At 38.9% G+C, this 576,716-nt stretch overlaps 1 protein-coding gene and 2 long non-coding RNA genes across 4 annotated transcripts in view; 2 read left to right on the forward strand and 1 right to left on the reverse strand.

The window, feature by feature from the left end:
* Positions 1-31,219: 31,219 nt before the first annotated feature.
* On the reverse strand, positions 31,220-251,367 carry LOC132155894 (nectin-1-like). The gene is made up of 9 exons (XM_059564653.1): positions 250,627-251,367; positions 189,562-189,936; positions 187,077-187,376; positions 185,419-185,536; positions 177,777-177,928; positions 97,161-97,308; positions 80,859-80,952; positions 70,135-70,236; positions 31,220-32,210 (listed from the first exon to the last, which is right to left on the reverse strand). The coding sequence occupies exons 1-9, from the start codon at positions 250,679-250,681 to the stop codon at positions 31,974-31,976; spliced, it is 1,581 nt and encodes a 526-aa protein (XP_059420636.1). The 5' UTR covers positions 250,682-251,367; the 3' UTR covers positions 31,220-31,973.
* Positions 251,368-272,580: 21,213 nt separating this feature from the next.
* Positions 272,581-576,716, forward strand: part of LOC132155569 (uncharacterized) — a 444,705-nt gene continuing 140,569 nt past the window's right edge. Inside the window, exons 1-3 of the long non-coding RNA XR_009437286.1 lie at positions 272,581-272,719; positions 272,818-272,918; positions 279,847-280,018. This is a non-coding gene — a long non-coding RNA (uncharacterized LOC132155569). The remainder of the gene's footprint in view (positions 272,720-272,817; positions 272,919-279,846; positions 280,019-576,716) is intronic.
* LOC132155567 (uncharacterized) lies at positions 505,223-509,833 on the forward strand. Of its 2 annotated transcripts, none has more exons than XR_009437284.1 (3): positions 505,223-505,280; positions 507,462-507,589; positions 509,450-509,833. It is a non-coding gene; the product is annotated as an uncharacterized LOC132155567 (long non-coding RNA). The 2 variants fall into 2 exon arrangements; XR_009437285.1 differs by lacking the exon at positions 505,223-505,280 and adding an exon at positions 505,631-505,718.

Raw genomic sequence — 576,716 nt, forward strand, 5'->3', positions numbered from 1 at the left:
CAAAAGTGACCTTAAGGACAATTTAATGTTACAAATAATTCCTATTTTAAATTAATACTGTTCATTTTAACTCATGTGACACTGACAACTGGAATAATGGTGCGGAAAACTTGCCATCACATGAATAAATCATATATAATAATAATAATAATAAATAAATAAATAAATAAATAATACATATATTGAGCATGTAGTTACTTTTGACCTTTAAAAACTTATCGCTGCCTACTGATCAAGTCAAGTCATGATCCCTTTTCTAAAAAACCTCTATGACTTCCATCTTCATGACTAGAACTCTAACACCACTCTTACACTATGTGTGGAGTCCAGCAATCTGTCCTACTTTATTTCCCAAGTCAAACATCACATCAAATGATGCCCACTAGTGTCAGGAGATAAACTATCTGTCAAACTGAAGTTGACTTTCAACCAACAAGCATTTCATCTTCCTTCTGAGTGCATAAATAACACTTATTGAGAGGGAAAAGAGACTGCAGAGACTTCCACCCTGCTATCTTGTGATCTGTCATCAGAACCCTTAAAGGTCCCTGTCAGTCAAAACCTCAATGAGAGCAGGGCCTCTCCTCTTTTACCAGCCTGTTGACATCACTGCTATGATGGGCCACTTAGAGGTGCAGTGTGGAGCGACACCAATGGGCTCAGTGCCTGCTGTTAAACTCCTAGATACTCACCGAAAGACACAATCTAATGGTCGGAAAATGTCACTCAACCAGACTGACATAATGGCAGATGATGGATTTTTTTTTTAACTCTTTCCAACTAAAACTAAAGATAAGTTCAGATAAGCTCAGTGGAGAAGTTATTCTCTGGTAACATGTTACAGATATGTGTGTTAAGTATAAAAACAGGACGCTAGGTAATTCTTAAAAATATGGCCATATTCCAATTTTATCCCTAATGTTCTGAAGTCCCATCTGTGCAGCATTATTAGGCCGAGCTTCAATATATAAATAAATAAATAAATATATATATATGTATATATAATTAAAAAAAAATGTTGTCATGAGCAGAGCTGATGTTTTATTGCTTTCAAGGGTTGGAGCAGAAGTGTAAGACTTTCTATTCTGTCCAAAAACGGTCTACCTCTATGCTTTTAGCATTTACATGTTGGCTACAACCATCAATGCCCTAAGTTCCACCAGTGGGGAATGATTCATCATTATGGGGCAGGTGTTGAAATTGCTGCCACATAACTTTTAAAATGCATTATTTTTCATATAATTTACATTATTAACATACATTTCTCCCCAGCCTGGCACAAACGGCTCAATTAGTTCCGGGTTTGATGAAGGCCTACCTTCATAAAAACGGAAATTGTTGTGACTGGTTAGCTGTCCCAGTGCGTTGTGATTGGCGAACAGCTTAGGCAGAGTTTCAGTACTGCCATGCCCCTTGCCAAAGCTGCAAGTTCCGTCTCCTCCGGGTTAAGGATGGTGTCAGTATTGCCATATCAATTTCCGCTGGATTCCGTCCCCAAGAAAACTGACGAGGATTGCACATAACCTTTGCCAGAACAGATATGGAAGGACATAGCACACATTTTACGCTACAGCAGCTCTTCTTCATTTGCTCTGATGCACTAACTCTGCACCAGCACTTCTTCTTCATTGTCATCTTGTCTGATGCGCTCAATCAAGTGTTCTAACCACGACCTCTGTAGGCAGGATTTTTTTTAATGATATTCCAATGGGCTGCTTTGTGACATCATAACTCCCCAGAAAACACCGCTGTAGACCAAATGAGCCGTTCATTTGAGTTCTTGAAAAGGGATTTAAAAAAATGAAATATCTCCCTTTGGAGTGGACTTTGAGATTGGTCACTCCTTTAAATGATAATGAGCTCTGACCCGCCCCTCTCATCTGTGAAAGAGGAAAGGTGATTTGCTCATTCCCTTCAAAAGCAAAGTAATCCACTGCGTCTTCAGCGGCTTAGATGTCGGAAGTACACCGTGTTCCAAATTATTATGGAAGTGACATATCAATAGGATTTCAGTACAATAAAGAGTCAGAATTTTTTTTTTGTCTGGTTTTTAACATCATTTCATGTAACTGGTATCAGTCTCAGACAGTTTTGATCAATAGTTTGCCAGGTCTTCTTAGGTAAATGGAAACCATACGAAAAGAGGTTGTTCCACATTCTATGTGTGAAATACAGGGAAAATATGAGCATGACAAACATGCATGTAGTTCAAAAGTAACACTGCATCCTTCTATAAAAATCAACTTCAGTGTGATTGGCATTCTAGTAGGGCGAAAATAGGATTTGAATCACTGTATAGATACAGCACTGAGCTTCAACCTTTGCCTGTGTGTTAAATCAACCAGAGGCAAAGTTAAGCTAGTATCTTGAACTGCAGTTGCTCTCTATTGCCTCTAAATGAACTCCTCCATCTCTGGAATGTAAATAAGCCTTCTTCATTGACTTATAAATTGCTTGGTTATATTTACTTAATCTGAAGATCTTTTAGCACTATAAGCTATTTGATTGCTACTCAAGTGTGAGGCCACAGTTCACACTTCTTTGCAATGATTTTAAAAAAGTCTTTGAAAGCAAATATTTACTTGAGGCCAGGCATCCTCTAGGATGCTCCCTGATAACACCAGATTAGAAACAGTATTACAGAAGTCTGAATCAATAAAGATGAACAAATATCTCTTGGCAGTCACAGGAGACGGCACCCTATCCCTTTAACCAAACCTCCCCGCTGTGGATTATTGACAGGAGTTCTTCCTGATAGACCAGATTTAGCATTTTTACACTCAATAGGCTGTATTAGACATAGCACTAATAAGAATTGAAGGACCAACAGACCATCTGACAGGGTGTGAATGAATGGCCAGTTTAACCCCTGTAATTAATGTCAATCCCCAATGTATTGCATTGCATTTATTTTGTCCCCAACAATAAAAAACAACACATTTTTTATCATAAAATTAAGCATTTGAATATCATCTTACTAAGACATATTACTGGGAGATATAGACTGACAACTGATGTGAAGTGAAGTGACATTCAGCCAAGTATGGTGACCCATACTCAGAATTTTTGCTCTGCATTTAACCCATCCGAAATGCACACACACAGAGCAGTGAACACACACACTGTGAGCACACACCCGGAGCAGTGGGCAGCCATTTATGCTGCGGCGCCCGGGGAGCAGTTGGGGATTCGATGCCTTGCTCAAGGGCACCTAAGTCGTGGTATTGAAGGTGGAGAGAGAACTGTACATGCACTCCCCCCACCCACAATTCCTGCCGGCCCGGGACTCGAACTCACAACCTTTCGATTGGGAGTCCGACTCTCTAACCATTAGGCCACGACTCCCCTAAAATATTGATATTAACTCTTTCCCCGCTGGCATGTTTGAAAAAAATTGCCAGCCACCACCAGCAATTTTGATGATTTTCAGTAAAATTTTATGGCCTACATTATATTTTGCTGTATGAATATTTGAATATGCAATACAAAAAAAAAAAAAAAAAAAAAAAAGATCAAAGACTGAAAATCTTAAAGCATTATTATAATTATAATTATTATTATTATTTTCCACATTTGAATCTAGGTAGGTTTCATTAAAGTGTATAATTTTGAGCAAAAAGGTGAGGAAATAACATTTTTATTAAAAACTACATCTGGATAATATTCAGTACAATTATCAAAGCATAACTCCAGTAAATTGCTTCCATCAACACCACCAAAGCTTACACAGACATATGCCACTTCCTGGATCATCATTTTACTCCATAACATTATACAGTTTTCCTTTATATGCTGGCTACTCCTGATGATTGCATTATTTATCATATACATCTGTTTACATAAGAGATCGATAGTTTTTCAGTCCTGTTCACATGAGTTTTTGTACTCATTCAGAAGATGTGTAATAGAGCCCCCAAGTGTATAACAGGAAAAACACGAAGCGCAGCAAAAATTATAGTGGGCGGGGAAGCATTAAATGACAAGATAACTCGTCAATGGCGGGGAAAGAATTAAAGGTATTGTGGCAAATTTGGAGAAGCTAGAAATAGCATGCTAACTTTCATGAAAGTGAAAGTGACGTGACATTCAGCCAAGTATGGTGATCCATACTCAGAATTTGTGCTCTGCATTTAACCAATCCGAAGTGCACACACACAGAGCAGTGAACACACACACACACACACACTGTGAACACACACCCGGAGCAGTGGGCACCCATTTATGCTGCGGCGCCCGAGGAGCAGTGAAAACATAAGATCCCACCCTCCCTGTAAATCACTCTTGAATCACTTTCAACCATCATATCAAAAATGCCTTAGAACCAAATCACTTACACTGACTTTAATATATGTTTATATAAAGCCCCTTTCACACTGTGATTCCGGCAAATACACAGGTAAAGTTTTCCGGCAATTGTTCCCGGGTCGCTAGATTTTGCACTTTCACACTGCCAGTGATTACCCGGAATATGTGCGTGCTTTCACACAGAACCCGTAAAGATCCCGCAACGACACGTGACATCAGGGCGGGACGTGTAATGTACGAGTCGAAAACGCTAGGCACGCTATTGAGAGTGAGGAGTTGTCGTCATAGCACAGAGCCCCTCCCCTCGATATCACAGTCTCTGCCATGTTGGCAGGACACAACCGGAGGCAAAACAGGATTGTTTATGTAATGGATATGCAGTTCATCGATTCATGGGTTCTGAACTAATGAATCACGGATCGTTGAATCTAAAACAATGCAAACCCAAAGCTTGTAGATTTTGAATTCAGGCATATAAACCCAACACTCTCTAAACTAAATGCCTGGCCTGGCGCCAGCCTGGCTGGAATTAAATTATTTACGACACTGGACGAGAAATTCCACAGTCACGTGAGCAGCCTCAAAGGAGAAACGAAACACATTTCACACACACACACACACACACACACACACACACACACACACACACACACACACACACACACACACACACACACACACACACAAACACACACACAATTTACGCTCTTTATGTAAGTCCTTAATAATATGTATTTTGAACATATATGGTGTGTTGCATAAAGTGGTTAATCCTGTTATGCGAGGATTATAAATTGCTGACTTGTAAATTGGAAATGTTTCTCCTAATTTTAATGTTCTCAAATAGAATCATGTGTTGTAACCCTACCCCCTTGACCAGGTCATAAAACTTTATGACCTAACAAACAGGACAGGAAAGCTAACTCTTAGAAAAGAGAATAGTACCCTTTTATTTTCTCAATGTATTCTAAATGTATTGAGTATTGCCTTTTTGTGCAGTAGATGTTTCCCCATATAAATTGGAGTATCTGCAGTTTTATCATGTGTTAATCAAACTTTAAATGTGTGTAATTCTGCATATGAATGTAACGTTGTGTTTCTATCAGTTATATATGTTATTTTTGGTATCTATTTAATTATCATGCTTTGACGGACTCACTTATATAAAGGAAATTAATGAAAAATGTATTAATCTGGAATTACGAACTTGCTAGAATATCACTGCTGAAATCTGATAAGCCATAACTTATTAGAGTGGATGTTTCCCCAGAGACAAAGGAACGTCTTTCCCGCTTCAGATCGCAGACGTTCATTGGTTGTCCACGCAAACAGAGGCGTGAACCAGTCAAGCCATAAGAACTGACCCAGGAAGTTCCTCCCTCTCTTACCCCGCTTGTCCTTCTTCACGCTCTTGGTCCACTCTTCTATCGCTGTTGATCTCAGCACGGCGGCTGAGAGAACAGCCTGTTCTTATGGCTCATTCGGGAGCTTTCATCTCCATTGTTTTTGTTTCTTTTCCTTACTAAGTTTATTCACCTATTCGCCTCTCCACACGAGGAAGATGAATTCTGAAACATTACTTTGTTGGACCTTTCAAATATCGCGCGAATCCGCAGCAGCCCCGGAAGACACGAAAGAACACGCCTAGCTACAAAGGACCACGCTCACACGCACGCTGGTCTGGCGAGTCATAAAGTGACCACATGCAAGTATCATTCTCTATGGAGATTTAAATGCTGCTTAAAGTTTGTCTATTACCTTTTCAAGGTGATTTGATTCGTTGTTGTCTTTCAAGGGTTACTGTCTGTGAGTTTGCATAACTGAGCGTAACTCTGTGATCACGCCTAATTCTCTCACCTCTCTCTCTCACCTCTCTCTCTCATCCTCTCTCACTCATTCTCTCTCTCTCTCCCTCATTTGGATTCCATTATGTCTTGTACAAAGTTTACTTTCTGTATTGTCGTACACGTATTTACTCTGTGTGATTTGTAGTTTGATGTATTATTAGTTCAATTATTAAAAACCAATATATATTCATGATTGCCTCTGTCTAAGCGCTCACATTACGAGTCAATGAAATGTATGATCTTTAGCTACAAGCTCTTTACTTTTAGTAACGAAATTTCATAATGATAGGATAATGTTTTCATGGCCAGAGAATATTTTTCCTTGAATTATAAGAAGTGATAACTTTATTGAAAGTTGATAAGTTAATCTTACGGCCGTTTGCTGGACAAACCACTGTTTGATTTGCGGTAATTTACAGTAAGAGATATCACTATAATTGATATGAAGAATGGAATATTGACATATTAATGAGTAAATTACAGTGCCTTGTAATGACTTATTGATATACACAATTGACCTATTTTTCATCTTCAATAATTTTAATGTAACTGTCATATGAGATATATATATATATATATATATTAATTTTTATATATATATATATAAATTTATATTTATATTTATATATATATATATTTTTTTAGGTTACACCAAGCGCAAAACAGCGGTATTTGGAGAAGCTCTCAGGCATCCAAAATATCGACCCATACGAGCTCCCTGCAGTGGAATGGCACAGAGACCTGGACCATACCGCCACGCACATATATGGACATTTTGAATTATCTAGTTTTTGGTGTAAGTTACTACACAATTCAGGAGTTTAAAAGCCACACGAGGTTACGAGGCTTTCTGCTGTGGCTGGGTCCATCTACAAGCCTCCAGGTGGTGAAAACAGCGTTGTACTGGACAAAGTAAGTTTATTCACATGCGCTTTAGCGTGTTGTAATTACACATTATATTTAGCAGACACTTCTTGACCAAAATGACAAAGTAAATGGTCCAGGTTTCTGTGCCGCTGCAGGGAGCTCGTATGGGTCGATATTTTTGATGCCTGAGAGCTTCGCCAAACACCGCTGTTTTGCGCTTGTTCCTGTAAGGTCCCCTTTCTTTCGCCTTATCTTTCTGCATTGCTTTACTTTCTTCATTTCTTTCTTGTATTCGTAGATCCGTCTCTGTTCCGCTGACATAATAAATGCGCAAAAATTAAAGAGCTCTGGAATGTTTAGTCGCGCCTCTGTGAAGTTCTGAAGGCATTGCCCCTGGCAACCGATAGCGTGTCCTACCATCATGGCCGACCGGTTCAGACCTCTCCCAAATCAACCCAAATCTGCACGTGACTCCTCACTCTCAATACTTTCACTGAAGCTAGTAAACGATCTCAGCATCAGCACGGAAAGTGAGGAACAAACTGATCTCTGCTTCATTACAGTTTGCACATATTTTTTGTCACGAACGTTGAACCGGTAAAAGAGTCGCGCGATAATGTGCATCATCACTTTGACACGGCATTAGATCTGGCTTTTGTTCACACAGTGCCCGTCCCAGGACTGAACCCGGCAATGTTACTAGGTCCCCGACCTCGGTTCAATGCCGGAATCAATCCCGGGACGTGTTTGCTTTCACACAGAAGGCGACCCGGCAATCTTCCGCCAATTTGCTGGGTCCGACGTGCAGTGTAAAGGGGCTTAAGTCGTCTGCAATACTGTTAAGACCTTTACATTACAAGCTATCAGAATTTCATCATACTTTTTTTTCATATAATTAACAGCAACTGCCCTAAATTGAATATTATTATATATTACACTGTTTATATTACATTTTACTTTTCAGTATTATTTACCAATGGACATAAAAATATGGTATATATATATATATATATATATATATATATATATATATATATATATATATATATACAGTAAATAAAACAACAGATAGCGCAGAGGAACAGCAGATATTAACTCTTTGAAACCCTACTTCTGTTAAGAAAAAAAATATTTATTATTTAAAAAATATTTGTTTAAATTGATCCTATTCTAAAATTATGCTCACAATCTCTTTTTTGGTCCAGTGGAAATATGAGCAAAAACAGTTTTTATATTTGATCTACACAGGTACATCGGTTTTCTATTTTAAACAAAATTAGACAATAGAAACATCCTCCCTCTCTTTATCTTTATCACTGCCCTTACCCCTGCTGGCTGCCCTTGCCACAGATAGTGTCCTAGACAGCAATGTTTCACCATGTCGATTCATGTGACACGCTCCCACATCCATTCGTTTTTCTTTTTCGCTGACATTTAGACAACCGGTCTGTAGACCGCAGGCGCTACCCACAGTGAGGTATTGAAAAGCAAATTAGGCTGAATGAGCGGACCTTGTCTCACCCGGCTGCTCTCAGCTCTGTGTCGCTGATATAATGAGTATCTATTGATTGTTAAAGAAACTGATGCATTTCAGCATGTGGGTCAGAAAGAGGTTGAGTGCAAAGTCCTGAAAGGAGATTATGAAGACAAGAAACTCTGGCAACCAGAGTTATATGCAACTTACAAGATGATGTAGCTCTGATACTAGTATTGTATATGGGAGGATTTGTTTTTTATGAAACATTCACCTCAAGATGCCATTATTTACTTACCCTAAATTTATTTCAAATGAGTAAGATGAATAAACATTGAAACATATTTTATGGTGATTTTGTTTTTTCTTTTTTTATTATTATAAACTGTCACTGTATTGAAAAGAGCTGTGTGAATATTCTTGCAAATGTGATCCTTGAGAAATGACAAGACACAACTCTCCCTTTAAGGCTTTTATCAAGCTGATGCTCAAGTAGTGTTGTTTTTGGCAGCCTGTTTTAATTTTAGCTTTAGTCTAGACTTTGTGTAAAGCTGTCATTTTAGTTTTTTTTTTATTTTAAACACGTTCATACTCTTTTTCTAGTATTACGTTTCAGTCAACTAAAAGTGTGAGCATTTGAGTTTTATTTTAGTCAGAATTATCTTATTTTCATCAAGTTTTAGTCAACGAAAACATCTCAGGTTACGAATGTAACCATGCTTTCAAGGGAACTTCGAACTGCGTCCTCTAGGGGCCGCTATGGGGAACACCTCGTCGTGACCCGTGTCTGAAGCATACATTGAAAAAACACCAACTTGTTGGCTGGCTACAGCCTCTGACGTCACTACCGGCATGACTATAAACAGGCACCGGGAGAACACGTCAATCTCTTCTTCGTCTTCACTGACTGTTCTGTTTGAAGCATGCATATGAAAGAACTGGTAAGAATGATCTTTCTCTGTATATCATGGCGACTACTAGCAAGCGTTAAGACAATGTGTGCGTCCGTGTCAGAGTTATTTGACACCCCATGACACACACAATCTTTGCGTCATTTGTTTGGGTGAAGAGCACGCACGCGATGTCTTTGAGGAGGCAATATGCATGCACTGTGAGCGTTTTTTCAAAGAGAAAAAGCTCCTCTCTCGTTCGTCTCTCTCTTCCAAAAAAAAAGGAAATAAAAGGCAGCCATCTGCTTCCCGAGGTTCAGGACCTGCCGCTGCTGAGGCACGTAGGAGAATGAGCTCGCGAGAATACATGTGGATCTGTTTGAATGTTTTAAAGAGGGATTTTCCCTTTCGAGCTCGTAATGGCGGCGGACGAGAGAGAGCCTCGGGAGGATGATGTTATATCTTTAACACTATCTGAAACTGAGGTTAGTGCTCTGCTGGGTTTTTACCCAGGGAAAGCAGGAGATATTTGAGGATGGTGAAGAAGCTGAAGTTGAGCCTTCTCAGTTCTCCTACCCTGCGTATGTAGAGCTTTTAGAGGTTATGGATCGTGCCACTGCAAAGTTGGACTTGCCATGGAAATGCGCTAACAAGATGTAAGGCCATTAAAATAAAAAAAATTATGAGCGTTTTCTTTCTGACCATAGCCCTCCAGCTCAGGTGAGCTTTCCATTTCTGCATGATCTCCATACAGATATCAAAAAGAAATGAAAGAGGCCGTTTTCTTCTCGCATCCCTCGCTTTCGGCATTAGAGTAAATCTGCCGACATTGAAGTGATGCGTGAAAGCGGGTATGAGGGGATGCCCCCTGTAGAGAGAGCTAAAAAAAAAAGATTTTCTTTCTGCGGGGGAGACATCCTCTCTTAAGCTCACTCCTTGCCATCTAAGCCCCTTCAGAAATTAATCTGGCTTAGATGGCAAGGCATACGCAGAGCAGCTTTGTTACACACGATGGTGGTGCTTCAAGCATATCAGGCTGATCTGCTAAGAGACCTGGATGGAGGCAAGGGCCTTTCTCCTGATCAGGTAGCCGCGCCGCACCACGGACCTCTCTCCATGCTACCAAGCAGGCCGCCTCCGCCATGGGCAGGACAATGCCGGCCTTGGTGGAAGCGGAGAGATGTCTGTGGATGAACCTGGCAGACATCGGGAAGAAAGAAAAGGCTTTCTTCTCAATGCTCAGGTTTTGCCTTGTTAACTTATCGGTATTTCTGTTGAGACGGTGATCGAGAAGTTCAGGGAGCTGAAGGCGCGCTCTGCCTCTTTCAGATCCTTCCTTCCACGAAGGTCCAGGTCCGAGCCCGAACAGCATAGGGGTCCTGGCCTGTTTTGATCTGAGGATCAAAGATGTGCACAGAAGGCTAGTGTCGCGACTCACGCTCCTCCCCCACCTGCTGGCAGGGGTAAGAGGAATCGTGGGTCACATGGAGGTAAGCAGAACCTAAGGGATTTGATCCAGATGAGGCAGCGTTCTCGTCTGAATCAGACTGATACCGAGGAATCTACTCATTCCCTTCAAGGATGTTTTACTTCTGCTTTTATCCTCCCCTTCCTAATTCCCCTGTAACCACCAGCTCTCCACCTTATCAAGGTTAGATGGAAACCTCTAGCATAACAGTCTCCTATACTGGACCTATAATGTTTTTGGTTGGTTTTCTATGTTCATAGCAACCACCTGACTCATGGTCCGGACTAAAAGGAGGCACCCCTTGAGCGGGGCTCCAGCGCTGGAGGGTGGGTGAGTATGTAACCCTCTCTGTTTATACTTATGTGTATTAAATTGCTGGTGGTTATTTGTCTACTAACAGATTCTGTGAGTTTCCTTTGCAGTGCTAAATTACAGTGTGTACTAAACACTCACCAGTACCAGCCATCTGGCTTCATGTTCCGGTATTAAGTGGCAGAGATCACAGGCTTCTGCTGCCTCAGGTGATGCTCCCCTCGCCTGAGGTTTGTAAAATTGAGCCCCTAGAGGATGCAGTTCGAAGTTACCTTGAAAGGGAAGCTTGCATCCAAAACATGGCAGGGAGCTAGAGGACATGGTGTCTCGTTCCCTACTCAGGGAACCATGGTTACATTCGTAACCTGAGACGTTCTGTTTCAAGGGAACTTCAAACTGCGTCCTCTAGGAGTCGCTATGGGGAACAGTATACCCATGCCATGCTGAAGGGAGTGCAGGCCAGAATCATGGCCAACACTAAGTATCAACTCTACCATTTCCATGGGAGTTGCCCCTGGGACATTTAAGCTACATACCCAACTTAATTGTTAGGGCCTCAGTCCAGGGTAGAGCTGAAGGCTTGGAATCAGGAAAGATTCCTTTAAAGGGATACGGCTAAGAACGTAGCATTTTATACTAAGTCTTGCCTGTCACACAGGGGCTACCGCTTGCTTTAGCATAAGTTTGCTGAAGGAGCTGTCTCAACAGATCCCTAGTAGCAACACCCTGTTTAGATAGTTATCCTAGGATACATAGGTGGAGTAGCGCCCAAGATGAATGTGGCATTACCAACTCAAGAAAGTGCACGAAGCAACCGCTTGAAGCCCTTACCATATAGGATTTTAGAAAGAACACAGAAACTAGCGTGCAAACTTACCACAGTGTGGATTTCAGAAAGTGCGCAAAGACTTCACATACAGACTTACCATAGCATGGATTTTCAAATACTGTTCTAAGGAGGGTCTCTCGTGGCACTCTGAAAGAGCAGCTCATAGATGGAATGGTGCATCTCAAAGCAGTGTGTTTGAGAGTCATCAACTCGATCCATGGAAATAATGCTGGAGCGCTCTGGGGAAAAAAACTCAGTGTCATTTGAGAGGAGAACTCCAAATTCAGAGAAGTGCACAAATAAGCGAGCCTTCTTGGAAAAGGGGAGCACTGCTAAACAGCCAAGAAAATCGCAAAAATAGCCCCTCATGTTGAGGGAAGTGATGCTTGAAGTGTATAAACAAATACACACTGGCTGAATGGAGCCCAAGGAACCAAGATCTAATCATCTCAAGAAAGAGAACGAGGCAGAGCACGTAACCCTTATTGTAAAGGATTTCAGAAAGTGCACAGAGTCTTGCGTGCACACTTACCACTTGGATTTTAGAAAGTGCGCAAAATGTTCACATGCAGACTGACCACCATGTGGTTTTCAGAAAGTACACAGAGCTTAGCGTGTGTACCTAAAGGTTCCTAAGCATCGCAGAGGCGCAGAACCGCACGGGAGAGGCAGGCTCAAATTTTACCAACCTCTGGCGAGGAGAACATCACCTGAGGCAACATATACAAGAAGACTTCTGTAACTGCCACCTCCAATTCCCGCTTGATGCAACAGCACAACTGGAATTTCCTGCAGTGCTGTGCCAGGCCTGATGATCAAGGAGGCTCCCGCAGAAACCTGTGATCTCAGCCGCCTTTTACCGGGACATGAAGCCGGATGGCTGGTGCTGACAAGTGTTTAGTAAACACTGTAACTGAGCACTGCAAAGGAAACTCACAGAGTTTATTAATAGACACATAACCACCAGTAATTTAATACACATAAGTATATACAGAAAGGGTTACATACTCACCCACCCTCCTGTGCTGGTCCTTTTAGTCCAGACCATCAGTAAGGTGGTTGCTCGGCTACCTGATCAGGAGAAAGGCCCTCGCCTCTATCCAGGTCTCTTAGCAGATCAGGCTGATATGCTTGAAGCACCACCATCGTGTGTAATGAAGCCACAGCCTGACCTGCTGCCACATATCCCTTACCATTTAAGCGAGATGTATTTCTTAAATGGGCATTCTTGTCCGAATCAGAGCGATATCGAGGTATCTATTCGTTCCCTTTGGGGACTTTTTTAACTTCTCCTTTTATCCCCCCCTTCCAAATTCCCCTGTAACCACCAGCTCTCCACCTGATCAAGGTTAGCTGGAAAGCTCTTGCATAACAGTCTCCTATGCTGGACCTATAATGTTTTTGGCTGGTTCTATGTTCATAGCAACCACCTTACTGATGGTCCGGACTAAAAGGACCAGCACAGGGGGATGCGTGATAATAATAACACGAATAAACGAGACAAAATAACATTATAACATTTCCTTTTTGTCTCGTTTTGGTCAACGAAAATGAAGAGACATTTTGGCATAGTTTTTATTTTGTAAACCACATTTCGTCTCGTTGTTATTCGTCGACAATATTGCATTATACATTTAATTATAGTCATCGTCACATGACCAGCATTTACAGTGAGTCTCATTTTCTTCACGTGATAAAGGTTCTTTGACAATATTTAGTCATAATTTTCATTTATGAAAGCAACAGTAATTATGACTCAAGTAAATCTGGTTAAAGGCTGTTCTTTTGAGGTTTGTTGGATGAAGCACAGGATGATCTAAATGGTTTGTGTTTTTTAACTAATTGGAGTTGAAGATGTTGGCGCAAACTACTTCATATTCAGTTTACTTTTTTACTATGGTTTAATGAGATTAACAGTGTTCAGCCAAAGCATTATCTGTCAACTATTGAGAGTAGCACTTTACCTTTAGATAGAGTTGAATGCTTTTCTTCAACCCACAGTTTCAAATGGTGGGACTAAAAACAGACCCAACAAGAAAGTTTGTCCTTGAAATAATCACAGTCTCACCCATTTCTTAAGCTGGGGATAATTGTATTAAAACATGTGCTGAACAAGGCCAAAGATTTCACTTCATAAGACAAGTAATTCATGAACTAATGTGATTATGTGTTTCTTTCCCATTTTCCATCAGCAGGAGGATTTTCACATTATCTCTTTGGCTCAGTCTGCGATGAACTCAATGTTAATGCTGCAGATATGAACTAATTGAGCAAAGAAAGCAATGTGTGGAAATACCAATGTTTTAAATCTTTCTTTCAGCAAAATTGTACACTGTACTGATGATGACCCAGAGATAATTTCAGTCTAGAAAGAAATAAAGGCAAGGTCTTCAGCACAGACACTTCAACCAAATCCTTGGAAACTCCCATAGTAATAAACATACAGGGGTTAAATAATAAAATCACAGTTTAAACATAACAAATAAAATCAACACCGATATAAAGGTTTCAGCATTCACTGTCTTTGTCTGTAAATTTGGAGCTTTTGTGTACTCTTTTCACAATGATAAAAATGATAATCATCAACAGAGAAGGAACAAAATTTGATCTGAGCTGGTGAGCAGATTATAAACATTTGCATGACTGTAATTTTTATAATTTTATTAAAACAGTAGATAAACATCAATGTTTAGCATAAAAATGGTTTGGGAACTTGCTTTGAAACTACTGAGGAACTTTTTCCATTCATCTATTAATCCCTTTTCTTAATCCCTTTTCCCTTTAAGGATGTTGGGATGTAGGAAGGCAACATTTAATGGTCAAATCGAATAAGTGATATCCTTTGTTATCTTGGGTTACAAGGTCTCGCAATGTATTTTAAAGCAAAGTTGATTACGAATTAACATACAAATGTAAGTAGAATAATTTTTTTTGTATTTTTTATTTTTATTTTTTTGTTACCAATAGAAATATGATTTCATAAGGTTAAAAATTAGTGTAAGCAAGTTTACACAGATCAGTTTGGCAATGTTCTAGTAATCAAGACACAATTAGAAAACAATAACTTGAATAAAATCCAATCAAATTTGATGCCCTACACTTCAAAGAACTCACTTCATGGGCATAGGACACTATATATATATATAAATATATATATATATATATATATATATATATATATATATATATATATATATATACAATCTCAAACTGGTGTTTTGCCCCATATCTTGAACTTTAGGGACATTTTCTAGGCTCCATCATGCAGTAAGTTGTTGCCCTGCCTCATATTAGTCTTCAATCGACTGTATGAAATGGCAGATGATCCACATAGGTCTGGGGCGGGGCAAGTGCGTCAAATGCGTCAATAATTTTAATGCGTTATTTTTCTCCATAATTAATCATCTAATTAACATGTTAAATTACTAGCCTTAATATATATATGTGTGTGTGTGTGTGTGTGTGTGTGTGTGTGTGTGTGTGTGTGTGTGTGTGTGTGTGTGCATGCATTCGTGTGTGTGTGAGTGTGAGTGTATGTTGAAAGGGTCATGTGATTGATCAAGTGACCACAATAATGGTTCCCTCAGCCATTAGTGGATTAAGACTCTTTGGTGCCCCTGGGCAATTACACCTAGAAGTTTCACACATCTATGAGCAAGGCAGTTTCACATCATTTGAAGAGATGTTAGTTGTGTGACTCCGCACAGCATGCTCTTAGAATCTGTTTGAGTAATATGGGCGTCGAAGTGAAAACGCATGGGTTCACACAGTTATTGTGAATAGATCGCTCATCGCTGATTCATGCAGGAGAAAAGAAAAAAACTTTCAACAAAACATTTAGGGAACTTGGTAAATTCTGATGAAAGGGTGTTTAAACATAACACAAAACACAAACAATAAGTACAAACATAACACAAACACACATACATATATATATATATATATATATATATATATATATATATATATATATATATATGTATGTATGTGTGGAGCCCCCAAGCACTTGTCCAATTGCCTATAGGTTTAATCTGTCTATGCCCAACAGCTCATGTGGAGGTGTCTTCATTTGGGACACGGTGAGTGTTTGAATCAGTCCTTATTGGTGGGCTTGATTTCAAAGGTCCCAAGATGGCTGAAACCTTCACCTAAATCTGCATTCAGATCCTCCTCCCCTGCTCCTGTAGCTGGTCTGTGTCACTGGCTGCCTAATGTCCTGCTAAATTGTAATGACTTTGGAAGTATGATATAATGAGAGTTGTCCTCTGGATTACAAATTACTGCAATTAATGCTTATTAAAAGGTGTCAAGATGACATGTGAGCTAGAGGTGTACTGGACTGAAACAGAAAAGATTTCTGGACCCAGTGCTATTTATCTGCTTAACATCAGCCATATCTGTTTGGATTATAAAACAGGGCCAATACACAAACATAATGGGCACAGTTTTTGAAGGACACATTAACGTCACAATGAAGCAAATGTTTTGTGAGATGAATCCAAGTATAACAGTTGTCTCAAAATATGCACAAACAAACCCATAACTATTCACAAACATTGCAATTTTAAAATAAAGATTCAACAATCAATGTCTAAACATATAATAATTTATGTGCAAATATACTTATTGTGAAATGTGCAAATACATTTGTAAATATTATTTTATGAATGTGAATTAGCTTGCTGGTAAATAAATAAATAAATGCTGAGCTCCATACAGCAGGTTTCTGGTTACACAATCCCAAAACATTACTTTTCAAGTTTTGTTTTAATGCTCAGATCAAAAAAAAAAAAATTAACTTTCAGATAATAAAGCTTAAAGTGGTCACAAACTATATATTATTTTTATTATTTTTATAATGTTTTCTGAGGTTCACTTGAAATGTAAGTGTGATCTTAATTTTTTTTGCTTAGTAAACAGTTTTGCTTATTAAAATAACAGATGGACGCTGCTGAGACATACTCTGAAAACAACATGGGACATTTGGGTTAAAAACATATAAATACTCAGTATATATCAAACGGTCTGTAGCAGACAATGCAACAGTGGTAAAAACATGTTTACTCATTCTTCTGTGTTGCGACATTACCGTTGGATCCGCTCAGACTCAGCACTGCATTGTCGTTTACTTTCAGTCTCTCTGAAAATACTGCATCATACTGTCTTGTTTAAAAATGAAACCATAGAAAAGTAAACAAATAAACGCGATCTGGAGCTCTTTGCTTATGTTTTGACATAAGTTTAGACTGGACGCGAGTGGCGCAATGTGACTATAGACAACAGAACCCATTATAATTGGCGATTCTGTCTACACTGGATGTATCACAGATTGACACAACAAATCTCTGACAGTAAACTGATGTTAAGCTCTGTTTCTGACATACAAGCATTTACACCCTTCTGACCTGAAAGTGAAATGGATTTGCGACATGACGCAAGAGTGCTCGCGTCCTATCTAGATATGTTAGGAATTCAAGGCAATTCAAAGACTTTTTTTTATAACTTAAACTACACAATGTCTAGTAATTTTGTTATATCATCTGTATGGTTCTGCTGATGTAGTAATTTGTAGTAATCTCTCTAGTATTTCCTCTCCTACCTACTATAAGTGCCTATCAGTGGGCGTGGCTAAAGAGGCAGTGCTGTAGAAGCAGGTGTTGATATTCTCATGTGGAGGCAGTGCTTAGCCACACTATTATGTCATAAATTGGCACATTTCAGTACGAGTCCTTTTCTGAGTTTGATTTCAATAAAAGCTGTTTTTATACTAATGAGAAAGTTTTGAGTTTTGAAATTTACAGGATGTTTTTATAGTACAATGATTTGATTTCTCACTTTAATGGGACTTTTTCTGGGGCGAATCACATGATCCAAGGATCATGTATCTTCTTTAAGAGGAAAAAAGTTATTCACATCAGAAACTGTGAGGAAAGCACAGTCCACAAAAAAGTTTTAAATCTTCATTATGATCCATCATTCTGTTATGAAACACACCATTTTACCATTTGCAGATAAAAGGGAAAGAACAATCAATTCTCAAGATACATTATATGTAGTGTATAAGCATTATAAGTGAACTGTTGGCACTCTGAGTAAACTATTAGTGACCTAAGCCTGGGGAAGAGGAGAAGGAGAAAGAGAAGAAAAGGGATGTGTGGGCTCAAGAGGATTAGGCAAATGGCTTCTGTGCTTTTGCTGTGTGATTCTGTGTGATATCAAAAGACATCAGAAGACTATTTATATGATATTTTTTTATTTTTTTATAAAGCTTTATATTCTGAATTGCTATCCACTGTCATTGTATGGAGAAACATGGTTTCTGCAATAAAGCAAATTATGGGGTTAGGATGCTATCAGCAGTGTTGGACAAGTTACTCTGAAAATGTAATCAAATTACTGATTACTGATTTCTCCTTTTAAAAGGAGTTTTTATTTCAAAAGTAATTAGTAACATTACTAGTTACGCTACTTTTTTCTATATGAAATTTATGAAAACCAAGCATACACGCTCCTGATAAATATTTGTTTTTATACTGTCAACATTAACAGAACAACACTTTTTAACTAACTAATTTTTAACTAAAGCAAATGGCTGCTGCGTGCATGGTTTGGCATGGCAGCAAAGAGCGCTGCATTTATAATCTCTAAAAGACACATCAGTTCATCGCAATCTCACAAATCTCTGTTATAACACAATGAATATATGCATAATGAATCTTTCATAATGTCTACAACTTGTGTGCATGCAAATTCCAGCACTGCATTGTTCAACGCTGCAAACACGTGTTATAGCCTAAATAGAAACTCTGCATACGCTTGCACCTGTTTATCGTTTATATTTTACAACCCGAATTCCGGAAAAGTTGGGACGTTTTTTAAATTTTAATAAAATGAAAACTAAAGGAATTTCAAATCACATGAGCCAATATTTTATTCACAATAGAACATAGATAACGTAGCAAATGTTTAAACTGAGAAATCTTACACTTTTATCCACTTAATTAGCTCATTTAAAATTTAATGCCTGCTACAGGTCTCAAAAAAGTTGGCACGGGGGCAACAAATGGCTAAAAAAGCAAGCAGTTTTGAAAAGAATCAGCAGGGAGAACATCTAGGGATTAAGTAAGTTAATTGATATCAGGTCTGTAACATGATTAGCTATAAAAGCTTTGTCTTAGAGAAGCAGAGTCTCTCAGAAGTAAAGATGGGCAGAGGCTCTCCAATCTGTGAAAGACTGCGTAAAAAAGTTGTGGAAAACTTTAAAAACAATGTTCCTCAATGTCAAATTGCAAAGGCTTTGCAAATCTCATCATCTACAGTGCATAACATCATCAAAAGATTCAGAGAAACTGGAGAAATCTCTGTGCGTAAGGGACAAGGCCGGAGACCTTTATTGGATGCCCGTGGTCTTCGGGCTCTCAGACGACACTGCATCACTCATCGGCATGATTGTGTCAATGACATTACTAAATGGGCCCAGGAATACTTTCAGAAACCACTGTCGGTAAACACAATCCGCCATGCCATCAGCAGATGCCAACTAAAGCTCTATCATGCAAAAAGGAAGCCATATGTGAACATGGTCCAGAAGCCCCGTCGTGTCCTGTGGGCCAAGGCTCATTTAAAATGGACTATTTCAAAGTGGAATAGTGTTTTATGGTCAGACGAGTCCAAATTTGACATTCTTGTTGGAAATCACGGACGCCGTGTCTTCCGGGCTAAAGAGGAGGGAGACCTTCCAGCATGTTATCAGCGTTCAGTTCAAAAGCCAGCATCTCTGATGGTATGGGGGTGCATAAGTGCATACGGTATGGGCAGCTTGCATGTTTTGGAAGGCTCTGTGAATGCTGAAAGGTATATAAAGGTTTTAGAGCAACATATGCTTCCCTCCAAACAACGTCTATTTCAGGGAAGGCCTTGTTTATTTCAGCAGGACAATGCAAAACCACATACTGCAGCTATAACAACAGCATGGCTTCGTCGTAGAAGAGTCCGGGTGCTAATCTGGCCTGCCTGCAGTCCAGATCTTTCACCTATAGAGAACATTTGGCGCATCATTAAACGAAAAATACGTCAAAGACGACCACGAACTCTTCAGCAGCTGGAAATCTATATAAGGCAAGAATGGGACCAAATTCCAACAGCAAAACTCCAGCAACTCATAGCCTCAATGCCCAGACGTCTTCAAACTGTTTTGAAAAGAAAAGGAGATGCTACACCATGGTAAACATGCCCCGTCACAACTATTTTGAGACCTGTAGCAGAAATCAAAATTGAAATGAGCTCATTTTGTGCATAAAATTGTAAACTTTTTCAGTTTAAACATTTGCTATGTTATCTATGTTCTATTATGTATAAAATATTGGCTCATGTGATTTGAAAGTCTTTTAGTTTTCATTTTATTAAAATTTAAAAAACGTCCCAACTTTTCCGGAATTCGGGTTGTATATCAATTCATGTTGCTTTTGTGCAATTTATTTGTTTTCGATATTTTATGTTAGATATTTCTATTTTGTGGGCTTTACTCAAATCATTATATTCTCCCGCATCCTGCACACACACGAGTGTCTATCCACTCACAGCAGCACTCGCCCATCTTGTCCCACACCACACACTGTTGGGTCTCGCGGGATAGCAGGTTTCTAATCCACTGGCACTTGACTTGACAGTGCGTGTGCTCCTTTGTACAATCTCTAGATTATAAGCAATGCTGTGTCAGCAATGTGACACAGCAGTAACGTATAGAGATCCAGGCTTGTAATTGTACTCCAATAACTATTTTGAAAATTATAACGCACTACTGTAAATTACTCTGTTACTAAAAAGTAATGAAATTACAGTAATGCACTACTAAGTAATGTGTTACTGCCCAACACTGCAAATGTGTCAAAATTGACATTTTTGGGTGAACTGTTACTTTAATTTTTCTCAGACTGTTTTGGCAGTAACTTTAAGTTATTTTTAGATAGCAAAAATTCGCTAAGCTAAGCAACTCTGATTTTATGAAAAATTCTGAATAATACAATAACTCTATGCATTTGTTGCCATTTCATGCTTGTGTTGCTATATAAGCTTTGACAAACTACATGGTTCATAATGTAGGTCATCAATCTAGAGTATTGAAGTTTTGGTCTCATTCTCTGCTAAGACACCTCTGTGTCTCCTGAAGTCTGCAATGTTATTTTGTTGTCGTTCACGGTCAGGTTGTTCTTATGACAAAACATTGTCAAATCCAGCACCTGTTCTCTGTACACAGTTTTATTGTTGTTGATTAGCCAAATTACTGTGGTGTCATTAGCAATTTTGTTGATGTGACTGTTGTTGTGCCTTACTGAGCAGTCACCATAATAATGCCATAGCTCTTATATGTGAGATGTGAGACAACTTGTATTATTGATGAACTGACACTTTTGTTTAGGTTTTTCTGGTGTATAAAGCATTTCTAAATAATCTGCTACATCTGTTGAAAATACAGCTGGGTTGTGCCTAGTGATGCAAAAAAAAAAGAAAGAAAAAAAAAGGCACTGAAGAAACTAAAATCAAAAATAAAGTTTTTAATAATCAGTTTATCAAATTATATAGTTATTATATAAACATTTCATAATTAACAATATATGAACATTTAAATAACTGTTTTTTGTTTTACTAAGAGTAAAACCAAAAATCATGGTTCTTGTTAACCCGTTTAATCCCACATTTTTCCCAGACATGAAAATGGCCTAATGATGTGTCATTAGTAACCCTTTGAAATAACCAATAATATTTATTTATTTATTTGTCTTAAAAGTGTGTGGACAATTGTGTTTTATGTTAGTTCACAATTGTGAATATTGTGTGTGATAATGTGTGTAATGAATTATATATTATATATGAACATATATTTTTGCAGTCATAAAAATGGTTAGATATCGTAGCCCAGCTATTTTAAACTGTTTGATCACATCCTAGGGTTACTATTATGCATAAAAATAACTTATGCAACTTTGATAGGAACACTGAAAAAAAAATAATAAAAAAAAATAAATAAATAAAATAAAATTGTTACTTTTTTGTAAAATATAAAATCTAATTTTTTGTATTAATGCTTAGAGTGTTATAACATCATTATTGTACCTTTTTTGTAACATTAGATTTTTAATGTAGTGTAATATTTTGTCATGACATTTACTCATTCTATGACTACACTCAACAAAACTAAATATATGTGAATGCATATATTAATACTAGACACCCTAAAGATCATGTGTGTGTGTGTGTGTGTGTGTGTGTGTGTGTGTGTGTGTGGTTAACAGACCTAAGCCAACAACAGCCTTTAAAATGTCTGAAAATGCATTGTATAAAAACAATGAGGCACAGCCTCTATAATTTCTTCAACAAAAACATGTGGCCATCACAACCTATACAAAAAAATAACAATGGTTTTATCATAATAAAATTGCTTAATTTCCTTTTGCCTGATTTCTGAATGCTTAAGACTATAAAATGAATCAAACAAATGTATTATTAAAATAATAGCCATAGGCAACTGTCTAGAGCTATTGTAATTTGTAAACAATATCATTTAACTACAATTTATTTATTTACTTTTATATGTCATTAACCCTCAATTTCGACACCTATAGTATTTTATTTTTAATTTTTTTACTTCCATAATATTTGACACAACAGGAGGACGCACAACAATACAATTTAGCTTAGAGCACCCATTTGGCCAACAGCGGCCCTGAGTAAGCTGTAAATAAGTGACCCACTGACAGACATATATGCATGTCCTTTCTTATCAGTGATACAATTTATTATCAGCTATGCATGATCTGGTATGTGCCAACAACCATTTCAATTTTCTTTTTTGTACTGATGAACACTTGCATTCAAATATGGACTTTATTAATTTTCCAGTTATGTAAAAGAGAACTTTGGGTTAAGCAGATTAAAGAAAAATTAATTTTCATCAGAGATCATTAGTTGTTCTCGTAGCATAATAACATTGTATTAATATATATATATATATATATATATATATATATATATATATATATATATATATATATATATATATATATTATGATATTTTGAGAAGTATTTTCAAATCAGTATTGAAGTGAGTAGTGTTTTTGTCAGAGAGAGGGAAACTATTGAAGAAACAGACTTAGAACCAGGCTACTGGCAAGCATTTAAGATTTTTTCAGCTTGTTTAGATATCACAGTTCTCTAATGATGCACTTAAGTTCCACTTAAAAATGAGATCTATGTCCTGGTTTGGGAAACAAACATTGCTTCAGGCGATCTTAAAAACCTGACCCTAAAATGCTCTCTCTCTCAAGTCTAATTTATTTTAGTAAATCAGTTTATTTAGACATGTCGTTTCATTGTACCATTTAAAAAACTTATTTCCAAGAGCCATCATGCAGAGGTTTTCCCAGAAGTCCTTAGGTGACGTACAACAACATTCAATAAATATTTAGTTTAATACTGCTGTTGTTTCATCCCTATGAGGCATGTCATTATATATATATATATATATATATATATATATATATATATATATATATATATATATATATATATATATATATATAAATGGTGTGAAGTTAAAAGTATTAAAGACTTTCGCCAGGTTCCATCAAGCTATTTTTTGAGGTCAGGTGAAATCAGAACCAACATAGTTTCAAGACAATTAGTCAATTAGTTGTTATGGCAACTCACCAACTAGTTGAGTTTATATATATATATATATATATATATATATATATATATATATATATATATATATATATATATATATATATATATATATATATATATAGTTTTGTGCATAAAAGCTTGCAGTTCAGCAAAATACAGTTCCCTTTCAAGGGAACTTCGAACTGCGTCCTCTGAGGGGACACTATGGGGAACACCTCGTCGTGACCCGTGTCTGAAGCATACTTTGAAAAACGCCAACGTGTTGGCCGGCGACAGCCTCTGACGTCACTACCAGCGCGACTATAAATACGCGCCCGTAGGACCCGTCAATATCTTCTTCGTCTTCAGTTGACTGTTTTGTTTGAAGCGTGCATCTGAGAAACGACCAAAACGGTAAGAGCGATCTATTACTGTTTTCATCATGGCTTCCACTAGCAAGGCGTTTAGACAGTGTGTGCATCCGTGTCAGCGTTATCTGACACCCGATGACACGCACACTCTTTGCGTCTCTTGTTTGGGCGAAGAGCACGCGCGCGATGTCCTTGAGGGGGCGGTCTGCGTGCACTGCGAGCGTTTCTCTCTGAGAAAGCTCCACTCTCGTTTGTCTCTCTTTTCGAGGAAAGAGGGACAGCCATCTGGATCCCGCGGCTCAGGTCCCGCCGTTGCCGAGGCACGGAGGAGAATGAGCTCGTGGGGATCACAAATGGATCTCGCTGAGGGGTGTAGAGAGGGACCTTCCTTTTCACCCTCTCCGGCGGCGAACGAGAGCGAACTTCGGGAGGCAGATGTGGTATCATTAACCCATTCTGACACTGAAGTTAGTGCTCTGCTGGGTTCTACCCAGGAAGAGCAGGAGATGTCTGAGAGTGGTGAAGAAGCTGAGGCTGAGCCTTCTCAATCCTCCTGTCCCGCGTATGAGGAGCTGTTAGAGGTTATGGATCGCGCCACGGCAAAATTAGATTTGCCATGGAAGCGTGCCAGCAAGGTGGCGCCACGAGGTCGCCTCGCTGAGCGGTACTTGTCTGACCATAGCCCTGCAGCCCAGGTGAGCCTTCCATTCTTGCCTGACTTACATGCAGAAGTCGGAAAGGAATGGAAGAGGCCGTTTTCCTCTCGCATCCACCAGTTTCAGCATACGAGCTATGCTAATATCGAGGGCTTGCATGAGAACGGCTATGAGAGGATGCCCCCTGTAGAAGAGACGCTGGCTTGCTATCTCTCTGTGGGGCAAACATCCTCTCTTAAATCTCCCGCTTTGCCATCTAAGCCCCTCCAAGATACATCCCGCTTAAATGGCAGGTCATACGCGGCAGCCGGTCAGGCTGTGGCTTCACTGCACACGATGGCGGTGCTCCAGGCCTACCAGGCTGACCTGCTGAAGGACCTGGATACAGGTGAGGGCCTTTCACCTGACCAGGTAGCCGAGCTGCGCTGCACCACAGACCTCTCTCTCCGAGCTACCCAGCAGGCCGCCTCCGCCATGGGCAGGTCTATGGCGGCCATGGTGGTGACGGAGAGATATCTGTGGGTGAACCTGGCTGACATCGGGAAGGAAGAAAGGGGGTTTCTTCTCGATGCTCCGGTCTCGCCTTCTGAGCTTTTTGGTACCTCCGTCGAGATGGTGGTCGGGAAGTTCAGGGAGGCAAGGGCGCGCTCAGCGGCCTTTAAATCCTTCATTCCACGAAGGTCCAGGTCCGAGCCCGAGCAACTCAGGGGTCCTGGCCCATCTCGATCTGAGGGTCGTAGAAGGGCGCAGAAGGCTAGTGTTGCGGCTCGCGCTCCTCCCCCGCCTAAGGGCAGGGGCAAGAGGAACCGCGGGTCACGGAGCGGTAAGCAGGGTCTGAGGGACGTGATTCGGACGAGGCAGCGTCCTCGCCCGGGTCAGAGCGGTAGGATGACCTAGTAGCTCCGGATGTTTTTAACCTCTGTTTTTTGTCCTCCCCTGCCTAATTCCCCTGTAGCCACCAGCTTTCCACCTGATCGAGGTTAGGTGGACGGTCTCTCACATAACAGTCTCCTTTCTGGACCTATGATGTTTTGGTTGGTTCTATGTTCATAGCAACCGCCTTACTGACGGTCCGGACCAGAAGGGGGCGCCCCGCAGCGGGACTCCAGTACAGGAGGGTGGGTGAGTAGGTAACCCTTGCTCTACCTGTTTATGGACGTTATGTTGCTGGTGGTTATATGTCTACTAACAATCTCTGTGAGTTTCCTTTACAGTAGCTAGGTGGCCAAAGAATTGGCACAGCACTGCAGGGAATTCCATAGATGTCCGGCCAGGTCACCCTGAGGGGCCTTCTGGCGCATCCGGGGAGGTGGTGGTTACGGCAAGAAGCTCTGTATTTACTGCCTCAGGTGATGCTCCCCTCGCCTAGAAAAGAGGGTTGGAGCTCACCGCTCCCGTGCGATCCAGCGCCTCTGCGATGCTTGGGAACCTCTCTGTACACACGCTTGCCTGTGTACTTTCTCAAAGCCACATAGTGGTCAGTGTGCACGTTAACGCTTTGCGCACTGTCTGAAATCCACGTAAAGTGGTAAGTGTGCACGCAAGACTCTGCGCACTTTCTGAAATCCACATAAAGTGGTAAGTGTGCACGCATGACTTTGCGCACTTTCTAAAATCCTGTATGGTAGGGGTTACGCGCTTCGCTTCGTTCCCTTTCCTGTGATGATTAGCCCTGGGTTCCATGGGCTTCATTCAACCAGTGTGTATTTGTTATACACCTCAAGCATCGCTTCCCTTAACATGAGGGGCTGGGTGGACTCCCACATATTGTGGTTATCAGGTGGTAGGCTTCATCAGGCCTCCCTGATGGTGAGCTCCCACATACTGTGGTTGCCAGGTAGTAGGCCTCACCAGGCCTCCCTGGAGATTTGGCTCCCACATACGGTGCGTCTCCACTAATAGCATATTGTGGTTTTCAGATAGTAGGCTTCACCAGGTCTCTCTGAAGGTGAGCTCCCACGTTCGGTGGTCGCCAGGTAGTAGGCCTCACCAGGCCTCCCTGGAGATTTAGCTCCCACATACTATGCGTTTCCACGGAATAGCATGTTGTGGCTTTTTCAGATAGTAGGCTTCACCAGGTCTCTCTGAAGACGAGCTCCCACATACTGTGGTTGCCAGGTAGTAGGCCTCACCAGGCCTCCCTGGAGATTTAGCTCCCACATACTATGCGTTTCCACGGAATAGCATATTGTGGCTTTTTCAGATAGTAGGCTTCACCAGGTCTCTCTGAAGACGAGCTCCCACATACTGTGGTTGCCAGGTAGTAGGCCTCACCAGGCCTCCCTGGAGATTTAGCTCCCACATATTGTGCGTTCCACTAAATAGCACATTGTGGTTTTCAGATAGTAGGCTTCATCAGGCCTCCCTGATGGTGAGCTCCCACATACTGTGGTTGCCAGGTAGTAGGCCTCACCAGGCCTCCCTGGAGATTTAGCTCCCACATACTGTGCGTTTCCTAAAAAGCGAGCTCCCGCGATTTGTGGTTGTCAGGTAGTAGGCCTCACCAGGCCTCCCTGGAGTCGAGTTCCATATTGCTTTCAGTTTCCACTGAGGTGGTTATCTGGTAACAGGTAGTAGGCCTCTCTAGGCCTCTCTGTAGGTGAACTCCCACATTTTGTGGTTATCAGGTAGCAGGCTTCGCAGGCCTCTCTGAATGTGAGCTCCCACATACTGTGGTTGTCAGGTAACCTTTCAGTACACACCCTTGCCTGTGTACTTTCTCAAATCCACATGGTGGTCAGTGTGCACGTTAACGCTTTGCGCACTGTCTGAAATCCACGTAAAGTGGTAAGTGTGCACGCAAGACTCTGCGCACTTTCTGAAATCCACGTAAAGTGGTAAGTGTGCACGCAAGACCCTGCGCACTTTCTAAAATCCTGTATGGTAAGGGTTACGCGCTCCGCTTCGTTCCCTTTCTCGGGATGATTCGCCCCGGTTTTCCTTGGGCTTCATCCAACCGGTGTGTACTTATTGTACACCCCAAGCCCCCTGAACTTGGGGGGGGCTGTGTGGGCAATTCTCGGGTAGTTCAGCAGCGCTCCCCTTTTCTGAAAGGGTCACCTATGAGCATGCTGCTCGGAGCTCGGAGTCTTCCTCTCTTGGGAGACTGATTCCCGGTTCTTCAGAGCGCTCCAGTGCCACATACTGTTTGAGACGCTCTGTGAGAGCAGGCATCCTGCTGGGGCAGGGGCTGAGGCCTCCAATTGCTCTGCTCCCGGGCCATTCTTCTACGAGCTGCTCTGACAGAGTCCCACGAGAACCCCTCCTTAGAACAGTATTTTAAATCCATGTTATGGTAAGTGTGCACGGGAGTCTTTGCGCACTTTCTAAAATCCACATTGTGGTAAGTTCGCACGCTAGTCTTTGCGTTCTTTCTAAAATCCCTAGATGGTAAGGGCTTCGCGCTGCTGCTTCGTGCCCTTTCTTGAGTTGGTTTAAGCCCCGTTCATCTTGGGCACCACTCCACCTAGGTATCCTCGGATACCTATCTAGAACAGGGCGCCGCTACTAGAGTGCTGTGGGGACAGCCCTTTCGGCAGGTTTTTGCGAAAGCTAGCAGTAGCCCCCTGTGTGACAGGCAAAGACTTGGTAGAGGAAAGTGCCAGGCTTTTAGCCGTATCCCTTTAAAGGAATCTCTGTGATTCCATGCCTTTAGCTCTACCCCGGGCCAGGGCCCTACAGGATAAGTTGGGTATGTAGCTTAGGCCTTTGGCCGTAAGGGATAATGTCATAAGGCAGCCGTCAGACCGTCCCAGGGGCGACTCCCGGTGAAGAGAAAAGCGGTAGAGTTGGTACTTAGTGTTTGCCATGATTCTGGTCTGCACTCCCCTCAGCATGGCGGCGTGGGTATACTGTTCCCCATAGTGTCCCCTCAGAGGACGCAGTTCGAAGTTCCCTTGAAAGGGAACGTCTCAGGTTACGAATGTAACCATGGTTCCCTGAGAGGGAACGAGACACTGCGTCCTCTAGCTCCCTGCCATGCTTCGGACGCAAGCTTCACGAAGAAGATATTGACGGGTCCTACGGGCGCGTATTTATAGTCGCGCTGGTAGTGACGTCAGAGGCTGTCGCCGGCCAACACGTTGGCGTTTTTCAAAGTATGCTTCAGACACGGGTCACGACGAGGTGTTCCCCATAGTGTCCCCTCAGAGGACGCAGTGTCTCGTTCCCTCTCAGGGAACCATGGTTACATTCGTAACCTGAGACGTTTACTGATACTCCACTGCAACCAATAATAGCTAAATATAGTATATTTCAAAACAAACTTTTTTTTTTTTTTAAATTTGTGAGGTTTAATGTTCATCTGCATGTATTTTTATTTCATGCATCTGGCACATAAAGTTAATTTTTACACCAAACATAATCCCCATGTAAAAAAAAACAAAAAAACAACAGCAATTCATAATGCTTCACATATGAAAGAATAATTAGCAGTAACACGTACAATGATTGAGTTCATGTGTTCATGACGACTCGGACGATGATTTTCCTTTACAAACATGAAGATATAATGTATACATTGCATGTTTTAGAAAATATTAACAAAAAGTACAGCTTACGTGTAAAAAAAAAACTAACTCAGCAGGATTGCAAACATATACACGAAGAAAAAAAATTATATACCAATTTTAGAAGAAAAGACAAATAATTTACAAGTTATTTCAAATTATTCGAGGCAGTATAGGAGAACAAAGAAAAATCAACTAGTGATAATAGTAATAATAATATTAATAATAATAATAATAATAATACAAGTGGCAGCAATAATCCAAAATATGTGACATGAGGACAAGCATTTCTTTCCAGCAATGCAACCCAAGAACCACAGATGATTCTAATGCTACACTAGTACACACATAAAAATCATTGACAGACATAAAGGTGTGCACAGCAGGTAGCTTCACATATTGTAACCTATCCCATAAACAACTGCAAAAATACATTTTTAAAACCAATCCCGAACAACTCTAAGGGTTTCTCTTTTATCACTTGTAACTTTCACATTGAGCACAAACACTGAGCATATATATATATATATATTTTTTTTTTGTTTGTTTGTTTGTTTGTTTTCTTTTCTTTTCCATCATTTAAAGTTGGCATGGCCTAACAACATGAGAGTCATTCTTGTCAGATGATCTCATTCTTTGAAGAAGTCTGGATGAGGTCGTAAAGAGGGCAATGATTTTTATTGGCTCTTCATAAAGGTTTCAGGACTAAATATGACACTTAATATGTTCTACAAGGTAAGAGAATACTGAGGATTTTTCTCTAAAAAAATACATTAACATATGCTTTTCTTTTAAAAAATAGCTTAATAATGAGGAAGAAAGTTGTGGATTGTCCATGAAAAAGTTTTGGGTAGGTCAACCACTGTGTTACTAAATGGGACATCAGTAGTTTTAACAAAAAGCTATTTAGAGATGATGAAAATTAAAGACATAGACTTTATAGAAATGCATGCATTTTCAAGGACAACCTACAGTTAAGAATACAGCAGCAACAGAAATAAAACATGTTATCTTTTAACAACAAGATTTCAAAGAAATAAATTGATACATGAGTTACGATTATCTGGATCGCTTGAAACGTGGACGAGTGTCTTGATAAAAAAGTATCTGTTTATCTCTCTAAACCTTTGATAATACCAAATGTAAACATTTGTGTGGAAGCAAATATAGAATGCTCTATTTCTTTGGTAACTACAAGCAAAACGAGATGAAAGTGTTTGTCATCGAAAAAATGTGTGTTTTATTTGTGACATTGAGCCAGATGATCTTATGAGAAGAAGTGAAATAGAGCCCTTTCATTTTTCATTGAGAGGAGATGGAACATTCACATTTTAGATTAGTATGACTAAATATTTTATTGATATTTAGTACTATTCGGTACTATTTGAGAAATGAGGGCACTGCCAATTTACCCATATAATGCTGTTGCAGCAGAATCACTGAAGGGATGTTGTGCCATGTCATAGTTTTGACAATGCCTTAAGATAAATAAAATGTAAAAAAAATAAATAAATAAAAATTACAGTCACTCAACTCAAGCATGTACAACAAAAAGCAAGCACATATAATTCGAAGAATAAAAGAGTAACACAAATGTATAGCAATCAATAAAAAGAAAGCAAAAAGTTGACAATGACAAAAAAACAGTTCTGTCATTATTTTCTGATTATCTTTGTTTTTTGTTTTTTTTGAGAAGGAGCAAAAAAATACAACTCTTAAATAATTATCATGCAGATATTTTCCACCCCCCCCCCTCCCAAACAAACAAACAAAAAAAAACATTTTTAGTAAAATTTTTAGTAAAAGAACCACTTTTACTTAGCTTAAAGAACATTAAAGAAATCTAAACCCTCTTACTTACTAAAAAAATCAATATATGAAACTTATGGTACATCTTTTGAATAACTTTGAAATATAATTTGCACAGTTCTTTTTTTTTTTGACATTATTTAAAAATGTCAAAGTAAAGTAAAAAACTAACTAAAAAAAAAAAAAAAAAAAAAAAAAAAAAAAAAACACAAACTGGAAATTACCCTAAACCTGATCCATATGTATTTAATAAGTTTGAGGCCCTCGAAATATTGTTCATGTGGTTATTTTTCCATACAAGATCTAAAAAGGTCAAAACAGCATAAAAGAACCATAATACTCGTCCATACAACATTTATGGTACAAACCAAGTTTGTTGTCCTTTTTGGAACCTGACATACTTAATTACTTTGATCCGTTTCTCAAAAAAGAGCTGTGGGAAGGTTATTAAAAAATTCATCATTATGCTCTAGAAAAAGAAAATATCAACATATGCTTTGAAATGACATGAGAGTGCATAAATAATGACAGAATGTTCCCTTTTGGGTGAACATTTCTTGAAACACTGTCAATGGTCAGACACTGGGCAGAATTAAAATAATGGAGGGAGAGATGTAAGACAAGTTTAGGCAGAGCGAAGGCTGATACCCTGTGCTCAGGAAAAGTGAGGAGTGCTGTTGTGAGGGGAGGGAGGGTGTACAGTTGTGGTGTGGTGTTTCTATATTTACAGCAAAAGACTAGGGGTCCTAACCACAGCCTCATAGTGAAACATGCAGTGAACGACACACACAAGGATTCAGGTCCACAAACTACTGACACTTTTTTCATTGCTCCGAGAGACCGCCCGCATCCTGATGTGGCCAGTACAGGACTACAGTAATGAGGAAGGAAGTGTTGTTCTCTCCTGGTGTGATGCATAATGGCTATCCTGTATGGGGCAACGGGGTGTCTTCCAACTCAGACAGTCGTGGGTCTAGACAGACTGCTCTTTTGGGTAGTTAAATGGGGGTCGAGGGCCGGGAGGGGCAGCATTGGGCTGGAAGGTGTACATGGGAGTATTAGTAGGGTGCTGGTTGTAAGGGATCTGGGGCAGGAAGGTAACAGGTGTATAGGCAGAAGGAGGTGGAGGGTCAACAAATTGTTGCTTGTTGCCCGGGTGATGGCAGCTCACATAGTCAGCAGGGTTCGGTAGCTCTTCGTTCCCAGAGTTCTGTGGAAACAAGAGAATTAGAGCAACCAGTGGAAGATACACTGATATATGACACAATACACTGAACAAGTTGTATGGCACAAAACAGATAATGCCAATCAGACAATGATCATAATAATGTACACAAATGTACACGCTATGCAAATTAATAAATAGTAACACTATCTGCAATATTTTTTTTCTTCTGGAAATCATAGAGGAATATGACATTGATGCGAGTCATGTGAAAGGACCTTAAAGACCAATAAAACAATGTACAGCAAGTTCAGTGCAAAACATAAATTCATATATCAGGATTAATTATAATACAAATGTATTAATTATATATTTGTGATTATTTTGCTTTTGATTTTTTTAAGCAACAGTGTGCACATCTTAAATAGCTGAAGGATCTTAAAGGGATAGCTCACCCAAGTATGACAATATTAATCATCAACAGTGCTCACTCTCATGCTGTCCCAAACCCATTTAAACACAAATGAAGATATTTCATGTGAAACCTGAGGATTTTTTGTACCTTGATTGAAAGTCCTTTCATAATCCGTTTAATCCAAGTCTTTTAAAGAGGCACTATTGTTTTTTATGTTAAACAGATTTATGTTAGATTTATGTTTATTCACATATAAACACTGATCAATGTACTGTATAGAGCATAACAAATATAAATGAGCATTCTTTCATCAAGCAAGTGTGGTTGAGCTTTTTTATTATCATATTTGATGTTCTTTATGTATATTCATCATATGGATTACTTTTCTCATTGTAAACTTTTTGAAGCTGAACAAATTTTCAGTGGAGGGACAGAAATCACTCATTAGATTTGTGACATGGTTCTTCCTTATCTTGTGACTGTGTGAGTACCCTTCACACTACCCTTCTTAATACAATTTACTGTATCGAGTATGAAGTACATTGGTTCGCTGTTTCAGTGCATGATGCCACTAATGCTCATTGCAATGCAGTATGCATTGTTTTAATTTCAGTGTAGAGCGACAACACGCAATAGTCAGACACAAACAGTTTGTTCATATGCACAGTTAATCAGGAAATAAAAGACATCTTCTTAGCTGGATGATCAGTAGGAAAGGTAGTCCATTCTAATACAACATGACAATTCATCAGAAAAGTCTGCAATTGCTGAAAAATCCTGGAAAACACTTGTATGTGTTAACAAAGGCCATTCTAATCTTATTTTCCTGCAGTATGTGTTGTAATAATAATTTCTTGACACAAGATGACAAGAATGAAAAACCGATTGGAATATGACAATGCAAAGTGAAATGAGGAATGAAGTAATGAGAAAATTCAGTAAGGAGAAAAAGAGAGTCAGGCAGACATAAAAGGAGGCCATATTTACACCTGGTATTGCAACCAGTGAAATCAAAATTGACTATATTTACTTAGAGTTGTATGAGTGACTGGATCGCAAAGTGTTTTGGACCCCGTTTATGCCAGATAATTTAGTACAGACCACTTGGGATTGGATTACTTGAGATGAATATTAACACCAGGTGTAAATCGGGCCAGAGAGAAAGAGTACGATACAAGTGGAAAGGAATCGTGACTTACGCAGAGTCCCCAAGCATCTTTACGTCTATGACAATGATGATTCCCACTCTGTGAGCAGTATAATAATGGAAGGAGCAAAGATTTCTAAATAAACTCTAAACTATATACCTCATGGCTCACCCCTGGGCCATCTTCTTTTCTTAAAGCAGACAGTGAAAGACACAAGCTGGACGCATAAGATGAAATGGAATGGAAATGGAATGTGTGAATGTGTGAAGGAATCTGCTCGCACATTCATCAGATCCCATAGACATCTTTGTGTCCACATAAAGTAATCTACCACTTGAAACAGGATTGTGTCTGTATCTATTTTAGTAAAATTGAAAACATATAATCTCTGCACAAAGACCTTGGAAACTACATATAATCAATGGAACTGAACCTTTAAATCACCAAGGTGGTATTTAATCACTCAAGATGTTCTCGATTAAATAAAACATGGCTAAACGTGGGCTTCGTTTTCTGAAGAACAGAAAGCCATCATTACAGCTACTTCAGTTAGATGCACAAGGACTTCAAGTAATCTGAAGCACAGTGTTACAGAGAGTTAAAAATATTTTTTTTTTCTCACAAGTGACAAATATATTCACTGGCTTCAGTTCTGCAAATAACAAAAAGCTACTTGGCCTCAGACTCGCCTATTATCATTTGTTTGATCGCACATAAGATGCACCCAGCTGGGGAGAACTGAACTTAAAAGAATAGTTCACTTAAGAATGAACACTTTTTATTATTATTATTATTATTATTATTATTATTATTATTTATTTATTTATTTATTTTTTGGCTTGCATGGAATATTTAGACATTTAATGCTGCTATTTGTTCATAGATTAAAAGTGGATGGGGACCAGGGAAGCTGTGGTCACCATTTACTTTCATTGTAAGGAAAAGAGCAGCTTGGACATTGCTCTTCTTTTGTGTTCTACACACAAAAAGATTGTTTCCCCAAAAAGATTTTATTTCTTTCTTGTCATCACATAATAACCTTTTGTTATTCATTTCAATAATTCAAAAAGAAGTCTGCCAACTGATTGTAACAAGTTTGACTGTATATCATCCAAGGTTCCAATGACCCCTAATATATATATATATATATATATATATCAATTAAAAATTAAAACTAGTACAAACTAAGTTAGAAGTCTGACATATTAATTAGCAATTTGGATTTTCTTAATCTGATTAAGAAAGACAATAATTTGGAGCAAGATTTTTAATTAGTATCAAATGTAACTGGAATTCATTTAGGTGTAACTGAATCTGTAGCCCCTCCGGTAAAAAAAAAACGGTTCTTTTACAATTAGATTCAGAAATAGCTTTATTGCTTCCACATAAACTACAGGGAATTTGTTTTAGTGACATAAGCTTCCAGTACACAGAACAACAGAACAACAACGACACTGTAGAAAAGGCCCCAAAGTTATGTTAGTGTTGCTATTATTTAGTACAGTTGACCATATCGTGCTTTATGTTTCACGCTTACTCCGTTTATTCAGTGCTTGTAACAGGGTAGCAAAAGCGCGTGCCGGTTTGTATAGTATATCTGACGTCACGCAGTTAGTATGCAGTACGATAGAGATAGTCAGTCGGTTGTCAAACAGTTAGTATTCAGTATGACAGAGATCGTTGGTCGGTTAGATTATAATTGTGAGTGACATTTTTCCTCAGAGTGTGCGTGAATGAGAAAAGTAAGTATATCTGCCGCATTACTCGTGGTATTGTATTTCTTTGTCAGCTGTTATTTCTGATATTTGATATGGATGAGAGTTAGGAGTTTAGGGATCGCTACATGACCGTTGTGTTAATTATATCCATGTTTGTATGTTACTTTCTAGCTTTGGTCCACATATTTCAGTACGTCAGGTTTAAATCTGTCACATCGCGTTTAGATATGTTTTAATTTATTCAATACTTGTTGTTATGAATGTTAAGTACTTTGTGGCTGAGTAAAATCTGCAGTGGTGTTAAATATCATTATCTGGACCGCTATTGAGGCTTTAAAGTATGCCATAGACAACAGTACGTTCTATCTACGTTATTAGTAACTTAATGCATGGTACAAAATCTGAGAATTGTTTGAATCCATTCTCTCTTCTTACATTTAGAGTTTAAGGGAAATATAGTCATATTCTGACTACTGTTCATTTTATGTTTGTAATGTGTATTAGTGCTTAAAGAGGAATGAGTGTATGCCTATGTTCCTTTATTCATTTGTATTTGTTTTCCTCTTTATAGAAACCATACTCAAATTATACTCACCTTTAAAATCACTCATACAAGAAAGAGGAAGTAATAAACAGAATAATAAGAATTATTTCTCCGGTCTTCATTTCATACTCTGGAATATTTGGCCTTAAGTGGTGTTCTGGCAGACACACCTGAGTGAACCTGGTGATAAACACAGAATTAGCACCTAGACTGAGTGTCTACCCATTACCTTTACTTCATTGATGGTCCTTCGAGCCGGATAATTGGGTTTACTTCAGAGATGGAATTATATCCAGAGTGTGATGCTTGCAGTGCACGACCCAAACGGCACATTCGCCCACCTGTGTGCTATGCAGATTATGAGGTCGATTATAAGGGCTACATCGGTGAGAGGCATAGAGAGGAATTAGAGAGTACTCACCAGTAGCGAAATGCCAGGATGACACCCCTCACCTCCCCTTCAGGCTCTTCCCTTCACCTGCAGAGGCGGGATGCTATTCTTCAGGAAATGGACCTGGACTATAGGGAGGAGAACCAAAAGCACAACCAGAAGAATCAGCTAGCCCCCCATCGGTTTCCAGAGAGAGAGTTTAGGGAACAGCTACGAGATTACTTTCCTCCCCTGTCTTCAGCGCTGCACCCCATACATTCACAGGAGGAGAGTCGAGTTGAGTTAGATGACATTCGTCATGAAAGACACTTAAGGTAAGCAGATGCTTACCTTAACTCCCCAACACCCTTCTCAGATACAATGGTTGCCCTAAATGACAAGTTCGGCCAGCCACATCAGATAGCACTGAGGCGTATTGCTGCTGTGATGGACTCACCAGGCATAAGGCGGGGAGACTTTGCTGCATTTGAGAAGTTTGCACTCCAGATACAATCACTGGTGGGGATGCTGAAGACACTAGACCACGAGGGTGAAGTGGAACTACAGTGTGGATCACATGTTGCTCGTTTGCTGAGCAAGCTGCCGCCTGAGCAGAGAGCAGAGTTTCGCCGCTGCATGTACCATCAGGGCACACAAACCCCCACCTTAACTAATCTTTCAGATTGGTTGAAATACGAGTCTTGGTGCCAGGACTCTGAAGGACAGTTAACTGTGAGAGAAGCTCGGGAGAAGCCGGTGTCCAGATATGAGGGTAGGAAGGGTAAGCAACCTACTACTGTCCTCCATGGTGTGAAGGACATGGCTAAGAAACCTGAGGCTCCAGTTCCAAGCAGCTCCTTCAAAAGGAAGCCATATTGTCCATTCTGCAATAATGAGGAACACTACCTTAGCCAGTGTACAGAGGTATGCAGGCTAACAAAATGATCAGCTGACCGAATGGATAAAAAGTAACAAGAGGTGTTGGCGATGTGCACGGTCACACCAGACGGCCCAGTGCAACTTAAAAAAGACATGCAGCCTCTGCCAAGGGAAACATCTCCAGGTTCTGCATGAGGTGAATATGAGGTCATCCAAGGAGGCAGCGTCAACACCGGCAGCAGAAAGCCAAGGCACAAGGGGCACAACAGAGGTTCTGTATCTAGACAGACCCACTGAAGGCAGTCGGGTTCTTCTGAAAGTTGTCAAAGTCCGCATTCATCATGGTGATCAATCAATCAACACCTATGCCGTAATTGATGACGGTTCAGAGAGAACTATGCTGTTGTCAGGTGCGGCAGAGAAGCTAGGTGTGCAGGGGATTCAAGAGGACCTACCACTACGCACAATTAGAGAGGAAGTGCAGACCCTCCGTGGTACATCGGTGTCGTTCTTCATTTCTTCGCCATCAAAGCCAAAGACCAAGTTTAAAATTAAAGGTGCAGTCACTAGTGGTCGTATTGGACTGGCTGCCCATACTTACCCCATGGAGCAACTCCGGAAAACCTGAAAGCACCTCACTGGCCTTCCCATACGGACTCTTATAAATGTCAAACCCCTGCATCTCATTGGAAGTGACCATCCCCATCTCGTCACTCCCATTGAACCTGTCAGATTGGGACCTCCAGGGGGGCCTGCTGCCATCCGCACAAGGCTGGGCTGGACTCTGCAGGGCCCAGCGAGTGTAGTTTGTCATCTCACCCAACCACATCAATGTCTATTTACAACAGTAGCACCCCAGGTGAGCGAGCTGATGAAACATGTTGAGAGATTATGGCAGGTCGACATTGTTCCATTCAGAAGCAAGAAACTAGTTACTCATTCAAGGCAGGACCAAGAGGCCATCAGCATCCTGGAGACCAAAACCATCAGGGTAGAGGTTGATGGCATTCTCCGTTACTCAACCCTGCTGCTCCGCCGGAAAGACATGCCACTCTTTCAATGTACCAAAGAAGCCGTCATGCCCAGTTTACGAAGTGTATAGAGGCGACTTGCCAGAGTTCCTGCATAGGCAGAAGCTTACAGAGTGGAGATGGAGAAACTAATCAAGGCGGGCATTGTCATCAAGTGTGGACTGAAAGTTTCAGATGAGGAAGGTTGTGAGGAATGGTATATCCCTCACCATATGGTGAGCCATAATGGCAAGAATAGGCTGGTATTCAACTGCTCCTATCAGTATCGAGGACAGAACCTCAACGACCATCTACTGCCTGGGCCGACCTTAGGAGCATCACTACTGGGAGTTCTGCTAAGATTCCGAGAGCACGCAGTTGCAGTTAGCGGAGACATTAGAGGCATGTTCCATCAAGTTCGCCTCTTCCCAGAGGATTGTGCTCTGCTCAGATTTCTTTGGTGCGAAATCAGTCAAAAAGGACCTCCTGCAGTGTACGAGTGGCAGGTGCTACCGTTTGGTACAACGTGTAGCCCCTGCTGTGCCACATTCGCCTTACAGCGCCATGTCTCTGATAACAGCCAGCCAGATGAAGATGTGAGGATATCAGTTCAGAAATGTTTTTTATGTAGATAACTGCCTCCAGAGTATTCCCACAATTGCTGAAGCGAGCCATCTAGTCGACAAACTACGAGCCCTTCTTGCGTCTGCAGGCTTTGATCTACGTCAATGGGCCAGTAATGAACCAGGTGTAATAAGTCACCTATCAGAAGAGAGCTGCTCTGCTAGTGTTGAGCTGTGGCTGGCTCAGAACAAGACAGATGCCCCAGAATCTACTCTAGGGCTAAGCTGGCTCTTTCACACTGATGTTCTGGGCTACAAGCATCGTCATGTAGAGTACGGTGTCCCTACGATGCGTAATATCTACAAGGTGCTGGCGAGTCAGTACGATCCATTGGGCTTCATCCTACCCTACACCACCAGGGCTAAGATAATCGTCCGACACCTTTGGGACAAACACAGGAGATGGGATGATCCACTACTACCACAGGAGCTTCTGCAGCAATGGAAAGACTGGGAAGAAGAATTACAAGTCTTACCTCAAGTCACTCTGCCCCGACCGTACTTGTCAAAGTCTGTGGACATCTCCGGTCTTCAGAGAGAGGTGCATGTGTTTTGCGACGCCTCAGAAGAGGCTTATGGTTCAGTGGCGTACCTCCGGACCACTGACAGACACAGTGAAGTGTATCTGTCATTCCTGATGGCCCGCTCCAGAGTCGCTCCTAAGCGATTTCACTCTATTCCCCGATTAGAACTCTGTTCTGCCCTTACTGGTGCACAGCTCAGGTTACAGCTTATAGCTTACAGGTGCTGAAGAGGGAACTTACCATCCACATTGATCGGACAACCCTTTGGTCAGATTCCACAACAGTGCTGACATGGCTGAGGTCTGAATCCTGCCAGTTCAAGGTCTTTGTGGGCACCCCGTATGGCCGAGATACAGGAGCTGACTGACGAGCAGGCCTGGAGATTTGTTGATACCGCAAGAAACCCTGCGGATGACATAACACGGGGTAAGAAGCTGCGAGAGCTTGTTCAGCCAAATAGATGGAGCCTGGGACCAGCCTTCCTCCTGACCAGTCCAGAGTCATGGCCAGAGGACCTCACGGTTGACCAAGCAGAAGATACCTCAGAGCTGCGCAAGTCTATGTTCTGTGGAGTCGCCGCTGTTGCATCAAGCAGGTCAACTTCAGACCTGGGGCGATACGGCTCGTGGAACGAGTTGTTGGAAGGGACAGTTCAGGAGCTGCATGGGGCGGTCAACTCTAATGATAAGCCCACAGCTGAAGACTACCGACAGGCTGAACAGTTAATACTTCAGTGGGCTCAGAGGGATAGTTTTCAGCAGGAGTACAGCCTCCTGAAAGCTTTTAAACCTGTCCCCAGCTACAGTCGACTTCGCACACTTTCTCCAGAGCTGGATGAAAAGGGAGAGCTCATTCGGGTTGGAGGACGACTCCGTCAAGCAGAAGGCCCAGAACTGACCACTCTTCATCCAGTCATCTTAGACCCAGGTCATCGAGTGACTACGCTATTGATTCAAGACTTTGATAACCGCCTTCGACACCCAGGACCAGAGCGGGTGTTCGCCGAGCTTCGATGCTCTTTCTGGATCCTTCGAGGGCGTGGGGCCATCCAGCGCTACCAGTATAGCTGCGCTGACTGTCGACGATGGAGGGCAAAACCTGCAGTGCCGAAGATGGCAGACCTGCCATCAGCCCGTCTGCGCCTTTTAAAGCCTGCCTTCTATTCTACAGGGATGGACTGCTTTGGGCCATTTGAGATCAAAGTGGGCCGGCGCCGAGAGAAGAGATGGGGGATCATTTTCAAGTGCCTCACAACTAGGGCGGTGCACTTGGACCTCCTTACCTCTATTGATACGGATGCTTTTCTGATGTCCCTTCGTTGGTTTATTGCCCGTAGAGGAACGCCTGCAGAGCTGTTCTCCAATCAGGGGACAAATTTCAAGGGAGGTGAGCGAGAACTCCGTGGAACCTTTGTTGGAATGTCTAAAGAACTACAACATCTCCTTGCACCACAAAAGATCTCCTTCCGCTTTAACCCCCCAGCAGCTCCCCATCTTGGAGGGGTGTGGGAGAGGGAGATACGCTCAGTTAAGAGCGCACTCTATGCCACAGTCGGTGCTCAGCCTGTTCCAGAAGAAGTGCTTCGGACCGTACTTACTGAGGTGGAAGGGATCCTTAACAGTAAGCCCTTGGGTTATGTGTCTTCAGATGCAAGTGACCCAGATCCAGTGACTCCCAGTGTTCTTCTTATGGGGCGGCCTGATGGTTCACTACCTCAGGTAGTCTACCCCGAAAGTGAGCTCATCTGTCGCCACCGTTGGAAACACTCCCAAATCTTGGCTGATCACTTCTGGGCCCGTTTCATCCGACTCTATGTGCCAAGTCTACAAGCTCGCCAGAAGTGGCAGGCTACACCAGCTGATATTGCAGGGGACTGTGTAGTGATGATCGCCGATCCGCATCTTCCGAGGGCCCTCTGGCCCATTGGAAAAGTAGTCAAGACTCATCCCAGCCCTGACGGGCATATCAGATCCGCTGATGTAAAGGTAAGGGAAAGAATCTACACCCGGCCAGTTGCCAGGCTGGTTGTCCTCCCTGCACTTCCTTCTGAGGAAGATGGAGACGGTTCCACTCCTGCCACTACACCTCAGCCATAGAACTTTGTATTACATACATTTGGGGGTGGCTGTAGGAAAGGCCCCAAAGTTATGTTAGTGTTGCTATTATTTAGTACAGTTGACCATATCGTGCTTTATGTTTCACGCTTACTCCGTTTATTCAGTGCTTGTAACATGGTAGCAAAAGCGCGTGTCGGTTTATATAGTATATGTGACGTCACGCAGTTAGTAGGCAGTACGATAGAGATAGTCAGTCGGTTGTCAAACAGTTAATATTCAATATGACAGAGATCGTTGGTCGGTTAGATTATAATTGTGAGTAACATTTTTCCTCAGAGTGTGCGTGAATGAGAAAAGTAAGCATATCTGCCGCATTACTCGTGATATTGTATTTCTTTGTCAGCTGTTATTTCTGAAATTTGATATGGATGAGAGTTAGGAGTTTAGGGATCGCTACATGACCGTTGTGTTAATTATATCCATGTTTGTATGTTACTTTCTAGCTTTGGTCCACATATTTCAGTACGTCAGGTTTAAATCTGTACATCGCGTTTAGATATGTTTTAATTTATTCAATACTTGTTGTTATGAATGTTAAGTACTTTGTGGCTGAGTAAAATCTGCAGTGGTGTTAAATATCATTATCTGGACCGCTATTGAGGCTTTAAAGTATACCATAGACAACAGTAAGTTCTATCTACGTTATTAGTAACTTAATGCATGGTACAAAATCTGAGAAGTGTTTGAATCCTTTCTCTCTTCTTACATTTAGAGTTTAAGGGAAATATAGTCATATTCTGACTACTGTTCATTTTATGTTTGTAATGTGTATTAGTGCTTAAAGAGGAATGAGTGTATGCCTATGTTCCTTTATTCATTTGTATTTGTTTTCCTCTTTATAGAAACCACACTCAAATTATACTCACCTTTAAAATCACTCATACAAGAAAGAGGAAGGAATAAACAGAATAATACAAATTATTTCTCCGGTCTTCATTTCATACTCTGGAATATTTGGCCCTAAGTGGTGTTCTGGCCGACACACCAGAGTGAACCTGGTGATAAACACAGAATTAGCACCTAGACTGAGTGTCTACCCATTACCTTTACTTCAGACACACTCACACACACACACACACACACACACACACACACACACACACACACACACACACACACAATAATAATAAATAAATAAATAAATAAATAAACAAAGACAAATATTGCAAATCAAACTGAAAAATAAATAAATTGTATGAACAGAGAGTTTTAATGTAAAGCATTAATGTTAACTAAAGTAATACGCTTCCGAACAACACTGAGGAACTAAAGTTTGATTTGAAGTATGTTTGGACTCTGATATTAGAGGACTACTATACATATGCACACACACACAAAAACAGCTGCTTCCTTTGAGAAAAAAAAACAACCTGTTTTCTCTAAAAGCGCAAGCAATTAAATGTCTGCAGATGGATGAGGAGGTGAACTATTTTGACAGAACCTTCCTCACTGACAGTGTGAGATTCAGAAAGACACTTCACTCCAGCATAAAATGCGGCCAAATCTAGATGAAAATCACTGGCTGAATAAAATGTATTTTCTTTCTTTTTTCCAATAAATTCCGCAGTGAGTTAGGTGAGTAGGACTCTCTCTGATAGTCCACCTCGGGGAATTTGACCTAAATAGGCTTCTTTTATCTCCTTTGACAATGTAATGATTCCCTCATCACAGCATTTGCCATGTTCCAGAACTTTGGAATTTGCCAAAGTAATTATTTCACTATCTTTAGAGAAGGATGTTGACCTCCTGGCCTCTCTAGTGGCTCTACATAAAGCCAGTTACAATGCTAATCTAAAATGCTTTCTAATGATATGTACTGACTGAAATGGACCTTTATTTGTATCCCATTTAAAAAAGGTGGAATCCAGAGTTTATCGGTCAGTTATTGCTCCTTTGACAATGTAAAACATGCCTTGTATTGAATCTATTAAGATACTGTATAGCCAATGAGAAAACATGTTGAAGTCATAGCTTAATATTGGCTTATTCCATGAAGACATTTCAAGAAAAGAAACTGTAGTAAAACTTTACAATAAGGTTAATTAATTAACATTAGTTAAATACTTTAGTTAACATGAATTAAGAATGAGCAATAAATTCAACATTTACTAATGCATTATTAAAATCAAAAGTTGTGCTTGTTAACTAACATGAACTAACAATGAATGATTGCATTTTCATTAACTAACAATAACAAAGATTAATAAATACAATAAATGTATTGTTCATTGTTTGCTTGTGTTAGTCAATACAATAACTATACATTAACATTAACCATTAGAACCTTATTTTTCTTAAGTTTTACTGAAATAGTTTACATGACAATGACATGAACATTAAGTGTTTTAAATATTTTAAAAAGGATCAGAACATTATTTAAATAAAATAATTTTTAACAATTAAATTATATGCAAAATGTAATTATGAACTGAATTATGTGAAATATACTAACATAATACTTGCCATTGCACTTTGCCGATGTACTTTATTATATATTTATTCTATGAAACTGACACTGAAAAACGGGCTTAATTTTCTTTTGGAAAAAAATCAATAAAATAAAAATTATATATATATATATATATATATATATATATATATACACACACATACACACACACACACACACACACACACACAGTGGCCACAAATTGCTGATCAGCCAATCACATGGCAGCAACTCAATGCGTTTAGGTGTCTAGATTTGGTGAAGATGAAGTTCAAACTGAGCATCAGAATGGGGAAGAAAGAGGATTTAAGTGACTTTGAACGTGGAAGGCTGTTGGTGCCAGACGGGCTGGTCTGAGTATTTCAAAAACTGCTGATCTACTGGGATTTCCATGCACAACCACCTCTAGGGTTTACAGAGAATGGTCCGAAAAAGCGGCAGTTATGTGGCTCAAAATGCCTTGTTGATGTCAGAGGTCAGAGGAGAATGGGCAGACTGGTTGGAGATGATAGAAAGGCCACAGTAACTCAAATAACCGCTCAGTACAACCAAGGTATGCAGAATATCATCTCTGAACAGACAACACCTCAAACCCTGAAGCAGATGGGCTACAGCAGCAGAAGACCACACTGGGTGCAGCTCCTGTCAGCTAAGAACAGGAAGCGGATACTACAATTCACACAGGGTCATCAAAATTGGACAACACAAGATTGGAAAAATGTTGCCTGGTCTAATGAGTCTCGATTTCTGTTGTGACATTCAGATGGTAGGGTCAGAATTTGGTATAAAGAACATGAAAGCATGGATCCATACTGCCTTGTCTCAACGATTCAGGCTGCTAGTGATGGTGTTCGTCAATTATTCCTTACACACACACACACACACACACACACACACACACACACACACACACACACACACACACATATATATATTGACACATGTTGATAAATGATTCTGCTGCTGTCAAATCTCTTGTGGCAAATCTTCTGATAAATATTGTTGTGGTATATGATTATAGAGGAGCTGAAGTCAAATTAAATCCATGTGGATCGTCATAGTTCTTTACCAAGAAAACATGATCTTCTTATTAACTGAGGTTTGTGTGCATTACAAGCATTTCAGATCTTGTAGATATTCCACTGAATAGTATGACACACACAGTTCCAAATTTGTGTGTAGCATAATTGGAATGTGTGGATCATCATCTCTGCAAATTCCGAAAGAAACTTCACTTTTTCACAGTCCACATCTCACTGAACGGCAGTATAACACCTAAGCAATTAACTTAGTGTTATCATTAGCCATCTCTTATCTCAGAACATCTGTTCTTCAGCTCAGTAGCAAGGATACATCACCACCCTGGGTACCCACTGCATCCTCGCTATATATACACGTTTCTCTCTGCTGGCAGGTTAATCACTGGTTACCTCACTCAACGAGCCGCCCACTCTGCCTGGAAAGGTCACTGCGGTATGTGTTTAAAAAGGCAAAACCAACACTCAGACAAGTACGCTTTTTACAGACAAAAGATGACAATATGCTGGTCTACCCTTAAGTAAATTAAAATTAATTTAGATAATTGAATTAGACTAAAGCGCATAAGACCAAGAAGTTAAGGAAGAATAATGACTAAATAAACATATAAAGATGAGAAAGAAAAAAAAATTATCATCATAATACATATTAAATCCATTAAAGGGAAAAAGTAGTTAATTAAAGGCTCTTATTTATCTTTAGCTATCTTCCCTGTTATTCATTTATTCCTTTATTTATTTATCATTATGATTTATGTATAATTTTCAAGCAGTCACAGCTGGCATTCTGATCATATTCACTAATGCTCTATGATAAATCGTATTTTACCTTTGATCATGATTTCAAGTCAAGAGTCAAGAGGCATTTATTTGTCATTTGCATAGTTAACACTGGGGAAAACTTGGCATTGAGATGCTTGTGACGAGGCTCAGACATACAGTGACAATAACAAGACATAAGACATAGACGTACATGGAGAGTAGAGGTCGACCGATATATCGGCCAGCCGATATATCGGGCCGATATTTGTCATTTTTTTATATATCGGCATCGGCCGATATCCGTGTTAAGTAGCGCCGATTTAAAGTCAGGCATGTCGGCGGGCAGCCCCGTGTTATTGGTGCGGTGGAAAGTGCTGCTGCAGCAGCATGTGAAGCACCCCAAGCCAAAACTTTCGGAAGATTCAACAGCAGTCCTGAAAGATAAAGGTAGTCAGAGAATTTCACTCTGTAAATGGGGTGGAGAAGTTGACAGCTCTAACAAACATTGCAGCGTGACGTTACCAAAGTAAACTGTCTCTGACGTTACTCCGCCCCGCTCACAGACAGCACCGCGCTCGGAGAGACAGCTGTGCTGGAGCTGCCCAGAACGGTGAATCACATTTGTTCGGAAGCATGGTTTGATGCAGACAATAACCAGCTTTCCAACTCATTTGTATTTAGGGATGTCAATATTCGATAATTTCCATGATCGATCGTCGTTTAAATTAATGATCAATTAATTACTTTAATGCTGCAAAATGCGTCTGCACCGATATTATTATTATGTGCAAAAGCCACTTGGAAAAAAAGCTTTCTCATCCGAATTAAAGGGGTTTTAGTCTGAATAAAATGCTAGTAGCAGGACTGTAAAATGAATAGATGTGATTATGATCAATTGATAAAATGAAGAGAGCGCGCCATACGTTGGAGATCATTTTACTTTGTTGACTGTTTCCCGTCAAGGAGACCGCTGCATGCGCCTCTTTTAATGCTTTCGTGGTGCTCGTTGTTGTATTTTAAAACGCATCTGCAATGTTTTCAAATGACACACTATAGTAGTGGTGCAACGGATCATCATTGATCCGTGATCCGTTCGGATAAATATCTTCGGTTCGGCACACACGTGACCCCCGGATTGATTAATGAAAAAAAAAAGTTGCGCATGTTTAGTCCACACTCAGTGGTCATGGCGAGCGGAGGAACGGAGGAGCTTGAACGGCCGGTTCATTTTGGATTCCCTGTCAGATATAATGATGAGGAAAGAGGTTAGAGTGAAAATATTGTGCCAGATCTTTATGAACAGGAGAAGAAAACAGTTGTGGATGAACTATCCCGAGGATCCTCTGTTGCGCTCACGACAGAAGGGACGTCCAGGGGGACGGAGAGCTCTGTGATGATAACTGCTCACTTCATCACAGCACACTGGAACAAGTCGGGCTATTATGTTAAAAAGAAGATATTATGTGCACTTTAAGTTGATTTCATATATTTTAATTTAATAATTTAATGTTAATAAAAAAAGACAAAACGTATGTTTATTTGTCTTAGCCTTTTTTTTTTTTTTTGCTGATCCGAAAAATGATCCGATCCATACGAGGACGAGCGAGCGCGGGTTTGACTAGATGTATTTGGAGGTTATTGCTCACGTCTCGTTCTGCACATATCCAAATGTTTCCATATTCGCAATGTATCTGAATGTTAAACTATAATATTTTTTATTTATTTAATGTAAACTAGACGGAAAGATCATCCTCTACACATGAGCAAAAACGTCCTTGGAATAACAGCAGAGTGCGATGTAAGTTTGAAATTAGAATGCACTTTAGATGTTCTGTGTCATTTATACCAAACACAAATGTTGCTGGTTGCTAGTGTGTTTGCAGCACTACTGTTATTTATTTTTTATATATTTATTTTTTTCAGATTTTTATTTTTAAAATTGTATTTATTTAAATGTATATTTAAGTTTACATTTATGTTCCAACAAACTTGAAAGATTCTACTTGATAAATGCTCTAAAACTTTTATGTAAATATATGTAATATGTATGTATATGTAATATAATGGCCTGGTTTCATAGACAGGGCTTAGCCTAAACCAGGATTAGGCCGTAGTTCAATTAGGACATTTAAGTAATTTTTATAAACATGCCTTAGAAAAAAACATTACTGGTGTGCATCTTGAGACAAAACAAAGGCACTGATATATTTTAAGATCAATCAGTACAAGTTTCTTTCATTTGAAACAACTCAGACTTGCATTTTAGTCTAGGACTAGGCTTAAGCCTTGTCTGTGAAACCGGGGGTATATGTTTTATATATTTAATACTTGGTCAGTTTATTGATTTTGTTTGGTGCAGTGCATGCAGTGCACAAAATTAAGATTCGAGAGATGGTTCAAGTCAGTGCTCAATAAATGATGATAAGTTTAGAAATGTTGTGCATCCACTTATTATTAGTGTGACATTTTTGCATGCAAATGAAGGGAAAACTTCAAGATATCGGCCCTAAAAATCGGCAGCACATAACGGCCATCGGCTGACCCTGACCTCTAAACATCGGCATCGGCATCGGCTATAGAAAAACCCATATCGGTCGATCTCTAATGGAGAGCACTGAGGTTCTTGAGTGACTACAGTGCCCATAGACAGAAAGACATGGACAGAGCATTATATGCCCATAAGTGGAAGTACAATAAAGGTAATCAGTGTTTAGAGTTATAGTGTACATAAGAAGTCCTGAGGTAATATTATGATTACTGGGGTAGAACGGTGTCTAAAATGTCATTGTAGAGTGACGTAGAGCTACATGGAGGAAAATTAAAGTGGCAGTGCAGATGCAATAAATAAACTTAAGAGCAACACACATTCAGATGTATTCCTGAGTAGAGAAATGTCCAAAAGTCATTGTAGAGTGTCACAGAGTAACAGGAAGGAATATTAAAAAAGTGGCAGTGCAAGTACAATTTTTAGATGGAGGACAGCTGATTGTTAAGTAGTCTGATGGCTTGAAGATAGAAGCTGTTCTTAAGTCTGGTTGTCCGTGATCGGATGGATTGGAAACGTCTGCCAGATGGCAGTGTGGCAAACAGGTGATGAGCAGGGTGAGTGCGGTCCTTGATGATGCTGTGAGCCTTTCTTAAGCAGCGAGTCTGATAGATGTCCTGTAAGGCTGGGAGTTTATGTCCAATGATGAGCTCTGCTGTTTTCACCACTCGCTGAAGAGCTTTGCGGTCCAAAGAAGAGCAGTTGCCGTACCATACAGTGATGCAGCCGGTCAGAATGCTCTCAGTAGTGCAGCGGTAGAAGTTTGACATGATGTTAGAGGAGATGCCAAACCTCTTCAGTCTCCGCAGGAAGTAGAGTCGCTGACGGCTGTTCTCACTATGGTCTCGAGTGAAGGCTCCAGGAAAGATCCCCAGAGATGTGAATGCCAAGGAACTTGTAGCTCTTAACCTGTTAGCCAGCACCCCCCATTTTGGGACTCACAGCTGAAAGTGCTCTACCTAACTTATACAGTTTCCTACTTCAGTGTGTTACAAACATAATTTTGGTGTCTTTGGAAAGAAGACCCTTTGGGCTTTACTTTTTATCAACCAGATTTGATAATGCTCAAAAATATTAAAAGTTGTAGACACTGAAGTGCCTTGATTTTTTTTTTTACCACACTTAAATATTTTTTTATTTGATATAAAAATACATGAAATGAGTCCTGGAGCAATCTAGAAAAGTAATGGGTTGAATGCCACATGTCTCATGAGTTTCTATTTCAAATCTGAAAAAGATATGATGAAAAATGAGACATATTTTTATGAGACCATGTCTACACCCCCCAAATATCCAAAAATATATTTCCCAATAGTATTAAAGGCTTCTACAAACTATTTAGTCAGTAAACATACCACTGCATAGTTTTTTTTTATTTTTTATTATAAAACACTAGACAGAAACTTAGACATCATATACGTGATTTATTTGAGCACTAGAAAAACACAATAAGAATAATTGGAGTAAAAAAAATAAGAATAATAAGAAAAACAAAAAAAGATTTAACTTTGTTTGCCAATTACAGAAAATCATGAGATTGCTAGAAATGCAGCATTTACTATGAATTATGATGCAAATAAGTGCTGATGTGCTGATGGCCACTTATACAGATGGTAATAACACGAATGTGCCATAAAGTAAATAATCCACTCTCTCTATTCATATAGATGCGTTCACTTTGATAGCCGTGATCATACAGTAATAGCGAGCTGATTTTCTTTCCAGTGGTTTATTTAATCTTCCAAACCTGGCAACCATGAATGCTTGCTCTGACTACTTTATGGAAAGATTCACCAATGAGCTGAAAATAATGGCAAACATTTAAAGCTACAATTTGTAAGATATTTGCAGTAAAATATCCAAAAACCACTAGGCTAGTGTTATATATTTTGTCCAGCTGATTACTAACAATATCTCTAATGTTTTCAACTACTTGTAAATCATGAGAAAATTACTATTCTAAAGAGTGACACGGGGCAGTGCAGTCGTCTGTCAATGACATTAGTTACCCTTTGTTACTGCCTTTACTGACGTAGAAACCACATGACAACAGTGTCATGGACTAATGCAGAATTAGCTTCGCAACAAACTTCAACTAGAAAGAGATGCCGATCTTGCTTGTGTTTTACTCGACAGGTGAGTTGTTTTGATTCGTATCTTTACAGAAAACGTATGGTATTATAATGATCAAATGCATAAATATAAATGCATAAATATGATCAACAAGATTAGTATTATGGGGCATACATGCCAAACGCGGGGCATCGCATCTCTAGACCCATCAAGATCATGATTAGCCTATATTTTTAAGCGCTGTCATAAATGATATAAAATCTTGTCAGTAGAGGGGGAAAAATACACTGAAGTCCTACTTAAGTGGGTTAAAAAAACACTCTTAATTTTGACTTATTACACTTAATACATATTTAAATTATAACATATTTTCATTTAATTGGAAATAACAAGCAATGAAGGGTCTGAAGACTGAAGTCTGAAGTTTGCACTTAAGTTGATTATTTTAATATACTATTAACATAACATGAATTACATTATATAATATGTCTTTATCATGTCTTTTTTTAAGGTATGCCAAAATGTACTACTTTTCCACAAAGAAATTCATCATTGTGGGTTGTTAATTTGGCACTCCTTTAATGTTACCTCAATATCTATGGCATATCTATCAGTATCTCCAATATCTTGATTCACAAATAAAAAGAAATGGGACATGTGTAAGTGAGCGAGCATAATTGTGATGCGAGCACAATAACACTTAATGCTCAAGGCACAATACTCAGAAGCCAATGGAAGAAAGTCTGCCATCTTAGACTCTAATTCCTCCAAATCATCCCAGCTTAGACGTGATGAGAGATAAAAACACGTTTGGTCTCTAATGACAGTTATTGCAATGTCAGTCATTAATCATTATGTTAATGCGGGTCAAATGGCTAAAAATCACATTTGAGGAATAAGCTGAAGAGGTAATTATCATTTTTAAAGGCCACATTTGGGCTTGAATGAAATTATGAAGGATACTGAGTCTCATTAATGTTAATAAGTACTAATGGAAAATAAAAACACCTGGAAATTGCAATTCAAAGCAAATGTAATTGCATCATTTAACCAATTAGAGAAAATGCTGCTTCGTACAGACAAAGTAAAAGAGAAACTCCATGACTTCCTAATGTATTCAAAGAATCAGATTTATAATAAAAGGACTTTCACTCTGAACAATGCTGTTGGTATTGTTTATAGCACATGCAGTATGCATTGTTTCAGCACTCAATGCATTGAAGGAATAACGCAAATCCAGTACCCATTAAATAAGTTCTAAAAGTGATTTGCAAATCACAATTTAGAGAATAGAGCAGACTTCTGTGATCTCGCATACTATGACGCTTCTCTATCATTTAATCATCATGTGATAAATTACTACAGTTATTAATATACAAAGAACTCAGACATTTTGTCTTGGTTTGTCACCTGGTTTCTGCTTTAGGTAACACAGCTTAAAACAGCTAATAGTTTTGTGTTTAGGTGACCTGCATAATAAGCAGAAATTTCACAGAAAGAAAATTTGTTTCAGTGAATAAAGTGCAATATTAACTTGTCAATTTGACTTATTATTAAATTCCATTTCAGAATATGTGCCACAAATTTCCTGTGAAAAAACACTAAAATCATAAAAAAAATTTCCTGTAAAATCACTTTGTATATTTTCCATTTTTCTTACTTATATATATATATATATATATATATATATATATATATATATATATAGTGCAGCTTGTCAGTGTTAGTGTTTTTATTAATGCCGTTTATGTTTTTGTTAATACAGCACATAGCACTAGTCAACTAAATGAATGTAACATGGCAAAGATGAATGCACTTTTGGAAGATGAATGTTAAAGAAATAAAATTTTGGAAATTCTGTGGTCTAATATAATAATGTTGTTCATGTTCTTGTTAATGAAGAAATTTTCTTTTATTGCTGTAATTAATTTATAGCATTAACAAGATGACCCGTTGAAATCATTTAGGAACCGATAACTGATGAATGTATTTTCACTCCAGTGCCTTTATATAAGATTTGTATTGACCAAGTTCAGAGGCTGTCATATGTGGATCAGCTTACTATATTGTGTATTTTCATCAGTTTCATTATGAAAAATAACTTTTATAATGATTCAATGGATTTATTGCATTTTAAGAAAAACAAAAGTATCATGGATTTATTGCATTTTTGGAAAAATTCACCATGCTGGCTCAGCATTAGTCCTCATTCTGTGTGAACCTGACATTTGTTTAAAGTGCAATATTAAACTTTGACTTCAATGCTTTGCTTAAAATACAGTTTTCATAACACTGATAAATACTATAAATGCTAGAGAAAGAAAATAACATGCTTCAAATAATTTTGATCTGAAATGCTTTTAAGATTTTAGAAAAACATATTTTGGCAGGATAATTTATTGATGTATTTGATAAACTGTAAATCATGGTACTAAATTTTTACAGTATACATATATAAATCACACACACACACACACGCAAAAAAATAAAAATTATCAAGTAGAGTGTGTATATACTGTAATACTGTACAATCAATCAATAATTTTATAATCATAAACCACATAATAATACTATTTTTATATAGTTGCCTCCACTAATATTGGCACCCTTGGTGCAACACGGTACTCTCATGAATGGCTGAGGAGACTGAGGCGGAAGTGAAGAAATTATTAAATAAAGTAATTATTTTTGTTTTCTTTGTGCACAAAAAGTATTCTCATAGCTTCATAGTATTGCAGTTGAACCACTGATGTCACATCGACTAACTTAATGTCCTTACTATGTACTTACATTTTTGGGCCTGGGAATGTTTCAGTTGCATTGCACTTTGAAAATGAACAAAAGTCTTAAGGGGGTTGGAACAACATGTGGGTAATTAATTAATTTTCATTTTTGAGTAAACTTTCCCTTTAAAAATAAATGTTTTATTATTATTATTATTATTATTTATTTTTTTTTTTTTTAATTTTTTTTTTTTCGTTCATGTTGGACACAATTATTGGCAACCATGCCAACATCCTATTCCCAAGATTACAACCCTGAGTTTTCCCCTATAATGCCTGATGAGTTTGGAGAACACCTGCAAGAGATCAGAGACCATTCCTTCATACACAACCTCTCCAGATCCTTAATATTTCCAGGACCAGGTTCTCTTAAAGGGTTAGTGCAAGATTGAAGATCTGCACAAGGCTGGAATTGGCTACAATACCATCAGCAAGAAGCTTACTGAGAAGAATTATTTGGAAATGGAAGAAATACAAAACAACCATCAATCTGACTTGATCTGGAGCTCCATGTGGAAAAGATGATCATGAGAAAGGTGAGAGATCAGCCCCGAAATACACGGCGGGATCTTGTTAATAATCTTAAGGCAGTTGGGACCACAGTCACCAAGCACAACATTGGTAACACACTACGCCGCAATGGACTGAAATCCTGAAACGCCCGTGAGATCCCCCTGCTCAAGAAGGCACATGTACAGGCCCATTTTAAAGTTTGTCAAAGAACATCTAAAATATTCAGAGAAGGCTTGAGAGAAAGTGCTGTGGTCATATGAGACCAAAATTGAGCTCTTTGGTATTAACTCGACTCACTGTGTTTGGAGGGGGAGAAATGTTGACTATGACCCCAAGAAAACCACGCCTACTGTAAAACACGGAGTTGGAAACAATATGCATTGGGGTAGTTTTTCTACTAAGGGTACAGGATGACTTCACCGCACTGAGGGGCAAATGGAAGTTGCTATGTACTGTAAATTTACTAATTCACTATCTCTGCAAATTAGAATAATTCATAAGACCAATTAAAAAAAAACATTTTTAGTGAATTGTTGGCCTTCTGTAAAGTATGTTCATTTACTGTACATGTACTCAATACTTGGTAGGGGCTCCTTTTGCTTTAATTACTGCCTAAACTCGATTTGTTGTGGCATGGAGGTGATCAGTCTGTGGTACTGCTGAGGTGGTGTGGAAGCCCAGGTTACTTTGACAGTGGCCTTCAGCTCATCTGCATTTTTTGGTCTCTTGTTTCTCATTTTCCTCTTGACAATACCCAATAGACAGCACCCCAAATCATCACAGACTGTGAAAACTTAAGACTAGACTTCAAGCAACTTGGGCTATGAGCTTCTCCACCCTTCCTCCAGACTCTAGGTCCTTGGTTTCCAAATGAAATGCAAAACTTGCTCTCATCTGAAAAGAGGACTTTGGACCACTGGGCAACAGTCCAGTTCTTCTTCTCCTTAGCCCAAGTAAGATGCCTCTGATGTTGCCTTGACCCCAGCCTTAGTCCATTCCCAGTGAAGTTCACTCAAATTCTTGAATCGATTTTGCTTGACAATCCTCATAAAGCTTCGGTTCTCTCAGCTGGTTCTGCAGATTTTTATTCCACACTTTTTTCTTCCACTTAACTATCTTTTAACATGCTTGGATACAACTCTCTCTGAACAACCAGCTTCTTTGGCAATGAATGTTTGTGGCTTACCCTCCTTGTGAAGGATGTCAGTGATAGTTTTCTGGACAACTGTCATATCAGTCTTTCCCATGATTGTGTAGCCTAGTAAACCAAACTGAGAGACCATTTTGAAGGCTCAGGAAACCTTTGATTTGAGTTGATTAGCTGATTGGCATGTCACCATATTCTAATTTGTTCAAATGGAATGATGAGAATTGGTGGGTTTTTGTTAAATGTGAGCCAAAATCATCACAATTAAAAGAACCAAAGACTTAAACTAGCTACTTCATTCTGTGTGCATTTTAATTTATTTAATACACGAGTTTAACGATACACAAGTTTTAGTTGAATCACTGAAATAAATGAACTTTTCCACAACATTCTAATTTATTGAGATGCACCTGTATATATACTGTACGTATATATATAAACTCCACCACTTCTCTCTGTGTGGAAACACTTTGTTGCAGCTAACATTGATTTAACCTTGATTTGATCCTTAAAGTTCAAACTTTACATTATCTGATAAGAAAGGCTGTCAGTGATTTGAAAATAAAATAATAATTATGTGACGAGAGGGGCAGGGCCAAGAGCTGTGGGAACGGAGCGAGGCCAGTGAAGTAATTGCTAATGCGTGACACCTGCACCACTCAACATTGGAGCTCCAGAAGGACAAAAGGAGGAGTGACTATAGTGCAAGACGAGAGAGGACCAGGCCTGGACTTTATTTTATGCTTTGGTGCTGTTTGTGCGTGCCAGTCATTAGGGCTGTCGCGCTATTTTGTGCCTGTTTATTTTAAGTCTTTCAATGTCCGATTTACGAATGTTTGTTACAAATAATGAAATAAAAATATTTTGTTACGTTATAATATCTTTGTTTCATGATGTTTCTGTTCTGGAGTGTTTGCAGCAGTGGCCCTCTGAGAACTCCACGCTGTGATATTAATTGCTTGTTTTAACAGTGAGGTTGACTCATTCAGACTTTACCCCTGAGAACTGCATTTTGTTTTTCTTTTTTTTCTTCCTCTCAGATACTATTATCCGAAAGAAGAAGAGATGAGTTTCTGAACTGATGGGAAATTTTCTGCACGCTGGGATGGTAACAGGCTCAAGTCGGATCCTTTTGTGTGTTTATCTCATAGAGTGAAGATGACATTAAAATAACTTTCTGAAACTTACTGAATGAGCAAAATGGCAAAAAGTTAACAATAAAAAGGACATATGCCACCATTTAAAAGTTTGGGGTCAGTATGATTTTTTTTTTCAATATTTTTGAAAGATGACTCTTATGCTCACCAATGCTGCATTTATTTGATTAAAAATACAGTCAAAAACAGTATTTTTAAAAAAATATATATTATTACAGTTTAAAATAACTTTTCTATTTTAATACATTTTCAAATGTAATGTATTCTTATAATGTAAAACTGAATTTTCATGCATCATTACGCCAGTCTTTGTCACATGATCTTTCAGAAATCATTCGAATATGCTGATTTGCTCCTCAAAAAATAAATAAATAAATAATTGAATTAATACATAAATGTATTTTTAATGTAAAAAAATGTTGTGCTTTTTAATATTTTTGTGAAAGTGTGATACATTTTTATTTCAGGACTTAATTTATTTTTTTGAACAGAAAATTTTAATGGCAGCATTTATTTGAAACAGACATCTTGTTTAGCATTCAAATATATTTTCTGCCATTTTTGATCATTTGTGCATCCTTGTTGAATAAAATGATTAATTAAAAAAATAATAATAATTTCTGCACTAGTAGACAAAGGAAATGCAACCATAATGATTGTTTCCAAGACGTTTCGTGAAAAACCCTACTCATCTGCCATTGGTTGACCAGTCAGAAATCCTCACCCCACACTCACACCACTGGTTAAGCCAGTGTTGCTGTGTTGAGATGCTCAAACAAACAGAGTAAAGTGTTTTTTATTCATTTATTTATTTTTCGAAAGTGAAAGTGCCACTTTTAGCTGTCTCTTATGTCAAACAAAGACATAATTGTTTAAAGCAGACTACCCCATCAAACTGACATTAGTGACATTATCGTGTCACTATTACGGGAGCTCATTTGTTATATTTAGAAGCTTTGGTATTTAGTCACATCTAAGACATCTTCTTAACATATGGCCATCACAATTGCAGTTAACCAAATAAGAACATGAAGGCAAAACCTAACAACAGAAGAAACCACAACCAGGAAAAAGAGAGGGTATTCAGTGCTCAGTGAGAGAGAGTGAGGAACGAACAGAGGAAAAGAAACATAAGAGTGCATCAGTCTGTGTACCTTGAGGCCAGAGTCATAGGGGGAAAGGCCTACAATGGCATGCGTTAGTGTGAATTAGGCTGGATGGTTGCATACTCGACAAGGTCCCCGCCAGTGTGCACAGAGTTGCGTGGGCTGGGAGAGGAAGCCAAAGCTGCAGTATCCAGTTCCGCATACTGGACATCACAGTCCTTGTAACCAGAGTTCTGGAGATAAGAGAGGCGGAGAGGATGTATGAGGACTGGAGCTCAGAATGATTGTGAGAGAGAAACAGAGAGAGTGTAAAGGAGAACAGAAAGAGAGAGAACAGAGCTCTCACTCCAGTCAGTGAACACAGACTCCATGTTGGTGGAATAAAAAAATAATAATAATAAAAAATAAACCCTTTACTAAGAAGTCCAGTCTTAAAAAAACTTCCCTTAATCACAAGATTTGATTTAGATTATGACATTTTATGAAGCATGTTTTATCCCCCCCCCCACTTTTCTCATTACCTTAATAAGCGTTATTATTATTATTTTTTTTTGTATTTTTTTATGAATCATAAAAATATTGTTATTATTAATCATAAAAATATTGTTATTATTATTTTATTTTGGGGGGTACTTAATTGACATTAAAAATATACGTATAATTCAGATATTTTTATGCAATTATATAATAATTAGTCTGTAATGCATATGTTAAGAAAACATTTAAACATTGTAATAATGTGTCTTTTTACAATAATGAGAATCAGAGCACTTTTTTTCACATTATAGAACTGATAATTTATTTTTTAGGGTTACTATATGGTAATGTGAATTATGGGAGTGAAAAAAAAGAGAAAGAAATTAAATAATGAAAGAAAATGTATTTGATCATCATGGAAACCTCATGGAATCTCAATGGCCCTATAAAAGAACAGTAGTTTCTTTGAGTAAATTTTATTTATTTAAAGTTAAATATGACGCGGATGTTCTTTCCAGGTGTTGTGAGATTCAACTTTACATATTTGGCTTGTGTGCTGATAGTGAAACCAGAAAATGATTTTAATGCACTGAATTGTGTGATTAATATTTTTTAATATTTAAAAATCAATTTATATTTACTCTGTATGTGGCAGAGACTTCTGTGTTGGTATCACCATCTTAACTCTGTGATTGCCTTCAGCCTCTGCGGCTGTTAAATGATTTAGTTCAGGCATTATGTTGAAACTCCTCCAGTGAAGAGACATGGAACAGCAGAGATGAGATGAATGGACAGACATTATGAAGCATGATAATGATGACTTGGTGATGTTTCCATATGAAGACATATGGCCTGGTGTGTAACTGATAAATCAATCAAGCTAGAACAAACAAACATGAGCCTGTACTCAAAAGGGCCAAGGACTCAAAAACAGCTCCTCAAGGTTGAACAAATGACAACCAATGATGTGAATCGGTGTGACATACAGAGGCCCCATATGTAAACATATTCATTTAAACAATGTATGATTGCCAGTGCAGTACATATCCAGGGCCAGTTCTAGATAAAAGTATTTGGAGGCCCCGACAAAAATTTATGTTGGGGGCCCCCCACCCCCAATATAAAACACTTGAAACAAATATGATTCCTAAGATTTTTATTTATACAATATTTAATTTTAAAATGTGTATATTGTTACTTACCGGTACCGGTCAAAAGGTTGGAAACATGACTATTTTTAATGTTTTTGAAAGTAGTTGCTTATGATCATCATGTCTGCATTTATGTGATAAATACAGGATGAAGTATAATATTGTATTTTGGATCAAATAAATGCAAACTCGATCATAAGCAACATATTTGAAAAACAATAGTAGCTAATGTGTCCAAACTTTTGACCATTACTGCATATTTATCCAACTTTGTCTAAGGTAATCTCTTTTTGGTTTATTGTGGATGTTATTATACCCATGATATTATTATAATTTTGCAGTAATTTATTCACAGATCCTGAATACCAATTCAATAAATGAACATCAGTGCTTTTATCATTTTGTTTTTCCAAGCTGAGAATAGATTTCCTCCTCCCATTTAGGCAATATTTACCACATATATTGTCATATTATTAATATTAATAATATGATATCATGCATTGCACTGATACTTAAATATGCACCATGTATAAATGAAGTGGAAGTTAAAGAGACCTTTCTAGTTAGTTGAAACTGAAATGAAGTGATTATGTTAGAGCAGTAATGTAATCATCAGCAGAATTCCTTTTTTTTTATAAAAAAAAAAAAAACACATGTTCTAGTGCGTTTGCTGTTACATTAAAGGTCCACTGAAGTGCTTTGAAACCACTGATCTATATATGTATTGCGCTATGTGGGAAGATGGGGCGGGACATATAGGACAGCCCTTCCACCTTTTTTTAAATAGCCAATAGCGTTTAGTTTAAATCACAGCTTGGGCCTTTGGGCTTGGTAAAACCGCATTTGACAGCCCACAGTCTAATAGATTATTTCTACATTCAATATGAAACTGTTACTAAAGCAAAATTACGCTAAGGATGTGTAGTTTGAAAATTGTGTAGGTTGGTGCAGGGCACCTGTGTTATCTCTTCTTCCTTATCCAATCTTTTGTTTTTTTTGTTTTTTCTCATTCTAAAAAATAAAATAAAAAAATAAATCAGTACACACAAAACCACTGAAACCAACTCAAAACAATGTAGTATACATGCCAGACCAGTATGTGGCGCTGTAATTTTGCCACATATATACACTAAAAATGGAGAAGAAAACGTGGAGCGTGTGCATAAACCTTGCATGCTGTATACAAATATTTTTGCTTTCGTATCTTTTTATTTTATTTTTCTTTAGTAAAGCTAAGTAGCATCTGCAGCACGACAGAAGCATGTAGCCTGCCGTTGTTGCTATTACATGACGTAGCTGTAAAAGGACCGTAAATAGGCAACTTCTTTGATGAACACCCATTTATTAACCACCAACAACGCACACAGCAGTCAATCAATTGACCCCCCTTGAAAGTCCTCCCCCTGTGCTTCTTATCACTCAGATTTAAAGCACAGTGTTGAAACAATACTACACTATTGCATTATATGCCAGCAGTGTCTGACTATTTTCACAAAAATAAACGGATTGGCTTTACATAAAAACGCAAGGGTGTAATTTTCAGATTTATCCACTTTATACACACAAAAAAATATCAGTTTCAGGCTCCCAAAACACAAATAGACTAAACATTATTATAATTTTTTTTGTATACAACTAAATTAGTCTCCATGTGAACGGGATCTAAGAGACATCCAATTTTTATGGCAATGAAAAGTGTAACATGTATGCCTTTTGCATTTGCATTGTTTCTTTCATTTGACCTAATTGAGCAATCACTCACAGCACAATTTAGTGTTTTCACTGCCTTAATGTTTTACACACAAATTTGTTATTCCTTAACTTTACATGGGTGTTTGGTCCTCTCAGACAAACAGAACTTTCCTTCAAATAGTGAATGGATTATGCAGAGAAACGCTCCCCTTAGCAGAGCTTTAACAACTGTTAAAAGCTCTGTTAAAGAGCTTTTAACAGTTGACCGAAAATGACTGAGCTGGCTTATCTGAATCTTCTAAAGTTACAGTGCATATAGTCAATTCCTGGAGGGCTGGAACCCTGCAGAGTTTTGTTCCTTCCAAACATACCATGTTTCAAATGTGTGTGTTTTTTTTTTTTTTTTTTTTTTTTCCAGACATTTGGATCTGGCCAAAATATGAGTCCTTTTTCTCCAGGTAAAATTAAATAAAATCAATAAATCAGGAGTGGAATATGCACTAATTAAGCAGTGTTTACAAAAACAGTTCAACACAAATATGTTTGTGGATTTTGATGTAAGAGGACAACAGGGAATGGAAGCGTTATTAAGGATTATGGACTCATATTTTACAATGGTTTGAAAATGCCTTAATGACGGATTTGTTTCTTACAAATATGCAGCTTTTCTCTTCGCAAGATGTTCATTGATGAACTGGAGTGGTATGGATTACTTGTGGATTATTGTGATGTTTTCATCAGTTGTTTGGACTCTCATTCTCATTCTCTCATTCAGTGATTTGGTGAGTGATGCAACTTTTAATTGTGCGTCAGACATACACATACTTTTTGGGTCCACTGTACAAACACACATAACAAATGTAGAAGAAAACAAGTATTCTTGGAAATAAGTAGGAAGAGAAAGAAAGGTAGAAGGTATATCAATAACACATTGAAAACACTATAATAAACCAATCAAAAACAATCAGCCATTCACACAGATCTGATGAAATTTTATCTAAAAAAAGACATAATATGAAAACAAAATAAATGGACACACTAAATGAAAAACTTTGACACAATCACGGGACCGAAAAACATTAGGATAAGATGAGATGGCAATGTTTTGAAATTATTTAGCCCATGAAAAGTTTATAAGACGACTTGAATCTCACAAAAAGGTCATTATCTGCTTTGCTCTGGCCGCAAATCGTTGAATTGTAATAAAAGAATTACAATTTTCGAGTAATGCGGAAGATTTCACTTGCAGGCCACATTAATGTAGTGGCTCTACAGCCATTATCCAATCACTGCTGAGGAGCTAATGAACACTCTGGTGGAATTCTAGAATCTCTCAGTGGTGGCACTTTGTATTCAAACTAGGAGCATAAACTGTCATCTTCCTTTATCATTACTTTCCCTTAGTTTTCTGGCGCAGCAGGATTTTCGCTTCCGCTTTGACAGTTCCTATCCTCTTTATATCCCATAGTTCATGATAAAATCTAACAGATAATTGTTTTATTCAGATTCAAATAACAAACTCCCCATCTGAGTGATGCTGCGGTGGATAAAGGGGCTTGTAATCTTCAGTAATTCACTAGGTTTGTAAGACGGTGTCATTGTACATGAACAGATGCTGTAGATATTGGTTTTGATGTCTCGGTGATAGTAATGCAAAGGGACGTGGAGTGTGAGGTATCTCCTGTGGGCTGTGCTCTTTGTGAATGGGAGATGAGATGAGCTCTGCGGTATTTGTGTGCTGTGCCTTTGGTGCAGTGCTGAGAGCTGGCGAGTTTGACACTGGCTCTTTCTGCTTAAGATGACAAAGTGAACAAAGAGCCGGGTTGCCTCTACACCTACCCCTGATTTTCCGGCCCTGGAGTTCGAGAGGCTTTAGGAAGACAAGAGCTGCATCCCAATTCACCTACCTGCCATCCCTACTGTAGAGTGTGTGAGAAGAGGATTAGGGAGTACCAAAAAATTGGAGGGAATTCAGAATGCCATTTTTGCCCCTGTAAAGGGCACTGCTACTTGAAAGGTCACCTCAAACAAATGTGAGCAACTGAATCCCTTCACGAATGTCCCTGCTATAAGGCTGTTAGTGTAGTGGACATGCAATTGTCAGCTGGAAAATGCCATTTTTTAAAAAACATGAAAAAAAGGAAATGGACACTGTAATCAACAGTGCACTCTGGTAAGTCTATTTGCATGGGGAAGACGATGAGAAATGACAAAAATCACTACTGGTAAAAAAAAATAATCAATACCAGAATATTTTTTTTCCTACTGTAGCTCACTGAAGCTGCCTGTTGTAGGGGATGACGTCCAGTAATTTTAGAATCATTTTTAAATTATGAGGAATAATGAATTTTGGTCAAAATGCTAACCGTGTGTCAAAGACATATGACAGGTAGTCTTACTACCAGGGCTGCATTAAACTGTAAAGGCCCCCTGGGCTTTACCTCTTGAGGGGCCCTTCATCCACGAGAACTACAGCCTACATTCACTCAGTCTTATTAATCACAAAGCGCAAACTGTCAGCCTTTAATTTTGCAGTAATAAATGCCATTAATAAAACATCCAAAACTATAGGTCAGTAATATAAAATCTACACAAATATCATTGCCTGAACTACACATGTGAAAATAGGGTAGAGTGGGGTAAAAATACTTTTCCTCCTTTTCTTTAATGAATAATAATTACCATAGTAAAAATCACAATGAAGTTATTATTATTTTTTTTTATTTTACCTTTGTTAATAAAAATAAACAATATGCAAAAAAATGAATAAATAAAAGAAACGTAAAGCAACAGGCCTATGAAAGAAATTAGATTAAAAGTGAGTTATAATCATTGCATATTCTTCAGTGTATTCATTTCAAATAATAAAGCTATTAGTCAAGCTATAGTCAAGAGCACAGTAGCCTAATTCCCTCTTTTCTGAGGTGTATTATATTAAGATCTAGAAATCTAATTTGTTGCACACCAGATTTCTCCACAACTGTTTCTGTTCATTAAAGACACACCCGTCTATGTTAATGCAAACACTATCAAAGATAGATATATTTTTTGAATTTACCGTATTGCATGCTGCCTGAGAGGTTGCCTTCTGTGCATGTGTTTCGAGTGTTTCAGTCAGGGCCGTTTCTAGCTATTTTGACGCCCTAGGTCGAAATCCCTATTGGGGCCCCTAAACTTTGCATGCAACAATCGTGCAGCAATTGACACCCGCATTATTTTCTCATTCATGCATGTTTTTATTTTTGTCAAAATGTGCCCACATATCTTGCTTTAAAGAAGTTTATTATCTGGTAGAAGTAAGAATATCTGGAAATACCAGATGCTATTGAGTGATTTGCTTCCAAAGGCATACACAACTTTTATTTATTTATATAGCCTATAAAAATGTAGCCTACTTTCTAATAATGAAACAGTACTATCATACATATTAATGTATTATTTAATTACATTTATACAGCATCGCCTACATCAGCATCACAATGCACAATTATTATATTCCACAGTTGTAGTATGGGGTGGCTAACTAACTACTGCAAGCTCAACAATGTTAAGATGAAAAAGGAGTTAATTATTTGACTAATTATAGCCTATTGTATCTAGCTACAGATAGCATGACCTACCTTTGCCATGCTCTGCATCTGCATCTTCTCTTAGCCCTGCGCTAAAATATGCAGTGGGCTTTGGAATTTATTTATTTATTTTATTTTATTTTATTCTTAACAAATTTGACTGACTTTACACCTTATTTTTGTCTTTTTTTTCTGACACAGGACAACACCTTCATGTGCATTCAAAGCATAATTTTAAGGGAACATTGAACTAAAATGCAGTTACAATGTTTTTCCGACATCATGGATCAGCTTACTATGCAGTAAAAATATGCAATTTACCCAAAAAAGTTTATATTTCTAGTCCGTAGAAGCATATACATTGGAATGCCCCATCTGAAATGTCTTTTTTTGCCACACACTAATCACTTTTTCAATGTTTCTGCCCTTTTCAACGATTGAAGCACAATCCAGCAAACACAGTGGACATACTAGTCAAGCTAATTGCAGTCATGTCAGTTATTGCGGGGAGGTGTATCCCCTCTGGGAGCATGTGTTCCCGATTGGAAAAGCTCCTTCATTAGTCTCCGGCTCTTTTCATTAGCAAAAAACATTAAGAACTTAAGCATCATCACTTTAAAGTTGACATTACAGACAGTATGTGTTTTTCATCACATGTGTCAGAATTGAATTTATTGTTTTCATTTCTCTGCATGTAGATATTGTATTGATTTACCACTGCAGTATTACAAATAACACACATATATTGAATTAGATAAGATCTTTGCTAGCATGAGTGCTTTGAATCCTGTAATATTGATATTACAACACTTTATGCTCTCATATGAATACTTGTTAATCCACTGTTGTGTGGTTAGTGTAATTAGGGTTTGACAGTTCAAGCTAAATACAGCACAACAAATTCAATGGATATTTTCTTAGACATGCATTGCTATAAGAAGAGTCACATAGGTGTTTATTCACAGTACCAGAAGCAATAGTTTTCTCACAGTTTCATAATATAATCATCTCCACAGTCCCTGTAGTATACACTCACCATCATAAAGGAACATTTCAGTTGGAGGTATATTGCACTGTATTCCCACTGTATGCTTTAAACAGGCAATTCACAACACCTCAACACTCTTGCTAGAATGTGAAAATACTTAATTAAAAGGGTTTACCTTGGCTTTTTGTTTGTTTGTTTGACATGAATGCATCAGCTTAGTTGGTGTACAAAAAATTATTATTATTATTATTTTCTATTTTTTTTTTTATAAATGTTGGTTGATTTAATTTGTGCTGGTTCTTAAAGAGAAGGCAATGTGGGTGGATATGACCATGTGCATGGATATTACTTAAATGTGAAGTTATATATATATATATATATATATATATATATATATATATATATATATATATATAAATAGAAATAAGGAAATACTTTTTTTATTTATTATTATTATTATTATTATTTGGTAAGTGCATTTTCACACATGATTACTTACAGTATTTTTATAAGGTTTTGCATTTATATTTAGACATGATCAAAGATTACATCTGTCTGGCTAATTTGTATATATGTTTTTCTTTTTTTGTCACATTCATTTCCAATTGTAAGATGGCGTTTTAGTGCCACGTTGAAAAAAAATTAAGATTAAGAGATAAAAGTTGTAATATTTTGAGAATAAAATCCAAATACTTTGAGAATAAAGTCAAAAAATTACGAGAATAAAGTCGAAATGTTTCAAGAATAAAGTCGAAATGTTTCGAGAATAAAGTCGAAATACTTCTACAATAAAGTTCGAGAATTTATATCATAGAGATTAAAGTTATATTATTTTGAGAGTAGGCCTTTATAGTGCATGCAAATGTCCAGGATTGAGAGCACCAGGAGAAGTTGCAGGCCACCGGGATTGATTTGAATATTGTTGCGTCCGAGCAGCAGCAGCATGTTACTGGTATGAGGAAGAGTCAATTTTAAGGACTTGCGGAAACAGTTTAATATCAAGAATATGATAATTATTAACAGACTGAACAGGAACAACTTTTTATCTTAACATCAGCTCACACATTTCTTTGGGGGGCGCTGTATTGGTCTTATTTAACCTTTTTTTTTAAATACACTACAAATATATATGGGATTATTAGCAGAAATCATACCATGTGTCATACTCGTGGGGACAGTATGCTTGAAAATAATATTTCATATCTTCTATTGCATTTGTTATTTGTAGACACTCAATACCAATAAGATTTGTGGTTCTGATAGACCTACTATTAAAGAGCCACACAGATGGGAAATCAAAAATTACCTGTATTACAGTGTAACCATCAGTGTAAACAATGTGCAAAGTAATTAAACCAAAAAGTACACGATTTATAAAGTTATTGGCTTCTAAAGTAAGGAGTCGACTCTGAATCGCTGAAACGAGTCGTTATAGATTTCAAATCTTTTGCCCATCTCTTTGTACGTAACGAGAACACTTTGCATAATAATCTCCGCCTACCGTCTTGGGAGAAACAAAACTCTGACCTGCCCCATCCCCCACACAGACGCTCTGGTTAGTAGTTGGTGTGATAGCATCATGTCGAGGAGACAGTGTGTTTTTAATTGTAAAAGCAAATTTGTTTTATTTTCACTGCCAAAGAATGAAGATCAGAAGAACCAATGGCTAAAATTCATTTTTACCACAATAGAGCAGTACAACAAATCCCTTTTGTTGTGTTCACAACATTTCACTGATGACTGCTTTTCTAATCTCGGTGAGTTCAAGGTGGGATTTTCAAAGCATTTGGCCATAAAAGAGGGTTCATTACCAACTTTATTTGGACCAACAAGCATCTCCGAATCACAACCTGTAGGTATGATTATGAAGTTATGTGTTTGTTTTCTCCCGAGCATCTTATCGGTATGTCGCGCTAGCACTATATGTTAATGCTAACGCATTGTTTACCATGAAGTTGTCAGTTGACCAATCAGAACACAGTATGCTACCGAAAGGTGGGGTTTAAGGAAACTGAATCTTTTAAACAACATCGCGCGAACCGTTTGGGGATCTCTGAGAATTGAGGTAATTTTAAAATTATATTTTGACAAAATGACAATGTTTTTTAACCTTGATTTAATGGATTTAAACCTGTTGTACAGGACTTATAAACAGTGATAGGAAGCCTAGAATTTTCATCTTACTGGCTCTTTAATGTCTCAGCTTTCAAAATCAGTTATATAGCGAAACACATATTATGATTCTTACAATATTGTTTTTCAGGCTCTTTAAATGATCAATTCATTAAAATTAAACTGTTTTATTTGTGAAAATTCCAAATATGTGAAAATTTATTCTCATAATATTTGACTTTATTCTCATAGTATTACAATTTTATTATCTAAAATGTTCGACTTTATTCTCGTAATATTTTGACTTTATTCTTGAAACATTTCAACTTTATTCTCTTAATATTTCAAATTTAATCACATAATATTTCGACTTTATTCTCGTAATATTTTGACTTTATTCTCGAAACATTTTGACTTTATTCACGTAATATTTCAACTTTATTCTAGAAATTATTTACTCTTTATTCTCGTAATATTTCTACTTTATTCTTGGAACATTTTGACTTTATTGTCATAGTATTAAGACTTTATTCTCAAAACATTTCAACTTTATTCTCGTAATATTTCAACTTGATTCTCGTAGTAGGCCTATTACAACTTTATTCTCGAAACAATTCGACTTTATTCTCATAATATTTCAACTTGTTTCTCATCATTTTGACTTTATTCTTAAAATATTATGACTTAATCTCATAATCTTAGATTGTTATTATTATTATTTTTTTTTAAAGTGGCACTAAAACAGCGCCATACTATGGTGGTAATTTTCTACTTAAATTTTTTAAATGTGACTATTTTTAAGAACATTTAGCCTTCGCTAATAAAGTCCCTTGTTCATGCAGCAAGTGCCAAAAATGTCTATCGACTTTTCCTTAAGTTATATCAGGAAACAATAAGACAGAAAAGTAATAATATTGCATGGTGTCTGTGGGCTTCTGCTTGTTTATATTAGTATTATTGCAGTTCTGTTTGATGTTGGACACTTCACCTTTACAAATCAGCAGTACATTGCCCATTTTATTAAAGTGACCACGTTAAAAAAATTGTTGAAAAAAGGCTGGAAATCACAATTGTTTGTTCTTTGCAGAAGGTGCATCAAACTGTATTCTTTCTTTTTGGAAGCAACACATTTACAGCATGCTTTTTATTTCTACCAATAAAGAAATCCCAAACAACAAAAGACTTTCTAAACAAAAGCCATATCATTCAAACAGTAGTGCATTGCTGTGTTTAACGAGAATGAGAATTCGATCATTCCACAGTCGTGTCATGCCGTCAACGCAAGCCTGACAAATGTGACATTTTCACACACAATAAGCCCAACAAAGCTATAAAAGATGACAAACAACAAGCCTATAGCAGGCAGGAGATTGTGGCTCTTGAAAATGCATGCAGCTCAGACTTATAAAGAAGCAAATACATCAAGCATTAACTTGGCCTGCAAATGAAGGTAGGGGGCAGAAAGACAATGCAATTCAATGTAGAGCCATACAATCTATCCACACAGGGTTGCTGGGTAACTAGTGCCTTAATTGCCCTGGACTAGAACACTGTTGTATTTGAAAGAATGAGGTGTAGTGACCAGAAGAAATAAAACCTCACAGCAAGGATGGCCAAGTCTAAGTGTAAAGAGCAGTGAGATTATATTTCACCAAATGTGTGTTTGTTTTGCCTATGGAGATATGACACTATTGTAATTCAATGACATGAAACAAATGTCTGGATTTACCGTGTACATGCCTTTTCAGAATGCATTACTTCATTTCTCTTTGGTGAAAAGACTGGAACAAAAGCTCTGTTTCAAAATCTAGTGAGCCTCCGATATAGGAATAATATAATAATATATAATATAATACAATAAGCTGTGCACAGTAGGGTATGATGCTTTCAAATATGACTTGAAAGCATCATACCCTACTGTGCAAAGCTTCTTCGAAAGACATCTTCCAAGGTCATTTCTTTTGGCCAAATTCGAATAATTATTCTGACCAAATTACTTAGTTTTATTTCACAATAATATTGATTGATTGTGTGCTTTCTTGCTTGCTTGAAATAATGTTACAATATCAAAATTTTAGATTCCACATTTCGTAATTATCAGCACCAATTTTGATATCACAGCAATAACTAATAGTGTAAAAATAAAAATACTAGTCTAACGGATGTAAGAAAAAGATTCCCAATTATATTGGTAAGCACTTTATTATTATTATTATTATTATTATAAATACAAATTAATAAAAAAAAAGCAAATAATAAACTTTCATGGCAGAGCAGTAATGTCATGTGAGTGTAACCAGGATAATCAAAAATATATACCAATAGTCTACCAGTCTATTATGTTTGCTGGTATTTTCTACCCCAGATTCTTCGGACAGAGGACAATCCCATAATGCATTGATTATAAATATAATTTAGTCAATACTGAAAAAGAGTTTAATTAATATCTGTGTTCACTGGTATACATTTTAAGTGTTGTACTGTTAGCTTAGAAACATGCTATTACAAAACTCATTTAAAATCAAATGCCCATGCAAACCTTTCAAAGCAGCCTAAGCTGGTTTGCAACTCTTAGCTGGAATAACAGGCTGGTATATTTATTTATTTTATTTTATTTTCTAGTGTAGTTCAGACTTCTGTGGACTTCATGTGAGGAATGTTGTGTATATGATGTGTCTATGCAGATTGTTTCATAAGGCAGTATGACTGCTGAAGGCAGTTCGTAAGAAGGCAGCTCACTAAGTTTTGGAACAGAGCCAGGATTTTAATGCCATATGCCTGAAATTAATTCCCTCCAACATATGAGAAACCTCAATCCTTCAGCAGAGTCAGCTGAATTACAGACCTTTGTCATCTGTTCCCAGCTGACACAGTACAAGTCAGAAAATAAGTCCCCTTAGATTCCTCTTTTAATCTAAACATCTTTTAGTGTAACTCATCTTGTACAACATGCATACAAAGATGTGCTCCACAACAGCCCAACCCCAGACGCCTCTTTACAATAAAACCACCCAAGCAAGAGAATGGACAAACAACAATGAGCTTAGCAGCGCTACTCACCGGCTTATCGGTAAACGCGGTGGACTCAGACAGTGCCATGTCATAATATGGAGGCTGGAGAGGAATCTTCTGTATCTCATCCTCCCTGTCCAGATGAACAACCTTCAAAGGCAACAGAACCTTAGATGAAGACGCCTTTCAGACTAGTGGCAGCTGTCTAAGAATTGTGTTATACTTTCTGTCTGTATGCACATTAATTTGTACAAAGAACCAAACTAAACACTTGAATGTTACACTCTCAGAGAAAAAAAAAATGTACCATTAGAAGTTCAAATGGACCTCAAATGGACACTTCTGTACATTATAACGCCTAACTGTGAATATGCAAATGTGTTACTTAATTATTAACTTTTTACCTTAAACTCTCAGGGTGTACTTCAAGTAAATATATTAATGAAAGACTTGAGCCAAAAAAATAAAATTAATTTTTTTGTCAAAAAAAAATAAATAACTAAATAAATTAATTAATCCCTGCATTGCATTAAAATAAGAAATAATGTGCATTTGTGCATTTTTATATGTTTGAAAGACAAAGTTTTCCAAAGATATAATAATACATGGTTAAATAACACACTGGGCGACAATTCAGATCAAATTAATGTGTTCTTCATGTGTAGTTCATGAGATGTAGAAATGTTGAGAAAACACTTAATTTGTCCCATGGTCAAATGTTGTGTGGTCTTTCCATTTTTTTCTGTAATTATAGACTAGTGACTGGTCTCTGTGTGAAAATCTGCCTTTTGGAATATATGCAAGCCATAAACTACTTTAGAAAAGTAAATTTAAAAGATGAAAAAGAAGAATTTGAAGAGAATCAATAAATTATGAATGTATCATGTAAATAATATAAAAGCATGCAATCATTAAAAAGTAACTGTGGTCCGATGAATAGTATTTTAAAATGTTTATTTTTGGAATCTAATTACTCAATTCAGATTACATGCAATCAGTTTCTACCAGTGCTGGGTGTTTATTTACACACTTTAGGTGCAAACAAGGGACAAATGAGTCCTTTTGGGGGTCCTGCCCCAGTGGCAATCTATTGAACCTCCAAAGGTGCCATTTTTGCACTTTTTTTTTTTTTTCTGGCAGTGTATAATTTTGTATGGCCTATTCACAACATTGATTTGACAAAATAGCGCAGTTTGCAAATGGGTTTCTGAAAAGATTTTGCCTGCTGAACAACATAAAATGCAATCCCGTCTTTCATTCACTGAATTACATGGCTCTCTGGGAAATTCAATTCTGACTGGTCAGTCATGGTGGTCTAGAACCAATTATTATTGTATAAGAAGATTCAAATTTTGACTGCTAAACTTTATAATTGACTAGTGATTTAAGTATGTCACTTGTATCCTTATGAAAAAAAAATAAAATAAATGTGTGAGGGTTTATGTTGAGATAAAGACCAACTTAGTGTTCGTTATTCCCCAGAGGAAATAAAAATTAAATATGAAGTCTCTTTAACATCTCCAATAATTCACCTAGACAGAAATTAGGATATTTTAAGGACAAATGGAGACTTATGCTCGAGTCTCCTGCTTCCAACACTTGACTCTTGAGATAAAAACTCCAAAACTCTCACAATGGTCTCCCTTGAAGTTTTAGGAGAGATCTCATCATCATCTTCGTCATCATCATCACACACTGTGCTCAGATTTTTCTCCTTAGCTAGAAATGCTGGAACTCTCATATTTGTTTCCTCAACAATTTAGAAGAGTTCTCAAATAAAATGAAAATGATGTCATTAATTACTCATGTCGTTCCAAACACGTAAGACCTTCGTTCATCTTCGGAACATAAATCAAAGTATTTTTTATGAAATCTGAGAGCTTTCTGACCCTCCATAGACACAACGTAACTGAAAAGTTCAAGGCCTAGAAAGGTACCAAGAACATCGACAAAATGGTGCATGTTACACCAGTGGTTCAACCTTAATTTCATGTAGCTATTATAATACTTTTTGTTCTCCAAAAAAAAAAAAATATTCAACAATTTTTCTCCCCTGAGTTACCAACTACCGCCATACTCGAGAGTTACACAACACATGCGCGTGCTTTCCTCTGCTCGTAAACAAGGCACATTGCATGTAAGTTTTACGTCAGCAGCATCATACACATACGTCATGTTATTATAGATAATATCGGTAGATGGTAACTTGGGGGAAAATAGATGTTATTTATGTATTTCAATTTCTTGTTAAAGCAGTGGTTTTCGACAGTGGGGCTGGGACCTACTAGGGGCCTCATTAAAGTAAAATAATAATACAAATATTAATATTAATAATAATAATATTAATAATAAACAAAATCAGGAAATTATATATATATATATATATATATATATTGTTTACTATTGTTTACCAGTTTATTATTTACAAACATTTTATTTTCCCTTTTCATACCCCATGAGGAGTTCTCTCTCTCTCTCTCTCTCTCTCTCTCTATAGTTTGTTTTTCCTTTTTAAATAAATATTTCAACTAGAACTGTTTCATGCCACTTTTCCATTGCATCAAAGACAATTAGTTCTACAGGCTGTTAATGTTGCACATGTACGCCTGTGAATTTACAAAGCCATTTATAACAGCATTCTGTTTCTCTGAAACTGATGAGCTTCATTCAAAGGGTTGTTTGCCACCTGCTGATCTCTTCCTATCACATGCAAAAGAAAACTTTCTGATTAAATTGAAGTTTTGGAAATACTTCCCACATTAGGTTTCTCTAGGGGTCCAGAGGGAAAGAGGCCATAGACTTGAGGATGCAAAAACATGAAAATGAGTTAAGCAGGGATACGGTAGAGTGGCAAAAACAACGACGGGCTCATTTTCCGCCCACAGCACAACAGGACAGCACAACTGCTGTAGACACAACATACGCTCTCTTGCCTACAAAAATGAACACAGCATATGAGCGCTTTCACTCCGTCATGTTTAATGGGGTGTGCAGAACCACTTCCAACTAACTGCTAGACTGAAAAACGATGCCCAAGCCCATCCAACAAGCTCTGCGATGGCCTTGGCCTCATTGTTTTCAGAGCAATTTTCATTAGGCTTACAGTGAGCTTCTTATGCTTCACTGGCAACAAACGCAATGTTTATAGAAGTTTGGGACGGGATAGTTTCTCAACACAAACCTAAATAAAAAGTCTGCTTGAAATTGCGACTGTCATCGGATGAAAGAAAAAGGCGAGAAGCGAAGAGAGCGAAGACCAAAAAAAAAAAAAAAGACAGAGCCACTTACATGTGCAGTCTGGTGGATGTTTGGCTTGGAGGGCTGTTTTAGTGGTTTGATGTGACTGAATCGAAATGCCTAAATGTGGGATAATCCTCCAGCAGCGATGGCCTTTGAGTAAAGATTCCTAACAATCACCGCCTGCCTATGTCACATTTCTGAGGGATATCTATTCACTGTAAAGAGGACTTTAGCTTTATGGAAGATTTCTGAGACAGTGGAAAAAATTCAATTTAAAGGAAGAATAAAAGGCTTTGCTGTCTCTTTGTTACGGCTGCCAACTGTTTTGTTTCTTGTTATCTCATCCCTGGGGCCTTGCTGAGAGGAATGGGGAGGGAAGAAAACACTACAGAGGCTCTTACAGGTTCCCTCATTACCTAAAAGTACCACGGGGACGGTGTCAGTCATGCTTATAGTGCCCTTTCATGTACATGCTGCTTATCGTATTGGTGCAGGTACAGTATCCCCTGGATCAGCTTTGGGGGATCCTGTAACAGTTTTCTTCATTCGAGCTAAATTTAACTGTACAAGAGACTTATTACATAATTATTCAGGGTCATGTGTGTGTTATATTGCCTAATAAAAGCACATAGTTGGAGTTTTCATCTGTGTTGATGAATTTCCTGTTGGAACGGATCTAGTCAAGGGCGTAACTTTGGGTCTACCATTGGGGGGGTTAAACTTGCGGCATATTTATTTATTTATTAATTTATTGTATTATTTTCTTGTGTAAAAGGTAACATGCTAATTTGCATAATTTAATTATGCAATCCCCCCCAAAACGGGTGACTGTATTGGAGCAAACAGCAGTTACAATTCAGTGACATTGGTTCTACACAGTCCCTGGCACCCTCTGGCTTTACCTCATAGGACACTGGCAAACGAACATCTAGCCAGCCAACTCCAGTCAACAAAACAAATCATCAGCTAACTCAGTGTTTCTCAAACTTTTCTGCCATTCCCCACTTCAGAGGTAGGAAAGGGTTCCGAGCCCCACCTGTCCCCAATCACCCCAACAAAATGTTAATAAACTAGGCTTTAAGTTTAACTGTTAAAATGTATTTTATTAACATCACATTTTAAAAACTTAACATCAAATAACAGCATTAAAAAATTTCAAATAAAGAAAATGAAAGTGCAATTATATTTCAACCTTTTCCCTTTGCATGAAATAAGACTCAAAATTAGATTAAAAAATAATAATAATTGTGTTTGCATTTAGCTTCTGATAACATCAATACAAGTGTGGACTAACATTAACCTAGTTGTGCTTTGATTCATTTTGACACTTTGCAAAATCCATGCAAAAAGAACAACAAAAAAACAAACAAACAAACAAAAATAAAAATAATCTCAAATTGAACCAGAGGTGGTAAATTCCTAATAATGTACGTATTTCTTTAGGTATTTTAATAAGATAGATACCTAAAATACGTTGCGCATACAGCTCAAGTAATGCGATCGTTATAAAGGTGTTTGAACAACAAAACACATCCACTTGCACATATTTGACAATCGGAATATCAGATATATCCTGCTATAGCTAACACATTTGTGAAATTTTGAATAAAAAAGGAAATAAAAGCAGATCATCAGTCATTCAGCACTATTGTGGCTACGGTGTGACAAGCAATGAATGGCGCGTCTCCATGGGAACCATAAAGCGATACTACGATCAATAACGGTAGCCTTGAAATACTTTTAAACTTACGTGTGAAGAGGTTAAGTAACGTCAAGGCTTACATTTAAATGTGTCTTTGTTTTGAGTGTATGGTCAATAAATAACGGAATTTAAAAGATGGGCACAAAACCTGTTTGTCATGTTTCTATTCCCCACACTTTGAGAAACGCTGAGCTAACTTAACAGCTAACTTAAGGGTACCTCCGTTTGGTCAGGATTTTTCGTTTTTCTTTTTTTTTTCTTTTTTCTTTTTTTTTGGTTGGTGTCGACAAACAATAAAAAATCGTTGTCTGGCTGCCTTTCAGTGTCCTTTTCATCTTTCCGTCAGCTTTCTCCAACCATTCAACCCATCGACTGCGCAAAATAGTGAACAAACTTGGTACAGAAAGCGGGTTGGGTAATACCAGAGACTTTGGTAATACCAAATCGGTGCGGTGGGCATTACAGATTATTTAAAATATGATACTATCTTTCTTGCTGGCAAATGAAATTAATAAAGAAAATGAACAAAAGTATTCATTCTGAATATTTCATATCTATTTTAATCTGAATGATGTGATGATATTGGGGGGGTTATATTAGCTGGATCTGATTTTTGGGGGGGTCATGACCCCCGTAGCCCCCGTGCAAATTACGCGCATGGATCTAGTTGTCTAATAAACCTGGCATTAAACCATACAAATATTATAAGCTCTTTGACAAATTGCTTTTGTTCCTCTTTTGTAAGTCACTTTGTATAAAAGTAAATGCATAAATGCATACATGTAAACAGGAAGTTGTGTTGGCAGACATATAAAAGTATAATAACCAATAGACTTAGATCACAGAAAACGGGTGTGATGCAGTTTCCAAGTTATTTTACTTGAATAATGTAAGGTGTATCCAAGGAATATCCATGCAATAAGATATTATCGAGAGCTGAATGGATTTTGAAATATGTTTGTTAAATGCCAAAATGAAGCCAGGAGATTAGAGGGGAAAGGCTGTGAAAGAAAAAGGGATTTGTGCTGTCAGTCAAAAATAAAAGTAATTTCAGAGGCGGAGAAAGACAAATATTGTTTTACTATTTGGAATAACATGCAGCGATAAACTAGGCCTGTCTCACAAAGTGACTTAAATAGTTGGTTTAAAGTTGGCAAAATCAATTAAAATCCAGTTTAGATTGAGTTTGGCAGTCTCACAATAAAAACATTCGCTGCCAACTCAGGGTTTGATATGTTGAACCCTGCAGCAAGTGCATATGACACTTACAACAATCAGCCTTGTGGGGAAGTCGTGGCCTAGTGGTTAGAGAGTCTGACTCCTAACCCTAGGGTTGTGGGTTTGAATCTCGGGCCGGCAGTACCACGACTGAGGTGCCCTTGAGCAAGGCATCGAACCCCCAACTGCTCCCCGGGCACCGCAGCAAAAATGGCTGCCCACTGCTCTGTGTGTGTGCACTTTGGATGGGTTAAATGCAGAGCACAAATTCTGAGTATGGGTCTGAGTATATATATATATATATATATATATATATATTATACACACTACCATTCAAATGTTTAGAATTATTATTATTATTATTATTATTATTATTATTATTAGTGTTGTCGTTTAATTTTTTAAACAAGGATGCATTTATGATTATTTTTCAAACTTATGCTATTCTTTGATCTTTCTATTTACCAATAAGTCCTGAGGATAAACAGACAAATAAATACATACATACAATCACCAGCATGACCGTGTTCAACATTAATAATAAAAATAAATATTTCTTTAGCACCAAATCAGCATATTAACAGGATCATGTGACACTGAAGGCTGGAGTTTTTACCTATCATGTGTTCCCTGGGAATCAAACCCAAAACTTTGTGCTTTTAACGCAATGCTCTACCACTTGAGCCACAGGAACACTATTTAATACTAGTTAATAATATTTAAATTGAAAATATTTCGCTATAAATATAACTCGCTATAATATTTAATAATATAACTTTCTTTTGCAGAGTAGCATATATTTAATGTATATTAATTGAAAATACTAAGGATTAATAACAATATACTGTATGTATATGCAAGTATGTAATATGCAATACATTTGTAATATGCTGCTTAAAATGTAAGCAAATTTTGTAATATAAAATGACATAACAGTAACAAAACTATTTATTGTCATCACAATATTTTGTTGCCCTGTGAATCACACTATGATTTGTAGAGAGATATATGGGGGTGTAAATCTATTGCCTCAAATATGTTATTTATTTATTTATTTATCACAGCTGATTGGTCTAGAACAGGTTTCCTCAATAGGCAGGAAACTAACTTGTTCTATTCATGGCGTGCTGACACAACGTTCAAATGATTCGCAATGCTTTGTCGCGTCCAGTGTAGATATACAATGTTAAAGCAAAAACATGGCAAGAGTGAAGTAAAGAAAAGTGGACACTGAAAATAGATGATTCAAATCTGAATGGACTGAACAGTTCTGAGTGAGTGAGTGAGTGTGAGTGAGTGAGTGAGTGAGTGATAGGCTACCATCTTTGTTATGGATGTTGGTTCGCAGTGATTTCACAGTTTTAATATAAGTTTGCTTTTTGCATTTTTTTTTCTGAGGTAAAATATCTGTTATTACTTTCACTATGGCTATAAAGATCATGCAAAATAATATTCAAACTCACATTAGACACATTTAACACTGAATAAAGAACATAATCATTACCTGAGATTATCACTTTCATATTTTGTATGTTGTTTCTGCCGTGACAAAATAAAATAAAAACCATTTTAAAATAGAATCACGTGTCACTAATTATCACATCTTGCTGTCGCAGATGGTTAGGACAAGAACTACATGGAAAAGATACGTTTTATTGCATTGTGTCACGTCTGGTTGGTACACACAGTGTTACAGTTTGATCCCCTTCAAAAAAAAATTAAGTATAAAAATATTACTGCTGTCAGATCTAATAACTGAATCTGTAATTAGGGAAAGTGGAGAGAAGAGATCCAGTCTGGAGATGAGCAGTAACAGTTGATTTGCATGGCAGACATGGGGATCTAGACTTTTTGTTAGTTTGTTTGTTTGTTTGTTTTTAATATTCAACAGGCAAAGTTCTTCTGTATCTAAATGCAAAAATGTTCATAATTGTTTGAATAAAACAGACTACTGGGGAAAAAATATTAATATTTATCTTGTGACAATTTTAACAAGCAACAATAATATAATAATTGTATATATATATATATATATAGGTCAGTGGACCTTGACCTGGTATTGATGGCAGAATTCGGCCATCTGCGAATACTAATTGAGGATCCCTGGTCTAGAATATGTTTGCAAAACATGCAACCTACACAGAAGCAAAATGCAGACTTGTGAGACGGGCCTCAAGGATGTGTATTACAATCTAAACTGTCCATTTTGATTTCATGTTGACTACAAATCAGCCCCTTTGAATGTCTCTGAAGCATTTTTGAAGTTCAAGGACACACATGGGCTTACATGAGATTTGTTCACAATGTGTCTGCGGTGTAAGTGAAGCACACACTGGGGTGATGATAACAAAGAAAGTGGTTTAGTACAGTGATACTGTATGCATGTGCACACTCGACTTTCCACAGAGGTTTGTTGTAAGCAGTTTCCTAGCAACTGAGGGCAACTGTCCTTTGTTTATACCAACAAGGTATAGTCTTCCCTTCACCGGCATCCCCCGCCATCCACTGCAGAAGGCCTGATCTTATTAAAACTTTCATGAAACAAACATTTAAAGGATCTGAGCAGGGCACCATATGAAACGCACACTCACAGATTCACACAGGTCAAACATCTGAGTCGGCATGGCTCAGACAATTCAATGGCTCCCTCAACGCTTAAAAAAGCACAACAAACACATAAACAAACTCAAACGAAGTTGTTTACTACTAGAGATGGATATTTGTATGGGAAGAAAGAGGAAGGCAAGACACCTGCAGTCTATAAAATCAACTCGCCTGGGATCTCACCTATCCTGTGTGCTGTAAGATCAGGAAGACACAGTCACAGCCTGATCATGTTTACTGTCAGGTTTTTACAATTCTGTGCCCCACACAGATTCTTTACTTTCAAAATGGCACTGCTAGAGCCAAATGTCTCCGAAGTCATGAGGGAAATTCAGTTTCCAGATGCGCTCAGAAAGATTTAGTAGAATCATGCTGACCTTCGAAAGACGCTATTGATTTAGTGAAGAAGATTTTGCTTGGCTTCCTACGAAATTATCATTGTCCACCAAGGACAACGTACCTCATTCCGAGTACGTAGCAGAAGACAAATGCAAATGCGGATGCTGGTGTGTCATGAATGTTAATAACAGTATTGGATCTGCACAAAAACTCATATGGACTGAGAAATGTCAACATAGTGTAATCTCAAAAATTAAAGCGGATCTGTATGGTGCTAATTAATGTAATTTACATCAATGACAAACATCCTGCACTGCAAAATTACAGAAAAAAAAGAGAAAGAGCTAGGCTATTTGTGAAATGTTAAAAATGAAGACTGTAGGAGCACAGGTGTGTTTCTGACTTAGACTACAAATGTGGAAAAGAAAATAGTGATATAAGTGACAGATCATCACAAGCTTTAGCTAAAATACAAGAAATGTAGGAAACTAGATGGAATTCATTACTACAAACTGGAAAATGTTAAGTAGCTGCCCTGGTCTCCCTACTCATATCTCGCATAGTCTTTGGACTGTATGACAGCATAAGAACATCTTGACATAATGGCCATCATTCGTTCAAGTTCATCTAGCCAGATCCATCATAGGTTCACTGTTCATGTGCTTACTGCTTTTGCTTTTGCGCAACAATATTCTTAGAGTGATACCTGCATTTTTTCCCTTGATACAGTAGTGCAAGTACTCTTTTTTTCAGTTTTGTTGAAGGTGATTAAATCAACAGTTTTTCAGAAGCTGTTGAAGATATTAAATTGGCATTTACAAGTAAACACTCTGAGATGGCACTTCTTGGTTCCTCAGGCAGAATTGGGAATAAGCTGTTTTAAATTAATGCTTAATTAAAATGGAGCTAAAAATGATCAAACCGACGCGTGGTGTAGAAACACTGAATTTACAAAAGATTGTGGTTTCTTAAGATTGTCATCAGAAGTGGTGGATAAGGAGAAACCAACTGAACTGCGGCTGGTTAGTAGATTTGTACTGAATGCAATCATATAATTTTACCTTTTAAAGCACAGCTTCAGTGAGGTATTAATACTTTTATTCAGCAAGGATGCTTTAAGGGGATAGTTCACTCAAAAATAAAAATACAATGGAAGTCACTGGCTACCGTCAAAAGTTTGGTCACATTCTTTAAAATACCTTCTTTTGTGTTCATGCAGAAATTATGTTTTGCAGAATGTAAATTCATATCACTTTAAAAAAGTAAAAGACGTATGCATAAAATGTGTCTATGTACATACTGAATATGTGAGTAATACATATTTAAATATCTGTAAAATATCTGTTTATTGTAAATTATGTATGCATAAATCAATTTACATTGTAAATTACCCCATAATAAAGTAGAAGTAATTACAGGAAGTGCAGTAAAATAAAGGACATGGTTGGGTGTTTCTGTATTAACTGAGGCCTGACTTCATTAAAAACACCTAGATCACAAAACAAAAGGGTTAAGTCTACAAAATCCTTCACCTTAACTCAATAAGTGCAAATATATGAAGTTACGAAATTTGGAAGTGATGATTCAGAGGCTGACTGAAGATCATGGGTGATGGTGTAAGTGTTCCCAGACGCATGTCGTGTGCAGGAAAAAAAGAAGGATGCCCTACCTGGATCTCGTCAGACGTCAGGCCGCTTTTCATGTCGCTGCTCTTTTTCTTGGGTGGCGGAGGGGCCGGCTTATGAGCAGGGGGGAGGTCAGCCCTGTTGGAAGAAAAAGGAAACAGACTGACAGAGAGAGCTTTCATGTGGCCATGGCTTCAGCCTTGTGTGAGCACACGTAATGAGAAGTCGTTCCCACATCTCCCTATCCCGTCTGCCGGGGGTTTGATAGGCATCTCCTTACACTGCCTTTGTTGTAGCCAGTGTCATTTCAACTGTGCCCTTTCAATGGTTCTCACTAGCCACATAGAGAGAGAGAGATAATGAAACTGGATTGTAATGGGCAAAATGGAGAGAAAAGAATGAGAGCATTAGGAAAAGGGGTGTTTGAATTATAGCCCATCAATCCCTTAAAGCGTCAGACAGACAGCAAGCGCGCATGGGTCTGATCCATGATGTGAGTCACAGTAGGGCAGAGATGCATCAGCCATTTTTTACTTAAATGCAGAGACGCCATTAAACCGGGAGACAACAGGGAACAAAAATGTCATAAAAGTAAAAAATGTCATGTCATGCCTCATGAATTTTACCATAATTTGCAAACAAAGTAGAAATTGAGATGTAAAGTTCACACAAGGTCACCAATAACTAGTACGTTAACTTAACAATAACTAGTAGGCTGGTAAATAACTGTACTTAATTTGGTTGTACCATTAACCAAAATGTGTTGAATCAACTCTGAAATCTATACGTGAAATGAATCTATATGAAAGTGTGTTTTTTTTTTACCAATTAATTGAAACAAAACATCTAATGCACTGATGGGTAATGCATTACAAGTAACACGTATTACAAAATCAGTATACCCTTTTTACCCCAAGTAACTAGTAAAATAGTTAATAAAACAGCTATCCTGTCCTTATTTGAGAGAAATCATGAGTAAGTGCAGAGGCATTGTGTGCTCTGTTTAAACATGATGGATACTGTAGTTTTAGACTAAATGTGAACTTGAAATTACTCATCTCACTTGCACAAAAAAGATATAGTATTCCTCAAAATGAATAAAAACAGTGAAATGCACAATCAGAATATGAGGAAATCCTACAATAATTAAATGTTATCACAAATACCCTTTATGTGTTTAATCTCACTTTATTAACCAATGATTTTGCTGCTGATGCTCCGATTATCCCATTTAAACATACTACAAAAAAAATTTAAATAAAAAAAATAAAATTAGATAAACATCACATTTCAATTTTTTGTTACTAAATTTGCCAAAAATTGAAAAAAAGTTTATGTTAAAAAAACAAGCAAGCCCATCCCAGTTAACAAAAAAATAACACCAAACTAACATTACATATTACTTTCCATAAAAAGTAACGAAACTAGTTACTTTTTTAGGGAGTACCACCATATTGCAATGAATTACTTTTAAAAGCAACTTTCCCCAACACTGCGAGTGACCCAGAGGTGAATTAAGTATTAGCTCTATTGAACTCAAAAAGCTATTAAAGACAAGCTGATTCAATTTTATTGAATCGATTCTCAGTCCAATCATTAATACAAAATCTAACTAGTGTGTAGGTTTACTGCAAATCAAACAGGTCTGTAAAATCTAGTACACATTCGTACCAGCAGCCGAATGACTTTTAATGTACAGTATATAGAGCATGTGAACTCATGAGGGCTGCCATCTATAAATCACATGACCAGCCAAATACAACTTATTTTATGTCAGTAACTACTATTGTGCTAATGGAATCAATTAATAATTAAAATTAATAATTTTATTTATATTTATATTTATATAAATGTTATTTATTTATTTATTTATAATAATCATTTGTAATAATCTTGCATCCTTTTTGTCCATCTATAGATCCCCACAAACAAAATGTTCAAATTTAAAAAAGTTCTTTAACCCCTTTGCCTGCAAGGACCGGTGACGGCCCCAGTTTATTATTGATACTGACATGAGAGTGAGCAAATTATACAGAATTTAATTTTATATTGATTATTATTAGCATTTTTTTTGTCACATACAATACAAACTCTATAAATATATAAATAATAAATATTCTGAAATGTATCATGGCCAAGAAAATATCAATATTTATTCCTGCATGTTATGCACAAATTATGCACAAATATGATGAGAACTGTTGAATGGTTTTATGCTGATATTCATGCAGCCATACACTACATTTTATTAGTAAACATGAAAAATAATTCTAAAGCATTTATTAATCTTAGTTTATTTTAATGCCAGCATTTACTAATGCATTATTAAAGTGAAAAGTTATAATATTTTTTTAATAATGGACCTAATCTAGCATGAACTTATAATACGTTTAAATAATATACTGTATAGTTAATGCGCTGACTCACAATAAGTAATAAGACTGTTAACACTTTAAATAATGTTACACTATTCACCATTAACTAATTTCTTACTAGTGTGTATACAATTAGAATATTGGCTGATTATTAGTACTTATAAAGCACACATTTATGATTTATTCTGCATGACCATATTTTATATCCCTTATCCCTACTCAATATCAAAATATAACTACTACTACAGCTACCTTACTAAATATCAATAACCAGCAAATTAGGATTTTATAGGAAAATAATATTAGTTAATAGTAATTCCCTGATCTGAAGTGTTTAGCTAGACTGTAACATATGCATTGCAGTGGTTACAGAGAACATGAATCAGTCACTCTCTAACCCAAACTATGACCTCTCTCATAACACTTCAGCACACCTGGGCCTCGGCACACACCTGATGTGGTTCTGGAGAGTTCATGCCAACACCCCATATTCAGTTATTTCAAATAAGTCACAAGTCACTGAGTTTAGCAAAAAGTTTAGAACGACATCTGGTTAGTCATCAACTCTCCAATTTTCTGCACTGTAATTTCATTCATAAAGCCAAAAAATTCAAATAAAAGCCAGTTCCCAGAGGAGAACTCAGACAAAACTCAAAAGCAGATGTCAAACTGCCACACACACATACACACAAGCTTGCGCATGTAAGCACACAAGCTCCCACGCAAGATGTTACAAGAATGTGGGTGCATACACAAATGCACATCTGCGCACATGCATACATACACAGACGCTGCTCTAATAAGTTTTTGGGTGTCGTTATTTGCATTGCTTGAAGGAGACCCAAATAATTCTCTCTGACAGGTGAGCTGCGCAGGAGATGCCATCTAATTTCCAGAAAGAGGAAAGCTTTTTCCTCAAACATGTTTAGCAGTCAGACATCATCCGGCTTATTCTGACAAGATGTCTGTGCTGATAGATAATGAAGCATGGTCTCTCTCTCTCTCTCTCTGTGTGTATGTGTGTGAGTGTGTGTGTCTGTGTGTGTCAAAGTTAGAGAAAGGGAAAGACAGGCAGTATAACTCTTCCACATTTTACACAATGCACTAAAACATGTTCTTAGAGGCAAACATGCCACCTCATGTCGCTGTCGAGTTGCATGACCTTTCCACGAGGCCAAACGGGCTCTGTGAAGACAGGGCTGCTTTGCGCATGAGTGCCTCTCTCCATTTCATTTTTTATTCATACCATTTCCGTTTCACATCACCTTGTATCACACCAGAACTGCATGGCACTGGCACACAACAACACACGGCCTGTATAAACTCTTACTGGAGATAAACACACATACATAGCATAAAAAAAAATACAAATAAAAATAGCATATAGAAAAATCAAGCAAATGTTAAAATCATTAAGGTTTTTTTTTCTTTTCTTTTCTTTCAGTATAACATTATTATGCAAATGTATAAATATGCATTCTCATTACTGTAATATATGGAAGCCTGCTTCTGCCATGGAATAAAATGAATAAATAAATAATTGCAATTGAACTAAGTTAATATCTAGCAATTATGATTTTTGTTTCTTAGAATTGCTAGATATAAACTCGAGATAATTGTGAGATGTTAACTCTTTTTAAATGTTAACTTTATCTCGCTATTTACAATTTACAATTCTGCATTTTAGATTTCACAGTTTTGACTTTTTTCCTCTGAATTCTGAGTTTACATCTCACAATTCAGAATTTAAATCTCTACATCTGAATTATGAGATATAACCTCAGAATTGTGAGAAAACAAAATCCAAATTGTGAGATGAAAAGCCACTGATTTTTAAATGTATCTTTATTTTTTTGTATGTATTTATTTATTTTTATTTAGTGTCGGAAACAGGCTTTCACAGTAATACAACGCATCCTTTTTTCTTTTTCTTTTTTTTACTGTTTTTAAACATTTTACATTATGGTTATGTGAATGCGAAGGGACTGCATGCTTAAGTGTCATTTCAATGATAGCTATATGGTCTTAAACATATGTCTAGATTTTCTTTAAAATTTGCACTTATTTATTTTTTTTTATTGTTATTTTTTTTGATGTTGGGCTGAAAAAGGCAAACAGTCAAATGTTCTTGACTGATTTCTTGACATTCACCTGGACAGATTCGCATACACAGCATGTTGAAAGCCTCGTAGTCCAGTCTGTGGGCTGCCAATACAAAGGCTGTATGTTTCACCGCCAAGAGCATGTGAGTCAGTAGCTAAAGAGTTTCTGTGCTCACTGTGGCCTAAAGCAAAGCACTCAATCCAGAGTCACTTTTAAAGGACTGTGTCTCAAAAGAGAGAGAAGTTATTTGCTTAAAAGGTGTCATACAATAATTTAAAGTATTATTTAATATTTCTTTCCTTAGTTTCACTCTTAAGTCAAGATTTCTTGCATACAAAGGAGTCATAATTGAGTTGTTCCATGACCATTTTCCACCCTCTCACCCATACAGTTAAATAAGGTGCTACATACAGCCAGTTTTCCTAAATGTTACACTAACTGTTAGTGCTATTGGTGTTTAGGAACAGTATCTGCATCCTCTTTATCTATGTCATTATCTCACTTATTGGATGGACTATGTTACTAAGCACTTAATAGGCAGCACTAATGCATTAATATGTGTAGTCATGTACTGCTACATCGATTGCATTTGAGAAAATATTTTACACTTTACATTAAAAAATAAATAGATGATTGACTCATATGTGAATGCCTCATAATCCAAAATGACACATATTTCAAATTGCATTCTTTAATGGGGGTCATGCAACTTTTATTGTGATGGATGGTGATGCTACACTGAATGCTTTCTCCTGGTATTGCTTCTGTGGTACAGACACACTCAACCATAAATAAAAGATTAAAATAAAAAAAAAAGCTCCACAAAGAAAAAAAATATAATAATTGAAGAAATGGAACACATACAGTACATACGCACTTTTCACACAGACAACAATTACACAGCATAAAGATGAAGCATTATAATTAACATAAAATCTGCGAGTAGTCCAACTTCTACTTTAACGAAATGTTCTGCTGTAAAAACTTTCAACTAATGTTCTGCTGTGACATCACTACTGCATAGCAAAAAGGAACTCATGTGTGTCTAGCCTGCTTCTATTTAAATTTAAGACAGAGAGACAGCACAAGTAGACCAGACTGGGTCTTGCTGACCTGTGTCTCCAGAAGCTGTTCCCATCTGGCCACAGCTGGAGACAGATGTAGTGCAGCGATGCAGCGTCCAATCAGAAGCTGCCTGCAGTCATCATACTGACATCTTCCTCTATCTAGATGCTGTCATTTTCTGGATTTTACAAGTCTGAAATAATTCACCAATGCTAAAATACAATTTGACCAGTGTGAAATAACAGGGGCTCACCAAGATGCTCTGAAGTGTTGCCCTCTAATTACTTATTAAACAATACTAAAATAATTATCTATTCCCAAACCTATAGAGTGCTGCATTGATTATATGTATATGATTATGTTTATATATATATATATATATATATATATATTTGTGGTGGGCCGTTATCTGCGTTAACATGCTGCGTTAATGGGAGACTCTTGTCATGTGATAAAAAAAATATCGCCGTTAATCTATTCTCAAAGTTTGATTGGGAGCTGGGTCTATACTAGGCGAGCTATGATGACTTTCACCTTGATATTTTAGCGCGGATGTATACCTAGCCGAATCTGTAGGGGGCGAGAATGAGTCTTGTGTGTATGCCTACTGTGAAATTATCACATCAAACGTGACGTGCTAACATGGATGCAGCTGAAGCCGTCGGGTTTGCTTCAGGGAATTCTTTTTTAAGAAGCTTCCAAATGGAAACCTCGACAAGACGCACACGTTTCACACATATGTTTCACACAGTGCGTATGCAGTCCGTGTGCATTTCGTAAGTGGTGCAGAAGCAGCACGGACTCATTTACATTTACATTTACATTTATTCATTTAGCTGACGCTTTTATCCAAAGCGACTTACAATTGCTATATATGTCAGAGGTCGCACACCTCTGGAGCAACTAGGGGTTAAGCGTCTTGCTCAGGGACACATTGGTGTCACACAGTGGATTCGAACCCGGGTCTCTCACGCCAAAGGCATGTGTCTTACCCACTGCGCCAACACCACCCCACTCATACTCATTGTGCTTTCACACAGGACGCGTTTGCAGTCCGCTACTCTGTACGTAAACGATCCAGGAACGCACTGACGGACCGCAACCGCGTGAACGCTGGAATCCGTTAACATGGGTGCATAAAAAATTACGAAACGCATACGTACTGCATACGGAGTATGTGTGAAACAGGCGTAAGGTTGTTTGCACCTTGTGCAATGTGGAATTCGTTTACAGCTTTCTCAAGCACTTTGTGATGCATTTTGGAAACAGGAGATGAGCCCCTGGTCTAATGCACCACCTGTCTTGAGAAACCCCTTCTCAAAGACTTAACGTTACTTTTAGTCATTATTTTATTTGGGTAGCACACATATCCTGAATGCCTTAGGCAGAATTCAAATGAGCCATTTTAATCTAGATTAATCTAGATTAATTCCAAGATTACAGTGAGATTAATCTAGATTAAAAACATTAAACTATGCCCACCACTAATATATGTATATATATATATATATATATATATATATATATATATATATATATATATATATATATATATATATAATATATATATATATATATATATATATATATAGTTAGAATTTTAGCATATCCAATTACTGAAGTCAATGGGTTTTTTAATGGGTTTTTGGTTAAATGCCTGAAATAAGGTCTGTGCTTAACACAAACTCATATAATTTCATGTTTCATTGTACAAAAAACTTGTCTTGAAAAAAGGAGGCGCTAACAAGTGTCTAAATGGGACTACAGAAGTTGTCAGGGGCATTAAACACCATCACAACAGGTCAACTCATCGTGTTCATACAGTAAACACTCTTGCAATTTATTCTAAATTAAACATTCAACACAGATGCTTTTTTTAAAATAAAGTATGAAAGAGTTTAATTGTGTTGACCCTGAAGTCATATGACAGTGGTGTAGTTCCTTTATAGTCTACATTTCGTATTCATAAAAGTTAACAATTAACAAAACCTCATAAATCATAAAATGTTGTTGGTCACTGATCTAATCTTCTTAAATAATCAAAGACAATAGAAAATCTGATTGGGTTTATGTCAAGGGAACCATGGTGATTTTAACTTCCGGGTTGGCCTCTATAGTCACATAAGTTCCAAGACAGCATACAAAGCAAAACTTTTAAGTAAGTGACTGATCATTTGGAACACAGGCACAGAAACACTGACTGACCGTTCATTTCAACATAGTTTAGAGTAAGCATGTCAAGCTGACATGATGCTCTAATAAGTATTAAGTAGGCTACATAGTGGTGACACAACTAGCCTCTTTTTTTCTTTTTTCTTTTTGAGATGCTTACATAATAGTGAAGCTTTTCCAGTCTCAAGCTACTTTCCCATAAAGTTTGTGTAGTGTGACAAAACATAACTGTTCAATGTCACATTGTATAAAGCAGGTATTTTTATAGCTGAGTGAGCTCAGGCAATAATCAAAGATAATCCTCCTTAAACTCTCTCTAGTAGCTTTCATTTTTGGCAAATTGGCTTGTTTGCAGGGTTCATGTACTGTATACAATGACTTACTGAGCGATATTTTTTATATGATTCGGTTTTACAAATGTAAGAAGAAAATACTATTTGTTCAAGTTTAATGCTGTCATCCTTATTGAAATATTAATTTATTCATGTGCCTAGGAAGCCTTAAGAGAATAGTTCACTCTAAAATAAAAATTGTCAAATTTGTTCATCTGGTGTTCCAAATACATGTTATGCCTTTTTTTATTTTATGGAACAGAAAAGACACAAAAACGACACTATTTTGCATGCATTTATAATGGGTGAAGAGACCAAATTGAATTATGAGATTTTACATGAATAATGGGTTAAATGACAGTCTATTTCTCACACAAAGACTTTGGAAGACTTAGAATATAGCATATAAGTTTGCATTTAAGAATGCTTTTTCTTCATTTTGAAGCTTTCACAACCCCATTCACTTTCATTATTTTGAAAGGAATAGTCAGATTTTTCCTCAAAAATTCTCTGTTTGTGTTCCACAGAAGAAGAAGAGGTTGGGGGTGGGGGGGTATTAGTCATACGGATAAGACAGATTTTTCATTTTTAAGGGAACAGATCATTTAAAATGCTGTCTAGGTAGCTCACTAGGTTTTGGAACAGCTAGAGAGAATGTTTGTGTGTGTGAGAGAGAGAGAGAGAGACAGAGACTTGCAGAGGGATAAGCCTTGACAGACAGCGTTACTTCCAGATTCACCATTATCTTTCTTCAAAAGGACAAAATAATGAAAGGCAGCTAAATAATTCAGAAACTCGACTTTCCAGCTTCTCTTTTCATAGAAAAAGATCACTCCCTATTTGATCCCATTTTGAATTCCGTGCACTTGCTCTACTGAGAAAATTTATGTAATTATTGATCCAATTAGACTTGGCTTACCTTATTGGGCATCAAGCAGAGATGCAAAATAGTGCTTTAATTCAAATGTGTACCAGGTATGAATCACAGCGCAGAGCAATTGATTTGGCTAAATAAAATACACCAGAAAAGAAAGGCCCCCAGACACAGCAAGTGGAAAATAACTCGAGTTTCTGCTCTGTTAAATTTAGGTCTCTTGCATTTCAACTGCACTTGCAGTCCATACTCTTACAATCTTATAGTTGATGAATGCCAACAATGACTTTTTACACTTATTTAAATAAAAAATTAAAGTAACTGCTAAAAAGGAAAAGAACAGTTAACAAATGAGTTGGTTTGCAATCACGTAAGATCAAAATCATTATAGGATTTATGTTACTTTGATGTAATTAAGCCACAGATAACACACACACAAACACGGCACACTTCACATCATGGTAAAGGTGTAAACAAGGCAAATTATGCCTTTTATCTGCATTCCTAATCAACACATCTGCTGCTAGCCAAAGACTTAATTTCCTCACTTTACTTGATTTGCATTGACCTTGCTTATTTACGTGTATTTATCAAGCTACAGTAATGATGTAACCTGCAGAACCAATTAAAAATGTAATGCAGAGTGATACATATCCATAAATATGCATAATATATAAATGAACTGAAATGTAATGAAAAATCCCATAGTAAACACGTTCTTGTACACAATGTGCATTATGATGTTAGGCAAGTTCTTGGAGGTTAACAACTACAAATCCTTAGACTGTGCCTATTGCAAATGTGAATCCAGTCTATCATTAGGTAGGATTAAAAGTATTCTGACATAAACAGGTCTATAAATTAACTGGTGCATCCAAATACTTGAACACGCATGATTGGTGATCTAGCCATTGTTGGCAGGAAACAATGGTTTTCATGAGGATGTCTGGTCAGCTTCATAACCTGCCCTTCTTCTTCGTCTGTCAGCCACGGAAGGCTCAGGGCAGCTTCAGAGGTGAGATGACAGGGATAGAGAGAAAAACATAGCTAATCCCTGCTCTGAAAAGAGTAATCTATGAAAAAGAGTTAAGAAGGGGTAGTGAGGAAAAAAAGGAAAATGACTTTCTGGAATCAGACAAAAGATGCCATCTAAATCCGCAGAGAAGAAGAGAAGGTTTAAATATGATGTCTTCATTTTATTTCATTTTATTGTATTTTATTTTATTTTATTTATTTTTTACAATCAGAGCTGCAACCTGGCCTGTCACAGTTTATATTGTGTTTCTTTAGGACTTTAGGTGCAGATCTTCATGGGCAGGATGTGAATATAGGCCAGTCTCCTGCACCTTCACCTTCATTGATCACAATCTTATTCGGTAATTTGAATGCTAATGACACTTCTAATTGTGCAGCAGGGGAAACGCAATCTGATATGGAGGAGCCAATGATTTGCTGGTCTTTGTCTCCTCTCTAATTCAGAAATACTGTTGGTGAGGAAATGCCATTTAGGATCTTATTACGATGTGTCTCCATCATCAGACCAGACCAAATAAGCTAATGCTGATACGAGACTATCTACATTCAGACTCGGACCAATATCTATCTATCTATCTATCTATCTATCTATCTATCTATCTATCTATCTATCTATCTATCTATCTATCTATCTATCTATCTATCTATCTATCTATCTATCTGTCTATCTGTCTGTCTGTCTGTCCGTCCGTCCGTCCGTCCGTCCGTCCGTCCGTCCATATTTTCATCAGTCAATCTGTTCTTCCATTTATTTGTGTCTACCCATCCATTTGTCCATGTTTGTCTGTCTATCTGTAAACCATCTATTTGTCTATCTGCCCATCCATCCATCCATGCATCTGTCTATTTGTCTATCCATCTGTCAGTTCGTCCATGAATCTGTCTGTCTGTCAGTCTATTTAGCACTTTTGTCTGTCTATCTGTCCGTATTTCTATCTATCCATCCGTCCATCTGTCTGATGACAGATAGACAGACAGACAGACAGGCAGGCAGACAGACAGACAGACAGACAGATAGACAGGTAGATAGATAGATAGATAGATAGATAGATAGATAGATAGATAGATAGATAGATAGATAGATAGATAGATAGATAGATAGATAGATAGATAGATAGATTAAAAACATATAAGCTAAATCACTTAGTTGCTGCGATCCAGCAATTTTCTGGTGCTGTGAAATTTCTTCAAGAGAACCTGAAGCAGATCAATTTTGTTTTCTTTGGCTGATAATCGACCCTGTCACTGCAACATTCTCCCCGCTAGTGCACGAAGTTAAATTATTGCAGCACAGCCTTTAATATCACTTCAGCTCTGGTTGTCAGAAGTCAATACCAGCACACTTATGGGCCAAACTGCTCCCAAAAATCAAATAGTGTCACATAATTATCATACACAGGAACACTTTTAGAATCAGGGAAATAGACTGCATTGATTATATACCGCTGTGTCAACATAAAATGAATTATCACAAACTCATCCCATTGTACCTTTATCTGTTTTCACTAACTTCCCATCCATTGAGAACTGAATCACAGTGACTGACTCCTTGAAATTCCAGCAGCATTGTTCATGATCAGAGACTGTTATGTGTCATTTAGGCCTCCATGAGAACTGAGAATTATGGGAATTGACTATTTCTTACACACATCACATTAAAGCCATCAAGAGGGGCCAAGTTTAAATACTCTTACAGATGTCTATGTTGCCAGACTGTTTACTATTACTATGAACAGTTTTTATTTGTACTGTACCTTGATTTCAAAACCACTCCAGTATGATTTTAATCACTGTATACATATTACACTAAATGATACAATCCTCTGTAAAGAATTCACTGTTAATTTTAAATGATCATGAAACATATGGACGATCAAGAAACATTCCCAAATACCCTATGTCTCATGATTATTATATTGTATTATTACAATATATACTATTATTATATTATATACTAACACTATTTAAGTTGCACTTTTTGTATCTCGTGTAGTTAAAACAGTTCCTAATAAAATTACAAACATAGACAAGCACAGCTACAACAGCTCACTGAAACACCAGCAACAAGCAGCAGCGGAGGAAGACCACTGTTCACCAGGGACTCAAATTCTGGACATGCAGACAGAAACATGCTTGCAGGCAACACGGAGAGAAAAGAGACAGAGTTAAGGAAGATGTGCTTTAGCATATTGAGCAGAGTTTGCAGTGTGGGTAAGTGTAAAGTAGTTTTAGTTTTAGAAGTAAAACTAGATGAGAATCCTCTTGAGGAAAGATTGTTACACAAATAACTTTTCATCAAAAGAGTGCATGATGAAAGTGCACACTTCAAAAAGCTCAACTTTGTAGCTAGCACACATCATTTAGGCATTTCTTCATCTCTGGCTACTGCAAAGTCATCAAAAAACTGTACTGCGTTTGTGGTCTGGTCAAAACTATTAAAACTTTAGCTGGAGAGTATCAGGAATTCATTCAACCTTTCTTCTTCTTTTCTACAAATCTAGGAGTGACAGGGGAGTGTTCTGCATTTATTAGTTCAACATCTGTGCTTTTTTACACCTCATGTCTCAAACTTTGATATAATTCCTTGATTTATCTTATACAAAATAAAGTAGTTTAAAAAATCTACAACTTATGCCTTAAGATAAACATCAAAAAACCAAACTGGACGCAAGAACAGTTGTTACTTCTTGCCCAACTGGTTAATGAAAACAAGGACATAATCATGGGAGAAATTGGAGTTGGGATAATGTTCAGAACTGAAGGTGATACTTTTATAAAAGCTCATTATCGTCAAATATTTCTAAAATGTTTACGTACCCACAACAGCCATTTTACGATAGTTTGTGGCTTGGTCTTAGTGACTTAGCATCATTGCAAAAATTGCTTAGTGCACCTTTAAGTTATTTAGTTCTCAAGTAAATCTTAATGTAATAATGTTTCATTAATTATACTGGAAGTATTTTATTTTATTTTTATTTTTTTCAGTGTGTTTATATTTGACAATTGCAACTTTGTTTTTCAAAATTTATTTCTCACTATTTGACTATATCGTACAATTGTGACTGTGTAATCGTTGTTTTATTTTATCTCAGACAACATTTTTTAAAAATGTTTAAAAAAAAAAGATAGAGAGAGAGAGAGAGATAAATAAAAGATTCTTATTGTCTATTCTATTATTCTAATGTCACCCCAGGATGGTGGTGCTCTGGTATAATAGTGATTTCACCCCTGTAGCTCATTTCTAATTGGGTAAGCACTCTCCCCTGCTGATCTGTTGGGGAATTCATCACAATATTTCCTATTATTGCTCAAATGATGCTCACACAGAGCTCCAAACAAACAGAACTGGAGGCCCTCATGCCACACAGAGACTCTTTGAGGGGAAATTTTGAAAAAAGGTTGACTAGGAAACCATGGCCTTTACTTTCCTGGTAGGGGGTTCAGGCTTCTCTGGGGCCTCAGTCCCAGGGGCCTCTGGCTTTGTCACACAGCTATCCACCACTGCAATACTGGGATCCAGAGAGAGAGAGAGAAAAAAGAGTGGTTACTGAAGCAAAGCATTAGAGAAAGACAGCGAGTGAGAGAGGAGAGCCTCATTTGTTCCTAATTCATTCCTCTGAGATGAAATCAACGTGCTTTATTTGTCTCTTTAGGCCTGTGGATTGATTGCGAGAGAGAACGTGAACAGATGCCAGGTCTCTAGCAGACTACTCCATCGTAGGTGCCGTTTCACAGGGTCAGCTGAAGCATATTGACTTTTAACACAGATAAAAGGTTCGACTTGATGCGTGTTAGAGCTACAGTCGAACGCTTCACTTTGACACTTGTTGCAGCCGCACGGGGTGATTTCAATTTACCGAAAAACAATTTAGAATTCTTGTAAATTTAGAATTCTTGTGGAAAAACAACAGCACCACGTTAAATTATGATGATTTGAAAACCCACCTTTTTTCCCTCCATAAATAATGACATTCCTGACAAACAAAATGAATTACATTTAGGCGGGGAAAATAAGGCATCCTGAGTAAATCACCGAGGGATGGAAAGAGAAAGAAAACAAACAGCTAAGTGGCTTACAGAACACACTGATTTGCGAAGCTGTTAATAAAACAATGATTATTGAAGTATGCCTTGCTAGTACTGAAGCCCTACTAGGCCATGCATTATTGTTTGCATTTTTTATTTTATTTTTCTAATGATCTTGAGATAACAAATGGTGTTCCTCTACATTAAAAAGGTGTTTATTATTATTATTATTATTATTATTATTATTATTATTATTATTTTTACACAAATAACTAGAAATCTTGCACCTTCTAAGTTGGACTAGTGTATTTCAGTCATTTTACTTTAAAAGTTTGTAATAATTAATATTTAATTAATGTTTTTATTAAAGTCTACACCTATTCCAACCCTAAACCTACCCTTACAGTAATGCAGATACATTAAATATCGATGAGAAAAAAGGACGGGACATTGATGTGCGCATGCGCAGTAAACCCGGGTAGGAAAATCTGACGGGTAGGATAAAATGTCAGGACACCAGACCACCAGACCTTAAGATTTTTTCATGTTCGAAAATAAAATTTGTTCTCTGATTGACTCATTTGCTGCTAAACTCCTCATATGAATGTCTGCATGTATAATTCAGAATGTTTAGCGTCCATGGTATGAAAATAATTGCTGCGAGACGCTTCCGAAGTGAACGAGTCTTCAGTTATTTTTGAGCGAGTGAGAGTGCGAGACGCAGCCTTCTCCAGCTAATCCAGCTAATATAAGTGTTTTTGACTCCTTTTTCCACTTAATTTGACACTTTAGAAAGTTAATAAAGTAGGAAGATGTGGTTCAGGGTCAGCAATAACTTTATCTTATCTAATTTCCAAAATATTTGAAATAATTTCTGTTTATTTTATTTATTTATAGGTTTCTGTTTATTTTAATAGCAACAAAGCATCGCTGTCGTTAGTCTGCCAGTATTCAAAAAAGGCAGCGGCTATTTGCATAGTATATAAGTGCTATATACTATGTTAAAATAGAAGGATTTTCTGCTATGTATACTACTTACTGCAAATAGTGGCAATTATCTGTTTGTTTTAAAGAGGAGGAAAATGTCATGGGAATGTGTTTTTGTGAAGTTTTCATGCAGTCACCAACTCATTGACATGTTCCCCCGTATTTTCTTTTTCTTTTCTTTTTTTTATAAGGCACTGGAACGTTTCCCTCTAAAAAAAATCAGTGGACTTTCAGTATACAGTATTTATCTTTGTAACTTACTCATATTTGTTCATTGTAGTTTAATGATTGTGTTAATAATTTCAATAATTTAACATTTTATTTCAGTGGTTAACTTTAAACATTTTAACTATAACTAACTATAAGTAACTCTGCAACTGCATGTCAATTATATTTAATTAGAGTAGTGCCTATAATAATAATAATTATAATAATATTATTGAATATAATTAATACGTTTCAGTTTAATTATCACGATTAGTGCACAATGATTTTTGAGTATTTCTTGCGTGTGATTAAAACTGTTGCCTGTCAAGTGTTCAGTTTATTTGCCATGCTTTGGGATTGGACAGGCTCTGGTGCTAATCTGATGTGCCTCGTGCAATCAGCCCTGAATGAAACACCTGTCTCTCAAACAAAGAAATGGACAAATCAGGTCTATATAGCAATCAGGAAACCTCTTTAACAAATAGGTAACATGCTCTTAAGCAATCAAGTGCATCTGCTAACAGCGAAATGAGAGATGCATTAATGCTTCTTTTCTGGATACTTTAAGTGTGATGACCCCAAAGTATTGAAGTTTGTTCTCTCATTAAGGTACCCAAAAGCCCAGCATGATGATGGAATAATGCAGAGTAATGCTAAAGCATTGCTGAAGCATTACACGTTGACTACATTTGGAGTGTAATTCTTCTTATTAAAACTGACAGGCTCTGCATTACCGAATAATTTACAAATAATTTAATAAAACCTGAAAAATAGCAATATTTCTTTTTTATTTTACAGCGAAATACTAAAATAGCAATATTTCTTATTTTGTTTTAATTTAGTATTTTTTTATTTAATAATATAAAAAAAGAATAAAAGTATTATTATTATTATTATTATTATTATTATTATTTATAGTCATATTATAAATAAAATATTTGTTATTCACAACCATGTTGTCATTAACTACAAAAGCAGTAAGAAGAGTTTGGTTTGTATTTTGCTTTGATTTCACTGAAATTTCACTAAAATCCCATAAACTTATTTTCAGTGCTTCCCTGTGTTGGTGTAGATCGATCCCTGCTGTAAGCAATTTCATAAAGTGGTGGGGACAAAATTGGCCATGGAAAAAGTGCTCTCAATCGTGTCACCTGTGAGTGAAGTACTTACAGGTCGTTATCTGTTTCTGTACGGGGCTTCTGTCCTCTCCTGTACACCATACATATTGTGGCCACTACTCCTACAATCAGACCGGCCACCACCACAACTCCCAAGATACCAAGAATACCGCCAGGAGGTCCCTGTGGCATCGGCTTTTCTGCAGGAAAAAGAAAGAAATAGCATCATGAATCGTGCCTGATTCATCCCACCAGGATTAAACAATCAAAGATTCAGAATCAGAAATATAAGAGGTTGCAGGCTGACGCAGCACCAGCCGGCCACAGATAATCAAATCATCACTGTGTTTACACTCCTTCATTCCTGCTTGTCAAGTCAGCATGAAGAAAATAAAGTGTGGAATCTGGAATTCTTCTTTATTTAACTGTTTACACCTTTTACTTTTACACCCACAGCTGATCATTCTGGCATCATATATATATATATATTATTAACTATTATTATTAACTATTCTGGTTTTAATCTTCTATTCTATTTCTCATCTTCAACTGTTTATCTGTACAAACTAAAACAGGCAGCAACAAAACACAACAACAACTTGAGACCTACTGATGATACTCCCCTTATAATAAAAATGTTGTCGGTTTTACCTGTGCAATACAAGGTAAGGTGAACAGAACACTTTCTTTAAGTCTGAGAATGAGAGCAAATATATGTGTGGATGTCAGGCGATACTGTTGAGGTGTGAAGGTAAAAAGTTTTCTTCTGTAATCCTTGGATCAGGGCTGAAAGCAGCAGTTTCCTTTGTATTTCAGCAGATAAAACTCAGCCTGGAAGCACAAAAGCTGCAGTCATGGCTGGACTGGCCATTGGGCGTACCTGGCATTTGCCCGGTGGGCCGACGTGCTTTTTGGACCTATAGATCTCATACTTTTTTTTTTTTTTTCTACGGCCCATAAAATTTGTACATCGACGGCCCATTCGTTTTGTTTTGTTTTGCTTAATTGGCGGCGCTGGGTTTGTGCCGGTGTAATGCATTGGTCAAAGTCAGTGTTAGTGTTTTTTTATGACAGACCAGCCCATGAAACACGTAGATCAGCGGCCCATTGGCTCTTTTCTTGATTGACACTGGGCTGGCCCAATCACAACTTTAAACGAGTGAGCGAGCGGCAGCAGTGTCAGTGTGTATCTGTAAAAAAAGATGGAGAAGAAACGCAAGGAATGTGCAGATAAATAGCGTGAAAAAATAGAACCAGGCCCTTAAAGCAGACACTGTAAACTGTGTCAAAATATATGTTTTCTGACCTTCATCAGCTCCTGTGGCAGATGATAATAGTGAGGACGGAGGATCAGGAGAGAGATGAGAAAGTGTAGAGCCTGCGGTAAGCATAACTACTTTCAAAACACTTAGGCCATGTCATGAGTGTAGATTATTTCCACATCTGCATAGTTGACGATTACCGCAATTCACTAGAAATTTAATAAGAGGCGTTTGTAAACCATGTTTTCCACCAAAATAAAAGCTTGATGCAGTTTGCGTCAAAATAAAAGATCATGTGCTTATCTCTTTCAAGTATAGAAATTTGTACAACTAATTAAGAAAGTTTCCTTTATTTTTTTGTGCATTTGTTTTACAAAATATGGCTATTACTGTCATTGTACTAATATTATAACTATTATTATGTATAGGTGTAATGTAAGTAGACACTGTAACTAAAAGAGGTTTGAATTTTTCTTTGTTTAATTTGCACACTGAATATGGGTTGGAGCTTTTAATTTTGAACTCTCAAAGTGCACCAGATTAATGAATTTAACATTAAAATGCACAAAATTTTGGTCCCCTAGAAGGACCGAGGACACACAACCATAGTTTTAACAAAAATCCTGTAAGAAACACTGGTATTGCTATGCCAGAGCCGCTTATAGCTTGTTTTAGGATTCACCGCTGTGGAGTATAGTTCAACTGTATTAATAAATATAAAATTTTGACTTATTTCATCTGTTAACTCTCACTCGTTCTTATACTCACTCATTACATGGCATTAGTGGTTTTAATGAATAGGAGTTGGTATGCATATAATTAAGGGCGTGCAAAGATGGGTGGTGTTTATGATCATATAGTGGGCCGGTCTGGGAAAAAATGCCCGGGCCGATTTTTTGTCCCAGTCCAGCCCTGGCTGCAGTGCAGTGATTTCCACAGGCTAATAATATCAGCTTCTTGCTAGATTGAACCATTAACGTTTACCTAAGTAACTAAGGTTGTTTTAGGACTGCGGTCCTAAACCATATAAATATTGTATATGATCTGCTAAAAGAATCATTCTGTTCATGAACTTTTATTTTTAGCATGTGGGCTCAGCAAAAGTGCATGAACTCCCCATGAGAGCACTATAATTTAAGATGTTAATATTTATGCGGAAATGCCAGCAAAAACAATCAGACATAATGAATTCCAGCAAAAGCACATTCTCACATGTAAACCAACTGAGCAGCTGCTCGTGGGTGTTAAGCCACTGGTTTTTTTTTTTTTTTTTTTTTTATTATTTTTTTTTGGCAGACTTTTAGGGGCAAATATGTTCAGAAGTCTGCGGCAGCTGTTGCTGAACTTATGATTGGCCTCCAGTTTGTGTCAAAAACAGTCAATGTTGGCAGCAAATGTCAACATGGCAACCGATTCCACTGTCAGGGGTATCTCATAAAATTGGTGCAGTGTGACTGATGGCCAGCAGGGGGTGAGAGCGTTCACGGTGGCACCATATGTGCTAAAATCAGTCACATGTCATAACCCGTCTGCATAGACTAGAATACCCATCCAAATTATTCTCAGATTTGCAACACTTAGATTTAATCACAAAATGCAGCAGATGACAGAATTATTGTAGACAGGAACAGGCCAAGAAATAAAATATAACTGAACACAATAGTCAAAGTTCTTTGTTGCTCTGGTGCTATTTTTCTAACGCTCATGTCATATATAACTTTTAGTCCTGCCATTTAATGGTATTCTGGCTTGTTTTGCAAGATTTTATTGTTATATAGTGAGTGCCGGGTTTGATCGATTTGCTTGTTTGATTGATTTACATATGAGTGCTTTTACAGCCAGGAATATTTCATTGCTCAGTGGTCGATCTTTCATAGTTTGAAAGACTTTATGAAGGTCTCAGCCGTTTTATTGAAATATCAACTTTGTGTGCTTTCAATAAAATTCATTTAAGGAGAGAAAAAGAAAATGGATGTAGGCTTAAATGTGAGACATTTTGACTTAGACAAGTACAGAGAGCTATAAAATTAAAATGGTGGCACTGGAAGAATTGATGGCAATTACTGGAGTATTTCAAAACCTGAGCAGAGTCTGAGACATAATTGACATCTATTTGTGAAACACTAGAAGAGAAAAATGTGGGATTAATGAGGTGTTTTTTTTTTGTTTGTTTTTTTGAAGGATGAAAAACTGAGAAGTAGGACATTTTTGTCTCTCTATTTAAACTCATTGCTGTTTAGAAGAAACAACTGAGATATTAAAGATATCACATTTGTAAATTCTATTTCCTGTGGGAGTATTGGTTTGAAATGAAAGACAGCAGTTGAAATGAAATTCTCTTTGCAAGTCTAGTTACTAACTCAAGCTAAGAGAGACGCTTTGACAGAGTATAGCTATACAATTAAAATTCATAGCAAAGTATTAATTGGTCCATATTGTTTTGTCATATTTTATCAATTTGAGTTCATATTGATATCTTTGACTTTTGATGGCATAATTTGGTGTCTTGACAAATTTGAGCACAGTTTGAAACTCATTTATATCTATTCTGAAAATCAAGAGAGGAAACGTGGGATTATTGTTTTTTTGTTTGTTTGTTTTTTCTCAGAAGTAAAAAAACTTGGAAGTGAGACACTCGAGTCTCCATTTGCTTTTTCATGTAATCTCACTGCTGTCTAGAAGAAATAATTGACGTATTAAAGAGATCTCATTTGTAACTTGTATTTCCTATGGGAGTTCAAACACTATTTCTCTTTGTAATGTCTAGTGACTTACTCTGAGGTAGGAGCCAAGAAAGACATTTGGATCTGATATTGCATGTACATAAAATAGATTTGATTTCTTTTCAACAAGCAATTGATATGTCCTAAATTGAATGGCAGAGCAATAAGCAAAACCTAGCAAACCTGAGGCAGAATCAATGGCAACTCCCCTAGTGCTGCGAGAATCTCGAAACACTTTCAAGACTCTACTGAGTAAGATGCCTATCTTTAGCCCCCATGGTGTCTTTATTATTATCTGACCATGACTGTCTCTCCCGACAGGACAAAGCTTCTTTCCCAGGGGAGTTTTCCCCCGACAGCCTCTGATCGCTTGGCTGACTCTATCTAGAGCACAATGACGGACATTCAGAGCACCACTTCACATAAGAGCGAAGAATGGCAGTGCAAGCTTCCACACCTTTAAACCGCCCCACACGCTCACACTTTGTGCTTCACACTCAGCGTGGGCAGTGTAACCAATTACATGTCACTATGGGACGACTGCTTTTGGGGCCCGTGCTGACCTCAGATGCTGTGCTGCCTTTGGACTACTTAGAAGTTGTGTTGTTTGAAACCTTCATATGCCGGGAAAAATACTTGCCACTTTCCACAATTATAGTACACATTGGTGTTCCTCTGATATTTTTAAGTGAAAGTGAAAGTGACGTGACGTGAAAGTATGGTGATCCATACTCAGAATTAGTGCTCTGCATTAAACCCATCCGAAGTGCACACACACAGAGCAGTGAACACACACACACACACACACTGTGAACACACACCCAGAGCAGTGGGCAGCCATTTATGCTGCGCCTCCCGGGGAGCAGTTGGGGGTTCTTCCATTCTTGTGGAAGCCTTTAATACACTGCAGATGAAAGGACTGTGATGTTCTGGTCTTTCTATGCAAAAATATTGGGAGTGTTCCACCAAGCAGCCAATCAGAACCTGAAATTAATTCTCGCTGAATTAGCAATGCAAAACAAAAGTATGGTACACATTGGTGTTCCTTGGATATTTTTTTAAAAGCATTGGAAGCAGAAAGCAAGTTTTGGTTGTTAGACCTTTTAGATATGTTTCTTGCATGACATGAACAAAGCATGGGAAGTAGAGATTTAAACATCAAATGTCTTTATCCCCCCATGTCATTTTGGTCTGTCCTACTTCATAGTTCTTCACAGATCTCAACTGAATCCAACAATCAAAACCACAAAACGCTTATAAAACATTGTGATTATATACTTTTTAGCTGAATGCTTGGTTCTGATCATTGTAGTCGGATCCACTAATTCTCAGTAAAAAATAAATAAATAAATAAAAACATAATAATAATAATAATAATAAATAAATAAATAAAATATTTGCAGGTGTACTGTTTTTGTCGAGCTTGACCATTCAATCATGTTACTTAAGTTCTTGAGGTTTATATCATTTTATATTCAATATAATAGAATTTAATAAATAATATGATTTATTTATTTTTGAAAGCTATTTTCAGACATTTTTTTATTCTTTATTCAAATTGTCACTAATCTGCAGATAATTTTAAGGCAACATATTGAGAAAAGGGGCATGAAGGATAAGAGAAGGATTTGTTAACAAGGAGAAAGATGTCGCATGTTAGAGAGATAAGAAGAAAAAGCTATATGCTATGAGTTTTATTCCCATAACTATAGTTGCCCTTTGGGCCTGCTGTCCATTGCCTTAATGCAGCAGTCAGACACAATTTTGTGTTACATAACACAAACACACAATGAAGAAAAGAAAAGGTTCAAAATGCAATTTTCCTTTTATGAATCAGTGCCTCGGATACACTGCAGAGGAAAGGACTGTGATTTTCTAAAATACAAGGAGTGTCTCAGCAAGTAGCCAACCAGTTTTGGAATGATGAAATTAATTCTTGTTGAATTATCAATTCAATACAAAATTATTTTATTTTTAATAACAAATTGCTTTCTGGTTTTTATCTATTTGTTTTTCATGATTCAAAAAAAAATAATTTTAAAAGTATTGCCGTAATAATTTTAATATTCAATCTTAAAAATATATTATTATTATAAATGGACTGCATTTATATAGCACTTTCAACAGACCCATGGCCATCCAAAGCACTTTACAAATTGCCTCACATTCACCCATTCACACACTCATTCACACACCGACTGCGGTGTCAGCCATTCAAGGCGCCATCCAGCTCGTCAGAAGCAGCTGGGGTTAGGTGTCTAGCTCAAGGACACCTCGACACTTGGCCAGGTGGAGCCAGGGATTGAACCACCAACCTTCCGGGTTGTAGACAACCTTCATGAGCCGCCCCCAATATAATATAATATAATATAATATAATATAATATAATATAATATAATATAATATAATATAATATAATATAATATAATATAATATAATATAATATAATATAATATAATATAATATAATATAATATAATATAATATAATATAATATAATATAATATAATATAATATAATATAATATAATATAATATAATATAATATAATATAATATAATATAATATAATCATACAGTACTTGTTTTAATAGTAATTTGCACTTGTTTTTGTTAGTCACAAACAACATAACTCTTTACTCTTAAACATACCTGCAAACTTGTCCTCCCTTCAAAAAAAAAAAAAAATATATATATATATATATATATATATATATATATATATATATATATATCTTTCACTTAAGGAAGGAGGGAAAAGAAGAAAGAAGAAAAATAATAAAATCACTAACGTCCGGTTACATAAAGAGTTGTACAGCAGTGGCCTAGAAGGCTGAAATGACTCTGTCATCATGGCGAGAGACTGAGCAAGGCCTTGTTACAGCACTTCTTATTAATCACCTTGTTCAAGATCTAGCTCCATGAGGGATGGAAAAATGTATCCAGCTCTCAAAATGTATAGCTAAGCATACAGAAGGAAATTCAATTAGCTACTGCAGGACGGTGTTACAGTAGTAAAACCATGCATACTGGAAGATTCAATTAAACTTGGGAATGCATTGCTGGGAGAGGGAACACTGGATATATTGAAACATCTTTTAGACTCAACTTTTTCCATTTAAACTTTACGGTATGATCCTTTCTTGATTAAATTTCTGATGATCATGCCCAGAATTGGATCATGGAACACCTGTGCTTCAGGATTGAAGATGTGGGACATTAAAGAGACCATTTTTCTTTTTTCTTTTTCTTTTTATTAGATGCCCAGTCTTATAAGGGACATCCCATACGAGGATTACTGATATGATGCTAATTTCTGATGCTTATCTCTTATTTAACAATTCATTAAATAATATTTTCATACATGCCATGACCTCTTCCATAATAAACATTATTATAAACATACTGTATATATATATATAGGCTATAATAGAGTAAGGGGGGTGTCTGCGGTCTTGTGTGACAGGATGGGGGGCTTATTATATTAGACTTCGTAGCCTATAATAAAAGATAATGAATTTAAAACCTTAACTAAACACATTTTTATTCAAAGATCAACTGTCTGTCATTACTCTTTAGTCTGCCACAAGAAACAACAACATTAAAATCATGAACTCAAATGTCATTGTAAAAAAAAAAAAACAATGACTGTTGTAACAGTGCGTAAATCATACCTTTTTGTAACGCTAATAAGCTTAAACGAAAATAACGAAATAATTGTGTAGCGGAGTATTTTTTGTACACAGTGACGTGAATCACTCAATCACTCCCGTACGCGTGCATCACTGTCCTCCTCGCAGCAGCAGCAACTTGCGCTCTCTTCATCAAGCTTTAAAACAAAAAGGGGACAAAAAGGTCGTATTGTCTTTGTGCATATAGATTAATTAGATAAATGAATATCTAAATTCGTGCCTAGTCGCCTACGGTATTTATTTAGAACTTAGAAAAAAGATGCTGCAGCCAATGAGCAGCCGGCGGGGGTTGGTTGCAGGACGACTCAACCTCCGCAGACAGTTTTTAATGTTTATCAGACAATAACTACTCAAGATTTTGCTTTAGTATAATTTTCGGGACAATTAGGGCCAGATTCGGGATTCAGGATTTCGGGACTGTCTCGAATTTTTCTGACCTGCAGTGATATCATTCAGGCTTGGTGGGGTTTCAGTTAGCGAGTCGTCTGATTCTGGCCGTGTTGTTGTAGTACTCTGAGTTTTAAGCCAGGAGAGCAAATTAAATGTTGTTCACTATATTTATTTAACAGAGTCGAGTGTGCGTGTTCACACACCTTCTCCGGCCACGTTGAGTTGTTGACTAACAGCGGTAAAAGCGACGCATACCTACGCTTTTCTCTTGTAAAACTCAAGGGTGTATGGGTAATGTAGTCTCTGCTCTCAGTGAGACTAAATAGTAGACTTGCAATGTGAAGGGCGTTCTGAAAAGCGGCAGCGCAGGCAAAAGATTAAAACCTCTATTAGAACAGATGTCCAAATGAGTGTAATGCAAAAAGCACGTTCTGGGCGCACGGAAAGGTGGCGGTACGCTCAAGTGCTATATTTTGAAGTGGCGGTACTGAGTACTGGTGCGTACCGGCCCACTTAAAGCACTGATGATGCATGAGTATTCACACACACACACACACACACACACACACACAGACAAGATTCCCCCTTTTAAAATATTTCCTTAAAGATTGCTAATATATTGCTTTGCAGCCTTAAATGAAGACAGACACAGTTTTTGTTTTACTTTTGCAACTTATAACATCCAAGTGAAAGATATAACACCAACATGTCAGAGAGAAAAAATAAATAAATTCAGCCTTTCAGTCTTTGGTAGTGCAACTGAAGCAAACAATCAACTACGGGCGGCAAGGAACTGTCAAAAATACTCTGGGATAAAGTTGTGGAGAGGCGCAAGTCAGGAGATGGATAAAAAAAAAAAAATATATATATATATATATATATATATATATATATATATATATATATATATATATATAAAATCACTTCTCCCTCAGCCAAAGTACCGCAAAGGATGACGGCCCTGAAGTGGCCCAGAACTGGATTAAAGGCTAGGGCCACACATGGGCCATAACCGGCCCAAATCTCAGCCAGTTAATCACCCTTAGCTGGCCCTGAACAGGGCCAAAAGAGGTTTTATTATACATATGTAATAATTCTCAGCCTTAAGTAAACCAGGTGAGCCACACCTGAGCTTTATATATCTTAATATTTCATATTATTGCCTTGTATATTACTATAATCACAATTATTCATTTTGTGACATGCTTTAGTAAACCAGACAGCAACATAGTGTTTGCCCAAATCCGGCCCATATCTGGCCTGCGTGAAATCCATGCGGGCCACATGTGGGCCAGATCTGGGACGACACTGTTCGTTGTCTGGGAATGTACACACAAACTATGCCAATAAAGTGCATTAAACTGAATAGAAAATTAGACTTAAAACCCACACATCATGTAACTGGTCAAAAAAAATAAATAAATACTATTCCATTGGTTTTTCTATAAAAGAAACGTAACAGATAGACACATGCAACTTATTCATAATCATTTAGTGCAGATGTGTCAAAGAGCAGTACAACATTAGTCCAAATGACGATGCATTGCAGTTTCAGTCCTCTCAGGCAGAGTATAATAAAATCGTGAGGAGCAGGGAATAATTTAAATTGTTAATCAGGATCTGTTCCTCACACCAAACATCACATGGATACAGAGGATTTAAATAAAATAAAAAAAAATACTTTCATGATAATTTAATTTAATGCTTGTGCATGACAGCATACTAATAAAAATTTGTGCCCCATCAAATAAATATTACATAAAATTACATTAAATGATCTCTGTTTCTCTCTCTCTCTCTCTCTCTCTCTCTCTCTCTCTCTCTCTCTCTCTCTCTCTCTCTTCATGTAAGGATTCTAAGATTATTTGTACCAAGAATAATAATATAAAATTTAATACAATTATAATTAACTGCAGTTTAATGCACTTGACTGCTTTGCTTAATTTTGAAATGATAATGTTTCATTCTGTTTTGACTTGCCATTTCAAATAATTCATTTTATCAATACTACACTTCATTAAAATGTCTGTGATCATTTAACCATTATCATGCGATATTGTATTTATCTTGTTTATCATGGGTCACATAATATGCTGCCAGATCGTAGCCTGATTTGGGCCACATATCACCTGACTGATCTGGGCCACACTCCTCCCACCAACAATTGGACCGGATATTGTTTGCCGGATCCCTTGCCTTGCCGTCATTGCCACACATGGCCTAGCTCTGCCTGAAAGGGTACATGCCATTGCCAACATTAGGCCAGCAGTGTCAGCTTGAGGCCACATTTGGGCCAAGTCCGTTTCCTATGTGGGCAGTGGTTTAAGGAGACAAAGGTGAATGTCCTTGCATGGCCCAGTCAGAGTTCAGACTTAAACCCCATTAAAATCTGTGGAATGACTTCAAGACTGCAGTCCACAAATGCTCACCATCAAATTGAACTGAGCTTGAGAAGTTCTGCAAAGAAGAGTGGGCAAAAGTTGCAAAGTCTAGATCTGCAAACTTAGTAGATACAGAGACATATCCCAACAGACTAAAGCCTGTAATTAAAGCAAAAGGAGGTTCAACAAAATACTAACACAAGCGGGTGATCATTTTTCCAAAACAGTGATTCTGTTTTTCATGTGTGTGTGTGAGTGTGTGTGTCTTTAATAATTCCAGTCTTCTTCTAGACAGCAATGAGATGCATGTACAGCAAATTGAGCCTTTTGCTAAGACTTTACCAGTTATCAAAGTCATAAATCAAAAGTTTGAAGGCCTCAGATTTCTGTATGAACTCTGCATACCCACAGTCATTTCAATCAGCCTAAATTTGTTTCTTCTAAGGCAGTTTAGGAGAAACATCTGAGACTTCCCAGCCATGAAAGAGCAACCTCTGGGCAATAAAACTTTCCTCTGGGAAGACAAATCGGACTTAGCTTTTCTAATCAGTGCATAACCTGAATCTTTAGTGTCAGCTAAAGAGAGAGCGAAAGAGAGATACATAAAGTTCACAGCAGCAGAAATTAGACTGCAATCACTTTTCTAGTCGATCCTTTAAGGCCAAACCCCAGGGACTCGATATTATTCTTTAGTTGTTGTGATAGCGTGTGGTAAAGGCCATTGAATTATGTTGGAGTTAAATAATGGCCTATCAGTTTAACTGCAGTACAGACAACAGGCTCTTTTCTGCTGTAGGAGCAGAAGGCCTGCCCAGAGCTGTGATCAATAGGTTTATAATGCACTATAAACTTTCAACTGGCGGCTGAGCTGGCAGGCCAGAGCAGCAGTCTACTTCCCATCTCTAAAAGCATGACAGCCTGTTTGTGAATCATGAAAGAAGAATCACAAGGGCAACATTTGACAGCCTTTCAGCTATGATTGCTCAGTTAAGGTGCTCTGCAAGCAAACTAATTGAAAATAATTTTTATTTTGACATTTGTGGCCCAAAGACACCAATAGAAAGTCCATTTAGATGAGATCACATCTGAGTTAAAACATGAGAGGATCCGAAGAACTTTAATGGCACTTTCACAACTCTTCCACATTTTTTAAACGTTAAATAAAACTTACCATTTAAAAAAGAAATAAACTTAAATTGAACAATTCCTTTCATTTTATTAGCAAACAATGTCCTGCAAAATGGTTACATTTTTACATTAAAATGGACTGAAAATTGTGTGATATATATATATATATATATATATATATATATATATATATATATATATATATATATATAAATTAATAAACTATGTTGTAGTTATTCCCTTGAGAAGTCTATTTTACTGTAAAATAGTTATATAGTCCTGTCATAATTGATTGAATAGATAAAACCAAAGTTATATTTTGGTGGATTCTAGTGGAGACTTTTGAGTTTCTGTTTGTGCATCACTGTATCTGATGATACTTTCATCAAATGAAATGGTGAAATGCTCATGAGAATCTTTGGAGATGAAGTTCACATCTTCATGTCATCTAGTGAGATTGCACACTTTGAAAACACCTCAAGCGTTACACATGCTTGAATAAGTGTAGCTGATGAAACCGTGCCATTCATTTACACAAATAACACACAGAACATGCAGGGGTTAATATTCACAGACATTAGTCCATATAGAGTTTATGTGGACAGTCCTACTTTTGATTCATTTATCCGAATTGCACAATTCTGTCTGCATTTTCCGCATTGCAGAAATCATAGGCCCATAGTATAGGCTTTAAAAGTATTCCTAGTTTTTGCTTTCAAGTTTAAGGCCCCAAGAGGGTTCATGAAATAAAGGAAAATATTAGAAACCCACATAAGAGCTGAAGTAACCAAATATATTTATTCTTATCAATCACTGTATTTAAGAAGAAATAGAAATGCCAATATGTCCTGTCTCAGAAAGAGAAAATTGTCATTGATTTTCAATGAAAGCAGAGAATCCACCCATATATAGACCTGTGGTGTCCCTGTCAGCACAGTGATGTCTCTGCCCCTCCTGAATACGACCTTGATCATTAGTGATGCAGCCTCCACCTGGGTGGCAGACACCTCCATCACCTGTCAAAGTCACTAATGCAACCCCCTGGGAAGCTCCATGGCCTCAGATCCTTAACGTTTTGTCATGTTAGGTTCTTTGTAAGTTAGCATTCAAATATACATCATATACAGTATTCATGATCACATTCCTACATCGTTTAATTCTAGTGCATGTGACAAAATAGTATGGACATTATGACAGTATGGACAAACCACAGTATCTTAGCTCAGATTGGTCTGAGCTCCTTTGAACAAAAACTGATCTCTAGTGCACATTCTAAGATATTTTGTACATTCTTGTTCTTTAGACTGGGAATTTAAGTCCAAATGTAATTGATCAAGATTGCTCAAAATTCTACTTTAAGGGTAAGTTTATGATAGAAAGGATTCAAGTCTCAGCTATAATGATTTTAGGGGGTACCCACAGTAGGAATACGGAATAAAATAAATAAAAATAAAATGTGTTAATATCTATCAATTCACAACTGAGAAAAGTTAGAATTTTGAGATGCAAACTCAGAACTGTGAGATACAAACACACAATTTTTGAAAAGTATAATAAAAAATAAAAGTGGAATTTAATCTCAGAATCTCAATAAAAAGTCAGAAAAATAGTGTATATATATATATATATATATATATATATATATATATATATATATATATATATATATATATATATATATAAGATAACACAACATAACACAAATACTAAAACTAACAGGAGGAAACTAAATAAATAACTAAAAAAAAACTAAAAGATAAAATATAAAAAGAATAAAAATACAACATTATCTCATTTATTCTAAAATAACAATGGTATCTTAGGGGCATTTAAATACCATGGTGCCGTGTTTAGCACTGTTCAACAGATGAGCAGTTTCTATATGCAAGTATAAACAAGAATCCCAAGGAAAGTCAACTCAATACAAATAGTTTATTAAATGATAAACATTTCTCTAACAGCACTTTCATAGTCCACACAGTGAGCCAAATGTGAATGTGAGATTCAGCTTCAAGACACCACATGACATATAAATTTTTCACTCTGCAGATGTAAACTTCTGCTCTATATCTTACAACATGCTGAGATGAATCAGATTTCACCGTAGTTGGATCAAGGGAGGAAGGCTGGTATATTAATGCAAGATGAACCCAGCAGGCTCCTTCCCCTTGTGATACAGTCCTCAGTGACGGTCACAGTTCTCAGAGGGGAGCAATGGCTGGGCCATGAAAAATTAGCATTTGTTTATCATTTGAACTTTCTGACTTATCAATTCTGTCGTCATTCTCCAATCCAACTCACTGCATGGAATGCGCCACTGGTTAGCAATGTGTTCCTGCTTGTGCCTGCTTGTTGTAATTAGTTGTAATTGGTTATTGATGATATCATATGGTTTTAAATAAACAGTATTTCCTGTTTAGTGATATATATGTTATTACGAACATAATGAGATAAGCATGGGCAACCAATGTTTTCCGTTGGATCCTTGATGAATAACATATTAGCCCTTTTCCAAAGCCTAGTGGGTTGACTTACTAGATACTGTCTACATAGGCATATGCATTCTAAAGCATCCTCCTAACTCATAATGGCAACATGATCTTATGAGAATTTATATGCATTTAGTTAAAAGGGTAGTTAACCTAAAAAGGAAAATTCTGTCATCAAAAGAAGATTTAAAAATCTATCACAAATTGAGGTTTTTTGAAGAATGTTGGAAAAGAATGGGAAAACTGAGCAATATACTAACTGTTAGGTTACCAGTATTCTTCAAAGTATCTTATTTTGTGCTGAACAGAAGAAAGAACTCGGCTCACTTTACTTTGGCTCAGTTTGTTTTTCCAATGCAATTTAAAAAATATATACACTGTGTGAACGAAGCAGGACTGGACAATCAGGTTTTTATTATTATTATTATTATTATTATTATTATTATTATTATTATTATTATTATTATTATTATTATTATTATTCACATTGCAAGAGAGAGGCGCTATGCATAATTATGTTGTCTGTCTTTTGGAAACATGTGCCTATGGTCCCTTAAAAGCTGTTTATGGTGGCAGCTCACAAAGTTTTAGAACTTTTACGACTCTGTTTCAGATCATGTTAAGAATGGGTGCAACATGCATGCAAACATCTTGAATTATCAGGCACACTTCCTTGTCAGTACATCTCAAGCAGAGCATGTACCTTTGGTATTTTCCATCTTGGCCTTTTACCCTTGTGTTAAGATTTTTCAAAAGTTCAAAGGGGAAAGACTCCGCTGTAACATGTTAGTCACACATTTCAGTACGAGTCACGCATTAAAATGAGAGGCCCTGAAATCAGCTTGGCCCACCTGGACCAGACCTCTTCCAACTGATTAAAGGTGATGATACTAGGGGGCAACTTTTTTCAACAATGTTGCTTGGGCACTTTCCCGATGAGAATGGGCAGGAAATTTCTATCTGGATACTTTAGTTCAACCTTGGGCCCTGTGTCTCACCTGCTTGACCTTTGACGGCAACATAGCCCAGCAACATGACTCAAAAAGTTGGCCCGTGTATCATCACCTTAACAGTCTGCAACCATGACTGGCATGTTAATACTACGTAGTCTTAAATGGAAACAGGTTCCTTCAGCTACTGATTCTCTCACTAGCAAGTTTTCTTGAAAATGTTGAAAAAAGGTTAATTAATTCACCCTTTATCTGAACAGATTTAGCATTGCATCACTTGCTCACCAATGGATCCTCTGCAGTGAATGGGTGCCATTAGACAGCTCATAAAAACATCACAATAATCTACACAACTCTAGTGTATCAGTCAACGTCTTGTGAAAAGCTGTGTTTCTAAGAAACAAATCCATCAAGACGTTTTCAACATCAAACAGTTGCTTCTGGATAAAATAGTTAAATAGTATAAAGTCCTCTATACTTAATGTTGCTCTCTCCGGTGAAAAAGAAGTCTTGTCTGAATCAGGATAAAAATGTGTGCAGATCCAGCACCCTTTAAAAGCAAAAACCATTCAAAATATTTCTTAACAAATATGCTGGTGGATTTTGATGAGAGAGGGGGATGGAATTTCTCAGTGGGAGAAATCATTATTATGGGATATGGACTGGTATTTTGTCCAGAAATGATGATATAAAGTTAAAATGCCTTCAATGTTTGATTTGTTTCTTACAAACAAGCTTTTAAATTCAAAAGATGTTAACTGATGGACTGGAGTTGTGTGGATTACTTGTGGATTATTGTAATGCTTTTAACAGTTTGGATTCTCATTCTTACGTCACCCATTCACTGAAGAGGATCCATTAGTGAGCAATTGATAATAATGATTCATTTCTCCAAATCTCTTCCAAAGAAAGAAACAAACTCATCTACATATTGGATGACCTGAGGGTGAATACATTTTCATTTTTGAGTAAACTATTAAGCATTGTTTCGGTCTTCAGGTTATTTGAATTTCAGATGCAAAAGTAAAAAGGCAAAATAAGAACAGACTTCACTCCTTTTCTGGCTCTTTTCAATGGATGCACCATCAAATAACAGGATGCATCTGAAAATGTACTCTACTTGTAGAGACACATGCTTCCATCTGCATTTATATGGTGCACATTAGACAAAACAGCTTTTTAAAGATTTTAATACTGCACTATGCACGTCTCAAACATAAAAAGATTACTCTGGTTTTCCAATAGCTGAACCTAATGTTTGTCTCCATTGCTTACCACAAAAAAACTGAAATAATGGCTTCTCCATACCTCACTCCAGAGTTCCTGGGCACTTTTTAAGAGAATAGACTGAAAGTTGAGTAACTTACTCATGCCATCATGGCAATGAAAAGAGAATACATCTGCCAATGATAGCCACCTGTTCCTTCCAAAGACTACAGTGATGTGTATGTTATTATAACCTCACACTCCTGGTGCCAAAACACTGAAACAACTCCATCAACAACAGAACCGTTTCAAGAGAGAAAATCATCTGGGTACGGAGAAGACCTGCAAGCAATTTATGCAGAGTAGCATTTCTCCTTTTCTATTTCCCCTTGTTTTTTTTTTTAGTTTTTGTTGTGTTTTTTTTTTTTGCCTTTTTTACATGTGGGCCAAATACCACAGGCCCCAATAAGGAAACAGAAATGTGGTTTAATGAAGTTCATAAATCTGTGTTATTTGCTGCCAACTCCAAGCGCCACTTAAAGCGTCTGGAGATCCTTCCCTCCTCGTTCACCCCACTCCCACCCACCCCGTGCTAAATCCACACTCTCATTAAAGTTACATGTTTTCAAGCCTGTCTCCTTCAGAACCACAAGATATTGATGTCATCCTGTTTTCCACTGCCGTTTTCCCACTAGCACTCCATGCAGTAAGACATTCTGCCTCGTCCTGACCGTGTCATGCCTCCGACCCTTTCGGTCTCAGCCCTACACACTGCCTCCTGGGAGCGCATCTCTGATTGCTTCTGATAGTTGTTCTTCACTAGTCTGTAGAGGGTAACACTTTATTAAGGACAAATTGCTAACACCTGGTATGTGTTTATTAAGACACACATTATTGGCTTCTGAATCCTCTGGTACGAGAGGAGAAGCACCTGAGGCCATTCAGCCTCTTTGCGGCCCATAAACAAATAAATCTCAATAAATGAATCACCCAGCTGTTATACCTTGTTAAGAGGCAGTAGGGCTTCTAATAATATCGGAAATGTTTCTTTTACAAGATTTTTTTATATGAAGGCATTCATACGGCCTTCTTTTTGTTCCAGTCACACACTGTACAAAGACACACAATAGCAGCGTGTTTCCAACGGTGCTTTGGGGCTTTCTGTTCACAATGAGTAATGCTTTTTTTTTTCTTTTCTTTTTTTTATTAAAGCTGTAATTTAACCTCAAATGCTAATGAAAATCCCATTCCTTCAAACAAAACAGAGGTAGATAAATAATTAGCAGTTGCATGACCACTATAATGTGGGCACACAATCAAAAATAGACCATTATGTCCATTGTTTCCTGTCAGTCCAGTAAGGTCCAGCAGGAGGTCTAAAGGTAATCATCCTTCAAATATAATAGATCATTAAAATACCACAAACCGGGCAACCCAAGGCTTTCCAGAAGGCTGGGTACAACTAACTATCTCAAGATGTGTGTACTATTCAAGCCTTAGCATGATGTCCTGGAGAGGAATACCAAGAAAGTTTGTAATCTTTATAAAGCCGAGTGTACATAATTTCTTGGTCCTTTGCAATCGTTGATTGAGAGATTATATGGTTGTCCGTTATTATGGCATGTCATGCATTCAAGCCAGGCTTGCCATTAGTGAGTGACCAAGAGAAGTATTATGATTAGCTCTAGTGAACTGAAAAGAACTATTAAAAAGGAGTTGACTTCCTTTGATTGAATAATTTCCAAATTCTTGATATGCATTGCTTTGGAATCAAGAAATCTATTCTTTTTGGAATCAGTTCTCAGCCCTTATTCATTTTCACAATTCGCTACCGACTTGCTTTCTGCTCACCAATCTTTATAGATTATAGATCTATTACATTATATTATACTTTTTCAACGTCACAAATTGCAGCTAGTAATCTGAGTTTCCTACTTGTAAATACGAATTTGCTTGGACATTCAAATACTCAGTATTCGTAATTATGCTATTTCTGACTTGAGGGGCACATATAACAGAATGAGATCATGGGTACGATGGAAGACTGTTGAATGTTGACTGTGTTTTTTAAATCTGCAGAGACATGAAATTAAAAAAAGTTATTGTAAAAAGCAAGCTCTTGCGATAATTTTGCTTATGTTTTACCTTTGAAAAGAATATTTCTTATACTTTCAAATCATCCCAAGATTCATTGCAAAGGTAATTAATTGGTTGGTGTTGAGAATGTCACACTAAACAGTCAAAACTGTGGCAAAATGTATATGCAGTGTGCACATGAACAACTTTTTGTCTGGTCATGAGGATATAAGCAAACCCTGCATTTGTCAGCACATCTAAATTATCACTTTGTGAGGCTGGCGATGGCTGGTTAGATGTCCCTTCTATGACAGCTGAAATCACACATACATTTCACTCTAATTAAACTGCACGAGAACATAAAGCACTGTCATGTAGTCAGCTGGAATAAATGTAAATCAATGCATTAAGAATAAACTTTCAGCTTTGAGTTGATTGGGCACAAGAATATTGTTAGGAGTTATTAACATATCTACACACATGCTAATCCTGATGAGCATCCCAAAGACTCTCTTTGTGTAGAACTACTTTATCCACTATTAATGCAATGACACCAATGAAAATATTTCCCAAAAAGTCAAAGTAATTCTGCAATGCAGAAAATCTGTGACATTTACGGTAAAATACCGGCAGCTGTGGTTGCCAGAACTTCACCTTTGAAAATATGGTAGCAACATTTTAGGTTTTACAGACTGAACTTAAATTCACAATAAAATACCCTATTTCAGTAACTGATGTAATGTTAATAAACCAGCATATTAAAGGACTAATATCTGTTTTGAACAATTGTAATACTAATAACCATCTAAAACAGGTGGTGATGGGAAATTCACATGATGAATCAAAGCTTATCACAAACAGCTCTTCCACAGATAGATAGATAGATAGATAGATAGATAGATAGATAGATAGATAGATAGATAGATAGATAGATAGATGGATGGATGCACATTGTTATTCACAGAAACACTAAACACCATCATGGTAACACACATGATACTGAAACAATGCAATAAACATTAATTTAACAACTTAAGATGTAAGATAAAAGCCTAATGAACACAACTGATAAAAATAAATAAAAAGCTAATAAGAAACACGTTATTTCAACAACAACAAAAAATAAATATGAAGTGTCATGCAGGGAATTCTGGGAGTGTCAATTTACGTTTTTTTTATTTTATTTTACAAATAAATTTTCTTTTTCACATCCAAAAACCGTGATTTTAACAGTATTTTACTGTAAAATTACATTATATGTAATCAGTTATTCAACGTATATAGTATGGAAACTGACTGATAACCAATTAACAGGTTTTTACTGTAGCATTTTTACAGTCTTTTACTGTTAAAATCGCAATAATTTTTTACAGTTTAGTGTTGTTTCATTCCTGTGTGTGTGTTTCTTTTTTTTATTATTATTATTAGTTTAATGAATGGCTCAGTTGCTTTTGATTCAATTATTTGAGCTTTCCAATGCTACATATGAAACAGATAACAATCTACAGTAGGACAAGACGATTTACTATAATAAAAATATATGAGAGAGTGAGGACCATTTAGAATTAGCCAATTCACAATAACAAAACAGATTAAAACATATTAATTTGCTATTCTCTGACTATTAGCTCTGGTGGAAATAAATTGACAATCTTCATATTATTGTTTTTTTTTTTACATTAAGCACTGCAATGCTAATAAGCTAGTAATTTTCTTCTCAATACTGCACTGTATATAGCTCCATATCTTGCTGTCAAATAAGACAATATGCAATATGAATGAACTGCACACATGTGGTCAGGGTGTAGCTTATGAATTGTTTGAGTCATGAGGCAAATGCACACAATATAAAGCACATTGGCAGCATGTTCAAGAATTAATTCAGCCAATCAAATGCAGTGAACACCAGCTTACTATGAGTGTAGGAAGGAGTGTAAAAAGGAGTGTAGGAAAATATTACAGGCAGAAGGTTACCTTCATGCACTGTACAATAATAAAAGCAGTTAATTCAGTATCATTTGCTTTAGTACTACCTTCATGACGAGCCCCCCAAAGCCCTCTCTATAGCAATGCTATTTTTCTTCGTTAATAAGACGAGACGGGACTATAATATTATTTGAGGACTACCGAACATTCAAAATACATCCTATAAGTTACTGTCTTGTCCTTCAAAATGTGCATCCCTATCATTGGATTGCAATCGGATAAGGGGCGATTGCATATCTTGTCTCAGTATGGCAGCCGCAGTGGATGGATAGAATAGACTATGAAAATGATTAAGTCAATTATTTTGCAGTTACCAAAATAAATGTTGGTAACTGCAGTTTGACTAAAGTAATGACTAACAGTTGACAAAAATGCAATGACTTTTCATTGACTGAAACTAGACAAAATCTATGAAAGACTCAAATGACAAAAATATGACTAAGACTATAAAGCATTTTTGTCTCAAGGTAAAAAAAAAAAAAGCCTGTCAAAATTAACACTGCATCTATAGTATAAGCTCAAGACAGGAAACCCACAACGCTCAGGTAGATTCTGATTCTCTCTCCCTTTTAATTTGAAAAATTGCTGCTTCTTCTTGCGAGCCAATTGTCTCTACGGTTAGCATCCAGAGGTCAGCACTTTAATTCCTGACTCCATTTAACAGCTTGCTGTATGAAGACCCAGGTGCTGTGTATGTATATGTGGTGTGTGGTTTTCAATTTATCTATAAGCTAGGTAATGCAGGTAAAGTACCCATAGAGTTATGGCACTCACCTTTTACTAAAAGCTCAGATAAACAGAACTCAGTAAATTATGATCTTATGTGGAGGCAGCTGACTTTGTAAATTATATTTCAATTATGTTTGCCCTCTAAATTTCTCCAAATCCTTGCCAGTAGCTGGAATGTATTTATTTGATCTTTTCCTTTTCATACAATTCGCTGCAGCTGCAGTTTCCAGCTGAGATTAACTCTAGTGGTAATAAAACAGCAACTTTTATTCCAAAATGAGTATTATAAATTATGATTATATGGGCAAATTAACAATTTATAAATACCTTTTAACATGGTTCCTTGCACAATACTGTTATCACCTCAACAACAATTTTACTATATGGGAGATGGGGTGAAATATCCCCTTAATGGTCAAGCTGTTGTTTGGAACATGGTAGATAGTCCAATCATGATTTTTCAGTCCAGTCAGATCCCCACCAGCTGGTAGTCTAGTTATTGACCAGTTAGCATGTTCCAAAACACAGCTACCAACTTTTGCTAATTTGGCCGGATTTTCAATCATGTACTATATAAAAGTACCATGGTTCTACAATATGATGCCTCTGTACCATGTTTTTTTTTTTTTTTTTTCTATCATAGGTAGCTTTACAGTCAATTAAAATATGCACATGTGGATCCAACAGATGTCAAAGATGAAAACATACATAAAACTCAACACAGGAAGGGATTTTAAGCATATGTCAAACTCACCCAGGTTAAACCAATTTTAAGCATATGGCAAACTCACCCAGGTTAAACCAATACTCGAACACACATATAAATTCTTCAGTTCGCATTTTCTAATTCGATCCATGATGGAAATTAAACGATGTGATGTGTGTTTTTAATTTTTCCCCCCAGTATTTTATTAAAGTGTTAAAGTGATCATGTGCATTTTTTTCCCAACTTTGGCCAAGTTTGATGCACATGACTTCTCCATGTGTCTTTAAGGGATATAGATGCCTTAATCGCCAAGAAAGTGCAGACTGAGGTTTATGGAGTAATTTGTTCACAGAATTCATAGCTGGCAAACCTCAGAGAATGCCTGCCATGAATTCTATTCATAGTAAGAATGTAAGGTCTTTCATCCCCTCCAAAAACACAAGTGAGACAGATAACACACTCTAGACGTCTCATTGATGGTGTGAAACACTAGCGCACCCTCGTTCCCTTTCTCTCAGCGGCCCTCCCCCAGGCCTAAGAACACTACGCTTGATCCACACCTTTTGTTATTGTTAAGGAAACACTGGAGCATGCTTTCCAATTTAAAATGCATTTCCCCTTGATCCCTGGCTCTGTCCACAGCCAAAGATTGCAACCTGAGTGAGTGCAGGGAGACTGTTGAAAAATATAGAAGAATGGGTCTTAAAGTCAAGGCAGGAGAGAGAATGTGAGAAATTGTTTGGCTCCGTGGCAAAAAAATAAAAATAAAATAAAAACATGGTGTGGAGTACAAGAGAGCGCAAAAGACAAAAGAGCAATTGTGCAGCACAGAACACATGGCCAACAAAGTTAAGCAAATGTTCAGCACAGCTGTAGGACCAATAATAGGCACCAGCAATGTTATAATATGCATGCCATCCACATTTGTTGATTAAAAGGATAGTTAAAAAAACTAAAGGTGTAATACCCATGTCATTACAAACCTGTATGTCTACAAACCTGTTATTTTCACTGGAAATCAACCACTTGGGTACCAACAGCATTTCAGTTCATTGATAGCACTTGGCATTTTTCTATATGGATCAATGACATGATGCTATATTTTTGTATTGTTCTATGATGAAAATGCTTTTAATTTCTGGATGAAAAATAATTTTGATCTTGATATTCATTATGTGCACATTTACTTGTATTTACAGTAAGTCGTAAGGGAAATATGCAACACAAAATGTGCCTCAGGTGACATTTCTGCAAAATTATACTATGTTGCTTCTCACACATATTGCATCACTTTCAAAATAATGTGTCCAGTGAGTGGCACTAAAATCGTGTTCAGGTTTATCTTAAAAAAAAAAAAAAGACACCGAAATCTCGCAGCATTTACACTAGTTGTATCACGGCAGTTCAGAAAATAGGTGAGTTACAGTTTAAGTTAATGCTCTATCACATTTAAAATAACGGGCCACCAATACTAAATCCTACCCTAAACTGTGCCATTTTGTCTTGATTTAAAAAGGCTTTAAGATTTTACTGTGCCTTGTGTCTCACCCAAGTGCTACTGCATAAGAAAAGTCATATATATATGGAGGAGATTATGCGATGCAAACGTCAAAATGTAGTGGTTTGCATAGCATCCACTATGTTAAAAGTGTTTTCAGGTCATAATATAATACTATGCAAATAGTAAAATAAAAAATATAAATAAATGAAAATATGCTCCTGTAATCATAATTTGGTGACAAGCGATAAACGTTTTTGGTGTTTCCTCCCACTGGTGATCATTTCTACTGAAACTGCAGTTAATTGTATGATTATGTTCACTGACCCTGTGTTGCAACTGTTTATAACTTATTTCCTAATAATTAAATATTTTTGAATAATTTACATCTAAATGTTTGATGAAAAAATGGTATAAAAACCATATGAAACCAACATGAATACAAATAGGATCAGCAAATGATGCCAGCATTTTCATGTAAGGCCTTAACTCTCATTTTGAGATAGAACACAGATAGAACAGCCCACATGGATGCAGGCAATCTAACTTTCTCTGGCCAAAGATCAGCCTCAAGCGATTACATGTGTCTATTAGTCTATTACCCTGACTATCAATTCCAGCACATCCTAGATAAAATGACCAAGTTATTTGAGAGAAATCAGACACTTCATTGCAGAGGGGCAAATTTTTATTTTTTTTTACCAGGACATATGATGAGGGATCTTAGGTCCACTCAGAAGGAGAAAATGGCAACTTATACTTGGATAAATGAGTTAGCAAAGTCAAATAAAAGCGTCTTTCACTGCTCAATGTCTACCTACACCCATCGTTTATGATGATGTCTAGTGTTGGAAATTCTGTTCCTGCCTTATGCTTTTTTGGCAGGTAAAATTAGGCTATTCAATGCATGTCCTAATTTCACTTCACAGTTTGCTGGCGGTGCACTGACTTTAAAGATGGGGAGGTGAAGAAGGTCATCCTCAGACAATGAGGAGGGGACTCTGCTGTCAGGCTGGGAGGGAAGCTAAGCTTAGATCTGCCTCTGGTCTCTTTAATAAGAATGACAATTCCACACACATACCACCTCACCCAGTGCCCAGACCGCAGATTGTTCATTCCGTCAACACACTGCTAAGACACACATGGAAATGTCAAAAGTTTAGCCATGGAAGCCGCTCAGTTTCCACACACACACAAATAAATATACACATATTTCGGGTGTTAGTTGCTGTACTTTTTACAGTAGTACAATTACAGTAAATGACAACTGTGTCCTACAAGTCTATAAGACAACATTCTGATGTAGAATAATAATAATTGTCTCTATTAGTAAAATCTTATTTATTTTGTAGAGGTACATTATTTTGTTATTTATAAATAATATTTTTTTTATTATGGAAAAGGTCTTTATTTTTTGTAATTTAATAAAAAAATATATATATATTGTATTCTAGATTCATTGCACACAAACTGAAATATTTGAAAAGGTGTGTTTTTTTTAAAATTATTATTATTTATTTATTTTGATGGTTACGATTTACAGCTTAGGAATGTTTTAAATTCAGTATCTCAAAACATTAGAATTATTCAACAAGACATTTGAAAACTCTCACAGCCAGAGTCATCTTAGTGAAAACTGAAATGAATGACCCTTACATAAAAGAGTAAGCCATCCAAATGTTCTCATGTGAAAACTGAGGTGTCTGGAATATACAGGAATTTTTCATCAGTGCTTTTTTTATTATGGAGCTGAAATATGGAAATCTCATTAATTACAGTTTAAAATAGACCAATAATTCCAGAGCTGGACCCAATATTAACAGTAAGAGCTACTTCATGTGTAAATGGCAAAAACACATGAGAAAAACACCCTTTCCAGACGTTAATTTAAATTTGCAGAGGAAGTTATGGCAAATCTCAGAGGATGCCAGGTCTGCAGTCATTCTTTAAACACAAAGTGCTGTGACCTGGCTCATGGGATTGAGAAACTAAAGCAGACCATCATGAACACACAAACCTAATGCAAATAAACATGGCCAAATTACTGACTTTCGTCTTGGAATTAAGGAGTTTTTTTTTTTTTTTTTAACAAAGAAGCCATGTAGCAAAACAGTTAAAACTGTTACTTATGATATTTATCTCTTTTTTTTTCCCCTTTCTTATTAAAGAGACCACCATGGAAGAAGAATACACTTTCTCAGTTTATTTTATAGTGACAGCCGGACAATATTTACATAAAGTTTTGAAATTTTACTACCAGATTCATTTTAGACACACAGGACATAATGCATAAGCTATATGAAAGTTGAAGTCGAGTGAATTCACATCCTGATATGCCAGCATGGAATCTGCACTGTGGAAACAAATCTGGCTTTCCTGCAGGAACCAGACAGATGTACGAAAACTAATACACACACGCATGCAAAAATAGCACAGGGGAGAATACAATCACTCAAACACAAATACACATACACACACACTTAGGTAAAGGAAAACTGTGTCTTCTCATGTCTGATGAAGGTGCCACAGTGGAATCCAATCCTGTGGTTAAGCCTTGTCTTCAGTGACATGGCAAGGATGGCCAAACAAAATAGAACTCTGTGCACCTTACATTTTTCCTGTGTCTGTAAACGCTTAATGTGTCAGTGGAAACTGTCTATGCATCCAACCTTTGAGAACTGATTATCATATACTTCACTTTTAATATTTCCTTTTTCTATGTGCTTATATTAAAGTAAATTACTCCAGGTATAATAGTCAATGTAAAATGTCATGACATCAGTAATGATTCAGAATTTCATTTTCCAGCACTTGAATTCACAGACATCCAATTCATATGGAAGGATTCTAATAAGGGAGCAAGTGAGGTGACCTTCTCTATTACTATTGCTTAGATCGGAACAAAGTTTTTTTTTTTTTTTTGCAATATACATGCATGATTGCTTAAATCATGTAGCTTGTTGAGGAACGGTGTGATTTTACTCTTCCAAATAAAAGGTACAGTTGTTACAGTAAAAAGTCAAAAAGAAAAAAGAAAGAAAAAAGGTTAATTGTGAGATATAGTCACACCATTAACAAAATGTCAAAATTATGAGAAATTAAATTATGCTAAATACTGTCCTAAAAATGTTACTAATTGTACTAAATACTAGAAATAGTCATACCGCTAGGATATATAGTCACATTGTGCGACAAAGTCAAAGTTTTGAGAAATAAAGATGCTACTGCAACATATCAAGTCATATTGCAAGATATACAGTCACACTGTAATATTTAACATCACAGTTATGAGAAACGAAGATGCATTTGCAACATATAAGGTCTTAGTAAATACAAGAATCAAAAGAATAAAAAACTGTGAGATTTTGAGCCACATTTCGCGTTTTAGTGGAAATGATTTGCAATTTGCAATTACAAGAAAAAAGTCACAATTGCAACATATTAAAACACATTGTGAGACATAGCATCACAATTACTAGAAACAAGGGTGTAATTGTGATACAGTCACATTGTGAAATATAAAATCATAATTGAATTCACAGTAACGAGAAACAGCCACATTTGCAACACATAATGTCACATGTGAGATATATATTTGCAATTACAAGAAATAAAGCTGAAATCGCAGAAACAGAGCCACATTGTGAGATACTGTATAAAGTTACAATTAAATTCACAATTAAAAGAAACAAAGTCACACTTGTGAAATATAAAGCCACATTGTAAGTTATAACATCACACAAGAAACAAGGGTGCAACTGGCAGATATAAAGTCACTTTGCAAGACATGAAGTCAGTTGAATTCGCATTTACAAGAAACAAATTGACTTTTGCGGCATATAAAGTCACTGTGAGATATAAACTCACATTTGCAAGAAACAAGGGTGCAATTACAAGACATAGAGATACACTGCTTAAGATATTAAGCCACAAATTATAAATATAGTGTTGCAAATATTAGAAATAAAGTTGCAATTATGCTAAACAGCTAAAATGGCTAAAAGCTAGCTTGGGAGACCAGATTTTTTCCACCATTTATTTTTTTTTGTCAGTAGGAGATTACCTTAAGAAAATATAAAAGTTGTAGTTGTTTGATTTATTTCCCCCAAGCAGCTCTAGGTTTTTTTTTTTCATTATTTCCTGAAGTAACCAGTTTTTTGTTTTGTGTTCATACTCTCGAGGCTCTCAAACATCAAGGGCCCATAGCAGTCAGTAAGACAGTAAATTCTGTCAGCCTGAAATGCAGCAAAAAATAATAATTAATACTTCAAACAATGTGATGTGTTGTTAAATTGAGGGTGTGTGAAGTTTATTCCTGACAGACTGCTTTTTGCACACGCTGGATAATTTAGTGTGTGTGTGTGTGTGTACGTTTTAATTAAAGTTACATGAGAACTTGGAGTTGAATTCAGAGGAAGCAAGGTGAAAAATTGTCTCGTTTTCTTGTTTTCATTTTGAAGCTGCTTCTTATCTTCCTTTACTGTTGGCCACTGCTGAAGTTATCTCCCAAATTACTCACAGAACTCATTTATTTCTCAAATGAATCGGGCTCTTTGGAGATGGTCCCCCTCCCTACAACTGTGCAATTGTGGCAGCTTTCCTACAAAGTTGCGATGAATCACCAGAAGTGTGATGAAGATCAAAGCTCACATCACACAGTGCGTGCATGCACACAGGTTTTGTCACAAGCCCTAAACTCAAGCACACAGAGTCATATAAAACTCTAAAACTAAATTTAAAACTAGTTGTCACTTTTGGAAACACAATGCTCTTACACTGTTAATATCAGTTTTAGACTTTGATTCTACTTAACAAGTTCCTACTAGAAAAAAACAGCTTCAGCTAGCAGCTGTGTTTTGAAAGATGGTAGCCAGTATCCGGTTGGTCTAAGCTAGTCATTAACTTGTCCAAGCTGTTAATACCTGAGAATGCACTGTCACAATATATGGCCGTTAATGGAGAAGGAAGGTCTTTGCGGCCAGGTGGTGTAGTTGTGGCATCTGCCACTAGGGGCTAATGGAGGCCTACTAACCAAACATTGACTTGGATACTTGAATAAAGCTAATCAGCCAATCTCTAGTCTCACCTAAACAGAACTGACAGCAGAAAGTCTGGACTCCATAGCAGCTTTCATTGGCCAAGGACTGCCCAGGAGGCCATCCGACCGATATGTAAAGCATCTAATTACAGTACGGTTTCTTTAGGGGGCCTGAAAATGTAAAGTCTTTGTCCCAACAATAACAGACTGGCGTGCAGGCAATAAATCATTCTTTCAAGAATGTCATCTTCAGTCGTCAAGAGTCTATGCAGTGAACTCCACATACTTCTTAATCCAGTGTTTAGTTGTTAAGAACTCACTGCCACAGATGTAAATACAATGGCTTTCTTCTTCCATGAAGGAGTTTGGTGTCACAATGGCTTTGAAACTCCTGATGTGCTCACAATTTTGTGTGCCTTGCATCGGACATTAAGCCGGCTGTCTGTAGGTGTGGCGTCTGAGGCTAAGGGTACGTTTACATGACAACAATGTCCTATTTAACAAAGAAGGTTTGCGTACAGAGAGCAACGTTGCCATATTCACATGGATTTGTGAAAATAACTATATCGATAGGCCAGTAGTTTGCGATGTCACTATGTAAAGAAACACTAATGCTGCGTTCCAATGTGTCTACTTATACTATGCCCTTGAAGTATGTACTTTTTTGGTAAAGGAAAATTACAGTGTGTAATTACTGATTGTGTAATAGAAGAGTAGGCAAGCTTTGGGACATACAATCACGTCATACAATTGCATCTTTAATGAACTGCTCTGTTGCATAGTTACACACACTCTGCCACTGTAAACGTAATTTCCATAGAAAAGAAGTAGCACGTTGATCTGCGAGATGCAGGACTTCAAGTGGAGAACTCTGCTCAGATTTTCTGCATAATGATGCAATTATAAGTTAACGACCAAACAAATGTTTATAAAAGTTTAGATTGCTGTTGTATATTAAATATAACACAGATAATATAAAATAAACATTTTTTACATGTTAAATGTTGATTATTAGTAACTCAAACACCTTTATCTAAACCTTGCACACATCCACCATGTTTGTAGTTCTTTAACATTGTTTCATTTGTATTTGTAGTTCTAAACCAAATCATTCATCCACACTCCAAAAATCTGCCTAATGCATTCTTCAAATATTTGCGCATGTCTATAGACTAAACATGTAAAATGCATATGCACATTGTCACCTTTGTAGATTACACTGAGAGCATAATAGTATAGACTGAAATCTGTTTTAAAAAGTTTGCATTTTCGGGGGCCCCTAAAACACCATTGTCATGTAAATGAACAGTCAAAACGCATGTAAGTTTCTTTTTTTTTTTTTTTTTTTTTTTTTTTTTCAGTTTTTTAGTTGAAAACAGTGTTGCATAAACACCTTGATAGCTTGGTCCTGCAAGTACTGAATTGCATGTACTGTATATTGGAGTTCAGTAAAAATAAATAAATAAATACTGTAGGTAGAGGCACATTTTTCCAATGTTTGAAATCTTTCCACTTATATTTCATAGAAGAAAAATGTTATAGAGGTTTTGGAACAACATGAAGATAAGTGAGTGATGGTAGAAGACAAAAGTTCCAAATGAATTCCCGCAAATATCATGTTTAACTTAAGATGTTTTTGTTGATATGAACCACATACTGTAGTTTACATCTATGTCAGCATTATTGCAAAAGAGCACTTTCTTTTTCAGATTCTCGCAGAAAGGGTAAAGAGCAGAAACCGTTCTGCATATTTACAGGCATTTGTGTTGCTCAGAGATGACAGATGAACCAAAACATCTTGAAATGAAGAACATTCACGGCTGGAGAAGTTTCACCAAATTCTATGCAACTTAAACCAAACACCAAGGAGCATTCTGAGAAGCTAGCCTTGTTTATGAAACACAAAAGAAGGATTCTTAAACCTTTTTTGAAAAATCTGAAGGAAAACAATGACCATTGAATTATTTCAAGACCTTGTTCTGCCTGATGTTGCTGTATGTCATGCCTGCATGAAGAAAACCTCGAGCATTTGTTTTCTTTTTGCTCCCACATTCACTCTCTCTTTCCTCATCCCCATCTGTTTTCAGTTTTCTCGGCATGTGTGACAAACAGCAAAGAAATTCCAAACTCAAGTCTCTCTAACCCCAACTACCCTCTTCCCCAAATCCCCCCCACTCCTCCCTCACTCTTTTCTTAGGCAGGGCGGCTTATGTCTCACATTTAATCATGATCACTTTGCCAGCCTGCAAGGCCCTTAACCAATTGTGAGAAGGGAGAGAAAGAACCCGGGCTAGAGAAGGACCAGAGACTGAAATAGAGAACAATAGTGTAGGGGGCTGGTATCTCTTCAGATTTGGAAGTCTAACCATGTAACCAGCATGTTGCTTGTAAATTAACTGTCAGCAACAAGATATTTACTTTGTCACCTCTGCAGATATGGGTTGCAGCCAGATTTGAACGGCATCCATTTGTCACAGTCACATCTGCTGGGAATGATGGGTAAATGGAGTGACCTGAGGTTAAGTGTGCTGGGGTTTATGGTACAGGATCTGTTCAAAGAGGGTAAATTAATATAATCTGGTAAATTAATTAAGCAAATGGAGTTTGTGCAGCTAATGACCCTGTTGGATCCATTGATCTACTGTATGGTAAAAAATCAGCCGGATAAAATATTGTAAGTCTAGTTAATGTTGGTTTTATATTGTTTAATATGGGTCCAGAAATATATACATATATATATATATAATTTTAATTGCTCCAATGCTACCAAACTGTCAATACCAACAATACCAGTGTTTTTTAAATATAAATTTAAAGATCCAGACAAACAATGAGCACTACTACAGCCATATATATATATATATTTTTAAATTTAAAAAAATTACAAGGTGGCGAATTCATACAATGTGATTTATATGGAAACTTTAATTAAAAAAATAATAATAATAATTACCCCCCCCCCCCCCCTTTTGGTTCTGACAATGTATCACAATGCTAGCCTTTTGTCTTCCATGTGTGAGATTCTAGCATATATTAGGTTATCTTGACACATCAGCTTCAGAGAACAACAAAGCAATTTGTGCATTGGACTGGTTCCTTTAAATTTGCTATCTGGAGCGTGTACATTAGTTAGGCCTTTATATTTCAGGCGCTCTCAAATTCCCCCCAGACAATCACCAAAATCAAGAAATAAACAGAAACAACACTATCGACGTGACAGCATGCTTTTGATCTTACTGGAGAAAAAAGAGGACATGTCTTGTCACTCTCAGGCTTATAGACCTTCTTCTCTTGTCTTGATGTTCGACGTGCAGCAGACTGTGGCAGATGTTGAATGTGAAATGAGGTACATTCTTTTAAAGGTCACAGGCACTGCTCACAGGACTGTATACTGATGAATGCTGAGCTAGTTACCTGCCTCCGAAGCGTAATTCCTCATTTCCATTCAGGAGTATAGGGAAGTTAATGTCCTAAACCTCATAGTCATTACCGAGTATAAATACAGTAGATGTATGCGTTTGCTACCAAAATTCCTCTTAAATGAGGCATGTCTATGAATAAACACATTACTCATGTTTGGCTAAGATCTCAGCATTTTTGTGTTTTTATAGCCAGTGTGCTAGCTGAAATGTCATCCCTGACTCTGGCCCTGTGGTGCTGACAAAGCTATTACAGACAGACGGAGCTGATAAATGCAGACACCCAATAGGCTCCATGTTCCCTGACTGCCTGAAACCTTCATTTACACTAAAATGTCGCTAGCTAGAACAAGGAAGCCAGGGCCCATAATAAGGCAATGAGCAGCCAGTTCTGACTGAAACCACAAGGTGAGCTAGAATGTTCTGCCTTCAAGGTAGTACTTGGGAAGAATTTCGATGTCCTGGAAACTATAGCGTGTTGTAAAGAAAGTGTTTAAAGTACCAAGCGAGGATTGAGAGACAACTTGCCTGTCAATAATGAGACGGCTGTCTCGTCTCTGCGCTGAGGCTCTGAAGATGTGGTGCATGATTACAGAACTATAAAAATGGAGAAACAAATCCCAATAAGGCTTGATGAAAGCATAATCCTTCTGGGAACTGACAAGAGTAAACATTATCAACGGTTACCATCCCAATTATAATGCATCCTAGTGCTACAAGTCCAAGCTCAAATAGATTCAATTTAATTAAGGGTGCAGGTTTTTTTTCTCTTTATCTATCTATCTATCTATCTATCTATCTATCTATCTATCTATCTATCTATCTATCTATCTATCTATCTATCTATATATCTATATATCTATCTATCCTGTTAGTTGGGTTGATGACATATGAGTGTCCACTTTAAAGAAAATAAATATGTTAAATATCTAGTTCAAAAATCATGTCAAGTTCACTCAAGGATTAAGGGTTAAATTTGCTCTATGATTCAAACTGAATTAATATGATTTTTATTTTTTATTTTAAACCATTTTCAATAAATGTTTAAATGTAAAAGAAAAAAAAAATATTATTATTATTATCATCATCATCATTATAATTGTTGTTAATTTATTTAGACCTATTAATTTTGACCTGTCTATGATATAATTTACAGAGTATTAGTTATCTCAAATTAAAAAATATATATTAATGAACAAATGAAAGGCAGACAAACAAACCAAATGAATGAAAAATAAATAAATAAATAAATACAAATATTTGGCTAGTTGCTGGGAAAAATAATAGTGTTACAATATCCCCGATGTACCCAAATAACTTAAACTTAACAAAAATCAATGCATACAATATATAATGAATAATACAAATTATAAAAATATTGAAAAAATTACATGAAAAGATAAATTATAACATCTTAAAATAATAATATTATTATTAATAATAATAATAATAAGTATTTCAATTATATTAAAATAACACTTTTATGCATGACTAGCTTCGGTTTTTGAATATCAGTAATTCATATAATGTGCATAAGGGTGCAAATGATGGGATCCGCGGTGCCCAGTAGTGTGAATTTGGTACATGATTACTTGTTTGCCCAAACAATGAATGGTGAGGGGCAATGCCATAATCTTAATGTCATACTTCCTGAGAAAAAGTGCAGGAAATTGGAGAGGTTTGATTGGTGTGGTTTAGATCTTAAAAACAATACCAGATGGTACTGGGTTTGAAACCTCAAGTGTTGTGCAGCTGTTGTCCCCTTTAGGAGTACCTTACAAATGTGCCGCTGTAATCTCCAAAATGCACAGATAGGGGTCCAAGCACTTCCATGAACAGATGTGGCTACAACAAACAAAATTAGGAGTCCTCTCCTTACTGCTGAAACCACATCAGATCTCTGCAGCTAATGACAACCAGCTGAGCGCTTAGAATCAATGTTCTGGGATGAAAACTAAATATTTTATCCTCGGTCCCTAAGCACATTTTAATCATACAAGCCTTATTCTAAATACAGTTAATCAAACCGCACATTCACTACCTGCAAAAAATGAACACATGTCCCTGCAAGCTACTACAAGCCATGCTGACAAAGTCTTATTGTTTCCCTCATTGTTTTTCACAAAAAGTAATTAAACTCTTCTGTATTCATTGCTTTCTTTGGACTTAGGAACATGTAAGTAAGTCCATGCAGTCGTAAGCAATCCATACCGTTGTTTATCGTCCATCAAATACAAAGTAACACCTTCATCCAGCAACTGACACTGCCAGCAAATTAAGACCTACAACGTTCCTCTCCTCTGATTTTTCTTCAAGCTTCACCAAACAGGGTGCGAAAGCTGTCATGTGTTCCCAAAACTCCAGGCTTCTCATCGATCAATAGCAGCTTCAAGCCAAGCTCCTCTATCTGATTTCTCTTGCTCTGTGGCTGGTGGCACGTCACCAAGTATGTTAGAAGAAACAGCCAAAGTACACCCGTATTGGGCTGCAGTGCAGGGTCTGTTTTCTCCTGAAATAATGAAATAAATTTACTCCAGGTCTTGATGGTAGACTGATCGGCCAGCCTTAATTGGAAGCAGTTTCTTTAGCTTTATATGTTTAAGTGCTGGGAATAGGAAAGGCAGTGATAAAGATTATGAAACAAAGTAACTTAATTAAAAGCAGCCCACTTGCTCTTGGTCTACACACGTACAGCGATTTGTAGCAACAAAAGACCACAATTAATTTCCAATGAGAGTTGGCTAATGTGATGTGGACATGTCCAGAGATGAAAATTCTGTCATCATTTTCTCCCCTTCATGTCATTCCAAACCTCTTTCTTCTGTGGAGCATGAATATATTTTAGGAAAAAATAAATACGTAAAAATTTCTGTTTTTTTTTTTTTTTTCTATACAATGGAAGTCAGAGGGGTGCAATGGTGTTTAGTCTCCATTCACTTTTTTGTATGTATAACTTTCACACGGTATGTAAACGGATTATACCACTCGTTAGATGAAAAAATGCTATGCAGGTTTTTTTGTTCTTTTTTTCTTTTGATGCACAATTGCCTACACTATAATGTAGTGTTGTCAAAAGACCCGGTACTTCGGTACCAAGTCGGTACTAAAAATATGAAAGTATCACGGTACCAGGTTGCTTTAAGTACCGGTAGTACCGAGTGCCCGGTCAACCCGGTTCTTGACGCATACAGCGCTATGATTTCCGCGAAGCAGAAAACGCGGACGGATTCTCAAAGTCCAGTCATGAAAATGAAACTTACATTTTAATATGGACAGTCACGGAATTTGTAAGAGTTAGCATAAATTAATCAAATCCAGATCCATATGGACCAGTGTCTGTAAATGTTAAGCCGCAAAAGATGGTTGAAATCTGAATCCTGCATGTTCTGCGGCTCTGTGTGAATGAATTAATGGTTTGTTTACTACATAAACTGAAGCGTGTGACGCTTGCAGTAATTTCAGCATCTGCCGTCTCAGTGAGGACATAAATACATAAACAACATCACCAGAACTGTTCTGAGTCACTTCACAAGAATTTTACCGTTTCATTTGAGTAAAACCAGTGTCAATTTAAAGGTATTACACGTCAAAATAAAAGTTCATAACACAAAGGCATTGTGCTAGAAATATTACAACTATTTAGTAGAATGTATGTGATACTGCTACTACTGTTGAAAAAAAATAAATAAAATTTTTTAAAGAAATAAATCACACAAGATTTCTTCCATGTTTTAATTTTAATAGCAAATCCCCTTTATTTACCAAAAAATAAAATGTGTTTAAATTTCATTAATTACGAGACAAATTAAATTTGGGTAAAACTTTTTTCATAATTATATTACTTGTAGAAAAACTTTAAACACAATTGTAAATAAGTATAAAGAATGACATTGGTTTTATTCTTAGTGATAAAAAGTTTTTTTTCTGTGTGTGTTTTGCTTTGGTACCGAAATTGGTACTGAGAACCGTGGATTTTCATTGGTATCAGTGCCGAATACTGATTTTTTTTTTTTATATTATATATTTGTCCACCTTTTCATGAATATGGAAGTCTTGTCAGAGTCATTTCCAGTCTCTGGTGTTTCTTGTCCAATTATCGGATTTTCTGCAACCTTAAACCTGTGGAAATTGTTTTTAAAAGCACATAGTTCCATCACATGTCACAATGACCGTCTTTTGTCAGTTCATCACTTGTCAGATTTTAATGAGTAGATGACATGAAGCGGCCAATGTTAGCTACATTGAAAACAGATGGGCGCTCATATTCTACTACAGCTTTTGACTGGGGTAAAGTCTGATGGGTTTGTCCACAAAATGTAGAAGAGCTTTTTAACTTAAGCCTTGCAGTCCATGCTAGTTTTTCTCTCTGTTCTCTGTTTGGACTGCTGACTAAAACCACTGCGCATACATGATCTAATTTACCTGCTATTGCTGTTTATTCTCAAGAATTAGTGAAAGGCTTAGATGCAGGATATTTTCTTTCACTATTAGGTATCGCATTGACAACCATTATATGACATTTCCATTCCAGACAGTTAATTTTTAGTATCATTAAAACTAATTCTTTGAAAAATTATGACATTTAATCTGCAATGCATGTCATTAGTGACCTTATTTTCAAAAGTTATAGCCAGTTATGCAGCCCACCAATAACATTAGGGTACGCGGCAGAAGGAACTCCCACTGCGACCAACAATACAGCCACCCTGTGACCTCCAGCAAAACTAAAACGTTATATGTATGTGTAAAAGGGGCCAATACTCTGAGCTCAAGTCTTTGGAGTATTTGGTGACTTTTATCGGGTATATCAAAATCTCCCCTAAAGCATTATTTGATTACACTAGAAGATGATGTGATAAGAAATTCCCTAAAGCATTCTTTGATTACACTAGAAGAAGATGTGATAAGAAATTGCCTATTTAATAGGTTGAATTTATGAGGCTGATATGAGCCATGATAAAAAAAAAATAACATTGCTCTAGGTGTATCTTTCCAATATTTTCATTGGCTCTGTAACTACTCCAAATTAAGAACACAGATTTTGAGTTGATGTAATCAACCATGGCAGAGAAAGTATTTTTTTGTCTGGGTGTTTGTAATCTTAAATTCTTGTCATTCTGTGGCCTAAAAGGTGCATTGTTTCTTAAAGCATTGCTTAAGGATAACTGTGATTGTGAAATGTAAAGTATATCCAGCAGATGTACATTGTGCGCACACACACAAAGAAAAAGACAAAATATGCATTATGTTCAGTATCATTTAAATCATTTAAGTCAACATATGTTAAGAATGCCAATGGTTTGATCTTCCGTACTACTGCACACAGACTTCCATCATAGTACAAAGATTACATTGACCTTTCTGTATATCAAATGTTCAGTATCTGTATTTTATCAATTTTAAGGAGCCTCGGCTGAATTCAATACAGAAAAGGTATCTTTGTCCAGCACAATAGTAGTTCTGATTGATAGGACTCTTGAAAGAACAGCCAGAATAGAACAGGACCCTCTATTTCAATTCCCCATAGGAGATGAGTTTTGTCAGTTGTCAAAATGGAGAGCAGGAGGGAAAGAGAGGCTGATTTAGTCTTCCTTTCAGATAGACAAGAGACCTCAGATAATATATTACAGGCTAATGGTGCAAATCAGCACAATTGCATCAGAGATTGTTCCACGTCCATGAACAGTTCTACCTGAAATCTTTCTTTAAATGTTCTGTGGTTTTGATTGGATTCAGTGCTTTGAAAGAGCACATCATCAAAAGACCTGATAACAGTATTTTCCCCCATTCCATTTGCATGTCCTTCGTATATAGCTCATCCAAAGATAGTTAATAGTTCTGTGGTGAATAAGTTAATTGTCCAGTTCAGCAGCCGAGTTTGACGACTGGACATTTTTGATGACATAAATAAATAAACAAAATAAGAGAATTAAATGTGACATATTAAGGTAAAAAAAAAAAATCAGAAAGAGTATTTTCAGGTGAAACTAATAATCTTTCATTTAAAAATAATTTATAGTGTACAAAGTAACAATAATATTTTAAAATAGGTATACTGTAAAATAAGTTGTAAATAAAGCAAACATTATTGGAATATGTTTAACAAGAAATACTGTATTATTTCAGTCTTTCTACTAAAATTTTAACACTGAATTCAGTGTGTTACTTGCAGTTTCTTTGTAATTATTTGTGGAATTTACTATTAAAAATACTCAAGATTCATTTACACAGCAATGTCTGTACTGAAAATGTTGCGTTTTAAAAAAAGTTTTGCGTACAGACAACAACGTTGTCTAAAATCCCTGTTCGCAATAATATGAGAAAACAACTAAAATCGCTGTATTGTGTAGTAGTTGTTGATGTCAAAGTAACTTGCACATTCCTATAGACTGAATTCCAAAAGTAAACCCGTCTTCAAAATTTCGCTTTTTCAGGCTCCAAAACAAAATTGTTTTTGTGTGCTATAGAATGGCCAAATAGCACTTATTTATTTTTTTTCATTTTACATTTTTTTATTAAAAATTGTTTCACGTAAATTCCCCCAGAGAGGAAATCATCTTCAATTTTTTTTTTTTTTTTTTTATTTCAAGTGAATAAGCTACTACTCCATTCCCCCCCAGTGTAACTGGAAACTAAACTGTGGTCTGTTACTTGTCCTGTTTAAATGGCTGCACTGTGGACAAGACAAGGTCTAACGTGTGACTGTGCAAGGCTAGTAAGACTGTCACTTTTAATGGAAAACAGTTTAAATACAAATCCTGACAAGACTGTTAGCATGCATGCATATCATTAGCCCTTAATCTTAGATCAAATGTGTGTTAGGACATGCAGAGCTTCGTTAGAAGGGAACAAGAAGGTCTAGATTCTATTAAGAGTTGTTTTCTGTGTTTAACATGGCATGTCAGCACACATGCCTGTCCTCTGGCAGCCTGCCCTGCTCTGCTACCGCCTCCTACAGCTTGTGTTTATCATAATAAAGAACAGTGGAGATGAAGCCAAAAATCTTTCTGCAGCAATATTTTTTTTAATAGCTTTTCATCACCTATAACAAACATTGTACATATTCCCTACAACAGTAATTTAAAAAAAGATGGAGAGATAACCAAAGCCAGTCAAAACAGAAATAAAACAACAAAGCTGGAAGCAAAAGTCGTAACAAGATCCACCGCAATCTTTGACCTCTTCTTCTATTGTTTAACACACCTTTAAGTTAAAAGCCGGGCTCAACATTCCTTTAACAAGAGTGGCATTTGTCCTGTGTCACTTACAGATCCAAACAAGGCCGGATCTCTTTTTACTGATGGATACTGATTGTACTCAGACGTGAATGTCAATAGGAGGCTTTTAGCTGGCTCGGTTCAGCCTTTAAAGCAGTTAAAAACAAATATATCCTCTTCCCTTTGTCACAGTTAATAGCTACAACAGGTCAAAATCCTCATGAATTACCAGAAACAAATATTTTCCTGCTTTTGGGGTTTACCAGGGTCTAAGCCAAAAATCTGATTTGTGATTCTCTGCACCTTCCCTCTCCGAGGGACTCCATTAGATGTTTCCCTCCCTGATTGCTTTTATTTGAGCAGCGTAGGCTGGAAAATTACAATCCTGGAGGGATTCTGATCAGACCATATCAATTTAACATAGTCGTAATCCACAAAGAGGAAACTTATTCTCTGTTAAATCTGTTAAACTGGAACATGAATATAGCTCCACGCAGATGTTTCAAAGTCTGTCTAAACTTTTGAACACATGTCTGTCACACTGTCAAGTGCAATCACCATACATCATTTAAATACAAATATAGTCTTTCATCAGCATTGTGTAAATTAAGGTATTCATTTAAGAGTTAGGGTTCATTAATAATAACAACAACTAGAATTTATTTATTTATCTATGTAAAATAATATATATACAGTACAGGCCAAAAGTTTGGACACACCTTCTCATTCAAAGAGTTTTCTTTATTTTCATGACTATGAAAATTGTAGATTCACACTGAAGGCATCAAAACTATGAATTAACACATGTGGAATTATATATGGAATTATATACATAACAAAAAAGTGTGAAACAATTGAAAATATGTCATATTCTAGGTTCTTCAAAGCTTGATGAGCTTCATGAGGTAGTCACCTGAAATGGTCTTCCAACAGTCTTGAGGGAGTTCCCCGAGAGATGCTTAGCACTTGTTGGCCCTTTTGACTTCTGTCTGCGGTCCAGCTCACCCCTAAACCATCTCGACTGGGTTCAGGTCTGGTGACTGTGGAGGCCAGGTCATCTGGTGCAGCACCCCATCACTCTCCTTCTTGGTCAAATAGCCCTTGGTGCCTTCAGTGTGACTCTACAATTTTCATAGTCATGAAAATAAAGAAAACTCTTTGAATGAGAAGGTGTGTCCAAACTTTTGGTCTGTACTGTATATATATTGCTTTATTTTGTATTTTGTTGTATGCATTTGTCATTTCTATATAATTCCTTTATTTTTAAAATGTGTATAGGTAGTATTTATAAAGTTTTAGCTTTTAGTTTTGGATCTGTTTTTAGTTATGCTAGTTATGTTAGTTAGCTAAATGACTAATTAATAAATGAAAATGATTGTTTGTTGGATTGGGCAATATAACCCAAAATGTTATCATTGCTTTTTTTTTTTTTTATCATTAAGTATTAAAATTCATGTCATAGAAGTGAATATCAATTTAAAAGAAAGCATTCCAAATGTTAGTTAGACATCAACTGATGTACAATAAATAAATAAATCACCCCCCCCCCCCTCCAAAAAAATAATAAAAAAAATCATTTTTTCATTTATTTTAGATTTATAATTTGAAACAAATGTATTATTATCAAGTATAGTCTCTAATGAAATGAATACTTAACACTTTAACAATTAAACTTCTACAATGTAATTCAATTAATTAACAACATTTATTATTATTGTTGTTGTTAACAACAGAATAAATAATACTTATACTAATACTAATACTATTACTACTACTACTACTACTAATAATAATAATAACCTGATCATCTAAACAACATCTAGTAGGCTAAATATGAATAATTACTCATAAGTTTATGTAAAACTATTTGTTGATGATTATATAAATGTATATAACTGTTATTGCTAATAACATTTTACAGAAGTAACAAAATAAAGTTTTATCAATATTTCTTAGTTAAAACATTTTTGATGGCTGAATATTAGCAAAAAAAAAAAAAGAAAAATATTACTATATATATATTTTTTCTTTTGTGTGTGTGTGTGTCTTGTTTCATCTATTCATTCCATTAATGCAATGATGTTTTATAGCCTAATTATGAATTTGTATTCATAAAATGTTAATTATTAATAATAAAATAAATAGTTTTTTGTTACTATCAGCACCAAAAAGGGCTGGGAAATATTTCTGCCTTGCTCCCTGACTCCCATTGGTCAGATAATAAATTCTGGGTTTGTTCCCACATATAGAGCAACCCTTAGAAAGAACCAAAGAGCCATACTGTTGACTCTTCAGCAAGTCAAACTATGATACAGTTGTCTCTGCTCATTAAACAGAGACATGATGAAGTATTTCCACTGAAAATACATGTAAGGAGACAGCATACCATGTATATGAGCTCTAGGATAAACATAGTTAATTCTGCTGTTTTAACACTTAATAATGCAGTACTGAGTGTCCCCAAGCTGCCAAGGAACAAAGGGACCGGAGTCTGGCAGGGCTGAAGTTTGTTTGCATTTTGCAGGAATCAGCAGGAGGGCAGCCTGGCAAATCCACGCAAGGAACTTAATCAGTATTGTAGGCTTGTTGACTCTGCAGGTGAAGAGGGGAGTTTAGACTCTGTCAGCAGTAACTTCACGCCATTCATGTGCAATGGTGCCTACAAATGACTGACCAATATCGGACAGGCCAGGAGGACAGGTAAACATGTATTGGTAAAATAACAACAGGTCGTGAAATAAAGATGTGTGTGAATGTGTGTGTGTGTTTGTGTGTGTGTGTGTGTGTGTGTGTGTGTGTGTGTGTGTTTGTTAAAGCAAATAGTGTCACCATTTTCACAGGTTTGCATCATGGGTGCAATGCATTTAAAAATGATGACCAAGAACAAGATTTTTTTTAACCATGTTGCATCATGACAAATGTTCCAGAGCAAGTTTCTATCTCACTCATGTCCAAACTACTGTGTTCCAGAGTAATTTTCTGGACAATATACATCTCTAGACCATATCTAAAATCCCATGAGATAACTTCCTTCCTTAATTTTAATGGCCTGGAAAGGTAATACAGTACCTTCTGGAGCAGGAGATGGAGCAGGACAGAAGATTCTAGTACCTCAAATTCATGAAGATATTACAGGTTCATTACATTATAAATTATTACAGTAACGTTGCATGACACATGAACGTACAAACAGAAGTCCAAAAATACAACGAAAAAGACATCTGGAGCTCAGCTGTGAGAACAAAATCTCGGTTTCTTTAGTTTCAGGGTGAAATGCAGTAAATGTTGAAAGCTTGCTCATTTAAGAGTGCACTTTTAAAACATTTAGTACAGAAATGTATTTTTCTAAGGGATCTTTTTGATCCATAGGCATACGTGACTAGATCAGCTGACCAGACCACCAAAACATATTTTTTATAATGTACAGTGTATAGAAACAATCAATTTGTATTCATAAGAGCTCTTTCTGCTTAGTATTTAACTGCTCAAAAAGTTTACATTCAAAATGCATGTGTATAGTGTAGAGAAACAAACCTAAGAGACCCATAAATTATTAATTTTGGGGGAAAATCAGTTAAAATTTTGGTTCTGCTAAGCATTTAATTGCTCAAAAATGTTGCATTTAAAAGTTAAACTAAACAGTTTAACAAGCAAATAGTGTGTTGCATAAAAAAAAGGAAAAAAAAAGGTTGAAGTCTATATTTTATTGCACAATAATAGCAACAGATTGTTTAACTAAGCTTCACATGAAATGTTTTGGCAGGTAAGATTGTTTTTAAAAAATAAGCAAAATTAGCATTAACTTACTTTTTCTTCATTTATAACCTTAGAAACCGTGTGGAAATTTGAATCTGCTTTGTTTCCAGTCAAAATAACTCAATATATATATATATTTTTTTTTTTTTACACACATCATTAAGGTTAATTTTATATAATCTGCATCACAGTGTTATGCTATTTTGAAATCCACTAGAGAAGTTTTGCTCACGTAGAATTATTGCAGTTCAAGAGGTTGATAGGCAGTAAGAAACTGGAAGAATGAACTGCTTTGTATATAGGTGTGCCGCATTCAAGACTTAAAATGACATTGTTGCTTAAAGTAAACCTGTGTTTGCATCCCTGTCATTTTGTGACAGTCAACCCTAAACCTAACCGTTAGTGAGTGGTAAGCAGAACATATGAAAACATACAAATTAGATGTGAAAATCGTCAAAATATTAAATAGTCATGAATTGTTAAGAGACTGTTTTTGGCAGCGTTCAGTTTTATGGATAACAACAAAGAAATGCAGAACATTTGTTCTATATCCACAAGAAAAATTGTGTTTGACAGTGTTTTCTTTTTAATACAATCATTCTGTTTGGTGACTCTACCAGTGCATAAAAGTTTAAAACCTGCAAGTAACTTGCCAACTCTTTGTGTATCTTGTGTGTGTATTTAAGGTGTGGCATAATTCATAGTGTACATGCTGACAGGGAGCTGCCTTGTGACATAAATGCTCAAAATGTTTTGTTGAATGGAAACTTCTTTTATGTTACTTACTTATATTGTACAGTTTTGTTTCTGCATGTTAAACAAAAGACAAAGAAGTGCAAAAAAAAAAAAAAAAAAATACCAGAGTCTCAAGAGTCATATTGACATGTGCAGACAATTTTCTTTCTTTTGCTCGCTTGCACACAATTGCTTAAATCTCTCAAAACCTGACTCACTTTAGAAACTACCCAGAATGCTTTAGCAGAACAGAGGTGTCAGCAGTTCCACAGAGGCTCTAGTTTTTAAGTTCTTTTCTCTTGGCAGGCAGTGTTTCATTGAATAGTAATGGCCAGCTCTTTAATGAAGAGTTCACCCCAAAATGTAAATTTGCAGTTAATTTACTCAGCCTCTGGCCATCCAGATTTTTAGCCGAAACATTGGTGACTGGTGTTTCAAAAAATGCAAGTCAGTGGCTACTGGCACTTTGACAGTCAAAAAGCAGATACAGACAACACAAAATGAATACCCATGGTTCCTGATGATATATTGTGGTCCTATGATGTGAAACAATTGGTCTGTACAAGAAACAGAACATATGTGGTTGCTAGGGTATTTATAAAATTATTACGTGTAATCCATAGCCTCAGCCAACGGTGAAATCTGAGTCTTTGGTCCAAGTCGGAACTGTTTCCTCAGCACTGAATGAGTCAAGAGAAACCAGCATTATAGGATCATATACGCTGGTATTTTGGCTCATTTGGAGTTGGAGTGACTGTCAGGCACATCTGAATATGCGTTTTGTTTGAGTAACTGTTTCAGATGGTTTAGTCTGATTTGGTGAACTGGTTCAACATCACTCTGGACCATTTCCCAATGGCTCTGAATTTCAGGTAATAATGCTGTAAATAATGTTCAGTTTCTTGCACAGACTGATCATTTCACTTCATAAGAAATCAACATATCATCAGGAGCCATGGGTATTATTTTTTTCTTGTCTGTATTTTTCGACTCTCGAGTGCCAGTAGCTGCTGACTTACGTTTTATGAGTGACAAAGGACCAGCTAAAAATCTTTTTTACTGTTCTACTCAAGAAAAAAAAGAAAAAAAAAAGTCACATCTCATATGACTTGAGGGGGAGTAAATTTGCAAATGTTTATTTTAATTTAATGTGCCATTACTGAAGCACTGATTGGAAGGGTACGCCAGCTCACTTTCATTTCATAGATGCCAAACAATTAATCTCAGAGACTTGATCCACATTTGCTCTAGCAGCTCATTTACAGATTTGTAAGTGAGATGTAAATAAACACACGACTAAAAGGTGGTGCTCTGATGATAGCAATAAGGCAAACACATACTCAGATACAAACTCACATAAAACACATACATTCAAAAATAAATTCACATAAATTTGATAAGATTCTATGTGAGCTTACAAAGAGATTAAACTGTTGAATTCGATAGCATATAGCTACTCACAACAAATCATATGTAACAGATTTTTTTTTATATATATATTTTTTTTTTTATAAATGGTTGTCAGGATTTGATAGGGTGTTGTAGGTAGATGGCAGGGTGTTGCTGTGTGGTTGCTAGGGTATTGCTATGCAGTTTCTAAGGTGTAGCGGGTGGTTGCCAGTCTGTTTCTTTGTGGTTGCTAGGTTGATGTAGCTGGTTGCCAGGGTATTTATATGAGGTGTTAGAGTGATTGTTAGGGCAGGGTGGTTGGTGGTTGTCAGGACGTTTCTAGGGTATTGTAGGTGGTTGTCATTATATCTTATACCCGTGTAAGTGTTTGGCAGGACAGGGTGGTTGGTGGTTGCCAGGATGTTGATATGATGTTGTAGGTGGTTGCCAGGGTGTTGCTATGCAGTTTATAAGTTGTTGCGGGTGTTTGTCAGTGTGTTGCTATGCGGTTTCTAGGGTGTTGTAGATGGTTGCCAGGGTATTTATATGCAGTGTTAGAGTGATTGTTATGGCAGAGTGGTTGGTGGTTGTCAGGACTTTGATAGGGTGTTGTAGGTGGATTGCAGGGTGTTGTTGTGTGGTTGCTAGGGTATTGCTATGCAGTTTCTAAGGTGTTGCTGGTGGTTGCCAGTGTGTTTCTTTGTGGTTGCTAGGGTATTTATATGTAGTGTTAGAGTGATTGTTAGAGCAGGGTGGTTGGTGGTTTTCAGGACATTGCTAGGGTGTTGTAGGTGGTTGTCAGGATATCTTATAAACATGTTGGTGTTTGGAAGGACAGGGTGGTTAGTGGTTGCCAGGATATTGATATGATGTTGTAGATGGTTGCCAGGGTGTTGCTATGCAGTTTATAAGGTGTTGCAGGTGTTTGTCAGTGTATTGCTATGCAGTTGCTAGGGTGTTGTAGATGGTTGCCAGGATATTTATATGCAGTGTTAGAGTGATTGTTAGGGCAGGGTGGTTGGTGGTTGTCAGGATGTTGCTAGGGTGTTGTAGGTGGTTGCCAGGGTGTTGCTTTGTGGTTGCTAGGGTGTTGTGGATGGTTGCCATGGCATTGTTATGTGGATTCTAAGGTGTTTCAGATAGTTGTCAGAGTGTTACTATGTGGTTGCTAGGGTATTGTGTGTGGTCACCAGGGCATTTCTATCCTGTTGCTAGGGTATTTTGTTTAGAAAAAAACTTGATTGAGATATTTCCACTTTAAGGGAGTAATTGCAGACAGAAAGTATTTTTTACACCAATGTGTTCTTACTGTTTTATGGGTGTTGCCACACCAAATATATTGTGGTTTTTGAATATGTGAAACTACATGCCCGAATAATAAGTCTATGTTTCATAACAATTTTTCCCTCTATGGTACAGAATGGGCATATCTCAATATGTCCCTACATGAAACATGGCATACAAGGAATTAATACTTCTGCATAATCCATGTAGGCTGAGACTGTATCTCAAATACAGTTCTCTTTAGCTGCACGTATAATGTAAAAGTATATCTGTATATTTTATGTGAGTTAGGGTGTCTGACAGCATGTGTACATGAGAAGCTGTCAATCCACTGACTTCACAGGAAGAAGCAAATAATGCAGCTGGAATATCAGAGAATGACTAGATGTACTGCCTCATAATGTTTAAAAAAAGATGTAAACATTTCCTCGATAATTTTCTCTCCAACAACTTAGATCATTTGTTTGATAATTTGTTTTATTATTCATCTTACTATAACTTTTATTTTTTTTATTCGTTTTTAATTTTGTCTTTACAATAACATTCTCTTATCATTGTTCTCTTAGGAAGAGTTCTCTCGTACTGCGTCTTAGCTAAGACGCTACGGGAAAAGTCTCTTTTCACGAAATACTGAAGCAAAAAATTATCCTTCATTTTGAATTTTTGTAAAGCGCATTTGCAGCAGTACACAGCCATAGGCGAGATGGCTCGCTCGCTCATTGGCTGCTTCTGCGGCAAGTGCACAGCCTATCGAGCGCAGGCTAATGCCATATCAGACCAATGAGGGCGCTTCGCGCCCTTCACGCCACTTCCCGCCGAAACGGGTGTGGCCCAACCTTATAAAAGGAGCTCGAAAAGGCTGACTCACCTGATTTTTCATCTCTTCAGCGAAGCTCACGCATCGCTGGATCACGGAGGAAGCAAGCGCCGTCTGAGAGGCATTTCAGCGGGACGAGCCATTCTGAAGCTGCTGGCCTTCGCCGCCTTCCACTGCCGTTCCTGCTGCGCTGTCCGGCGCCTATATCCTTTCAATTCTGTTATATCCAGCTGTTCTTTATGCGTGTGTGTGTGTTTGCCCTGCGACTCACACTCGTAAAAGAGCTTGCATCTTTTTTAAGATGCCTTCATGCGGCTCGTCAGAGCCCCACTCAGCGAGGGAGACCGGTACGTCATCTGTGTCTCCTGCCTGGGTGAAGATCATGCAGCGCTCGCGCTCGCTGACGGCGGATGCCCTCACTGCAAGCTGTTGCCATGGTGACTCTGAGGACTCGCCTGGCCTTTTTCTCTGAGCCTGCATTCTCCGCTGCACTGAAGGCGCCGTAAAAGCGCCGTTTCCAGCGGATTCCGGAACCGTCTTCAGCTCAACCGAGCTCGCCGGTTCGCCCTGCTTCACCGGCCTCCCATGCATCGCTTCCCGATGGGCAGCGCCCGCTATTTGCCGCCACGTCGTCCGAGGAAGTCGATCTCAGGGCCGCGTCGGGGGAAGAGGACACGCGCTCTCTGCTAGCTTAGGACAGTGAGGGCTGGGCGAGCTCCGAGGATCTCGCGCCTTCTGCTCAGAAGCCCAGCAGACGAGCTGACATCGAGAAGGAGCCGGGGCGAATGCTCGCGTTGGCCACGATGAGTCTCGGCCTCGAGTGGTCTGCACCAGCGCCCCCCTCTCGTTCCCGACTGGATGGTATGTTCCTTTCGGATGAGCGTACTTCTCAAAGGATTAGAGGATTACGGTGAGGCCGGGAGCCCTGAAGCCATCCTAGGAAAGCGCCGGTGTACGTGTCGCCGCGGCCAAACTCTCACCTAAGTGCGCCGCTGTTTTCAGTTCCAGGGATTGTGACTGTTTCAGCGTCTTTTGCAATGCGCAAGCCTGTACAGTTGCCCGCTTGCCTGCACACAGAAACCGTTATCACGGCTACCCAGATATTTCCCGAAAAGGTGTAATTTCTGGTGTCCCGGCCACGGCCGATGGTGCTATAAATGTAGTGACGATGCCCACTGCTCAGTGCCCATCTCCACATGCAAGCACAGCCCTTCACACAGGGCTCGCGCCCATAAAAGCGATTCAAGTCGATCGCGCGCACTACATAGTAAACGTGCCCACTCCTCAGTGCCCACGATCACTATGTTACACGTGTCATGTGGTTTCTGTAAAAACGAAACCCGTGTGCGTTCGTCCGGCCACAGCCGGTGGTGCTATAAATGTAGTGATGATGCCCACTGCTCAGTGCCCATATCCACATGTAAGCACAGCCCTTCACACAGGGCTCGCGCTCATAAAAGCGACTCAAGTCGATCGCGCGCACTACATAGTAAACGTGCCCACTCCTCAGTGCCCACAATCACTATGTCACGCGCGTCATGTGGTTTCTGTAAAAACGAAACCCGTGCACGTTCGTCCGGCCACGGCCGATGGTGCTATAAATGTAGTGACGATGCCCACCCCTCAGTGCCCGTCTCCACATGTGAGCACAGCCCTGCACACAGGGCTCGCGTACATAAGATTGACTCAGATCGGTCACGCGCGCCACATACTAAACGTGCCCACTCCTCAGTGCCCACATACACTATGTCACACACAGCGTGTGGTTTCTGTAAAAACGAAACCCGTGCACGTACGCTCTGCCCAGGCAGACATCGAGTCGAAAGTGGTAAATGTGCATTGCAGCCCACAGTTACTCGCAGACATCACGAGTCCCACGGGACCCGCTCAGCCCTCCCCCAATTGGTTAAGCACCGGGATGGGGTCGAGGACGAGCGATCTGCCTGCTGTGATCAGCGCGCTCCCCGCCTCAAATGCCACAGGCGTAACGCCCATTGTGCAGTGCACCCAAGCGCCGCCGTTGCCCAGTCAACAGAGCGCGCTTCGCATCCAGCCCTTAGCCATTCATGCAGATGCATGGTCAGCGCTTCCAGGGGTTTCGGATTGGGTGCTAGGCATTATAAAGGCCCATACTGGATCTGAGACAGCTGAACAAGGCATTGATGAAATGCAGTTTCAAAATGCTTACGACCAGGAAGCTCCTCGCGCAGATTCGCAGAGGGGACTGGTTTAGGTCAATAGATCTGAAGGACGTGTATTTTCAAATACAGATAGCGTCAAATCACAGGCGATATTTGAGATTCGTCTTCGAGGGCCAGGCATACCAGTTTACAGTCCTGCCGTTCGGCTTGTCCGTGGCTCGTACGTTTACGAGTCTGAGTCTGAGAGGAGCGAGCGCTGAATTATTTGGACGACTGGCTGGCTCTGGCTCGATCACGAGCGGAGCTCGTGGAGCACAGGGCCGTATTACTCGATCACCTCGAGAAGCTCGGTCTCAGTGTCAATTGGGCGAAGAGTTCGCTGAACCCCAGTCAGACGATTCTGTTTTTGGGTATAGTTCTGAACTCGTGTTCCATGACGGCGCGGCTGTCACCACAGCGCGTGTTGGGCATTCAGCGCGCAGCGAGTTCTTTCCGCTGCGGCGCGACCGTTTCGCTCAAACACTGTCAGAAGGTGCTGGGCCTCATGGCCTCAGCATCTCAGGTTTTGCAGCTGGGCCTGCTCCGCATGCACCCCCTGCAGCTCTGGTTGAAGGCGCGGGTGCCGCGCAGAGCGTGGGTGTCTGGCCGACTGCGTCTCAAGGTCAATCAGAGCTGTGTCACAGCCCTGAAACCCTGGACAGCAAACGGCTGGTACCAATCAGGTGTAAGCCTGGGGACTTCCCCGAATGTGAAGATGGTGTCGACGGACGCCTCCACTTCGGGATGGGGAGCACTGCTGAATGGTCTCTACACCCGCAAACAGTCCGGCTGTTGTGGGAGAGATTTGGCAGGGTGGAGGTGGACCTCTTCGCGTCCCATGAAAACGCTCACTGCCCCGCGTTCTTTTCCAAGAACGAAAGCGCGCTGTCACGGAAATGGCCGTGCTGCCCGCTTTATGCTTTCCCTCCCGTCTCCCTCCTTCCGCAGGTGATGGAACGGGTGAGAGAAACGAGATGTTCAATACTGCTTGTAGCACCTTTTTGGAAGAACCAACCATGGTTCCCAGATTTGATGCAGTTAGCAGACATCGCCCTGTGGCCAGTGCAGTTGAGGTGGGACCTCCTCTCGCAGGCCAGGGGCTTGATTTGGCACCCTCAACCGGAGTTGTGGTCCCTCCATGTGTGGGCGCTCAACGGTTACCCGCTGATCTCTCAGTGGGAGTGCTAAATTCCATCACTCAGGCTAGAGCTCCGTCGACACGGCGGCGGTATGCCTCGAAGTGGTCGGTGTTCTCCAGCTGGTGCACGGCTCGGGGATGTTCACCCCTTAGTTGTGAGGTGAGGGAGGTTCTCTCCTTGGCAGGACAGTATTCTTGTTGGCTCTCACTTCAGTGAAGCGTGTGGGTGACCTGCATGCGCTCTCGGTGAGCCTGAAGTTTGGGCCTAATGACTCAAGGGTCATACTCAAACCTAGGCACGGTTATGTGCCGAAGTCCCTCAACATGCCGTTTCGGGCTCAGGTTATTGCCCTGTCTTACGTTTTACATGGGGTTCCCGTAGCGTCTTAGCTAAGACGCAGTACGAGAGAACTCTCGTAAGAGAACGTACTCGGTTACTAACGTAACCTCGGTTCTCTCTAGAAGAGGGAACAAGTACTGCGTTCTCTGCCGTGCGTACGATTCACTCTGGTTCGCTTCGGCGATGAAATAAATCAGGTGAGTCAGCCTTTTCGAGCTCCTTTTATAAAGTTGGGCCACACCCGTTTCGGCGGGAAGTGGCGGGAAGTGGCGTGAAGGGTGCGAAGCTGATATGGCATCAGCCCGCGCTCGATAGGCTGTGCACTTGCCGCAGAAGCAGCCAATGAGCGAGCGAGCCGTCTCGCCTATGGCTGTGTACTGCTGCAAATGCGCTTTACAAAAATTCTAAATGAAGGATAATTTTTTGCTTCAGTATTTCGTGAAAAGAGACTTTTCCCGTAGCGTCTTAGCTAAGACGCAGTACTCGTTCACTCTTCTAGAGAAGACGTTTTATCATTTTTTTCTCATAATAACTTTGTGTACTTATTTAGTTCGATCGTATGTTTTACCATTCATTTGATAATTTAGTCTCAGTCAAGAAAACACTGAGGTGGAGATGAGAATACAGACATTTAATGACCTTTAATTTGTCTGATTATTTATTTATATTTATTTATGATTTTGTCTTAAATAACTTTGATTTTATTTAATAATTGATATATAAAAAATAATAATAATAATAAAAGTGCCTCTAATACTTAAACGATAAAACAAACAAAAAAACATGTAACTCAGAATATAGAAATTAATATTATTGTATTACGTTACTGACTGATCATTAAAACATATGTACAGCGTGCTCCTCAAAATTGAATGTAGTCTCATCCTAATCTGTCAGCTAAACAAACAGTAGTGAATATAAAGTAAAACACTTGTCATTTTCACATTAAAACATGCAAATGTCTTAATTCACCTTTCATTAATATAATCCTGACAAATGATATTTAATATCTGTATAATGACTATGCAGTGCAGTGAATAACAATGCAAAACTAGGGAACAACATAATTTTTGGGTGAACTGTTGCTTTAAGCACAATATTTCATATCAAATTTACAATCTTACTATGATTCCAACATACTGTGCTGTTCATGGGAGAGTCTCATGTAGCCAAATTCCCTTTCCCTGCACTGCTGAGTGACACAGCATGGAAGTTCACTCTGGAGGGAATGAGGCTGATTCCGTATCATTTAGGCTTATCACGAGTGAATATGCTTTCAAAGGCCCATGGGGCTACAAAGAGAGCTTTGAGGAGACGGACAGGGGCAGCTGCTCTCCAGGAACCCTGGCAAGCAAGTTTGCACTCTCTCGTTCCCATCTGCGACTGCGATTTTCAGGGGTGGTTCAGCTGATCAAGGGCTGAATTTAAAAGCACAGGATGATAGAAAAGTAATCGCCCTTGCTGTGAAAATCACTTATTCATATTGAAAGGGGAAATATAGTGCTCTAATATTAATTTTTTTTTACTGTGATTTCTAAGTGCAGAAAGTTAATAATTTGCGTTGCGCAAGAGAACTATCGCTTTGTGTGGTGGGGAGGCCACATCCAGCTGTTCGCGCTATTGGGATTTGGAGCTTATAGTTGCAGTTCTCTTTTACACAGACAAAAGCTTTTTAAAAGCAGTGTCAAATTCAAGAGTTACAAGCCATTTAAATTCCTGAAACTAATGCGAGTACAATTTTATGCAGTGTGATCTCACGCTTGCTCGTCGATAGTCATTCATACGATGTTTGGATAGACAATTAAACATACAATATTGACATACTGACAAAATCTAAAACAAAATCTTTTTAGACTTGTGAGAAGTGATAATGCTGGACCGACACAGATGACCAAAATCAATAACTTCAATTTAATAATGGAAGGCAATGACAGAAATTTCTCAATAAATAATGGAATCATTTGAGAAAGAGACTTGGAATTACAAAAAGGTTTTCAATAAAAATAATGTTATTCTCAGAACAATGAGAAAATGTTACTGTTTTTTAAAAAGTGGTGTCTTTTATTATATTGTTTTTGATTCTTTACCTGTGGTCACTAACACACAGCCTTGTATGGCATATTGCTTTATTATAATCAGTACTGTAGTACTATACGAGTACATTACAAGTACACGATTACAAGTACACACACACACTCACACATATATAATTTCAGTATATTTCAGTTTTAGTAAATATTTTGTCAATTTTAACTTTTTAAATATTTTTCATATAATAAATTATTATGATCACATTCTTTTTATATTTTAAAAAATACAGGTCAGAATAAGTATGTTGTTTAATCTATATATATATATATATATATATATATATATATAAAAACCAGATTTTGACTTTTTATTTTCACAAAATGTATTTAAAGTAAACACTTTACTTGCATTTAATATGCTTTCTGTGTATATTAAATCATGACCTCCATAATGGCATGACTCATATTTTAAATAATGAAATCAATAAAAAGGTCAATAACTATCGTTGAATGTTAACACTTTAACATTATTAAATATATTATACTATATTTTTCTATAAGATGTGTGTGTGGCACTTAAACAGTGTTGCATAATTGTGAAGGGTATAAAGAAGACATCAAATGTAAACATTAACTACTCATTTTGAGTAACTGGGACAAAGCAACTTTGATCATTTAAATCATTTAATGTTTTAAAGCAAATACAGTTTACTTCACTGGGTCAACACATGTGAACAATAGATATATTTTTCATACCATTACTGACCTCAGCAGACATACATTCACATGGCTGCATGAAGACAAGATCTTTCTTAGTTTTGTATTTTTTTTTGTTTGTTTGTTTTGTTGCAGTTATGTACAAAGTCATTGTAATGCATCAGCCCCACATCTCTTTACAGAACCCATTAACATATCAAAACTTATCTACCAAAGTCCATGTCAAAGTAGATTATGGCGATAAGCTATACATCTCCAGTCATCTGAGCGGTCTAATTTGTTTTCTAGTTCATGTTGCAGTCAACGTCCACACTTGAAACTCCTCCATTTCTGTTCCCATAACATAAAGTAAACCCAACTGTAGTTTCCAAGCTACATACATTATTTACAGTGGAATGTCAGGCTTTCAAATGGGCAGTTAGAAAGACATGAGACTCTGGAATGAACAACTCAAAGAATATTCAATCTAAAAAATGAGAAAACGTATAAAAGAAGGAATAAAAAACAATATTGGGTCTGTAGAACAATATTCAAAACAAAAAAGAAAGAGAAAAAGAGAAACAAATATTAGTTTCTTAGTATGCCCAAGCATTTGTGCAGCCTATTTAATGGTGCTAGAAGCAGCAACAATACAATATGGGGCATGACAATTATTTATAGTCAATCAAATTCTTTCATTTGACATTTAAAGCCTTAATAGCATTTGGTAAATGGGTAACTTGTGCTTGGCTTGAGAAAACATACAGAAAATAACCCTTAATTAACAAAACCCTGGGAACACAGGGGTCCATGAAAAGAATGAAAGAAAGAGAAAGTGATACAAAAATAACTACATATATAATTAACTACTAATTAAACTTCTGGAACAAAAAACTTGTGCTTTAGCTAAAGTGATGTCAGTCTCTTTAATCACAGCCATGATTAAGTAGCAGGTTTCCAGTTGTGAGCTGGTTAACAAAGTGCTGACCGACCAGCAATGGGCTGCTTTTGTCATCATGGATTTAAAAAACTCGGCAAAAACACAGCTTCTATAATACCTGAAGTCCAGGGATTCACTTTCCACCACACTGGCCAACTTGTGTATATCCATGATGTCTCTCATGCAAATGTTCTAAAAAACATTACAGTGAGGGCAGACAAGGCACAATAATAATAATAAAAAAAACTACATAAAAAAAAAGAAAGAAACCAATATTTACAATATGCAAAGCTTAAAACAAGAGTAAAACCTAACATCTCACACATCACAGGCACTGCAATTTGTATAATGTTGCACATTGGTAAGCTAAAATACAAGGTTTTCTAAGCAACAGATGTACAGTTATTCATCATGTGGTCTGCTTTAGGTCAAATCAAGATGTGAATGAAATCTACCATCAAGGTATGTAGCTTAGATGTAAGTGTATTACAAGGACCACAGGGAATCAGTGGCTGCAGTTTGTTTATTATGTGGGTTCTTCTAATGATGGCTTCATCTACCAACTGGAGTGTGGAACTCTCAGCTTTTATGCATGATATCATTTTTAATTCCCTTAGAGAGAAAATGCAAAAAAGCCACCAGATTCCATGAGGGAGTGAGCAACCTAATCTGGAGTTTCCCCATGTTCTCAGGTCCTCCTAGATTGTCTATGATATTACAGGGGTTCAGCGTAATAATCTTTCGTCTTCTAAAGAGCCCTGTTTAAGGCAGGCAAGAAAATTGAATATTTAATGGACAAGCAATGGTAAAGTCTACTAAAACAAAACATTTTTTTGAGTCTAGCCTCATAAGGACGCAGGATGGTTATTTGTCTCTGACAGTAAAATCATTTAATGGAAAACTGCCCACCTATTCACAGACACCAAACAACCCTGATGTAAAAAGTGTGAGAAATGCTAAACCAAACAAAGAGCAGTTAAAAAAGACACACATACATTAAAAAAGGCCTGAATGCTCATACATTTTGCAGCCGAACAGGTATGTCAGGATTTTGATGAATATCCATTTTGTTTATTTAAATAAATACTAATTTGTAGCAAACATATCTGCTACTTATAGAGGATCAGGAAGGATTTGGAAAGGAATCCTGGCTTTGCAGCAGATCCTGCGGTTTCAAAGATCCAGCAGTACATAACAACTGTCTGTGAAGCCCAGTTGCTGCCATGTTTCCCTTCGATTTTACTTTGGCTCAAGACTTTTCCGTAGTTTAATTCCCATGACCCATGCTTTTACCGCTACCTATACTTTTGGAAAAACTACTTCCATCAAAAGGCTCTAAATGCTGGTTGACACAAGCACTATACACCTGTGCTTTAATCTCCTGTGGAACTAAACATTACCGTTGAACCTGTTCATATTTACAAGATCTTGAAAACATTTTGACCACTCCACATCACCAACTCTAAATAACAAACACCCTGTCTTTATAACAACACCACATTACACAGGATTATCCTTTTGCGTCTTAAGAGTTTCAGAGGAAATGGAATTTGGAAAACATTGCTATCAAAACACTACACGTGATGGCACATCCGAGGTGGATATATGGATGGAGACTGACTGAGACTGGCATGGAGATTGAGGGCCGGGTGGGTGGGTGCATTATATCTGTCTAGGCCCTGTTCTGCATGCTTGACTGCAGTGTGCATATGACTAACGCTGCAGATGTGTTCCTCAGCTCTCAGCAGAGCTGGGTCTTAAAATAAATACTGTTTTTGGAGAGTAGTCAGAAACCATATGCATTTTTGTACCATTGGATTGTACACTTCAAGGCTATGCCACATTTTCAGACCCCTGGATGTACATTCTGGGTCCTTTAGGAAGTTGGGAGTGGCGTTTGTACCAAGAACCACAGGATTATGATGTTTCCATTAAACACAATAGTGTTAACGCAACCTTTGACCTCATAACGGCACATGTATGAGCAGGAATAATTATTCTACTATTTAGTTCCACATTTTCTGGTAACTCACACTCCATATAAAAACAAGATTATTTAAAAACAGACAAAACTATGATTAATGTAAAAGTAATGGTAATATGCTAATGAGATAAAAAAAACAAGACAATATAAAAAAAAATTATAATCAAAAAATACATCCAGTGTTAGACTTTCACAACATGATCAGCAATAAACCCCTTTCCGAAACACTTACAGTCTCTTTTTATACATTTAATACATATATAATAACAACAAAATGAGACAAAAATGATAATGCATCGTAATATGTTCAAGCTACCTGCATGTCCAGCCTTACTGGATGTCGATTGGCATCAGTCACTGAGAAAACCTCTAGCTGTTGTAGCAGGTTCATCTAAAAGCATGTTGATGTAGACGTGTTGATGCTTTTTCTACAGCTGTTTATTTCGATGGACTCTGATGGGGGCGAAGGTAAATGGGTCAGGGATGGGATGTGCAGATAGGGAAAAACACATGGAGGGAGGGTTCTAGTGATGGAGGTGGATGGATGTGGTTGGATGCAGGAGAGGGCAAAAGGTTGATCTTTTTTCCTTGATGTTGCATGCCACTCTACACATACCACTCTTTCTTTGAAATAACAGAGCCGTCGGTTTGGGAGACCATGTCGTCGGTGATCTCGGGCTCGGGGTCGTACTGGAAGGGTAGAGTCCGTTCATCGTAATCGCGACTTTCGCCTTCATCTACAGTGAAATAGGGTCTCTTCAGATCCTCAGAGTTGCCGTCAAAATCCTGATCCCCGCTCTCGAAACCACCGGGCCCGCTAATTTGAGCCGGTTTCTTTTCATCATCTGAGTCGTCTGGGTACTGCAGGTTCTTGGGCATCGGAGGATGGGCAGGCATGCCGCCGGCCTTGCTGTATCCATTCCCGAACACATGTTTTTTGGTGCTGTAGTCGCCTTTAAAGGTGCGCTGACGCCGCCGCAGGAAGAAGACAAGCAGTGCGATGGCGGCCACCAGCAGGGCCACTCCACCGACCGCACCACCGATGGCAGCTCCGGAACTATGCACCTTCTGTGGGATCTCACGTTCACCAAAAGACGGGGAGGGGAATTCTGGGTAGGAAAACACAGATGCAAGGGAAAGTGTGTCAGTGCTCTGGTGGGAAGGAGGTGCATTTGTGCAGGTGCAAATTTTGATGAGTAAAGGAACATAGGGGAGGAGAAACAAAAGGGAAGAAAGGAAGGAGCCCCCGCCCCAAACCCACAACCACCCACAAAACCAATCCATTACGATGGCTTCATATAGAAAAGCAAAAGCTGAAATTTTTGTCACATCATGCATTTTATGGAACATAAGGACAAGCACTCAAACCATATTGTATGCAAGGAAAATGAACAAAAGTCTTGAAATTTAGGGCTTCTGTACACTAGAACATTGGGACTAGTTTCTAATACCCACCTAGCATGTTGTTTTATGCACATTGGTTGCATCACATTACATTGGTTTTGAGTGAAAATTTAGAAAAGGACATCATTTTAACCATGGAAGCTTCCAATTAAAAAAAAAAAAAAAAAACAATTTGATTAACCAAATTTACATAATATATCATCCCATTCTCACTCATAAGGCACCAAAAAAACTGAAGCAGGGTCAAACTGTTCACTATTATGACTCATAAGGTATCCCTAGGCCAGGTGTCTCTAACCCTGCTCCTCAAGAGCTAATGTCCTGCAGATTTCAGCTCCAATATCAAACACACCTGATCAATCAAGCTAATCACCAGCTAATCGAGGTATTCAGTGTTACTATATAATCACAGAAAGGTGTGTTGGAGCAGGGTTAGAACTGAAGGCTGCAGGATGGTAGTTTTTCAGGAGCAGGGTTGGAGATACCTGCTCTAGGCATTTTGATGAATATATATATATTGATGAACTTGGAACTCCATTGCTTTCAGTTGCTTGCCTTATAGATTAAAACGGATTCGACATATATCATAAAGATCAAATTATACTACAATATATAATTAAATGAGAATAAATAATTGAGTATTAATATCAGAGATTTCTCAATGGACTTCCTAGTTCAAAATAGATACTGGTGTCTTCCTTTAGTCCTGGTTTCACAGACAGGGCTTCGGTTAAGCCAGGATTAGACCATAGTTCAATTAAGACATTTAAGTATCTTTTATAAACTTGCCTTAAGGAAATAACATTACTTCCTGGCATCTTGAGACAAAACAATGGCACTGACATAATTTAAGATCAGTAAGTGCAAGTTGCTTTCAGTTAAAACAGCCCAGACATGCATTTTAATCTGGGACTAGGCTTAAGCCTGGTCTAGTTTAGTGTCCTAATAGTGATGCTTAAAATGGGAAAGAGAATGAGTTGAATATTAATAGGTGATTAATGGACCCATCACTTAAGTTTCAGTAGTGTTGTAATAAATGTTAAAATCTTTGGTTGATTTACTTGGAAAGTTTTTGGAAACCAATTGGTTCAAAGTATTCTCTGATGAAGTGTAAACTCTAGTGGATAGATGCCCTTGATCATTTAAGTTATTTGCTGCAGCACTCAGTCACAATCAGCACCAATACACTTTTAACAATGAACCAGTAAGCTCTTTAAATCTGAACAACCTCAAATATTATGATTCAACTTGCGTACAGGTGGCTTCCATTTGAAGCTCTAGACCTTGTTGGCTTATATGGAATACATTTTTTTAAAGCAAACACTTTTTTTTCTATTAAACCATTCATGAAATACATTTCTTTCTTTTTACTCAATGAATTAAAGAACGTATAAAGCTTCAGGTGAAAGCACTACTGCTTTCAAAAGTTCATAGAGTCTTTCTGATGAGTGATGTGGTTTTTAAAGTCATGCTGGAACATGAATCCCCTGCAAGTCTACTGTACATGTTTACAGCTGACACACTGCTTGTGGCTTTGTTTTCAATGCACACAAAATACATGCATCCAACAGAATACAAGGGACACAGCATGTAATAAGCCCATGCAAAAAGTCAATAACCCATTGCAATAACCACAGCATTAAGAACTGCAAACAGCAATTAGAGATGAAGAATTACTTCACACACGTTCACACACATACACAAAAGCAAGACATGCAACTTTTTTCAGCATTGGATCATTCACAGTTGCTGGTTTAACAGCTTACATGCGGTTTCTAAAGACTTTTCTTTGTGTGGCACTCCTAATATAACCAAACTGCCCCAAGCACTACAAGAGGTCAGTGCAAAAAGCTACCAACACTCACATATAAAACATAACCAAGGGATTCAAAAACAATTAACTCTAAAATTAGGTACAATGCGACAGAGCAACAAACTATGTGTCTTACAATACATTTTATTGGTCGTCACATTCAAAATCCCACCCCAAATCAGAATTATTGATTGGCTCTGATTGCCACAAGATATGAAACGAAGACATCCAACAATGTCTTGTATGAGCTCCTCCAAACAGCCTAGAAATGTGACTCACACGCTGTGTTAACACAACAGTTGTGCATAGTTAGCAGCACAATACAAGCCCTGACAACAACGGAACAGCAGACGCTATGAATCATATTTCCAGTCTAAAGTCTATGCCATTTACATGTGCTAATAGTGTATGCCGGTTAAAAAGGTCAGCGGCTGCATTGTGAAGGTTTCTGACTGCCTTATGCGACAGTGACTTATTGAATGTAGGCAGTAATAAGGCGGTCGGGGTGAGCTGCATTTGACATATTCCAGCTACTTAATGAGCTTCCATTCTAGACCTGGCAGAGCACAGTCTGGTACGCACCACACACGCGGTGATGGTCAGATATTTCTCATTGACACACTCAGACAGCTTGTAAAGGATTACAGTCATAAAAGGCAAAAACCTCTAGGGGTTCAATCCATCTAGTCCTTTAATCTCAGAATATAAAGTTAGATGCTAATAGGGATGGGAAAATGCATAGCATGCTTTCAGAAGATACACAAAGAAGTGCACAAATGAAAGCTTTTCTAGCTAAACAAACTGACTTTCATATATTGTTGTGTCTCGAAATATGTGCGATGCTAACACAGTGCTTGTACGATTAAGATTTTTCTAATTTTGCATATAAAACATATTATAATAGTACATTTTACATTAAACAAGAACTGACTAGCAGTTCCTGAGAGAAAATTGTTTCTACACTAATTACTTTGCTTCAAATGGTGCTATAGCAAGTTTTAGCATACATATTCTGCTTCTATGGTCAGTTTTCTTTGTCAAGTGAACTACTGTCATGATAGGAACAGTTTGAAGACAGCCGTGGGAATAAAGTTAGTTGAAGTCAGTAAACTCTTGAAATGTTTATAGCCAGACGAATAGCAACGCATTAGTTTAAAGGCACAGTGGTTTTAAGTCAACTCTATCGCCACCTAGAGTGTGGAGGATTGTTACCACCACAGTACTTCCGGACAACATGAACCAATGATTTAGCTACTTTTATAATTTGCCATTATGACAGTATATTATCTCAATGTTTCTTTCCTGGTTAAATAAAGGTCTAAAAATATAATGGGATTTTAAACTATTTCATTTCCTGTTTTAACTCAATGAAACCATTATTTCAAATTCTCAAACACCCCTCGTTAATGTCAATGCCAAATGTTAAAGCTAGCAGGCTGCTGTTTCTCATATTGGGGGGTCAAAGGAACAGTTTGACTACTGAAGTCTTTCTCTCAAGTTTAATTACTGTGACACTCCACGGCTAAAGCTATTCAACCACAGGAACCCATTAATTTATTCTCAACCTCCCTTTCTCTGATTCTCTTTCCTCTCCTCTTTCTATTTTAGGTTTAGTCAGTGTCCACAATGTGGTTTGGTCGCCGGTGGTGCGACCACTCTGTCAGCTATCAGCTCTCAAGTATTAATCTGGCCTTTAATGGGATTAGACAAACTGGGGGCTTCATTATTCTGAGAGAGAGAAATCCACAGGACTGGAAGAGTTGAAAGGACCAGTCTTCTTCCTCTAATTCGTTCCTCTTTCCTTCAGTGCACCTTTCTGTCAGTATCGCCTCAGCTCTCACTCCATCGCTCTAATTGGTAAACTCGTTTGGTGCCCCTTATTCTTTCCCTGCTGAAGGGGTGTGTTTATACTGCTACTATATTTATGACACCATAACTAGCCGCAACTAGACACAAACTGCAAAATGACCCCAATGAAAAAAATACAGCAAATTATTTCAAACTGGATGCCACTATGAAGCCTATAAATATTTGCCATCCATGTTGGGTTTTTGTGAAAACATAAAAATACATATGGGAAATGTGGCAGACTAAACCATTATCGATGCAAAATTAAAATTAAAATGAAAAAACTAAGGCATGTTTCATACATTATGTCAGACTAGTTTTATCATCCAGACCAGTTATTTGAGTATCACTGAGATGATCCATTGAGATTTATAAGTTTTATTAAACTTTATTATCAAAATTTATTTATTTATTTTCTGTTTAAATTTCCATTTGAATTATAATAAATGTTTTTTTTTTTGTCTTAGTTGTTTTCATTTATTTTATTTTTTTAACAACATTATTTTGTGATACATTTATATGACTTTTATACAAAACGAGCTGCATTCAAGATTTATTTTCTCACAAAATGAGTTGTTCTATCAATGTTTAAAAAATATATATATTAGGGTAGAGTTTTCTTTTTTTTTTTTTAAGGAAGCACTTTTTCCTTAAAGGGATAGTTCACACAAAACCTGAAATTTCCCCGATGACTTCCACTGTATTTTTGGGTGAACTATCCCTTTAAGGTGTTCCTTTAGTCCCGGCTGTATGCTATAGGTCCTTAAAAAAGATCTTTAAAAGATTCCATCAGGCTCACAACAGCTCCTATATAATCAAAGGCATGTAGGCGATAGATGAAGCCCTTGAAGGCTTGATTTGCAAAGCAAATCAATGGCAGTATTCTCCTTACTTCCAAAGTACTTAGGGATGACGGGAAAGAAAAGATGTTCCCACACCCCACTTCAAGACTCTGATTCTCCATAACTGTCTTTAACTTCCCCAAAACCCCACTTACTGCCTTGACAAATTCTTGACAAATCTTTTTTTTCAGCTGAACTATGGAAGCTCAATGCTAACTCTATTAATACAGTAAGCATTAAATGGACTGTTAAATGGACTGCATTTATATAGCGCTTTCAACAGACCACATGGCCATCCTAGGCGCTTTACAAGTTGCCTCACATTCACCCATTCACACACTCATTCATACACCGACTGCGGTGTCAGCCATTCAAGGCGCCATCCAGCTCGTCGGGAGCAGCTGGGGCTCAAGGACACCTCGACACTTGGTCAGGTGGAGCCGGGGATTGAACCACCAACCTTCCGGTTTGTAGACAACCTTCATGAACCACTGAGCCACTGCCGCCCCAAGATAGCAAGCTGTAGCTTAAGAAAAATAACTAAAATAAATCTTACTGTAGGTGCCGTTCATTACCTACATGTAAATCTACTACATACATTGTGTGTGGGCCTGTTGTTAATCACACAAGAGTAATCTTATTATTACAAAACTAATAATTCAGCCATTTCTGGCTTCTTTTCTTCATCGGGTGGCAGGGAAGCAGAGCGATGTGACAGACACGTAGCGTGGTTGCAAGAGCGGCGGTGGGGGATCTAAGACTTCAATGCCATGTCGCCAAACGGCTAAACCTGCCAGAAGATAGATAAAACCTCACTCGCAGTGTGTCTTCAACTGCCCTGATACCATTAAAGCTGACAAAAGAAACTGCCTATTAACAACCCTCTGGGAATATGCAGATACTGCCATAACCTTGAGTTGCTATGGACAAACAGACCCCTGTTGAGATTAACTGGTCGAAGAAGCATGAAAAAAAGAAGAAGAAGAAATTCAATCAAAGCATGTGGTTATATAATGTCTGACACGCAGCGTTGCAGTCTACCAAATGATTTTCTGTTTGGCTAATCATTTGGCTAACTGGCTTTGAAATGCTGTGACAACATGTTTTTTTTTTTTTTATCTCTATTTAGTTTACATTTATTTAGATTCATTTTCTTCCATAACCGCATGTCTACATGAATGTGTAGAATTTGTTGTCACAATTACTAGCAGAGAAACATGGTCTAACTTATGTTCTCCTGCATGACATGTAAATGAAAGCAAACAAATAAAGAAACACAAGCTTCCACGCTAATAACCAAGCTGACATTTATAAAGAAAATGTATTCACAAAATACCATCATACAAAAACATATGTGCAAATGACTTCTGCATCATTAAAAAAATGATCGTTAATTTGAGCGTCAAGAGGTTGTTATCAGCGGGTTCCAATCACTTATTTGGAGTTAGAAAAATATAACGCGCTGTCGCATTCTCAATATTTAGACATTTTGCCTCAGATACAGGATTATGTGCATTCGCTTCAAAAAGCAGGTTGTTCATTACCACGGCACCCACTTGCACGTCTACGGTGAATTAGATTTTTTTGTGTTGAAATTAACTGTACTCATAATTGGTGGAAAGATGCTGATAACTATACATTATTTAAGGTTATTTCTATTCGTTATGACATTGGTATATGAACTGTTGTAGTCAAATAAGCTTAATCATCCTGATCTGCTAGTTCATCTTTCTTCATGTTTCTTTGACAAATGGCAGCATCTCAGTCTGACGTGTGGTGCACGTGAATTAACCATGCCTACATATTTACATGTTGCAGTACACACAAAATATTAATAATAATAATAAATGTAAAAAAAAAAACTGCTATGGTTGACATTTTATACCGCAGTAACACTATATACCTACATACCGCCCAGCCCTAATGCTGCCTGAGAGAAAATGTAATTACATGATTTTGGCTCATGTGATGGAAATAACGGTTTGGAGTTTTTTCAGCAACATGTGCTGTTGCTGAAACAAATGTAAAAATGATTGGAAAATGTGACTACCGTGGTGTTTTCTTTCTATGTTTAGACAGAGCTCAAGTATGGAATTTTCTTTCTGGAATATCAGGACTGTTAATAAACTGCACTAATGAATTGCTATAAATCCCATTATATTTTGAAAGCTGTTGAATGTTGTTGAAATCTGACTATTAAAATTTAATCAATAAATAATACATTCAATTATATAATTATTCATCCATGTGTGTGTTTGTGTTTTCCTCTATCTTTAATGAATGAATTAAATAATGCATTGCTAATAAACCTTTTTTTTATGTAGTTAATTTTCAAAATTCGTAATTTGCCAAAACAATTTAGTGAATATAAAATAATGAATTATTTAATCACATAAAACAAATACTGTAAATAAACCAACTAACAAAACTACATTTTAGAATGAATCTCGCCTGTTTACTAGGTGATCGTTGGTTAAAGGTTTGCTGCTTTTTAATGTGTAAGAGCGCTTTTATACAAGCAGCATCACAGAGCATTCATAACCTCCATCACCATCATGCTCTGATATTTCTACACACCAGAATAAATGTCCAGCAGAGGCAGGGAGACTAGATGAAAAGTGAATAAAAAGATAGGGAAATCATGAAGCAAGAGATGTGAGCAGAATATAGTGAATGACAACAACAACAAAAAAAGGAGAATGGGAAAAAGATAATGACCTAAAAAGAGAGTTAGAGAGGGTCGGTAATGGAGGCGGATGTGTTTACTCAGTAATTCAAGTGAGATACAGTGAGAGAGTGAATGAGAGACACAGAAAGAGAGAGAGAGAGAGAGAGAGAGAGAGAGAGAGAGAGAGAAAGAGAGAAAGAGAGAAAGAAAAAGAGCGAGACGACAGAAATTGCTTGATACTCTCCTGACTGGATTTGCCCACGGTTGTGAAGTCATGGAAATGTAATGCTGCCACAAAGAATAAATCCTCATCAGCAGACTAAACTCAACAAGCAAACTTTCTCTCCAGAATACCACAAAAAAGTCTCATTCTCACTCACTTTCCCTCCATCCTCTTACTAGAATACTATCATTCCGTTCCTTTCTCCCTTACACAGTTTTCCACTTTAGCTAAATCATATGGCCTAAAGGAATATTCTTGGTTCAATACAAGTTAAGCTCTTTTGACATTTTTTTTTGTGATATGCTGCCAATTACCACAGAACATTTTTTTGACTTGTCCCTCTGTTTGTGACACGATTTTTGGTGTGTGTGTGTTCATGTGTGTGTGTGTTCTGCTGGTTTGGAAAGACATGAGAGTGAGAGAATGATCAAATGTTTTTTGTTTTTTTTGAAAAAGGGTGAACTATCCCTTTGACTGAAAATGTCAACCTTTACACGTGAGTCAGTGATGCGTGGGTTGATCCGAAATGAGCGGGTGCCTGCGGTCACCCACGGTTACCTGCGGTTACAAGTCATCCAAAATATTTTTTATGATATTCGGGTCGTGGTCGGTCAGGTTGTTTGAAATAAAGATGCCAATTAAACCTTTGTAATTTATATAGAACTAGACACAATTTTAAAATACATTGGCCTACACTTTATTGGCTGAATAACTGGCGCGATTATAGAGTGACCATCTGTCCCGCTTTACGTTGTACTGTACAGCAATTTTACCCTTTGTCCCACCTCACACAAATTGAGCATCAGTCCCTCTTTTTCATTCGACCCTTCCTAATAAATACATGGATATGTCCATAGGTGTACTGTTAACTTATGTCCAATAGTTCAGAGGAGAGCAATAAAAGCGTTAGTTGATAGGCTGAGTCGTACGTCAATCAAACTGTTGACTGGTGCACGAACGCCTCCTCAACATCGTCAACAATCTCAAATTGGAGAGCGTGCGCACTGTTCGGTCAGGTTAAGCAGCCATGGCCAGTGTGGGCATGAAAAAGAGAAGATGCACTTTTAATAGCGAATGGACCGCAACATACTCTTGGTTAAGACCTGTAGATGGCGAAGCAGAGAAAGCTTTTAGCATTTTATGCAAAAGCAGTTTTTCCGTGGGACATGGTGGAGAATACGACGTGAGCGTGCATGTGAGTACCACAGAAAAAAGCGCATCATTAAGAAACACGCAAATCAGTGCAATTGTTTTAGAATAAACCAAATGACCCACAGGCTGACAAAGTTTGGGCAGCAGAAGTGACGAGCATTCATCATGCCATACATCACACACATTCATATCGCTCTACCGACTGCAGTAACAAGTTAGCCCCAGTAATCTTTACAGATTCTGAAATAGCTAAGAAAAAAGCTATTTCAGCTATTCTCTTTTTGCAGTCCAAGTTGCGGACGGGTTAGTTGAAAACATCGGTCGGGTGCGGGTTGTTTATACATTGACCCGCGCATCACTGACGTGAGTCGAACTGACGTCACTCTACTACCTCATCAGTCAGTTAAACAAAATAACTGCTCTTGAGCCCTTTGTCACTTTAAATGTAATTTTATTAATAAGATTCGGGAGGAGCGCGTCAGATACTTAGCCTAATCAACACAGGTGGACCATAATCAAGTAATCAATCCCATAGTATAAATATTGCTGACTTACCTCTATCCATTGACGGTTTATCAGCATCCCTCCTCCACCCCATCTCCTCACTTCAAGTTCACTTTATAAATAGACGGGGAAGGGGAAGGGGAAGGGGAAGGGGGGGGTACTCTAGGTTCGGGCCATTCCCGAGCTCTGAGCCCTTCCCCGGACAGCACGCCAAATACGCATTCCATACCTCAGCTAATTATATGTAAGCGTGAACTATTGAATCAGACAGAAAAAGCTTTTTTTTGCACTAAAATTCTTTTTATCTGCACTGTTTGTTCACCTCACTAGTTTGCACTCTATCTGCCATGTGTCTTGCGCTGCTTTATTTAACTTTATTTTTAATTTTATTACGTCTTTTTTACATTCCCTTATTGTATAGCTGTATCTTATATTTTGCATTTGATCTAGATTTTTAGGCTCTACTGTTAGTGTTATCTGTATGCACCGGGGGTCTGAATTTCGATTCTCTGTATGTATGTACTGTACATGTGGAAGAATTGACAATAAAGCAGACTTGACTTGACTTGTGAGTCTGTGTTGATTGATAACATGAAGGAAAAGTGTTGACATGGAGTGATGATGATGCATTCAGGGTTCTGGACTGAACTCGTGCTGGCATCTGCAGCTCACGAGATATTTTCCCCAGAGAGTGGGGTTGGATTTTTAGACATCCTACCGAAACGCTGGTCTAAACTCATTTAGTTGCGACATCCTCGTATCCAGGGGTGTAACCATCATTTCAGAAGTGTGCTGGACTGAAATGTCAAATGTAATACTTTTTTTTATTTTTCTCTTATTTTTAACTTTCAATTGAGTAAGAAATAAAATACATTGCTGTACAATAACCAATAGTTTGTATTCTTTAATATTTGTACTATATTTTCCTAATGACAATTTTGTGAATTGTTTATATACTACACACTTTTTTCCATTTTTGTCACAGAATAATGCAGACTAGTTACACTAGAATAACAAATCCTATTTCAATTAGCACTTCAGTTTTCATAAACTATTTATTTTCTGGAAATGACAAACCATATATTGTTGCAAACGTGTCTAATGTCTTCACGTTTCTTCAGTCAAAACATTTTCTGAATAGATTTAGCTTATAGCTGCTGATAGCTGGATGCTCTTATCCATACTGGCATGTCATGAGTTATTACTTATATAAATCCGTCTTAGACTATTCTGCATGACAGGTTTTAGCACTCTGTAATGTTCACATCGCTTCATTCAAGATACAAATGAAATATCATGTCATGCATAGACTATCCTGTCTCTTTGAATTTAAATCTAGATTTAGGATGTGAACACACTTGCCCAAAAAAAGTGTGGGGGACGAATTTACATGTCATTAAAAGTGTGTGTATGTGTGTGTGGGGGTGATGAATGGGCATGTCACTTTGTATTTTCCAGGGATGCGCCAAAATGGAAATTATGTGCTAAAACTGAAATAAAATAATTTTACTATATTTTTATTTAAATTTTGCTAATAATTTTACTTAAAAATGTTTATGATACTGAATATATATGTAAAACAAGTAAATAAAATAACCATACTTTTATAGGAAGTAATTTCGACATCCGAAATTTCAGTGCATCCCTATTGTTTTCTTGTCAAATATAAACTAAATAACTAAATAATTTTACTATGCTAGCCTTCCACCTCTGTTGTTTTTGTGTCTATTTTTCCCCTGATAATTTTGGTACACTCTATCAAATGAGTGACTCACTGCCGAGGCTCTGACCCTGGGTTACTGTCTGACCCACTTACTCACCCTCCCAGGACTGATGCTCCCAACAGTAATAGACAGTGTGATGATAGGAGGAGGGGAAGGGAGGACGACAGGGGGGCTGATAACTGCCAGAGAAAACTCTGCAGTGGCTGTGTGTCCTGCAATGTGACTACTCCATCACAGACAACAAATCTCCTCCCACTGAGAGCAGAAAATGGCTTCCGTGGTAGGAGGGGACGGGCATCATAAATCGCAGAAATGCATTGTGGCTGTCTTCAGCCCTTTCAGAACTGCCTGTGATGTAGCAGAGGTGGTAAGAGGAAGAGGAGGATGAACCGGACATACTGTATATATATATATATATATATATATATATATATATTCTAATTTACTGAGATGCACCTGTATATATGCACTCATGTAATACACAGATTTTGTCTGATCAAATACCTCGCCCCTAATTTCACCTGTAGCCATCTAGCAAATTATTATTCATAGCCTATTGGCTATCTATAAAAAAAACATATATGCCTCACGCAAACTTCCTTTTTCAACAAGACAAATGTCAACAAAGTACAGAAAACTGCATTCATCAAGAGACTTCAAAGGACTGGCTGTAGCTGTTTCTCTCTCCTACAAAAAAGTCTTTCTCACACTCCCAGCAGAGAAAGAGACCGAAAATGAGAGAGAGAGAAAAAAAAAAAAAAAAAGAAAATATGGAAGGGACGACTTGCACATGCTAATATCTCATTTGGATAATGAGGCAGAAGCTTAGTGGGAGCTGAAAAGTGGAAGTCACTTCCTGTAGAGAACAGAGCAGGCCTGACTTCACACTCCATCAGTCCAGCACACTCAAAACTCGCCCAGGTGCTCGCCCGCCAAGACTCGCGGGACACGGCAGTGCTTGTCCGCGGCTGGAAGGCAAAGACCCCCCGATACGCAGCTTTGAGCTTGCTTTTCAATCGCCTTGACAGCCACGTTGTCCTTGTGGTGAGAGTTTAATGATACACAAAATCCACATGTACGTCCTGCGGAGGGATGAATTATGCAGCAGGCAGCGTGTGGGAGCTCACAGTGTCATATCAGTCCGATTGAGACCGATTCCGCAATGACAAGCAAGACAAACAAATTTCACATCGCTGGAGGGATGTCACACCAAGCAAGACGTTAAAATGCCTCATCAGGATGCTACTCAGAAAGAAGGAGAGGCTGTGAGAGGATGAAATAGAGGGACGGAGACAAGGAAACAAGAAATAAATGGAAGTCAGAAGGAATAAGCAAATCTGAAATGAAAACCGATATTATTTGCTTGCTTAACACACATTCCTGGTCTTATATATCACTCAGTTTGAATATGATTACATGATTTACAGAAGTTAAATGAGTTGCAAACACATTTACAAGAAAAACAAATTATTAGAAAGAGCAAATATTTTGAGATATCATGCAAGTAACAATTTCGAAAAAGAAAGTAACGAATTGCGTGATATACAGTAGCAATTGTGAGAAGCAGAATAAAGTTGAAATTATGAGACATAAGTTATGAGGCAGTTATGAGAAACAGTCCCAGTTCTGAGATAAAAATACATTTGTATTTAACATTGAAGAATAATTATCACTTTTGGAAGTCAGTCACAAATATGAGTAATATAGTAACAATAATGATATATGAAGCTGAAATTATGAGATATAAAGTCACAATTATGAGAGCTAGTCCCATTTGTGAGATAAAATCATTATTTGGAGAAACAAAGTCGAAACTATGAAAAGTTCCATTAAAATTATGAGAGTAAGTCAAAATTGTGAATGATAAAGAAACAATTAAAAAATACGAAGCTGGAATTCTGGGATATGAAGTCACAATTATGAGAAATAGTCTATTTGTGAGATAAAATTGCAATTAGGCAAAAAGTTGAAATGATGTGAAATGAAGTTGAAATTATGAAAAAAGCAGTCAAAATTATGAAATTTAAAGTCATAACGGTGAGATAAAAACAATTGAGAAATTGCATTTGTGAAATATAAATTTGTAATTTTAAGATATTAAGCACTGATTTATGATAAAGATACAATTCAATTTGATTTATTTTCACCCTGGAGTAGAAATATGCATTTATTAAGAACATAAATAGTGACAGCTGACGTGTGCAATGTCTATTCCTCCCGCTGTCCTCCTCATGGGCCATAAGAACAGCAGGAATCATAATTCCTCCTGTGTGTGAGCAGCTCTACACTCGCTGGGATTTGTATAATTGGAGTTGTGTATGGCGAATCAGCCCTTTGCTCCGAATCGCAGCGTGAACGGATTTCAAATGAAGCCTGTGTGATGTGAGCGGAGGCTATCAATATATTAAAAGCCCTGAAGTTTTCATGCAAATGAAATGCCTCTCAAATGGTTTCTTATCAATTCATATCCCAAGCTATCTCTTGCCCTTTCTTTGTGTCATGTTTCACTTTTTTTTTTTTGCCGTTTTGCTGTCTGCTGCTCTCTTCCTCTTCATCCTTCACAGTTTGCTCCCTTGTCAAGCCTGGGAGGACAGAATATGTGACAGAAGCGAAAGAAGAGGAGGGAGACGCCAGACCTTGACTCACCCACTTATATAAAAGCCAGTAAACACCCCGTCTCTACATTCACCCTCATGCCTCAAGGACTCGTTTACATTTCCATTTTATTCAAACGGATCCCAATATTGGGTCCACTCATGCGTTTCTTTCAGCAACAAGTGTTCCTTTATTTATTTATACTTTTGTTGGTGTGGCTATGGTTTATTCATCTTATTTTCACCTTGTTGTGGGCATTCTTCTAACTTCCCTCAGCTTTTTTTTTTACTCTCCTGGTTCTTCCTCTCATTTTGAGCTTCATTTTCTGGTCGTGGTGTGAGGGATTGCATGCTCAGGCGAGCGTGAACAGTTGTCAGCGGCGTGTAGCGGCACTGAGCTAAGCGGTCTTGGCTTTTTAAACAGAGGGGAGCTAAGTCACCAATGCCACATTAACCCAAACAGGTGACATCATGGGCCTTCCTGAAGCGTATGAGAGATCAGAGCGTCAGTAAGTCGTTTTAAATGGATGCGCACCCAGAAATGAAAACTGTCGTGATTTGCTCACCATTATGTCATTACAAACTAGTGCCCTATGGTTTCTGCGATGGAAATAGAATTCTAATAATGTAGAATAGCATGGGTTTTGGCACATTTTGGATGAATAAATCAAAAGTAGGGCTATACACAATCAAATCGTCATAAGGACTAGTGTTTGTGAATATTAAAGCACAAAACGGCATTAAGTATGTATGTTCTGAGCATCTCTGTGTGAATGAGTGACACAGTTTTGTCCACTGCAGACATATTCAAGTGACTAAAGCGGCATTTCACCATTTAATTTGATAAACCTATAGTCAGATAAAAGCACAGAAGGTTTTCAAAGCAACCCGTCAAAATAAAAGTTCAGTGTAATTCGTGTAAACATTTTTATAATATATTTGTATTAATCCATAAATCCTGACAAAAATTAAACATAATTTTTGGAAATAAATAAATAATGAATGAATGAATGAATACACACTTCATAGGGCTCCATTATTGTAAAAACAATTGTAATACATTGTTACATTGTTATATTTGTATCAACTCAATTGATTAGACAATCTTTTTGATTACTCAAAATGTAATTAAACCACTACAATGGAACCCAGACAAATAAAAACACAGAATTTATGAAAAAGGAAAAAAAATATGGCCCTTTAATGCCTTTTTTGTTAAACTTTTAATAAATCATAGTTCAATTCTATGGGCTTAATGATTTCAATTAATTTGATATGTTTTTAATCACTAACATTTTAATGTAACCATTAAAAATAAATGGTTTTCTCACATCTGAGAATAGAAAGGGTCAAAACAGTCATAGTATTATTTATTGAGTAGTTCTGAGGGTTAGATCAACAAAAGAGACAGAGGAAAAGACAGAAAGAAAAGACAGAAATATTTAGAGAAAGCAGATGGAAAGAACCACACACTTGCCCTCTTCTCTTTCTCAGGCACGGTAATGAGATAATTACTGGACCATCTTACACCACTCATTCTTATTCACTGTCAACACAGATGAGACTAGCGGTCTCCAACACTTCCCACACAAAAACTGAACACACAGTTTGAAAAGACACATACATCTCCTCATTCATTTCTTTAATTACAGGTCCCACGGTTCTTCTGATTAAGGAAAATCTCTTGAAGGCTGACCGCTTCCTCAAATTTTAGACTCCAAGCAATTTCAATAGACAAAGCTGAAGGAAATGCATGTCATAGGAAGCATACACATATATAATGCAAATGAGCCTGACCTTAAAAGAAAAAAAACAAAAAACAAACAAAAAAAACCGGTCCAGTGGAAAAGATAACAGATTAGGCAATTTATAGATGGTTGGAATATTTGAGTTTTTTTTTTTTTTTTTAATACATTTAAAGGTCGGGGCAGGTTCTCACCAGTCTAATGCTTTAATTACAATATCTGTTGTTCAAAGAAAATATCAGATATTTTTGTATTTCTTCTTACTTTTTTATTTTTCAAAATTCATTATTATTATTAATATTATTTTATGTTGCTCAAAACAAGTGTTTGATATTTTTGTATCCTACCATTTACACTGCCGTTGCATCACTTGTTTTGTTTTTCATAATTGTTTTATTTACTGTTTTAATTCATATTTCGCTGATATTCAGGTAAGTTCTTGTGTATTTTTTGCAAAAATAAAGGTCAGGGCAAGTTATCAAGAGTGTCAATTATTAATTACATATGTTTGTGTTACCTTGCGTTTTCACTATTCTTTTTGTGTTTTGTTTGATTTTATTTATTTATCTGTAACCTCATATCCAAAGCAGAAACGAAGTGAAAAAGCAATAGAAGTTTTTGCAAATGATTTTGTTCCTTCACCTTCAATATTTCTAGAGTCTATTGTAAAATATCAAAACCCTTTTCCTTATAACTGTACATTAAATATAAAATATCTCACTGATTGGCTGCGATTGTCTCACGTTCCACACACTCAGTGTGTCAAGGAAACCTGGTTAAGACATGCTTTCCAGGCTATTTAATGGTGTTCACAAAAGGTCAACATGTTCAATGAACAGACTCGTTTTTCCTGAGAAGTAATGCTGGAAATGTTTAACAGCGTAATACGCTTCAAAGTTTGTGGCTACATTCAACAATAAACCTACATTTTGTAAAAAAAAAAGCACAATAACTACCCTACTGATAACCCTTATTGTGACATTAAGGAAACTCCTAGCACTGTAAGGTGGCCTGAAAACGATCCTAGCGTTACATTGTTTAACACTCCTCATGCATTCAACTTCAGCTATAAAGCACTCACTCCACTTATCTTCAAATCTCCAGAGAGTAAGAGAGCGAGAGATAGATAGCGTGAGATATAAGATGAAAGATTCAGTTCTGAAGAGCTTTGTCAAAGCACTACTGTTAATCTACAGCGCATGAGATAAGCGATCAAACAACTTGACAAATTACAGCTCCTCAGAGCTTTTTGAAAGGGTATCGTCCACTGAAGCAGATTTTTAATCAATATGCTCTGGGTTGGGTCAGGGTACTTGAGATTCAACCCAGTATATCTAGTGGAATCTACTATACCCGGTTTGTAGATTTCCATTCAATTGTGTGCAGCACAACCGCGTCTGACGAGGTGAATTTCAATGGAGCCAGTTGTTTATTACTCCATGTCTGGGCAGCAAATGCAGTCGCTCCATGCATGCAGAGCACAGGTCATATGGAATGCATTAGTGACCACAGGGTTTGGGTAAATGTTCACAAGTTCGAAAGACGGCTACTGCATAGTCACTTGTTTTCATGTGTTTTTTATTTGGAGGACACCCTTATTTTGCATTCTGCTCTGCTGAATGTTAAGTATAATCCAGTCAGAAGCAGGGCAAAAAATAAAATAAAATAAAAAAATCTTCCTGGCCTCAGCAAGGCCTGTCCATAGCTGTTCGGGAGAAGAGAGATTGCGTTTGAAGTTTATGAAGCGTCAGCACATGATTTCACTGAGCCTTCCAGTGCCTAATGCCAATTCAATTCCAGGGGAAAACCACAGAAAGAGAGAGAGCGAGAGGGACTATATGAAGGCACTCTTCATTTTAATGCAATATTACTCATAGTTTGTGTCTTTATGTTGAAAAGAAATCTTAAATTGAGTGAATATTTTTTTTAATTGATTTCACTCTGACTCACGTGGCATATTTTTACAGTAAAAAAATAAAAATAAAGAAAAAGATTAAAGTTATGTGCAACAATTTTGCAAATGTTTAACTATACTGTATAAACATCTGATTTAAACAACACAATGTTTAATTACTCTAGCAAAACTACAGTAAAAATTCATAATGTGAAATACTAATACAATTTAAACAAACTGTTTTCTATTTTAATATATTTAATTATTGTAATTTATATTTCAGCATCCATTACTCCAGGCTGAACTTACATATGATTTGGCAAATTATTTCTTATTATTATCAATTTTGAGACCATGATACAACATCATTTAAAATTATAATTTTCATTATTCCATTTCATTAATCAAAGAATCCTGAAAAATTAATAAATAAAAACAATAATAATAATAACTTAAAAAGATGATACCAAGAAGAACCAATCAATGTAGAGATTATTAATAATTAAAGGTTGCATAGAATGCATTGAAACAATATTTTAAAATGTTCTTTGATGTCCCCAGAGTGTGTATGCAAATTTTTTTATCAAAATACCCCAAAATTATACTTTTTTTTATAGCTTATTGCTACTTTAAGGGTATGAGCCAAAACGCTCTGTTTATGCGTATGTCCCCTTTAAATGAAAATAAGCTGTTGCTCCCGCCTCCCTTCAAGAGTTGCCAAGTGTGCGGTTTTCCTGCAAAATTTGGTTTACCTACAACACTGTTGCTGCGGGGTTGCTTTTCATACCTGCTGGCAACCCTTCTCAGAAGAGCTCATGCTCTCGGGCAGACTGGTGTTATGGTGACCGTGTTACTGAACTCACACATTGCTTCTAAATACAATTTTTAATTACCACATTCCTATTCAAAATCATTCTGGTAGCGCGTGAAGGTAGCATTAGTGAAAACAGGCATTGACAATAGTAGTGTAGATATCGATCCCTCTTTCAGAAGCAATCTTTGCACAACTCCAGCGCTGAACTGATCCTCGTTTGTGAGGCAATTGAGTCCAGCAGCTTCAGCAAGAGAACAGTAATGGCGGACAGAAGCTTCTCACTCATGACTGTGTATATGCTAATAGGGCAGAGAGTGTCACGAATGGGTAGGACTTTTACCAACTATGTCGTCAAAGTCTGGAACTGTTCATGTGGAGAGACTGTTTTTTGGAATTATAAAACAATGAGTGAGTGGATTTTACCATTATAGGCTGTTTTCACACACTGTGGCCACACTACTGTGTTCAAACACCTTATAAAAGTGATTTTTGCATTCTATGGTACCTTTAAACACCAAAGCAGAATGTTTTCTTGGGGTTATCTTATGGTTTCTTATTAGAATGGTTTCTGAAGGATCATATGACACTGAAGACAGGGTTAATGGCTACTGAAAATTCAGCTTTGCATCACAGGAATAAATTACATTTAAAATATATCGACATATAAAACTGTTATTTTAAATTGTAATAATAGCTCACAATATGACTGTTTCTACTGTATTTTTCATCAGAAATGAAGCCTGGGTGAACATACTTCTTAAAACATTCAAACATACTAATTATTCTAAACATTTGACCAGCAGTGTAGATATTAATGTATTAACTTATATTTAAGATATATTCAATATTATTAAAAAAAATATATTAAACTTTACTGAATTACATTAATTTTAAATATATTTTTCTATTAATATTCATTTTATTGTCATTATGACAAATTTCTCATCTTATCTTTAATTAATGTTGCTAAAAACAACAAAAACGAAACAACGTTTTTTTGCTGACTGGATTAACATTGGTAGAAAGAGGAAAAAAAAACGTGTTGATCACACGCAAAAGAAACACAAAGCATGAATGAGAAAGAGAGTGCAGCTGTTGAAGAGTTGAGATTCTCTCTCTTTGAGATCTCAACAGCTTCATCTTCACAATCTTAATCCCACACAGTCTTGCAGCTGTTGCAAGCTTCTGCAAAGGCGTGCCAGCCTCGCCATGTGCTTCAAACACAAAACTCTCCTTCTCCCAGGTGCAGGCAGGCAAACAATGGACAACCGCTTATGCAGTTCACAAGAAACTGCGGCAGAGACGTGTTGCTCGGCGTAAGCTGCGCCCCTCTGGCACAGACTCTGTGTTTGCCATTCCTTCAATGCTGCAATACTGGAGAAGTTGGTCATGTGGAGGCTTAAGTTCTTACACTCTTTCATTGGCGATGTGAGTGGAACTGAATGAGTGCAGAACACTGTTTTACAGTGTTTTAGTGGGCTGCTTTTGCCAGAGATATCACTTCCACTCTTACTATGAGAATGAGGCTGTAATAGCCCATATGTGCTCTTCCGTGGAGACATTTCCCTCTAGCAATGATAAAGACAGATGGAAAAGCCTTAGTACCATCTCGTTTGGCAATGCAGACTGTGGTACAAAATTACAGGGGCTGTAGAATTGCAGCAGTGAAAATCTACAGACAGTCAAGGAGCGTTCGCATTGTATCCTGGACTGACCGTGATTGAATTATGCCATCTCACTTTAAAGTCAACATGAACTGCTTGCAACCCATTTTATTTTTGCAACCTGAGTTAAGATATTCAAGAATAAAAATTAGTAGGGCATAACTTGATTTTACCCATCGGGCATGACTGAAATGGTTGTTGCACACCAGAATGGAACCAGATGGTTGGAGGATCAAAAAGTAAGAGAGATTCAAAACTTTAGCCAAAAAAAAAAGTATTTTCAGAGGCAAAACAAGTTATTACATTTAGATAAACACTTACAAACATTTTTGGACTGATGAATCAAGCACAATAAGATCTGAAAGGTGTATTAAGAAATGATTTCATGTTGAAGGCAGAATGCCCCAGGTCAACGCACACACACACACACACACACACACACACACACACACACACACACATGCACGCACACACACACACACATATAAACATGCATACACACATACATACTTTACAAGTTAATTGAATACATTAAGTAATGCAAACTTTTTTTGCATTACATGTTTTCTGAAATGTTATGTTTAAATATGCAAATAAGCCACTATCTAATTACATATGGTCTAATGTTCTTATATTTCCAGAACAAAAATCTGAACATTGGATAAAGACAGGTTTAAAATACATGTTTCATTTTTGTTGACATGTTAGAGTCAAATGCATATTAGAGACATATTAAGAGTCAAACAATGATAAACATTTTTAGGAATGAAGAAACAAGCAGAATAAGACCAGGAATGTGAATTAGGAAAGTAAATAGGGTTCATTTTGATTTCATGTAGACTTTAAAACAAAGGAATCCAGTCCTCAATGCATTGTGCGTAGGCCGAACATCTCAGTCGCGGTTATTAATGAAATACTCACAGGAATGTGAATGAGATTAATATGGAGTCGTAAAGGGAGAGCAGCTGCTGGCATGGTAGTTGTGACTACAAATAAAACTATAATGAACTCATAAAACAGGCATGATGCAATTGAAAGATTCAACACTGCAGATGAGCAGAGCGTATAGGATATTTAAAGCCGCAGTGTGTCCTAAGACACTGTAAGGCAAAATTGCAAAACTAATGTCTATTTCCCAAACACGTAGTTCATTTTTCAGTCAGCCAGGTAGCTTCAAACTCACGCCACTGGTTGAGCCAGAAGTTGACGTGTTGGACACCAGTGTTTACACTGCCTACAAAAATATGACCTATGTTTGTCTTGCGAAAAATTACCTGCATATGAAACACATCACACCAACAATCTCTCTTCATAAGTTTTTATACTTTTCTGATACTTCAATATCTGTGAGCTCTCCTACAAACATAGAGAGAGAGAGAGAGAGAGAGAGAGAGAGAGAGAGTGAGAGAGAGAGAGTGAGAGAGAGAGAGAGAGAGTGGTTCAACGACCTCAGGATGGAATGATCCATCAAATGATAGACATTGTCCTAGAGGAGGGATCTATCATCAAATGGTCACATGCAATGCGGAAACAATCCCCAGGCATTGCCAAACAGAGGTCGGAAAGAACAAATAAGGCTTTCAGTGCATGCTCTGCTGGTGACCTTTGGAGAGCGAGAAGGAGAGAGGAGATGGGCAACTTTACGAGAATAATCTCACAAGCATGCTCAGAAGAGATCTCAACGATATCTCAAAATATTCCACGATTTTTCCCATTCTATAAAATAGCAGAGATCTCAATATGAACTAAAACAAAAATAATAATAATTGTAATAATATTTTAGCTACCTGTATACTACCAACATTCGTTCTCTACTTCCATCTTTGTAACCCCGTAAAGCCTGAAATGTAAATGTAAAAATGTGGTTTATTTTTCCCCCAAAATGCATTTTTGCTGTATCATATCATATAAGACAATATGAAGCTTAAAATCAAGGAGGGGAAAAACATTCAGGGGCTCAAGCAAAAACATGCAAGTTGATATAGTTTCTGATATGGCCAAAAAATAAGAAACAATTCTGATATAAGATATATAGCAGACTACGTACATAAAATGCATACTAATTTCAGCTGTCACTCTGTATCTCCCAATAATATATGTTAGTAAGATGATATTTTAATGCTTAGTTTTATGATCAAAGTTCTGTCTTTTTCATCTTCGGGGGAAAAAAATATAGTGTATACTGTATACAATGAAGTACGTTGCCTCAGTGCTTCTCTTGAAATATTACTGCTCCCTGTTGAAGCAAACATTGAGGCGTACAAGCTTTTATCAGAACAAAACTGCAGAAGCCTACAGACTCTTCAAATATTGGACCAAATTTGGGGTTCTGCTCAGCAATCTAGAGCAGAATCACCTCCTTTCATTACTGTCATTTGTTCTTAATGTATGGCAAAGCTTGAAAAGTGAAGTACATGTCTTTGATGTGACAATTAGAGTGAAGGCAGAGGAATGGCTCCAGTTTGGCTCGGTTTTCATTTGTAGTCCTTGTTTTCACCTAAATAAAGGCGGAGAAGACGGTAAAGATGTGGGAGGTGAAAGTAGCTTGGAGAAATGTGAGTTTGTTGCAAAGTGCCTGTGATCAATACTAAAGAGGCAACAAAACTGTGATGTTATTTTGGGGAGAAAATGACAGGACGCTTTATTCTGAATCTCAGCATCTGTCTGCGTTTGAGTGAATATTGTGGCTGCTGGCAGCATAGCCTGATGTGTGACGTGACTTTGAGAAATTAAAGAAAAGGAAATGACAGCAATTTCTTCTTCTTTACAGTCAGGTTGTACCGATAGGTAGGAGGACAACCTCCATAAACGCAGCAGTGCAAAAAACAAAACAAAAAACAAATCATGTGCAGGCTTCAACATGCACAAAAAGTATTTTAACACTAAAGCCACAATTCAAATGTTTAAATGCCAACTGCCTACTTGCCAACTGATAATAAAATATCAAACCAAGTAGGATAAAAATAAATAAATAAATAAATAAAAAAGACTGTCACAGGAAAATTACATCTACATTATATATTCAATTTTATTTCATTGCTATTTCTTATTTTTCTTGTTATATTTTGAAATGATCTTTGATGTATTTATTTAGTTGACCGTCCTGGCTGTAATAATAAAACAAATGAATATACTTTATGGAGAATATACATTTATAAAACATATATAAAAAAAAAAAAATGAAAATGTTATAAAATAGTATAATATTATAAAATTATAAAATATAAACATTCTTATACTTTTCTGGAGAAAAACAAAGAACTTTGTAAAAAAAAAAGTTTGCTTGTTTGTTTGCTTATTCGTTCATTCTTATTTTTAAAATGTATTTATTCAATCATCAGTGCTTCGTCGCATCAAAAAATTAAAAAACCCTCGGCTTAAGTGTTTAATTACTTTTTGTAGCCACCGTGTTTGATGAAGAGTGTTCGTTGAAATTGTAAATTAGATTGCAAATGTATTTCTTTTCACAGCTCTTTTTACTGCTCAACTCCTATAAAACTCACATTTCTGGAGCTACAATCACCTGATCGCCTGGGCCCAGGTTAAAGCTCGCCCAGTACCAACACACGCACACAGTATCTCAGTTAAACATCCGCAACTTACCCGTCACGTTGACCTCTACAAGTCCAGAGCGTGTGCCAATGCTATTGGTTGCATCACAGACGTATGTACCGCCAAACTCATAGGTCACCGGGCCTTTGAAGAACAGGGTGTTGTTCTTGATTTCAATGTTGTTGGGAAGGGATCCATTCAACCTGAGAAAAACAGACAGATAACATTTTTTTTTTTTTTTCTGTTGACCCGTATGGAAACTGGATGGGAGAAAACACCAACTCACATTGAGTAAGATTGGGATGGTACGGATCAGTAGATCAACTGTTACTATGAGGACTGATTCAATCTATTGTGTTTAAGCAAACCAAACATAACAAGCATACTTCAAGAACTGCACATCTCAAACCAACAGACGTGAAGGGTGGTACTACAAAACGACTGAACAGGCCCTTACAGACCTGAATGTTGCCACAGGAAAGAAGGAGTGATCTGAAATGGTGAAAACATATATATGTTGTTATGCTGCCACTCTTTCAGTTCTGGGCTGCTGCACCTGAAGTTGGATCCCAAGAAAAATGTGGAGTCTGACCTACTATACAGCTACCCTCACACTTTAACTGTAGTGTCCTAATTCTGGACTCTTCATGGTTCAGCTGCCCTGCGAGTCTAGACCTGCCCCGTTCTTCTAAAGTTGTAAGAAGAACAAACGTTCTTGTGGCAGATGTTCTCTTTGCTTCTCATCAGAGATCAGTATAACGATGCCTCCCCAGGCACCAGACAACCTCAGATTATCTCCTACTTAACAAGTTCCTTCCTTCCATCTCAATGACACCCAATCTGCCATATCTTTCAGGGTCTGGTTGATTGGCGGTGTTCTTTATAAGAACCTTTCAAACCTTCTAACGGTAGTGTTCTCAAAGCAAGAGACATAAAACAGTCCATTCGCTAGTACACTAAAGCATCCAAACAATAAAACACACCATTTATTCAGGTCAACAAAGGGTGAGAGTAGAAAGCATAGTAGAAATAAGGTCAAGTCTCAGTCAGAGCAAAACAGAACACGCATAAACATTGTGAACAATAAGATGAATTATAATAAGCCTAGTTCTCATCCTATTCGGATGAGCCTCAACGCATTGCACACAACTGTCAATTAACATTATTTCAATTCTATATTAATGTGACTTACATAGCCTATTGCTACATTGATTTAATTTTCATATTACCCAATTTGTAATATTCAGACTTGCCAAACTTGATATTCCGTATTTCTTCACTTGATTGTGGTGACAAAGTAAATAGAACTAAAACAGCATCGATATTAGCCACCTTCAGGCATTTCTATTATAAATACTGACAATGTTTTAAATGCTTTAAAATGTTTGCAAATATATCATAAAATGGAATCATTGGCTTAAGTATGTCTAAAGATATGAACAACATTCTAAAATGTTATTCTTAAAGTGCTCGCAGTATGAGGTTATGCTAATGAACAATAGTATACTTCGTGGATGAATTGTTAATTGTGATTACTAATATTAACACATTAAATTATAATACATTGGTGTCTTTTATCACCTTATTAAATGGTGTCATTAGGTATGATGCAAAGCAGAGCAATGACTAATAAAAGTTCAGTTACAAAGCATATAACCCTCACCAAACACACACCACTATTGTTTTTCAAATGTGTGTGTGCTTTCTGTTTTCTTTCTAAACTGTTCCTGTAATATTCATAACCTGTTTGAGGACAGGGCCTGTGAGACAGATTTCAGCCCCAAAACGCAGAAGGTATAATGTGTTTCCCTAAATGCTGACTGCTGCAAAGAAATCTGATAAGATCCAGCAGATAGAAGACGGGAGGAGAGATAGCTAAGGAAATATGTCACAATGAACTTTCTGAAGATAAACTCTGAATCTGAGTGTTTATGACTGTTCTGCTCGCTTTATGACATATTTATGGTAAGAATCTCTCTGGCATGTTTTGATATCTGGGAAATTAACGCAAATCTGAAACTGAAAGTGTGTGTAGGTGTGTGAGAGAGAATGTGTGAGTACTCACATCATATTTCAATGTGAAATCTGAAATAGGAGTTATATTTCGTATAATATTCGTAGACTATGAGTTTCGGCATAAAGTCTGGCCCAAATAGTTGCTTATTTCAGCCAAGAATCAACCACTGTCTGGATGACACCTGAAGCGATCAGTCGCAGTTCTCAGTTTCATTAAAGGAAAGGTCATCTTAAATAGTTGTATGATAGTTACAAAAAGCCAGCCAATCAGATTAGAGCTTCCCAGATCAAAACAGGACTTTCCAATTTTGTGCAATTTGCATCAAACGGTTACAGAACAGACTGTGGCTGCTTTAAGGATAAAACGAAATTTCTTAAAGTCTGTGTGAACGGGAAATTGAGACTGACTTGTTGCAAAGATTCAACGATCTTAAAGTATTGTAACATATTTCAGAATGAAATGGAATTTTTCATTGAGAATATTTAATTAGACTTGTTGCGAAGTTGAATCGACTTCAGTATTTTAACAGTATTTCTGAATGAAATGGAATATTGAATGAGACAAAATAGAACAGGGTTTGGTTTCAGTGCACCTCCTTGCCATTTCTAGTTCACAGCAGACTGATGGCAAACTTTAATGCTGAAGTGTGTAATGTTTTATGTTAAAATGCTTTCTTGTAAGTAAAAAAACGTGCATATTCCAAAAACCCCGAAGGCTCAGATTCAGGACAAAAAAATAAGAACAATATAAACAAAGGTCAGTGTCTGACGAAGACTTGATGGTCAAAACGTTGTACCAATAAATTCCTTGGGAGCAGTCTTATCAGTATGCAGACAGTTTTTTGTTTTGTTAAAATACTTTCTTGTAACCTTGTATACAGAGAAAATGTTTTGTACGTTGACTGAAAAAAGGAAACATTGTGACACTTTCAAAACATTACTATGTTTCTTTAAGAATCCAACTAGCCTGACATAGCAACAGCGCCTTAACCAATAGCGTGAGTTTGGGGCGTGACTATGAGTTTTATCAGCCAGTGGCATATCTTGGAAGTGTTTGGGAAACCTGCAAAAAACCTTTTTTTTCATTTGGTGGAGATAATGGTTCTGAAATTACACAAGTCACACAAACTCTGTTTTCTTCCCTGTGCATTTTCAGAAGGGCATTTGTGTAATATTTATGCATAACGTAAAATAGTCAGCGCTTATACCACGTAAAAGACTTGAGTGAACTGCAGCTAGTGCTTGTGTGTGTGCATCCATAGTTGTTCAGGATTGAAATGTTCTACAACAGCGCGGTGATGACCTCCAGTGTAGCGCCCAGGGGACCCTTCAGAACACATTTGGTGTCCGCTCTCCACTGCTGCTGTGGCCGTCCCCTCTTATCTGTCACGCTGGCGCCCGTGTCTTTCCCTATCACTGTCTTCTCCTCCACCCCGCTCTGTAATCACACCATTTCCATCTATCTTACCTTTTTCTCCCATGGTTTATCCTCTCACTTTTCTAGCAACTCCTAGTCTTTGAATTAGATATTCTTGCTATTTTTAGGGGCATTTGCAAATTTCTTCTATCCACTTTTGAAAGTGAGTTAAATCATCAGTGTGCTTGTGTTCACAGTACAGTGTTATTTTTGTAATCTGAATCCTATCCATTCATCATTGATACTATTATAGTTTTTAATTAATTATTTTTTTCCCGTTTTCATTTTGATTTTAGTTAAAGGTTAAGTAATTTTGCTGTGTCATAAAGTTTATATAAACAGATTTTTTTTTTTATTTATTAATTTTGCGACTAACAGAAATAAAATCAGTTAACGTTTCCTAATATGCCATTTTATTTCAGTTAAAATGTATTTCAAGTGTTTTTTTTTCCCCTTTTAATGGTTTTAGATAGTTCGCCCAAAACTGAAAATAGTAGAAAATGTAGAAGACAACAACAACAACAATAATAATAATAATAATAATAATAATAATAATAAACACAAACAAACAAAGAAACAGACAGACAGACAGATAGACAGACGGACAAATAGACTAACAAACAAACAAAAAATGTCTGTAACCAAACTGTTGACAGCAGGAAATTACTTCCACTGAATTTGTTTCAATACTGTCAACTGTTTGGTTTCAACAGAAGAAAGAAACACATATACCCGCAGGATGAGTAAATGATGACAGAATTGTACTTTTTGGGTGATCTCTTTAAATATAATAACTGTAATAATAATAATGACATGATATGATTCACATCAATGAGACACAATATGACATGGGGTGGGCTACTTTGATACAGGCCAGTAAATAGCAACCTAACAACCATCACTTGGAACCCTTTAGTAATGGCATAGCAACCAATAACACCAGCACCCCACACCTTGCTGACAAATGTAGTACCAACAAGCACCAAACCAGAACATTCCTGTTCTCACTTTCTGGTACCTCATCTTTTCCCTTCTCAATCCCCATGTTCCTCATTTCATATCGTTCTTTTCTTCTCTTTCATTGATTTATTTTTTTCCACAATTTCACACATAGCATTTGTTACCACATCAGAAAGAACAATAGTGTTCTATTGTGAAAAAAAAGGACTCCCAAGAAGCAATAGCTTATAAATAGGGGTCCAAATTCCACCACCAGCACCACCCCACCCACCTGGCAAGGATTATATAAGTGGTCCAACTTTAGATACCAGGGCAACCATTCTTTAAATTGTGGGTATATAGAATACAGTTATCTTAGACAACATTGACAGTCCTGATACTTCATTCTACTTCCAGTCTCAGTATACCAATTACTAATAAAAAAAAAAAATGCCTCAAGAAGACCTTAGCTCCATCCATGTGTCCCTCTTCACAGAGTTAGCTGGTGTATATGTGTCCTTTGATACCCTGAATAGCCCAGAATGATCAGCGTTTCCTCTCTCTCTCTCTCTCTCTCTCCTTTCTTAGTCTCTCTCTCTCGTCCTTTATCATTAAAACCCACCCCAGTCCACAGAGGCAGTGCACCCTGGGCATTGCCAGCTATTAATCCACCACAGCTGAAGACCAGTGACATGTTTTCCTTTCCCAGTTTCCGATGCCTAATTACTGAACAAATTGCCACATTTATCTTTCAGTTTTTTTTTTGTGCTGCATAATTCCTCCATTTTTAACTGTAACACACAACTTGCTCATCCACTGTGTCCAACAATGTTGTTGGTGTCGGTATTGTTCGCATTTACATACACATACGTTCATGGGAATTTGCTGAGTGATGAATGATGGGATATTTCGCTGTGCTAATTGGCATATAAGTGTGGCGCATGCGGCAATGCCAAGGCACTGAATTATAAAGCTGCACAAGGGAGTTCAAGCAGAAGGTTACATGGGTCATCTTGGAGTGGACCTGACCCAAGGGCGCAGGAACAATCTGGAACAACACATTAGAAAACTTATCAGCTTGTCTCATGAATATTAATTAGTTGATGTAATCAGTGATAGGTTTATAGGTCAGGCCAATTAATCGGCATCAGCTTGCTGTGTCCACTTGGCCTAAGTGTGTAAGCTCTTAAATCTGCCAACAACCATTTCAATGGTTAACTAACTAACTAACTAATTAACCAACCAAATAACTATTTTTATGTAATTATGTATGTATGTATTTGGTTCTTTGTTATTAAGAGAATTCTGAGTTACTGAGGTGTCTGAACTTTTTTTCTGTACATAATTATATTGTAGTATGCATCAAGTATTATTAAAATCATATTGTGATTGTTATCCTAATTATAAATTATTATTGTTATTGTTATTTAGTGCTGTCAAATGATTAATCACATCCAAAATAAAGGTTTTTGTTTACATAATATATGCAAGTGTAGTGTGTGTATTTATTATGTATATATAAATACACAAACATACATTCAAATATTTAAAAATGTATTTATATTCATACATAATTTATATTATATAGAATATAATATTTAAATATAAAATATTTAATCAAATATGTACAAGCATGTGTCTGTGTGAATACTGTATGTATATATATATATATATATATTTTTTTTTTTTTTTTACACATGCACACACACACACATTACACAAGCATATATTATGTAAACAAAAACTTTTATTTTGCATACAATTAATCATGATTAATTGTTTGACAGTGCTATTACTATTATAATTATTAATATTATTATTATTGAGGAAAAATATTTCTTTAAATCACACATTTCTAAGGCTAATCACATGGGTGCCACTGTAAAAAAAAAGAAAAAAAAATTATATATATATATATATATATATATATATATTAATAATATAATATGTGTGAGGGTCTATAATGATTAATACAACTTGATTAATGAATCTGGTTGAGTCTGGTTAAAATGATTAATGAGTCGAGAATGGTTTCTACACTCTTGACCTCACACAAACACCAGCATTGTCCACAGAAAGGTTTATAAAACAGACCCGAGACTGTCTTGTCAACATATTCATTTGGTAGGCAAAGCAATGATGTCATTTTTTGCTAACATACTTTGCATCCAAACCCGTAGCACCAGTACAACAATAGCATCACAAGACCCATACTGAAAAACAAAACTCAGTCTCACTGTATATCTCTTTCACTGTTCTTTAAAACCAGTATATTGGTAAGGTAAACATTCAGAATGACACAAAGCAAAGCTTATTTTCTCATGTTTGATCTTGTTTGAAGGTTTATCAATGGCTCAGTGAGTTCTGAATAGAGCCATTGTAAACGTCTTTACTTATCTTGATTGAGTGCTAACCACCAATGAATGAAGAAGTAGTTTACGGAAGGAAATTATTCTCTTATCAGTCATAACACATCTATGCTGTCATGTATTATTACAGTAAACTGAATATTTCAGAGAGAACTCTTCAAACATCAGTTATCTTTTATTTAGTTTAATGATGCCAATATACACAACCAGTCAAATGTTTGGACTCACTGATCCTCGTGATCTTGAAAACCTTAAAAACCCTTTGATCTAAAGGTTTATGAGTAAAATGTTTGACATTAGTCTTGTAAACAAATATAAATTATGCATTTCTTAAAATAAATAAATAAATACAAAATTGTGCTTTTTGGATGAATTGGATAGTAAAGGAAATCAGGCAACAAGTGTACAGCATACCTGCTTTTGAAGACTGTACCATTATTTCAAAAAAAAAAAAAAAAAAAGAAACCATGGGCATTTTACCAGAGCATTATGGATATTAATATATGTAGGTAAAGTGTGTCTAAGGTCATTTAAATAATCAGGAGTAAATAATGGAATATGCTGCCTATGAATATCATGTTATGAATGTATATATATATATATATAATGTATATATATATGCATTTTTTCTTTTCTCTCTTAAAAGCAAGGGCCACAATGGAAAATAGTTACTGCAACTTTATTGTGTTATCCTTGACAAGAAAGTTATTGGGTCAAATAAACTCAAACAAAACAAAACAAAACAAAACAAAACAATAAAATAAAACAGCAAGAACTATTTAAAATCTAACAATGATTTATTTTGTTACTTGCAAACAAACAATTTGGCTTTTTATTCATCCTCTTTATGTCACTCAAATAAATTACTCATTCATCTCATTAAATTAATAAGCTGAGACAACAAACGGATTATACGTAATGTGGATTAGTATGGCAGGCAAGAATAACTCACAGTTTCCACTGGTAGACGGTGACGGCTGGGTTGGCGTCTGCATTGCATGTCAGCTTTACGTCTTTGCGATTCAGGAACCAGTTCCCATCAAATCCCTCGATTTTTACCTCTGGCTCATCTATATAAAAGTACAAACATGTCTTCAGGCAGGGGCTCAGATGGCTTATCTGGGTCACATGACTTGACGATGGGTGCTTGTCGTAATACTGATTAATGGTCTGGGCTCATTGCTGAAAGGTCAAGAGTTTATTTCTTAAGCGATTTGGAGAAGAACCAACAAGTGAAGGGTTACTGAGACTTCAACCACCACTGTGCCCTTTAGCTACCCACTTACCCACAAGCTGCTCTAGGGCAACTATTCCAGAAATTAGCCTAATTGGATAAGAACCTCTGCCAAATGCCGAATTTCAATTCATTACAGCACAATTTTTCTATTAATAATGGTATTAAAATGCACTGCATACTGGATGGTACAGGTCAGCAATTTCTCTGTCTCTTCATATTTATTCTTAATTGCTTTCATGAGCATGTATAAGGCCGAGCAAATTCAATTTGGAGATGTTATACCAAAGGGTAACTTGATTAACAAAACACTGAAAGTAAATGGAGAATCAGGACGAGTGATTCTCTGTGAACTTACCGCTGCTCTAAACACAGCGTTTCACACAAACAAGCGCACCGTAAGAACTAAATATTCTATGGTGTAGAGTGGGAGAATGGGTGGATTTCCTCTATCAGTGTGCTGTATGGGGGCTGCTATACTGCTCTAAACGGCCCTAAACAATAGCTGATAACAACAGCGGCTGACAAAGGCCAGTGACACATCTCTTCCTGCTCCAAACCTCCTCCGCAGAACTTGCGTAACAGTACAGCAGAAATGCTAACTAACATCGTATTACATTTGTATGTATTGTTCAAACATTCTTTGACATTCCAGTGGGGTTTATATAAATATGTAACTAATTTTATATATATAAAACAAACAAACAAATAAATATTTTAAATAATTGTTTACTATTTTAATGTATTTAAATGTTATTTATTCCTGTGGTGGCAAAGCTGATTTTTTTTAAGCAGTCTTTAGTGTCACATTTTACATTAAAATGATTCTTATATTGGTGCTCAGTTTTTAATAACGGTTCTTGATATTAATGCTGAAAACAGTTTTTGCTGCTTAATATTTTTTGTAGAAATCGTCCTACATGTTTTTTCATGATTCTTTAATGAATAGGAAGTTCAATAAACAGCCTTTATTTAAAAAACATAAATATTCTGTACTTTCCTGTCTTTTAAGGTCAATTTAATGCATCCTTGATTAATCAAATTTATGATTTCTTCTCTATAAATACCAAACAGCAAAAAACTGATTTCACCATTGACACTAATAAGAAATGTTTCTTAAGCAGTAAATCAGTATATTAAAATTATTATTTGCATATATTTTTTGCATATATTAAAGCAGAAAACAGGATATTTGATCAAATAGATGCTTAAATACTTGGTGAGCATAAGAGACTTCATTCAAACATATTTAACATTATCCCAAACTTTTTTACTGGTAGAATATTTTATACATATCCCTAATAACATGGTGAACATAATAACAAGTAATTTCTTGTTTTAATGTTGCCGTTTGAAAGACACACAGAAAAACTTACACTGAACATTGAGTATGACGCTGTCAATAAAGCGGTCTGTATGGTAGGTGACGATGCAGGTCAGCTTTTGACGGTGAGTCTCGCGGCTGGGCAACACCATGTAGTTGCTGCGCACGGTCACGGTGCCATTTGGATTGCGCGTTTCCTGAAACGTGGCTTCACCCTTCAGAGTGGTGTCCCATTTGATGACGCTGGGAGGTTTGCCGTTAGCCGACATGCAGCTGGCAACAGGTATCTTGCGCTTCGGCGTCCTTGCCACGATGGTTGATGAAGTCAAGGTCATCTGGGTCACTGGCCGTGCTGGAAGAAAGAGGTAAACAGTAAAAAAAAAAAAATACAAGAAAAGAAACACTGTAATATACTTAAGTACTGTGTGAACAGGAGCAGCAAAGATTCCCTTTAGAAGTTGAGTAAAAAAAAAAAAAATCATCAATTATCACTGATCCAGTACCTCTAACACTAATCTCGCTGTTCTGAAAAGTCTTTTTGTTTTCAGTATAAATGAAGCAGTCCACTAATTTATTATTCCCCTAACCCGTGTTCAAAGCAAAAGCATCAGTCAAGCACTCAAACAGATGTAGAAACCACTCGTTTCTTGCAGTGCCCAAAGTCATCCAATCTCGATCCTTTATAGGCTGCCAATTAGCAATTAACTGGCCCGCATCAAAAGAGAAGATGTGTGTTTATGTGAGTGCATGTCAAAGAGTGCTGATAGCAGGACTGAGGTTTGTGTCGAGGGTTGATATGACATGAAGAGGCTCTTTGAAAGCACTGAGCTGGTTATCTCCGTTCAGGTTGCTAGCGTTCTCAGAGGACACATGTGAACGTGAGATACAAAATGGGCTTGGGAGTTAATAAGCCACACTAGTAAAAAAAATCTGTACTTGAGCCAAGCAGCTCCCTTTGCTGGCTTAATGGAAAACATATCAACACTTCATTTCTAATTAGATCTGCAATCAGTGGGAGCATAACCCACCTCTCTAACGAGATACTCCTCTCTTGCGATCCAACACTCACACACACACACACACACACACACACACACACACACACACACACACACACACACACACACACACACACACACGCGCACACACACACGCACACGCACACACCCACACACACACACGCACATACATCCTGTTGCTCTTCTTTACCTGTGCAGCTAATAGCTTAAACTGAAATACATATTAAAAATAAAATAAATATAATAGAAATGACAAAACACACAAAAAAATTGCTAAGACTATAACGAAAATTAAAACAGCAAATATAAAGCAAAATATTTTATATTTTCAAAATATGAAGGAAAAATATAATAGTATATCAATGAAACTACATTATTTATATAATTACAATGAATACTACATTATATACATTAACAACACGTGTGTGTTTACTTTGTGTTTAATAGTTAAATGACATGCAGGTATGCAAATAAATAATGGCATATTTATTAGCAAGTGTTCTTTATTTCTTTCTTTCTTTCTTGCACAGTTTTTTTTATTTCACAAATTATAAGATTTTTATAAACAGACAAACCCCCATTTTAGGAAACCCTGATCTATTGTATAGCCTCAGATCTGGATATGTACTAATTTTACAGTGTTAATGTTTTTTTGTTTTTTTTTGGATATAAAACACCATACACTTTTGTTGTCAAAGATTAGCTTGGACATTCTGCTTAAACTCTGATTTTGTGTTTCAAGGAAAATAATACAATTTTGGATTCCTATTATAAAATGATAGCTTATCTTCACCTGTGTGTGTAGCGGAAACATGTATGAATATACAGTATTATATCTGCAGGTCGAGGCTAGGGTGTAGCTCTTTCTGTTGTGGTGAGCGCTGATCAATATATTTCAAGCTTAGTGAAGGTTTTACCCAAGCACATCACAGACCTGGAGTGGTCAAGGACAAAGATGATTTTTCTGAAGGGCTTACAGGGTTATGAATAAAATATTGCTGAAACAACATCCATTTACACCTTACTATCTGCTAACCATGACGACACCTTTAATCAAAAATCTCTCACCATGTCAGTGCTAAGAGTGCAGAGAATATTCGAGAAAATGAAACCTATTTCTGTGCTGTCTTTCATGGTGTTCTATGTGTGCAGAGAACTTGAAGCTTAGTGCAAACCAGTGTTGTGGAACTGTACTTATTATTATTATTATTTTTTAACTGTTCGTAATTTAATGTTTATTTATTACATTCAATGCACTTTTTCATTTAACAGTCTTACATAAATTGTACCATTTAATGTGAATAACTCTTACACAATTCTTACAAAATTTATTTGTGAATGAGGCCCACTGTCACATTAATTTGACAATTTCAGAATTATTTTATGAATGACATATACAGAAATGTATTCTGCTCATGTTTCATGAAAGAGGCTCTTTGATGCTCTGTGAATGCATTCTTTTCACAGGAGAACAGAACTAGATATGTACGGTCTCAGCTGCTAGTATGGTGGTCTTACCAAAGACGGTGAGGTTGACCATATTCTCCCTGTTGCCTGCTGGGAAGGTGGTGTACTCGCAGATGTAGGCTGCCTCATCAGAGAGCCGTAGGTTGCTGAAGACAATGGTGGTGTCCTCAAGAGTAGAAGGGGACCTCTGGCGCACAGCAGGATGCTTGAAGCTCACACGGTCTTTGAAAGGGGCCAGCACTGATACTCCCAAGTCTGGGTTAGCGGTGGCGACGTTTTGTTTGGTGCCATTTATCAGCTTTTGCCAGGTGACCTGAGAGATCTTCACTGGTGGCTTACCGTTGATGAAAACACATCGCAGTTCGACCGTGTCACCCACAAATCCGGACTTAATGGGGTCCGTCTGCACTGACTGCCCTTTACCCGCTGCAGAAAGACAAGAAGAGGGACATTACAAACAAGTCAACCAATCTGTACTGAGAATGATACTTTGGTAATTTACCAATATTAAAACCATTTTTCTTTAAAGGCGACAGTCACCAATTTAATATGGAAATCATGCATAATTACACAAAACTAACCCTAAACCGAACCCTAACCCTATAGTAAGTATATGTATTTAAATAGTATTATCTAGTACTGTGTTATTACAATGTAACAACTTCACCTTAAAATAAAACATTATATATATATATATATAACACTTTATTTTATGGTCCAATTCTTGCTATTAACAAACCATTAACTATGATTTTGCCTCAATAAACTCCCAATTTGATGCTTATTAATAGTTAGTAAGGTAGTTGTTAAATTTAGGTTTGGGGTAGGATTAGGAATGTAGAATATGGTCATACAGAATATGTGCTTTATAAGTATTAATAAACAACCTATATGTTAATAATAGACATGCTAATAAGCAACTAGGTAATAGTGAGAATTGGCCACCAAAAAAAGTGTTACCTTTTTTTGATTATTAATTAATCTCTCCATGTGTTTTTGGTGTTTATTTCGCATATGCATCACAAAAACTATCACCCTAACATAAGTCATAACAGCTCATTGACTCGACTCTGGCTTTCATGCCACAGTCGAGTGCGCCAAAACAGAAAGCGTCCCAATTCAACAAGAGTACTTCAAACGCCACCTTAGTCAACAAACAGAACTAATTACAAGCATGGCAGTGGTGTTTACAGGCAGCATTAGGTCTTCAAGAGCTCCGGAATGTAGACTTTCCCTGCATGTGTAATGATGGTGGATCCCCCGACTTTGATGCTGACTGCCAACCCTCCCACACCACTCCATCCTAATTATTTCTCATTGGTAAACATCTCAGTAACAGCTTCAAGCACCTATTAATGGAAACAATGTGGGATCCAGTCTAAGTGTGCCCACAATGATGGCACTTGAATTAAGCTACAATAAACCAGGCAGGCAATTAGTAGTAAACAAATGGGTTTTCTATTTTTTCCCTGCAACAGCTTTCAGGAGTTCGAAGGTATCTGTCAAGTAGAAGATGAATCCATTGCCCCCAGTTAAACAATAGTGGTTTTGTCTCTCAATCCTGAAAACTGCATACCCCACAGTCAAATGCGTCTTGTTTTGGCAGGCCCTTGGCCTTTTGTCTCCCTGGTGACCTTCTTTTACCCCCTCCAGCTGAGAATGATGTGTCAACACTCGAACCCCTCCTTCTCACCCCTTCCTTTTCTCTAAAGTCTCTCTTTTTTGCACGTGCTATTGCTCATACTTTTTTTTTAACTACCCCCTTTACTTCACCTCCTGCCTTTCATTCATATTTCCTTTGTCTTCACTTCCTTAACACCTGACCAGACAACTGGCTCTTCTTACATTTCAACTCTGCTTATGCTTCCTCGGAAGGGCTATGTATTCAAGAGCAATTTCAGTTCCTGTTTAGTTCTAGACAGGCCATTCATAACAGAAGCTTTCCTGACCCATGAATAAATCTGAGGCAAACGTGTCCCTTGAGGTTCCATGAGTTCTGTTGTCTTTAACTAACCTGTCGTAAGAGACCCCAAGTACATATATTTCTCCTCGCCTTTAGGTACTGTGCCTTGTGTCTTGTTGGCCTTGCTTTCTGCACAAACTACACCACATACCTTCACCTCCCTCTTCCCCCCTCTCCCTCTCTCTCTCTCTCTCTCTCTCTCTCTCTTATTTATGACTGGTAAAACAGGTAATTACCTCCTACAGAGGGACCTTTGCAAAGAGGAAGTAACTCTGAAGTTATGTGCTTAATCACGCCACTCATAAAAGTAGGAAATACTGCAGAGGAAAACAAAACCGAAAGAAACTGTGGGTCATTTGATCAAATGGCGTGCCATTTGATCAAATGACCCACAGTTTCCTTCGGTTTTGTTTGCTATAATTTTGTTTGCTATAAACTTTGCTATAATAATGACATCCTCAACCTTTTTTAGAAGTGAACTTTCAAACACATCTTAAACTTTTGTACTTCATCATATATATTTAGTTCATTTGTCGTCTTAAAATGTGTTTGTATAGTAAATAACAGATCATTAAAAAGTGGATGTTTGTAGTCACTAAACAGTAATTTAATTTCTAAAAAGAATGTTGTAGTTTTGTGACCTGAATACCTTTAAAGATTACAATTTTAGATCAAGACTTGTTTACACGTTATTTGATTGATAGAAAGTTTAATATAATATAAAATCATACAATCATATAAAAAATCATTTTAAATGTATTACTTTTTAAACTGTAAATGGTTCCAGTTTCATGGAACGACCCATATAAGTCTAAATGTTGATATATGCCGCGTTTCCACCGAATTTTTTTTTCCCCCCAGACCTGTTGCTTTCTGTGTTTCCTCCGCGGTGTAAAGTACCGGGAAGATTAGGCAAATAGACTGGTGACGTAGGTCTGCACGCATTTCTCAATAAAAAAGTACGCTGATTTTGGACGTGCATCCTCTGTAGTTGAGATTTTGTGCATTCGTCTCGGGAGTGTGATGCCCGCGACAACGCAAATCCGGTAAATCTGCAAACATCAGCATACTTGATAACATCAGTCAGCTCGCCTTGGCTACTGCAATTTTCCTCTCTGTATATTTACAATAAAACGAAATAGGATATCAAATACCACTGCCTCCATTCGTTTTTCATTTAAACATCATCCCCCGGTTTCACAGACAAGTCTTAAACCTAGTCCTAGACTAAAATGTAAATCTGAGCTGTTTCATCTGAAAGAAACTTGCATTGACTGATCTTAAAATATATCTGTGCCTTTATTTTGTGTCAAGATGCACACCAGTAATGTTTTTTTGTCTAAGGCACATTTGTAAAAATTGCTTAAATGTCTTAATTGAACTATGATCTAATCCTGGCTTAGTCTAAGCGCCGTCTGTGAAACCAGGCCAATAACAGCTGCAGAAATGTACTTAGTTCAGGTATATGTGTATATATACAGCCATTACAATGAAACAAAATATTATATAAATTTGCCTTTTTTATTTTCATTTTAATATATAGATAAATTGAATACAGACCAAAGATAACCTATTAGATTTACCCTAAACTAATTATATTTTATGTTTAACCACTAAAGAGACATCAAAGCCAGTGGCACACTGAAGGTCTAGCCGAGGTGCGGCTGCTCTTGACGGATACATAAGAACTGAACTCCCACTGATCGCGTGGACCTCACCGTCTCGGCGAAACACATTTTTAAATAGGTCTTTATAAATAAACCACAGATTTGAGTTTTAAACAACTACATTCTCAAAGTTCCGGAACTTTGAAAAAGTACTACTTCGCCAGCAGGGACTTTCTGAGGGGCATTTTTTTTACCCGGAACTTTATTTAGTTCCTGGTTCCTGCGGTGGAAACACACAGAGTACCAGGCCAAAGTCCCTAGTTCCTGGGTTAAGTTCCTGCGGTAGAAACGCGGCAATAGAAAATATTGAAATGGTACTTTTTGAAAATGAGACAATAATGGTCAATTTTGAAGAGTTTTAAGGTTAACTGCTAATTGGGGATCTGATATGAGTATTTGTAAGCCATTCTAAGAATAGCTGAAATACTGGTTTAAGCTGAGGCTTGTGGGTGACATTAGTCATGAGAGTTCAACATGTATGGGCAAGTGTTTAAATGCTACATTCAGGACTTACAGGCATTTGAAAGATAATCTGGGAAAAGTTCAATTTGAGAAAACTGATTAGTCTAGAAGTAAACTAGATCTCATGACCAGCGTGGTTGAAAGTAGCCACACATTTAGAGAGAAAGCAAGAGAAGGAGGCAAAATATGCACTGTTCATTCAATGCACATATAAATATGTCTTGTGTGTGTGTGTGTGTGTGTGTGTGTTCACAAGTGTATGAAAGTAAAAAAAAGACACTCAAGATTTAAGAGAACGCATAGTAGTGACCTTGAATAGAAAGAATTTATCTCTTATCACAGATGGATCTTTCTTCTTTATCATGCAGTGTTAAACTAGAAGTTTCAGGTTCGTTTCATAAGAACAGGAAAATTAAATCATTTTGCCATGAATTCAGCTGTGTTCACCACCTATAAAAAGTAGATATTTACACTTTTTTCAGAGTGAAGCCCATGCAAAAGTTGCCACGGCAATGGTGTCACTGTAGTTTATTTACTGGTCCAAGTCATAACAGACCCTCTAATCCTAAGTATGAGAATTAATTGTGATGCTATCCTTATCCAACATCATTTATAAAGGAGGGAATCAGCTGGTGATGTGTCTTTTTTTTTTTTTTTTTTTTTGATAGACACCAAACCCTTCATTTCAAATTTACCCAGGCATGTATCGATGAGACATTTTGACCAGAGTGTACAGACCCATCAGCAGGCACTGTGAAATCACAGATTGATTGACTAATTGAGTTTGACAGAAAGACAGCTGGCAACCTTTGCACAGATACCTTGGGGAACACCTGTGTCCTTGTACCCCTTGATTTGACCCTGATTCCACTGGCATTTGCTACTGTGACAGGGTTGAAACAGATGAAATGTCTTGTGAAGTACCAGTGTGATTTACAGCTTGCCAACATCAGTTAGAAAAACAATCCAATCTATGGGTGAAAGCATCTGAAATATGGGCCTAGTTCACTTCAGCTTTATGAAGATGTTGTTAGTAGAGGAATAGGAGAAGTAGCAGAGAGACTATATTCTGCTAACTCCCTACTCTGAGTCATCCACTTAGACCACCACAAATAAAGATCAGTCTACACTTTTGAAGGATTTGTGAGAGAGGGGTAACTATACAGCTCCAGAACCCACATCCTCACACTGAGGAACCCAAAGCTTCTGGGCCCCTGGGCCCCTTGACCCCATTTCCACCTTCTCTTCCTCCACCTCGGGTCTAAAGGGGTCTACCAAAGAAAGTGGGAGATAGAGAGTAATTATAGCCGGCACAGTAGATATGAACAATGGAGGTCAATAAGAGAGACAACTTGAGAATATAAGCACTTCTGTACACAATAAAAGAAGTTGCTACGAAACAGGAGCGAGGGCAAACAGACTAGGAGAGAGCATTGTTGCTGGCACAATGGTGCCCCCGAAAGCACAACAAAAAAAAGTTGAGTAAGACGATAATTTGCAGACATCTGAATAACAATGAAAGTGAAGTAACACACAACAGAACCAATCCCTAGATCTTAAAGTATCCAGTGGATCTGACAAACACACTCAAGGGTGGTGTTTAGACAACATGGACTCTGGAATCTTTTTCCAGGTCTCTTTGCTGGACTACATGCAGAAGCTCATAATGTGGAGGGAAGTAATTGCATAGATTTGACTGTGAGGCATGTATGAGCAAGTCAGAAGAGGCCAAAACCTTTCACAATCACCATTGTTCAAGTTGTATTAAAAAATCTAATTTAGTCACGTTTTATCCACTCATCATGACTCAGAGAAAGAGCATAAAACAAGCCCAATTTATGTGTGATTACTCCTTCAACTTTCAGTAATCTGGCAAGATTGTGAGCATGTAGGTGGAAGTCAAGGATGAATGTGGTTTTCCTACTGGAGGGTCTACTCTGAGGCAGGCTTTGTTTTGCTAGCCTGACCACTGACCAGGAGACTCCGGAAAAATGAAATATTTAAAATACACACTAAGCCTTATGTGCCCTGAGCAAATCCATAAAGCCTTCTTTACGCGTTAACCACACAGTAGGTGGAACACATCTCAGATGAAATATTCTCCGAACCTACAGGTGTCAGTGGTGAGCAAATATCAACTGAACCAGTTAAAAAGCAGCAGTAAGAAGCATCTGGCCAAACTTTACATGTACCTACCCAGGTAAAAAGAAAGTTCACTGGTAGTTGGTCAAACGGTCATGAGGTTGAAGGGGGCCTTCGAATATTGTCTTGGATAATGGGGGGCCTTCAAGTCAAAAAAGTTCAGAACAACTGTTTTAATGCATAAAAGGTAACTGCTGTTGTTTCCAGGCCTACTTCTCCCAGTGGAATCACAGAATCTGCCCTATTCATTTTGACACGTGGACCATGAGGCTGGGTGCAACTGCCTCTTGTAAGACATAGCATCAGTGTGGAGGCACACTCCAAACAGAGCTGCCATTCTCCAGGGTGGCAGCCTGACCGGATCTGCATCTCTCCCTGGGCACGAGGCACAACACTGGACCTGCTTCAGGCTTCCCAGAAAAAAAAAATGATGGCAATCGGCCCATCTCATTAAGAAAACCGCAGAAAGGCTTGTTTAGAGAGTCTACAAAATACACCCCATTGTGTGTTGGTAATCTAATAGCAATCCAGGTCCTTCAGTTAGGAAAAAAGAAGAGCTCAGCTTCGGTGAGGACACTAATATGTTTATGTGCTAGCGAGTGATGATACGGTGCCTGCCAGCACATCCCGCTCAAGCTGTGGGCGCATTACAATGCTCTATCAAGTTAGCATCTAAAAACAGAAGAGACTGTGACGGTGGAGTTCAAGAGTAACTCTACAATCAGTGAGGAGAATGTGATGAATCCTACAGCCGGCTTTGCACGTACAACTCATTCTAGTGTGTTTGTTTTTGAGTGTGTGCGCATTTCTGCAGACGTGCTGGGATGTTGAGTGCTGCCTCTACTTCTAAACATGGCTATTTGATTCCTGTTTTACCAGCTACCCTCATCTACAGTGTCAGCTTTAGCTAATATTTACCTTCAGCAAAAACCTGCTGCAACATATGGTCAGCACTCCGGCTTTCACTTGCGCTCTGCTCTTGCCCCTTTCTCCATTAACACTCAAACTTTACACACGTTTCCCATGAATGTCTATTTTCCTGATAGATAGACCATCTACCATCTGGTTGATTGAGGTGGTGTGTTTACCTGAACCAACCTGCTATACAGGAAGTTATAAATATTACGTTTATTATGTTTGTCAAACAGTTTAGTACATATCACCAGACCGATTAACAGATAGTTTAAAGAGGAATCATGCTACTTTTGAAAACTGGATGGGAAATATTACAACACTCAGAAACGGGGTTAATATAGTAACAGGAACTTAAACAGAATAAATAAATAAATAAATAATATAGCTACTTGAATTGACCAAAAAATGCTAAAAGTTTAACTAAATTGAAAATGAAAACAGGAAGTAAACAAACCTGATTAAACAAATTATTAAAAATGTAATTGTATCTAAATTATACTAAAATAACATTGATAAATAAAATGCTGTAAATATGCAAAATAGAAATAAAGCAATTATTATTCATGTTATGGCTGGTTACCAATACAATGCTAATATTAAAATTCTATAATACCTTTTCTACTTTTTTTTTCTTCTATATATGACTTGATATGATCATGATTATAATATGATTGTGTGATTAAAATTATAAATCCAAATGTGAATTTAGGCAGTACAACAATATAAGTATAGCATGAAAGTTATTACATTATTAACATTAAGTTAGCTGTAGATATCGGCAAATGTAAAATTATATTTTAATTAGAAGGTTTTACAGCCCAATTTGAGCTAAAGTGGAAAAAAAAATTCGGCAAATTTTACTGGTGATGTGCCATATGTTTTTTTTATTTATTATTATTATTATTATTATTATTATTATTAAGCGTAGGCTTAGCAAACAGCTTTTGGCCTTTACTCGTTCAAGCAGATAAAAGCTGCTCTTGCATAAAAAAAAAAAAAAAAACTAAACAAAAAAATGGCCAGGGTATTATCAAGATGACTGCAAAGTTGAATGACTTGCTTAAAAAGACACTGCCCTCATCGAAAGATGGCACTGATTATACAACCATATGTTGCTTTCTTCCATATCTGACTATGCAGTCAACCCCACATGGCACGAGTCCAATACGATGTAGAAAGGAGCGTACGGGCCCACGCTGCTTCTCCCCAGAGAGTGGTTTGAAGGCGTCGAGAAAATGTCAAGGGGATGCATCAGCATACCTGTGTTCTGCTCTCTTTCTTCTCCATCACTCTTTTTTTACACACTGATTCATCTTTCACAGCTCGGCCTGCCAGCTCTTCCACTACATTTTTATATACACAGTCCAACAGCAGGATAGATGATGTAATACACATGCATACAGACTTTGAATCTGTTATGTGGCAGGCATATTGCACTCTTTACAAAGGTCAAAGGATGCAGCACAAACTTTAAATGTTTGTTGCATCATGCAAACAAAATCAGATTTTTTTCTTCTTTAGACTAGGATCTTGCTGGAAAAGATTGCTGAATAATTTTTACAGATAAATGTATTATCAAAAAATTCTAGTAATTTTTATTAGGTGTGGCATGGTTCGCTGAAAAAAAAAACGAACCGTTCGGTTCACCACACACGGTTCGGCATGCGGTGGGACCGCGGTTCAACTTAAATCTGACAAAGCATCTGTAATATGGTTTGCTATAAATATAAATAAATAGCATATATTAAAAAAAATAAAATAATAATAATAATAAAAAAACGGGGTTCTGCTAATAAATGTTTCTGTTGTTGCATGCACATTCTGGCTTCCCAGACATTACATCAACAGCGATGAGAGAAAAAATTTAATAAAATAAAAACATAAAACACCCTGGACTAATCATTCACTCTTGTTCAACATGAATGTTGCATATGAGCAGTCATTTATTCCGTCATCATTCGGGCGCTGATAGCGCATGCGCGCACACATATGAACTCTGAACAGCACACGTTAATATGTGTTTAAAATAAACTCATTTAAGCTTTGTCAGTTTAAACATTTCACAGCCAGAGGACACGAGCTCGCGCATGCAGTGAGAAGATTTTTGCTATAAGCTAGATACAAGATATATCTCTCTGAAATATTGTGTTTAAATGGAAAAATTCACACAAAAATGAAGACATACAGCAGACATAGCCAGCTGAACGTAGGCCTACTGGATCAGTGCATTCTCTTAAAGTGACAGTCTTTATATTTATCAAACAGCAACAACAAAGAAATCACTCACTGCTCTTGATTAAAAAGCTTTTGTAACTTTAATAAAGAAAAATCTTTAATTTATACAGTCAATTATGTGATGCTGTTTTACATTTGATTACTTTATTCAGTTTCTGTACCAAAAAACTTATGCTAGACCTCCCTAAAAAAAAGAAAAAAAGAAAACCACTGTTTATTGTTTGTATCTTTACTTATTCTTCTTTAATATTCTTCTTTTTTTGTTTTTTTTTCTTAGAAAGTATAGTTTCTCCATAAACATAGCACATGCCAAACTGTACCGAAACCATGACTCTAAAACCGTGAAACAAACCGAACCGTGGAAAAGTTGAAACGTGCCACCCCTAATTTTTATATATATTATGAATCATAATTCCTATGGCAATTTTATTGATGCATACATTACTCCCAAAAAATTAAAAAATAAAATAAAAATGAAATCATTACACGTCATTTATACATATATATATATATATATTACACATATACATATATATATATATATATAAAAGGCTAGATTTATTTGATCAAAATTACAGTAAAACAGAAATATTGGGAATATTATTACAACAACAGTTTTATATTTTAATATATATTAATGTAATTTATGCATGTGACTGCAAAATTTCAGCATCATTACTTTAGTCTTCAGTGTCATAAGATCCTTCAGAAATCATTATAATATGAATAGAAATATTTACTATTATTAACAATATTGTAAACTGCTTAATAATTTGGAATAAACCATAATTCATTTATTTTCAGGATTCTTTGATGTAGAAAAAAACTGCATTTTTAAAAAAAAAAATATTTTGTAACATTGTAAATGTATTTACTTTACTTTTAATCAATTCAATCTGTATATGCTGAAAAAAAATAGCCATCAAAAACTTTTAGAATGGATAATAATGCTTTGTTAATGATCATGTGACACTGAAGTCAGTAGCAATGGAATGATGAAAATGATGACATTTCAGTTTTGATATCTCAAGAATAAATTACATTTTAAAATGAAAATATTAAAACATTAAAATAGAAAACAGTAATTATAATTGTATTAACATTACACAGTATCAATGTTTTTTACTGTAGTTTTGATCAAATAAACGCAGCCTTGGTGAACAGACTTCCCTTCTCTTTATGGAATCTCAGTGATTCCAAACTTTTGAACTTTACTCTAAAGAAAACATGTGAAATGTAGTTTTGTCTTGCTAGAAGTTCAAAACAGTAACTACAAAGTATAAACAGACAGATACAAGACTCGAGACAAGGTCGTGCTCACTGACGTTTTCTCTCTGTCCCTCTCGAAACGTCAACAAGGACACTGTCATAGTTTCGGATGGGCTGAGGAAAAAACAATATATATGTCTGTACTTGCCCTAACTGCTGATGACATCATCCTGATACGAGATACCAGGCCACCTGTCAGAGTCTGAGGAAGCGTGGGGCTGTTAGGTCAACAAAACTTACGTTGTTAATGATTACAAAAGCCAGTAAAAGGACTACACAGAAACGGCCCTGCTTGTTTGCAAAAGAGAGACAGAAACCAGGCATCAGAGACACAAAGATAAGGAAAAAATGCCCAGCTGGAACCATTACATAAATGCATGCATAAATGCATAAGGGAGTTTTACACAGAATGGTATTCAGCTAAATTATTGATGTCCCCATTCACTAAAAAGCTTTTTATGTGGTACACAGGAAAGAGAGACAGCCTCCTTTACTATGTGTATTTATGCTCTTTGGAGTATGTATATATTTGCGAGTGGATCTTTCTGCATGTGTGCGCTTGAATGTGTTTAATGTGCTGGTGTGTGCACAAGGATAGGTTTGTTTACAAAAGGACAACAGCGAGCCAGCTTCTAACAACATAAACATCAATAAATGGCTTTAACAAACTGAGATGCTTTAACAAATCATGGTCTCCTGTGGATATCAACACAAAATATACAGTGTTCCTGTAGCTCAATTGGTAGAGCATTGCGCTATCAAGTGCAAGGTTTGGGGTTCGATTCCTCAGGAACACTTGATAGGTAAAAATTGATAACCTGAATGCACTGTAAGTCGCATTGGATAAAAGTGTCTGCTAAATGCATACATTTAAATTTATATATTTATTTAGTTTTATTTACATTTTTAAAAGTGACCAGCATATCTTAGCGGGTGATTTACAACCAACGTAACCCAAAAAAACAAAAAACAAACCCGAGTCACGGCAAATGTGGAGTACTTTAGAAATAATGAACAAAACATAATAAATCTTTTATCACACAAATTGCTAGATAAATACACCCATGAGTGATAATTGATCAGAGTTGGCAATTTTTTAATAATGCAGTGATATCCTCCAGCATAAAATCAATAACAGCTGTTAGATGTCTTCATGTTGAAAAAATCTAATCAATAAATAATGTGGCCATGGCCTTTACTGGTGGGCCATAAGTAATGAATTACAACTGAGACGGCCTTTGTCTGTGGGTTACAGGTGGTGGTGTAAAGCTTGGAACACACCAAGCCGACGGTCGGCCGTCAGGCAGTTATTGTGCGTCAGCCGACTAAGTTTCCTCAGTGTGTTCCGCACCATCGGCTGAAATTGGTCCTCGTCGGCTTTTCTTCTGCCGATTCGACATGTTGAATCGGCGTCGGGCCGTCGGTGAAAGAGGGAACTCTGATTGGCTGTTCAGCTTAGTGAACGAGTCAGTGGACGAGAATAATAGCAAAACAGCGAGCAAAGTCAAAACGGTACAGATAGAGGCTGTTCTAATGATATGTCATCGTACCTGATTGTTCCTTGGCGAATATTTCAATATTAACACGAGAGGAGTGGAATAAAGAAAGTGTTAAGCAGGATTAATATTCAAAACAGTAAGCACGCGCTGCTTTGTTTACGGATTGTATAACTTCAGCTGGCAGCGTCAGTTTCCCTTTTTGAATGACGAATATGGACGAATATATCTGCAAAATTGACAGTTGTCTCATTTACACGCAGGCACAGAACGCGCATTCTACCTAACAGTCGGCAGTAGTTCTCTCGTGTGTTCAAGTGCAGCTTTTTCCCCCGACGCGAGGCGACAACACAGTTGGCTTTCATCAGCGCTAGTTCGTCGGCGTCGGCTTGGTGTGTTCCAGACTTAAAGGGGATCGGAGTCTAATTAAAGTGAATCTGAGGAAAGACAGAGAAAAAGAACTGCAAAATAGTAAAAACTTTAAGAAATTTAAGAAAATTAGATGCAGGGTACTGAATCATTTCACAGAGAAAAGTGTCATGCAACAGAGTGCAATGCAACACAAACACACATATAATAAAATCATTGTCTGGTGCAACGTCATGTCTGTATCTGATAGTGTGTATTTTGAGTGACAGCTTGGATGTGTTTTGTGTCTGCTGCTGAACCGATGGCCTTAGTGTACCTTGGGCTACACATACTCAGCACATCTTGCAGAAAAAAAGTATTTCAAGTTCAGCTGAAAGCGGCACTGGGGAATATGCTAAAGACGGCCATGCATAACAAATTCTGTCCCTGTCCATCATCATCAATAGGCAAAAATTCAGTCTGGAAAAGTTCAAATCCAAAGTGTTCACAAAGAAAATCGGATTGGAGGTAAGTATAATGATTAAATTGATTACACGGATGAACGATTTAAATGCTATGCATGAACGAGCATGATGCAACATTTTAAAGTTAAGTATGTATGTAAAAAAATCACCTGAAAATATTTTTCTAAATTTCTGGTATTGACATTGGACACTCTTCACTAAAGCTTCCTTTCACCTTAACCTATGATTAGCTTTCCAAACTCCAAGGTTTCTGTGACTAACAGTAGCACAACCCCCTGATGGGAGGGCTAATCTAAATAAAAACAAAAATTAAAACAGATAATCAATATTTGATGCGAGGTGCTGCTGAAATCCTCAAGTACCCCCTCCTGCATCTCTCTGATGAAAGAGTTTTAGGAAGATTTCTTAGAGGGAAGTCATGTTGAGAGATTCATCCATTTTTAACGCTTTGTATAAAAATATGAAATGTCCATCTGACATCAAAGGGCATAGTTTATAATCAGGGTTTGAACAAGCCAGTATTGTGGAAACAGGTCAGCTGGAGGGTTGGGCAGCTTTAGTCTACCCCCCTCAATCGAGAGCAGATTGATCTATTAACATGTCCGGTTGGGAATTCACACTCCGACTGGAGGGGGTAGTGAGAGAGTCTGGACCACTCACAATTAACACATATATTTAGTATGCAACCAGCCAGTGCCATCATCTGTTATCTGGTGCTAGATGAGATAATGGAGATTCATAACTAAAAGAATATTTGGGATATGGAAGCCACAGCTACAACTAAGAGGAAAAGAGCACTTCTTAAAAAAAAAAAAAAAAAAATCACAGTTTCATATTGCATTTCCAATATTCTTGATTTTAAATGGAGTTTAAGACACTTGATTCATTACATAAGGGTTAAGCCCTTTTCTCAGTTAAGACAGAGTAGTTTACACAAGCAAATATTTAAATAACATGTAATGTATAGCAAATGTATAAATAAAAAATATATAAATATATAATATAAATATGTAATATAAACAGGAACAGGTCATTGAATTGGTTAGCCATGCTGAGAAAACATGATCAGAAAATAATTTATATTTCTAACCTTCCATTTGTCAGACACCTTTGCTTGTGAAATGAACTAGCAATAGCTGAACACAAACAGAGCATTTTCTACCATGGCCAGGGTAACCGAAAATTGTTGCTTTTACAAGGTGTTGCCTCCACACCACTAGGTGTCAATATAAGTCCTAAATGGCTTCCATATTGACCGTTGCAACATAAAATTATTCATATGTCTTTTCCATCAGAATAGTTCATGTTCTGGAGCCAGAGCTTTTTCTCGGCCAGTTCCTGTGTAGGCGAACTGGAACCTGTCACAAACCAGTAGCATATTTCTACCAACTTTAGAAATGAACTATTGGTGCTTTTCCACTGTCTGGTACAACTCGGCTTGGTAAGGCTCAGTATGGTACAGCACAGCACGGCACGGCACGGCTCAGTTCATTTTTTTTTTAGAGTGGGTGGGATTCACATGTTGTAACAGTTGTGCCGCATCTACTGCCACAACCACTTTTTCATTCTGTATCGCCCCATCAAGCTCTTGATGGATCCGGTCCTTGACTATCAACAAGAGGAACGTCTGTATTTCCTCAACAGACAATGAAACTTTGTTAAAAAAAGATGCGCTCATTCAAAACATTTGCGTTCGATCCTTCCCTGGCGGTGCTTATTTAAATCTAGCGTTTCTGTTGTGTTTATGTCACAAGGTCAGAGATGCGGGTAGTGACGATTCTCTCCAGCCAATTCATGATCAGCAGAGTTTACACATCATGTTTTGGTAATGATACCAAACCGTGTTATGCAGTGGAAAAGCACCATATGACACTGCTATATTAAGGTTACCTGACTATAACGAGTCTAAAAACAAACTTTGCAAAACCCCTGGAACCTGGAGCCCACTTTCATGTGGTAGAAATGCATAGAATGGTTCAAGAATTGGCACTGGCCTATAACCCGTACCTGAATCATATCAGTGGAAAAGCACAATCAGAGCATTAAACTAAAAAGAACAAAGAAGGGGAGAAAAGTAAAGAGGGTGATGTATAAATCTCCAAGACTCCAAGACTCCAAGAGTATGGGGCTGTACTATTTTCATGACCAAGACCGCAATGGATCTTTCCAATGGCTCTTTGGGAGCGTTCCATTCTCCACACACAACCCACGGAATGCTCACCACATCTCTTGTGCTTCTTTAGACTCCAGTGCATGTGCTACCCAGCTGGGTAGAGGGACATCAAGTCCCCCTCCTCCAACTTTTCACCACACACCACATTTTAGAGATTTTCCCATGCACACACACACACACACACACACACAGGTACAAACTTAATGCATAGTGGGTCCAGAGCACACCACGTCTTGGTCTAAGATCTAGTTTTCACTTTCCTACAACAGTACTATAAAATTTTGATGTGACTTGTTCCAATCACGGAAGCTTTCCAGAAGGCTGTCAGATTATCTCAGTGAGTCTGGTTGGTTGTTATTCCAGGTCGCACATCAAAGAGCATCCTCACAGCATCTAAGCAGAAACAAGAACATTACATTTCTAAAAACGCAGAACAAAAGATTTCTCAGAAGTGAAGGGCGCTGATTGCACATATGAAGAGTTAAACATGCAGGCACTTTTGGCTTTCAATTAAATGAAAAGTATCTGGCCACGAGATGAAGAAGAGGACCACAAAACCACAGATTGAGGAGAGGGTGAAATGTCTGAAAAAAGTAGAGGGGTGGAATGAGTTACAGTGTTCCCCACAAGACCTCAGAAGTCCAATGCTTTATATTGACTTGAAGGCCACGAGGTACAAGAACCCACCAGAGGATCCTTCTACAAAGAATGTTAACATATGTGCTTTAGAATATAGTGTTTTGAAAGTCAGTGCGTTTGAGGGAAGGAAAATAGCATGGCTAGTTCCTCATAGGTCACTTTAAAAAGCAGGCCTGAAGTAATTGCCCTGATTCTCTGAAAGCAACAGGGTGGGTGGGCTCACAAAAGAGGGTATTGGCTGGGTATGGAAATCAAAGGTTTTTGAGAAGTAGATTATTTTCTTTTCCACAAATCTAGATTGCAGCAGAACAACACTAAGGTAAATCAAACAGCATGCTTCATTTGAAGTCTGGCTTTAGGATGCAGGGGTGTCAGTGGGAAAAAAGATGAAATGGTTCTCTGTTGATAAAGGGTGTGTAATTAGTTAAAAGATTTAACTAAGGCTATAGGTAATAGTGAAGTTCAGGACAGTTGTAAATGCATTGAAAATGCTTTTAATGGTTCTCTTCATTAATAGCCATAAAAGCTACAATAGAATTACCTGCTGTTTCGAAGATGTATTTAAACTCTAAAGCGTGTCAGTCCAAACTATGAATTCAAACATCCCAATAGGTCTACCAAGCCAAGGTGAGAAAATCTCCTGTGAAAAGAGTCTGCTTTTCTTCTAATAGCCTTTTTAATAAAGAAAGAATGGGTAAATATATAAATAAGTCTGGCTGACATATCACAATAGTGTATTACTATTGATCAGAGACCCTGAAGCGAGTGAGAAAAGGGACTCAAAGGGAGATTCAACAACTCAATTAGGTTGGATTGAAATTACTGTCACTCACTGAACCTTGCAAGTGTAGGAGCACTGCTTGAAAGAACTAAAAATCAGGCATAGTCATGGCAAATCTGCAGCTTAAGGAAAGAACACAAACTTGCTAGCAGCAAAGGATTAAATTCATATTAATTTCCTCTCATAGAACAAACTATTCTGGTGGAAATGACTCACATGGCCCAGATGCTTCCACTGGAGCAACGAGACATTGAATTTCTGTAGATTTTTTTTAAACACCCAAATTTTTGGATATAATAGTGACTCATTTCAAATGCTTCAAGACGTGACACCCACCTGTAGAATGCAGCAACAGCCTGCTTCTGCCAATGCAATCAATGCACATTTGCTATTCAGTGTAGGGAAAAATGGAAAATGCACCATTTCTATTTTTTTTTTTTTTTTTTTTTTTTGCGTAAACGTGCAGTTTTTGACTGAACTGTGGAGTGAAACTGATATGGGCATGTATATCCAAGACAAAATCGAGGACGTTTGACACAGAAGATAGAAAAGTTTATTTATATATTATTCATTCATTTATTTATTTATTTTGAAACAAATCTTTAATTACACATCCACATAACACAAATATTCTTCTTTAAGGGAAAAAAAAAGTTAAGACCTTGCCATCCCGTGTAGCTACTTCTGAATACAAGAGTGCTGTGTGAACATCCTTGATAGGATAGTTAATCCACAAAATGAACATTTTGTCATTTCCTCATCCTCATGCTGTTCCAAACCTGTATGAGTTTCTTCTTCTGCTGAACAGAAAAGGAGATATTTTTAAGAATGTTGGCAACAAAATGTATAGTGGAAAAGACCATGGTATATGTAAATAGCAAGCAGCAACTGTTTGGATCGGAATTTTCCTTTTAGTTGATTAGCAGATCAGAAGGCTAAATGACTACTTAATTTTAAAAACATACAGTTTTGTTCCAGTACTGAAGGTTTTTTTTCTCTTACTCTCACAAAAGTAAGGAAATAGCCCCCTATTCTCCTTTTTAACCATTTTGTCAAAGCGCCAAGGCTATGCATGGCCTTTCCCTTCCCCTCCCTCGATCTCTCCATCACTGTCATGCTTTGAAAGGATTGACGGGCTCTCAGACAGAGCTGATTAAAAGCTTTAAGGTCAGAGAAGTGGGACAGCTATTGAGTGAACACCTGTCTGGCCATACACTCACTGCCAACCCAGTGCAATGCCAGGTGTGATCTTCATCACAGCATGATCAGAGACTCTAATAAAGCAGCCCTGCCGGCCTCTAACACCGCACACATGCTCATGGGTGAATGCCCTACCTGTCTTGGCCAAAACACCATCACTGAATGCCAAACAAGACCATCTTTTTAAAGCTGCTGGAAACAATTTGCTAAGCCCCGGAAGCACAAAATAATTCAGACAGAGTAAAGGTTTCAAACTCTTGTTTGGTATAAAAATGTATCAATGCTTTTAAAATGCCAAAAAAATAGTGCATACTTGTTCCAGAGGCTTTTCTCTAAAAGATGAGTATGCTCAGTTTGACATTGTTGAAAAACTTCCTGGCTCAAGGTTTCTCTGCAGTCAGCCAAACCCAAAGCTGTCCTGAAGTGCACTTTTAAGACAATTCTACGACTGTTTGCCACTAGTTTGAATACAAAAGTTTTGTATTTTCTGTGCTATCTCTAGGAAGAAAGACGCAGTTGCTCAGTCCTTCAAGAAAAACGGCGCTGCCTGAACTGAACAAGATACAGCTTGTCAGTCATGATTTTGCTCACAGTAGCTGAGCAAAACTTAATTTGCCTGAAAGCAATTTCTGTGAAATAGGTAGCGTTTGTTTCAAGGCATGCATATGCTGCAGATGGGTGTGTGACGCAGCATCTCAAGCAGTGGCAGCAGTACTTAAAATGCTATTCTGAAAATAGATTTTTGTCACTCAGAGGCATATGAAGTTATTGAAATATCAAATTGAGAAAAATAAACATAAATATATTCAGATGTTTAAATGTGGCACAAACTGCTAAAAAATGACTTAAGATGGTGAGCAAAAAAGCATACCCTTATCAATTGATATATATCTTTTTAACCTGAATTCATGTCAAAAGAAGTTTTCAAAAGGTAATAATACAATCTCAAGTACATGTGCTGCAAGTTCCACCGAGGTGACCGCCTGATTACTTTTACAATCATATGTTATAATCAACATACTGCAACAGAAGTGTTAATTGAAGCCATGGTTACAATTGTGAATGTGTTGGTGGGATTTTTTTTTACATCTATGAAAAGCAAAATGTCTTAAAATAACTTCTTAATGACTGTTTTCTGCTTTGAAAGGTTGTGCCAAAGGATTACTGGTCATTAGAGCCGACTTTTCAGGCTCTCTTCCCAAAAAGTAGCAGGCATTACAGTTTGCTTGGCACACAGGTTCTTTCATTAGGTCTTACACTGCTTTTCAGTCAAGAGTTGATTTTTTATTGGGAGATTAAAACTGCAGGGCATTTTTTAAATAAATGTTACAACCAAACATTTACATTAACTGAATAAATTGTCTTGTATACAGCTTTTTTCACCCTTTTCACTTGTCAAAAAAGTAAGTCTAATGGCTCAAATAATAGCACATCTCTCAACAAGGCATGTTTCAGGTATCATTCATGTAGCATAAACATGCTGAAGTTCAATATGTGGTGTTATAGTCATGTTCAATTTCCTAACCTTAAATGAGCAGTAGTAATGCTTGCCTTTGCAATATATTTTAGAAAGAAACTCCCAAGCATCAGAGATACTACTTTAACCTCCCCAGAACCTGCCTGAAAACTCATTTTCCTCCTTCAAAGCCATTATGCACCTTCATCTTAGTTTGAACACATAATACTCCTCTGCACAAGGAACGGTGTACTGTGACCTTAAAGATATTCTCAGAACCAATAGGTGGTTTGTGGATACTGTCAAGCTTGGCGCACATCGTACTGCCAGTTGCAGGAGTATCTCCTGTTTTGCAAGTTAAAAAATCCTCTCCCATCCAGTACAGTGGGTAGCTTAACCTGTCTAGCCTGATATGACTCATAAAAAAAAACAAAAAACAAAAAAACCCGGAAAACCGTTGATTGTTTGACCTTGGTTTAGTTTCACACAATGATGAAAGAAAAGAAAGAAAAAAAAGGCACTCAATATTCCTTTTGCAAAACTGCCACACAAAATGTGGGTCACATTAAATGTCAGAATTTAAAAAACAAAAAAGACTGAGTACACATTTAATGTAATCTTAATGTAAAAAAACTGCCTCATTCTAAGACAATAACTTTATCTTTTTTTTTCGTTTATGCAGTAGTGAGTAGTAAGTGAATGTTATCTTTTGAGTTTAACGCCATATCGATGACCTCAAGGTTGACAAATATGTACCAAAAAAAGAAACATTTTAAAAAATACAATCCTCGCTGTAAAAAAAAAAAAAAAAAAAAATCAAGTCTCAAAAACTAAGAAATGCAGTTTTCTTGAAACTAAATTCTTGTCAGACAAACAGAACTGAACATAAAACCTTTGTCAGACCCCAAATGTTTTCCCAATTAGTCAAACACAGTTGTCTGAACAAAGAATTTTATATTGCTGAAATGTTAAGGCTTTGTGAGTTCCCAGCATGCATTGCTGCATTAATACATTATGTAGATGCTGTTATAGAGTTACTGTTTTGCTGTTTGCTGGATTCATTTAAACTTTTTCATTAATGTTTTGTGATTATTGTTAGTTGTGCAATGATTTAAAGAGCTCCTCTTTTTTTTACATTTGGTGACTGCCACCATTCTTGAGGTTTGCTTGTCAAGTATTGAGGCCTATAGAGTATGTTGCTTAAATCTATATCGTGGATATCATAGTCTTTTGTGATGCTTTATAAACAAAGACAATGTTGTCCACTGTGGTTTCTAACATTTCATAATGTACTTGTTGCCATCATTATAATTTTATTGAGATAAACTGATAAAGGAATAAGTCCATGTTTTTCATTCATAAATGAACATAAAAATGGTAATGTGGTGACTATTTACACCTTCGTTTTTTTTTTCATCCAGGATACAGAAAATAATACATTTACTCTGCAACAATACTTGTTGTTTCAGTTGCTGTAACAAGAAATCATCATTGCCTGAATAAACAAATTTGGTTGGCTGAATGCAGTATTGTTACTTAGAAGAACTATGAAAGAATTGTTAAGACAACTCAAAAGTCATACTGCATCAAGTTGCCTTGTGTTTATTTTATTTTATTTTATTTTTTGTGATTTCTCAACAGTTTATTTTTTACAGTGCTCTAGCGGAAAATTAAAGGTGAAACTCAGAACACTGTATGTATATATTTCTGTAAACATTTTTCTACTTTCGCAAGTCAAAGACATCCAAAAGCAGACATGGGCAATACCATCCTCACATAAGCACTCTCTGTTTCAAGTGTGGTAATTATAAAGGTTCTTGTTCAACAAATCTGACATCTTGTTTGCTTTCACATCCTATTATCTAGAGCTGCAAGGTATGTATTTGTACTTGGTTGAGAGTAAGAATGTTTGTAAGAATTTAAGAATGTTTGTTTAAGTTTTGGAAGGACTCAACTCATGGTTATGAGATGAGTGAATCTGTTCCCATAACTGTCACCTTTGTTTAACCATATTTATTCTAGCACAGCATGGCATGGGTGTTCACACAAACTTGACTTGCGAGTCAAGTCCCTTTGTGTTCATTTCATGAAGCCATTTACAATATCTACACCAAACTCAGTTTCTGGAGGGCCACGGTCCTCCTTAACCCTAATTAAATGCATCTGATCCAGCTAATCATGTCATTCAGGGTTATTTCTAAACTACAGGGATGTTCATTGGAGCAATGTTGGAAATAAACTCTGGAACTCCAGGACCTCAGTTTGGCACCCCTGGTTTACACCATCACTGGAAAATAGCTTCAAAAAGTAACATTTGGGCATTTGGCATGTTGTATCCAAACTGGCTGGAATTTAAAGTATGCTTTTTATAAACTCATGCATTCCCAGTGATTCAAATCCATGACCTTGGCGTTGTATCATTTGAGCTACTCAATTCTTTCGGCAAACAAATTCTGCCCAGAAATTTTCCAAATGTAAACATACTGCACAAGCACAATGATAATAATTAAAGCTGCAAGCAGCGATGAACGGGCCCTCGCACCCGGGCTCACTGGCAGCGAGTGGCTTTAGTAAAAAGGTGAACATTGAGAAATATGCTTTTAAAGTCATAAATATAAGTGGAATATATTAAAGTATATTCCATATATGTGCCAATCTTCCTGTTGCCAGCAGGTGGCGCTATCATTATAATGGAATATTGGCCTTCAGATGTGTTCAGGCCAGGACTATTATCAAACATGTGAAGTTTGGGGAAGATCAAACATTTTATGCCTGAGTTACAACAACTTCTCTTGCTGTGGTGAGACTAAAAATTTTGTCATGGCGCCATAGACACGCACTTTAACAAAAACTCAAGATCTCCACAATTTAACATTGCACAGGCCTTTAGATTAGACTGACCACAAAAAATACATATTTAGTAGTTTGTCGCAGCGTAAAACATGTCACTTCCTGTTGCCAGCGGGTGGCGCTATGACTATAACTGAATATGGGCATGTAGATCTGTTAAGGGCAGAAGTCTTATCTAACATGTGAAGTTTGGGGCAGATTGGACATTGTATGTCTGAGTTACAGCAACTTCCTTTTTCATGGCGAAACATAAAAATTTGTCAGGCCGCCATGGACACGCCCTTTAACGAAACCTCAAGATCTTCGCAATTTAACATCGCAAAGGGCTTTAGATTACACTGACCAAGTTTGGTGTTTATCTGAATAAATCTCTATGAGGAGTATGTTAAAGTACAACCCCTGAAAATGGCAAAAACAACACCAATTTTACAGAGAAAATTCTAAATAACTGACTTCCTGTTGGGATTCGGATTTCATACCAAGAGACTTTTTCATAGGTATTGGTGTTACATGTGTGTACCAATTTTTGTACATGTACATGAAACATAGCTCGAGGCGAACTCCGTTGAAAGTGTATAAGTGGTGCTATTGAGCCATTTTGCCACACCCGATGGAATATTGGCCTTCAGATGTGTTCAGGCCAGGACTCTTATCACACATGTGAAGTTTGGGGAAGATCGGACATTTTATGCCTGAGTTATAACATCTTTTATTCCCACGTCGAGACATCGAACTTCGCCACGGCGCCATGGACACGCCTTTTAACGAAAACTCAAGATCTTCACAACTGAACATCGCACAGGCCTTTAGATTAGACTGACCACAAAAAAGTCATTGATGTCATAAAATGTCTAGGAGTAGTTCGTCGCAGTGTAAAATATGTCACTTCCTGTTGCCAATAGGTGGCGCTATGACTATAACTGAATATGGGCATGTCAATCTGTTCAGGTTTGGAGTCTTATCTAACATGTGAAGTTTGGGGCAGATTGGACATTGTATGTCTGAGTTATAGCAACTTCATTTTTCAGGCTGCCACGGACACACCCTTCAACGATAACTCAAGATCTTCGCAATTTAACATCGCAAAGGCCTTTAGATTAGGCATACCACATTTGGTGTTGATCTGAATAAATCTCTAGGAGTTTGTTAAAATACAACGCATGGAAATGAAAAAAAATTACACAAAATTTGCTCATAATATTAAAAATAACCGACTTCCTGTTGGGTTTAGAATTTTGAGTCTTTTTTGTAGGTATTGGTGTGTTACATGTGTGTGCCAATTTTCGTGCATGTACGTGAAACATAGCTGGGAGTCTGTTGATGTTTTTAGTATAGGTGGCGCTGTCAAGCCATTTTGCCACACCCTCTTCTGAATCCTATATTAGACTAAAATTTTCACCAGGTTTGACGCGTGTGCAAAGTTTCATGACTTTTTGAGCATGTTTAAGCCCTCAAAAATGCGATTCATTCGGGAGACGAAGAAGAAGCGGAATAATAATAATAAACGAAGCAGATACAAGAGGGTCCTCGCACCATCGGTGCTCAGCCCCTAATTAAGACTGCCCAAAGGTAACCGTTTACGCCACTTTAGGGAAACAGGTATTGAATTCCAGTTAATATCCTGGTTGTATTCCCAAACAAGGCAACTCTTTTATTTATCAACAATGAAAACATGAATTTTCATATTTAGCAAAAGCATCCACACAAATTGCTTAATTTGTTATTATAATACTACAGCTTTAAAGATGAAATATGCAGGCAGCACAACAAAAAGAGTACTGCTGAATATGTATGAGCGCTTCCAATCCATGCACCCGATTCGCTCAGATGAAGTCAAGTGAACCCTATAGTGACCTACTTAAAATCATGCCAGATGACAAGGCCATCTCATGCTTGTTCATCTTGCAGTCAAGTGAGGCAGAAAGCCATATTTTAAACAGGCCTCCTTATCAACGCGGTGTGGGCAGTCCTCGAGCAGCACAGGGTTGGGTTGATTAGTCCTGTGAAAGGCAGGGCGACTCTACCCTCCTACACTCGACCGTACTGCAGCCACCACTTCTGTTGTTAATGGTGTGTCCCACCCCTGCAGCGCAAGTCTCGAACAGTTGGACTCTTCTCCTTCCCACCATGCGGCTCGCAGCACTCTGCTTGGCCAGTGGACCGTGACAAGTCCGGGGCTCCAAGGTTGTTTGTGATACAGACCAGCCAAGCCTACAAGGCAAAGGTGACACTTAAACCCGCCACCCAGCCCGACCAGATGGCAGCTGTTTCTTTAATCAACAAAGGTGTCTATAGATGGAACTTGGCATACACACCTAAGAAGAACCTGTTAAGCATTCAGAAGTAATGCACTGCAGGTGTGCCAGGAAGTCTGTGTGAGCAGAGGTGAAACGAAGCATCACGACAAGCAGGAACATGACTTTTCTATAACACCCAAAGGCTCACAACCGGCAACGTGCTCTGATCTTACACTTCTCATTAATTGTCTCACAAATGACTTATGTGTATTTCTCAAGACTTGGGAACAGCTGACAAACCAAAGGGAGGCTGGCCATTGAGAAATCTTATGAGTTAGCGGTGGAACGAGCTTTAACCTACAATTTGCGAGTGAGTCAAGACATGCTCATCTGTTGAATAGAGCTGATGAAATTCTACACTGAAGTTTGTGTCAGTTCTAGCTTTTCTTGCAATCATTTCTCAGTGTATGACTCGAATAACCAATCCACAATACCCAGGCCACTTTCTTCTAGGCCGCCAGGGGGAATTGAGACCCACAAAGCTATTGCTCCTCAACAGGATCACTCAATATGGTGTCCACTACGTTGGGGTCTACATCATACAACACAAAAGCAAAAATGATAAAAACACCCATTCAATATGCGGGATGATTCAGCAATACTTTCTTACCACTACAAAATGGTTGGGAAACAACTGGTGAATAATGTAAAAATGTGGTTATTCTTAAGAGTCCATAAGCCAAACCACCACAAGGCTAACTGGACCAGACAAAAGGTCATGAGATTGCATGGTAATTTGCAATTTAAAGTTCCTTAATGTTGGCTGCTTTATAACATGAACATTCAACGTAAAAAAAAAAAATCTAAATCCATTTATTTAAAGAATACATTCCTAATTTTATTCATGTAATGTAATCATCCTCTGAAATAATTCATTATTGGCTCTATTAAAAACAAAAAAAAAACAGGCTCTAGTTGTAGATAATGCATTTCTAATTGGACTTTACAATAGTTAATAAAGTAAAAACACTGACAGCTAAAATTAATAGATTTTAAAAATACATTACCATTATGATCTGTCAAAATGCTCTCGACAATGAACTTGACTGGCAGTGTAACAACTACAAACTTGCATTTTTAGTTTTGCTAAGACTCATTTAAACATGCAATGTATAAAATCACATCTCAATCATTTTTGTCTTACTGATTCCTATTTCCCTCATGAAGTAAAATGGGTTGTTAACGTCATTTCACGTTGAGTTTAACTGTCTATAATACAAATTTTCTGAAATTACTACTCTGTTTTATTGCCAGTTCAAGTGCATAGAAAATTGCATGTTAGATTTTTAGAGTATACGTAGATTTTGAGACAAAAACAACCTGCAGCACTGACGTTGTGTGCTATTTGGATATCAGAATGACCTTTTGATGAAACAGTGGACACAAGTGCAAGGTTGAGCAGTTTTGCTCTATTTTGTTCAAAGAGCAGCACTTTCTGATCTCTTTCTGAGATGTTTTAATGCCAGTTGAGTCACCAAAGGCCAGAGGACATCTGCATTAATATTAACATAAGACCTGAGAGCCTGTGTGTGAGGATGCTTTTTACACTCCTTCAAAGTCTGACAACACTCTCACTCGATGACCTTCAAGTTGCAGTCTCCCAAGATGAGGAGAGGAAAAGAGAGGGAAAAAGAGAAAGGAAGGAGGGGAAGGCACAGGGCACAACAAGAGAGGCAATGACATGAAGCATGCCTAACATGCTGGGGGGAGGTCTGGGTTGTGGCCTTGCTGAGGGTCCTACATGTTAAATCTGAATTAAGCTTCAGTAGCAAAAATTGTGTTCTGATTAATTTCAGTAATTCAGTTAACACTGTTCTTTTCAATGAATCACTTAAAAATATTATTAATTTGTATCATCCCTCACAAATGTCCATGAATGTTCTGAATTACATTTTTCATATGTTAAAATGGTGCATATAAATGGCAATGATTTTTATTTAAAGTGAAATTTTTATTTTATTATTTAAAGTGCTTGTTTGGTCTAAAAATGTATTTAAATCGTTTCAACCAATACTTTGATATACATATCAAATAGGATATATTTATACACCAAAGATGGATACAAAAATAGGCTTAAAAGTACTATGGCCGAGAAACAAACGTTTTAGCTATATAGCTCAACTCGAGCATCTAACAGGATGACAAATGACTACAGAGGAGAGTAAAGACATTTAAACAAAGGAAAACAAGAATTAGAAAGACCCCCTTACTTTCATATCACAAATAAATAAATAAAAGAATGAATAAAAAAAATAAAAATAAAAATATTATTGCATTTTTGCATAAATAAGCAGCAGTAATATAACACTATTACAGACAGTTAGTCAATGCAAAAACAAAACGGCTTCAAAAACTAAGCCACACACCATCGTCCACTGGGATTTGGCAGACTGATGTATCATATTGTGCAAATGTGACACTCTGAAAATTGATCCAAGAAAAAAAAGATCTGGGCTATTCTCACCCATTTCGAGCATGCATGAGAAGTATAAGCACACAGCGCTCACGTGTGCACCAATATGTGTGCGGTCCCATGATGCCTGGCTTTGTGCACGATTCATTCTGTGCATCTCACATGACATGCTGCCTTTGCGTGTGCAATATTGTCTTGACAGCAAAGAAAGACGACGGAAGAGAGAGAGAGAGGGGATAGATAGAAACTGCAAAACCCAGTCAAAAAGAGAAGAGGAAATGCTGAGCTTGTTATGCCAAATGGTGTAATGGGAGAGACTGAAGCGTGCAGAGCATCACATTTTCATCCAAGCAGCCGCACACAATTTAGAAGAGCTTTATGGATGCAAAACAGCAGAAAATATCCTCAAGGAAAGGAACTCTATTTTTAGATTGTGATGGACACAGTCAAGAATAATTTAATCAGTTTAATTAGGAATTGCAGAGCGTGACCAAACCAATGTGATCTCTCGCTATTTGTTTTCAGGTTAAATGTCACAATTACTCCTTCCACCCTGATGTTTAAAGTTAAATTACCTGTTCATTTGACATGTTCACATAATGACATTATGTTCCATTTAAGTTTTCTGCAAAATAAAGGCTGAAAATGGAGCTTCATTCGTTGCTGCAATTCAATAACCCACCATTCTACCTTTCCAGTACATGGGGACAAATACAGCCATCCATAATCCTACCGTTTCGCATTAAATAGGCCTACATGGCATTGAGAAGCAAGTTGGGACAGGGAAAAGAAATAAAAATGTCAACTGGATTCCTAGCAGATGGAAATATGACCCAAAATGCAATCACACAAGCAGGGGACAGCTTCTCAAGAGCAAAGCCATGGGTATGAACAACGTAGTGTTGTAAAACCACCAGGGAAAGTTATTTTTAAGCTCAGTATGAATAAATTAGAAATGTTGTGCGTGAAAACAACTTGTTGTTTCTTTTCCAAGCCCATTAACTTCTGTGGTGCAGTAAAACAACAAACCAGACAGAAAAGTAATTACAAAGAGTCAGGTGTCGATCTACATTGGGAACTAATACACTTCCCAAGCCCGTCATGCTTATATATGCACCCCATTACTAGAGACACCTGCATCCAAACTCTGCATTCCAGACTCCCAGATGCAAGCGCCAGATGTACCCCGAGCCTAGCCAGCTTGCTGGGGAAAAAAGATGGGAAAAAGGAGTTTGAAATAGCCTGGAGAATCACAACATAGTTATATAAAAACAAAACAGCAGACACAATGAGAAAACCTGCTAAGACATCCCCAAAGAACCACGGATATAGACGGGATTGCTCGGCTGAATCGAACAGGGATTTGACTGCCCAGTGCATTTGGTTTGTAATGAATTCACTTCCCATTGCTGGAAGTAAATGGAAGGATTCGCAGAGGACCTGTAGACAGAGGATGCAGTAATATTAATGGACCTATGCTGAGAGGACGGATGTGTTTTTTTTTTTTTTTTATTGTAGGAATCAGGGACCTTGGCAAAATTTGGAGGACTTTGCCAAGGGGAAGGTCTTAACGGAAAACAGGCAGGTGGGGGATACAATTGAACGTGTCACCAGATACTCTCAGACCTGATACCGAGGAAACGACAAGGGAAAATAAAGGTGTGTAGGAGGAGCGCAAGAGAAAACCGTACTCTCCTGCCCTCAGGAGTGAGGTTAACCGAAGAGTGCAAGGACAAAACAGTCAACAAGTTTTGAAATGTGCTTCTCTTGCATAGGTAGAGAACCATGAATAAGACACAGATCCAGTCTTGCGAAATCTGCCCACGCCAGCAAAATCTCACCCGAGGACCAGTTAAACCGCTTCCCCGACTTTAACGTCCTCAGCAGGAGACAACTGTAATGACTCAACCTAACGGATGCTGTTTGTTGAAAGATCTCTGTTCTTTTTTTTTCCCACAGTCTCACACCCGGAAGATGGGAGTGGCTGTTTTGCCACAGAGTTGGTCATGTAGTTGTCCTCCCTGTAATTGTCTACACATTGGCGAGACCGCAACATCGCCAATATGAGAAGGTTACAAACCCAGCAGAACCAAAGCCAGAAAAAAAGCCTCTGTGATTCACATCAAGTGTGTCACTCAAGCGCTGTGGCTGATAGCCGTCCTCTCTAAGACATTGCGTAATATGGGCAAGAGAATACAGTTAATCTAAGGGGACAAATCACAACATCAAAGACATTCGCAACTGAGGACAAAGGCAAGTGAGATGTGCTTGACCCTGGGTGTATTTGATAGAGAATTTTTTACAAATATGATATGGTAATAGGCTATAAATTACAGTGGGTATAAGATGGTATACAAAGGTAATTTGATGTATACCATGGTAAGGGCAGGACAAAATGACAGTATTTACTTTGTGACGGCAGAAAAACATATAACACATGCGGGGGGCATGTGCCATGATGACACGTTGTTTTTGGAAATGTACCATGGTAATATTATGTCCAAAACTTGCCATTACCATGGTACTATTTTTAGGTGCTTCTTATAAATGGAGTACGTTTACAAGTACAGAGAGGAATGCAAGTTTACAAATAATGCTTGACGGAAAAACGGTGCATTTCCTGTTTAAAACATTCCCGTTTTATTTCCATCCCTTTCTGTACTTGTTATTATCCTCTGCACACAGAAGTGTTGTAGCTGTTGGCTGCAGGCCAGTTAAATGCAGGGTGCCTCTGTTAAATGCATCTCTATCTCTGAACCCGGAATGCACTCCGCTGATCAGGAAACGATGGTGTGGTCTCTACGATTTCCACAGAATACAAAAACTGACGCACAAATCACAGCCACTGAAGAGAGCAGGATGAGTACGTGACGCTGAACAATAGCTTGATTTGGGTGGCACAACTGGAATGATTGGTGTTTTTGGTTCATTTTAGAAGCATAGCCGTAGGGGTGTTTCAATTGAGCTGAAGCCGCAAGAACAGACTTGTCACAGTACACATCTTCATCTCAAATAAAGCAGAGAAAGACAGAGTGATCTCACAATAAATGCATGTTGTGATAATTTATTTAATCTCTCTGATGACATTCGCTCAAAACACAACTTTAGGAGGAGCGGTAGAAAACGCTGTTTGAATATGTTCAGCACTCCTCCAATAAAAATAAAACTCAAACTTTGTTTATATTCTTACAACTACCGTGGTCATGAACACATCGTAGAGGTACTAATTATTTTTACTCTCTATTCAGATTTTCCTTCATAAAAAATAATCATCGGGGGGTTGTTACTACATAAAATCTGAGAAAAAAAATGGGACAATGGGGTGCGCTGATGGCTTCTCGTGTTAACTGTAATCGCTCATCGAAATCCCACGTGCAAAAAGAGCAGTGACACTTATCATTGATTCCTCTGCCTCAGAAACCGAGTTTAGGATCTACATGCCTGGATCCATCATTCCCAATTAGGCCATTTTACTGTGAGGCAACACATAAATGCAAATGACCCATTTTCTTATTATCAGCCACTCTGTAAATCACTTGCATATTACCGCCCTTGCCAATTTGCTGGATCCAAACAGCAAAGGTGGGATGGTGATTTTTTAAAACACAGCCATTTATGTTGAGCCAAGCTTCGGTTACATAAAAGCAATTGTGTAAGATCCTTTTTTCTACCATTAGTCGCAATATCCTTCATAGTTAACTTCACTGCAGTTCAGTAATCTCCATTATTTTAAAAAGGGGTCTCTTTTATGCCTTAAACCCTGCAACGACATTCATATTAAACCCTTTGTGTGGTGTCTTCATGGACAAATGAACGTTCAAAGACATTGTGTTCAATCAAGTACAATTAAGTCTTACAATTTAGTTTAAAGATAGTCCTTACCACATGTAACGTTACATAATTACATAAGCATCCACAAAAGATGTTTACACACCATCATCCATATTTACATTTTCCCCACCAAAATACTTTGTTTGTCTGGCCTCTCATTCCATTGCCTTTGCAACAGCTTTGCATACGTTTTCATTAAATTTATGCAAAGTTGTATTGTGATCTGAAAAGATTCTTTTGGCTACATCTAACTGTTAAGATTTAAGTGTTATGCCTTTATTGTTTGAAAAGTGAATGATTGTAAAAAGTAATGCATGTACAATCAATTGACAATAGAATTAAATAGTCAATATTATCAGTCAACTGTCACAAGTCAATTTCTAGCCACAACCTTCAGACTCTAATGTACTAAAAAGTTAAATTTTCTATTATTATTATTATTATTATTATTATTAGCATAAAATAAATAAATAAATTGGTTATTATGAAATTAGGTTGATTTCTGAGACCAATTTGGTACACTGGTAAGAATCATTTGTATAGATGGATAACAGTACTGGTGAACTAACACAATTCTTTGGAGAAAGAGGGCAGAAAACCATACATTCATAAATCGCAATTATGAAAAGAAAAGTGGGGCTGGGGTGAGGTCAAGCCTTCCGTTTGCACCAATGACGATCTCATCAGCATTGTAACCCCACTATCTGGGAAAACACATCAACGGCATCTTTCTGCCGTCAACCCAAATTAGAGTTTAATGACCACAGTGTTGCCCATTGACTATTGTTTCCCCCCACAGATCCATCCACTACCCGCAATCATCTGTAGCACCTTCATAATGTTTATCATCCTTCTCTAAACAGCCCATTTTCCCATAACCACATTCTTCATACAACCACTTGTGATTGCCCCCCTTCTCATGCATTTTTCCCCTCCACTGAGATTGCATTGTTTCTCGGCCTTGACCTCCTTGCCCCAGAAGCCCTTGCACTTGTTGTTATTGTTTCCTATACTTGGCCTTATTCACAAACACTGGGCTCATCATGGCCAGGCTGAGCATCAGTGTGGCATTATAGCCTGGCATTCTTCATCTAATTGCCCTGAGATGGATTTCCCAGCAAGCCTTGCACCCAATCAGCAGCCACATCCAGCAGTGCTAAATGCATGCCCGGGGGAGGCTGGATGCAGCTCTCAATTGGGAATCAGACACCATGGAGGATAGACGGATGGGGGGCGGAATTGTGGGATAGGAGGATGGATCAGGGCGTCTGTTTGTTGTCATTAACAAGAGGACAGCCAACAGCAGGGGAAAGGGAATGAGATGAGATGGAGGTTAGGCTACAGAGCCAATTATTTTCACCTCTTCGGTTGGCCTCTGCCAGCAAACATGTAATCTTAAATGCTCTTACTGATCCCAGGGCAACTCGTGGAAAGAAATTGTGAGAGACCTAATAGATGAGATCAAATAGAAAGCGCTTATGCTAGAGAGTCTTTCTCGAAGGGAGTCTTTCTCGCCACTATCTGTCCTCCATAATGCCACCTCTATACTCACTTCCTCTAGCACCCTATTCAAGTGCACATACCTTACCAAACGTTTTAACTGACCAATGACTTTGCATGCTACAGGTGGAATATATAGTGAGGAATGAAGATGTTGGAAAGACATTAATGTTAGTGCTTTTGCCACATTCCTCCCTCTCTCTTTATATGTGTCTTTCATTCCTGGTTTGCTTACAAGGTTTCCACATCTATCATTAATTCATTTCCATGACTTTTATATGTGCTTGTGGTTAATGTATTACTATTTTGTATGAGAATATACATTGAGTAATTGCAAGACAAAAAAATATTTTAAAACAAGATGACAGGGTACTTTGATATAGACAATGATGCTAAATGTTTTTCATATTCACATACAACGGTATTTACATAGAACTTCAAAGAACATGGTATTACATTGGTATGTATCAATGAAACATGGCATTTTTAAGCTAAGCTAAGCTAAGCTAAGTTATACCACGCACTTGTCCGAAAACACATGATAACACCTTGGTAAATAAAAAAATAAAAAAAAAAAAAACACTTTGAAACCAGTGTAATGTCATAGCATGTGCCCACAAGTCTAGTTTTATTTTGCGGTTGTTGAAAAAAGGGCGAAAGGGACTTAGTGTGTGTTGGATCAACGAGCCGCTGCAAGTAAGACACAATGTATCAGTTTGTGTACTGGGAGGTGTTTCTGTGTCCCAGTCATTCCAGGTGAACTCAGAAGGTAGTCTGACTGTGATGAGCTGAGACACTGTGTGCTGAGGAGATGGAAAACTGCCAGAAAGTATGAGACAAGTCTGCCCGACAAAGGCAAAAGACCTTAACTTACTGGAGTGTGGAACTGAGAAAAATAAAAAAAAACAATTTAAAAAATTTTATTTGTCCAGCAAAATTAATTATAGGTAGGATACTGGAAATCTGGCAATTAGATGTTTTAGTAATGAAAATTATCAACAAGAAAAACAATCTTGAGCTCAAACTTGATTACTGGTTAAGTAAAAAAAAAGCCAAGTTATCTAGTCTTTGCTTGTTTACAGTGCTTTGTTATACGGAGCAGTTTGGAACACCATCATCTATCTAATTTGTTTGTCTAATGAAGTGCTTCAGTGACAGATGTATGAAGGCCGGCACAGTAACTTCATACTGATGCACGGCTAAAAAAAAAAAGGCAGAGTACCATAACTCAATTTGAACATTCCAAAACAGTCAAAGAGCAGTAACTGGTGTTATACGATGTTCTGCCATGGTTTCTCCTGGACTTTTCGAAGTTACTGTTAAGACAACCTATTATTTTCTCTAAATAAATAAATAGACTCAAGATATTTATGAACATGATGAAAGAGGTCTTGTATGTCCCAAAAATATCAATCACTAAATTTTGACCAAAAAATAAAGGTTACTGCCTTTTGCGTTTGTACGGCAGACGTGTGCACTCACTTATGCTGGGGAGCGTCTGTGTGTGGGTGTGAACTATGCAGTGAAGGAGGAATCTAATCTCTGCAATAGCAGTTCAGCACTGCTGTTCCTGCTCAGACCTTGAGAACCGGAACCTCTTAACAATCCCACTCCAACCTCTATACAAGCTTGATGGCCTTGCAGTTCAGTAAGTAAAATAGAGAGACTACATGGATAAGACATGATGCAGAACTTCACTTTATGGAGCCAGGGAGAGGAGTCTTTGAAGTTGGTTCTCTTGTTGAAAACCTGAGATAGAAAAAATAGAGGCTGAATTGCCTTAGGCTTTTATGATTCTGGGATAGGGTTTGTAAACAGGACTTGAGATACATCCACTTGCCAGAGCTAATGCACTTTACTGCATATGAATGAAAAGAGCATTGCATTGTATGAAATATAAGTGGTTTGCTCTTTCATATACTGTGGGAATTGTATTGATAGTTCATTACCCATGTTGTTTGAGTGCCCACGGCATTCTGAGAGCAAAATACCTTGATCTATGGAAGCAAATGAAAAAAAGCGGAGCATCTCAGACAGCTTGCCAGATGAGAATGTAAAAGTATAAAGTTTGAAGGAGACTTCTCACAACCTTCCTTTCCCAGCAGTCTCTGATGAGTTTTTCCTTTCTTGTGCTCCCTGACTCGTTCCCTGTCATACAATGAAGAAATGAAATAAGCTGAGCAACATCAAGTCATGCTCCTTTATTTGCTGACCTTCGCGTTTAGAAGTCCAAGCTCCCTAGTGACTGTCTCACCCCTGTGCCATGCTGGCCTTCCTTTCCCATGGTGCTCTAGCATTGTGTGTTAGCTTGTCTTTGTTCAAACACTCAGCACCACTCCTTTTAAATGCTAACGCAAACCAAACGGTGGCAGGGAGCAGTAAAAGTCATTAGCCTACACGCTGAATAGAGCCGTGTGCTGTGAAATTAAGGTTAAAAAGGTTTTCTCATGTAAATGAGGTGACAATGCCCCCAAGATGTGTTTAAACCCCAGCTGTAAAACCCTAATTCCCCAAACACATTAGCATTTGCTCCATAGGGACACAGGCTAAACACAGAAAGCTTGAAAATAAAAAATACAACCTTATTAATATACTGTCCCTTTGACAGAGCAGTAAAACTAAGCTTTGTATTCCCATGTTGTGATGGATTAGATGACAAATAAGACAGTCTGACAAAAATGTTCTGAAAATAAATAAATAAATAACGCTAATAGCTAAATAGCTAGCATTTTTCTTTGCTATCCTGAATGATCAGAATGTGAATTACAATGAACTTTTAAGGCTTGAACCTGACCAAAGAAGTCAAAACAAAAGATCTGAAGGGGTCATAAAAAGCACCTATTCAAATCAGCCCTAAATCTGCATAATTCATAAAGAAAGTTTAACATAACATTTCAGTAACAAGTTCAAAGTTGGATTACAAGTTAGTGTGTGTGTATTTTCACCTGACATTAAATAAGTGCTTGTAAACAGAAATCTGAGACGTGTACTGTGTACTGTGATTATTGTTTTATTATAGATTTTACACATCACAAAAATCATTCCTTTCCTTGCTTAAAAATATGGTTGTACTGTGATTATTGTTTTATTATAGATTTTACACATCACAAAAATCATTCCTTTCCTTGCTTAAAAATATGGTTGGTGTTCAGTTGGCTGGCTGTGCTATGAAGGACAAAAGATAATTTTGGTTGTGTCAGATGAATTTCAACAGATTTCTAAGAGAATAAGAGAAATAACTTTGCAGAACTAACAGTTGAACCCAGTGAAAGTCACTGTATAAATCACATAGGACACATTAGCATTAATACTTGTATTACTTGGCTGAGGAACATTTTATTTATTTATTTGAATCTCATACTGTGAAAGTGACTGAATATCAGATGTGAGCTTCCAAGCCTCCATCTAAATGAGTTCTTTTTGTTGCTGTTTTATTTATTTATCTGCTTCAGTTTTGTTGCTAAAAATACTACTTTCCCAACATTTCTAAATATGTTAGGCAGTCTGATATTCCAACGACATTATCAAAATTGAAGCAATGCGCTAAATAGTTCATGATTGTTAGCTTTGGTCATTATATGTCAGTGTACTTTTTACATATGCAGTTTTAATTCAGTTTAATAATTCATACTCGGAGACATATCCATTTTTTTTTCAATCAAATGCACTCTACAATGAAACTTTGCATGATACCATTTGCCTTCGACTAGCAATAGCAAGTGGCTAACCATGTTTATGACTGAGACATAATTAAACTCTAAAGCTTTTAAGATCCCTTCAATATGCATTTTTCAATGTCATATTTCAACTGAAAAATAAATGAACACTGGAAAGAAAACTACACTAGGCCAGCCATTTCGTAAGGACATTAAAAAGCATAAAACTGGGTAAGCAGCACCTGTGAAGCTAAAGGCATGCATGTGGAAGACCACAAGTCCCAGAGCTAAAAGTGACAGTTTTATTGGAGCATTAAATTGTTTTGTTCTGGAAAATGAGAACTGCGACCTGGAAAAAAAGCCCTGACTATTTAAAGTAAAGCAAACTAGTGTCACATGTTTAAATGCTATTGTTTCATTGCATTCTATGTGGAAAAAAAGGGGGGGCACAGAATACAAAATATCTAAGCCTTCCCCTCTAATAAAAGATTTCCAAGCTAGTAAAAAGACAAACACCAGAGCAACCATTTTGATGCACACTTTCATATTACCAAACCAAAAGCAAAGCCAGAAGAAACAAAGCAAGACACATGAACTGTGCAACATTTTCAGAGACATTAGCCATTTAGGAGGCTAATTTTAAAGAGCAAACATTTAAAATCCTGACATTACCACTGCAGTGTTAACTAAAACTAGCACGCCTGCCTGATTGATAAACACAGAAGATCCTTTGTTGTGTTACTCCCTTATTCGTGTCCTAACCTTAACCACTGGCTTTCTGTCATATCCAACGGCATGAGTCAATGTGTGCTAAAACAAAATGTCCACCCCCACACCCTCTCTCCGTATCCAGAGTGGAGGGTGCTTGTGTTCAGTAGTTGAGAACGCTGTCAGGCCCTGTGAGTCTTCCAGTCCTGCTGCGTCACACTCAGTTAACATCTGCGGCTCCCTATCAGGCTGAATGTCTCTCTTGAATGTGCCACAGCACACGCAGCTCCCGAACAAGGATGAAATACCGTAAGACAACGTCCTATATGATAGATTGCACCATGCACGTGAGGCTGTGTTAGCACGCACAAACGAAAACTCTGTGATTGATCGGATTCTATATATGGACCATCCATCCATGCAAAATAAAAACGTTGCAGAGAAGGAATTCTGGGTAGTGCACTGAGTCTACATCGGCTGTACTGGCAGAGGCTTGAGAGTAAGAAACCGTAACTCTCTGTGTAATCGCAGGTTCACATGTAAGCCACGTAGTGTAGTTATGTAATTAGTCATACGCAAATACACCAAATAATCTTGATTATGAGAATTAAATCATGTAATGATATGTACTAATTAAGTAAATGTACATTTAGTGAATTACATGAGCGACTTCTACATGAACACCCATCACGCCTGGCATTAAGCAGAACTCTTTACATGTGTTTCCTGTCTACTAAACCTTAACTTGCTCGCTGAAAGATATATCACTAAATGTCCACACCAATTTTACACACAGTATTTTAGCGCAAGCATTTGTATCTTATTCATCACCCAACTGCAATCTAGTTTAACCAGGCTCGCGTTTTCATAATTATCTTTATTTTCAGTAAAAAAAATTGGTTCATTATAGATTGTGCCTTGTTCACAAAAACATGCTTTTTGCATGGTGCAATTAGCATTTCACTATTAGCATCTGCTTTTGTCATTTTATTTAACAGAATCACATTTAATTTGTCTCATTTCATTGCGATCATGGCAGCAGTATTTCATCAAATCTAAAAGGAAACATTATACTAGGCATACATTTAAACATGGTGTAGTTGAACATATTTTCACTATTTTAGAAGAACATAAATCTGATTTATTCATTTATTTATTACATTTTTTGGTAGTTCATTTGCTGAATCAAATGGCAGATGCACAAAAATCTAAATAAATAAATAAATAGAAAGTCCTTTAGGAAACTTTAGATCTTGAAATATTCTTAAACGTCCTTTTATTTAATAATAAAAATATATGCTTTAATGTTATCTGGTTCTATACTTGCATACTCCTGAGGTTGCCTTGTGCAATACAATAAACACGTGGAGCTTTAGCACCCATGGGGGACATGTGAGAGACGTCAGAGAGTGATATGTCAGCCCCAAGGGTTCTAGGACTAATGGCACCATGCCATTCTGCATGAAACAGAGCCTGAAGCATACACAGCTCAGCATCACTATCATCATCAACATTGTCATCTTCAAAAACAACATCCTTCTCGAAAAGCCCCTTACATGCATTGCAATTGCTCTCCACATGCATTATAGACAGCAGGGTTCACCCGCATGAGGTGGAAGATTACAGCAATAGATGGAAAAGTAATGAACTATGACAGCTACGCTCTGATAAGCTGTCGGATTAGAGGTACGATGAGAATTATGTGCAGGGTATTGCTGTAAAGTCAGCACAGTGTGAAATGCATTCTGTTATATATATATATATATATATATATATATATATATATATATATATATATATATATATATATATATATATATATATATATATATATATATTAGTGCTGGGCAATGATTTTTTTTTTTTATCATGATTAATTTGCAGTAGTGTCATTTTTATGCACAAAACTAATAAGTCGTTCAAAAGTAGTGTATTGTGTACCTTGTGTACCAGAGCCTCGATCATAACATTATAACAGGCACCAATTCCTATTAGATACCTGCACGATAGCGGGACCCAACGCAGCAGAGTTATATGTAGATCAGTGAGTGTGAACGATAACCGTGCCGGAGTGCAGATCTTCTGATACATGCTGCATGATTGCGTTAATATTTCTGATTGGCAAAAGCGATAGATTTGTAAAGCAATATATTGTGAGAGGGACGTGTGTTACCGCGTCCCATTTAGGCTCTCTTTATGAAAACTAAAGGGAAAAAAGGAACCTCTAGAACTTATGGATGGGGCTGCTTGAGGAAAAACTCAATGCATCTCAAGTGCAACTTTGACCTTGGCAAAATACATCATGTAATATCTTATCACATACATGCCACCAAATACAGGCCATACCTTTCCCTGATGCAGGAAGCAGCGGCGACGAAATGAAAACACTATCTCTAGAGATGCTGCATCATTTTAATCCATTCCCACTGACTCACGGCTTCACAAACTGAAGGAAAACTCAATTTGGAGATGAAGAATCACATAAAAAACATATTCTGAGAGCTCTTCAAGGAGGTAGAATCTGCGATAGAATCGCATTTAATAATCCTGACCGCAAAAAAGTTTTCATACTGTGTTGAGGAGCACAAAAAACAATTCCAATTCAATTCTGACAAAAATAAGCGAAGTTCTGGAAGCTTTTCTGTTTAGTTCACTTCCAGAAATGAATTGAGAGAAAGTGTCAAATGCCCCCTACATGCCAAGTGGTCATCTCCACACCTGCCAGTGCTAAGAAAAGACCCTTAAGTGGAAAGGATGTTCTCACAGTTTTGGCCCCATCAAGTCAAGTGACAGAGGTTGGTTCAGTTAATGCAAACACTCAGGAGCTGTGAACCAACTGGAAATCCCACTGTAATGGAGGTGAAGTCAGGAAAATGTAACTACCGTATGGTCAAGACATAGAACAACCTTTGACAAAATGTAAGGGGTCGTAGTCAAACGGAGGGGTCATCAATGGCTTATCTAAACACATGGAAGGCAGTTTGCAATGGGGTGCAAAACCTATTAACCTTTATGTTGACTTAGGAGCAATGTGCTTTTGTCATTACCACTGTCCATGTGCTCTGCTTGTCTTCTCTCCCTGTTTCTTACCATATTGAAGCACAGCGACCCTGTGCACCACGCTTAGTGCGAAAAATAACTGTGGGGGTGTGGGCAATGAAGTAAAGTAATGAATTGTGGCAGCTCCTTCCCAGGGATGATAATATTAAACCCTTCCTTTTTTCATCCTTTCCTCTCCCCTGGCGGCTCAGAGCAGGGAAGGGGACCTCTCCGAATAGGATATTCAAGCAAATCAATCAATTAGGTTTATGTGCCAAGTTCAGTCTGAGCATGGCAGCTGGGGGGAGTGGCCTAAATCTGAGGCAGCGAGGGGATGGGCGATGTGCTTCTGTCGAGCACGTACTCATGTGCACAAAGGGGTCAACACGTGACCCCCCTCCAGCACACAGAGCATCCCTTCTGTGATGCTTCCGGGCTGGACATACAGCACCATCTGAGTTGGCTGTGCGGCATTCAAAATTGATACACACCGAGCTGCATCCGAGGACAAAGTGCAGCCCGAGTGGCTAAATATACATCATGTGCTGTCACACTCACAGAGAACTGAACCAAAACAAACCGAGGCAGGGTAAAGCAGATCGACTGTTGTCACAGTTGCATTTGAAATATCCAAGCGCGGGCATGAGAACTTGTTACAATTCTGTCCACCAGGTAGACGAATGTTCTCTGCGATGATTAGGGCATAAAACGTGAAATAATGCAGCATTTCATTTCTAAATGTCTGGCAAGTAAAAAATAAAGAGCAACAAGAGAGATCTTTCATCTTCATCTTTAGAGGAAACATTTCCTTTTGTCCTGTGCAACCTTTTACCCTTTCGCTGTTTAATCAGTGGCCCTCTTTCCCAGGAATCAGTTGCATGTAATCAGCCTTTGCAAGTCATTGTGGCATTGATATACAGCCAGGGGACTCTCACTGCAACATTTCCCTATAAATATAAACTGTAAATCCACTTTTTCATGTCAGGTGTGGAATACCAAATGGCAAATGTAGACACTGTTAAAAAATATATATACTAAATAAAGCAGTCCATAAAAAAGATGGCAGCCAGTTCTGGAAGCAAAGCATCTCAGCAGACAAGTCAAATGACCAGACATTTATCAAAGCGAAACCAAACGAGGACCATAAATAGCAAGATTACGTCTCAATGAGAAGATTAAAATAAGATGATATAAGCCCAAAATGTCTGAGAGTGTAACAGCAGCTAGGGATGCATCGATCGAAAAACTGCGCTGGTATCGGATTGGATCGGTATCGGCAGATACTCAGAATTGTAGGTATCGGATCGGATCAGTTCTGAAAAATTGTATTGTTGCATCCCTAAAAGCAGCATTATTGATTTAGACCAAAATGGCTTTGATCCTGATTTTACTTGTTTATGCAGAGATATGATTCTCAAATCCAGCATTTGAATAGACTCTTCTATAGTTGTTATCTCCAATTTGCAAACACATAAAGAAAATAAGACGTAACAAAAGCGTTTGAGGCACTATCATACCCCAAACAGAGCTCAAAATGCCTTTAATTCAAATATAAAGTGGCATTTAATGACAGTTTATCTGTTTTCTTAGCAGCTGGGCGGGCTTTTCACTGCAGAATGGAATTGCTATCTGTTGGCTAAAGCTGAATCCTACTCTGGAAGAGGATGGCAAAACCTTCTTTGTAATGGTAGATAAATAGTGCAGCTGGCATATACTGAATGCTGCTTTTCTCACTTTCTATTTCCATTCATTTTTTTAATGAATAATCATTTGATAAATTCACCTAAAAAGGGTGAAAAAAAATATTTTCAGTAATAAAGTGAGAATTGTAGAATCAAGATCACTGCCAGAAGCTGTCAAAATGTGGAATAAAATGCCATTGATAAATTTTTTTTTATTATTATTCCACCTGCTCTAAGGTCACAAAGTGAGTAGCTTTTCTCCAAATTAATTTACTTTAACTTTTATTTTTATTTGTATGCTGTTCAATTCACTTTTTGATAATAACAGGTTCTAACAACAAAACAGAGAACTGTCTGCAGCCATTTCTGATGAATACAGATACTGTAACAGACACTCACAAGGATGGATGGCATAAGTTGTATTGTATTGACATTGTACTAAAAGGAAACCAAATACAGCTCTTCATTTAGGTGAAATAAAAGCCTCAAGGGACAGTTCAATCTCCTATGATATGTAGTGTAGTTGCAATTTTGCAATTCCTCTTGATTTGTAACACCTCTAGTGCTTCCTTCCATTCGCACCTTTGCATATGCAAAGAACAGCAACATGCTTATGGCAAAGAATAATGCTGCGTTATTCTCCTGTACTTATCAAGCTCTCAGTTTACACAGACACGTACGCACACGTTCAAGTCACAGTGTGGTTGATGATCTGTCATTTATCAAGAAATCTGACAAACACAGTGTTTTTGTCAAAAAAACACTCTTATCAAAGCGCTGACCATGTATCCTGGCTCCACTGCTGATATCTGATTAATCTGTGTGGTAAGTGTGGGCTGTCATGACTGGTGTGGGGCTTCTTGAATGATGGATTTTCCAGCCTGGATGCGTGAAAAGCAGTTGTAGATGTCAAGACTCCCCTGACACACACTCAGTGCTGATCAATCCTCCATTTCACAGCTCCAGGGCTGCCCCCGCCCATCAGCATCAATCCAGCACAAGTAAATATAGTGAGTGGCTTAATGCATCTCCATTCTGTTCCCATAGGTCCTCCCAGGCCAGAGAAAAAGATGGAGAGGCAGTTTTCATACATTACAAAAACTAAAAGATCTCACAGAGGACAGGTAGACTTTTGTTCTATGCGGAATATCCACAGGTTGCCCATATTTTATGAGTGGACGCAACCATGGATGGTAGTGTCGAATCAACATATTGGCCAGGGAGGTCATTTGAATGATATTTGGCCAATTTGAGAGATTGACATCAGCAAATGACTAGCTCAGCCAATTACAACAAAAAAATAAATAAAAATAAAATCAATATCAACTAAAAAACATTTTTTATCAGATTCTTCTAAGATCAAATGATCCACATTAGTTTTATAACTCTATAATTTTACAATATATCAGCAAGTGACATTGTTTCTAATTTTGTTTACACTAGGGAATTTCCATAGAAACCTATGAAACACAATTGATACTTCAACATTTAATCGAGAACTTCATAAAGTATCTTGAGCTGCGACAAAGTAAACATTGAGCAATTAAATTTTCCTCTCATGCGGTTAAGGATAATGCATTAGACAAATCCCAGCCCATGTACACCCACACTTACTCACTCATCCAGTCGCACAGACACACACAAACATTGTATTAAATCAGGATCACACAACTGCAGAGTCAGCAAATTCTCCAGAGTACCACATAAATTAGAGCAATGTTTCAACATGGCCCCAAATCAACAAGCAATCAAGACCTGGGCAATGGGCCGGCGGTTGCAATTCTCTCAATCTCTGCTCCAGCTCTGAAATCATTACACATAGCCGGCTCAGCGAAACACTGCTGAAATGTGTACAACAAGAAGTTTTACTATAGTGAGTTTTAAAAATCCAAACAAACATGTGCACACACATACACTAGCATTTTAAGTGACAAAGCCGTTAACAGCGTTAATTACGGCCTATGCTGACCGATGTGACACCCGCTAGAACAGACTGTGCTCACTTCCCTCTGCTGTGTCCAGACAATAGTTTGATTAATCCTAGAGAGAGAACTTTAATCCTGACCCCACCCCACCCCCACGCAGGTGGAATAACACATAATGAACACAACTGGTTCTGGCACTTAATGTACTCAAAAACTATAAGCTCAATAAATATAAAAAGTGCAATGTACATGTAAAAACTGAATTCCATCTTGTAATGCCAAGTTCCTTTGCATTCATGAGAAGATATAAAATGGTGCCTTAGTCTGTACAACCAATAAAAAAACATGTGAATCAATCGGCATAAATGTTCCACAACAAAATATTATCAGAGGTCTTGTTAACATTCACATAAAAAAAGCACCATGGAGATGCTCCACCATCACCAGGATCAGATATTGTGACCTTCCTTGTGGGAAACTGACAAAGCTGTCTTGTTTCCTCTGGCAGACTCTGTTCGTACCTGCTCTCTTAGTGAACAATGAGAGCGGAGGGTTTTATATGGTGCCAACAATCTTTGGCTGATATATACGGTGTCTGACGTTAAAGACAGGGTGCTTTGACAGGCCCTGTAGGTAGTAGGAAGGAAGATTAGGAATGTTATATAACCCAATAGTAAACATTGGGATTGCAAGCAGAATTGGCTCCAAATGGCAGAATTGTTCAGAAAAACAGGAAGAAATGCTCTGGAAGCTTGATCAGTAGTCCGCATACAATGTGAATAGTCAAAAAGGAGATCAGTTGTCTTTTACATTGATTCCAACTCCCATAATACAGGAAGAAAGAAAACATGGAGTAACTAAATGGTGTAAAAATGTAACAAGGACACACATACTGATTTAAGTGCAACTCAAATCCATCATCTAAAGCTCAGCATTTCATTTAATGCATCCAAGATTCCGTGAGGAAGACGTGCTTCCAGGAAGACAGCCATCATTACTTGCAGGGGATTCGCAAGCTGAAAGTGAGAAAAGCAAGCAACGGGAGAGTCACTGGAGAATGTTTCGAATATTTCATGGCAGCAGGGGACATGAGGCTAATACTTTCCTGCTGCTCCGGCACGTCACCGTGCAGGTGTGGCAACTCTGACTTGCAGGGAAGATTAAACTGCGGGGAGAGTATTAACTGAGAGTGTTGTATTTAACACCTCACTCCAGTGATGCATGTCACTGAGAGGCAATAAAAGAAAAAAAAGCAATACAAAAACAGAAAGGCATCTTCATACAAGGGACCGACTTAATCTCCACGCACCCAGTTCAGACGATCTCATTAAACCTCAAACAAGACTACAAACAAGCAATCAGTATCACTGACCCTTAATAAATACATCACATGGTTGAGAAATCACTGCCTTTCAATCGGGATTGTATATGAAATTAAGAACTATTCATGATGTGGTTGGTAAAAGTATAAGCTGCCTTGATGAGGCTGACAAAAAAATGTATCTGTGTGGTTGGTCAACCTAATGTCTTCCTTTATGCAGGAATTAAATATTTTGCAGTGATTGTGGATTAGAGAAGTAAACCCTGATGTTTGAACTATGCGGTCAAAGATCAGGGGCAGGAATGATTAATACTTATGTTCTGCAATGAATATGGTTAGAAAAGTGGAACAACGTGACACAGCACGTCTCCAATGATTTCTTAACAATATTTTTCTTAAATCAGTTTTAAACCTTTTAAACCTGAACGTTTAAAAATCTGATTACGGAAACTATTAAATTGCTATTTGAACATCACTAATAATGACAATGCAATCAGGTTTAGACTTCACACCTTGTCTTGTTACTATTCATTATTTTCACTTTTCATAAATGTATGTTATATGTTTATGCTTATAGTTATATGTTATTAATTTTGGGTAGTAAGTAATTTAAAAGTGTTGTTACTCACTTAACCAAATTACCAAATAGCATAGCTTTTCCAGGAATAACAAGCAATTTTTTTTTCATTTATTTTTATCCACAAATCATTTGAACAAACAAACTGATTAATTTTAATGTGTTGGTTTGTTTAGATGTTTAACATCGACAGATATCATCATCCTCGTTGCTCTGTGAAAAATAGAGGTAAATGACTAAGTACTTCAATAATTAAGTACTTCAGGAAATGCATAGCTTGACTACAGTTGAACTTTGAGTAGCTTCTAACTAGTGTGGTTCACATGTTACCCATCAATTTAAGCTACAGGACCACGGCTGTGTTTATTTACGTGAATACTGATGTGCTAATGGCTATCAGCAGTAGAGGATGGTTATGTAAGTCCGTCGGCCAATTCCGGACATGGCACTGTTGTGGCACTGTTGTGGCACAGTTATGGTGCCTAAATAATTGCTGCATACTCCACACCCCTGACTCCTAGTTCCCTGTTGGTCAGTGCCGTCACAAATCCGAAAAGCCTCCGAGCAACTCCATGGTGACTGGCCCTGGGTGACCAGATGGCCTCAGTTTGCTGAGCAGCAATTAAAGAGAGGAAAAGCGCAGAACAGAGAGAGAGAGAGAGAGGGAGGGAGAAAGTGGGTCAGGATCAAGGGGAGCATGTCGTGCTCTACTCTGCTGCACGTCCACAGTACAAACACACGTACACATGCGCACTTACATAATCATAAACAGATTGACATGTATGTCTGTGCACACACAGACTCATGCATCACTGCATCCGTCATTCTTTGAGCTCTCCATTCCCTTAACAAAAACAAATGTCATATCCATCCCCCTCGCATCACGGATGCACAGCAGGAACACTGTGCAGGGCTTAAAAGCTTTAGACCCTACTGGAGAAAAAAGCACTGACAACTCATTCCCCCCCAAAATATAGAGAGGATCTATTGATAACATCCAAAGTCAGGAGCCATTGTGAAGAGAATAATGCTATCAAATCCCAGCCAATTGGATTAACCCTTTTCACTTCTTCCCCGTCAAAAGACAATCTAAGCATGAACTGCAGTCAACCCTGGACAGGGCGTTCATTAAGAGGTATAACACTCCCCTAGCATCCCTAGTACATTCCCTACAGATCATGCTTATAGATCAGCCCCACCCGCCCCCATTTTACAGCACCTTGGCAGCATGGATGGGTCACATCCAAGATTTTCGTGTTTTTTTCTTGAAGACATAGACAATATAGGGCACTGTATTGAGTTCCTTTTCATTCCTTAAGTTTCATCATGAGATTCGATTTGCCCTTTCCTGAGCACAGTATATAGGTTCCTAGCAGAAGATCCAGAACAAATAGCAGTTCGGTCCATCAACTGTGGGTAGACAAACAACAGCAGTGAGAGAACAAATTAATTAGGCCTATTTGGATTTGGAGAAAGGCAAACGGTGGCAGCACCAAAGCTCTCCATGGCAAGAAAAACTGCCTCTTACACCTTTTAACATCCACAGAGTCTGTTGGAAGAATAGAAGCAGAAGCTTCACTTCTGTAGGCATCACAGGGTGCTACATTGTCTCTGGCTATGTGCATGTTATTGGGAGGTTGATTATTTAGCTTGTATGTGAAAATGCCCCTCCTTCTCCCTAGCCAGATATTACTTTTGGCACAGACTGAAGCACAACAAGGACTTGGCTTCCAACATTAACTGGCTCTGCAGTTTTTTGTGGCTTCCATACTGGCTAATGCCACAGCTAAACCAACCGTGCAACGCCTCAAGAAATGAGCCAGAGATTAACCTCCCATTCAGCTCTCCTGGCACACTGGCTCTCAGGAGGTGTGAAAGGGAGGGGTGAGGGTGGATCCACTGTGAGAATGAGGTGAAAGGGTTCTGGAGGTGGGAGAGTATTGTGTCTTTGGCTTATCCTTAAGGAGATGAACCATACCTAGAGGATCTGTTCTGTCAATCCTCTACCCGTGTAGATGGAAGCATGTATTTAGAGCCTTTGTCACCACAATGTCAGAGTTTGTTTCCATGACTTTCATGCAGAGTCATGGCACCTAGAATTGGTTGCAGGAACAACCCCCATAGAGCAAACTGGTGTTAAGTGCCTTGCTAATGAGCACAAAGGTTATAGTGTGTGGTCATCCTCGCAAGGAGATTTATCCAGCAACCTTTTGGGTTACCAGTAATGACTACAACCATGACAATTACATATCACCTTTTGTTTTCCCGATTTATCATACATAGGCCATCCCAATGCTCAGAAATGTACATATACTGCACATTTAACCACACACTTACAATGTGGATTATCAATTTTATGAACAAACCATTGAACCAAAGTCATTGAAATTCTAGCAATATGATGAAGGCACCTCTCTTTCACTTGGCCATTAACTACATCACACATTTACCTTTCAGGGCTTTTAATGTCAATGCACATTGCTGTCTGAGACACTGGGGACATGCACTATTATTGTGAGAGAAAGGAACCACACCCTGTTACAGGTGGCACCCATGTGATTTAATTACAGGTGAGGCAGCAGGCTTTATAATGCACCCAGGGACAAAGAGTCACCCCTGCCCTGGGCCAAGAGTAAGAACTGCCTGGGGCAAATTACTGCGTTGGGGCAAGACTTATGCAGTGGAACATATCGGCAGTCTGTTCCATTAGTGTGGCCATCACAATGCCTGAACAGAATATTATTCCCTCATTTTTTTTAACACCTCTCTCCATTCTTTCTCAGCCTGTGTCTGTCCCTTCTCTTCCACAGGAAAGGATGAAATCTATAAGGTTTTCTCTCTCTCTTTCTCTTTATATATATTTTTTTCCACATCTGTCAGTTACACTCACAATTTTTGTTCCAATGAGCTGCCTACGTGAACAGCATTTTGAGTCATCATAGGAGCACTTTGCATAAAGGTTTTTATTTGCATGACATAAATAATCAAGAGAGTTCGAAACAAGTTTATTGCAGAGCAACACTAGCCGCATTTCCACTGTCAGGCCAGTGCGAGCCAGGGCTTAAAACGGGCCGGGCGGGACTAATAGCCCTGGGCCAGTAGCACCAAGGCCAGAAAAGCGCAGGGTTTCCACAGTCAGGGCCTGAAGCTCCGCTGCGCTTCACTAAAACAAGCCCTTTACACACCTTTCAGGAACAACGTCACTCACGAAACCCCTTCATTTCACCAACAAAGAGAAGTTATCAGAAAACTAAGAAAAAAAGTCACTGGAACTAGCGCGATTACAAAACGAACATGATAAAAGCGGCCATTTGTTTGCATGCTTTGTTATATATTCAAATTCAAAAGAATCAATGTTTTACTATAGAATAAGTGATACATTGAGCATAATTAATTAAGTTTACCAGGACTCGAAATTAATAACACAGAAATAAATGTATTTCTATTTTATTTTTATAGCTTATGAAAATAGCCTGCTTATTCAGTCAAGTCTGTTTCTGTTTATTTGTAGCCACAGTAGCCGTCACATTTAGAATGAATTATAATATCTCTATTTTTATAAAACCTCCCGAACATAAAACATTATTATATTTTTATGATAGGCCATGTGGAGCTAATCTCTTGACCAGACTTATGACAGGTAAAATATGTTACTAAATAAATACACGATTGTGATAGAGAATAAGAAGCTGACATCTGATTTCTTCAAGCAGTCATATTTACCATGTTTACTGTGGTATTGTTAATGCCTAGTGTGCACAGACTTTTGCATTGCTTATAAATATTTCTGCCTTGTTTAGTGATTATAATCCACTTTGGATCGAGTTATTTCAAACACTCGCTGCTGACTAAGAGTGAGTTTTGAGCTCAACTTATTTTAAAAAGTCTTTAATGCTGGAGTTATATAGCTGTTATCTTTCTGAAATGATCCGCGGGGCAGACGCTCTCCAGACACGGAGAAACTCCGCCTTTGTTCATAACCACTCCTCTAGCCCCAGCTGGCCCGCTTTGGCCCAAGGTTTTCCTCGGGACAAAAAACTCTGGCCGTTGTCCCAGAGGAAGCCCCAACGAGGCACGATCAAGCCCCGGAAGTGACAGTGGAAACGCGACTGGCCCTAGCACGCACTAGCACGCCCGGTTTAAGCCTGACAGTGGAAACGCGGATACTGACACCTAAACTAAACACCACACATACACAATAAGGTGAAATGTGATGTGAACCCACTAACCACAGACATGTGAAACACAGAAAGTGCTAAAATGGTGGCAGATGTGTGGGTGCATTTGGGCCAAATTTTTCCCTCTTCAAATGAAGCAGTGACATGGAGCTGTGCAGCCATGCCTGAAACTGGTGATTCAATATCAGACTGCATTAGTTACTCTGGCATCAGTGCTTGCCAGGCCAGCACTGGATCAATGACAAAACAGCAAGCCATCTCTCAGTTTATCTTCTTCTTTCACTCTGCAACTGTCTATATCTCTACCTGTCAAGCCAATCAGAACAATTTCAGCATGAATGAAACGTTTACTCCAATTCTGAGTAAGTAATGCAAAAAGACAGCCTTCCAATAAACAAGGATATGTATCTTTGGTCATAGCAGATGTAGGCAAGAAAATTTCCTCACCTCCAAATTTTACAACTCAATCAGTAGCTGGATTGGGATTTCAGAGCAGTTGGAGATAACTGAGAGGGTATTGATCTTAAGTAGTTCTATCCAAGCGTTCGCCTGAGTCAGAGTCTTAGCGGGACACAGTGACAGCAGACACACACTGCCAAGCAGGATAACTAAAGCCTGTTTTTTTTCTAAAGCAGACCCGTTTCCCCTCCCTTTCTTATTACAACTATATTGTTGCTTTGAACAATGGTGTGCACTCTTAACAAGTGTGCAGCCTGGAATATTAAACATGCATCTATCAAAACTCATCAAACAAAGAGAAACATTTCATCCAACAAACACACTCTCGTTGTGTCTCTCTGCCCATCTGTGCAATTCATAACTTGAAAAGACCTTCACAAGATACTACGTTAATATAATTACTGTTTCATGCATGTGTCGCCATTTTAAAACCTCTTAAAACATGGTTCCTCAGATTAATTTAGAATGCATTACTGTTTTGAATCTTACTACAATTTAAGCATTTTTTCGATTCAAAAGCACCTTTCATTTAATGCACACCCCATGAAAAGCAATAGACTGAATCTAGATACAGATATTAGCCTTGCTTAGCAACTCCAGTCCTTGTCTTCCCTTCATCCGATCTTTTGTTTGCCAATTACGCACACACACACACACACACTCAAACATACACACTCACACATGCATCCAATACAGGATATGTAGACTTACAGTCCCCTAGGAGAAAGAACAGGCAGGAAAACTGCGGTCATTTTCACAGAATTCCTCCTCTCTATTCCCCTGACTGACGCTTTTGCGCAGGCCAGTAATCGTCAGTCTCTTTTAATAGACGCACATCAGCCCAGCTGCTTGTAGTAAATTGACTTGTTCAGTCTGAGGGGCCTGTGTGTGCGCATATTGTGTGAGAATCTGATCTACTTTATTTCAGAGCCATACACAAGATTTTAACGGAAGGCCTGGAATTATCCAATCGCTCAATCCCAGATCAGTGCTCTGACTAACCTCCCCATTTCTCTAGCGTGACACCATTACCCCAGCTGGATGCCTCTCAGCAGAGCCCTCACTGGTTTATCTCATATGGAGCCTGTGAAGTGGAAGACTTGATAACGACTCAACATAAACCCTTACACAGGCATTAGATTGACAGCTATAAAGCTCTCCTACACTCCCTAGACATATATTTATTATAGGGAAGCAGTGGTACCGAAATCTGTCCAATACAGATAAATATAAAATGATAAAATGTTTACTTTTTATCAGACATATATAAACCTTTACAAATGCCCTTTGTTAACCTTAACGTAAACTTTATTATAAAAGTTACATTAAAACATATATAGTAATATATTATAACACTAAATTAGTTTGACTATATTTATGATGTCAAATAAATATGAATCATATTTTTGTACCCTGATTTGCCTTTTTTTTTTCAAATAGAACAGCATTCAAAATCAAGTTCTGATCTACAATATCATGTTTCAATTAAAATCAAAACATTATAAGGTACATTAGCAATGATGGATCACTTTTCAGTTCTTTTGGCACAGAAAAAGAGAATTCTGTTAGCAGTAATATTATCTGCTTCTAATTTTGGCCTAATCAGAGAGATTATAAAAAATGCTGCTTTAATCACATGTCATATCTTGCACCCCTAATTTATTATATACACATATAGAACCTAAAATCATTTTAACTGATAATGTTGATCAAATCTAAGGTTTTTTTTTTTCATGCATCTGTGGCTTCATGTTAGCAGCATGACTAAAATACATGGAAGAAAATTGTATGCTATTCTTTTATTTATCTAGAAGTTAACAGCAGTGGACGCAGTGGTCTAGATTAGTCATTTACCAGCCATGGGCGGCCTGACACCCCATACCATCAAATCTCGTGAAGTCCATGATTTTGAGCAAAGTTCAGACTTTCATGTAGAGAGAGAGAGAGATGATAGCGACAGACAGAACAGAGAGAGAAATGGAGGGATTATTCAGGCCGACCTCTGAGAGGATTCTATTTAAATGAGGAATCCTCTCAGATTCTGAACAGGGAATAAACTGAAAATTCAAATTCAATTCCTTAATTTGAAATGAAACATGATGTTGAACTGAAAATATGAAAAAAAGATACAAATTAATTAATAAAGACATTGGAAAAAAAAATTTTTGTTATATAATGTATTAAAAATAATCTTCTAGTGGTCTATTATATCCTGCATTTCATAGAATAAATAGCCATAATTAATCAGAATTAACTAATGAATACTGGACTAATGAAATTCCTTTTGAGTGACTGTTAATTCAACTGTAATTCCATGTCCTGTAATTCTAATTCATTATCCTGTGGCCAATTTGATTCAAATTCTACTCATAAATGGAAAGGGAGCCAATTCTGGAAATTCTGCAAGGAAAAGAAGAGAAAATAAGTGGAGCCAAGAGAAGGAGGAGGGGAAACACTGCAGTAATACAGCTGAAGTATCTGTTCAGTGAGTGGAAAACCAAAGGTGGGAGGATGGGTGGGCTTAACTATTTAATCTCTAAATCGAGATGAGAATTGCTAAATCAGATTAATAACAAATCAGAAAAGCACAAGCAAGATTGGCTACCATTTATTGATTTCCTTTTTCCATTATTCGGCTGATTCAGGCATTTCGACTCCAAACAGAACAGGATTTTCAAGGGTTTGAAGCAGAAAATTGCAGCTGAGCTCTGCAGATAAAACACAAGAACACCATTTGGAAGCATGGGAGGGAGAGGTTTGTGTGATCAGGGACCTGGAAAGCAATATATTCGGCACTGAGACGTTACATACACACTCACACGAAGGATGTTGAGGCTAAAGGTCCCCGCGCAGAGTCACTTTCAGGTCAACCTGATGCTAAAAACCAATTCCAATTAACACACTTCACGGACCTACTTAAAGACCCTCCACAAACAAAGAAAAAGAGGAAGCGCTTGTGTGCATGTGTGTTAATTTAGCACTTACTCAGTTTTTAGTGCTATTTGTGCAGTCAGTTGTGAGGTTCAGAAACACTCTGTTTTGTCACAATCACTCCATTATTTAGATCAGGAGCTCTCACTCATGTTTAATTCACCACTGAGCGGCTACGCCACATCTAGACAGATCCGCACAGCACCGCCTAAATGTGCACTATAGACTCAGCCGAAAACCATGGCGGAAGTCCTGAGGATGCAACATATTTGCATTACAAAAGGGAACCGCTTTTTAAGTAAAACCATTTATATATCACCAAGAGACTTCTCAGGGAAAATTCTGGGTAAAAACGTCAGTGATGTTTGTTTTTGTTGTTGTTGTTTTTGCACACACAAAATATGAAAATCACCAGGCAAACAGCTTGCGCATGGCAATTTCCCAACTAGCAGGCTGATTGTAAACGGAGGATTCAGCAGACTATGATTGTCTGGCATACTTTACTACAATGCTCAGTCTGAGCCTTTCAAATGCCAAAAGTGGATAAATATGGAAGCCCATTTCCATTAGAGAATATATTATTATTATTATTTAAATAAATTCATTAAATTTATAAAATTCAATCGATTCAAATGTTTCTACCTCACAATTATTTTGAAATTAAATTCTCACATTGATTTTTTTTTTCTTTAATCCTGAGGAAAAAAAAAAAACCTTTAGAACTTCAAAATATACACTTACAGAATTGCAAGATATGAATTCATAATTCTGAGATAAAAAGTTAGTATTAATTTATTTAAATTCAGCAGCGAACACAAAGATAAAAAAAATTATATGTTAAAAAATTGGGTTAAACATAATTGAGAATCAACAATGAATAGTCTAAATTATTTAGACTAGATTTTACATTCACAGAATGTATAATTAAAATTTAGTCTTTTGTCTAACGGTCAGATTATTTCTTGTTTTACATATAAACAAGCTCAAATTTTATCACTAAAGTAACACAAAATACACCTACATTGAACTAATTGAACTCATTCATGTTTTTTTTTTTTTTTTTTAAATGTATACATCAGTTTACATAATTACAAATAGCATTTATTTAATATTTTATAATATATAAAATATCCATTCAATGATTAGTCTCATTTTATATATATATATATATATATATATATATATATATATATATATATATATGTTTTTTTTTTTTTTTTTGGTGTGAAGAATGACAATGATGCTTCACAAGCAAAGACATCAATTATATAAACGGTATTATGGGTGGTTAGGGAATAAGATACAGGTTTTTGTGCTGAAAAAAAATAAAAAATAAAAAATAAATTGACAAATGAGTGAAAATGACAAACCCATATTAAAAAGATACAAAAATTAATTGAGCTTGCATCAAAATGTCCCACTGTGCAAAACACTGGAGTTCCAACCAGCATTTCAAAAGCTGCTTTAACAGTCTGCAGGGGTTGCTAGCAGTGAGGTAAATTCACCATAGTAATATTATTTGGCTGTCACTCTCACTTTTCTTCCTTAGCTCTGGGCGACTTTCCATGCATCACCCCAGTACCGAATAAACCCAGCTACTCCAAGGGAATTGGATGGAGCACTCATCTGCATGCTAATGTTTAACCATCCAACCCAAATGTCTGTATAATCACTTTCACAGCAGAACTCCATTCGGTGAGCAGCCCCCGCCAAACAAAGTGCCATCTGTCATTGTCAGACAGTTATGACTAACTCTCTCCAAGGAGGACAGACAAACAGACAGAGAGACATGCAATAAAAGACCTTTCTGTGACCTCTTGGGGTTAAGCAGCACTTATTGAGGTTAGGCTGATGATTTCTCCAGGTTTTTCACCCTTACAAGCTCCATGACTCTTTGAGAGACACCTGCTTCTGATCAACATCGTCTTTTATGACCCTGCTTCATCTGGCTTTTAGTATTCAAAAGATCCACTTCAAATAAGAACACATCCCCATCTGGCAATTACAGGCGCATGCAACAAGCCAGTCAGCTCAAAGACATGAAACCGTAGACCATTTGGGTAAATTTCATTGTGAATGGGCCAACTGTAAACATCTGAAAACAGCTAATCAAGAAAAGTGTTTATGGCCATAGTAAACAAAGCAATCAAATGTTTCATTTTGTATACCACAAAACTGAAAATGAGAGCAACTACTTGAATTAAATCCTGGATATCAGAACCTCCGCAGCTAATGTTTCACATGGTAAGCATCAATAAGCAACAAGCCTAGTGAGTAAATAGAACCAAAGGTGTCTGAAAGCAAAATTATTCAAATTCTGCAGAATCGAGTTTGCATGGTGCCAAGTTATTACTTGGATTACATTTCAGAGCTAGAAATTCACATTCTGAATAATTGCATTTCTGTGGTTGATGTTCATCCATCATTGAAAAAGTGTTCATTCCCCCAAAATGTTTAATCCAACTAAGATGAGGATTTGGAGTTGAGGAAATCGCTTTAACCAGCCTGAAATGAAATGATGTATATGAGGGAATATATCGCGCAGACCTGTCCCAGCCTCCCCTTTTTATTTTATTATTATTTTTATTTTTTGCTTTGAAAGTTAAAATCAGTCATTTCCATCTTCAAGGTTTGTGTGATGCCTTGGACAATGGGGGTCACCATCGGGATGAGAAATGATAATCATGACCAATTTTGCCAAATCCCGGTCTTGCCTTGATCAACCAATAATGACAGAAATCTAGTTTTGGGAAACAGGGTGCTGCACACAGCACTTTTTATCATTTTCAGCTCTTCAAATCTAAAACAGCTTTTTTCCAGTGTATCTGAAGAACTCAAAAGTATTGCCACTGACTAACAGTCATTTCCTCCTATAAAACATCCCCTTTGCGACCATATTCTCATTCCGATGGAGGACCAGTGACAAGTACCCATCGACACAACTATAACACAAAACTGCAAGCAAAGCCAACTAATACGATGTATTTTGAGTGATGTTTTTATTGTGATCTCTTACATTTGTGCAGACAATGTATTCTGCTCACTGAAGCCGAGTGGATTGAGTATGCTGCTGCTGTTTTGAGCACCGCTAGGACTACAGTTCATGTTAATAGCTTTCTACACTGGTAATTTCTGGTCAGACCCCATAGATCACTGCTGCTTGATGATGAGGGGTACATGATAACCTGCTCTCTCACCTGTAAATCACTGGAGTAATTAAAAGCTATATTTACCCAGATAACAATACAAGTGGCTCTGTTCCAAAACTAATGTCTCATAGGAAGCTGCTTTCTAAGGCAGCATATGAACTGAAATTGACCATAAAAAGTGAATGATCGGGACATCTCTGCATAAAAGTGCATGGGAGATTGAACGTACAACTGAGTTTGAGCTTTAGAATGCTGCCATTCTAACAATGGTACCTTAATATAAACTGCAAAAATTGGGGTAAAATAGTCTACTGAACATTGTTAAGTGATTTTTCAATCACAAATTAATTTTATGCATATCTACATGTTGTCATATAAAATACAATCACAGTTTGCACAGAACATATGAAATCAGGATTACTGGGAGAAATAACACCATTCTCTTAGTAAAATAATAAATAAATAAAGCTGCCATTTTAAGTCATTTAAATGCATGACTAAACTCCAGTTCAATGAATGGGCACACTGACAGATTAAATCAATGAACAGAAAGTGGCTTTTTAATGCACCTCATTGTTAAACACCATCAAAGGAAAATGGTTATATGTGTTAAACGGCATCAAAGTGTGACTGCAACTGCTAAAATCAGGTCCTTTCGCTCAACCCGTTTCAGTTCACACTTATGTAATATATTCTGATGTGAACTGAAAATGGTTTAAAACCATTTGGGATGGGAATCATGTTATAGTATGGGAATCATGTTATAGCAAGTAACCTAATGCAAAAGTAATGAACATTTTACTTGGGAATAAAACAGATTTCCAACACATTTGCAAATACAATTGAGAGGTGTTTAACCATCTGTCTGAATTCACCCTAGTTTCTCATGGGTGGAACATGGAACATCATGGTTTTACATCCACCCACACACACACAGCTGTCTGCCATTCAAGCCATCTATTGTTGGGGTCACAACAGCTTGTATATCACTTAGACCTTCAAAGAAGCCTGACATTAATAGGTTCATCTTTTGACCTCAAAGTGAATGACTGAATTCCTGTCGTTGCACATAAAGAAAATGGTAAAGCCATTTAACGTGCAAGAGAGCCGAGCTTTTGCAGCAAACAACGTATATTTTCCCCTCACTGAACTCTTTTACGAATTTGTAATCTTCCTTGTGCACATCCGTGAAAGACCCCGGGCAATCTGATATTACTCATCGCAGCAATTTACAGAGTGTTGGCAAAACTCACAAATTAAAAATGCCACTCAAATATGGCTTTCATAGTCAATGGGATAATCAAAACATGCAAGGGGGGAATATCACAAGATGTTCTTCTTCTCTCTCTTGATTGAACCACTTCAAACGAAATTCAAACATGATTCCTCCAGCCAAGAAAATAATCCTGATCTTTTACATGAACCACAGGATCATCTCTACACAAATCACGCAAGACTTTGTGATCAAAGAGCAGGACGCACAGAATCAGCTGTCATGCTCTGTGGAAATGAGAGTCATGGGTAACAAGGCCAACCGGGTATTTGTTCCATTCTTTGACGTTATGTTTTTTAAAATATAAAAGTTGACCTAAAATCAGAATTGACACTATTCACTTATCATACTATTCAATTTCTAACATTTCAGCACATTATTTCACAGGAAAGAAAAATAAAGAAATGATTGTTCTTTTTTACTAGCATTAAAAAAGCTCTTATTAAAAAAATAAAATAAATAAATAAATAACTGAATCAGTTCTTGATCAGCAAATCACCATCTGATTGATGTTTTGAAACCTGCCATTTGTATTTGCACCAATCATGAATTGAATTTCATGAAAACAATTCATAAATAATGCATGATCTATAGTGTACATATTTTATATATAAATTTAACTGATATACCATCTTTCATATTGTACATGCAATGGCTGAAAGTGCTTTACAAAAAGCATTTTTGGCATTTAGCCATTTTTCTACCCTCGGATTAACTCGAATGATTGCGACATGCACTCACAAACCACTTTCCTGGGTATTTCACCTTGAACCAGCCCTCTTAGTAAAATTGATGTTTGTGGTGGGTTCAAATAATTAAGGTATAGATCAGAGCCCCTCCGTGAAGTGCTCCCAGGCCAAACCATGATGAATGCTTATTTCTGAAGCGTTAAAAAGTTTTCCATTCTGCAAATAGAAAATTATTGCTAAAAAGGTATCACAGGAGGAAATAATGATTTATGAATCAATGATGGTTCACCAAACACTGGAGGTTAGAAGGAATTATCCGTATGGCAGCTGTTTAACTCTAAAGGGAGAGCTGTAAGTCATGTAATCACTATCAAACGGCACAGTCCATTCCATTATGCTTCTCTTTACTCTGGAAGAGAACCATCACGTTAAACTGGAAGAGCCCTGTAAACAAAGTAAAAGGTACAGTTCACCCAAAATTATTTACTCACTCTCATGTCATTCCAAACCTCCATGACTTGCATGTGGAACACAAAGAAAGTAAGCCGTACATGTTCGGAAAGGCAAAAGGATCACTAAATTATGTCAGGATCTTCATTTTTTGGGGTAAAGAGTCCTTTAAAAAAGACTTGCGAGTTCATAAAGTGTCAATCTTTTGATTGATCTGGCCTAGTGCTGAGCCATTCCAGGCATTATCAATAGATCAGCGCACCCGATGGATTACTCAGGCTGCATTACAACCAACATATTGCAAATTGCCCTATTAATGGATTAGTCTGGCGGGTTCCAACTTGGCAAAAAGGGGGCGTGAATCTCAAAGCAGATAACATTATAAATTACGACATTTCTGCCCACGCTTTTCCATGGAAGAGCCTCGAATCACAACAAGCAGAACCGCATCCACATTATTCATTACACTTCATTAGTTTATTAGACTTTGAAGCAGCATTAAGCATTCAGCTGTACGTGTAGCTTAACGTGTTTGCGAACGCAGAAGGAGGGCAGCCCTGCCAGCTCTGACATGTACATGTGCACGTAGAGTTGATTTATGCTGAGTGATTGCTTTGCTTCAGAAGGAGAAACAATAACCAGATGCCTTCTAAGACACCCATTCCAGCTGTTAATTGCATGGCAAGTGTCTAGTAAACACTGCACAGAGGTGAACAAAGGGGTATGTGTTCAGTACGCCCAGGTTGTGTATATCATTTAGATTTGCAAGGTGTCTTGTCAACAGGGCATGCTGTGGTTTGTTTGCTCAAGGATCTTGTCTGAACGGATCTTTGCAACTTTTTGTATGCTCCTATTTATTGCCCTGGGATTTTATTCTGTATGACTCTGAAGTCTTTAATTATAGCCTGGAAAGAAATGAATAGTTCTATGCATGTCATTAATGTGAAGAAGGTTCAATGTTTTGCTCTGTTAGGTTAACAGTCATTGGTTATGGTGGGAAATGCAAGCCAGATAATTCTTTCTGAAGTCATCCCTGACCCACAGGAACAAATACTCAAACTGGCTGACTCATTTAATACTGTGTGCTACCATCGACAATTTCGATCGGGCAAAATTCCAGATCTAGATCCTGTATCATCTTCCCATGCGAGTGTAGATCACATAACAAAAGTCTACAGGAACTGAATCTGAAAGCAGCCTTAGAGACACACAAACATTTGGCAACCATGTGGTTCTGTTTCTGGAGTCAAGCCAAAGGCAACATGTTCAAGCTAAGATATTTGCAACTGTACAAGGTGCCCTATATTACACAAAGCTTAGCGATAAAATCATCTCCTTATGGTAAGGGTGAGGAATCCAGTGAGCCTTGCACAACTTTTTAGCGAAGCATTCTATTACTACAAAGAGCAGCAGTACACTGAGAAGCAAAATCTCATTGCTTTTCAATGTTTTAATCAAGTCTCAGGCTTGTCTCCATCATGTAAGAGTGACAAATGGAGATGATGATACAGGGAAGATTTTCCAAGTGAAGGGAGGTTCAAGGGTTATAACATAAGCCTTTCACTCAACTGACCCCAAACAGCTGTTTTGACTGGCTTAGCTTCTTCTATAGAGCCACTGGGGGCAGTCAGAGACGCAGCCAATACATCAGATGGTTTGTTTACAACATTAGAGGTCAGCAGTGCAGTATTGATTAGAAAATATACTCTCAAGAGCAGTTTATTAAAAGACACCTAACACTGGCCAGGGACTCTCGGGAACGAACATGAATTGAATAATCTTGCTGATAAAGGAACAGGATGATTTTAAAAGGGGAACTGTGTGTTTCAGTTGGGTTTCGTGTCATTCCATGTGATGAATTTGTTTCGCAGGAAAGAAAATTCAGGCAGAGGGTATGAACGAGGAAGGGTAGCTTCTCTGATCATCACAGAGGAGTCGCACATATATCAATCATGGACAAAGCAAGTGCTTTAATCTGACAGTTAAAGTTCACTAATTGTAACCCATTGTTGACTAAAATAATACCTGCTGCACCTTAGAACAGTATGAACCATATTACATGACAGCACTAACTGATTATAAAAATAAAATAAAAAACTAGAATGTTGAGTCACTGAGTCAAAAAAAGAAAAGAGTTGTGCAGATAACATAAATGTTAAAATATGTTTTCATTGACAACTTCACACAATGATTTCTGTCACCGCTATTCAATTTTTAACTTGAGTTTAAAAATGTAAATTGTTTTTTTTTTTTTTTTTTTTTCAGTATTAGACCAATGAAGACAAATAAAGGTAAATTGTTTCCCCCAAATATGAATATATCCAAACAAGGCTGATTTACTAACTATATAACTATTTATTATTTTATAAAATTCCAGGCAGTAGCTAAATAAATAACCGTCACGTCAGTGACTTTATTTATTTATTTATTTTCAAATAGTAAACACCTGACACAAAATGTTTAATATAATAATCAAAGCCGCAGGTATTTTATTATCAAATTGTACCGTGAAAGATTCATCGCTAGAGGTGACATGATCCGTCTCTATCCACTCATTTGACATCATGCGTCAAATGATACCGACAAAGACAGACAGACAGATAGATAGTCACTTGTATGTGTAATATCCTTTTTTTCTTGAAAACTAATTTACTCATATTTTTCTTCTCTTATAGGCTGTTACATGAGCGCTCCAATAATTCACAACTAACCAGCAGCACACATCTAGCGCAGCATCACTGTCGCCATCTGCCTGCATCTTATGCTTTCACGCGTTCACTTCGAGTTCATTTATCTTAATTATGGCAACACTGTATCATCAGAGGGTTTAGGTTAACTTTACACAGTTATGAACCATGCATAGATCTGTTGTATCTTTTAGAGTAGCCAGAACTGACGAATGATACAAGCGCATATTTGACTTACGGAACATCCTTCAATGGAGCTCATGGACTTACCTGGAGCGTTTAACGCGACCAGCAGGACTATCCAAAAAGTCACCAACATCGTCATCACGCTTCACGCCTCGTGCCAAATATCCGATCTGATATCGCGATCTGCAAACAGCGATCCGGTGATTCATGCAACTTCAACACAATCCACTTCTGTCCACCCTTCACTACACGACAGAAAGTCAGCTGTTACTAAAACTGCATTCAGCACAACGTCTGCAGAAGAGTTTAGAGCAGCCAGCAATCGAGATCAAATCCAAAGCACGAATAAGATGCTCATCGACTATCTGATTCTGCAGATAAAAAGTCCGCTCGAGAGGCGGATAAGAAGCAGATAAGTTCAGGGATCTCGCATCCCAAGCGTTGAATCCAGTGCGGCTGTTCAACCCTGTGCCCTGAATAACGCGGCGTTTAATGCATCCGATCCGTTTTCTCCACAATACAAGTATGTATAATAAGATTCTCTGTACTTTTTTTGCGCAGTAGTAACCACAATATGTCCTAGACGTCCCAACGGTCCCGGTCTGTTTCCTCAATTTGGGAGTCTGGGGATTAACAGATTATTTTTGCTGAGTGCTGAAGATGTTTCAACGGACATGGAATCCGTTCCGAGTAATTTTTTTTTTCCCCCGAGAAAAAAGGACTGATTTTCCAGAATATGGCAATAACGCCGTGGTTTGGCGTATTTCGGGCACTGCTGCTACAACCTGAACTGTTCTGGTGTAGCTGATCCTAGCGCGAGGAGAGATCCGAATCAGGGTGACGTTAGGAAAGGGCGGGGCTTCTACGATCTTTAGGCTTGAGTGGGAGGAGTCACTCCATTGTTGCCATGTTCGCTTATAATAAGCGGGTCTTTGTTTGTTTTAGCTTGTAAGTATGGTAAACTGCAGTGTCGATAATTCCCAGAACACAAGTTTCTGAGGTTTGCTGGTACCCTAAATAGCTTTCAAATATACTCACTGACTTTTTAGTCCCCTTTAGGAGGAGCCCGATTCGACTACCAATCTCAGAGTCGAATATTCGCAGATGTTATGTTCATGCCATTTTGGCCACAAGGCCGTGCTCAAATATCTGATTTCAGACAGAACTACCAGTTTTCTCCCAAAGTTAATATAGTCTACTACAGCCTATTATGATATTGTGTTGTAAATAATCTGAAAATAATCTCTGAATTAATATTTTAAATTTAAAAACTAAATTAAAAATGTAATTTAAATTAAATTTAAATAAAATTACGTTTAATTACTAATTATTATTATTATTACTTATGTAAATAAATCTAACCACATCTATAGAGTTCATAGAAAGTGCTTCGTTGTAGTAGTTTTTTATAAAAAAATAAATAAATAATAGTTAAAAAATTGTTGTGAATTCTTAAACATATCCTGATGTTTAGTTAACTACCTTTTATATCAAAATAATATATATATATATATATATATATATGTATATATATATATATATATATATATATATATATATATATATATATATATATATATATATATATATTTGTATCAACGAGGTGCCCGTAACACATTTTTACTGTGTCAGTAATTATGACTGTCGATCGTCTGACTCGATTCTTGTTAATGTATTTTGCCCCCCACTCCCAAACATATGATTCTACTATCAGTCGACTATATCCGTTTATCCGTGATCCGTTTATATATATGTATATTATATAACTTCTCAGTTTAGGGTGACTGTTTCCGAGTGAGATCTGGCAACACTGATTTAGTCGCCATTGCGCAAAATTAACTCTGAGAGTTGGATTAAATTCGCAGCCACGATGAACATATGTGTAAAGCGATATTTTGCTCATAAAACCGGAAGATATCAACACGATATTGTTATTTTGCGGTAAAAGGCTGATAAGAACAACTTTTTTTTAATCCCCCTTCTCCCTACCTCCAAACATTTGCTTAACAACTCACTCAAGACTTGTCAACTTTGATGCGTCGCGGTCGTAACGCTAAGCGTTGCAGTCAGCGCTTTGTTTACCGTATCAATTAATATTTAATCTACCTTCATCATTTATTAACAGTCGTAACTCTTTCCATTTCCTAAATTGATTTCAGGTTCAGGGGCGGCTGGCCAATAGAGGGCGCTAGGGCGCCGCCCCCCCATGAGCATATACCATAGACTGCAGTCAAATACATGTAAATACATAAATAAATCATATATAAAATTATCAATATTTGTGTGTTTGAGATAGTAAATGCAGCTAGTATATTTGAAAAATATTATAGAAATTCAAAATGTTTGTTTTTCTACACGTCCCGTCTAGATCTGTACACGTGATCAGCTCTGGGGATCAGCTCAGCGCTGGAGAAAGCGCCCCAGAAAGGCGGGTCTTTGGAGCAGTTTAGCCAATTGCTGATTTTAGATATAAATGTTTGACATAAACTGTAGCCAATCAGCGAGCTAAAATCTAGTCAGCTATGGGCGCTTCGCCTAGCGCCCCAAACTGCGCGCGGCCGCGAGGCGCGAGCAATGGGCGCGAGCCACTACTAAAGTATCGAGTTTATTATGTTTATTTACTGTACATTTTGTGGAACATTTGTTTGAAATCACTCAAAATTGTTGCAGGTAATAGTTGTATTTAATCAGCTAATTAATGACTAAGTATTTTGTTTGAGTTAAATTTCAAATGCAAATAGAAAGTTTGTGCAATATGTTTGTTTTTGTGCAAAATTGCCTCAACCTTTTAATATTGGCATTAAATAATTACTTTTCACAGAGCACTGGTATCCTGGGTGGTTATTAATTATAATAGGATTTTTTTATTTATATAGCCTTTCCAACAAAGTCGCTTTACAATATAGGCCTAGGTTAAGGAATTGAACTAAATAAACCTCAACATCAAAGATAGACATACCAAGGGCAGATATAAATATACAGAGTTCAGTTACAAACGTGAGGGCAAGAAACTTCTCACTGAAATCTATCATTGTTGCCAGATCTCGGAAGAGATTTTTTTCTTAGATATATTATTTTAATTGTCAGTTTTACAGTTTGCATCTCCCATGTAAATAACATTGAATGACAATTCAATAAGAAAATTGAAAAAAAAAAACGTGAGGAAAAGAGAAACAAAACTGCCCAGTCAGTAAAGGCATAGGGTGTGGTTCAAACAGCGGGTGGAGAAACTGACAGACATATCTTCATTGTACTGTGGGGCCAAGATCCCAAAAAGATGACTTAACTCTGGAAGTCTATAATAAAAAAAAAATCCAATAAAATAAATAAATGTGCCCAACATGGCAACACTGAAAGCTATTCAAACCACATAGTGCTTGGCAAAATGACCTAATCGTACGTCACATTATAAATAATGGTTTGCCTCCATTGAGTTAAAAAAATAAAATAAATAAATAAATAAAAGTGCATTTTATTTGTAAAAAATTTAATGTACTGGGAAATCCAAAAATATGTATTATCAAATTATGTGCATTTAATATTAATAATAATAAAAATGATTCATGATTCATTCATATCATTAGAAACGATAAAGATAGTTATGATAGACTCTAAATTGTATAGATCTGACTCTAATTTCTGAGTGAATACTCATGCCACATTTGAAGCCACTGTAAAATAGCTGATATACACGTGACTGCATGTGCGATGAATTATAATTGAATGTGGCAAGTTATGATTTAACACACCTTTATTAACAACTTCTCCTTCATCTTGAACTGTCTGAAAACCATCCAGCTCTGTATATCTGTATTATTCATTGTTTCTTTGTCACTATCATGTGTAAATAATGTAAAGCAGTCCTGCCCACTGATAGCTACACAAATATATCTACAGCAGTATAAATTATGCAGCAAAATATCTACCAGCTGACACAATTCTACCATTGCACAGTATACAGTATATATCATCATACCACCCAGCCCTACTCTCACAATAATCTTGAAATGAAAAAGTGCTAGTAGCAGATGCCGTTTTCATGTGATGAATTGAAGCAAATTCTTAAAAAGAAAAAAAAGTGTCAAATATTGAACTCCGTATTTAATTTAAATGCACACACAAGATTCAGTTTCCCATGTGCTGTGGGTGGGAGTTTCTTTCAACAATTTACAAATTAGGATGATTGATTGTATTCATCAAAACATCCATTCTGAAGTGTTGATGGAACAACACAGTTTCGTTTGTAGGATCTGGTGTTTGATGCATGGAGGTGTTTTACCTCATAAAAAATGAGAGCCCCAAAACAACCAGAACACTCGAACTTCATGCTCTGTTCTCTACATAAATGAAACCTAAATAAATAAATACATTTGTCTGCAATGAATATGAACGATCCACTTCTTCCATTACACCACTCGACCCATGAAACAAACACATGAACACATGAAGCTTTACACTTCAAACAACCTAATTTATTAGAATCAACACTAATGACCACGCTATCGGAAATGACTCAACCCATGACTGATTTAATGATTATGGAGTAAGGCTGTATGCAAATATGCATACTTCCCCACTATATAGCAAAAAACAGTATGTGAAAAGATTAATATGTCCGAATTTGCAGTATGCGACACAATGACTTCTAGCAAGATTACAGTGCACATACATTGGAGACTCTATCCCATGAGGCCATGGGAGAGGTGTTCATATTAAGTCATATAACAAATGATTGATACTATATAGAACATACGTTTTTAATAGTCACTAAGTACTTATTCCAAAGAATGCATTTCGCCATTTCCAAAAAAAAAAAAAGGTGGACTAGAACTCAGAAGTAAATGAGAAATCTGATTCTGCAAGATAAAGTGAATTGCATAGAAGAAGAATATTAATCATAATACATAAAAAGAGTTTATATCTAGAATGCAATGATAGTGCTTCATCCAACAAACAATCTAAAAGCACTGCAAGGATAATGTTACAGTTTTCACTCACAGTGCTTTGAGTCATTTTGCGCATCCCAAGAGCATAATGATGTATGGTGTATCTGGACTGTGTCAGGATCTGAGCGATTTCCAGGAAGTTAGTGAATAAAAGAATGTGTTTCCACTTTGGATGTCACCGTTAAATTGATTTCTCTGGGACACAGCAACAGTGTTAGGACGTGTTTATCATGACCAACAATGCTGTGTTGTAGATATGCACCTCGGGCAGCAGTTGAAACCCAATACATATGACAGAATTTGTAATTGACATTCAATACAAACAATATGATACTCAGGTTCAGAAATCCAGAATGAGGAAACATGCCTGTCGTTGAGTAGAGCTGTGTTACATTCTTGTACCTACATATCTCATATTTCAAATGAGACTGCATTGCATTATTAATAAAATAATAATTACAAATAACATAAGGCTACATGTTATATCATTTTAATAATATTGTAAGATCAGTTTAACATGGCCATTTCCTGCCTTTTTTGACCAGCCTTGCTCACTGTTTATGCATTAAACATTTACCGGTTTAACAACATACCATTTCATATGTTTTGATATCAAAATATATAATATGGATGTAGTTCAAATTACTGAATATTGCTGAATAAAGTTTTGAATGCAAGTTTCTCACAAAACACAATAATATGCATTCTGAGGATTTGGATTACAGTGCACAAAGAAATTGGATTACTTTTAAAATGATATAAAATGGATCAATTTATGTTGCATTTTCTGTCAGCATATTGAGAAAACATTCTTTTTTTATAGAAATGTTATTCATTTGAAGGTTTTTACATATTAATTTACATAATCTCATATTACAACAGATTGATTCCATGAATTCAGTATTCAGAAATAAAGGATTCTTAAATGTGTAAATCTTTAAATAATTAAAAAAATTTGTTTCTACATAAATATGTAACCATTTAGATGCCGTCAGTTATGCATTTTGCCACAGTTGGTCTGACTAACTTGCTGCTACACTGTGCTGCCTGCTATATCTTGTCTATCGGCACGCTATCAGTTTCCTCTTTGCTCCACCATGGTTTTTTCACCACATGAGAGAATGCACATGTGACATGAGAGCGTAAGAACATGATAGTTGGCAGCCCTGTGTTAATAGATTAGCATTGCATGTTTTATAGTCTACGCAAAAGTAAGTACATTTACATGCGGTAGAAACAAATGTTATTACTGAGATCATGTTATTTTGGAACATATTAAAAAGGCATGTGTCTTAATCTTATAAGACCATGTAAATATACTTTTTTGCATACGAGTAACAACAAAGCCCATCCTTCAAGAGCAGCCTCTTTGCATCTGCATCACATCATAACAAGTTCACAAAACAGGTTTACAAGCTGAACAAATTGTCAATACTATCTTCTGCTGCTGCTGCTGCTGCTGCTGCTGCTGCTGGTGTTTTGGAATAATATATCAAACATATTTACTCATCACTTCACCAAAAGATCAATGAGCTGAACTACACTACACTATAGAAATAGCTGCATTGTAATAAGTATAACTGACATATCTATGTGGAAAATTATGTAGTTTTTGTTAATGTTAGAAATCTGTAAAACAGAATTTCTCTCTCTCTCTCTCTCTCGCTCTCTCTCTCTTTCTACTGTGATGTGATTAGTTTTTCTATGTCTGTCAGTTTCATTGGTCTTTTTAAAACTTCCTTCATCGACCTTGAGCTGGAAAGGCAAAACATAAATAAAACTCATGTTTTATAATACATTCACCTCTATGAAGTAGTTTGTGCTTTGCAAAGGGTTTGTGGAAGAAAACGGAATTGGATCACATTTAAAGAATGAAAAACCGGGGGGTTGGTGATTCTCACACAATATATTCAATATGAAAAATGCACAGATCATCTACAGCAGCGTTTTTTAAACTGCTTATAGAATATGAAAAATTATTGGTGTGCACAACTTGCATTTTGAAGAGCACAAACTGCACAGTCCAATTTACATGCAATTAACTACTATTAGCATTTAAAAAAAAGATTAATTCAAAAAGACATAATCTCAAAGGTTAACAGTTTGAATCCGTCTGATTAATCCTTCACTGAACTCTCCAGGTAACTCTACAGTTACAACCAGAACAATTATTATTATTATTATTATTAACAATCAAATCTAACATATGCACCAGTTGTTGACGTCAATAACTCTACAATAAACTACATTTTTTTATTCTTTCCCTCTGTGAAATGAGCACTATTTTATATTTTAACAAACAGCAGGCAAGACAAGCTTGTAGATGACTTGTTTGGTTGTTGTGCGTCTGATGATCACTAATTTTCTTCAACAATAACTAGTTTGATGTCAGTGGGCTCTTACGTGTACATATTCATGTCATTTTTTAAAAGGAAAAACAGGCTTCTGAACTGAAACGTCGCATTGAAGATGTAACCACATGCTGTCCATTGTACAATTCTCAGTGGGTCCCACTGAAGCTTACCCACATTAAGATAACAGCGTTAAGGAAACATGCCAACTGCTTATTATTAATTAAACTTGAATGCGTGTACAGGTACACAAAAGCATATTCTGATTTGGTCTGACTATTTAGCCATGACTGTAAGGAGAAGTCAGCGCCATCTGCCCGCTCAACTACCCACCATCTGGGATGCATTTGCCTTCCAGTCTGTGCTATCACTTCATTGGGTGTTTATCAGTGCTGCAGCTCATGCAGCTTCCCACCGTTGGGACTCTGTAGGGGGGAAACTCACGTAACTGTCGGGTCAACGCTTTGACAGTCTCCTGTGATTACAGGTGAGACAACAGACAGCACATCAGCACCACATCGTCAGCTAATACAGACCCACTTGACAGAAGCTTTCAGCACTCAGTTAAAATTAATAACATTTGGCAAGTAACTACATTCAAAATAAATGCAAAGATTATGCAAATACTGCATGAATTTGTATTTGCATATCCTTTGGACAAAGACCAGTAAGTGGTGGTGGTGCTCTCAGTCACCTTAAAAAAAAAAAAAATGATACACTGTTTATGATAATGATGGGGGGAAATGGTGTAGGATTTACTTTAAAACTATAGTGACGGGGTGAAGAAGCACACTACATGAGGATCAAGGTAAGTTCCCCGAAGGGTGGATTTTATTAAGGTGCTGAGGGGAAAAATAGCCAATATTGTGGCATATTGTGCATAAAGCGTTAGGGCCTTCTAGCACATGCCAACCTAGGGCACCCTGGCCCTGAAGCACATAGAGTGAAGGGTGAGCGGAAGACCAGGGCCTCCAGGCCCTCTCACACAAAATGTTCCAGGTCAATGCAGATTAAGATTGTTAAAATAGTAATGCATGTACATTTGAAGCCTCAGTCTGGACATTCACGTACCAGGAGTATCTTGAAGAAAGAATGAAGCAGTTAGTCAAGTTAGCATCATTTAGTAAATGGACTTCCACTCTAATCAACAATTATATAAAAAACATGGCAAATGTAAACATAAAAAAGTCCCTTTATATATTTATTAACAACATTTCTGCTACTGTGCAGTACTATAACTTGTGACATCACAGGGTTAGTGATATCATAAGTTGTTTATGACTTATTATTTGTTGCTTCATTTTAGTTAAAATCATGGCCATTGTAATTTTTTTTTCTTCTTTATTTTTATTTAATTAGGGATCAAATTAATGAAACATAGCCACAAATTAAGATTTAGGAACAAATTAACTAGCTGAAGGAAGTAGTTATAGGAACTACTTGTTTATTTAATTATTTGTGTAAATAACGAATAAAAAGTTATGTTTAAAGCAAAGGACAAAATAATACAATTTCTGTAAACACATTTTTTGGAGGAAGATTACACTGAGGTCGGGTTATTTAGTTGTTCGCAACACCAACAGAATGAAGTCTGAAGCTGCTCTGTCTGATTTCACTGAATCCAACCAATCCTATTATGTAGACAAAACAAAACCCAAAAGTGACATTTAAGGGCACAATACACTCACTGAGTAATATTTTTTGCTCTTCGCTGAGGGATATAAATAAATTAGAAATATCTAATTTGAAGATAAATTCCATGTCAAAAAATAAGTGGAGTCTAGAGCACATCTAGTGGTTGTTCGAAGGTCAAAATGGAGTGAATTTTTTGTGAAACATCACTTTGGCGAGCTGTTTCAAACCCTTGAAAGAAACTCCAAATGAACTTTTGCTTTTGGCCCGATTTCATTCAAAATGATATCACACCAATTCATTATTCAGTTTCTCTTGAAGTATATCAGGGCCTTTACTTGTCAAGCTTCAAAGATGAGCACCTAAAGCCAAGAGATCGTGGTACTACACAGCCCTTGGACACGTCTTTGTAATTCATGCAATCACAGTGAACAATAGGACCACCCCTCTACATGGCAGCAGACCAATTTAAAACTCGAAGCCATGGGTCAAAATACTTGTACACACTCTTAAAATTAAAATACAGTACATGTTACTGTGTGGCACATGCTTTATGTTTGGTCTCGGTTTGTATTTTGTTTAGTTCGAAATTAGTGCCTCCGATTAATTAATTTTGTCTTTGTTCTTGTAAAGCCCAATCTGTCTCTGCAGCTCACAAACACTCCGGCTTCCTGCTGTACACATGAATATATTAATGAAAATGCAGAAAAAAGCCCTGAAATGACTGATAGAGAAGCAAGAGCTCTTGAACAAGGCCCGTAATTTTGGGAGAAACCTGTTTGCTTAGACATCTTTATGAGACTAGAGTGGTTAAACCCCAGAATGACCCATTCAAAATCTAACCCATGACTTTACCCTTTGGCTAAACATTCATTTCCTTACTTCAAAAGGATCCATTGTTAACATCATGTTCTGTCACCATTCATTGGCTACTAATTTTTCAGAACCTCAGTGTTGTTTATTTCTTAATTGCAGAATTGCATACCTTGGAACATTCTTGATGATTTTTTTTTCTTTTTAAACTACATCCGTCCATCCAGCACATATCCTCTAAATACACAGATTAGGGTAGCACCTTACAATAAAGGTTCCATTAGTTAATGTTAGTTAATATTAAGAAACAATGAATGAACAATGAACATGTGCGTATTACAGTATTTAAGAATCTTTGTCAATGTATTATTGAAAATACAGTCATTCATTGATAATTCATGTTAATTCACAGCGCATTAAATAATGCGTACAAGCACAACATTTTGATTTTAAATAAAAAATAAACAAACAAACATATAACATTATGCAGAAAATTTGCTAGGTAAATGCATTCATGCTACCTTTGAACTTCAGTACAGTTTGTCTAATGAATGTAAAAATGCAACTTCAGTTGCAGCTTCTGTTTCCTCTGCAGTGGATTTTGTTGGGACTTATTTTATTTGACTGGTAACAGCCCTATACTCGCCCGAGTACTGACTGTGTACCGCTCCCTCTACCTCATTTCAGTGCCAAATTATTCTAAATCAGCTTTCTGATAAAAAAAACAAACAAAAAAAAAAACATTGAAAGTGATGCTTACATTTAATTCATGATGGGCAGGCCCTTTATTAAAGCAAAATTGCCCTGGAAAAATTAAGGGGGCAGATATCAAAAAGTAAAGTGTAAGTGCTCAAGAAAGTGCTGATAGAACACTGGGGAGAATTTTACCAATAAATTACATCCACACCACAAAAAAATAAAATAAAATAAAAAATAAACTAAAATAAAAAAAAATAAAAAATAAATAAAACAAGGTTTTTGGATGAGTGAATGGGCCATTTATTTTTCCAAAGGACAAGCACATGTCAAGGCTTAATGCTGAGCCCTGATGTGTGAAATAAACTCCTCCATAGACTCATATAAAATACCATTCAGACTGAACTGGAAAGTCAGCAAGTTCTGCTGCTATACGACTGGATGTCATATGCTCAGTCTACTGGCAGTGTCAGTCAACTATAGCAAAGTGATATCACTGCTCAAAGCCATCAGTTTCAAAGTGATTCCCCAGACTGTTTGGTCTATGGAGTTTGGTGCTTGGTAGTGTGGAACAACAGAGAATTGCAGCACAACATAGCCAGCGGCAAAATTTTGCTCTGTACTCACAGGAACCGCTCAGTGGTTATGAGTTTGTCATTATAAAAACAGCAAAAAAAATCATTGCCTGTGAATCCTTTGATCATGTTAATAATGCAATACACAGCAATAATAATAATAAAAAAGTCTAACTTCCAATCTACATCACATCAAATTAGAGTGAAATCCAGATCCTCCAAGAGCCAGAACAAAACTACAACACTCGAGGCTAAGACCTGTCAGTCCAAAAGCAAGACTGTCCATATTAATGACCTAAAATGATGAAGATGCTTTACATCATTCATTCTATTGGGGGGGGGGGGGGGGGGATCGTATCTTGAATGTATCTCCTGAGAAAGAATTTTTTTTTACATAAAATAAAACTCACGTGTCTCCTCAATAAATGAATAAATCTCTCATAGTCTGCAATCAAAAGTCATACTGTAGCTCTGTCATCTTTCGTTGGGTTGTTACGGATCACTCGGAGACAGAGGAGTAACATATGAAAGATGGTATTTATTGAATTGACACAAGCAGAGGAGCGGGAAGTGAGGAGTGGATGGGTGTTGGGATCCGTGCCGGGAAGGAAGGGGCCACACACACGCACCGTGGGGTTTTGGAGGATCTTGGAGGCAATCCTTGGAGAGAAGATGGAAGAAGGGTCTTCGGAGGTTATCCTTGGAGAGAAGGTAAAGAGGAGTTAGTCCTAATAGTTAGCGCAGGAATGATCTTGTCGCGAACGTGACCGGACAATGACTTGGTGCGTGTGTGTGGCTTTTATGGTGCTGTGGTGGATGACAGGTGATGAGGATCAGGTGGTGATGTTTAGAATTCAGGTGAGGGTGTGCGCCGTGATTGTGTGGAGGTGGAACCTGGCGTGTTTGTGACAGTACCCCCCTCCCCAGGGCCCGCTCCTGAGGGCCGGGGACCCCGACGTCGTGGTGGGCGTCCTCTACCCCTGGGAGCTGGTTGGTTGGGCTGTCTGGAGTGGAAGGTATGCAGCAAGGCGGGGTCCAAGATGTCGTTGCGTGGGACCCAGGAGCGTTCCTCTGGACCGTATCCTTCCCAGTCCACTAAGTACTCCAACTGCCCATCACGCCGCCGGGAGTCCAGGATGTCCTTGACCGAGTAGGCTGCGCCGTCATCTAGGAGGAGAGGAGGGGGAGCTTCCGTCTCGCCAGGTTCTGTGGAGGGAAGAACAGAAGGATGGTGAGGTTTCAGGAGTGAGACATGGAAAGTGGGGTGAATCCGGTACTCGGGAGGAAGTTGCAGTTTGTAGGTGACCGGATTGATCTGCTGTGATTGTGAACGGGCCAATGAATCTGGGACTAAGCTTGCGGCAGGGTAGACGCAGGCGGATGTCCCGGGTAGACAGCCAGACCTTCTGACCGGGTTGGTACTGGGGGGCCTCGGAACGACGAAGGTCGGCTGCCGTCCTGCGTCTACGGAGCGCCCGTTGTGGTTGGTGATGGGCCACGTCCCAGACCCTCTCGCTCTCCCGGAACCAATAGTCGAGCTCTCCAGACCAGGGGAACAGAGGTGGCTGGTAGCCGAGTACGCACTGGAAGGGTGTGAGTCCGGTGGTGGGTTGACGGAGGGAGTTATGTGCGTACTCGGCCCACCCCAGGAATTGGTTCCAGGAGTTCTGGTGGCCGTGACAGAAGGTACGGAGGAAGCGTCCGATCTCCTGGACCTTCCTTTCTGTCTGCCCATTGGACTGCGGGTGGTAGCCGGAGGACAGGCTGATGGCCACACCTAGGAGGGAGTGAAATGCTTTCCATACCCGGGAGATGAATTGGGGGCCCCGATCGGACACTATGTCCTCTGGAATGCCGAAGTACCTGAAGACATGGTTAAACATCAGTTCTGCCGTTTCCATGGCAGTGGGGAGACCCTTCAGAGGAAGAAGACGACAAGCTTTAGAAAATCTATCCACAACAATCAAAATACATGTGTTATTATCAGAGGGAGGAAGGTCGGTCATGAAATCCACTCCTAGGTGTGACCACGGGCGATTGGGGACGGGCAGAGGATGGAGTTTGCCAGATGGTAGATGGCGAAGACTCTTGGACATGGCGCAGCTGTTACATCCACTCACGTACCTTCTGACATCCGAGGCCATGTTGGGCCACCAGAAGCGTTTCCGTAGCAACGAGAGGGTTTCATTGACCCCCGGGTGACCAGTGCCAAGTGATGTATGGGTGGCGTGGATGAGAGGAGTGCGACGTGTCCTAGGGATGTACTGGTGTCCTGGTGGGCAACCCGGCGGAGTGTTGTTAGGAGCTTCGGCTGGAGGTAGGGTCTCTGCAGACCAAGTGATAGGGGCAACTATTACCTTGTCTGGGAGGATGGGTTCGGGGTTCTCAGACCTCTCTTCAGGTGAGTAACATCTGGATAGAGCATCGGCCTTAACATTCCTTGCCCCAGGGCGGTAAGTGATGGAGAACTGGAAGCGGGTGAAGAATAGCGCCCAGCGGGCTTGTCTGGGGTTGAGTCTCTTGGCTGCTCTAAGGTATTCCAGATTTTTATGGTCAGTGAGAACTTGAAAAGGGTGTTTGGCTCCCTCCAGCCAATGTCTCCACTCCTCCAGGGCAAGCTTGATGGCAAGTAGCTCCCTGTTACCAATGTCGTAATTTACCTCCGCCGGGTTGAGCTTCCTGGAGAAAAAGGCACATGGATGGAGGCGCCTGGGCGTCCCCTGCTGCTGAGACAGGACCGCACCCACTCCGGTGGTAGAGGCGTCCACCTCCACGATGAATGGCAGATCTGGGTTAGGATGCACGAGGAGTGGGGCGGTCGTAAAGGCCAGCTTCAAGGCCTGGAAGGCTTCGGTGGCGGCAGGAGTCCATGACAGGGACTTGGGCTTCTGACGAAGGAGGTTGGTTAGAGGACTGGTGACGGTACTAAAGTTCTGAAATAGCGAAGCCAAGGAATCGCTGTAGTTCCTTTATGGTGGTAGGAATGGGCCAATCCCGGACGGCGCTTACCTTCCCCTCGACCATCCGGATGCCACTGCGGTCGATGGTATAGCCAAGGAACTGCACTGAGGGCTGATGGAATGAGCACTTCTCTGCCTTTAGGTAGAGCTGGAAGTCCCTCAGGCGTTGCAAGACCTCCGCAACGTGGCGTCGATGTTCGGCCTGGCTCCGGGAGTATATCAGGATGTCATCGATGTAAACTAGGACGAACTGATGGAGGAAATCCCGGAGCACCTCATGCATGAAATCCTGGAATATGGAGGAGGCGTTTACTAGCCCATACAGCATCACGCAGTACTCGTAGTGGCCCGTAGGGTTGATGAAGGCTGTCTTCCACTCGTCCCCCTCGCGTACCCGGATGAGGTTATACGCGCTGCGGAGGTCCAACTTGGTGAATACAGTGGCACCACGGAGATGTTCTAGGGCCGCTGGGACGAGGGGAAGAGGATAGCGAAACTTCTGAGTTATCTTGTTGAGGGCTCTGTAATCTATACATGGCCGTAAATCTCCATCCTTCTAGGCCACGAAGAAAGCAGCAGGGGAGGTAGATGGGCGGATGTATCCTTGAGCCAGCGCCTCCCTGATGTATTCATCCATGGCCTTCTCCTCGGGAACGGATAGGGGATAGATCCGTCCATTAGGCACTGGTTCACCCGGCAGCAGATCTATTGCACAGTCCCATGGCCGGTGTGGAGGCAGCTTGGAGGCCCGCTTCGGGCAGAAGACATCACTGAAGGGGGCGTAGCACTGGGGTATGGAGATGGACTGGTTGACGACAGGGCTTTCAATAGAGGTGTAGACTGGTAGTGATTCGGGGGGACGTTCCACGGGAACTGGACAGCCGGAGATACATGATTGAAAGCAGGCACTCACCATGGGACGAGGAGGACGAACGGGGCACCCAGCTATGGAATGCCCCGGGGCTGCACAGTACAGACAGAGATTCTGGGCCAGCCGTCTTTGACGCTGCGCCATAGTGAGGCGGTAGGAGTCCACGAGCATGGGCTCGCTGGCTGGTTCTGGGGAGCTGACGTTCTCTGGTCGGCAGAGCGGAGAGGAGGAATGCTCCTGGCCCTGGTGCTCTTCTAAGCACGACTGGATACGAGTGGCGAAGCGGATGGACAGCTGGATGAATCGCTCGAGGCCGATGGTATCCTCGTATGCAGCGAGATGCAACCGCACTCTGGGCTCCAATCCTTGGCGATAGGTAGTGAGAAGGGCCTGTTCGTTCCACCCACTAGAGGCCGCCAGAGTTCTGAACTGCAAGGCATAATCATTGACAGACATATTCTCTTGTTTCAAATTGTATAGTCTCTCACCTATTGAGGAGTCCCAGGCGGGTTTGCCGAAAACTTCTCGGAAATGTTCGATGAAGCTAGAATATGACTAGGTTACAGGGTTATTCTGGGTCCAGAGAGAATCTGCCCACTGTAATGCCTTGCCTTGCCTTGCAACTGGGAGATAATGAAAGCTACCGTAGCTCGATCCGTTGGGTATGAGAGCGGTTGCATCTCCAGGACCAGTGAACACTGAAGTAAGAATCCGCTGCATTCCTCCGCCGAACCAGAGTAGGGCGCTGGCCGTGCCATGGGACTGGCGTGCACGGCAGGTGAAGGAGGGATGATGGGATCCGCGGAAGTGCTCGCTGGTGGTGGTGATGCAGGTGCTGTCATGAGTGTCCGACGGAGTGCATCAACTTATTCTTGGAAGGGATCCGTGAGGCTCATGCTTGTGTCTCTCGGTGCTGGTCCGGTCATCTGTTACGGATCACTCGAAGACAGAGGAGTAACAGATGAAAGATGGTATTTATTGAATTGACACAAGCAGAGGAGCGGGAAGTGAGGAGTGGATGGGTGTTGGGATCCGTGCCGGGAAGGAAGGGGCCACACACACGCACCGTGGGGTTTTGGAGGATCTTGGAGGCAATCCTTGGAGAGAAGATGGAAGAATGGTCTTCGGAGGTTATCCTTGGAGAGAAGGTAAAGAGGAGTTAGTCCTAATAGTTAGCGCAGGAATGATCTTGTCGCGAACGTGACCTGACAATGACTGGGTCCGTGTGTGGGGCTTTTATGGTGCTGTGGTGGATGACAGGTGATGAGGATCAGGTGGTGATGTTTAGAATTCAGGTGAGGGTGTGCGCCGTGATTGTGTGGAGGTGGAACCTGGCGTGTTTGTGACATGGGTCAACAATTGTCTCATTTATGTCTATTTTTATCTCTCCCCTAGGAGAAACATATGAGATGGTGTTATTATTTGGTAACACTTTACAATAAGGTTAACATTAGTTAACTACTTTGGTTAACATGAACTAAGAATGAACAATACTTCCACAGCATTTATTAATATTGGTTAATGTTAATTCCAACATTTACTAATGCATTATTGAAATCAAAAGCTTTGCTTGTTAACCTATGGAAGCGTATGGGTAGCAATATTCAATTTGGGATGTAATATGCAAAATGACAATGCAATATGTAAAATGATAATGCATTTCTGTATTTACATTTACATTTTCCAATACATTTGTGCAACGTTTGGTGCAAAATGAAAAGGGAGAAGCTCAGACAGTCCCAGGACAAACGATCAACTGCCAGTGTCCAGCGTATCAGATATACGTCTTTGGAGAGTTTATCTAGGTTTTGGAACCAATCAGAATTTTGTTGACTTATGTATTGACGCAATTAGTATCTTCTGTCAGGGTATAACTGTGGTTGATTTTGAGTTGTACGGGAGCGGCCTACGAACTCCGTCGAGAGTATTGAAGCCGACTTCTGCTTATGAAACTGCAAACTATTTTCTTCAGTAAAATTATTATTAATTGAACTCATCTCTGACTCCTGGTCTTCATTGTGACAACACCTGGTCCTTGAGTTGTAACTGTAATACCCCAACAATGTAAATACAGAAATGCATTGCCATTTTACATATTGCATTGTCATTTTGCATATTACATTCCAAATTGAATATTGCTACCCATATACTTCCATACTCCTAAGCTATGAAATCTTCGGGGGTACTTACTTGTTATGTTACTTGTTACTGTGGCTGAGTACGCATTCAGAACTATGCAACTTTTGCAAATTTACTGTAATGTTAAAGATAACTTGCCAACTAGTAATTGAAGTACATGTAATTATCACCTTTAGTAGACTGGAAATAGACTGCAGTCTTGTCTAAGAACATAAACCAGGACAAAAAGACCCAGAAATTCTGTAAGTAACAGGTAGAATATAGTTGATCAAATTGAGTATTTGTTATTATCATTATTATTATTATTATTATTATTATTACAGTTTTACATTTGAACTCACAGAACGGTGACTTGATAATTGGTGCAGCATCACTGCAGTTGCTCCTGTGTGGAAAGCATGATCAGATAGTGCCATATTAACTTCCTGTAAGCCGACAGCCACACTACGGAGATACTGACCCGCAAGAGATACTGGCGACTAAAAATTAACTTATTTGTATATCTCTGTATTTTTTTTTTTTTTTGTAGGTTAACTTGTATTTAAAATATTTTTAGGAATATGTCTTGAGCAAAAGACAAAATAATGAGTATCAGTAATTTATGGGAAGCTTGTTTATTAAGGATAAAAAAGGAAAAAATAAATCTGAATTGTGAGATATGAACTCACAATGCTTAGAGAGAGAAAAAAAGTCTGAATTTATGTATTTCTGATGAAACATTGGAGAATTGTGAGATAAAAAGTTTATTTATACAGTGTATATATTTTCAATTCTAAGAAAGAAACTTATATAAATAAATAAAATAATTTGAATTATGAGATGTAATTCAGAGAGAAAGTCAGATTTGTGAGATGTAAATTGCAATTCTGAGAAAAAAACATAATTGTGTAATAAAAAGTCATAATTACATTTCATAAATTTTGTGGTGGGGACAAAAATAAAATAGATAAAAATGAAATAAAATAAAAGTTCTTAAATTAGAATTATAGCTTACAATTCTAAAGAAGAAAGTTCATAATTATGAGTTTATAACTTGCAGTTGCAAGAAATAAACTAACCATTCTTTGAAAAAAAGTCAGAATTGTGAGATCTAAACTTATAGCTGTTAGGCAAATAATTAAATATTGTGAGTTTTATTTATTTATTCATTTATTTTTTAAGTCCGTTGCATCACAGATGGAATTTGAATACATCAAACCATCCACTTTTAATTCAGATGTCTGTTGAAACCCACTCATTTGTTCTCTCCTGCCTTCTCTTGGCCTCTAATCTGCCATTGTGTTGACGGGTCAGACCTGCCTCTGTGTGCCTTGTTCTGCATGCTCCTTGATAAAAGGTTGATTGAACTACAAAGCGAAAGGTTGAGGCCACATTCATGTCTATGCATGGGTAGCTTTACAGGGCACCGTTACTGTCATCTGTTGAAGGCTGTTGTTAGAAACAAATGGCTGTGATCTTTTAGTCACACAACGGCAGTGCAGGCAACTAGTAATTTGTGATGTCAGCAGTGGGCTGAGTGACCTCCCATGATCCTCCTCTTTGAGTCACACAGGAAACACTGTGTGGTCTATGTGAAGAGATGTGCAGCTTATTAAGAGAAAAGAATGGCGCGTCTATGTCATTTTAAAAAGAAAATTAAGAGAATACAAACCAGATTATCACCCATTTTAGATTTTTGTACCATGTTTTTAGTTTTGATCTTTTATATTGTTCTTGTCTTTGGGTAACAATTTAATCAAATGCAATTTAGTGGTGGAAATTTGGATTCTTTCAAGAGATTCGTTCATTTTCAGTTCGTTCACCCCAATGATTCGTTCACTGATTTGTTCAGAGACCATTTCTTTATAGCTATTTCACAAATACGCCAGCAACTGGCGAAAAAGAGTGTTTTATGTGTTATGTCTTAAGCCAACGAACGTATTTACTTGTGACAAAAACTGATTTGGCTTTACTAAAATGTGTACATAATCGCATTAAATAAATAGTCTAAATAAGTTGTTCAGGTGAACAAAGCACAAGGTTTTCTTGCATAATTAACATTTTAATTGTTTGGTCAGACAGTTCATATATAATATATTCACATTAATAAATCGGGGATTAAACGTGGAGTTTTGTTCTGTATGCTAAATATGAAAACAAGCGTATGTGCACAGTACCTATAACTGCGCTTTGTATCTGCTGATTGCTGATCGAGATTTACATGCTTGGCCGACTGACCCTGTATAATCTCATTCATTTCGTTCATGAACGAGAAGATCTCTCGATCTCGTTCAGTGAAGGGCATATTTGTTCACTAATGTTACATTCAACAAATCACATGCTCCGTCCATCCATAACTCTTTGACAGGATGAAACCTATGGATGAAACAGTTCACAGAGCTGTTCACGAGCTGCGCATGCACTGCTAATAGCTCTCGCGCGCTGCTGTGGAGGGAGGAACTTCAGTGTACAAGAAATACTCTGAGCCAATGGTTTACGTTAACGAGAACGATTCGTTCACCTAAAAGACTCGTTCACTCACGAACCATCACTATTGCAATTCCCTATAGCCTATATTAAATATTTAGAATGTATATTTTCATATTTTATTAGGTTCTTTGATAAGGTTACGTAGCAACGTAACTTGCGTGATGTCCCGGATGCGCGGGGCGGGTCGGGGCGGGTCAAGACACTTTACTTTATTTGCAGGGCGGGCTGGGGCGGGACAAATAATTTCAGAAAAGCAGGACCCGCGGGTTGGAAAAAAGTCAGACTCGCGCATCACTAATATATATGTATATTATATTATTATTATACTCTTCGCATCTCAGCTTGTCTAACAAACATTTCTTCCTGGATGATGGACCATCACCTTCAACTCAACCTTGCCAAGACAGAACTGCTTGTGATTCCAGCAAACCCATCGTTTCATCACAATTTCACCATCAAGTTAGGCACATCAACCATAACTCCTTCAAAAACAGCTAGAAGCCTTGGAGTTATGATTGATGATCAGCTGACTTTCTCAGACCACATTGCTAAAACTGTCCGATCCTGCAGATTTGCTTTATTCAACATCAAGAAGATCAAGCCCTTTCTTTCTGAACATGCTGCACAACTCCTTGTTCAAGCTCTTGTTCTGTCCAGGCTGGACTATTGCAATGCCCTCTTGGCAGGTCTTCCAGCCAATTCTATTAAACCTTTACAATTAATTCAGAACGCGCAGCAAGATTAATTTTTAATGAGCCAAAAAGAATACACGTCACACCTCTGTTTATCAATTTTGCACTGGCTTCCAATAGCTGCTCGCATAAAATTCAAGGCATTGATGTTTGCCTACAAAACTACCACTGGCTCTGCACCCATTTACCTAAATTTGTTACTTCAGACTTATGTGCCCTCTAGAAGCTTGCGTTCTGCAAATGAACATCGCTTGATTGTGCCATCCCAAAGAAGCACAAAGTCACTTTTACAGACTTTTAAATTCAATGTTCCCTCCTGGTGGAATGACCTCCCCAACTCTATCCGGACAGCTGAGTCCTTAGCCATCTTCAAGAATCGGCTTAAAACACATCTCTTCCATCTTTATTTGACCCTCTAACTTTAACATTCACTATTCTAATTCTATTGTTTAAAAAAATTTAACTACCTTTCTAATCTTTTTATATTCTATTTTCTTTTCATTAATTATGTAATTGTATGTGTGTGTGTGTATATGTAAAGACCTCTATCACGACACTGTAAAAAATTATTTAGCAGTTTAGTTGTTTTAATGAAATTTTTTATGTTGACACAACTTGCAGTTACTGAATTTGTTCATTCAACTAAAAATTTTAAGTTTTCAGTGTCTTAACTAGTTTGAAAGTTGACTTAACTAGATTATTCGTCCTCTAAATTTAAAAAAATGTGTTGACTCAATTCAATAGCAATATCATGTTCTCAACATCACTTATCGCGAGATCTCTCATTCTCATGAAGGCTGGTGCAGATGCAGACAGAATATGGTCGTCGGCCATACTAGTAAGCTTCTCCACAAAGTTTGGACATTTTAACAGAATACAACTTTGGTAAGTAAAATATTCGTATTCATTGGCTTAATGTGTACAATTACATTTGTTGTCTCAGAAGAGTAAGTATGGTTAAAAGAGTCGTATTTATTTTTAATGTACTGTATGCAAATGTTCGTTTCGCGGCACTCTGAAACCTCAGAATACAGGCGGTTCCACAGTATTTTCCTTATAAATATTAAAACAGATATTCTCCCATGCGGGACAGCGGAGCTGAACTTATGTGGAGAACGATAAAAATACAGTTTGTATGTATTAATTGAGCCCAGAGCTGCGTTAGAGACCGTTCAAACAGAGCGCGAGAGCGCAACGGATCACTGTATGGATTAAGAACAGCGGGAATTAAAAAAAAAGGAACCGCTCTAAACCTGACAGCGTAAAGACATCCATCAGAATATACATCGTTGAAAAATTAGGGGGGAAAAGAGGACTACTACTCGAACTGTCTCTTTTCTGCATGTTATAAGGGAAACGAATGAGCACTTTCCTCAGAGTTCTTCTGGAGCGCGTAACTTAACGTTACATTTGATATCGCTGACATAAGCTTGGTTCTGATGTTTTTTTACAATCTACGGTTCAGATGAAGTTCTGATGGTATACAAACTCTTCTTTCAGTTTTCTGAAGTGACATTATTCATTCAAGTGCCTCACCAGAACTCACTGTAATGCTGCGTGAATAATGTTATATGTTTTTATACAGTCTATGGTGAATATACGGTCATAAGTAAATTGCATACGTTTAAAACTATATATTTTAGAATAAAAGTAATAATAGCATATATCTTGTATAAATAGCCATACAATAACGATCGACACAAATGTGTTACATTTCTTTTTATTGTGTTATAATTCTGTTATGTCATTTAAAAGCATCGTCTGGATGGTAAAGTTTGTCTTTGGTATTTAAAACAAACTTGACTTTCTCTGTAAAGATTTATTTATATATTTATGTTTATTATTTTTCAGTGTTTGTACGTGTTTTTCTTTATTTTTCATGTTTATGATATATTTTGGAATGACTGAAGATCAGTGCAGAATTCAGTAATCCTGTGGATGGACCGAAGCAATTCCTTTTGCAGTTTAATCCATCAAAATGCTTTGCAGACATAATGGAGATGACATTCACATTGTAGAGCTTGGACAAAGTTGTAAGTAAATGTATTTACTTTATTAATGTACATTTATTGGAGTCTATCAGCTTTACAATTGTAAGGCACATTTTAATGCTTCCTTTTGCTTTTGTAAGCACACAGGCTCGGCGCAGGAACTCATCAAGGACATGACTGTTGGGATCACGCTTGTGGATGACCAAACTGAGCACCATCAGTCTGCAGTGATGTGGTCCAGGTAATAGAAGAAGAAGAAATCTGGGTGATCTGGGGTTGTAACACGTTGTGGGGTTGTGTACTGTGTTAGACGATCTGGGACTGGGACTAATAGAAATAAACTAATTCAGGTTTAAAACAACTTAAGGTTAAGTCAATTAAAATTTTCTTTCTTTTTCTCTTTTGGGTGAACCCTTTACGAAAATGTAGATATTTGCATTGGAAAACAGCTTAAAAATTTGGAAAACATAATTTGACATTATTTTCCCTTCAGTTTTATTCCTTGAATTTTCTATAATTGGTATTTAAAAAGTCTTTATAAAGCGTTAAATTTATCTCCATAAAACCAACAGAAACCCTGTTTATGGACATCGCCATTCTTTATTATTTTGCTGAATACTGTTTTGAATCCTGAAAAATATTCAGTGCTAGCATATTGGCCATTAGCAACTTTGCTTAAAGGGTTAGTTCACCAAAAAATGAAAATTAGGCCATGTTTTACTCATTATCAAGTCATCCCTATGTGTATATGATTATCTTTCATATACACATGTATATTTCATCTTTCAGATGAATCTGATCTGAGTTGAATTAAAAATTGTCCTGGCTCTTCCAAGTTATTTAATGGCAGTAGACAGTTGTGTTTTTTTTCTCAGCAGTCCAAAAATAGTCAAATAAAATGCACCCATCCATCAATAAAACGTGCCTCACATGGCTCTGGGGGGTGAATAAAGGCTTCCTGTAGCAAATCGATGCGTTTTTTCTTAGAAAAATATCCATATTTAAAACGTTATAAACACTTTTTTTTTTCTCTTCCACTGACTATCATACGTGCAAGCCTAATTTTGTGAATCTACTTCGTGATCACCATATTGTTGTCTCTCCTCCGCTCTTCCGTGTTCGTCACTAATCACAGGTGCATGCATGACCCCTATGTCCTATTTTCATCCACCCGGAATGGCTCTCAAGAAAGTGAAAGAAAAGTGTTTAAATATGTTTTAAATAACATTATAAATATGTATATTTTTCTTACAAAAACACATTGATTCACTACAGGAGGCCCTTATTAACCTCTTAGAGCCGTGTAAGGTACTTTTTATTATGAATTGATGCACATTATTGACTACCGTATTTTCCGGACTATAAGTCGTACTTTTTTTCATAGTTTGGCTGGTCCTGCGACTTATAGTCAGGTGCGACTTATCAAAATTAATTTGACATGAACCGAGAGAAATGAACCAAGAGAAAACATTACCATGTACAGAGCGCCCTCTCGCGGCTGTAGATGGTAATGTTTTCTCTTGGTGCTTGGTTCTAAATAAATGCGACTTATAGTCCAGTGAGACTTATATAAGTTTTTTTCCTTGTCATGATGTATTTTTGGACGGATGCGACTTATACTTAGGTGCGACTTATAGTCTGAAAAATACGGTACTTTTGGACTGTTGAAAAAAAACACCCACCTATTGCCATTATAAAGCTTGGAAGAGCAAGAATAGTTTTTAATATAATCCTACGATGCCATGAGGTTGAGTAAAGAATGCATTTTTGAGTTAACCAACCCTTTAGCAGTCATGCTTTACTCTGAACATGCAGTGCAACAGACTATTATTTAAAAGGTATACCTCTTTACACCAATATATTTTCTGATCATTGTAAAAATGATGTGACAGATTAGAAAGTTAAAATTGGATTAAGAAAAAAAAACCCGAATATGTTGAATTGGTTTGTCACATTTTATGTCATTCAGAAATTATGTAGAATACCAGTGAAGAAAATAACCCCCCCCCCCCCCCCCCATTTTTAGCCTAGTTGGTTCCGAAAGTGTACTTTCCACCTATTTTCCCATTCGGATTTTAAACTCTTTGTGTTCAGTGTAACAATAAAAACTTCATAATCATCGGGAAGAAGGAGGCGGGAACCGGCAGACAATCAAATGAAACTTTAATAATAAAATAAAGACAAAACAGCGCGACAGCCCCTCATGGATGACTGCCACGCACAAACAAATCCAAAACACAAACTAAAATCCAGGCCTGGTCCTCTCTCATCCTTCACTGTCGTCGTTCCAGTTTTATATCCTTCCATCTCCTCCGTGGGACTCGAGACCGGTGGGTCGAGCAGGTGTAGCTCATTTCCAATCACTCCACTGGCCTCGCTCCGTTCCCACAGCTCTCGGCCCCACCCCACTCGCCACATTCAGCATAACAAAGAAATTTGTACAGGCTTTTAACAGTTTAATACAGGAAGTTATTTTGAATGTTTCTACACGAAACAGTTGAGGAGCACCATTTACTTTTGACTTTAATTTTTAGTTACATTTTTCAAAATATCTTCCACTTGAATGTGAATTACAATTTGCATTTATTGATAGCTGTGCTTTTAACAAAACACACAACATTATTAGTGTATGTACAAATGTGTGTTAATTTGTTATAAATTTATTTAGTAACAGGGCTCCAAACTGCGACTAAAATGGTCGCATTTGCGACCATAAATATTAAAATGCAACTGAAGTTTTCGCTGAGGTCGCCACTGGCGACTAGGCCTATGTATTTACATGTTATCTCTTAAAAAATTGCATGTAATGCCTTTTTTCCTGATTGTTTTGCATTCACATCTTTTGTTATGTTCGCGCATTGAGAGAATGCGCATCGAAGTTTTAGTGGGAAAAAGAGTTTTAAACAGTCCTCATCTGCCACGCAGCAGCGCTGACACACACCTGATAAACGCGCGAGAGAGAGAAATGATGGAGACTTGAAGAGAAAGTGCAGAAAAACAGCCTCTATTTCATTCATAACTTGAACAAACTACAACAGGTAAAGCTGTCATCTGTGTGGATATTGGCAATATCGTTAACAGTTCTCGTTTATAATCATAAGGCTTTTTCTTAACAAGATCTTCCCCATGCTGTTTTCTGTTAATGCATGAACTTCATTATTTGAAGTGCACTTGCCGTCCAGCCGAATAAACATTGGACGTCGGATAGACGTGCAGATCATGTCTATATTGGGTCCGTCGGTCCATGACCAATTCTGGACATCTATTCGACGTCCAAACTAGGTCCACTATTTGGACGTCCAACCATGACTCAACTTGGACGTCATATAGACGTTCAACATTGGACTTTTGAACTGGGTAATTTTTTCGACGTCCAAACTAGGTCCACTATTTGGACGTCCAACCATGACCCAACTTGGACGTCATATTGACGTTCAATATTGGACCTTTGAACTGGGTAATTTTTTTCAACGTCCAAACTAGGTCCACTATTTGGACGTCCAACCATGACCCAACTTGGACGTCATATTTACGTTCAACATTGGACCTGAACTGGGTAATTTTTTGGACGTCATTTGGACGTCTATGACAGGTGCAGGAAATTTACATGATTATTATAATTTTTTTAATTTACAAATGAAGAGCTCTTTTCCAAAACGCGAGTTTGTCATGTCATTTTGCTGTGTAATGAACCTATTCACTGCTCCATCCACGTTTCTAAATCGCTATATTTAAAATGTAATATATTTTTGAAATATTCAAAATATTATATTTAAAATATTTTAAATGTACTGCAAGATGCTCGTGATCTTATGTTCCAAGCGCCGAACCTATTTTTAGTCTAAACGCAATAATCAGAAATTATCTCACTCTCTTACCCTCAAATCACTCGATCGATTGTTTGATTTAATAATCATTGTTCAACATTTAGACTGATAACTGGAAACGCATACAAGTCTGATGCTGTAGCTCAAACAGTAGAGTGTTGGCATGTGGAGCAGATGATCACGAGTTCGAGTCCCAGGTATAGCAAGGTGTGTGTGTGTGTGTGTGTGTGCTGCGCAAGAAGCCGCTGTTTTGTTTGAGAGCACTGAGCGCGATTTATTGTGTTTTGTTTGAGAGCACTGAGCGCGATTTATTGTAAACAAACTTTTGTGGATGGACGTCGAAAAATGACGTGCGGAAGACGTCGAAAAATGACGTGCGGATGACATCGAAAAAAGATGTCGCCTGGCGTTACAAAACAACCCCTTCAATGGACCAAATTTGGACATCCAAAAATTACATGAAAATGACGTCACTACGACGTCACATTGCGCAGTGGGAGTAATCGCAAAAAGCTTTGTGCTTTGTTAGCCTACTTTTTAATTTACAAAGTATCAGCTTTAAAATTATTCCAAATTCATAACAAAATTCAAACAATAGATACAGTTTTCGTGCTCTTTAAGGGGCCGTTGACATATCGCACCTAAAAACGCGTGGAAAACGCTAGGCGCGTCGCTTCCATTATGAGCACGCACGCATACCGCGCGCCTACATTTGAAATAACGAACTTGAGCGCGCAAAAGACGCGACATGTGAACGGCCCCTAATGCGGCAGGCGCGATCGCGAGTAGTGCCTCGGTTCAAGCAGCACGTGAACCTATCATACCTTGCTCTTTACTACTAGAGTACATAATAAACATGAATTAACATCAAACGGTAGGCTATTTTATAAGAGATTCTACAGTACAACACTTTCAAACTGCGGAAAACATGTAACGTTAAAGCTTGTAAACATTGCAACGTAAAATTAACTTCAGTAACCTTTCGGTGTCCATAAGCTCATCAGTTAGCTAGAAAAATAACTATAAAGAGGAGCATTTTGCTATATTTATGAGCTATTGAATTATAATATTTTTACTTAACCTGTTGTCTACATCAGTGGTTCCCAAACTTTTCCATTCCACGACCCACCTAGACAAGTGTAATCTATTTCATGACCCACCACAATATTTGAGGAAAAAAAAAGGTTGATATTACTTTAAGCCTAATCTTACTTAAAAGTTTGATGACAGAAATGAAGTATTTAAGAAAAAAAACCTTTTTATTTTAGAGTAGGCCTACACCTGAAAAAAATCACTATTAATATTTAAGTTTTAATTTTTGTTTACAGACTTTAGAATATGTAGTGTCCATAAAAACGTTAAACAGGCTCACTCCAGTGAACTGTAATCTGCGCTGCTGTGTTTTGTTGCAGAAAATGCATTCACGATCCTTCCGTGTGTGTCGGTGAGAACGGAGCACAATCCAACACTTTTTTTAGAAAAAGCATAAGAAGCAAAGCAGAACTATCTAAAACTGTTTGGAGATTAAAATAATTGTGAAATAGGTAAAAAATAATAATAAACATGTGTCTCGTTTTAAATAAACAAAAAAAAAAAAAAACTGGATGACATTAAGTTCAGGCAGAAATTTATTTTAGCAATGGTTAAATTAATGTTCAGCAATATCTTCAAAAGATTTCTGAACTTTGGCAAATTTTTCTCTAAAAAGAGATGATACGTCAAGGAGTATTGCATTATTTTTTTGTGCATTTTGTTATGTGGAAATGTTTAAATCTTGTAGTGTTACAATTAACCCTGCGTTTGTGCACTGCTCACCCTGTACATGTGAAATGCTTTTTACAAACCGTTTCCCGAACGAAAAAAGTGCACAGAGCTCAAACGGACGATAGAAATGAATGAACATGGCCTACCTGAAACCGTTTTCGTAACATTTGTTTTCTGGTGTATGCAATCTCATGCGGAATATAGTGTATTGAAGTGAGCAAGTTTTTCTCTTTTAATAATGCGGACCGATTGAACCTTTTAATGACATTGCTCTGAGACCTTCACTGTTATTACAACTCGTGCGCGCCCGCGCTTCAAAACACGCAAAGCACGCGGACTTAATTGCAATTCGAAAATCACACTAAGGATATTGCAGTCCTTATTAATGTTGGTGGGCTATATCATTGTGACGAGTGGGTTCCCGGTTCCCGCCTCCTCCTTCCCGTGATTGAGAAGTTTTTAATGTGTTAGACTGGTGCCGAAGCCTGGGAGGAAGGAGGGACGCGCTGCCGAAGATCCCTCGGCACTGAGGTGAATCCGCAGTGCCATCGAGTAGGGCGAAGGAGGATGCTCGAGGCGGTGGGCTGGAGTGAGTTGCCGGGGAGACGGACGCTCCTCTTTTGTATCCTTCCGATCTCCTCCGTGGTTCTCGAGACTGGTGAGTCGAGCAGGTGTCGCTCAATTCCAATCACTCCACCGGCCTCGCACCGTTCCCACTCGTCACTTTCGTGCAGCCCTAGACTGAACTGTGTGTGTGTGTGTCATTGAAACGCAAATTTAGCTGCAGCCAAGTGACTTTGTGCGACCCACCTTGTTCCATTCTGTGACCCACAAGTGGGTCGCGACCCACAGTTTGAAAACCCCTGGTCTACATGATTCAACTCCTCCTATAAAATTTAATTTTACTAATTAAGAAAAACAGACTGAAAGTGTGAAAGACATGCACTCTTAAAAATAAAGGAGCTTAAAAGGTTCTTCACAAAACAATTTTGGTTCCACAAAGAACCATTCAGTCAAAGGCTCTTTAAAGAACAATCTCTTTCTGACCTTTTCATAATCTGTTATTGTCTTCAAATGTTAAAGGTTCTTTATGAAACCATTTAGACAGGAAAAAAAGGTTCCTCTATGGTATCATGAAGCACCTTTATTTTTAAGAGAGTATGAGAACATTTACAGGATGCATTGAGGAGGACCCCAAACTATACTCAGGGGCCACGTAATGCTTATGGTCCATGATATTGGTACAGCTTTTGTGTAATAAACAACGCATGACTGTATGTTTCAAGTTGGAAAAGACATTTAGCTCCCCCTTTAAGTGAACCTTCATTCCCAGGTTATCTACAAGATGGATTAAAATGCTGATAAAGTCAAGAAAAGATGAGACATAAATACGTCAGTATGATTAAAAAGTTAAAATGTTAAATAAATAATTTAAATAAAACGCATAAAACATTTTTATTCTGTGGCACCTAAAAAAATAATTTGGCACCTACGTTTTTTTAGTTTAGGAGCCAATGGCTCCTTACTCGATTTTTTTGTTTGGAGCCCTGAGTAATGTAATATTTTTTGTTTTCCCAGCCATCCGGTGACATTAAGGATGTTGAGAAAGAAATTGAAGAGGGCATTCTGATTGTAACTGAGGAGCAGCAATGTGATGTGCTTCCCAAGGAATAACCAACATTGGTCTCATTTGGACATCCTGCCATCATTGACACCTCCCATGTCCCCAAGGCATTTGGACCCCTAATGGGTCTGTATGCAGTGAACTATGCAGTGAACATCCACTACCTCATGAAATACACCATTGAGGCTCTGCAAAAACTTGTGAAGATCAGCTGCTCCCACCATGTGCTCGCTACAGTGACAGTAACTGTAGGTGTGGGGGAGTGAATGTACAGTGCTCTCTCCACCCTCAACCCCATGACTGAGGTGTCCTTGAGCAAGCCACCGAACCCCCAACTGCTCCCCGGGCGCCGCAGCATAAATGGCTGCCCACTGCTCTTTTTTTAAGGAACTTTAGGTTCTTTTGTGCCTTTTACTACATTTTATAATGTACATTAAAGTTTTTCATGTCATGAATTAGAATATGCATGTTGTCATGTAAACAAATGTTGTTTCACCTCTCATTTCTTAAACAGTTTGTACACATTTTCAGTATGTAGCATTATGATGGTGGAGAGTTTGGAAACTTTCAAGATCCTTCTGATGTTAACACCTCTGTCTGGTCATGTTGTGCTATGAAATTTAGAATCTGACGGTTTAGATCTTTGTGCTTCCATGTGCATTCATTCCATTTATATCTTATTATACAGAAGTACAGTACACTAATTTTTTGTAACTAATTGTGATATTATATACATATATCTTGGTTTCTCATTTTGACCATGACTTGCATTATGGTGGGGGGAGTGCATGTGAACTTTTGCAGGGCTAATATGCAGAGTTTAACCTTCTGATTTTCATATTGAGTTGTGAAATAAAAAAAAAAAATCCTTTGGTTTTGATCTGATGAATTGAAATGAAACTATTTGTTTCTCAATCCCATGCCAATGTTATTTATGATACATCACACTTTCAAGTGTCGTTTCAGATCTTTAGACGTGTGTGTTTGTATTTTGCAATATTTTTTTAATCAATTATCAGTTGATGTGTTGACAGCAAATTGCTTGTTCAGTTTAAATGTGAATGCAAGTGTTGTCTCTATCATTAAATAAATTACATAAAAAAAGTGTTTTGTCATCTTTATTTAAACATTTAAGGAAGTGGGGTAACATTTGTTTACGATTATTGATCGAAGTAAAAAAAAAAAAAAATCCCTGTTGACACAACATGATTTAGTTGACTGGACTAGAAAATAATAGTAAAGTCAACTTAAAGAAATTTGTTACCTGGACTAATTCCATTCTAATTTGAAGTTGTTTCAACAAGATTTTTTTTGTCAAGATAACAAAAAAATTTTAGTCAGCGGGGTAACATAATATTTTTAGATGACTCAACAAATTCTTTTTTACAGTGTAGCTTGCTCTATTCTTTTTTTATTCTATCTGTTTTCTTTATATTATATTATTTAAAATCCCATGCTAGGTGTACTGTGTTAACCCAACTGAGACTTGTTATAGCACTTATATATCATTGCTCTTTTTGTTGTTTTTGATTGCTTCCACTGTCCTCATCTGTAAGTCGCTTTGGATAAAAGCGTCTGCTAAATAAATAAATGTAAATGTAAATGTAAATGGAGTTTATGAACTCCATTGGTTGAGTCCTAATGAACTCAACCAATCAGCATGTTTAGCACTCAAGTCCTGCCCCCGAAAGTTCAGAAACTTTTTTACCCAGAACTTTATTTAGTTCCTGGTTCCTGCAGTGGAAACAAACGGAGTACCAGCCCAAAGTCCCTATAGTTCCTGGGTAAAGTTCCAGCGATGGAAACGCGGCTATAGAGCAGCAGCAGGAAGCACTTGATGATGTCATGGCAACCAGATACACTGCACACAAATTACCACGCACTTCTATTTTGCCACACTAAACTTGTCAATAAACATGTTGAAAATAATACACAATGAATATTTGTGTCTGTTCTGTCAAAACAAGCTCAAAGGAAGCTTTTATCAAGCAAATCAAGGAGTGACTTAGGGAGAGTGGGGACAGTTGCAACGTGTGGCAGTTGCAACATTGCTGATTTATCCAATCAGGAATGAGCTGGAGTCATGACACTCCTACTGCACATGCTCAGTATGCCCCTCCTTCTTTCTGGAAGTTAACAGCCACATGTGAAACTACCTTATGGGAGAACTAAAATTCAAGGTAAAAAAGTAACTTTTTTTACAACTAGATTTTTTGTCATAATGTCTAAACTGTTTATGCATTGATCTTTATAGTTTTATAGTTTGAATGTGCGGTTTCTTAGCTCTTAACAGACTTAGGTACAATGTGTTCAAGCTAATTTGTTAGGCTAGCATCACTAGTTTTAAGATGGCTGCCAGGGGGTGGGACAGTTGCAACGCATTGTTGCAACTGTCCCCACATGGTGTTGCAACTGTCCCTCATGACAATAATAATGACAATTAGATATTGCTGTGACATCTGCTCCGTTGGGAGTTCCTCCAGTGCACGCAGGGACTTCTGCCTCTTCTGCAGTTCCTCCAGTGCCAGCTGGGAGTTCTGCTTCTTTTGCAGTTCCTCCAGTGCATGCTGGGACTTCTGCTGCTACTACAGTTCCTCCAGTGCAAGCTGGGAGTTCTGCTTCTTTTGCAGTTCCTCCAGTGCATGCTGGAACTTCTGCTGCTACTACAGTTCCTCCAGTGCAAGCTGCGAGTTCTGCTTCTTTTGCAGTTCCTCCAGTGCATGCTGGGAGTTCTGCTTCTTTTGCAGTTCCTCCAGTGCATGCTGGGACTTCTGCTGCTACTACAGTTCCTCCAGTGCAAGCTGAGTTCTCACCTGAGACTGTTAGACCTCACCCCAGAGCAGGACCACGGAAGATAACGAAAGCAAATGGTAGGACAAAATGCAAATCAGCCATCTTGACAGACACCCCCGAAAAGGAGGCTTTGGAGAGGGAGAAAGCAAAAGTTAAGAGAAAGCCAACCAAAGTGAAGAGAAAACTGACAAAAAACACAATGGAAACAAGCCAACAAACCAAAACCGAGAAGAAAAAGCATACATAGAAGGACAGTGACTCTGAGAAAGAAGAAGATTTTTGTTGGGAGAGCTACTCCAGACCAAGCGAGGTGTGACTTCAATGTTGGCAGTGCAAGGCATGGGCTCATGAAGCCTGCACTGATGGTGGTTCCATTTACGTTTGCCACAATTATGAGTCAGATGGGGAATTGTGAATACATGATGCTATGAAATAATCAGTTTGTGTTCTTTTGGTGGTGCTATAAAATTGTTAGGGCCTACATTAATCAGTTTGTGGGATTTACAAAGGTGTTACTGTGATGAAACGGCGGAGTCAGTTAGATCCATCTGCAGCAGTTTATTTAGGCAGGTAATCAAACAGAGAACAGCAGACATAAACTCAGGCTGGCATCAAAAGGGAACTCAAGCTGACGTTAGTAGAGAACTCCAACAGTCTAAATAATCAGGTTACTGAGTCCAGAGATACTACGGAGAATAGCAATAAAGACCAGGGGTAAAACAAAACTTCACAAAATAACAAAGAGGAGAGCAGTCCATATAAAGGGGAGAAGACTAGTTGCAGGTGATAATACTTCAGGTAATCAAGATAATTAAGCAGGGTTAGACGGGGATGATAGGAGAGAGGGAGACTGGGAAATGCAGTTCTAATATTCAGGAGAGAGGGATCTGATGCCGCCAGAGGAGGGCGTAGCAGACCGTTCCATGACATAGCCCCTCCCCTGCGAGCGGCTCCGGAAGCGAGGACCAGAACGTCGATGGGGTCTTCCTCGGGGTCTGGGAGCAGGTCGGTCAGGATGGTCGCGATGGAAGCTGGTAAGGAGAGAGGGGTCTAGGATGTCCTGTGACCTGACCCAGGAGCGTTCCTCAGGACCGTACCCCTCCCAGTCAATAAGGTAATGTAGAGCCCCGCCACGACGTCTGGAGTCCAGTACTGCTCACACCCGGTAGGCCTCCGTGCCGTCAACCTCAATAGGAGGATTCTGCACCGGCGTGTTCCCCTCTTGGCCCTCCTCTCTCCTGGGGGTGACTGCGGGTCTGAAAAGAGACACATGAAAGGTAGGTGAGATTCTGTAATGAGAAGGAAGAGCCAACCTAAATGAGACCGGGGTGATCTGGCGCAGAATTTTGAAAGGACCAATGAAGTGAGGGGATAGCTTCTTGCTGGGTAGTTTGAGATGGAAATCTCGGGCTGAAAGCCACACCCACTGGCCGGGACGGTACCGGGGACCCCCGCGTCGCCTTCTGATCCGCACAATGCTGATATTTGCGAATGGCCCGCTGTAAATTCACATGAGCAGCATCCCAAGTGGCCTCGCTGCGCCGAAGCCAGGAATCTACCGTGGGGAGATCGGAGGGCTCGCCCGCCCACGGGAAGAGCGGAGGCTGAAATCCCAGGACACACTGAAAAGGTGTCAGACCAGTGGCCGGTTTAACTAAGGAATTCTGAGCGTATTCTGCCCAAACAAGGAAACGACTCCACTCCTGCTGATTTTGATGGCAATAGGTCCGTAGGAAACGAGTTAGGTCCTGATTCAACCTCTCAACCTGCCCGTTGGCCTGAGGATGGTAGCCCGAGGTGAGACTAACATTAATATTGAGTTTCGAGCAAAGTTCCCTCCACAGACGAGAAGTAAACTGAGAGCCTCGGTCAGTCACAATGTCCTCAGGAAGGCCAAAGAGCCGAAACACATGATTGAGGAGGGCTTCGGCGGTCTGTAAGGCTGTGGGAAGACCAGACAAAGGGATGAAATGACATGATTTAGAAAACCGGTCTATTACCGAGAGGATTGTGGTGAAACCCTGGGACTGAGGGAGGTCCGTGACAAAATCCACGGCGATATGGGACCAAGGGCGTTGTGGTACCGGCAGGGGTTGTAAGAGGCCAGCTGGTTTCAGGTGAGAAGCCTTGACCATGTTACAGGTGGAACACTGATGAACAAACTTGATCGCGTCAGCTCGAAGGGAAGTCCACCAGAAGCGATTGGAAACTAGCTGAGTGGTGGCCGTGATACCTGGATGTCCCGCGCTGGGAGTGCAATGAACCCATTGGAGGACACGGTCGCGGAGCTCGGGAGGAACATAGAGGCGGTCCCCCGGACATTCCGGGGGTGCGGGATGTTTTTGCTGAGCTGTAGAAACCTCCGTGATTATATCCCACTGCACTGGTGCCTGACTAGCAGCGGCAATCTGCGGGGTTAGTGCCTGAACAGACCTGACAAGTTCCTCTGTGAGCGAGGTTAGTTTAACCAGCTGCTGCTGATGTGAAGCGAGCACCGCAGCCTGGGATGAAACCTCATTGGCGAGATGATGAAACGCTGCTGGATCTTGAGTTGGTGAAGTTTTCTGTGATGAAACGGCGGAGTCAGTTAGATCCATCTGCAGCAGTTTATTTAGGCAGGTAATCAAACAGAGAACAGCAGACATAAACTCAGGCTGGCATCAAAAGGGAACTCAAGCTGACGTTAGTAGAGAACTCCGACAGTCTAAATAATCAGGTTACTGAGTCCAGAGATACTACGGAGAATAGCAATAAAGACCAGGGGTAAAACAAAACTTCACAAAATAACAAAGAGGAGAGCAGTCCATATAAAGGGGAGAAGACTAGTTGCAGGTGATAATACTTCAGGTAATCAAGATAATTAAGCAGGGTTAGACGGGGATGATAGGAGAGAGGGAGACTGGGAAATGCAGTTCTAATATTCAGGAGAGAGGGATCTGATGCCGCCAGAGGAGGGCGTAGCAGACCGTTCCATGACAGTTACATGGTTGCGTACTTGTTTTTTACTTTAATAAGTTAACTCAGTGAACTCTGGTCTCAAATAAACTAAAAAAAAGATTTGAAAAATGATGCCGAAGTATGAGTTTTATTACATCTAAATGACTGTTGCAACTGCCCCTCGGTACTGTTGCAACTGTCCCCATGTATGGGGACAGTTGCAACATTTTTCAGGGTCCATTTAAGTACAAATTACTTTCATATTATCACATGTACACATGTTGCAACAGTATGGGCAGGTAGGTGAAATATATGGGTTTAATATATATATATATATATATATATATATATATATATGTCTTTCTAATACAAACAGTCGCTGAGAAACTGAAGGAAATGTAAAAAGTGTTGCAACCGCCCCCACTCTCCCCCTCATCCACTGTAGATTTTTTTATTTTACTTTTATTTTATTTATTTATTTATTTTTTTATTGCTGTGTGTGCATAGGTAGCTAGCAAACAAGGAATGCATGCTGTTAAGCTAATAGTCATGTTTAGCTGATGACTAAGAGATGTTGGATTCAGCTGGAAATGCCACAATATCCTATTTATTATTTTAGGATTGTTTGTGTTTTATTTTTTGCCCCAGTGAAGCATTTCTATTAATATAACTGATTGAGTAGTCAAACTCATTCCATATCAGCAGAATAGTGTGGTACAGAAATATTATGTCCATAGAAAATAATGAATTATGTTAATGATACCTAATTGTCAAAAGCAATAGCAAATGTAATAAGTTCATATTATTAAATTGCAGACAAAGATTTTGAATAGCTAGGTGGGTTTGTACACTATATTCCCAAAAGTATTGGGACACCCCTTTCTAATGAACAGGTTTAACTACGGTACTTTAGTAATTTCCATGAGTAAAAATCTTAATGTTTAAGCATATAATGATATTCTAGGGAATCGTGTGCTTCTAATTTTATACCAACTGTTTTAACAGGACCCTTTTCTATTCTAATTAGACAATGTTTAGATTGATTCAGTCAGTGTGGAAGAACTTCACTGGTCTGCAGAAAGCCAAATCCTAATCCAAGCTGAACACCTCTGGTGTGACTTTAAATGCAGACCTTGAGCCAAAAACTCATCCTCAAACACCAATGACTTGTACATATACAAACAATCATTGTAGACACTTCCAAAACTGGAAATACAATACAATACAATACAATTTTAAATAAATGAATTATGATTCCATCTTTGTTTCCAAAGTTCTGGAAGTGCCTTTTTCTGTTCTAAAGAAGAGGGTGTCCCAATGCTTTTCTCCATATGTAGAGTGTGTACAAGTCATTGGTGTTTGGTGATGAGTTTTTGGCTCAAGGTCTGCATCTAAAGTCACACCAGAGGTGTTCAGCTGGGATTGGCACTTGGCTTTATGTAGACCAGTCAAGTTCTTCCACACTGACTGAATAATAATAATAATAATTATTATTATTTAACCTTGCCTTATGCACATTGTTGTGGTAGAATAGAAAAGGGTATTGTCAAAACTATTGGTATAAAATTAGAAGCACACAATTCCCTAGAATATAATTTTATGCTTAAACATCAAGATTTGTGCTCATGGAAATTACTGAAGTAGTCAAACCTGTTCATTAGAAGGGGGTCCCAGTACTTTGGGCAATACAGTATATGTTAACGGAGCATGCTGCACAACTTCTTGTCCAGGCCCTTGTCAATTCTATGCCGGACTACGCAATGCTCTTCTGGCTGGACTTCCATCATGCACAATCAAACCTCGACAAATGATTCAGAATGCAGCGGCACGACTGGTCTTCAACAAGCCCAAAAGAGCCTATGCTACACCTATCTTTATCTCCTTGCACTGGCTATCGGTTGCGGCTCGCATCAAGACATTGATGCTTGCATATAGAACAACCACAGGCTCAGCACCCACCTACTTCCACTCACTATTACAAATCTACATCCCCTCACAGAGAGGCTCAAAATCACTTTCCAGAACATTCTCGTTCACCATTTCTGGCTGGTGGAATGATTTTCCCACCCCTATCCGGAATGCTGAATCGCTGACAATTTTCAAGTGACAGCTGAAAACACATCTCTTTCAAAACTACCTGGCTTCATCAAAAAAAAAAAAAAATCTTTACTTATTCCTTCTCTTTCTAGCTTTTACTTATTTGAACAATGTCTGAAACTTGGTATTACAATCACTTCCTCTGTCTGTCTCTTTAAGAAGAATCGCTTTATGTATCCCCCAATTGTAAGTCACTTTGGATAAAAGTGTCTGCAAAATGACTAAATGGTGACACATAAACATAAACAGTCGTGTCTGGCCAAAATATGAGCCCATAATCCATAACAGCACTTCTGCAGTGAAAAGTCCATTTCCTGTCGTCCTCTTACATCAAATCCATTGACTTAATCCTTTAGGACTTTTGTTTAGGACAGTTTTTTCACTTCTAAATTGTGCTTAGTCTGTGCATATTTCTCTTTTTATTCAGACAAGATTTTTCACTGGAGGACTCGCATTTCAGAAGCAATGGTTTTAATTTAAGATTTGTTGATGATTAATTTATTTAATACAAACATGCAGCTTTTCACTTCATTCACTGGAGCTGTGTGCATTACATGTGGATTATTGTGATGTTTTTATCAGCTGTTTGGATTGATTCTGACGGCACCCATTCACTGCGGAGGATCCACTGGTGAGATAGTGATGTAATGCTAACATCTTTTCATCATTATATGATGAAACAAACACATCTACATCTTGGATGGCTTGATGGTAAATATATATATATTTTTTTTTGTTGCAGTGTTTCATTTTATTTTATTTATTTTTATTTTTTTTGTGAATTATTCCTTTAACTAATCTGGATTAGTGGCTGTTTGGATTATGCAAGGGAAACCATTATCTGGTGCACCAAGCAGACCTCTGCCAAGGTTGGCAGTTCAGTAACAACTTCTGCATTAAAATATTGTGTTGTTTTATTGTAGCATCCATGTGCATCAGTCAAGCATTTCACGGATCATGGATGTTTTAAGTGTGTATGTAAATATGGCAGTTGGCCGGCTGGCAAGCAGTTAATGGTGCTTCAACAACTCATGAATAGCAACACTCATGCATTCTGTACAGTTCCATGTACAGCAATAATGTAATATAAATGCCAACTAATTTTTTTTATAGTGAACATCAGATGTCTCTATAGCAAGTCCTATAATGAAGTGAATTTGAAGTTCACAAGTGACGAATGTCCAGATAATTAGCATACAGTTTGTATCAAGGCATGTGCTGAAGAGACAGCAGGGCGGGGGTATGGTGTGAGGTGAGGGTGATGGGCAGTGATGGGATTTGAATAGAGAGAAGCCTTTTGTTAGGAAAGCCTGTCAGGAATCAATTAGCTCCCAATCTTAGATGCTATGAATGGCGAGGTGCACGGAAAATTGCTAATTCCCTGAGGTGCTCTGTCCATTGATGGCCTATCAATTCTGCATCCACTCTTGTCTTCTGGTAAATGAGGTGGAGATGACTCAAACAGGGCTGGAGAAAATAAATAAATAAAACTCATTTAGCAAAACATCTGCTTGTCAGGTAAGAAATCATTTGACAGACATCAAGTGGAACTCATCAATTAAAGGGATGAGTAGACATGAACAGATAAAATGTCTATCATGCTGATTATTTATTAATGCATCTATGCATGAATGTATCTATTTAGCAACACACACACACACACACACACACACACACACACATATATATTCACAAATTATGGGAAGATTATTGATTACTAAAGGCTTGTTTTGGCACAGTTTTGCAAAACACTTTTACCGTTTAGTGCACGATTTGTAAACTAATATATAGTAATGATTATATCACATGACAAGCTTAATAGGTATGGATTCACTAGACCAGTGGTTTTCAACCTGTGGTCCTGTGGACCCCCTAGTGGGTCGCGGTGGTATTGCAGGTGGGCCGCCAATTACTATTACAAGAAATAATAATATTGTTAATATATTTAATAATGTCTAAGTCATAACATAATTTCATATATATATATATATATATATATATATATATTACTGAAGTAGTCAAACCTGTTCATTAGAAGGGGGTCCCAGTACTTTGGGCAATACAGTATATGTTAACGGAGCATGCTGCACAACTTCTTGTCCAGGCCCTTGTCATTTCTAGGCCGGACTACGCAATGCTCTTCTGGCTGGACTTCCATCATGCACAATCAAACCTCAACAAATGATTCAGAATGCAGCGGCACGACTGGTCTTCAACAAGCCCAAAAGAGCCTATGCTACACCTATCTTTATCTCCTTGCACTGGCTATCGGTTGCGGCTCGCATCAAGACATTGATGCTTGCATATAGAACAACCACAGGCTCAGCACCCACCTACTTCCACTCACTATTACAAATCTACATCCCCTCACAGAGAGGCTCAAAATCACTTTCCAGAACATTCTCGTTCACCATTTCTGGCTGGTGGAATGATTTTCCCACCCCTATCCGGAATGCTGAATCGCTGACAATTTTCAAGTGACAGCTGAAAACACATCTCTTTCAAAACTACCTGGCTTCATCAAAAAAAAAAAAAAATCTTTACTTATTCCTTCTCTTTCTAGCTTTTACTTATTTGAAAAATGTCTGAAACTTGGTATTACAATCACTTCCTCTGTCTGTCTCTTTAAGAAGAATCGCTTTATGTATCCCCCAATTGTAAGTCACTTTGGATAAAAGTGTCTGCAAAATGGCTAAATGGTGACACATAAACATAAACAGTCGTGTCTGGCCAAAATATGAGCCCATAATCCATAACAGCACTTCTGCAGTGAAAAGTCCATTGAAAAAGTCACACATAAAAAATGTGCGAAAATAATTAATATCTAGCACATGAGCATAGAGAGAGTTGTGAGTGCACAGGACGCAGATTAAGTGAGAGGAGACACGTTTTAAGTGTTTGTACTCTCTCCGAGCAAGAGCAGCATGTATCTGAGCAAGTACGTCTGGTTTTGTGACAGAGAAAAAGGAAATCTGCGTGCGAACAGAGAGATTCGCGCTCGTGCCTTATTTTGATGTGCTTTCGCGTTACAATAACGCGCTCTCGCTGCTGCTTCTGAACTGCTTACACAGACTGTATAGCCTACGCACTGCAGACGGTGTAGGTCTATGTGTGAACCTGGCTATAATGTATAAAAAATCTATTTCAACACCTGAGGCATGCTACAATTAATGAGCTCTATGAACAATGCATTACAAAAAAAAAAATTGCCATAAGTCTATAAATTTTGTTACACCTTTATATATATATATATATATATATATATATATATATATATATATATATATATTATTGGTTTACTGATTACAACAATATAATATTTCAGTTTCTAACTATCATGTTCATTCTATATGGATTCCTGCAAATTTGTATGTACAAAATAAATGAAATGAAGGAAGTCATTTACTATTAACCTATTGGAATACATAATACATGTGGTTGTGATAAAATACATTTAAATATCGCACTGACAACTTGACCACAACTATATTATAATGGTCAAATCAACAACATTAAACCAATTAGGCATCAGCCAGTCATTCTAGTCTTTAACTGGCTTTGCCAATTGGTTTAATGAGTGAGACTTGACTCACAGAGACCACAGCTGTCAATGACTATTAATGTGTCACACTGAGTGGGATGAAAAATAATAGCAGTGATTTCAAAATGTTGCCAGCTAGAGAGGTTAAATGAACACAACACCATTTGAATGTCTGTCGGCTCTTCAATTAAATATTCTGTTTATTATCATCCATAATTATTCTCTTATGGTGTTTTAAAAGGGGAATATTATACAGTCACCAGCTGCCACCACTTAAGTAAATCCATTATGGCTTATAAAACAATGTAATTTTTCACGATGTCAGAAACAGAACTGTCCACAGAAATGAGCATTTAATGAATGTGTCACTAAAGGCACTATTTTCTCATTTTAATTAAGTTTTGTCCATAAAATGTATGAAGAAATCTTTCATTAAAACTATTATAAAAAAAAGTGATATGGGTAAATTTCACGCAAAATCATAAATGCATAAAATTTACCCAAAATGTACTCTATCTATACTAAAATATTAGGTAACACTTTAGAATAGGGAACACAAATATATTTTCACTGAATACTATATTTTCCCTCAGTAATTAATTTGCTCCATATTTAGTGAGGTGGTTGTTAGGTTTAGGTTAGGAGTAGGTTTAAGGGAACTTAAGGTAACTAAAATATTGTCATGCAGAATAAGCCATTGCTATGTACTTTATAAGTACCAATAAACAACCAGTATGCTAGTAATATGCATGCTGATAAGCAGCTAGTAATGGGAATTTCTTATTCTTACATTTAAATTATTTCTTTCTTTCTTTCTGTCTTTATATTTGGTTGGTTGGTTAGTTAACCCTTGCTTAAATTCAGAGGTACTGGGATGTCATTTTCTGTGTGGGTCCTTCTTCCCTGTGCCTAATGAATAGGTTACACCATAGAGGACATTTGTGGGGCACCCTTCATCAAAGGGCGCAGTACAATGTTTCCTAGTTGTCCCATAACCCAGCAAAGCACACATTCCTGCATTTAAAACAGAATGGAATTTGACACAAGGTTCTTGAAATGGATTTGAAAAGTTTAATAACCTGATAAATACAAATGCAAATAAATACTTAATACAGACACTGCAATAATATGGCCTTCGTGCATGGCATTCCTATTGGTTGTTGCTGCACTGCCCCACAGTTAATTTGCATAAGGTTGGACTTTGCTAAACTTTGTTACTTTGTTCTCTGTTCTTCACATTGCCTCATTTCCTTCACTTTGTTGCTGCAAATTACTGTCATCTTGAACACACCTTTAGGGTGATGTTTGGGATAGAGTATGTGTAATACATTTGCATACAACACATAATGCTGCTGGCTACTTGTACATCTCACTCAATAATTTAATAAGTGCATATCCATTCTCTGAAATTCATGTAAAGAAAGTTTTTGTACACTGAAACCCAACTTACAAATGAGAATGAGTCCTATTTCTCTGCTTCATTAACCCACAGGGTCTGAGATGTAGTGAGTCATATAAGTTGCTTCCACTCATATGAATTTAATTCTGAGTGACAGATTTACTAACAGCTTGCTCCTATGCAAACTCTATGTTACTGGCCATTAATAACTTGAACACAACATCTGTTGTGAGTGCGACTGCTGTGACAGTTGACGTACGACGCTGCTGACATATGACGGTGCTGACGTGTCATCTTTGTTATTGGGCGCACCAGAAAATACGTTAGCAGCGTCATACATCAGCAGCGTCGTGAACGCACTCACAACAGACCCGGAAGAGAAGACCATGCTGAATGAAATTTTAATTTTTTTACATTTTTGGACCAAAATGAATTTTCGATGCTTCAAAAATTCTAATTGACCCTTTGATGTCACATGGACTACTTTGAAGATGTTTTTATTACCTTTCTGGACATGGACAGTATACCATACATACATTTTCAATGGAGGGACAGAAAGCTCTCTGACTAAATCTAAAATATCTTAAAATGTTTTCAAAAAAACCTAAAAAAACTAAAAAAGTATTTAATGATGTCAATGGACTTTGAAATCCTACAAAACATTGGAAAACATTTTTCAAAAGCTTACAGTTGTTTAGATAGAGCCTTAGAGAACTTATTCCAGGGGCAACAGTGCATTTTGAGCTTTAGAGTGAGTGGATCCAGCACTGGAAACCGTAGCATACTGGACCAAGGCACCAAGAGACACGCCATTACCAACCAACTGTGTAATTAAATGTAAGATGTTCTGCATATGGATAGAGAAATAGAGAATGGCCCTATATTGAAATAATGCACTTATATGCATATGGAATCAGTGAACCGAATTTGTGCAAAATGTAATAGATTAAGAATGAATGTTGAAAAAAGAGTGCATAAAAAATAATATCGATTATCAATTCTCTGCTTTTCTGAGCTGAGATAAGGAAAAATGAGCTTTACTCTTTCCTTTAAGCGGATTGAGAAAAATCACCATCCTCTTTCCTTTTCTACAAGATGTAAGTCCTATTATCGCACCGGAGTTTCCATGCTTCTGCTCGCAGTTTTGCTCCATGAGCATGGTAGGCTGATTAGAGGTCTGGTTCTGAGGTTAAGCCTGTTTTATGCAGGAGTCTTCCAATATCACACGTGTTGCTGGGAACGTGCATGTCCAATAGAGACTTCGACAAACATTCACAGATTTTTTTCATAGAAAAAAAACAAAACAGTACAAATGGTATTGAAGGAATCATGTACCATAATTTTTTTTCTTTTGAAGTAAGAGCACAAAATATAATTTTAAGCCTGAAATACCAGTAAGAATTATTAATTATATGAGGCTGCAAAATTGGAATGAATTAATTAATGAATGTTTATATATAAAAAAAAAATATATACATATATATATATATATATATATATATACATATATGTATATATGTATATATATATATATATATATATATATATATATATATATATATATATATAATTATTGTTATTTTAATAATATTTTTTTATTGTTTTTTTATACTAAATGATAAAAAAACTAAATTATATATATATATATATATATATATATATACACATACAGGTGCTGATCAATAAATTAGAATGTCATGGAAAAGTTCATTTATTTCAGTAATTCAACTCAAATTGTGAAACTCGTGTATTAAATAAATTCAGTGCACACCGACTAAAGTAGTTTAAGTCTTTGGTTCTTTTAATTGTTATGATTTTGGCTCACATTTAACAACAAATTACAATATGATGACATGCCAATCATCTCATAATCTCAAAACACCTGCAAAGTTTTCCTGAGGCTTCAAAATTGTCTCTCAGTTTGGTTCACTAGGCTACACAATCATGGGGAAGACCTGACAGTTGTCCAGAAGACAATCAATAGCCGTGTTTCCACTGTCGAACTTAAACCAGGCGTGCTAGTGTGTGCCAGGGCCAGTCGCGTTTCCACTATCACTTCCGGGGCTTGATTTTGCCTCGTCTGGGCTTCCTCGGGGCCAACAGCCAAAGTTTTTTGGCCCGACGAAAACCTTGGGCCAAAGCGGGCCAGCTGGGGCTAGAGGAGTGGTTATGAACAAAGGCGGAGTTTCTCCACGTCTGGACAGCTGATAAAAGCGGCCGTTGGTTTGCATGCCTTGTTAAATATTCAATTTCAAAAGCATCTATGTTTTACTATAGAATAAGTGATACATTGATCATAATGAATTAATTTATCAGGAATCAAAATTAATCACACAGAAATAAATGTATTTCTATTTTATTTATTTATTTTAACACTTATGAAAATAGCCTGCTTATTCAGTCGAGTCTGTTTCTATTTATTTGTAGCCGCAGTAGCCTATATATGTCACATTAAGAATGAATGATAATATCTCTATTTTTTTAAAAGCTGTCGAACAAAAAACATTATTATATTTTTATAAAAGGCTAGGCGGAGCTAAACTCTCGAGACGAGACTTATGACGGATAAAATATGTTACTAAATAAATACAAGATTGTGATAGAGAATAAGAAGCTGACGAAAGCTAAGAAGTGGTTGCATTTACCATGTTTACTATGTTAACGTTAATGTTTAGCGTGCATAGTCTTTTACATCACTTATACATATTTCTGCCTTGCATGGTGATTATAATTCACATCGGATCAAGTTATTTCAAACACTCGCTGCTGGGTAAACAGTTTATGGTTTTACATTTTACAGATTTTTTTACCGTTTACCGTCATGGTTTAGTTAATTTTTGCTCTTGCATAAGCTTGCTGAAGGACCTATCTCAACAGATCCCTAGTAGCAACACCCTTTTTCGATAGGTATCCGAGGATACATACGTGGAGTGGCGCCCAAGATGAATCAGGTTTTTTTCGAACTCAAAAAAGGGCACAAGGCAACCGCGCGAAGCCCTCACCATATAGGATTTTAGAAAGAACGCAGAGCACTATTGTGTGAACTTACCTCAGTGTGGATTTCAGAAAGTGCGCAAAGACTTCACGTGCACACTTACCATACCATGGATTTTAAATACTGTTCTAAGGAGGGGGCTTTCATGGCACTCTGATAGAGCAGCTCATAGATGGAATGGTGCATCCCAAAATAATATGTTTGAGAGTCATCAACTCGATCTGTGGAAATAATGCTGGAGTGCGCTGGGGAAAGAACAGAGAACTCACATGATAGGAGAACTCCGAATTCAGAAAGAGAGTAGGGCACTCATAGGCGACCCTTCTTGGTAAAGGGGAGCACTGCTAAACTACTACGAAAACCGCCCAAATAGCCCCTCATGTTGAGGGAAGCGATGCTTGAAGTGTATAAATAAATACAAACTGGCTGAGTGGAGCCCAAGGAACCAAGGTCAAACCATTTCAAGAAAGGGAATGAAGCTGAGCGTGTAACCCTTACTGTACAGGATTTCAGAAAGTGCGCAGAGTCTTGCATGCACACTTACCACTTACATGGATTTTAGAAAGTGTGCAAAGTGTTCAACGTGTACACTAATTTCAGAAAGTACACAGATCTTAGGATGTGTACTTCAAGGTTCCTAAGCATTGCAGAGGTGCCGAACTTCACGGGAGAGGCAAGCTCAAATTTAAAAACCTCTGGCGAGGGGAGCATCACCTGAGGCAGCGTATACAAGAAGACTTCCGTAACTGCCACCTCCACTTCCCGCTTGATGCGTCAGCAACCATCAAGCGGACAGGAGCCCCTCAGATTGACCTGGCCGGACATCCATGAAATTTCTTGCAGTGCTGTGCCAGGCCTGATGATCAAGAAGGCTCCCACAGAAACCTGTGATCTGGCTGCCTGATACTGGAAACATGAAGACGGAATCCGGGCTATCATACCGGCTGGACATAATGCAGACGAGTGTTTAGTAAACACTGTAGTTGAGCATTGCAAAGAAACTTGCAGAAGATTAGTACACACATAACCACCTGCAATTTGATACATATACAAGTATATACAGAATGGATCATACTGACTCACCCTGGTTCCTGCACTGGAGCCCCACTCCAGGCGCGACTCCCTTTAGTCTGGACCATCAGTAAGTTGGTTACTATGAATACAGAAGCAACCGAAACATCATAGGTCCAGCATAGGAGACTGTTATGCAGTAAGTTTCCACCAAACCTCGGTCAGGTGGAGAGCTGGTGTGTACAGGGAAATTAGGAAGGAGAGGATAAGGGCAGATGTAAAACCCACCAAAGAGAATGAGTAGATACGAAGTATCACTCTTTCAGATTCGGACGAGAAAGCTGATGCCTCGTCTGGATCACATCCCTTAGGTCTTGCTTACCTCCCTGTGACCCATGATTCCTTTTACCCCTACCCGCAGGTGGGGGAGGAGCGTGAGTCGCAACACTAGCCTTCTGTGCCCGTCTCTGATCCTCAGATCTAGACGGACCAGGACGCCTATGTTATTCGGGCTCAGACCTGGACCTTCGTGGAATGAAGGATCTAAAAGCAGCTGAGCGAGCCTTCGCCTCCCTGAACTTCTCAATTACAGTCTCAATGGAGGTACCAAAAAGTTCAGAAGGCAAAACCTGAGCTTCAAGAAGAAAGCCTTTTCTTTCTTTCCAATGTCTGTCAGGTTCACCCACAAATGTCTCTCCATTACCAAGCAGGTGGAGGCGGCCTGCTTGGTAGCACGGAGAGAGGGATCTGTGGTGTGGCGCAGCTCGGCTACCTGATCAGGAGAAAGGCCCTCGCCTTCATCCAGGTCTTTAAGCAGATCAGTCTGATATGCTTGAAGCACCGCCATTGTGTGTAATGAAGCCACATCCTGACCTACTGCTGTGTATGCCTTGCCATTTAAGTGAGATGTATCCTGAAGGGGTTTAGATGGCAAGGAGGGAGATTAAGAAAGGACATCTCCTCCACAGAAAGAAAGCTCTTTCTACAGGGGGACATCCTCTCATAGCCGCTTTCGCGCATCGCCTCGATGACCGCACAACTCTTATGCTGAAACCGATGGATGAGAGAAAAAAATGGCCTCTTCCATTCATTTTCGATCCCTGCATGGAGATCAGGCAGAAATGGAAGGCTCACCTGAGCTGGAGGGTTATGGTCAGAAAGATAACGCTCCTACCTGTCTGATCGCTACCATTTTGTTTATTTAATTGGGGAGTCATCTCATTTATCACCAGTAAAATATGGAGTGCCACAAGGATCTGTCCTAGGTCCTCTTCTATTTTCAATATACATGTTGCCCCTTGGTAATATTATTAGAAAATACGGGATTGGTTTCCACTGTTATGCTGATGATGCTCAACTATATATATATATATATATATATATATATATATATATACAGTGTTGGGGAGTAACTAGTTACATGTAACGGCGTTACGTAATTTAATTACAAAATATATGTAACAGTAATCAGTTACAGTTACTAAGAAAAAATGAGTAATTAAATTACAGTTACTTATGAAAATTGTAACGATTACAAAGAGGATTACATTTGAATATTAACACACATCCACATACAGCTTATTTTCTTTCCCAAATTGCACTAAGACATATGGCCCATAATCTCCGAGACGCGGAAAACACATTCGTAGAATCCAGTCATAAAAATGGAATTCAGCCTATAACGCGGACGCAATATGCCACATTTTGGACGAATAAATCAAAAGTAGGTCAGTATACTTGAATCAAAACCCGATATGGACTGATGTCTGTGAATATTAAGCCGCAAAAAGACTGAAAATGAATCCTGCACGTTCTGCGTGTCTGTGGAAATCAGGTGCTGACTGGACATTGGGAGAACCGGGACTATTCCCGGTGGCCTGGCAGACGATTTGGACTTCTACTTTAATATTGTTATTGTATAATTGCAGGCCGAATATACTAAAGCGATTATTTCCGAATCCGCCATTCGATAATTAAATTTATCTCTAATAAATCATGGATCGGTTAGTTGTGACTGGCAATGGTTGGGCTCGCGCGCTCTCCGCGCCTCCGCCGAACGGTTTGGATCAGACTCTGAGTAATCAAAGCGAGAGAGAGAGAGACCGGAGTGAACCGTCTAAGCGCACAGCTGGAGCAGAGAAGCGACACTTCTGTTCAGGGTTTCAGGTGCAGGTCAGTTTCATCTGTAAATATGCTAATGTAGTTTTGTCTTTGTTTAATTAGTCAAGCAGCAGCACATTGCTCGCAATCACTCAAAATACTGTATAAACGACGTCATTATTATCTTTTGTAATGTTACAGTAGTAAGTTAGCAGACAAATCATCATATTTTATCATAGGTTTAGGGGGAGCTAGTGGATACAAAAACAGAACCCTTAGGAAAATTAATATAGCCTATGGTATGGCACTAACCGTGGTTTAATTATGGAATTTGTAGTAAAAATAAATACAAGTGGTAATTCATTTGCCAAAAAAACAAAATTGCACTTACAAAACATGGTAAAAGTCAAATAAAAATCTTCAGTATTAAAGTCATGAGGGAGATGGATGGATAATGGAAGTGAAGGTGCAGTTCAGGAGAAAACTCTTAATTACGTTGCAAGTCCCCCAACCTAAGGATTCAAATCTTTTTGATGTCAAGTCCAAAAAAATAAATAGGGTTGTCCATGTTTCAGAATGGGTTGTGGGTGTATGAGTGTGAGATTTCCCAGCCTATTTTTTTTCCCAGTCCGCCCCTCATGGAAATTAATCTCTAGAACAGTCACTTCATGAGCATTTTTTACTTATTTTGAGAAACTATCATCATATCATATACAAAGAGACAGCAGTGTTTCAAAAAGACACCAATGTTTCAGGAGTTTAGTACACAAAATAGGAAACATTAGATAGAAACTTATTAGATAACCGTATTTGAGTTGATGTAGGCCTATATGCTTTTATTTTTTTATTAACTATTTTTCCCCAAACCATTGTTAGATGCAGTTAGATGCCTGTAGTTATGCAAAGATTTGGTTTCAAAAACAGTATATAAACTATTTCTTTTGATTTTAAATCTGCTTTGAACTTCAGATCAATCTCTAATTAAAAGGCAGTAATAAAGTCTGATTGTGTGGTGGATGTGTTCAAATGTGATCATCTTAATTTAAGTGATGAAGGATGGTGAAAGTCTGACAGTATTGAGCACTACTGTAAGGTTAAACCTACATGGTGTAAAATGGTTGAAGATGATTTACAGTTTCAAATTAACATTCATTAGAAATTTATAAAAGTAATCAAAATGTACTCAAAAGTAATTAGTTACATTACTTTATTAAAGTAATTAAAAAAGTTACACTACTATTACATTTTAAATAGGGTAACTTGTAATCTGTAACCTATTACATTTCCAAAGTAACCTTCCCAACACTGTATATATATATATATATATATATATATATATATATATATATATATATATATATATATATATATATATATATCAACAAGACCAGATGAAACTTCTAAATTATCTAAGCTACCAGGGTGTGTTAAAAATGTAAAAGATCGGATGACCAATAATTTTCTCCTATTTAATTCGGATAAGACAGAGATATTACTTATTGGACCAAAAAACAGTACACAGAATCTAGTAGACTACAGTTTGCAACTAGACGGATATACTGTTACTTCCAGTCAAGAATCTGTTTGTAATATTAGACAGCAAGTTGTCTTTTGAAAACCATATATCCCATGTTACAAAAACAGCATTCTCCCATCTTAGAAACATTGCCAAGCTACGAAATATGTTACCTGTTTCTGATGCAGAAAAGCTTGTTCATGCATTTATGACCTCTAGACTCTAATATTTTAACGCACTTCTTGGTGGTTGTCCAGCATTTTCAATAAACAAGCTACAGGTAGTCCAAAATGCAGCGGCTAGATTCCTTACCAGGTCGGTCAAGAAAATATGATCATATTACCCCAATTTTATAGTCTCTGCAATGGCTACCTATTAAGTTCCATATCAGTTACAAATTGTTATTACTTACCTATAAGGCCCTTAATGGTTTAGCTCCTGCGTACCTAATTAGCCTTATACCACGCTACAACCCATCACGCTCCCTGATGTCACAAAACCCTGGACTTTTGAAGTCCACTAAAGGAGGTAGAGCTTTTTCGCATTTGGCTCCCAAACTCTGGAATAGCCTTCCTGATAATGTTCAGGGTTCAGACACACTCTTTCTGTTTAAATCTAGAATAAATACACATCTCTTTCACCAAGCATTTGATTAATGCATCTCACAATTTGTGACTGCAGTTGTATCTGATCAAATGCCCATTCTTATTCTTTAGCTTAGGTTAAACTAATTAATTTTACTTTGTTGGAACAACAGCTATGCTAATGATGTCTCTATTTGTTTCTCTGTTTTGCAACTAGGATTTACACAAGCTCCAGTCTGGATCCAGAATACCTGAGAAGAGATGATGCCAACCACTCAGAGGACCTCAGATGATGCTAACCCTGAAACAACATAACAGAACTAACAAATATTGCTACTTACTATGCAATCACATTATAATTGCTGTGAATAATGTTCATCATCTGGTTGACTATGTCTTGTATAAATTTTTCAGAAAATGCCTGTCATTTGCACATAAACTGATCACTACTTATAAGCTACTTCTAAATATTGTAGAAACTTAATTTTCTGTAAAGTTTCTGTGCAAGGATTTGTATGTAATTGAATTGAATTGAACAGTCAGCGAAGACGAAGAAGAGAATGATGTGTTCTTCCAGCGCCTATTTATCCCTAGTCGTGCCGGTAGTGACGTCAGGGGCTGTCGCCGGCCAACTCATTGGTGTTTTATCATTGTATGCTTCAGACACAGGTCACGACAAGGTGTTCCCCATAGCGACCCCTAGAGGGTGCAGTTCGAAGTTCCCTTGAAAGGAAACTCCAGTACACTTTCATTAAAACTCCAGTACACTTCTGTATAGGACTGGGCAATATGAGCAAAAAATCATATATCTGTATTTTTTGGCTGATTTGCGGTATGCGGTTGTCTATATATATTGGTATTTTGTATTTGGACTGAACAAATAAAGTGAATGTAAGCATGTAGGCATATATTGTGTGCAAAAATGGGTTAAAATCACATTACATTGTAACATTGCAATTTAAAAAAATGAAAATAATAAAAATCACAGACTGAATGTCTGTGTATACTTAAGTCAGAGTTATTGCGCTCCTATTTCATTGAGTGCTGTCTATTCGGTGCGCATGCGCACAGCGGCTCTCGTTCTAAACGAAATCTGTGGAGATAAGCTGAGAATCGCTAAAGCAAAAGCTCATGCACTTCTGACAGCAAAATGGAAATATTTCCATTGTTTTTTTAACATTTACAGATGGAGAATATACCTGTGCAATGTAAGTTATGCATTAATGAAAACAGCACATCAAACACATTAAACAGCGCGTCTCTGTCAGCCTCACATGCAGTCTTTCTGTTAGAGCTTCTAATGGTTTGAACTGAAACTATAGACTATAGGCTACTAGGAGAGAAATACAACGCAGAAATGATTTACATGCAAAACAAACAAACAAACAACAACAACAACAACAACAACAAAAACGCTATGATTGGTTGAAATCTTTTTCTGTTGCTTGTTTTGAATACTGCGTGTGGACAGAGGCGTCACTAGATTTTTGAGTAGTTTAGAGTGACAAATCATACCAGCATACTTTGAGGTCAAAATGGGTAGCAGGTACGCAAAATGATATGATAAAAATAAATTATAAATATGCATCATCCTATAAAAAGGGAGTAAGACATTTTAGCTGATAATTGAACATCTGATTGTTGTTGTTTAGTTTTATTTTAGTTTTGTTTTTTCTTCAAAACCAACAATGTTGTGGGAAGTCAATAAACGAAAGCATATAGGGTCATAAGAACACATGCAAATCGCATTTTAAGAGCAACTCTCCATAAAAATTTCATAAACAGTTGAAAGGCCTGCCACAATCACAAGCGCAATTTATTTCCATCACAGTCGTCTGTATTGACAGTGTTCTTCTGGATAGTGTATGGCTATGATTAACTCTTCACCTATGCCAGCAAGCACCTGCCAGTGTTTATTGAGCCCTGCACTACAAAAATGACAATGTACTCACCTGAAATGGCTTTTGAAAGCTTGTTTGATAGAGCCAAGATTTCCATTTTCATGTTTCTGTCTCACTCTTTCTCTTTTGAGACAAGAACATCAAGATGTCATCTGTTCTGACAGCCTGTGAGAGGACTAGTGTGCTGCCCGACCCTGAAAACAATAGATACAGACCTGCTGCCATGCCGGCTCCCCAAGATCAACGGGAACCAAAGTTAAAATTGGGGGCTGAGTATTTTTTCCTTTATACCCACAATGAAAGACTGCTGTCTGAAGTATGAGGCAAAATTTAACAGATTTCATCCGCCTTTAGCATAGAAAAAGAAAATGAGTTAACCTCGGTCACAGCACAACTACTATTTTTAAGCAACTTTAGTCAGATCCAGTTGAATTTTCAAGTGTCTCAATTTATCCCTGCAAAGCAGATCTGATCTTTTTTTTCTTCAATTTTGACCAAGTTGAAAGCTCATCAGTAGCTTTGTCCAGAAGCAATTTTTCGCAGACATATAAAATACATTTTTTATGCATTTAAAAAATTCATTAATTTTTTTTGCATTTAAATAGATCAATTTACAATGTATTACATTGAACTACATTTCTAATATTTTATTTCAAGATAATATTTAGTTTCATTCTATACACATATTGATTTTATATATTTATATATTTTTTTCATTTTATTTTTAATTGACATTTCTAGTGCTACATAATTATGACTATTTGTTCATGCTATATGGAAACAGACAATAAAAGCTACATGACTAATGATACATTTCTTACGATATTATGGTTACAGATATTATTTCATATCCTATCTTTCTATTTTTCATATCTTTCTATTTTAACATTTTAACATTTTTGAATCAAAACACCTGATCAGTGTTGAGCATGTTCATTTGGTAAATTCACTTTAGTGTCAGTACATTCATCAATAAAATTAAATACTCGTCCATTTACAAAACCATGACTTTTCATTTAAACATCAAAGATTTTGTTAAGACTGGATAATTTTGGATGTACAGTCTCCAGACAGCAGCAAGTGGGATAGTTTTATTCACTTCATCTTTGGAAAGAGGATAATACATGAACATGTCAGCTGATATCATGGTATTTTTTCATCTGTAGTGGGTAAATCAGCAGATTTGGAGTGCTAAGGAAAGGCAAACATTAATCAATGTCATGCTATAGCTGTCTTATCTCTCCTGTTATTTATAGTTTTGTTTCCTTCTTTGCTTGTCACATTAGCATTAGCAAATACGACTTTTGCTGGGCCAGAAGGAAATATCTTTTTTCCTTAATAACTACACAAGGCAGGTTTTAAAGCCAGGTTCAAGAACTGATAACCTCCTGCTGTTTCTAGAAGCCATTGTTCAAAGTCCCAGCGAGTGGCATGGGCCACTCAAAGACCTGAACACAATAAGAAACTTACTTACTCTGCATGGAGGAGGATGGTGATCTACAAAATCAGGGAAATTGTTGACTAGGATTTTCATAAGAAGAGTCATAGTTCATCTTCTCACCTAAGGTTATCAGTGGAAACAGCTGTTGTTGGGGAAATTTGGGATGCTGAGGTGGAAAGAATGCTTATTAATATGGAGAAAAGTCGAGCACATTTGTGTCATAAGATCCCAGTAACACTGCTGCTCTGAGACAGACCCCTGCTGTAAGATATGTTGAAAAGCTCATTGAAATGCAGATACTTGCCTCACGTTCGCATTGAATGATAAATCATTTCACTGACTCTTGTGACGTGGGACAAAACGTCCTACAACTTTACCTGGCATTAGTTATTAAAATAGCACCATTTCCACTTTGTAATTCATCAGAAATGATAACGAGAACATTCTTTATACGGATGTACCATTTCAATTTATCTGGAATATCTTCTTTTTTTTGTGTGTGTGTGTGTTGTTATTGTGGTAATTTTTTCATAATTTACACTTAATAAAACATAATTGCTATTGTGACTTTATATCTCGCAATTATAACTTTATAACTTGCATTTGTGACTATTTTTCTTATGTGTTGTGACTTTTTATCTTATATTAACGCTTTTTTTGTTTTGTGTAATTACGGTTATTTCTTATAATTGCAACTTTTTCACAGTGTGGCTTTATATCTTGCTATTGTGACTGTTTATTGAATGGACACTGTATCTCAGAATGCTACTTTGTATATCACGGTATATCTCACTATTATAACCTTTTTTCTACCAGAAAGATTCGGAGAAGATATTGTAACAAATCATCCATTTATTAATGGCCCAGCAAGCTATATATATATGGGAGTATTTGGCGTAGGCCCCATCCGTAACTAGCAGTCCGAGGGTACGGATTCAGCATTTCTTGCCTGAAGATGAAGGCAGGTGCGCAGCCGACCCCCGTGAGGTTTTAGGAGGGACCATCCTGGTGGTGGTGGGGTGGTTGTAGGGGAAGAACATACTGCGGTGGTAAGGAAGATGGAGAGAAGAAGCTTTGTTATTGGTGAGGGAGGAAACCATCTTGGTGCTGGAGGGTTGGGTGGTGGTGAGTGAAGCGTTCAGCATCTGCAAACTCAGACGAGTGTAAGTACAGGTTCTTTATACATCTATTGTTAGAACATGACTGGACAATTGAGAAGGTAATAGGTGACGCTAACAATTGAGTCTTCCTGGCAGAACTTATGCTAAAGCTTTCATATCTTGCATTCACATCTTTATTTTTAATAGTTGTGACTATAGTTTTCATAGTTGTGACTCACACTATGCCTATATCTTCTTATAATTATGGTTGTAACTGACGCGTTATATCACACAACCCAACTTCATATCTTGTATTTGCCACTTAATTTTCCATAATTGCAACTTTATATTTCACTCTATGATTTTATATCTTGCAGTGTGACTTTATTTCTGCATTTGTGGTTCCCTTTAAGTTGGTCACTCTTGATAACACGTTGATGACTGACAGATTGGGATCTCACTTTAAAAGAGCAATCTACTTCGATTGTAAACTAAACAAGCTAATGGACATTGGCATGCGATAATTGTATCCAGTTTCCATTGATCAATGTGAACATAAAAAGCCAGCTGGTGTAACACATACCAGATTTTCGCTTTGGAGCCGAGCGATACCATCGTTCTGCTCCTGCCAATATATTTGTATGTGACGACGAGTTCAGAGCGCTCTAGGGAGCTTTTATGTGTTGGTAGACGGCACTTTAGCGTTGATCATTCCTGTGTCAAGTGGGTTGCGTACTTCATGCTGCGTTACCCCCTGTTGTGAAATGTATACTTTTACTCCGATACATTTCCCCGAAGTATTTTCGTTACTTACTACAAAATATTCAGAAGAACACTGACTACAGGAAAGCAAGTTTGAGAATCAGTGGTCTGCCGTTTGCAAGTTAGACTCATAAAAAAACTTTTGCTCACTTGCAAACAAGTATGTGCCGCACAAATTCGCGGATTATTTCATTTCCCACTCAAGTCGAGTCTGCGATGTGTGATACACCATCGTCTGCGTTAACCCTCTGGAGTCTAAGGGTATTTTGGGGGCCTGGAGAAGTTTTGTCATATCCTGACATTTGTGCTTTTTTCAGTTTCTTATACACATCTAAATGGCTAAAGTCTAATCTCACTGTAATCAGCACAAACTGGGCTATAATAATATGTGAGCAGCATGTATGTACATGATTGTGTTTTTGAGAAAAAAAATTTTATGCGTGGTTAGTGAAGAACTAAAAATGTTAAATCACTTGAATAAGGCCATAAAACACATACCTTATTTTTTGGACACCTGAGTATAAGCCGCATCAGTCCAAAAATACGTCATGATGAGGGAAAAAACATATATAAGTCGCACTGGACTATAAGTCGCATTTATTTAGAACCAAAAGAAAACATTACAGTCTACAGCTGCGAGAGGGCGCTCTATGCTGCTCAGTGTAGGCTACAGGAGCACTGAGCAGCATAGAGCGCACTCTCGCGGCTGTAGACGGTAATGTTTTCTCTTGGTTCAAGTCTCTTAGTTAATTTCTCTTGGTTCATGTCATTAATTTTGATAAATAAGTTGCACCTGACTACAAGTCGCAGGACCAGCCAAACTATGAAAAAAAGTGCGACTTATAGCCCGGAAAATACGGTACATAACATTGGTTCCCGGGACTATTGAAAACTGGAGCTTGTAGCCTAGAATATTTCTTTCTAAATGATGTGAAAATCATCTTGTTTAATCACCCACAGAAAACAATATATTGATTTAATATTTCTAAGACACTTTTTGTCGGTAAAAGTCATATGCGAGAGGGCGTGAACTATCATGAATATCATTGTGATTTACACCTGAGAAGACAAAGGCCTGCATAATGAGCTGCATAATGATCCTTTCAGTCAGCTATGTGTCTGAGAGGGAGGAGTTACAAGAAAGAATTTGAGGACAAAAAATAAATGTATATATTTTTTGTTTATTATTTAGACTATTTAACTATCACACAAAATAACATTAGAAGTTAGCAAAAACACAGAAGACACAATCAAGGTGAAACTGTGCAAAAAAAAAAAAGGTAATCAGGAAAAGTGCAACATAAAAAAAAAAAATTGTAAACAGGAAGAGTGCAAGATAAAAAAAGGGGTTGCTCTGTCATATAGTACCCAGAATTTCACAGTTTTACATCTTTGTACATCACATGCCTGGCATTTCCAAGGAGTATCTTGCCTCTTACCATGCTTTACTTTGCAAAGTCCGGAGACCAGTAGTGGCATCTGAGGTCTGCTCAGTTCTTGGAAAAGGCACATGGTCAGCACTGGTCCGCTTTGTTGGCATTTTCTGTGACACACCACAGAGCTCTGCAATTAGTTCTTCCATAAACTCCTTGTGGGTCATGGTGCCATAAAGCTCTTTGTGTACAATAAAAGCATTGGTGGCAGCAATGTCCAAGAAGTGTAGAAATAGCTTTCTGTACCACTTCATTGTTTTGTGCTGTGTACTGTAGTATTGTAACAGCTGATCAGACAGGTCAACTACCCCCATGTGGTGGTTGTAGGCAGTCACAGGTGCAGGACATGGAAAACTCTTTTATCTCCATCGATTTTGTGTTTTCGCCCTCCTCTGCACATTGTCTCCTGTACAAGCAGCATGGATGGTGGAGCAGACAGACACCTCTCGTGTGTCCATCCATTTCACAAACACAAGAGTTTGTCTCGAATCCACCTGATGGAGCCCCTCAGGCCTTTGTAATGCACGTTGCCGGTGATGCAGCCACAGTCCTAAAAGAAAATTGAAACTGTTGTTAGCAATTACCAGAGGATTCATAACTGATAAAACATTAAATCATTGATAAGAATAGACACGCGTATATGTCTGCCGATGGCCCACTTATCAGTGACATTTGCAGCTTTATGATACATTGACACCTCGGATGATCGCGAACGCCAATACCCGGGTATAACACTTTTGAAACTTTTAACCACATCTGATATTCGCCAACAAGCTAAGTTGGTAAACAATTTCACCATTTGGAAAAATACAGTCTAAACAATCCACAATGTAAAAATGTAAAAAAAAAAAAAAAAAATTAAATAGATTACAAAAAACATGGTTAATTTTAACCACGAGTGATACGTGATTACCTGGCTCACCTCAGTTCATTTCCATATGAACAGCGCGCTAAGAGGTAGGCAGGAACACATTATCTATAATGAGACGATACAGGAGAAACTGGACCAGTCCTTACTTTCATACAAATTACATAAAAAAATTATTATTTGTTTTTTACTTGAATCTGTTTATTTAAAATTAGAAATTTTAAGCTTTCTATAGATTAGACATTTATAATGTATTTGAGGCAAGTATTCGCTGAGATTTGGGTTGTTTCATTTAGGTGTCTGTGAAGAGAGGTGACAGAGACAGAGATGGCAGATAACGCACACTGTTTATTTTCTTTATTCTACAAAAGTATAGGGTTTTGTTTTTATCATGAGTGTATACAAAAAAGTATACCCTTTACAGATTTGATTGATGTATTGTTCTTATCTGTACGATCAAAAATGGAAGTACAATTTAAGTTATTTTCTGCGTTATCAGGAGATTAAGCTGCCAAAAGCATATAAGCGTTAATCGACTCCATATATATATATATATATATATATGCTTCTTTTCCATTTTGCATTTACTAGTACTTTTATTTTCAATACTTCAGTACATTTAAGATTAAAAAAATACAATTAATATCACATACTTTAAGACTTTTACTCAAGTAATATTCCAAAAAGTAATTTTCTGGTAAGATATCTGTACTTTTACTTGAGTATGACTTTTAGCCTCTCCAGAGATCTCTAACTGCCAGTTGTTCTACAGGAATGGGTCCTGCTCGTGGCACCATATCGGACCACTCATACCTGGTTACCTGAATTAAAGCTCCCCATGACACCCCCTCCATGGCAGATTCCTCTGAGGAAGGATCTACTGACAGACATGGGGCACCCTGTGAGATCCGCATCTAGACCTCTAGAAACTTCATGTCTGGCACCCTGGAAGGGACGTGGAACTTCTAGGTGCCCTACCCCAGCAGGTAGTTGACACCATAACTTTGGGCGAGACCACCGTCTATGAGGCACGCTTATTCCTTGAAGTAGAGCATGTTCTTCGAGTAGTTTTCTTCTCATCGAGAAGACCCCCAGAGATTTCCGGTCAGGGTCGTGCCTGCCTTTTTGCAGCAAGGGTTGGAGCGATGGCTGTCTCCTTCCATCCTTAAAGTATTTGCGTTGTGATCACTGCTAACCATGACCCTGTGAAGGGGAAGACGGTAGGGAAGCATGACATCATTGTCAGGTTCCTTAGGGGGTGAGAAGGTTAAATCCTCCCTGGCCCTCTTCCATACCCTCTTGGGACCTGTCTCTGGTGCTCAAAACACTACAGCAGGGCCCATTTGACCCTTTGCAATCAGTTGAGCTGAAGTTTCTATCAATGAAAACTCTGCTCCTGCTTGCACTGGCCTCCATTAAGAGGGTAAGGATCTGCACGCATTTTCGGTTGTCAATTTGTGCCTAGAGTTTGGACCAGCTATAATCCTGAGGCCAGGGCCCGGCTATATGCTAAAGGCTCCCACTATTCCCTTCAGGGATGGTTAGACTGCAAGCCCTGCCCCCAGAGGAGGCAGACCCAGCCCTAGCTTTGCTTTGTCCCATCTGAGCCTTGAGGTGATACATAGATCAGACACAAAGATTTAGGAGCTCAGACCAGATCTTTGTCTGTTACAGAGGTCTGCAGAAGGGAAAGGCCGTTTCTAAGCAGAGTATGGCCCACTTGATGGTGGACACCATCACCCTGGCTTATCAAGCACAGGTTGTTTCCTGCCCGCTCAGGTTGCGAGCTCACTCAACTAGAAGTGTTGGCACTTCGCTGACAGATATTTGTAGAGCTGCAGGCTGGGTGACCCCCAGTGCGTTTGCTAGATTATATAGCCTTCGTGTGGAGCTGGTATCCTCCTGATTAGAAGTGCTTAGAGGCCCTATTTTAGTGTCAGCTTGTTAAATTGCTCCACAGAGTTCTTACTGTAGACCCTGTCAAGCCCCTCCATCCCCTCGACAGACAGACATGGCAGAACATCTGGCGCCAGGCCCTCACTCAATGAATCTCTGAGAACCGGTCGAAGGCTGGGTTCCATGTGTAGAGACTTAAGTGGATACCATATGTGTAAAGTCCACGGTATAGCCTCAGAGCCCTATGTTTCCCCGGCAGACTTCTGCCATTTCCAAGAGGGTTAGATTCACCTCTAATCTTCCAAATTCACCTAAACGGTTGTTCATATGTGTGCTTCCGAAACCTCCTTTGGGAAGGATGGGTACGTTTTCCAAGTGTTAGTGGGTAATGCTATGTCTACAGTGAATGGTCTTCTTGTTGCGAGCACCGGCCTACATCAAAATGGGCCACAGGTGGCTTGCACAGAACACTGGAAGTTGCAGCATCCATGGCACTTTGGTAGGGATCCCAATTCATCGGTCACCAACATGATGTAAAGAATGACTGATTGAAAGGGAATGTCTCGGTAATGATGTAACCCTCATTCCCTGAAGGAGGGAAAGGAGACATCACATCCCGTAGCCATGGCTGCTGTACCACTGCTGAGCAGCCGGGTCCCCATCTAGGCTACTCAGCATTAACCGGGTATACGTTGCACCGGCTACCTTTTTGTGCTCACACTGTGATCAGCGGCAGCTGGATGGAATCATTGTATCCAATGTCCAGTGGCTTGTTTAGTTTACACTCAATGTAGATTGGTCTCTCAAAGTGAAAGCTCAATTCGTCAGTCACCAACATGACGTCTGCATTCCCTCCTTCAGGGAACAAGGGTTCCTTTTCAGTCAGTCACGTTCTACGTTACGTCAGAAACAGACTGACGAATGGGGATCTCGCCCAAGAGCCCAATCACCTTCGAGTGGTAAAAATCGAGTCAGTGGTACACAAAGTACTTTGGTCTGTGGAATTTGCATCGTGAGCTCCGCCCCGCAGAGCAGGTATATAAGGAGCAGCACGAGCAACTCGCATTCAAGCTTTCACTTCGGAGCCGAGCACATCGTTGCTGCTTCACTGGAGTGCTACAAGCAAGAGCTGGTGTTGGTGTGACGGCGCAATTCAGCGGTTCAGTTGGGTTTCCTGCGACAGCTCCCGCGTTCCCAGAGTGCTTCAACACCTCTGAAAGAGCTTTTTTCCCTTTCACAAAAGAGTAACGGGTCGATTTGCGTCTTTTTAAAGATGGCATTTCGCCCTTGTGTTTTCTGGGTGCGGTTGATACATCGCTCCTCGTGACGACTACGATCGCTGTGTCTGGGCTTCCAGCATGCTGAGACTGCGTTCATGGATGGCTCATGTTCTCATTGCGGGAACATGACCATCTCGGCTTTGAGATCGGGACTCGATTACATTTAAAGGTATAGAGTCCCCTCTGCCACACCCCATTCTAGCTCCTCTTCCCATAAGAGGGCTACTTCGGCTGGTGGCCAGGGTGATCTGAGGGTCACCGTGTGGGCTTCCCCGATGAGCCAACCTCCTCGGGCCACACCCACCTCACATACGCCGCATCCGGTTGAGTTTCCGGATGAGTTTGCTGGACCCTCTCAGGCTCCTGACATCTTATTCGGGGCTCGCAAAGAGGGCCGTATGTCAATCGCTGCATCACAAGGTGGACTTGAGTCCTCGGGAGATGAGGATTCGGCTGCATTGCCTCCTTCGGGAGTGCCAGCATTGTCCAACTCCGATCCCGAGCTGACGGCCGTGCTTTCCCGGGCAGCGGAGTGCATCGGGCTTGAGTGGAATCCTCCACCCTGTCCAGAGCGCTCGAGGCTGGATGATTGGTTCCTGGGGGCTGCTCATGCACTTCTGGGAAGTGCACCAGGAAGTAAATAGTTCATGGAAGGCACCTTTAACTGCCCAAAACTGTTCTGGTACTTCCTCCGCCTTCACTGCCCTCAATGGCGGGACGGCCAAGGGTATGCTGGGATTCCCCCAGTGGAACGTACTGTTGCGATGCAACTGTGTCCGCAGAGTGCCTCCACTTGGCGTGGGGGTCCTAAACTACCCTCCAAGGCCTGTAAGTTCTCATCCATGCTTGTGGCCAAGGCTTACAGAGCTGTGGGTCAGGCCGCTTCTGCCCTGCATGCCATGGCCTCACTTCAGGTCTATCAGGCCAAGCTGCTCCGGCAGCTGCACAAGGGCAGTGCTGACCCAGGGGTTTTGCAGGAGGCGTGCACTGGTACAGACCTCGCTCTCTGGGCAACGAAGGTCACTGCGCGCTCCTTGGGTCAGGTCATGTCCACTTTGGTGGTCCAGGAGTGCCACCTATGGCTGAACCTGGCAGACATGAAGGAGTCTGATTGGGCTCAGCTCCTCAACTCCCCGGTCTCCCAGGATGGCCTCTTCGACAACGCGGTAGAGAGCTTTGCCCAGCAGTTCTCTGCCGCCCAGAAGCAGTCTGAGGCCATCAGACACATCCTGCCCCGGCGGCCCACTGTTGCCTCCACCCTGCTGCCGGCGCAGCCGCCTCAGTCTGCTCGTCACCAAGGGCGTCCCCCTGTGGCCTCCTCCACTCCCGCTCAGCCACAGCAGCAGCCTTCACCTCGGCCACACTGAGGAGATGGCCGTAGAAGGGCGGCGCAAACCGTCTCTGCCCCTAAACCTTCACTAAAAGAGCTGTTTCCTCTACCTCCGGGTCCCAAGAGGCCATGAACGACAGTTGGCGGCATGCTTCCTCACCGCTCTCCTTCTCCTCTCCCCTTGCCAGTTTCCATGCAAAGCCGGCTCGAGAACGCTTCGCCTTCTCATGCCCTCTTTGCTACTTGGATTCAGACGAGTGCCCGCTCTCCGCCCCTGCTAATGGACGCTATGCCTCTCATGCCGGGGCAGTCTACTCCACCATGCTGCCCCACTGTGGGTACGCCTGTAGTCCCCTTGTCCCCGCTGGTTCGGTTTCTGGGAGCCTGGCTAGAGCTTCCCAGGCCTTCCCGGTGGCTCATCCGGATGCTTAGGCTCGGCTACGCGATTCAGTTCACCCAGTGTCCCCCAAGTTTTCGGGGTGTCCGCGCGACGATGGTGGGCAAAGATGCCCCTGTCATGCGTGCGGAGGTCGCAACCCTGCTGGCAAAGGGCACGATAGAGCTGGTCCCTCCAGCCGACATGAAGTCAAGATGCTAACACCCGAACGCATTTTCGAAAGCATTCGTCCAATGGATTGGTTTGCAGCGATCGACCTGAAGGACATGAACTTTCATGTCTCCATTCTTCCTCGACACAGACCGTTTCTTCGGTTTGTTTTCGAGGGGCAGGCATTTCAATACAAGGTTCTCCCATTCGGGTTGGCCCTTTCTCCCCGCATCTTTACAAAGGTCGCGGAGGGAGCCCTGGCTCCTCTCAAGGGAACAAGGTGTCTGTATCCTCAACCACGTCGATGACTGGCTGATTCTGGCTCACTCTCGGGAGTGGTTGTGCGAGCACAGGGATCTGGTGCTCAGACACCTCGCCCGACTGGGTCTTCAGGTCAACTGGGAAAAGAGCAAGCTCTCCCCTGTGCAGAGGATCTCTTTTCTCGGTATGGAAATAGACTTACGAACAATAGCGTGCAGTCACTGCTGAATTGCCTGAGACAATTCAAGAGAGAGGTTCCCCTGAAACTGTTTCAGAGGCTCCTGGGGCATATGGCATCCGCAGCGGCAGTCATACCACTCGAGTTACTCCATATGAGACTGCTTCAGCACTGGATTCATGACCAAATCCCGAGTTGGGCATGGCAACAGGGCATGCTCTGAGTGACCATCACTCTGGCCTGCCGCCGAAACTTCACCCCGTGGTTGGACCCCTCATTTCTACGGGCTGGCGTGCCCCTAGAACCGGTGTCCAGACATGTTGTTGTGTCAACAAATTCCTCTGCCATGGGCTTGGGTGCCATGTGCAACAGTCAGTGGCATGTCAGTTGCCTCGAGTTGCTAGCAGTGCGGCTTGCTCTACACAGCTTCAGGGCCCTGCTGAAGGACAAGCACGTTCTGGTTCATACGGACAACACTGCGACCGTAGCGTACATCAACCGTCAGGGTGGTCTAGGCTCCCGCTGCATGTCACAACTCTCTCGCCATCTCCTCTTGTGGAGTCAGAAGCATCTGGGGTAGCTTCGTGCAATTCACATTCCGGGCAGGCTCAATCGTCCAATCGACGATGCTCTCACGGCAGCAGTCTCACCCTGGGGAATGGAGACTCCACCCCCAGTCGGTTCGGCTGATTTGGGAAACACTTCAGAGATGCTCAGGTAGACCTGTTTGCCTCTCCAGAAAATTTCCACTGCCAGTTGTTTTACTCCCTGACCGAGTTCACTCTTGGCACGGATGCCCTGGCACACAGCTGGCCGCTGGGCCTGCACAAGAATGCTTTTCCCCCAGTGAGCCTTCTTGCACAGACATTGTGCAAGATCAGGGAGGACGAGGAGCAGGTCCTCATGGTTGCGCCTTTTTGGCCCGGCCGGACCTGGTTCCCTGAATTTGTACTCCTCGCGACCCCTCCCTGGCCAATTCCTCTGAAGGACCTTCTTTCTCAGATACGGGGCACCCTCTGGCACCCACGTCCCGATCTGCGGAATCTAGGTAAGTCTCTTGGGAGGCACGATCTGATCATCAGGTTCCTATAATGTGACCGACTGAAAGGGAACGTCTCGGTTAAGTATGTAATCCTCGTTCCCTGAAGGAGTGAACGGAGACGTTACGTCCCCTTGCCACATCGCTGTTCCGCTGAATGGCCGGGTCACTACCTCGGCTCCTCAGCGAAGACTTGAATGCGAGTTTCTCGCGCTGCTCGTTATATACTCGCTCTGCAGGGCGGAGCTCGCGATGCAAATTTGTGTACCATTGGCTCATTTTGTACCACTCGAAGGTGAGTGGACTCTCGGGCGAAATCCCCATTCGTCAGTATCTTTCTGACATAACGCCTCCTTCAGGGAACGAGGGTTACATACGTAACCGAGAAGTTAAATGCGTAACCAAGACAATATTTATTGTAATTGTGACTTTATACTTTTATAACACTTTGCCTATATACCTGCACTGTGACTTGTACAACGTGATTTCATATCTTATATAACTTTATATCTTGCATTAGTAACTTAACTTTTTGGAATTGTGACTCTGTCTAATACTATGCCTTTTTATCCTGCAGTGTGGCTTTGTTTTTTGAAATTGTGGTTATGTCACATAATTGTGACTCTGTCTCCCACAATGAGAAAATATCTTGCTATTGTGAGTTTTTTTATTGTTTGAATTTCTAATGGGGACTGTTTCTCCACGTTTTATCTCACATTTATATCTTGCAACTTTTTTTTTATATCTCACAGTGTGACTGTCACACTTAGCCTAAGGTGAGGAAACAAGGAGTACACTCAAACAATAGTCTTTTAATCCAAAATCCAGGAAGTGACACTTGGGAGACAGGAAACACATGGGTGAACATTAAATTTCAGACAAAGACAGATGGCACAGACTCAAACTTAAATTCAAGGGATAATTGGAGGAACACAGGTGTACAGAATGACTAATTAAATAAACTAGGGCAGGAACACAACCAAATAAGGACAAATAGGAAATAAGGTCAGGGTAAAACATGACACAGAACAGTTCAGAATCCTGACAGTGACTTTGTTTCTTGTAAATGTGGTTATTTTTCATAATTGTGACTTTATATGATGCATTGAGACTTTGTATTTTGCTATTGTGACTTTGTTTCTCAGAATACTACCGTGTAATTTTACTTTTTTTTTGTAATTGTGACTTTATATCTCACACTATGCCTTTATATCTGTCTCTTGTTTTTGTTGTGTCTACTCAATTGAGCTCCTTCCTGCAAAAAAAAAAAAAAAAAAACAGATCTGTATGAAGGATTTCAGTCAGGTTTCAGGCCCCACCATAGCACAGAAACTGCACTTGTTAAAGTTACAAATGACTTGCTTCTTGCGTCAGATCAAGGCTGCATCTCATTGCTTGTTTTACTTGATCTTAGTGCTGCGTTCGTAATGTCTCTATTTGTTTCTCTGTTTTGCCACAGGATTTCCATCCTGTGGTAACTAGGATTTACACAAGCTCTAGTCTGGATCCAGAACACCTGAGAAGAGATGATGCCAACCCCTCAGAGGACCTCAAGATGATGCTAACCCTGAAACAATATACAGAACTAACAAATATTGCTACTTACTATGCAATCACGTTATAATTGCTGTTAATAGTGTTCATCGTCTGGTTGACTATGTCCTGTATACATTTTTTTTCTGAAAATTCCTGTCATTTTTGCATAAACTGATCACCACTTATAAGCTACTACTAAATATTGTAGAAACTTAATATCAGAGGTGGAAAGAGTACAAAAATATTCTACTCAAGTAAAAGTACCATTACATTAATGAAATTTTACTTAAGTACAAGTAAAAGTACCAGTCTAAAAATCTACTCAAGTAAAAGTAAAAAGTAGCTCATTTAAAATGTACTCAGAGTAAAAATTACTTAGTTACAATTTAACAGTGGGAGGGAGTCAAAATGGGACAGGCCAAGGGTGTCAAACTCAGTTCCTGGAGGGCCACAGTCCTGCACAGTTAAGATATAACCCTAATTAAACACACCTGATCCAGCTAATCGAATAATTTAGGTTTATTTGAAAACTAAATGATATATGTACTGGAGCAGGGTTAGAACTAAACTCTGCAGGGCTAAGGCCCTCCAGGAACTGAGTTTGACACCCCTGGGATAGGTCTATTAATCTCAAACTAGTTGTTTTTAATTAAAGGAATCAGTTATTTAGAATAATAAAACATTTGGGCTGTTACCAGGCAAATCAGTATCAACAAACTCATCTTTTAATGCAGAGGAAATGCAGATTCATTGGAAGTGGCATTTAGATGTATTACACTGTTTAGTGCAGGACAAGAATGCATTTAACCTGCAGTTACAAATGCATGAATAATGTTTTGATATACAAGACATAAAAAGTTGAATACTCATTTGAAATGATAAGAAATTAATTATTTAAAAAAATCAAAAGATACTTTAAATGTGAAATCAAAATGGCCAGTATGTGTCAGCAAGTCACTGTTAATAAGTGAGTCATTGCGACTGAACCGACTCATTTAAACGGTTGATTCATTCAGGAACGAAACATGTCACGTTGCTCAGAGACGCAAAACTGTGCTTTGGTGGCTGTGTTTGGAATTATTTTCTGTTGTAGAAATAGAGCTAAAAAAGGCAATATGGTGTCTAAAACGCAAGTCTCTTAGTTAACTTGTTTACTGAACTGTTATATATATGTATGTATATATTCATGATGATTTTTGGTGGAAAAGACAGCATTCTTTGTGTGATTTTGATATAATATATGAAATTATATAAATATGTGAATTTTCTGCCCCTATATCTTCAATTTTGTGATCATTCTAAATGGATTTTAGGAGACTGAATCACACAGTGAAAGAACGCACTATAAATGCGCGCGCACATCATTAAAACAAAAATAGCACACTCCTCACCACTGTCTTTTTGGCTAATTTGTGCAAAACCTCTTGCTAAAATGTCAAAGCTTCATTTTAACCACCAATGCAACAATGCAATTATTTAGCTTCCCTCTACATTCTTGCGAAGGGTTGATGTCTTGTCGAGATTTTATAAGATGCTAGTTTGGTCTTCCTAGGCAAGTACAGCTTACACTGCATAATAGAGCATACATATGGCCAGGGGATCACTTCATTTCCTTCGAGTTCAACTTCAGAATGGGGTTTCGTTTTCAGCGGTGTCTGCACCACTAACGCCTGTTTTGTCCGTCTGCATCTTTCTTGTGATTTTAGCGCCAGTTTGCCCTCCTGCCCCTTTATTTACTGCCATAGTTTCCAGGGAGCGATTTTTTTTTTTTTTTTTACTCAGTAATTAATGTGTTTTGAAATGTAGCGAAGTGCAATACTTCAAACAAAATATACTTAAGTAAAAGTAAAATTACAGATTAAAAAAATTACTTTAAAAAGTATTAGTACACAAAAAAGCTACTCAATTACAGTAACGCGAGTAAATGTAATTCGTTACTTTCCACCTCTGCTTAATATTATGTAAAGTTGCTTTGCTATGATTTGTATCGTAAAAAGCTTTATACAAATAAACTTGAATATAATTGAATTGAATATCTTACAGTGTCATTATTTATCATAATTGTGACATTACATCACGCAATGCAACTTTTTATCTTGTTGTTGTGAATTTGTTTCTCACAGTTCTTATCTTGTCTTATCTTATCTTGCAATTATATCTTGCAATTGCAATTTCACTGCCTTTAATTTTGACTTATATTGACAATATCTCTATATGTCCTCTTGCATCATTATTTCTCATAGTAACATTTTAATTTTCTCATAATTGCAATCCTTATATTAAATATTTTGTAAAAAAAATCAAGTCCCTTCTTCTTGTACAGATTTATATTTGAAAAGAATGAAACATAAGGCCATTATTTTGTTTACACATTTGCACAAAAAAATGTTAAGCATTAAAGTATGACTGAAACACAAGAACAGACTGGCATGGAGCATGCATCAATATTAATTACAAACCTCAGTCATTAACCTCACAAAGGCTCTTAATATCAATGGCAGATGTCCAGGAGAGAATGGTGACAGTGATGTGACATGCCCACAGTGTTTTAACAGATACTCTTTTTTCCTGCTGGAGGCTCTTGCCAATAGAGGAACAAAGGCAGAAGATAAAAGTGCCACATAAATCATGTCGTCTCTCTCAAACCACTGCAGTATCCCCAGGAACTGGGCTGGAACTGAAACAGATTACCACTACCAAAACCTGTGATGAAAACAATTAACACCTCAGGCTTCTGACAGACTCGACTCTGTGATCGAGACATTGTTGGTGCATTTAGGTAATGGATTTACCTCATTGCCATCAAAGCTTTCAATTTCTCACTTATCTGTTATATCATGTATTGCCTGCTGGCAATTTCAAACTGTGTTGCTAAATAGTTTCTTGATTGGCTCACTGGTTTGCTAAAGAATAAGGAAGTGATTTGCGAAAGTCAATTATACAATTAGTTTGCACCCTTATTCGCAAAATATTTCTATTTACAAACGGCTTTGACAGACTACTGGCTGGAAGCACACCCAATTAAATAACCTCACAAATGTAATTAATTTCTGTGTGGCTCAATTTGTCTGTTTGTGAATGTTGTAGAGCCAAGACTACTTTGCTCCACATGGCTGTTCATAGATGAAGCATGTGCCACCCTCTCGGTCACTCCATTTGCACCATTTGCCCCAGGTCTGTTGAACTGTCATTGAACTGGGAGTCCATCTATTTGTTCACTGCAGAAGCAATTTTGCTCCATGCACTTTCAAACCAAGAACACATACTCTGTGACATCTAATAGGCTTCTCCAGAGGTCTGAAACAGCAGAGAGAGACACACTTCAAAGATAACCCGAATCCCAGCTACCTAGGTGTAAAGAAATGCTGTTCGGATGGTTGGTTTCAGCTCAGAAGTCAAACCTGGTTTCAGTTGCAGCTTAAATTTACTAGTATTAAATCATAATTTAGGATTCTTTATGGTATTCACTGGGATGTTTTGCTGAATTTTATCACTTTTTTGTGTGTGTTTTGCAGAAATATACTTTAATTTAAGTCATAAATTTGGTAATGGCATATTTGTTTAAATTTATCAATGTTACACTGTTTTTAAACATTTAAATAATATAATATGTATTTTGTTAATAAATAAATAAATAAATAAATAAATAAATAAATACATAGTTTATAAGATATAAGACAAAATGTAAATATAAAAAAGAAATATATTATATTATATTATATTATATTATATTATATTATATTATAATTTTAAATAAGTATATTATAATTTTAAAATAAATAATAAATAATTGTTGTAGGTTATTCTTCCAAATAAATAATCCCATCTGCACGTTTATAAAAAAAATAAATAAATAAAAACTTTTTATTAGTAATGTTTTTAAATAAAAACTAGAAGAGAGCAACACATCTTCATTGAAGAATGGTATTTCTAAACATCTTTTGGAATGGGGTGTTATCCAAACCTACTATTTACATATCTTTAGCTCTACGGGGTAAGTGGATCAAATTGGCTATTGTATGTGCACAAATGACATATACTGTAGCATTATCTCCCATAATGCTTTGCACCATGGGGTTTCTACATTGTGAGCCAAGGCTTGCTCGAGTAAACTTGTGACACTTGAGCTTTGTATAAGGTGTTTAATTTCACAGCAGGGCCCTCTATGTTAATTCCTAACATCACTACACTCGACACATGGTCTGTAATCACAGGGTGGACAAGTGCACTGCTTCAGCTGTGGTGCTCTTTTGGTAATTTTCAGTTTCTTTCTCTCTTCTCATTCTTAGAAAGCATTTACTTGGAGAGATCTGTGACGTTGAAGGACTGATATGGGCTGCAGAAACTGGCGGGGGTACAGCGGGCGTGTGGCATATCTGTAAATCTTTAATTTGAGGCTGAATCTTCAAAGAACTCACTGCAAGGAATGTGTGTGCTGTAAAGTTGCTAACCGGGTGGCCAGCGGCAGCTTGTTCTGTCTGCTGTAAAGGCCTATATGAAAATGACAGGATTGATGGTCTGTTAGTAGGTCTGAATGATACAAATGCTCTCTGAATGCTACAGTCTGGCTTATGGTCACTTAAAGTGAAAAAGAGATGATGATATGAGTGAAAAAAAAAAAAAAAAAAATTATATATATATATATATATATATATATATATATATATTTTTTTTTTTTTTTTTTTTTTCTGGCCATCCATGCACTGTACTGAGTTGATATTAGTGTAGAACTTTTGGTTGTATGTTGGTTGGTATTACTGGCTCGCATAATGCCCAGTCTCTTGTTTAAAAGTAAAGAACAACTCCAGAAATGTTGTTAAACATGTATTAAATGTTCACTTGTAGTGTGCTTTATGTACTTGCAATTAATATAATATTAATTAAATAAAATTTCAATATATATATATATATATGTATATATATATATATATATATATATATATATATATATATATATATATATATATATATATATATATATATATATATTTAAATGTGATGTGACACACAGCCAAGTATGGTTACCCATACTCAGAATTTGTGCTCTGCATTTAACCCATCCAAAATGCACACACACAGCAGTGAACACACACCTGGAGCAGTGGGCAGCCAGTGAGCAGTTGGGGGCTCGGTGCCTTGCTCAAGGGCACTTCAGTTGTGGTATTGCCGGTCTGAGACTCAAAACCACAACCTTAGGTTTAGTATCTAAACTCTCTAAACATTAGGCTACAACTTTCCTAAAGAGCATACAACTTCATGCCTTTCTTAACACACTTAAATGAATAGTTCACCCAAAAATTACAATTTTATGTTTATCTGCTTACACCCAGGGCACCCAAGATATAGGTGACTTAACAAAAACTGTTGCAGTCTGTCAGTCATATAATGGAAGTGAATGGGAATCACGGCTTTGAGAGTCAACAAAAAAAAAACATACACAGACAAAACCAAATTAAATCCTGAAGTTCTTGATGGTATATTGATGTGTAAAGACATGAAACAACTGAAACAGTATTTATATAATTTTTTACCTCTGATTCACTGCAATATCTGAACTGTCCTGAGCGTGTTCTCAACAGCCGGTGTGTGATGCGTCTTCTTCTTCTTTTTGCTTTACGGTGGATTGCAGACTTATAAGTGCATTACCGCCACCTATACCTATCCAATACCTATCACCCATCTGCTAACACTCTATCTACAGTCTCAGTTAGGAGTGTCAATGGTTCATTTGAGAGATAGGTGGTGGTATATTTTAGTATAATAGTATATATTTTATTTAAGTGGTCAAAAAACTAACAACAACACTCAACTAAGTTCAACTAACTGCATTTAATAAACAGATAAACAATAATACATGTTCATCTAATTGGAGATATCATTCAATTAAGAGTGAAAACATTACATTCAGTTTGCACTTATATTCTTTTAAAGTATTTTTTTTCAAAATAAGTACTCTTTTTGAATGTGTGCTAAAGTTGACTTTATTTTTCCCATAAGGGAACTCTTTGAGTTTTTCATAGCATAGCTTAATTCACTCGGTGCTTCAAAGCATTTCAGCTGACTTATAATATGTTTATAAAACTTTGCCAGCAGAAAATGAAAGTACAGATTTCCAAGACGGTGGGAGTTTTTATTGAATGAATGAATGAAAGAACGTAAACCCTATTATATAAAATTTACATCATGCAGACACAGTATCGCATCTGCACATGTTCATGCTTATGGTGTGACTTATCCCTGTGAACAACCACATCAACAACTGTGATAAGTGTTAACAACACAGGTCTCCAGGGACCTTTTGAGCATTAACACACCAGCCTTCTTTAATCTGAGCATTACATGAATGCTGTGTTCTGTGTTCCGCTGCTCCTGATGGAGCTCTGGTCTCCCCTCTGCAGCCATTTGTACTCATCAGATTATCAATGTATTCATGTTTGATAGTGCTCACGTTAATGGGCCACCAAGGTCAGGAGGATGTTATACATTTTGAAGCAATAAATCTAAAGACTGCAAGGCAGTTTGTGAACAGTATTAAAATAAGTTGGACAGCCTCTCAGCGATGACTGGGGAAAAATATGATAATTTATTCAGAATTTACCATTATATGTAAATAGTTAAATTTTCCACCCAGAAATTGCTAGTAAATGACACTTTATGTAATGTTCAAAGAAACGACAAGTAGAAAAACTAGAAATAAAACTAGAAATAGAAATAATATTTTCTTGTAAAACATACTCCAATAATCTGTTTATTTTAATAATTATACTGTATATACTATATATAATTATAATTACTAATTTTATATATATATATATATATATATATATATGTGTGTGTGTGTGTGTGTCATTTTTATCTTTTTTATGTATGAACAGTTAAATTGTTAGGAAGCTGGATAATAATAATAAAGATGAGGGCGATGGCGATGATGATGATGATGATTATGATAATGATGATGCTGATTTGCCTTTTTTGTTTCCTGTATTTCGCATTTATAGAAGTATTATGATTACTTTCATGATGTTATTAAATACAATTATATAGACTTTTAATTATATATTTTGCCAAAATGTGGTTTTATAGAATGGAGTGTAAAAACTGTAAAAAAAAGAAATACAAACCTCTCCAACTCAAAATTTTCTAGTAACTGGTTACATCTATATTTTTTTTAAATGGCCAATTAAAATGTAATTTATAAAATTAGATTAACACTAATTAAATTTGGCCAATTTAAACATTTAGATGTGATCACTAATTCACACAAATTCAGTTCTCAGTTCAATTTTTTTTTACAGTGCATTTGAAGTTAATGAATGATTATGTGCTTACTTTTTAGCACACTTGAAGCTTTATCCCAGCTGATTCCCTAATGTCTCATCTATCAATGTCCAGCCATGTTCAGTAATTCACCACATAGGAACACTGCCAGACTTCTGAAGACTGAATAGAAACAATAGTACTCAAACCTTTCTAATTAGGGTAACACTTTACAGTAAGGTTCGTTAGATAACATTATTTAACTACTTTAGTTAACATGAACTGAGACTGAATAATACTTCTACCACTTGTTTTTCATCTTAGTTAATGTAAATTTTAACATTTACAAATGCATTGTTAATATACAAATATGAGTTGTTGCTAAAAATGCAATGACACTTTTTAGATATGAAGCTAAACCATCAGTAGGTAGCAGCAAGTGACTCACTGAGTGATTCATTCAAACAATTAATTCAAAAACAAAGTGAATGGGTCATTGAATAACTGAGTCACCCATTCAAAATATGCTGAACCCTTGAGGAATGATACAATGCTCTGTGTTGGTCAGGAATGCACAACTGTAAACTTGGTTTGTAACTATTTTCAGCATTCAATATTGTATCTAAATAAAAAAAATGTTGAATCAAATAAATGTCACATTTGCAGCAAAAAAAATACTATTTTGTGGTTGTGTGGTGTTGCTTATCATGCTATGTTATTATTATATATATATATATATATATATATATATATATATATATATATATATATATATATATATATATATATATAATTTGCAAAAGCCAAATAATAATAATAGAATTGGGCACTTCAGAGAATAAGAATGGTATATATTATGGTATATGGTATATGCTAAATATATTTTTTATGATGCTTCAGAGAAAATTATTCTCTCACTGTGAGGTCCTGGACACATCGGCGTCATTCTTCATATAGGGCATCTTAATTCACACATAAATATGCTCTTCTGACGATCCTCTAGACACACCTCCAGCAGTGTTGCTCCTCTTTCTGTGTTGTCTTTCCCTCAACCTCTCTCATTCTACACTCTCTTTCCTGTTCTCCCCTCATCTTCTTTTTGAATATGAACACATCATTTTCTTGGGAACAGATGGGTCCTTGCCTCAGTCAGTACATCATGTCCAAATCATAGCAATCTGCCAAGGCAAACAAGTGGAATGGGTTTGAAGTCATCCAAGAGCCAGAGGCATTCTAAAGCAGTTCACAAGAGTGACAGTTTTCACTTACCCTCGTACTTTCGTAAAAGTAATAAATCATTTGCATACCACTGATTTTTTTTTTATTATTTTTTTTTTTTTATTCAAGCAGTGAGTGTTACCCAGCAGAGGACTTATTCTTTTAAAGTATGGTATGTTTGCACCACTAATCGGAATAGCAAAAATAATGATTGTTATCTGAAAATTCTCAGTGTAAATTTAACAACTGAACAGGCCCAAGATTCGCAACTCCAACCTTTTAAAGTACAGAGTGAGAAGGATGAATCTGTGTTCATCTAAGGACAGCTATTTGCCTGAGTCCCACTCAGCTGAATATTAGCAAACTACATGTATGTGTTTCATTGCCTTTAAGACATCCTTGTCAACTTCCACATCAGAGCTCAGGGTCTGGGGCAGTGTGCCATGTATGGAGCAATATATTAGTGTCCAGTAATGGAAAACAGAGAAGGGAGAACTGCCAGAGAGAGTTTATTCAAATGAAAAAGCTTGCAGATTGCGATAATCTGTCAGCTACACCTCTGGGTCATATCAAGGCAGTGAGGTAGAAAGAGGCGAGACAGTTGTTTACAAATGCATCCGTCTGTTTGCTTTTCACCACTGATGGGAATTAAAAGGCAAATTGGGGGGGTTGATGTTGAAGGAAGGAAAAACGCTTTCTGCAAGATGAGAATTAATCAGAGACTCAGCATCAACGGTCAGTCAAGATACCTTGGTTTATCTGGAATTGAGTGTTTGTGTTATGCATGTTGTAAATATAATGTACAAAAAAAAAATATATATATATATGTATATATACAGTGTTGGGGAGTAACTAGTTACATGTAACGGCGTTACGTAATTTAATAACAAAATTATTGTAACTGTAATTAGTTACAGTTACTAAGAAAAAATTAGTAATTTAATTACAGTTACTTATGAAATTTTTTACGATTACAAAGGTAATTATTTGAATATTTACACACATCCACATACAGATTTAACTGATTTCTTTCCCAAATTGCACTGACTATTCTGAGACATACCGACCTAATAATTTCCGTGATGCGGAAATACAGTCTGGTTCGTAGAATCCAGTCATAAAAACGGAATGCCTAACGCGGACGGATTATGCCAAATTTTGGATGACTAAATCAAAAGTAGGTCAGTACACTTCTAAACATGACATCGACTAGTGTCTGTAAATATAAAGCCCCAAAAAAGGCAATATATGACTTGCACATTCTGCGTGTCTGTGGAAATCAGACGCAGCCTGGCAGCCGATTTTGCCCCACTATTTAATATCATTATTGTATAATTGCCTGCCGAATGTACTAAAGCGATCATTTGCGAATCCGCCATTTGATAATTAAATCTCTAATAAGTCTTGAATTGTTAGTCATGACTCGCGCGCTCTCCGCGCCTCCGCCAAACGGTTTGGATCAGATTTAGAGTAATCATTGCAAGAGAGAGAGAGAGAGAGAGAGAGAGAGAGAGAGAGAGAGAGAGAGAGAGAGAGAGAGAGAGAGAGAGAGAGAGAGAGAGAGAGAGAGAGAGAGAGAGAGAGAGAGAGAGAGTGGACTGCTGGTGCAGAGAAGCAGAACTACTGTTCAGGGTTTCAGGTCAGTTTCATCTGTAAAGATGCTTTTTTGTCTTTGTTTTTTTATTTATTTAATCAAGCAGCAGCACGTTGCTCATCAGTCATCACTCAAAATACTATATAAAGGACATCATTATTATCTGTTGTAATGTTACAGTAGTAATTTAGCTGGAAAAAAAATCAGATTTTTTTATAGGTTTAGGGGGAGCTACGACAGACAACAACACAACCCTTACGAAAATTAACATTTTAATATTTAACTATAAATCCAGAGAAAATGGTTACTTTTGTTTAACTGTGATAACCAAAAATGTAAAATTATTTTACAAATGTATTTATTTAAAAATAAATACAAATCCATTTGCAATAAAAAAAAAAATAAAAATAAAAAAATAAAAGGGTTATTTTACTTTTATATAGGCTAATAAAAGCATGGTTAATTTTTTGTAAGGGAAAAACATGACTCGTGTACAGTATTAGGATTTTTCTATAAAGATACTGTAGTATTGTAGAGTATTGTATTGTAAAGTATAGTTTTGTTCAATCTTGAGTATTAAAGTCACGAGAGAGATGGATAACAGGGCATAATCAAGAGACTGAAGAGAAAAATGAGAGTGAAGGTGCAGTTCAGGAGAGAACTTTTAATTATTTTGCATGTCCCCAAATTAAAGATTTAAACCTTTTTTATGTCAGGTCCATACAAAAAAATAGTTTTGTCCATGAATTTGTTTGTATGAGTTTGAATTTTCCAGTCTGAATTTTTTTCCCAGTCCACCCCTCCTGTAAATTAATGGCAAAGACATGGTTTCATTTACTACACATAGGCCTACTGAAGCTCGCAGTGTTTTCAACCTCTGCTGCCTCAATATAGGAGTACACGAGCACATAAACATAATTTCTAGAACTGCTCTGTGTAACTTCATGTGCATTTTACTTATTTTGAGAAAACTATCATCATATACAGAGACAGCAGTTTAAAAAAAACACCAATGTTTCAGGAGTTTATTACACAGAATACGTCACATGCTTATTAGATAACTGTATTTAAGTTGATGTATATGCTTTTATTTATTATTCTTTAATTTTCACAAATTTAGAAAAGTAATCAAAAAGTACTCAAAAGTAATTAGTTACATTACTTTAATAAAGTAATTGAAAAGTTACACTACTATTACATTTTAAAAAGGGTAACTTGTAATCTGTAACCTATTACATTTCCAAAGTAACCTTCCCAACACTGTATATATATATATCAGGAAATTTCACAGGTCAGTAAGAAACACGCATGCAGTCAGATGATCTGCATACTTATCACTGATGTTCTGAAATTACTGTGGCAATCAGGACAGTGTTCATTACTGGAGACCAAAACAATAATTATAAAATGGATAGTTCAGGCTCTGAATTCTGATTGGGTGAGACATGATCAAAGTTATTCTAAAATGCTAACACACACACACACACACACACACACACACACACACCACACCAGTGAATGCACATCAGTTGATAAACAGCCTACAGCAGGACAATAATCCACAAAAGGATTTTTTCTGATTATTAATACAATAATAGTAATAATACAAACAATTAAATGTAACATTTTACATTATTATTATTATTATTATTATTATTTAGATAGTTTTTTCTTGCTTATTTTAAAATCTATAATTTCCAGGTCTGGGTAAGTCAACAAGTCTCTAAAATGAGGTCATTTTCTATCCCAGATTCCAAATGAGCACAAAATGAGATTCATAAAGGAATTATATTTCCAGACTACTAAAGTTGATAATTGCTTCAATTACTAGTTGGAACTTTATCTTTAACATTACAGTGAATTTACAAAAATTGCATGACTCAGACCACCTACTCTGCCATTATAACAACAAGGAGCTCAGTGTTTGAATTACCACTCCAGTTTATTATTATTATTATTAGGTAGAGCTACAATATAATTACACTATACATGCAAAGTTTACAAATAACTAAGAACTTGCAATTTATCTATCTATGTTTAAGTTGATAAATGTTTAAATGATTTTGCCATTCCTTTAAATAGCCATGTGCTATAACAAGTGAGTAATTAAAAATGCAAACAATGCATATAAATCGATGCATATAAACTACATGTATAATAAACACACAAACACACACAAAGTAGGCTGTAAAATATCACACCGCAGGAGACTGCAGTCAATGTTTGACATGTCACATCACCTATCCAGATATCCACATATGTTTATTTTACAAAAAAATAACAAAAACAATTTGTAAACAAACACCAATAACTATGTTAGTATTCTAATTAGTTAACAATAAGTTAAAACATCAGTGTACAGCAAAATCGTGTTTCCTAAATATTATAATTAGAATAAATAAATAAATAAATGCATGCAGGCCACTTCAAGATCAGATATTTACAAAAATGCTCATAAAGTTCAAACCATAAAAGCAAGTGGCAAATCATGATGCCAGGAAAACACGATTTAACAAATGTTTTGAATAAAACAAACTAATCATATTTTTGTAGCAGTATTTTCTTTCAGTTTTACCTGGAAAAGATGAACCAATGCATTGGAAGTTATCATCTGCTTATTATTATTATTATTAATAATAATAATAAAAATTAATTAAAGCATAATTATTAAGGTTCAAAGAAAAGACCATTTCCCTTTTAATGTTTGTTGTTTGAAATTAAATTCTCAACATTCACATGTAAGTGATTTGAATGTCCATATATACTTTTTGTCCATTAATGCATGTCATATATATTGATATTGGCCATTAATGCATTTCATATATATATATATATATATATATATATATATATATATATATATATATATATATATATATATATATATATATATATACATATATGTGTGTGTGTGTACACCACCGTCATTTCCACCACATGACCTTCTTTGGTAGAAATGACAAAGGTGAGGTGGAAATTACATTTATGCTTACAAGGTGCAATTCATAGATTGAGTGGCTACATATGAATATTTTATTTATTGAAATGTACAACGTTAATGTATTTATTCAAATATATATTGGTTGAAATGCCTTTTCATCTATTTTTAAGATGCTGCGGAAGTCAACTCGAGAAAGGTCTTAGTCTTATAGGGACAGACTAAAAGAGGACCCTGTCAAATATGAAGAGCGACTGAAGAGAGACAGGGAGAGATACATAAAGAAAAAAGAAAGAGGGGTTGTAAAGCCAACTGCAGATTTGTCAAAGCATGAACAATTCAAAAGAAGGAGACAATGGAGAACCAATCAAAGAAATTATCAGGAGAAGATGAAAAAAGGTCTTAAGGTTCAGGCCTACCTTTCTACCACTACACCACCAAACTCTCCAGATTCTGTCCAGCCAGAACATGTCACCTTTATTGTCACCTTTATTTATATAGCGCTTTAAACAAAATACATTGCGTCAAAGCAACTGAACAAAATTCATTAGGAAAACAGTATCAATAATGCAAAAATGATAGTTAAAGGCAGTTCATCATTGGATTCAGTTATGTCATCTCTGTTCAGTTAAATAGTGTCTGTGCATTTATTTGCAATCAAGTCAACGATATCGCTGTAGATGAAGTGTCCCCAACTAAGCAAGCCAGAGGCGACAGCGGCAAGGAACCGAAACTCCATCGGTGACAGAATGGAGAAAAAAACCTTGGGAGAAACCAGGCTCAGTTGGGGGGCCAGTTCTCCTCTGACCAGACGAAACCAGTAGTCCTGGTGCTCCTCTGAGACAAGGTCTTTACAGGGGATCTGTATCTGGGGCTCTAGTTGTCCTGGTCTCCACTGTCTTTCAGGGATGTAGAGGTCCTTTCTAGGTGCTGATCCAGCATCTGGTCTGGATACGTACTGGATCCGGGTGACTGCAGTGACCTTCTGATCTGGACACAGACTGGATCTGGTGGCCACGTTGACCTCGGAACTAGAGAGAAACAGACAAATATTAGCGTAGATGCCATTCTTCTAATGATGTAGCAAGTACATAGGGTGTTATGGGAAGTGTTTCCGGTTCCGGTTTACCTAATTAATGCAGCCTAAAAATCCTTTAACGGATTTGGATAATAAAAGCATATTAGTATGTTATGTGTATCCCAGGTTAAAGAGATGGGTCTTTAATCTAGATTTAAACTGCAAGAGTGTGTCTGCCTCCCGAACAATGTTAGGTAGGTTATTCCAGAGTTTGGGCGCCAAATAGGAAAAGGATCTGCCGCCTGCAGTTGATTTTGATATTCTAGGTATTATCAAATTGCCTGAGTTTTGAGAACGTAGCGGACGTAGAGGATTATAATGTAAAAGGAACTCATTCAAATACTGAGGTGCTAAACCATTCAGGGCTTTATAAGTAATAAGCAATATTTTAAAATCTATGCGATGCTTGATAGGGAGCCAGTGCAGTGTTGACAGGACCGGGCTAATATGGTCATACTTCCTGGTTCTAGTAAGAACTCTTGCTGCTGCATTTTGGACTAGCTGTAGTTTGTTTACTAAGCGTGCAGAACAACCACCCAATAAAGCATTACAATAATCTAACCTTGAGGTCATAAATGCATGGATTAACATTTCTGCATTTGACATTGAGAGCATAATCAATGCCGTAATTTAGATATATTTTTGAGATGGAAAAATGCAGTTTTACAAATGCTAGAAACGTGGCTTTCTAAGGAAAGATTGCGATCAAATAGCACACCTAGGTTCCTAACTGATGACGAAGAATTGACAGAGCAACCATCAAGTCTTAGACAGTGTTCTAGTTTATTACAAGCAGAGTTTTTAGGTCCTATAATTAACACCTCTGTTTTTTCAGGATTTAGCAGTAAGAAATTACTCGTCATCCAGTTTTTTATATCGACTATGCAATCCATTAGTTTTTCAAATTGGTGTGTTTCACCGGGCTGCGAAGAAATATAGAGCTCAGTATCATCAGCATAACAGTGAAAGCTAACACCATGTTTCTTGATGATATCTCCCAAGGGTAACATATAACGCGTGAAGAGTAGCGGCCCTAGTACTGAGCCTTGAGGTACTCCATACTGCACTTGTGATCGATAGGATACATCTTCATTCACTGCTACGAACTGATGGCGGTCATATAAGTACGATTTAAACCATGCTAATGCACTTTCACTGATGCCAACAAAGTGTTCAAGTCTATGCAAAAGAATGTTGTGGTCAATTGTGTCAAACGCAGCACTAAGATCCAATAAAACTAATAGAGAGAAACACCCACGATCAGATGATAAGAGCAGATCATTTGTAACTCTAAGGAGAGCAGTCTCAGTACTATGATACGGTCTAAATCCTGACTGGAAATCCTCACATATACCATTTTTCTCTAAGAAGGAATATAATTGTGTGGATACCACCTTTTCTAGTATCTTGGACAGAAAAGGGAGATTCGAGATTGGTCTATAATTAACTAGTTCTTTGGGGTCAAGTTGTGGTTTTTTGATGAGAGGCTTAATAACAGCCAGTTTGAAGGTTTTGGGGACATATCCTAATGACAATGAGGAATTAATAATAGTCAGAAGAGGATCTATGACTTCTGGAAGCACCTCTTTTAGGAGCTTAGATGGTATAGGGTCTAACATACATGTTGTTGGTTTAGATGATTTAACAAGTTTATACAATTCTTCCTCTCCTATGGTAGAGAATGAGTGGAACTGTTCCTCAGGGGGTCTATAGTGCACTGTCTGATGTGATACTGTAGCTGACGGCTGAATGGTTGCAATTTTATCTCTAATAGTATCGATTTTAGAAGTAAAGTAGTTCATAAAGTCATTACTGCTGTGGTGTTGGGAAATGTCAACACTTGTTGAGGCTTTATTTTTCGTTAATTTAGCCACTGTATTGAATAAATACCTGGGGTTATGTTTGTTTTCTTCTAAAAGAGAAGAAAAGTAATCGGATCTAGCAGTTTTTAATGCTTTTCTGTAGGATATGTTACTTTCCCGCCAAGCAATACGAAATACCTCTAGTTTTGTTTTCCTCCAGCTGTGCTCCATTTTTCTGGCTGCTCTCTTTAGGGTGCGAGTATGCTCATTATACCATGGTGTCAAACTGTTTTCCTTAACCTTCCTTAAGCGTAAAGGAGCAACTTTATTTAAAGTGCTAGAAAAGAGAGAGTCCATAGTTTCTGTTACATCATCAAGTTGTTCTGAGGTTTTGGATATGCTAAGGAATTTGGATACATCAGGAAGATAACTTAAAAAGCAGTCTTTTGTGTTAGAAGTGATGGTTCTTCCATACTTGTAACAAGAAGTAGAATTTACAATTTTGGCTATATGAATTTTGCAAAGAATTAAATAATGATCTGAGATATCATCACTTGGCTGAATAATTTCAACACCATCAACATCAATTCCATGTGACAGTATTAAATCTAGAGTATGATTTCGACAATGAGTAGGTCCTGAAACGTGTTGTCTAACACCAATAGAGTTCAGAATGTCTATAAATGCTGATCCCAATGCATCGTTTTCATTATCAACATGGATATTAAAATCACCAACTATTAAAACTTTATCTGCAGCCAGAACTAACTCGGATGTAAAATCACCAAACTCTTTAATAAAGTCTGTATGGTGCCCTGGTGGCCTGTATACAGTAGCCAGTACAAACATAACAGGGGATTTATCATTAACATTTGTTTCTTTGGATAATGTTATATGAAGTACCATTACTTCAAACGAGTTATACTTGTAGCCTGCCCTCTGAGAAATCCTGAAAACGTTGTTATAAATTGAAGCAACACCTCCACCTTTGCCTTTTAGACGTGGCTCATGTTTATAACAGTAATCTTGGGGGGTGGACTCATTTAAAATAATGTAATCATCAGGTTTTAGCCAGGTTTCTGTCAAACAGAGTACATCTATATTATGATCAGTGATCATATTATTTACAAAAAGTGTTTTCGTAGAAAGGGATCTGATATTCAATAAGCCAAGCTTTATCATTTGTTTATCCATATTGCTTCTGTTTTTTATTTGTTGAACCTCAATTAAATTGTTAATCTTAACTTGGTTTGGACGTTTTTTGTATTTTCTAGTTCGGGGAACAGACACAGTCTCTATAGTGTGATATCTAGGTGAAAGAGTCTCTATGTGCTGAGAATTAACTGACCTCTGTGACGGGAGGCAGCTAGCAGACGGTCGGTTTAGCCAGTCTGTCTGCTTCCTGACCTGGGCCCCAGTTAGTCAAGTATAAACACTAAGACTATTTGCCATATTTCTAGAGAGAAGAGTGGCGCCACCCCAGGAGGGATGAAGACCATCTCTTTTAAACAGGTCAGGTCTGCCCCAAAAGCTCGTCCAATTGTCTATGAAACCTATGTTATTCTGTGGGCACCACTTAGACATCCAGCCATTGAGTGATGACAATCTGCTATGCATCTCATCACCACGGTAAGCAGGGAGGGGACCAGAGCATATTACAGTGTCTGACATCGTGCTTGCAAGTTCACACACCTCTTTAATGTTATTTTTAGTGATCTCCGACTGGCGAAGTCGAACAACATTAGCGCCGGCATGAATAACAATCTTACTGTATTTACGTTTAGCATTAGCCAGCACTTTTAAATTTGCCAAGATGTCAGGCGCTCTGGCTCCCGGTAAACATTTGACTATGGTGGCTGGTGTCTCTATATTCACGTTCCGTACGTGAATATAGAGATGCTGATCCACCTCTCACACCACCCTCACCAACCTCACCATCACCCTCTGCCCAACATTTAAGTCAAAAACAAAGGGGAAGGAAAAAGGTTCTAAGAAACCGTTCAAAAGTTTATGCAGCATTGTATAAAAGCAAAGCTATGCTTGGGAAGGCTCTGAAGAAGGCAGAGATTTACCGCAAACGGTATGGCCGATTAATGAAGAAAGTGAAGCAGGTTGACTCCCCAAATGCCAAGTCAAAAAAGCAGATGGCAACATCACACACTCTAAGAAGAACTTTGGTTTTCCATAATGCTATTCTTGCTGAGCTGAGAGACAGATATCAAAATCTGTCCTCCAAGAGAAAAAACTACTTATTTAGAAGATAATGGCAGGAAAGATCCTCAAGAAGTATCGCCTACTGAAAATGGCTAGAACAGAATTTGGCTTCTCAGCAAAGAGAATGAAGAAATAATGAAAGTAGGTCAGCAGCACTTAAATACACAAGAAAGAAGCAAAAAAACTGCATCACCACAGACACAGAAGAGAAAATCAAGCAATTTTTGGAAAGAGATGAAAACAGCAGAGCAACAACTGGTAAAAAAGAGACTGTGACACAGAAAAAAAAATTAAAAACAAAAGAGATTCCTTAATGAACCCATGGAAATACTTCATGGGAAATTTAAGAAGGAGTATCCTGACATACAGATTTCTTACAGTGAGTTCTGCAAGAAACGTCCTTTTTGGATTATAAATCCCACAATTAAGGACAGAGACACATGCATATGCAAGACACATGCCAATATGCAGTTAATGGCAGACAAACTGTGATCAAAAGTGATCAACAGCAGTAAAATTGAAGATTTGGTTGTCTCTCTGTGCTGTTCACCACACACCAAGGAGTGTATGTATAGAGAATGTCCCAACTGTGTGGACAAATAATTGCAGATCTCGCCCTTTAACCCTGGGGCACAGACATTTTGGCAAACATGGAAGGCAAAAGCTGTGGAGAGAGAGAAGAAAAAGAAAGATGGAACTAAAGAGAAAATCACAGTTCATCTCAATGTTAAGGAGAAAATAGAGGGCACACTGCATACTTTGCTAGAAGACTTTTCAACAGATCCAAAACAAAAAACTTGGAAAGCATGTGTATAACATTAGGCATCAGTATGCAGCTCTCCGTGGCCTAAAGGAAAACTTGAGAGAGGACGAGGTCATTCTGCATATTGATTTTGCAGAGAACTTCCAGTGCAAGTACAACAGTGAAGTCCAGGCGGTACATTTTGGAGATTTGCATCACCAGGTCTCACTCCATACTGGTGTGGCCTACACCTGGGAGGATGTAAAGTCATTATGCTCAATCAGCCCTTCTTTTCGCCACGATCCCTCAGCAATATTGGTACATCTAACTTACTTGAGAGAACAACATCCCACTGCCACCACACTTCATGTGGTCAGTGACAGACCAACGACACAAAAACCTTTTTCCTCCTCACCAATGTTCCTTACCAAAAGGGTTGGAAAAGGGTGACCTGGAATTTCTTAGAGGCTGGCCACGGCAAAGGCCCAGCTGATGGGATTGGAGCGGCGGTGAAGAGAAGAGCGGATGATCTTATTGCAAGAGGGAAGGACATTCCAGATGCACGAACACTGCTTGAGGAGCTTAAGCGGCAAAAGTCTGCCACAGAGCTTTTCTATATTGACCCAGATGCCGTTGAGGCAATGGATGTTCAAGTTCCATCTGAATTACAAACAATTCGTGGCACAATGAAAATTCATCAGGTATGGTCTTGCTGTTGTTTCTTAACACAAGTTATGTCTAATTGAATACTCTGGCAAACTTTTTTAATCTCCTTGCAGATCACCTCTCATTCTCCAAGTCAGATGTCATGGAGGATTCTAAGTTGTTTTTGCTCTGCACCCAACGATTGCTGAAACGGTCAGGTTTCAACCATGGGATGAAGCTACCCCCACAACCAGATCAAGGTCTGCAACCAATTTTAGACTTGCATGAGGGTCTTATCGGTCAGTGGTGTGCAGTGGTGTATGATGGAGATGTGTACCCAGGTATTATTCAGGATGTTGACTTATTCAGTGGTGCTCAAGTGAAAACAATGACTGGTATTGAGATCAATCGCTTTTATTGGCCACTGAGAGATGATGTCACTGAGAGATGATGTCATCTGGTACCAACCCATGGATATAATAGGCCTCATCCCTGAGCCCATACCAGTGACAAAACGATTTTGCCTTGAATCACATTCTCTCTCTCTCAATTCAATTCAATTCAATTCAATAAAGCTTTATTGGCATGACAAAAATACATTCGTATTGCCAAAGCATGAAAACAACATATAAAATGATTTTGAACATTTAGTACAGAAAATAATAATAATAATTCAATTAAATAAATAAAAAAAATAAAAAAAAATAATAATAATAATAATAAAAACAAAATCTGTGAACAACTTAGAATTTAGTGTGTAAGTGTTTGTGTGTTTGTTTTGTGTACGAGCGTGTGAGTGTGTGTGAGTGTGTGTGTGTGTGTGAGCGCATCACTGATTGGTCGTCAACTCTCTCTTTTTGTGACAGGCATCGATGTATCTTGCCGCTAGTGTCATACATTCTCTTTTTTCACCTAATAGGTGTTGGAATTGTGTTTTGTGGTTCAATTTTAGAAAGTTAGGGCAAAGTTTTTCAAATTGTATGTAGAAAGTCCCTCTAATGTCCTCATAGTTGGGACAGCTGGTGAGGAAGTGTTGCTCTGTCTCCACCTCCCCCTGGGCACAGTGCGGGCAGAGGCGTCTCTCTCGGGGCAGCCAGCTCTGCCGGTATCTGCCCGTCTCCACAGTCAGGCTGTGGTTGCTCAGTCTGTACCTCGTCATTCTTCTTCTGAGTGTGCAGTCCTTCACTGCACTCAGGTATTCTGCAGTTGTGTAGTCTCTGTTTAGGGCCAAATAGCATTCTAGTTTACTCTGTTTTTGTGTTGTTTGAGTCCAATAGGTCAGGTAATGCTCTCGTTGAGCTTTTATGATGTGGTTGGGCCGGATTGTGTGGATGAGGGTGTCAGTGTCCTGAGGCTGGTTAGTGTTAGTGGTGTTCGTCTGTGTGTGGAGCCTCAGGACCAGCTGAATGAGTGGGCTCTTCTCAGGGCTCATCTCATGGTTCTGAAGGGCTTTATAATGATAAGAGTTGGGGTCACTCATTTTTAGATGTTTCCAGAATTTGATGGCTCGTTTCTCCACATGTATCAGGAGAGGGTATTGGCCTAATTCTGCCCTGCATGCGTTGTTCGCCGTGTTCCTCTGTACTCTCAGGATACTCTTACAGAACTCGGCATGCAGGGTTTCTATCGGATTTTTGTCCCATTTGTCGAATTGGTGATTTAGGAGAGGACCCCAAACTTCACTGCCATATAATGCAATTGGTTCTATGACTGATTGGAATATTTTGAGCCAGATTCTGATTGGTATTTCAATTTGGATAGATTTTTTGATGGCATAGAAGGCCCTTCTTGCTTTCTCTTTCAGTTCATTCACGGCCAAATTTAGGTTTCCGTTTGCACTTATCTTCAGCCCGAGGTATGTGTAGCTTGAGACATGATCAAGTTTGGTCATACCAAGGGTGAAGTTTTGTCCCTTTCCCTGACATCTGGGTCTTTTCTGAAATGTTATTATTTTAGTTTTGGTTCTCTCTCTCTCTCTCTCTCTCTCTCTCTCACACACACACACATACACACACACTACCTCTCTCTCTCATAAACCGTCTCTCTCACACACACTACTTCACTTTCATGCACATTATCTCTCACACACATACTGTCTGGTCACCATAATTGCCCTCTGGACAAACCTCCATGTTTACTCTCTCTCTCTCTCGTGCACATGCGTGGGCGTTTGTGGAGCGAGTGGAGCGTGGCTGTGAGAGTGACTGTGTGTTTTCCTCAACTTTCACGGTTTGTTTTGACTTTTTTTTTTTTATTTCTTTATTTGGTAAAAGTGTAAGGGCTAGAGGAGTAGTTTACTTTTGATACTGGCCATTATGGCCGGTGTGAAGGAGGGAGTAGGGTTAGAACAGCTGACCCGACGGCATGGAATTAAAGAGCCGGTCGGGAGTGACTGTTCTGTGGAAGAGTGCAGTCTTGCGGTTGGACAGGTGATCAGACATGAAAGTATAAGATCAGCTTCTAGAATGAATTGTGTGATGGTTCTTTTCTTGGATTCAGTAGATAAGGTGACTAAGATCGTTGAACAAGGTATTGTCGTGAAAAATGCATATACTCCGGTTTTTCCCCTCATAAATCCGGCAAAGAAGATACTTTTGTCAAATGTACCGCCATTCATCAAAGATGACGTTTTAGAACGCGAATTGTCGCGTTATGGTCAATTTGTCTCGGCAATTAAAAAAATTCCGGTAGGATGTAAGTCACCACTGTTGAAGCATGTTGTATCGTTCAGACGACAAGCGTTCATGGTGTTAAAACAAGGAGTTAATGAGTTGAATGTTTCGTTCAAGTTTAAGATTGACGGGTTCGATTACGTAATCTTTGCAACAACTGAAACAATGAAGTGTTTCATTTGTAAAACTGAAGGACATTTGGCTAGAGGTTGTCCTGAAAAGGAAAGAGAAAAAGAGTCAGTCTTGATAGAAACTCAGAGTAGCAATACAACAACTGAAATCGAAGTGCCTGAAAATCAGCAAAATGAAAGCAGAAATGAGAATGACGTAGAATCTAATGCACAAGAAAAAGAAGACGAAGCTAGAGAGAAAATGGTAAAAGAGGTTGAAGTTATTGTTTCAGGGCAAGAATTAATGGAAACAACTGAAATTTTTTTTAAATTGCCAGCTACAAAGCGTAAAGCAACAAGTAGTGGACAGAGTGAGAAGAATTTAAAGAACGGTCATGTCAAAGAAAAAACTGAGTTGAAGGATATGCGTAAAACTGATGTTAGTAGTGAGACGGAATATTCATCAGAATCTGATAGTGAAAAAGGAATCTTTACTCAAGCAACAATAAATGTAAGAAAGGCGGAGAGGTACGATTTGGATACGTTTCGCAGTTTATTACAGGTAACAAAAGGAAAGAGAAAAGTGGTTGTTGATGACTTTTTTCCAGATCTAGCTAATTTTATTGAATCTGCAAGGGAGGTGATGAAAAATGTGGGCGAAATTTATCGTCTTAAGAAATTAGTACAAAAGACAAGAACACAAATACAAAAAGATGAGTTGGAAGGATCACAATAATAGATGGATTTGCTTTGGAGTGAGGTTTGTCTTAGTAGTCATAATATTTCTTTTTATGGCTGAGTTCAAGATTTCCTCACTAAATTTAAATGGAGCACGTGATATAAAGAAAATAATTTATTTTTATGAATTAGTAAAATTAAAAAATATTGATATATATTTCATACAGGAAACCCACTCATGTAAAGAAAATGAAATTGATTGGCAAAGAGAATGGGATGGGAATGTTATAATGAGTCATAAAAGCACCACTAGTGCTGGTGTAGCCATTCTTTTTTTCAAGATCTTTTGCACCTTTATCTTATGAGGTAGATGAAGTTATTGCTGGAAGATTAATTAAAGTTACTGCAAAATATGAAAGATAAACTATAATTCTGATCAATGTATATGCTCCTGTTTTTGCAAAAGAAAGAATGTTGTTTTTAGAAAAATTGGCTAGTACATTGGAAGGATGTGATTCAGATTTCCTTTTTTTAGCTGGAGATTTTAATTGTACGATTAATAATTTGGACAGAAATCTGGTTGAACCACATATGTCTTCAAGAAATAAACTTTTAAGAATTGTGGAAACATTTGATTTAGCAGATGTATGGCATGAAAAGCATGGAGATTTTAGACAATACTCCTGGGCCCATTATAAGGAAATCTGTATTTCTATGGCTAGGATTGATAGAATATATTGTTATAAGCATCATTTACAGATTTTTAAATCATGTGTTATCACTCCAGTTAGTTTTTCAGATCATGGATTGGTATGTGGAGTGGTTTTTATTAATTCTCTTAAAGTAAGAAGTGCATACTGGCATTTTAATGTTTTGTTGTTAAATGATAATGGTTTTAAAAAAGGTTTTATGTTCTTTTGGGAACAGTGGAAAATGAATGTAAATCATTTTGAATCCATTCAACAGGGGTGGGATGTAGGCAAAGTTAATATTCAACAATTTTGTAAACAGTACACTTTTAATGCCTCTAAAAATATTGTTAAGTTGATTGAAGATGTTGAATCTGATATAATAGACCTTCAGATTTTAAGCGATTCAACTCAAGATCAAAGCCTTATGCGGTCTATAAAAAAGAAAAAAGATGTTTTAACTGAGCTGCTTGGAATTAGGGGACAAGGATCACTAGTGAGATCACGTTTTCAAAATTTTAACAAGATGGATGCACCAACAAGTTATTTTTTTGGTCTTGAGAAAAAAAACGGACAAAGCAGATTAATTCATTCATTGTGGGATGATGATGGGAATGATTTGACAGAGCCTTATGAAATACGGAAGAGAACTGTGGAAATTTATTCAGCATTATACGCCTCTGAACATAAAGAAGAAATGAATGTCACACATAAGTTTTTTGAAGGTCTTCCACACGTGTCCGCTGAAATAAATGCTGTACTTGAGCAACCATTGTCATTGCCTGAAGTTTACTCAGCTGTGATGAGTATGGCAAATGGTAAAACTCCAGGAATTGATGGAATCCCCATAGAATTTTATAAAACATTTTGGAGCATAATGGGGTCAGATATGTTAGCAGTGTTTAATGAGAGTTTTGCTGAAGAGCAGCTCCCGTTGAGCTGCAGAAGAGCAGTGCTGACGTTGCTACCAAAAAAAGGGGATTTAAGAGATATACTGTAACAAACTGGAGACCTGTTGCTTTGTTATGTGCTGACTACAAGGCATTATCTAAAACATTGGCAAATAGGTTGAAAAAGGCAATGGAATTTGTGATACATAGTGATCAGTCCTATTGTGTTCCAGGCAGATCAATTTTTGATAATATATCTTTTATAAGAGATTTACTTCATACTTCTAACTTGTTTGGTTTTAAATTTGGCATTTTTTCAATGGATCAAGAGAAGGCTTTTGATCGAGTGGAGCACAAATATTTGTGGAGTACAATGGAGGCTTTAATTTTTCTTCAGTTTTTTTTTTTAAATATGGTTAAAGCTCTTTATGGAGGTATTGAGAGTGTTCTGAAGGTCAATGGTGGCTTAAGTGCATCTTTTAAGGTAAATCGAGGGATAAGACAAGGTTGCTCCTTATCGGGCATGTTATACACCTTAGCTATTGAACCTTTGTTGAACAGATTTCGTAATGAATTGGTAGGTTTAACAATTGATGATAATTTTATACCTGTGTGTACTTCAGCATATGCAGATGATATTGTTGTTTTTATTAGAAATCAAGATGATCTTAATAAAATATCTTCAGTAGTAGATGAATTTGGCATAATTTCATCTGCTAAAATCAATTGGAAAAAGAGTTTAGGGTTATTAGTAGGAGATTGGAGGGAAGAAAAACCTAAATTGCCAGGTGGTTTAAGCTGGACTCGGAGAGGTTTTAGATATCTAGGTGTTCATTTTTATGGAAAGAGAATTGGAATGGAATTTTAGAAATGGTGGAAGGAAGATTAAAAAAATGGAAATGGCTCCACTCATGTTTGTCTTATAGAGGTAGAGTATTAATTATTAATAATTTAATAACTTCTGTGTTGTGGCACAAATTAGCAATTTTAGAACCTCCAATTGATTTGTTAATGAAAATACAAAGAATGCTTGTTGATTTTTTTTGGGATCAAATGCATTGGATACCGCAGAGTGTCTTATTTTTATCAAGAGAGTTTGGAGGTCAAGGTTTGATTCATTTGGTAAATAGGAAAGTTGCTTTTAGAATACAATTTGTACAGAAATTTTTATATGGGAATTTGGAAACTCCATGTCGAGTGTTAGCTGGGCGAATTTTAAAACAGGTTGGAAATTTAGGTTTGAGACAAAGAATTTTTCTTCTGGATACCACTTTTTTGATTGTGAGAGGATTTTTTTCTTTCTATTGTAGTGTGTTTAGAGCATGGAGTGTTGTAGAAAGGAGAAGATTGTTTACAAAAAAATCCTCATTATTTTGGTTATTAGAAGAACCAATTGTGTATGGGTCACGAATGGTTTTTAAAAAAGATGAATTTCCGGGTATGAACGATGCTTTTATTAAAGCTGGAGTGGTGACAGTGAAACATCTGACAATGTTAGCAGGTCCGAATTTGAATAATGTGGAGGCGGTGGCAGAAAGACTTGGTATTCATTCTTTTCGAAAAGTTGGACAGTTTTTATAAGGCTTTCGGGACTTAGTAACGGAAGAAGAAAAATTAAGACTTAAAAATTGGATGGAAGGATGTGAATTGCCTGAGTCTACTGATCTCTTTCCGAGTATGGGAGTGAGACCGAGAATGAATGAAGAGGACTTTCAAGATCTATCAGGGTTTTTCAAAAATGATGTACGTTTTACTGTTTTTAATTCTGTAGGAGGGAAAAGTATTTATTCCTTTTGTGTCAAGATGCTGAATAAAGGAAAATTAAAAAATAGGATTGACACACCATGGAGGACATTTCTGGAAGTAAAAGATGAGATAATGCCAGTATGGGAAGCAATTTATAAGCCACCATTGACCAAAAAGGTTGGAGATATTCAGTGGAGAATATTGCATGGTATTATTGCGGTAAATGCTTTTGTGTCTATTATAAATTCTGAAATTACTGATACCTGTCCTTTTTGTAATTGTAGAGAAACTATTTTTCATTGTTTTCTTAGGTGCAAACGATTGTTGCCTTTATTTGTTTTTTAAAGAATTGTTTAATTTGTTTGGAGAAATGTTCTCTGATGTTTGTTTCATTTTTGGAGTGAAAATTGGGAAAAATAAGAGGAATATTTGTAAAATTTTTAATTTCCAATTAGGACAAGCTAAATTAACAATTTATGCAAAAAGAAAAATAGAACAAAATAATAATATTGATGTTCTTGTTTTTTTTTAAATGTATAACAAGAGCTAGGATACATTTAGAATTTAATTATTATAGATTAATGGATAATGTTGAAGGTTTTAAAGAGATTTGGAGCCTAAATGGGAAAATACGTACTGTGAATGGAGAAATTTTGTCTTTTCCTGAAAACTTTGTTTAATGTGTGTGGGTTGTGTAATGTTTTATTGTTAATGTTTTTATATCTGTATTAATGGCCATTTGAAGAAGGCAAAATAAAGTGTTGTTAAAATTCAAATTCTCTCTCTCTATCTCTCTCTCTCTCTCTCTCTCTCATACATTCACAGCCCTCCTGATCTAGGTGCTTTACAGTTCATGTTATATGATAATTGATATGGTATAGTTTAAGGTGTCTTTTAAATGTTCTCAGTGTTCATCTAAAAGACTGATTAGAATTTTACAATGCCAAACTAACTCACATACAGTGTGTGCATGCTCAAGATGCTTTATAGTTCATGTTACAATGCATTGACATGACTAAAGTTTAGGTGTTTTTTAAGTGTTCCTAATTTAAAACATTGTTAATCTAACCAATTATAATGTTACATTTTTCATGTGACTGTTTGTGGTTAAAGTTGTTTACAGTAAGACTGTAACTGTTCATCTGGTTATGGAACCAAACAGACTAATGACTAATGATTTGTTAAATGGATTTCAAATAAATGTTTTCTGTTTTTCTACATGGACGTCCATTCATTGTCATTTCCACAACACCCAGTCATTTCCACCACCTCATAACTTTTTTAAAAATATGTACAAAATTGTAATCACTCATTAAAAATGTCTGCATAGTTTAAGGGATAATATTCCACTTAATGTAATAACACAAGTCGTTTTTTTTCTGAAATGTATTTAACAAATGGAATATTATATTTCAGGTTGTGGTGGATGTAAGCTTTGTGTTTGGGCCTCATGACAATTCATTTACTTAATCCACAAATCTATGGTAATTGCAATATAGGTTAAATTGGTAAAACTATGTGTGAAAATGGTCTTACACTGTTAATAGATTATGAATATCATAATAATTTTAAATAATAATAAAATATTTACATGTGATGGAAATGACATTTGTTCAGTGTGGATCGGAAAATATGTAAAAAAAAAAAAAAAAAAAAAAAAAACACCAAATTGTCTTAATAATGTAAGGGCATTCTCTTATTGATCATTAGTTATATTTAACTGTTAGAAGGTGACAATTTTGATTTGAACACTTTATTTTTCCCTCAAGTTCACAAGGTCAAAATTGCCTGTAGTTGAACAACCACCCATATATATGTAGAGAGATAAGAGAGAGGAGAGAGAGACACCCAACTGAAGCATACTGCCAGACAATGGTAATTATGCAAATTTATGACTGCACAAGGAACATTAACCTCCAATACTGATCAAAAAATAGGCCCAATTGTTTCTCCATAAAATGTGAAAATTCAGAGGGGCTTATTTTGTTAATACCCTACGAAAAACAATTTAAAAAAAAAAAAAACCGTCAACAGAACATTGTGTATGTTTTCATTTGCAATACAGGGATAATCGCTTGGTAAAGGTTGAATCTCTGATTGTAGCACACATACTGAAAAGCGAAGAATAGGTGGCATGTTATTTTCTCACCAGATGAAAAGAATAATAGTTTCCAGCGAGATTCAGCATTGTTGTCCAGTTATCACCTGCCTTTGAGCTGTTTATGAAAATATTTTATAAGTCTTAAGACAGTTAGGAACACAATAATTCACCGCAAAGCTCCTCACGGTAATGCAGACTCAAAAACTTCACACTCTGAGCGCAAGCCATGATTTATTGAATTTGACATTGCATCTGCCATTGTAATGAAAAATCAGTTATCGTTTAGCAAGATTTGAAATGTTCCCAGTCTGTATAAGAGAAGGGACAAGGTTCAATATATACTAAAAGTACTATTGATTTTTGTTTTTTTCTCTTCTGTTTCATCAATAAGACCTACATACAATTATGCATATTAATGAAATGCTGAAGTGATTACTATGTATACTTCTGATATATTATAATAGTCCACAAAGGTTTTTTGAGACAAATGCTAGTTAGATGAGTTAAGAATCTATCTAGCAGCAGGAAGGAAGCTTCCATTCCCCAGGAGCAGTAGTGTCAGCATGACTTACACTCTTCCAAAAATAGCCTACTGATAGGAGGTGAGGATGTCAGCCTGACTTAGGTCAAACTGACAATGAGGTTCGGGAGATTTTACCTGCTGAGCGATCCTGCGTTTTTGGTCTGTAGGGGTAATGTAGTGCACTTTTACACACTTATTTTTTTGACATCCGATTGTGGCCACTTTTAAAGGTGATTGTAAATCTCGCCCGACTTCTATTTAATTCTCTTCTTAATCTGGACATGTCCATGGCTGCTTTTCATCATGGCAAGACAGGCAAGGCCTGATTTGAAATCATCACTAGATTAGTGGAAATATGTGAATCCCTGTGTGCAAGTCATGGTGGAAGTGGGGGATAATTGATTAACTGATCTAACATTTGATAATATGTATATAATGTGAATTTAATTGGATTTGGTTTAAATGAAGTGCAATGTGGTCCATTACTCACTGTTCCAGTCAGAATGAAAATTCATTAGTAAAATACGTCTGACGTAATATTGTAGCTCCAAGATGTACAGTATAAATCCACTAAAAGCAGAATTACATTTTTATAAATCACCTAATTAATAGGTTATGTAAATTCCAAAATTATTACACTAATTAATGCACTGCTTGCTGAAGTGTTTATTTTCAATTAGTATGTTTTTATATGGTTGCTTAAAAATGCGGTGCTAAAGTGTTTGCATGTGTGACAAAAAGTGTCTGAAGTATTTGCATATGTTAACAATTGTGCCTTATGATTCCCACAGTTCCCACATTTAAAGTACACAAACATGTTTTGTCGGGTAATCTAAATGTACTTCATGTTATAACATCTAAACCTGACATATATATATATATATATATATAAACCTGATATATATAAAAAATTGAATGAATAATAATTATAATAATAATAATAAAAGGGAAACACAATGTGAACCTTCCCTTATTGAAATATATAGATTTTCAGATGCCGAAGAAAAGAAAAGAAAAAAGGATAATCAGGATGAATATCTGTGAAAGGCTGCTTATACACAATTACTATGGTAATTGTATGCTGGGTAAAAGGAACAAGGTAAAGAAGCCAAAACATGTCTACAACTTAAAGATCCCATAAAGTCTGACCAATGAAAAATGGGGGAATGTTCAGGAAAATTATTTGAAAACAAATATACAAAACATGCGCACTTCATCTTTCATTAAAGGGACACCTCACCTAAAAGTGTAAATTCTGCCATCATTTACTCATCCTCATGTCATCCCAAAACCAAAAGACTTCACAAACAACAAATTATTATATTTTTAATGCAACCTGAGAGATTTCTGTCCTTCCACTGAAAGTTCAGATAACCAAAATGTTGATGTGAACTCTTTGCCTTTGAATGCTAAAGAAAGCATACATGGTTAAGTACAATATTTTGATCGCATGATACTATTTTGATTCTCAGTTGAACTCTCATCTCAAATATGGAAGCAATCAATCAGCATTTTGTAAGTAATCAATGTCTTATTCAACACAATGGATCGTATTTTTTTTCATTCACAGTTCACTTTAGATGTCAGGAGGACTTCCTGCACAGCTGGTCCTACTAGACAAAAGCAAAATAAGTGTTGAGGAAAGCCATTAGTTTTTTCCTTTGGCTCTGGAAGAAACAGCTCACAACAGCTGCATTAATTTGCCTCTTAATAGATATTTTTGGTCATAAAGAGAAAGACAAGACTGTGTTCATGGAAAGTGCGAGTTGCCAGGCATGTGTGTGTTATTTCTGTTATCCAGTACCTTTTAAACCTGTTAGCAGTAAATGTTAAAGCAGTAGCTTGTGTATAAACAATATATAGCTTTGTTATCATTTTAGGAAATATTTGTACGATGTCTACAACTGACTTTGAGAAATATAACCTGGTTAAACTCAGACACTTAAACATTGTTACATTTATTAAAACTTAATTATTATTTGGAGCATTTTAAGCCATTGCTTAAAATGTTTAGTCATATGAAATGTTGATATTATCTTAGATATTATAGGCAAACAAACTAATGTCATAAATCATCACAGAATTCATAAACTCCCTTGCTAATACTTACTGAAGTTAATGTAAAAAAAAAAAAAAAAACACCTGAAGGATGATGTCATTATAGAACTGCCATGTTTATCACTTAGAGACATAGCTGAATTGTATATACTTGCTGCAAATTATTTTAATGTTTTGGATAACTGATTAAAGGGGTCATATGATGTTAATTAAAAATAACATTATTTTGTGTATTTGGTGTAATGCAATGTGTTTAAGTGGTTTAAGGTAGAAAAAAAACATAATAACCCTTATTTTCCACATAATGTATTTTGTGTATTGATGTATTATTTTTGCTCCTCTATGCACCTCCTTACTGAAACACGTAATTTTTTTACAAAGCTCATCATCTGAAAAGCGAGGTGTGCTCTGATTGGCCAGCTTTGCATTGGTATTGGCTAAATGCCTCAAGCTTGTTACGGAAATGATACGTCCCTTACCATAATGTGATGCCGTCTCCTTGGCCCGGCGCTATGAGACTTAACCAATAAAACCCATTACAAACAATGCATTTGTTGCATCCAGTGGAGACATAATTACTTATTAAAATGACTTATACTGTCTTTTTATGCATTGCATTGTGTATCATGCCACGTAAACTTAAAACCCATGTCTGCATTTGTGATCGGTGGAATGATAACCAGCAATCGCTACTCTAAACTGCTCAAAATTAGCGTTTGAATTGACAGTGGTAAATTCTTTAAATATGTAAACATACTTACAGACTGTGAGTCAGAAGCGCCAGACTGTCCTTGCAAAGTTAGAATTACCCCACATATTAGAAACAGACACTGGCATTGTAGACTACTCTCCCAGGAAACATTCCTCATCCTCCTTAAATGCCCTGCACATATCTGAATATTTGGGTTGAAATGTTCTGGAACAGTGTTGTAAATACAACTTAACCACTTTTTTCTAGTTGTGTCCTCTTTTGGAAGGCCAAACAAAGTAGATGCGCTTTCATAATGAAACAAACAGTGTCTCCACAACATGGCGGCAGCAGCAACAGCGAGAATAAAAGTTTATTTCTTTGCGTAAACATTTGGGATGTGTTATGCAAATCTTCCCACATTGTTACGTAGGCGTGTTAGAATGAGGCATTTTAGGTAGGCTTGGTTGATTCTTAACTTTTATAAAGAAGATCTTCTTTATGCACCAATAGCTTGTAACACTCCAAAGAGAAAGGAAAAATTTAAATCGCATCATTTTACCCCATCATATGACCATATGGCTGATATTAAAAATCTATACAATCTATCAAAAATACTAAACACTACATCAACTGAATATTACATTTAGCAGTATTATTAAATTATTGTCTTTAAAAAAAAAAGTAAATAAATAACTTTGAGATAATTAGGTGATGGCAAATGTAATAAATAAATAAAAATCAGCTGATTACCGGTATAAAATCCATATATATTGTGCATGCCTAGATATTACTGTCAGGATGGGTGGTGGAGGGATGAACTCAAATGCAGACAGTAGTCACAGCAACACAGTTTATTATACAAAAAAAACAGGAAAACAAAACCCACGAGGGGGCAAAACAAGGGCTAGACAGACGAAGGAAGACAAAACTAGACTAACACTGCACTTAACTAGACTATGACTAAAACACGATCAAACAATTACTAAGACAAGACTTGACAAAATCACAACTGGTAGCAACAGTAGACAATCTTAAACAATGTGACAATATTTAAACAATGAACCGACAAAGGGACAGAGAAACACACGAGGTTATAAAGGGAGGCTACTAATGAACACAACAGGTGGAACAGGTAAATCAATGAAGACAAAACTAGGGTAACAAGGGGGGCGGGGCAAGGGAACGAGACAACGCAAGCACATGGCCCAAACAAATGGCCATGTGCTTGCACATAAAACATGGGCCTGTCATGATCCTGCCACAAGACTAGAGAAAAATCAGAGACAAGAAGGCAGAATCATGACAGAACCCCTCCCCTAAGGAGCGGCTTCCAGACGCTCCCTAAGGGAACACTAAACACGTGACATGACAGACTGAGACCAGGACACAAACCAACAAAACATGACAAATAGCAATAAAGGCAGACACGAAAACACGACAACAGGGTTGGGATTAAACAACAAAAATAACAAACACGGGAGGGGGGGTGGGGGTACAACAAAGTTCATAGGGGGCAGTCCAGGGTGAACAGGTGGACTGGGGGTCTTGGGTGGACAGGACGATGGCTGATGGCGAGGGGTCCGGGCAGACTTCGATGGGGACACATGAGGAACAGTCTGGGGTGATGTGGTGACAGGGGGGACCGGGGAAACGCACAGGGGTACAGAGGGCGAAGAAACAGGAAACCCGACCGGGGAAACAGCAGGGGACACAACAGGACACATGACTGGGGGTGTAGCAGGTGGCCGAGGAGCGGAGAGAGGAATGGAGCTCACAGAATCTGACTCAGAACCCACGCTCCACATCTCCGCCTTGGAAACAGCGTTGTCAGTAGCGTTGTCTGTAGCAGTCTCTGGAACAGCGCTCACGGCAGCTGACTGGGGTTCGGCGCTCACGGCAGCTGACTGGGGTTCGGCGCTCACGGCAGCTGACTGGGGTTCGGCGCTCACGGCAGCCGACTGGGGTATGACGCTCACGGCAGCCAACTGGGGTACGACGCTCACGATAGCGGGCTCTGGGACAGCACCTGGGAGAGCGCTTGCAGTAGCGGGCTCTGGGACCGGCAGAGATGAAGGGTGAGAGGCTCCCTTTCTCCTCCTCTTCCTCTTAGGTCGCGGTGTGGTAGTCATAGCCGGACTTGTGACCGGTTGGAGAAGCTCAGCGGGATCTGTGACTTGCGTTGGATGGGCAGTCTCAGACAGCGCTGACTCAGCCGAGGATGACTCCGACGAAGAATCCCACGAAGTCCGTCTCCCTCGTTTACCATGAAGATTAACAGGCGTGGGAGGCGCCTCAGGACTCGAGGAGGGATGTGCCTGATCCCCCAGTGTTGCAACGGCCAGGAGACGACCCTCTGGGATCACTGGCAGCTTGGCCGAAGGTGGGGACCTCGAGGGGGAGACCTGCGGCTCCTTCTGGGAGATACTCTCCCATAGTTGGGCATAGTTCCGCAGGATCCACTCACCCTCGGACGAGTAAGGGAGGGTGACCCTCTTCTTGTCAGTAGGGGATGACAGCCAGCACTGCTTGCGGAACTCCAGTTGTCGCTGGAGTTCGGAGGACCCCCTGTCTGCTGAGTTCCTTCTTGGTCGGTTCATTCTGTCAGGATGGGTGGTGGAGGGATGAACTCAAATGCAGACAGTAGTCACAGCAACACAGTTTATTATACAAAAAAAACAGGAAAACAAAACCCACGAGGGGGCAAAACAAGGGCTAGACAGACGAAGGAAGACAAAACTAGACTAACACTGCACTTAACTAGACTATGACTAAAACACGATCAAACAATTACTAAGACAAGACTTGACAAAATCACAACTGGTAGCAACAGTAGACAATCTTAAACAATGTGACAATATTTAAACAATGAACCGACAAAGGGACAGAGAAACACACGAGGTTATAAAGGGAGGCTACTAATGAACACAACAGGTGGAACAGGTAAATCAATGAAGACAAAACTAGGGTAACAAGGGGGGCGGGGCAAGGGAACGAGACAACGCAAGCACATGGCCCAAACAAATGGCCATGTGCTTGCACATAAAACATGGGCCTGTCATGATCCTGCCACAAGACTAGAGAAAAATCAGAGACAAGAAGGCAGAATCATGACAATTACAAAAGACAACACTTTACCAATTAAAACATTTAGAACAGAATAATAATAAAACTAATAATAATGATGATGATAATAATAATAATAATAATAATAATTGTAATGAGCCAAAAAATTATATATAATAAAAATACGGAATAAACTGTCAGCTTTTTTATGTATGTTGACAATAAAAATGCAAACTAATGTGGTAAAATGAGGCAAAATTCACCCTCATGCACACTTAACTGATATTTTAATGAACAAAAGCAAACTATTATGATTTATGTCTTGAAATATGGAAAGTTTAATATTTTATTCAATTTATTTGGACAGTGTATGTGATGGGGGCATAAAAAATGTTCTGCATAACAGGATTGACCCAAATGTGGGTCGCTGCAGTGCTGTGTGGGTTTTTGAAGGCTGGAGAGACTCTGTATATCGACACAGTCTGTGTGGGGAACTGAACAAATAGCGGGAAGGACTGTGTCCAACGAGTGCCACATCTAATCAGCCTTCATATGTCCTTCACAGGTTGCTCAGCCGGAAAAACAGAAAATTGAGTGCAGCCATTCCTCTCTGGAGCTCTTCTTCACTCTGACTCCCTCTGTTGCAGAGCTAATGTAAGATATACGATTTCATAAGTGGATTACATAAGTGGATAAAAAGAATGTGATCTTTAATTCATGCAGAATTTACCTACACCAACCTAAATACAACATCACGTCATACTGACTTTCTGCATTTTTCAGTATAACGGCCAGTCTTAAATTCCAATTATCCAGTAGAATATTGTTTGATTCCTTGATCCTATTGGATGCTGTGTAATATTTTACACATCCGTACTTGGGTTGGATGAGAATAATGAATAATACAGGTGCATCTCAATAAATTATAATGTTGTGGAAAAGTTAGTTTATTTCAGTAATTAAATTCAATAAATTCAATGCACACTGACTGAAATAGTTTAAGTCATTGGTTCTTTTAATTGTGATGATTATGGCTAACATTTAACAAAAACCCAGCAATTCACTATCTCAACAAATTAGAATATGCTAATCAGCTTATCAACTAAAAACCCCTGCAAAGGTTTCCTGGGCCTTCAAAATGGTCTTTCAGTTTGGTTCACTAGGCTACACAATCATGGGGAAGACAGATTTGACAGTTGTCCAGAAGACAATCATTGATACCTTTCACAAGGAGGGTAAGCCACAAACATTCATTGCCAAAGAAGCTGGCTGTTCACAGAAAGCTGTATCCAAGCATGTTAACAGAAAGTTGAGTGGAAGGAAAAAGTGTGGATAAAAAAGATGCATAACCAACTGCGAGAACCACAGCCTTATGAGGATTGTCCAGCAAAATCGAAAGGAATGGACTGAGACTGGGGTCAAGGCATCAAGAGCCACCACACACCGATGTGTCAAGGAATTTGCTGAACCACAGACAATGTCAGACGCATCTTACCTGGGCTAAGGAGAAGAAGAACTGGACTGTTGCCCAGTGGTCCATGATGCCTTTGGAGTGAGAATGGCTTGTCTTTTCAGATGAGCGCAAGTTTTGTATTTCATTTGGAAACCAAGGCCCTAGAGTCTGCTCAAGTTGCTTGAAATCCAGTGTTAAGTTTCCACAGTCTGTGATGATTTAAGGTGCAGTTTCATCTGCTGGTGTTGGTCCATTGTGTTGTTTGAAACCAAAGCCACTGCACCTGTTAACCAAGAAATTTTGGACCACTTAATGTTTCCTTCTGCTGACCAGCTTTTTGAAGATGCTTGGTCACTGGCCAGCAAACTCAGCAGACCTGAACCCCAAAGAGAATCTATGAGGTATTGTCAAGAGGAAAATGAGAAACAAGAGACCAAAAAATGCAGATGAGCTGAAGGCCACTGTCAAAGAAACCTGGGCTTCCATACCACCTCAGCCACAAAATGATCACCTCCATGCCACACTGAATTGAGACAGTGTGCGAAAAGAGAGTAACAGCAGCTGCGATTCCCTTTTAATATTGCATTCCCTTTAATACACTTTTTTCCTGTTTCTAATGCAGCCAGTGTTGTTGTCATTTCCTTCTACCCTTGTTGCTGACAGTCTCCTGAGCGAATCTGATCTTCTGGTCGCTGGTCCAAATTTAGAAACGGTGTATTCCTTTTCCGCTCATTTCCGTTATTTACTATTTGAGTGGGAGGGTTGCACTTGCGCCGCGACACGCGTTACAGAAAGTTGGCGAGCCAGCCAGGAGACTGTTGCTTAGCAACAAGGACAACAGTAGGAATGGCAGAAAACGAGAACATTTATTACGAAAAAAGTGCTGACTTTACTTTGCGATAATGGAAATCATAGAGAGAGAAAACGTGAACGTGAAGTGCAGTCATAGTCAAAGACCTCACGTTAACTGAGACAGATAGCGAGCTAGAGACGTTCTTGCAAAAGTATGGATCAATTAGGCGTAATTTGATAATCGATGACCAAACTTCTGAGTTCCATCACCATGGTATTGTGGAATATGATCAAAGCACTTCCATGTTGAACTTAACACCATTGTTACCCTTAACCCTGGGAGGTCTCTCAAACCCAAGTGTTACATTCCAAGTAGGAGCTCTGGCTAGCGTCTGTAAGCAGACAGCTAGTGGTACGGTCACTGAAGAGTATCTTGAAATGTTGAAGGCCCTTGCTAGGGGAAGTGGGAAACCTTTCTTAGATGTGCTTCAGGGGGAGTTGGAAAAGCTTCGGGAAGCCCACTCCGCTAACCGTACTCCAGTAAGAGCACAAAATGCAAGCTTTGATTCTCAGAGTGTGGAAGCAATCGTTCCAGATCCTGTGTGTTGTTCCCCGATGCCCTTGTCTACCTCTGCTGAAACATTAAAAATGCGAACCCCAGGATCAAAAGACCCAATCAAGAGACGGGAGGCCCCTTTGGCCTTCCCAAATCTAGAAAATGTTGATTGTGTTACCGTGACTACTAACCCTACTTTTCCTGCGAGCATTGCTGACCCACCGGGTATTCAAAGAATGGTAGTAGAGCACATAGTGGAGACTGCTGATGCCACAATGGCACAACAGGCCTCAGTTCGATTTAGGGTTTACTCAGGGAGCAGCCCGCTTCCTCCAAACGAACCCGATTTTGATACTTGGCGAGCAAGTGTAGATCTCCTGTTAAGTGACCCGTCGGTTTCAGACTTGCATAGAGCGCGGAGGATCTTAGATAGCTTGTTGCCTCCAGCCGCAGATGTAGTGAAGCACGTGCGACCTCCAGCTTTGCCGGCAGTATATCTTGAGTTGCTGGAGTCAGTCTATGGTTCTGTGGAGGATGGTGATGAACTGTTAGCCAAGTTCATGGGTACCTTACAGAATCAGGGAGAAAAGTCATCAGATTTTTTGCATCGCTTGCAAGTTATTTTGAGAACAACGATTAGGAGGGGAGGCATTGCGGAGAGAGATCACGATCGTTGCCTCTTGAAACAGTTCATGAGAGGGTGTTGGGACAATGGTCTCATAGCCAGCCTTCAGTTAGGAAGGAGGGAAGTTCACCCACCCACATTTGCTGAGCTGGTTGTATTAATCCGAACAGAGGAGGGTAAGCATGCCGCCAAGGGCGGATGAGAAATTATCTTGGGTTGTCAAAAGCTCCTAATACCTACCCAAACCACGAGTTGCCACTCAGCAAATATCAGCTTATTCCCATGAAACACAAAAATTCTGGTACTTCTGAAACGGACCTCATAAAGAGACCACTTGCGGAGGTCCAGGCCCAAGTTGCTAATTTAGGTCAAACAACCGGTCATAAGCAGCCGAGTGGGTCTTCTGAGAAGATGGAGCTGAGCACTTTGAGGAGGGTAGAGGAAGATTTGCGTACTCAGGTAACCACCCTTAAAGCATCCATGGCCCAAGAAGTAAGGAGCGAAAATTCAGATGACTCAGAAATCGTTAAGCTGCGACAACAAGTTGCTGAATTGCAGGCTCAGAATGTTACTCAAAAGAGTTATAGAGACTACTCCCGTGAGAATGCTATTCCTCAAGTTTTACCGCCTCAGAATTCGTTTGAGACAGACATTGGTAGAAGTGCCAGAAGGTTCCAACCAATGACCAATCGGCCTCGCCCTGGACATTGTTTCAGATACGGCAAAGATGGGCATTTAGCCGCTGCTTGTGATAAAGCTGCGAACCCCTCAAGGGTTGAGGAAAAGAGGCGTAAGTTGAGGGAGTAGCAGGCTCATTGGGACTCGATGCATGATCATTCCCCTTTGCCTTTAAACTAAGGGAAGTCTCTGTAGCGGGGCATACAGAGACGAGGTGTAAAAGTATCCGCCCTAAATGTTACACTGAACTGACTTTAAAGTTTCCTAGAGAGTTCATTGGCATTGAAGTCGAGGTCCCCACGTTAGCTTTAATAGTTCCAGATCTAAAGAGTCTGTCGCAAGTTCTTGTTGGAACCAACTCCCTGGATGTGCTTTACAGCCATTGCATTAAGGAAAGTGAGAGTAGCCCTTGTTCGAGTCTCCACGGATATCAAGCTGTGCTTAAAGTCCTTGAGGTGGAAGCAAACTAGCAGTGGAGCATTAGGACAAGTGAAGCTGGTAGGGAATCTTGATGAAGTTGTGCCTGCCGGGAGCACGGTAGTTCTGAATGGATATGTCCAGCTTCGGGAACCCTGTATGGAGAAGTGGGTAATTCTTGAGCCACCATCAGCTCCCTTTCCAAGCGACCTCATGGTTGCGAGCTGTGTGTACACATTGCCTTCTAATCGCTCCTCTCAGCTGTCCGTTCTGCTTAAGAATAGTACTCAGACAGACTTAACTATCCGCCCTAAAGCCGTCTTGGCTGAGATCCATGCTATACAGAGGGTCGTAAAGAAACCAGCTCAGAATTCAAGCAAAGTTGAATCACCAGCACCTACCCATGCCAATTTTTCCTTTGATTTCGGAGACTCTCCCTTGTCTTCAGACTGGAGGGAGCGAATAACAAACCTGTTAAATTCCATGCCTGAGGTCTTTTCTTTACACGATCTTGATTATGGCCGTACAGGTCAAGTGAAACATCAAATCAGACTAACTGATGAGACACCCTTCAAGCATAGGGCACGTCCGATTCACCCACAGGACATTGATGCTGTTTGAAAGTATCTTCAGGAACTAATGACTGCTGGGGTTATTAGGAGTCCCCCTTTTCTTCGCCCATTGTGGTAGTCCGGAAGAAAGATGGCTCGGTACGGCTCTGTATCGACTTTCGGAAGTTGAATTCCCAGACGATCAAAGACGCATACGCTCTGCCCAATCTGGAAGAAGTATTTTCTGTACTTACAGGCTCAAAGTGGTTCTCTGTGCTTGATTTAAAGTCTGGGTTTTACCAGATTGAGATGGATGAGGCCGATAAGTACAAGACTGCTTTCGACAGAATGCCCCAAGGAATCACGAATGCGCGAAGTACGTTCCAAAGATTAATGGAGCGGTGCATGGGTGATCTTCACAGGAAACAGGTACTGGTCTTTATTGACGACCTGATAGTCTTTTCAGAGACCTTGGAAGAACACAAGTCGCGGTTAGTACAAGTCCTCAATCGGCTTAAAGAATACGGGTTGAAGTTGTCGCCTGAAAAATGTCGTTTCTTTCAGACATCAGTCAAGTATTTAGGGCATGTCATCTCGAGGGATGGGGTAAAGACTGACCCGGCTAAGCTTGAAGCTCTTAAGACTTGGCCGAGGCCCACAAATTTGAAAGAACTGAGAGCATTCTTAGGATTTGCAGGGTACTACAGAAGGTTTGTGTGTGACTACTCGAAGATAGAGCAGGATGCGGGTAATAGCATTCGCCAGTAGGGGACTGACAAAGAGTGAAGCGAGATACCCCGCACATAAGCTTGAATTTTTGGCGTTAAAGTGGGCTGTCACAGCAAAATTCAGCGACTATTTGTATGGTGTAGATTTCACTGTTGTAACCGACAGTAACCCCCTGACATATGTTTTGACTTCCGCAAAGCTTGACGCTACCAGTTACCGCTGGTTGTCTAGTTTGTCGACATACACTTTTAAGCTCCAATACAGGGCTGGGAGTCAAAACCAGGACGCGGACGGGCATTCCCGCCATCCGCATGGTGAGCCTTTGGATGATCTCGTCTCTCAGAAAGAAAGAGAGAGGATCAAGCAGATTACACTCCACCACCTGGCGGAGCCTGAAACTGGGTCTGAGGTTCTCATGGCGGATGTGGTGAATGCCATTTGTGAGAGGCATCAGGTGATTGGTTTGCCCGAAAGCCCTGACTTGGCACACTCTCCAGTTATGTTGGTCGAGTCCCTCACTCATAGCGTTGATGCTTTGCCGAATAAATTTCAACACGAGGTTGAGCATGGTCTTCCTAATCTCTCTAACATCTCAGATGCCACGTTAGCAGAAGGGCAAGGGAAAGACCCAGAGCTTGAGGTTGTAATGGAATGGATGAAGAATGGGACTAGGCCAGGTACCCTGAGAGGTCAACCACCTGATATGGTATTGTGGTTGAGGGAGTGGAGTCGTCTTGAACTTAGGAATGGGGTGCTGTATAGGAGGAAGCAAGAACAAGGGGCTCTTCATTATCAGTTAGTGCTACCAGCCAGGCTAAGGGAGATGGTGTTGCGCAGCCTTCACGATGACATGTGGCACTTGGGTATTGAGAGGACCCTGGACTAAGTGTCCTAAAATGTCCCAAACGGTTGAAAAAAAGATCAAAACCTGTGAACGCTGCGTGCGCAGAAAAACGCCTCCAGACAGAGCCACTCCTCTGGTCAATATTCAAACCAGTAGGCCTTTGGAGTTTGTATGGGCTTTTTGTCGTTAGAGCCAGACCACAGCAATACCAAGAACATATTGGTTATCACCAACCATTTCACGAAGTACGCCGTGGCAATACCGACTCAGAACCAAACAGCTCCTACGGTCGCAAAGTGTCTGTGGGAAAATTTCTTGGTACACTATGGGTTTCCTGAGAAGCTACATAGTGACCAAGGTCCCGATTTCGAATCCCACACAATTAAGGAATTGTGTCATGTTGCGGGTATCCATAAGATTCGTACCATGCCCTATCACCCTAGAGGTAACCCGGTAGAACGTTTTAACCGGACGCTTCTCCAAAAGCTGGGAACTTTGGAGAGTGAGAAAAAGTCTAAGTGGAAGGAGTTTGTAAAGCCCTTAGTGCACGCATACAATTGTACACGCAATGATACAACTGGGTATGCTCCTTATGAGCTCATGTTTGGGCGGCTGCCTCACTTGCCAGTGGATTTGGCTTTTGGCTTGCCAATAGAATCTCCTGCGAAATCCCACTCTCAGTACGTGAAAGATCTGAAAGACCGACTACGAGAGAGCTACGAGATAGCTAGGAAAAATGCTGCTAAATTAGCAGAGCGTAACAAAAGGTTTGATGAACGCATAGTTGCTTCTACTTTAGAGGAGGGTGACAGAGTTCTTGTGCGCAACGTTAGGTTGCGAGGGAAGCATAAGCTCGCTGACAAGTGGGAGCAAGGTATCCAAGTAGTAGTCAAAAGAGCGGGAGAATTACTGGTGTACACTGTCCGGCCGGTTGGGCAGAGTGGTCCTCTCAGGACGTTACATCTTGATTTGTTGTTGCCCTGTGGATTTTTGCAGCCAGATCAACATGTGCGGCAGCCTAAGCAAAGAGTTTGCAGGCCTGAGTCAGAGTCTGTATGTGAGAACTCTGGGTCGGAGGATGATCAGTTTCTTAGTCCTCTGTTTAAGGATAGGCTGAACTTTAAAACTCGAGTCTTAGTGAATCCTGAGTCATTACCCTGCCCAAGACCCCAGAACGTTCAAATTGACTTACCTGTTGGAGAGAATGCACCTACCTGAAGGTTATCAGGGGAGATCTTAGAGGAACCTGTAGAGGAAAGCTTACCTGAATCAGGAAAAGTAGGAATGTCTTCTGATGAGCTAGAGTTAGGTTCCATCGATACAGGGTTGGATCTCTGTTCCAAGTCGGTAGATGTGTTGCCTGCCCAGGAGACAGAAATGGAAGCAGATTGTGAAGGTGAGAACAAGAGTAGAGAGAGTCCAGTTCCAAGTGAAATTATGGATGCTGTAAGTGACCAGAGTAAACAAGTGAATGACACTGAGTTTGAGCACGGAGTGATTCCCAGGCGTTTACAAAGAGAGAGACAGCCTGCAAAAAGACTTGAGTATCCCCAATTGGGAAACCCGCTTACCGTGGTAATTCAGTCTCTGTTGCAAGGTCTAAGTGCCGCATTCAGCACTTCTTTAGAGGCGAATGTGGCTTCTGCTGATACTGCGCCTGTAGTTTTCACTCAACCCCAAAAATTTGCAGATGCAGCGGGACGTGCATGAATTCAGGAGGGGAGGATGTAACCCAGGTTACTAAGAGCCCTGTTAATGTAAAATAGAAAAGGGAAAAAAATACCATAACACTCGTGAATGTGTAAATCAGCACTTTATTTTAATAACATTGTGCAATAGAAAATGCATACATAAAAAGAAGAAAGAAATAAAACTTTTTTAGAAATATATATTTTTTTATTTCAAATAAAACAAAGTGAAAATTGGTCCAATGAGGAGAGTGAAGAGTTAGCCCCGCCCTATGATCGGAGCTGTGCGAGAGAGAATGTGCGATGCGAAAAGAGAGTAACAGCAGCTGCGACACGGTCCTGAAAAAGAAGAAAACAGAATTAGAAACATATAAATCAGCATTTGTAATAAGAAAAATAACAGATTTTGAGAGAAGAAATGTGAATTGAACATCATCAGTCGTTTATCACGGTTGATGCTGGTGCAAACTGTTATAGAGGGGGGAGAAACTCGCAGAGGTTGGAGTGTTGCCTATCTGAAACCTTCATAATTAGAAAATTTGAATTCTCTTGGTGAGTAAAGTGATTAAATCCTCAATTATAGAGGTTGCTTTGTATAAATGTTCAGCAAATGGGTTTTAACCATCAAATGCTGTCGTATTATGTGCAGTAGTTTAAATAAGATGAATAAAAGCTAATCCTCTGTTTAAAACGGGAGGAATATCGGGTGAATGTGTTAAATAACTAATGTTCAGGTTTAAAAGTTACTTTAAGCAGTTTAGAAGTGTTATTTTGATGGGTTTTTGTTGTGTATTCGGCTATGAAAGATGGCTGATTGTGACGCACATGTGATACGGGCAGATGATGCACATCAGCACATCATTTGAAAAATGCTCTTAGCATGTCAATGCAAATTTCAATGTGTTAATGTTAAATGAGCATGGAGTTAAATATGTTGAAATGTTGTTTATTCGCAGATTAACTGCTGTAATGATGTATATTTTGAACGGAATGTCTAATTGTATTTTTGGCCTTATATGGCGAGCCATGCCCATATAAGGATCGAGCTATGTGAATCGAGAGAGTAGTAGGATTGTGCACATGCTTTCTTTCGTTTTTTTTTTTCCTGACTGAACTGTCTTGCTCAGAGCTCAATTGCGGAAGACGGATCTCGTGTAAGCAGCACTGAACTGGAGCTAAAGTTTGGTGAAACCCTAATCCACATTGGGACTGTTATTGTGAGCATTAAGGTTGATCCATTGTTATTTTTTATTTTTTTTTCTTCTCTCTATTTTTACTCATATTCCACTGTCAAATTATTTGGTTTTATTTTTATTTTTATTGTTGTGTTTTTCTGAAGAACAAGAGTGACAAGGGTATTTCAAAGAGTCATTTGGAAGAATTGTATTCACAGTCAAATTCAAAGTTATTATCTATATTAAATAAGCCAATTAGAACACAAATTTAATAAATAGGTGAAATATATATTCTATATTAGCAGAATAAGAGTCATTTGATTTCATTAGGTTGAGCCTAAATAGGTCAAAAAATAAATAGACAAACAATTAATAAAATAGAAAAATAAATAAATAGAAAAATATAAATTTAAATATATAAGGGTTATAAGAAGAATACATTTACTTATTTCATTCTTTAAATTTATTTTATTCTCTATTACCCCTTTTTGGGTTACTATATTCTGTTATTTTTTATTTATTTATTTTGTTTCTTTGTTGGTTTTGATGATTGTATTGAAACTCTGACTTTTATTATTATTATATATTTTTTTCCCTTTTATTATTGCATTCCCTTTAATACACTTGTTTCCTGTTTCTGATGCAGCCAGTGTTGTTGTCATTTCCTTCTACCCTTGTCTCTTGAGTGAATCTGATCTTCTGGTCGCTGGTCCAAATTTAGAAACGGTGTATTCCTTTTCCGCTCATTTCCGTTATTTACTATTTGAGTGGGAGGGTTGCACTTGCGTCGCGACACGCGTTAAACCAACAATTCACTAAAAATGTTTTTTATTTTATTTTTATTTTATTTTTTTTTTTTTTTTGGTCTTGTGAAGTATTCTAATTTGAGATCGTGAATTGGTGTGTTTTTGTTAAATGTGAGCCAAAATCATCACAATAAGACTTAAACTACTTCAGTCTGTGTGCACTGAATTTATTTAATACACGAGTTTCACAATTTGAGTTGGAATACGGAAATAAATGAACTTTTCCACGACATTCTAATTTATTGAGATGCACATGTATTACTGCTGGACGTTTTAGTAAGATCACAAGCAGGGCTATATGCACATTGACATTGCTGAAATATTTTCTTTTGGTGTCCTATTAATAGGAATTTTCTCCTCTCTGCAGCAAATCATAGTAGTATTAATAAAATCTAAGACTCTATTTTAGAATCTATTATCTACATAAGCAGCATCTTAAAGTGCATATTCCAGGTTAGATACCCCAGTGAGTCGATGTATAGAAAAAGTATGTTTTCTTTAAACTATACTTTTAAAATATGCTATTAAGGCTTCTGGAGTAGTTCTTCTGGGAGAATTTTACTTCCGCATCTGAAAACTGCCAAAACTGAAAGTGACGCAACGAGAGGGAGTGCGGTCCATAGGAAAACAATGGATGGCAATGACAGTTCGGACGCTGAGGGAATTTTAAATGTTTATTTACACTTATGACAGACCACAGATACAATTATGAGCCTGCTATGCGGCCAAGAGAGCAAGGGACCAGTCAGGATTAGACAGAACAATGGTCAAAGGAGACAAACTGATTTGTGTGAGGAGAAGGCAGGTGTCTTGGTAAGAGACCAGTGTTAGCTTACAGATATACACAGGTTAGCTAACAATATGTAATCAAGCAATAGCAAAGCTAGTATTGGTTGTCTATGAGTATTGATGCATACCAGTAACAGAAACAAATAAGCATTGATCAGGCCTCACACTAGTTAATATCCCACTCTAACATTACCTGATATAGCGGTTTCTCATCACCGCAGGAAAGAGAGAGCGAGAGAGATGAGCACGTTTTCTTTTCATTATGTGTGGGAAATGAGGCCATGGTCACAGATGAGGAAAGTCATTGCTACAGGTGGTTAGATGTATACTGGGTCTTAGTGGAGAATGTGACCCCCACACTTGCCCATGCAGCATCTGACTCTGCACCCGTATGTGCTACAGACAGCCTATATATGCACTTCAGACAGGAGCATGGACCTCTCCAGGCAAGCAAACACATGTATGTTTAGGCAGAGACAATTTATTATTCTGAGCTAAGTACTTATATGTATGTATAAATACACAGTAAATTAAAGATTTGAATATAAAAAAAAAAAAATGTTTCCAATTACAAGCTGACTATATATAGGCCACAACTACGTGTAGCAACTACGTGTAGATCACACTTTTTGATGCCATTGATATAAGACCTTTTCACAGCATACAGGCAAGTTGTCCGCTGTGCCTATGGCATTCTGAGCAGGCACATCAGGAAGGCCTTACCATTATTAGACAGTTTCCAGAGGAAGGAAAATTTTATAAAGGTTTTGTATGGCCCCATTTTGGTGACAATCAATAAAAAAAGCACTAAATCAACAAATATTATTTCCTAGCACTGTTAATACCTAACACAAAACTCAACATTGAAATTGTTTATATATATATATATACTGTGACGAGTGGGGTGGGGCCGAGGGACGTGGGAACGAGCGAGGCCGGTGGAGTGATTGGAGATGAACGACACCTGTTCGACCCACTGGTCTTGAGTCCCACGGAGGAGATGGAAGGATATAAAACAGGAGCGACGACAGTGAAGGACGAGAGAGGACCAGGCCTGGGCTTTACTTTGTGTTTTGGTTTTTATTTGTGCGCATCAGTCGTCCGCGAGGGGCTAATGCACTGTTTTGTGTTTATTTTGATTATTAAAGTTTCATTTTGATTGTCCGCCGGTTCCCGCCTCCTTCTTCCCGATGATTAAGAAGGTTTTATTATTACATATATAACTAATGTGTTGTTAACATGTGTTAAATCATAAATGGTGTGCTAGATACACAAAACAGCCTCATCTTGCTGATCCTCTGGAGGGATCTGGAAAGAGGAGCAGGTGTAGTGGAGGACAAGACAGTGATGTGTTCTCCTAGGGCCGTGGTGACCTGCAGTATTCCTCTCTCCGAGACTCCATGAGGCCTGATGCATATGCTGGGAGAAGCAATCAAACGTTTAGATCACATTCACTGCTGACCATGCTTTTACACATGGCCTCCATCACATCTGCATCTCCATGAGGAGCAGAAGCTGCAGTCCAGTAGAGGTGGTTAATAACAGCTCGCCTTCACTGCTTAAGATCTTCTTCACACTCCCTCATTACTTGCAATGTCTCCCTTATAAACCTTATAAACACAACACATGACAAAAAATAAAAATAAAATAAAAATATACCAATTAGATGTGCAAACAATGTCACTAAGCTGTAACTAGACTTGATGGTTATAATATTAGCAAAGTGAGGTTAACCATGGGACACCATTAAATGGGAAGCTATACATGATAGTAGATTACGGACTTGTGAAGCAACAAAACAAGTGGGTATACCGAAGGTATATGCAGATATTGATCCCTAGAAGTCATAATACACAAACGGCCCGGGGAAAAATGTAACCATACAGCATATACTTGTGTATGGCCCAGACTACACCACTGCTCTGGTGTAGAGTGATTGCTAAGTTACACACCACAGCATTGCTCTAAGCAGATGCATTAGTGAAGTCCTGACTCTTCACCTGAAAAAACGCACACAGGCCTGGAAAATATTGTCCTATTTCTTGTTATGAAACCTGTGGAACCTCGATGTCCTGACAGGCTGGAGTGCAACCCCCACAAATCCAATAATTTACCATAACGATGATCATTTGAAATAAAATAACTACCGAAAACACACTGACTCACACCCGCTCAAAGCAGAGCGCACCACACGACTCTCTCTCGTGACGTAATATGACGCAATGTTAGAAAAAAAGAAAAAAAAAACGTTTTCTTCTAAATTTGTGCCCTCACGTCTTGTAAAACATTTTCAAATCCTGCATTAATGGTTCATATGGTATTTTCATACAAGGTAATATATTAATTAACCTGCATTATGCACTTTAACTGAGAGGTAGATGTATACATTTTTGAAAGTGCATTTGTACAATTGATTTTAAGTTTAATCTATTTTGATACATTCATACTTATCTGTAATGTATGTAGTCAAAATGTATCTCTTTTTGTCTTTACACAAGAAGTGGTGCATTTTGGGATTGCCTTTCTGCAAAAGATACATGCATTGCTGCCTTATAATTTGGTATTTCAATCTTTTGGAACAGTGTTTTTCACAGAAAAGTGAATATGATGCTTTAAAATGCTGCCTATATAGGTGGCTTACAAAATTCTGAGTCTAGTTTCTGAAAGAAAATTTTGAAACTCTTTATAATAAGGTCCCATTAGTTAACGTTGATGCATAAATAATGCATTGACTAATGCATCTTCTAACATTAAACTGACAATGAGCAACACACTAGCTGGAGTATTTAAATTGTCCTGTCTAAACAACTACTGTCCCATAGCACTGACTCCAATCATGATGAAGTGCTTTGAGAGGTTAGTCATGCACAATATCAAAACCAGCCACCCCAAAACACTCGATCAGCTCCAGTTTGCATACCATCCAAACCGCTCTACAGACAATGCAATTTCATCCACCTTCCACCTGGCTCTTAACCAACCTAGAAAATAAAGACTTCTATGTTAGAATGCTGTTCATCAACTTCAGCTCAGTATTCAACACAATAATACCTCAGCTCATTAATAAACTAAACCCGCTGTGCCTTAACAGTTCACTCTGTAATTGGTTCCTGGATTTTCTAACTGAAAGACCTCAGTCAGTCCGTGTCGGCCACAACACCTCGACCACAATCACACGGAGCACAGGTGCCCCACAAGGCTGTGTTCTTGGCCTGCTGCTCTTCACGCTGCTGACCCACGACTGCACTGCCAAGTTCAGCTCCAACCACAACATCAAGTTTGCAGAGTTGTCAAGTAACGAAGAACAAATACTTCGTTACATTACTTAAGTATAAATTTTGGGTATCTATACTTTACTTGAGTAATTATTTTTCAGCCGACTTTTTACTTCTACTCCTTACATTTTCACGCAAGTATCTGTACTTTCTACTCCTTACATTTAAAAAAAATAGCTTCGTTACTGCTATTTCATTTCGGCTTGATTTCATTTGTCATCATTAAAAAAAAAAAAAAAAACTATCCAGATAAATCACGCCATCCGGATGGAGTGAATTTGATTGTGGTTGGATGAGAAGTATAAACATATACCATTCCGACACCCTATTGGTTTGTACGCGATCCATCGCACCTGCACATGAGACAAATCACATCACACTCCAGCCAGGACATAGACAGTTTTGGGTTCGTTTATCAAAAAATATATTTGTTAAAAAAAGAAGGGTTGGGTATGGAACCGGTATCCGATCGCCTCAGAGTCAGTCACCTTAAATTTCATATGAGACCGGCGTCAGACCAGTCTCCTCTCTGTCTCCTCTCCGTCTTTCAGTGCGCTCTTCAATCCGCAGACCGCGAGCGGAGCAGCACATGCGCACTTAAACACAAACAGAGGACACAAGGTATGTGTTTATCGATAGATTGTTAGAAAATCTGTATCTGTGCAGTTCTTTGTCATAAATACAGTTTACAAAAGGTCACGAGGGAGCCAGTTTCCCATCTACTATAAAGTTTTCGCTCATCACACCACAGGTGTTTCCTCCAGCGAAAATCTAGCCCTTAACAGATATGAACAAACACATACTTTAATTACACGTATTTAAATATACTTAATTTAATCATACGTACTTTATACATACACTACTGTGCAAAAGTCTTAGGCACGTTAGTATTTTCACTTAAAAGTATGGTGTTCGGCCAGTTATTTATATATTTTGCTGTAGTGTGTCAGAATAAAATATCAGTTTACATTTACAAACATTCATTTTGCCGCTGTCAGACTGCTTGTGCATTCAAAATCGCACTAGATTATTGTTAAAATGAATGGCAAGTTGAAATTTCCTACTGACACACTACAGCAAAATATATAAATAACTGGCTTAAAACCCTTTTTTGGGGTGAAAATACCAATGTGCCTAAGACTTTTGCACAGTACTGTATTTTAAAAACAACATTGTTGCTACTTTATAAAGAATGACCATACAGTCATTCACAGAACTGATTAAAGACAGTGACAGACAGCACTCATCTTAACTAAATATCAGAGTGAGTGACAGAGATACAGTAGAAACATTATGTGTGGTTTTGTATTAAATAATGACCCAGATTGTGAAATAAATTTATTAGCCTTAGATTAAGGGAAGCACAACTTGGGAAATGAGAGCATCCAAGGTGAAAGCTATGGATTTATTTTAAATATTTGTAATGTTTTTTAATATTATCCATAGTTTTTTTGTGGTTCTTTTTTTTTAAGTATTGGTTCAGGTACCATTTAGGCGCTGGTACCATTTTAAAAGTATCGAAAAGGCACTGGACCCTACTTAAAAGTTATTATTTCTCACTGGCTCATTTACCAAATGGGTGCTTTCTCTTCGTCCTCCACAAATTAAGCTACTGTAGGTAGTCCGGTAGCGGACGTTTCAGTAAATTATCGTTTGCGATTGACGACGCGATTGACAATGTTGTGATAAGTAGGCTATACCAACTTTGTAACTCGTTCCCCCCCGAACACTGGACATAGCAGACGTATGTAGCGAATACAGGAAGCTATCAATCAAGAAGGTATCAGGATTACGAGTTATTTTTCATTTTTAGTTTTTGATTAATCACTTGGAATAATCATTCATTTTGAAAGCACTATAATGTTTATTGTAAATAGACAACCATACAAGGCTTATTGTTACTAAGCCTGCCCTGGGTACACCAATGTTCTTGCCCATTGCCCTCGCAGATTCCTGCAGCTAAGCTTGGATGTACATTTACATTCCATTAAAGGTTATTGATGACATGTCTCTGAAGTTTGACTTTTTGCACCATAACAATACTTATAGGCAACTAGTCATCATATCTCTAGTTCTTTAATGTATCTGCATTTTACTAAAGTGCATTCATTTTCAATGGGCATATATGCGGCTGAAAGAGGTAGCCTAGTGCATCCCAAATTTTTCAACATGAACATTTTAATATAACATTAAAGTCATTATGGCCTATGGCCTTTAGAAAAATGTTTTTTTGAGGAGGTGGAATAGTGCACAATAGGCCCCTGTGGTGCGGCCTAAGCTTTTGTTCTTAATGGCATTTTTTTTCACTTACATTACTTTTACTTTTATACTTTAAGTAGTTTTTTTAAACCAGTACTTTTACACTTTTACTTGAGTAAAAAGCTTGAGTTGATACTTCAACTTCTACAAAAGTCTTTTTAAACCCTAGTATCTATACTTCTACTAGAGTAATGAATGCCAATACTTTTGACACCACTGCAAGTTTGCGGATGACACAAAGGTGGTATGTCTCATCAGCAACAGAGGTGGAATGCACTACAGAGAGGAAGTGGCAAAGCTGGCTCAATGGTGTGGCACTAACAACCTCTACCTCATTATGGAGAAGACAAAGGAGGTTGTGATGGACTTCAGGAGAAACTCCATTGACCATCCCCCACTGACCATCGACAGCTTGACTGTGGAAAGAGTCAGCAGCACTAAATTCCTAGGGGTTCACATCACAGAGGATCTCACCTGGACCACCAACACCATGTCACTTTCTCTGCCGGCTGAAAAGAGCAAGTCTCCCTCCACTCATCCTCACCACATTCTACAGGGGAACCATTGAGAGCATGCTGACCAGCTGCATCACTGTCTGGTATGGGAACTGTAGTGCAGCAGACCTCAAGACCCTCCAGCAGACAGTGAACACAACTGCAAAGATCACCGGTGGCCCTCTCCCCTCGATCGTGGACATTTTCCTCACAAAGCCAACAGTATCGTGAAGGACCCAACCCATCCCTCCCACAGTCTCTTCCAGCTCCTACCATCTAGAAGACGATACTGGAGCATCAGAGCCCATTCCACCAGACTGCTCAACAGCTTTTTCCCCTAGGCTGTGAGAGCCCTGAACTCATATCACCCCACCCTCCTCTGAAATCCCACACAAAACCTCTACCTCCTGAAACATGGACCATCTCACCTTACCACATCACAGAAAAACTGTCTGAACACTTTTCACACACTGCAATATGTACATAATCCCACAAAAGTCTCAGTAATATGTGTGTTTACATGCTCAAGCACTACAAATCATCTTGCACTGTTCCCCAGCCAGCTGTTTGACTAACAATGTTTCTCTTTGCACATGTACAGTATTATGTGAAGCATTCGTATAGAATCCGTGTATCATTCGTTCTTTCGTTTTTCTAATTGAAACCAAAAATGGAAAAATAAAAAAACGACTTGTTTTTTTTTTATCTGTTTACAAAACCAAAATGAAAAAACAGATAAAGCTTCGTTTTCCGATTTTCAAATTTGTGCTAATATCAAGATTTTAAAAACTGGATATCAAGCGTGTGTGTTTCACGTTGGTGTTTTCGTCTGATGCTAGTTAGTGACGGTCATTCTTGAACGATTCGATCATTTTAAACGAATCTTTAATGTGACTCGGGAAGAACGAGTCGTCTCGGGGAGTGATTCGTTCAGTCGCGCATGCGCAAAATTCTATAGTTTCTGTACAGGAATAGTCTAGTTCATCTGTTTCAGTCAATGCAGTGGGAGCTGGTGTTAGAGAATTGATTAGTTAATCTCTTGAGTCTTTCGGGTTTTCGAGTCGCTCCTCGCGTGACAGACCCATAAGCTTTGACCATAGACTGGAGTTACCCTGGCAACAAATCTCTGTGTATATTATTATTATTATTTGTCTTTATGATTTTAAGTGTATTGCCTTAATGTTTTAATGTTTAATAATAATAATAATAATAATAATAAAGACTGTATAAAAGGCTTTATCCTATCATTCGTTCTTTTGTCACGTGACGTGACAGCATTGGATAGATGAATTTTCATGCTTCCTTACAAACAGGTGCCTAATCATTATTATTATCATCATCATTATTATAATTATTATTTACTCTTACAGTTACTGCATTTCTGAGCTTTTTACTTCTTACAGTTTATAAATGTACAAAATTCTGTCATAATGGTTATTTATACACTTATCTATACACTGAATGTTGTAACAAAGGTAATAAAGAGTACTTATTAATGAACACATATGATTATGGTGGGTTTAATTTCCTTGATTTCTCTTCTTTGAACAACACTTTCAAAATTAATTGGATTAGACAGTGTTTGTGTAATCCAAACTCAATATGGATTTTTATCCCCAATGACTACTTTTCCAAATTAGGTGGTCTCCCTTTCCTATTGATCTGTATTTATAATATTGCTAGAATCCCTTACAATTTAACCAAATTTCATAAACAGGCATTACTTGCATGGTCATTCATTTTTAAGCACCCCTCAGCGGTACTTCATTTGGAAATTTGTTTTGGTTGTTTCCTAGTTCTTTAACTTGGAAGGTCTTATTTTAAGTCACAAAAAATTCTTATGTAAATGTAATTTTCCAGTAACTCCCAAAGAATTCTCCATCATCATGGACACTGTTCCTAAAGGAGTTGTTACGCTTTCAAGGGACTCATTAGATCATCCAGCACTTTATCTTTATCTTTACACCCATTTGAAATCCCAGTAGGAAAACTATGCTTTTTGTTACATGAAAGTGAAAAAGTGATGTGACATTCAGCCAAGTATGGTGACCATTACTCAGAATTTGTGCTCTGCATTTAACCCATCCAAAGTGCACACACACAGCAGTGAACACACACACACTGTGAACACACACCCACTGTGAACACACACCCGGAGCAGTGTTCATCATTTATGCTGCGGCACCCGGCGAGCAGTTGGGGTTCAGTGACTTGCTCAAGGGCACCTCAGTCGTGGTATAGCCAGACCAAGACTCGAACCCACAACCCTAGGGTTAGGAGTCAAACTCTCTAACAACTAGGCCACGACTTTGTCCAGTATCCTTCATCACGTAACTATAAGATTAGATCGCTTTTTCAAAAGGAGCGTGTAACGACTCCATATGTGGTGTCTTATTGGAGGAATGTGGTTGATCATATTGATGGGAAAAAAGTATGGACTCTGTCTTTGGAATATAATAACTAACAAGGTTAGAGAAATCTCATTCAAATTGTTACACAGATTTTACTCAGCTAAAGTGTTTTTGAAAAGGTTTAAATCAGAAATAGATACAAGCTGTTGTTTTTGTGGTGACCCTAATGAAACTGATATACATATCGTTTGGGATTGTCCTCACACACAGCTATTTTGGAATGAATTCTCTAATGTTATCTATCGCAGTGTGCTACAGGGTTTCTCTTTGCTTTTTAAGGATGTAATGTTTGGCTTCTTTAATATTCAAATAGACAAAATTAATGTATATTTCATTATTAACCAATTATGACTTCTTGCAAAATGTCATATTCACCGCAGTAAATTCACTCATCAAAATCCATTATATATTGTTTTTTTTGTTTTTTGTTTTTTAAAAAAGAGGTTCAACAGTATATCCAAAGTTCCAAACTATTTAATCTTCCAAAAATCTTAAGGCTGTCAAAAATGTTTAATCTTTTCAATGCTATTTAATCTTTTTAATTTATTTTGTTAAAGCTTTCGATTAGTATTATTTATTTTTATGTTTACATACGTCTGTAAATGGTGCTTTGCATATAATGCCACTTCTTTGTATGCAATATTGACATTACCTATCTGTACTTTTATCTTTGGTACATTGGCATTAATCAAATAAAAAAAGAACTAATCAATTCTCTTTCCGGCTCCCACTGCATTGACTGAAAAAGGTGAACTGACTAATTCCTGTACAGCAACTATAGAATTTTGCGCATATGCGACTGAACTGTTCTTCCCGAGTCACATTAAAGATTCGTTTAAAATGACCGAATCGTTCAAGAACGACCGTCACTAACTGGCATCAGACGAAAACACCAAAGTGAAACAATCCGTGTATCATTCGTTCTTTCGTTTTTCTAATTGAAACCAAAAATGGAAAAATAAAAAAAACGACTTGTTTTTTTTTATCTGTTTCCAAAACCAAAATGAAAAAACAGATAAAGCTTCGTTTTCCGATTTTCAAATTTATGCTAATATCAAGAATTAAAAAAAACGGATATCAAGCGTGTGTGTTTCACGTTGGTGTTTTCGTCTGATGCTAGTTAGTGACGGTCATTCTTGAACGATTCGATCATTTTAAACGAATCTTTAATGTGACTCGGGAAGAACGAGTCGTCTCTGGGAGTGATTCGTTCAGTCGCGCATGCGCAAAATTCTATAGTTTCTGTACAGGAATAGTCTAGGGTCCGTGTATCATTCGTTCTTTCGTTTTTCTAATTGAAACCAAAAATGGAAAAATAAAAAAACGAGTTGTTTTTTAAAAATCTGTTTCCAAAACGAAAATGAAAAAACGGATAAAGATTCGTTTTCCGATTTTCAAATTTGTGCTAATATCAAAAATAAAAAAACGGATTACAAGCGTGTGTGTTTCACTTTGGTGTTTTCGTCTGATGCTAGTTAGTGACGGTCGTTCTTGAACGATTCGGTCATTTTAAACGAATCTTTAATGTGACTCGGGAAGAACGAGTCGTCTCTGGGAGTGATTCGTTCAGTCGCATATGGTTCTAGTTCACCTTTTTTTCAGTCAATGCAGTGGGAGCCGGAAAGAGAATTGATTAGTACTTTTTTTTATTTGATTAATGTCAATGTACCAAAGATAAAAGTACAGATAGGTAATGTCAATATTGCATACAAAGAAGTGGCATTATATGCAAAGCACCATTTACAGACGTATGTACACATAAAAATAAATAATACTAATCGAAAACTTTAACAAAATATATTAAAAAGATTAAATAGCATTGAAAAGATTAAACATTTTTGACAGCCTTAAGATTTTTGGAAGATTAAATAGTTTGGATATACTGTTGAACCTCTTTAAAAAAAAAAAAAAAAACAATATATAATGGATTTTGATGAGTGAATTTACTGCGGTGAATATGACATTTTGCAAGAAGTCGTAATTGGTTAATAATGAAATATACATTAATTTTGTCTCTTTGAATATTAAAGAAGCCAAACAGTACATCCTTAAAAAGCAAAGAGAAACCCTGTAACACACTGCGATAGATAACATTAGAGAATTCATTCCAAAATAGCTGTGTGTGAGGACAATCCCAAACGATATGTATATCAGTTTCATTAGGGTCACCACAAAAACAACAGCTTGTATCTATTTCTGATTTAAACCTTTTCAAAAACACTTTAGCTGAGTAAAATCTGTGTAACAATTTGAATTAGATTTCTCTAACCTTGTTAGTTATTATATATTCCAAAGACAGAGTCCATACTTTTTTCCCATCAATATGATCAACCACATTCCTCCAATAAGACACCACATATGGAGTCGTTACACGCTCCTTTTGAAAAAGCGATCTAATCTTATAGTTACGTGATGAAGGATACTGGACAAAGTCGTGGCCTAGTTGTTAGAGTGTTTGACTCCTAACCCTAGGGTTGTGGGTTCGAGTCTTGGTCTGGCTATACCGCGACTGAGGTGCCCTTGAGCAAGGCACTGAACCCCAACTGCTCGCCGGGTGCCGCAGCATAAATGATGAACACTGCTCCGGGTGTGTGTTCACAGTGTGTGTGTCTGTTCACTGCTCTGTGTGTGTGCACTTTGGATGGGTTAAATGCAGAGCACAAATTCTGAGTAATGGTCACCATACTTGGCTGAGTCACATCACTTTTTCACTTTCATGTAACAAAAAGCATAGTTTTCCTACTGGGATTTCAAATGGGTGTAAAGATAAAGATAAAGTGCTGGATGATCTAATGAGTCCCTTGAAAGCGTAACAACTCCTTTAGGAACAGTGTCCATGATGATGGAGAATTCTTTGGGAGTTACTGGAAAATTACATTTACATAAGAATTTTTTGTGACTTAAAATAAGACCTTCCAAGTTAAAGAACTAGGAAACAACCAACACAAATTTCCAAATGAAGTACCGCTGAGGGGTGCTTAAAAATGAATGACCATGCAAGTAATGCCTGTTTATGAAATTTGGTTAAATTGTAAGGGATTCTAGCAATATTATAAATACAGATCAATAGGAAAGGGAGACCACCTAATTTGGAAAAGTAGTCATTGGGGATAAAAATCCATATTGAGTTTGGATTACACAAACACTGTCTAATCCAATTAATTTTGAAATTGTTGTTCAAAGAAGAGAAATCAAGGAAATTAATCCCACCATAATCATATGTGTTCATTAATAAATACTCTTTATTACCTTTGTTACAACATTCAGTGTATAGAAAATAACCATTATGACAGAAATTTGTACATTTATAAACTGTAAGAAGTAAAAAGCTCAGAAATGCAGTAACTGTAAGAGTAAATAATAATTATAATAATGATGATGATAATAATAATGATTAGGCACCTGTTTGTAAGGAAGCATGTAAATTCATCTATCCAATTCTGTCACGTCACGTGACAAAAGAACGAATGATAGGATAAAGCCTTTTTTATACAGTCTTTATTATTATTATTATTATTATTATTATTAAACAATACAAACATTAAAACATTAAGGCAATACCCTTAAAATCATAAAGACAAATAATAATAATAATATACACAGAGATTTGTTGCCAGGGTAACTCCAGTCTATGGTCAAAGCTTATGGGTCTGTCACGTGAGGAGCGACTCGAAAACCCGAAATACTCAAGAGATTAACTAATCAATTCTCTAACACCAGCTCCCACTGCATTGACTGAAACAGGTGAACTAGACGGTCCGTGTATATTTTGGTCATTTGATTTTCTATTTAAAAATAAATAAAGATAAATGAGAAACGGTTTGATTTTCGTTTTTTCGTTTTGTTTAAGAAACGCAAAACGAAAATGTAGCTAGATTTTTCGTATTTTTGTTTGTGGGTAAAAAATGAGATTATGCTTTAATATTTGTTTGAATGTGTGGGCGGTGCTGAAACGCCCCTTTCATCCCTTCTGTACTGCACCGACAAGCGGCAACCGCAAACTCAGTTCATTTTCACCAGGAGAGAAGCGGCAGACAGCAGAGCATATTAATCCCGCGGATTCTTTGCTAGTGGTGCTTGCAAGATAAAATAATAATAATAACAATAATAATTAATTAATTAATTAATTAATTAAATTAATAATAAAATAAAAAATAATATTATAATTTTCCAGCTGCTGCATGTTATTGACAAAGCAGACTTGACAACTTTATTATTTTAATTATTTTAATTTTTATTTATTTTATTCTAGGCCATTCATAAAAAAAAATAAAATAGGAAAAACCCAACCCCACATTTATAATAAAATTTATATTAAAATAAGTTAAGTTTTCCCCATAATTAGTCTACTTTAAATGTTTTAATTATAGGCTATAGGCTTAGAATTATGAACTGAATTCACGAATTCTGTAGATGACAGTATGAATATAGTGATGGTGTGACATCATTACAGATAATGAGTTCAGACGGGAAACACTGCACCTCTCGTTGGTTTCATTTGAATTACATAGGCCTAAATATAAAATTATTATTATTATTTTTCTATTTAAATGGATTATTTTAAAAGTAGACATGTCCAGCTAGACACGGTTCGTCTGATGCATGAGCCTGGTTCATTTCTGACGTTTCAGAAAGAAGTTAATGTAGACCGAGATGGCAGAAAGCACATCGTGTTGAGTTTTGTAAGGTTTTCGTGTTATTTAGGGTGTTTTACGATCCAAACTGACGGAGCTGAAGCTCTTTTCCCTGTTTTCGGGATGGAAGGTGTGGATCGGGATCCGCCGATCAGAGAAGTGCAGCAGACTACACTACAAGATAAAGCTTCAGTTGCTGTTGTTTGTAATAGCAAATGAAAACATAGGCTACTTGTGAGGTTTTTCTTAAATAGGTATAGAATAAAATTAGTAGGCTAAAAATCCGCATATTTCATGTCATTGTAGATCATATAGGCCTACAGTAAAATTCATATGTCATTGAATAAATTAATTTCTGTTTGGTCAAAATTTTATATATATATATATATATAAAGCTTGCAAGCACCACTAGTATAGAATCCGCGGGATTAATATGCTCTGCTGTCTGCCGCTTCTCTCCTGGTGAAAATGAACTGAGCTTGCGGTTGCCTCTTGTCGGTGCAGTACAGAAGGGATGAAAGGGGCGTTTCAGCGCCGCCCACACATTCAAACAAATATTAAAGCATAATCTCATTTTTTACCCACAAACAAAATTACGAAAAATGCAGCTAAATTTTCGTTTTCCGTTTCTTAAACAAAACTAAAAAACGAAAATCAAACCGTTTCTCATTTATCTTTAAATAGAAAATCAAATGACCAAAATATACACGGACCTGAAACACACACGCTTGTTATCCGTTTTTTTTTATTTTTGATATTAGCACAAATTTGAAAATCGGAAAACAAATCTTTATCCGTTTTTTCATTTTGGTTTTGGAAACAGATAAAAAAGTCGTTTTTTTATTTTTCCATTTTTGGTTTAAATTAAAAAAACGAAAGAACGAATGATACACGGATTGTATAGTCTATATATTTTTCCTTTTCAGTGTATATATAGGTACACTTTTATATATTAGTATATTCATATTCAAAATCTGTCAGTAGGTTAGTTGTGTACAGGTACAGTGTTTATGTGTAGCATTTGTATAATTTGTATTTTTTCGTTTATGTATAGGTAACCATGTATATATAGTATATTTAAAGTAAAAATCTGTCAGTAGGTTAGTTTGTGTATACTTTAGGTATAGTGTTATGTGAAGCATTCGTATAGACTGTATTTTTTAGTTTATGTAGGTAAACATTTACATATACGTAGTATATTTATTGTCAAAATCTGTCAGTAGGTTAGTTGTGTATAGCTTTATACTGTTTTACTTCATTGTTGTATGTCTGTATTCATGTAGAACCGTGGTCCTGTGAGGCACGACATTTCTTTCCAATGTATGTTCTCACATGTAGAGGAATGACAATAAAGCTCAACATGACATAACTTGAGTGCCCATGATTTTCTCCAGAGGGCACTCAACCCCAGACTGTTATCACTCCCTCACAGACTTGATTCCTCATAATCCTTTGCCTGAACTCTTGATCACTGATTGTATTCACCTGTGTCTCATTTCCTCACCAGTCTCACACTTTTTTCACTTATTCATTGCTTAGCTTTTTAAAAGTTGCTCTGCTTTTCTTAGTCCTCATATTCTGGTTCCTTTGACATGGTTTTGATCCTTCCCTTGTTTCCTGTTTCCTGCATGGTTCGCATGAAAAATCTCTAATGTGAACGCTGTCATCGGACCCTGGTGCGCACTGGGGTATTGTGATTATTGTATTTTTATCAGCTGTTTGGACTGTCATTCTGATGGCACCCATTCACTGCAAAGGATCTTTTGGTGAGAAAGTGATGCCATGCAAAATTTCTCCAAATCAGTTCTGATGAAGAAACAAACTCTTTAACCTCTTGGATGGCCTGAGGGTACATTTTTAGCTAATTTGGAATTTATTTTTTTATTTTTTTTGAGCTATCATCTCTGTAGGATTTGTTGTCTATACAGTAGATTGTGGTACACTGAACTATAATCTACTCTATAGACAACAAATGCTACAGAGTTCTTAATATATAAATATGAGAAGTTCTTAATATGAAGAACTTCAATTGATTTTCAAGTAAGGTTGTTTGTGTTTTATTCAATACCATCCTTTTGCTTTCCTTTTAAGGTTAATTCACAAATCAGCCACTTATTCGAGAATGTTCATGCTGCAGTCTCCCGAATGTGCACAAATCTGAGTTGTGTTTTGTGTAGAAAGACTGGACCGCATTATATTAACATCGCATGTTTTCTCTGCCTTGTAATTGAGCTACTTTGCCAACCAATCACCTCGTACCATGTACAGGATCTGTCATTAGAGCTAGATCCGCCAACGCTGTTATAAAAATGCAAATGAGTAACTCCTCTGGATGAATTTAGTCTATATGCCTGCTGCAGCGCTGATACATGGACACAATGTTAGTTATGAGCTTACTGGAGTGATTCTGTTATGCCATATTGTTGTGACATTGCTTTTCAGCTTTCTGCAATGAATCAGTCCTGTTCACGGATCAATTCTGTTAATGTCTGATGAGAAGGTTAGATTTCAGTGGATGTGAAACTTCGAACAATCTGATTTACTTTTCATTTATAGAGGTTTATAGATGCCATTTTTAAAAGAATTTAAAAACTTGCACTTATTGTGCTAACATGTTGAATGGTTGACCTAAATGTCAAGTTTGAGAATGTATTATTAAAACCTATAATTACAGAGTTGATGGCTAGATGTCATTACAAGCAATTAGTAAGACCAAGTAGACAAAATAATAATGATGAAAAAAATAAAATATAAATTGGACTTTAATAGAACAATGAGTAATTATGTCCCATTTTAAGTCAAGCCTGGGCAAAGAGCAAGAGGAATCAGACAACATTGTTCAAATTATTATATATATTTTTATTATTATTATTTTTTAGCAAATCGGTGTATGCCTGTCAGTGCAGAATTCAAATGCCACTTGCCATTAAAAATCATTGAAGAAAATCATTGTAGTAAATGAAACATCATTGAAATCAGCGCTATTAAGTAATCCCTATAATGAAGACACTATTGAAAAGAACATTTAGTGGTAAATGCATATGCTAATTGTTATATATAATAAATTACTTTATATAAAGTTAGCTGAGGTGTAGGCAGCAGTTGGCAGACATTAAGCTTGGTTGGAAATTCACAGAACTGGAGACAGGTAGACATTGAAGTGGCTGCTTTTGCTGCTGTTTTCCCCAGTCAGCATGGAAGACTTTTAGTGCTGAATTAACAGTCCTGCTGAGATAAAGGTTCGTTTCCTGCCAAACTGAAAGGTTTCTTGCTTGTGGAAAAAAAAGTTAGGACGTTGCGTATCATTTCCTGTCTCTGCAGCCATGGACAAGTGTGACAATTCTAAACTGATTCTTACTTTTTGCTTTATTCTTTTTTGAAGGATTTTTATTGACTTGATGAGATTTTCACTTACTTACCCATTTGGGAGCCCCATTTTCTACTAAAAGCAATGTTCATTTATTTGCTGGCATGCTGCTGATCTCTCCTTAGCTGTTGCCATGACTTCCACAAAAATATCAAGCAGAAAAACTGATGCTACGATATTTTTTCATGAGCATCAAATCACCATATTAAATGATTTCTGAAGGATACCTATAGGATACAATACACAATTCAAACTCTACACTTACTATTCCCCCTTTCTTTGTAATTACCAGGTCTTGTGGGAATGCAGTGCACGGCAAGATGGGTGACTTTATATGTGACCAACGAGCGCCAACCTCCAGCTCTCTCTCATGAAGCCAATAAGGAAGTGACTAAAACTGTAATTCATCAACTGGCCACTTGAGGCTGGCTGCAAAAGGGAGTCAATCCCATAGACTCCCCATGTTAAAATGCCCAACTTTACAGCAGAAAAAAACATGTTTACAGCCTGGTGCAAAAATTATTTTGGTCTATATAGCTAATTTTGCACTTCATGACAACTGTGAGGGGAGTGAATTTTTTTATAACTCATCCGTTTATATTATATTAAGCCTTAAAGGGTTAGTTCACCCAAAAATGTCGTTCCAAACCCGTAAGACCTACGTTCATCTTCGGAACACAGTTTAAGATATTTAAGATTTAGTCCGAGAGCTTTCTGTCCCTCCACTGAAAATGTATGTACGGCACATTGTCCATGTCCAGAAAGGTTATAAAAACATCATCAAAGTAGTCCAGGTGACATCAGAGGGTCAGTTAGAATTTGTTTAAGCTTGGAAAATACATTTTGGTCCAAAAATAACAAAAACTACGACTTTATTCATCATTGTCTTCTCTTCCGAGTCTCTTGTGAGCGCATTCACAACACTGCAGTGTTGTGATGTCCGGTTCGCGAACGAATCATTCGATTTAACTGGTTCTTCTTGAACCAGTTCACCAAATCAAACTCAAGCGTTTGAAACGGTCCGTGTCTCCAATAAGCATTAATCCACAAATGACTTAAGCTGTTAACTTTGCCGACACTTCCTCTGAGTTAAAATAAACCAATATCCCGGAGTAATTCATTTACTCAAACAATACAATGACTGAACTGCTGTGAAGAGAGAACTGAAGATGAACACCGAGCAGAGCCAGATAACGAATGAAGGATTGAAAAACCGGTTGCATTGGAACGACATGAGGGTGAGTCATTATTGACATAATTTTCATTTTTGAGTGAACTAACCCTTTAAAGTTCTGCATAATTAAGGGCATGGTCACTTGAGTGACAGATTGATTGCTGCTGCTGTCACCGCTGTCGAGCTAGGTGGCTGTGGCTCCATCAACTAGCTCCCGCCTTTTTGCCCATTTTCGATTGTCCGGGAGAGTCAAGCGGTGACGCGCTGCCAAGATGGCAACGGCTCGCTCTGCACACTTTTGGCTTCAAAATGCTCTTCAGGAGTCTACGGGTGATGTCACAGACACTACGTCCATGTTTTTATACAGTCTATGGTGACCAATAGTACAGTTGGCCTGGATGTATGGCATCACTCACACATGCATTTGTTGCAGATATGCATCAGGTAATTTGTAAAGTGACAAGGCTAAAATGAGGATGATTCCTCTCTATGGCTGCTGACCTAAGGACACAAGCGTGAGGGAAGAGCTCTGTTTGTTTTGTGGTTGTGGTGGTGGTGGTGGTGGGGGGGGGGATTTGAAAATAAGGTTACTTGTGTTTCCTCCAGTATGCATCGTATAAGGAAACAACTCATAATTGAATTCTCTCACTGACGCAGCACATCCAAGCAGGTTAATACTAAAGGAAAACTATTATATTTATAGATTGAGGGAAAATAGCTGCAACAGGACTCAGGAAAACCGATTAGTTGTGTATCAGGATTGCATATGTATTACATGTTCTACAATAAATTATAATTATAAAACCTAAGCAATACTTTGTAATTTCAGACAACTTAAATATAAATTTTTTGTGTTACACACACTGTCAGAAATAGGGGTACAGTAGGGGTCCATGCCTCGCGAGGCCACGACGACATTCTTTCCTCGAGCGACCAAGACGGTAAGTTGGATTGCTTTTCCCTTGATAAAAGCACACTGGAAAAACATTTTTCTTGATAATTTTACTCAAAATATGATTGGTGGTGAACACATTTAGAAATTACTAACTGCGAGTGTTTTCGTCAGGTTTAATGATGATCGTGAGGTGCAGAGATGTAAGTTACAGAAGCGTTAAAGTTTCTCATGCCGGTTCTGTTTCATCAAAAAAGTGATTAACGTTACATGTAAAATAACTTTTTTGGAATGTGCTTACAATGTAAGTCATTTATGCTTTACGCTTCTTTCATTTTTGTTCATAGACACATCCTCTCGCCTCTGTTCCCGCCGAGGCCTGGGTTTACTGGAGTCTGGCGCTGAAGCAGCTAACTTTACATTCGGTAGGTTTTCTACTCAAATGAGAGAATTCATCAAATGGTAAATGTATTTGTTTTTGAAAGCATTGAGTGCGGCATTTCATTATGCGCTAATAACAACTTCGTTTTTTAGACTCACACCGTGTTGACGTGTGTCTCGCCGCTGCAGATGTGCAGTCTTTCTGCAGCCAGAGCTGCTATAACGCGGAACATTTACCAGTCACTTGACTGACGTTATCTAAAGCAAAACTCTGAGACTAGAGCACATTTAAAAACTTCTATTCGCCACTGTCTTGCGTTGCTTGTTCTCAGCACTGAATATCATGTCTGTCATTTCATATCTGCATCAAGACACAAACGCGCTATCATCAAGTTTTTCTAAAGACAATTAATGTTACGTTTATGCAAGTATCGTGAATGTATGCGCAGCCCCGCACATCACCTGTAGGAGAAGAAAATACAGTCCGTGGCGACGGTTTGCAAATCATCCTGTCAGTTCATAAAACGGAACGGTTTGTTAAACCGAGGGAACAGTTTAAGAATTCGTGAGACAGTTTATAAACCGATGGGACGGATTGCAAAACCGTCGCCACGGATTGTATGGTTTTTCTCCTACATGTGACGTGCCGGGCTGCGTATGAAAGTGAGTTAAAGGTAACGTAGGTGAAACTGTAAATCTGTCAGTCTTTCAGTTTCCTTCAGTGTTCATTGGCAGAGCTAGCATGTACAGTCGTGGCCAAAAGTTTTGAGAATTACATAAATATTGGAAATTGGAAAAGTTGCTGCTTAAGTTTTTATAATAGCAATTTGCATATACTCCAGAATGTTATGAAGAGTGATCAGATGAATTGCATAGTCCTTCTTTGCCATGAAAATTAACTTAATCCCAAAAAACCTTTCCACTGCATTTCATTGCTATCATTAAAGGACCTGCTGAGATCATTTCAGTAATCATCTTGTTAACTCAGGTGAGAATGTTGACGAGCACAAGGCTGGAGATCATTATGTCAGGCTGATTGGGTTAGAATGGCAGACTTGACATGTTAAAAGGAGGGTGATGCTTGAAATCATTGTTCTTCCATTGTTAACCATGGTGACCTGCAAAGAAACGCTTGCAGCCATCATTGCGTTGCATAAAAATGGCTTCACAGGCAAGGATATTGTGGCTACGAAGATTGCACCTAAATTAACAATTTATAGGATCATCAAGAACTTCAAGGAAAGAGGTTCAATTCTTGTAAAGAAGGCTTCAGGGTGTCCAAGAAAGTCCAGCAAGCGCCAGGATCGTCTCCTAAAGAGGATTCAGCTGTGGGATCGGAGTGCCACCAGTGCAGAGCTTGCTCAGGAATGGCAGCAGGCAGGTGTGAGCGCATCTGCATGCACAGTGAGGCCAAGACTTTTGGAAGATGGCCTGGTGTCAAGAAGGGCAGCAAAGAAGCTACTTCTCTCCAAAAAAAAAAAAACATCAGGGACAGATTGATCTTCTGCAGAAAGTATGGTGAATGGACTGCTGAGGACTGGGGCAAAGTCATATTCTCCGATGAAGCCCCTTTCCGATTGTTTGGGGCATCTGGAAATAGGCTTGTCCGGAGAAGAAAAGGTGAGCGCTACCATCAGTCCAGTGTCATGCCAACAGTAAAGCATCCTGACACCATGTGTGGGTGAGTGGGCCAAGGGAGTGGGCTCACTCACAATTCTGCCCAAAAACACAGCCATGAATAAAGAATGGTACCAAAACACCCTCCAACAGCAACTTCTTCCAACAATCCAACAACAGTTTGGTGAAGATCAATGCATTTTCCAGCACGATGGAGCACCGTGGCATAAGGCAAAATTGATAACTAAGTGGCTCGGGGACCAGAATGTTGAAATTTTGGGTCCATGGCCTGGAAACTCCCCAGATCTTAATCCCATTGAGAACTTGTGGTCAATCCTCAAGAGGCGGGTGGACAAACAAAAACCCACTAATTCTGACAAACTCCCAGAAGTGATTATGAAAGAATGGGTTGCTATCAGTCAGGATTTGGCCCAGAAGTTGATTGAGAGCATGCCCAGTCGAATTTCAGAGGTCCTGAAAAATAAGGGCCAACACTGCAAATGCTGATTTTTTGCATAAATGTCATGTAATTGTCGATAAAAGCCTTTGAAACGTGTGAAGTGCTTGTAATTTATATTTCAGTACATCACAGAAACAACTGAAACAAAGATCTAAAAGCAGTTTAGCAGCAAACTTTTTGAAAACTAATATTTACGTAATTCTCAAAACTTTTGGCCACGACTGTACTTTATCAAGTCATATGGCATGCTATTTTGGGTTAAATAATGTCCCAAATGCTTCCAGATATACAAGGTTACGTGTTAATGGAGAAATATGTCTGAATCTATCTATAGTTTCTTTTCACATTATAAATAATACATAGATAAATTCTTAACAAGTTATGTAGTACACCGTTCATTTTAAGATGTCTTATTACTCATGTTACTCATTAAAATTATGTACAAATGTAATACTTGAATAAAAGTTTTAAAAATACAAATGTATTTAATAATCAGATTAAATAAATACTTAAATTGTTTCAGGCCTCCATGTGAATATTGCACAATGTTTCATTTAATTGGCCCTAGAATGAAGGCTATATAAAAAAATAAAAAAATAAAGTTTATGATTTGACACCCGTTTTATAGACAGTTCTCATCATACTCATAATTAGGGGTCATCACAATTGTTTAACCACATTTACTTAATTAAATAACTGAAATAACTGTTTTTTTTTTTTTTGTTTTTTTTTTTATCCTTTTTCAATAGAATTGGCCCAGACTTCTGCTGTGTCAAGAGAAGGAAGCTCCTGTGAGTCTGATGACTCTTGAGTGTGAGTGATGGAAGACCTTCAAGAAAGGAGTAGAATGCTGAAGATGATGCCAGAAGTGTGAGTCTGAAAATGCCGCTACAGTATGCAAAAACAGCATGCTTACAAAAAAATAAAAATACATCTGAATTCAGATTACTCGAAAAACAGTAAAATGAAAAAAATGATGAAAAAAAACCTGGATGACCTACTGCTATTGCTGGGATTCTGAAGTGAGTGATCGATGCACAGTTTACTATCCCATGAGGCCATGGGAGAGGATTTTTAATGGCAGTGAAGCAATGTACAATGTCGCCTGGTAGGTCACGTGATAATAACAACATGGTGGATGTAGTACGTCTGAATTTTATTCATACTTATCATATTCTTACTACACATAACATAATTTTTTTTTTTAACAGTCACAAGTTTAATTTGAGCTTTTTATACTGTCAAGCCCCAGATAAAATCGTAATTGGAAAAGCTGCATATGGGCGTGGATAAAACATCTGGGACTTGATGAGAGGCCAGGAGACCTTATGGTAAGACTGTGCACCCTACTGAGAATTGTGGGTTGATTAAGTTCTGCGTCTGCTGCACCCTGCCCTGTGTTAGAGAATTACCCTGTAGTTCTATAGTAAAAATGGAACACATTAATATTTAATAGATAGCCATATGCTTGTTTGAAAATAATACCTGGCACACCATTCATCATTCCATTAACCACACTTTAGCCATAAAATATTGCCCAGCTGGGTTTTAAGAGTCCTGATTTAGCATTGTATGCATTGTTTCCTGCTGGAAATTTTTTATCTATTTTTTTTCCTCAGTGAGTGAGCAAATGGTGACTACAGTGGCATAACTGGCTAAATCCATTTAAAGGTTTGTCACAAGTTACTGAAAAAAAATATTAGAGGTTAGCAAAAAAAAAAAAAATTAAAATCCAGTATTCCAATCCTCACATGTGTTTGACTGAAGATAACTTCACGTTGCTGCCATGGGGGTTTAGAGCCGTTTCTGCGAGTGGGTGTTTGAATGGTGAGGTAGCGTTTAAGACCAGTTTTGATGTATATTTGGTATGTGTGCACATGTTAGCATTTTCATCGAGAAAAATCACTGACACAAAGCAAGAAACATGTTTGGGTCCGAAATGTCAAAAAATGAACCTGATGTTTTCTCCTTTCTTACTTCTCTTTTCTTACTTTCTCTGAAGGAAGGAAAGTTACATTTCCATTTCACTCTGTCATTGTTATCAGGCAGCATGTCATAGTGCATCCTCATCCCTCCCTAATTGTAAAGCTTTTGTGGCAGGTTTCTGCAAAAGGATTCTTGTTTACTTATTTATTTCATATCACAAAAAAAAAAGAGACAGTGAGGGATAAACATACAGTTGTATCCTAATTCACTCTGGACTGGGGTTTTTAATCAAGCCAGAGTTTGTTTGTGTTTATCTCCAGGAGTGCACACACACCCCTACCCTCCACAGGCTAACCTCTCACTGTGTGTTTACCTGCAATTGTCAATCAACATGACATACATATAGACTATAATTATTATTATTTCAAATCATTGTCTAAAAAAAAGGTACATTATCATGAAGGTTTTTACATGCTTGAGGAAGGTTGCATTAACAGCATTGTAATATTGGTTTCGGTCAGATTTATGAAAAAAAATATATATACTTTGAAGTTTTGAATTAGAATGCCTGATTTATTTTGCTGACAACTCAGCCTGTTGACAGATCTGAATAAATGTGTTAACTATGCAAAGTTTTCTGGTTGAATTTTTTGAACCTGTAAATTATTCAAATTACTCAATCTAAGTTTTTTTTTTTTTTTTTTTTTTTTTACATAAGGAAGCAGATAACGTACATTTCAATTTTTAAATGTAAATTAAAATGTATCTAAATGCTAAATAATCTGGATTCTGCCAGATTTGCTGAACAGAAATTGTTTAATACTTGCTTAAGGCCCAACAGACTTTTTTTTTTTTTTTTCTCCAACAACTTGAGAGCAGTTTAATCCATTACAATGATTTGTATTGTGAAAAGCAACACACAAATTCACTTGAATTTAATTAAAATTTAATGTAATAATATGTTGTGGCCACAAGATATTTATTTGAGGGACTGTCATATTAACTTGTGGGAACATGATATTATGTCCTCAACAAAACACTATATGTCGTTCCTACGAGTTATTATGTCATGGCCACAACAAAACTGAGTGAAACTCAGTGAACCGAAAATGTCACCTTAGGGGCACCATAGATATCAGTACAAGATTATGAGATGTACTATTTGAATGCTTGGCCAAAGAGATGTGTTTTTAATCTAGATTTAAACAGAGAGAGCGTGTCTGAACCCTGAACATTTTCAGGAAGGCTATTCCAGAGTTTGGGAGCCAAATGTGAAAAAGCTCTACCTCCTTTAGTGGACTTTGCTATCCTAGGAACTACCAAAAGTCCTGAGTTTTGCACCTTAGAGAGCATGATGGGTTGTAGCGTGGTATAAGGCTAGTTAGGTGCGCAGGGGCTAAACCATTTAGGGCCTTATAGGCAAGTAATAATATTTTGAAACTGATATGGAACTTAATAGGTAGTCAGTGCAGAGACCGTAGAATTGGGGTAATATGATCATATTTTCTTAACCTGGTAAGGACTCTAGCCGCTGCATTTTGGACTACCTGTAGCTTGTTTATTGAGGATGCAGGACAACCACCTAGAAGTGCATTACAATAATCCAGTCTAAAGGTAATGAATGCATGAACAAGGTACAGGTTACATGTTCCGTAGCTTGCCAATGTTTCTAAGATGGAAGAATGCTGTTTTTGTAACATGAGAAATATGATTTTCAAAAGACAAGTTGCTGTCTAATATAACACCCAGACTTTTGACTGTAGAGGAAGTAGCAGTACATTCGTCTAATGTCAAATCACATGAGAACAGTCAACACAGCATTTCCTCTAGAGTCAGAGAAGACAGTTTCTCCCGCTCAAAACACAGACATGAAATATAACCATGCTAGATGTGCAGAGCGACACAGTATCCTGATGCAGCTCTAATGGATTCTGTGCCCCTTGTTGCTCCTGGGTTGTTTTTTTCTAACTGTGCAGACAAAAGGCAACAATCTTTAGGTGCACTTGTGATCCATCAGTGAGATGGACTGTGGAAATCTAACAACATAGATGTGAGTGGTATTATCAGCTTGACAAAAGTAGTGGGCCGACCATAAATCATCTACTAGAAATCTGCCCTACAGGGAGCAAGAGTTCCATCAAGATGTCATTGCTGTAGAAAATGTCTGCTATTTTCTTCCATTTCTTGTTTTTATTTAACACTTATTCATGCTCTGAAACTTATGAACAGTTTCCTTTCCCAATAGAGTGGTGACTTAGCATTTTGGGCCCCCTGGCTATATATTGCTTTGGGCCCATAATTTTCTATGTTTATTTTTTAAAGGGATCATATCATGCTTTTTTAATACCTATTTTTTTTTTACTTACTGTGTTTTTGAGAATTCAGAAAACACCTATAAACCTATAAAAATCTAGGTAAAACTAAACTTCAGTCACTCATTTTACAAAGCATTAGATTTCTTCTGCAGAATCTGCAGAGCAGTAGGTGCTACGTGCATCCATTTAGCCACAGCTTTGCTTAATTCTTCCTAATCACTCAAATAACTCAAACTTTATGGAATTCAAGAAACCTATGTATTCTATGCATTACACACTGAGAAATGCTGATTTATTTATTTATGAGAATGTTGGGTAAGGAAGCTGTTGATGAACATTTATATTCAGTAACTCAATGGTACCACTTTTGGAGTAATTTACAAATGTAAATGTAAACAATTTAACAAAAAAAAATCCATTCCACTTTGACTATCCATTCATGGCGCAAAATAGAAGAAAACTAATCATAGCAGAGAACAGAGAGAACTTTGTAACTGCTTACAAGTGAGGAGCATGTTCTTTTAAAACCAGAACGTTTCGTCTGAGTGTTTTCTATCACTTTAAAATCACTCGAGTGGTGGCCGGTGACCAATTCCTGTTTTCAGAATCAAATCACTGAGGGTGAAAGTGAAAGTGAAGTGACATTCAGCCAAGTATGGTGACCCATACTCAGAATTTGTGCTCTGCATTTAACCCATCCGAAATGCACACACACACAGAGCAGTTAACACACACACACACACTGTGAGCACACACCCAGAGCAGTGGGCAGCCATTTATGCTGCGGCGCCCGGGGAGCAGTTGGGGGTTCGATGCCTTGCTCAAGGGCACCTAAGTCGTGGTATTGAAGGTGGAGAGAGAACTGTACATGCACTCCCCCCACCCACAATTCCTGCTGGCCCGGGACTCGAACTCACAACCTTTCGATTGGGAGTCCGACTCTCTAACCATTAGGCCACGACTTCCCCTGCCTCTGAAATAAGTGAGTGTGCTTTAGCGATGTACAGTTAATAACTTACAAGTCATTACATTTACAACTTATTGCAACAGCATTTCAACATTTTTATATGACAATGGAAATATTTTTCTATTAAGCTGTTAGTCACATTTACATGGCTTAACATACATATATTCTGACAAACAAATTTTTTACCCGTCCATTGCTATGGTTGTCACTGTGTCAATCACTAAAATTTCTAAAGTGAATTCCGCATTTATTCGAGTGATAAGGGATTTATATCACACTCCTGAAACTTTGGAGCATGTATGTGGCCACACACACACAAAAATAATAATAACCTTAATTGAAATTCTAAATGGATTATATAGAGCCTTCAATCTGTGCAAAGATGACTAAAAAGCTGTCACTCACTTCATGTAATGGGATGACAGGGACTAGAGACATGCAGATCCATTTGCATGCTTTTATTCAAAGATGTGGTCACAAAACAGGCAAGGGTCAGACAATGGCAAACAGATATATTGAGGGCAAGGCAAGAGAGTTATCCGATAACACGAGCAATGGTCCAGGCAAGGTGCAAACATAGTTCAAACAACAAAACAAGAGAATGATCCAAGACAGGCAGGAGATCAAGAAACAGGTAATCAGGCAACATGATGTGACTAAACTAAGACTAGAACTAGGAGCAAGAACTGGAAACTATGACTGAAAAACTAAACTGGCTCCGTAATGTAGTCACTGCTATGAGAGTGATAAATGCTAAAACAATACTTGGAGGTTTGAGAAGGATTTAACTTAGTGTAATATAGTGTGTGTGTGTGTGTGTGTGTGTGTGTGTGTGTGTGTGTGAGAGAGAGAGTGTGTGATTGGTTACAGCTGTGTGCAATCAGTGCATTGGATGATGGGAAATGTAGTTGTTGGTGACGTGTAACAGTCTGTGTAGTGAGAGAGTTAATATGATGGATGAGTGACCTCTGGTGGCTATCGCACTTTTTCCTTAATTCCCCCTCTCCAATTTTTCAGCACTCAAAGACGGAAAAAAATAAATAAATAATCCTGTCAAATTTAGTCTTAAATGTAAGTTAATCAGTATTTAACCAATGACGTTTAGTCATTTTTTTTCTGCACTTTTCCTCACAAGTATGTCCAAAAGAAGTGTTTAATGGGATAATCCAAAATCCTAAAACTTTCCAGGCAAAGCTCAAATTCCAGCAAAGCAGTCCAAAACAAGAAACAATACAAAAACCAGGAAACACGAAAAATACCAAGTTAGATTAACCTAGGACTCCATGACGATGACAGAAACAAACAGGGTATATATAGACAGGTGCAAATAATGTGAGTGGGAACAGCTGTGTAATGAACAGTGATTAGTCCAGATTAGAGGTCTTCACAGTGCACCCGAGACCTGTCGACCCGGGACCTGGGTCTGTTTAACATCGTGTGTAATACCCGTGCGATCTGAGTCATCGGACTCGGAGAACAAACACTGCCGTGATCAAACACTGCTTGTGTTTTTTGTAACTTGCAACTTGTTAATTTAGGAAAAGAAAAGTGTGAGCCAAAAAAAGCGATCTCTCTCTCTCGCTCTCTCTCTCTCTGCCGTTAGAAGCAGCACGCGCAGACTCAGAGTTAATGCAAGTGCCTGCACGGTAATAATGCTTGCAGACTTGACACACTCATATTTAATATATTTCAAATCAGCAACGCAATCTGAGGTGAACTGTAACATGAATGTTTTCTATGACGCTCAAATTGCGTTAAACATATTTTAGGTTGATACAGCTAGCCTGCATGTGCAGTCTCCAGCATGTTTCATGTTTCTATGTCAACCAGTGAGGGACACTTCGACCGCCAAACCGCGCTTTACATTTTCTCCCATTTTTATAATAATATAAATTAACCGTTTAACCTTAAAGTTTTATTGGTCAGATTCAGACTCAATGCAGAGCAGAGAGCACAGAGATGATAGCAAATAAATAACATCAGTGGTGTTATTATGCGAGTTAACTCGAGTATACTGTACATGTGCACAGTTGCATTTGTCATCCGTCACCGTGACATCAAGTGGAACTTTGAAGCTGAAATAATGAGTGGATTAAGCTTGGACTTGGAATAACGAGAGGAATAACATGGATAACTTTCTTGTCGGAGGATTGTAATGCATCACAGACAGTCAGGTACAAGGAAGAGAGACTATGGCTCCTTAAATTAGGTAAGACAAAAAGCTGTATTTTTTGCAACAGGTTTATTGACTTGTAATAGCAATTTAAGGTGGAATATGTGACAATCGGGTCCAGTCGGGTCTGTGTTTTCCCGGCGGGTTCGGGTGCAGCTTTCAAATAATAGACGGGTCCGGGTCGGGCCCGGGTAGGCATTTCTCGGATCTACGCGGGTCCGGGTCCAGCTTTTGAAATAATAGACGGGTCCGGGTCGGTTCTGTGTAGTACATTACGGGTCTCTTTCAGGTTCGGGCGCAAACTTTTGGACCCGTGAAGACCTCTAGTCCAGATAAAGGCTTGTGTGAAATGCAGTACTGAAGTGGGGTGACGATATGGGGAAGTGAGACCTCTAGTGGACACCCAGGGATACACAGACCAGACACTGTGACAACTTTTGCCTATATAAACATCCCAGCATGCTAGATCAAACATTTAACCCAACCCTGCTGGGTCAAAATACCTCAGATTTGAGTCATTTTGGCAACCCAGTGCTGGGTTAAAACGGAATGACCCAAATCTGAATGTTTTTAACTAATTTTACTGTATTTCAAATCTTCTAAATCCATACAGCTTTTTGTGAAGAACAGAATAAATCTGATGTTGTTATTCAACACAAATTTTCCTCTTTAGAGCAGCTCTCATAGGTCACTCTTTTCCCCACATTCTCAGATGGCTACAAGATGTGAGAACCAATGGCAATTTGGCACCAATGACATCAACCAGCAAACTGAAAAAAAAAAAAAAAACATTTGTGTCTAAAACTAGGAGTTAGAAGCAGCAATAAATGAATTCAGAGGCATGTACAATAAAATAGTTTTGAAAAAGGCCTTCACACCATGCTTATATTACACACACAAATGACAGAAGATCAGAGGGCTTATATTCCCCTGGATATAACCGGTAGAATAAACCCATGGTGAAATGTTTGATCCTGGAGGCTTGCATAGTTGCAGACGTAAAAGACACGAAGAAGCAAAGAAATAGAATGGAACGCAAGGCCCTCGAGCTTGCTGCGGGAAATAGCAGAATGAGAATTATTCAGCATTATTCAAAATCACCATGCTACCTGACAACTGTGACATATATAACTGCAGAAGAAATAACAGAGAAAAATAACAGGGAAAGAGATCAGAGTCTCACTAATGCTGATTTCATAGTGGTTCATAAAGTATTTGCATCCATAAAAGAGGTCGCAAGAGCTGCGGTTTAAATATTTTGACAGCAACAATATTCTGTACTTGCTAGTTTGTTTTTAAAGGAACAGTTCACCCAATAGCAGAACCATATTTTTCATCATAATATTATTTAAATTCTAGCTAATTAATGATCCAGTTCGAGTACAATTAATTGGTAGTAGTTAACAACTTAACTTATATTTAGGTCTGCTTCTCACCCAAAATTATCATATGACTTCTAAAATATAATATATAATTTATAATACATGGACTATTTTTTCAGCACGGTTATTAGAAAGAGCTTTTCACTTTACAGATTGTTAAATGATAAACTGTGGATTATTCTGATGTTTATATCACCTGTTTGGACTCTCATTCTGACGGCACCCATCCACTGCAGTTGACCTATTTGTAAAAGAGTTGTAATGCTAAATTTCTCCAAATCTGTTCCCATGACGAAACAAACACATCCACTCTTGGATGGTTTGAGGGTGAGTAAATTTTTAGCAAATTTTCATTTTGGGTGAGCTATTTCTTTAATAGACACTATTTAAACTGAAAGTGAGAGATGGGATATTTGCTGAGAAGGTAGTACGCCAAACTCCTGTCAGGTATGACCATGTCTGTTCTGCTGGTTGGATATAACTTCACTGCCTAATGCACCATACTCATTACTTATCTCCTGAAGACAAGTGGAGCTCAATCTTGCGATAAAATAATATATTGTGTCTTTCAGGGATGCAGGTACACGCTTCTTCTGCACTTGTGTGGAGCCTTATCTTTAGTGGGCAGTTGGGCATCAAATAGACCAAAAAAGGTCTGCAAAACAAATTCATGAAACCTTTTTCCAGTATATTAGGTTTATATATTTTGCATTTTATTAGTTTATTTATTCTTTGGCAAGTCCACATCAACATAATGCCAAAGTGCAAACACATTGCCCTTTCCTTGCAATAATTTAACATATTAACTTATTTATTTAACGCTTCAAGAGTCTTAAAGAATAAAAAGAGAATAAATAATAACAAAAAGAAGAAGAAGAAGAAGAAATAGAAAATAATTTTTGAAGGATTCCCCAACTATTTCTAGATTTGTTTTTTCGAAAAGCTCATAGTTCTAATATTTGGTTTCAGCTGTCATTCTGTCTACAACTAGCATGATCACTGTCTCGGTTTACCACAATGGTGTACAGTTGAAAATATACATGCCTTGAAGTCGAGAGATCAAACTGCTAAAACTTGTGTGGTAGCAGTAGTGTGAACTCTAAGCCATCCTGTTTTCATGCTTTGAAGTGCTTCGCTTCACATTTGTGCAGATAGTTAGCAAACTCTCTGTACTCTGTACAGTGTCAGCCACAGAATCTCTTTCATGTCACTAACAATATTAATTTTTCAGTCTTTGTTACATAAGCCTCATTGAGTGGGAATACTAATCAGATGTTTCATCTGTGTATTTGGGAAGCTGGTGAGAAACCCAGCACTGGCCAAAAATCCATGCTTTTCACAGAGGCAGGAGTTAATATACTGTACAGTAAGTGGAAAAAATCTGTGGATTTTGGTTCATCATACTTCATTAGGTTCAGTTAAAAGTGCATACAGGTGCTTCTCAATGAATTAGAATGCTGTGAAAAAGTTCATTTATTTCAGTAATTTAACTCCAATTGAGAAACTCATGTATTAAATAAATTCAATGCACACAGACTGAAGTAGTTTAAGTCTTTGGTTCCTCTTCAGGAACTCGAGCTGCATCGAGCGCTTTGGGGAAACGCCTTTGGCAAGATCAACTCTGAATATTGTGTGCAATCTGTTCAATGGAAGGGCGTGACGTCATGGGCTGGGTGACGTAGCGACCAGGAAGCTATAAAGACACCTGCCGAGAAGTGAGCCTTCGCCAGCGTTCCTCGCGATACCGGTCCCGCTTTCGCCAAGGCTGAGTGGCGCCGGCATTCGGTGGGTTCGCAGATCGAGCTGATGGAGGGAATGGAGACGGGCACGTCCTTATCTCCTACCTTACCCATCAGATCTGCCCAATTCATGGGTTCGGAAGCCCGAGCTTCGGTTCTTCCCCCCGAGCATCAGGCTTGACGCTCTGCCTTTCTTTCTCCGAGGAGATTCACACGGAGGGCGTCGGCGAGCTTGTAGTTGCACAAACATAAAGTCCAGCGAGCACTGCTCTCAGTTATTTCCGCCTGTGAGCATAGCGGAGCGGAGCTGAGACTCTCGCCGCCCCTTCGGGGGCCTCTTACACCAGAGGTCAGTCTCGAGAGACTGATTCTCTTAGTACATTAGTTAGCTGCGTGGAAACTACTGCCAAATGTATCTCAATGGGTCCTGCACACAATAGAAAGAGGCTATCGTCGGCCATCCACCGCCGACATTCAATGGGGTTACACCGACAGTAGTCGGCCCCCCGCAGGCTCTGGTGATGGAACAAGAAGTGAATACCCTATTAAGGAAGGCGGCCATCGAGGTGGGCCCTCCTCTAGACAGGGAGTCCGGGTTTTACAGCCGGTATTTTCGGTATTAACCTCTCAGTAATGTCACTGAAGTTCAAAATGCTCACTGTCAAACAGGTTATAACTCAAATCAGATCCGAGGACTGGTTTGTCACAATAGATCTCAAAGACACATACTTCCATATATCCATCCTTCCACAACACAGGAAGTTTCTGAGGTTCGCTTTCGGGGGCAAAGCCCACCAATATCGAGTACTTCCCTTCGGCCTTGCACTTTCACCCCGCACGTTCATGAAATGTGTAGATGCGGCTCTGGTTCCCCTCCGTATGCAGGGCATCCGCATTCTGAACTATATCGACGATTGGTTGATTTTAGCTCAATCAGAGCAGATGGTGGTTCGACATCGAGATGTCGTTCTCGCACATATGGGGGAGCTGGGTTTGAAACTGAACGCCAAGAAGAGTGTACTTTCTCCAGTTCAGAGAACCACCCCTCTAGGCGTAGTTTGGGATTCGACCACGATGCAGGCACGTATGTCTCCTGCTCGGATCAAGTCAATCCTTTCCTCAGTCAAGAGAGTCAGAGAAGGCCAGTCACTCACTGTCAAGCAGTTTCAGAGACTGTTAGGGCTTATGGCAGCTGCGTCCAACGTGGTACCTTTTGGCTTCCTGCACATGAGACCCCTACAATGGTGGCTCAAGACCAAGGGATTTTCCCCGAGGGGGAATCCATTAGGAACTATCAAGGTCACGCGGCGATGCCTTCATGCCTTAGACATGTGGAAGAAACCTTGGTTCTTGAATCAGGGCCCGGTGCTAGGAGCTCTTGGTTGCCGTGTAACACTAGCGACAGACGCGTCACTCACCGGTTGGGGTGCGGTCATGAGTGGCCACCCTGCCCACGGTCTGTGGAGCGGTCGCCATCTGACATGGCATACCAGTTGTCTAGAGATGCTAGCTGTGCATAGAGCATTGAAATATTTCCTCCCAGACCTGAGAGGTCACCATGTGTTGGTGCGCACTGACAACACATTGGCGATCTCTTATATCAGTCACCAGAGAGATCTGTATTCACGTAGAAGCTGGCACACCAGATCCTTCTGTGGTCCCAGGACAAACTCCTCTTGTTCAGAGCAGTGTATATTCCTGGGAGATTGACTGTGGGAGCAGACATACTGTTGAGACAGGGGCCAAGGCCCGGGGGGCTTCACCCTGAGGTGGTGAAGTAGATATGGAGAGTTTTTGGACCTCTTTGCGACTTAAGAGATATCGCAATGTCCCCTCTGTTTCTCTCTAGTTCATCCAGCTCCTCTGTGACTGGACGCTATGGTACAGACCAGGCTGAGGCTTCGTCTGTATGCCTTTCCCCCTAACGCTCTGCTCCCGGGAGGTCTGGCGAGAGTACGCCAGGACGGGGTCCGTCTTCTATTAGTAGCCCCATTCTGGCCGGGCCCAGTATGGCTCGCAGATCTGATCTCTCTCCTCGACGGCTCTCCATGGGAGATTCCGATCAGGACAGATCTACTCTCTCAGGCGCAGGGCAAAATAGTTCACCCTCGCCCGGAGTTGTGGAAGTTGTGGGTGTGGCTCCTGAGGGGGCACAGCTCATAGCTTTCGGTCTCTCAACCAAGGTTGTTGAGACCCCCCCTCCAATCCAGAGCTCCCTCTACGAGGAAACTGTACGCCCTGAGGTTGAAACTCTTCTCCTCATGGTGCAGAGACCGCCAGCTTGACCCTGTTAACTGCCCAGTTGGTACAGTTCTGGAGTTTCTACAAGCTAGGCTCTCTGCGGGGTTAACTCACTCCACCTTGTAACTCACTCCACCAGGTGTACGTGGCGGCCATAGCTGCTTACCACGTCCCTTTCAACGGTCAGTCAGTGGGTAGACACCCCCTAGTTACACGTTTCCTCCGCGGTGCACTGAGGCTGAGACCTCCAGTACGGTCCCGTATTCCCCCGTGGGTTGTGGTGTTAGAGGCTCTTTGTAAAGCTCCATTTGAGCCAATACAAGATATCTCAGATAGACATCTGACCCTTAAGACTGCCCTGTTAATGGCTATTACTTCTCTAAAGAGAGTTGGAGATCTTCAGGCCCCCTCGGTGGCCCCTACCTACTTAGACTTTTCCCCTGGTATGGCCAAAGCATTCTTATACCCTCGAGCGGGTTATGTTCCTAAAGTTCCCTCTGTTACGCCACAACCCATAGTACTGCAGGCCTTCTGCCCTCCTCACTTTCAGGAGCCAGACCAGGAGAAGCTAAACTGTATGTGTCCAGTTTGAGCGCTGGACGCATACGTCCACATAGCTGCCCTGTGGAGAAAATCTGACCAATTGCTTGTTTGCTACGGTCCTCCTAAAAAGGGTTTTCCTGCCTCTAAGCAGACCCTTAGTCGTTGGATAGTCGAGGCTATCAACGTCTCCTATGAGTCCTCTGATCTTCCCCTTCCTTTGGGAGCCAAGGCTCACTCCACTCTACACTCTACACCCTCGACATTTCCAATCTTGAGTTTACAATCTTGATATGCGAGCCGCTCCTGGCTCTTCTGTCCTCTTGCCTTAGCTGTGCTCCTCGGATACACACTAGGCAGGGGCTTGGTAGTCTGGCAGCGTTGGCACATCGTTCCCCAAAGCGATCGACGCAGCGCCATACTGCCGGCACTTGCTTCCCTACTCGAAGTTGAAGTCAGCTGCGTGGCAGGTGCCTTTATAGCTTCCTGGTCGCTACGTCACCCCGCCCGTGATGTCACACCCTTCCAATGAATAGATTGCACACAATATTCAGAGTTGATCTTGCCAAAGTCATTTCCCCAAACCGCTCGACGCAGCATCTCGTTCCTTCAAGGAACTAGGGTTACATTCGTAACCTAGAGACATTCTTTTCATTATGATTTAAGCTCACATTTAACAAAAACCCACCAAATTACAATCTCAACAAATTAGAATACCTTAAGACCAATAAAAAACATTTTTAGTGAATTGTTGGCCTTCTGGAAAGTATGATCATTTACTATGGAATCCCAGGTTTCTTTGACAGTGGCCTTTAGCTCATCTGCATTGTTTGGTCTCTAACCCGAATGGGAGAACCTTGTACTGATATGCCTGCCCCTCGAAAGCAAACCGAAGAAACGGTCTGTGTCGAGGAAGAATGGAGACATGAAAGTACGCGTCCTTCACGTCGATCGCTGCAAACCAATCCATTGGACGAATGCATTCGAAAATGCGCTTGGGCATTAGCATCTTGAACGGGAGTCTGTGCAGAGTTCGGTTCAAGGCACGCAAGTCCAGGATTGGCCGTAACCCACCTGTCTTCTTGGGTACTATGAAGTAAGGGCTGTAAAAGCCGGACTTCATCTCGGCTGGAGGGACCGGCTCTATTGTGCACTTTGCCAGCAGGGTCGCGACCTGACAGGGGCATCTTTGCCCACCATTGTCGCTCGGACACCCCGAAACCTGGGGGGCTGAGGCGGCTGCGCCGGCGGCGGAGTGGAGGCAGCAGTGGGCCGCCCGGGCAGGATGTGTCTGATGGAACTGCTGGGCAAAGCTCTCTACCGCGTCGCCGAAGAGGCCATCCTGGGAGACCGGGGAGTTGAGGAGCTGAGCCCGATCAGACTCCCTCATGTCTGCCAGGTTCAGCCATAGGTGGTGCTCCTGGACCACCAAAGTGGACATCACCTGACCCAAGGAGCGCCTCCTGCAAAACCCCTGGGTCAGCACTGCCCTCGTGCAACTGCCGGAGCAGCTTGGCCTGATAGACCTGAAGTGAGGCCATGGCATGCAGGGCAGAAGCGGCCTGGCCACAAGCGTGGATGAGAACTTACAGGCCTTGGGGGCAGCTTGGGACCACCACGCCAAGTGGAGGCGCTCTGTGGACACAGTTGCATCGCAACAGAACGCTCCACCGGGGGAATCCCAGCATACCCCTTGAATGCGAGTTGCTCGCGTTGCTCCTTATATACCCGCTCTGCGAGGCGGAGCTCACGGTGCAAATCCCACAGACAAAAGTACTTTGTGTACCATTCGCTCGTTTTGTACCGCTCGAAGGTGATTGGGCTCTTGGGCGAGATCCCATTCGTAAAGTCGAACGTGACAGACTGAAAGGGAACTGAGAAGTGGTCTGTGGTCACCACCTGCAGAACCACTACTTTATTGGGGGTGTCTGGCTAACTGGCAATAAATTCCACCTGTTGTCTGTTCCATTTGGTCAGCAGCATGAAGCATGAAGTGCTATAAAACTTCCTGGTATATGGCTGTGTTGACCTTGGACCTCCGAAAACACAGTGGACCAACACCAGCAGATGACATGGCACCGCAAACCATCCCTGACTGTGGAAACTTTACACTGGACCTCAAGAAACATGGATTGTGTGCCTCTCCTCTATTCCTCCAGACTCTGGGACCCTGATATCCAAAGGAAATACTAAATTTACTTTCATCAGAGCACATAACTTTGGACTACTCAGCAGCAGTCCAGTCCTTTTTGAAGCGAGACGCTTCTGACACTGTCTTTTGTTAAAGAGTGGCTTGACACAAGGAATGCGACAGCTGAAACCTGTGTCTTGCATATGTCTTTGTGTAGAGGTTCTTGAAGCAGTCCACTCTTAGTGAATCTCCCCCACATTTTTGAATGGGTTTTGCTTCACAATCCTCTCCAGGGTGCGGTTATCCCTATTGCTTGTACACTTTTTTCTATCACATCTTTTCCTTCCCTTCGCCTCTCTATTAATGTGCTTGGACACAGAGCACTGTGAACAGCCAGCCTCTTTTGCAATGACCTTTTGTGTCTGTTCCATTTGGAAAACAGCATGTGAAATTGATTGTCAATCATATTTGCTTCCTAAGTGGCCAGTTTGATTTCACAGAAGTGTGATTGACTTGGAGTTACATACATTGTGTTGTTTAAGTGTTCTCTTTATTTTTTTGAGCAGTGCACATTCATTAGTCATCGCTTCCAAAATTATTTCAACGGTCATCTTGTTAATGCTATAAATTAATCACAACAATAAAAGAAAATTTAATCATGAACAAGAACATGAACAACATTATCACATTAGACCACAGAAATTCCAAAATGAAATTTCCCTTACATTCAACTTCCAAAAGTGCATTCATCTTTGCCATGTTACATTCATTTAGCTGAATAGTGATATGTGCTGTATTATCAAAAACATAAATGGCATTAATAAAAACACCAACACTGACAAGTTACACAATATTGCATTCATAATTGAATGTGATATATCAAATAAACACAATATAGCGTAGCTTGTCACTAATTTATGGCTCTGTGTAGTAAATGCATCTGAATAATTTGATAAATCTGAATAAATCTGAAAGCACGTGATGGAGATTTACTGGTACTATTAATCACAAAACCAGCTTCACTGACATGCGCATGACAATCGAATGCGATTTATTGTGCAACCCTTGTTTGTTGATCACAATGTAAAAAGTAAATGAGGAAAACTAGGATGGCATGTGTATTCAAAGAACCACCATTACTGTAGAGAGTGTGTGGAATGGTGCACTGTCATTGGTTGTTACTGGATATATCGCATTCTGGAAAAAAGGGAGACTGGCGTTTGTTGCGTTGTTGCGACATTTCAGTACCGACCAGATGTAATACTGATTTAGGCGGAAACTCAATTCTTTTTTTTTTATTTTATTTTTTTTATGGTGTTTATCACATTTTGGAACCAAACTCTTCCTTTTATATTTTGCCTTTGTTTCAATGACCTTGCAGACAATACAGAATAACATTTAACTAATAGTTTAAAAGGAAGCTTCTTATCTATGTAGCATGTAGGAAAGTAGGTCATGGGGGCAGGGTCATCTGCCTAGGTATATCAGGTGATGCAGATTAGAGGGAGACTAGCCATTTATACGAGTGACTGCCACATGGTAATGGAGTGCCACTAGCATAGTGTTTCAGTACAATGCATGTGACTGTACCTGCGAAGTACCATTGTGTGAAGCGCCTGCAGTTAAAGAAGACTTCAATAGTTTTTTGGTAACACTTTCTATGAAGCCTGTATTTATAATACAAGGGTATTCTTAAGGCTTTATAATAAATGCATAATGCATTATAAAAAACCTTATAATATGTTGTATTATCTCATTAATATTCATAAGGACAGTTTTAATATATTACAATATTTACTTATTTGTGGTTATAGCTTTTAAGAGTATGATGATTTTTAAACATATTGAACAATTTGCATCCACTTTTACAATGGATTATATTTCTCATAGTTATAATGTATTATACAAGTGCTGGTCATATAATTAGAATATCATCTAAAAGTTGATTTATTTCATTAATTCCATTAAAAAAGTGAAACTTGTATATTATATCCATTCATTACACACAGACTGATATATTTCAAATGTTTCTTTATTTTCATTTTGATGGTTATAACTGACAACTAAGGAAAATCCCAAAATTTCATTATCTAAGAAAATTAGAATATAAATTAAGAAATGAGCATGTATGAGCATGTACAGCACTAAATACTTAGTTGGGGCTCCTTTTGCCTGAATTACTGCAGCAATGTGGCGTGGCATGGAGTCGATCAGTCTATGGCACTGCTCAGGTGTTATGAGAGCCCAGGTTGCTCTGATAGTGGCCTTTAGCTCTTCTGCATTCTTGGGTCTGGCATATCGCATCTTCCTCTTCACAATACCCCATAGATTTTCTATGGGGTCAAGGTCAGGCGAGTATGCTGGCCAATGAAGAACAGGGATACCATGGTCCTTAAACCAGGGACTGGAAGCTTTGGCACTGTGTGCAGGTACCAAGTCCTGTTGGAAAATGAAATCTGCATCTCCATAAAGTTGGTCAGCAGCATGAAGCATGAAGTGCTATAAAACTTCCTGGTATATGGCTGTGTTGACCTTGGACCTCCGAAAACACAGTGGACCAACACCAGCAGATGACATGGCACCGCAAACCATCCCTGACTGTGGAAACTTTACACTGGACCTCAAGAAACATGGATTGTGTGCCTCTCCTCTATTTCTCCAGACACTGGGACCCTGATATCCAAAGGAAATACTAAATTTACTTTCATCAGAGCACATAACTTTGGACTACTCAGCAGCAGTCCAGTCCTTTTTGAAGCGAGACGCTTCTGACACTGTCTTTTGTTAAAGAGTGACTTGACACAAGGAATGCGACATCTGAAACCTGTGTCTTGCATATGTCTTTGTGTAGTGGTTCTTGAAGCAGTCCACTCTTAGTGAATCTCCCCCACATTTTTGAATGGGTTTTGCTTCACAATCCTCTCCAGGGTGCGGTTATCCCTATTGCTTGTACACTTTTTTCTATCACATCTTTTCCTTCCCTTCGCCACTCTATTAATGTGCTTGGACACAGAGCACTGTGAACAGCCAGCCTCTTTTGCAATGACCTTTTGTGTCTTGCCCTCCTTGTGCAAGGTGTCAATGGTCGCCTTTTGGACAACTGTCAATTCAGCAGTCTTCCCCATGATTGTGTATCCTACATAACTAGACTGAGAGACCATTTAAAGGCTTTGCGGGTGTTTTGAGTTAATTAACTGATTAGAGTGTGGCACCAGGTGTCTTCAATATTGAACCTTTTCACAATATTCTAATTTTTTGAGATACTGAATTTGGGATTTTCCTTAGTTGTCAGTTATAAACATCAAAATTAAAAGAAATAAACATTTGAAATATATCAGTCTGTATGTAATGAATAAATACACAAGTGTAAGGGAAAGAGGTCAATTTAGCTCAAAGGGAATCATTTAAGATTTTAAAGGGAATTTGAACAGAATCACTGTTTCACGGCTGATCACTGAGATGCCCAGCGATTCACTGAACGAGCCATTTAACATCAAATCTGCGCTGGATATTAATATCCGAAGTATAGTGAAAACACTATCAATTAGCACAGTAACAAGATCGGCAGTTTAAGACATTAACTTGTAAGCACAAAACACAAGATACTTCTCTTTTCAATAAAAATAAGGATTTATTAGATAAACCTTAGACATATAAACTAATCTAACACATTAACGCATGCACTCACACATTCACACAAGTTGCAGGAAGATCGAAAGTTAGGGAAAGATGAGTTTAAGAGAATGGAAATGTGGAATCCCAAATTTACAGCAATACGTTAAATTGCATAGACATGAACAACCATCAATCACTTAATTAACCCTCGCATTGAGTTCCTCAATGAGGTTAAAATTATATTAGATACACCAGTAAAGCTCAGTCTTGAGGTACATTGCCTGTGTTCCCTTTGTTGTCGTTGAAAGGGGGTTTCCCGATGTTGTTAAATGGCTGGAAGTTCAGTAGTCGCTGAAGTGACGTCTTGGGAAGCCCGTGGTTGGGCGTTGGCTGAAGACGCAGAGTTGTGTGGGCTGATTGAAGTTGAACGGGCACTCGAGGTCAGACGTCGGAGACTCGACGTTACAAAACTTAACTCAGAATACGAAACTCTCAAACGGAAAAGAAAAGAAGTCAAGTTTCACGAGACTAGGTGGTGTTTCTTCTCATCGTGGCTAAGTAGCAGAAGGCGTGCAGGCTGACGCACGCTGGAACCACCCTCAAAGAACAGTGATGACTAAAAGCATGGCTAAAAGCAAAAGCTAATAGCAAAGCTAGAAGCTAAAAGCTAAAAGCAAAGCTAGAAGCTAAAAGCAGGCATGACTAATAGCAGAAGCATAGCTAAAAACTAAAAGCTAAAAGCAAACATTTATGGTGTCCTGAGTATTTAAACTGGCCTGTTGGCCGCACCTCAAATGTTGTATTGACCAATCAGATATTGTCTTGGCTCGGGGGTATCATGAATCATATGTTATCTTATCAAGCATGTGGTCCGAATTTTCCCGCTCTTGAAGGGTATAATTTTGAATATGATTCCTAGAACAAGAATATGATACATTTGACAAATAACTGATGGTCAGGACTGTTTCAAGCTAACAGATTTGAACACATACATACTAGACATGAATATGTATCCTTAAGCTATCCAATAGTTATTAAAAGACATACACAATAAGTGATTATAACATGATAAGTCAAATGTGTGGGTTACATATAAATGAATATGGAGTGAAGCGATGGACTGATATTCATTTATAAGTCTTTTTGAGTTCATTTTGGTCCATATATATGTAGAAAAGACAGTTTCTGTGCCATTCTCTTGACCAACATTTCTGTCGAGACCAGAGGTTAAAAGGCCCCCCCCCCCCTTTAGGAATTTCAGTCTGATTCTGCTGGGGGAAGTCAATCCAAAGGATCTTGTGTAGTACTCTCATGGGTTTACATGTGATGTCCGGCGTTGCATCTCAATTACTTGCCCCAAATTTGACAATCTCTTCTCCGAATTGAAATGGTCAATACTTGTTCTAATGGTGTTGATGTCGAAAGCTGTTCTGTGAAAGAGTTGGTTGGTTGGTTAACTTGTTTCTGACTTGTGGCACTAGGACTGATTTATGACCTCCGGTTGCCTTCCTGAGGAATTTGGCTCATGTTTCAACCACAGTCCTGATCGACTCTTTTATTCGTCTGATTCGGGTCAGATCTGCTACACAAGTTTCACTTTTTGAATGGAATTAGTAAAATCAACTTTTTGATGATATTCTAATTATATGACCAGCACCTGTAAGTCTCATATCTTGCCATTTTTCTGATGCTACTTTACTTAAAGTGGTCAAAGAACAGTTATAAGTAATAATAATAATAATAATAATAATAATAATAAAATATGTTCTTTTCTCAAACAGCCATAAGATCAGATATCAGATCAGATGAATGTGTAATATGACACATTTGCTTTGAACTATTTTTATTGTAATATCAGTTTGATTATTTTGATGGTAACCTTTAGACAGGTGTTGATAAGTAACTCTGCAACTACATGTCAACTATTGGTCATTGGAGTATTAGTATGTCTGCTAGTATATATGCTAACACTTTATTTTGATGGACAACCAACAGATAAACTGACTATAAGTGTCTTTGCAAGTACCTGCAAGAATGTGAACTTATTGAGAATATTCTTGAGCATACTAATAGTCTAATAAGAGTTAAATGGCATGTAGATGCAAAGTTGCTTATCAACCGCTGTCTAAAGGGTAGCATCAAAATAATCAAACTGATATTACAATAAAAATAGTTTATTGATTAAGGGGACCATCAAAATAAAATGTATAAAACATTGCTATTTTTTTTTTCTGTTGGAGTATTAAGCTCACATCAATTAATTAACATAAGCCCCACAGGAAACACTCAAAATCTAAACACTCACAAGCTGTAGTAAGATACTGTGCAGATCTTAAATAAACAATGTCAAGATATGATACAGTCCATTATACTGCAAATGAAGTAGATTTAATATGATGTTCATTGAGTCTTATAAATAATCATACTGTTAACAACAAATACGTTAGTATTATGATCTATTATAATTGTTGTAATGATTATTCATGAGTTGATATAACATATTATATGTTTTTTATAATGCATTATGGATTTATTATAATGCCTTAAGAATACCCTTATAATAGTTTATAAATAGGGGCTTCATAGAAAGTGTTATTGTTGTTTAGTTTTTTTTTTTGTTTTTTTACAAACTGTTAGACATGACCAGTATGCAAGTCTGAACAAGCTATTGCGGTATGATTCAATGCAAATTGTTTCAGGTATGGAGTTTTATGGGTAGACTATGTGTGATGTACATTTCAAATTGTTTTCAGTTTTCAGTTTTGTATCCTGACTTGTTCTTTGTGTATAATGAAGCGGCGTGAGATTGTGCTTTACGAGGATACATTTGGCAGGCCTCATCTATAGTTCAGGTATGAGCGAATTAAAGAATATTAAATGTGTGTTAATGATGTGCTCAACCTTATGATGTGTTTTTTTTTTTTTTTTTTTTTTTTTTTTTTTTTTTTTAGGCGATTTTTCTTTATTTGGTTATTGACAACGGTATAATTCACAATCTTTATGGTGCAATGGCAGTGGGCAATGTGCAGTAATTCCATTTAATGTTTATCACAGAAGTGTTCCACTTACAGTATATCACGCGAATGTAATTGATTGGGGATGTAATTTCCTGCTTGTGTATTGGAGTGTAGTGTGTATTGGGTTTTATATTTAAAGGGTTTACGACTTACCTTGAACGTGTACATTTCATTGGAGATTTATTTACTTGCTTTTTGTACACCAGCACCTGCCTTACTCTTGTAATTAGGATATATCTTTTTGGTCTACTACATGCCCGCATATTGTTCCGGCTACTGATAAATTAATCGGACATTGGTCTGTTTCTGGGCATGGTATGGCACCAAAAGGCCACATCAATATATCCAAGCATAACCATTTGGAGTAAAACAGCAACGCTTAACTGGTGGGTGTTAACCAAAAAATATGTTGCAGATCTGTTCTGATAGGGCCAAGGACAGCAGCGGAAAACAATGGTTGATGTAAATAATACAACTGTCCAATATTTATTTATTTATTTATTTATTATTTTTACTTTAAATATTCAGTGATTATCAATGAACCTGCATGTTTAAATGTTCGCGGTATGAGTGCAATAGGTGTTTCAAAAACTGAGGTGACTTTATTTTCACTATTCAGCTATGGAAACTCAAAAGTGAACTTAAAAGTGTAAAATTACTACTTTCAGCAGGTCATGCATAACCCCAATAGCTTTGATCAGTCTTAAGCAGCAATAGTATAGATGTGTTAAACATTACAGTAGTAATATTATGTAAGATACATGTATGTTTCATTAATCAAAAATGTTCATTAACTGGAACATTGATGGACAATTAAAAGTGCTTTCTGTCCTTTTAACATGAATATTGTATTTCCTGCATTATAAGTATTACAGTCAACACCGTTAATATGGATTACAAGTGTAAAAGAAGAGTGATTTATATTTTTTAAAGCACCTGTGTGAAAGCAAAGCTGAAAAAAAGATGTGAGGATTAGAGGAGAAAAATTAAGAGATTCATAATGCATTCCAGTGAATTATTTATCAGATATGTTGTTTATTAAATGGGAGAGCAGCCATTCTGTTAAAGCAAAATACCAAAAAAATAAAAAATAAAATAATCAGTATGAACCAAAAACAGCAGACTGAAAAGAGCTCTTACCATAAATATTCTTGTGATAGCAATGTCACATTAAAATACAAAGCCTTATATTATTTTCCTGACAGATACAAATAAAGCATTAGGGAAAATGTACAACTCATTCAGTCAAACTGACAGATAAGGATTATTTGTAACCTTATTATCTGAAATTATTTGTTTCAGTCAGTTTGAATGGAAGTTCCCCAAAGCGGATGTGCCATCCATAATTTAAAACACACAAAGCTTGTTCGGGAAAAAAAAGGTGGCTAGGCTTATCAACTTTTCACATAGAGAAAGGAATGTGTTGTTGATGCATCCAGTCAAATCCGAAATTTACACAGACTGCATAAAACACCACAGGCAGCATATTTACACAGGAATTATAATTGCAGAAATAATTGCTTAACATAAAATATTTTGAATATGATAATATGAATACAGAAAAAGTAAATAATGAAAACTAATAATTTTGCATCAATAATAACTATGAAACCAAATTACAGTAAAATGGTTTCTGAAGGATAATGTGACACTGAAGACGGGGTAATGATGCTGAAAAATCAGCTTTGCATGACAGAAATAATAGTCAATACATAATTTTTCTTGCTATTTCTCAACATACACACACACACACACACATACAAAATAAATTACATTTTGGACACCGTGAGATTTTCTAAATATTAAATGGCTCTGAAAGTAAGAAAGAAAGTTTCAGGCCTTACTTTGTACCGTATTTATTAAAGTACCTAAATTACAAAATATGCTATAATAACAAGACTGCCCATGATGCATTTTATTTACACAGAACCAAAGGAGCATTAGACGGGTCGCTGACACATTTTAGTACTTTTATACTGCATCGTGTTTTTACACAGGATGTGGTGGCACTGAGTGTGTTCAGATCAGCTTTAACTCATCTTTTATTACCTGTTTATCCATCACAGGTGATTGGCTCTAGTGAGTCCATTGCACTGTGACAGTTCTGGATGATTCATAATGAGAGTGCGGATGGTCGGACGGAAGCCAAGCAAGATGCAGCCAGCCTCATTGCAGATCCAGGCATCAGAGCTCTTGTCCAAATGGAGGAAACATTAGAAGAGCCTCCAGCTATAGAGGGAAACAGAAAAATACAGAGTTGTATCACCATTTGCATGCCAATTCTCTCACAATTATAATCTGTAAAATTTGTTTAAAACAAGCATTTTAGTGAAAAATTCAGATAGTATACACTGAAAATCCTGTTTAGCCTAATATGATTATATTGTGATAAACTAATTTGGGAAATGGAGATGCATTTAAGCTATGGCAGAAAATGTGATAAAAATGTGAAAAAAAATGTCCTGTTAAGGAGAAATAATGAGATGGACCAAACATAATGATGGCCTCATGGATGGATGATATATATATATATATCATGGTGTTTCGAAAAAAGAAAAATACATGAATACAAAATTTAATAATTTTAAAATTGAATAAAAAGTAATGTAAAAATTTGAAAATAAACTCAATAAATTACGTGAAAAAAATTTGTTTCGAGAAAAAACTCGAAGCCATCTTTTTTCTTGAGGTTGAAAAAATTCCTTCTTTAAGAGACCTTTTGTGGACAGATCAACATTGTATAAATGGCCTTCTCCAGCAGCAATGTACTCCCCATTGGCCCCTCTCGGTTTCAAGGTCAGTCAATGTGCTTTGGGGCATTGGGAAGGTTATGAATTATGAGTTTGCATTTGCTTTGACACGCAATGGCTTGTCAATATTTGCAGTGCTAAAAGTTCACAAAACAAATAACTTTTTGTTGCTGTATTTGATGCTACAAGACAAAATCCAATAACTTTTCTTATAACTTGAACTTATTTTGAAGTAATAAGTATATGCCATTCTTCAGCAAGCTGTTTTTATCCCACACTGTGTGGCACACTGTAAACTGGCCTTCATCACTTTTGTCACCGAAAGTAATACTCATAGATTGGACAATATACAGTATGTGACATCGTAGGTGACCTTTTACTGATGTGAGCTTAAGAACACATGCCTTGAAGCTGATAGTGAGATTTCTGGAAAGTGTAAATTCTGCGATGACATTGTTTTAAGTAGCAGGCGGGTAAAGAGACCAGGAAATATTTTTATTATGGTGAGCTGATCCTCTAATGTTAAATAATTCAGCAACTTGTTGAACTTGCCCACGTTATTGTGTTGTTAAAGCAGGGTTTAACACAGATGTTTTTGTTTTGTTTTGTTTTGTTTTTTTCCTAGTGGCCTGTTCAATACCACATTATTTAACTGTAGACAACACAGCTAAACTTACAGAGAATTCTGCTCTTGATACACTTTGTTATACTCCACTGAACGGAGTCCCAGCTTCAGATTCGTCATCAGTTATTGGAACAATAAGTGAAGTATGGCCAAGTATACTCAGAATTTGTGCTCTGCATTTAACCCATAGAAGTGCGCACACATACAGTAGTGAACAAACACCCAGAGCAGTGGACAGCCATATTGTTGCGGTGCCGGGGGAGCAGTTGTGTTTTCTTTGCCTTGCTCAAGGGTCTCACCTCAGTTGTGGTATTGAGAGTGGAAGAGAGCGCTGGTCATTCACTCCCACCCATCAACAATTCCTGACCTGAGACTCAAACCCGAAAGTCAGACTCCCTAACCATTAGGTCATGACTGCCCCCTCCCTACGACTGCCCCATAAATGCCTATATACTATATGTAGCGTATCAGACCTGAACCAGACAAATTAAAGAGTCGATTGGGACCATGGTTGAAACATGAGCTGAATTCCTCAGAAAGACCAACAGGATGTTGTAAATCAAGTCCTAGTACCACAAGTCAGAAGCAATATAACCAACCAACCAACCCTTTCACAAAAAAGCTTTCAACATTAACACCACTAGAACAATTATTGACCATTTCAATTTAGAGAAGAGATTGTCAAATTTGGGGCAAGTACTCAAAGAGATGGACAGTCTGTCCATCACATGTAAACCCATGAGAGTAATAAACAAGATCCTTGGATTGACTCCCCCTCACCTAGCAGAACTAGACTGAAATTCCTAAGGGGACCTTTTAACCTCTGGTCCCCACAGAACATCTGTAATGTGGAGTCAGAAGCATTCGGATCCATGTGCAGAACTTTATTAAGAGAATGATCATACAGGCAGACATCAGGAATGGTGTCAGGTACGTCAGGGATATCCAGAATCATTAACGGTAACAAGCAGAGATCAGGGCAGGCAGCAGAGAATCAGAGTCAGTTAAACAATACAAGATCAGACACGGTAAGAACAAACACAGGGGAAACCGCTCGGAAATGCTAGACGAGGCTAAACAAGACTTCGCAGTTAGTGAGAGCGATTGTGCTGCTTATATGTGTGTGTAAATGAGGTGCAGGTGTGGCAAGGAAATTGGCTGATGAATGAGGTGCAGGTGTGGCAAGGTGGTTGTGATGCAGTGATTCATGGGGAATGTAGTTCGGGTGTGGTGCAACAGAATGAAAGGTGCTAGTGTCCAAGTGATTAAATGGTGACATCTGGTGGTTGATGGAAATAGAAGATGCCAGGGTCCTGAGTGGAGTGCCCTATGTAGGAGTTCATGGGAACTCCAGCTGATGATCGTAACAGCATCTTTATGTCAGAGAATGGCACAAGAACTGTCTTTTAATTAACTCAAAAGGACTTAAAAATTAATATCATTCCATTGCTTAACTGCATATTAATTTATATGTAACCCACACATTTGACTATCATGTTTATAATCACTTATTGTTTATGTATTTTAATAACTATTGGATAGCTTAAGGATTCATATTCATCAGTTATTTGTCAAATGGACCATATTTTTGTTATAGGAATTATGTTCAAAATTATACCCTGCAAGAGCGGGAAAATTCAGACCACCTGCTTGATAAGATAACATATTATTTATGATACCCCGAGCAAAGACAATATCTATTTGGCCAAGACAACATTTGAGGTGTGACCAAAAGACCAGTTTAAATACTCAGGACACCATCAAATTCTGCTTTTAGCATTTGCTTTTCAGCTGCTGCTTTTAGTCATGACTTTTAGCATTCTTTGAGTGCGGTTCCAGCGTGCGTCAGCCTGCACACCTGCTGCTACTTAGCCACGATGAGAAGAAACACCACCTAGTCTCGTCAAACTTTACTTCTGTTCTTTTACTTTAGTTTCTTTTCTTTTCCGTTTGAGAGTTTCGTGTTCTGAGTTAAGTTTTGTAACGCTGTGTCTCCGAGTCTGACCACGAGTGCCCGTTCAACTTCAACCAGCCCACACAACTCCGCATCATCAGACTACCCCCAACCACGGCCTTCCCAAGTGATGTGGAGGGGCGGCTGCCGTCCGAGAGGGAGCAGAGGAGTCGGCGCCGTTCACCAGGGGGCCGGAGCCTGCTGCCATCCGCCGGAACGGGGGACTCCTGCCGGCTGCCCAAAACCGGAGGAGCCGTCGCCGTCCACTTGGCAGCGGAGGAATGTCGTGCCGTCCGCCGAGGGCCGTCCAGTGCCACCGCCAGGCACCGCGGAGGAGATCACCCAGCTGTTGGAGGGCCAAGAAGCAGTGCATCTGGGAACCGGAATTTTTTTTTTTCAATTCTCTCTCCCCTCTCTCGTCTCTGTTGCTCCTCCTTCCATCTCCTTTTCTCTCGCCTCGTCTGTCCTACCCCCTGGTTCCCGTGAGCGGTCCTCCGGAGGGGGGGGGGGGGGGGGTGTGAGTAGAGCGCAGTCTCGGGAGTACCCCCGGCCTGCGAGGGGCGATGGGGGTATGTGACGAGTGTCGCGGGGCCGAGGGACGTGGGAACAGAGCGAGGCCGGTGGAGTGATTGGAGATGAGCGACACCTGCGACACTCGCCGGTCTCGAGTCCCACGGAGGAGATGGAGGGATATAAACCGGAGCGACGACAGTGAAGGACGAGAGAGGACCAGGCCTGGATTTTAGTTTGTGTTTTGATTTGTATTTGTGCACGTCAGTCGTCCGTGAGGGGCTGATGCGCTGTTTTGTGTTTATTTTGATTATTAAAGTTTCATTTGATTGTCCACCGGTTTCTGCCTCCTTCTTCCCGATGATTAGGAAGGTTTATTCATTACACTTGGGATTTCACATTTTCATTCTCTTAAACTCATTCTTTCCTAATCTTCCTGCAACTTGTGTGAATGTGTGAGTGCGTATGTTTATGTGTTAGATTAGCTTATATGTCTTAGATGTATCTAATAAAGCCTTATTCATATTGAAAAGATTAGTATCTTGTGTTTTCTGCTTACAAATTAATGTCTTAAACTGCAGATCTTGTTACTGTGCTAATAGTGTTTTCACGATACTTTGGATATTAATATCCCGTGTAGATTTGATGTTAATCGGCTCGTTCAGTGAATCGCTGGTCGTCTCAGTGATCAGCCATGAAACAGTGATTCTGTTCAAATTCCCTTTAAAATCTTATTTGATTCCCTTTGAGCTAGATTGACCTGTTTCCCTTACATATGTAAGAGGGCCTTGGTTTTGGAGGAAATTCAACTTAAAAGGTAATAAGGAACAATTACTGTTCAAGTTAGATCAATTATCAATATGCCATTGTTTCTTGGAAAAAGGGACGAGAGAAAGGTGAGTTTAGCATCGTACCAACAGATTGGATAATTGACAGTGACTCAACAGATACTTCTAGAATATATCTTGTGGAATGTTACATTGGCAACACCAAGAAGCCTGTCAACAGATGGCAAGTTAAGTGTGCAGTGATTCTACAGGTAGCAGGCAAATTGCCTTTAATTTTAACTGTGATCATTACGTAAATTAGAAAACATTTTAGGGTCATTCACACAGAATATGCTTTTCTGTACCACTGAACTGATTTTTGATTGCTTTTCTATGTATACTTGGGTGTTGTTTTGCGCATGACACAGTGGATTAAAAATTCCTCAATCAAGTTATTAAAGTTTTGAAAGACGCAAAGATGCACACTGTGTGAACCAGACTGCAAGAGGATTCTAATGGCATCACACGAATAAAGCACAGGTTTTTTTTTTTTTTTTTTTACTGGGATTTGGCCATAGGTAATCAGTTTTTAAATATGCTATGTTGTAGCCCTGTTTAGAAGAAACTGTGGCTTCCAATGAAATCCATCAGATTGGCCTGAGATTTGAGATAAAAGACTCACTGGAACCAGCAAAGTAAAACAACCAAGTGCAGACTAGAAAGAAAATAGAAAGCATCATAAGCAGTACACCAGGCCATTACCAGTCTGAAACACCAGGAGGTTGTCGAATTTGTGCAGAAAGGCAGAGCAGGCTTTGGTTAAGGAACAGTACCTAAGATGTGGTCCAAAGCCTCAAAGAAAGAGAGGAAATAACTGGTGATCTTCGAAGTTGTGAGGAAGGAAAAGGATGGCTACAAGATCAAAGCCTTGAGCCAATGCCAGCAAGGGAGATGGACCTGAGTCAAAATTAGCTGAGGCCATCGAGGATCACAGACTAGAAGCCAATAGGATCAGCACAGCAACATCTCATGGTCTGATCAGTTTCATGAGGAAAGTCGTTGAAGCACTTAGCAGCACCATAAAGGAGTGGTCCCTGCTGTCACCCGAAGGCAGTGAGGAGCTGAGAGCTGATCTTGATCTCAACTAAAAGATCTGGAAAAGGAGGCAGAGCAAGGGAGCTTCTGGCACTGGCTTCGGAGAAAGATCAAGATCTGGCTTAGAGAAGGATCCTAGGGCTGGCTGCAAGGGGGCGGAAAGAAGACGTCCCTGCCGCTGCTCCACCACCCGGAGATGTTCCAGGATTAAAAGAGGTCAGAGGTGCAACAGGCAAAAATGCCTTACAGGTACTCCTGCCTGTGCTAACATTTCAGAGTCTGACAGCAGAATTCCGAATTTTCATATGAATGTAAAAACCAGTAACAACCACTAAATCATGCATTTTTTAAATGTATGAATAAGCTTAACGGGGTAAAAGTTCCAATAAACTATGCTTAAAGGACAAATTTTCATTGCACACTCAAAATCCAACTTATTTTATATTGATACAACATTACATTAACTTTAATGTTTCTGAGTTATGAACATGAGAATGAGAAACTTAAATGAGCTATAAAGTATGTAACATCTTCAGTGTACTTAAACATACAATCACCATACACCAAGTATATTATATTCGTTTGCCAATTTACCCAATAGTATTTCAATATGCTGGGTTGGCATCTGCAAACACAGAGTGCTGTAGACATGGAGGCCAGCAAACAAACTGGATTAGAGATTAGAGACTCTACCTGACATAAAATTCTATGTATACTGGTTTATCATTTTCAAATACCAAAACCACTGCAAGCATATATGTTAAATGATCAACACACAGTGTAATGCCCATTGCTTGTCATTTGTGCTTGTCCTTGTTGCATGTTCTCAAACTGACAACCCACAAAAGCTTTGAGTCAGGGAAGGAGTGGGTGGTGGAAACAACTTTCTCCAATATTTTGAAACTTAATTGCCATACCTGTTTCAACTGCATGCAGTACTGGTCCTTTAATAAAGGCATTGACAAAAGTTTAGAGAAACAACTTGGGAATTCTAATGCTTTCTTCTTACTCTTTCCAAATATAAGATCTTTAAAACATTCTCTCTGTAGCCCCTGTAGTTCAGATCATATTGATTAATAGATTGTGACCACCAACCAGCCTACAGCCCTTGAGATTTGCAGAATTAACAACTGGTTATATGAAGCAACTTTATTTTATAGTGAATCCATACATAGTTCAATTCCTGAGAATGTTTGGCCAGAAGTATGAATGAATGAATGAATGAATGAATGAATGAATGAAAAGATTGTGACTACTTAAAGGGACACTTCACCCATTTGCATTTAGCTTTGTATTGTTAGAAACCCAGTCATATATTATAATGATCATGGATTTTCCCTTTATTTTTCCCTGAGATGGGAGAAATAAGGATTTAAGTGTTTTACTTTCTGCTTATTATGACGTAAAAATCGTCATTTTGCGTCATAATAAGCAGGAAGTCAAAATTCATTGAAAAGTGTAGAGACTACAGAGACTAGCTTATTATTATTCCAGGGGGTGGGACCCACTCACCCTACAGGCCTATTACAGATCAGTGGGTGGGACTAAACTTACAGAAACGAAAATGAAAATCCGCCATCTTGTTTGGAAGCTATGTAGCTAAGCTAACAAGCGCTTATGGAGTCAGATTTACGAGAATGGCTGGAGGAACAACTCATGATACGGAAGAAGAGGATTTTCTGTTGCTCGAAACAGATGTTCGAGGCTATCTATACGAGCCACAATATAGCGCAGAGCAGCTGAGGCTGATGGAGGAACAGGAGGCGGCGGCTGCAGCCGAGGCCGGAGACCTGCCTGTCGCGTCCGAGGAGCCCGGGCGTGCTCGAGCTGGTGCGGACTGGTGGTGGCTGTGCTCTCGTTGTGCGCCTACGGACACAGAGCTCGAGTCCGTCTGCTGCAAGAATTTGAAAGATGCCAATTTCTCCTTGAAGAAATGTCTGAGGCAGACAAGGACACGGATGTTTGCGTTGTGAACCATCCTAGTTTCGCCCCGCATATGGACAGAGGCGTCCTGGAGACATACTTCAGAATTCCGAAGGTAAACTGGAAACGCCAGCCGAAGCCTGCACAAATGGACGTCTAACTGTAAAATAAGTGTTTCAATTTTATTTATTATTCATTTCGTGAAATGTACACAATTTCTTCAAGCATTATTATCACGAAATGATTCCCAGTTAATAAGTTACGTAACGTCAACTGTAAACTGTTTGTGCAGTACCTTTTTTAATGCACAAAAAGCTTACTGTGGCATTGTTTACTACTGTGGCACGTAAATACCATACATCGCTAACTGTGTCCTCAATGTCTTGTAGACAATATCGCCTAACAGCCTAACAGCGGTGTTCTGGATTAGTGGGAGTGGCTTGTGGAGCTGTGCAAATGTGTTGCATTGTGGGAGTTGTAGTTTTACATACAAATGAGCCCTAAAGTTACTTTCTGTAATAACTCGGTCAAAAAGGCACCAAATTCGAAAGTTTTAATAGATTTCGACTACATATATGACCCACTTTCAATGAAGATCAATGTTCCCACGGGTGAAATGCTCCTTTAAGTCAGGGGTGCCCATCCCTGCTCCTGGCGATCGACTGTCCTGCAAAGTTTAGCTCCAATCCTAATCAAACACACCTGAAGCAACTAATTAAGGTCTTCAGGCTCACTTAAAAATTAAAGGCCGGTGTGTTTGATTAGGGTTGGAGCCAAACTTTGCAGGACAGTCGATCGCCAGGAGCAGGGTTCGGCACCCCTGTCTTTAGTTGTCCCAACCTGATGGCTTTTTCTTCTCTGTTCTACATAATAATTAAGAACAGCTGTTATAGTAAAAACTATAGAAAACGCTTGTGCCTCTACATTTTCCTCTTTCTCACCAGCTTCTGTCTCCTGGCTTGCTGTTCCCTGCTCCCTTTCTGTCACTTGTGCCTCTACATTTCCCTCTTTTTCTTCCTCTGTCTCCATCTCCTCATCTGGGGCCCGTTTCACAAAGGAGGTTAAGTGAAAACTCTGAGTATGTTTACCCTGAAATGAGGGAAACTCTAGGTTTTCTGTTTCAAAATGGGAGGTTTGTCAAACCTGAGAAAGCAGGGTAAGTCAAGCCTGTTTCTGAAAGAGGTAACTTACACTCAGAGTCCGTTACCATGGTAACTTACACTATGAACCTAACCTGGTTGGGAGCAGGTTTTCTTCGATAAACCCAGAGTTTATTTCGGTCTCCTCCCCCTTTTTAAACACTTCATTAATGCACGCTGGAAAAATGCTCTTCTTACTAAGTGTTTTTTTTTCTTCTTTTTTTGCCCAAGTACAAATATAAAAAAAATAAAATAAAATAAAGATTGATTTTCTATATAAGAAAATGATATAAGAAATTTTGTCTTGTTTCCTGGGGGGGATCTAAATTAAGTGCATTTTACTTAAGCAAAATTATATGCCAGTGTGGTAATAAAAATAATCTTAATGCAAATGGTAAACCTTATTATGAGTGTCTATTACTAAGTGCTCTGCTCTGGTCCCCTCCCTGCTTACCGTGGTGATGAGATGCATAGCAGATTGTCATCACTCAATGGCTGGATGTCTAAGTGGTGCCCACAGAATAACATAGGTTTCATAGACAATTGGACAAGCTTTTGGGGCAGACCTGACCTGTTTAAAAGAGATGGTCTTCATCCCTCCTGGGGTGGCGCCACTCTTCTCTCTAGAAATATGGCAAATAGTCTTGTGTTTATACTTGACTAACTGGGGCCCAGGTCAGGAAGCGGACAGACTGGCTAAACCGACCGTCTGCTAGCTGCCTCCCGTCACAGAGGTCAGTTAATTCTCAGCACATAGAGACTTTTTCACCTAGATATCACACTATAGAGACTGTGTCTGTTCCCCGAACTAGAAAAAAACAAAAAAAGTCCAAACCAAGTTAAGATTAACAATTTAATTGAGGTTCAACAAATAAAAAACAGAAGCAATATGGATAAACAAATGATAAAGCTTGGAGCAGGGTTCTTGCAGGTTACTCCTCCTTGAACTGCCACCTTAACGTGGTGGAGGGGTTTGAGTACCCGGATGACCCTAGGAGCTATGTTGTCCGGGGCTATATGCCCCTGGTAGGGTCTCCCAAGGCAAACAGGTCCTAGGCGACGGGTCAGACTAAGAGCGGTTCACAAACCCCTTATGAAAAGATTACATAAAAGGACCGTGACGTCGCCCGGTATGGCGCAGCCGGGGCCCCACCCTGGAGCCAGGCCCGGGGTTGGGGCTCGTATGCGAGCGCCTGGTGGCCGGGCCTCCCCCCACGGGGTCCGGCCGGGCTCAGCCCGAAGGAGCGACGTGGGGCCGCCTTCCCGTGGGCTCACCACCTACAGGAGGGACTATAAGGGGCCGGTGCTTAGAGAATCGGGCAGCAGTCGAAGGCGGGGGCCTCGACAGCCCGATCCCTGGACACGGAAACTAGCTCTAGGGACGTGGAATGTCACCTCACTGGCGGGAAAGGAGCCCGAGATTGTGCGTGAGGTTGAGACGTTCCGACTAGCGATAGTCGGGATCACCTCTACGCACAGCTTGGGCTCTGGAACCACACTCCTCGAGAGAGGATGGACTCTTCACCACTCTGGAGTTGCCCATGGTGAGAGGCGGCGGGCTGGTGTGGGTCTGCTTATAGCCCCCCAGCTCAGCTGCCATGTGTTGGAGTTTACCCCGGTGAACGAGAGGGTCGCTGACCTGCGCCTTCGGGTCGGGGATAGGTCTCTCACTGTCGTTTGTGCCTACGGGCCGAACGGCAGTGCAGAGTACCCAGCCTTCTTGGAGTCTCTGGGAGGGGTGCTGGAAAGTGCTCCGACTGGGGACTCCGTCGTTTTACTGGGGGATTTCAACGCCCATGTGGGCAACGACAGTGACACCTGGAGGGGCGTGATTGGGAGGAACGGCCCCCCTGATCTGAACCCGAGTGGTGTTCAGTTATTGGACTTCTGTGCTAGTTACAGCTTGTCCATAACGAACACCATGTTCAAGCATAAGGGTGTCCATCAGTACACGTGGCACCATGACACCCTAGGCCGTAGGTCGATGATCGACTTTGTGGTCGTTTCATCCAACCTCCGGCCGTATGTCTTGGACACTCGGGTGAAGAGAGGGGCGGAGCTGTCAACTGATCACCACCTGGTGGTGAGTTGGATCCGATGGCGGGGGAGGAAGCTGGACAGACTCGGCAGACCCAAACGTACTGTGAGGGTCTGCTGGGAACGTTTGGCAGAGCCTCCTGTCAGAGAGATCTTCAACTCACACCTCCGGCAGAGCTTCAACCGGATCCCGAGGGAGGCTGGAGATATTGAGTCCGAGTGGACCATGTTCTCCACCTCCATTGTCGAAGCGGCCGCTCGGAGCTGTGGCCGTAAGGTCTCCGGTGCCTGTCGAGGCGGCAATCCCCGAACCCGGTGGTGGACACCGGAAGTAAGGGATGCCGTCAAGCTGAAGAAGGAGTCCTATTGGGCCTGGTTGGCTTGTGGGACTCCTGAGGCAGCTGATAGGTACCGGCAGGCCAAGCGGACTGCAGCCCGGGTGGTTGTGGAGGCAAAAACTCGGGCCTGGGAGGAGTTCGGTGAGGCCATGGAGAAGGACTATCGGTCGGCCTCGAAGAGATTCTGGCAAACCGTCCGGCACCTCAGGAGAGGGAAGCAGTGCCCTACCAATGCTGTTTACAGTAGAGGTGGGGAGCTGTTGACCTCAACTGGGGATGTCGTTGGACGGTGGAAGGAATACTTCGAGGATCTCCTCAATCCCGCTGTCACGTCTTCCATTGAGGAAGCAGAGGCTGAGGGCTCAGATGTGGACTCGTCCATCACCCAAGCTGAAGTCACCGAGGTAGTCAAGAAACTCCTCGGTGGCAAGGCACCGGGGGTGGATGAGATCCGCCCTGAGTACCTCAAGTCTCTGGATGTTGTGGGGCTGTCTTGGCTGACACGCCTCTGCAGCATCGCGTGGCAGTCGGGGACGGTGCCTCTGGGATGGCAGACCGGGGTGGTGGTCCCTCTTTTTAAGAAGGGGGACCGGAGGGTGTGTTCCAACTACAGGGGGATCACACTTCTCAGCCTCCCTGGGAAAGTCTATGCCAGGGTACTGGAGAGGAGAATCCGGCCGATAGTAGAACCTCGGATTCAGGAGGAACAGTGTGGTTTTCGTCCAGGCCGTGGAACACTGGACCAGCTCTATACCCTCTACGGGGTGCTGGAGGGTTCATGGGAGTTTGCCCAACCAGTCCACATGTGCTTTGTGGATTTGGAGAAGGCATTCGACTGTGTCCCTCGCGGCGGCCTGTGGAGGGTGCTCCGGGAGTATGGGGTCCGGGGCCCTTTGCTAAGGGCTATCCGGTCCCTGTACGACCGGAGCAGGAGCTTGGTTCGTATTGCCAGCAGTAAGTCAGACTTGTTCCCGGTGCGTGTTGGACTCCGGCAGGGCTGCCCTTTGTCGCCGGTTCTGTTCATGATTTTTATGGACAGAATTTCTAGGCGCAGCCAGGGGCCGGAGGGGGTCAGGTTTGGTGACAACACGATTTCGTCTCTGCTCTTTGCGGATGATGTTGTCGTGTTGGCTTCATCAAGCCAGGACCTTCAGCATGCACTGGGACGGTTTGCAGCTGAGTGTGAAGCGGCTGGGATGAGAATCAGCACCTCCAAATCCGATGCCATGGTCCTCAGTCGGAAAAGGGTGGCTTGCCCACTTCAGGTTGGTGGAGAGTTCCTGCCTCAAGTGGAGGATTTTAAGTATCTTGGGGTCTTGTTCACGAGTGAGGGAAGGATGGAACGGGAGATTGACAGACGGATCGGTGCAGCTTCTGCAGTAATGCGGTCGATGTACCGGTCTGTCGTGGTGAAAAAAGAGCTGAGCCGCAAGGCGAAGCTCTCGATTTACCGGTCAATCTACGTTCCTACTCTCACCTATGGTCATGAGCTTTGGGTCATGACCGAAAGGACAAGATCCCGGATACAGGTGGCCGAAATGAGCTTTCTCCGCAGGGTGGCTGGGCGATCCCTTAGAGATAGGGTGAGAAGCTCAGTCACCCGGGAGGAGCTCAGAGTAGAGCCGCTGCTCCTTCACATCGAGAGGGGTCAGCTGAGGTGGCTCGGGCATCTGTTCCGGATGCCTCCTGGACGCCTTCCCGGGAAGGTGTTCCGGGTGCGTCCCACTGGGAGGAGACCCCGGGGAAGACCTAGGACACGCTGGAGAGACTATGTCTCCCGGCTGGCCTGGGAACGCCTCGGTGTCCACCCAGAAGAGCTGGAGGAAGTGTCTAGGGAGAGGGAAGTCTGGGGTTCTCTGCTTAGACTGCTGCCCCCGCGACCCGGCCCCGGATAAGCGGAAGAAGATGGATGGATGGCTGGATGGATAAAGCTTGGCTTATTGAATATCAGATCCCTTTCTACGAAAACACTTTGTAAATAATATGATCACTGATCATAATATAGATGTACTCTGTTTGACAGAAACCTGGCTGATTACATTATTTTAAATGAGTCCACCCCCCAAGATTACTGTTATAAACATGAGCCACGTCTAAAAGGCAAAGGTGGAGGTGTTGCTTCAATTTATAACAACGTTTTCAGGATTTCTCAGAGGGCAGGCTACAAGTATAACTCGTTTGAAGTAATGGTGCTTCATATAACATTATCCAGAGAAACAAATGTTAATGATAAATCCCCTGTTATGTTTGTACTGGCTACTGTATACAGGCCACCAGGGCACCATACAGACTTTATTAAAGAGTTTGGTGATTTTACATCCGAGTTAGTTCTGGCTGCAGATAAAGTTTTAATAGTTGTTGATTTTAATATCCATGTTGATAATGAAAAAGATCCATTGGGATCAGCATTTATAGACATTCTGAACTCTATTGGTGTTAGACAACACGTTTCAGGACCTACTCATTGTCGAAATCATACTCTAGATTTAATACTGTCACATGGAATTGATGTTGATGGTGTTGAAATTATTCAGCCAAGTGATATCTCAGATCATTATTTAGTTCTGTGCAAAATTCATATAGCCAAAATTGTAAATTCTACTTCTTGTTACAAGTATGGAAGAACCATCCCTTCTAACACAAAAGACTGCTTTTTAAGTTATCTTCCTGATGTAACCAAATTCCTTTGATGATGTAACAGAAACTATGGACTCTCTCTTTTCTAGCACTTTAAATAAAGTTGCTCCTTTACGCTTAAGGAAGGTTAAGGAAAACAGTTTGACACCATGGTATAATGAGCATACTCGCACCCTAAAGAGAGCAGCCCGAAAAATGGAGCGCAGCTGGAGAAAAACAAAACTAGAGGTATTTCGTATTGCTTGGCGGGAAAGTAACATATCCTACAGAAAAGCATTAAAAACTGTTAGATCCGATTACTTTTCTTCTCTTTTAGAAGAAAACAAACATAAACCCAGGTATTTATTCAATACAGTGGCTAAATTAACGAAAAAAAAAGCCTCAACAAGTGTTGACATTTCCCAACACCACAGCAGTAATGACTTTATGAACTACTTTACTTCTAAAATCGATACTATTAGAGATAAAATTGCAACCATTCAGCCGTCAGCTACAGTATCACATCAGACAGTGCACTATAGACCCCCTGAGGAACAGTTCCACTCATTCTCTACCATAGGAGAGGAAGAATTGTATAAACTTGTTAAATCATCTAAACCAACAACATGTATGTTAGACCCTATACCATCTAAGCTCCTAAAAGAGGTGCTTCCAGAAGTCATAGATCCTCTTCTGACTATTATTAATTCCTCATTGTCATTAGGATATGTCCCCAAAACCTTCAAACTGGCTGTTATTAAGCCTCTCATCAAAAAACCACAACTTGACCCCAAAGAACTAGTTAATTAGAGACCAATCTCGAATCTCCCTTTTCTGTCCAAGATACTAGAAAAGGTGGTATCCTCACAATTATATTCCTTCTTAGAGAAAAATGGTATATGTGAGGATTTCCAGTCAGGATTTAGACCGTATCATAGTACTGAGACTGCTCTCCTTAGAGTTACAAATGATCTGCTCTTATCATCTGATCGTGGGTGCTTCTCTCTATTAGTTTTATTGGATCTTAGTGCTGCGTTTGACACAATTGACCACAACATTCTTTTGCATAGACTTGAACACTTTGTTGGCATCAGTGGAAGTGCATTAGCATGGTTTAAATCGTACTTATATGACCGCCATCAGTTCGTAGCAGTGAATGAAGATGTATCCTATCGATCACAAGTGCAGTATGGAGTACCTCAAGGCTCAGTACTAGGGCCGCCACTCTTCACGCTTTATATGTTACCCATGGGAGATATCATAAGGAAACATGGTGTTAGCTTTCACTGTTATGCTGATGATACTCAGCTCTATATTTCTTCGCAGCCCGGTGAAACACACCAATTTATGTGGCATATGCTCTCAATGTCAAATGCAGAAATGTTAATCCATGCATTTATGACCTCAAGGTTAGATTATTGTAATGCTTTATTGGGTGGTTGTTCTGCACGCTTAGTAAACAAACTACAGCTAGTCCAAAATGCAGCAGCAAGAGTTCTTACTAGAACCAGGAAGTATGACCATATAAGCCCGGTCCTGTCAACACTGCAATGGCTCCCTATCAAGCATCGCATAGATTTTAAAATATTGCTTATTACTTATAAAGCCCTGAATGGTTTAGCACCTCAGTATTTGAATGAGCTCCTTTTACATTATAATCCTCTACGTCCGCTACGTTCTCAAAACTCAGGCAATTTGATAATACCTAGAATATCAAAATCAACTGCAGACGGCAGATCCTTTTCCTATTTGGCGCCCAAACTCTGGAATAACCTACCTAACATTGTTCGGTAGGCAGACACACTCTTGCAGTTTAAATCTAGATTAAAGACCCATCTCTTTAACCTGGGATACACATAACATACTAATATGCTTTTATTATCCAAATCCGTTAAAGGATTTTTAGGCTGCATTAATTAGGTAAACTGGAACCGGAAACACTTCCCATAACACCCTATGTACTTGCTACATCATTAGAAGAATGGCATCTACGCTAATATTTGTCTGTTTCTCTCTTGTTCCGAGGTCACCGTGGCCACCAGATCCAGTCTGTGTCTAGATCAGAGGGTCACTGCAGTCACCCGGATCCAGTACGTATCCAGACCAGATGCTGGATCAGCACCTAGAAAGGACCTCTACATCCCTGAAAAACAGCGGAGACCAGGACAACTAGAGCCCCAGATACAGATCCTCTGTAAAGACCTTGTCTCAGAGGAGCACCAGGACAAGACCACAGGAAACAGATGATTCTTCTGCACAATCTGACTTTGCTGCAGCCTGGAATTGAACTACTGGTTTCGTCTGGCCAGAGGAGAACTGGCCCCCCAACTGAGCCTGGTTTCTCCCAAGGTTTTTTTCTCCATTCTGTCACCGATGGAGTTTTGGTTCCTTGCCGTTGTCGCCTCTGGCTTGCTTAGTTGGGGACACTTCATCTACAGCGATATCATTGACTTGATTGCAAATAAATGCACAGACACTATTTAACTGAACAGAGATGACATAACTGAATCCAATGGTGAACTGCCTTTAACTATCATTTTTGCATTATTGACACTGTTTTCCTAATGAATGTTGTTCAGTTGCTTTGACGCAATGTATTTTGTTTTAAAGCGCTATATAAATAAAGGTGACTTTGACTTTGACTTTGCAAATCTACTGTAGCTCTGCCCTCCATCGACACATAAGGTTTAATATGACACATGTAAACAACGGCTTCAGTGGTGTAGGCACTAGGCAGTAATGTTTTTGGCACGGAAACTAGCTTGTAAAGCGATTGATTAGGTTAGAGTCCGGCTTTTGCCGAGCTCATTCTTCTCACTTTTCCCATCACATGTCACATTAGAATTTATTTCAATAAAAATGAACAAAATGTTCTAAAAGTGGAAGTAAAGTGTCTAACGAGTGTTTAATAATGATACAACTATTTATAATTGTAATAAATATAATCATTTACAATATGTTATTATTGCATCCTGTTAATGTGTAACAATACTGAGGTGCAAATCTATCTGCCAGTATAAAGTATAACTAGCATCTAATTATTATTTACACTTAGCCTGTTGCAAAGAACTGCTACTTTTACATGGTAAATAGAATATATCACGATTTTCACTGTACACTTTTTTCTGTAAATAGCATCTAGAGCTACTTGCACTTAGCCTACTGTAAATAGGATCTATCGCTAAGAAAGTATGTTAATTCTACTTAGTGTAAATAGCCACTGCCGTATTTTTCTTACTCTATTGGCAGATCATTTGTAAAATAAGAAAAATACACTTAAAATATTATTATTAATATGATTATCTTATATATATATATATATATATTTTGCCCTTGAGATACCATAAAATGATTAGCTATTAATTCATTAATCTAATGTTCTGACAGTTTTCACCTGTGATTTTATAACACTGATAAGAATTACATTTGTATCGAGTCTGAAGTATGAAGATGGATTTTTGGCGGGAGCTGTTGCCATGGTGAATCGTAATATCGGCGCTCCATTGATACTGGCTTTTTATAGTAGTGGTGCACGCGCTTAACTCAGAGTCAGTCAATTTAGAGTTGATTAAACCAACTCATTTCAGCTGTTCTGTAACCGAAAACTCAGAGTTTCCCATCTCAGGGTAAGTCAACTCAGAGTTCAAGTTTAAACTCAGAGTTGGTTGAACCTCCTTAGTGAAACGGGCCCCAGCTCTATTACTTTCAACTCTCTGTCCATTTAGAAACAAGGCATAATTTTAGAGCTGAAACAACGAATTCGTTGCTAAATAACTTATTTGCCGTAAGCGGCTCATTTCGGGCATATTTCAAATCTGCGGTGACCAAAGTGCGGCAGTAATGAGCCACCGGAGGTTTACTCAGCCAGTACAACAGGAGAAGTAGCAAATAGCCAATAGCTGGCCTCGTTTTATGTCACATGCTTCCCGAAACAGCGTCTCTGCAGCATTCAGCGGGATGTGGGAGTACTTTACTTTGAGCCTTCAAAAAAGAAGATTAACCTGTAAACTCTGCACTACTGAACTGTTTAAGGGGCCGTTCACATATCGCGTCTTTTGCGCACTCATGTTCGTTATTTCCAATGTAGGTGCGCAGTATGCGCGCTCATAATGGAAGCGACGCAGTCGAGACGCGCCCGTTTTTCTAGGCGCGTCCGCACCGCATCGAGTTAAAAACATTTTTCAGAATGCGGCAAGCGCACCGCGGGTCATGTGACAAGAACTAAATAATCAGCTTCATCCTTTCCCGTAACAACGTTTAAAGCTCAGCCAAGACGAAGGAACAGCTGATCATAGTTGTATATGGATTTCCATTTTGAAATAAATTTAGTAGCAGAGCTACTGCAAGCGATTTTTAGAGCAGCAAATCCATTTATCCTTTGCTGAAATTTCCGCGTCTTCAAGGAGAGAGCACGTCATGGTTGCTTAGCAAAGGCAGACGCCTCAGGGGCGCTTCTGCCCGAGCGCTTTGGAAAGAAGGAGAAAGCGGTGCGCCTAGCTTTTTTTTTCACGCATTTTTAGGCGCGATTTGTGAACGGCCCCTAAGACTTTTATTTGTGCAGATTCTCCAGTACAATGTTGTTTGCAAATGTTTAGTCGTAAAAGCTGATAACATTGCTTTTTAACCAGGGCCGGCCCTGACCAATTTGCTGCCCTAGGCAAGATTTTACCTGGCGCCCCATGCATCACAGCCCATTTCACCCTGTCATTGTGTTCATGATTTAGCATATATATATATATATATATATATATATATATATATATATATATATATATACACACACACACACACATTACAGCAGAACTGTTTCCAACACTCATAATAAATCATCATATTATCATGATGATTAATCAAAAACATTAAAAATAGTAATGTTTCCAAACTTTTGGCCTGTACTGTATCCCCCCAAAACTGCACAACTGTAGAGTAAAACATTAATAAAAAAGTGATAATAAAAAATGCGTCTTAAAACTGACATGATTGTACAAAATCACAGTCTGGGGACTCAGAACTCAGAACAACTGCTAACATTAAGTTTAAGGTAAAAATAACTGCCATGAAATTATAGTATCTTACTCCTATGCAATAAATTGTTCATTCACTACATCTCTTTACCTCTGTCTTTATCCTCTTCTCTTCCTTTTGGCACTGTATCTATCGCAGACTATGCTCATTTATAATGTGTCATGTAAATTCGGCCTTCCGTCACAATCAGGAAACTTTCACCGTGTCTAGCCCTCTGGGCTTCTTCGCCCGAAAACGGGCGAAAACTTGAACGTTTTTAAATGTTTAATTTTTTTGCTTCATCGGATGGGTATGAAACTTGGTGACTTTTGTTGTATTACCTATATGAACACACAAAAAAATCAAGGAGATGATTCTGATATGTTAAAGGGTCGTAAAAAAAAAAGTCACACTTAGCTTCCTCCCGCCCGAAAACGGGCGACATAGGAAATGAATGGGAAATACGAAAAAATAGGAAAGCTCAGAGAAACTTTTGGTGGTACAAGCTACAGATCAGCAACTGTGCTGAAAAAAAGTGTACAGCAATGAAGGGGTGACACTCTAGAACATCAAGAGTGCAAATAAGACCCCCCCCCCCACACACACACACACCCACGCACACAAACACACACACACATACACAGATAAACTGGCGACTGCAACAGCAAATTTGTAGAATATTCCACATAAAATCAATAAATGAAAAAAAAAACTTGCTCAAATGCACACACACACACACACACACACACACACACACACACACACACACACACACACACACACACACACACACACACAGAGAGAGAGAGAGAGAGAGAGAGAGAGAGAGAGAGAGAAAGAGAGAGACTGGTAAGACTGCAACAGCAAATTTTGAGAATATGCAAAAATAAATAAATAAAAAATACAAAAAGAGACTCTCGCTCAAATGCAACACACACACAAACACACACACACACATTCACTCACACATACACACACACACACACATTGTGTTCCCTTTCTAACCAAATGCTATAGTTTGATTTTAATCATAATGCAAAACCTGATACTTATCTAAACATTTTTGTTAAGAAAATAAAGTAATCATCTTTTAGAATATCTAAATGTATATCTAAATAAAAAAAACGAATAAGATAGAGAAATCATGTCTAAAACAACAAAAGGAATCAAATAGCCTTTCTACATAGGATATATAGGAAGCTATAGGCAGCCTACAGGCTGGTACAGGACATTACACAAAAGTGGCTATTTTTTAAAGCCACTAGATGAAGTTCTTCTCCTGGAACATTTTTTTTTTAGGCTGGCACTCTATTTTGATGTGAAATGCTGCATTTATTGAATTTTTTTTAAAAAATAAATATAAAATAAAAAATGATATATTAATTCTAATGGAAAAAATAGCTCATAAAAATTATATAATTAATGCAAAGTATCATAAAAAAATCTAAAAATTCTAAATAATAATCAGAAAACATTATAGAACAAAAATTTATTTGATTGGTTATCCTGGGAAAAAGTAAAGTACAATTTTAAGGCTTCGCCCGTTTTCGGCCGGGAGGAAGCTAAGTGTGACCCATTTACGAAGAAGCCCAGAGGGCTAGAACTGGCGCGAGCTGCCAGGCCCATTTCTACGAGCTGTGTGTTAACAAAAGCAGTGCTGTCTACATTGGATGCGGCGTCGGGCACGCTACACAACAAATTACCAACAACTGATCACGCGCGCTCTGTTTCTGACGCACTTCAAGCACTCGATGGGCGGGGGAAGATTGAAGAGCCGGACTTTTTTTTTTTTTTTTGCTTTATTTGGTAGTATTTCGAATTAATTGTTTTTAAATAGTAGCCTATTATAAAAAAAAATATGTAAAAAAAATAAAATAAAAAAATAATTCACTCGTTCACACATTCTGGCGCCCCTATGGATGAGTGGCGCCCTTAGCATTTGCCTATACCGCCTATGCCGCGGGCCGGCCCTGTTTTTAACAGTTAACATTTAAAGCTTTACAAACATGTTCTGTGATCAGTTTGTCATTTACCAGTTCATAATTCAGTTGTGCAGCCTAATTATGACTGAATGAGAGAGGTAAATGTTTAAAGATATTTGAAATGCATTTTTTTCTAAGTATTCACTGCTCTTTTTCACACAGCAGGTTTTTTGTGTGTGTCCGATTTTTTTTTTCTGGACAACCTTCTGATGGATTTTACTTTAAATTGTGAGTTCCATTCAGGTTTCATGCCATTGGCACTTTATTCGAAGGATTGTTTACAATTTCACAGCATAAGCTATAAAGCTGTTTCCCAGTAAATAATAAAATACAACGTACTGCAATCTTATTCTGTTTTATCCTTATTCTTCGTGAAAATATGTTCTGAAAGATTCCTTAATAAGCTTTGTTCGGGATGTTAAACTACTTTAGGAGCTCTAAGGACTGCCATGGTGAAAACATTATTTGAAATCACCTTGTGAAATTTGCTAGAGTATGGGTCAGTGTTTTGATTGCAGAAGAGTTCAACAAAAGGATTACTAACACATAATAAAACAACTCCAGGTATATTTTTGATGAGGATATGACAATGCAAAATGGTTAAAATCTCTTAAAAATCTATGCTGAATGATAAAGACCCTTTATTAATAATTTACTTGGGGGGGGAAATGGAAAAAAAAACTAAAATATAAGTACATAAACCGATTAATCGATAAATCGTAAAAATAATTGACAGATGAATCGATTATCAAAATAATCGTTAGTTGCAGCCCTACATAATTTACTATTTCAGCATTAATCTATTATTTTAACCATCACTACTGTCTACTCTTGCACCTAATCAATAAGTCCACCTTAAACATTGATACAAAACATTAAACAACTGATACACTGGAATATAGTGATTAATATTATTATTACTGTTGCAGTTGTTGTTGTCTAAAATTGAACACCTTTGCAATGTAAACAAATGACAGGCTACAAGTGTTATTCATCTCCTTCACACTGCACTTTGATGTCAGGTGTCAGACGTCAAAAAAAAATAATAAATAAATAAAAACAAAAATTATATATATATATATATATATATATATATATATATATATATTTATATATTTGTGTCACATTTAAATATAATTATATATTAATTCATTTCTTAATTGTTTTTATTTTTATAATGATAATTCAGAGAATGAGAAAATCTGAATAAACCTTACCAGTGTTGTGATAATTATTTTTAAGGCACTCTATGTTTTAAAAAATAAATAAATACTGTAATATAATACTAGTTTAGTCGAATAACATAAAAAAAGACCTGTGAAACCTTTCTCCCTCAAACAGCACGCTAATGTTACTCTACACTACAGGCTACACACAGCAATATAAACAACATATCTGCATGTTCTCACATCACATCGTTCTTGTAAAATAATGATAAGTAAATAAACATCAAAATCACTTCGATGAGAATGAAACACCACTTACCAGCTGCCGCGGTGTTAATAGTATCCTCTAGCAATTAAAAAATGCGCGTGCAGCTTGAGAGGAATCGTCCCGCTCGGAGGAGGTTGTCGTTGTCAGTTGAAAGGTCATCATGTGGGTCATTTTATTTACGGCTAAATTATTATTAATACATTTTACTGATATTTAGATTGGGCATGGGCAGGCATTCACAAAAGGGCATGTTATTACAAAAAAATTGAGGAACATTTGCTTTGACAAAAGTGCACTTTGGGCACCAAGGGGCAAAGGGGCAGGTGCTCAAGCAGGTGCTCAAGCTCAAACTTTGCAGGACAGTCGATCGCCAGGAGCAGGGATGGGCACCCCTGACTTAAGACATTTCAGTTTCTGATCCCAGAGCTATTATTAGGTGGAAAGAAAATATTTTTTTAACTTTTAAACTTAAAATTGTCTTTTCTATTTTTTCTTTTTCAAAACTGCATCAGAGCATTTGCTGCCGTATCAATACATAATCTTCCATATCGATACGCGAATCAGCAAGGAATGCATCACAATATATTGCTGTATTGATATTTTGAACAGTGCCATTTAAAGCCTTGTTCCATGTGCCCCTTTTATACTTTGAGCACCTGACCCTCCAAAGGTCTCTGCACGGCCCTGGTGAACACAATCCAGGTGCCATTCGCTGTTGCCAGCTAAAACTCTATAGGTCAAAAAAGAAGCCATATCTAAACATGATCCAGAAGCGTAGGCGTTTTCTCTTGGCTAATGCTCATATAAAATGGATTGTGGCAAAGTGGAAAACTGTGGTCAGACGAATCAAAATTTTAATTCTTTTTTGAAAACTGGCACGCCATGTCATCTGGACTAAAGAGGACAAGGACAACCCAAGTTGTTATCAGCACTCAGTTCAGAAGCCTGCATCTTTGATGGTATGGGGTTGCATGAGGGCCTGTGGTATGGGGAGCTTACACATCTGGAAAGGCACCATCAATGCTGAAAGGTATATCCAAGTTCTAGAACAACATATACTCCCATCCAGATGTTGTCTCTTTCAGGGTAGACCTTGTGTTTTCCAACATGACAATGCCAGACCACATACTGCATCAATTACAACATCATGGCTGCGTAGAAGAAGGATCCGGTTACTGAAATGGTCAGCCTGCACTCCAGAACTTTCACCCATAGAAAACATTTGGTGCGTAATAAAGAGAAGGATACGACAAAGAAGATCTAAGACAGTTGAGCAACTAGAAGCCTGTATTAGTCAAGAATGGGACAACATTCCTATTCATAAACTTGAGCAACTTGTCTCCTCAGTCCCCAGACGTTTGCGGACTGTTATAAAAAGAAGAGGGGATGCCACACAGTGGTAAACATGGCCTTGTCCCAACTTTTTTGAGATGTGTTTATGCCATGAAATTTAAAATCAACTTATTTTTCCCTTAAAATCATATTTTTTCTCAGTTTAAACATTTGATATGTCATCTATGTTGTATTCTGAATAAAATATTGAAATTTGGAATTTCCACATCCCTGCATTCTGTTTTTATTCACAATTTGAACAGTGTCCCAACTTTTTTGGAATCGGGTTTGTAAATAATATAGTAATATAATATTATGTAATGTATAACATTTTTTTTATTAAGTTTAGTTTGGTGTACTAAAATAACTAAATCTAAAACATAAACTAAAGATATTTATAAAACAAAAAAGGTAAACATACACAAAATTACTTAACTTGAACTAAAATTAACAAAATTTCTGGTTGTTATCATATTTAATTAAATTAGTTAATGGTGTAATAATAATAATAATAATAATAATGTAAAAAAATCATAAATGGATTAATAAATTCATCACAAGCGTTATCATGTCAAATGTATCACAATTATATCATACTTATACAATAACACCACCTTTTTATTGAAATATTTCCCTTAAATCATCTAGGATGTGATATCCCTCTGCATCATTTCTTAGTCAAACAAATTGCATTTGCATGGTTCAAAAAATATATACAAATAAATTATTAAACCAGTTTCTCAAATGAGATCTTTAACCCTTCAGGCCAATAATAAAACCTTACTGTATAAAGGTTTTAAAAAGCATTTGAGAGAAACATAATACACATATCAAAACATACATGGTGTAGCATGAGCTCAAGGCTAAAGGTGTCTGGAGTACTGAGGGCATGTTTGTGGAGCGATATGCAGGCAGAGCTCTTCCTGCGAGAGGCAGTATTCTTAATGAGTGTAGACAGTCTATACAAGGTTATGTCCCTGGAGAGCGAGAGTGTAAAATGGTTTTCTATCCCTGCAGATGAGTCCCCCGGTTTTCTGTTAGCTTCTCAGATGAGAGTGCATGGTGTGTTTGTAGGTACATATGTCGGAATTGGCGATGCTGTATTGGTTTGGGAGGACCTCATGTTTATGTTTATAATATGTGGTGCAATTTGAAGACAGCTGACTCACACAGTATGCCGGTTCAGAGAGGTCAATCATCCAGCAAATAGTATGCAACCAAATGTGATGCAACATGTTAACAACCCTGTGTCCAAAAATACATACTTTCCTGCTGCATGGTATACAAACACAACAATGTCTGAATACTCTTTATTTATAAGCAAACAATACAAAAATGTTTAACTGCACTGAGATTATGAAGTGTTCAACAAGTGCACACACACACACACACATATATATATATATATATATATATATTCACACAGTAAAACAAATAAATAAATAAATAAAACATTCGTAACATTTATGGTACCGACAGCTGTGGTAGTAAAAAAAAAAACCCCGAAACCTGCTATCAAGAAAGATTTTCGAGACATTCTGAACTAGAAGAATCTGAACTGAGGCAGGCAAGGAGTGTTTTTGAACAGTATATTTGAGGTATATTCCCATGAAAAAAGGTCAATGTTGAGAATTTCAGCAAGAGTTCATACTTCTGTAGATGTTGTATAAATAATTCAATGAAGATACTCTTGTCCAGGTCAATAAATACACAATACAGTCATACAGTTATCATGTTCAAACAGTCGTCATCCAGTGGAGTCATTCAATTTGACTGTTTTATTTAATATAATAACTAACTTCTGGTGTTTGGAGACAAGCCATTCCAGCTGGTCAGGAAGCCTATCTGAAAGTTATTATCAATGAATATTTCCAGCCTTGCTTGATCACCTTCTGAAGTCCACACATCATGTAATTCATTACCCAGAGCTCACTGTCCAGTTTGGGCCACTTATTCAGCTACAGTATGGACTTTAAGATATGAGAGCAAACACACATTTTAATCAGTGTTTGAGGAAAATGCGTAACTTTAAGAATCCATGCTATACTCTTGCAAAGAGACATCAACTTCTGCAAGCCTTTTTGAGTGCTGGGGAATTCTTTCCTCCAGCTGTTTTAATAAAGAAAGGCATACCATTTTACTCAGGAGACTACAATGATGATGTTAGAGAGGTAGTCACACAACATGATTTTGAGGCTTCATTCACAAGGATTTAGTAGCATATTTTATTGCTGAAATATGTCAAGGCATGCGTATTCCTGGCATGGGTGTCTGTAGTCTTACACTGATGCATATAAGCTACTGTTGTGTTAATCAGGAGAATCTGATAGATAACTACACCACACTGTCCAAGACACACCAATCATAATCATTCACCATTCCTTCCTTTTAATCCAGAATATTGACAAGAATGCAAGGGCATCATCTGCAAGACCTTGTGAAGTCTCTCAGAGGAAACCCAGCTGCAGATCATTTCTAAACTTTGGAGACCAAAGAAGATCTAAAATATGTACAGAAGGAAAATATTGCTGATATGTTACCTGTCATTCAGCTCAGAAAACTCATGGATGCATTTAAACAAGGTTTAAAAATGGTAACTGTAACAATAAATACTTCATGATCACGGGAAGAAGGAGGCGGGAACCGGCGGACAATCAAAATGAAATTTCTATAACAAAAAAAAACACAAAATAAAGCGGGAACCTTTAGAAAAGTAGATGGAAGGATGAGGAGTGACAGAGATGAGAGATGGGAGAGAGGAGAAAAAAAAAATTAGTTCCGGTTCCCAGACGCACTGCCGCTTGGCCCTCCACCCGCTGGGTGAACTCCTCCGTGGTGCCCAGCAGTGGCACTGGACGGCCCTCGGTGGACGCCACGACACTCCTCCGCCGCCCGCTGTACGTCGACGGCTCCTCCAATTTTGGGCAGCCGGCAGGAGTCCCCAGTTCCCTTCTCCTCCGGATTCATTCACGGATGGCAGCAGGCTCCGGCCCCCTGGTGAACAGCGCCGACTCCTCCGCTCCCTCATGGATGGCAGCCACCCCTCCACATCGCGGGCAGCCGGCAGTGAGCTCGTCCGTCCCCGGCAACTCACTCCAGCCCACCACCTTGAGCATCACCAGCACCCGACTGCTACGACTGCTTGATGGCACCACGGGTTCACCCCAGCGGCGAGGGATCTTCGGCAGCGCGTCCCTCCTTCCTCCCGGGTTTCGGTACCAATGTAACAAACTACAAGCTTCATAATCATCGGAAAGAAGGAGGCAGGAACCGGCGGACAATCAAAATGAAACTTTAATTACAAAATAAACATGAAACAGCGCAGCAGCCACTCAACGACAACTGCCGCGCACAAACAAAATAAAGACACAAAATAAATCCAGGCTTGGTCCTCTCTCATCCTCCACTGCCATCACTCCTATTTAATATCCTTCCATCTCCTCCGTGGGACTCGAGACCGGTGGGTCGAGCAGGTGTCACTCATTTCCAATCACTACACCATCCTCGCTCCATTCCCACGGCTCTCGCCCCGCCCCACTTGCCACATACCCCCATCGCCCCGCGCAGGCCGGGGGGTACCCACAAGACTGCACTCTACCCCCCCCCCCCCTTCCCTCCAGGGGGGACCGCTCACGGTGATCTGTGGGAACCTGTGGGTAAGACAGATGAGGCGAGAGAAAGGGAGATGGAAGGATGAGGAGCGACAGAGAAGAAAGAGGGGAGAGAGGAGAGAAAGAAAAAAAATCTGGTTCCCAGACGCACTGTCACACAATGCGGGTGGCCGGCAGCGAGCTCGTCCGTCCCTGGCAACTCATTCCAGCCTACCGCCTCCAGCGTCCATGGCGGCAAAAGTATATTTAAAGATGGTTGCTGTGATTTTGCCAAGTAAGACACATTCCTGGATCAACATCTTATGATGATCCTGGATCAACATTATTGTCCAAAAATACACACTTAACCCAATCCCTACTCCTAAACCTACCAATAATTTTTTTTCTACACTCAATTGAAAGCAAATCTGTCAAGGCTATGCTAGCGATGAAGATCTTTATTAGATGAACACTGCATGCACTGTCCACGGTTCAACAGGTATAGATAGGCTACATTCAATTACAGTACACGATACCACTATGACATTACCAGTTTGTTGTACATGTGACTTATGCATTAAATACAACGTATAATTTTTACATTAAATAAGCTTGTCACTGAGTATGAAATTAATGCCCTCCAAACCCACGTTAGCTCTCTTCCAGGAGGAATGCCTTTGCCTATACACAATTAATATTGATATTTCCACAGTATTTACGATGAAGAAATGTACATTTGTTTATATTTTGCAGAACGGATGGAACAAGAGCCGTCAATGTGCATTTGGTTAGTTATGTTCAGATGTTCAGTAACTTAGTGGTCATGTGAGGAATTTTCACTATTTTCTGTGTCCGATGTATATACATATATAATACATAATTAATCATGGCCTTGTGGTTAGAGAGTTTGACTCCTTACCCTAAGGTTGTGGGTTCGAGTCTTAAGCTGGCAGTACCACGACTTAGGTGCCCTTGAGCAAGGCACCGAACCCCCAACAGCTCCCATGGCACCATAGCATAAATGGCTGCCCACTGCTCCGGGTGTGTGTTCACTGCTGTGTGTGTGCACTTTGGATGGGTTAAATGCAGAGCACGAATTCTGAGTATGGGTCACCATGCTTGGCTGTATGTCATGTCACTTTCAAATCAGAATTTTCACCAGCTGTTACTCCAGTTTTCAGAGTCATATGATCATTCAGAAATCATTCTAATATATTGATTTATTACCAGTGCTGGAAACAGTTTTAATGCTTAATATTTTTTGGAACCTGTGACATTTTGTTTAGGATTATTTGGTGAATAGAATCAACATATTGTAATGATTTCTAAAGGATTATGTGACACTGAAGACACATATACACACATATACACACACACACACACACACACACACACTACATAAATTGTATCTATACAATTAAATAAAAAGAGCCTGTAGATATACAGTATATGATCCAAAGTAACTAGTAACTAACTACTTTTTTATCAGATACTTTTTTACTCTTACTCAAGTAACTATTCAGACTATCACTTTTAGTTTTACTTGAATAAATATTTCTATAAGTACTTTTACTTTTACTTTTACTTGAGTACCTTTTAGAGTACTTTTACTTGGGTACTCTACCCACCTTTATATTTGATCTTACTTTTTTTTTTTTGCATGGTTCAAGTTAATGGTTTCAGACATGCCTTGTATAAAATAATTAAGTGTAATTTAAACAAAGAATCAGTTATCTTTTAATTTAGCTAATAATAAAAAAGGCCAATAAAGTTCTAAATTCACTTAATAAATGTCTTCATCACTATCATCAGTCACTTCACCTCATTGTTGTTCCTCACAGCTGTCAGGCACTGAAATATTGTCAAGCCAGGCTGAGAACAGGGATCCAAGCAACAGACCTTCCACCTCTCAATTATTAGGGTGCTTTTGTGCTGGCACTTTTGATGAACAGCAAAAGGCGTTTTCTGTGGTATGGTTCAATGTCAATGTCAATGTCACCTTTATTTATATAGCGCTTTAAACAAAATACATTGCGTCAAAGCAACTGAACAACATTCATTAGGAAAACAGTGTCAATAATGCAAAAATAATAGTTAAAGGCAGTTCATCATTGGATTCAGTTATGTCATCTCTGTTCAGTTAAATAGTGTCTGTGCATTTATTTGCAATCAAGTCAACGATATCGCTGTAGATGAAGTTTCCCCAACTAAGCAAGCCAGAGGCGACAGCGGCAAGGAACCGAAACTCCATCGGTGACAGAATGGAGAAAAAAACCTTGGGAGAAACCAGGCTCAGTTGGGGGGCCAGTTCTCCTCTGACCAGACGAAACCAGTAGTTCAATTCCAGGCTGCAGCAAAGTCAGATTGTGCAGAAGAATCATCTGTTTCCTGTGGTCTTGTCCTGGTTCTCCTCTGAGACAAGGTCTTTACAGGGGATCTGTATCTGGGGCTCTAGTTGTCCTGGTCTCCGCTGTCTTTCAGGGATGTAGAGGTCCTTTCTAGGTGCTGATCCAGCATCTGGTCTGGATACGTACTGGATCCGGGTGACTGCAGTGACCCTCTGATCTGGACACAGACTGGATCTGGTGGCCACGGTGACCTCGGAACAAGAGAGAAACAGACAAATATTAGCGTAGATGCCATTCTTCTAATGATGTAGCAAGTACATAGGTTGTTATGGGAAGTGTTTCCGGTTCTGGTTTACCTAATTAATGCAGCCTAAAAATCCTTTAACGGATTTGGATAATAAAAGCATATTAGTATGTTATGTGTATGCCAGGTTAAAGAGATGGGTCTTTAATCTAGATTTAAACTGCAAGAGTGTGTCTGGCTCCCGAACAATGTTAGGTAGGTTATTCCAGAGTTTGGGCGCCAAATAGGAAAAGGATCTGCCGCCTGCAGTTGATTTTGATATTCTAGGTATTATCAAATTGCCTGAGTTTTGAGAACGTAGCGGACGTAGAGGATTATAATGTAAAAGGAGCTCATTCAAATACTGAGGTGCTAAACCATTCAGGGCTTTATAAGTAATAAGCAATATTTTAAAATCTATGCGATGCTTGATAGGGAGCCAGTGCAGTGTTGACAGGACCGGGCTAATATGGTCATACTTCCTGGTTCTAGTAAGAACTCTTGCTGCTGCATTTTGGACTAGCTGTAGTTTGTTTACTAAGCGTGCAGAACAACCACCCAATAAAGCATTACAATAATCTAACCTTGAGGTCATAAATGCATGGATTAACATTTCTGCATTTGACATTGAGAGCATAGGCCGTAATTTAGATATATTTTTGAGATGGAAAAATGCAGTTTTACAAATGCTAGAAACGTGGCTTTCTAAGGAAAGATTGCGATCAAGTAGCACACCTAGGTTCCTAACTGATGACGAAGAATTGACAGAGCAACCATCAAGTCTTAGACAGTGTTCTAGGTTATTACAAGCAGAGTTTTTAGGTCCTATAATTAACACCTCTGTTTTTTCAGAATTTAGCAGTAAGAAATTACTCGTCATCCAGTTTTTTATACCGACTATGCAATCCATTAGTTTTTCAAATTGGTGTGTTTCACCGGGCTGCGAAGAAATATAGAGCTGAGTATCATCAGCATAACAGTGAAAGCTAACACCATGTTTCCTGATGATATCTCCCAAGGGTAACATATAAAGCGTGAAGAGTAGCGGCCCTAGTACTGAGCCTTGAGGTACTCCATACTGCACTTGTGATCGATAGGATATATCTTCATTCACTGCTACGAACTGATGGCGGTCATATAAGTACGATTTAAACCATGCTAATGCACTTCCACTGATGCCAACAAAGTATTCAAGTCTATGCAAAAGAATGTTGTGGTCAATTGTGTCAAACGCAGCACTAAGATCCAATAAAACTAATAGAGAGATACACCCACGATCAGATGATAAGAGCAGATCATTTGTAACTCTAAGAAGAGCAGTCTCAGTACTATGATACGGTCTAAATCCTGACTGGAAATCCTCACATATACCATTTTTCTCTAAGAAGGAATATAATTGTGTGGATACCACCTTTTCTAGTATCTTGGACAGAAAAGGGAGATTCGAGATTGGTCTATAATTTACTAGTTCTTTGGGGTCAAGTTGTGGTTTTTTGATGAGAGGCTTAATAACAGCCAGTTTGAAGGTTTTGGGGACATGTCCTAATGACAATGAGGAATTAATAATAGTCAGAAGAGGATCTATGGGGTTCAAGTTAGTGATGTCCGATTCGTGAACGAATCATTCAATTTAACCGGTTCTTCTTAGTGAACCGGTTGAACCAGTTCACCGAATCGAACTGAACTGAAGATGAACACCGAGCCGACCCAGATGGCGAACGAACACGCCCACTGCTGGAGCAGTTCTCGTTCTCGAGTCAAGAACCGGTTGCATCGGTTTTCGGATCACCAGTACACTGAACCGAAAACCGTTTCTTTCGGACGCGTCCGATTTGAGAACCGATGAACTGATGAATCTGCGCATGCGTGTAATTTTTTAAGTATTTTGTTAAACATAGGAAAGTGTGATAAAATAACTATTTTATTTTGCTTTTTTTTTTTAAGATGAATGTTTCAATCTGTATATTGTAGATAATGTATATAGGCCAAAGGGGTTTTCAGGGAAGTTGGACAATAATTAAGACTCTATATTTAATAGGAATAAGGGATGATTTATGAAATATCTGTACTGTATATAGTTAATGATGACACATTCACAAACTGAGTTTGTAGTAAACAGAACATGAACACGAGTAGAGCAGCTGATAAAACTGAACTGCAGAACGTGCCGGTTAGAGTGATTCTGTGCTAATGTTATGAGCGCGGGTAAACCGAGGGCTTGGATGAAGGGCAATCTGGCGAAACGTAAGTTCATTTAATAAAAAATACATAGTAATGGATTATGTATAGTGAGTGGATCATGGTTTCTGCGCTGATGACACCTAATTTATTTACTTTATATCTTCAAGACTTAAATCCTCATATGCACATTATTGCTGTTACTGTATTTGGGTGCGTTGTTGCAAAATTCAAATGTAAACTTTTCATGATTATGTGGTTAAATAAAGTTAAAGAACTGACTAAAGTTATGATTACTGACCTATAAATAAATATATATATTTATACCGTCCCTTAAGAACTGGTTCGCGGAAAAGAATCGAACTTCCCATCACTAGTTCAAGTGAACTCCAGTACAGTTTGCTGCTGATATGAACACAATTGTACCAAATCATGGAAGTGAAGCGCTGTTAATGACATATTATTTGAAAAAAAAAAAGTTTGTTTGGTTGTGTGTTTCACTCATTTTCCTGACAAGCGTGAGCTGTATATAACTCATTTATGTTTGCCTTCAGCATTCTTTAGAACATTTGCATTACATTCGTAAGACAAACGTAAATGCCATTATGTGCTGAAGCTTAAAAAAAATGGTTCAAAAACAATAAATATAGAAATGAAGAGAGCAATGATACACATTTTGCCACCTTCTCATGTGCAATCATTACTAAACAATTGGGTAAACAGCTGCTGGCTTGATGATGCAAACAAACTGCAGTTTGGACTCAAATAAAATATGAATGCAGTCCAGCGGTGGCAGAGGGAGCAATCAAACTTGGGTTCGGACCAGGCAATCAAACCAAGTGTCAAAGCACCCTTAAAAACTTGGCCAGAAACATTCCAGGTTCCATGGGGGAAAATATTACACTGGAAATAAGTTCTGCAATTTTAGAAGGCAAGAGACCTAAACCAGTGGAGCGATGCCAGATGATTAGAGTACTTGTTGATGAAATGAGGAGGTAGGAGGCTAACCCCACTCGCTCACAGTGTTTCACTGTGATTTGAAATATCATCAGGCAGTACCCAAAATGTTTTGCTGATAGGGCAGCAGATGGATCACTTATGGTTGGAGGTAATAGGCCACTTTTCATTCAAGTAAAAAAAAAAAAAACAACGCATTGAGAATGTGAATTATGAGGTAAGCTGTACAAGGCAACTGAGCCTTTAGAAGCAGTTCTACCGACAAAAGGGGGCCAAGCGACAGTTATGGATGTACAAGATTTCAGCCAGATCTCCCACCAGAAGAAACTGAGAAGACTGAAGCAGAGCCGGCAAAAACTAAAGGAGGCTTAAAGCCAGCAGGGTGCACCCAGAGCTGAAAGAGCAGGTTTACCCTAATCAGCTACATCTGATTCAAATATTATGCTAATTAACAGTGACCGGTGGTTTCAGACATTACAGTGCCGCACTCGAACTGACTCTTATTCTGTCTGAAAGAATGAAAAGACCGAGCTGAAGGTGGAGCGATTTGACCAATAAGATGAAAGCAGTGTTTCAGCTCCGCCCACAAGTGCAAATGAAATATTGAAGCCATAAACAGAAATGATCAAAACGTACACCGACCAACTGTCTTGTCCATGTTTTCTCACTTGAATCCTCTTGTGTCTTGAGTCTCTTGACCTTCTGCAAGCCCCGCCTTGTTCACGCAATGATTGACATGGCAGTAATAGACGTGACCAGTAGTGTAAGGAGCACACGGAGGCAGCAGGTTACGTCAAACGCTTAAGGTTTTATTGTTCACAGAATGGGGGTTACAAAAGCTAACAAATGTTAACCCGACTGAGGTAAACAAGAAAAATCATAAAGAGAAAAAAAAGGAAACCAAAAAGAAAACAAAAAAAAACACTATAAACATAAATCACTGCAAATGCCTCTCAAATATTAGCAGAGGTCTAGGGACTACAGGACTTGTTCTATCACAGAACACCACACCTCCATACAGACACAATTAACAAACTTATATATTGGTGGCCAGCACCAAAAGAGGGATACACAGACACAATGGCCATTATACATAACAAACAAATTTAATCCAAAATCTTGTTGTTATCGTGTGTTCTTTACTGCTAAATTAATTCTATTAAATAAAAAGATAAACTAACCTGACACAGAATCACCAATATCCACCGCACACTCCCCCACTTCTGGTTTCACGCCGGCAGGCGAGAAAGGAAGTCAGCCATCACATTATCTCGACCTGGGATATGCTGGATGGAGAATCGATATGGCTGGATCGACAAATACCATCGGGTAATTCTGGCGTTTGAGTCTTTCATACGGTTCATCCATTGTAGTGCTCTATGGTCCATCTCAAGCACAAACTCTCGTCCAAGCAGATAATACCTGAGATTATCAAGGGCCCATTTTACTCCCAAACATTCCTTTTCCACAGTAGAGTACCGAACCTCCCTGGGGAACAACTTGCGGCTGATGTACGCTACCGGATGTCGATCTTCTGGCGTACCCTGGAGAAGAACTGCTCCTACTCCCGTACCTGAGGCATCAGTTTGCAGTATAAAGGGTTTATCAAAATTAGGACAATGCAAGACTGGCCCTTGACACAGAGCATTCTTAATATCCTGAAAAGCCTGCTCCGCCTCCTCAGTCCACAGGATCTGGTTTGGACAGTTCTTTCGTGTTAAATCTGTAAGGACAGCTGCCCTCACAGAAAAGTTGGGTACAAACCTTCTGTACCAATTTGCCATCCCAAGAAAAGATCTTATTTGAGTCTTCGTCTGAGGAATTGGGCAACTCTCTATTACCTGGATCCTTTGAACTTGAGGTTTAATAACCCCGTGTCCGATCACATACCCCAAGTACTCAGTTTCTGCCATTGCAATGGAACACTTGGAAGGATTGATTGTGAGCCCAGCAGATCTAATTTGACTTATCACCACTTCCAGATGTTGGAGGTGTTCTTCCCAAGTTGAACTGTAAACGACAATGTCATCTAAGTATGCAGCTGTAAAATCAGTCAGTCCTGAAAGTACTTGATCAATGAGCCGCTGAAAAGTTGCAGCAGCTCCATGAAGGCCAAAGGGCATCTTAGTAAAATGGTAAAGACCCCAAGGGGTCCGGAATGCTGTCAGTTCCCTGGACCTTGCACTCAACGGAACCTGCCAATAACCTTTAGCTAAGTCAATAGTAGTTAAGTAATTGGCCTTGCCTAAACGGTCAATGAGGTCTTCAATTCTGGGAGCCGGATAAGAGTCAAACTTTGAGACGGATTTAAGATATCTAAAGTCAATGCAGAATCTTAGGCTCCCATCCTTTTTGGGCACTAAAACAACTGGGCTGCACCACTCACTTTTGGACGGATCTACGTTGTTCATGGCTAACATTTCGTCCAACTCCTTGCGCAAAGCTTCCAAGAGCCGCTCAGGTATCCTATAGCTCATACGTTTTGGACAAGCTCCTTCTCGGAGCACAATGTCATGCTCAACTAAATTGGTGTGCCCTGGTCTCTGCTGAAAAACTTGGTGATCACACAGTCTCTGAATTTCAAACTGTTGCCTCCGAGACAGATGGCTCAGTGACAAACTAGAAGGAGCTGAAACTGGTAGATACTGGGACTCAACCACTTCCTCATCCTCTACCTTCCGAATCAGGAAAACTCCTTCTGCATCTCTTGGTCTGGCAAACCACTCTTTAAGCAAATTCACATGTAAAGTCCATTTCGAAAGTCTCTGACCCGGGGTGGCAATCTCATATGTAACTGGCCCCAGCTTCCTCAGCACTTCAAAAGGACCCTGCCATTTGGCAGTCAACTTACTCGCATCAGTGGGCAACATCACCAGTACCTGAGTTCCTGGTTCAAAGCTCCTTGTCCTGGCCTTCTGATCATACCATGTCTTTTGCCGTTTTTGTGCCTCGGCCATATGCTCCTGGGCCAATAAACTGGTAAAATGGTTTCCAGCTTCGCCCGCATCTGAATCACATAATCAACAATATGAGTGGGACTTACAGAGTCTTGTTCCCCATTCCACATGTCCTTCAGCAGCATCAGCGGTCCTCGCACCTCCCGTCCGTACAGCAATTCAAATGGGGAAAATCCCGTTGAGGCTTGGGGAACTTCCCTGTAGGCAAAAAGCAGATATGGGAGCCACTGATCCCAATCGTCACTTTTGTCTGCAACAAACTTGCAAAGCATTTGTTTCAGAGTTTGATTGAAGCATTCGGTTAACCCGTCAGTTTGTGGGTGATAAGGTGTGGTCCTTATTCCCTTTATACCCAAAAGTTTATACACCTGTTTTAAGAGTTCTGACATAAAGTTGGAACCTTGATCTGTAACGATCCTTTTAGGGAAGCCTACTCTAGAGAACAGTTGTATAATGGAGGATGCTACCACTCTAGCCTTGATTGATTTAAGGGGAAAGACTTCAGGATATTTTGTGGCGTAATCTGTAATTACCAACATATAGCGATTTCCTGCCTTAGTCTTCTCTAGTGGCCCAACAATATCCATACCCAACTGATCAAAAGGGACCCCAATAATGGGAAGAGGCTTAAGAGGTGCCCTAGGAGGAACCCTTAGAGAAGTCTGTTGACATTGTGGACAAGTCTTACAGTACCTGGCTATGTCCTTCCTCATACTGGGCCAGTAAAAGTGACGCATGATTCTTGCTGTTGTCTTATGTCTACCTAAATGGCCTGCCCAGGGTACCGAATGGCCCAAAGAGAGAACTAATTCCCTACCCTCCTTGGGGACTACCAACTGTGGCTCAGGACTCTGCTTACGAAACAAGACTTCATTGCGAAGACAAAAGACTCCTTGACTCCTTTCTACCTCTGTCTGTCCTGCTACAGATCTCCCTTTCACCAACTGGTACAGGGGACCGATTGCATTGTCATTTTTCTGTAATTGTACCATGTCTCGAGGTACCTTATAACCCAATGCATTCTCAGGGACAGGTTCTCCTTCACTCACTACTGCATGTCGTAACTTTTCCCGCTTCCTCTGACTCCTGGACTTCCGTGTCTTCCCTGGCTCTGCTTCCAGTTCTATCTCAAAAAAAGGTAAAGATCTGAGTAATCCTACCTCCTCTTCCCTGCTCTTGGCCATGGCTCTGGTTATCGCTGCATTACACGACTGCAAAGGAAGGAGATCAAACAAAACAGGCAGATCTTGACCCAGCAATATAGGGTATGGCAACTCAGGTGAAAGGCCTACTTCCAACAGAAATGATTGTCCCAACACCTTTACATAAACCTCAGCCGTAGGATAATACCTTTCGTCACCATGAACACATTTAATTTTCACTGGAGATGTAAGATTCCACAGATGGACAGGAACCAACTCTGCTTTGACCAATGTCTGCATACTCCCGGTGTCTACCATAGCGCTTACTTCCTGTCCATTCAAACACACAGTCACATGATGCAAGGAAATCTTTGCTATACAATTAGGGTCATCAGTTCTAGGTACTCCACACAAATTAGCATGTGTAGAAGGTCTATTAGGGCACCTAGGCTTAGTATGGCCTTCCTGTCCACACTGATAACACACTACCGTTTTGATGTTAGCACTCATTTTCCCACTAAGACCACCATTATCACCCACAAACTTACCTCCAGCCATACTTGTCTTTGGGGGAGATGCAGATCTTTTACCGGGTCTTTTGGGATCTTTGAATGCTTTCCATTGATTGTAAGCCCAGGGTTGACCTCGTCTTCGTGCTGCAACAAACACATCTGCAAGCTCTGCAGCCTTTGCTGCGGAATCAGGGTTATGTTCTTTTACCCAGGTTTGAAGCTCTGGAGCCAGCACCCCGAAGATATTGTTCCATGATAATCACCTCTGCAACTTCCTCCTTACTCCGATCTTGTGGCTGAACCCATTTGTTAAAAGTGTCTTTAAGACGCACATAGAGCTCCTTAGGGGTCTCATCAGCTCTCACATCTGTGGACCGAAATCTCAAACGATTCGTATTTTTTTAAAACTGTTGCTTTCACATCATCATAGGCAAGAGAGTCATTAAGATCCATGTTCACATAAGCACTACGAGCTTTGACCGTAAGTAGGGGTACTAACCTCACTGCCCAGTCAATTCTCGGCCATCGGCATGCAGTGGCTATCCGTTCGAAAGTGGTAAGAAAGTGCTCCACATCATCATCTTCATTAAGCGGTTGCAGCCGCGCTTCTGCCATAGCCCTTGGTTGCTCTACAACTTGGCCTGCAATAGATGGTGACCCCCGAACATCTACGTTCCCGCTCCCTGGATTTGAAGGGGTAAATTGAAGCCCAGAAGTATGAACAGAAGTTGTTGCAGTTCTTGTATGTACCTCTTCCTGAAGGAGTGTAAACTGATGTTGAAGAGCCTTCCATCTATTCTCCTGCCGCACTGTCTCCATGTCGAGTCGTTTATCTCTTTCTTGCTGCATTCTCATATGTGCTCCGAACATGTCCCATAACTCTTCTACTGTAATGTTCCGCGAGTCACCTGAAACTGGCATATCCTCCGCATCAGCTCCTCCTGTAGCTGAGGCCACCATTTCATCACTCTTTACAGCTCTCTTTGGTCCCATCTTGACCAATGAAGTAGAAAAAGGGGAAAAAAAAAACTTTACTCACTGCTGCCCCCTACTGGCACATCCCACCGCTGCCACCATTTGTAATAGACATGACCAGTAGTGTAAGGAGAACATGGAGGCAGCAGGTTACGTCAAACGCTTAAGGGTTTATTGTCCACAGAATGGGGGTTACAAAAGCTAACAAATGTTAACCCGACTGAGGTAAACCAGAAAAATCATAAAGAGAAAAAAAAAGAAACCAAAAAGAAACAACCAAAAAAATACTATAAACATAAATCACTGCAAATGCCTCTCAAATATTAGCAGAGGTCTAGGGACTACAGGACTTGTTCTATCACAGAACACCATACTCCCATACTGACACAATTAACAAACTTATATATTGGTGGCCAGCACCAATTAACACAAAAAGGGGGATACACAGACACAATGGCCATTATACATAACAAACAAATACGAAAACATCAAATATACACACAAACACTTCAAATAATGTAATCCAATCATTGGTTGGAACCATATATACGTCCGAAATTTCCGCCCGGACCCCTTTTGACGGCACACCAGCCACAGCTCATATGTCTCAGCCGCAACAAACAAGCAAACAAAGAGATTGGTAAGAATAAACTCAGCAAACTAAACATTAAAGAGTATGTGCACTTAACTCCAAACGAAAGTTTAAATAATGTTTATTTAATCCAAAATCTTGTTGTTATTGTGTGTTCTTTACTGCTAAATTAATTCTATTAAATAAAAAGATAAACTAACCTGACACAGAATCACCAATATCCACCACAATGGCGCAAGGGGGCGGAGACGTGATCGGCTCGGAATGCATTTTCAATGTGCACATTGAATTTTGCTACATTCATTGCGGGACATTGAATGAAAATGCAATCGTAAGTGTCTTGACTGTGAGTGTTAATGCAATTAAGGAAAATAGCATTTGAATGATCATTTTGCCACAGTTTTTGTTTGAACATGTTATACATATCTAATCATTTCTGTAATACATTTTCATTTTTAATTTTGCAACTTATAAAGGGTTAAAATTAGTAGTCATTTTACATATTAAAACTAGTGTGTGAAATGGCAAATGAAAATTATGTGATTTAATTTTCATTTTCATTTTGCACCAAACGTTGCACAAATGTATTGGGAAATGTAAATGTATAATACAGAAATGCATTTCCATTTTACATATTGCATTGTCATCTTGCATATTATATTCCTACCCATATGCTTCGATAATTTCATCGTAATGTACATGCATTTTCTGTAAAGCTGCTTTGTAACAGTGTGTGTTGTGAAAAGTGCTATACAAATACATTTTAATTGAATAGTCTTTGGGTTCCTTTTTCCTGTTTGGTGAGGTCTTTGTCTTGACATTGCCAGTGTGCTTAGTTGTGTCCCTGGTGTTTCCTAGTTTACAAGATAATGGGTTGCTGTTTCGCATTAAAACATTTTTTTGCCCCTAATAAATCATCTTCATCTGCATTTGAATCCATTTCTCCTTTGTTTCTAAGTGCACCATTTATTACTGTCACAGTGTCTGGGTTGTGTTCCCTGGGTTTCCACTAGGTGTCCTCCTTTCTCACGGTGTCTGTCTCCTTATCACTTCCTGTTCCCTTATTTGGTCACCTTCCTCCTGTTAGTAATTGATTGTTCCCCACCTGTCTCCTGTTCCCTCATTATTCTTCTGTGTATTTATACCCGGTCTGTCTGAGTCTGTGTGACGGAGTCCTTGTTTAATGTTGATGTTAATTCATGTCCATCGCTTCTTGCCTTGCCTTACCTTGTCTTCGTGTCTTGTTTATGTTATGTTTGGATATTCTGGTTATGACCCAGCCTGGATTGTTTACCCCTTTGGATTACCCCTTAAATAAAGGACTCACCTGCAATTGGTTCCCTCTCCTGTGTTTCCTGTATCACCGTACGTGACAATTACAAGAGCAGTCTGAACTATCTGCTAAATGCCTCCACTGAAAAGGTTTAACAAACTATAACTGAGCCCTACATGGAGCCCTACAGAGTTTAGATTCAACCCTAATTAATCCAACAAATCAAGTCTTTCAGGCTTATTTGAAAACTACATGATATGTGTGTTGGAGATGGAGCAGCGTTGGAACAAACCACCTCTGCAGGGCTCTGGCCCTCCAGGAATTGAGTTTGACACCCCTGCTTTAAAGGCTTATCATTAACAGTCAAGTCTCTACAAAAGAACCATTTATTTAGAAACATTGTGCAACAACAAGCAAATGCCTGCAAAGGCAAGCTAAAATTATACAAAAGCATTTGATAAGGGACACTCACTTATCAAATCAAAAATCCATCCATTCCCTGCAGCTGAGCTCCTGGTCACATTTGATGAATAATCTAATCCTCTTCAGCGAGCCTGCTTTGGGCACTGAGCTGGGTGAGATGCTTAAAGATATCGTCCCTTGCCAGCTTGTACATTTATCACATCGTCCAGCATCCTCAGCAGCCTGTCGATATGCTGCTCCATTTCCCAAATGGACTCGCCACCTACAGGTCTGAACTTGGCCACGCTGATTTACAGTGTCTGCATGCTGCCACTATCTGCCTGTGTTATGATCTGCTCTGCCACACTCCAGTGGCCAAGGCATGCTCCATCTTGCTTGTAATTCTGTCTAAAACAGCACCTATGAGGTTTTGCCTCTAAAACATTGGTCTTGGCACGGCTGTTGAGGACTGAAACTCAGACACACACAATCTCGCACAGACAGAGGGAAAGCCAGAGCTGTGCCTGAGCTTGATGAGCCAGTAAAGGCAGAAAATACATTGCAGATACAGCATAACATATATTGTGATCTGATAGTACTTTTCCAATTACCTGCCACTGGAAGTAAAGATTTGATTGAGGGTGCTGGGTTCTCTCATCCCTGGCACATCCAGTCCTGATGAAATCAGGAGATTGCTTTGTTTTATTGGTAACTGACCTTATCCCCCATTCTCTGGACACACAATTTACATTACTTGAAAGTATAAGAAATAGAGGTCTGTGAAGAATGTGTATTGGCAAATGCCATTACAATATTTATTGCTCCAATATGGTAGGTTACAGAGCTATGTATCTTTGATTAAATCTAAATGTGCGGTTTGCACTGCAGACAACCTTTCTGTCACATCTCTGCTTTAGAAATGCCTTGAAGGACTAGAACCCTGAATAGATTGGTGGTTCTGGTGGGTCACATCCAAAAAATAAAAAGCTATTTGCAGATGCCGTAAATGGACAGGGGGAAACAAAGATAAATTTATATATATATATATATATATATATATATATATATATATATATATATATATATATATATATATATATATATATATATATATACAGTTGCATCTCAGTAAATTAGAATGTTGTGAAAAAGTTCACTTATTTCAGTAATTCAACTGAAATTGTGAAACTCGTTTATTAAATAAATTAAATGCACACAGACTGAAGTAGTTTAAGTTTTTGGTTCTTTTAATTGTGATGATTTTGGCTCACATTTAACAAAAACCCACCTATTCACTCTAAACAAATTAGAATATGGTGACATGCCAATCAGCTAATCAACTCAAAACACCTTCAAAGGTTTCCTGAGGCTTCAAAATGGTCTCTCAGTTTGCTTCACTAGGCTACACAATCATGGGGAAGACTTCTGATCTGACAGTTGTCCAGAAGGCAATCATTGACACCCTTCACAAGGAGGTTAAGCCACAAACATTAATTGCCAAAGAAGCTGGCTTTTCACAGAGTGCTGTATCCAAGCATGTTAACAAAAAGTTGAGTGGAAGGAAAAAGTGTGGAAGAAAAAGATGCACAACTAACCGAGAGAACCACAGCCTTATGAGGATTGTCAAGCAAAATTGATTTACAGTGAAAAGAAAAGAAAAAGAAAAAGAAAAGAAACTTCACAAGAAATGGTCTGAGGCTTTGGTCAAGGCATACAGACGTGTCAAGGAACTTGGCTACAGTTGTCGTATTCCTCTTGTTAGCCACTCCTGAACCACAGACAATGCAGAGGCGTCTTACCTGACGTAAGGAGAAAAAGAACTGGACTGTTGCCTAGTGGTCCAAAGTCCTCTTTGCAAGCTTTGTATTTCATTTGGAAACCAAGGTCCTAGAGTCTGAAACGAGGGTGGAGAATCTCGTAGCCCAAGTTGTTTGAAGTCAAGTGTTAAGTTTCCAGAGTCTGTGATGATTCTGCAATGTCATCTGCTGGTGTTAGTCCATTGTGTTTTTTGGAAACCAAAGTCACTGCACCCGTTTACCAAGAAATTTTGGAGCACTTCATGCTTCCCTCTGCTGACCAGCTTTTTGAAAATGATGATTTCATTTTCCAGCAGGATATGGCATGTGCCCACACTGCGAAAAGCACCAAAAGTTGGTTAAATGACCATGGTGTTGGTGTGCTTGACTGGCCAGCAAACTCACCAGACCTGAACCCCATATAGAATATACGGGCTATTTTCAAGAGGAAAATGAGAAACAAGAGACCAATCAATGCAGATGAGCTGAAGGCCACTGTCAAAGAAATCTGGACTTCCAAACCACATCAGCAGTGCCACAAACTGATCACCTCTATGCCACGCCGAATTGAGGTAGTAATTAAAGCAAAAGGAGCCCCTACCAAGTATTGAGTAGATGTGCAGTAAATTAACATACTTTCCAGAATGCCAACAATTCACAAAAAAAATTTTTTATTGGTCTTATGAAGTATTCTAAATTGTTGCGATTGTGATGATTTTGGCTCACGTTTAACAAAAACCCACCAATTCGCTATAACAAGAACCAAAGACTTAAGCTACTTCAGTCTGTGTGTATTGAATTTAATACACAAGTTTCAAAATTTGAGTTGAATTACTGAAATAAATGAACTTTTCCATGACATTCTAATTTATTGTGATGCACTGGTATATATATATATATATATATACATATATATATATATATATATATTATGGTGACCATATGAGCCATTTTCCCAGGACGCGTCCTTGCCAGGATTTTTATATTGCCTAAAATATCCAGATTTTGTCTGTTTGTGCTGTGCAGATCGATCATTTTATGGCATTCATAAGAGCTATAGAGAGCAGAGCAGACGGCTCCTTATGCATTCAAATCACTCTCTTGGTACTTTGGTGTCATACAATGATCGGTGCGCAGTGACGCTTCAAGTTAAATGAACGAACAAACGCATAACATGTACGTGTTTTTGCATTGCTTTGATTGTTCTCTGTAGATCTCACCTTATCACACGCCACGATTGGATGATTATGTAACATACAGTACCTGCATGTTATTGGTCAAACTACTTATATATATATATATAGCCTACTCTTTTGGACCATGTGAGCAAATGATGACAGAATTGTCATTTTTGGTTCGGTAAACTATAACTTTAATCATTTATTTTCTTCGATTTTTTATTACTATGAAAATATGAAATTATTTCTTTAATGAAATGATACTCTAAATAATAAACTAAAACTGCCAGTAGGTGGTGGTAAATATCTCAATGATTGAGTCAATAGAGTTTGATTTGTAAAAAAAATGGCTGATTCATTCAGGATTCATGATTGGTCTGATGGTGATTACCCACTTCAAGTCAAACAAGCCTAATGATTCAGTGAACCATTCATAAAGAACCATTTACTTCACTCCTGAATGAATCAGCCATTTGAACAAATCAAACGAATGAATAAATGACTCTATGACTCGATCAATAAGATATTTACCACCACCACCTACTGGCAGTTTTAGTTTATTATTTAGAGTATCATTTCTGTCAAACTGTAAAATTCCATTGCTGATTATAATTGTTATTGAAATGTAAAACAGCTGATGGTAAACTTACTGAATGTCCTCCTTGAACTTGGTGAATACAATGCAAAAGCTAATATTAATCATAGTTAATGAAGTCTGTCAAATTCTGTTTTACATTTAATACTGTATGCTATAAAAATGTGAGAGTGAAGGAGGAGAAATATGTAATAAGAGATTTTACAAAATCTTTGCAAAATCAGTTTATGCATTTCTGCAGTTAAAGTTTATACCTTCATACCCAGCCTGAACTATCACAAAAGCATTTAATATTAATACTTTCCAGTATACTCTAAACTCAAATCCATTTGTTCTAGTGAAACAAATTCTGCCAACTGATAACAATATTTAGTTATGATGCAAATGCAGGCCAATTATGTTTAATTTCTTAATATTTAAATCTGATAATGATCACTGCCGTTAAGAGACTTTGGTAGATTGTGTTGACTAGATATGGCATGGATCCCATATCATGAACTTAAGAATGTTTGACAAACATTTCTGCCTTTTAGCAACAAGTTCCAAAAGGCCCCGAAATTTAGACTACTAAGTTGCTTGAATGTGGTAATTAAACCAAGTTGAATACATTAAAGCAGTTTCTGCACTACTAGTGTCATCTAGCGGAACTACAAAAATAAAGCACGTTTTCAAACAACCTTTCTAAGAACCCCATTTGCGCGTCACGCCTACAAGATCACCATGTTTTTGGCAAATAAGACACATTCCTGGATCATCATCTTTTGTTGATCCTGGATCAACATCACTACCCAAAAATATACCTAACCCAATCCCTATACCCTAAACCTAACTATAATTTTTCCTAAAATTAGAGGGAAATGATAGGTGAATAACAAGGTTGTAGAAGCATCTAACCCTGATTGTAAGCCTAAAACTGACATTTCTTGAAAACGTATCCCTCAATTCTGATTGGTTGATTAGAATGTTGTTCCAGGATCAACATGGAAATGTATATGTATATATGTATATATATATATATATATATATATATATATATATATATATATATATATACACACACTAGGGGTGTAACGGTACGTGTATTCGTACCGGACCGTTTCGGTACAGGGCTTTCGGTGCACGTGTGTACCGAATGACCGAATGCATTATTTTGTAAGCGGAACATAGGTACATTTTCGTGTTTCCAAACGAACATATTAAGTGGCGGAAGTCTCCGCGTTCAGCGCAAATCCCACCCTGCAGCTGATTCTAAGGCCGGTGACACACTGGCTGCGTGGCGAGAGCGTGTTTCTGCTGCGTGTAAGTTGCGTGACCCTGCACAGCACTGCAGCGGGGGTTTTGGCGGCCGGTCTAGTTTTGCTGTGCTGCTCACGCTCAATTAAAGTGAAAGCACACTTTTGTTTTAACAACAATGCCAATGTCTAGTGTTTTCACAATTATGCCAGAAAAGAAAGTTAAGTATAACAAATATGTATTTACCCATTTAAACTTTTTAATTAATCGTTTTGGGTGAAAGTATGGTGTACTGTTATAAAAACAAATGTTGAAAAAATTATACCCATTGTTTGAAATGGTAATATTGTCTGCCGAACACGTTTTGCAGCCGATGCTGTACTTATACGCTTCCAGTGTGAATACTCGCGAGAGTCTGCTACTGTAGGTGACATAGAGGGAGACCGCCGACAGACTATCTTGTCTTCACGTCAACAATATCTATACTTCATGTTGAGCATAAATATAAAGCCTACTGATAAAGGACACCGTCAACAGTATTGAAGGCAAAATAGACTATGTTTGACAGGTGCAATATGCCAGTGTGTCACTGGCCTAAGATTTTCAAAAGGCATCACGCTAGTGTGAACATCACTACAACTAGGAAAAAAACGATTGTAATTCAAACGCAGCTCCCGTCGGCATTTAAAAAGACCTTTGCTCTTAATTCTGATCGGTCCAACGCAATAACGAAATCTGAGCAGGTCTAAAAACTGAAACTGTTGATGCTGCACTTTACACTTTGGAAAAGTTATATATATATATTTTTTAAATATGAGCAGGCCTACAAGCTGGGATTGGTAGTGCTGCACTGTAATCATAGTTATTTATTCATATTTTTCATTTTATTTTATTATATGATATTGGTTTGAGACTGAGAGTATTTTATTTAGTGGAGAACTTGGCAGCAGTATTTTATTTCTTATTCTTTTTTTATTTTATATATATTTTATTAAAAAGTATTTAAAAAAAGTGTAAACAAATTGTTAAAAAAGTTTATAGTAATAAACAACCTGCTGTTTAATGTTTGCATTTCTTTCCCTTACTGTACCGAAAATGAACCGAACCGTGACTTTAAAACCGAGGTACGTACCGAACCGTGATTTTTGTGTACCGTTACCCCCCTAATACACACACACACACACACAGTGGGTACGGAAAGTATTCAGACCCCCTTAAATTTTTCACTCTTTGTTATATTGCAGCCATTTGCTGAGATCATTTAAGTTCATTTTTTCCTCATTAATGTACACACATCACCCCATCTTGACATAATTGTTGACATTTTTGCACATTTATTAAAAAAGAAAAACTGAAATATCACATGGTCCTAAGTATTTAGACCCTTTGCTGAGTATTTAGTAGAACCACCCTTTTGATTGTCTTGCTGGAAGGTGAACCTTCGGCCCTGTCTGAGGTCCTGAGCCCTCTGGAAGGTTTTCGTCCAAGATATCCTTGTACTTGGCCGCATTCATCTTTCCCTCGATTGCAACAAGTCCTTAGCTGAAAGAGAAACATGTATTTATTTAATCTCATTGCTGCCATGAATAAACAATTAAGATATTAAATTGTGAATTTTTTTATTTTTATTTTTTCTCTGTGGGCGGTAAATAATAATAATAATAATAAAAAAAGAAAAACAATAACACACATAATGCTGTCATTATAGGCTGCTGATATTGTTGTCTATTACCATAGCTGTCAGTTCCCTAAGTAATAAACTATCTGGAATGGAATACATGGACTTGCATAATTTAAAACAATTGATTCATTTTTACAAAATTAAGAGTATTTTCTCTAGTCACAGACTCTGTACATCTTAATTTTAACAAATCAACTGTGCATTATGTAAGGTTATTTGCTTAGCACCGTTTAATTTAAGTTTTTAAATTAAATTGGCTCTTTTGAGGCGCACTGTTAAGACAAACATCTGAGACAAAGTTGATACTTAAACGAAACATAACCGAGAATTCCATTAGGTTTTCAGAGCTATTCTTGTTTTGTTTTTGTTTTTTCAACCAGTTTCTGGAGGACATTTTGTGGAGCCATCAAAAGTAAAATGCCTGTGGAGTGACTGACAGCCAGTTTCATATCATCATTCAAAATTTTCACACCAAAATATTTCGTACTGCACAGTAGGGCTTTAATGGGGAAACAAAAGCATAAGGTTGAATGAACATAAGCAAAAACCTTAATTTTTAAAGATATATGTTCATTTTACAACAATAAATTATTGAGACGCTTTCCGCAAAATTTCACTTGAGAGAGAGAGATAATTATTTTTTTTTAATGTGATTCTTAACAAAACTGAAGATCTGAATCTATCTTGTCCCCCTCTGTTAAAGAAGTAATTGATGTGTGAGGGATTATGCTGATGCCTGGAAGGGGAATTCATTTTGTGATGAATAAGGATTTTGGCTGTTATCGTGTCTTTTCCCCTCTAATTTCCCTTGTAACTAAAGCAGAGCAGACATGTAGTCATTACTCTCTCATTATTAGAAACAACTCGGCTGCAGAAAAGCTGCCGTGAGCTTTAAAGTATAGTGAAAAACAAGAGTTTTAGATCAACTAAGTAATTTAAATAATCATTGTTGATTTGTTGATTTATGTACTATTCCAAAGTTTACTATTCCAAAATTACAACTAATGCAAAACTTCACAATTTTTTTTTTTACATTTTTCATAAAAAAAAGAAAAGAAAAACCCTTAAGATGTAATGTTGATCTATTAAGAACCATAAAGTGTTATGTAAAACATTTTAATAGTATGCAAGGGACCATGGTTCCCCAAAGGGAACGAGATGTAGGGTCATAAAAAGCTATGGGAACTCTATCAGTATGACCAGCTCATCAGTACAATGAAAGGGCAAGACATCATAGACGGGTGACGTAGTGACCAGAAAGTTATAAAAGCATGTGAGGTGGAACCGGCGTCATCTTCTAGGTACAAAGCAAGCTCTTGCAGGGATGCCAGAATTATAGCCTTGAGATGCATTGTCTGGTTCCTTTCGGGGAACCATGGTTACTTACGTAACCTGGGCATTCCCCTTCAGAAACCCGAGCTGCATCAGAAAACGCTATGGGAATGACAATGCCCACGCCGCCAGAATTGCAAATCCCTGCCTAGTATGGAAGAGCACAACTAAGGTGAAATAAAGGTAGTCAGGAGTGGCTAAAGTACTGTACCATGGCATCCAGCACAAGTGAAGTTGAATGAGTCAGAGAGAACCAGAGGGGACAGTGCGATGTCACTCAAGTCCCAAAAAGATCCACCTGAGCCTGGCCAAAAACTCTCTAACTCTGCTTCTCGATCCGGGCAAGAGACATATGTACCTGTACCCTGGTCGAATCCCACACCATGCCCAGATAAGTGGTTCGCGGTACTGGAGAAATCACACTTTTCTTGGCATTAAGTCTTAACCCCAGCTTTTTCGTGTGAGCGAGAACGTCATCTTGATGTCGATCTGCCATCCACTTTAACTAAGCTAATATCAACCAGTCATCACACCATGTGCTTGAGTCGTGAAAGTGTGGGGTGAGAATGCAAGGCCAAAGAAAGAACCGGTATTACACCCCAAAAGCCAACTTCAGGAACTTCCTATGATGGGGAAGGATGGAGTATGCATCTTTCTAGATCGATTGTGACACCAGTCCTCAGACTTGATCTGAGATACAACCTGTTTGAGTGCGAGCATGCTGAATTCAGTTCCCTGACTGAGTGGTTAAAAAGACGCAGAACTAAAATAGGACGCAACCCTTCATCCTTCCTCGGAATGGTGAAGTACCCTGTGTAGGACCCGGACTCTGCTACGCGAGAAGGAACCAACTCGATGGCCTCCGTACTCAGAGAGTATCTACTTCTGTTCCATTACCAGAGCCTGCTTATGGTCCCACCAGATTGGGAAAGGCCTTGTTGAATTGAGGCAGAGGAGAACCAAACTGGATTCTGTGGCCTCTCACTACAGTGTGCAGGACCAATTGAGACACATTTTAGCAGTAGTTTCCATGCTGTTAAATAGTCTACTAAGGGAACCAGTCTCTTGAGACTGACCTCTGGTGGGGGACAGCTGAACTAGCTGCTCAAGAGACCTCTGTGGAGGTCTCGAGCCTCTTAGCACCACTAAGTTTGCTTGTGTAACTGATGCTTGTGCAACTGATGCTTGTGCAACTGATGCTTGTGCAACTGATGTTTGTGCAACTGCGAGCTCATCGACAACCTCCATTTCAATCTCCTTGGAGAACGAAAGGCAGAGGGTCGTGCCCTCTCCTTGGGGGGGAAGGACTGCAGCGCGGGCTTCCAAAACTCACTTTTTTTACTGGGATTGGTGAAAATCTTATACCTGATTTGGAGTTCTCAGCATAATGCTATACTATTACCAAATCATGGATTGAATATTTTTGTCAACTTGTTTTAATTAAAACAGTTTTTGTATATATATTTTAGAACTGATTGATAGTTGCCCTTAATGATCTAAGCTTATGCACTTTAGTTTTTTGAGTTAAAAAAAGTTAAAAATAAATACAAAATACTAATAATAAAAACAAAAAATAAAAACTTATTTTTTGATATTTTAAATGAGAGCTACAATCAATAAATTTTAAAAAATAAATACAAAGCTTGGGCTAATTGAAAGAAAACAAGTTAATAAAAGGACTGAATCCAGTTTTTGATTTAATATAACATAACAATAAAGTTATAAGTAAGGTTTTATTTATTTTTCTTTCCATCCATCCATCTTCTACCGCTTATCCGGGGCCGGGTCGCGGGGGCAGCAGTCTAAGCAGAGAACCCCAGACTTCCCTCTCCCTAGACACTTCCTCCAGCTCTTCTGGGGGGACACCGAGGCGTTCCCAGGCCAGCCGGGAGACATAGTCTCTCCAGCGTGTCCTAGGTCTCCCCCGGGGTCTCCTCCCAGTGGGACGTGCCCGGAACACCTTCCCGGGAAGGCGTCCAGGAGGCATCCGGAACAGATGCCCGAGCCACCTCAGCTGACCCCTCTCGATGTGGAGGAGCAGCGGCTCTACTCTGAGCTCCTCCCGGGTGACTGAGCTTCTCACCCTATCTCTAAGGGATCGCCCAGCCACCCTGCGGAGAAAGCACATTTCGGCCGCCAGTATCCGGGATCTTGTCCTTTCGGTCATGACCCAAAGCTCATGACCATAGGTGAGAGTAGGAACGTAGATTGACCGGTAAATCGAGAGCTTCGCCTTGCGGCTAAGCTCTTTCTTCACCACGACAGACCGGTACATCGACCGCATTACTGCAGAAGCTGCACCGATCTGTCTGTCAATCTCCCGTTCCATCCTTCCCTCACTCGTGAACAAGACCCCAAGATACTTAAACTCCTCCACTTGAGGCAGGAACTCTCCACCAACCTGAAGTGGGCAAGCCACCCTTTTCCGACTGAGGACCATGGCCTCTGATTTGGAGGTGCTGATTCTCATCCCAGCCGCTTCACACTCGGCTGCAAACCGTCCCAGTGCATGCTGAAGGTCCTGGCTTGATGAGGCCAACACGACAACATCATCCGCAAAGAGCAGAGACGAAATCGTGTTGTCACCAAACCTGACCCCCTCCAGCCCCTGGCTGCGCCTAGAAATTCTGTCCATAAAAATCATGAACAGAACCGACGACAAAGGGCAGCCCTGCCGGAGTCCAACATGCACCGGGAACAAGTCTGACTTACGGCTGGCAATACGAACCAAGCTCCTGCTCCGGTCGTACAGGGACCGGATAGCCCTTAGCAAAGGGCCCCGGACCCCATACTCCCGGAGCACCCTCCACAGGCCGCCGCGAGGGACATAGTCGAATGCCTTCTCCAAATCCACAAAGCACATGTGGACTGGTTGGGCAAACTCCCATGAACCCTCCAGCACCCTGTAGAGGGTATAGAGCTGGTCCAGTGTTCCACGGCCTGGACGAAAACCACACTGTTCCTCCTGAATCCGAGGTTCTACTATCGGCCGGATTCTCCTCTCCAGTACCCTGGCATAGACTTTCCCAGGGAGGCTGAGAAGTGTGATCCCTCTGTAGTTGGAACACACCCTCCGGTCCCCCTTCTTAAAAAGAGGGACCACCACCCCGGCCTGCCATCCCAGAGGCACCGTCCCCGACTGCCACGCGATGCTGCAGAGGCGTGTCAGCCAAGACAGCCCCACAACATCCAGAGACTTGAGGTACTCAGGGCGGATCTCATCCACCCCCGGTGCCTTGCCACCGAGGAGTTTCTTGACTACCTCGGTGACTTCAGCTTGGGTGATGGACGAGTCCACATCTGAGCCCTCAGCCTCTGCTTCCTCAATGGAAGACGTGACAGCGGGATTGAGGAGATCCTCGAAGTATTCCTTCCACCGTCCAACGACATCCCCAGTTGAGGTCAACAGCTCCCCACCTCTACTGTAAACAGCGTTGGTAGGGCACTGCTTCCCTCTCCTGAGGCGCCGGACGGTTTGCCAGAATCTCTTCGAGGCTGACCGATAGTCCTTCTCCATGGCCTCACCGAACTCCTCCCAGGCCCGAGTTTTTGCCTCCACAACCACCCGGGCTGTAGTCCGCTTGGCCTGCCGGTACCTGTCAGCTGCCTCTGGAGTCCCACAAGCCAACCAGGCCCGATAGGACTCCTTCTTCAGCTTGACGGCATCCCTTACTTCCGGTGTCCACCACCGGGTTCGGGGATTGCCGCCTCGACAGGCACCGGAAACCTTACGGCCACAGCTCCGAGCGGCAGCTTCGACAATGGAGGTGGAGAACATGGTCCACTCAGACTCAATATCTCCAGCCTCCCTCGGGATCCGGTCGAAGCTCTGCCGGAGGTGGGAGTTGAAGATCTCTCTGACAGGAGACTCGGCCAAATGTTCCCAGCAGACCCTCACAGTACGTTTGGGTCTGCCGAGTCTGTCCAGCTTCCTCCCCCGCCATCGGATCCAACTCACCACCAGGTGGTGATCGGTTGACAGCTCCGCCCCTCTCTTCACCCGAGTGTCCAAGACATACGGTCGGAGGTCGGATGAAACGACCACAAAGTCGATCATCGACCTACGGCCTAGGGTGTCCTGGTGCCACGTGTACTGATGGACACCCTTATGCTTGAACATGGTGTTCGTTATGGACAAGCTGTAACTAGCACAGAAGTCCAATAACTGAACACCGCTCGGGTTCAGATCAGGGGGGCCGTTCCTCCCAATCACGCCCCTCCAGGTGTCACTGGCGTTGCCCACGTGGGCGTTGAAGTCCCCCAGTAAAACGACGGAGTCCCCAGTCGGAGCACTTTCCAGCACCCCTCCCAGAGACTCCAAGAAGGCTGGGTACTCTGCACTGCCGTTCGGCCCGTAGGCACAAACGACAGTGAGAGACCTATCCCCGACCCGAAGGCGCGGGGAAGCGACCCTCTCGTTCATCGGGGTAAACTCCAACACATGGCAGCTGAGCTGGGGGGCTATAAGTAAACCCACACCAGCCCGCCGCCTCTCACCATGGGCAACTCCAGAGTGGTGAAGAGTCCATCCTCTCTCGAGGAGTGTGGTTCCAGAGCTCAAGCTGTGCGTAGAGGTGAGTCCGACTATCGCTAGTCGGAACCTCTCTACCTCACGCACAATCTCGGGCTCCTTCCCCACCAGTGAGGTGACGTTCCACGTCCCTAGAGCTAGTTTCCGTGTCCAGGGATTGGGCTGTCGAGGCCTCCGCCTTCGACTGCCACCCGATTGTCTAAGCACCGGCCCCTTACGGTCCCTCTTGTAGGTGGTGAGCCCACGGGAAGGCGGCCCCACGTCGCTCCTTCGGGCTGAGCCCGGCCGGACCCCGTGGGGGGAGGCCCGGCCACCAGGCGCTCGCATACGAGCCCCAACCCCGGGCCTGGCTCCAGGGTGGGGCTCGGCTGCGCCATACCGGGCGACGTCACGGTCCTTTGATTTATTCTTGTCATAAGGGGGTTCTGAACCGCTCTTAGTCTGACCTGTCGCCTAGGACCTGTTTGCCTTGGGAGACCCTACCAGGGGCATATAGCCCCGGACAACATAGCTCCTAGGGTCATTCGGGTACTCAAACCCCTCCACCACTTTATTTTTCTTTATTTTATTTAATTTTTTGTAGGCTGGTCACTGGGAATACCAAAAGTTAATGGTGCTCCAGTCAGGATTTTTAGAGCCTATAATTCTCAGCATAATGCTATACTATTACCAAATCATGGATTGAATATTTTTGTCAACTTGTTTTAATTAAAACAGTTTTTGTATATATATTTTAGAACTGATTGATAGTTGCCCTTAATGATCTAAGCTTATGCACTTTAGTTTTTTGAGTGAAAAAAAGTTAAAAATGAATACAAAATACTAATAATAAAAACAAAAAATAAAAACTTATTTTTTGATATTTTAAATGAGAGCTACAATCAATACATTTCAAAAATAAATACAAAGCTTGAGCTAATTGAAAGAAAACAAGTTAATAAAAGGACTGAATCCAGTTTTTGATATAAATATAACATAACAATAAAGTTATAAGTAAGGTTTTATTTATTTTTCTTTATTTTATTTAATTTTTTGTAGGCTGGTCACTGGGAATACCAAAAGTTAACGGTGCTCCAGTCAGGATTTTTAGAGCCTATAATTGATCGTTGATCACAGGAAGCAGTCTCTGCCAATAAGATCATAGATGCCAATTTTTTTAATTTGTTCTTTTAATCATGTAGAATTATCTATATGCTTTAATCAGGATATTTACAGACATTTATTCAGGGCCTGAATTTCATCTTTGAAAATGTGGGGGATTCACCTCTTATAGGTCACTCTTGTGGGGGGGGGGGGGGGGGGTGATGCTGAATTTTTTTTAAAATATATACTTAAATATTACCTAAATGTTTGCTCATGCAGTGCATTCTTGTTTTTACAGTGGGTCAATTGTTGCTCAATAGATAACACACAGCACAAACCTGATTTCATGAGCTGTATGTGAGGTGACCTTATGTGTGTTATTTGAGCGAAAAAAAAAACTTTTTTTTTTAATTTAAAAAACATCTTTAAGATGTTTACAAGATGTTGTTATGCAAATATGACGCCTACTGGGTAAAGTGTACATGAGTATAAAGAGCAGGATGAGTGTTGTTAGCCTTGAAGTGAGTTACAATGACCTCAGATAAATGATGAAGAGTCTGTTGAGACATTTTGTGAGCTCACTGATGAACACACACTGACACATGACAAACACATTCTAAGAGCAGTGTAAATCAACCAAGCATTTTATCTAGTCATTGCTCCTCTGAATAATACATTACCTTGTCATTAAGTTATCCTCTCTCTAATTAATGCATCATTAAAAATTTAAATCTGCCTGATTGAACAACCAGTGCCTGTGCTGTGCTTTAGAGGTATTTGAGGTGCTCTAAAATGAGACCCTTCAAGAGAACAACAAGAAATGCACATATGTCAGTCTCTTGCATCCGCTATGATTATTTCTGGTGCAGAACCTGTCCTGATCTTCTGAAAGTTGCTAAAACATCTGCTAAATTAAACTTTTCTTTGGTAATAAAACTTATTTGTTATTTGTTGTTGGTTCAGGCACACTCTCTCTGTTTAAATCTAGATTAAAAACGCATCTCTTTCGCCAAGCATTCGAATAATGTATCTCTTAAATTGTGAGTGTAATTGCATATGATCAAATGTGCATTCTTATTCATTAGCTTGGGTTAAACTAATTTTACTTTGTTGGATCAGCAGCTATGCTAATGATGTCTCTATTTTGTTTCTATGTTTTGCCACGGGATAGGATTTACACAAGCTCCAGTCTGGATCCAGAACATCTGAGAAGAGACGATGCTGACCCAGAGGACCCCAGATGATGCTAACCCTGAATCAACAAACAGAACTAACAAATATTGCTACAAGTGTGACTGCATCATATAATAAATATTAATTAATAATATTAATAATGTTCATCATCTGGCTGACTACGTCTTGTATTAATTTTTCTAAAACTCCTGTCATACGTGCACAAACTGACAGCCACCACTTATAAGCTACTACTAAATATTGTAGAAACATAATTTTCTGTAAAGTTGCTTTGTAACGATTTGTATTGTAAAATGCGCTATACAAATAAACTTGGATTGAATTGAATTGAATTGTTATATTTGGCCTGCTTGTCACATTGTACCATTCAGAGTACCTTGTTTAAGGTATATAAATGCAGTTTTAGCTGATGTAGCATTACTATCAGCTCATACAGAAATAATGACTTTAATGCAAATGGTGATGATCATGTAGATGTGGCAGTGGGACGTCTATCCTGTAGCCTGGTTATGAAGATGTGTCTCTCAGCAGTGAGATCCATGCCCATTAAGACTTGAAAGCCTTAGTGATTTGAAACAAAGAAGACGACAACCAGAAGGTGCACGGTAATATGCTCATGCTTATAATGTGGAGGGACGGAGGGTTGCGAGTCGTTTGAGCATGCTTACCGAGCAGTGGTGCCACGTATATATGTCCCGTGTCTAATAGGAGAGTGGTAGTGATCGGAGTGATTTGACAGCTGGACGCATCAGCTAGTCGCAGCCTATGACTCTGTGGCCTGACTAAACTAACGCTGCGTTAAATTTCAGACAGGAAACACTTTGGCAAGTCACTTGAGTTTATTGAACACAATTTATCTTTGGCGGTATGGTTCCTTATGGGGGTTCTTGCTCCCGAAATAATTGAACATACAAGAGCTTTAAACATTAACCCCTCAAACATAATGAGAGGTATTACTGCCTGTAGAACCCCCCCAACCCCCCCCCCCCATGTTACATTCCTGCAAAAGAGAAAAGGCAGTGTTATTGAGATATTATTAATATAGCCTGCTGGCTAGCAAAGGGGTATTTTCCCCTCTAATGTGGCAGAGAATAGCAGGCCTCTCTTTAATTTAAAATAGCTAGTATTAGCAGCGAAGGGTATTCTCTTTAGCGGGAGAACCGCAAGAACAAGCAGCATGTCCATGAGCTCGGTTTGAGGGATAGGAGAGTAGCGTAAAGACCCCCCGAAATTGTCCTTGTTCCATTTCTGCAAAAGAGAAAGTGTTATTGAGATGTCCTTAATGCAGCCTATGGCTAGGAGAGGGGTATTCTCCACTCTAAACGCAAGGGAGAGAATAGCAGTACCCTCTTTAATTTAAGTAGCAGGGGTGTTCAACCCCCGCTCAAGGATGAACAGCGGCCCCTGCAGCTATAGCAGCAAAGGGTGTTCTCTCCAGCTGGAGAAAACAGCAGTCCCTTTTTCTTTTTGAGGGGTGTTCATCCCTCGCTTGAGTAATAGAACAGCAGTCCCCTGAGTAATAGCATCAAGGGCGTTCTCTCCAGCTGGAGAAAACAGCAGTCCCTTTCTTTTTTTTTCTTTTTTTTTTGATGGACTGCAGCTATAAGAGTTGCTCAAGGCTTTTTGCGCTGATAGAACTGTGCTGTAGGCCTAATGTATCATTGATACGCTGAAGAAGACCACCGATCCAGAAGAAGACTTTGAACATAGGTATAGACCAATTTTAGGTTTGTAAACATTCAGGATGTGCATGCATCATGGTTGCAGAAAACCCGGGAGCAAATAGCCTTTTATGGATAGAGAATTAAATGGATACAGTATAAAATTGTTAGGTTTAAAAAGATTGCCGATTATATTGATTAGATGTCATTTTCAAAATGTTCTCTGCATATTACAAGAGCTTGTCACTAAGCAATAAGCACTGTTAATCAACAAAATTGACTTTAGATAGTGGGATACAGATCCAAAACAGGGATGATGTTTTTTTGTGTGCGGAGACTATGCAGAAAATGACAGTTTTCAACTGAAATAAAATAATAATTAAAAAAAAAGTAAATTTGATTTTATATTTCCAGATTCTGACTTTATTGTCGCAGTTCCGATATCTCACAATTCTAATAAGGAAAAACAACTCGTCATTCTCTCTTTTCCCCTCAGCTCTTGTTTTTTTTTTTTTCTCTCAGAATTGACAAACTTAACTAAAACTATTTTTGAGTTAAGTCAAGTTATAAAGTCTGAATTTGGATATATAAACTTCCATTTGCGAGGAAAAAAAGTCAGAGTTGTGAGATAAAATAAATGTTATGTAAAAATGTTAATAGTAAGGTTTGCAATACATAATTGAACAGCAAATGTGAATATTATGTAGACCTGTTGTTTAAATCAAATGTCAATTTAAACGTCAGCTTTTAGATTCAAATGGCGTCTTTGACGACAGTATTCTATAAGAATTATTTGCATTCCGATCTTGACATCAAAAGGCACAAAAATATATATATTTTTCTCTTATCCATGGATTTTACGCATTTACCTCCACTTGTTCCCAGTGTTTTTCTGCAACCACTATGCACGCACAGCTGCAAGTGACGTAACTGTGATGTCTACTCTGAACTGGTCTATAGAGACTGTGTGGTTGCCGCGCCTATGCGAAAAGAGTGGCTGGTATAAAGCGCGGGGTCCATGTCACAATGTAGGAATGCAGTTCGGAGACATGAGGCAAACCAATGCTTTGACATGGCTTCTCCTTTCTCTGTGATGAAAAGTGGATCTGTAGGATTGGATTTACTGTGTGAGCTTACCAGCCGGTTCATGGCTGTGAGGGGGCAATATCCGTCCAAAATGTTTATGGTACTCCCGTTACTATCGCTGTCTGTTTTGGAATGTTTCAGATAGATGGAAAAGTAATTGGAGTGGAATGACATGTCATTGATTGTGAGATTGTGTTAATTGTGAATTCCCCTCCTCTGAGAAATCCATAAAAGGTGGTGAAGAATGCTGCTTCTAGAAGCAAGTTTGAGTGCGGAGTAAAAAGACCTGATCTTAATTTATCCACCATCATGTACACCTGTGAGAGAGAGAGCGGTAGTCATTTGTCTGGAATTGCAGGGCTTTCCTTTTTTAATCCGTTGAGAACAAGGCATATGGAAGGATTTTATAACAGGCTTCGAGAGGAAGGATCTAAACATCTAATGTGAAACTGAATGCCTGATATCAATATCTTGATGGTGGAAGGCTTAAGCTTCCTGGATTCGAAGCAGTGCGTAATGAAAGCACATATGATAGGTTAGTTAGCTGGGAGTTTAGGCACCAAGAAAGCATCGCAGAAATCTGAAAAAAGACATCCACGCCAAGTTGTAGGTTTTAAGAGTCGTTTTTGCTAGCCCTGATCTCATGTAGTGTGCGGCTGAATTAAGGTATTTTTGAAATATTGCATTCATTCTAGTACTGTTTGACTGAAGTTCGGGCAGCCCAGTCGTGATGAAGCAGCTCCCAGACACAGGCGTCTGAATTCCTGGAAATTAAACCGAGACCGAGAGTCAACTATTTTATCATCCAGCCCAGGAATGTGTGTAGCTTTAATATTAAAATTGTTCATGATTGAGATCCAGGTTAATCGCCTAATAAAATGGTTAATGAAAGGCACGGAGGAGCGACCCTTATTAATGATGTTCACTGCAGCTTCGTTATCACAAAACACAAGCATCCTTCATCTAACGTGACCGTGTCAAGCATCCTCTCGGCCGTTTTAGACAGATCTAAAAGTCTGGAAATGAAGGAATGACCTTGGGGAATAATCCTCATCGCACAATTGAGAAACCGAAAAGGTGCCACTGAAAGGGGTGTAGGGCATGATTTTGAAGGCGTTGGTAATATCTGCTTTACTGAGCCACGCTCCTCTGCTGGCTAACTTAATTAGCTTAATTGTGTTGTCCACTGTAGAATAAGCCAGGGAAAATGGTTCTGAGGAAATTAAAATGTTAATGCTAGGACCCCTACTGTGGACTGGGGAGTGGATAAATCAATAATTAGACTTTTTTTTTCGAGCATTTCCTAACTGCGACTCCTAAAGGGTTAATGAGAAACAGTTTGAAAGGAGGTTGATCAAAAGGTCCGATCATGTACCCGTTCTCTATTTCTTTCCCCATCAGATCATCTACAGCCTGTGGATCATTGATATGTAACCCTTTCGAATTTAACATTCAGAGTTTTCCTTTATTTCTAGTCCTAAAGTATATTTATTTGTAACTACAGTTGATTTATATACCTTAAAATGAAGTTTCTGTGTTTTAGGCGCAGTACTGTCATTAACCTCTAGATGGCGGTTAACGCTGTGTCATGTTGAGAGTCAACGTATGTTGAAAATCAGATGAAGAAGCCTGCTGAATATGTACGCACGAGGTTAGCGTGTAGCAGCAAAAAGACGATCTAATTTTCATTTGTTTTTCAGTTCAATGTGCATATTCTTTTATAAAGAGTAACATAAGTCATTGAGGTCGTTTATTTACCCAGTTGCTGAGGAAAACAACTGGTCAAAGCTTTTGTTTACTGGGTTTTCTTTTACACGAACTCTGGTGAGTTTTGCTTATGCATTACTTTAACTTCCAAATTGATATCCCTTTTTCTTTATATGTGTCCTAAAGCCAATCAGAGTTATATATTATGTTTTAGAATGTATTTTTGTATGTTTAAGAGGTAAAATGGATACTGAGTCAAGTCTGTCCGTGTATAATGCTAGTTTAACTGTTTAGTTAAATTATTTTATTTTCTACAAGTGTTATAAATGCAGCAAATGATAAAATAAATGTTGTACAACTAACAAAATATTGAAATGAGAGATATATATATATTGCATATTGGAATACTTTTATGCGTTTAAGCTGTTTATTTGCACTTATATTGTCACGTGTTGAATTAACACTGGTAATAACGGACATTTTGTGCAGCTAATATAAAAATGTCGGTGTAAAAATTGTTTATATTGAGTAAAATGTTTAATGTGACTGCATTGTTTTATGCAGATTGTTTTTTTTTGAATGCTGATTCAATTTGAGTGATCTACCATTTGAACGGCGAGCCAGACCCTGATCTACCATTCAAAGAATCATCGTGGTCCATCACGAATGCACACAAGAGAGCTAAGCACATCCATACTACCCGGGTAGCAACACACAAGGCCTTTACACACAAATACATTGAAGCTCTTTACACACAAAGACATTGAAGCTCTTTACACACACACATGACCATTGGAGCTTAACATATGGACATTTGAGTTTTTTTCATATGGACATTTGAGCACTTTATATTCTACAAAGGATCCAGAACAAATTGAGACTGTGTTTTATTTTGTTTTATTTCATTTTATTTAATTTTTGGTATTTACATTCAACTACGGGTTTGATATGAATCATTTTGTTGTTGGTTCATAGTGTTGAGTGGAAACCAGACAAAGAGTCAACTGTGAGAATACTGTTTACATTGAATGTGAATTATTGTAAATAAATTGCCGGCTGGTAATTACTCACAATTGATTTGGTCCACCCTTTTACTTTTAAATCCTCCCAGAGCCGAACCTAGGCTGAATATAACTTCTGTAGAGTAACTAACATAGAATACTACATTCGTCGTCCCTGTTACATCCCTTTTTGTGGCGAGCCAGCCAGGAGGATTTTTATTTATTAGCCGGTTACAAGCATATTGAGAGAGTAGTGAAATTCAAAGTTTTATTTTCGGACGTCATTTTTTTGGAAAATTAGCACAATGAGTATGTCAGACATTGAGAAGTCCTACAATGTGAAAGCACGACATTCGTTATGTGTGTTAGGCATTACTGTAAATGACACAGATGATGATATTATAACCACTTTTGAGAGTTTTGGGGTCATTGTGAAAGTAGTGAGAGTAGCCGCCTCTACTGAGCAGACGGGACAGCCCATCATCATAGTCGAGTTTGATACACACACTCCTGTCACACTTCTTGAGCCTAAGTTTCCCCTAGAAATTAAGAGTGTGCGAAACCCAGCAGTTACATGGTATGCAGATAGTGTCAAAGTGCTAGCACAGCCCTTAGCACAGTCCCTTACCCAAGCACAAAGTTCATCCGTGGAGTCAAGTGATGACAGTGATAATGCTGTTCCCGAAGACGTCTCTTCTGATAGCAGTGCCTTTATTCCAAAGAGGTATCTAAAAAGACAACCACTTAGGAAGCCAAAATCAAAGTCAAGTGCCCGTAGCTCAGACACCAAGCCTGATCCTGCTGTGAGGAAAAAAACACCAAAGCCTGCCTTTAACACATTTACCAATGATGACATAAACCCTCCTGAGATTCAGCGCATTGTTGTTGAGCATGTCATTAAAAATGATGCTTTTTCTGCACAGACACACTCCAAGTGGCTGCGTTCCTTCTCAGGAAAAGTGCCTAAACCCCCAGGTGAAGCTGACTTTGATACCTGGTGTCTCCATGTTGACCTTCTGTTGCAGGATTCTCTTCCAATAGATATCCAGCGAAGGAAAATCTTAGAAAGCCTCTTGCCACCAGCTTCAGATGTGGTTAAGCAGCTTGGTTCTACAGCTCCTCCTAGAGACTATGTGAAGCTTCTAGACTCTGCATACGGCTTAGTTGAAGATGGTGATGAAATCTTCGCTCGTTTCCTGAACACCAACCAAGATCCTGGTGAGAAAGCATCTGATTACTTACAAAGACTGCAAACACTGCTTAGTACTGCGGTTAGGAGAAATGGTGTAAAGCAATCATCTGCAGATCGTCAGTTGTTGAAACAATTTCAGCGTGGCTGCTGGGACCATTCATTAATACTTACCCTTCAGCTGGAAGCCAAAGCCAAGACACCACCTGACTTTGCAGAGCTTTTGTTGCTGCTCAGAACTGAGGAAGACAGACGTGCAGCAAAACTGGACAGAATGCAACGACACTTAGGCAGTTCAAAGCACAAAGCTGCAATTCACAAACAATCTGTTGTTGACATGTCTTCTTACAGTGACTCAAGTGTGTTGCAGACCTACATTTCAGAAACCGAGGCTTTGAGAAAACAGGTGGCTGATCTCCAGATGCAGCTTAGATCATCCAAATCTGAGAAAAAGAAGACACATGAGTCCAAATTGACAGAATACCCAAACACGATGACACCTAAAGTGGAGATGCAAGCTCAACAGGTAACAGCTAAAACACCAAAACCCTGGTTTTGTTTCAGATGTGGTGAAGATGGCCACATAGCTAGGACGTGTGAAGGTTCCATCAACAAAGCGCTTGTGGACCGAAAGTACAAAGAGCTCAAAGTGAAACAAGATGAATGGAAAGTGAAAAACGGAGTGCCGTTAAACTGGACGGGGTTTCAGTAACGGGACATACTGGGGCCCATAGCAGCAAAGAATGTTCCAACGAATTGAACCAAAGAGAAGCAAGATGTCAAGCTCACTCAAGTCTTCCTTCTCATGAAAGTGAGTTAATCTCTGGCATAATTGGTCCTAAATGCACAGCCGAAATCATCATTGAGGGACAAGTTTGCAACTCTCTTCTTGATTCAGGGTCACAAGTAACCACTGTGTCCAAGTCCTTTTATGATACACATCTGTCATCCTCTCCAATCCTCTCTCTTGATTATCTTATTGAAGTTGAAGGAGCTGGGGGTCAGACTGTACCATACTTGGGCTATACTGAAGTTAGCATACATTTCCCAGAGAGAATTGCTGGAAAAGCTGAAACTGTTTCCACCCTTGCACTTGTCATACCTGACTACAAATTCAATGCTGAAGTCCCAGTACTGGTTGGCACCAACACCCTTGACATATTGTTTAAATCCTGTGTTGCAAACGACAGCAGTTATGCTGCTCCCAAGGACAAATTCCAACATGCACCCCTTTTGAAAACTCTGTTGCGCAGATACATGCTGGGACAAAGCGATGGTAAAGTGGGCCAAGTCAAACTACAGGGTCAGAAATGTGTCACTATTCCAGCGGGTCAAAATATGGTCCTGGATGGGTACGCTAGGAATGTGGCAACGGTTGCTGATGCTCCCCTTGTAGTAGAGACATCCACTCACTCCAGTCTCCCTGGTGGTCTACTTTTGTGTAGTTACGTCCTGACCAGTCCCAGACGTACTTCATTTAAAGTCCCCATTATCCTACAGAATGAAACAGCACACGAAATCACACTCCCTGCTAACTGTTGTTTAGCTGAGCTCTATGCTCCATCAGCTCTGTCCTCACTAAGGGATACCTCAGCTAAAGAGAAAAAACCAAGTGTTGTGCCTTCCACTATTAAAGTCGGTTGCAATGCAGCATGTTCCACCAATCCTGAAAATAAGATCACATTCGACTTCACAGACTCATCTCTCTCAGAAGAGTGGAAAGATAGAATCACGACCAGGCTCAACTCCATTCCTGAAGTATTTGCAATGGGTGACCTTGACTATGGGCACACTTCAGCTGTCAAGCACAGAATTCGACTTTCAGATCCAGCCCCTTTTAAGCAGAGAGTGAGGCCTATCCATCCCTCAGATTATGAAGCTGTTAGGTTTCATCTCCAGGAGCTTAAAGATGCAAACATAATTCGTGAGTCGGAAAGTCCTTTCGCTTCGCCAATAGTTGTTGTAAAGAAGAAGAACGGTGCTATCCGCCTGTGTGTAGACTACAGAAAACTAAATAGTCAGACGATCAAAGATGCCTACGCACTGCCTAACATTGAGGAAACGTTTTCTGCATTGACAGGATCTAAATGGTTCTCTGTCATGGATCTTAAGTCAGGTTACTATCAGGTAGAGGTTGAAGAGGAGGATAAGTACAAGACGGCATTCGTAACACCTATGGGATTCTGGGAATTTAATAGGATGCCTCAGGGAGTGACTAATGCACCTAGTACATTTCAGCGTGTCATGGAAAAGTGTATGGGCACCTTGCATCTCAAAGAAGTCCTTGTATTTCTCGATGATCTCATCGTTTTCTCTAAAAGCCTGGAGGAACATGAAGAATGCCTGACGAAAGTCCTGAACCAGCTGAAAGAGTTTGGCTTAAAACTATCTCCAAGCAAATGCCATTTTTTCATGAAATCTGTGAAATATCTGGGAAATATTGTTTCGGAGAAAGGCGTAGAAACAGACCCTGAGAAAATCTCTGCACTCACCACCTGGCCAAAGCCGACAAATATCAGTGAGCTAAAGTCCTTTCTGGGTTTCACTGGGTATTATCGGAGGTTTGTCAGAGACTACTCCAAAATTGCCAAACCATTGAATGCACTAACAGTTGGCTATTGTCCACCTCGAAGGAATGCAAAGGGTTTTAAGCCTGCCTCCAATTCTGATTTCAAGAAACCTTTTGGTGGTAGATGGACGCCTGAGTGTGACACCGCATTCCAGACACTAATTCAAAATCTCACTACAGCCCCTGTGTTAGGATTTGCAAATCCAAAACTGCCGTATATCTTACATACTGATGCCAGCCTCCATGGACTTGGAGCTGCCTTGTATCAGGAACAAGATGGTCACATGAGGGTAATTTCATTTGCCAGCAGAGGATTGTCCAACTGTGAAAAGCGCTATCCCACCCACAAGCTGGAATTCTTAGCCTTAAAGTGGGCAGTGACGGATAAGTTTTACGACTATCTGTATGGAGTCGAGTTTACCATCATGACCGACAATAATCCTCTCACATATATATTGACGTCTGCCAAGCTTGATGCTGCAGGACATCGATGGCTTGCAGCTCTGTCTACTTTCAATTTCAGCATTAAATACAGAGCTGGAAAGAAAAACCAAGATGCTGACGGTCTTTCCAGGCGACCACATGAGCTGGTCAATCCTGATAACAGCGCCCAGGTCGAAGATGACCGCATCAGTCAGTTCATCTCCCGGTTTCTGAATGAAGAAAATGGGATTTCCTTTCCTAAGGAAGCAGTGGAAGCTGTTTGTCAAAAGCATCAACTGTATGGACGCACTGCGGCAGACAAAGATACCAATTTACCTGTTGCTCTGGAGTGTCTTGCCATTGATGTCAATGCCATCCCAGTTGAATTCTCCCAAGCTGAATTTCTTCATGGTTCCAGTACCCTTCCTAGGATGTCGCAACAGGATTGGGCTGCAGAGCAAGCAAATGATCCTGTCATTAGCAGAATAACTCACCTCTTGAACACTGGCAAACGTCTTTCTTACCGTGTCAGACAGCAAGAAAACCGAGAGGTCCAACTCATGCTTCGACTGATTCACCAACTTGTAGTTCTCGATGGAGTCCTCTACAGGAAGCGTATGAATAGAGGAGAGCCCTTCTATCAGCTAGTTCTACCACAGAAGTATAAGGAAGTTGTCTTGGAAGTTTTGCACGACTCAGTAGGTCATATGGGAGTGGAGCGGACTTTGGATTTAGTTCGTACACATTTCTATTGGCCAAGGATGTCATTGGATGTCGAAAACAAAGTCAGTACCTGTGAAAGGTGTGTCAGAAGAAAGGCAAAAGCAGAAAAAGCATTTCCCCTTGTTAACATCGAAACAAGCCGACCTTTAGAACTAGTCTGCATGGACTACCTTTCTCTTGAGCCGGATGGTAAAGGTACGAAGAACATTCTAGTCATTACTGATCATTTCATGAAGTATGCTGTGGCAATTCCGACATCTGATCAGAAAGCAAAGACAGTTGCTAAAGCACTTTGGAGTAACTTTTTCATCCATTATGGCATACCAGAACGCCTGCACAGCGACCAAGGTCGAGATTTCGAATCTGCTGTGATCAAAGACCTTTGTCAACTACTGGGTATAAAGAAGACTAGGACTACTCCTTACCACCCACGTGGAAATCCCGTGGAGCGGTTTAACCGAACTCTTCTGCAGATGCTCGGAACTCTTCAAGAAGAAGACAAGACCAAATGGCGTGAGTTTGTACAGCCTCTGGTACATGCCTATAACTGTCCGAAAAATGACACTACTGGATTTTCTCCTTACCAGCTAATGTTCGGGAGACAGCCAAGCCTTCCCATAGATGTAGCCTTTGGTATCAAGCCTGAAGGAGAAAAGAGAATTAGTCATGTTGAGTATGTCAAAAAGCTTCAAGAGAGTCTGCAAGAAAGCTACAAGATTGCTGTTGAATACAGTAAGAAGACAGCTCTTCGCAACAAGCAACGATATGATCTGAAAGTGAGAGAATCCACTTTACAAGCTGGAGACCGTGTTCTTGTCAAGAATGTTGGCATAAGAGGCAAGCACAAGATAGCTGACCGATGGAGCAAGACCATCTACCAAGTAGTCAAGCAAATAACTGAATCTCCAGTTTATGTTGTAAAGCCTCTTACGACTGACGGACCTGAAAGAACCCTTCATCGAGATTTACTATTGCCTTGAGGTTTCTTAACCCCCACCAATTCAAGTGAAGAAGACAAAAGGGTGGAGGAAAAGGAAAAAACAACTTGTTCTAAGGAATCACCAACAGTTCCAGAGGAAGATGGTGAACAAGCGTATGATAGTGATGAAGAACCAGATTTCTACTTTCCTCAAATAATGCATGATGAGACATATCCTACCATAACAATTGTCAAGAAAGTACCCTACATACGAGGAATGGAAGAAAGTTCCTGTGGGACAACACTTAATCCAAATGCACGGTCATTTGAACCTTCTGAGGATGTGGAAAGTCAGGATATTGAACTTGAGCATGTGCAATTTGATGAGGAAAATGTAGAGGAAGAAGTAACTTTAGCTGAAAAGAAAGAAACAAACTTACCTGAGGATACTCTGGAAGAAAATGTGAGAAACTTACCTGTCAAGGAACTGAATTCTGAAGCTGTTGAAGTTATCAATGATGTGTCAACTGAGGAGTTTATCAGGTACAGAATGGAACCTGTTGAGGGAAAATATGTGGAAAGGAAAGAAGACAACGACAGTGAAATACTGATTGAGGAGAATGTTGAAAGAAATGGAAATACCCCTGTGGAAGAAATACCTGAGCAGGAGTTCAGACGTTCTACCAGAGTCAGGGAGCCACCTGATAGGCTAACTTACACTTCATTAGGTAATCCCTTAGTGTTAGTCATGCAATCCCTGTTCAGTGGTTTAAACAAAGCTTTTACACAAGCCCTTGAGCCAGATAATTTCCCTGAAGTTAGGATACTTACCCCTGATAGATCAATTATTTTATAGGTACACTACATGCAGAGACGCATGCAGGTTTAGGAGGGGAGGATGTAACCCTTTCGAATTTAACATTCAGAGTTTTCCTTTATTTCTAGTCCTAAAGTATATTTATTTGTAACTACAGTTGATTTATATACCTTAAAAGGAAGTTTCTGTGTTTTAGGCGCAGTACTGTCATTAACCTCTAGATGTCGGTTAACGCTGTGTCATGTTGAGAGTCAACGTATGTTGAAAATCAGATGAAGAAGCCTGCTGAATATGTACGCACGAGGTTAGCGTGTAGCAGCAAAAAGACGATCTAATTTTCATTTGTTTTTCAGTTCAATGTGCATATTCTTTTATAAAGAGTAACATTAGTCATTGAGGTCGTTTATTTACCCAGTTGCTGAGGAAAACAACTGGTCAAAGCTTTTGTTTACTGGGTTTTCTTTTACACGAACTCTGGTGAGTTTTGCTTATGCATTACTTTAACTTCCAAATTGATATCCCTTTTTCTTTATATGTGTCCTAAAGCCAATCAGAGTTATATATTATGTTTTAGAATGTATTTTTGTATGTTTAAGAGGTAAAATGGATACTGAGTCAAGTCTGTCCGTGTATAATGCTAGTTTAACTGTTTAGTTAAATTATTTTATTTTCTACAAGTGTTATAAATGCAGCAAATGATAAAATAAATGGTGTACAACTAACAAAATTTTGAAATGAGAGATATATATATTGCATATTGGAATACTTTTATGCGTTTAAGCTGTTTATTTGCACTTATATTGTCACGTGTTGAATTAACACGGGTAATAACGGACATTTTGTGCAGCTAATATAAAAATGTCGGTGTAAAAATTGTTTATATTGAGAAAAATGTTTAATGTGACTGCATTGTTTTATGCAGATTGGTTTTTTTTGAATGCTGATTCAATTTGAGTGATCTACCATTTGAACGGCGAGCCAGACCCTGATCTACCATTCAAAGAATCATCGTGGTCCATCACGGATGCACACAAGAGAGCTAAGCACATCCATACTACCCGGGTAGCAACACACAAGGCCTTTACACACAAATACATTGAAGCTCTTTACACACAAAGACATTGAAGCTCTTTACACACACACATGACCATTGGAGCTTAACATATGGACATTTGAGTTTTTTTCATATGGACATTTGAGCACTTTATATTCTACAAAGGATCCAGAACAAATTGAGACTGTGTTTTATTTTGTTTTATTTCATTTTATTTAATTTTTGGTATTTACATTCAACTACGGGTTTGATATGAATCATTTTGTTGTTGGTTCATAGTGTTGAGTGGAAACCAGACAAAGAGTCAACTGTGAGAATACTGTTTACATTGAATGTGAATTATTGTAAATAAATTGCCGGCTGGTAATTACTCACAATTGATTTGGTCCACCCTTTTACTTTTAAATCCTCCCAGAGCCGAACCTAGGCTGAATATAACTTCTGTAGAGTAACTAACATAGAATACTACATTCGTCGTCCCTGTTACAGATAGCTGACTGAAGATTTTGACAGGTGAATTAGAAACCCATGCATGAGCCCTAAAATGAGGTAAAACACAAAATGATTTGGACAATTTGGGTGCCTTTCCAGAGCTTTGGATAGCTCCTTAGTGTTCACCGGAGTGTTTATTTATTTTATTGGAATTTTGTGCGGCGTGGACAAGAAAACCTTGGGTGACTTCCCGCAATAGCTGCAAGCATGAAACAATTTTCAATTATAACGAGTACAAATATTCTCATTGAAATTATAAGAAAGAGGGGTTTGTCTTCCAGGCTTCACCTGTCCTGGCGCTGAAGCGCTAGGTGTTGTAATTTAACGCGTTCTTAGGGCAGAGAGATTCGGTGTGGGAAAACGAACTGCAGAGAGAGCATGACAATGCTCGGTGGCCCGTAAAGTGTCTGCTAATGAGTGCTAGATCGACCACAGACCAGTCCAGTTTCTGATTAAAGTGGTGTATGTACATAGTGGCTTTAGATGAGAATGATTTGTGATATTCGTAAAATAGTCTGCCTCCGTAAGACATCCACAATCCTTCTCTCGTTAGTTTCTGCACATAGCAATATTTACTGTATATAAGTGAATGTCGTTACCTGACAGGATTTGAGCATGCAGAACGGGAGAAATGGCAGCTGCTGGGGGGAAGCTGGGCAGCCCAGTGGAAGCGGCATGTAAAGCTGATCCAAGAGATCTACTAGGAACAGCCAAGTCAGGAGTAATGGCATAGTTTGATGTAGAGCTGGAAGTATGTCCGTCAACCGTGGAGATATTTTTTCTTTTCTCCAAGGCTTTACGGCTGGTAGATCGGGGAAGAGAAGATACTGCGTTGGTAGATGGGGGCTGCGGGTCTTGATTGACTTCTTGTAAAAGAGTCGAGAGCTTATCATGATCCAGATTCCGAGGCTCTTGTATGTTAAGAGAGTACAAGGTGGACAGGATCCTTTCTATGGGTCATTCAATGATGGAAAGGATTCCTCGCTGCTATCCTAGAGCTGTGTCTCACTAGCTGGGTTGGATTGACATCTTCGGTGTAATGATCCGGGATCTCGTCCTGAGACTCTTCAGACAGGATTTGTACTGGGATGTCCGAAGTATCCATGACCAGAAAGCAGCAGGTAAGATGTGAAATAAATTACACAACCTTAATTTTCATGCTGTTTGTAGCTGTATCGCAATGCTCGTGAGCCGTTTGAGCATGCTTACCGAGCAGTGGTGCCACGTATATATGTCCTGTGTCTAATAGGAGAGTGGTAGTGATTGGAGCGATTTGACAGCGGACCGCATCAGCTTGTCGAAGCATATGCCTCCGTGGCCTGACTGAACAAACGCTGCACTCGATTTATTTATTATACAGTATGTGTTATTGGTTCTTTCATTTGTATCCATGTCATGTTGCCATATTGTTCCTGTAATTGATGATAAATAGTGTAAACTGTAAAAGTATCCAAAGTTTAATATTTCTGTTTAGATGTCTGTTCAAGTCCTTATGGTGAGTATGAGCAACAGCAATGTCAAACCGTTCTCATCCCGAGGCGTCATATACTGACCCTTTTGACATTTTGTCAACATCCTACACACATGGCACCCTCTAGCGTCAATATTAGAAGCAGATAAAAATGGGCCAGAAGGCGCCTCCTAGCGGTCTAACCCTAACCCTAACCCTAACCTTAACCCATAATCTGTGTCTCATATTGACGCTAGAGGGTGCCATATGCGTAGGATGTTGACGAAATGTCAAGAGGGTCAGTATATGACGCCTTGGGATGAGAATGCGTTAGCAATGTTGATGCTCATCTTAGCAAACACCCCTTATTAAAATGAATAATAATACCAACAATAGTGAACTTAAGTTCAGTGAGATGAGGTATGAGAATCAACAATGTCACTAGGTTGGATTTGATATAAAATCTAAGTCTATAATTGTCTAGGAATAGCTTTTGGAGGCTGCATGCTGTCTGAATCATAGTCATTTCTGAACCTTAGCCTTGAATACATTTACAAAGATTAGGATTATTTTACTGTGTCACTGCTAAACATGAAAATGAAAGTGGTCCCCTGTCAATTGTGTATAGGTCAGCAGATCCTCTCCTGGGCCAGCTGTTTGAATAAGGAGAGGGGGGAAACAATCATAATAGCATGAATGCTCCTTTGGCTCATCTCTGTGTCAGACATTTTAAGTTATGCCAGAAGGCATGACAAGGGTAGAAAGGGAAGGAAAACGTGGAATGATTGTCTGCAAATGATACGAGGCTTTAGGCACAGTGTGATGTGCCCTATGCTTCACACTGCTCAGGGAAGTGATACAGGCCAGGGTTGTGGAGCTGGCATCTCTAATGCTGGAGGCTATGGACTGATAAGCCTCTGAATCTTAGTCTCCAGGGGTAGCATCATTCACTTTCAGCATTTCAAAATGTTCCCATTCCATATGCAGATGTTCATGAGGTCAACGAGAACCCATATCATGCCAGAGGCCAACCCATGTGTCTGTGTTATTTCATATTTTTATCTCTCAGAGCTGTCAAAAATACAGTAAAAACAGTAATATTGTGAAACAATATTACAATAAAAAATAACTGCTTTCTGTTTCAATATATTTTAAAATATAATTTATCCATGTGATCAAAAGCTGATTTTTTTTTCAGTTGCTATTAAGCCAGTCTTCATTGTCACATGATCCTTCAGAAATCATTCCAATATGCTGATTTGCTGCTCAAGATTTTATTATATATATATATATATATATATATATAATTTTTTTTAATAGTTGTCCTGTTTAATATTTTCATGGAAACCATTAATTATTATGTTATCATTCAAAAAATAGGAATAATTAAGATTTAAAATGTTCAAAAGTGAGAGTAAATACATTTCTAATGTTGCCAAATATTTATATTTCAGAGGTTTGAATTCTATTCCATTAAATTTTCTATACTTTCTATTTATCAAAGAATTAATAACTGAATACCAATAATAATTATCACAACTGATTATGCATCCCAGTGCATCCGTAGGAAGTATCTTTCACTTGTTCTATCAGCCTACACCGGGGACTCCCTTGAACAGGCTGGCTGGCAACCAAGTACAAACGTAGGCCTCCCACAGAGGGGATGGGTAACAGTTAAGAGGTAAAGCTATGGACACACAATCCATTGCATTAACAGGGGAGCCAGAGAGGGGGAGAATGAACACCCTATAAAGACAGACCATCCAGTAATGACAAATACAAATGGAATTCAGACTATGAGTTTGAGATGGATCTATGGAAAGGTCTGTGAAACCCTGCATGGTCTAAAGATACTTAAGACTAGGATGAAATGCCTGGGGAAGGAGCAAACAGTGCAATGCACAGGGTGTGACTCTGGTGAGATGCAGGAGGAGCTTGGCCTGGAATCACCCCACAGTGCCCAGAAATTTCAGACACTAGAAGCTCCAGTCCAAGGCAGAGTAAACCAACAAGTACGAGTGAAATGGTGTGCAGTCAGAAAGAAGAGGGAGTTGCAGCAGTTTCCCAGATAATGTCAAACATATGGAAAGCTGATGCTGACAGTTGCCTTCAAGTGCTAACTAGTCATTGACAATTTTGCAGCAGAACGGTTCAGTCAAGAAGATGAGGAAATCATCAAGACTCCATAAATCAAGAACTGGAGAGCAGAGATAATTCATCATCTGTGTCAGGAGCTCCACAAACTCAAAAAGCATTACAAGACTGGAGAGGAGGAGGACAAACCACTGCTCATTGAGGTCCACAACATCATTAGAAAAAAGCTCATGACCTTGGGAAAAGTAGAGTGGCACAAGAGATGGGGAAGAAAGAGATCCATGAAGTATATGAAATTCATTTCCAACCCCTTTGACATCACAAAAAAAACTGTTTGGAAGCAAACACAGTGGAGGACGTAGACCACTTTATGTATGACACCTTGCACGATCCTGTAGTGTATCTGTAACGACTGGGTGAAGGAGTGGCAGGAAGCAAGTGTGAGATTAATGATATTTGAAGACAATGATACAGACAGTACTTGAGACACAAACAATGCTGGGAGGAATGCACAGTCCAAGATGGTGGTGATGAGTGACGAATCCGGAAGGCGGAGGTGAGTAGGCAGCAGGAGAGGGTGACACAGGAACTGCGGGGAAGCGAGCTGAAGGTAAGTGGTGTTGCTTGGTGGTGGGTTGCGTAGAGTGGACGGGGTTCCGGGGAGAGACAGACATCCAATGCAGAAACACACAAGAAAGCAAAGCATAGGTCATAAACATGAAACAACGCTCTCACGAACACAAGACGCTAGACAAGCCAATATATAGGGATGAGTAATGAGTGACAGCTGTTGCTGATAACAATTAACGGAGACGCCCCCAAACTAATCAGTGCTGACGCGTAACACACCGAATTCACCCACAAAGTGCAAAACCCAGAGATCACGGTTTACCAACCGTGACAGTATCAGACCCGACCCAGACAAATTAAAGTTTTCGTTTAGGACAATGGTTGAAACATGAGAGCTGAATTCCTCAGAAAGGCAACAGGATGTTGTAAATCTAATCCTAGTGCAATAAGTCAGAAGCAAGTCCACTAACCAACCAGCTCTTTCACAGAACAGCTTTCAACATTAACACTATTAGGACAATTATTGACAATTTCAATTTGAAAAGAGATTGTCAAAATTGGGGCAAGTAATAAAGATTGATGGTCAAAGAGATGCTCAGCCTGAGCATCAAATGTAAACCCATGAGAGTAAACAAGATCATTGGATTGACTTACCCCCCACCTATCAGAACCAGACTGGCAGAACTCATGCTGGCTTTTAGCTTTTGCTCCTAGCCATGCCTTTAGTCATCACTTTTAGCGTTCTTTGAGCGCGGTTCCAGCGTGCTTCGGCCTACACACCTGTTGCTACTTGGCCACGATGAGAAGAAACACCACCTTTACTTCTGTTCTTTTACTTTAGTTTCTTTTCTTTTCTTTTGAGAGTTTCATGTTCTGAGTTAAGTTTTGTAACGCTGTGTCTCCGAGTCTGACCTCGAATGAGTTCAACTTCAACCAGCCCACAACTCTGCATCGTCAGGCGACGCCCAACCACAGCTTCCCAAGACGTCACTTCAATTTCACATTTTCATTCTCTTAACCTGTTAGCCAGCACCCCCCATTATGGGACTCACAGCTGAAGTGCTCTACCTGACTTATAATTGTAACAGTTTCCTACTTCAGTGTGTTACAAACATAATTTTGGTGTCTTTGAAAAGAAGACCCTTTGGGCTTTACTTTTTATCAACCAGATTTTATAATGCTCAAAAATATTAAAAGTAATAGACACTGAAGTGCCTTGAATTGTTTTTTTACCACACTTTAATATTTTTTTTATTTGATATAAAAATACATGAAATGAGTCCTGGAGCAATCTCGAAAAGTAATGGGTTGAAAGCCACATGTCTCATAAGTTTCTATTTCAATCTGAATAAGATATCATGAAAAATGAGACTTCTGCAAATATTTTTCTGAGACTATGTCTAGACCCCCCACCCCCCAAATATAAGAAAATATATTTCCCAATAGTATTGAAGGCTTCTACAAACTATTTAGTCAGTAAACATACCACTGCATAGTTTTTTTTCAGTTATAAAACACTAGACAGAAACTTAGACATCATATAAGTGATTTATTTGAGCACTAGAAAAATACAATAAGAATAATTTGAGTAAGAAAAATAAGAATAATAAGAAAAATAAAAAAAGAATTCACTTTGTTTGCAATTTTTTTTGTTATTTACAATGAATTACGATGCAAATAAGTGCTGATGTGCTGATAATAATAATAATAATAATTCATTACATTTATATAGCGCTTTTCTAGGCACTCAAAGCGCTTTACATAGTCTGGGGGTATCTCCTCATCCACCACCAGTGTGCAGCATCCACCTGGATGATGCGACGGCAGCCATAGTGCGCCAGAACGCCCACCACACACCAGCTTACTGGTGGAGAGGAGACAGAGTGATGAAGCCAATCAGCAGATATGGGGATTGTTAGGAGGCCATGATGGTCAGAGGCCAATGGGCGAATTTAGCCAGGATGCCGAGGTCACACCTCTACACTTTTCGAAAGACATCCTGGGATTTTTAATGACCACAAAGAGTCAGGACCTCGGTTTAACGTCTCATCCGAAGGACGGTGCTTGTTGACAGTATAGTGTCCCCATCACTACACTGGGGCGCTAGGACCCACACAGACCACAGGGTGAGCACCCCCTGCTGGCCTCACTAGCACCTCTTCCAGCAGCAACCTAGTTTTCTCAGGAGGTCTCCCATCCAGGTACTGACCAGGCTGGCTGATGGCCACTTATACAGATGGTAATAACACAAATGTGCCATAAAGTAAATAATCCACTCTCTCTATTCATATAGATGCATTCACTTTGGTATACGTGATCATGCAGTAATAGCGAGCTGATTTGGGCTGATTTGCACTCAAACAGATGGTTATCATGCAGATACATTCACATTCAACATAAAACACCCTCTCACATATATAAAAACTGTTGAAAAATAAAACAAACAAAGAAAAAGGCGATCGCTATAAGTTCCGCCTCCATCAGCTGACAGGTGCATCAGAGCGTGTCACGAGGGAGCGCCAAAATTCAAATAAACTATCTTTCGCCTATCTTTCATTCATTCTTTTTTCCGGTGGATTGTCTCATTCTGGTGACACTGTATGCTGCAAAACCATGCCGTTTTTTTACTACCAAGACGGAGTTTCCGACCGTGAGTTATTCCATAACGGACGCAAACAGTTCTGTTGCTGAAGAACTGAAACGTAAACAAAGGAATTATGATCCATATTACAACGTTATTGCTTCGTCGGACTAAACGTGCTCCATGAGATGTCGTTCAGTGGACCATTACCTTTCTAACTAAACCGGTATTTACAGCTGTGGATGTGTTTATGACTCGTTATTACGACGGATCAGGTATGTACAGCGTTTCTAATGTTCATGTTTTTTATGTGTACTGCTTACACAAATGTAGCAAATACAGTCTTTATAAGCTTTCCATTGAAAAACAGCGATCTGTTGTTGATGCTTAAGGCTTAGATCTTTATAATGATACATAGTTTGTCAAGATTAAATTTGTCCCGTTTCATTTAATCTATTCATAAACACTGACACGTGTGAGTTGAGAGGCTTTCAGGACCAGGGCGTCGGGGGGCAGGCTAAGAGGTTAAACTCATTCTTTCCTAACTTTCTATCTTCCTGCAACTTGTGTGAATGTGTAAGTGCATGTGCTTGTGTTAGATTAGTTTATGTGTCTTAGATTTATCTAATAAAGCCTTATTCATATTGAAAAGAGAAGTACGTTGTGTTTTCTGCTTACAAGTTATTGTCTTAAACTGACGATCTTATTACTGTGCTAATTAATAGTGATTTCACTAAACTTTGGATATTAATATCCATTGCAGAGTTGATGTTATAAGGCTCGTTCAGTGAATCGCTGGCCGTTTCAGTGATCAGCCGTGAAACAGTGATTCTGTTCAAATTCCCTTTAAAATCTTAAATGATTCCCTTTGAGCTAAATTTACCTGTTTCCCTTACAATCCCAAAAGGGAGTTGAAGCTGGACCTGGACAGCAAAAGCCCTTCTTGAGCCACCAGCCCTGAAGTATGACTTCAATATGAGTGAGCCAAGCTGGAATTAATCCAGAAGCTGGTAAGGGCTGTGAGAACCAGTTCAGCCCCAGGACCGTGTAGAGTACCCTATAAGGTTTATAAAAGCTGCCAAGAAGTGCTTTGATTGCTCTGGAAATTATTGTGGAAAATATGGAGCAGGGAAGAGCATTCCACAAACATTGAGCAATTTAGGTCCATCTCATTGCTCAGTGCTGAGGGAAAAATCTTCTTCAGTGTTGTGTCCAGGCGGATGAATGACTTTCTGCTTAAGAATGATTACATTTATAATTCAGTGCAGAAAGAAGGAACTTCCGGGACACTGGAGTATTCATGCAGTTGATCAGAGAAGCACGGGAGAACAGAGGAGACCTGGGGCCTCATTTATAAAACTGTGCATAGGATCCTTACTAAAAATCTACGTACGCACAAAAGCCAAAAATAGCGTACGCAAAAAAATATTCAGATTTATAAAACCATGCGTACGCACACCTGCACGCAATTTTCACTTTATAAATCACAGCCTACCTGATAATTTGCACACGCAAAAAAAAATCATTTACCGCCCTTTATCCGCCCACATTCAACCATATATAGACAATGCAAATTACCTCATTGGCCATGCATATTAAAAGGAGCTAGGAAATTTATGTTTTTTAAAAACAAAATCATGGCAGCAATGGAGAGCAAGGGCAAGAAGTGAAATTTCTCTGAGGCAGAAATAGAGGTTCTTGTGAGTGAGGTGGATGAAAGGAAGGCTATTTTGTTTGGTGGCCACAGCAGTGGAATTACCAATAAAAAAAATATTTAGAGTGGCAACACATCACTGCTGCAGTAAACGCAGTTGCTTCGGCAAACAGGACGGTTCCAGATGTAAAAAAGAAGTGGTCCGATCTTAAGGTGGGAGCAAATAAACTGCTTGCCTCTCACCGACAGAGTGTGTGTGCGACTGGTGAGGGCAAAGGCCCCCCCCCCGATTTGTCCCCAATGGAGACCCGAATGGCCTCGATTCTCGGCCAAACCAGTGTGTGTGGCATCGTGTCTGAGAGGGAGGGAGACACAGTTGTGCTGGATACAGGGGAACCAGGTAAATAACTTTATTGCTTGTGTGCTCAATTAAACAAAATAAATTACACAATTGGTTTAGTCCTTATTCTTGCAGAGTGTGACGAAACTCCCAGCGCAGAGTCTGCAGGGGCTATGGAGTTTCCCGAGGTCCCCAGCACAAGTGCGTCCCGACCGTATGGCACGGCTGGAAGTGGCCGGGTGCTGACTGAGGCTGTTCTGCAGACACAGAGAGACACCATTAATGCAATTACTGTAATCGCACATGAGCTTAAGCAAATAAGGGTTGTGCTGGGTGACATTGCATCTACATTAAAAGATCTTGTTAAAAAATGAACCTTTGCACTGTTGTTCTTCACAAATGGTGCATTACTTCCTGACGGAGCCTTGCTCCCTGATGATGTCCTTCTTGTTGGAGAGGGAGGTGTGGGTCAGGCTCTTCATGCTGGTGTTGTGGTAGATCGGGAGGAACAGGGATACCATTCATCAGTGCAATGTTGTATAAAATAGCACACACCATGATGATCTGGCATACTTTTTTTGGTTGATATTAAAGTCTACCACCCGAAGCATCGAGGCAACGCCATCTACACTTGGCTCTCTCAACTACTGAGCGCGCACGAGCGTGGGTATCATTAAAGAGCACTTTTTCTGCGCTCTGAGGGTTTGAGAATGGGGTGAGTAGCCAGCGCCTGAGCGGTTAACCGCTGTCACCAGTAAAGTATAACAGATTATTTATACAACAGGCTTTAACTGTTATGTAAAAACAATTATATGCATTTACTTACCCAGAAGCCAGCCATCGGGAACGGCACCTGCCCTAAGTTGATTCCCTACACTGCTGTGCGCTAGAATAAAAGAGTCATGTGTAGAACCAGGCCATCGTGCCACAACATTCCTTAAAGTCAAGTTGGTGTCACATATAATTTGCACATTTATTGAATGCACATGTTTGCGATTCACATAAATTAATTAATCTACATATGGAGACATTATAGCAATATGAGTGCAGTCGATTGCGCCGATTACATTTGGGAAACCGGACATTGCTGCAAATTGCCTTTTGATATTGGCCTGTTCTCCAACAGTGTAAGGAAACTTTATGTATCGATTGGTCATTTGAATAATCCCTTTCAAAACTGCAGGCATTAATGAGCTTAGGGATGGCTGTGAAATCCCAGACCTATGACAAATTAATAGGAATGTTAAAATCAATAAGGTTTTGCTTAAAAAGTACAATTAGTTACCTGTCGCCTGTATTTCCCGCTGCTATGCCCCGGTTGCCAAAAGTCCTAAAACTTAAAGTACTTGGGTTGGTACCTGGAGGGCGTGGTTCCGTGTTGTTGGTCTTTGTAATGCTGGGCCAAGTTCAGCACACAGATCCAAGAGCATGGCTCTAGGAAATCTAAAGCGGCTTATTAGCCGCTCATAATCATGGGCAAGGAAATTATCACGGTCCCTGAATACTCTTTCCCTTCGAAGTCTGCCTGTTCTGCCCTTCAGGCATTTAAGTTTAATTAGTTTAAAGTTTATGCTTTTAATTTGGTATACTTTCAGTTTCATGCAGACTCTTATTTTGACGTTTGTTTACTGAGAAAAACCGGAAGTAAAAAAAAACGCATGAAAGAACGCAATAGAAATGGCAGACTGGATAAAAAATGAAAACAGTAATTTCTTCAGACAAAATTCATCCTGCATGTTGATTCCCCAGCAGAAGCATCGCTTGTATGTATATAATCTGTGTTCTGGCTAAGTTAACTTATAAGCATTTGATTTTGTGCTGTAAAAGTAATGTTCATGAAAGCTAAATGGCTTAGCTAATTACAGTATTTTGCTGTTTGTTTTCTAGTTTCACTCTCTCATTTTTCATCAGTCATCTCATATCTATGGATTCAGTTCAATGTGAAGAAAATAAATCTACATAAAAAGAACTCCGGATTTCTTCATGTTCATGAATAGAGAGAGTTTATCTCACTGTTTAGTTGGAGTTGTTACACCTCAGCGAGAACAGTAGAGTGAAAAAGCGTAATCCAGCTGAAGTTTCAATGTCTTGAGAAGCAAGAAAGATTAAAATGGAATCAGAAAGGACTGACAATGCATCTGCGCGCACAAGAAGATCAAAGAGCTCTCACTCGTCAGCGTCGAGTGCAGCAGTAAGGGCGAGCGCTAAAGCAGAGGCGGCGAAGGCACGAGCAGCGTTTGCCGAGAAAGAAGCAGAGTTGAAGGTACAAAGGGCAGAGAAGGAAGCAGAGATACAATTAGGAAAAGCAAAGCTGGAAGCCGAACTAGGCGCACTTGAACTTCAAAGAGAGGCAGCAGCGGCTATAGCACAAGCTGAGGCATTAGAAGCAGCCGAGTTAGATATAGAAGATTCAAGTAAGACCGATGTATCTTCCCAAGCAAATTTACAAAATGAAATTGTAACACGCACTAATGTATATGTTGAAGCACAAGCTAAACATAACGTACCATGAACTCAACTATCTGCACATGCAACATTACACGAGGCAACATTGTCAGAAGAGAGCTATGTCACATGGAATCCTCCTGAAGGCAAATTAGAGTTAGTGGATGGGCAAGAAGAGATAAAATCCCTTAACAGACCTAACACAGCGCCGACAAAGTCATTCTTCAGCAACCATGCTAAATTCAGGGATGAAACCCAAATCAGCACACCACTTAATGGAGGTCATACAGGTTTGGTTAGAAATGATGGACATCATACAACACCCATTGGAGGCGGTGAACTTCACACAACACCTGCTAGAGACAACGGATGCCCAACAAAACCCAAGACAACACAACATCCTCACAAATCACCACTTAAAGCAACAGCGCCATCATATGTGCCCATGTATGCACCACCCATCTCAAGTGTAATACCTGAAATGGAACACCTGGCACGGTATCTGGCTCGTCGTGATTTAGTGAGTACAAGTCTCTACTGATTCGATGATAAACCTGAAAATTATTTAGCATGGCAGTCATCATTTAGCAATGCTACTACAGGCTTAGGACTCACCTCCCCCGAAATGTTAGATTTGCTGATTAAATGGCTCGGACCAGAGTCTGTGAAACACATCAAAAGGATTCGCTCTGTGCATATCGGAAACCCAGATGCAGCACTTAAAAAGGCCTGGAATCGCCTCCAAGAATGCTACGCTGCGCCTGAAGTAATGGAGAAGTCTCTGTTTAAGAGATTGGATGAGTTCCCAAGAATTTCAACTAAAGATTACGGGAAGCTGAGAGACTTAGGCGATCTTCTTATGGAAATCCAGGGTGCCAGAGAAGAAGGTTACCTCACAGGATTGGCCTACCTGGATAGCGCCAGAGGCATTGGGCCCATCGTGGAGAAACTTCCTCACGGACTACAGGAGAAATGTCTCTCAGTTAGCTCAAAATTTAAGGAAGATAATAATGGCTACTTCCCTCCATTCGATTACTTTGCCGATTTCATCTGCGACGAAGCACGGCGGAGGAATGATCCAAGTTTCATCCTTTAATATGCCAGCAATAACGGACTGAAGTCAGACAGGGTAGTTTCAAATAATTATGTAAAAAATATATCAGTTCACAAGACAGACATCTCTTCAGGTAAAGATCCACCTGCGAACTCACCTGAGAGAAGGCTCGGTGGGCCAGAGAAAAACTGTCCCATTCACAACAAACCACATTCGCTAAGGAAATGCAGAGTATTTAGAGGGAAGACTCTTGAAGAAAGAAAGAGCATTCTCAAGGAGAATGGTATTTGTTTCAAATGCTGCATATCAGCTAGTCATCTTGCAAGAGACTGTAAAGCAGCAGTAAAGTGCCTGGAGTGCTACAGCGAACGACATCATGCTGCTATGCATCCAGGTCCACCACCTCAAGTCTACAGAAGGCCTACACCCCCACCAGACAACAGTGGGGAGGTAGAGGAACATGCTAGCGACAGCAAAGCCATCTCCTCACACTGCACCCAAGTATTTGGTCCAGATCATACCGCAAGATCCTGCTCGAAGATATGTCTGGTACGAATATACCCTCAAGGTCAACGTGAAAAGGCAACCAACATGTACATTATTTTGGATGATCAAAGTAACCGTTCACTGGTGCGTTCAGAGTTTTTCGAGCTTTTCAACATCAAGGGCCAATCATTCCCCTATGCACTGAAGACCTGTGCCGGATTGGTTCAGACGTCCGGCAGAAAGGCAGAGGGTTTCCAGGTCGAATCGCTTGATGGGCAGACTAGCCTATTACTACCGACGCTAATTGAGTGTAATGACATTCTCATTGATCGCTCTGAAATACCAACGCCCGATGCAGCCAATCATCATCTACACCTACGAAGTGTAGCGGCACACATTCCAGAACTCGACCCCAAAGCGGAAATCCTCCGCTTGCTAGGCAGAGACATTGTAAGAGTCCATAAAGTCCGACAGCAAGTAAGCGGACCTCACAATGCCCCCTTTGCACAAAAACTGGATTTGGGATGGGTCTTGATAGGAGACGTGTGCCTAGGAAATGCACACAAAACAGATGTGAGTGCATTCAAGACAAGCGTGCTAGAGAATGGCCGACCCTCCATTCTCAGACCATGTAAAGGCTTCATGAAGCTGACCGAAGATTTGTCCAATGGCAAGGAGCAGAAGAACAATCCAAAGAAGGCATCGTTGGAAGCCCTTGGACTGCATGTCTTCAGGGAGACTGAGTCCGACAACAAACCCGCCCAGTCCATGGAGGACACAATCTTTTTGAAAATCATGGACCAAGAAATGCATAGAGATGAGTCAAACAACTGGGTCGCTCCTTTCCCCTTTAGAGTTCCCCGTCAATGCTTGTCCAACAACCGTGAACAATTGTTTACTCATTTTGCCTCCTTGGAGAAAACATTGTGGAGAAAAACTGAGATGAGAGACCAGTTTCAAGAATTCATTAAGAAAATAATTGACAACAGACATGCAGAAGTGGCTCCTCCACTGGAGAAGAAAAATGAGTGTTGGTACCTGCCTACTTTCGGAGTCTACCACCCTCAAAAGCCTGGAAACATCCGCGTGGTGTTTGACTCCAGCGCAAAGTATTTTGGCACATCTCTAAACGATGTTCTTCTGTCAGGCCCAGACCTCAATAACTCACTCATTGGGGTGCTGATCCGCTTCCGCAAGGAACAGGTAGCAGTGATCGCTGACATACAGCAGATGTTCCACTGTTTTCTTGTCTGCAGAGACCACAGGGACTACCTGAGGTTTTTGTGGTACAGAGACAATGATATGTCTAAGGACATTATCGATTACAGGATGAGGGTTCATGTTTTCGGCAACAGTCCCTCACCATCTGTAGCCATCTACGGACTAAGGAGAGCCATCCATGAAGGTGCACATAAATATGGAGAAGACACGGTCCAGTTTGTTGAACATCATTTCTACGTAGATGATGGTCTCATCAGTGTGCCTACTAAAGCTGAAGCCATCAGTCTGCTACAGAGAACGCAGACCTCTCTCAGTGAATCGAACCTGAGGCTTCACAAGTTTGCCTCAAACAGAGAAGCTGTGCTTCAGGCCTTTGCACCAGAGGACAGGGCGGTTCTGAAAGACCTTGACCTAAGTGGTGAAGTAACACCAGCCCAACGCAGTTTGGGACTGCTGTGGGAGACAACGACAGACACCTTCACATTCAAAGTCTCAAAAAACAAGAAACCCTTTACTCGCAGGGGAGTTCTGTCAACAGTGAATAGTGTCTTCGATCCGTTAGGCATGGTCGCACCGGTGACTATTGAGGGCAAAAGTCTCTTGAGGGAATTCAGTGTCAATACAAGTGATTGGGATGCTCCTCTTCCAGAACAAAAGCTGAAGCAATGGGAGGCATGGCGTGAGTCACTCCATGACTTAAGTAAGTTGCATATCCCACGTTCATACACAGCAACGTCACTTTCCAATGCTGTACACACAGAGCTATGTGTGTTCTCTGACGCGTCCACAAAAGCCATTGCAGTTGTGGCATATCTCAGGACCATTCAAGCTGAGGGACGTAGTCGAAGTAGGATTCATTTTAGGGAAGGCTAAGCTGGCACCACAGTCCGAACCTACCATTCCTCGGTTGGAATTGTGCGCCGCAGTATTAGCCGTAGAAGTTGACGAACTCATCCAAGATGAACTGGGCCTGAAGCTGGATGAAATCAAGTTCTATTGTGACAGCAAGGTCGTGCTTGGATACATTTGCAATCAAACAAAACGCTTCTACGTCTACGTTCACAATCGAATCAGACGAATTCGTCAAACAACAAGACCTAACCAGTGGTTCTACGTCAACACAGAGGACAACCCGGCTGACCACGCATCCAGGTCAGTTCCTGCGTCCCAACTGACAAAGACTATGTGGTTCACTGGACCAGCCTTTTTACACAAGCCAAACCCATCTGACACACATACAATCAGGACGTTTGAACTTGTTAACCCAGAATCAGACATGGAAATACGACCTGAAGTGAGTAGTTTTCTTACTCAGACTCAAAACCGAGGCCTCACCGCTGCACGGTTTCAGTGCTTTTCTTGTATGCGCTCCCTCATCAGGGCTATTGCCCTACTCATCCACATAGCCAGCGCTTACAGACACAACAAGTCCAGTAAATGTAAAGGGTGGCATCACTGCAACTTCCCACGTACTCCGGATGAGTTGTCTCAGGTGAGACACATTATCATCAGAGCAGCACAGGAAGATGTTTATGCAAAAGAACTCGCAGTTCTTTAGCATGGACAAGCTGTAACCAAGGACAGTTCTCTTCACAAGCTCAGACCTGTTCTTGAAGGTGATTTGATTTGTGTTGGTGGCAGATTAAAGCAAGCTGACTTGAGCACTCAGGAAACAAAACCCATCATCTTGCCCAAGACCAGCCACATTTCTCTGCTGTTGGTGCGACAGTATCATGAAGAGATAAAGCATCAAGGCCACCACTTCACAGACGGGGCCCTCAGAGCAGCGGGCTTCTGGATCATAGGCGGAAAACGTCTTATTGCCTCTGTCTTGCACAAATGTGTAGTGTGTCGAAAGTTACGTCAAAAAACAGAGGAACAACTTATGGCAGACTTGCCTCCAGAACGCTTGCACACATGTCCACCCTTCACCTATGTAGGAGTGGATGTGTTCGGACCATGGCAAATCGTCTCCAGGCATACAAGAGGTGGACAGGCCCAAAGCAAAAGATGGGCGATGCTCTTCTGCTGTATGAGCTCCCGAGCCGTGCACATCGAGATCATCGACTCCCTAGACACGTCAAGTTGCATTAATGCATTGAGATGGTTCTTTGCCATACGGGGACCTGCAAAGCAGATTAGATCGGACTGCGGAACAAACTTTGTGGCCGCTGCAAAGGAACTGGGATTAAGCCAACAACAACCTGACTTCAAAGTGCAGAACTTCTTGAGTCAACAAGGGTGCTCATGGGTGTTTAATCCTCCTCATACGTCCCATATGGGTGGATCATGGGAACGTATGATAGGCCTATCAAGAAGGATCCTGGATGCAATCCTGCTTCAAGAGAACATTCAACTTACCCACGACGTCCTGTGCACACTCATGATGGAAGTGACTGCGATAATCAATGGCAGGCCTCTTGTTCTAGTCTCCACTGACCCAGAGTCACCGTTCATATTGTCTCCTTCAATGATACTTACCCAGAAGGCTGGGGTTGCCCCACCGCACAGAGACTTCACAGACAAGGATCTTCTCAGCAGACAATGGAAACAAGTCCAAGCTCTCGCTGACAGATTCTGGCGTCGCTGGCGTCAGGAGTTCCTCCCCATCCTCCAAGTCTGCCAGAAATGGAGAGATTCTTAACGGGACCTAAAAGAAGGGGACATTGTGCTCCTGAAGGACAGTCAAGCTGCACGTAACACGTGGCCTATGGCAAGGATAACAGCTGTCTTCCCTGGGAGAGACAGTAAAGTAAGGAAGGTGGAGCTCAGGACATGAGATCAAGGTTCTTAGAGGCTGTTCTTGAGACCAGTGTCAGAAGTAGTTCTTCTTCTGCCCAATGACTTAATGTTCAGAGACATTTGGTAGTTAATAGTGACCTTTAAGGTCAGACGGGGAGTGTTCTGCCCTTCAGGCATTTAAGTTTAATTAGTTTAAAGTTTATGCTTTTAATTTGGTATACTTTCAGTTTCATGCAGACTCTTATTTTGACGTTTGTTTACTGAGAAAAACCGGAAGTAAAAAAAATGCATGAAAGAACGCAATAGAAACGGCAGACTGGATAAAAATGAAAACAGTAATTTCTTCAGAGAAAATTCATCCTGCATGTTGATTCCCCAGCAGAAGCATCGCTTGTATGTATATAATCTGTGTTCTGGCTAAGTTAACTTATAAGCATTTGATTTTGTGCTGTAAAAGTAATGTTCATGAAAGCTAAATGGCTTAGCTAATTACAGTATTTTGCTGTTTGTTTTCTAGTTTCACTCTCTCATTTTTCATCAGTTATCTCATATGTATGGATTCAGTTCAATGTGAAGAAAATAAATCTACATAAAAAGAACTCCGGATTTCTTCATGATCATGAATAGAGAGAGTTTATCTCACTGTTTAGTTGGAGTTGTTACACCTCAGCGAGAACAGTACACTGCCATTGGCATAGTCTTCCAGCAGTGCCAGCGCATCCATCATACAATATGCACTTAAGTGTTGCTGCAGTAGGCTATTTATGTTTTCAGCGATCAGATTTAATCATTTACACCTTATCACATTAATCACATAATGAGTGATAGGCCTACATCCATTTAAGAATGGAGGTGAAAGAAATTAAATTTCTTTCAGCATATAGTTCCTTTTATGTCTTTAAACTAAACATGCATGTATCTTTAGGACCCATAATGGGGATTTAATGTTATTTGTATTTTTTGTTGTACCCGGGACCTATGAGCAACTTGTAAATATTGTAAATATTGAAATATGTCAAAGTAAATTTTGGCATTTTGCAAAGGGTTAATTCCCTTTATCCGCAGTCAGTTCCTCAACTCACCATCAGTATCGCCAAACTGCTTTGTCTTGAAAATGTGCGTACGCATGGGTCAGAGTTTGCATGTAGGTGCGCATATTTTCACGTCAAGTTTTTCTTTATAAATCCCACCTTTTGCACAGGAACTGGTGTACGCATGTTTTCAGCCCTGTTTTGTTTGTACGCAAGCATTATAAATGAGGCCCCTGGTTGTGCTGTGGTTTGTCTTGGCCAGTGCTAATGGGTCTATACCACCACTTCATCCTGGTCTACTCTAACAACTGCAGGTTGAGAGTCACTTCTGGATCTGGAACATCAAGTTGGCCTTGAGAAGGGTATTATTACTGGATACAAAATTTCAGTAATCCATTTTTCCTTGAAATAGACATGGTTGCAAAAGCTGTTGAGGAGTGCAGAGGCCCGCTGTCCAAGTCTGGGGTGTGCCAACAACCGATAAGATCTTACATGGATGGATCTCACAGTCTTGACATCTTCTGTTCTGGGCAGCAGATGGATCCTTCAAGCTGATCTAATCCAGATCACTAGTACTAAAGCAAAGCAAAGTCACAGACAAGTTCCACTTCATGCTGGAGGGCACTCCAATTGCATTCATAAGTGAGAAGCCAGTGAAGATTCTCGGAATCATTATTCTGCCAGCCATAGTGGCCATCCCAACGAATTTTTGGGCAGCAGCTCATAATATGCTCATAATATGCTCATAGCCACGTCCTCTGTGGCCATGACAGGACAGACCGTGAGTTCGTGGTTGGCCTCCGTAGCTGTGACAGGACAAGCAGTGAGTTCCTGAGCGGCCTCTGTGGCCATAACAGGACAGGCTATGAGTTCATAGATGGCCTCCATAGCCATGACAGGACAGGATGAGAGTTCATGGATGGATACTACTGACATCTCGGAAGGTTCTGCAGCAGTTGCCTCCACCTCTGGAGGTTCCACAGCACTAACAGTCTCCCTGACAGCAACACAACAGGCTGAGAGAACATTGCTGGGCGCAACAGACAGGATAAGATGAGGCTCTGGAAGTTCAGCTGAGACGTGACAAGGCTCTGGAAGTTCAGCTGAGACGTGACGAGGCTCTGGATGATTAGCTGAGATGTGAGGAGACTCTGGAAGTTCAATAGTGACTTTACTTGATTTGTGAAGATCGACAGGGACTTGACTTGATTTGTGAAGATCAACGGGGACTTGACCTGACTCTGGAAGTTCAACGGTGACTTGACCTGACTCTGGAAGGTCAGCGGTGACTTGACGGGACTTGGATTCTGGAAGGTCAGCGGTGACTTGACGGGACTTTGATTCTAGAAGGTCAGCGGTGCCTTGATGGGACTTTGATTCTGGAAGGTCATCGATGACATGACGGGACTTTGATTCTTGAAGGTCGGCAGTGATTTGACCTGACTCTGGAAGGTCAGTGGTGACTTGACGGGACCTTGATTCTGGAAGATCAACGGTGACTTGACCTGACTCTGGAAGGTCAACGGTGACTTGACCTGACTTGACTCTGGAAGGTCAGCAGTGACTTGACGTGACTCGACTCTGGAAGGTCGGCGGTGACTTGACCTGACTCGCCTCTGGAATGTCAGCGGTGACTTGATGTGACTCTGGAAGATCAGCGGGGACCTGACCTGACTCTGGAAGATCAACGGGGACCTGACCTGACTCTGGAAGATCAAAAGGAACCTGACCTGACTCTGGAAGATCAACGATGACCTGACCTGACTCTGGAAGATAAAAGGGGGACCTGACCTGACTCTGGAAGATTAATGGGGACCTGACCTGACTCTGGAAGATCAACGGGGACTTGATGTGACTCTGGAAGATCAATGGTGGCTGCCATTCCATGCTGAGGGACAGGATTGGTGGCCATCCTGTGCAGTGGTACTGGGCTGGCAGCCATCTTGTGCAGAGGCGCTGGGCTGGCAGCCATCTTGTGCAGCGGCCATCTTGTGATGAAGCTCAGGTACAGGGACCACAGAACGGAAAGGAGCTGGAAACCTCAGAGTAGTGACCTCCTCAACTGTAAAGGGAGAGCCACAAAACTGCAAAACAAAGTCAATAAACTGTTCCAGGGTCCAGCTAGGGTCTCCCTCTGGTAAATTTAAGCTAATATTAGCATCAATACCACTCCAGAAACAGTCCTTTACCAAATCCTCATCCCCAGGCATAAGGTGGCTATACCGAAGAAATTCCTCCACATAAAGCTCAATGGGTTGGCCATTTTGAAAATTTTTAAAATGTTAGCTGACTCCATACCTGGTCTGGTGCTCAATAAAGCTGCTGGATCCTGGTTTGGCTAGGTCTTCTGTAACATGTAGTCAGAGACATTCGGATCCATATGCAGTACTTTATTAACAGAATGGTCAGAAAGGCAATGATCAGAGGACAGCATCAGGTATGTCAAGGGTATATCCAAAATCAGAACCAGTAACAAGTACAGGTCGGGGCAGGCAGCAGAGAATCACAGTCGGTATAAACAATCCAAGGTCAAACACGGAAGGAACAAACACAGGAAAAATGCTCGGAAATGCCAGACAGACTTTTTTGTGAATTCCCCAATGACAAACATGTCCTAATGTGCACTTAAAGTCTACTGAATGTGCTTTTAAACTGACTCTCAGTACTGCATTTAGAGTTCATCACTTCTGTCTAAAAGTATTCAAGAAACAATATATATATTCTGTCTTTCTAATTAATGTTTTGCTACAATAATTGAATGTTGTACATAAATCTAAGTACAACAATGTTGCACAAACATTGAATAATTAAATGACACTGTATATTTTACAATGAAGGCAAACTGATATGCCAGTTAGGCTGTGATCATACGTTAAAACATGATGTTTTAAAGAAACTCATACAAACTGTGATTTTGGCTTTTCCCACCTCCAAACTACTGGACCTTCTTGACTATATTAAACAATAAAAATAATTTTGACAATGTTGAAATGCAAAATAAATAAAATAAAATACACAAATCAAACCTATAATGTAATATCTATATATAATTTACAATAACCTAAATAAAAACCTGTGATATTTAATATGACAGACAGGAGGTTTTCTGAATGCGAGTTACTTTTTTTTCTTTTTCTTCACTATATGTTATATAAGAAAATGCTATGCAATGTATTTGTAAGAGTTTCAGGCCCCATTTTTTTGGTACCCTCATCATGGAAAGTGAATGCATGTTCTGATGTATGCTATCTTATTGGATACATTTTGCACACTTAAGTGTGTTGCACCTTCTGTCCACCATCTAAATAAAAGTGGTCAGCATACTGCCATCATATTCAACTTGTATCCAAATGCAGCTCCTGTGACTACTTGTAATTAGATTGTAAGGTGAGGTTCACTAAATGTTTGACTACATCAGGTAGTCAGAGTTGCACATTGCCATTTCAGTTAGCATATCTATTAAATTAATTTCAAATGTGTCTGTGGCGGAATCTTTACAGAATCGACATTCATTCATGAAGCAGACACTTTTATCCAAAGCAAAATATCTGTGTCACTGCATGTAGTTGACAGCCAATTTCAATTTCCAGTAGCATGAACATGAAAGTTGAATTCACTGGCAACTTGTATAATGATTCATACCAGGCCACATTAAAAAGTGACTTACAGCTCCAAATGCACATTCTAATTGCAATTTGGAATTAAATGTCTATGGAGTCATCAGCGACAGATGCACATCATAGGTGATCAACCTTTTTTCATCTGCAAGTCTTTGCATGATCTGTTACTGACAGCACAATATGGTCTGATGGCCCCAGATGAGCGTTTCCTACGCTCACAAAAGTGGCAGACCAAAGCTTCTTCCATATTTGTTTCTGCTTTGTTTTTTTTTGTTTTTTTATAAACGTTTTATGTTTCTTTGTCTGTGTTGGGTTTTGATGATTCTCAGAGAGGCTGCAACAGCTCCCTATCCAATTTCTCCAGAGAGCCACAATATTTTCAGTATGCTGATGTACAGTACTGCATTTCACTTTTACAAATGGGCTGCGATATTAAAATGAACACCCCTATCCTGAAATCCATTTACTCTCTTGCTGGTTTAAAACCATCACTGAATTGAAATAAATTTTGTCCCTCCGCCTTCAGGTAATGTTCATTAAAATAACCTTAATGAAATCAGCTGCAATCCATGTCACCTGCCCATATTTCCTCATATGTTCGTCCTGTTCAAATCTCATTTATACCTTTTCTATCAAAAAAAGCCCCTGATCAATCTGTCTATATATATATATATATATACATATATATATATATATATATATATATATATATACATACATACATACAAACATATGATGATGATGATGATGAATATTATTATTTTTTTATTTTATTGCGCAATTAATCAAGTCTACTATAAAATAATATCCATATTGTGCTGTGGGATAATTATGGTAGGTTTCTTATTCAGGACTGGTTTCAATTTGTAGAAAATACCTCAATGTTGTTGTTGTTGTTTTTGTGGATGCAACACTTATTCAACAGCTTTTGAATGTGACTGAATCTACATGTGAAACAAACCCTAATTATGAGAATATCAGATTATTGATCAAATTATGAGTCAGTTCTGTTTAGTGAATAAAAGTTGTACCACAACTGTGACATTTAAATCAGTGTTGTTATACTGACTGATTGTTTATATTACAAAAATAGTTAAATATTCATATTATGCATTTTTTTTCAACAATATTATACAAAATAGATTAAATATGATACTGTATTTTATGATGTCTGGGATTTTGTTATTAACAGATGGCACATTATTGGAATGCATGTATGTCCCTATTCAATGATAGCACAAAAAGCAAACTTTATGTATATACATCAAATAAACATTGGCTAAAGTCAAGAGATCAAATTCACAATGTAACATGAATTGAGGTTTTAATAAACATATATAAATAAGCAGCTAATGGAAACTTGATAAGGATATAATTAGAAACCAAACACTTTCCTTTTTCATTTAGTGCATAAAACTCATATGCACTCAAGATGGTAACTGTTCACTTTTCTTGTTTTGTACTATCGTAAAAAAAAAAAAAAAAAACCTTTAAGTATAGCAGCATGTATGAAAATACTGTAAATTCCCAGTGTTTTTACATTGTACAAACTATGACCAATGTTATCCCTGTGGGTGTATATAATCAATATTTCTTACCAAACTGTTCCTACTCATGAACTTTGGTTAAAGTCAAGAGGTCAAAATCATTGCAACATAATGAGAGATACTAATAGCCAGAAATAAGCCACCAATTTCAGACTAAAAACATTAGGTTTTCTGTAATTACAAAGGCTGTAACCTCAACTTTTGGACACTAATTACCTCAGGTTTGCTCATCGTAATGGGGTCCACGCTTGAGTCTCTGACCTCACTGGGTTTTTAACTGTACTTTACAGGAAATGATGTCTTTGGTGTCAACATTTTAGTGTTCTTCAGTGTGAGACTACAGGTTTTGTTTTTCTATAGGTATAGACACCCATAGAGTGTCAGATGGAATGATGGATAGATGGGTGGATGGATGGATGGTTGTAACAATATGGAAGAAACCTATGGATAGATATATGAATGAATGGAACAACATATGGAAGGATGGATCCAACGACAGATAGTACAACATATGGAAGAAATCTATGGATTGATGAATGAATGGAACAACATATGCATGGATGGGTGGATGGATGGAAGGAAGGAACAACATATATGGTTGAAATCTATATATGGATGGTGCGAAATGGATAGATGGACAGATGGATGGATGGATAGATAGATGGATGTGAAAAATGGATGGATGGATTAATGGAAAAAACAGATGTTCGAAGGATGGAACAACATGGATGATAGATGGACAGATGGGTGGATGGAATGACACGGATTGTTGGATGGATGGATGGAACAACATATGGATGAAATTCATGGATTGATCAGTAAATGAACAACATATGAATGGATGGATGGATGAATGGAATGACATAGATAAAACTGATGGATGAATGGATGGAACAACATGGATAGATGGATGAATGGATGGTTTGATGGATGGAGTAACTTGGATTGATGGATGGGTGAATGGATGTACCGAAAAATGTGGATGAAATCAGTGGATAGATAGACAGAGAATTCCTTTAACTTCACTTAATCATGTTTTTACAGTATCTTGAACCAATTTACTAACAAAACGTCAGTGGAGTTGATCATGACAAACAGAAAGAAAAAACATAATCTGCCTAGTATTATGCAAATAAGGATTATATATGTCAAATAAGACAGAATTTGGAGTATGTTTATAAGATAACATAATTGGACAAACAGAGTGGAAGAGTGAAGGTTTGTTTTGTGAGGGGGATTTCGGTTTGCCTCAATGTGACAACTTCAGCTTGCTGCTAATTGATTATTGCACTTTAGAATGAGAAATGTAACAGAAAACAGAACACATGTCAGTCACACACATTCGTATTTCTCATTTAATTCCAGGGAACGTAAGTAAACCATCGCTATAAGTGAATTCTATCCTGCAGTACCAAAGGACTCAAACAAAACCATTGCAATCATACACTCTTAACAATAAAATAAATAAATACAAATTAAAATAAAAGGTGCAAATGTTGTCAAAGGGGCAGTATGAGCATTTGCGGTTAAAATATAGTATATACATTGGTATATTTATTTTAGAAAATGACCTATAGCTTTGATAGATAAGACCACTATTCCTTAGTTAATGATCGTGTAAAGCCCTTTAAAGCAACATTGAAACTGCAGTTTGGACGTTAAACCCGTTTGGTCCCATTGAAGTCCACTATACATGGACATCTTGAATGGGAGTAAGTATATTATCAGGACAATTTTTTTTTTGAAAGTCAACCAATCCTTTAAGTACACGTCTGATGTGTTTACTAACATACTAAAGCACACCTAAAGTATTTGATTATATTTTTTCCTGGAAAAATCAATCAATAAGTATACTGAAGTTTAAAATGCAAAGCAATGTTTTGTGGGGCAAAACAAAGATTAATACTTAAGCAATAAAAGTCTGATTTATTTATATGAGAGTGTCTTGCTTAATTAGAACAAATCAGATGGCATTCTACTATATCCCGGGTGTCATATTGTACCTCCCAGCTCTTCTGTTGAACTCAATTCATCTGTACTTCATGTGACTCTTGGTGGCCCAGTAACTTCATTGGTTATAAACCAGAATAACTCACACACTGCATTGACAAATTCCAGTGAGAGCTTGAAGAAAAGGGAGAAAGAACAACACTGCAGCAAACTGCTTAAAGTAGTGCATAATTAATAGCCCATTGTGTACTATCTCCTTTACTGAAGGTCAAAACTTAACACAAGCAATTTGAAACAGTTTCCTCAAAGGTTCTAATGAGCACATGATTATAGATCCAAAACACACGGCAGTGAGATGCAGTATGCTCATCATATTGACACTTACTGTCATTTACAATTATTCTCTAGTGTTTTATAACATCACTGATCTAAGACACATTGTGATCTACAGTAAAAGTTGGCAGATAACACATAGTGGAACAAATTGAAACTGATTTTGCTTGCTGCCTACCTTCTTATGCTGGACACCTTAATCTTCATATTGTTAAATTCCTCTTTATCTGCATGTTTTTGCAAGTCTGCATGTTTTTTATGAGTGCCTCCAGCCCTGTGCTCTTATCTTTTGAAGGTATTCATTTCAGGAAATAGAAATGTAAAATACAAAATGTAAAATGATTAAAGGACTTTCTAGAACAAACACAGAATAACTAAAAAGATTCAGTCATATTCAAAAAGCAATAAACAAATTCACCTCCCAAAATGTACCTTTCCCTGTCAGCTTGGCTAGGTATTAATGGCTCTACACTGACATTTTAAACTTTGTGCGTCATGGCTAAGAGGGCTTCAGATGGTGCAAATTAAATTTTTTTTATTCTGAAAGTATATAGCCATTTGTCAATATATCTGCAGTGATTTAGTCATAATACAATCTATATGGAGTGTATTTTAACCAACACAGATGACAGAAAAAAATAAATAAATAAAAAACTTGAATAATGTAGACAGAGCAGTCAAAAAAAAAAACAATTCATAAACAAAACATTTGATTTAAGTTGTGCACCTGATTGATATATATATATATTCATATCTTGTGAAAATTGTGCTTTACTCTACTAAATCTGCACTTGTGGTGTACTTAAAAAAATATAATAATAATAAAAAAAATAATAAAATAAACAAACAAACTTGTATTTATTACTTGCATGTTTTTTATGATGAAATAAAAAAGGCTATTTTAGTTTGCTTTCATTAATGTTTCTTAAGACATTAAAGGTGCCATCTGTCATGTCTGGCAAAAAAATCAAGTCATACTCCACATTCCATACCAGATGGGGGCAGTATGCCTCAATAAAGTGAATTGGTCTACTCTAGAGTAACAAACGAGAAACGGCATAGTCTCTATGCTCCGCCCCTACCTTCACAACAACCCCTACAGCCATAGCCGAAGCCTAAGAGGACGTTTTGCCTCCAGAGGAACGTTGGGTGATGCCAAGTGATTTTGAAACATGACATCTTCAAGCTACTCCCCTTCTCCTTTACCAGTGAATATGTTCCTATTCGTTTTGTTCATATTACATTTTGAGTTGTATATACACATTATTTGAATTAAATTAATTTGACAGACAGCATTCTGTCAACATCATTGGTCAACATCAGACAGCTGATGTTGACCAAGCTAGCGCCAACCAACGTAACCAGAGCTGCCAACTCTCAAGCATTCACCGTGAGACACACGCAATTGACTCTTTTCACACACTTTCACGCCACACATCAATTTTCTCACGTACAGAAAAACCACGAAGCAAAGAGGACACGGAGACCAACAGACTAGACAGAGCAGGTTAATTATGATATAAAAAAAATGGGTAAGTTATAGCTAGCTAATTATCAAACGCAGCTACGGTTAGCCATCGCTAACATTAGCACGTTTATCGAACAGCCTTCGATACATTTCTATGTTATAACTTCCCGAAAAAAAAATACACAAACATATAAAACAAACTTCTAGCGAAATACTAACAGCATCTAAATTACCAATCCAAATGAAATGTTGCAAGTTCGGTGTCGAACCTCATTTCTTTCAGGTCCATCAGTTGGTTTACTCTGTTGTTTACTCTGGTTCGGCTCCTTTTCTTATCGGATTTGATTTGTGATTTCGAGCGCGGTTGTTTCCCTGTAGCGGGTGGTGGTCTCTTGCCAAGGGCTTCAGTCATCCTTCCGCTCTCTTCCCTGAACTGAAATGAAGTAGTGGGCTGTACTTTCCACACGATTGACATCAGGTTCAAGTACGCCCACAAGCCGTGCGAGTTATTCGTGTATTGCAGGTTGGCTGGTGGTTATGTTGCCCGCATACCGCCTCCCATGGCCGAAACTGGTATTACGACAAAATTGTAATTTTGTCGGGCCGGGGCTAGTAATACTAATGCTAATTAAGGTTGATATCTCTGCAGCACTATAACTTGACATTTTTTTAATGACATCATCGCCCTTATTTCTTCTCATTCTTTTGATGTGTGTAGGTCATTTTTTGGATATTTTTACCTCAATTTTTGCACATGGCACCTTTAAGTGCACTTTTTAAAAATGTCAAACACGCATAAAATAAAATATAATAAAATAAAATATACATACTTTTATGTTAAGTAAACTTTTGATATGAGTGTCAAACTAAAACATATAAATTATAAAGTACTTAATAATTTTAACTGTAGCATTTTGTTCAATTTGTTTGTATTTGATGTTGTTTTTATATGTACTTAATTGAGATGTCATAACTACAAATTGTCACCTATGAATTATACGGTTCTGTCTGCATTCTGAGCTGTTTCTAGATATTGAGCCTTAAAGTTTTTTGCATTCCATATAGTGATATGCGGAACACGTCTCTTTTATACATCAGTACCAAAATGTGCAGAACTTATATATTTAAAGTCATGGCTAAAAATATCGGCACCCATGGTAAATATGATCAAAGAAGGCTGTGGAAATTAATCTGCATTGTTAATCATTTTGATCTTTTATATAAAAAAAAAAAGTTAAGGTTTTTCTCAAATACTTGTTGGCATGGGCATAGGTTTAGGGGGGGACGTTAGGTACTAGTCCCTATCAATATTTCTAGATGACAAATTTGTCCCCACTTATATTTAGCAAGCTCCTTTGAACTGCTATTTGGATCTTTGCACTGCTATTTGGATCGATTCTAACCAAGTAGGGGTAACTGCAGCCTGGAGCAATGGGCGTGGCAAAAGCTGGGCGTGCCAAAAGGTTTCTCATTGGTGGAAAGAAAGGTAGGGGGCGTGGCAAAAGGTTTAGCGAAAACTGGCTGTTCCGCCTAAAGGCGAGCCATACTCTTAATCGCTATTGGCCTATAGATTAATAGAAAGCGATAAATTAAACACATAATCCTATAAAACCAATTGGAATTCATCCAATGTAAAAACAGCGTTAATGATGTGAAGAATATAATTTTAAATTACTTTCGAAAGTACCTTTAAAACGGCTTACTGACGTAATCACCACCACACGTTTAGGTCTTAGTTTATCAATAATAAAAAAAAAACAGATTACAATTATTTTTGAGAATACAAACGTAGATAGATAGATACACTGTAAAAAGTAATTGCTGGTTCTACTTAAGAAAAACTAGTGAATTTAACTTACTTTGTAAATTTGTTGAATTAACTTGATTAGACTGTGTACTGTGAACTTAGGTAGTTAAACTAAACAGATCTAGTACAATGTACTTATGATTGTTAAGTGAATTGCACTAAAGGCATGTTCATGCTGTTGCAAATTTCTGGAGCACAGAATTTGCATAGTAATAATAATAATGATGAATAATAATGAAATTAACAATTATTTATATTTATATATATATATATATATATATATATATATATATATATATATATATATATATATACACACACACACACACACGTGTGCGTGTGTATGCATTTATTTATAGGTTCTGAATCTTTTTTTCCTTCGCGCTATATAAAATAACTGGGAAGATTAAAGCTTATTTGCAAGCCCATCAGTTGCTGCTGCTTCACAGTCTATTATATTTTTATTTATAGAGCTTGATATAGTTACTGGCCGTTGGGTAAGTTTCAGCATAAGACAAAACAACTCTTCTAATAGTCTACTTTAATTTCTTAAATGCATTTTCGAATCGAAAGGGACGGTTTGTGTTAAGAAGACGACGACGACGAAGAAGAACTTCAGCTCGTGTTCGGGATGAGGCAGCAAAATTAGGTATGCTCTTGAACAACTATTTATAAACCTTGATGTCATTGTATTGCGTATAAATGCTCTTGAACAACTATCTATAAACCTTGATGTCATTGTATTGCGTATAAACACACACACGTGTGCGTGTGCATTCATTTATTTATAGATTCTGAACCTTTTTTCCTTCCCACCATAAAATAACTGGGAAGATTAAAGCTTATTTGCAAGCCCATCAGCTGCTGCTGCTTCACAGTCTATTATATTTTTTATTAACAGAGCTTGATATAGTTACTGGGCGTTGGGTAAGTTTCAGCATAAGACAAAACCACTCTTCTAATAGTCTACTTTAATTTTTAAATGCATGTTCGTCTCGTGCATGCGCAATGGGATGGTGTGTATTTGAAGAAGACGTCGTCGACGAAGAATTTTAAGCTCGTGTTCGGGATGAGGCAGTAAAGTTAGGTATGCTCTTGAATAAATACTTATAAATCTTAATGCATTTCGTATAAAAACTCAAATTTAATTTGCTCATTGTACAGTAAGAGGAAAAGGCACACTAAAGTAGTTTTATGTCGAATGAGACCAGTGGCTTTTACTAGTTTGCAAAAATCGTTTTTTACTGAACAGTGTTTTTATGTAACGTTACAGTTTATAAGCTGTTTTAATCGGTAATAAGTTCGGGGTTTATTAAGATGTAAAAACCTGTGCGGCCTTTTCTAGAACGATCGATGCTCACGTGTCGTTCACATGGAAATTAACAACACGATAAATTAAGATGGTGTAACTAACAAGCAATTACTACCTTATTTTGTCTATGCTTATTTTTGTGACTTAAATTCATGCCGTGGACGTGCAAGTTCTGCTTGTTTTCGTGTGAAAAGAGGGCTCCGCTGTTGAAACACTACAGATTAAAACATGGAAGCTACTCTAGAAGTACTGCGATTCCATGTCTCTACACAGATTGTCTTTGTTCATTTAAATCATTTAATGCACTAAAGGTGCACTTAACAAAAACATCATTCACATCAAGCACATGGTAGCCAATCCAGTCCATGTGATAACATCCCTTTGATATTTAACTGCCCACTTTGCAGTTTTGATTTTTTTATTTACGGCAGCATCTAAAAAATCATGAAACAGTGCAGTGTCCATACAACAATTGCAATTTTGAGAGCAATGTCTACTCTACATTTAATTCACATATATGTAGAGATCATGGAGCACATGATCAAAGACAATTGAAATCTGAGGTTCTCTTGCACATTGCTTCTCACAGTGTAGATAATGTGCAACAAGAAGAACCTTTGAGCCCTGATCCTGTAGATTAACATTTGGAGGAAAATGATATAGAGAATGAAAACCTTGATCAATTGCATCATCAATTGGAGCACAATTTAGCCTCACTATTTCTCAAAATGCAGGCAATTTTGCATGTTTCTGATTCGGCTGAACAGGAAATAATTCAACAAATAAATCAAATTTTACTTTTTTCAGAACCCCTTGTCTATCATGCAATTCAACAAATTCTCCTTGAACATGGACTGAGTGGCTGTGATTCATTAGTGAGAAAAATTGTGAATGCAGTAAAAGAAAGTAACCCAATCTTGACAATGACCAAAGATGGCGAGTCTCTTTCCACAATAAGCAGAAGAGCATCATATTTTCAGAGGGAATTTCCGATTGTCATGCCAATTGAATACAAGCTTGATGCACACTCAGTCTCTTATGTGCCAATTCTGCAAATGTTGCAGAAAATTCTAAACAGGCCTGACATTCTAAATAGGGTCCTTTGCAATGATCGATCAGTTAATGAATTCAAGACTTATCGAGATGGCACCCACTATCAAGAAAATGACTTTTTCAACACTGAGACCTTCAGGATTGTTCTGGGTCTTTATGTTGATGAATTTGAGCTGGCCAATCCCCTTGGCACTTCTAGAAAAAAACACAAAATGTTCGCTCTCTATTGGGTTCTAGCTAATCTTCCCTCAAAAGATCGTTCATTACTTCAGTCAATTCAGCTAGCAATTTTATGCAGAGCCACTGCAGTAAAACAACATGGTTACACAGACATCTTGCGCCCACTTGTTCAGGACCTTGAAACTCTTGAAAAGCATGGTGTATACATTGAACAGTTAGGAGAATGTGTGAAAGGAAGTGTACTTTTTGTGTCATCTGATAATCTAGGTGCTCATTCTTTCACAGGACTACAGGAGAGTTTCACTGTTGAGCACCCTTGTCGGTTCTGCTTAGCAACGAGGAGTGAAATCCAGGAGAAGGAGGTCCGGTCGGGAGCATTTGAACTGAGAACCAAGCAGGAGCATGACAGGCATGTGGCTGAAGTGTTACACGATGCGAGTTTGGTAAAGCAATATGGTGTAAAAGGTGGCTGTGTTTTAAGTGAAAGGTTGGAACATTTTCACACAGTTGGTGGTTTTCCACCTGACCTAATGCATGACCTTATGGAGGGTGTCATCCCTATTGAAATGTCCTTGTGCATTAATGATTTGGTCTCAAGGAAATTAATCTCTCTTGAATCCCTGAATCAAGCTATCAAGCAGTTTCCTTACAAATTCTCAGACAAAGTTGATCAGCCTCAAATCATCCCAGACACATTTGCCTCAAAAGGTACCATTGGGGGTAATGCACATGAGAATTGGGCGCTTATTAGACTTCTGCCCCTCATGGTTGGCTTTGATATCCCTGAGAATGATAAAACATGGGAAATTGTGTTGCTTCTGAAAGATATGTTAGAAATGACGTTGGCATTCAAATTCACTGAGGATTCTCTTGATTTTCTTGATGCAAAGATCTCAGAACACAGACATTTGCCTTTAACAGTCTTTCCTCATTTCAAATTGCGCCCTAAACACCACTATATTGAGCACTATCCGCAGCTCATAAGAACATATGGGCCACTAAGAGATATGTGGATGATGCGATTTGAGGGAAAACATAAAGTGTTCAAGCAGGTAATCCGTGACACCAAAAAACTTTAAAAATGTTCCACAAACTTTGGCTGTTCGCCATCAAAGACTGCTGGCTTACTACATTGACTCCCCCTCCTTTCTCAAGCCACCCATACAGACAGATAAGATGATGGGTACTTTGATGTCAACTTTCCCTCAGAACATTCAGGAATTCCTGAGAGACAAATATGCAGTTCAGAACACTGTCCTCGCAGCATCATCTGTGAGCATTGATGGAATCAAGTATAATCCAGATATGGTTGTATCTGTTGGTACTTGCTCAGGCCTACCTGATTTCAGACAGATTTTCAAAATTCTTGTCATCAACAGTGATGTTCTGTTTGTGTGTAAAGATCTGACATGTTGGTACATTGAGCACCTGCGTTCTTTTGAACTGTGCAGTCCTGTGCTATCACTGTCAATTACCAAACCCTCGGATCTAAATGACCCATTTCCTTTGCCAGCCTATACACTTCGGGGCAGGACCTATGTTACGCTCAAACATTATATCATATGCTGAATGAATGACAATTCAGGCTCTAAAGGGACTTCAGAAATTCTGCAAATTATCGTTATTTTGTCTCATTCTTATTCTGTAGACAAAAAATATTATTTTTTAAAAGATTTCTGACTGCTCTTGTCTATGTCAGAAGATCGCAGGCATAGCTTCAGGAGCACACAAAAGCATACATAATTTCATTAAACTAGGTGTTCAAATAGTAGATCAATAGGTTTGGTGAGAAACAAACTGAAATGTTATTTATTATTTTCTTTAAATTGTCACATCCTGCATGTACTCGAGAGAGCAGCGGTTAGCTTAAATACTGTCCTGTGTGAAGGGTTTCTCCTTTGCACAGTATATTTTTTTCAAGATTTATAAATAATTTGAAAGAAACTGTATATCAATCTTGAACAAATTCTCCTGTGCAAATGAGCAACCCTTTACACAGTATAGCATACACACAGGATATATACAGTTAAATGGATTATATATTGAAGTTCATTTCTCAACAAACCCATACATTTATGCCTTAAATGCCTGAACTGTATTGCACAAGTCACATGAAATTATGAATGCCTCTGTGTACATTACATTTTAAACAAGGATGAGTGAAACTTTTTGAATCATATTTTTGCAAAGGATGGGTTTAGAATGATGAAATTGGGGTGAGCTGTCCCTTTAATTTAAGAAAACTAACTCAATTATTTAACCTTTGTAGAGAGACCAAGTATGGAGACAACAACTGTACTCCGAGTTATAATTTGTGACAACGACATCCGAAAAATTGTACTTCCTGTGAAACCACAGACAGTTGACTCACTGTGGAACAACTTGAAGAAAAGCTGGGACTTCAGTACAAGTTAGCACTTCAGTTTGAGGATCCAGACTTCAACAATTCCCTCATGAATCTTACCAACATTGCTGACTTGCCAGATAAGCCTACACTGAAGATTGTCTCCCTTGTGACGTCACCAACCCCTAGCACAGCTGACACTGAAGTCCTATCTGTGGCTTCTGATCATCCACGTCATTGTCTACGGACTGCATGGCCAGAAACTTTCGAGATCCCTACTTTTCCTGTTGACGTTGAGTATAGATTACGTCAGGGAAATCTACAGTACAGCATGGAGTCCAAAAGGAAAGAGATGGTGGAAGAAATGAAGAAACGTCGTCTTAACGTTGCACTGATAGCCCGGAACATGAATTCTACATTTGCCTTGCGTAGAAAGGAATTGATAGAGAAGGAGCCTGCTGTGAAGAATACAGTGGAAAGGTGGCCAGCCCTCTTCACACAGAGTCAGGTGAGTCTTAATTGTTTTCCTATATCATTTCATCTTGAACATTTTCAAAGCAAATTTATCATTAACCAGTTTTGGTGTTAATTCATACTTGGACATTTCAGTGAAAAGTGATTGCTTAATGTCAGTTTGTCCTACTTCTTTTTTTTTTTTTAGATCATGGCAGAGTTTAATCGTATATCTGGCAAAAACCTGCAAACTGAATTCTTTCAAGAACTGGACAGATTTACTCCACGTTTCATCGATATCTTCAGGGCTAAAGGTGGAGACATTGGTTCCAAACTTAAGAAGATTCTGCAGCAGATTGAAAATGACGTAAGCTCCTCGACTTATTACAATTCTTTTTCGAAAGCAAAACAAATGTTGCTTCTGCTGTTGTTTTTTTGCTCTGTGTTGTGTAAGCGCTATTCAATATACATTTTTATAACTTTGCAGAAATCGAACATCAATGCGGGACGAACAGCCGTTCTTCACGGCCTACCACTCCTCCTCGGAGAGGACCCCTCCGATTTTTACAAGACATGTTTTGTAAGTATTTTCTTCTCTGATGATTCTTATTTAACAGGCAAACTGTTCTTCAAACAGTTTTGATATCTAGAAAGAAGAGTTATGAAGGCAAGAAAAACAGTCAGGATACTGAAACAAAGAAAGGGATAGAGAAAAGAAAGTGAAAGATAAATACAAAATTTAGGGAAAAAGACAGTATAAGAAGATACATTTTATATTGCATAAATGAATAAAAAACATTTCTAAGAAAGACAATAGATTATTTTGATAGTTTTAATTAATATAGCTGGCCTTCAGTTTGTCTTTTCATGCAGTTGTTTGATGTATGTATTCACCCCTGCATCCACTCCTGTGTCCTGTTTGAAAAGGCCCTTTACATTTAGAAATACCGTGTTATTAGTTTAGTTTTACATTTTAATGAGAGTATGTGCTCTTAAAGGGATAGTTCACCGCAGAAAAAATTGTCATTTACTTACCCTTATGTTGTTCCAAACCTGTATGAGTTTCTTTCTTCTAGCTGAACACAAAAGAAGATATTTCGAAGAATGTCAGTAATCAAACAGTTGAGAGTAGAATTTAATTGACTTCCATAGTATTTTTCCTATTATGGAAGTCAATGTCTACTCTCAACTGTCTGTTTACCAACGTTCATCAAAATATCTTCTTTTCAGTTCAACAGAAGAAAGAAACTCATGCAGGTTTAGAACAACTTGAGGGTGAGTAAATGAGACAATTTTCATTTTGGGGTGAACTATCCCTTTAAAAGATGTTTTGTGGCTTTCTTTGACCTAATTTTTGTTATGTTTTCCCATTTTTTAGGACTGTGATGACAATGAAGACATGTCGGACGTTGAAATAGGTATTCTGACAGTGATTCCCGAGGACTCTGCAACTGTACCCTACTACCTGCATCTTGGTGCCACAACAACGGCAATCATTTTGGAAGGTACAGTGGTTGTGGATGATCTTGAAAATCTTCCACAAGCAACGTGTCTGCTCTTTGGACTAATTTATGCTCTAAACTTAGAGTATCCTGCAGCACTGAAATGCACATTCGACTTCATGTGCTTTTTTTTTCTAAAATGTTGCTGGCGGGCAGTTGACGGGCATGCCTTAAGTAATGTTTTAAAATGAATACTGTTTTATAGAGCAAATAAAGTGTTCTAGTGTTGTGCCAAATCTGTTGTCTGTCTTTGCATTCTCAACTTAGAATTTTGAGTACAACTTGCTTGAGAAATTTAAGGCAATCAGTTTCCACACATTCGTCTAGTAAAATGAACAAGCCGACATGTTAGAAGAACTGTTTTGTTTAAGTTCTGCTTACAAATCTCGACTTAAATCTGTAAGTTACCTAAACTTTTGAATTTGAGTTACTTGTACTCAAGTTTTATGGTACCCTCTACAAATACACAAGTTAACTCTAGAAAGTAGTAGAGAGTCGTATCAACTAAAAAAGTATGACCTAATTTTCTTGAGAATTTTGAGGCAATCAGTTTCCACAGCTTTTCTAAGTAAAGTCAACTTATTACTTTTTACAGTGTAGATAGATAGATAGGTAGATAGAATGATAAATAAACCACCCATTCATTAATTAATTCATTCATTCTGTAGTAGCATTCCATAGAACATAATCCAGCAACCTCTTTGTCTGAATAGAAAGCTGTGAAGATGCCCTTCTTTCCAAGACCACAGTATCTACAGCCATCACATCTGCTGAGCTCCAGCTCCACTCTGTATGTCTTCCTCACATCTGGACTGACAGACTTCCAGTCAACCATACCTACACAAGAGAAAAACAAATGTTGAGAGATTCAAAAAAGAAGTAACCATTAAGTAGAATAAAATATCCAATAAAAAAAGAAGCACAAGTGTCTGAGAGTGCAAGTCTGCAGCCAGACCCTTCTCCATTATATTATAATACAACTGTACTACTGACTCTTCACTGAGTACCAAAAGTACATATGCTTCCTGTTCATGGTTTCTAAAAGAATGGAATCAGAAAAAAGTTGACTGGCACTCATCTATACCACAGGTTATACTAATATTTACATTTGCATTTATTCATTTAGCAGACGCTTTTATTCAAATCGACTTACAAATGAGGACAGAGTGGAAGCAATCAAAAACAACAAAAGCAATGATATATAAGAGCTATAACAAGTCTCAGTTAGCTTAACACAGTACACGTAGCAAGGGCTTTTAAATAATATAATAAAAAATAAAAAGAAAACAGATAGAATAGAAAAAGAATTGAGTAAGCTATTTGGTTCATGTGCATGTACCACTCCAACATGTTGGATTAACATCAAAAGAGTGAATGTCCTTCGAGTGCACTTTGGGCAATGGTACAGTCAAGGCATGAGGATCTAATACAAGAGGCTAATCATTCAGAGTAAAGTTACTGACAGTGCTTGTCTCCGTCTTCTAATGTTGACAATGTGCCTCTGAAGGAAATTCAGTGTCTTTCTCAGGTGTGGTGGATATGCAATGTTGAAAGCATATTACATCCACAAGGCTGTTATGAACGCTTCATCAAAGGCTGGTGCACTGGCACACATCTATCCCATCTTCTGTCACCACACTGAGCCCTCCTCCTATAATTGCCATTTTACAGTCAGTATCCATCAGGTGTACGGTAGGAAAGGTGTAGCCGGGTCCCCCTTTCATAAATTAAATAAATAAAAAGAACAACAACAACAACAATAATAATAATAATAATAATAATAATAACGAGAAAAAAAAGAAAACACTTTTCAGATTCATCAGATTCTGGTGCATCCTCTTTGGCTCAGACAGTGTAGCTACATACACTGCAGAACTGCAGAAACAATCAGAAGCTAATGTATAAGGTTCACAATATACGATGCATTTCATGTTCTTGTATACACTGATAAATCTTACATTGTTTTCTAAAACTATTGCTTTAAATGGGCTAAATGGGCTAAAAAGGTACAGAAGTATAATAATATACTCACTCCAGTAGGTGTCCTTAAGTATGTGTATTTTTTAGTACATTGTCTGAAAGCCTATTTGTTCAGCGCTGTTTGCTAAGTTTTCTAAGCGCGTGAACGCTCCATCACGTGAACTGCGCCTGGACAGGAAATGCAGCGCGCTGCTCAGTTGTTCGCGCTCAGGGATGACGAGAGAAGACTCAGAGACCCTTTTCTTTACTTTCGTGTGCGTTTTATGAAAAGCAAATCACATACACACTTATATGAACTTGTATACTGGCATCCTGATTTTGAAAATAAAGCTGATAAAGGATTCTCTGGCCGGAATCTTTCTGTAGTGCTCCCATCCTAAAACGAACCACTAGTCCATACTTAACATACATCCTCCACAGAGATTCCTTCCGTGCTTTCTCAGCGTCTCCAGGAGAATGTTCCTGCCGTGTGGTCTTTGACAGTCGATGGGTCTGGATGTGTTTTCTGATACTCACTTTGTAGCACATTCACGTGTGCCTCAACAGACACTGAATCCTCCCCAACACAAGCTTCCTTCATCAGAACAACAGAAACAGATCATGCTTAGACCGTGACAGATATGAAAAACATCTAAATACTTTTACTGAACAAGGGGTTAACATTAAGATGATGGTCAGGCAGTGAAGAAGTGGAGTACATACAAAAAGGATTTAAATATCTGTAGTACAGTATCTTCCTTACATTAACCTGCACTAAGTGAAAATGTAAAATTGATTAACAGTGCACAAATAAATTATGCATATGGCAGTGTGCTTACATATTCTACAATAACCTGCCAGTGGAGCACGTTCTGCTTTACATTTCAGGTTTAGGAATGTGTCAGATGTGCTTAAAACACTAACTTGACTGATTGTCATTTTTCAGCAAATAAAGATTACAACATCTTGTTACTACAATATTGTGTGTGATTATGTTGATAGAGATAAATCAATGGTTTAAAAACAATTTAAATACACAGTCATTTCTTTCTATATTTCTCTGGAAAGGGTTCTTCAAAACCAGTGTGTTGGCAGCTTGAATATACTCTGCATTAGTTGGAGACCTGGCAGAAAGGTAGAAACAAACTCTAAATTAGTTTTTTTTAGTTTTTTTAGTTTTTTTTATTTTTATTTTGTCTAATCGTCTTCAGATTGTGAATTGATCATAGTACAGTTGCAATAGAGGTGGTAATAATTATTATACTTACAAGATGTATTCTGTACTCTGTTGTACAAAAGGGACGCAGATATAAACTATCATCTCTGAAGGATTCGCCATCGATGCGGTCATCAGTTTGTCTCACTGTACATATGTCTGTCAACAACAATAAACTAATTATTAAAGCTGCAAGATATAACGCAAAGGAAAAATTATGATCGTATTGTAACAAACTTATCTCAATATACATATTTGTGGTATATAAAGTATAGATAAACGTATAAACAATGAATAATTACCTCACGTCTTATCGCCGCCACCTTGTCTAAGGAAATTACGTAAATGTATATTTACTGCTGATTAGCCAGCACAGTAAAACTCCTTTCACCAATTAGAAACCTTTTGGCACGCCCCTACCTTTTGGCACGCCCCTACCTTTCGGCGCGCCCATTGCTCCAGGCTGCAGCTACCCCTGTCTCATTCTAACGGCCAGGACGTCGACAGTACAAGAAACACCGTAATTTGATTAGTGGTGGTTGATTGGATCTGACAGGCTACACGCGGGCCGGGACTACTTTTGTGCTTGCACTAGCAGCGAGCGGGTGTGTGCATCTCTCTGCCACATACAAAGGCCAGAGTAAAAACATTTTAATATTCAATTTTTTTGCCCCTTTTTGTACTTTGTAGATGCCACCCAAGAAGAAGAAAGGGGACATAAAAAGCTTTTTCATAAAGCAGAGTCAGAGTTTAAGTAGGCAAAATAACTACGTTAGCTAGCCACACAAATAAACTAGTAGTAGTGACTGACCAGGCTTTCAAATGCAGAGTCTACTGTGGAAAATAGTATTAACTGGTGATAGTATGTGTTACGCAGGATGATAGAATGCTACGTTAGCAAGTAACTGAATGTCAATTAAGTTAGCCTGTACCTTAACTTAGAATCTTGCAGTCAACATAAACAGTGAATCTGAGACATTTTTCTTTTCCTACATTCTGTTTATGAAATGTATTTGTGTATTATGTATTATTTGTGTAGGCTACTAACATACATAGTAAATTATGTTTGTTTGTTAATAAACCGTATGGTTGTTCAGCATTTCACATTCCCAGGTATTAACGTGAGTGTATTGCAGGGTAAATAGTGTTTATGATAGAAAAAGGTTATTATATTTATTTATTTAGATTTGTTTCCTTGTGGCAGAGTATTTTTTGTTAGTGTAAATACTAAAGAACAAAAGAATTCCGGGGTTGTCCCCACCAAAGCTGAGACCAAAGCTATGCCCATGCTTGTTGGACACGATTATTGGCACCCCTGGAAATTCATATGAGTAAAATATCTCTGAAGTATATTCCCATTCATATTCACAATTTTGAGCACTTCAGCATGATTATAAACATGAAATTATCCAGCCATGGCTTCCTGTTTCACATAAATATAAAGAGGAGGGAAAACAAAGCCCAAATTCCCTTAATCATCCATCAAAATGAGAAAACCAAAGAATATATTTCTGATAATCAGCAAAAGATAATTGAGCTTTACAAATGAGTGAAGTGGCTTTAAGAAAAGAGCTAGAGCAGTGAAAATTCCCATTTCCACCATCAGGGCAATAATTAAGAACTTCCAATCAACATAAAATGTTACAAAACTGCCTGGATGAGGACATGTCTATATCATCCTAATACATGGTGAGAAGGAGAATTTCAGTGGCTAAAGACTCTCCAAGGACCACAGCTGGAGATTTGCAGAAAATAGTTGAGTCTCGGGTTAAGAAAACCTTAAAACAATTTGTCAAACAGCACCTACATCCAGGGGCGTCGCACCCATGGGGGATGTGGGTGTTTTAACACCCACACTTTTCCTGGTGAGAGGATTCAACACCCGCACGTTTTCTGCAGTTTTTTTGCAGTTTTGCACAAACCCTTACTACACTGGCTCCTCCGTTTCTCTGGCCGCTCTGTGTCTGCGTCTGCGCTCGCTGCGGCTGCCTCTTCTCCCTCTCCCTCTCAAACATGATACCGGCTTTGAGTGTGACCGGCTGATGATTGGCTGTTCTGCCTTAAGTAAGGAACTTATGGTTATGGTTATTTACATCTCCCTTTTCCAGGTACTTTGAATGAGTGTTTATGCTCTCGAGGTTTTTAAATAAGCTTGATATGTGTTTGGGAAGATGTTCTGTTATCGTTTTGTTGACATGTCGAGTTTTTTCGGTATTATATTTAATTTTTTTTTTTAGAATAATGCTAATTGCTATTATTGGGATATTGTTCAGCAGCTATTGTTTGCATTCCTGTTGAAGAACTTTGAAAGAAAAGAGTATATTATTTTAATGTTTAAAAACAGTAAATTGTTACAATATTTATACCACCAGAGAAAAAGCTTTGTGTGGGCGTTTTTTTTCTCCCCTTTTCTGATTTAAAAAAAAAAATGTTTATTAAATGTAGGATTTTTTTTTTTTTCAGCCAAACGCTGCAAGCCAGAAATCCGGCACAGTGCCGGAGAACTTTAAGCCCTGCATTTTGTACCCCTCTGTCACTGTATTCATCATTTTTATTGTTTATAAACAAACCACATCCATCCCCCACACTTTTGAAAAGCTTGCTACGCCTCTGCCTATCACCACATGTTGTTTGGGAGGGTTTCAAGAAAAATTCTCCTAGTTCATCCAAAAAACAAACTAAAGCATATTCAGTTATCAGACATGACTCAAACATCAAATGGGATTGGCTTCTATGGTGAGATGAAATTAAAAAATGAGCTTTTCATCATGGATTCTATCAAATACCAACAGATAAAAAATCAGTAAGTGATTGACTCTGCTAGAAATCTTATAATGGACCATGTTTGGATCTTCCAACCGTACAATAATTCAAACACAAACCTCAAAAACAACACAGAAATGGGTCACTGAGCACAAAACCAAGCTTCTGCTATAGCCATTCCAGTTCTCTGACCTGAACCCTATAGAAAATGAGAGGTGTGAACTGAAGAGAAGAAGCACTGACATGGAGCTGTAAAGGGTCTGGAGTGATTCTGGATTAAGACATTGTCTCCGATCTCTTGTCAGGTGTTCTCTAACCCCATCAGACATTATAGGAGAAAATGTACAGTAGAGCTGTTAAACTGTCAAATTAAGTTTTCAAAAAGTATTGAATAAAACGGGGCCGTTAATTGTGGCCAATGTGTATTAGAGAAAAAGAAAAAAAATCATAAAGATATTTACCCCCATTTTAAATTCTTATTATCCAGTGAAAGGATATTTTTTGTGAAATTTTTAATAAAATATCAAAAGGATTAACAATGCAGATGAATTTTCACAGCCTTCTTTGGTCATATTTACCAAGGTTGCTGATATCTTTGGCCATTACTATATATCAGAAGAAGAATCAGAATCAGAATGAGCTTTATTGCCAGGTATGTTCACACATACGAGGAATTTGTTTTCGTGACAGAGCTCCGCAGTGCAACATAACAGCGACAGAACAAAAAACACAATAAGGAATAAAAAATACAAAAAAATACAAATAGGTGGGTAAGGATTGACAATATACAAATTGACAATGTATGGCAGGTATATTAAAAAGAGCATTTATGTATGTACATGTATATTATGTGGAAAAATTGTAACTGTACGCTAAGTATGTGTGTTTGGATAAATAAGTGTATGTGTATATAAATATAAATATAAGTAGTATAGTGTGTTCCATGTATGTACATGTATATTATGTGCAAAAGATTTACGTGTACGCTAAGTATGTGTGTTGGATAAAAAGTGTAGTGTATATAAATATAAATAGTGTAGTGTGTCCCACAGTTATTATCAGCTGTTCATAAGATGGATTGCCTGAGGGAAGAAACTGTTCCTGTGTCTGGTCGTTCTGGCGCTCAGTGCTCTGTAGCGTCGACCAGATGGCAACAGTTCAAAGAGGGAGTGTGCTGGATGTGAGGGGTCCAGAGTGATTTTTACAGCCCTTTTGCTCACTCTGGATAAGTACAGTTCTTGAATAGATGGGAGGGTTGTACCGATAATTCGCTCAGCAGTCCGGACTACCCTCTGTAGTCTTCTGAGGTCCGATTTAGAAGCTGAGCTGAACCAGACAGTTACTGAAGTGCAGAGGATGGATTCGATGATGGTGGAGTAGAACTGTTTCAGCAGATCCTGTGGCAGGTTAAACTTCCTCAGCTGGCGAAGGAAGTACAACCTCTGCTGGGCCTTTTTCACAATGGAGTCAATGTGAATGTCCCACTTCAGGTCCTGAGAGATAGTGGTGCCCAGGAACCTGAATGACTCCACTGCAGTCACAGTGCTGTTCATGATGGTGAGTGGGGGGAGTGCAGGGGGGTTTCTCCTGAAGTCCACGATCATCTCCACTGTTTTGAGCGTGTTAAGCTCCAGGTTGTTGAGACTGCACCAGACAGCCAGCTCTTTAACCTCCTGTCTGTAAGCAGACTCGTCACCGTCCTGAATGAGGCCGATGAGTGTGGTGTCATCTGCAAACTTCAGGAGCTTGACAGAGGGGTCCTTAGATGTGCAGTCATTAGTGTACAGGGAGAAGAGCAGTGGGGAGAGAACACAGCCCTGGGGAGCTCCGGTGCTGATTGTACGGGTGCTGGATGTGTATTTTCCCAGCCTCACTAGCTGCTGCCTGTCTGTCAGGAAGCTGTTGATCCACTGACAGACGGAGGTGGGCACGGAGAGCTGAGTTAGTTTGGGCAGGAGGAGGTTTGGGATGATCGTGTTGAAGGCAGAGCTGAAGTCCACAAACAGGATCCTCACATAGGTCCCCGGTCTGTCTAGGTGTTGCAGAACATAATGCAGTCCGATGTTTACTGCATCGTCCACAGACCTGTTTGCTCTGTAGGCAAACTGAAGAGGATCCAGCAAGGGTCCAGTGATGTCCTTCAGGTGGGCCAGCACCAGTTTTTCAAATGACTTCATGACTACAGACGTTAGAGCCACAGGCCTGTAGTCATTTAGTCCTGTAATTTTGGATTTCTTTGGGATGGGGATGATGGTGGAGCGTTTGAAGCATGAAGGGACTTCGCACAGCTCCAGCGATCTGTTGAAGATCTTTGTGAAGATGGGGGCCAGCTGGTCAGCACAGGATTTCAGACAGGCTGGTGTAACACAATCTGGGCCTGGTGCTTTTTTCCTTTTCTGCTTCCTGAAGACCTGGCGCACCGCATCCTCGCTGATCTGTATTGCAGGTGTGGGGGAGAGGGGGGATGCAGGAGGTGTGAATGGTGAGAGCGCTTGATTGGAGAGGTGTTCAGGGTGGGTTGCAGGAGTTGTGAGTGGTGTGAACAGTTGTTTGGAGAGGCATTCAGGGTTGGTTGCAGGAGTTGTGAATGGTGAGAGCGGTTGATTGGAGAGGTGATCAGGATGGGTTGCAGGAGCTGTTAATGGTGTGAATGGTTGTGTGGAGAGGCATTCAGGGTTGGTTGCAGGAGCTGTGAATGGTGTGAACGTTTGTTTGGAGAGGCATTCAGGGTTGGTTGCAGGAGTTGTTATTGGTGTGAACGGTTGTGTGGAGAGGTGTTCAGGGCAGGTGATGGGTGTTCTTTCAAACCTGCAGTAAAACTCGTTCAGATCGTCTGCCAGTCGTTGATTTTCCACAGTGCTGGGGGGTGGTGTCTTGTAATTGGTGATCTTCTTTAGGCTTTTCCACACTGATGCGGAGTCGTTCAAAGTGAACTGAGTCCTTATTTTTTCAGAATAATTCCTCTTTGCCACTTTGATCTCCTTTTCCAGTGTGTATTTAGCCTGTTTATACAAGACATTGTCCCCCTTCACGTAAGCATCTTCTTTGGCCTGACGGAGCTGTCTGAGTTTTGCAGTGAACCACGGTTTGTCATTGTTGTAATTTAGTTGAGTCTTGGTAGGAATACACATATCCTCACAGAAACTGATATATGATGTTACGGTCTCTGTGAGTTCATCCAGATCGGTGGCAGCAGCTTCAAAAACACTCCAATCAGTGAGGTCAAAACAAGATTGTAAATCCTGCTCTGCTTCATTAGTCCATCTTTTTACAGTCCTTAATACAGGTTTAGCTGATTTTAGTTTCTGCCTGTAGGTCGGTATAAGATGAACCAGAAGGTGATCAGAACGTCCCAAAGCTGCTCGTGGAACAGAGTGAAATGCATCCTTTATTGTTGTGTAACAGTGATCCAATATATTTCTGTCTCTTGTGGGACAAGTAACATGCTGTCTGTATTTTGGCAGTTCACGGGAGAGATTGGCTTTATTAAAGTCCCCAAGAATGATTAAAACAGAGTCTGGGTGTTGTTGTTCTGTCTCTGTGATCTGCTCAGCGAGTTTCTGTAAAGCTGAGCTCACGTGCGCTTGAGGAGGGATGTAAACACTAACCAGAATGAACGAATGAAACTCCCGCGGCGAATAGAACGGCTTGCAGTTAATGAAGAGCGTTTCGAGATTTGAGCAGCACGTCTTCTTTAACACAGTTACATCTGTACACCACCGTTCATTGATGTAAAAGCATGTCCCGCCGCCGCGCGATTTCCCCGTTGATTCTGCGTCGCGATCCGCTCTAAACAGCTGAAAGTCCGGCAGATGGAGCGCGCTGTCCGGTATGGTGTCATTCAGCCAAGTTTCCGTGAAACACAGAGCAGCAGAGTGAGAGAAATCTTTATTTGTCCGAGAGAGCAGAAGCAGTTCGTCCGTTTTGTTGGGTAGAGAGCGGAGATTTGCCAGATGTATGCTAGGCAACGGCGTTCGAAATCCGCGTTTTCTGAGTCTCACGAGCGCTCCCGCTCGCTTTCCCCGCCTGCGCGTCCTCTTGAAGCGTGTGATCAGGGCAGCCGCTCCGCCGACAAGAATGTCCAGCAAAACATCAGAATAGTCGAAAACCGGTGAAATATCGGGAGATGTGTGTTGCCGAATATCCAGCAATTCGTCCCTGGTGAAACTGATTGCAGGAATATAACTAAAGACAGGACAAACTAACAAAAACACAAAAACAACTGCAGAGCACGTCACGGAGGCAGCCATCCTGTATCGGCGCCACTCAGAGACTGAGTGAGACTGAGATATGACTTAGAAGTAAAAAAGTCAGTATAATCAGCAAAAAACTTTAATCAAATTTTAAAGATAATAGGAGTAATTTTTTAATGTGTAAGTGGATAAAAAACAAAAACAAAAAAATAACTCATAGTGCTTTGAGGTGATAATAAACTGTGATGTTTGTAGATTCAGAGAGATCTATTTGAAGTGATCTTACAGTTATATAGTGATGGAGGGTGTTATCATGATTATCCTGATTAAATTTGATATAATGTATTCAAAGTGACAAGTAATGATAATATAATATACCATAATATATTGATTCAGGGTGATATGCTACATTGTTCAGAAGCATTGCAATTCATTAACTCACCCACACACCAGTGCAGCTCAAGCCTTACATTTTGCATAATTATTTCTTATTTAAAGTCTTTATTTTTAATTAGAAATCTGAATGGGCCGAATATCTTTTATTATTATTATTATTATTATAATTATTTATTTAATTTTATTTATTTTTTTTATTTTGTGCAAAGAATATTGATTTATTCCTTGCTGCAAAGTGCTTCTTGCAGTATTTATCATGTAATTTAACTGTGAACCTTAGAGATATTTTTGTGCTATGGTAAGAAACATTTCTTTTACATTTGAAATTTACTTGAAAACCATGTCACACTCCAATCAGGTTTATCTACAAAATTCCCTTAGTCCCTCAGATCTGTCAGGCGGTGTAGACAACAGTTTAGCTGTGGCTTCCCGGTGACAGATTATGAAGTTGATAAACCAATGAAGACCCCAAATACTCAGCGCAATACAAGTGCAAGAAAATCTCAGACTGCTTACAATGAGTAGCTAGTGAAAAGCAGAGCACGTTTCTGCTGTAGAAGGCAAATATCTGCAGAGGATAATCCCTAAACTATATTTATATAGGTATTCGCCCCTCACCTGAAACCATAAACTTATGGAATCTATACATGTTAGAGTCATTTAATGTTATGCTATAAAGATTACACTGTATGTGTATATATTAATGCACTCATACTTTCATGTATTGCTTAATAAAGGGTGCAATATTTCCATTATCAGGGCAATTTAGTATCCACTCCTCAGCACAGAGAAAAAAAAATAAAAATAAAAATAAACAATTACATGAAATGCACAATTTTATGGTTCACTCAGAAGAGCATTCTAAGCTATTTTTTGGATATATTTCATTCTCTTTTCTTTACCCCCACTCTCTCTCTCTCTCTCTCTCTCTCTCTCACTCACCCAGACCATCACATAAATGCTCACCACAGAACACTGCTGAGCTCTATTTTCACAATAATTTATCTTCAATGCACACTTTCAGCTTCTGTCAGTCTTTCCGAATGCAACATTTTCCTTCCAGTGAAAACTAAATACACACCTTCCCCAACTAGTTTGTCTACTCTATCCTGAAGCTTTTAAAGTTGTTTCTCTTTAGGGCTCTTTTAGCTTGTGCTCTGATTGCTATCAGCTTTGCTTGAGAACCTTTTGAAATCTTCATTAGGACTGTATCCCACTTGTGAGGAACACTGAAATCTTAAACCGGTATAGAGAACATACCTTGTAATTTAAATTCCAATTTAAGTTCTTTGAACACACACACAGACACACACAGACACACACACACACACACACACACACACACACACACACACACACATATATATATATATATATATATATATATATATATATATATATTTATATATATATAAACTGCACACTGTAGTTTTTTTTTTTTTTTTTTCTTACATAAGTCAATACATTATAAATCCATCTTCTAAACTGTGTTTGTTTTCCCTGAATCACTATGTTAATAAGTATTTATTTTTATCCTTGCATATCTTGTACTGACTTGAACTTGAAACTGACCCAGAAAAGGATTCCTTCAGGTAAAACCAAGAGAACCAATAGATAAACATGCAAAATTCAAACGGTAGCGTTAGTTCATTATATAATGTTATCTATTGTAAAGGGTCATTTCATAGCAGTGCTCTGCTGATTTTTATTTTCAAGGATGTGTCGCCAGATTAACAACTTTGTCAGCTTTCTAAAGCTTTGAATATGTTTCATAGACAGAGGTTCAGAGCTTTGTTTTCTAACATTATTAATTTTAAAGCATCAGCGTTTCCAGTTACTGCAAACAATGACTTACCTGTTAGATTATCTTTTTCTTTTTTGGATTTCCATGTGTTCATTGGTGCCACATTTGGCTACACAAACATGCAGAGCCATACAACCCAAAAATTAAATGTTTTCCTCAGTGTGAATAAACTAAATCATTACTGACAAAATTTTAGATGATTGACAGTGATAGCCATATCAACAAAAATATAAAATTTATGAAATTATATTTTGCATTTAAAAAATTATTTATATGTTCAGTATACCTTTGAGAACTGTGAATATCCCACTTAACCACATCAACTCTGGGGACCCACTGGTGGGTCCAATATTGCATATGCCTAATTCTCAAAAAAAATCAAAATAACAGCTGAAGTGGTTAATATCTCCTTGTGTGTTCCATGTTTGAAAGAAAGGTTTTGACATGACATGATGACATGTACATTATGACAGAATTTGCATTTCAGAGAGAATTGTTCCTTTAATGAAGCTTCACATTGCCTTAATGGGATTGGCTGATTGGAAGATTGTCATTCTTTTAAAATATTTCAAGGTCTTATGAAGCAAAACGATCAGTCTGTGCAAAAAAAAAAATAAATAAATAAATAAAAATAAAAAGTATTGCAGGTTAATCGATACCCTCTGTAAATGATCCTGGAGCTCAAGCTTTCTGTCACATGATGACTTATGCGCTTTAGCAAAATCCCTCATGAACTGACACCATTGTTGTTTACATAAGAGAGGTAGGACTCTAGCCTGGTAATACCAAGCTCTGCTACTTCGCTTTGCTTCGTAGACAGATTCTGGAAGGGCATAATTGACTAGCGTTTTCTTTCTCGTGGTGGGGCGCTTGTCTGAAGTTTAAAATCATTGGTTACCCGTAAGCCAATCACATAACGTTTGGTTATGACATGTTGTGCACCGGCTCAGATGCCTCGAACTTCCTCTGTAAACACAGGAATCCTGTGAAAACAAAACCATTGAGCGAAATACCGGAGTGAACATGGCAGTTCACAATCACAATTATCGCCTTGCCGGACTTTGGCCTCCCCAGTTTCTCAGTTCAGATCGGAGAACAGTTGATAAATGTAACTTTTCCCAAAACCTGTCGGGACTCAGGAGTAGGGCCACAACTTCACCTCCATTCAAAATGTGAAACAAACACTCTTCTTGTTCGGGCTTCAGTTGGCAACTGCCAGGAATATTCTCCACAACAGAGGGAATAGCATCCCATGTCTCCGTGTCCGTTTTCGATTTCCCTAACCTGAACTACAATCCTAAATTCCGCGCTTAGCGTCTATGTCGCGGCTCTCAGCCCACCCTCTGTTCGTTTATTGGCCGGCTGTTTTGGAGCCGGAGGAAAACTGGGAGATAGTTTGCTATCTCAGACGAAGTACAGAGGCAAACTGAAATTGAGCGGAAGTACGAAGTCTGACGTGGTCAGGCTAGGAGAACTTGACCTGCATTTTTTTATCTTAAAGTGATGGCAGACACGGATTTGTATATTATGAGTCACCAAGTAACATGGATTTACCTGAAATTAATGTATGATAATCTGCTATCCTGGATGACATGAGGCTGAGAAAATTAATAACATTTTTTTTGTTTTTGGGAAACTATTCCTTTAGGTCTTGTGATTACACAGTGCTAAAAACAAAAATGTAAATTTTGCACCAATTAACTGCAAAGTCTATTCTTAGGCATTACTTATGACTAATATGAATACAGCTCCATTAAAATGTAGGGATTTGTGTACAGCATTGTGACAGGTAGATTGTAAGCCATTTAAATCAATCAACACATCCACTAAAAGAATATCTACAGTGCCTTGCGAATGTATTCATACCGATTCTTTTTTTTCTTCATGATTTGTTGATGCCTTATGTTAAACTGCTTTAATTTTTTTTTTCTCAACAATCTACACTCCATACACCATAATTGTAAAAATAAATAAAATAAAATAAAATAAAATGCTTTACAAAAAAAACAGTATTCATCTGGAACAGTTGAATATATCTCAGGATTATTAATTTAGCTTGTAGATGTTACTAAATTTCAAGTGAAGTTAACCTGTGGCAAATTCAATTGAATGGGTATGAATTGAGACTGAATACACACGTCTTAATAAAAGTTCTAACAGCTGATAATGCAAATCAGAGCAAAAAGGTCAAAATAACTGCCAGTAGAGATCAGAAAGAGGTTTTCCTCAAAAGCCACCCATCTTTCTGCTTCATTTAAGGGTCAGAGAGGCATGTAGTCTCTGTTAACCTTAATGGAAGAAGTTTGAAACAACCAGTACTCTTCCTAGAGCTGGCCTTCTGGCCAAACTGAGAAACTGATGGAGAAGGGCTTTGGTCAGTGTGCTCTAGTCACTCAAGTTGAGCTCCATGATCATATGGCGATTGGATAAATCTACAGAAGGACAAACATCACTCCACCGATCCAGTCTTTATGGTGGTGTGGCCAAACTCAATCCTCTCTTCAGTTAAGACACATGAAAACACGCTTGGAATTTACAAAAAAAAAGCACAAAAAGACCCTCAGACTCTGAGAAACAAGATTCTCTGGTCTGATGAACCTCAATTCTAAGCATCATGTTTGAAGGAAACCAGTTCTGCTCAGTACCATGCCAAAAGAAAAGTGTGATGGTAGCAGCCTCATGCTGTGGGGATGTTTTTTTCAGTGGCAGGGACTGAGGGACTTGTCCCTTCGAGTAGAAGGATGCTCAGTGCAGCAAAATATACTGTAGAGATAGTCTTGATGAAAACCTATTCTAGAGGATTCAGAAGCTCAGACTGGGCAGATGGTTAATATTCCAACAGGACAGTGACCCTAAACACACAGCAAGAGTAACTTATAGACAACTCTGTGAATGTCCTTGAGTGTCCTAGCTCCATCCTGGGCTTGAACCCAATCAAATATTTCTGGAGAAACCTGAATAAAAAGTAAAAAATAAAAATAAAATTACAGTTCTCTCAAGAGCAAAAACAAAACAAAATGTGCTTTGAAAACTCTCTTTATCGGCAACCTCAAATAGAATCCAATTTGAACACTTGAGCAAAAAAGGCCTGTGTTGTCTGTTTCTTGTGTGTGCTGCTCTTTCTTTGCACAAACTGTAATTTGTTCTCTTTAGTGACACGGTGTTAAAATTGTCTCAAAAGGTGGATGCTTGAGTGACGTGAGTACAATTATGAGAAACAAGCCATTACTGGCTTGCCCTGCATCCAACAGGTCAATGTATAAAAGGTGAATATCGCACTACAGTACTATGAATTGACCAAAGAGAGTCAAAACATTGTAGAGACACGTGAGAACACGCATGTGGAAGTAATATGAAAAATATACATTTAGATTTCTATGAGTGAAGTCTTTGCAAGGGAGAAACACTGAGAGGGAGGGAAAGAGAGATAGAGAGTGTGTTTTGGTTGTCCATTCATGCTTCAGGAAACAGCAAGACATTTTCTGTCTCACTGGCTGCCAGTGTGTTTGTATTATGTAACCATCACAATGGCAGGGGATTGAAGTACAACTCCTGAGCGCTGAATCTAACAACCAACTAGAAAACGGATCATTTATGCCTCTTAACGACATCTTATACCCTTTTTCACAACTACTGCAATTAGTAATATAGAATGTCTAAAGCTATTTTTAGCATACATCTGAATTCTGAACTCTTAAACACAATTTTCTCAATTAAATAATTAACTTCAGTTGGCAGCATTTGCTTGACAGCCACAGAAAACAATTCCAACTGATTCTCAGGTAAAACAATAAAAAAATAAGGATGTAAAGACCAAAATATGAAGCAAAAATTTTTGTTACAGCATGTACTTAATCTCTGTAAAAATCCACATTATTTGATATGTGAAGTCAAAAATAAAAATTTTGTGTGTTCATTGGGACTACTCTTCTGGTGGGTGAACTTAATTATGTTATAGTGCATCAACAGAGGATTGCGATCACATACCTGGGGCCTCTTTCAGAAAGGAGAACCTCTATGAACCTAAGGTGCCCATGAGCAGGTTTTCTTCTATAAACCCAGAGTTTCTTTCGGTCTCCTCAACTTTTTTAAAATGCAAGCGATGTTTAAATACTTAATTCATTCATGCACGCTGCAAAAATGCTTTTCTTATTAAGATTTTTTTTTTAAGTACTAATGTATATATATATATATATATATATATATATATATATATATATATATATATATATATATATATATATATATATATATGATTGTAAGCCTAAAACAGATATTTCCTGAAAAGTTATATCTCTTTTCTGATTGGTTGATTGGAATGTTGTTCCAGGATCAACAAGCATGCTGTACTTGGTGAAATCATGCTCACTGTGTAGGCAGTAATGTGTTGAGCACAGAGAATTATTAATTGGGTTTGAGTCTGGCTTTTGCCGAGCTTGTTCTTCTCACTTTTCCCAACACATATCACATTAGAATTTATTCTTATTAAAAATGATCTAAAGAAAATGTTCTAAAAGTGGAAGTAAAGTATATAAAGAGTGTTTAATAATGATAAAAGTATTTATAATTTTAATAAATATAATAATTTACAATCTGTTATTATTGCATCATGTTAATGTACAACAATAATGAGGTGCAAAATTGTATCTGCCAGTATAAAGTATAAATATCATCTAATTATTATTTACAATTAGCCTGTTGCAAAGAACTGCTACTATTAACATGGTAAATAGAATATATCACGTTCCCCTTCAGGAACTCGAGCTGCGTTGGAAACCACTATGGGAACGCCATCAGCGTGACCGGCTATGAATCACATGTGTAGTCAGTAGAATGAAAGGTCGAGATGTTATAGGCGGGTGATGTAGCAACCAGGAAGCTATAAAAGCACGTGGGGTGGAACGGGCGTCAGCTTTTTAGTAATTCAGCAAGTGCTCTGTCTGTGTGTCATCTGTGTCATCTATTGCCACATTTTAACCATAATAAAACCACATGTGGCCAAGTGAGTTATTTGCATGAAAGACATGTTGTTTCCAACAAAATTTCATATTAGCATCACAAGCAAGCAGGATTTTACCCTACAAGCACAAATGTACATTTACACCAATATTTGGTAAAAGGGTCCTACAGTTTGGTGAGTTTTAAACTTAGCAGGTTTGCTGAAATAACTGTTTAAAATAATAATAATAATAATAAAAATAAGTATTATTATTATTAGTCAGAGGGACAAAATGTCTGAAGACAGAAAAAAAAACAGAAAACACAGTTACCTAATAATCTTGACAACATATTTGTCACGGTTGGTAAACCATGGCCTCGGGATTTGCACTATGTGGGTGGATGTTTGTGTGTGTCTCGCGTCAGCACTGAGTGTTTCATGTGGGCGTCTCTGTTAATTGTTCATCTACACCAGCTGCTACTCATTACCCGATCCCTACTTATTTCCCTGTCTTTCGTCTTGTATTTGTCAGAGTGTTGTTTGCAGTCTCCCGTGTTATGCCTGGTCTCTCGTTCCTGTTCTCTGTGGTCTTCTCTTCGTTGGATCATCTGTGTCTCTGGAATCCCAGCCACTCTTCACCCCTTGGATTATACCTCTCACCCCACGTCTCGCTCATTTCAGTTCCTGTGTCACGTTCTCCTACTGCATCTCCTCACCGCCACTTCCTGGATCACCATCGGACATTGCTACTTCCTGGATCGCAGACTTCGTCTCACTCTCCTGTTGTCCTGTTTTGCGTTACTCGTGTATCTGACTGTGTTCATTAAAACCCCTTTTACTTGAACTTGCTTCTTCACCTTCATTTGCCATTACAGAATGCTCTGACCCGTCATGGAAGCAGCAAGTTCCACATCACTCTCCGAATTCATCCACCACAGCGTCACCCGCATGGATCAGCAGCAGGAGAGCATCGTGAACACCGGACGCGCTGTCCAAGCGCTGGTGACACAGGTGTCCGAGCTCACCAAGCAGATCCAACAGCTGACCACTCCCATTGTGCCACCCTCACCGTCAGTTCCCCGGGCTATTCCGAAACCCACTACTTGTCGGAACCACGCCTACCTGTTCCTGGGAAACTACTCCGGTGAGCCCAACTACTGCAGAACATTTTTGACCAAGTGTTCCATGCATTTCTCCCTGCAGCCTCGCACCTTTGAGACCGAGGAGTCCAAGGTGGGGTTTGTTCTGACTCTGCTCTCTGGGAGGGCCGCCCTCTCAGGAACGGCGGTGTGGGAGAACCGAGACCAATGCTGCGCCTCATTCCACTCCCTCTCCAAGGAGATGAAGAGGGTCTTCGACCGGGCTAGTCCATGGTGGACTATTCCATCAAGTTTCTGCACCTTGGCGGCTGCGTGCAAGTTGAACGAGGAGGTGCAGTGGGATATGTTCCTGCATGGGCTGGCCGACCGTGTTCACAAGGAGATCTACCAACTCGAGTTGCCAATCAGCCTCAACGGGCTCATCGACTTGGGGCTCCACGTGGATGCTCGTATCGATCGACTGGGGGTGCACACCTGTCCCACATATCTCTCCGGCACCTCTGAGAGTGGCAACTCGAGCAGGGAGAACACGGCCGGTCCCTTAGTCGATCACGAACCCATGGAGATGGGTAGAGCTTGACTGACCCGGGAGGAGAGAGAGAGGCGGAGGTCCCGAGGACGCTGCATGTATTGTGGTGGCTCTGGACATCTTCTACTCTCCTGCCCGTAAAAGATCTGGCCCGGTAGTAAACTTGAGGCTACTATCGGGTGGGATCTCCACCAGGAAGTCATCAACATCATCTACTCTCCTTCCAGTGAAACTGAGGTGGGCCATCAACACTCACTCCTGTCACGCCCTTCTGGACTCAGGAGCCAAAGGTAACTTCATGGACACCACCCTTGCACAACACCTGAGACTCCCTATCACTCCCCTTTCACACCAGATCACCGTTAGCGCACTCATTGGCCAGGAACTACCCTACATCACCCACACCACAGGACCCATAACTCTCCTCACCTCCAGGAACCACACTGAAACCCTTCCCTTCCTCACCATGGACTCCCCTGTGGCACCCATAGTCTTAGGTCACCCCTGGCTAGTTAAACACAACACACGAGTGGATTGGGGTTCCAACACAATCACCCCGTGAAGTGAATGTTGTCATGAGTCTTGTCTGGTTTCTGCTTGTCCTGCTGTTTCTGTTTTTCAGGAGGAGGCCACGGTTTTGTCAAACGTGCCTGTGGAGTACCTGGACCTAAAGGAAATGTTCCTTAAGTCCTGCACTGCTTCTCTCCCTCAGCATCATCCCTATGACTGTGCCATAGAGTTAGTTCCAGGTAAGTCCCCGCAGTCTCACCTCTGACCGCCTTGACCTCCCCCAGTACTACGTTCAGGTGGTCTAATACAGCTGAGACTGTGTTTTCCAACTTCAGCTCCCATCCTAGTCGCCCCTGATCCCACATGTCAGTTCGTGGTGGAGGTCGATGCATCAGAGGTGGGAGTAGGTGCTGTTCTTTCCCAATGCGCTGCCTCGGATGACAAGATGCATCTGTGCGTGTTCTTTTCCCATCCTTTATCTCATGCCGAACGTAACTATGACATTGGTAACAGAGTTGTTGGCCATCAAATTAGCATTGGAGGAGTGACGTCATTGGTTGGAGGGGTCGGGGGTACCTTTCATCGTCTGGACCGATCATAAGAACTTAGAATATATTAGAACTGCCAAAAGACTCCACTCCAGGCAGATTTTTCTCTATTATACCACCTGGGTTCCAAGAACGTCAAACACGATTCATTGTCACATATTTTTGATCCATCCGAACACCCGGTGACTCCCGAGTGTATCTTACCTGAGAGAATAGTCATCTCATCACTCATATGGGATGTTGAATTGAAGGTCCAAGACAGCCTTAGAAGGGCTAATGCCTCCACTCAGGTGCCCACCGAATTGGTTGTTCATTCCGGTACAACGTTATTCAGTGGGGTCACTGCTTCCTCGCCTTCATTTGCCGTTACAATATTTCACATGATATTAAAAACCTAACAGGCTGGTTTCTTTTAAATGTAGCTTATTTTAAACCATGTGATTTATGGAGATTTTAAAGGACAAGTAGCTCCATTGTAGCAGGGAGGACTGGATTTTGCATGACACACAGGTGAAGGTAACAGCTTTCATATGTATGTGTGTGTGTGTGTGTGCTCTTGTTTTTGTGACATATCAACTCTGTATAATGACATGGGTATGACACAGGTATTACAAGGAGAGGGTGACTTATGAGGACTTAACCCATGTCCCCATTTTTCAAAATGCTTATAAATCATACAGAATGAGTTTTTTTGAGAAAGTAACAATGCACAAAGTTTCCTGTGAGGGATAGGTTTAGGGGTAGGGTAGGTGAATGCCGATAGTTTATACAGTTTCCACAGTATAAAGACATTACGTCTATGGGATGTCCCCACTTTTCACAAAAACAAACGTGTGTGTGTGTGTGTGTGTGTCTATATATATATATATATTTATTATTATTATTTTTTTAAACATTATATTAATGGTTATTTTCAAGTCCAGTTAACATTCAGAATGTCAATGTTTGACTGAAGTAATAAAAACAAATCCAGCCAACACTGCGATCATCCCGCATGAGCCTGAGTGACTTCGCAGGAGAAACAGTAAATGTTATTTTGTTATTTTATTTGTTTTGTTATATTTTTATTAATGTATAAACATATAAAAACATTGAATAAGCGTTATATGTCTGAGGGAAATTTAAGTGAAAGGAATGTGGTCTTCATCTTGTTTAATCCATAAAACACTTAATATCGAAAGTAGGGATGTGCACGGATAGTCGAACATTCGAATATTCGTTCTGCTCTAATTATTCAATAAATAAAAATGATATTTGAATTTCGCAAAAAAAAAAAAAAAAAAGTTCACAATAAAACCTAATTTGGTCACTTTCTGTGATTCTCCACGGCATATTTGAAGGTGTATGCAAGCAAAAAATAATTAATGAATGATTAAGGGGCCATTCACATATTGCGCCTAATAAGGCGTGGAAAAGGCTATGCGCTCCGCTTTCTCCTTCTTTCCAAAGCGCTCGGGCAGAAGTGCTCCTGAGGCGACGCGTTCTCTCCATGAAGACGCGGGAATTTCAGCAAAGGATAAATGGATTTGCAGCACAAAAAAAATCGCTTTCAGTAGCTCTGCTACTAAATTTATTTCACAATGGCAATCCATATACAGCTATGATCAGCTGTTCCTTCATCTTGGCTGAGCTTTCAACGTTGTTACAGGAAAGGATGAAGCTGAATGTTTAGTTCTTGTCACATGACCTGCGGTGCGCTTGCGGCATTCTGAAAGTTGAGATGTTTTTAACTTGATGCTGTTCGGACGCGCCTGGAAAAAACGGGACCGCGTCGCACCGCGTGCGCATCGCGACCGCGTCCCTTCCATTATGAGCGCGCATACCGCGCGCCTACATTGGAAATAACGAACTTGAGCATGCAAAAGACGCGATATGTGAACGCCCCCTTAAAGAACTGCGGTCTTCTAGTACTTCAAATATGCCGTGGAGAATCACAGAAAGTGATCCAAGAACATTGTTGCAGCATCTCTCAAGCAACGAATAAACACTGCTAACTTGGAGAATGCAGTGAAAACTCCTCTTCTCGCGTCTGCCCTAGACCCTCGGCACAAACATCTCAGGTTTCTCGATGAAAACATGAGAGAAGTAAGAAAAAAAAGAACATTTTCCTTGATGCGAGTGGTGCGGATGCAGTCGCCACGATGAAGAAGATGCAATGCCCACTCGTCAGAAAAGGCTGAGCCAGTTCTCCAGCGATGATTACACAGAATCCAGCCGAGACGAGTGGGAACAGTTCTTGCTGGAGCCATGTATTCCACCAGATAAGGATCCCATTCAGTGGTGAAACGAAAACACGAAGCGCTTCACAAAACGTATTCGCTTAGCACACCGTTATTTGTGAGTCCCGCCAACGTCTGTGTCGTCAGAGCGCGTTTTCTCCGCGGTCAGCCTTATTGTTAACAGACTAAGGAGCCGACTTTCCCCCAATCATGTTTACATGCCCGTATTTCTTAACAAGAACATTTTAAACAATAGAAAAAAAAAGCAAAAAAGATTTGCTGACAGTTTAAAAGTTAAGTGTAAGCTACATTCTGTACAATAGCCTAATTGCTGCAGGCTGCTTTACGTTTTTTCTTTGTTCACTTTTTTTTTTTTTTTGCTTTTAATCTGTACTTTTGTTTGTTTGCACGCATTGTTAAAGGTTTTCAGCTACAAAACACGATGTGTAATGTTCAAGCTTATTGTAAGCTTGTTCAAAATGACGAAAACAAATGTTGCTGAAAAATACTCATTAAACTTAATTTAAATAAACGAATATTCGAATATTCGTTTTTGTGAGCTCAAATATTCGAATGTGATATTTGTGGAAAACGCCCATCCCTAATCGAAAGCTGTGTTACTCTAATCAATTTTAGATAATTTTGGCATGTTGTAATGGTTTTTTTTTGTGTATGTGTGTGTGTGTGTGTGTGTGTGTGTGTGTGTGTTTCAGTGACATGAAAATATATGAAGAGATTGTGTGGTCTTTATCTCTTTCAGGGCCATGCAAAGACATTTTAAAGGGAATGAGCTGAATTTTTTTTTTTACCTAAAGTGAATATCAGCGGACACCATATCAGCTAGATGAGCCCCAGAGACAGATCCTATCCAAAGACCTCATTGGCCATTGGTACAAGACCACGAGAACCAGACAAGTCCTCTGCTCAATCTGACCTGTGTTGCAGCCTGGAATTAAACCACACAATGCTGTTTTGTTTTTTTTTTTGGCCAGGGGAGAACTGCCCCTGACTGTGCCTGGATGCTCCCAAGGTTTTCTACTCAGTCTCTGTCAACGATGGAGGGGATAGTTTGCACAAATTTACTGACTCTTAGGCCATCCAAGATGTAGGTGACATTTTTTTTCTTAATTTCCTACATGTTTAGTTTGTACGAAATAGTTTTTTTATAAATGGAGATTATTAATTAAAGGCTATTATGTATTGTAAAGGGTGTGTTTTTAGTGATTGATAACACCAGTTAATATATATATATATATATATATATATATATATATATATATATATATATATATATATATATATATATATATATATATATATATATAATGTATATGTATGTACTGTATGTATGTTTATGTAGTTCCCCAGGAATTTCTTATGATGCCCAAATAATAAATCTTAGTTGAGGTCAAATATAAAACACAAAGTAAACGGTTAAATTTTAATTGACACAAATTGCTGTCTAAATGTTTGACCAATTAAAACATTTTAGTTGAATGGACTATAAAACTAGTTCACTAAAGGTTGAGCCAACTAAAAAATAACAATTCAGATAACACTTTAAAGTCAGAAATTGACTGAACGTAAAAACTTATTAAATTATAATTAGTTGAAACCGCTTGCAATTTTTTTTTACAGTGATATTATTAGTTTCCCCAAAGCATTACAACGCAGAGGGCATCACTCATAAGGAAACATTTCATAAGATTATATTTTACCTGCCTGTTAAACAGAGGTCATGGTAGTCATTGATTTCAGCATGCTTGTTTACCCCTTAAAAGAATACTTTACCCAAAAATGAAGATAAGCTGGAAGAATTACACCATTTTAGTTTTTTCTCCATATATATATATATATATATATATATAAAGTGGCGCAAAAAGTGGGTATGCGCCATATGCAGTGCATAGGGGCACCGCACCATGGGGGGCGCCAAAGTGATGGTTAATTTTTTTTTTAATAATAAAAGATAAAAATGTGTATTAAAAGTTATATATAAAATATATATATGTATATATATATACATTTTAGAGGACTAACAGGCGCCGGTGCCCTCATAATATTCCATCATAGAATTTAGACATAGAACCTCGTGAGTGGGTGGGGCGCCGTGAGCGCTGAGTAAGCAGCAGTTACAGTGCGTTGTCGTTTATTCAGTGCGGCTTTCATTTATTCAGGCGCACAGATGAGACCTAAACAGCACACGTTGATATCTGTGTTTAAACTAAACTAATTTAAGCTTTGTCAGTTTAAACATTTAAGATGCTCAGAACGCGTGCAAATATAAGCTTTCTCTGAAGTATTTTATTTAAATGGACAAATTCAGACAAAAAAATGTCAAAATGCCCGTCTTGGTAAGTATCCTATAGCAGACATAGCCAGCTGAACGTAGGCCACTGCATCAGTGCATTCTCTTAAAGTGTCTTTATATTAATAGTCTTTATATTAATCGAAAAGCAACAACAAAGAAATCACTCACTGCTCTTGATTAAAAAGCTTTTGTAACAGATTGTTCAATTTCTCCTAATGTTGGCTCGAAAGGCTATAATGGTCAAATGGGTTGGTAGTGATGCCCCCTCTACTCAGATGTGGAAATCTATGATATATGAAGTTGTAACTCTAGAAAGATTGAGGTATTGTCGCAATGGTAAATCACACCTGTTTAAAAAAAAAAATGGCAGAATATTTTTAAGTGTCTAAAGATTAAATGGTCATAAACAAAATCTGGATAAAATTTAGGTACAATCATATGATGAAATGCTGTATGTAAATTGTCCACATGTTCATGAATATGTTAATTATTTACTGTGCTGTGTTTTTGTTTTAATATGTTTTGCAATAATTAAAATGTTTAATAAAAAATATCTAAAAATATATATATATTTATATAAAAAAAAAAAAAGCTTTTGTAACTTTTAATAATGTTACAAGTGGGGTGTGTATGCTAAACGAAAGACAAAGAGCTTGAGGAGGATCGGGATCAAATGAGGAGATTACAGACTATATACAACACATTAACATCATAACTTCACAATACTATATCAGGTTAACAGTAACAGCATTACAGCTTTGACAACAGCATTTACAATCATGGACCAGGAAGAACTGAACAGACCGGGTATTTAAACACACGAGGTAATGAGGGAACTGGAGACAGGTGGGGAATAATCAATTAACAAAACAAGACCAAATAAGGAAACAGAAAGTTCATTAACGTAACAGTTCGCCCCCTCCCGGAACGGTGCGTCCTCGCACTGCAAGAGGAATACAAGCGGAGGGAGGGTGGGGGTTCTGGAGGCGGGCATGGGGCAGGCGAAGAGGGAGCAATGAGGTAGGAACCAGGGCGGGGTGGATGGAGGGAGGAGCCCGGAGCAGGAGGAGCCAGATGGTTCTCCAGAGACCAGCCAGGATGGAGATCCACGGTGGAGTCGACGGCGGGAGGAGCCATGGTGGAGAAGGGGCCGACGACACCACGGGGCCGACAGGCGGAGACTGCACCGGTGGGTGAGGAGCCCAAGATGGAGCAGCACAGCCACAGAGCCAGGGTGAAGCCGAGGATCCGGAGGGCCTAGGTGGAGCAGAAGGCTCATGCAACCAAGGCGGAGGGACGAGGTGTAGCCAGAGGAATGGAGTCCCGAGGCGGCGGATAGTCGACGGCTGACCAAGGTGGAGCCGGAGGGACGAGGGAGCCCGGTGGAGCAGGTGGGATGCCAGGCCATGGTGGAGACGAGGGAGCTAAGAGCCAAGGCGGAGCCGCTGGGTCGAAGGACCGAGGAGGAGTCCAGGGCTCGGAGGCTGGAGGCGGAGACAGGGCTTTCACACGCCAAGGCTGAGCTGGAGACTGGCAGTCCAGCGGCGAACCATCGCACCCAGATGGCGCGGACTGAGGGTGATCTGCGGGACTGACTGGCACCAGCAGAGATGAGGTCGAGGAACTGGCTGGTCTAGGAGGAGAAGAGAGAGGGAGGATGGGAGGAAACACAGGAGGATCAGGGCTGGACGGAACCAGCGGAAGTGGAGCAGAGGAACTGGCAGGTCTAGGAGGAGGTGGGAGAGGGAGGCTGGGAGGGAATACAGGAAATTCAAGGCTGGGTGGAACCAGCGGAGAAACAGAAAATCCAGGGCTGGGCGGAACCAGCGGAGACACGGAAAATTCAGGGCTGGGCGGAACCAGCGGAGACACGGAAAATTCAGGGCTGGGCAGAACCAGCGGAGAAACAGAAAATTTAGGGCTGTACGGAACCAGCGGAGAAACAGAAAATTTAGGGCTGGACAGAACCAGCGGAGAAAAAGAAAATTCAGGGCTGGGTGGAACCAGCAGAGAAAAAGAAAATTCAGGGCTGGGTGGAACCAGCGGGAATGGAGCAGAGGAACTGACTGGAGGAGGTGGGAGTGGGAGACTGAGAGGGTATACAGGGGGAACAGGGCTGGACAGAACCAGCGGAGAAACAGAACATTCAGGGATTACCTCTATAGACCAGTCCATAAGATCCATAAGTTGCTCCATATCATTTCCCGAGACCGAAAACAACTCACCTTCAGTGGCAGAAGAGTGGGCAGGGCTTTCCTCCACGCCCTCGATCTCCACTAAAACTCCCACGGCGCACGGTGTTGCCGGCTCACACACCTGGTCAGTCGCGCTCTCGGGGTCCTGCTCCCTGTCGTTGATAGGCTCGGGCTCTGCGGCTGCGGTGGGCTCTGGCTCCGTGAGGCGTGATGGTGGCCGGCTGGTCTCTGGGGCCAACGGTCCAGTGTAACTAATTACTTTTAAGAATATAATTTCAGTAACAATATTACAGTTACCATCCAAAAACAGCTAATTTCTTTTGATGCCTCAATAATTCCATTTAGAAAATAATATATTTTCATAATTTTCACGACTCGCACAGGCACATGAAGTCACCGGTGCATCAGGAAAGCTTGGAATATGGAAATGCTTATATTCAGGGGATGGAAATATTGCCATTAAACTGATTTTGTCAGGAGAAAAGGTGATCTGAACACAGATGTTTAAGTTGTGGCATTACTTTACTCTAGCATTACATTTTAGAATAATTTTATATACAAAATTACAACTTCTGTAGGGCATGAAGGAAAAATTATGTAACTAGTAGTGTAATTAATTATGGTTGCCAGAAAGTAATAAGTAAAGTAATAACATTACTTTTGAAAGGAGTAACTAGTAACAAGTAATACATTAAATTTTTGGAGTAACGAGCCCAACACTACTCATACTTGTTTTGTTCCTTCCTTCCTTCCAAGGCTTCTAGATGCTAAATCCTACATCAGCATTGGCCACTGGCATAAGACTTCATAAAGGTTTCTGTGAAAATACAATGAAAAAATATTTTAAACAATTTTTATATCAGCTGTTTTGTTTCTAATAATGTAATACAGTAAATGACAACCATCTGTGGAGGTTATTTATAGCAAAACAAAATACAACATGAACACATTCATAAACAGTTTTCGTCTCTCGGACACACTGCAAATATGTAAAACAACAGAAGAAAATAGCAAATATGATGCATGTTGAAAGTTTGATGAGATCATTTCAAATTTCAGCACATTCCCAAATAAAACCTTTTTTCACCTGCTTAGCCTGGCTCAGTGAAAATGTGCTATGACCTTTCGCAGACAATAAATTTCTCATTATCAGAAATAGAAAATAGAATAACTAAATAGAAAATAGGAAATAGAAATAATAGGTAACAGGGAATGTATTCCCTTTGTCTGTCAGTTTTATGCGCAAGGAGTAGGATTATGAAATCTCTGAAATTGGTCCATTACTGAGGAGGTATTGCAGATAATCCTAAATCATTCAGTATGGTTGACTGTGGACAGCTCCTCGCTTGAGTGAATCAAATGTAAATTTCTCTATGTACTCAAACCAGGGGGAAATCCTGTAGTTGCCTATGAAACACAAACGCATTTTGGAATTTTCAATATTTGGAAACAGAGTGGTGTTTAGCAGCTTATCTCATTGTATTGCATCAGTATCATGAGATTGTGTTAGCTTTCACCCTGTGGTAATAGTTTGAGGATTTTTTTGTTCTTTGGTGAAATTTTTGAGAGATGCCACTCACAAGTTTGATTGGTTGTGATTTGCAGCGTGCAGAAATTTTGCATTCATTAGTGTGAGTAGAATAGTTTGTCACATAACATGTGGTTTCACAACTTTCAGGACATATTTTCCTTATATATCTACTTACATTTGGTTTCAACAGTTGAACAACAAGTAGGCTGGTCTCGCTGTGTCTCGTTTGGTGACCTTTATAAATCACAACACCTTTTTCTCACTCCTAAAGTATTTCTGGTCCCTCTCCTCTGTAGTAGTCCTCACAGGGGAGTCTTTCAACTACAGCATCTAAAGCAGTAGTTTATTTAATTATTTCTTTTATTTTCTCTCTCCTGTTGGACAGCTGTGTGAACACACCATGCAATACACTGATGGAAATCAATAAGAAGGTAATTCCACATTTGCACAATTGATTATTTGAGCTTTAAACCTGTTTTGACATTTTTCTGGGTCTTTTGTTTCTTGTAGAGCAGACACAATGATTTTCAATAAAGTCAAATCTTCAGCACATTAAAAGGCATATTTTCTTTTAGAAAAAGAGAGGAAGAACTATTCAATTGTGTTGTAGTTTTATATGTACAGTCGTGGCCAAAAGTTTTGAGAATTACATAAATATTGGAAATTGGAAAAGTTGCTGCTTAAGTTTTTATAATAGCAATTTGCATATACTCCAGAATGTTATGAAGAGTGATCAGATGAATTGAATAGTCCTTCTTTGCCATGAAAATTTAATTAATCCCAAAAAAAACTTTCCACTGCATTTCATTGCTGTCATTAAAGGACCTGCTGAGATCATTTCAGTAATCGTCTTGTTAACTCAGGTGAGAATGTTGACGAGCACAAGGCTGGAGATCATTATGTCAGGCTGATTGGGTTAAAATGGCAGACTTGACATGTTAAAAGGAATTGAAATCATTGTTCTTCCATTGTTATCCATGGTGACCTGCAAAGAAATGCGTGCAGCCATCATTGCGTTGCATAAAAATGGCTTCACAGGCAAGGATATTGTGGCTACTAAGATTGCACCTAAATCAACAATTTATAGGATCATCAAGAACTTCAAGGAAAGAGGTTCAATTCTTGTAAAGAAGGCTTCAGGGCGTCCAAGAAAGTCCAGCAAGCGCCAGGAACATCTCCTAAAGAGGATTCAGCTGCGGGATCGGAGTGCCTCCAGTGCAGAGCTTGCTCAGGAATGGCAGCAGGCAGGTGTGAGCGCATCTGCACGCACAGTGAGGCCAATACTTTTGGAAGATGGCCTGGTGTCAAGAAGGGCAGCAAAGAAGCCACTTCTCTCCAAAAAAAACATCAGGGACAGATTGATCTTCTGCAGAAAGTATGGTGAATGGACTGCTGAGGACTGGGGCAAAGTCATATTCTCCGATGAAGCCCTTTCCGATTGTTTGGGGCATCTGGAAAAAGGCTTGTCTGGAGAAGAAAAGGTGAGCACTACCATCAGTCCTGTGTCATGCCAACAGTTAAGCATCCTGACACCATTCATGTGTGGGGTTGCTTCTAATCCATGGGAGTGGGCTCACTCACAATTCTGCCCAAAAACACAGCCATGAATAAAGAATGGTACCAAAACACCCTCCAACAGCAACTTCTACCAACAATCCAACAACAGTTTGGTGAAGAACAATGCATTTTCCAGCACGATGGAGCACCGTGCCATAAGGCAAAAGTGATAACTAAGTGGCTCGGGCACCAGAATGTTGAAATTTTGGGTCCATGGCCTGGAAACTCCCCAGATCTTAATCCCATTGGCGGGTGGACAAACAAAAACCCACTAAATCTGACAAACTCCAAGAAGTGATTATGAAAGAATGGGTTGCTATCAGTCAGGATTTGGCCCAGAAGTTGATTGAGAGCATGCCCAGTCGAATTGCAGAGGTCCTGAAAAAGACTCTTTGCATAAATGTCATGTAATTGTCGATACAAGCCTTTGAAACGTATGAAGTGCTTGTAATTATATTTCAGTACATCACAGAAACAACTGAAACAAAGATCTAAAAGCAGTTTAGCAGCAAACTTTTTGAAAACTAATATTTATGTAATTCTCAAAACTTTTGGCCACGACTGTATGTATATATATATATACTTGTTAGGAGATTTTATTTAAAAAAATATTATAATTGTTTATTTTATTTTATGTTTAAAGACAGTACATTGAAAGCTTTGAAAAGAACTATAAATCAACTATAAATCAATCACTGTATTTTAAGAGTTATGAATGTGCAGCTCTTCCACTTACTTACTGTTTCTCTGATAACATATTTTTAAGATGAAATATCTGTGTATAGCATTTCATCCTAACACAAATATAAGGCCACCCAAAGTATGATTTTTTTTTTCCGGACATCTGGTTTAAATTGTTCTTTTTTCATTTTTTTTTAATGAACTTCCATTTTAGTATGAAAGTTATTAGTGTAGAATGATGTGTTTGTAATAAAACTCAGATTTCACAGACATTTTGAATAGTCTAGTTGTTCACGCTACCCTTTTCAGCCTTACGTTACCCACAGCAAGAGCCTATTGTTTCAAAGTGGGCTGATCACTCTGAGTTGAACCAGCTGCCAGTGCTGTGACCCGGATGGGAGTGAGGTTTAGGGAAGTAGGTGCAAAATAGGCCAGCTGGAAAGGGCTGTGCAGTAAACCCCTCACTTCTGACCTCAAGAGGCACATTGGCAAATGACACTACAGGCTGCAGACAGCATTCTTGTTAGCATGCACACTTCCCATGCTGGCTGTCACTGGTTTGAGCCCCCTTCGCTGCGGGGCGATGGGAACCTGTTACAACAACAAGATTTGCCTTTTGTAAATAAATTTTCCCTATAAGAGTGCTTGAGTAATTTGGTGACAATGCCACCCCTCATGTATTTGTACCATTTTTTATTAGCAATTCTTCTTAAGACTTTTAACACTCTTTGTAAAATGCCACTGAAGCCTTAATTGTTTCCTACATCTATATTTAGCTTCACCTTTTCATTTCTTCTTGGGAATTTGAGGAGTAACATTTGAAACATTGTGACTGAGGAGTTCATTAAATCACTTGAGCTATACAAAGTACGTAAGTAACACAGTTTCACTCGAGGTGATACTTTTATCAAGATTGATCCAGCTGGTAGATGCTCATTTTCTGATTATTGCCATCATGTCATAATAATTAAATCATTGTTATTATTATAATTTTTTATCTGATAGTTATACATTTTTGTAAGTCGATATCATTTGTCACACTGCGTAAGTTTTCTGCACGAGTGAGGGTGCTGAACATCTGGAAAGATGATGACATGTCTCTCGCAATGAATTGCCATCTAGGGACCTTATACTGTAGACATGCTTCTTTACAGACAAGCTATGATTAGATTAGATTAGATTAGATTTCTCTGTCCTGTCATCCAGCCTGAAGAGAAGCAGAACCACCACACTTCATATACCAACAGTCAGACAATATCATAAGGTACTTCATGTGTGATAAGTCATCTAAAACTGATTATATTGACCTATAAAAAAAAGGGGGGGGGGGGTTATACTGATTTTTTATATTAGTTGCATTTATCAATGACTCACTGATCAATATATTGTTTTATACAGGACAGGGGTGTCATTGATTAAGTATATATTTTTGTGTGTTATTTTATTTTATAATTAAATCAATAAATTAGCTTGTTAAAATGGCAGGCTTGTCTGAAAATGTAAAAGTTGCTGGAATATTGCAAGTGACCTTGTGCCTTTATGACTGAACGTGTATATTTTACATAAATTGAAATTAATTTTCTCCTTGAAGTGCATCTTTTGAAAAGATCAGAAATGCTAAACAACTTGGAATTACCTGTCTACTGGGAGCTTTTTATTGTAGGGTCACAGAGTTTCTTTTTAAAAATGAAGCCAAGTTTGAGGGGCAAGGTTAGCGGCAAATAATCTAGATTTAAATATCTTTTTTATCTCTTGACTGTGATGTGAAAATCAGGCAAGGACAATTTAGCAGAGGTCATTCTCACCAGCCCAAAGTTGTCTTAATGAAACTAAAGCCATGGTGTAATAATAATAATAAATACTTTAATAATAATAACAATAATATTAAATTATCTAAACAATACACTGAGCTGATATGAAATGATTAATTATACCTATTGTCTATAAATATATTGAGCTTCTCTCAGTACAGCACATCAGCAGAAATTGATGGACAAATTTCACTGCAAAGTTGCATTATGTTTGTGCATTTTTTATTATGACTGGATAAGTTTTATTTAATAAACATTACAAACAGCCATGCTACAGTATAAGAAAATAAAATAGAGAAAAAATGTATGCTTTCAGTTTTCACACACTTCAGGTTTAAGTCCCACCCACACCAGGTCTAGTCTGAATATAGAAAGGCTTCTTATCTACACTGTTCACAATCTCTGATCTGCAATGCCACATACACATGCAGACAAGCAGAATGATAGCTTTTGGAACGCTGCTCGGCCAATCAGATAAGAATAGTTCACCCAAAAATGAAAATTTGCTGAAAATGTACTCACTCATTCTCAGGCCATCCAAGATGTTCCAGGATGTTCTTGTCTTCATGAAAACAGATTTGCAATCACAAAAATCCACAAAGTAATTCACACCACTACAGTAAATCAATTATCATCTTATAAAGTTAAAAAAAACAAACAAAAAAAAACAAATATGTGTGTAATGGGGTGGAGGTAGTATTGGTAGTGGCTCTATATTAGGCTTGTTTAGGACTACAAACCCCATGAGTCCAAGTACTGTAAAGAGGAAATCAAATTTTTGGACTTCCTCCTTGTGGTACCATGTGCTAAGCAGGAGAAGCTGTGTGGCATGTTTCAAGGCAATGTGATAGATGAAAGGACTAGTTGCTTTGTGAGCAGTATGGAAGTAAATTGTGGAGTGTGCTTACTGGAGATAGTGGGTTCATCAGAGAATTCTAATTTCTTTGTTTTTTACAGATGAAAATATTGGTGACTTGATGTCGAGTCGTAAGATATGACTTTAAATGTTACATTGTGATGAATTATCTTGAATTTATTGTGAGATTGTGCTTTTGTTTTGTTTAAACCAACAAACAACAGTGGGGTTCACTTTTTTTACACATGGTTGACTCTGTTAAAATGAGGGGGAGCAACATTGTGTGGTTGATGTTGTTCTTTTCCATCTTCTACATCACAAGGTCTGGGGAGGGTTACATGTGTGTTTGTAATAAACAAATCAATCATTAAGATGCTACATTTATCTAAGTCTGTTTACAAGAAAATACAAAATCAGGGTGTGTCATTTTTTCAGCAAATCTTAATTTTGGGGTTAAGTATTCCTTTAAGGGGAAAACAAGCATGCTGAAATCATCAAAGACAACCATGACCTCTGTTTAACATGCAGGTAAATATAATCTAACGAAATTTTTCCTTATGAGTGATGCCCTCTGCACAGTAATGCTTTGGGGATACTCAGCCATGAAATAAATATATAAATGGAAGCTGTTGCCTTCACCTTTGAAATGAAAAGGGCTCTACCATTCACATTTACCCATGAGATAGCTCAAGGATCAAAACAACACTATTATAGTTTATATTATCCCATGCCAGATTGTGAACAACAGAAAGAATAAACTAATAAATTGTGTGTTGTTTTCTCTTTACCTTGTCTCATTCTCTCTGGAAACAGTGTTATTCAGCTGAATGCCTTTGCAGATACATTTGACAAACTGTTACCTTGCCTACTTTGCTTTTTATGCCTCCTCAGCACTTATACAACATTCATAACTTCACTACAATTTTTTTTATTTGTAACTTTTTTTTTAACCCGCTGGTCCTCTTCGGTCATTTTTGACCGAATATTTTTATATTTTGAAATGTAAAAAATCGTAGCTTCAACAGAATGAGATGACACTTGGTGACTTTTGTCACATTAGCAATATGAACACACAAAAAAATGGACATGATTTGGATATGTTACAGAGTCCAAAGAAAAGTCACACTTAACTTCTTCGCGGTCAAAAATGACCGACATAGGAAATGAATGGGAAATACGAAAAAATGTGAAAACTCAGTGAATCTTTTGGTGGTACAAACTACAAATCAGCCACTGGTCAGGAAAAAAGTGTGCAGCAATCAAGGGGTGACTCTCCAGAATATCAGGAGTGCAAAATAGACACCAATCAATAAATGGAAAAAATACAAAAGGGGCTCTCTCTCTCTCACACACACACACACACAAACACACAGAAATGAACTGGTAAGACTGCATGAGAGCACATTGTGAGAATATGTGAATTCAATAAATGAAAACAAAAAAACAAAAGGCTTGCTTTCTCTCTCTATCTCTCTCTTACACACACACACACACACACAAATGAACTGGTAAGACTGCATCAGAATAAAATCTTTTTTTTTCAAGTTATTGAAATAAAATCAATAAATCATGAATCAAAAAATCAAAAAGAGATTCTCATTTTCTCTCTAACATTTAAGTACATTGAATAAAATATTAATTAATTACAAAATGTTTGTATAGTGTTTTGAATGAGTAATTTTCATTCCTTATTTTGTTGATTTGTCAATTATCAAATACTGAGTAACAAAAATGCTTTCTATGTGTTTCCTTTCTATCAAGATTTTAATGTTTGACTGTAATCATAATGTAAAACCTGATACTTATCTAACCAAAAATATCTAAACCTTGACAAAAAGTTATCTTTTAGAATGTCTAGATATAGATCTAAATGCAAAACCTAAAAAAAAAAAATGAAGAGATGAGGTCTAAAAAACTATGGGAAACCACAATCCTCTGTATATATCTATATAGGGTGTTAATACAAGAGGTAACGCAACATTACACAAGTTTTTACTTTTTTAATGCCTCCAGATTGCCCAATTCTCACATCAAAAAATGGATTTTAAATGCTTTCACTCTATTTTAATGTGAACTATTGCATTTATTAAAAAAATGTAAATAAATAAAGAAATAAAAAAATATATATATTAATTCTAATGGTGAAAATAGCTGATTAAAATTTTATAAATATAGCATAGTATCATATAAATTCCCTAAAAATCATATATAATAATAAAAAAATATTATTGAACAAATATATTTTACATTGGTTTTCCTGAAGAAAAAAAAGTAACATTTCAAGGCTTCGGTCACTTTTGACCGCGAAGAAGGTAAGTGTGACTCCCAAACGAAGAGGGTCAGAGGGTTAAGCTGAGGACAGGACAATTTTTCAGAATTATAGTGTCTGTCTGTGTGTGTGAGAACGATACCCTGTAAAACTCTTGTGGCATGCAGCCAGTCACTGGTCACTCAGATAAGACTCTCTTATCCTAGTTTATCTACTGTATCAAATGCATAAGATGTTATATAAATATATATATATATATATATATATATATATACAGTACAGACCAAAAGTTTGGACACACCTTCTCATTCAAAGAGTTTTCTTTATTTTCATGACTATGAAAATTGTAGAGTCACACTGAAGGCATCAAGGGCTATTTGACCAAGAAGGAGAGTGATGGGGTGCTGCGCCAGATGACCTGGCCTCCACAGTCACCGGACCTGAACCCAGTCGAGATGGTTTAGGGGTGAGCTGGACTACTTACTTTACTGGATTACTGCAGACAGAAGGCAAAAGGGCCAACAAGTGCTAAGCATCTCTCGGGGAACTCCTTCAAGACTGTTGGAAGACCATTTCAGGTGACTACCTCTTGAAGCTCATCAAGAGAATGCCAAGAGTGTGCAAAGCAGTAATCAAAGCAAAAGGTGGCTACTTTGAAGAACCTAGAATATGACATATTTTCAGTTGTTTCACACTTTTTTGTTATGTATATAATTCCATATATAATTCCACATGTGTTAATTCATAGTATTGATGCCTTCAGTGTGAATCTACAATTTTCATAGTCATGAAAATAAAGAAAACTTTTTGAATGAGAAGGTGTGTCCCAACTTTTGGTCTGTACTGTATATATGTGTGTGTGTGTATGTATTATAAGGCTATTGCAGATAAACAGAAGATAAAGCAACATTAATATATGCATTGATCTCATTTTTAACAGACAAAGCAACTGCTTAAAGGCTTCATGAAATTAAAATTTGTGATTTAGGACATTTACCCCATGCCCATAAGTTTGAGGTTATCTATATGCTAGTGTACCCCAAACTGATGACAAAACATTTAGCAGATATATACAAGATATACCAGAGTATTTCACTATTTGATGCGTTTGTTTTCACCTGAAATGTAGTTTGTAAAGCATTTACTCCTCTCCAAAACAGTTTGCAGAGATGTTCTCTGCTGGATATTGGAAAACCATTTAGCTGTTTTCAAAACATTTAGAATTGTTTTATTTTTATTATTATTCATTATATATGTGATAACTGCAGGAATGTGGGAGTGGTAAAACTTTGTTTTAGGGTCTCTTATTACTAGAATATTAGCCATTCATTAGTACTAATTAAGCACAAGTTAATGCCTTATTCTATATCCATAATCATATTCAATACCTAATCTTAAACAACTATTAAAAATCATCAAATATGGAAATTAATGAGGGAAAAGTCATAGTTATTAATGAATAGGTTTTCCCTATTCTAAAATGTTACCAACACATTGAAAATGAAAGAAAGAAAGAAAAAGAAAGTTCAACAAACTTTGTTTACTGTCCATTTCCTTTGGGAAAAGAGGCATAGAGTGAGAAGCTGCGGTGGGCAAGCGATGGGTGGTTTGACTCCATATCATTGTCAGGAGTGGTGACAGGGTCAAGAGATCCCAGAGTCACCAGTTTCTCATTAACACCAGTCTAATGGGTGTCAGCAGGAGGGTGATGCTGACAGGGAATGTGCCTGGTGCTAGCCTCCCTCAGTATGCTAGCACTTTCACCTCAACACGGACTCAAGCTTCATGGCTGTCATCTACATTCAGCCCTATTTAGTCTTATTCAGATCTTGGTTATTGAACTAAGGTTGTGAAAATGGTCATTGGCATGAATGACCTCTTGTTGCCCATATTTAGTGACTGAATGGCTAACTCCCATCAGTGTGACATTAGCATGCACTGCATTCGCATAAATTAGCAAACAAATGACTGTTTATTCTCAAATTCAATTTGCTGTATTTAGACCAAAATCATCACTACTCATTTTCATCCCTCAGGCCCTGAAGGAAAGTGAAAACCAATATGAGATGTCTTAATCTCTGAATGGACACTTTCAGTGCACTTACAATCTTAACGGTGTGTGTGTGTGTGTGTGTGTGTGTGTGTATATATATATATATATATATATATACACATACAGGTCCTTCTCAAAAAATTAGCATATTGTGATAAAGTTCATTATTTTCCATAATGTAATGATAAAAATTTAACTTTCATATATTTTAGATTCATTGCACACCAACTAAAATATTTCAGGTCTTTTATTGTTTTAATACTGATGATTTTGGCTCAAAAAATCTAAAAAAAATTTCATATTTCATCGACCAATAAAAGAAAAGTGCTTTTAATACAAAAAAAGTAAACCTTCAAATAATTATGTTCAGTTATGCACTCAATACTTGGTCGGGAATCCTTTTGGAGAAATGACTGCTTCAATGCGGCGTGGCATGGAGGCAATCAGCCTGTGGCACTGCTGAGGTGTTATGGAGGCCCAGGATGCTTCGATAGCGGCCTTAAGCTCATCCAGAGTGTTGGGTCTTGCGTCTCTCAACTTTCTCTTCACAATATCCCACAGATTCTCTATGGGGTTCAGGTCAGGAGAGTTGGCAGGCCAATTGAGCACAGTAATACCATGGTCAGTAAACCATTTATCAGTGGTTTTGGCACTGTGAGCAGGTGCCAGGTCGTGCTGAAAAACTAAATCTTCATCTCCATAAAGCTTTTCAGCAGATGGAAGCATGAAGTGCTCCAAAATCTCCTGATAGCTAGCTGCATTGACCCTGCCCTTGATAAAACACAGTGGACCAACACCAGCAGCTGACATGGCACCCCAAACCGTCACTGACTGTGGGTACTTGACACTGGACTTCAGGCATTTTGGCATTTCCTTCTCCCCAGTCTTCCTCCAGACTCTGGCACCTTGATTTCCGAATGACATGCAAAATTTGCTTTCATCCAGCGGCACCTGTAGCCCATTTCCTGCACACGCCTGTGCACGGTGGCTCTGGATGTTTCTACTCCAGACTCAGTCCACTGCTTCTGCAGGTCTCCCAAGGTCTGGACTCGGTCTTTCTCCACAATCTTCCCCAGGGTTCGGTCACCTCTTCTCGTGCAGCGTTTTTTGCCACACCTTTTCCTTCCCACAGACTTCCCAATGAGGTGTCTTGATACAGCACTCTGGGAACAGCCTGCTCGTTCAGAAATTTCTTTCTGTGTCTTACCCTCTCGCTTGAGGGTGTCAATGATGGCCTTCTGGACAGCAGTCTTACCCATGATTGCGGTTTTGAGTAATGAACCAGGCTGGGAGTTTTTAAAAGCCTCAGGAATCTTTTGCAGGTGTTTAGAGTTAATTAGTTGATTCAGATGATTAGGTTAATAGCTCGTTTAGAGAACCTTTTCATGATATGCAAATTTTTTGAGATAGGAATTTTGGGTTTTCATGAGCTGTATGCCAAAATCATCAGTATTAAAACAATAAAAGACCTGAAATATTTCAGTTGGTGTGCAATGAATCTAAAATATATGAAAGTTTAATTTTTATCATTACATTATGGAAAATAACAATATCAATATCAATAACAATATCACAATATGCTATTTTTTTGAGAAGGACCTGTATATATATATATATATATATATATATATATATATATATATATATATATATATATACACAGTAAAGACCAACAGTTTAGACACACCTTCTCATTCAAAGAGTTTTCTTTATTTTCATTAATATGAAAATTGTAGATTCACACTGAATGCATCAAAACTATGAATTAACACATGTGGAATTATATACATAACAAAAAAGTGTGAAACAACTGAAAATATGTCATATTATAGGTTCTTCAAAGTAGCCACCTTTTGTTTTGATTACTGCTTTGCACACTCTTGGAATTCTCTTGATGAGCTTCAAGAGGTAGTCACCTGAAATGGTCTTCCAACTTTTGCCTTCAGTCTGCGGTCCAGCTCACCCCTAAACCATCTCGATTGGGTTCAGGTCCGGTGACTGTGGAGGCCAGGTCATCTGGCGCAGCACCCTATCACTCTCCTTCTTGGTCAAATAGCCCTTGATGCCTTCAGTGTGACTCTACAATTTTCATAGTCATTAAAATAAAGAAAACTCTTTGAATGAGAAGGTGTGTCCAAACTTTTGGTCTGTACTGTATATATATATATATATATATATATATATATATATATATATATAGGGCCGCCATTACTGTATGCCTGAGAGGATATATCGCATTCTACAAAAAAGGGAGACTGGCGCTTGTTTGGTAAAAAAGGGAGAAAACAAGACAGAATAACTCGGTGGCGTAAAATAAAACAATTACTTTTCAGAACAGATACCATGCTGATTTTGCCGGAAACTCAACTTGTTTTTTTTTTTTTTTTTTTTTATTAATTAATGTATTTTTTTTTTTGCAACTTTGGAGCCTATCTGCAGTTGAAGTGAGTGGAATTCACTGTTGGAATTATATTCCTTTTGAAATTACATTGGAGAAACAGTATATTTGGTGCTGCTGTAAAGCAATCCGCCTGTTCTGCAGGATTGTGTACCTGCTCAGCAAACATACATACACAAAGAACAGGCATTTATGGGAAGCATGGAAAGAAACAGATACAGATTCACCTTATTATACTTTATCCATATTTCATTTAAGACAATAGAAGGAATTATGGAATACATATAAAGATGTAATTAAATACTTAAAATGTATGCTATGTATTTTGTATTGTAGTAACTACTATTGTTAAAAATATGCTGAAATGTATTTAGTTTTCACAAGAGAATACTGTCCTTCTTCCACTCAGGTGACTAAAAAAAAGTGGAGGGTCATTGACCCAGTATGCCACACTATAAGCCGGTCAATAAAAAAAAAGCAGTAAGCTGCTGACAGTATGTCCTGGCAACATCAGCACTCAATGAAAACAGAGCAACTAAGGAAAGAATCTGATTCTATATGTGACTGGCAATTCATCTCAAATTTGCTCACTTTAAAGCAGAGACTGCAGATTCTCCAGAGAAACCATTGAAAAGTCAAAGTGAGGAATCAGCAAAACCAACCTATGAAGATTCTCAGAAAAGTCTCTCACCTCCATGAGAGCACCATTATATATTTACACCACTGTAGCAAGTTCGTTTGGAGGAAAGGAAGAGGACAAAGGGGTCGGCTGGACTGCTGACGTATTTATTTAACAAATATAAAATTAAAGTTCACAAACACCAACTGGTGACTTTTATTCTGACACGTCGGCACAACACTTTCGGTTTACACTTTCCGGTTTCCGGTTTGCGTCAGCAGTCCATCTCTCTCTCGCTTGCTTCCAACTCTCCTGCCGTTTTATACTCTCTCCACGCCAATTACTAGAACAAGAAACAGGTGATGATAATTTTCGCCCAAACCACTCACTTACTGCTCGTCTCCTGATTCTCTGTCCCGCTGCAGACTTCGCTAAACCACGCCCCCCCTGCCACATACCCCCACCGGATGTTTCTACTCCAGACTCAGTCCACTGCTTCTGCAGGTCTCCCAAGGTCTGGACTCGGTCTTTCTTCACAATCTTCCCCAGGGTTCGGTCACCTCTTCTCGTTGTGCAGCGTTTTTTGCCACACCTTTTCCTTCCCACAGACTTCCCAATGAGGTGTCTTGATACAGCACTCTGGGAACAGCCTGCTCATTCAGAAATTTCTACATCAGCACTCAATGAAAACAGAGCAACTAAGGAAAGAATCTGATTCTATATGTGACTGGCAATTCATCTCAAATTTGCTCACTTTAAAGCAGAGACTGCAGATTCTCCAGAGAAACCATTGAAAAGTCAAAGTGAGGAATCAGCAAAACCAACCTATGAAGATTCTCAGAAAAGTCTCTCACCTCCATGAGAGCACCATTATATATTTACACCACTGTAGCAAGTTCGTTTGGAGGAAAGGAAGAGGACAAAGGGGTCGGCTGGACTGCTGACGTATTTATTTAACAAATATAAAATTAAAGTTCACAAACACCAACTGGTGACTTTTATTCTGACACGTCGGCACAACACTTTCGGTTTACACTTTCCGGTTTCGGTTTCCGGTTTGCGTCAGCAGTCCATCTCTCTCTCGCTTGCTTCCGACTCTCCTGCCGTTTTATACTCTCTCCACGCCAATTACTAGAACAAGAAACAGGTGATGATAATTTTCGCCCAAACCACTCACTTACTGCTCGTCTCCTGATTCTCTGTCCCGCTGCAGACTTCGCTAAACCACGCCCCCCCTGCCACATACCCCCACCGCCCGACTCAGGCCGGGGAGCCATCCGGCCTGCAGCCCCCCCCCCCCCCCCATTTCTGGAGAGGAAGTCGGCCACCGCCATCTGAACACCCGGCCTGTGGATCACCTTGAACTTAAAAGGCTGAAGAGCTAGATACCAATGAGTGATCCGCGCGTTGGTATCCTTCATGCGGTGGAGCCACGTCAGCGGAGCGTGGTCCGAACAGAGGGTGAGAAAAGGGAGAGAAAAATCAGGAGAGTGTAACAACGGCCCGCCACACAGAGCAGCCTTGACCTGAGTAAAGGCCTGCTGACACGGCTCCGTCCACTGGACCGTATCTGGCACCTCCTTTTTAGTGAGGTCAGTCAAAGGGCTGGTGAGGTCCGAATAATTAGGAATAAACCGTCTATAATATCCCGCCAGCCCCAAGAACTGCCTCACCTCCTTTTTGGTCTTGGGACGTGGGCAGGTCGCAATAGCGGCTGTCTTATCAATTTGGGGACGCACCTGCCCATGCCCCAAGTGGAAGCCCAGATACCTTACTTCCACCCGCCCAATTGCACACTTCTTTGGGTTGGCCGTGAGCCCCGCTCCCCTCAGCGACCTCAGGACAGCCCTCAGATGCTGCATATGCCGCTGCCAATCATTACTAAATATAATGATATCATCTAGGTAGGCAGCCGCATACGCAGCATGGGGCCGTAGAATCCTGTCCATGAGGCGCTGAAAGTTAGCTGGGGCCCCGAACAAGCCAAACGGAAGGGTAACAAATTGGGAGGGCAGGTTGGAGAGACTGGCCATCGATGGCGCGGACCTGTTGAAACGCATGTTTTAGGGTCTCATCCTGAGACTGCTCCAGAGGAAAGTCATCACGCTCCGAGAGAATCAGTCTCCCGATTTCGTTCGGTTCCCCTGAAGCAGAACCCAGCGGTCCTGGCTCAGTTTCCCCCACCTGTACCCGCGCGGTCTCCTTCCGCGCCTTATTTCCCCAAGAGTCATCCGCACATAACGACCCCAATAAAACCGTAAATGCGGGCCAATTCGTTCCCAAGATTATCGGATGCCGGAGGTGGGGACTAACCGCCACCTCCACACTATGATTTTGTCCCCGGAATTGAATTATAATTGGGACAACCGGATACTCCACCACATCCCCGTGTACGCACCGCACCTTAACCACGTGGCTTGTATCCAATGCCCCCAGTTGAATCAGGCTTTGATGGATTGAGGTTTGGTTACATCCTGAATCCACCAAGGCCGGATATGTACCCCCCTTGATACTCACTGGTATTTGGTACTCGCCAGCCTGACCGGGGGTGACCTGCAGGACATCCGGGACCCGGATCATCGTCCCCACCTCCATCACTGGACACCTGTCCACGAAATGCTCCGGGTCCCCGCAACGCCAACAGGCCAGCCCCCCCCAGGGCGGGACACGAGGAGGGCCAGGTGGACGGGACCTAGGGAGAGGGACAGGGCGAGAGAGAGAAGGGGGAGAGAGGGAAGGAGAGAGAGAGTTAGTAGGTGGGGGTGCGCCTCCCCCTGGGCATGCCACCATGTGGTCCTCTGCCAGGTGGATGGCCGAGTCCAGCGACGTGGGGCGGTGGCACTGGACCCACTCGGCCGTCTTTTTGGGAAGCCGAGCGATGAACTGCTCCAGCACCACCAGGTCGACGACATGCTCCACGTCGCTTCCCTCGGCTAGTAGCCACTTGCGGCAGGAGTCCCGGAGCTGTTGGGCCATCGCGAAGGGCCGACCAGCTTCGCCCAAGTCCAGGGACCGGAACCGCTGGCGGTGTTGTTCGGGCGACCGGCCGACCCGCTGGATGACGGCCCTCTTTAGGTCGTCGAAGACCAGGAGGTTCGCCACCGGAAGTTGTTGGGCAGCCACCTGGGCCTCTCCAAAGAGCAGGGGAATGAGGCGTACCGGCCACTGCTCTCGGGGCCACCCGCAGGCCTCCACCGACTTTTCAAAAAGCTCCAGGAAGGCCTCCGGATCGTCCTGGCTCCCCGTCTTGTGCAGCGGTAGGTGCATGGGTGCGTGGAGGACGGGCTTTGCATGGCGGCGGCGGCGGTCCTGCTTCCTTCCCGGGTTTCGGCACCAGTGTAGCAAGTTCGTTTGGAGGAAAGGAAGAGGACAAAGGGGTCTGCTGGACTGCTGATGTATTTATTTAACAAATATAAAATTAAAGTTCACAAACACCAACTGGTGACTTTTATTCTGACACGTCGGCACAACACTTTCGGTTTACTCTTTCCGGTTTCGGTTTCCGGTTTGCGTCAGCAGTCCGTCTCTCTCTCGCTTGCTTCCGACTCTCCTGCCGTTTTATACTCTCTCCACGCCAATTACTAGAACAAGAAACAGGTGATGATAATTTTCGCCCAAACCACTCACTTACCGCTCGTCTCCTGATTCTCTCTCCCGTTGCAGACTTCGCTAAACCATGTCCCCCCTGCCACAACCACATTTACATTTACATTTAGTCCTTTAGCAGACTCTTTTATCCAAAGCAACTTACAAAATAGGACAATGGAAGCAATCAAAATCAACAAAAGAGCAATGATATACAAGTGCTATAACACGTCTCAGTTAGCTTAACGCAGTACACATAGCAAGTGCTTTTTAAATAATATAATAAATAAAAAGAAAACTGACACAATAGAAAAAGAATAGAGCAAGCTAGTGTTAGAGGTCTTTTTTTGCTTTTGTTAATCGTATAATAAATGAAAATAAAACATATAGAATACAATAAGATTAGAAAGCTAGGTAGGTGTCCGTTTTTTTTTTTTTTTTAGAAAACAAGCAGCAAATGAATACAGTGCAAGTCTAAAAGGGACAAGTGTTATTTTTTTATTATTATTTTTTTAAAGAATATAATAAGAATAGAGAGTGCTAGAGTTAGAGGGTCAACTAAATCTATTAATTTAATTCATTTCTATCAAATTACATTTAATGCTGATATAAACATAGTGTGAATGTAGGTGAAAGATACACCAGTATCAACAACTTCAAGGAATGGAATGGAGGTAATGGATAGTTTTCCTCATGTAGTGTAGACTTCCTTGGTGTGACCCTGTTTATAAGCATTTGAGCAAATTGCATAAACAGATTTAATATAGACAGACTTTGCAAAATGAGATATTTACAAGTATAGCCAGTGCATTGCCTCCTTGCTAGGTTGTTTTTTTTTCTGCATAACATCACTTGTCCTGAATTTTCTGCTTTGCCATTGTAACATGAGTCCTGCAAACATGTCTCCATTTTCCCCATAGTTTCATCTCTGAGTGGGTGGATGCAACCCAAGTCTCTATGTGCAAAAGAAGCTGATAAGACCCTCTATATCAGCACTCGATGGCCTGTAACGGAATCACAAACCATTAGGAAACAGATGCTGAAAGTGAAAGAAAATCTGGTTTAAACTGTTCGCAAGATAATATAATTACAAACTGCAACGTACAGAAGAGAATTCTTGTTTTGTGGTGTGAAGACAAACTAAAGCTCTCAAGAAGGCAATAATAATAATACCCTGAGATGCACTGATTTCCTTTTCTTAATTGTATGGGTTAAGGTACACAATGGAAACTTGTGCAAAGGGCTCCACATCTCCTAAACAACCCATCACTTTAAATTAAACAATCAAATCCTTATTTGCAACACACTCTTAACATGACTGCTAAGTAACCGACACATTCTTATGCATATAATTGAATTGGAAATAAGTGATGAGGTGATAGACTGCTATGCTTACATTTAAATAACACCTCTGTGGTCTTCATTGGGATTCTATCAGCTTTCCATCGGGGCAAAACATTTTGCATCCTTCACCGAACAACAGCTGTATTCCCTACAGCCATTAAACCTCATTTTGAGGCCGATGGAAGATTAATAAGCAAACTTCCCTTGTCACTGGGCATGTCAGAGTCAGATGGACTCTCAATGTGAGGCTGTCTGAAATAAAACCCATGAATAATGTAATATTCCCTTTTACTGAATTGCAGGCAGCTCTACATGCAGTGATACATGAAGCCAAGGCAACACTGCTGAATTAATCCAGCTGAAAAGAGCATTACCTTCAGCCCTATCAGTCTCCTCTCATTCCATTAACAACATGATGAAATCAATCAGACCTCACTGGCACACGAGATCAGGCACTAAGTGCAGGGAATTTGATCTTTCTTTCAAATTGTGGGAGCTACGGATGTCATTGTGAGATATTTGCTTGAAGAAGGGGAAATATCTTTATCATAAGTTCACTCAAAAATTCAAACTAAATCACTTGCAGTCATGCCATTCCAAACCTGTTTGATTTTTTTTTCTTTTTTTTTCCTGTAGAATTAACAAGGATACTTTTTACAGAATACCAAGGACTTGTTTTTCCTTTTCCATATAATGAAAATGACTGAGGACAGAAATAGATTGATAAAATGTATCAATGTCAGATACAAATGAAAATCATAATTTTTGGGTCATCCCTCCAAAACAATACTGTCTATTAGGGGTGTAACGGTACGTGTAGTCGTACCGGACCGTTTCGGTACAGGGCTTTCGGTACGGTTCACGTGTGTACCGAATGACCGAATGCAATATTTTGTATGCGGAACGTCTCGGTTACGTATGGTAACCCTCGTTCCCTGAAGGAGGGAACGGAGACGCCACGTCGGTGACCGACGAATATGGGATATCGCTTCGATAGACCAATCTACTTCGAGTGTAAACTAAACGAGCCAATGCACATTGGCATGCAATTATTGCATCCAGCTGCCGCTGATCACTGCGTGAGTATAAGAGGGCAGCAGGTGCAATGCATACCTTCAGGGAACGAGGGTTACCATACGTAACCGAGACGTTCCCTTTCAGTCGGTCACTCTCGACGCCACGTCGGTGACCGACGAATATGGGATCCCTATCAAAGCGCCATGGGTGCTGCCCCTTCCAGTGCCCTGTGCGAGCCGCCTGCGCCCCTATTAGGTGTAGGCCGGGGCTCAGAACAAGTAGCTCCACTCACCATTTTTAAAGCACTACCTCACTGGGTGAGATTGGATAACACTGGGAAAACGTACACGGTCCGCTTGGAGCCGGGACGCTGCGGAAGCCCCATCCTTCCTGAAGGAGGTCTCGGAGGCAAATACACATATAGCATCCGTTTAGGAGTATACGGAGAAATTTGAGGTGATTAGAACCCTCTTGGGAAGGCAGAAGTCTGCCGGGGAAACACGGGCTCTAAGGCTATACCGTGGACTATACACATATGAGTACCGCTTAGGTCTCAATATGGAACCCACCCTTCCATGGTTCTCACAGATTCATCATGAAGGTCTGGCGCCGGACGTTCCGCTGCGTCCAGCTGCTTAGGGTGATGGAGGATCTCAACAGGGTCTACAATACGGACACTATGGAGCGGTTTAAGCAAGCCGACACTAACCGGGGCCTCTCAGTGCCACTTCCCGTTTGAGGTGAGAACACAGGAGGATACCGGCTCTACACGAAGGCTATAGAACCGAGCGAACGTGTTAGGGGTCGCCCAGCCCGCAGCTCTACAAATATCTGTCAGCGAGGCGCCACGAGCCAGCTCCCAGGAGGATGCAACACTTCTAGTTGAGTGAGCTCGCAACCTGAACGGGCAGGGCACATCCTGAGCCTGATAAGCCAGGGTTATGGCATCCACAATCCAGTGGGCCATCCTCTGCTTAGAGACGGCACTCCCCTTCTGCCGGCCTCCGTAACAGACAAAGAGCTGGTCTGAGGTCCTGAAGCTTTGTGTCCTGTCTACGTAGCACCTTAATGCTCGGACGGGACAAAGCAAAGCCAGGGCTGGGTCTGCCTCCTCCAGGGGCAGCGCTTGCAGGTTCACCACTTGGTCTTTGAAGGGTGTTGTGGGAACCTTGGGCACGTAGCCAGGCCGGGGCCTCAGGATTACCTGGGAGTCAGCCGGCCCAAACTGTAGGCACGAATCGTCGACCGAAAATGCATGCAGGTCCCCTACCCTCTTGATGGAGGCCAGTGCAAGCAGGAGCAGAGTTTTCAATGAAATAAACTTTAGCTCAACTGAATGCAAAGGCTCGAAAGGGCCCTGCTGTAGTGATTTAAGCACTAGAGACAGGTCCCAAGAGGGTATACAGGGGGGGCGGGAAGGATTTAACCTCCTGGCCCCTCTAAGGAACCTGACGATGAGGTCATGCTTACCCAGAGACTTCCCATTCACGGGGTCATGGTACGCAGCAATAGCGGCAACCTGGACTTTGAGGGTGGAGGGAGACAGCCTTCGCTCCAACCCTTGCTGCAGAAAGGATAGCACGACTGCAATCTGGCATCTTCGGGGGTCTTCTCGACGAGAAGAACACCACTCAACGAACAGGTTCCACTTCAAGGCGTAAGCGTGTCTCGTAGACGGTGCTCTTGCCGAAGTGATGGTTTTCACTACCTCTTTGGGTAGGTCACCTAGAACCTCCGCGTCCCGTCCAGGGACCAGACATGGAGTTTCCAGAGGTCTGGACGCGGGTGCCAGATGGTGCCCCGTCTCTGAGTCAGTAGATCCTTCGTCAGAGGAATTGGCCAAGGAGGGGCTGTCGCAAGGAGCACTAGTTCTGGGAACCAGGTCCACATGGGCCAATACGGCGCTACTAACAAGACTTGCTCCTTGTCCTCCCGGACTCTGCACAGTGTCTGTGCGAGAAGGCTCACTGGGGGAAACGCCTACTTGCGTAGGTCCCGAGGCCAGCTGTGTGCCAGAGCGTCCGTGCCGGGAGTTCTCTCGGTCAGGAAGTAGAACAACTGGCAGTGAGAGGTCTCTGGAGCAAACAGGTCTACCTGAGCGGCTCCGAACCATCTCCAAATCAGCTGGACCGTCAGGGGATGGAGTCGCCATTCTCCCGGGAGCATTGCTCGAGACAGCTCGTCGGCTGTACGACTGAGCAGGCCTGGAATGTGAACGGCACGAAGTGACCTCAGAACCTTCTGACTCCAAAGGACGAGGTGGCGAGCGAGTTGCGACATGCGACGGAAGCGCAGACCACCTTGTCGGTTGATGTACGCAACGGTCGCAGTGTTGTCCGTTCGGACCAGCACATGCTTGCCTCACAAGAGACCTTTGAGACGGTTCAAGGCAAGGTGTACTGCTAGCAACTCTAGGCAATTGATGTGCCACTGCAGCTGCGGGCCCGTCCAAACCCCTGAGACTGCATGCCCGTTGTACGTGGCCCCCCAGTCGGTGGTGGAGGCATCCGTGTAAACCACAGCATGCCTGGAGATCTGCTCTAGGGGCACCCCTGCCCGGAGAAATGCAAGATCTGACCACGGAGTGAGGGTTTGGCGACAGGCCGGTGTAACTTGGACCCGGTGAGTGCCGCGCTTCCACGCCCACCTCAGGACTCGGCCATAAAGCCAGTGCTGGAGCGGTCTCATATGTAATAGGCTGAGCGGTGTAAGTGCCGCCATATGCCCCAGGAGCCTCTGAAAGAGTTTCAGTGGGACCGCTGTCCTGCTCTTGAACGTATTCGAGCAGGCTAGCACCGACCGCGCACGTTCCTCTGTGAGGCGTGCTGTCTGTTCGACCGAATCCAACTCCATATCGAGAAAAGAGATCCTCCACGGGAGTTTGCTCTTTTCCGAGCTAACCTGAAGGCCCAACAGGCTCAGGTGCCGGAGCACCACATCCCTGTGCTCGCACAACTGATCTCGATACTGTGCTAGTATCAGCCAATCGTCTAAGTAGTCGAGAATGCGAACACCCTGCTCTCTGAGAGGAACGAGAACTGCCTCCGTGACTTTCGTAAAGACACGGGGAGACCGGGACAGCCTGCAGGGCAGGACCTTGTACTGATATGCCAGTCCTTCGAACGCAAACCGCAGAAAAGGTCAGTGGCGTGGAAGGACGGACAAATGAAAGTACACGTCCTTCAGGTCGATCGCTGCAAACCAATCTTGGGGACGGACGCACCCGAAAATGCGTTTCTGTGTCAACATTTTGAATGGTAGCCGATCGAGGGCCCGATTCAAAACTCGCAGATCCAAGATCGGTCGTAACCCACCGCCTTTCTTGGGTACAATGAAGAACGGGCTGTAAGACCCCATCCTCATATCGGCTGGAGGGACCGGCTCTATCGCGTCCTTCGCCAGTAGGACTGCGATCCCTTCCCGCAGGACAGGGGCAGGGGCATCGGACGCTTTCACTGTAGTGGAGCAGACACCGCAGAGCTTGGGGGGGAGCCGGGCGATCTGAATCGCATAGCCGAGGCTGATGGTTCGCAGAAGCCAGCGAGACGGGCTGGGTAGCGCTGACCAGGCGCCTAAAAACCGTACAAGCGGGACCAGCGGAACCACAGCCGTACCCGCAGTGGGGCAGTGAGGTGGAACACAGGGACCCAACTCGGGCGGCTTGTGAGCAGGCCGGAGTGTGGTGCGAGTGTGGGGTGCAGGGCTCACCTGGTTCCACGGGTTGGCAGAGGGTGCGTGAGTAGGGCCTTTGTTGACGCTCTCGAACCGCCCGCTGCTGCCATCTGGCGAAGGAGGAGGATGAGTGAGGTCCGGAGCTTGGCCGTCCGCAACTCTCCGTGCCCTCCTGGGACCCAGAGAGGAAGAAAACTGCTCTCCTGTCGAGATTTCCAGATTCTCCGCCTGGCCCTCCTCCAGGGGAGGGAGAGGTGCCTTCACCATCCCCCAGAAAGCAGCTACCTCTCTCCGGGTCACCCGTCCCGGGCCTCTTGCTCTTCTGCTCACCGCCAAGTTTGATGGGGGCCGGGACGGGAGGGGCAGCCTGCCTGCGCCCAGCTCCACGGCACCACTTGGAGGCTGCTGCAGATGCGGCGCGTGAGCGGGGGCGGATGCAGGGGGCTGCCCTTGGCGACGAGCAGGCTGGGGCACTGCGGCCGGCGGGTGGGTAGAGGCAGCAGCTGCCCGCCAGGGCAGGATGTGTCGGATCCCCTCAGTCTGCTTCTGGGCAGCAGAGACTTGCTGGGCCAAGTTCTCGACTGCGTCGCCAAAGAGGCCGGTCTGGGACACAGGGACATTGAGAAACCGGACCTTGTCGGTGTCCCTCATGTCTGCCAGACCCAGCCAGAGATGGCGCTCCTGGACCACTAATGTGGACATCGCACGACCCAGGGAAGACCCCTGAAGGTAGCGGAGCCTGGTTCGCAGCTCCGAGATGGTCATATTCCCGCAGTGAGAACATGACTCATCCACGAAAGCCACCTCAGCATGCTCGACGCCCAGACACGTGAGGCAGCGATCGTGACCATCACCCGTTGCCAGGTAACGACCGCACCCAGAAACGCACGGGTGAAACGGCATCCTTACAAGGACGATCCGTCGTCTTTACAAAGACGCACCCGTGAAGCTCTTTTAGAGAAATTTGCTCTTTAGGAAATGCTCTTTTAGTGCTGAGGCGCACAGGGGAATTGGCCGTTTGCAACACGACAGGGGTAATGCAGCCTGAAGTGTGCAATCCACTCGACACAGGAACGACCGCCGCTGAAGCGCCGTCTCGCCAACACACGAAGCTTCCGAGAGCGTGCTGAACTCGTAGTTCACAGCAGACACAGTTGAGCAGAGCGATACTAACGCTCGGCTCCGAAGCGAAAAGCTGGTATGCATTGCACCTGCTGCCCTCTTATACTCACGCAGTGATCAGCGGCAGCTGGATGCAATAATTGCATGCCAATGTGCATTGGCTCGTTTAGTTTACACTCGAAGTAGATTGGTCTATCGAAGCGATATCCCATATTCGTCGGTCACCGACGTGGCGTCGAGAGTGACCGACTGAAAGGGAACATAGGTACATTTCCAAACGAACATATTAAGTGGCGGAAGTCGCCGCATTCAGCGCAAATCCCGCCCTGCAGCTGATTCTAAGGCCGTTGACACACTGGCTGCGTGGCGTTTCTGCTGCGTGCCAGTTGCGTGATGGCTGCTTCCATCCAAAGTGCACCCAAACACCAGACCTGTTGGTTATTAGAGAATCTTCTATTTCTGGTCTGTTAAACGCATTAGCCATTTTGCAATGAGCCTTCAGCGCGTACTGAGTGAGCGAGCGCCTAGGTTTTAAGAACATGCTTAATGTAATTGAGCCCCGTTACAATATTCCTTCACGAACCCATTTCAGACAGACCGTAATTCCTGCTTTGTTCCAAAAAACATAAGCCCTATAGAGAACCAGTTGAGTAAAAACACACTCAATATAAAGAGTTATAGAGTTCCATATAAAAAGTTACATCTTTGTATTTGTTCATAACTAATATAACATTTTCATTTCTTTTTTATAAGGAGCTGTTTTTGTTTTATACAGTATGCTGCTAAGAAAACACCATAGAAGATGGGTAAAGAATGGCTCCATCATTGTTCAATGTAAAAAAAAAAAAACATACTTTGTTAGTTTTAATAAATAAAACATTTTTTAAAAATCAAGGAAATTTATCTGCCAATTTTTTCTTTTTGCTGTATCTAAAACGTACCGAACCGTACCGAACCGAACCGTGACACCAGTGTATTGTATCGAACCGAACCGTGAATTTTGTGAACCGTTACACCCCTAATATATATATATATATATATATATATATATATATATATATATATATATATATGTATATATTATTATTATTATTATTATTGGGGTGGCACAGTTCAAATTTTCAGAGTTCGGTTTGTTTCATGGTTCAAAAGTCACATTTCGGTACAGTTCGGTATGTGCTATGTTTATGGAGAAACTATAATTTAAAAAGAATCTAACTACGAGCAACAGCAAAAATAAATACAATAGAGTAAAGAGGTCTAGTATTAGTTTTTAGGTACAGAAATTTAATAAAGTAATCAAATGTAAAACAGCATCGCATATTTGACTATAAATTAAAGATCGTTCTTTATTTGTTACGTTAATTAACTTTCTGTTTCCTTATTTGGTCTTCTTCCTGTTCTTTTTTTGTTGATTGATTATTCCCCACCTGTCTCCAGTTCCCTCATTACCTCGTGTGTCTAAATACCCGGTCTGTTCAGTTCTTCCTGGTCCGTGATTGTAAATGCTGTTGTCAAAGCTGTAAAGCTGTTAACCTGATGTAGTATTGTGAAGTTATGATGTTAATGTGTTGTATATAGTCTTTAATCTCCTTTGTTATCCAGTAAACTCCTCATTTGATCCCCATCCTCCTCAAGCTCTTTGTCTTTGTTTAGCATACACACCCCACTTGTAACAGAATCACGGAACCAAAACAGTTTAGTTAGCGGCGTTTTTCTTTCTTTTTGGTTTTTGTTTTCTTCCCTCTCCCGGAATGGCAATTCCAGCAGTCCGTCTCCTATGCCTGGTACACTACTAGTTACTGCAAAAAGTAATATTTTTACTACAAAAAGTAATATTATTACTGTAACTAGATACTGCCCAACACTGTTTATGAGTAAATCAGTCACTCTTAAACTCACTCACGCATTGAACTGATTCTCAAAGACAACTGTTGATTCTGCTATGATTTAGTTAGGAAATATTTGTGTTGACGGTGTGATAAAACAGAAACAAGTAATGTAATTTACTCAGCTTCTTGTCTACTGAACTGGTATATAAAAGCAGTATCACACTCCTCCAGCTGAGGCTGCTAGTAATCCAAAACTGAAAAATTATTTCCAGTGATATTTCCAAAACGTTAAATGTTTCAAATCCAACACATTTATTTAACAAAACTTAGCCATCTGCATCTGCCTTCACATCTGTGATGTGTTTAATTCTTAGCATTGATTCTTCTGTCGATAGTCATTGTACCCTAGAGATCCACAGTTAATCTCTTGACTTGAGGCTCTGCAAGTCCAGCTGAACCTCTTGTTTCCATTTTTAATATATTAGTGGTGAAAAAATAAAATAAAAATAAAATCAGTGTAGTTTTGTACTGAAGTCCTATTTTGCCTCCAAGCTGAATCAATACACTATTGCAATAATGATTATAATTTTAACAAGTTGAGGTGCCTGAAACATAATTTAGTATGACTAATTTCTAATCTAAATCTGCAAGGTGGACAGGCTGTCTGGTTTTTAATGGCAAACATTATATATTTTTCAAACCATATTCTATTACATGTGCATACCTGCATGTGTTCTCACAGTTCTGTGGTTAAGCTGCACTGGCTTCACTTACAAAAAGATACCATGCTGATACTATGCTATTCTTTAAAGTACCTTGGAGCACCATGTAAATAAGACTGTACAGTACATGAATGAACTAATCCTTCAATACTGTAGAAGGTACTATGGCATTACCATCAGATACCAATGAGTAACATTGGGTACTGCCTATTTTTAAATATCAATGGTCATACATTCAGCTCCACATGACTGTATATTACAATTAAAATAGATTTGATTGGCAATGGTTATGTGATTTTGAGCCACATGTTCAAGTTCAGTGTAGCTGCACAAAGTACTTCTTGGAAACTGTTCACATGTGTTGAAGAAGGAAGCTAGTCATTAGCTGATGAGCTTGTTTCTCTTTTTTCATGCATAATTCAATCAATGAACAATCATTCATAATTATTTATTATTATCACTCTATTGTTGTTGTTGCTATTTGGCATGCCAAACAAATAGGAATATCTAAGCAAATGTTAATGAAAGGAAAATGCATTGTAATGTGGCAAATCATATGAATATTTAGCAATGAATGGCCTAGATTCATTATTAAATTGTTGATCTATGTCAGTGATGTCATGCCCTTACGGGTTGTCAATCAAAATTATACATCATTGATAACGTCTCGGTTACGTACGTAACCCTCGTTCCCTGATGGAGGGAACGGAGATGTTATGTCGAACGACATATGGGGTCTCACTTGGGAGGCCAATCATCTCTGAATTTAAGAGAAAACGCCAATGAAAATTGGCTAGTGGATTAACACACCTGAGCCACTAGCCGTGCCACGGGTATAAATAGGGCGACAGGTGCATCCACTCATTAGGTTTTACGCTGAGGAGCCGAGAACGTGTCCCGGCAACAGCGAACGGTACAAGGTTGTGGCATGGGGACATAACGTCTCCGTTCCCTCCATCAGGGAACGAGGGTTACGTACGTAACCGAGACGTTCCCTATCTGTCGGTCACTACGAGTTATGTCGAACGACATATGGGGTCCTATGGAAAACGCCACAACCTGAACACCGTCACAACCCTGTGGCGCTGCAATTGTCGACAAGCCCTGGCGTGCCACAAAAGCTACGCTTAAGGTCGTAACCTTCCCAAAGCCCCAGCGCAAATTCACTGACCTTGGTACCGAAGGGGCCAAAGGGTGAGTACATCGCTGCTGGAGAAGACCATGCTGCTGTTCCGCCCACATAAAGTTAATGGAAGGGATTTCAACCTTCAGAGAAAGATTGCTTCAAATCGTCCCTATTTGTTGCTTCAGCTGGCAAGACAATGGGGAAGCGAGCCTAGGAAAAGGTCGCTACGGAGACCACATCCTACCCGTAGGAAGGTGACATGTGGATATACCGATATGGACTGACCCAGGGGGCAGTACTACATATGGAAGGGGTCTCTGAGGCAGGTCCTACCTTGGAGTAGGGATGGAACGGCTGCCAGAAGAGACTGACAGAACGGGTCTGCCAAGGGAAGACACGGGTTTGCCAAGAGGGAAACCTTACCGTGGAAGAATACACATATGGGATTACCCGTAGGGAACCAAGCCATATGAACACCTAGCCCAGTACAGGGGCTGACCGGAACTCCGGGCATGCTAACGCCAGTACTGGGCCTGGCGACAGACTGCTCCGCCAAGTCTGACTGCCGAGGGTGCTGGAAGATGCTCGACCAGGGTACGCCAACCGGGGAACTCTACTGGGAGAAGAAAGGCACTCACATCCCCGTGTTAGGGGGAATTGCGCAGCAAGGTCTCGGAAGGGAGTGGTGGGAACCTTGGGCACGTATCCAGGCCGGGGTCTCAGGACAACGTGAGAGTAGGCCGGCCCGAACACAAGGCACTCTTCACTTACCGAAAATGCTTGGAGGTCCCCGACCCTCTTGATGGAAGTGAGATCAGGATCTCACCTCTCGCGATCAGGAGCGCTGTCTTGAGAGACAGGAACTTAAGCTCGACTGAATCCAGCGGCTCAAAGGGACCCCTCTGAGTCACCATTCCCCGGGGAAAGTGAGCTGTCGTGAGAGCGCGTCGGCTGCACGATTGAGCTCCCCCGGGATGTGGATAGCGCGCAGTGACTTGAGCCACGTCTGACTCCAGAGGAGGAGATGGCGGGCGAGTTGAGACATGCGACGTGATCGTAGACCGCCCTGTCAGTTGATGTACGAAACAGCCGCAGTGTTGTCCGTGCGGACCAACACGTGCTTGTCCAGCAACAGCGGATGAAACCGTCGTAAAGCTAGATGCACTGCCAGCAACTCCAGACAGTTGATGTGCCAAAGCAGTCGAGGTCCTGTCCAGGACCCCGAAGCTGCCTGTCCGTTGCATGTCGCGCCCCAGCCCGAGTTGGAGGCATCTGTTGTAACAACAACGTGCCAGGACACTTGTTCTAAGGGCACGCCGGCCCATAGAAAGGCAAGGTCCGACCAGGGGCTGAATAGGCGGCGACACATCGGTGTGATGGTGACACGATGTGTACCACGGCGCCATGCCCATCTCGGGACTCGGGAGTGCAACCAGTGCTGAAGTGGCCTCAGGGGGGACAGGGAGAGCCCGAAGGGGAGGACCTTGTGGGGGCGCCCACGGCGATGAGCAGGCTGAGGCGCTGCCCGCGACGGAATGGTGGCAACTAGAGGCACACATCGGGGCAAGATGGTGAGGGTGGTGGTGAGGATGGAAGAGGGAGACGAGCGGCTTCTGGCCGTGAAAGGGGCCGTCCACGACTTCGTCACCTCTTCAAGCACCTCCGGGAAGAAAGGCACCGGAGCAGAACGAGGTTTTGAGCTGCGTCCCGCGCCGAGAAACCAATCATCCAGCCGCGAGGGCTCGGGACTGGGCGGTGTAGTCACCTCCAGCCCGATACTCACGGCTGCCCGGGCAAGCATGGCCGACAACTCCAAGTCAGATTCGGCAGCAGCGACAACACCCGAGGGGGGCAGCCCCGCCTCATCCTCATCCTCAGAGGTCGATAACCCTTCCCCCGATGCAGCGATCGACATCTGATCTTCGGGCGGCGCACCGAAAGACACTCTGGGACCGCCGTGAGACGGCCCAGCAGAATCAATCGGCAGCTGCACGGGACAGGCGCTGCGGGAGGAGTGAGAGGTCCGTGGGGCGTGGCCCGGTGGAGAAGCTCTCACTGTAACCCTCAGATCTTCCAGAGCGCCAGCCGGCGGTCCTCTGCTCGAGCCAGAGAAACCGGGACGGGTGGCGACAGAGGGGTCTGCTGCACTCCCCTTGAGGAGTGAGAGACGCGATCACAGCGCTGCCATGTTCATACGCCCACAGTAGACGCATGAATCATCCACGAGCGCAGCCTCAGCGTGTTGGACGCCCAGACACTGCAGACAACGCTCGTGACCGTCCACCGAAGACAGGAAATGACCGCATCCAGAAGGACACGGACGAAACGGCATCTTGAAAAAGACGCGAACCGCCCGTGATTTGTTCTTTTAGAAAACTGTCTCTTTTAGCCGAAGCGCCCAGGGGAATCGCCGTCACAGGGACACCGCTGTACCGCGCCATCACACCGACCAGGAACAGCTTCTTTAAAACAAAGATGAATGGCTTTGTAGTGACTGCTCTCATCGACTACTCGGCTCCGAAGCAAAAATCTAATGAGTGGATGCACCTGTCGCCCTATTTATACCAGTGGCACGGGGAGTGGCTCAGGTGTGTTAATCCACTAGCCAATTTTCATTGGCGTTTTCTCTTAAATTCAGAGATGATTGGCCTCCCAAGTGAGACCCCATATGTCATTCGACATAACTCGTAGTGACCGACAGATAGGGAACTGGCATCACATGAAAATGTATTGAAACCTGTTACAGAAAACCCAAGGGTGATCCTCTGATTATACATAAAGGGAGAAAGGCTAAAAAAATATAACTTAAATAATAGTTTATTTTCATCAGTATCAGTATTTTTGTATTGAGAAGCAAAATTGCATCAGATATTAAGATTAGCTTTAACAGATTAATTGGATAGTTACAGTTTTATTAGATTTATGCTTAAGTAAAAAAAAAAAAGAAAAAGAAAAAAAAACAGAACTCCAGTTTATCTTTATGACCAAGGATGAGAACTAACAATAACTATAACTAAACAGGGGTGCATTTCCCAAAAGCATCGTTAGCTAACTATTGTAGTTAGTTCCATTGAAATCTATTGGTAACAACGGAATTTGCGACCATAGTTGGTTTAGGGAAACACACCCCAGATCACTTTAATTCAGTGAGAACAGGTCACACCAGATGAACAATAGCATTTGAATAACTTTCAGAATGTTTTTTTTTTATTTTTTTTATGAATGGTAAAAATAATGACAGCTAATCAGAATGCATCTGATCTTAAATGCTTGAGCATTTAAAGTGAAGACCAAATAACTGCAGCGTGGGTTTATAATAAAGAGAGCATTATCATATATTGGTGTGGATGCTAATATATTAAATGTTACATAATATAACAATATATTTTTGAACAAATCTCAGTGTGGAAGATCAGATTGGATTTATAATTGTTTTTTTTTTAATTATTATTATTATTTTTGTCATTTGGGATGCCTTCTTCTCATATGCCTCGTGAGGTCTGCCTGAATAGACATGAGCAGATGTCTAGTTTTCTGTCCAGTCTTTACATAGTATGTCTCCATATTTTGGCATTATACTGAAGCTTACATCACTACTATAAGAACATATATAGATACAACAAATGCATCAGATTTCACAGATTTGAAAACAGTGTGAACAAAGACATAGCCTATCTTATGCTATAAATTTTTTCTTGTGAATATTCATCCAGTTTAAATTATTAATAATGTGTCAATATTTTACAGGGAAACAAGACAGATTAACAATGACTTAGCCTAATATTTCACAGTCTAAACAACAAAAGCTATAATTCCATATCTAAAAAGTGAAGATGTCTCGACAGAACAATGCCATTTTTTATAGTTTGGTAGAGGGCCAACTGTTTATCTGTCCGCGAGACGTCTGCTGGGCAAGTGACAAGACAAAACCCAAATACATAAATGTCACCTGACATGCTGTTTAAGGACTTTTAAAAGCAAAGCGTAAGCTGACAGGGAAGTCATTTGCTTCAGTCTCATAGACTGCCTATTTAATCGGGCCTCAATCCCTTAGAGACATAATATATGATGCTGCCAAGTTTCATAAATGAAGGATAAATTGTAATTGATTTCATAGTCCAATACATTTATTAAAGTGACAACTATTTATGCATTTGCTTACTTGTTTTCTCAATCAGGCCCTGGTTGCAGTTCTCCAGAGATGACACCCCAAGTGCTGACTAACCACACACTCCATTAGCAAAGTCAGAAAAAAGAATTTCATTACAATTAAATAATTGTAGCAAACTGACAAGGCAAGGTTGAAGCAATGTGGGGAGGGGGCGGCAGTTCATTTTTCATGTCAGTTAGCCTGAAAACTTGGCTGCATGATTCGCTAACTGTATGATGTTTGTTAGTGTCTGTTCGACAGACAGTTAAGGGATGGAATTTTCCTTTAAGAGCTGAATAAATTAGTTCCAGGTTGTCGATGGCTGTCACATGCACGCTGACCCCCTCGCGGATTAACCCTGTCACTCATTGACAATTGGGAAAGCCGCTGTTGATTATTTCATCCTAGTGTCACTCCTGCCTGTCCAGTTATATCATGGTGGAAGCACACCTCACACAGAGATGGACATGATGAGAGAGAGGAGGGGATCTGGGTAAAAAAAGAGATGCCTGTGATATCATTAAGTTTGTTTGCCTTTTTGCATTGTCTTTCAGCACTGACAGATAATTGGATTGGACCCACTGGAGCCTTGTTTTAGCTTAAAACTACTACTCTACACTACTACCTCGAGACTTGTTAAACCAGAATTTGCAATTAGCTTATGGACAGTTTCTGTGGAATGCTCTTTTACCACAAACAATAATTTAGATTTAATTTTTTTCAGACAATACTTCTTAAGGAATGCTGAGTTTGACAGTGCTAACATTTGTGTCAATTTATAAGTCAAAAAAGCTTCCTTCAACTAAAAGTTTTCTAACTTGTCCTGTTATTACAAAGTTGCAATTCTATACAATTGATTTATTGATTTATTTATTTTTATTTTTTATATTATTTAACCAGTGTTGAGTATGCAAGACAGTGTTGAGTATGCGAGACTCGTACTCGGTCTTGAACTTGGTCTCGAGACAATATTTTAATGGTATTTTAATGGAAACAAACATAATTTTTTTAAGGAACAATCACACAACATTTCTTCCATGTTTTATTTTTAATACACTCACAAAAATATTTCACCCAAAATTTAAGATTTATGTAATTTTATTACATAACAAATTCCCATTTATATTTTTTTCATAATTTTAACACAAATCTACCAAATAAACTTTATACGATTTATTTTCATTAGGATAATAAAACCTATTTATTTTAAATGCATAATCCTCAGGTTTATGTAATTAGTTTATGTAAAGTGTAATTATTCTTAATTAATAATAAAAAGTTTATTTAAAATACATAAAGTTTATTGTATAAATTGCATAATAATTAAGAGAACTAAATCAGGATAATTAAAAAAGTTAAATAACATTTATTTGAATCATGTTTAATGTATGCTTATATACTAAACCAAATTACATTTATACATTTATCTGACGCTTTTATCCAAAGCGACTTACAATTGCCACACATGTCAGAGGTCGCACACCTCTGGAGCAACTAGGGGTTAAGTGTCTTGCTCAGGAACACATTGGTGTCTCACAGTGGATTCGAACCCAGGTCTCTCACACCAAAGACATGTGTCTTATCCACTGCGCTAGCACCACCCCATCTCCAAATTAAACAGTGCATCACATTTATGCAATTGTTTCCCCATCTTATAAAAAAAATAGAATTAGACAAACACAAAAACAACTCTATTAGGTTATTTGTGAACTTACCCACTGTGCAAAGTTACGTCCAGTGGACGTCTTTTTATATATTTGCAGACGTTGAAAAGACGTCCACTGAGGAGCCAGAATGAAAGTTTTTATGACGTCTTTTTTTGACGTCTTCTGTACGTCTGATTTAGACGTTCACAGAACCACCTTACAAGGTTAAAAACTAGTTCAAAAGTGGTCAGTGGAAATATTTCAACATCATTTAAGGTTCATTTAGACATCATTTATACTGTTTCTGGAACAAATCAACACTCTCAGGATGCATTAGATTTAGACTTGTGTTATTTCAATGTAATTTCCAGACACTGTGTTTGTCCTAAAATCAAGAAAATAAAATAATCTTCATGAAATAACTGATGATTGAGACATTAAATCTCTGAAGATCTCAGAAGAGGAGGATCAATTTACATCATTTACATCAACATCATTTGACGTCACCATTGTGGTGGACAGTGTTTGGTTTAGTTTGGATCTTGGTCCTCATACTTCTTGTGTTAGCTTGTCTCTGGCTGTTGTAACTGTGTGTTATAAAACACTCTTATTGTGGCAGAGAGCAGTGAGCTCAAGTGCTAACATCTTTCTTTTAATGGTGATTAAACTATAGCACAATAAGTTATTAATGTTTTGTTGCAACTATGTATTTATTTTCATGGACAGACACTTTGTAGAAATAAAGAATGTACTTATTTTTAAAGAACTCATCAGGTAGTCACACATAGACATCAAGATTGTGGATATGCATCACATCAGTGGTGACAATTAAAACTAAAAAGGCTGGAAAATAAGGATGAGTTTATCTAGAGAAGCTCTTATTGAGAATTAACAGAGGTTTAAATGTTGATATTTGATTCATTTGAAGTCACCATTGTTGTGATGCATATGCTAAATCTAGATGTCTGTGTGTGAGTACATGATGGTTTTGCTCAAAATATTTCAAACGCATGCATTTTGTCCAACTTCACAATGAGTATTTTGCTCTTGGTGCCTGTACTGTAGAGTCAAAAGGTTTAGGATATATACAAACAAAACAACACTTATTTCATGATCTCAGATACTTGTAACGTGATGACTTTATCATCACCAACAAAGAGCTGATAACACCTGAGCTCTCTTAAATTTGTCTTTCTTTGCTACAATAACAGTGTTTCACAAACACACAGTTATAACAGCCAGAGACAAGCTGACACAAGAAGTATGAGGACAAAGATCCCAACTAAACCAAACACTTTCCACCACAATGGTGACTTCAAATGAATCAAATATCAACATTTAAACCTCTGTTAATTCTCAATAAGAGCTTCTCTAGATGTGTGACAGAAATAAAGTCAATCTAATGAGTGAAGCTGTTTGTGGAGATGTTTGATCCTCCTCTGCTGAGATCTTCAGAGATTTAATGTCTTTGATTTGCAGTTGATTTTACCACATGCTCAATCATCAGTTATTCCATTATTTCATGAAGATTATTTTATTTTCTTGATTTTAGGACAAACACAGTGTCTGGAAATTACATTGAAATAACACGAGTCTAAATCTAATGCATCCTGAGAGTGTTGATTTGGTCCAGAAACAGTATAAATGATGTATAAATGAACCTTAAATGATGTTAAAATATTTCCACTGACCACTTTTGAACTAGTTTTTAACCTTGTAAGGAGGTTCTGTGAACGTCTAAATCAGACGTACAGAAGACGTCAAAAAAAGACGTCATAAAAACTTTCATTCTGGCTCCTCAGTGGACGTCTTTTCAACGTCTGCAAAGATATAAAAAGACGTCCACTGGACGTAACTTTGCACAGTGGGTAAGTTCACAAATAACCTAATAGAGTTGTTTTTGTGTTTGTCTAATTCTATTTTTTTTATAAGATGGGGAAACAATTGCATAAATGTGATGCACTGTTTAATTTGGAGATGGGGTGGTGCTAGCGCAGTGGATAAGACACATGTCTTTGGTGTGAGAGACCCGGGTTCGAATCCACTGTGAGACACCAATGTGGCAATTGTAAGTCGCTTTGGATAAAAGCGTCAGCTAAGTGAATAAATGTATAAATGTAATTTGGTTTAGTATATAAGCATACATTAAACATGATTCAAATAAATGTTATTTAACTTTTTTAATTATCCTGATTTAGTTCTCTTAATTATTATGCAATTTATACAATAAACTTTATGTATTTTAAATAAATAAACTTTTTATTATTAATAAAGAATAATTACGCTTTACATAAACTAATTACATAAACCTGAGGATTATGCATTTAAAATAAATAGGTTTTATTATCCTAATGAAAATAAATCGTATAAAGTTTATTTGGTAGATTTGTGTTAAAATTATGAAAAAAAATATAAATGGGAATTTGTTATGTAATAAAATTACATAAATCTTAAATTTTGGGTGAAATATTTCTGTGAGTGTAGTTAATCCCCTGTTTACCAAAAAATTAAGTTTGCTTAATTTTCAATAATTAAAAGAAAAATGAAATGAATGTTTTATGTCTTCATTTTAAACCAGAAAAATGTAAATAAACAAAATAATTTTTGAGGAAAAAAAAAAAAAAATAAGGCTATTTTAAGAAAAAAAAAGAATAAATTAAGTTGTTTTTATGCATTTAAATAATTAGACATGCTAAAACACAGAATTAGGTAACAATACAACATATGGTGAAGAAAAAATCAAACATTTCATAGGGCCCTAAACTTAATTTTTGTTAATCTTTTAATAAACTGTTGTGGAAATGTACGTGATATGATTTTAATTAATTAGACATGCTTTATTAATACAATTAAATTCAACCATTAAAAAGGAGTTGAGAAAAATTAAAACAGAAAAAAAAAATGTAATCCAGATAAATTGTTATTGTATTTGTTTTGGCCTAGTGGTTAGAGCGGTTGACTACTAACCCTAGGGTTGTGGGTTCGAGTCTCGGGCCGGCAATACCACGACTGAGGTGCCCTTGAGCAAGGCACCGAACCCCAACTGCTCCGCGGGCGCCGCAGCATAAATAGCTGCCCACTGCTCTGGGTGTGTGTTCACAGTGTGTGTGTGTTTGTTCACTGCTCTGTGTGTGTGCACTTTGGATGGGTTAAATGCAGAGCACAAACTATGAGTATGGGGCACCATACTTTACGTATGTCCACTCCAGACTGTATGTCATGTCACTTTAATCAAGTAAATAAAATATAGTGTACATGCCATGTTATATTTTATATACTGTTTGAGTATGGTACCAATTTTATTGTTTCCACCAAACATTTGACATACTCTTGAAGATTTCTTTAGGTCTTGTCTCAGACCCATTCTCTCTGGTCTCGGTCTTGACTCAGACTTGACCCTCTCTGAACTCATTCTTGACTCGGACTTGAATGAGCTGGTCTCAACTACAACACTGTATTTAAGTAAACATGAAGGTCCACCCCTAACACTATAAGCATAACCACAATTGAGGTGTAAACACACTGTACGGAAATCATAGTAAGATTTCACATGAATTACCTACCAAATCGTTGAAACGTAAAATAACTAGGAATTATCAAGAGATTGTGTTGGTGGTATCTATGTAATTTGGGAAGTGGACTTAGAGCAGAAAATTTGGACCTCCTAGAATACGATTTAGACTTGATCATCTTTGCTAATGGACTCTCAGCTCCAGATGCAGGCTTTTACTTAGCCAATAACTTGAACCTTATAGGACTATTTCAAAAAAGAAAAAAGTACACTTGCTCAAACTCAGGCCACACAAGACTTAGATGAGTTTGTTTCTTTGTCGGAACAGATCTGAATAAATTTTGATTTTCGAATGCTGTTGACTAGCATCCATCTGGCAAATGTCTGCTCTCTACCCAACAAAACGGATGAACTACTTCTGCTTTACTGGACCAATAAAGATTTCTTAGACACTGCTGAACTGTGTTTCAGGGAAACCTGGCTGAATGACGACATTCCAGACAGCGCGCTCCATCTGCCCGGCTTTCAGCAGTTTAGAGCAGATCGCGACGTGGAATCAATGGGGAAATTGTGCGGCAGTGGGACATGCTTTTACATCAGTGAACGGTGGTGTACAGATGTAACTTTGTTAAAGAATATATGCTGTACTGATCTAGAAGCACTCTTCGTTAACTGCAAGCTGCTCTATTCGCAGTGGGCGTTTCACTCGTTCATTCTCGTGTGTTTACATTCCTCGGCAAGCGCACGTGAGCTCAGCTTTACAGAAACTCACTGATCAGATCACAGAGACAGAACAACAATACCCGGACTCTGTTTTACTCATTTTTGGGAACTTTAATCAAGCAAACCTTTCCCGTGAACTGCCAAAATACAGAAAGCCTGTTACTTGTCCTACCAGGCACAGTAATATATTGGATCACTGTTACACAACAATAAAGCATGTATATCACTCTGATTCCACGAGCAGCTTTGCGGCTGTCTGATCACTGCCTGGTTCATGTTATACCAACCTACAGGCAAAAACTTAAATCTGCTAAACCTGTAGTAAAGACTGTAA

The sequence above is a fragment of the Carassius carassius genome, chromosome 13 (genome assembly GCF_963082965.1).
Source record: "Carassius carassius chromosome 13, fCarCar2.1, whole genome shotgun sequence".
Taxonomy (NCBI): domain Eukaryota; kingdom Metazoa; phylum Chordata; class Actinopteri; order Cypriniformes; family Cyprinidae; genus Carassius; species Carassius carassius.

Bases quoted from the DNA above. Each gene is read 5' to 3' on its own strand.
- LOC132155894 (XM_059564653.1), bottom strand. From the start codon at position 250,681: ATGACGATGTTGGTGACTTTTTGGATAGTCCTGCTGGTCGCGTTAAAC. The intron at 185,537-187,076 runs GTAAGTTTTTCT...ACTTTTATATAG, and splicing joins CGTCATACTCAATGTTCAGT to ATGAGCCAGAGGTAAAAATC. The intron at 32,211-70,134 runs GTGAGTAGCGCT...TTGTTTCCACAG, and splicing joins CCGCGTTTACCGATAAGCCG to AACTCTGGGAACGAAGAGCT.